Source organism: Anticarsia gemmatalis, chromosome 24 (genome assembly GCF_050436995.1).
Source record: "Anticarsia gemmatalis isolate Benzon Research Colony breed Stoneville strain chromosome 24, ilAntGemm2 primary, whole genome shotgun sequence".
Taxonomy (NCBI): Eukaryota; Metazoa; Arthropoda; class Insecta; order Lepidoptera; family Erebidae; genus Anticarsia; species Anticarsia gemmatalis.
Genome location: NC_134768.1, coordinates 1529759 through 2094162, shown reverse-complemented (window position 1 = coordinate 2094162; position 564404 = coordinate 1529759). Strand labels below are relative to the sequence as shown.

Below are 564404 nucleotides of genomic sequence, written 5' to 3'. Positions count from 1 at the left end.
TAAATGGACTCAAGACCTAACCCCTGCTTCGTTTGGGAGGAAACTCTTGCCCAGCGGTGGGACAAGAACAAATAAAAAAAAATAATAAGCTTATAGCCAGTTGCGCTCACCGGTCGGTAAACGATCTGTGAGTTAAGCAACTCTTAGCGCGGTCATTCTATAGATGGGTTAATAGTATTATTTGAACTGAGCGTCTCCGTGCTTCGGAGAGCACGTAAAAAGTCAGTCCCGGTTGTTGTCGATTAAGATAACAGTCGTTAAGACATGTCAAAGTGCTTTCTTAGCTTGAAAGACTTTGACACTAGGTTGACCACTAACCATACGATAAAATAAAAAATGCATTTATTATTTTTCATAATTACTGTCTTGTGTAAGATATTTATAGTGTTATCAATTAGCAGGTACGTTTGATGCATTAAATATAATGGGTTGAAATAAGTGCAAGTAATGTGTTCCTTAGAGAATATGATTATTAATTTTTAATTACGCTTTGTTTTATGATAGACAAAGAATAATAGCGTTTTGTTTTTATTAGTGATAGTTAAATTGGATAAAGAAAATTGTTTATTAATTTTTGTTTTAATCGTAAAACGTTGGGCGCGTGAAGTGTTTGTGTTTGCGATGTTAGTTTGTTTGTGTTTCATAATATAAAAAGTTTTGAAAAATATTGATTGGAACCGCGCAGATCCGTTCACGAATTTTCTTTGCATTATTTTGTTTTTCTCGCCATAAATACCTTCCCCGTCTCTTAAAGACAATTTTTCATTAAGAATTTGTTCTTTTTCTTTCTCTTTTTTATCAATGTAAGTGGTGCGTAAAGCAAAGGTGTATTTGTGCACATTATGTTGCAGACGGTAAAACCTAAATCAGACTTTTAGACAGTTTTATAAATACTATAATAACTACCTACTTTTTTGCAATTTTTTTATAACGATTTGAAAATATGTACCTAAGTAATCCCTATTAATATGGTTCTATTATTATAAGGTAGTTCTCGCTATTTCTGTAGAAACTACATTATATGCATGCAAACATACAAAAAATCACGTCCCTTTCTTATAAACAAAAGAAAAGTAGCGTTTCTTTGGTCTCTTCGATTACAAACATTATATAAGTGTAAAATTAAACTACGAAACCAACCGTTCTTCAATCTCGCAAGCTGACTACTGACTATCAGACAATACTCTCCCTAACTGCACCGACTGGCCTTAAGGCTACATCTACACTGTAGTAAATTAGCGTGGTGCCCCCGGGCGGCTCCGGCCCCGCCACTGACTCGGCCCAATGACTAATTTGCCCCCTAATTGCCCATGTAGGGGTGGGGTGAAGACTATTGCTGGGTTTTCAACTTTTGAAAGACGATTTGATATATTGTTTTAGACGTTTTTTGTGAAATAAGTAAGTAGATTTATTTCTGTTTATCTTTATGTTATTAGGTCGGGGAAAAAGTCTTTTCGCATTATATTATGTATGAACTTGTAATAAAATCTTTTCTCTACACAAAAAAGCTCGATTTTTGGGTACCTCACGAGCTCACTGAAACCTAATGAACCGTGTACTCATTTGTGTTTCTCGAAGCCAAAGATATTTTATTACTAGTTCATATAGGTATATTAAAATGCGAAAAGACCTTTTTTCCGACCTAATATTTGGGTTTCTGATGCATATTCTATAAAATGCTGTTCTTGCGGTTTTATTTTTCAATAATAATCTATTTAGAGGAATTTCTTACAAGTTACGTAAGTGCTGAATTTTGTTGAGCATCTTGGTGTTGTAATAAATATTAATAGGTTTTTAAATCTATGTACTTAGTAGTGCTGATTTTATTATAGTGCACTGTATCAATCATAATATTATCCAGTAGTGCATAGATGAAAGTGTTTAAGATAGATTAGACAGCGTTCTCAACACGCTACTAATTTGCAATAAACACATCGTTTGTGATAGTTGTCACAATACATGAAAACAAAAGGAATGTCGATATAAATACATACATTTATTTAGTACCTATAACTTACATGTTCAAAAAATACTGTTAGTGTAAGGTGGTAATAAATAAATAAATTAAATACCTACACTTAGGATGTTATAAGCTCTTTATGAAACGTCTACGCGTCTACGATAATTAAGACAAGCATGGATCTAGTGTCGTAGCTCGCGTAGCCGTAGCTACGAATGCTACGAAGAGGCTGTAGTCGATACCGCATGTTTAACTATCGGAAGATGGTCTTGCTTTAGTCGTTAGCCTTAAAGACAGGAACTTAATGGAGAAAGATATTGGTTAATGTCATTAATTACAGTATTATTAGTCTTTTCGAAGTTATGTGTGTAATCGAAATAATTGTCACATGCTCCAATGGTGAAGGAAAACATCGTGAGGAAACCTTGCATGCCTAAAATTTGTTTAATACATTTATTGAGGGCATGCAAAGTCCCCAACCCGCACTTGGCCAGCATGGTGGACTCAAGGCCTAACCCCTCCCTCATTACGGGAGGAGACCCTTGTCCAGCAGTGGGACAGTTATGGATTAAATTTATTTATTTATTATTAGTTTTTAAATAATTTCTAGACAGTTACTTGCAGATTCGTTGCAGTCGTAAGGCGCTGTAACATTTCTCTTACCTTCTTTTGTTTTTTCTTTCTTCTTTTCAAAAGGACAACTCTCGCACTAAAAATTGCTCTTGTATCGCGGGGACTTTTACAAACATACAAACAACGGACACAAAGTACAACTAGACCCAAAACAACTGTTTGTGAATCGCACAAAAAAATTGTTGGCATCTTACATCTTCTACCTATGACTATAATAATAACAAATCGAAGGTTTGTCCCGGCGTTTATTCAAAATGTTGGTAAGTCCTGTTGTAAAATGACCATAGGAAGTAACATAAGGGAATCTGCGGCTCGCGGATGAGCTGTCCCAGGATTGTGGCTGTCCTTGAGTTCTTCAACAAGTTCTAAAAAGGGGGAAGAGACAAAGGAGAAAGGCGACACGATATGAACAAGAACATTTACCTACTATAAAATTCTAGAGCTTGTTTGTTTGAACGCGCTAATCTCAGAAACTACTGGTGCGAATTTAATTTTTTTGTTACTATTGGAAAGCCTATTTATTGAGAAATGCTATAGGCTGTATAACATTACGCTACGACCATTAGTAGGGGAGTAGCAACGAAAATGTTACAAAAACGGGGAAAATTATGACCCATTCTCTCTTATGTGACGCGAGCAAAGTCGCGCGGCTCAGCTAGTATTATAGCCTTTATATTTACTATGACTATTTAAGATGCTGGTTAATAGATACATACAATTTTCTATCATACTCGATAATATATGATTTCAAGTCACACCTCTGGCTAGAGTTCTTTGTGTAGAATTTTCTCTTGATTTTTGCTAGTAGCGACATCTCTGTTTGAAATCGTATAACTGTTAGCATTTCCCGGTACTAAACTGACAATGGTGATAAATTGTTACTAGTGACATCTATACGCAAAGCCACAAAGCTTTTTAATATAGCGCCATCTGTTGGGTGGAAGAAAACAACTTTTATTTAGTGCGACTAGGGTTGCTAGATGGTTGCGGAATGTGAGAATCTGCGTCTTGTCTAGATTCAACTCTAGGGCCCGTTACTTTATTAATTGGTTAAAGTCGTATTTTTATGTGGATTTTGTGTAGTAAATTAAGTGGAATTAAAGATCTTTACAGTGGTTTAGGTCGCCATGCCGCTACCATAACGTCGGGAAGTCGTTGGTTCGATTCCCACACAGGACAATTATTTGTGTAATCCACTAATAATTTATTTATTTATTGGTTCATCTACAACTGTACACCATGCATACATTTTCCTTACATGTTTGGTAGGTACCTATACAATAATTGTTTCGGGTCTGGTTGTACTTTGTGTCCGTTGTATGTATGTTTGTAAAAGACCCGCGACACAAGACCAATTTTTAGTGCGGGAGTTGTCTTTAACGAAAATAAAAATAAACTCCGAATCGCCAGCAGCTACATATTATCAGTACCTATCACTTTAACGTACCTATAAAGTTTATAACGAAAATGGTGAATACAACTTTGAATTATTATTGTAAAAACGTTAGCATTACGTTTCAAAATCTTTGGCATGGTGTTTTAATCCACATAATACTTAATATCATAGGTAAAAGGTGTATTTCAAATTCTCAATATCTTCGCCGCGCGATGAGCTGATTTGCGTTGCCTAATTTAAGATTAACCCCCGGTTTCTGAGTACATTTAGCGATAGTTTATCTATTCAATAGCGTTTTTTATATAGGTTTAAACGCTATTGAACAGATAAACTACCGCCAAATGTACTCAGAAACCAGAGGTAAGGGATTAAAACAAAATAAAATACAAAATATGTCCAAAATACTTTTATTTATCAACAGCTGTATGTATAAAACATTCTCACTATGTACTATGAACTATATTGGACTTGCGTTATGTACTAGAACCCTTATTCATTACAATATCAATTTCATATAAGCGCATATAGCAAAGCGAATAAATCACCCGTATTTAAAATCGCATTTCTATAGAAAAATGGCCTATTAACTATTTTAATTAATATTGTTCATATTTGGTATTAATATCAGTTAAATATTAATAAGTATTGTTAAAACGATTATTCTGATACCTAGAAAATTGCTGAACCGATTTGGATGACGTTCCTCAGAGTGATAGTTTATGACCCGGAAAAATACAGACGCATAGACAATCTCTTTTTTTATATTTCCCTAAGCGACTGTTTAGGGAATGAAAGATAAAACAGGCGAAGCCGGACAGCTTAGCTAGTCTGTTTATCATTTCATTACCCAAGTAACATATTTAACTAATTTTATTCCAAGTATGAACAATTTTAAACAAAAATATTCCTTACTAACAAATTGAAACACCAATTCAACTCTAAGGCAATACATTTAAGATACATTTTAATTTGTCAGTAAGAAGTATTTATGCCATCGCGCGCTACATTAGCCCCTAACTTTAGCAACAAGCTAGCCATCTCTAAAATATACCAGCCTTATAAATTCATTAAAAAATAATATTCTAAATACGGGTGTCAACTCATTCTACTTATAATGCGTTTGAATAACTTTCAACTATCACTGTTCAGTGGCAAAAGGACTTACGTAGCAATATATTTATTTTATTTTACGTCGTTATTCCACTGAAAGGCTCATTTTTCTTCTAACATGCCTTGCACTTTAAAGGAAAATTGGCCTATGTAATTTTTTTTTTTTCACTTTAACCTTTATACATTGTCGACCGTTACTGGCCACTAAGGAATTGTTTCTTTCGCTTACAAAAGTGACCCCGCACATAGTCGACAATTCATTTACTGTACTATATCAGCCGAAAATGTGTAAAGACTCTTATTACATATTTCAGTGATAGGTAAAAGTTATTAAAACACATTACACTTACTTTCATAATTTTGGATAACTTGTCATAATATCGAAAGTAGGAACTATGGTTCCATATTACGTCATGATTGTCTATGGCGCTATTGCTCTATAATAACGTTTTTTTGGTTTTACATTCAGTTTTTTATAAAACTATACAGTACCAAAATAGCGCCACAGTATTTGTTTTTAGTCATTTTCCATCGTTTCTTACTAAATCCGTAGTTTTTAAATCTTAAATCTAGCAAATTAAGATTTTACAAAACTGAAACTGTATAAAATTCTTACACAAAATGTATGTCCGTCGCTGAATTATTAGTCACAAAAAAATCAAGATGTACATCTACTGTAATACAAACAAGAAATTTCATAAAAGTAGTTCTAATAACATAATCTTAACAATTCCTAAATGCTACAAAGCCATGATCTTATTTTAAAGAGTATTGATTCTGTTCGTTCTGACTCGTTTAGCTGATTAAATTTAAATACGTACAAAATGTACTATTACTATAGTCTTTTATTCACCTAACTTAGTTCCTTGGTCTCAGAAAAAAAAACTGCATTATATTATCTGTATTGGTATTGACAGCTGTCAAGATTTGGCGGGAATGATGTCTGACGCTTAATGGTAACCTTATTTCGTAAAAAACAAAGTTGATTTTATTGGTAATGGAACAAAAAAACTGACAATATACATAGAAAATATTACCACAAGATTAGTTACAGGCGAAACTTTACTACAACATGTAGATTAACACGAAACGAAAAAAACAAATTTGATTTTTATTTTTATTAAGTTTTAGGCGCCACACTTAGTACTACCTCGCTAGCCGATACAAACTATGAAATAAAATCTTTAAACTTAAAATCATTAATATAAGCTTATTGTTACGTTTAAATAAATTATCACCACAAAGATAAAACAAAAATATCATCTAGTAACAGTGACTAGATTTGAAAATCAATCTACTTGTTGTTTTTCTACGCGGGAACTGCAAGCGGCCATTTTGAAAAACGCCAGGGCATATTTACGATCTTATTCCTCTGGAACATGTGAGAGCAACAATATTTCTTAACATTACTTACAGGTCTTTTTACAATAAAATGCTTTCTTTTATAACTTTTTCAAAATCAAAGAGTTCAGAGTAAAAAAAGAGACTGAAATATTTTTACACATATTAATTATACTGTAATCTTATTGGAGTAGTTTACTTCATTAGGTATTATTTTTATTGCATACTTTCACAAGGTAGAAGTGTAACAGATTTCCCACTGGCGCCATCTATGTCTCGCTTGCAGTTTATAACTTAATACAAATGAATTGGTCTAAAGAAAACACAAGATTAATAAAATTACATAAAACACTGTACAAGAATCTAATATTACATACACTAAACCACGAAAATGAGGCAGAACAATTTCTTATTACTTCTTTCTTATTACATGACAAGACAATAGCCAACTTTACACACACACTCTATCGCACGTTCTTAGGAGCGTACAAGATTACACGCGGGAAAGCAGCGCGCTCTTCGAGAGCGATTTTCCTCGCGGGCGCGGACAGATGAGCGCGGCGCGTGGTCTTTCCTTTCCCCTTAGATTGCTGTTTCATGCGCGATAGAGTGTGTGTGTGTGTGTGTGTGTGTGTAAAGCTGGATATTGTCTTGCCGCCTGTAACGGGACTACCGTGGAGAATCTCCTTATTTTCCGTGGACGTATCTATATTCTAAAGCGAGAAGGAAAGCTGGCGAAATTATTAGTTTTACAACGAATAGGAACAGTAAAGATTTGGCACTTAAAATCTCAATGGAAGCATGTACAATTAGCTTGGAAAACTATATTAAATTAGTGGATAAATAGTGAAATAGTGGTCCTTTCTATAGATATAAGCTTATAAGTAAAATTAGTACATATAATTACTGAAAGTACTTTCATTGTGCAAAGGAAACTATCATTGTACATTGCTGAATTGACTGATTCAGCTGTTTTAGAGACTGCGTTATATTAAAATTAAAAGTAAAGGTTTAAGACGCATATAGGAAGCATAAATACAACCTCGGTACCCCATGACAGGCCTGCACATAATGTCCTGGTATTCGGTCCAAAAAAAATGGAAATAGTACGCCTCTTTTTTGGAAAAAAGTTAAAGCGAATATTTTTTTAGGATGCGACTCTTAGCTAGCAGGCCCCCTTAAGTCACTTGGCTCTCAGCTTTGCCGTATTATGGCTACGGTGCGATAGAACTTAGGTAAAGCTACTAAATCGCAGTGCTAAAATAAGGAAATTTTAATTTGAAGCAGCCACATAGATGTAGAATAATAATAACAGAATATAAATTCATTAACATACATTTTCGTAGGTGCATGTGACGACGTATCGCAAAGATAACATCGCTTTAGCGTTCATTATTCAATATTGAATACGACTATAGGCTTTAGTGGACCAAATGTAGGAACATGTCGCTTTATTTTATTTACAGTATAATAGCAGTTTTAATATAAGGTATGTTTTGTCTTTATTATATCATACACAGTGTATGAGACAGTGAGACATAATTTTCAGCCTAGCCTTTCTTCCAACTATGTTAGAGTCGGCTAGCAGTCTCGCCAAATGCAGCTGGATATCAGTATTTTACATGGAGCGAATGCTTATCCGGACCTCCACAACGAAGTTATTTGGGTTATAACACGATACCCCGCGGTAAGACTGGTTAAAGACAGGGTACACAATGCCACAGCAAAAGTACGAAGCAGAAGATAAGGTTTGTTAGTAGCGGATTATCACACTACTGCACTGAATCGAATAATTTTTGACTTTAGTAAAGTGCACGAATGTCACACCATATAAGTGGTATCAACAATAGCGCGACTCTAAACCACTATCAACTATCGGCAACCGGCCAGCTATCGAGAACTTTTGTCTGAAAATGGAATCAGCGCTTCAAGCGGGAAGCGTAGGAACAATTTTTGCAGGACATTTGAAATGTTAAATTCTCGATACTAGTTAGAACCGACTCTAGGGCATATATAAGCCACTATATTGAAGGCGAAACACAAGAGAAATAGGTAAGGAGTGCAAGTGACGGAAAGGAAGGACTGTCGTCGTTAGGTCAAGTGAATGACTAACCCCCGGTTTCTGCGGTACATTTAGCGGTAGTTTATCTATTCAATAGCGTTTATACTCATATAAAAACAACTCTATTGAATAGATGAACTACCGCTAAATGTACCTCAGAAACCAGGAGTCACTCTGTGATTTAAATAAAGCGCGAGACACTATCGTTATTACGTTATGAAAAATTATTCTTCCTAATAGTGTATTAAATTTTGCGATAAAACTACTGCGAGTTTAAGCCTTCCTAAGTTAAAATGGATGAAAACGAAAGAAATAAAACTTATAATAAATTTCCTATGTGTATATTAGGGTGCTTATTTTATTAACAAGAGGTAGCGTCAACGATATTTATTTACAAAGCAAAAACAAAATTATATACATCCTGAGGTAATTCAACCTAAACTAAATATATAACAAAACAGATATTTTTTGTTGTGGCATCGAAAATTAAATTACAGTGGCAAAAAATTGAGAAATAAAGACTGGTTAAGTAAAATATTGGGGGTAGATTAACAAAATAAGATGTCAAAAGGTCGGTAAGATTGGCCAGTTTCGTGGCTAGCCTATCCAATCCAATCCACATTTATTTATGAGTTACGAAATTAGGGCTCTATTATTGCATTCGCTGAGCAATTACTAGGATTATTCAATACAAAATTCCAGCAATTAAACTCTCCAGGCTCAAAGACTTGTATTAGGTTTGATATCACGAACGTATTAACGAGGGCAACTACACGACCACTCTATCGCAAGCCCAATAATGCCTTTACCAAATGAGCCTTCCAAGAACTTTTTCAGGCCATAAAATTTTATTATAAACTTTACCAAAAATTTCAACATTTTACATATAGATTCTCAATAATATTTCTCAATTGTTTAAATTTACACATGATGCCACAACTTCTGAGCAACGATCGATCGATTTTTTGTTCGCGTACACTGTCTTTTCGATTGCACAACTAGGTAACTGTCACTTTGACAGCTGTCAACCATGACAGCAGCTGTCATTGCACGCACCCAATAACTAAACGATTACACACACACACTGCATTAAATTACGAATCTTAAAAGATGATTTTATACATAAAATTAAATGTTTTTTTTTATTTGTTTAAGATCCATAGCAGGTATTCCATAACTTAGTATTTTTTTAATATATGAATAATTCGGTAGCAATTCCTAATTCATATAATCTCACTCTTTTCATAGATATTAGTCTATTCAGTGCTGAACCAAATCTGACCAAATTATTACATAGCCTTGTAGTTCTACAATCAGTACATACACAATTTTGTATATAAAGTACATATTTCGATAAAACTATTAGTCATAACAAGAAGTTCCTTACACTACGATGACTCGGTTATCCTAACAGCGGTTAGAATAGAATAATGCTTACCAATGTTTCTATGCAGAAGCCAGCATTTTTAAAAACACAAAACACAGTAAAACAGCCTTGTTTTTAACACTGTCACTTTCACTTGTCACTTATAGGCTGAATGTGAGAACACCACTCTCGGAAAAAAAAGCGACCATCACTTTGACACAACTGACCGCTGTCACTGTGACAGGTGTCAGTTTGACAGGTGTCAGTTTGACAGGTGTCACTGGGAGTGCCGTGTCGGGTGCGGCCTGGTTGAGTTGAAGCAATCGTCAAGGTTTGGGCTCGTCTCTTTTCTTGTCGTTCTTGCGTTGGCTGAGTTTCTTCTTCATCTCGAGAAGCATTTGTTCGAAGGACATGTTGTCGTCTCTCCGTATAGGGGGCGCTGCTGCGCCGTGGAACGCGCTTTCTGTGTATTTGGCTTCTAGGCCGTCTGTAATATTAAAAATAACATGTTAATTCAAGTATAATAAGTGACTAAAAACATAACAAGTTATTTACTTGTTTAGTTCACTTGAGTGTATGTACACATTACATTAATTATTACCAAGATATAGTCTGTAATGATGTCGAAAAAGTTTGAAATCAATACTTAGCTAACTTCAAACACAAATCAATGTTTTCAACTTACCAAGATCAGCATAACTCTGTCTACAGAAGGCCCTCCGTCCTCCGAAGCCGACGTCGTACTGAGGGAACGTGTTAGCTGCCTCCACGGCGGACCACGCGTCACGAGCCCTCTGATACGTCACGAAACCGTAGCGGGAACTGGAAGAGAATAACACTATGTAATAGGTACCTACTTACGAAGTTTATGAGTTCCTAATAAATTTTCGGCTAAAAAGGACAGTTTTAATTAACCAGCCCACAGACTTTAGACTATAGAATTTGCCTGCAGGACTTCAAGGGTGTGCGTAAAACTTTTGACTTTTTAACATATGGTTAACATGGTTTAACAAGAGCCGGGACCAACTCTTTACGTGCCCTCAAAATCACGGGGACGCTTAGTTCGAATACCACTAAGAAGCCACCCATCAATGGAACGACGGCACTAAGGTTGCTTAGCTCACATATCGTTCACGAACTGGTGGGCGCAACAAGCCACTTATTACCTTCCGGCTACTAAGCCCTAAAAAGGTTGTTATATAAAATGGAATGAGCACTTACCCATCCTCCTTACTGTGCAGTCTGACTTCCATAACAGTTCCAAATTTAGAGAACTGGTTCTTCAACGTGGCTTTAGTTATGTCTTTCTCTAATCGTCCCACAAACACTATCCGTCTCTCTTCCACGGGCGTGTTGCTCTCCCTGAAATATAAGTCAATAAGTAAAATTGCTTCTCATAGAACAGCAATACTTAAGCCCGGTTTCTGAGGCACATTTAGCGGTAGTTAATCTTCAAACTGTCATGTTTATACGAGCTTAAACGCTATTGAATAGATAAACTACCGCTAAATGTACCCCAGAAACAGGTTAGAGAACAAAATACTTGTGTTTTTCTTTATGTCAAAGTAGACTTTTCAACAAAAAGAAATACTACTTTAAACTGAAGCGGTTGTAAAACAAACATACAAATTATGGATTGTCACACAAATATCCTCTTAAAAGTCCATATCGGGAATCAAATCTAGCTTGCAAAAGGAGCTGCAAACACCACATTTTAAATACACAGTCGTATCACATACAAAAACATTACCAGTCACATTATTTATAACAAAACTAAACCCAGACAATTTCACCAAACACGCTATTTTGAAAGACCGAAAACCACACCACACCTGAAAATCATTCAAACACCTGAAAACCCAGTTCCACCATCACACTACCCACCACCTGAAATTCTTCAAAACCTCGAGAACAAGCCTACCTGTCTTCAGAACTATAGCTCCTATAGCCTTTCTTCTTGTACACATCATCACGTTTGTATGGACTGCAGGACCTTCGCGACTTCCTCGACCCTGAAGATATGCTGGACGACGACGAGGATGATGATGATGATGAACTGGAACAGGAGACAATATCGTTACAGCAATTATTATATAAACTATTTATTTTAATATTATAAATGAGGAAGTATCGTAAACTTCGCTGGTTCTGGTGTTACGCACTTTTGCTGAATCGAATGCACGAATGCTATAGTATCTACTGACTTTACTAAGTAACATTGCTTGAATAATTGTCACATTATTTATTAATTTCTAATTATCTTTGTTTGTAAATAAAGCCTTAGAACGTAAAGAAGAAGGATCACAGTTCATAAAAATTTACCCCGCGTCCTATAACGAAGAGACGTATCTCAAAAAAAGCTAAGCTAAAAATGAGTTGTACACATAAAACCTTAGTTACTAGTCAGTAAATTTGTATGTAACAAAAGGCTACTTGCACCAGGTGGGATTCAAACCCACCACACGCGGCGCTACGGTTAAGTAAAATTATTTAAAATTAAGGTTTGTTTTGTTCTTGTTTTCACATACTTTGCATTCATATTTTAAAACCAAAAAAAGTAAAATTTCAAAATTGGTACTATCATTTTACAATAATCCCTCGTATATGTATAAGACTAAAAAAAACTTATTTCATCCACATCCATACATACAGCATAGTACAGTATTTATATTAGGTAAGGTACCATTCAACCTATGAATAAATAATATACAAGGAAAAATATTGTTTCCGCACATAAATAGAATATAAATCGTCGTAAGGAATGCTAATCTATACTAATATTATAAAGCTGAAGAGTTTGTTTGTTTGAACGCGCTAATCTCAGGAACTACTGGTCCGATTTGAAAAATTATTTCAGTGTTAGATAGTCCATTTATCGAGGAAGGTTATAGGCTATATATCATCACACTACTACCAATAGGAGCAGAGTACCAGTGAAAAATGTTACAAAAACGGTGAAAATTTTTATCGCTTATGTAACGCAAGCGAAGTTGCGCGGGTCAGCTAGTATTAAATAATATTATTGCAAAAAATTGTTTTAAGTCAACATCTTCGAAGGTATTTAAAATAACACGTGTCGTTTTACAGAAACGTGTCATGAAGTCTTTGTAACTAGCTGGCACCCGTGGCTCCCTCATGACTTTAAAAGAAAGATAATAAGCCTAGGTTTGATTCCTGTCTTTAACTATATTCATGCTTAAATTTCATCAAAATCGGTTTAGAAGTGGAGCCGTGTAGAAAAACTCCCGCATTAATAATATTGGTATGGATTAATGATTATATCACATAACTTATACCATAACGACCCAAGTCGAATAAAAAAAAACATATAAGTAGTAACCGACCAGGGTGCTATCACGTATCTCAGTTGACAACTATTTGAAAGCCACTATGCTGTACATTGTTTCCTCCCTTGGATTATAGTGATTAACACGTTACGTTAAAACAGCAATGTACTAGTGAACATCAATTTGACGTACACTAGCTGTCAACTGAGATACGCGATAACGCTGCCCCGCTAAAAAAATGTGGGGAAAAAACCCCATATTATTAAGTTTTTAAACGCGTACATCATTTACCTAAATATAAATAAACGTATTAGTTATCAGCCATCAACATATGTCTCATAGTTATCGTTTAACCGGAAAGCATGACATAATTGTGTAAAACTAACCTATTGTTACCACACGTGGTCAGTGCCGACCGAAATATAACTCGGTCTTAATCGTTTTCTTACTGGGGGTTTAGTAAATAGGTCACATGATAATGACATATTATGTAGGTATATATTATCAATTCCGTTATATTATTATAAACTACAGGCCGCCCGCGACTTCGTCCGCGTGGAAACCCTTCCCGTGTAAATCCCGATCCCTCGGGAACTACGGGATAAAAAGTAGCCTATGTGTTATTCTCCAGCTTCAGCTACCTATATACCAAATTTCATCGTAATCGGTACAGTAGTATTTGCGTGAAGGAGTAACAAACATCCATACATTCTCACAAACTTTCGCATTTATAATATTAGTAGGATTAGTAGGATTTAACCCATTAATATCCCACAGCTGGACAAGGGTCTCCTCCCGTAATGAGAGAGGTTAGGCCTTGAGTCCACCACGCTGGTCAGATGCGTCATGCGGGTTTGGGAATCGATCGAAGAAAAATGTAAACATAATATTAAAATGTCTTAAACGCGATTGATAATTAAAGGTATTCGACATTCCGATCGAATTGCATCAAATAAGTATTTCATAAAATTTATACGTTTGTCTCTATTAGCTTAGCAAGGAGACTTTGCCCGCGTGGAAAGAACTGTCTATATAACAAATTTCCTAAAAAAACATTTAGTTTTGCACGAAAGAAAACACGTGAAACAATAAAATCCACACATTTATCAAGAAAGAAATTGACACATTTATATTACAAAATATTGTATATTTATTTATTGTTTCATATACTATAGCTGTTAAATCGCAAACGCATCAGAACTATTATATATGTGCATCTCTTTTACACACATTAAACCTCTTTATTATTATTATAAAAGATGGTACAAACGCACGTGTTAAGGAGCGCGTGCGCATGTCCCACACCACATGTACACATAACCTTTCTCGCACTACAATTACAAATTCTATATTATCGTGGTAGTCCATTGAAAAGTTACATTTAGGTTTACATTTTTCAGAGGACGCAATTTTATTTTATTAATTTATGTTTAGGTGGGTCGATAGAAGTTTAAGTTCAAGGTTATGGGGTCGCCACCCTTATCCCCCGGGCCCTTTTCCCAAGATGGTGGCTGGGGGACATGGAGGTGATGGGAAAGGGGGACTAAAATGTATCTTTTCAGTGGACTATAGTGACTGTACCGTTTCTTAAAATATTTCCTATAATGCAATAGCTTAGTGGAGAGCCTTGTTTACAAGATTCCAACTTTCTATAGTATAAAAAATTCTGAATTTAGGAGCTTTTTAGCTTATGCAGCTAACGGTGGCTATCTTATTTTGTTAATACACAGAATTTTTAATTGCATACACACTATACATAATATCACGCCTTTTTAAAAAGGGGTCGTCACAGACCATAGAACGCCATATGGTACTGTTCTTACAAACTTCCTTTGCCTCATTCACATCCATACATCTTGTCATACAGGAATTTTAAAATATAATTTAGATAAATCGTGAATGCGAAGGCTCTTAGGTTAGTTGTCGTACTAGATGCACCGTGAAATAGATATTAAAGTCGCGTGTTAAAAAAGAAACCATTGCGATTTTCACTAACGCGGGTTAATAACCTTTAAAATAAAACAAAATAATACAACGGGCCATTACAAACGTGCGAGCTGCAAGTCGGAAGGAACATAGGAAATGGGAATTATGTATTAAGAAGTATATAAGTAGATATGTTTATCAGTTATTTGGTTACCATAGTACAAGCTCTGCTTAGTTTAGAATCAGTACCGCAATTCTCTACCACTATCGACTACCGACAACCGACTAGCTTTCGAAAACTTTTGTATGACAATCAGTTCAGCGCCTCTAGCGGGCGTCGTAGCAACTATTTTGGTAGTACATTTTAAATGTCAAACTCTCGATACTCGATAGTTCCAACGAATCGTGCTACCTATGACCGTGTGCGAGTTGTCCAATGATACTTATTTATTTAAATCAAGTGTGAGCGAGAGGAAATAGTTCGTTTGTATTGGCCCTAAAATAGATAAAAATTCGCATTAGCAATATCCTTACCTACTAGACGAGTCTGAACTCTCCGAGACCGTCGGCTTCCTCAACGGTGGTGTCAAAGACTTAGCTACCTTCTTCTCCACGCCATTAGGATGTGGACTAGGCCTCGTCTTCTTCACCGGGCTATTAGACCTGGCTTCAGGCCGAGATGACCTTGACCTCGAACGCGACACTTTACACCTATCGCGCCTCACTGATGGTGATCTTCTCTTGTGGTAAGGAGACCTGGATCTACGTTTCCTCTTGTATGGAGAGTCTGAGCGCCTGTATCTGCGGTAGCGACCACGGGAACGTGAGCGACTGCGACTGCGTGAACGTCTTCTGCGACCGCGCGACACTGATCTTGACCGCCGCCTGTACTTCGCATCGTAACGCTCTTTTGAACGTGACCGCTTCTCTTTAATGTCCCTTTCTATCCGTTCTTGTCTTACTTCCTTAGGTTTGACCACTCTTTCATCAGATTTCCTAGGTTTAGGTGCTTCTGACTCCTTCTTCCGTGTTGGACTTCCATCGCTAGATAGAGACATATCACTGTCATTGCGTTTCCTATTCACTGGTATCTCTTTCACTGGACTTAGAGGCGGCAGTTCCGCGAATTCTGGCAGAGAATCAGTCTGTACAACTATCGTCGTTGACGTTGGTTTACTTCTATGCTTGCCTAGATGAAGAATCACTTTATCCTCTCCATGTTCCGCTTTAGGATCGTACTCTCTTACAATAGAAGTCTTTACAAACTTGAAATCACGCTTTTCTGTCGGCGATCTTAATTTAACATATCGCTCGTTATTTTCCACGACTTCTTCGGGAGCCTTCTTCAACACAACGTCTTGAATACTCGCGAACAGTGAATTACTTGAAATCTTAGTCTCAACTTGTTTTTCCACGCTTTTCAACGTCGCTGTTATGTCTTTGTATCTCTCCTTGTCTATCCTCACGTCGTTCTTCTTATCATCAATTGGACTTCTCTTGTCCCTTTTGACGTTATCAAACACATTCTGCTTCAGAACGTGGTCAGACTTTTTGATCTTGAAATTGATCAGAGATTTCGCGTCCGCGGGAGGAGACAAAGGTTGTACTTTCTCAATGACCCGCTCAATTTTTGGGAACATATGCTCCTCTGTATTCACTCCTATACTGACTAGGATAATTTCTTCGTAATCGGCTGGCAGCTGAGGCTTGTCACTCACTAATGGTACCGGCACTGGTTCAGGCTGACTCATACCAACTATCTTCATCATCTCAGCGTCACTTATCAAAGGTTGCAGTTCCAAATTCTCTACTTTTGGTATCTTACTCATGACTATATCTTCGTCTCTCTTCCTCATCGCCTCAGCCTTTTGTTTCTTAGTATTCATTAGGATTTTCCTAGAAGCCTCTTTGATTGGATCGAAGAATGTTTGCTCGTTATTCACTTTGTCAGTGGTATTTAATAAGCCGTTGGGCGGCGTCCTTGATATAGGACATTTAGCAGCCTTGTCTAGCCCGGGACTGGGCATGTCGGGGAATATCGCTTCGGGACTCACTTGAGCCGAGCTATTGTTCGAACACACGCCTCTTCTCAACTTATACTCCTGAAGGTTTAACTTCTTCTTCTTCTGAGGTTGTTCCTCCTTCTTGATAGCTGCCTCTACGCACTTGTTGAGCTCCTCCTCGAAGGGTCTCTTCTCAGTTTTGGGCTGCATGGCGTGCGGTATCTGCACGTCTTGCTTGTTGCTAAACAACGCTGTGTAAAAGTTCTCATTCTTGGGACGGGGTTCCTCCTTCACAGTAACTGTCTCTACACTACTTACTTTACTTTTGTTCCTATCTAATTCTTTAATATTCTTGTCCTGTTTGTCTACATTGTTCGTTTTATCACTAACACTATTTTTACACTTGTCTATATTTTTATCTTTCTGAGAGTCTACGTGATCACAGTTTAATATAACTTCAGATTTATTTTTAATAGTTAACTTAATGCTACCGTTAGAATTTTGACTACAATTATCACTCGCTTTACAAGCACTTTTGATCATCACAGAACTGTTGGGTTTATCTTTATCTTTAAAACTATCGGGCGCACTGTGAGGGGGCGACAGTTTTTTACGACAGTTCGACTGTACGGGGGGTTTCACACTCGGCTTTACACAAGTCTTCTTTTTAGCGTCTATGTCGTCCGGTTTGTTCACTTTTTTGTTTTTAGAGTTATCGCCCTCAGTCTCCTCGTCACTACTGAGGTGGTACACGACCTTTTTGCTCTTACACGACCTATGCCTAGAGTTAAGTATTCGGCTATTGCTCGACAACACTTCGGGTTTGAGCAGGCTCTGCCCTCCCTTCAGGTTGGGAAGACTGTGCCGCTTTTTCGACGAACAGTAGTCGTGGTCAGAGTGCACAGGACTTTGTGACCGCCTGACTGTGGAGTTAATTGGCGTCGGCATCTGTAAGAACATATTGTGATACAATGTGTCCTTTAACAGCATCTGAGGGAGAAGCTATTGATTAGTATACTTACCAAGATTTGACGCATTTTGTTCTTGCTGAGTTGTACGCCCGCGTCTTGTAGCCTCATACCGTTTGTCAAAGCGTTCTTGTTGAAGCTTTTCATTTTAGGATCCTCAGTCTTGACGACCGGTGGCGGCCTTTTCTTAGTGTTCAGTTTCTCAGTGGCTTCAAACTGTTCCAATAATGAGCTCAAGTTGTTCGCTTCGAGGACAGGTATCACGGTATCGTTACATGACTCCACGTCGACGAAATCGTCCAATTCTACTTTTGGCTCAGTTAGAACTTCCTTCTTTATAGCTGTCTTTTCTATGCAGAAATCTAGAACCGTTGGTATAGGAGTGGACGTCATTTTTCTCGAAGGCATTTCTATTATCGGTGGTCCTGCAGTAAAAGGTGTTTCTATAGGCCGATCGATCTCCATGTCTTGATGACTTAAGTCGTCTTCCTCCTGTTTGATGGTCTTAGGTTCAGTTTTACTTGTTATTAAAAAGCTGTTTACATCTTCGTCAGTCAAAGTTCTGGGCATGTCGTCGCTTTTGTTAACGCTGTCCGATTTGTCCTTGTCGTTGTCGAACGCGAGATCTGAGAGATCCAAGTTTAGATCTTCAAAACTGAGGCATGTTTTAGCATCATCGATGTCCATACAAATGTTCTGCATAGGTGACTGTGGCACTGAACATGATTTCTGGTTATGCCTGAACTTTGTGTACGTCATGTCGTCTAACAAATATCGCTTAATGTCTTCGATGTTCGGTAGGACTTCTAAATCGGATTCGTTTATAGAAACATCGGCAACGTTCGTCTCTGCTTCAGTTTCGGGATTCTCTTGAGCATTCTTGTTATCTTCGTTGACGAGAAACTCTTCTACATTAGGAATAGGTACAGGTAACTGAAACTGCGTGCTCGCTTCTTCAGGCAACTTGTGTTTAATAAAGAAATCGTCAACATTCGGCACAGCGACAGGTTCCTTACCTTTATCCTTTATAAAATACTCGTCAACGTCTTTAACAACTGGCTCATCAGAATCCAATATGTGTCGTTCATTGTTATTGTTTTTGATAAAATATTCATCGACATTTGAAACTACTGGCCCGTCTAGGCTGATTTCTAGGCCGTCCTGGCATATAATTGCGTTAGCTTCTTGGTAATGGACATTTCTGTAGGTGTCATCTCCATTGACGCATTCAGGGAGGTCTTTTTCGCTGATGGTGTAATCTTCTGCGTCGTCTTCTGATGATGGTTCTATGAGGTCTAGATCTGGGTTGACTGTGTATACAGTGATGATGTCATAGTCGTGTCCTTCTACTAGGGTGTTGTCTTCTATACTGTGGCCATTCATCTGCATGTTATTTAGTGAGTTATTGTGCAGGACTTCGACCTCCTCGTCGACATTGTCGTCATCATCGACGTTTACTTCGCATACCTCCACATGGTCGGTCAGTTCTTCGCCACTGTCGTCATGGTCCTGTACCACATTCACGTCTGCATCTTCTGGACTTGAACTGTCGTCATCTGAACTGGTGTCTTGACTTGACCGTGTTGTATTCATCTGGAAATTGAGTAGAGATTGATATCTGGTATGCTGTAACTTTATACTCGTTTACTATTTTATACTTTTATATTTATATGTTACTGCCTATTCTCTATCAAAATAGATAAGTGTAAGGTCATAAACTAACACCCTCAATGTTTAAAGAAACTTTCATCAACCAGAGAGAGAGTATCAGAGAGATACTATGGAGATAACGAAATTACACTGAATATTCGTTTGCGATAAATAATGCGATAATTATAACGGCTCCAGAGAAGGCTACCAGTATCTTAACCTACCGTCTGATTCCGAATACACCAATCATTGCTGTCTTCCAAGTGGCGTTGTTGCGAGACGGTGATCTGAGGGTACTCGGGGCTGTTCTGATTGCAGCTGCTCTCAGACGAGAGGGAGTCGCTCTTCATGCGCAAGATCTTGTGGCCGATGGGACGGAAACGCGCTTGGTGGTATGTCGGGTTCAGGATGTGAGACTCCATGTCTGAAAAGAACATTGATTATATTATTAACTGATAAGCTTTTGTGCTGAAATAAGAATCTTATACTATTTCAATTTAAGGTTTTTTTGCAGTGTCAAATTTGATTGTACTAAGGAATAGCTTGTTTCGTGGATTTGATTAGTGCTGTACACAATATTAATAGATTTCACTGAAAGGTACGATCAAACTACACACTAAAATCTCGACCATAGGTATACCTAGACCGGTACTGAAAAACTATATCTCTTTTCCAATTCTACCGCAAAAACAAATTCACTTGTAAAATATCCTACGCGTTGTCAAACAAAAAGTAAAAAGGGTCTTCTTTAAAAATGCTAAGTAAAACTAGAGTCTGTAAATAGGAAGTATTTCAAATAGTCATTGCGACTCACACAACAGTGAGAAATTCTTTCCACGTTTAAGGTCATTTAGAATTTCAACAACATTCAGGCGCCTTTATTTCAGACGACTAAAACAGTGCATACCAGCCCAGCCCTTACGAAAGCACATGAGTAATTAAAACTAGGTTATGACACGAGTTTATCTGCATAGAAATATTTCTCGGGTTAAAACAATGTGTTAATTCAATAGTTTTCTATAAGTATAATAAGTTTACAAGTTTCTGCACGCGAAGTCACCCGATTGGAAAGATATCCCGTTGCCAAAAGTATCCTTAATGTTTATCCAGGTCTTAAACTTTATGTGTATTGCTAATTTACTTGCCCTCTTATTCATAAACACACTATAAACCTATTTTACTTAAAAAACTACTATAATATGTTTTCTCTTATTCATTTCGCTAAGGAGTGAAAGAAACAAAACTCTTTATAAGCCTTTCATAACTTCATATATTTTTATGAATAAGAGGGTTAGTTTATTGCCTAAAAAGTAACAAACATGCATCAGAAAATTTCACGTTTATAATAGTAGTGGGATTATTGATTACAGACGTCATCGGGCTGAGAATACGTAATGGTTTATTGGAAAAGGAGATCGAAACTAGTTTTACATATTTAAATACTACCTACTGTGTGCGATTTCGCCCGCATGAAAAGTATTCCCGAAGTAAAAAATTAGGGGGGTTGGGCTGCCATGAAGAAAACGTGGTTATAAACTATCCGTGCACCAAATTTTATCCAAATCCGTTCAGTTGATTCGTCAAGCTTGAGTAAAGACCATCTCATCAAACTTCCAAAATTCCAAACTTTCGCAATTATAATAATAAGTGCCTGTTTTACACTTTATAAGTAAGTGTCAGATAACCTATCTGCTAAATAAAGTGACAACAAATGTACAAAAACAACCACCTAAATTCTATCTGATAGATATTTACAAGTGGTGAAACCGACCTTAGGTAAGATAAACTGTTTGTTTATAAAAAAACCAAACCACGCATTGTGTCCTGACCTTGAATAATACTATGCAAAGTGATCCTTAACTTTACGTCAATGGATAACATGGCTTATGACGCATTATGTAAAATGAATCATATACTTTAAATACAGGTAGAACGAGTACACCTTTTGTTTTTATAATGGCGCAGTGGGTGTGTTCGCTACGAGTATGATGTTCGAATCCCATAAGGAAGAAATACGACACGAAGTGGTATTCTGGGGTATGGCTTTACTTTTTTACAATATTGCGTACTATAATTATATTTTTAATAATGGTAATATTAGGTCGGGGAAAAAGTCTTTTCGCATTATAGTACCTAATCTCTTTACCTTCAAGAATCACAAATGAGTACACGATTCATTAGGTTTCTTTCAGTGAGCTCGTGAGGTACCCAAATATCGAGCTTTTTTGTGTAGAGAAAAGATTTTATTACAAGTTCATACTTAGGTACTATAATGCGAAAAGACTTTTTCCCCGACCTAATAGTAATTACCTTTAAAAAATATCAAGTGATAGTATTTGTAAAAGTCGTTATTTTTAAAGATGTGAGCACATACACAAGCAGACACGAATAAGCAAATTCGTTACACATCATTAATTTTGTAAATTATTAGTGAACAATTGCAATCATAGCAAGATCGCGGGAATTTCACTGGCTAGAAGCAATCTTGTAATCACTGCTATTCAATAATATAGTCTGCTAATAACTATTTAAAATAAAAGTACCTATAGAAAACCTATACAAATTACGAGTAAGAAAATAAAATGCAGTAAGACCATAATTATGTAGGGCTGCAGAAGCGCAGAACTTCAAAAAGTTGGGTACTGGGATCTGAGAGGGAGGCCTATACATAATATAAAAACTTGTAATAAAATCTTTTCTCTACACAAAAAAGCTCGATATTTGGGTACCTCACGAGCGCTCTGAAAGAAACCTAATGAGCCGTGTACTCATTTGTGATTCTTGAAGCCAAAGACATTTTATTACAAGTTCATACATACTATAATGTGAAAAGACTTTTTCCCCGACCTAATATAACGATACAGAAGTAGCATCAATAGGTAGATAAAAGATCATAAATGAAGAACTAGGTTTCGAAAAAACTAGAGTAAGACCCACAGAAATATTTAGTATCTTACTTTTTCCATAGCACTGGATAAGAACCTACACATAACATCACACAACTACGAACTACATCCACAGAACCACAGAGCACAACTGATCTCAAAAAACTAATTGCAAAAAGGGCTTCAACTATATCCATCCCTTTCCCACCCTGTTCATTGTTAACCACAGAAAAAGGACAACACAGGTAACTAAGTGTTAAAAGTCTTAAACTACCTGAAGTTTTCTAGTTTTAGGATAAAACAATACTTATTATCACTGGTTTACTAACATTGTTTTAGTGACCCATAAAGTACAAAAGATTGTGTGCCGGTAAGCAAAAGAGATGATTATTGTTTGCGATTTGTATAGCAGAATTATATTGTGCGCGTAAAATACTGTAAACTAGTTATCTTTCAAAGCGAAAGTATGTTGTGTATAAACATTTGGTATTTGAAACCTCTGTTATACTGAAACTGAACTCTGTGCTTCGTGGGGCACTTTGAAAGTCGGTCCCAGCCGTTACCAATTAACCCCCGGTTTTTGAGGTACATTTAGCGGTAGTTTATCTATTCAATAGCGTTTAAACTCACACAATAAAACGCTATTGAATAGATAAACTACCCATAAATGTACTCAGAAACCGGGCATTAAGTAGTCATTTATTTTTGCTAACATTCGTTTGGCCATGTCATAGGCCTTTCAGGTGGCTTGAACACTAGATTAACTGCTAAACATAGGATAACATAAAATAAAACTGGAAAGCACAAAGTATGATTTGAATCCAATATTGAAGCAGTCGATACTATCATTTCGACAATCGTACTAGGAACTCGAGCTACCGATATTTATCCTGTGCTATGAATTTAGATTATTTTTATCTACTCTATTTGTTTAAAGATTTTTTCTCGACTAGAGTCTAGGATTTTACATACATGAAACAATTTAAGATACCAGACGAATAAAGAGAAAAATCATCAAATAAAATAAGAGCGTATGAATAAAACTGCTAAACGAATTTTAATAAAAACCCAAGACAACTTGAACCCTCAGGAAAGACTTTTAATCAGTCTTATCTCTTCTCGCAATGAGAAAAACGTGGAAATAAAAATAAACACCTACATTTTCATCTTATCATTAAAATATGTACGTAAATTTCCATAAGTAGATAGTTAATAGATACCTAAACTTAACAACATAACACAAAATTACTTATCACTATTTCAGTTAGCAAGTTATCCATAACTTAAATAGGTACTTATAAAAACCTATATTTTTTCTTTTAAATCTAAGTAATTACAAATTGCACAATGTGTTTAAAAAACAGTGTAAATTAAGTGAATCAATGTCAATGCCGATCGCTGAGGGTGATTTCACAACATTGCGAAGTTTCACTCGGCTTGCTTCCGAACTTAACCGAAGATTGCCGAACGATGTAACTTAGAGTCGGGATTCTGGGATCACGGGACATGAGTCATGCCTTGCTTAGTAATTTTTAAAAAATATGTTGAAATACCTATTACTCTACGCGCAATCTATCTTGAATAGATTGAAGTTAGGCAAAATAGAACATTTGCGTAGGTAACGTTACCATTTAGTTCCAAAAAATGCCTACTGCGCAGCTATTGCTGCTAACTTCAAAGCGGCCGAGATAGATAGCGTGTACTGTACTGCTCATCATTGATAAAGACCGAGATAATTATTTAAAGAAACTATTAGGTGCCTAATAAGATTATTTTATGCCATAATCATTCTAGCCCGCCCTGTCTCTGTTCTGTTCTGTTCTGGGTGGCTTATCAGCTGGTGTTATAACAGTTGTTTTCGATCTTTGTCATCTTATTTAGCAGATAGATTATCTAACACTTATTCATACGCTAAGGTTCGGTTCAAAAAGGTCCCTAACAGCCACTTGTTGACGGCTAGACGTCAACAAGCGGTCGACGAGCCGTAAATGCAGCATCGGATAGCGTAGTAATATGTTGTCACCACGCCTAAGTGCTCATTCACGTTGACTCGCGGGCGCGGTGGCGGGCGCGGTCGCGAAATATCAAACATATGGCGATGTACCGAAGTGTTCACGTACAAACCGTTCGCGCGGTCTAAGTCGCGGGCGAGCTAGCGGCGTCGCGTGCGGCCCGCGTGGCGCGCTCGCGCCAATATCAAACAAGTGAAGATGTTCGTGTGTGTTCACGTCGAACTAGCGGTGGCGGGCGCGATTCACTCGCGACGTCAAGTAAGTTCAACCAGTTTGAGCCAGTTTGAACCAAACGCCCGCCTGGCGGCCAACGTGAACACAAATCGCCACGTCCCCGCGCTCGCGACCGCCACCGCGCCCGCGAGTTCCAACGTGAACAAGCACTAAGGGTGGTTGTCACGACGAATGATGCTGATTTACCAACCGCTAAGCGCAACTAGCTAAGCCCCTTGTTGTCCCCAGTGAGAATAAGAGTGCCAATTTAGCAAATTAAGGATCTCTATTTGTCTTTAGATGACAAAATGTATGGATGTGGATGAAGCAAAGGAAGATGATGAGCGTGATTTTATGTATGTGTGTGTATGTGTTTAAACTATCAAGAAGTCAATAAACAGCAACAAAATATATATATTTTTGGAAATAATTGCATCATCGCTGGTCCCCCGACAGCACAATGAGATAGTATAATATTATTTTCACTAACATATCTTATGTTAGGTGAAAATTAAACGGATAAGCATTACATTGTATGTTGTATAACATATTCCATGCTGAGATAAACTGGAGGTTATCTATTGGTAATATAGTAGATATCTATAGGTATTTTAGATTGTATCTTGATAACATAGATGATGTGGTCCAGGTGACAGATATTAATCTTTGCATCTCGTTTTAAGATAATCTTAAAAGCAGTATTCTTGGCGAAATGTGATTTTCTATTTTACGGCAAAAATTGTTATTTGATAAATGATAAGGTATACATATATAAAACCATGCCTTCTACCCGTAAAGGTAGGTAGAGAGCAGCCACTAGGTCCTTACAAACTTTCTTTGCTTCATTCACATCCATTCATCTTTTCATACAGGACCGCCGGTTACGAGTACTACAACACACAACAAAACCTTTTTGCAAAGATATCACCGATATGAAACTAGATTATTATTAGGTCGGGAAAAAAGTATTGTCGCATTATAATATTATTATGTATGAACTTGTAATAAAATCTCTTTGGCTTCAAGAATTACAAATGAGTACACGGTTCATTAGGTTTCTTTCCGTGAGCTCGTGAGGTACCCAAATATCGAGCTTTTTGTGTAGAGACAAGATTTTATTACAAGTTCATACCGACATGCGACATACTATAATGCGAAAATACTTTTTCCCCGACCTAATATATTATTATTTATGGTACGGAACTCTGCGTATCCGAGTACAATTTACATTTACCCGACGGTATTTAATATTTTTATAAACTTCAGACCCTAAGATATCATAAAAATATAACGGATCCGCCTCATAACAACTGTATATAAAATTACGTCACAACATTCAAGTGATTATAACAATAAAAAAGTTTGTTTTGTTATGTTATCAGTGAGCGTCATTTTCCCAGATATCTGTAGCAGTGAGATTATGCGTCACACAAATTAACGTTAACGTGTTATATTATACCGAATAAATAACTTTGGGGCAAGTCCGGGTTGACAATTACAATATATCTAAAGAAACAACATAATTTATTTTGTGGGGAATCTACATGTATGAAACACTAGCTGACCCGCGCAACTTCGCTTGCGTCACATAAGAGAATCATAATTTTCCCCGTTTTTGTAACATTTTTCACTGGTACTCTGCTCCTATTAGTCGTAGCGCGATGATATATAGCCTATAGCCTTCCTCGATAAATGGGCTATCTAACACTGAAAGAATTTTCAAATCGGACCAGTAGTTCCCGAGATTAGCGCGTTCAAACAAACAAACAAACAAACTCTTCAGCTTTATAATATGTATGAAACATACATAATAATAATAATGTTCTAGTCGATATCCGGCTACGGCGGTCAATTTCATTAAAAATGGCCAATGGTGAAGGTCTTAGTGTACAGTATCCAAGAGTGTGCACAAAACAAGCGCCAGCTACACAGTTGACCAAAAACTCTTATGCGCAATTTGAGTGAATTGTCCGATCTTAAATGAAGAAAGGAATCGAGTACCTAATTATGATAAAGTGCAGGATTACTCGATATGTCATAGATAATGTAAAAATACAATCAGCGGTTATAGTAAGTGCTTACTGAAGCGCAAGATTGTGCTATCCGCGTTATTTCCCCTCAAAGATTAAATTTGTTTACGAAGATAATACTATGATGCAATTATTGTATTGCTGCCTACGAATTACATCAAACGTGGCAGGTTATGTAGAAAATATATTTATTACATATTCACGAATCATTAAGCTGTTTCCATAACATGATAGTTAGCAAATTTTTGGCAGGTCGAAATAACTGCGGTACAGCGAAATTTTTATCGTTTACATTGTAAATAGATAATGAAATTAATGGCGAATCTTGTTATATTATATTGCTTTGGTAATGTCGTTGTACGTAATAAAAATATCAATACAAAAACAGACTCCCAGGAGTTTATTCGCGAGATTGTCTGCAAACTCAAAAAGTACCGACAATGTGACTGCCTCTGTGGCGCAGTGTTTAAGGTCGCCACGCCGCTACCATTGTGGCGGGAGGACGTGGGTTCGATTACCACACGGAACAATGAATTGTGCGATCCACAATTGTTTCGGGTCTGGTTGTGCTTTGTGTCCGTTGTTTGTTTGTAAAAGTCCGCGCGACACAGGAGTAATTCTTAGTGCGGGAGTTGTATTTTAAAAGATTAAAAAAAAGTATTTCAAACAGTTTTGATTAAAAGAAACAGTGAAAGGGATGTTTAAGTGTGTAATTACTGAACGTTTTGTGTTATTACTGAAACCAAGTAATAATTTTTGGACATGAATGTCATCGGACCCCGATTTCGGGCGAACAGTTTGCCGGGTCAACTAAGAAACACATGAAAGTAACCGAACTACGTATTTTACGGCAACGCATTTTGTAAATCCTACCACTTAACTGATCGTCGCATCAGTAAAGCGGTCTTTTACTTAATATTGTATAGGTATTTCAACAAGAACACTCGGTAAATGACGTAGTCTATTATTGCGTCGTATGCTAGAATTGCCAGCTCGAGGCTAATCATTTCCTAGACATTTCTGGGGCCACGAACGGAGTCCGAGTTTTGGGCTCCGGTCCGAGACTACACTAAGTAGGAATGATAAAAAAAAGACGTCGTTGCATCGTAGCTTTGTAAAAACTATCCTATCTTTGTAACTTTCATTTCAGGACAGCAAAGTAAAATTACTGGACAATCCCGGAAATCCCGACCATCTGGCAGCTCTAGGAGTATCGTAGGCGTGTTGGAGGCGCGACTTGATTATTATTTATTTAAATATGTATAAAACATGTCACATTATAAACCAACCTGCTGAGAAACTTGCGGCGTGTGCAGGCGCCGGTGAGGCCGGTTTTAAACATAACGATACACAATTAACGATTATGTAAGTGTGTAAAAAACCCAACCATGGTCTTATTTCCGGATTGTATATCCGTTTGACAACTAAGTAGATATTGTTTGGTGTTCTGAATTACTAAAAAAGCTTTAAGAATAAAAAGGCATGTGGTATTCATAAGAGAAGATCAGAAATGATAAGGGTGAGTGTCAGGAAAGCGGTGCTCGATAGAGTAGAATGTAGCGGACCGCGAAACGACCAAGGACACTGTTTCTCGCGGAGTAGAGATTTCGCGTCTTGTGATGAGCCAATTCGCGGTGCTACGCTTCAATGAAAACGCGCCCTAGAGAGAAGAGCAGACGGGGAATGACTTTGAGCCCTTTAACTTTACAAAGTAGAAATAGAGGAGCTCGTGGCTTAGTTAACAACAGCCGCGCGGATCGATCACCGAGTTTAAACTATGCTTGCCGAGGTTGATTTGTGGATTGGTGACCATCTTATACATATCGAATTTCCTCGGTGTTTCGGAAGGCACGCTAAATTGTGGGTCCCGGCTGTCATTTTAGAAGATCATTGACAGTCGTACACAGTAGACAGAAGCTTGAAATTCTGACAACCAGTCTTACGATATATCTTTACAAAAAAGTGTGATTAGAGCGGAGACGTAACCACGCAAGCGTCCTTCCGTTAGCGTAGCAGCTTGCGGGTATATTCAGACGGATAAGGTTAACTGGCGCGTACTATAACTGCCGTCTGCCTGCTTAGCAGATAATACAGTAGGCATAATACAATGTTGCACCGGTCAAAGAAATGTTATCGGACTTCAGTCATTTGTAATTAAATACCTATTGAAGTTTCAAGTGTACAATTTCTACTGACACTTCACATAGTTACGACGTAAATTAATATACCTTCATAGACAGGAAAACTAATTAGGTAGGAACTCGAGTAAAATTATTATTTATTGCACCATGTATTTTAAGAAATAATCATGTGTCGGGTCTTTTATAACATGCAAACAACACAAATTACCCGCCAGAAACAACTAGGTACCTACTTGAGTACCACACCACGACAATAACTATTTGTACGGCGATCGAACCCACCGCGCGGGCAGTAGATAACCACGTTAACCAGCTTAAACTCTTCAGATGGTAATTATAAAAAAAACTTAGTTCAAAACCCTTTTCGTAGTTAAGTACAGTCAGCTCCAAAAGTCGCTGAACATATTCAATCATTCGACACTATATATTTGTAGCATGGTTATTAAGCCATCGAAAAAACCATCTGACGATAATTGAAATAACTAAATCCAACTGATTCTACCTGATTTTGATCATGTATTTATTAACATTTGGTAATAAAGAGGTTTTGAAAATATGAAGGTATAAATCGACTTAAAGAGAGCTGACTACATACTTTTGTATGAACATGCGACATCAACACAAACGCGCAGTCGACGCACAACGACTGAGGCCGTTTATTTACATTAAGGGTCATTTCACAGCTTAAAAACCAGTGTCTGATAGCCTATCTGCTAAATAATGACTATATTGAAAACACCTGTCTTCCTTCTGATAAACTATCTGATAGATATTAAAAAGTGTTGAAACTGATGCTATTCACAGCAAAAACAAACAGCCACATAATAAATTGGTACTATTTGGTCAAGTGTAACCTTATTGTTAGGAACCATTGTTATTTGTTCACATTATGTAAAAACAGCTTGTGAACATATTTCAGAAGTTATGTAATCATGTTGACATAACCGTGACTCACTTTCAAAATGATAAGACCGACCTAGTGCAAGGAGTTTGGGAAAAAGTTACTCACTTTTGTTGTAGAAGCTTGATATTTATGTACTATAGTGACTTAATTAGCTAGGTAGCTATGTGAGTAGATAAGCAGATATTATGAAGGTTTAGTACCTAAATTTAAATATGAGATCAGAAATATAGGTACCTATTTGTGATAAATGATTAGTTTACAATTATTTAAATTGGTACTATTTGTATTGTAAACTACTGCCTTTTTAATTGCTTTTGCTGTTATTTGTTTTGATTTTAATGCTATGGAAAATGCAACCAAAAAAAGTTGACAAGAATTGTTCTTTTTGAAAACGAAAATTTTGTTGCACTGGCCTTAAGGACAACAATGAGGAAACAATCTGGATATGCATTGTGAACAATTTTACTCGAGAAAGATTTGCAGATGGATCAAGTTTACAGTAAACAAAACAAAAACAGCATCCCACAAATATAGCAATAAAACTCTTTTCTAAACACACTGGCTGCCAACACTGTCATCTTAAAATCAGCTGATCACAATGTCAAAGTGACATAACCACAACAAAAATAAACAACCCACATAGTAACATCAAAAAAAATGTAAAATATATGAAAAAACACAAAAAAAATAGAAATTATTTATATTTAAAAATAAATGTGTTATAACTTTTAAGGTATTGTATCTTTATATTATTTTCTTCAACTACATGCCTAAATTAGTGATAAATTAGGAATGGAAATTTTGTAACGGAAAATATGTCCAATAATATTATACCTTAGGTAACTAGTTTATAATTGAGTATGTACTGAGCATTTAAAAAAGCATGGTACCGAGACTTATAAAAATGATACACAGATATAAGTTTATAAGACACCTTACAACGAGACTTTAAAAACATGTCTAATATCATAAGTACCTTAGATTCAAAATTATATCTGGACTATGAGAAGTATTAAACAGTTGGTAGGAAAGAAAAAAATTAGTAGCATTTTTAGATTTATCTTACACTAAAACAAAACATAATATTAAAAAAAGCATATTTGAATTAGTAAATGAAAGTAAGCTAAATATCTATATTTATATAAACAAACAATAATACTAGAAACAAATAGAGAAATATAAATTAGAATTCAATTAATGAATGCGACCGCAAATTGCCAGTCAAAGGACAAAACGGTAATAAACATATAATTAGCATAACATTAGGAAGGAAACATCGTAGGAAGTGTAAACTAAACTGAAGGAAACTTATGTGTAGGTACATTTAAATTAATTGATTTGCATTTATTTGCACAATTTATATTTGACTACAGGAATTATTTATCTATGAACATTTACGTTTAACCTGGAAGGCATTTTTTTGTTTGTCTTGAAAAATATCTACATCGAAAAAAGATAGCATTAAATAAATAGGAAGGTGCCTAACTACCTACCTATCAGAATTAACACAGACTAGAAGGGTGAGAGTGTTGCCTTGCCCGTACTACCCTTAAAAAGACACACAGAATTCTTCATGCCACATACTGTTTTATTTGTATTACGTACCGGAGAGTAGAATTACATACCTACTACAATAATGAGATGCATGTAGGAATCTGTTTTGAACATTACCTATGTTCTTATTAAAATTCACACTATGCCTTTTTTTTAATTATCATATACCATAGTAACAGAATAATTTACTTTTCAATTTACAACATAAGACATATAAATTTTAATAATCTTTTAAGAAACAACATCAGTAGCAAAAGTTTTACTAATTTAAAATATTTTATTACTATGATTGTACAATGCTAAAAACCTAAAAAGGTTCCTAAACACAGAACATTTTTTAATTTGTTACCAAGTCATTATAATTCAAAATATCACTCAAGCAGAGTAAACATGAGTATTGTAGCGTTGCTACCGTAACATTAAAACTAAGTTTTTGTCCAGTTCATGAATCATTACGAATAAATTAACTACAAGTCTTTGTTTTCGTGCGAATTGTTTAAGACTGTATCAAATAGAGACTTGTGAAAATTGAGAGGTTGATGAACTTGCAAATATGAAGTATGAAATATAAGTTTGCTATGAAGTTATCTGTTAATTGGTAATTTTACGGAACATTATCTATTTTAACCTGACGTGCACTAACAGAAACAGTCATTGGTGTTTATTTTTAATATTTAATGAGGTCTCTAACCACATTAAATGTGTTTTGGTAGAATTTTTACCTAATTAATTTTCTTATTTTGGCTTACTTTCTTAAGTAGTATAAATAAAGAGGACTATGAGTGGCCCATTGTCGGACAAAGACACTTAGATTACAAAAATCTTATCTTTTAAGATAACCCACAAATATTTATAACAATCTCAAAATTTTGATAACAAAACAAAAGTGAACTCAAAGAGAGCAACATTTGAATAAATCCCAAAATATTTGCATTGAGATCAGGAACATAAACAAAACAGCGTGATTGCGCAAATTTGTTGATACACTGATGTTTACATACTAGGTGCATACAGTGAACTGTACAAATACTCAATGTCACTGTGTAGGGCACTTTATCTATAAAATCATACGCCAAAAGCTCTCGATTTCATCGTCAACGCCGATAAGGACCAAAATAATCTGACTCAACTGTCAAGCCATGTGTGAATACGAGAAAATATTCACGTGATTCGCACCGCTTCCGACGCGAAACGAATCCAACGTCTTCACTTAACTGCCAATAGCCGTAATAACACGCGCGCACGACCGAGATAACGGTTTATCCATCGTGTCGCTGTACTTGCAAAAAAACTGCACTAAATACTATCGCGTTTTTAGGTTAGGTTTACCAAACCAGATTTTCACATCCGTACATGCTTTTTTAACAAATAAACACCGTAATTACATGCTTTTAACACACCTTTAGTGAATTAACAAACGTTTATAAGCGATATTAGAGAAATAAACAAGGAATGGACGAGATGAATCGCCCGCGCGAACCTAACCTTGATCACGGCACCCTGATAGATTTCTAGTTCAAGGTCTTATGAAAAAACTGAAAAGTCACATGAAGGCGTTACACAAACAAAACTGAAATATCATTGCGACCCGCACAGAAATCTATTTTAAGACAAACAACAGATGAAAAAAGCACTAACCTTTACAACCTCAGGTGACGGCTTTATCCATGTAATTTTTGTTGCGCCGTTTAAACACGTTTTACACAATTTGCACAGCACGTAACACTTAAACGATTGTTTTTAACACTTTTAAGATACACCACGGATAATTAAAAAAGGTTTTTCGTAAAAAAATTAACACTTCACGAAACATCACATGTTACGAACTTCACGACAGCAGAACTTTGTGTTGCCATCATTCATTTGCTGATTGTCAACGGTTTAATAGTGTTGATTTGACGTTTTGCAAAAATGAAAAGCGAATGAAATCTCATCGCACAATCGATTATTTTAATAATAATAATAATAGACTAGTACATTAAATTTTTTAGCAATTTATTTCTAATGTTTAAGATGTCTTCTTCTCCAAAACATTCGGGAAATGTAACAATCGCAGAAAATGCGGAAGTGTTACAAGTCTATAAAGAGGAAATAAATTCTCCGCCAACATCTATGAAGATTTGCACATCTTCATCAAAAACTTCAAACAAATCAGTAAGCCAGAAGAGTACTACGAAATGTTCATGTGGAGCTGATGTAAATATTAAATCCTGTTTATCGAACTCATTTTATAAATGTAAAAGTTTGTGAATGTAGATGTGTACCTATGTTTGTAACACTTTTTCGCTAAAAGTACTGAACCGACTTTGATGAATTTTGGTACAGTTTATAAACTGGATTAACATAACACTTTTTACCACAGAAAAGCTTGTCTCACAAATGAAGTCATGAGCATTTCGGTTTTAAGGTACTTAACTTAACTTAACTGTTTGATTAAGTACCTTAAAGCAGAAACGCTAAAAAGAAACGCTGTTTAAAAGTAATTTATTATTTCAAGTGTAAAGAAAAATCAGCAGTAGTAGATTCTCAAGTGGTAGAAAAATTATTGGCAGACAAGGAATCAAAGCTGCGTGCTGAATATAATAATATCTTAGAAAAAGAAATTGCAGCGGTAAGAGAAAAATTTAATTACATTCTTCAGTAAGTAAAGTTTTGCTGCTTTCTTATTACTTGGGGACTAGCCTTTTTGAGTTTAAAGACCCTAACGAAAGCATGTTTTATGCTTCAGAAATGAGCAAATGCGAGCATCTTACATGCTTCGAGAAGCACACCGAGAAAGACAAGAAAAAATATCAGCATTAGAAAGTCAATTAGAATGCAAGAACTTAGCAGCTTTAATGTATGTTATGTGCGCTGAAAAAAACAGAAGTAAATTAGAAAAGTTGAGGCTAGTTCAAGGTATGCTCAAACCTATAATTTAATTTCTATAGGTATTTATAATTAACCCGTATAAAAGTTTCTGTGTGCAATATCAAATTTTATTTTAACACTTTTTAAATCGAGTTGGAAATCGATGTTTGTTATTTATTCTGGCAACTCAATTGCTAAACACCACGCAGGTTTATGTGCGTGAAACGAAACCAAATTCTCGCGCACTATTTTCACCACGCTTCGGCTTTTGGCTATCTACTACTACGCTATCCTTTTCATTTAACCTAAATGTAAAAAAGACAGAATATAGTTTTATTAACTCTATGATTTTCTTTCGGCAGAGTACACAGCGTACATTCTCGCGCTCGATGAGATATTAAATGAAGCGCAACGATTGATACTTCATCTTTCTAGGGGTTATAAAACAGCGGCGCGGGTTGATCATGAATGGCGGGAGAAAATGACTAAAGTCGTCAGCGAGGTCCGTAAATAGAAGCCAGCTTAATTTAAAACTTAGTTTATCGTTAAAACTAGCTCAGGAACGGTATTAAGTCCAAAATTATATCATATTTAAGGATTCGTATTGAGTTTAGTAACAGACGGGTATACACATTTGTTCACATTGACTTCATTGAGGTACTAGCTCTATACCTAAGCGCAAAACGGATAAGATTTTCCACTATACAAGTAAGTACTTCTTTAGGACTCTTAACCTAAGTACAGCCGGTACCGGCATTTTGGCCACTAACTGAAATGGGACGATAAGAATTAGCTACTATTATAAAATTCTGCACAGATAAGAGATTGATAAGGTCTTTATCTAACGTCAAGGACCCACCGCAAGTCAAACATCAAGTTATCTAACTACCATTTTTGTTGGTTAAAGAAAAAATACAGTTATCTTCTTATCTTATTTTTGTTGCAAAATCCTATTTGTTTAAAAGAATAGCCTACGCAAATGCTTCAAAATCTTTAATACTTTGTATCGCTGTCGGACTTATCCAGAATTTAATTTAGCAAATTATTGTGGTTATTTTATCAAAAAGTAAATAGGTACAAATAGCAACTTTTATTGTCTACCGTATATTAATGTTAGGGTCGGTTCCAGTTAGATTCAGGTCAGTTCATATAGCCTATCCCAAAGATAAAATGACAGCAAAAAGGTTGTCAGTACTCCACCTTATTTGCTAACCAATACTTAGTCGAAAATTTTGAAATCGAGGCTGTTTTTAATCATAAATTACCTATTTAATTAATTAGTATTAAATGACTATAGCCCGTAACGAGCACGTGTTTTCATCATTACAGTTGCCCCACTTATTTCAAAGATGTCCATGGATAATCCGCAATGAAATACCAATATACATAACAATTCAGTCCTTTTTCTCTCTACAAATTATTTTTATGGCGATTGAAAAGAGTTGCCGTTAGTTTTTTGCTAGCTCTTTTCATAAGGCTCTACCCGCTTTCCGAACTAGTGGTACATGTTCCGAACAATTCAGTAATTGTAACGACTATCATAAGTGTCAATTTACCTAAATGAATAAATGATTTGATTTTGATTTTAAAGCATATTGAAAAATAATCTAATTAATTATAAAAAAGTTATTACCTACTTAAATTAAGTTTCTATAAAACAAGGTAAAATTATCGACAATCGCAAAATGATTCCTGATAAATGGTGTCTTTAGTTCATGAGTTTCATCTACAACTACACCGGCGGTCCCCCGGAGAACAACCAGTTCTTCATCGACCTGCCCAAGCTGTTGAAGACCGAAGCTCCTATAGAAGACAATCCTAATGAAGACCCTTGCGACATTGAAGAGGTGGAGGAAGAGCAAGAAACTGGTATTTTTTGGTTATTTGTCGGTTATTTTTTTATAGACAACTCCCGCATTAAGTATGGCTCTTGTCGCGAGGTCTTTTACAAACATATAAACAACGGACACAAAGTCCAATCAGGTCCGAAACAATTATTTGTGGATCTCATAATTAATTGTTCCGTGTGGGAATCGAACCCACGTTCTCAATGATTGCGGCGTGGTGACTTTAGCCACTGCGCCACGGAGATTTTATTCTTGACAATTCCATAGACAAGTAGAATAATATAGGCTACCAGTCAACCAGTCAAATCAGTTACTCTTTATGAAATGCCAGAAACACATTTTAGTATAGAAATACGACGTAGTGACGTCACAGTTTCGTATTTTCGGTGGTATCAAATGAGTGTCTGATAAATCTGTAATATTTACATAGAATGAGCATTTTAGATTTAAACCTTTTACGAGTACAAGTTTAATCATTTTTCGTTTACCCAGTCAACTACCCAAATAATTTGACCACTATAGGTACTCGGACTCGGCCAACTACTTTGCCGCACTTTGCAGCAGTGGGACGGTAATCTTTTAAAATGTTGTTTAGAACAAGAGAAGCCCTGGTACGAGCGTCTGGACGGGGACAAGCGTCCTTTCGTGATGTTCGGCGACATGTCCGACTTCAAGCCGCCGCAGAGGAGGGAGGTGCTCAAGTGCGCCAAGGCTGCCAGAGCCGCCAAGACTGCACCCAAGATCTGGAAGGAATATGGTGATAATCACTTTTACCCAGCAGTTCCGCCCGTCTAGACATTTCTGAATCTAGAGGCTTTGTATTCTCCTTGTGATTATTACGCACCGGGTTCGATTTTTGTGTCCAGATTGAGTCGATAATAGGCTCATCCTTTGTGAAAGAGGACTTATATTTTGGATCAACGTTATAAAATAAAAGTAAGTAGGTAGGAATACTGCCTACACCTTCTGGTATCACAGGCACGATGACGTAGAAAAAAATATTTTAGAGATTTTTTCTACTTATTTAAAGTAAATAAATACTTAACTACACAGAAAGTATGAAGGATTTTCAAAATCAATCCTATAATAAAGTTGGATAGGGAGTCGATAAAAAAACAATCCTAAGGAAATGTCTTTTTTATCAGTTTTCGACGAAATGTGCTTGAGAAGATCGTGCGAGAATGCAGATTACATAAAGGACGTATATCCCAACTACAAACACTTGTCATTCCTCGATTCCTTCGAGTGTTCCGCACAAAATGGCGGCCATGGGTTCTCCAAGGCGGTAAGTAGCTCATGCACGCCAGAAGGCCAACCGAAAATAAAACTACAGGACTTTCGTTTTGGAATTCATAGCATAGTATAGCCCCTTGTTCAGTGCCGGATGAAAATAATTTGATGTGGTAAGCGAAATACGCTTTTGCAATTCCACCCCGACATTCGTAAATTCTTTTTTATTTTTTTTTTATTTTTTAAGTATTGTATTGTCGAAAGTTACACAATTTACATTTTTCTTAAAAATAGTTAAAACTAAGACTCATTCAAAACATCTCTCATCTCAATGTCATCTGACAGAGATTCTGTGTCGTCAGGTTCATCCAACAATGCTTGCAACTGGTGTATAGAAGTAACCAATACATGAAACTGCTTCTTTCTCAACGCCAACCGGCTTTCCAACTGCTGTTTTGTTGATTCCAAACTTGAAAGTTCTGTTTTCAACGTACTGAGTCTTTCTAATGTTTCTTTTCTATCTGGCTGTTCGCTTATGACCTTTGCCAACACGTCATACTCTATGCGATTTTTCCGGACAGTCTTTGCCTGAGCAAGGTCTAATTTACTCTTTTCTATATTACCCTTGGCAACTTCTATACCATTTTCCAATATTTGCGAGAGTGACTCGTAACTTTTAAGTTCTGCTGCCATCATTTCTGAGCCGAGCTGAGACTTAGTTACGGCAAACTCGCATTGTGCCAGTTGAGCTAACATTTTATCATGAGTTGATTTACTCTCGTCGGCTTTTTCATCTGTACTGTTGCACCATTTTATTAAAGTTTTTAGAAGTACGTTCAACCTTCTGTCATCGCCTGTTCCATCTCCAAAATTCATACAGTATTATTTGATTAATATCTTTTACGCCCTTTATACCTACTTGATGATATTAGCAATTACTTTACTTACTTATGGGCTAATCCAACTCTGCTCTTTGCTAAAAAAGTAATTGAATCTTATCCTTGCAAGCTGTGCATTAAAACGTGTTTAGATGTTTTTTAAATCTTCCTATTTAACGTTTTCTCACGTTACAGTCGTTGGCTAGTCGCCGACAAACAGCGGCAAGCATTGATTTCCGAGGAGGTGATATGGGATCTATACTAAAGATCATGTAAGTACGTTTAAACATCCTATAGTTCTTGATTCAGTATCTGGTTGCCCGATACTACTCAACGCCTGATAAAAATGCGTTAGCTACAAACATTTATTTCGCGACTTGCTATAATTACTTTAACAGGCGCTTATAACGCTACGAAAATTACTTAAAAAATAGTTATAATATACTGAATACATAACTTTTTTTTGCACTTTTTTATTATCTATACTATCTATACTAATCTATACTAATATAACAAAGCTGAAGAGTTTGTTTGTTTGCTTGTTTGTTTGTTTGAACGCGCTAATCTCAGGAACTACTGGTCCGATTTGAAAAATTCTTTCATAGTTAGATAGCCCATTTATCGAGGAAGGCTATAGGCTATATAACATCACGCTACGGTCATTAGGAGCGGAGTAGCATCGAAAAATGTTACAAAAACGGGGAAAATTTTGACGGTGACGCAAGCGAAGTTGCGCGGGTCAGCTAGTTAGTAATATATTTTAACACTTATAGTGGATTCCAATCAAAAAATTACTTGTTTTCTAGCGATATAATAATTAATTTTGTTATTTTGTTAAGTACATCGGCAAATGTGACAAAAGCCAGTCAGTCGGATAAGGCAGCTCTGTTAGGAGCTAAGGATTCCATGGAGATCACATCCACCACTAGACTGGTAGGTTTAATATTGTTTTACTCGCATTTTTTCAGGCTATAACTAATGAACACTTGCTAAAAAAACGACTGAAACTCATAGTTACCTTAAGTTGGACAATCCTGGTAAAATTGAGATACATGGTCACGTTAGCAGTCATAGGGCATACCACAATGATAAAAATACTTAATCCACCTAATAATAATACATACCAGTTAATACCTCCGTTAAGTCTGATACCAATAAGTCAGTATTTTATAATTTCAGCGTCACTCGAATGCAGTATCAGAAACACAGACAGGTACATCTAAACCTGCTAAGAAAGAGGCAGCACCAACACCCACACTGAACGTTGGAAAGAGAAGGGTGAGCGTTTTATATAATAATATAGTTACCTTTTAAGTACTTGTCTGTCTGATATGAGCGCTTTACTTTTCCGACCTATTTAACGTTTAATATAATAGTCGACAGCAAGCGTTTTACCTAAAAAATATGCTATGAGGAGCATAAATTAGTTTACTTAGTTAATGATGTTTATTCTTTTCTATAGACTTCAAGGTTTGAACAACTACTTGACGAAGAAACTAATGATGATGAACCTGCGACTAGCAAGTAAGTAAGACTAGGAATAGACTAATAAATCTAAGGCTTAAAGCTGCCTAATTTTAAAAACTTCTCCTTCTTCCACCTGCACTCCTCTTCTAAATATAATCTTCTTTATATCTATTTATGTTCTCGCAGCGGCTTGTATAGCTATATTCCGACACACAAACTTATTTGGCGCGGGTATACCTACATAGGTTAATGTTCAAATAGTGTAGTGAAAATTTTCATTGTGTGTTTCAGGGGAAAACGTGCGAGTTTGCCAGAGGCTGATGAAAGTAGCCCTCTAGGGAATGTGTAAGTATATCTACAATTACACCTCTGCCCTTGCTTTCCGGCGATGATTACAGATGTCGGACATAATATTGTTCCGTAATTATAATATGTACTTAATTATTTTTTTGTGAGAAGCGGATCGCACAAATATTTGATCCGTGTGGGAATCAAACCCACGACTTTTCGACGCAATGGTAGCAGTAGATATGGCGACTTCAACCACTATGCCGCTGGAGGTAGAGGCTGGATATTTTGCCTAGTATTCGAGCAATTGCGTACCATTATGGTGAATAGATTAGTCAGACTAGGTTCTGCGTAATCTAACCTATACTCAGGCCATTTTAATAGTGCGAACTAAGTCAAGTCATTTTATAGGAGTCTCTCGCTCGCATTTAAGGGCGCTCCACATTCACTCGACACATTCACGCGAGAATCTCCGGAGATTCTCAGAGAGAACTTCTTCGGGTAGGTACACACTCTCACAAAGTGCTCAAATAGCAAATAGTTCTCTCTCTTCTCACGTACTCGCGCTCTTTTGTTTCACGCCAACAAAACCGACAAAAAGTGTAGAAAAGCTGGAGAACACCGCGAGAACTTGAGAAGAATACGCGAATTGCGTCCACATTCACGTTTCTCGCATGTTACTCGCGTTCTCGCGAGATTCTCTTGAGAATGTGGAGCACCCATTACACATTGTCACATTCCTATATTTCTTTTTATTATGGCTTTCGCACGTTTGTAATGGTCTGAGTATAGCTGCTTCCGAGAACGCCGCGGGGAGCTTAGGCTTCTATCTTGTATCCCATTGGAACAGTTATGTTTTACCCATGCCAGGATGCACACGGACAGTCTGCAAGTGATCCCAACACACGTCGCGGACAAAGACCACAGGATCAACTACGAGCGAGTGTGTCCCATGGAACAGTGTAAGCGCATGCAGGTGGACTCCTTCATGAGGAGTCTCCCGCCCTACATGAGGGCCAACCCGTTTGAACACTTCGAACAGACGTTTGAGGAGTACCAGACTTGTACGCCAGGTAAGATTAAGAAACTTTATAAATTGGTAGGTACCTACTATTGTTCTCTAGACTTAAAATAAAAAAATATCATGGGACAACTCACACACGGTCATTTGATCCCAAACTAAGCAGAGCTTGTACTATGGTAACCAAATAACTGATAAACATACTTATATACTTCTAAATACATACGTATATAGATAAATTAACATACAACTTTATAATATGTAATTAATATGAGGGGTTGTCCACAAAAGAGTGTTTGGAAGAGAGCACGCCGCCGTTGCGTTTCTTACCCACCTTAAAAGAAATCAGGAGGTTCTCCGTTTTCATGTCCGTTTGAATATTATGAATCTTCGAACCTGTATAACTTGTTCAAAGCGATCCTACCGGTTTCGTGCCATACTAACTATTGCTTCAAATGGCTAGCTCTATCGATACATGTCACTTTTTTTTGTTGGCCGGCACTTTGAAAAAAGGCCCAAAATGGATGATCTCCTTTGATTGTCATTTTTAATTTACCGCTATGCTTTGGCTGTTACTTTTAAATGAAGAAACTGGCCGTAAGTTGACAGTTACCAGGCTAAACCAATCACAATATTCACCTTCAGAGCAACTGGAGATCCTAAAGCAACGTATAGAGCACAAAACCAAGGTGGCTGCAGAGATAGAGGAGGTGTTAGAAGAGGTCAGTCCGCTGAAGGAGTGGGAGTCCGGCATCGGCACTCAGACCTCCGAGCTGTCCATCGCTGCGTCATGCACTTGTATGGGACCCTCACCCACGCCGGCTGACAGCAAGATGGTGTTCAACCGTAAGTCAATAAGATCATTTATTTGAACAAGACTTTATCTATACTAATATTATAAAGCTGAAGAGTTTGTTTGTTTGTTTGAACGCGCTAATCTCATAAACTACTGGTCCGATTTGAAAAATTATTTCAGTGTTAGATAGCCCACTTATCGAGGAAGGCTATAGGCTATATATCATCACGCTACGACCAATAGGAGCAGAGCAGCAGTAAAAAATGTTACAAAAACGGGGAAAATTTTTATTCATTCTCTCTTATGTGACGCAAGCGAAGTTGCGCGGGTCAGCTAGTATTGTATACAATTAATAAAGAAAACTACTGGTTGTCGTAAAATTCGTCCGCGTCGCTGTACCCGTACGTACGTGATTTTGTTTAAAGGAATCTCTGCTCAAAAATCTAATTTTTGTTCAGTTTTCTGGATTTAAATTGATATACGCTAATAATACAGTATTAACAAAAATAATTGAAATAAAATATTCCTAAGTGACATAATTTCAACTGCACTCAAATTCTATTTATTTTCTTCTCACAAGTCATTCGGAAGCCGTTAAGATAAAGACTGTCAATTATAATTATAGTCAAAGTTAATCAGCTTGATTAAATGATTGTAATCTTACGTCATTTCAATATTTTGTCAAAGATTACAGATAGATTGCTGTCTTAGATTATGACGTCAAAATCACGGAATTTAATTATTCAAAATGATGTATCATTGACTGATTACGCTATGAATAGCTTAATAAGTTATAGACAGCAATGTAACGATAAACTGATAGTTAATGCTTGTCTTTAGTAAATAGTAATTAAACAATACATAGATAGATCATCGAAAACGGCCGTTACCTTAACTATCTCTATTCTTCAACACTCCAGTGGCAGACCTGATCCCAGTGAAGCGAGCCCTGGACGTGATCGAACAAGACTGTCTGTTCGACGACCGGATAGAGTTTGACAGATTCAAGCTTATCGGCCAGCAGGGCAGCGATCATCGCACGTAAGTACATTGCTTCATTAAAAGTGGTTCATGATATAGCAAAGCGTTTTTTTTTATGTTATGTATTTTAATGAGGACAGAAGTAGAGAAGATAGGCAGTAAATGAGAATGAAGAGAAGAGATGAAGATAGATATGAGAAGAGAAGTAAAGATAAAGTTTATCAATTCTGAGCAGTACCTGTGTGTGTACTGTGGTCTGAACCAAGCATTTAATAATCTCGGAATCAGCAGAAACATACTATCTGATTCTCTGAATTCACCCGCCTTTATATGAGTTAGTTTGTAAAAGAAGTGTTTAAGTGCACTCACACTGTGAGAATCTAGTTTCATAACATTTCTTTCCCCAGGAACGAGGCACAAAAGGCCACCTTCCAACAAGCAAGATGTCTCGAGATAGCCAAGATATTGCAACAACACCCCAGCCTACTCGACATATTCCAAGCGAACACTCGCTGTTAAACAAACCAAACATTTTGTGTATACATTTATTTCTAAATCATAAGTAACAAACAAACTAAAAGCTAATAAAAACATTGAAATACCAACGAGTTTTAATCTCTAACAAATATGGCCAGAAATTTCAAAAACACATTTCAAATCCAACATTTTTGACGCAAATTTTCTCAAAATTTCATTTATGAATACAATTATTTAACAGTTATACTAAAGCACAAAGAAATATGTCTAAATTAAACCTACAAAACATATCTTCAAATACACACATGATTGTTTTTATAATAATTCCAATCTTTTTATAATCTAGTTTATATTAACTTGAGCTAACTACAGTCACAGGATGTTCATAGAGAAGTTGATGTTTTCCAAACTATTAGGCTTGATTATATCCTTAATTTCGTTCTGTATCGTCTCTTCGATAGTAGTCAACACTTCTTGTTCGCTGTCTTTAAAATCTTCAAAATCGGGAACACTTTCAGACCTATTTTCTACAATCTCTATCTCTTTAAATATATCAGATTTTATTTTTTCCACATCGACGTCTAATTTTATAGCAATTGTATCTTTATTTATTTCGGTGAGAGAAGGTCTGGGAAGGGATTTGAAAGATTCTTTCGCAACAGGTATTCTAGAGTCTTCAACGCGTGTTTTGGAGTCAACCACTCTCGTCTTCGAGCCGTCTAAACTTGTTTTGGAATCTACAATCTTAGTTCTAGATTCATCGGCCCTAGGCTTTATTTCTTCCATTCTAGTTCTAGATTCTGCCGTCGTTATTTTAGGTTCATCAACTTTAGTTTTAGAGTCTACAGATTTAAGCGTTTGTACAGATGGTATTTTATTCGGAGGTATAATAAATTCGTTGACTACTTGAGGACTAGCGACTGGCTCGAAGGGAACGGAGAGACTGTTCTGGAGAGCTTCAACTTCCTTTCGTCTCGCTTGTTTTCTTTCTAGCTGGTTCTGTAGTTCGTCTATCCTTTCGTCTTTTATTTTCATTAGATTGTCTAAGTGCTCAACCTGCGGAAGTAAAATTTTAAGTAAAAGACATATTTGAAACCATTGAAAGACTAAATTAAGACTTAGATGTAGGAACCAATTTGGTACCTTAGAATTTCATAACAACCTATCAATAGGTTAAAAACATACTCATGTCTTATTCGCCATTCATTACTGTTACATTTGATACATTTTATAGATTATGACCACTCGGAAGGCCTGGAATTATCTTCAAAGCTCAAAACTGTCTTTCATTTCCACAAAAAAAAGAAACCACTTTCCGAACTACCTTACTATAAATTCCTGCAAGTTGATACCTAAGCCATTATGCTCGACAATCTCCCCATTGCTTTCCCTTTGCTAGACATATTTTCCCTTTGCTAGATATATTATTTTCCCATTGCTGCTGATATATTTCCGAATGAAGCAAACCAACCGACCTTTTGTTTGAGCACGTCGGCGACATCGTTGGCGTCCTTGAGTTCCTCCTTGAGCGCGAGGTACGACTCGTAGCTGACCACCTTCTGCTGAACCGTCTCCAACACGCCGTTCACTCTCGTCTTCACCGGCACCACTAAGATATTCTCTAAAAACAACCATTATATAACACTGTAAAGAGAATACTTTAATTATTGTAAAGGCAACTAAGAATAATGTAACTACTTCTGACCAATATTCACTACTGATGCATCCGGTTACTTTGAAGCTGGCCGCCATGGCCGCATATTAGCTAGAAGGACATAATTCCGTTACGGCAATCAGTTTTATTGAAAGCAGCCATCCGTACAGGATTTTGCGTTAAGTGTCCAAGCGCATGTTCAAGACCGTGGTGTCGATAGGACGGGTTACCGACTGGACAGTTGAAGCACAACCCCAATGTCCTTACTCCAGGTACTGACTTATTGTTAGAAAAACTTAGGATTTTACATTGCCACAGCACTGGATTTGAATCCGAGACCTTTGCGAAGTAATAGCAATTTACAATGGCGCTTAAGACTTGTTGCATTATAATACTAAAGCCCGAAACTACGTTAGGACCGCTACACACAATCGGCGGCTGGGTCTCTGTGGGTGCCGGCGGGTTATCCGGCTTGCCGGCGTCATTTGTTCGAGCATTTGACAGCTCTGCGCGGCATGTGCCATGTATGTAGCAGCCATTAAGCGGACGTTCGAGCAGGTCTATGAAAAATTGCAGTTTTAAACCTAAAGCTACTAGGTAGTTGTATGCATAATATGTGTACCTTCATCTCCACACGCCTCATAGTAGCTGCCGCCACTGGACATGTTGGTGCCCTCCTCCTTGCTGGCCCTGTTCGCCTCCTCATCACGACGAATCTTGTCTCGAGCTACGGATGAAACAAACTAGTTTCACGCTAAAACTACTAGTTTGAAACAGTAGAGCGATCATAGGTGTTAGTGTATAACAGCATGAAAATGCTGATGGTCCCTACCAGATGCTTTTGCTTTTGCTTAACCTTTCGTATCGACCCGCGCCGCGTCAAAAACGTCCCATCTGCCGCGTCATTTTAAACGCGCGTTGCACATTATCGCGCAGATCTACGACCCGGAAATGCAAAGCTTTAAAAATTGGCGCGCAGACCTGCGTTCTGGCATACGAAAAGTTAAAGAATATCGTGCACATTGTTGACCAAGTTAATGGGAAGATTATGGCTATTTAAATACCTCTATACAATCCCCAAACAAAACAAAAATGTGGCGTTTCTTAGTCTCGCAGTAACTCGAGAACGACTGAACTTATTTGGTTAATTTGGAAATGTTTATAGAAATCAAAAATAGAAATCAATCAACTATTTTTCATCCAAGTGTAGCCGCACAGAATAACTAGTGTTATAATAAAAAGTCATTGATCAAAATTCGAAAAAAGACATTGAAAGATGTACAATGCCAAAAGATGGTAACGTCTTTTAAGTTACTGTACCTTTTAACAGAATGTAATAATATGTCTACTGTTGGTGATCCAATAAATAAATAAATAAGATTGTCTCTAAAAGACTATACAACAAATGAGAATAAACGCATTAAAAGTTCAACAATTTACTCACCCATAACAAGTACACGTTCAATGACCCCCGGCGCGGAGTTAGCGAGCTGTTCCATGGTGTTACAGCACAGGGTCAGCTTGAGCTTCTTCAACACCTTCCTGTTGAGCGTCATCCAGTTGTTCAGCTTCAGCGAGTGGCTGTTCCGAGGAGGGTAGTTGTGCATCTCCACTAGCTTCGGGTAGTACACGCTGAGGATCTCGGCTAGGAGGACTGGGGAATAACATATTAAAAATATTGCACTTATGGAAAGTTAAGGTGTTTTAAGGATACGTACGTATATTATAGGTACGTGAAAGAAAAAGGTAAAAACTATTACTAAGGCTACTGTCTGTTCGTCCATCTGTCCGTCGGTCAACGAGCTGTATTTCATATAGCGTTATAGCTAAATTTTTCACCAATTATATTATTATGTTTTCGTTGCCGCTAAACATTAAAGAAAATAAAACATTAACACAATAAAAGTATTTTTTTTCGTATTTTTTTATTATAGATGGAAATATGGAAACCTTCGAGCGCGAGTGCGACTCGCACCTGCCTGTTTTTTTTGTCCTCATTTTACGTCCAAATGGCTGAATTTATGTTCTAGATATAAGGCAGGTTGATTAATTTTTAATAATTTGAAGGGAAGGCTACTAAAATAAATAAATTTAACCTATTAACATCTCACTGCTGGGCTAGGGTCACCTCCCGGAACGAGGGAGGTGAAAAGCCGTGAGTCATTCTAAGTCAGTGTCAGTATTTTTAAGATTTGACGTTAGTTCAAATATAATCAAATCAATTTTATGTAAGTTAAATTTTATGTTAGGTCAAATGTGACAATGGAGAATGTTACTAGGTATGCCAAATCGCTTGAAATTTTGACACAGTATAGCCTGTATGTATACATATAAACTAGTTTTTGTTTTAGTCAAAAATACCAAATAGTTTTGATTTTATAAGCATTCAAAGTTTCGAAAAATAACGAGCCCGCTAACAGCCGCGTGAGCGGCTGTGACGTCATACTACTTTACCGCGCCGCGCGGGCCGCGTCCCGCTTAGTATTAAGTCGCCAATCGTTGTTGTAGGTGTAATAGTTTGCGTAGTATTTTGTTGTGTTTTCGTCCGCTTATGTATAAAATAACTTATAATAATAGTAAATACTATTCGATTAATAAAATGGATAAAGGATTTTAAAAAGGGCAATCGGATAATGTACCTAAAATAAATGGAATAATGGTTGCGAATTATTTGTGAAACAAATAGAGATTTTGTTGCTTCCGAAATCCTACTTAATATTATAAATTTGAAAGTTTGTGAGAATGTATATATGTACATTGTACATACATAAGTACATAAGTAATACATACAATGACATACATATGTCATTTTATGTATGTATGTATGTACGTATGTATGTGTATGTATGTATGTATGTATGTAAGTATGTAGGTATGTAAGTATGTAAGTATGTATGGATGTTTGTTACTCTTTCACGCAAATTTGACAGAACCGATTACGATGAAATTTGATATATACCTGAAGACCCAGAATAACACATAGACTACTTTTTATCCTCGAGTTCTCGAAGGATCGGGATTTACGCGGGAAGGGTTTCCATGCGGACGAAGTCGTGGGCGGCTTCTAGTATATTATACATAGGTATAATAAGTAATAATGTTAGATAAATATTTACGATCACTGCATATTATAATGAAACAGTTTTAACCGAAATAATCGATTACACATTTTTCCTGCCACAGTAAAATCAATAAACTCGCAATCAAACTGGTTAGAAATTGTTTTATTATAAGATGAAGTTATTTATTATTACTTATGTACTTACTTACATAATATTAAATTACATTTAGGCACAACATATGATTTCTTAGTATTTGAATTGAACATTTTTAAAAGTATTTAGGAATAATTTCAACGCACCGAGCGCGCGACCTCAAGCGGAATGTGTGAGCCAGACTGAGCAAGTGTAGAGTGACGTCACACCGTCACCAAGAGCTAGCGTCGTGCGGTTACAACTTATTTTACTTATAAATCGAAAAGTAATTGACGTATCGAAGTAATTCTTTCACCAGTATTTTTTATTTGTAAACGAGAATATGGAGTGCTAAAAATCAAAATTAGGTAACATTCTCCATTATGACAATCGTTACAATAACGAAATTTACTTTTCGTTAAATAATAAACATCATTGGACGACTCACACACGGTCATTTGATTCCAACTAAGCAGAGCTTGGGCAATGGTAACCAAATAACTGATAGACATACTTATATACTTCTAAATACATAGTTATGCATATAATAACAACCAGGCTCAGAACTCTTGCTCATCACACAAATATTTGTCCCGGGCAGGATTGGGACCTACAACACGCGGCGCTACGATTATTGCGGCAAGGTGACTACGTTAATATCTGCGCCAAACTTGCAGTTTGGAAGAAAGTATAGCTTTATGAAAACAGTTAACTTTGTTTAATTCTAAAGGTAATAAAACCCAACTAACCAGCATCAGAAAAGTCCCTATTAATCTTCTTAGTTTGTCTTGAAAGTTTGAAGCCGTCCACCCAAGCCAACACCGACTCGATTTCAGACAGAGGAATGGGCGCTTCGAACTGTGACATACTGTTGTTTATTATTACTAGATTATATTATTATAATATTTATAATTAATTTTATAATGAGCTGATTTTTGACAATGATAATTTAACGTGTTTGTTGTCACATTACCGGACTTTGTGTGTGTCAATTCTTTGGGAATGTTTGTGCCAGTGACTGGTGTACACGAAAAAGTTTGGTTATCATAAAGTTTATTGTAAAACCTTATTATTGCAAAAGATCTTTTTTTCTGTTAAACCGCCGAGTTTGTTAAACCGCTAACTGTTTATCAGTACAAATCTATTTACAAATTAATGAACTCATAATCATAATTAAAATTATAAGTGCATTATTTTATTTACATACTTATGATACAAACTTCCTTTGCTTCCTTCATATCCATACATCTTGTCATACAGGACCGCCGGTTACGAAATTTATCGCGCACCTGGCTTTTCATGATATGACCTGTATGTCTTGAAAAAAGTCTTGTATCGTAATTCTATAGAAAAATCGCATTATCTCACGTGCATAGCCAGCCTACACCAGTCACAAACATAATTTAATATCACACATAAACGGATCACGAACAATTTCACCACACGCTAGAAAGTGTCATTTCGTTCACTTCGACCATCAAACAAACTGCATCCCATTTACTGTAATATCTTAACATAACCACTTTCAAAGACCTCCCAGAATCTCCCACCGTGAAGAATTATGTTCCACCTGATGCATTGGCAGGGGTCTTTTCAAACTGGTCGGTTATAACGGCCCCTAACAGTACAATTTCTATAGAAATGACGCTTTCTATGACTGATTGTGCTGTACCGTTGAAACGTGTACTTTAATTCACTTTGGAAGCAATTAGAGGGCTCTTTTGAGTGTATTATGAAAAGGTTTTAATGATAGAAGTAAAGCCTATAGAATTGTATTGAGTTTATTAGCGTGAGATCGTATGCAGTGGCTGGTTAAGCAGATTTGTAGAGAGAAAACAGGTGGAATTAGCGACGAAGTTTGGCTTAAATGTCGAATTACTTAATCCTAAAAACGATATTCATTCAACGATAAAAAGACGTTTTAAGGCACGAAAATTTGACGTTTTACGCACGATTATTTATTGTCCCAGCCCTTATTTAGTTATTCTAATAATGCACCTAGTACTGTGGAATGGTTATTACCTAGCTGTCTTTGGATACAAATAAGTAAAAACAAGAACATAAAAACATGGATTTAAATTAAACTATCTTACGTACAAAAATGAATTGAAAAGAGTTACTAAGCGCAAAACTTTAGTACGGCGCAACCAATTCCACTCAGGTACCGTTTTTGTAAAATTGTCTTTAAGGCACGGAAAAGGAAAGAGAGAAAAAAAGGCAAAGGAAATTCGTGATCGGATTAGCTAGTTATAAAAAAATATTTTCTTTCCATATCGACCATTCAAACATTCAAATTAATTATTCTCTTTTTAAAGATAAATATCGTATTCAAAAAGTTCCGATCGTTAAATTGCTCGAGGCATCGAAAGGTCCGTCGGCCATCTTGTTTAAGTTCGGAAATGTCACTTTCTACGCGTATATTTGCGTTTTCACAATGCGCCCGCGAGTGACAGGTCTCGTTCGTACACTCGTTTACAACACTTTTTAGTTAATTTACTTTCTCTTGAAAATTGGTTAAAAAGGTAGCACGTTTGTAGTAAAATAAGAAATGTAAATCAATGAGCTTTTTTTCTTCGGCTGGTCGTCAACAAAGAGCAGATTGTAATGATTTTACTGTGCCATTCAAGTCGATATAGATGCCAATATAATAGTGATATTTGGCACTGTATCAATGGTCGGTCTAGACGTGAAAAGGGAGAGAGAAACAAGAAGGGGCTGTAATCTTAATTCACCTAGGTTTTAAACTGTTTTAAGGCTACAACACATTGGTTAACTTTACATCATTTGCACGGGTGACCCAGGTAAATGGCCGTCTAGGTTGCCTAAAAAACTAAAACTAAAACCATAGTTCCGAAACTGAAAATATACATTAAACCTGCCGTTGTTAATAAATATATATTTTCTTAATAATAACATTTTGATATTCAAAAAGACTTTTCTTCACGCCTGTCCATTTTAAGCCGACTGTTGATTCAAGAGTCCACTTATGGATCTTTTCTCTTCACAATACTTAGTTACGAGAGCTACGGAAATTCTGGAAAGGTTACCAATTTGTTAGCAATCATACTGCAGTTCATTATAGTTTTGTTTGTTTGTTTGTTTGTTGTTCGTTATGTGTGTGTTGTTCATTATACAAAAATATATAATTTATATTACTCATATCCCAATTATACGTAACGTTCCATCGTCTGTGCCCACCCCTATGGGAAGAAGGCGAGATTTTATGTGTATAATTATACGTACCATCTGTATATTTTCATAATCAATTCATAAAAAAAGTTACCGCAAATTAAAAAATGCATTCTTATTGATACACCCTTCATAAACATTAAGACAAAAACGAGGATAGGAAATAGAAAGGATAAGCAAACTATCCCTATCCTAGATAAAGAGCTGAAAGTACCTACGTTATTGATAGCAACAGCAAGGTATAATGTAGGTAAGTAGTTGGTTCAAAAGACAGGCAAACAATTTATTTTAAACTTCGGTTGTTTTTCTCTGTCATTTTTATAGTAAGTAAATGGAAAGAGAGTTCACAGCCTACAATCAAAAAGATAACCACTTAATTTCACTAAAAGTGTAGCATTTTTGTACATTTTACAATACTTTGTTTTATTATGAAAGTGTAACCTAATAACCTACTCTATTGATGGCCATTGTAGTTTTTAGAGTTACGTAGTGAAATTATTGAATTAAATGTTCTTTGCAACCATATTTATAGAGTAGTAATGATCTAGAATCTAGACCATTAATAATCTATATGACCATTTTTAAACCACTACTTACCCCTGGTTTCTGAGGTACATTTAGCGGTAGTTTATCTATTTATTAGTGTTGAAACTGATATAAAAAAACGCTTTTGAATAGATAAACTACTGCTTAATGTACTTAGAAACCGGGCAATGGTGGTTTAAGCATGCACTTCCAACGCAGGTGGTTCGAAACCGAGAAAACACACCGATAAGTTACGTGTATTACATTAGAAATAATTATTATGACTTTTCGAAATTATTGTATTAGAAATAATAAATAATCATTGCTTGTTCTGACAGTGAAAGAAAACAACGGTGATGAAACCATGCATGCCTAAAAGTTGTTGTCTCATTTCTTGGGGGCATTCTAAACTTTCGACACGCCTTCCATATGTATGTAAACTTATTATACAGACAAACAAACAATAGATCACTAATATTTGTTTACAAACTACCGTCTCATTAAATAGGCAAATACAGTGAATTAAGTTTTTAGACAAATACTACAATACATACGCAAATACTAACGACAAATGTAATTACACCAGTACACTATTTTAGAATTAGTTATATAGTAATAAGTTGAAAATTATAGGTACCCTACATCTTTTTTTTTGCAAATCTCCGTCCTACTTATCCTACACTAGACCCGCGCAACTTCGCTTGCGTCACATAAGAGAGAATGGGTCAAAATTTTCCCCGTTTTTGTTACATTTTTTGCTGCTACTCTGCTCCTATTAATCGTAGCGTGATGGTATATAGCCTATAGCCTTCCTAAATAAATGGACTATCTAACATTGAAATAATTTTTCAAATCGGACCAGTAGATCCTGAGATTAGCGCGTCCAAACAAACAAACAAACAATCAAACAAACAAACTCTTCAGCTTTATAATATTAGTATAGATGATTAACTTGATAATTAATTTAAGCGAAATTTTTGTGAGGATTTTAGTAACCATCACGAAAAATGTACTGAACGTATTTGAATTGAACTTTGCAGTAACGTTGCTTAGTTACTATTTCTATATTAATTAATATAACATCCAAATAATGATATTCAAGGCAATTTGTTCAAACTTCTACTTTTTTTCTGTGTTGTTTGTATGTTTGCAAAAATTCCCGCGACACAAGAGCAATTCATAGTCCCGCAATAAGAAATGCTATTGCGTCGCGGGGACTTTTGCAAACATACAAACAATGGACACAAAAATCAAACAGACCCGACGCAATTGTGGAACTACCCTAAACCACTGCGCCACGGAAGCATTCAATTATTTGCAAGTATACTTTTTCTAAACTTTAATTAATTATTACCTACAGAACCCGATTTTAATCAAAATCACATGCTTAACATAAAAACGATAGAAAATATCCATTTGCTGTACAACGCACTGTCACTTAAGTTAACTACAAGCCTACGAGAGGCTTTCGTACAAAATAAACATATAAAACAAACTCGCACTGTTAGTTTGTTTATTTCTCTTGTTATATTCGCATTCTCGGTGTAAGCCGAGGTGGCATTGAAAGCGATTTTTTTATTCCGCTCCGCCTATAGCTCGTTACTTCGACAAATCAGTCTACATGACTCAGTAGTAAGCACAATTTGTCCTGATTAAATAATTTTGCATTTTTATAAATAAATAGTTGTATCAAGCAGGCCACCTTAAGCTGCATATACTAATTTATGAATTTCGTATACGTTCTCCAGCCGCGAACGAGGATAGCTTAGGTTATCATTTTTTTTTTCTTTCCGTTACTAAGTAAGTGACTGGTGGACAACGACAAGCGAACTACGAAACGTAGAGAGTTGACATTTGGTATGACATACATATATTATGAAGATTCCTTAAGTAGCGTAGTTAGCAGGTACTTCTTCATACCACACAGTTTTTGAATTTCAAATATACCAATTTAGGTATCGCTGTAAAATAAAGCGAAAAATAAAAAAATCATATGAAAGTGTGAAAGCAAATAAACATAGTCCCAAAATATGCGAGCGTTTACTAATCCCGCTAGTCGCTCACAGTAAAACACGTACCTTACCCAAGCCCACACTTAGGCATTCACTACGATGAAATGCTCAGCTCGTCAGTTAAGTGACAGTCGCCGGTACATGCACACGTACCGCGGACTATAGTGCTATTCGATTCCCGGGAATAAATTATAAGGTAAGATTTTGTTATTGATTTTGGTTTTTGTTGTGGGTCGGGAATTCGATTCTTGATTTCATGTTGTAGTATTTTTTTTTTGTTATAAGATTTTTTTTATTTAAAGTTCTCTTTGAAGAGTGCGTGAACCTCTTTTGTTTTTATTTTTACGTTTTTTGTTTATCAAAGAAAGGTTGATATAACAAGCTTACTTAGGTACTAACTAAACGACGTTAATTTTAAATCAATCTGATTATTATTTAGTTGTTTGAAAGCCTTTAGGGTCTGTTTAAATGTCTTATTAAATTATTAAAAAATATCAATTTTTTGTATACTGTTTAAACTATGTTACTATAACTTTATTGCTACTATTTAATTACACAAATGTTTGGGACTCGAACTTACTTTTGAGTGTGGAGTTGCGCTGAAAAGGAGCTTTTAACTTTTTTATGTTAAAACTTAAATACGGGAATAACTGACATATAGTTTAGCCTAGAGTTTGCCAACGTGCTCTAAAGAACTAACATTTTTAATGGCCAAACGTGGGTGTATTTCATATACTTCTATCTACATTTATGTGTATAACCGGTCAACAGGCCCGATAAAGTAAAAAAATATGAAAAAATAAAAATTAAAAAGCATAAATGTCAAACTTGTCAAAGTGACAGTTACTTTCTCTGACGTTTGAGTGTGGGCTTAATGACCAACATCATTAAGTAATTATAATCGACATTATCATTATAAATAATTACTTTGAAGACATTTTCTTTACTAAGAAAGGATTTAAGCTTACTAATTGGTTGCGATTATTGCTAAATTCCATTAAAATTAATTTAACTCAATGAGAGAGAGAGAGAGAGAGGGCCTATAGTCCACCGTAAGCTTTTTAGTGGGTTACGATTGTTGACTTAATTCATGAATTTAACTTTTCTTCATTTATAAAAATCCCGCTGTCCCACTGCTGGGCAAGGGTCTCTTCCTATATTGAGAGTGAGTAAGAAAGCCTAGAGTCCACTATACTGGCTTTGGAACTTATCAATTTCTAACATATCACTGCATAATATGAGACAAAGTGGTTTTCCGCTGTCTGTCCCTATAATGTGTACTTATCTAATCTTTAAAACTTGGCTACAGATTTTGATGCGGTTTCTGTAATTGATAGAGTGATTTAAGAGGCAGGTCTATTTATAAAAATTTCGAAGGTTTTTTTTAAATAACTTTTAAACCGGCAAAGTCGGGATGGTCTGCTTTATTGTCTATCTTAAAGAGCTTTCTTCCTATACAAGATTGGTATAGTTCTTTACTATAAAACTAAATGACAAAATTTCGAACACACATACTTCAAAATGTCATTATAATTACTAGGCTTAAAACACAACCAGTTGTTTCGCGGTAAGAGAATGCCGATACGATTCAATTATTATTACATAAAGAATACATAAAATATTGCGTAAACCACCATTAAACAGGTCCCATGAACATTGCTTTCCAATGCGTATGGTGAACCAAAAACGAGTCAAAATTAATTCATTTTAGTAAAATGTGAAAGGCGAACAAACCCACTGGTTCAGAACACACTTTCCCGAAACAAAAAAATGTAATTTTGACTAATTATAATTATTAAATTAATCTTTTATCTTAAAACGTCGGTTACGGTGTTTGAATTCGTTGTATATGTTGAACTTGCTAAAGATATATTTTATCTTTATCAGCCCGTAACCACGGTCGATGCAATTCGATCGAAACGTCGGGTAAACAAATAAGGTATCCTATCCTTTAATTTAATCACGCTTAAGATCCGTTACATTATAATATTACTAGCTGACCCGCGCATCTTCGCTTGCGTCACATAAGAGAGAATGCGTCGTAATTTTCCCCGTTTTTTTAACATTTCTCGTTGCTACTCCGCTCCTATTGGTAGTAGCGTGATGATATATAGCCTATAGCCTTCCTCAATAAATAGGCTAACTAACACTGAAATAATTTTTCAAATCGAATCAGTAGTTCCTGAGATTAGCGTGTTCAAACAAACAAACAAACAATCAAACAAACAAACTCTTCAGCTTTATAATATTAGTATAGATGTGTACAAGTCGCGAGAGTTTAAAATCGTTAATGTTGAATTTTTGCATTTATCAGCATTCACTCCCGGTATACAATATGAGTTTCAGGTAACAGGGGGCGAGGCTATTACCGTACATATATCGGGTATGTTACCGAACTCCAGGCTACTATAACAAATTTTCCAATACAAATAAGAAAAGAATACCTAATATCATCTAGCGCGAATTTGATTGTTTCTGACTGTGGATAACAGTTTGAAGCACTCAAATTATTTCTGTGCACGTACATAACTTTGAAAAGTCATCTTTTCTTTCAGAGCTGGGAAAAGTTTCTATCATGTATACTTACATATTAATATTTACTAGTACTGAAAAGAGAAAATCAAGTACATATGTGAGAAGTCACGTTTTGTGTTGGACGTAGGTCTCTCTGCGACGATTGCGTTTCATCTCAACCGCAACTTTCTAGTTATTAAACACTTAACAGAAAATCTAGGAATGACGGGATGGTTCTTTAATTTCTTTCATTAGTTACTACAACTTCGGTCTTTCGAGATAAGTGTTTTTATTTTGTTTTTTTTCTTTCAAAAGACAACTCCCGTACTAAGAATTGCTCATGTGTCGCGGGGACTTTTACAAACATACAAACAACGGACACAAAGTGCAACCAGACCCGAAATAAGTATATGTGAATCGCATAAATGATTATTCCGTGTGGGAATCGAAATTCTATGGTGACTTCACAGCAAAACAATGAATAGACACCAAGAACCGTCAAATATCTCTATAGCCTTTCATCGATAGAACTTAGCAACAGTTTAACGCAAGCGAAAGGTGAAAGTTGACAAATTTAACTCTTTTGCGTTAAGACGAACGAAACGTTGACTAAACGTTGAAATAAGTTATTTATACTTTAGTTTACTTTTAAAATATACACATATAATCATGCCTTGTTTCCATAGAGGTAGACAAAGGCCAAAGAACACCACTTGGTACGATTCTTACAAACTTCTCATGCTTCATTCACATCCATACATGTTGTCATACAGGACCGCCGGTTACGAGTACTACGCACCTGACCTTTTTGCAAAACAACCTATGATCTGTACCTATATGTATTTAAAAGTAAGCATTAAGAGAAATAAATATGTCTTTGCAGTCTACATTGTGTAAGAGAGTATTGTTTTCATTCGTAGAAAACACGTCAGCGCAATTAGAACATAATGTCATTGACCTTAGCCAGGTGAGTGATATTGTGAGTTTCTGACCTAATAACTATGTAAAATAATACAATTAAATGTAGGTACGTACATACTTAGATATTTAATTACTTAGTCAAAACAATTAATCTTTTCTGAATGTCAAAAATGTCCTTTTTTTGCATCTAAGAATTGCAATATGGCGTCACGAAATAGTATTTTAATTAGGATTTGTTCGTAATAATGTAACAATTTTTATTAGTAAATAAATGACCTAATATGATTTTTTAATAATATTTCAATACAATCAGTGCTAAAAAGTTTTCCAAAGATAATATCTTTATCCATTAATCAACGAAAGTAACATTTCAACCGCAAAAAATAAAGAAATTAATATTAAGAATAGGCCCAACGCGAGTAGGAGCAATAACCTTAAAATTCGAATGTCAAAAAAGGCCCAACCGGTAACCATAGACTTTTAAAAATCAAATCAATAACTCTATGAACTTTGTATTTTGAACACATTTGCGACTTACGTAAGCAACTTGTAATAATTTGATATTGATGTTGAGTATTGTTAGGTAACCAACCAGTTTGGTAGGCCGGAAAGACATTCCTGCATGATTTGACGATCAAAAATTATAATGTAGCGTCTTTTTAGCTTATAATGAGGCCTTACATCTCAAACTTACTTTTTTATATTTAAAATTATAGGGAACGATCTTAATTCCCGATACCAATTCGATACTTGTCTACCAGTCAAATCAGCTACTCTTTATGAAACGACAAAACCTCTTTTTAGTACATAAATATGGTGTAGTGACGACATACTTTTGTATTTTTCTTGGAGTCAAATGAGTGTCTAATGACATTTTTCAGTCTGTAATGATTACAATTTCAACATCATTTACGTAAAATGATAGATAGCCTGAGCATTTTAGATGAGCCTCTTGCCAATATATAGGTACCTTAATTTAATAATTTTTCGTGAACTCGTATTAGAAAATGTTTTATAAATACCAATAAATAAATAAATAAATAAATAAATATTATTGGACAACTCACACACGGTCATTTGATTCCAAACTAAGCAGAGCTTGTACTATGGTAACCAAATAACTGATAAACATACTTATATACTTCTAAATACATACTTATATAGATACATTAACATCCAGGCTCAGAACAAATACTCGTGCTCATCACACAAAGATTTGTCCCGGGTGGGATTCGAACCCACCACACGCGGCGCTACGGTTGTTGCGGCGAGGTGACCGCTTAAACCACTGCGCCAAACGTGCAGTTAAATAATAGTTAGAAAGAATTAGGTACCCACCTTACCAATATGGTACAATTTAGTTTCAAATAGGTAACAGCTGACCAGTAGAGTATATGTCCGTGCTTCCATAAAATATAGGTAAATTATTTTACTCCAGTCTATAATCCACTAGTTACTTATTTTGTCTACCACTGGTAATCAGTGATTAGTATTTCTTTCATATAAAATATAACGCAACAATTACGCATTTAGCATATCAAATGACATGGCGTAACATGATTAAAGACAGAACAGCACGTTTGTATTGTACCTACTTGCATATTATTTGGACTGTTCCTCCACAGTACATGCACGAAATATGAGGTACTGTGAGCAGGGTTGCCAGATGGCCGGGATTTCCGGGATTGTCCCGGATTTTTGCGTGCTGTCCCGTGTCCCGTAATTTTACTTTGCTGTCCCAGAATGAAAAAAAACTAGTTTTTTACAAAGTTACGATTCTACGTCTGCAAAACTGCAAACTAACTATTAGTCCCAGAAATGTCCGGGAAATGATCAGCCTGGATCCGGCAACTCTAACGGGGAACGATTACATATCAAGTCAGACTGTGATTTTTTTTCATTTGGATTTTGGATATCTTGTTTCTAGGCCTAGCTATGCCTAGAAACAAGGTTCCCGAAATAAGTAATTAGACATGAGGTCACATAAGTCCACCACACTTGACTTCGCATTTCTTTAAGAAAATATAATATAGATAAAAAAATATGCGATGATTAGCACTTATATCCTAGAGAAACAAAACAAATTGCAAGTTAGCGCAAAGTTATCAGTGCAATTCAGCAATTTTATTTTATCCTCCAACAAATTTTATGAACGAAAAACATTGTAGCATAATAAGTTTGTAGTTTAATCTCAAAACTGCACAATAAACCATGAAACCTGTTTATAATAGCACATTATTATGCATCAAACGTATCCATCGTTTTTATTCAACTTTAATTTCAAGTTCATTATATCAGTAAGCATAATATTTCGAAGCAGAGTGGACGTAGACATACATTTTTGCAATTAATATTTTGTAGTACTATTATTAGTTCATAACAAGTGCTATATGAATTAAATGTCTGTGTTTTGAACTCCTAAGTATACTAATTTGAAGTGTATCCTGTTTCCAAAGAAGTTATTTATTGTGAGTGACCTATGGGGTTTTCCCAGTGATTCATTTAATGATTTAGTGATGTTATTTATAAGTAAAACCGCAATGATTTGAATTATATGTTGTCTTAATGATAGGTACTCTGCTATAAATATTCCGTGTTCATACTTTTAATGACTGTGTTAAAATATTGTAATATTAAATACGAAAGTTTGTCTTTCCTCCGTCACGCTTTCACGGGCTATTCGAATTGAATTAAACGTGTTTAAAGAAAGAACTTGCAACATATAAAAATAATAGTTTTTTCACAAAAAAGAACTAGGTGACCGGTCCGTCTTCGTCCGGAAATAGTACTAGGTATTTTATCATGTTGAATCGATTCCTGTGGGAAATTGGAATGTTGGAATTTAGATCCTATGGATCCCATAGAAACATTGTCCCGGCAATGGTTAGATTACGCTAAAAGTCTTTGCCAATTAGGTGATACAAAAAAAACTTGGAGGCACTTACCTATTGTTCGTAGGTACGAGGTCCGAAATAAAAAGCAGTTTTTTTAGATATTTTTAGCCCAAAATTAAAAAGATAAGTGAATTGCCGGCGACAATAACAAAACTAAACAATAAAAGTAAAAGTTTTATAAAGGTTATTCAGGTAAAACTTTGTAATACTTCGCTGGGCTGCAATTTACCTGCTTCATGTAGATAACCTTTGAGCTTCTTTTTGTTTCCTATTAACCTTTTTTATCAGTCTGTAGCAGATTTTATTAGTGTTATACCTACCTAGTTTGTGAGCTTAAATTAGCTAGATGTGTAATTCTTAAGCATTATTTGCAAGTCGGAAGTCACTAACTATAGTGCGACAACTTAGAAGATAAATAAATCAATTTAACCCATTAATGAGGGAGGGGTTAGGCCTTGAGTCCACCACACTGGCCAAATGCGGGTTGGGGCACTTTACATAAGTACTTTCAAGAACTCTCGGATATGCCAAATATTTATACTAAGGTGTTAAACTATAAAAGATGATTGGCAATCAATTTGCAAGTTAGGTGTTTGTTTGTATGTATGAAATAAGAAAATTATTTGTTACAAAGATCTTTTGTTAGATAACATTGGACCATACATCGGGAACTGCTTATATCATAGAACTAGCTGACCCGCTCAACTTCGCTTGATTCACATAACAGAGAATGGGTGAAATTTTCCCCGGTTTTTGTAACATTTTTCGTTGGTACTCCTAATGGCTCTAGTGTGTGATGTTATATAGCCTATAGCCTTCCTCTATAAATGGACTATCTAACACTGAAAGAATTTTTCAAATCGGACTAGTAGATCCTGAGATTAGCGCGTTCAAACAAACAAACTCTTCAGCTTTATAATATTAGTATAGATTAGTATAGATTATATTGTATCTATGGCTTGTATGGTGCGTACAAATCTCTCTACGTCTAGTGTAATAACATAGACCTCCGCTTATAAAAAAAAACGAAAGTATATTTCGAAAAGAGCGCGTGCTCATTTTAGAAACACTTCTAAATTTACAATGCGTTTTAGAATGAATCTATACTAATATTATAAAATTGTAGAGTTTGTTTGTTTGCTTGCTTGTAATATTATAAAGTAATACTTGAAAAGAGGCGATATCCTGTATGTGTATGTACGTACAACTTAGGTATAAAAACTGGATATTTTAGTTAATTGGTTTATTTGCAAATACCCGTATTAGAATAATAAACTTCAAACTTTAGGTACTATCAATAGGTAGTAGGTACCTTTTGTATTGGTCTCATTCTCAAATAAGTATCACATTTCATGCAATTTTATTTAAAACTAGCTGACCCGCGCAACTTCGCTTGCGTTACATAAGAGAGAAATGGGTCATGATTTTCCCCGTTTTTGTAACATTTTTTTTCTGGTACTCTGCTCCTATTGGTCGTAGCGTGATGATATATAGCCTAAAGCCTTCCTCGATAAATGGGCTATCTAACACTGAAAGATTTTTTCAAATCGGACCAGTAGTTCCTGAGATTAGCGCGTTCAAACAAACAAACAAACAAACAAACAAACAAACAAACTCTTCAGCTTTATAATATTAGTATAGATTATAATATTAGTATAGATTAACGAGTTTCACTTTTTTTTACAAAAAGCTAGACACACACAAAATCAGCTGACCGTATTCCTAAACGTACGCATTTAATTAGAGTAATTAGCATTATCAAAACAATAGCGTTACAAAATTAATTTGATTTCATTGTAAAACAAATTAGGACACGATTGTCCGTGTCACCTAAATTGTAGTGCCAACATAGGACGCCAGAGGTCGTTAGTTAGGTAATAGGAGGTAACCTTCGTTGTTATTCATCAAGACCAATTAGTTTGATTAGTTATACACGTAAGGTTTTTAATGAGGATATTTAGGGTCTCCTGTCGTAATGAGAGAGGGTCTATCCACTAGTTTCAATGCACTTACATATACAATTCTATTAGGTACCTAACTGCCTAATTATTTTGTACTGCCACAAATTATAGTAAAAGCTACACTACCTACTTGTATCTTAATGGCTACCATGAATAATAACTAAATAAGTATTCTACAAGTATTAATTTAAATAATAAATTACGTTATATTACGTAGGTACCTACCTACTAAATATTTTTATTGCTTAAAATAATTCATTTACAATAACCAGTTGAATCAAATGACCTTATCGCATTGATTTAGTGAATAATCATCTCACAAACCTTGTTTTGTTCGATTTCACTAGTACTAAGTAGGTATTATGATGACCTTACTAAGTCTATTATGAATTGTAATAATACAATCTTATAACTGCGTAGCTACGTATAAACATTCATTTGCTTGATCTAGCTTACTTTAACACAGCATCGTGGGTACCAGATTTTTATTTTTTATATTCATTTATTCAAGTATATCTAACAATAAAATTAAAATTTTCACAAAAAAATGAAACAATAGGTATAACATTATGTTTTGTTGAGAATCGTCATTTATTTATAAATAAAAAACCAAAACTAATTTAAACGACGTAAAACGAGAAAATAACCACAATATCCGATATCTATACAAGAATAAATAAACGATTCGTTTCTATTCTCTTAAAAGTTAGTTCCATGGTTAGTTCTTCTTTTTATCGTATGGTTAGTGGTCAAGCTAGTGTCAAAGTTGTTCAAACCGCACGAAGGTTTTTAACAAAGAAAAGTATTTTACCAAACCTACTTTAAATTTTAAAAATAATAACAACGCTAACTTAAATTATTTCTATAAAATCTCATTTTGTTCTCCACAGACATGATTGTAGCCGAAGCGTGGAAGGCGAGCTACCTCTACTGGGTGTTCCCTGTGCTCATCATCCTCACAGTCCTCGCTTTTCTCGGTATCTTCGGCGTGCTCTTCTCCATCCGTCTCTTCGCGAAGTACACCTGCGGGAGGTTCCGCAAACCGACCAGAATGGACGGCAAGACGGTCATCGTGACTGGCTGCACCAGCGGCATCGGCAAGGAAACGGCTAAGGATCTCGCTAAAAGAGGAGCTAATGTTATCATGGCGTGCAGGAATGTTGAGGCTGCTGAGAAGATCAAAGGTAGTTTTATTAACCTCTTTAGTCATAGAAGTGAAGATGATAAAGTGTCATTTTCTATGAATTTTGTTGTATTTTTTAACCACGAATGAGGGTCTACTTGTCTAGGTACATAGAGATCATATAATACGACGCCATTAAAAATGCATCTGCTGAAAGACTATTAAACAAACACCGATCTACTTGCACTCAAAGATATTGGGACTAAAATAAGTTTTTTTCAATTTCCAGATCAAATCATAGACTCAACAAAGAACACTAAAGTGTCAGTCAGAAAGCTGGACCTGAGCTCATTCTCCTCGATCCGAGAGTTCGCAGCCGACATCAACAAGACGGAAGACAAACTGGACGTCTTGATTCACAACGCCGGCTACGCAGAGACGTTCAAGAAACAACGCTCAGTCGACGACATCGAAATGACCATGGAAACAAACCACTACGGACCTTTCTTACTCACCCATCTGTTAATAGACCTGCTCAAAAAGAGCGCTCCATCAAGAGTCGTAATCGTTGCTTCATCTTTGTACCGTCTAGCATCCGTTAATCTGGAAAATCCAAACCCTGTTGACACATTACCTGGATATTTATACTACGCGTCGAAAGAAGCCAACATACTTTTTGCGCGGGAATTGGCGCGCAGATTAGAAGGCACAGGCGTTACGGTAAACTGCCTACATCCAGGCTTAATCGATACCGGCATTTGGAGGTCTGTCCCCGCACCGTTGAGCTGGGGTCTTGCTTTAATAAATAAATGCTTTTTCAAGACCCCACAACAAGGTTGTCAAACCACTGTAATGTTGGCTGTCGATGAAAAATTAGAAAAGGTATCTGGTAAGTATTTTTCAGATTGCAGAGAAAGCTCGGTGTCACGGTCTGCCAGTGACATGAATAGGGCAAAGAAACTCTGGGAGATTTCCGAACGAATGGTCAAGTTGGAAGAAAATGATCCCAAAATTTAAATTGATTGCTTATCCTGTACTTATTTATTAATTTATAGGATGTAAAAAGGTGCTATTGACTACATCGAAAGGTCACATTTGACAATTGAAATCGAGGTGAAAATCGCTAAGAATTTAAGTTTAGTAACTGTATTTTGTAAAGAAACAAAATAAACATTTTTTATAAAAGTATTATATCATTTCCTCATTTGATTATATAAACAATATATAATTAATATACAAACAATAAAACAAACCTACCCATTCATCACCCAGATATCATATCGGCCATTTTTTTAAAATAGGGTAGGATGTGAACGTGGCAAGGGAAGTTTGTTAGGATCGTACCAAGTGGCCTTCTTTGGTGTCTGCCTACCATTGAAAAAAGATGTGATTTTATAAATATATGTATTCCGGATCCAATCTAGTTATTCAAAGAGACTCCTAAATTAGACTATTAACGTTTTAGGCCGCAAAATAGAATAATAACACAATTTAAATCTTATGTAAAGTATTTAATGACAAAACAAGTTAGTTACATAATCTAGAATAACTACAGAACTAAAATACTATTTAAAATATCATATTTATGTTATTGTAAAGCTTTAGTTAAATGTATGGGTACATGAATATAATTTAACAAATAAATATATGGCTTCAGAACAGACTCTTATAAACCGTTTGCATTCATTTTCTAGTTAATCTAAATAGCTTTATTTACTAACAAGAATATTTCGAATATTTAAAATCTTACCTTTTATTCAATTTGGTAAGACATTGACTTTAATTACTGGCCACTCTTTAAAAAATATAATCTTTTTTCCTTTTTTTTAACCCGTCCATCTCCCACTGCTGAGCAAGGATCTTCCCCCGTACGAGAGTACTTAGGCCTGCATGTTACACTATTAAGGATGAACTACTGAAGCTGTATAAGATTTAATTAGATCTATCTAGAAATAGTATTTAGGTCTAGGAACTAGTGTTTCATCCCAGTCTAGAAAATGAATGCATACAATCTACAACATGGGTTGAGTTTTCATCAACTCATTTTATACGATTTGAATCTCAAAACAGAACAACATACATTTTTGAACATATACTATGCTGGTGCACATGAGAGAGCAGATGAAAGGAAATTCGAAAGTGAGTATTTTTTTTACATTAGACTTTTTTTTGTATTTCAATAAGACAACTCCCGCACTAAGAATTGTTCTTGTCGCGGGAACTACATACAAACAACGGACACAAAGTACAAACAGACTCGAAACAACTATTTGTGGATCGCTCAAATAATTATTTCTTGTGGGAATCGAACTCAAGACCTCCCGACGCAATAGTAGCGGCGTGGAGACCTTAACTGCGTTATGGCGGCCAATTGTATACAAAACTGTAATTTATGAGTAGTATTATTAACATTTATTGCCTGACAGTTGACACAAGAAAGATAGACTACTAAACAATCAGCTAAGACACTCAGAAAAGATCCTTATAGTATAAGTAAATTAGCAGACTGTGAAGAGAAAAAGGTACAGCAACATAGTACACTTTCAAACCCAACAAAATAACTGCAAACCAATATTTTTTCTTACAACACTAGTCTATTAAATCAAACTGATCTAGGAAAGTATGGTCCACACCCAGTGCAGTACCGAGGCTCTCCCGGGGCTTCCTGGACACCACCTCATCTATATCAAGACACTGGTCCATAAAGTCCCCAGACTTCTTCGACAACACACTGCAACTTGGACTTAATAAGTCAGGCAATAAGATCCTATTTGCAGCGTAAATATCAACATTAACCATATTCATATTCTCTTTCTCTTCAACGATAGTCTTAAATTCATCATCATCTTTCTCCGGCAAGACGTTAGCCCTGACTTTCTTAAACCTATTTATAATTTTCTCTAACGAACTAGTCTTTCTAATCAATTGTGAATTGTTCTTAGGTGTTTCAGTCTTTGAATCTTCCTTTTCTATGGGTGTTTCATTTAATTTTGGTATACTAAAATCGGCGAAATTGACTTTAGTTGAATTGCAACCGATTTCATTTGAGACGTTTACCTTTTCTGGTTCCGGTGTGATTGATATAACTGGTAAACTAGTTGCGTCAAATAGCTTTCTCGTATTTGTTAGACGTACAACACCTTCAGGTGTTGCGAAACTATTATCTTTATCTAACGCTGAAATACCAGATACTTCTAATAACGGACAGTCTTCCTGCATAACAGATAACTTCCGAGGTATCCTGGACTTCCTCTCTCTGTTCTCAAAGAGATTTGGTGAAGAATAACTTCTATATAAACCGTTGCTATCTGTAGAAGTTTGTTGTTGGACTTGTATCGATTCATTAAACAGCCCACCTTTCTTAATATTCGTGTTATTTGGCCTTTCAGTTTTATATTTAAACTTTTTAGAGCTACTCGACTTTTTAGTAGACAACAACCTCATAATCTGTTGCTTTGTGAAACCTGACGAGCATTCAGCTATCGTTTCATTGTTTCGGAAGTTAGTTTGTGACATTACGGACATGTTAAAGTTGTGTGTAGTGTTTGGACGGTCATAGGAACTGATTCGACATGATATAAGGCTTTTTAGGAAGTCATCTCTCGGTCCTTGGTAGAATGGAGCAATGAGCAACGATCGTGACTGAGGTTTAGCAAACATTGTGGTAGTTTTTCTTCTCAAGTTGAATTGATGTTTGGATATGTTTAGTGGTGTGAAAGTGTCGAACACTATTTGCGTGTGTGGGTCCTTGCCCATTTTGATATCTGATAGGTCAGGTAATGGTGGTATTTCGGCAAAGTCCTTCAGTGATATTGACTGGTTGTATGTTACTTGTCTGGGCTGGAATATGAAAAAGAATGTTGTTAGTCTTAATAGTAGTAATAAGGTAATTCTGTGACAGTAAAACTATGAAAATAATTATATAATTCATTCATTGGCCTGTGTCCATCTATTGCAGATGATTCAGGTGGCGTCAGATAGAGGAATATTTGTTACAAAGTAACATCTTCAATAATATCTTCTTCATATAATAATATCTTAATAAAAACAATTTTTCCTTTTGAGGTATTGGTCTATCATGGTCTGTTTCTTTATACTTCCTAAGTATATAATGTGCTTATATTAAAGAATTAAATAAGCTTTATATAGTTAAAATTTACAACCTATGGGTGCACTGTTGAGTTAGAACTATTGAAACTAAATGCACATTTACACAATAAAATAACTTTATTTTTAAGACCTACTAAGTTACTGAAACAACTAAATGTACAGAGTACACAACATTATATCGAAATATCTTTATTTTCAAGACCTCCCCAATTAAGTCATAAATATCAAAATTTAAAAATTAAACAGGAAAAGATATTCAATACAAATCTGGAAATTATAACAGTATATCACCTGTAGCTTAGCTTCCGCATTCATCACTCTGTCCACCAATATTCTCATAGCGGACACCATCTCGGAGAAATTCCTTCTCCCACCGTCCAAGTACTCATTAAACTTATATATCTCGTCTCCATGTTCTGCATTCTTTTGTATAAATGACACCGCTATAAGGAAACCTCGCACAAGGTTTGGGAAATTCAACTGATTATGTTTTATTATATTTTTTAGTATATATTTCTGTTCACTGTTCACTTGAGTTTGTAGGTCCTTTGTACATATGTCATCTGTCTTAGGGTTGTACTCTAACATGTACGTACTTTTATCTGCTTCACCCGTTTGCCGTGCTATCAACATTTCAGTAGAATTTTGAGTGTCTACTGCTAAATTTAAGAATGGTGAGACTTTCTCTTCCCATTTACTTTCCATTTGTGTAATTTTTTCGTCCATATCTAAAAGCCAGGCTTCAAAATATTTGGACGGTTTGTTCACATTCTTAATGTTCAATATTTCTGTTTTCGTTGCATCGTCTAATTTATTTTTCTTGATAAAACCATCGACTAACTCGTTAATGTACTTCTGAGCTTCTAAATTAGACATCTTTGTTTCCATCTCCGTTATTCTTTTACGCATAATCTCTGCAATTTTTTCTAACTTTTCTCTCTTAGACAAGTAATTAGAAAACTTACTTGACATAGTAACAGTTTCTTTTTTTATATCTTCAATAAAATCTTCTTTCTGTGATTTATAGCTTTCTGTCATATCATTGTAAAGCTTTTTCTGACTTTCTCTGTACATTTTAGACAACAGTACCTTCTGTAACGCTAGTTGTGACATTTGGAACATAAGCTGAGTGACTTTGTAGCAGCCGGGATTCACCAAATACGAAGACATGACTGGGGACAGTAAACCTTTACTGCTATACTCATCTATGAAGCTCGATAGACCGTTTCTGAACGCTCTCTCAGTCTTCGTGTCATACAAAGGCCAGGGCAAGCCACTGCCCGCCTGATTATCGATTATAGACACTAAATATTGTGCAAGATGATTAAAAAGATTTTGTGTTGGTTTATCGAGCGCGTTGTCTTTAAATATCTCTCTGTTCAGCTCTGCAGACATCGGATGCAGCTTGCTCAGTATCCCCACAGTCAAAATAGTCTCCTTTTTGAAAGTCACAACAATATCCCTCTGCGTCATAATTGTCGCCATAGTTACTGCTTATTTTAACACAAATTCACTTTGAAACTTTGTATAGTTTATTCACATACGGTATTTGCCACTTATCGCTCGTATTAAATCACATTTTATTACTTTTACGTCCAACTGGATGTGAAGCAACAACAAACGCAAACGTAAATTCAAAAATTGAAATGTCAATATTTCCGTTGACGCCGCGTAGTGATGTATCATGTACCTATCTTGTTTCTGACTGAAACGCGAACAACCGCTGATTCATATAAAATTATTTAATATATTACAAAATATGGTTAAATTCATGCATTTTTTTTCGGTAGTTGTTCTTAGTATTTACGTAATGGTTTAAATCCTGCTTTCAATTAGGTATTATTTTAATCCATTTTGTTGGGTTGGTATGAAAAGGTTTCGAATTTTTTTTTTGCAGTAAAATTATTTCTACGGAATTTGCAATGTGTTATTGAGGTATAAAAAAGAATAAAAAGAAAGTAGGTACTAACTATAACGATTATGATTCTATAGTTAGTGGTAGCCGGTTTTTCGTTGACGTCTCAATATCTGCCTGTACCTAGCTTGTAATAGAAAGCTGGATTTAATTCGTTGATTATTCGGTGAAAACTCCTGACACATGTGTGTGGGTGATTACATATATTATCTGATATTATAGTTATATCATTAATTATTAATAATTAGGTAATTGATTTGTAAAGAAATAGATTGTACATCACTAGGGCCTGGTTTTCGTTTATCAATATTAAGCACTTTAATTAGAAACATAGACATTAAGATCCGTGAATTAGATATAGTTAAATATTATAGAGAAATGCTGTTTAAAGATGTTATTAATAGTATAATTTGACTTTGCAAAACATTAATAAATATTTAAATGTTCATTTTAATTGAAAATATTTTAACTATGAATTTTCATTTCTGAACGAGGTAGTAGTAACAGTCCATTACACGAATTATAAGCAGTCCTTAAATAATATATTTTATGATTCAAACAAAAACCTAAATTTTATAACATAAAAATCTCATAATTTAAGTACAAAGTTAAGTATTTTAATAAATTTATAATTTTTTATGCTACGACAAGACAGAGTAAAAAAAGAAAAAGAAAAACTTCGAAAAAATCATTGCGTAAGAAGGGACGCTCTAACCTAAAAATAATTTCAATCGCGGGGTAGCAAACAAAACTCACGTGTTTGTTTCTCCCCGGAAAATGAAAATATAAAAGGGAATAAAATAAACAAAAATGGTGTGTAGAATTGCCGGTCGCTTAAGATTAATCGAGTTATGAGAGTTGTGTATAATATTGTGTTTATTTCAGAGTAAGTTGTACGTGTTGTACGAACACAGCGCGGGCTTCGCGTTGTTTCGTGTGGCCGAATTTGAAGAGCTTGCAGCTTTCCTGCCTCAGGTAGAGGAGTCTGTGACTGATCTGCAGAGGTTCAACTCTGTGGTGACGCTCATTGCTTTCCAACCATTCAAATCGGCCGTGGTTGCTTTGGAAAATATTAATTCTATATCTGAAGGTTAGTGACCGCGTGTGTTAAAATTCATGTGATAACAATGGGTTCTCTTGATAAGAAAAGCAGTTTTATATATTACTTGTTGTTTCTGTGTTCAACATCAACAAACTACTATCATGTAATTATCTCGGTAAAATATTAAGTCATATGTTTTAGAATTATTTCATTCAAATCACTTTTAATTTACACATGGTACATGAAAGCTTTGGAGATGAGAAAACTAGTGTGTATCACTTAAAAATGCTGTCCTCTATCTCTTTCAAGAAATTTTAGGTTAAATGTTATCACTTATAAACATTGCACTGTTTTCCCATCAGGTATATTGCCAGAAGATTTGAACCTGTTCTTGGAGGGAGCCCTGCCCAAGCGCAAGAAGCGTGGCAAATGCTCCCTCGGAGTACTGGATCCTAAACTGGGAGCTGCCATCAGTGAAGCTCTCGAGATACCATGCACACACACTGGTGCCGTTCCCGAGATTCTGCGAGGTAATTATAGCTTCTCATCTTTGCAAAAGATTATTTATGTGATGATCTTTGGATGTAGAGAATCTGTTGAATGCATAATTAATATGATTTGAAAATTATATCTTTAAAAAAAAAATTGTTATGACTGTTAGACCAATGTTTATACAGTATCTTTTATGACATACTAGCTGACCCTGGCGAACTGTACCACTTAAATGTCGATTCTTTATTTACTTTTTTCTCCCCTTTAAAACCATCCTCAAGCTTCAAAAAATATAATAAAAAAATATTTGTTAAATTTATATGATTAGAGGAAAATCAAAGAATTGCAGTTATTCATAAATCGCAGTCTTAATCTGAAGATAGACAAATCACTAGTACTATAGTATTAGGAATAAAATTATAACAGGAAAATCAAAACATAACCCATCATTCGTTAAATAAGGTGCCTTGAAAATGATAGCATCATAACATCTTTCATGTTTGTCTTTCCTTAGGTATCCGTCACCACTTCCACGCCCTCATCAAAGGCCTCACTCTCAAGGCATGCAGCGTGGCGCAGCTGGGTCTCGGGCACTCGTACTCGCGAGCCCGAGTCAAGTTCAATGTGCACCGAGTTGACAACATGATCATTCAGTCCATTGCACTGCTGGACCAGCTGGACAAAGATGTTAACACATTCTCTATGCGGATCAGGTATTGTTTGTTTTATATTAGCTTGTGACCTTTTCTTAGTTGTTTTAGTCTTTTTTTGTTGAAAATGTTACCTAGTCTTGTATCTTTTTCTTCTTTTCAAGCACTTTTTATGATTATTTCGAGGATAATTAAATGATATAATATATAACTGATGAGATTTTTTTACACAGATAGTTTGAAACCTGAATTAACTCATAGGATACTTTTTAGGAAATCTTTTTATGTGGATATAGTCCTGGGCAAGATGCAGTTATTACAATGAATTCTCTTTCCACAGGGAATGGTACTCCTACCACTTCCCGGAGCTGATCAACATTGTCCCCGAGAACAACTTGTACACCAGATGTGCGGAGTACATCAAAGACCGCAAGACCCTCAACGAGGAGTCCGTGGAGCCTCTCACCGAGATCCTGGGGGACTCGGAGAAGGCCCAGGCTATCATCGACGCGTCCAAAATGTCCATGGGCATGGATATATCGCCTGTGGACTTGATCAACATTCAAATGTTTGCTGGGAGAGTAGTGGCTCTCAGTAATTATAGGTATGTTGTAAATTTTATATTACCCAATTATTAAGGACGCTAAGCATTTTTAGGATGGGATTTATCTTGACTAGGCTGCCTGAGATGACTCTGACAGTCTAGTCTGTCTGTCCCACGTTTTCGGAGTTTTCGACAGAGGTTTCGGTTAATTCCGAGTTGGATAGTGTTATAGGTCTTTTCTGATGTATCTATACATATAATAATATTAGAATATTTTCTTACAATACCCAGCAGATTGTGAATGTGGTCGGTATTTACGGCCGGTTCGGTCACAATAACATTGTTACCAGGAGACATGTATTTGATACACCCCTGCTTATACCTTCGACTATAACTAGCTTGATGTTATATAATAATATTATTATGTTTTACAGGAAGCAGATATCAGAATACCTGCACACAAAGATGCAGTCGGTGGCTCCTAACCTGACGACGCTAGTTGGGGACCAGGTCGGAGCCCGACTCATCTCCAAAGCAGGCTCTCTCACCAGTCTGGCTAAATACCCCGCCTCCACACTACAGATATTGGGTAAGTTTTACATTATTTTTGTTCAGTTCATTAATTTTTTTTTGTTTTCGTGAATGAAGCAAGGGAAGCTGGGAAAGTAGCAAGTGGCGTTCTTTGGTGTTCGCCGACTCCTATAGAAAAAAGGCTTGATTTTATAAATTATTTGATGACTGGTTATTTTCTGAGATAAGCAGTTTTTCAAGTATTCAAAAATCACACAGTGATTTTGGCACCGAGTGTCAAACATTATTTTTCTTTCGCCAAAAAAGTGTCGCACGCTTTGATCTATCGCTAGTGTTGTACATGCACTGGTGGTAATAAAAGTGTTGCCAGAGTAACGCAGTAATATCCACACACGAACATTACATTATAATGTATCGAGTACTTCTTCTTCTTCGTGTCAATGGTTTTTTTTTTTTTTTTGTCGTACTTAATTACCTCCAGTTTCTAATTAGTAATAGATAAATACGGATATATGTATATATATATAATAAAATAACTATATATGTTTTGCCCAAAAATTGGCTACGGCCACGGCATCACGGCTTGCATCCGATAACTCTTTTCTCGTGCAGGTGTGAGGGCACTTGGGGCAGGAAAGCAGGTGGGCCATTGTCTGCAATGGAGCCCCACAGTCACAGCCCGATAGGGATGGATCAATGAAGCCCCACTTTGCCATATTTTCTCTGCACCGGCCAACCTGGGATCTCAGGCGATTTAAGGATCTCCAGGTTGGCCAGGGCAGTTGATGTCCCGGTGGCAGGGTCTCTGCAGGTTTAGGAAAATCTGCGGGTACTGGTCGTTTGTTAGCCCACATGCTCTCTCTAACCACTTGTGGGTTGGCGTTTGTAGACCCAGTTCTTAAGAAGCACTTTCGGCTTTTAAGTCGTGCGCGACACATTTCGTAGTTGTGCAGTGGGTGGCGAGTATCTGTCTCTTGTTTATGTTTCTCCACTGCACAAGCTACTTCCCGACGTACTTCGGGCGGAGCTATACCTGCTAGGGGATAAAGTAAGTGGAGCGGGGTAGGTTTAAGGCAGCCCGTTATGATGCGACATGTCTCATTAAGTGCTATGTCGACTTCCTTAGCATGGGCGGAACGGTGCCACACTGGGCACGCATATTCGCCAGCCGAGAAAGAGAGAGCGAGGCCTGTGGTTCGGAGTACATGTGGCGCTGCCCCCCAGGACGAAGATGTGAGACGTCGCAGCAGGTTGTTTCGAGCTCCGACTTTCTGCTTTGTGTTAAAGCAGTGAGCCTTAAAAGTCAAAGCACGGTCCAGGTAGATGCCCAGGTAGCGCGGATGATTGCAGTGTTCTATGTTTACACCCCGCCACGATACGTTTAGAGTCCTTTTTGCCTCACGGTTACGCAGATGGAAGACGCATGCTTGTGTCTTGGATGGATTTGGCTTTAGAGCGTTTGCATCGTAGTAGTCGCCAAGTCTATCCAGAGCTACTGTAAGCAGTGATTCAGACTCTGCAAAGCTCGACGTCTGGGCAGCTAGTGCAAGGTCGTCTGCGTAGAGAAAGCGTTTGGTGCCTGGTGTGCTAGGTTGGTCGTTTGTATAGATGTTGAAGAGTGCAGGCGCCAGTACACTACCTTGTGGAAGCCCATTTTTTTGAAATCGCCACCTGCTTTTGTCATTATTTATGTGTACTTGAAAACGCCGATTACTCAGAACTTCCCGCAGTATGTTGACAAAACCTAGATCACCGGTCATAGCATGAACTTTCCCCAGAAGCTTTCTTACGTTGACAGTGTCGTATGCGGCGGTCAAGTCGACAAAGACGACACCAGTTATGCTTCTATTTTCGAAACCATCCTCGATGTGCTGTACTAGATTGAGAGTCTGGCTTGTGCATGATTTGCCTGGGCGGAAACCGGCTTGCTCGGGTATCAGTCTTGGTTCTAGGACGGGTGTGAGACGATTAAGTAGCAGTCTTTCAAAGAGCTTGTACGTGTGACATAGCAACGAAATGGGACGATAGCTTTTCGGGTCCGATGGGCACTTACCGGGCTTAAGGAGTGCGATGACTTTGGTTCGTCTCCACATTTTTGGGATCTTTAGGTCTTTGAGACACGAGTTAAACATTTCCAAAAGCCATGACGTCGCCACGGGGCCTAGTCGCTTGATTTGTTCCGTTGTTATGTCATCTATGCCAGCAGCTTTACCATATTTTAGGGCGTGTATTCCAGTAGCTAATTCATCTAGTGTAAGTGGCTTGCTAATATTGTTATGGTTGTCATTTTCCGGACCTATTGTTAAAGGTGTTTTGGTTCTGGTCGATCGTCGCGGCGGTTTTCCATTTAGCAATAATTGATGGGCAATTTGATTTGCCGACACCTTTCCAGGGTTTGTGGGCTGTGGTGGGTCTCCCGTGAGTTTCCTGATAGTGGTCCAGGCTTTTTTGCTGTTATGTGTCATATCGACGCTATCAACGAGCTTCATCCAGCTCTGCTTGCGGCTCTCGCTTACTAAGCGCATTAACTCCTCCCCTGTCGCGAGCGTCTCCTCCGAGAAGGGGTCCCTCTCATAGAGAGATTGGTAATGGGAAAGCATTTTTGCAGAATCGCCATTTAAGCCGGGTATGTAAAGAGTACGACAGCCTCGAGGGATACACTTACGGGAGGTTTTCCATATAATGTCTACAAATTCATCGTAATTATTGGGTACAGGGGGCAAGTCACTTAGTTTTGTGTCTATGTTGTCTGAGAAGAGCTCCCAGTTGGCTTTGTGAAAGTTAAAACGACGACGGAAGGGTACAGTAGTAGGTTTAACAGCGGCTTGGATTCGGCAGGCTATCGGCCGATGTTGGGTGTGTGGGATGGGGCCAGAGACGGTTTTTTCACAGAGATGACTGATATTATCGCTAACAAATATGAGATCAGGGTTGTATCCTCGTTGCCATCTCCTACTGTTAAAGGATGTTGGGAGCTTAGGGTCGTGTATCAGTGTGAAGTCCATAGTTTCTGCCCATGATTCAACAGCAACACCGTCCGAGTTCGTTTCGGCGTAGCCCCAAGCTGAGCTGTGGCTGTTAAAGTCTCCGATGATAATTTTTATGGGTTGGTTGTTGAAATTTGCTGTATTGGTAAATTGAAAGGGTATATTTGGTGGTTTGTATATTGAAGTTATGGTGCAATTCCCGATATCGACTGTGATTATTTCAATTTCGTTTACTGCGCTGCATGACACTGATTGTATTGTGAGAGATGGGTTTGCAAATATTGCACTGCCGTGTTTTGTGTGAGGGATTTCAGCTATAAGTGACATCCCTTGTATCATAGGTCTGCTTTGTTCTGGACCCCTGTGAGTTTCCTGAACGCAAAGAATGTCGTATTGCATGTTCTTGCAGAGCGTTGTAAGTAGTTTCGATTTTTCTATAGAGAAACCTTCAATGTTTATAGACACGACAGTTACAGCGGGTTGAAGTGGGTTTAGTGTACCATGTCGGTGCCGTGAAACACAGTTTTGAGGGTGTAAAAACCTGTTTTGGCCCTCAGAAGGGCCGTTTTGACTCTGAGGCGAGTTGTTGGTATCTGGAGGTAGAGGCTGGGTGTTTTACCTAGTACTTGAGCGAGTTTGTACCATTGTGGTGAAAGGATTAGTCAGCCTAGGTTCTGCGTTACCGAACCTAGCTGCTTCCAGGGTGCGCCGCGGGGAGGCTCCTATCATGCTAAGAGACTGCTACATTCATGTTAAAAATTAGTTAATTGTTATAGTCTGACAACTATTACGCATGGATTTATCTAGAAAAAAAAGTTTTTAATTTCCATAATAAAGTAGCTTTAACAGGTTACTGACAACTGCATTAACCTGGGTCACCCATGTTGTTCTACATTCTAAGTTTTGTATACTTTCGACAGCCGCAAACATTGTATACAAGACTCTCAAATGAGTTGTTGGACTATAGTTAAAAATATAAAACTAACGGTGATTGCAGCACACAAGCACCGTTAGTTTAACTTTTAAACTTGTAAGTTATGAAAAAGAAACTAAAATTATGTTTATTTTTGTCACAGGTGCCGAGAAAGCGCTGTTCCGTGCTCTCAAGACCCGTTCAAATACGCCCAAGTACGGTTTACTGTACCACTCGTCGTTCATCGGCCGCGCTGGCTTGAAGAACAAGGGCCGCATCAGCCGGTACTTGGCCAACAAGTGCTCCATCGCATCCAGGATCGACTGCTTCTCAGGTAAGAAAACTTCAACTACTTTATTACTGAGACATAAACATCATTCAATTAGAAGTGCTGCTCAATTTCTGTTGCTTTGATACTCGTCAAAGTTACAAAGACTACTTAAGGCCGCTATTCAGTGTCTGCAAAAATAAATACAAGAGAAATAGGTGAAGACTTCGGGTGATGGCGACGCGACGATCACAATTTACCGTTTCATTACAAATGCTTAGGGATCGTGGGTTCGAATCTCATAAAATGAATACATGGGTGAGTCTATTGCAAAGTGGCCGTTGCCATTGTATTCATATTTTATGATCTTAATATTCGCACGCTTTGATCTATCGCTAGTGTTGTACATGCACTGTCGGTAATAAAAGTGTTGCCAGAGTAACGCAGTAATATCCACACACGAACATTACATTATAATGTATCGAGTACTAAGAGACTGCTACATTTATTTTACACTAATTTTTGTTCGCTAAATTGTCCGTGTAGGGTTTTATTTTACGTATGCTCTATTTTTACTTGTTCGCTAAATGTCCGCAAAATCATTTTATAGAATACTAGCTTATGCCCTCGACTCCGTCCGCGTTGAAAGATTTCCCGGCGTTTTAAGTGTCCTATAATCCAGGTTAAAAACTATCAGTGTACCATATTTCATTTAAATCCCTCCAATATTTTTTTCGAAAAAGCAACATACACCCATCCATCCTTACGAACTATCGCATTTAAAATATTAGAAGGATCAGTATTTATTATTGTTCTTATTCTTACAGAAACCCAATCGTCAGTATTCGGAGAGAAACTACGCCAGCAAGTTGAGGACCGTTTGAAGTTCTACGAGACCGGAGACATTCCCAAAAAGAATATTGAAGTCATGAAGGAAGCTATAGACGAGTTGCAACAATCTGTAGAAGCTGAAGCCAGTGCCAAGAAGAAGAAAAAGAAGAAGAAGAAGGAACGAGATGAAGCGATGGATGAAGATTAAACGTCAAAAGTGACAGCTTACCATAGAGAAAGTGTTAGTTTTTTTTTATATAAATGACAGATGTTCAGTGTGGTGTGAAATGGAATATTATTTTCCAATATGGTTGCCTAACAGTGAAATATAACGTGTAATTTTAAATCATCTTTATTGCTATGTTATTGGTAGAAATGAGTTCTTGTCAATGATAGATTTGTGCGTAGTAATAAAGTGGTAGTTCCCTAAAACATACATTTTCTCTATGTAATAATTTCTATTTGAAATAAGTCAGTGTGACTTTATTTTGTATAGGTCTAAGTGACTTTTATTACAGTTTATAAATTAAATTTAAGGATCCAAATGTTTTGTTTTATTTTATTTATATTTTCCTTTCAATCACGTTTAAAATGAATAAGATTAAAGTTTGTATGGGATTGATAGGATCAACACTCCCATAGATAGGAATGGAACCTATAGGATAAAATTGTACTATACTATAAGAAGTCGGGCTAGTCCGGTAGCAGGCAAATAAAATAGAACTTAACAACATAATTTTATTCCTTAAAAATTAACTCATTCACTCTAAGCAGCTGTAATAGCAAGATTCTGCGTGCAGTTAATTTTGACGTTAATATTGACACACGCTAACTGTGTGACAAAGAACTTGAAGATGTAAGGTATCGCGACGGAGACGAGGTGGCCCTCCCCGCACAGGCGGCACGTCTCCTTGCTCTGCTCGCTCCTGCCGATGATGGGGCCCAGGAGAGTGCCGCATTTTGAACACAACGTTGCCTGTGGATATTTGTATTAATTTAGCATTAGTTCAGCATGTTGTTGAAATTATAGGAAAATTGGGTAAGTGGTTTTGTTTTCTTTGTAGATGTAGTTAAGGTGCCATGTAAAACGAGCGCGTCTCGCTTCATTTCATGAATAAATGTTGAAAATATTTTTCGTGGGGTGAGATTCAGTTCCACCACACGTGGCGTTATCGTTACTACGGCGACGTGAACACATTAGGCACTGCTCTAAACTTGCAGATATTTGTAAAACATTTGCGATTTGCAGGTGTAGACAGTTAACACCATAAGAGATAAGTTTTAGTATTGTAATTATTTGTAATATTCATATTATTAATAATTCTGTGTTTATAGTAAAAAAGGGTATAAGTCCGATTTTATCAAAAATTAGAGTGCACTACATCCCACCTCTTGCAACATTTTTAGACTAAGTTAACCATTTTTGCTCATCACTAACTTCCTTATTTTAAAGATAAATAATATCCACTGTTACCAATAGATTGAGCGTATTTCCTGAACATTTCGGTATACTTAACCCATTATCGAAAAAACTGACTTATACGATTTTTCAGTAGATGCACAGAGTTACAATAAACTATTAAGATATTATTTATTATAGTAAGCCTGACCTCGGTCTTGTCGGAGCAGTGGAACAGTCGGTCGTGCAGCAGGAAGGCGGCGCCGTGTGACACGAGCGCGTCTCGCTCCATCTCCCCGAGCCGCACCCCTCCTCCGCGCCGCCGCCCCTTCACGGGCTGGCGCGTCAGCGCGTCCACCGCGCCCGTCGTGCGGACCTGCGGGGACACCGTGTCACATTAGCACTTGTACGAACATGAAAGCCGCGGAGAGTATATAGGTACAAGTTGCGGCGAGCGTATATAAGACTGATTGATGAGAAGATTTATATGAGTGAAAAAAACATCGTAATGTAACTATGTATGCCTAAAATTTGATTAAAATATTTCTCGATCGAACCCGCACTCGGCTAGCGTGGTGAACTTAAAGCCTAAACCCTCCCTCGTTTGGAAACCCTTAGCGAGCAACGGGACATAAATAGCTAAATTATACAAAAAAAATAAACAATATCCTTTAAATTCGCATAATGAATTGCTATAAAAGTATGAGAAACTCGTAGCAAAAATAACAATAGCTGCGTGGATCAATATCTGATGTTAAGTTACACTTGCCGAGGTTGGTAAAATTGTGTGTTTCTGGTGTCATTTTCAAAGAACTTTGACAGTAGTCAGAAGCTTGAAAGGTACAACGCAGGTATCTGGGTTATGGAGGTATATTAGGTTCGCTTCATGTAGAATACTAGTATTAAGCTGCATACTGTGAGACTGGAAGCCGACTCCAACATAGTAGAAGACACATTGTGTTGAAACCTTGCATGTCTTAAAATTGTTTAACATTTTGCTGAAAAGGAGCGTAAAGTCTATACCACCATAGTGGACTCAAGGCCTAACCCCTCCCTCTTTTGGAAGGAGAAGCCAAAATTGGAACAGTAACGGGTTAAAAATCATAACATGTAAATTATGCAAGAAATAATATCCCTTAAATGTATAAGGTGAACAGAACAATATAAGGTGAATAAAAGTACGAGGAGCTCGTGGCTAAAAATTGATCTCTGAGGTTAAGCTACACTTGCTGAGGTTGATCTCTCGATGCATGACCATATAAGTCGTAAGAGTCGTAACAAATTCTTCCGTGTTTTGGAGGGCATGCAAAATTGTGGGTCCCAGCTGTCATTTTTAACGATCTTTAACAGTCGTTAACAGCGGTCAGAAGCTTGAAAGTCTGACAACCAGTCGTTACCGAGGAGTATGTGTTATAACCCAGATAACTGGGTTATGGAGGTTTCGGCAGTCGCTTCATGTAGAATACTAGTATTAAGCTGCATACGGTGGGACTGGAAGCCGGCTCTAACATAGTTGGAAGAAAGGCTAAACTAATGATGATGTACTATACAAGTTTTTCAATTCTTCTTTAACCTGGTAAAACATTTTATTGCACACATACCTGCCACTTATCCGAGACCATATGCCTTAGTCGTTGATAATGAATAACTCCGAAGAAGATATCAGCGGTCATCTCTCTGCCATCGGTCCCGCTGTACATTCTCTCAGTGCCGTAGTAATTGTAGCCGGACGCTTCGAGCAACCGGCCGAAGTAATTGATCGCCGTGTCGTTCTCATTGAAACGGAACGGCGTTGCATCGTGAACCTGTTTTAATAAGTAACTATTAGGTCGAGAAAAAGTCTTCTCTCATTATAGTATGTATGAACTTGTAATAAAATCTCTTTGGCTTCAAGAATCATAAATGAGTACACGGTTCGTTAGGTTTCTTTCAGTGAGCTTGTGAGGTACTTAAATATCGAGCTTGTGTGTGTAGAGAATTTATTAGATGTTCATACATACTATAATGCCAAAATACTTTTTCACTGACCTAATATTATACAACGTGTTGTTACAATGTGGATTCTGCTACCTAAATCTCAGCAATTGCCGTAGCAAATGGCAACACTTGTCTAAAACAACATTTCCGCCAACGTCAACGACTGAAGAACCCAAGATGACGACTGCGGTTTGTTTGTCAGTGCCATTACAATTTAACGCAATTCTCCATAATACGAATTTTACGGATATTATGTTGTCGACTCGAAATCAATATATTTTATGTTTTGTTATTCATATAAGGTTCCGATCGAGTCTATCGTACCCATTGAAGCAAATCCTACTAATATTATAATAGTATGTAGTAGAGTATGTATGTATGGATGTTTGTTCCTCTTTCACGCAAATACTACCGAACCGATTACGATGAAAATTGGTATATAGGTAGCTGAAGACCCAGAATAACACATAGGCTACTTATATCCCGGAGTTCCCGAAGGATCGGGATTTACACGGGAAGGGTTGCCACGCGGACGAAGTCGCGGACGCTTACTATTAATAAAGAGGGTACTCACATGTCCATGGATACTGGCGGCCTTGCCAGCCATGCACTCGATCATCATGGCGATGGTCATCCGCGAGGGGAAGCCGTGAGGGTTGAACAGCACGTCGGGCACGAGCCCTGACTCCGTGAACGGTAAGTCCTCGGCCGCCCACTTCTGCGAACAGATTCCCTTCTGCCCCGCCCGGGACGCGAACTTGTCACCTACTGTTGGGTTGCGCTGTGGAACACACGTTAGCTTTAAACTAGTAACGTTACAATTAAATTGTGACAACCGATTTTTTATTTACTTCGAAACACTCCGCGACGCAGTGGTTAAGGTGGTCGCTACGCCACTACCGTGCGTCGTGGGTTCGATTCTCACACGGAACGATTATTTAAGCGAAGCAAAAATAGTTGTTTCGGTTCTGGTTGAATTTTGTGTCCGTTGTTCGTATGTTTGTAAAAGTACTCACGACACAAGGGCAATTAGGAAAAACAGAAACCAACCGTAACTAACGCGTAATCATTTCTTATTCGAAACCGATATCATTTTAATTAGAAATTAAAATTTAACCCATTACTGTCCCACTGCTGGGCAAGGGTCTCCTCCCGTAATGAGGGAGGGTTTAGGCCTTAAGTCCACCACGCTGGCCAAGTGCGGGTTGGGTACTTTGCATGCCCTCAATAAATGTATTAAACAAAATATAGGCATGCAAGGTTTCCTCACGATGTTTTCCTTCACCGTAGCATGTGATAATTATTTCTAATACACACAACTTCGAAAAGTCATTGGTGTGTTGCCTCGGGTTCGAACCTGCGTCTTGCGTGGGAGGTGTCAACTTATACCACTGGGCTATCACTGCTCTTCAATTAGAAATGACTTGACACTAATATCTAAAGTAAGTGTAGTAGCGAGTATAGTCACTTAGTCACCTGTAGTCGCAGCATGACGCAGGCTTTCTTGAGCGGTCGCGAGCTGAAGTCGCCGCACAGTCGCACGCTGTCCACGAACACCTCCTCCTTGCCGTGGTACTTTGACACCACGAACTGACTCTTCTCTCCATCGTAGAAGCTGATAACAAAATTTTATATTATAAATCTAAACTAATTATACTCTCAACTAAGCTATCAGCCTAGGTTTCTTCCAACTATGTTAGAGTCGGCTTCCAGTCTCACCGGATGCAGCTGGATACTAGTATTTTACATGGAGCGACTGCCTATCCTACCTTCACAACCCATTTTTAGTTACCCATTTTTAGTTATAATACGATACTCCTAAGTCAGGCCTTGAAACTTCTGACTACTGTCGAACAAGAAAATGTCAGCCGGAACCCATAATTTAACGTGCCTTCCACGGAGGAATTGGGTATGTTAATCATGGTCACTCATCTACAAAACAACCAACCTCGGAAAAATATCCGCGCGGCTGTTGTTAACTAAGCCACGAGGTCCTCGATTCAACACAAAAGAAAAACACAATTTCCAATAAGAGTTTTATATTAGTATGTAGGCCTTGATCCCAACCCGCACTTGGCCAGCATGGTAGACTCAAGGCCTGACCCGTCCCTCATTTCGGGAGCAGACTCTTGCCCAGCAGTGGGACATTAATGGGTTATTTATATAGTATGGATAGTTACCAATAGAAGGGGTCTTCCGGCTTGACCCTGGCGCCCACGGCGGGCAGGCCGTCGTCGTCGATGTGCGGCGCCAGCTCGGCGCGGGCGGGGTCGCGCCAGAAGTAGCTGGCCGTGTGCTGCAGCTCGATGAAGTCCGCCTTGTACACGGCCCCGGCCGCGAACCCGCGCTCGTACGCTGACTTGTTGATTATCATCGCGTCTTCCATGTCGTAACCCTGGCGGAACATGCAACATATACATTATAGCTGACCCGCCCGCGCAACTTCGCTTGCGTCACATAAGAGAGAATGGGTTCTAATTTTCCTCGTTTTTGTAACATTTTTTAATGGTACTCTGCTCCTATTGGTCGTAGCGTGATGATATATAGCCTTATAGCCTTAGTCGAGAAATGGGCTAACTAACATTGAAAGAATTTTTCCAATCGAACCAGTAGATAGAGATAGAGAACCTGAGATTAGCGCGTTCAAACAAACAAACTCTTCAGCTTTATAATATTAGTATAGATTAGAACTGCAATACGTCAAATTGCGCCTTAATTTCTTGTAAGTAGTTGACGTAAGGCCTACCTCCTCCTACATTACGAGAAGAGACCCTTGCCCAGCAGTGGGACAGTAATAGGTTTATTATATATTCACCGTATAAGAGATAACAGCAACAATAGCGTTAGTCCCGGCGGGGTAGTCGTCCAGCCCCACGTTGTCGTAGTGCGTGGGGCGGAACAGCGGCGTGGCCGGCGTCTGCAGCCGGTACAGCTTGGTCTCCGCGTTGCTGTGCCACGTGTGGATCGGCGTGCCCATCGTCTGCTTACCCATCTGACACTGGTACATGTTACTGTAACAATTATATACGGTCACTAACAGAAATAACTGACTTTTCTGAAACGACTTCGTTCGATTCCAATTCGAGACTCAAACAACTAAAGCTAAGTTTAAACGCAATTGAATAGATAAACTACCGTTAAATGTACTCAGACACCGGGTACAAAGCAATCAAACATTGGCATACATAATATCATGCCTGTTTAACCCGAAAGTGCAGGCATACATGTATGAAATACACCCACATTTCCTTTACCTTTGTTAGCCGCGAACCTTGAACACAAGGTTCTCTGCCAAAGTGTTGTACTATATTTTCTAACTCTTAAATTCCAAACTAAAGCTCGATTAAACACTAGCTTAAAATGAAAATAATCTAAATCAAACAATTCAATTAGTTTCACTTTAAACCAGCGTTCAATCATGCGCTTGTCTGAAATTTAAAAGTTCAATATTAGTCCATTGAAATGTTACATGGATTTACATTTCTTAGAGGACGCAATTTTATTTTTGGAACATGTAGGGGGGGTCAATAGAAGCTTAACTTGAAGTTTGTGGGGTCGCCACACTTGTCCCCCGGCCGCCATCTTGGAAAAGGGGGTGGAAACACTTTTTTCGCTATATCTCGGAAACTATGCAATTTTTTTTATAACTATTTTCTTGACTGCTCTATAACTTTTTTTAGCGACAGCCGCGCGGATGGGTCTCTGAGTTTAAGCCACGCTTGCCGAGGTTGTTTGGAGGATAGGTGTCCATCTTACACATATCGAGTTCCTCCCGGTTTCGGAAGACACGTTAAATTGTGGGTCCCGGCTGTCATTTTCGAAGATATTTGACAGTCGTTAACAGTACTCAAAAGCTTGAAAGTCTGACAACCAGTCTTAACGAGGGGTATCGTTTTATATCCCAGGTTAATGGGTTGTGGAGGTCAGATAGGCAGTCGCTCCATGTGAAACACTGGTATTTAGCTGCATCCGGTGAGACTGGAAGCCGACTCCAACATAGTTTGGAAAAAAGGCTAAGCTGATATGAATATATTAAATAAATGAACTCAGACCAATCTTGTAGAGTATCTTTCGAGGAAAATTTTGCCCTATAATTTTTTTTATTTCATTAATTAGAAACTCAGAAACAGCGCTCCGAAATAGACCGGAATAGGAAGGAAAATTTTTGTAAAAAAAATCACTATTTTGCTTATAACTTTTTTAATTGTTAATTTAGGACAAAAAGTTATTAAACATATTGGTAGGCAAAATAATTTGCTACAAATTATGCATTTACAATTTTATTGTAAGACGCATAGTTTCCGAGATATAGCGAGAAAAGTGTTTCCACCCCCTTTTCCAAGATGGCGGCCGGGGGACAAGGGTGACGACCCCACAAACTTCAAGTTAAGCTTCTATAGACCCCCCCTATTTGTTCCAAAAATAAAATTGCGTCCTCTAAGAAATGCAATATTCGGCCCTCAAATTGTAACATTTCAATGGACTATATGACATTATCTCGAATCCAATTCGACTCTACTCGTCCGAAATGACTTGACCGATTCTCATGTTTGTGAGTAGGTCCGAGATCGGCCAACATCTATTTTTCATACCCCTTAGTGATAAGGGTTGTCTACACTTAACTATTGTTCAGGACTTTTTGTTTAATTTTGTTGCATTAAAAATACATTACGACCCTACATTTTTACCCTTTTATCACTAAAAACTATTTTTTAATAGCCATTTTAGTATAATCTATATAGCAAAACAACGTTTGCCGGGTCTGCTAGTTGTTGTATAAGATATTTGAAACTTTGAACTCACCGGGGCGACTGGTTGCAGTCAGGCATCGGCACCAGCTGCGCTAGGTTGCTCATGAAAGCTGTTTGTGATAACTCCATATGCGTGGTTTTACCTAAAACAAAGAATACATACAGAAAGTATAGCTATTTGTTCCGCTGTTACGTTTACTACTTATACTATCCGAAACTATCGGATAAACTTAATCTATACTAATATTATAAAGCTGAAAAGTTTGTTTGTTTGATTGTTTGTTTGTTTGGACGCGCTAATCTCAGGAACAGGTACGATTTGAAAAATTCTTTCAGTGTTGGATAGTCCATTTATCGAGGAAGGCTTTAGGCTGTATTACTTCACGCTACGGCCATTAGGAGCAGAGTAGCAACGAAAAATGTTACAAAAACGGGGAAAATTCCCTCTTATGTGACGCAAGCGAAGTTGCGCGGGTCAGCTAGTTAATAGTATATTCGGGAGACCCTTGCCTAGCAGTTTTTTTATCCTTCTCCCGGGATAAATAGAAAACGAAAATTGATGTAAACGGGCCAATGATGACGAGGATTTGTATACCTTTATGTATTTCCTGGTGCGTGACGGCTATGTCCAGGTACAGTTGCTCCATGGTGCCGATGAGCTCGAGCTGCCCCGTGGACAGGTTGATGACGGGCCGCATCATGCGAGCCTCGCTCGTCATCAGGAACACACCCGCGTATTGGGCACATATCTGACAAACACACAAATTATTATTTATAAGGCCGCACATGTTGGTCCCAACGCTCATACCAACATTGGACTGCTAACACGGCGAGGCGTACACTCGTTGGCTAATAAACTAGTTCTGTCCCGTCAGATCGCGAGCATTGGCGCAGATGAAGAAACCGACACGAGCCGGCCAACTACCAATGCTCGCCCCAACTTTGGGACCAATGCCATTTTCTAGATCCACACGTTGGACGAACGAATAGCGTTGGGGCCTATATTATGGCCAATGTTCGGAGCCGGCGGTAGTATTGGACATCTGACACATACACGGAATAACTAACACAAGAGGAAAGGCCACGTTGTACTATTTCAATAAGATGGCTGGCGCCAAACTCAGTCAATGTCATTTAACAATTATTTGTGGATTGCACAAATAATTTTTCGAATGACGATTGAACCTCACAGTCAGTCAATCAGTTTCGGCAGTATTACGAACAACAAAATCGACTGTAAGCAATTACTGCACTAACCCCCGGTTTCTGAGGTACATTTAGCGGTAAATAAGGGCAATCAGACGAGATAAAAAACGTAAACAAGCGGACCGTTTCTGAGTTATTCGGCTTGTGCTGATCGTTTCGAGACCCGAAGACGTGTTTAGTTAAGGTATAACCATAAGCACATTTACCCTACCTCTTTCTTAGGCACGACGACGATCTCGGTGGTGATGGGCAGCTCCTCGCCCTTGATCTTGAGGGTCCGCAGGTAGGCGGCGGACTTGTCCACCGTGTCCTCGGCCAGGTAGCCCACCAGCCGGCCGTCCACCAGCACCGGGTACTTGTACACGTCGCGAGATATCGGCGTCTGGGCTACTGAGCTTATTGGCTCCATACCTTTGCCGAAGAACATTATATTGTTAGAAAAAAAGAAATATAAAAAAATTATAAATAAAAATAAGTATCATTGGACGACACACACAGTCTTTTGATTCCAAACTAAGCAGAGCTTGTACTACGGTAACCAAATAACTGATAAACATACTTATATACTTCTAAATACATACTTATATAGATACATTAACATCCAGGCTCAGAACAAATACTCGTGCTCATCACACAAATGTTTGTCCCGGGTGGGATTCGAACCCGCCACACGCGGCGCTTCGGTTCTTGCGGCGAGGTGACCACTTAAACCACTGCGCCAAACGTGTAGTTAGAAATGAAATGCAAGTTTGGCGCAGTGGTTAACGTGGTCGCCTTGCCGCAATAACCACAGCGCCCCGACTCCCCCGTGTGGCGGGTTCGAATCCCACCTGGGACAGATATTTGTGTGATGAGCACAAGTATTTGTTCTGAGCGTGTTTGTAAATTTATCTATATAAGTATGCAATTGGAAGTTTTATAAATATGTTTATCAGTTATCTGGTTATGATAGTACAAGTTCTATATAGTTTGAAATTTTATGACCGTGTGTGAGTTGTCCCAAAATGCTTATTTTATATTTATGCATATTATTTATACCTGCAATGTGGTTCGAGGAAAAGTACCCAACAAACTAATGACATTTAACTCACCGCATCTTTCGAGAACTTGTGGTAAATTCGCCACTTGCTTAGGATCTGGATGTTGCGTCACCTATTAAGAAAGACAAACAAAAAATTGAAGAAAAATATTTATGCAGGCAGTGGGGCTCTAAAGGCGATCTTTGAGACTAAATTAGACACTTGTATTCATTTAAATAAATAAATCTATACTAATATTATAAAGCTGAAGAGTTTGTTTATTTGTTTGTTTGTTTGAACGTGCTAATTTCGGGAACTACTGGTCCGATTTGAAAAAATATTTCAGTGTTAGATAGCCCATTTATCGGGGAAGGTTATAGGCTATATATCATCACGCTACGACCAATAGGAGTACCAGAGTACCAGTGAAAAATGTTACAAAAAACGGGAAATAATCCCATTCTCTCTTATGTGACGCAAGCGAAGTTGCGCGAGTGAGCTAGTTTATTACATTTATTTCACAAAAGATTACAGTACAACATGATACATTTAGGGACTACTCACATTCATTCAACTGCTGAAACATTTTGGTCACACTTATATCGTTTCGCTTATTGCAAAAGAAATTGAAACAGTGGAACGTAAAAGCATGCAACCTATGCAGGTTACAATTTTTCTACCCGCTTACAGCGCTGAACACGGCAGAACAGCGCAGAACTCTTTCTATAGCACTCGTATGAAAAAAACCACACTTATTCTCATTTTATACTCGCTTGCCGCGAAAGTCAAATAGACGCGGAAAGCTGTAAGGATGCGTACGTGTCTCCATACAAAATCGCTGTTTTCTATGGACATAAGTTGATGCGCCCATAGCCAGTTGCGCTCACCGGCTGGTAAACGATCTGTGGGTTAAGCAACCGTTGGAGCGGTAATTCTATAGATGGGTGACCGCAAAGTGATATTTGAACTGGGCGTCTCCGTGCTTCGGAGGGCACGTTAAGACGGTCCCGGTTGTTGTCTACTAAGATAACAGACGTTAAGCCACGTCAAAGGCCTCTCGGGCGGCTTGAACATCTTTGACACTAGGTTGACCACTAACCATACGGCAAACACAAAACATGGACATTAGTTGAATCGAGCTGAGTAAATGTGAGTAGTCCCTTAATAGGCATAGTTCTAGGGATGCACTCTGCAGTAGTGAAGCCAGTGGCGTAGCTATACCCTTCGAGACCCGTGGCAAATTCATCGGGTGGGCCTTCTCCTCCCAATATAAAAAAGTTGAATCATTTTATTTTACAAATTGTTTGAATTATTAATAATTTTTTTAACTTGTTTATGTAACTGAGTAGGTAACAAAAAATCAAAGACAGTACTTTTTTTTTACTAAACAATACTAAACATGTATAATAAATGTCGGAAGTTGGGATTCTCCGCTGATTGGGGGCCCTTCCGGCTGGGTGCCTGTGGCATTTTGCCGACTTGCCACCCTGTAGTTACGCCGAGTGAAGCCATGTCATAGGAACACAAAGTACGGGATGAGCGAGTGAGTAGTTAGTTACCTGCGCGGTGCAGGTGAGGTGGTTGAGCAGGCCGCAGGGCGCGCCGTCGGGCGTGTGCACGGGGCACACGAAGCCCCACGCGTCCGGCAGCAGCTGGCGCGCCTCCGTCGTGCGCATCTCCATGAAGAACGAGCCGCGGTGGATGGACCTGACACACACTCACACTCAGTATAACCGTACGCAACGTTCATCTCTCTCCCTCTCCCTCTCCGGCAGCAGCTGGCGCGCCTCCGTCGTGCGCATCTCCATGAAGAACGAGCCGCGGTGGATGGACCTGACACACACTCACACTCAGTATAACCGTACGCAACGTTCATCTCTCTCCCTCTCCCTCTCCCTCTCCGGCAGCAGCTGGCGCGCCTCCGTCGTGCGCATCTCCATGAAGAACGAGCCGCGGTGGATGGACCTGACACACACTCACACTCAGTATAACCGTACGCAACGTTCATCTCTCTCCCTCTCCCTCTCCCTCTCCGGCAGCAGCTGGCGCGCCTCCGTCGTGCGCATCTCCATGAAGAACGAGCCGCGGTGGATGGACCTGACACACACTCACACTCAGTATAACCGTACGCAACGTTCATCTCTCTCCCTCTCCCTCTCCCTCTCCGGCAGCAGCTGGCGCGCCTCCGTCGTGCGCATCTCCATGAAGAACGAGCCGCGGTGGATGGACCTGACACACACTCACACTCAGTATAACCGTACGCAACGTTCATCTCTCTCCCTCTCCCTCTCCCTCTCCGGCAGCAGCTGGCGCGCCTCCGTCGTGCGCATCTCCATGAAGAACGAGCCGCGGTGGATGGACCTGACACACACTCACACTCAGTATAACCGTACGCAACGTTCATCTCTCTTCCTCTCTCTCTTTACCCCCCTCACTCCCTTTCCTCTATTCATAGTTTTGTTGCCCTTAGCCATCCGCACAACATGCATACAAAGCTATCTACTATGACTTTTCTTCATTAAACAACGCCAAACCTTAATTAATGAGTTATTATGTCGATAAGTAAGAACCAATTCAATATATACCAGGAGTGTAGCGGGTATTCGTATCCGCTTCGCAAACATGGACCATCCGCATCCGCAATAATTCGAACATCTGAATCCGGATCCGCGGATGTTATAAACGAAAACCGCATCCAGATCCGCAAATTTCTAAAAATCGACATCTGCAGCAACACTAGTCTATACTTAAGTGTCAGATAACTTATCTCTCGCAGTCAAAATTCCATATGACAATCTACCTGAAAGAAATTTACAAATAGTGACACTGTACTAACTTGAAATGCGACATGTATCTCATTCGGTTGATGTTTTCCGCGACGATGGTGAGTCCCTTGTACTGCGCCAGGTTGACGTTGTTCGACGGCGCGTTACCGGTGGCCAGGAACGTCTCCATCTTCTGTTCCAAGTTGCCTGAACTGCGCAGGATTTGTTGCAACTCGTGCTGTTGCCAATAATTACAACTTAAACCCTTCATATTAGGTCGGGGAAAAAGTCTTTTCACATTATAGTATGTATGAACTTGTCCCCGACCTAATACATACAGAGTAGTGATGGAGTGGTTTAAGTTGCACGTCTTACACGGGTCGAGGGGTCGAAGCAATGACTTTTCGAAGTTACATTATCCATACTAATATTATAAAAGCAAAAGTAACTCTGTCTGTCTGTCTGTTACTCAATCAGGCCTAAACTACAGAACCAATTTTCATGCAATTTGGTATGGAGATATTTCGATACCCGAGAAAGGACATAGGCTACTTTTTACCCCGGGAAAATTACGCATAATGGGAAAATTAAGGTGGTGGACGAAGTCGCGAGTAAAAGCTAGTCTTCTTATAAAATGAAAAATTATTATAAAAATGATTCGTAAATCGCTAAGCGCTAAACTCGAGAACGGCTGAACTGATTTCATTTATTATTTTTTATGATATTCCTTAAAGTACGAGGATGGTTCTTACGGAGAACAAAAACGTATAAAAATTAAAGAATCAGCTGTTAGGCGGTACGAAGCTCGCCGGTTCAGAAAGTAAGTAGAAATAATTATCATTAAGACTTGTTCAAACGGTAAAGGAAAAAAACATCGTTATGCAACCTTGTACGCCTGAGAACTAAAACACAGTTCTTGAAAGAATGCAATGAACCCGTATTTAGTCAGCTTATGACCTAACCCCTCCTTCAGGGCGTGTTCCCACTATGTCGTGACGACAGATAATCGTGTAGTTTTAAGTGTCGTGGCTTATATGTTTAAATGGAGGTGTTCACATATAGAACGACACGACTTACTGTCGTCTACGACATTTTTTTCAGTGACGACAGATTATCGTGACAGTGGGGACGGCTAGATACGACAGTCACTAAACGATAAATTTTTTCGACAACAAACAATCGTTATAATAGGAACAGCTAGAGACGACAGTCGTCCAACGATAAATTAATCGTTACGACATAGTGGGAACGCGCCTTCATTCTGGGAGGACACCCTTGTGCAACAGTAATTAGTAAATTTATCATTCTGACCTGTCCGATGGCTAGTTTCTTGCTAGTCCTTGCCTTCTTGAGGATCTGGGAGCGGACGATGATGATGAGCTGTTGCAGCCGCTCCTTCAACACTTGCAGGTACAAGTGTCCGCCCACCAGCAACTCTTGAACCATTACAGCATCAGCACCTTCCACCTGGATACAAACATATTATTTATACTCTCAGACACTTCTTTTATTAGAGTTCCGTACCTAAAGAGAAAAAACTAAACCCTATACTGTATACAGTACGCGCAATCTATCTTGACCAGCTTGAAGTTAGGCATAAAAGAACATTTACGCAGGTAACGCCTGTAACATCACTATTAAGTTCCAAAAACCGGCCAAGTGCGAGTCGGACTTGCGCAATAAGGGTTTCGTACACAAAACCTCACACTTGACTACTTTTAATAAAATTTATAGCAATAAAAAAAAAGTTACCTTGCATTTATTCTGGACTAGGTCATAGAGTTTCTGCGCCATGAACACTAGAGCATGGAACTTGTCTCTATGGTCTGGCAGGTGTATCATCACGCAGCGGTTGAGGAGGAACTCGGCAGCGTCGAGGTCGGTGGACCAGGGAGGCAGCTCGTATAGCTTGGGCTTGAACATCCGTCCCAAGTATGATCGGCACTCGTGAGATGAATGGAGACCTTCTTCGTGGAGCTCCCGAAGCATGTTTTGTATGCAACTGTTGACAATGTAGATTTTTTTATCGTATGTGTAGTAATGTAGTTATTTTTAGGGACTTTATGTTCTTATCGGGGACTTAGAGGGACTCGCACCTTATTAGGACACTAGCTGACCCGTGCAACTTCGCTTGCGTCACATAAGAGAGGCATGATTTTTCCCGTTTTTGTAACATATTTCACTGGTGCTCCGCTCCTATTGGTCGTAGCCTGATGATATATAGCCTTCCTCGATAAATGAGCTATCTAACATCGAAAGAATTTTTCAAATCGGACCAGTATTTACTGAGATTAGCGCGTTCAAACAAACAAACAAACAAACTCTTCAGCTTTATATTATTAATATAGATTAGGCCTAAAAGGAGGTTATAGGTTAGTGGTGACATGAGGAACAAATTGTAGTAGGTCCTCATTGTGGGTAGCTCTTGGGCCAACGCCTGTACAAGGACGGGCATCATCCTTTAACCCATTAATGTCCCACTGCTGGACAATGGTCTTCTCCTCCTGGGGAGGGGTTAGGCCTTGAGTCGGCCACATTGGCCAAGTCCGAGATGGGGAAGTTGTATACCATCAAGAACTGTTGCATCACAACATTTTTTTTCACCATTGAAACAAGTGATAATTATTTCTAATACACACATAACTTCGAAAAGTCATTGGTTGGGTACAAACTCTCTACATTTGGGAGAAGTATGCTTAAACCATTCGGATATCATTGAACTAAAGAAGCAGTAAAAAGGTTTAAAACGATCTATACTAATATTATAAAGCTGAAGAGTTTGTTTGTTAGTTTGATTGTTTGTTTGTTTGTTTGAACGCGCTAATCTCAGGGACTACTGTTCCGATTTGAAAAATTATTTCAGTACTAGATAGCCCATTTAACGAGGAAGGTTATAGGCTATATATCAACACGCTACGACCAATAGGAGCATAGTACCAGTAAAAAATGTTACAAAAACGGGGAAAATGACACAAGCGAAGTTGTGCGAGTCAGCTAGTATAAAATACTTACTTAACATAGTACAGGTCGTTTTTCTTCCCGTTCAGAAGCAGTCTGTATATGTAATGATCCGGCCAGTCCACCAAACACTTCATAATAAGTACAAGAGGCGCGTAATACATCATCTTGCGGTAAGAGAACATGAGTTTACATGTGCCGTTCGTTAAGAAGTGCAACACGTTGTTCTGAAACAAATAATAATTATTTAGACACAGTTTTTTTTTAGTCACTCCCGCACTAAGAATTGCTCTTGTGTCGCGGGCACTTTTGCAAAAATACAAACAACGGACACAAAGTACAACCAGCCTTGAAACAATCATTGGTGGATCGCACAAAAAAAAATGTTTCGTTTGGGAATCGAACCCACAACCTCCCGACGCGGTGTGGCGACCTTAACCACTGCGCCACAGAGGCAGTTATTTCAGATAAGCTATCTAATAAACCAGGCCTAAACTTTGCAAATATTTAGTATACGTAGTTGGTTTGAAAGGTTCCAGGTTTAGATGCGGATATACGAGTATTAATAACATTATATTGATACATAATTAAATTATTTCACGCCTGTTGTTATCGAAGGTGCAGGCAGAGGTCTAATACACCCACATTTCACGATTCACCATCTCAGTCTCATGTAATAGAAGACTAAACACCTGGCAGAATAAGGAAAATTCTAATACAAATTAGAAAAGAGCAATAGTGCCTTGCTTGACAACAGAATCGAACCAGGGACCTCTGCATGGCAGTCACATACACTACCAACCGCGCAACAGAGGCAGTTAATGAAGAATGTTACTAGGTATGCCAAATCGCTTTAAATTTTGACTCAGTAAAGCCTGTGCATGAACATGCAAACTAGTTTTTGTTTAAGTCAAAAATACCAAGTAGTTTTGATTTTACAAGCATTCAAAGTTTCGAAAAATATCGAGTCCTGCTAACAGCGTGACGTCATATTACACCACGCCGTGCGGACCGCGTCCCGCTTATTATCAAGTCTCCAGCCATAGATGTATTAGCTTATGCAGTATTTTGTTGTGTTTTCGTCCGCTTATTACATGTCTAGTGTAATAATATATACAGGGTGTGGCGTAAATAATGGATAATCCTTTACCAGCGGATGGGTGACTTCCCGACTGATCTAAAAATCAAAATTTACCTCTGGCACAAGTATCATAATTTTTGAGATTTTGGCCATTTTGTGTGTTTTTTAAGAAAGCGATTTACTCTCTTAGTTTTTGATGCTGTGATCACAAATTAAGGCTTTTTTTTAATCCGTTTTTTGCAAATAAATCCTGAATAGATGTGCTATTGAATCTACAATCTTGTTTTGTTATTACTACTTGTTTTTTATTTAAATTATGCATTCAAAGTTAAATTTTATAATCTTTCACAATTTTCGTGCAACTTTGAGCACTTGTGGTGAAAAAAAAATGTATGGTGGCTTTACTGCCCACGCCATAAATAATTTCTAAATTTTATTAGAATTCTAAATTGGTATAACATGCAGCATAAATACTGATTATTGTCAAAATATTACAAAGAACTTAAATTATTAACACTTTTGCCGGTCGACTAATTTTATTTTTGCACGCGTTTAAGCTAAGTTTGCTTTCAAATATTCATGTCTATAGGGTTATTACACTATTAAAGATTATTTAGATGATAAAAAAGCTTGGAACTGTGCTGCCTCTACCAAGTCTATTTCAAAATAATGTATTACAAGTTGATGAAAAATTTAACTTTGAATGCATAATTTAAATAAAAAACAAGTAGTAATAACAAAACAAGATTGTAGATTCAAGAGCACATCTATTCAGGATTTAATTGCAAAAAACGGATTTAAAAAAAGCCTTAATTTGTGATCGCAGCATCAAAAAGTACGAGCGTCAATCGCTTTCTTAAACACACATAATGGCCAAAATTTTTTGCAAATAAATCCTGAATTGATGTGCTATTGAACCTAATATCTTGTTTTGTTATTACTACTTGTCTTTTATTTAAACTATGCATTCAAAGTTAAATTTTATAATTTTTCAACACTTTTGTGCAACTTTGAGCACTTGTGTGCAGTGTTGAAAAAAAAGAAATACAAAACATAAATATTATTCAAATAATAAAGATAATTAGAAATCTAAAGAAAACTAATCTGTTGACAAATAAATCATTTTTCATCAACTTGTAATACATTATTTTGAAATAGACTTGGTAGAAGCAGCACAGTTCCAAGCTTTTTTATCATCTAAATAATCTTTAATAGTGTAATAACCCTATAGACATGAATATTTGAAAGCAAACTTAGCTTAAACGCGTGCAAAAATAAAATTAGTCGACCGGCAAAAGTGTTAATAATTTAAGTTCTTTGTAATATTTTGACAATAATCAGTATTTATGCTGCATGTTATACCAATTTAGAATTCTAATAAAATTTAGAAATTATTTATGGCGTGGGCAGTAAAGCCACCATACATTTTTTTTTCACCACAAGTGCTCGAAGTTGCACGAAAATTGTGAAAGATTATAAAATTTAACTTTGAATGCATAATTTAAATAAAAAACAAGTAGTAATAACAAAACAAGATTGTAGATTCAATAGCACATCTATTCAGGATTTATTTGCAAAAAACGGATTAAAAAAAAGCCTTAATTTGTGATCACAGCATCAAAAACTAAGAGAGTAAATCGCTTTCTTAAAAAACACACAAAATGGCCAAAATCTCAAAAATTATGATACTTGTGCCAGAGGTAAATTTTGATTTTTAGATCAGTCGGGAAGTCACCCATCCGCTGGTAAAGGATTATCCATTATTTACGCCACACCCTGTATATGCTATATAGACAGAAAGTGTCATACACTATTTTAAATTAATATTATAATTTGTTTGCCATCGACACGCTAAGAAGAAGAAGTGTAATAATAGTAAATGTTACTATTTAGGACTGTGTGAGCCAGACTTAGCGTGATGTACAATGACGTCACACCGTCAACGGCGGTTACAACTTGTTTTACTTATAAATCGGAAACTAATTGACGTATCAAAGTAATTCTTTCACTAGTATTTTTTATTTTTAACCGAGAATATGGAGTGCTAATAATCAAAATTTGTTAACATTCTCCATTATAATAAAACATTAAATTTAAATTGTTGCATACATACCGTGCTTGTCTGATCGGATGTGACACAGCGCACCATGATACCGTAGTCAGAGAACAGGTTCCCTCTCATCTTCCACCCTGAACGCTTGATGGCAACAGGGTAGTTACGTCTGGTCACCAACAACATACGGGCTAGACGCTCGTGACCCTGGAAATAAAGGTTCTAATGAAATAAACATCTATACTAATATTATAAAGCTGAAGAGTTAGTTTGTTTGAACGCGCTAATCTCAGGAACTACTGGTCCGATTTGAAAAATTCTGTGTTAGATAGCCCCTTTATCGAGGAAGGCTATAGGCTATATATCATCACGCTACGATCAATAGGAGCCGAGTACCAGTAAAAAATGTGACAAAAACGGGGAAAATTAAGAACCATTCTCTCTTATGTGACGCAAGCGAAGTTGCGCGGGTCAGCTAGTGCTCAATGAAATGTGAGACGTAGATGATCCGAAAGGTGTACACTTCAATGAGGAAGCAGAAGCCATGAAGGATATATTGTGTGAATGTGATGCTTTAGGAAGGAAATTAATGGATCTTTTAGGATGCTTATAAGTTATTATAAGTTATACTCTAAACCAGAAGATTATAGGCTACTACCAAAAACGTTTGATAAGTCTTCATTGAAAAGTTTTACTCTGCCCCCCAACGTCTGAAGTAGCAAAGGAGGGGATCTTTCTTTCTTTCTTTCTCTCTCGGTTAGTGGTCAACCTAATGTCAAAGTTGTTCAAGCCACCCGAAGGCCTTTGACGTGGCATAACGACTGTTAGCGTGGTAGGTAACAACCGGGACCGACTTTTTACGTGCCCTCCGAAGCACGGAGACGCCCAGTTCAAATACCACTATGCGGTCACCAATCTATGGAATGACCGGCTAGGGTTGCTTAACCCACAGATCGTTTACTGACCGGTGAGCGCAACTGGCTATGGGCGCCTCTAAGGAGGGGATGATACAAAGATTCAAAAGTGGTTGAATTGTCTGGCACCTCCACCCCACTATAAGATAAGTTATTGCACTGGCACCCGTACCAGTGCGTTCATGGGTTCGTTACCCACAAGGAATATTTTGATTATTGCACTGCCAACTATGTCTGGCATTATCCGGACTTCTGGCAACTTGGTGTATGACTTTAGCTTATATAGCATTTAGCGAGATGTTTGTATAAGTAATATATAAATAGATAACCTTTATAATGAAATATCCTCCCCACTCGTCAGCATGTTCGTTGTGTTCCACCAGCTCTTCCGGTGACAGGTCTGCCAAGTGACACATTTTAGACTGCAAATTAAAAGATATTATTGTATTTAAAAAATAATTCAAAATTTTTCATACTTGATTTATTGACTCTTTGTATAACGAATGGTCAATGTCAGGCAGGCCTTTGACAATGACTAAGACCAATGTTTAATGTGACTAAACTTGAATAGATATAGGTATACATAGTCATACCTTAATCATTACTGGCAAAGATCCCAGTGACCGATCAACAGTGACAGTCTTCTCATCAATGGACACTGTCATTCTTATTTTAAAATCTCCCTTGTAAGTCGCGGCGCGTTGTCTACATTCAGTTGGCAGCACTGTTTGATTCTTCACACCTATTGCTTCCATTGGCACGCTTGGTTTAGCAAATGCTGCATCATCTATCGTGATTTTAACCCTTTCACCGCCTGGCAACTCGAATTCTGCAGGAACGAGGTCCGCTATAGCAGCTTTCAACCCATCTTGCAACATGTAGTTGAAAGAATCTATGTGTGGTGCCCCCAAGCATTGTAGGTACTGCAAATCAAAAAGTTGCATTTTATCACACAATTATAGGACTTTTTACCTCATTTAGAGGAAGAAGGGTTGAATACAGGTGCAGTGAGTCTAAAATGTAGTGAATTAGGATTTTAAGACTACTTTTAATGGTCTATTCCTGAATATAAACAGTGGCATAGGTTACTCACCGGATTTGCGATTTTTGGTGGTTTTCTGTAATCCGGGTTGCTTGTATAAGCCAACGATGGATTCTTAGCTATTTTCTTAGTATTCATTTTGTATAGAATGCGTACATTTAACTTTTATTTATGTCGAAACAATTGACAGATGCATGTTTTGCACGTGCGGTTATAATGCGAAACGTCAATACCGAATGACATATAGTGACAGTGACATTAGAATGATAAGAAAGAAATAATGTTGCCTGTTTAATTATTTATTCCACAATTCGATTTTTTTTTGTAGAATATTTAAACATACGTTCTTTTATGTAATAACAAGGAATATAGCTATTAGAAATAATGAAAGTTTATTTACAATTGACAGACTATTGGTTTTAAATGTTGTGTATGCCGAGTTCTAATGTCGTTGGCAACGTGCAAAAGATCACTACGCTTCTTCTGCCAACTACGTTATAGCGCGAATCACACAAGAATAATGAAAATACTTGCTTTACCTACTTAAATTACAGCCACTACAGGGATGGTTATGGTATTTATTTCTAGTTCCTAGGTATTGTAAAAAATAGTTTTGAACGCATCCTTAATAATGTTATCAATCAATATGTTTCACACATATCTATAGCTTGGGAAATACCGAGTTCTTGGACAATCACACGCAGTAGCCATTAAGTTTCTTGAATACAATTAATTTGTTTGAATTGGTTTGAATTTGAGAGAAATGTCGGAAAAGACAAGTAAAAGACGTAGGAGAAGGCCGAGGAGGCTCTCATCGGTATTACAGATACGAGGGGCAGGATACAAACCGCTGGACCCATCGGTAAGTAGGTACTTACTAATACATACATAATATTACGCCTTTTTACCATGGCCGTAGGCAGAGACCAAAGCACGCCACTCGGTACGATCCTTACTAACTTCCCTTGTTTCATTCATATACATACATACATTTTATCATACAGGACCGAAAATGAGTCACACCAATGATTTTTGTTATGAGCATATTTAAAAACTAGGTACTTCAAGGATAAAAAATCTGTTTTTATTTTTTTCGTATCTTCAAAAATGACCGAGATATTAAACGTCAAAGTATGGCCTTCGCGCCAAACTCCGGCGAAGCGGCCGCACGGCCGTGTGACGTCATCTCACGACACTGCTATTTCGTTAGTACTTGCCGATACCTACATAGGCTCGTTGCGCTCTCGCGGTTTCGCTTTAAATAATTTGTTTTGCTTATAGTGGACAAACAAAATGGTTAGAAAATATTGTATTGTTCCTATGTGTACTAACTCCAGTGAAAAAACACCCCGAAAATTGTTTTTTTCTGTACCATGTAAACTGTTTTATATTTTTGCAAAAGACACCTAGTCTAAAACTTAAAGCCCGGTTCTGATACTGTCAAGCGCAAATGTTAAATATAAGTTTTTTGCCTTTTGAACACTTCCTCAAGATCAAGATGCCATATCATGTTCGTACATACCTAGCAATGAACTTCTACCTAACAGTTGATACTATTTAATAAGCAGTTCAATGACCTCACAGGAGGCGGCGAGCCGAGTGCGGCGGTTGAGTTGGCGTTGGTTTTTTGTTTTGAAAAAAGAACCCATGTTTATTAAATCTAATAATATCAAAATTAAAATGTTAGTTTAAAAGTTCTCATTACACACCCTATCATATAAGACTACCTACCTACAGAGTAGATTCATGCGTTCATATGATAGCCATCAACCTGACTTAAGTCAGAGGCAGGGGTGACAATTTTGTTTTTTATAATATTATTTTAAAACTATGTTTTCCAAATTTACACTTGGTAGGTACGTTACAATCATTATTTGTAATGCCAGTTCTAACAAACTTTCAATTTTATTGTTAACTACACACATAAATATTATTAGTAGTATACGAGTTCAACATTCTTTACCTGGGTCTAGTTGATGATTGTGTGCGTGGCGATCGAGATCGAGGATATATTATTTTACAAAAAACACGATGATTAAATTTATAACACAAACACATACTCAGACTCTTTAAATATTAAATGCAAATCACTTTTCAAATCAAAACTCCGCATCACCCGCAGTCGAACAAGCGTGTCTGTTGCGTCGTGACGTCAGCGCATAGCGCGCGAAGCAACGCAAATTTAAAAAAGCAGTGAAACTTTATAACGCTGTAACTTCGGTAATTTTGATCCGATTTTGATAAAACAAAAACTATTATTATCAGCATAAGTACACAAATTAAATGCAGTATGTGTAATAGTCATATTTTGATGTGCTGGTGTGACTCATTGTTACCAAAACGGGGAAGAATTTCAATTCAATTCAGAAAAGAAATTCAATGGCAAGCGAATATGCGCGGGTCAGCTAGTGTAGGTATATAATAACTTTATCGGAGGAAATTTTAGTGGTAATGCGGGTTAATGGCGTATGAATCTGGGATATAGGGGGGATTGTGGTGTGGGGGAGATAGCGGCTTGGGTACGTCGGGATCGCATGCCCGAATATCTTTATTCTATTATCAAACACAAGATGGACCGACGACCTGGTAAGGGTTGCCGTCGTCCGATGGATGAGGGCGGCCCAGGACCGGTCCTATTGGCGCTCGATGGGGGAGGCCTTTGTCCAGCAGTGGACGATTCCCGGCTGAGATGATGATGATGATGATGATGATGATTATCAAACAGATATGTACATAGATAGAGACATCCCAGATGCTTGCTACACACAATGACATATTCAGTTCAGCACGTTCGGTTTTGCAATAATTTATAAAACAAAAAAACCGTCTCGAAGTAATTGTTGCATTACGGCTTGTGCCGATCGGGTTCATCTATACCAGTGGTTTCCAACCAGTCTAAATATGGTCCACGAATGATGATAAAATTTTTAATTTTTCGGGATGTTTATTACACTTAATCTATATTAATATTATAAAGCTGATTATAAAGCTGAAGAGTTTGTTTGTTTGATTATTTGTTTGTTTGTTTGAACGCGCTAATCTTAGGAACTACGGGTACGATTTGAAAAATTCTTTCAGTGTTAGATAGCCCATTTATCGGGGAAGGCTATAGGTTATATATCATCACGCTGCGACCAATAGGAGTAGGGTACCGGTAAAAAATGTTACAAAAACGGGGAGAATTATGACCCATTCTCTCTTATGTGACGCAAGCGAAGTTGCGCGGGTCAGCTAGTGACTAATATACTTACATAGTGGTCCCTGATAACTAGAATAATATAAAAGTGGTAACAGGCTAAGAAAAAGTAGGGAGCCCCTGATCTACACATAATATATCTATTCAGTTTTACCGCCACGAACCGAATGTATGTACATACTAGCTGACCCGCGCAACTTCGCTTGCGTCACCTAAGAGAATGGGTCAAAATTTTCCCCGTTTTTGTAACATTTTTCGTTGCTACTCCGCTCCTAATGACCGTAGCGTGATGTTATATAGCCTATAGCCTTCCTCGATAAATGGGCTATCTAACACTGAAAGAATTTTTCAAATCGGACCAGTAGTTCCTGAGATTAGAGCGTTCAAACAAACAATCAAACAAACAAACTCCTCAGCTTTATAATATTAGTATAGATGTGTAGCTAGCTATAATGTGTTTCTATCACATTGTTATTTTTTTGTAGTTTCCAATGATGCATATGTCAACACCGGTATATATAAAGTCTTGTATATGCCGCGGCTCAGACCTAAACCCTTGCGCGACTCACGCGTCGTCGAAGCAGCTTGACCTAACGAAGACAAGGAAAGAAATATGGCAAGCCGACTTGAACCCTGGATATTATAGCGGTAGATACAGATGTCATTTTATAAAGCCGGTAAGTATTACACACTTCCTTCTGCTTAGTAAAAAGTATTTGTGTAAAGCCGTTTGTACACAACACTACGCAAACCGATATTTTACGATTTTAGTCTTCAAGAGACTACTGTCACAAAAATTCGTTGAGGTTCGTACAGTCGCGGAGTTGCTTTCGTCCTACGACTAGATTTATATAGCAGTAGTCACTTCCAAAGTCCAGACTAAAATCATTGAGTATCGAAGATTTGCGTTACCTTGTGCTTAGGTCTTTTATCTAGACCATAAACTATCTATCTATAACTATCACTAACTATCTGAAGCTGAGGCGCCCAAAGTCAGTAAAGGATCTGTGGGTTAGCAAACCTTGGCGCGGTCATTCCATAGATGGGTAACCGTATAGTGATATTTGAACTGGGCGTCTTCGTGCAATCGGAGGGCACGTAAAAAGTCGGTCCCGGATGTTGTCATTAAGATAACCATTGTTAAGCCACGTCAAAGGTCTTCGGGCGGCTTGAACAACTTTGACACTAGGTTAACCACTAACCATACGATAAGAAGAAGACTAACTATCTATAAGTAGTACGTTATTTTTTTTTTTAATGGTGTTATTTAACAGGAAGGCGAAGGATTCTTCTGCGACTTATGCAATGTAAAACTAAATACAGAAAAGGAGGTAGAAATGCATACTCGCGATCCTGCCCATCTGACGGACTTGAATAACCGTCAGCGGTACATTCTTCTGCCAACTGACTACCGTTCAGTGGTTCCTGACAGGGGCTGGCATGGTATAAAAGAGAACCATTGTCTCCTGTGCTCGGCTAACTTCCTCGATGAAATGCTTCACAGACGGTCTCCTATACATATAGATAATCTACACAAATGGCCTATTACTCTAGGGCCCGAAGTCACTATTTATAGGAAGGTAAGTTTGCTAATCATGTAATTTTTTGTTAAACTTTATCTACTAGCGGTCGTCCGCGTGGACTTCGTTTTCCCGTTTTCACAACATTTTTTATTGCTTATATATAAACTTGTGCTAATACCCCCTTTTTACCCTATTTGGGGGGAATTCCCGAAAATTTTCTCTCAGTGCTCCTTTATATTAGGTCCGTGAAAAAGTCTTTTCGCGTTATAGTATGTATGAACTTGTAATAAAATCTCTTTGGCTTCAAGAATCACAAATGAGTACACGGTTCATTAGGTGTCTTTCAGTGAGCTCGTGAGGTACCCAAATATCGAGCTTTTTTGTGTAGAGAAAAGATTTTATTACAAGTTCATACATACTATAATGCGAAAAGACTTTTTCCCGACCTAATAGTTACTTCCTAAGTATATTGTATTTTCAGATTCGTGACCACTATCATTGCATTACGTGCAATACCATGGTGTCTGAAGATATAACCTTGGAGCATTTGCATCACGATGATCATGTCCAGAAATTATTAAATCAATTGAAAATACAACCATTTTATGATGAAGATATACAGGCCATTTTAGTATGTAATACTTTTAAAATTCTTGTATATTTTTTAAGACTTTTTGGCCCTATCCAGGATTTGAGCACGAGACCTCATAATTATTTTTGGTTTATTTTTTGAAAAGGGAAATCTCGCACTGATATTTGCTCTTGTATCGCGGGGACTTTAACAAACTTATAAACAACATTTGTGGATAGCATAAATAATTGTTCCGTGTGGGAAACGGACCCGACGCAATGGCAGCGGCGTGGCAATTTTAACTACTGCGCCATGGAGGCAGTCAAATTAGAGGTCATACATTACGCGACGCGAAAATGCTAATGGTTTTTTCTATACAAAGATAAGAATAGTTTTCAACAGTAGCTTCGAATTTGGTAACATGCCTGGCAATAAGCTCGTCCCCTATTACATGGGACTAAGAATACTAAGATTATAAATCGAAAAGGGGGATATATTTTCATACATATCTGCGTATACCTTCGGGTATAAGAGACGTGATTTTTTTTTATTTATTCATCCTTACAACTATTTTTACAGGTTTACATTATAATAATTGTCTTTTATCCATTAAAGTAATAATATCTATACTTCTATATCTATACTAATATTATAAAGCTGAAGAGTTTGTTTGTTCGTTTGATTGTTTGTTTGTTTGAACGCGCTAATCTCGGGAACTACTGGTCCGATTTGAAAAATTCGTTCAGTGTTAGATAGCCCATTTATCGAGGAAGGCTATAGGCTGTATATCATCACGCTACGACCAATAGGAGCAGAGTAACAGTGAAAAATGTTACAAAAACGGGGAAAATTATGATTATCTTAAATGACGCAAGCGAAGTTGCGCGGGTCAGCTAGTAATATATAATACTAATCAATAATCTATACCCTATGACAAACTATACAATATGTGGCCTATATATATTATGTTTTGTTTTCAATTTCCAGACCCGTCATCAGTTGTTGAGGCATTCTAGAGAGCCCCACAGATCTCTGCGTTCTATCATTAAGTATAATGTACTAATGAGGCCGCAAAGTAAGTAGTTAATTATACGATTGTTAACTCTCGCGACTTGTACACATAATCTATACTAATATTATAAAGCTCAAGAGTTTGTTTGTTTGATTGTTTAAACTCAGGAACTACGGGTTCGATTTGAAAAATTATTTCAGTGTTATATAGTCTATTTATCGAGGAAGGTTATAGGCTATACAGGGTGTAAATGACAGCCTACCGAAAACTTTACTGGTAAGTTTGTGACACTGTATGCGCGAAATTTACTCCAACGATATTTCTCGGAAATGATTGGTTCCCGAGTTAGTCATTTTTGAGCGTTCAATGTATAGTGAACAACGCGATGTATCTCCGCGCATGCCTACGAGATTTCTGGCGGCGGCGGCGCGCTGAGCGACGACATGTCGCGACGCGTCGTAGGTACGTACGCGTACCACCACGTCTATGCGCTCACTAGTATGCAACGCTATCATTATACAACAATCTTATGTATCGTTTATGGTATCGTAAGTACCATAAACTCATACAAGTATGTTACAATAGCTCATAGTAAAATTGTAAGTAGGTAGGTTAGGTACCTACTTGGCTTACGTGAAATCAAACAATAATAGCAAAATGTAACCAATAATAAGAAAGTGCTAAAACAAATTGTTATCAATGTCTATCAACACGCAATTACTTGGTGTATGGCGAGAGTTTGAGTACCTTTGGATCCGGACGTACAGGTGCAGATCACGCCGAGCATTTCCACGTGGTTCACCATACATAACACATCAACATTTCTTCCTATTTACGAACACAACTGCACTTCGAAAACAATAACAACAAAAATAATAACAATAAAAACACTAACAACTCAAAACCGGAACAATAACAAGTAATAATAAACAACAGTTCACACACGACACGACGAATAGGACATAACGAACGACACCGGTGAAGAGCTTCCGTCTTCCGCGAGCGAATTGCTCGAACTATTAATCAAAGAGAGCCGCCGGCGCGGGCGCCTCCGCTCACTCGCGCCGCCCCTCGCCCGCGCCACCCGCTCCCTCCGCGCCGTCCGCCCGCGCGCCGCCGATTTGGTGACGAGCGACGAGTTAGGATCCCAGCGAGAGATTAGATTCAATAAAATATTGATGTGGCATTACTATTTTTACTTGTCACAGTTGTTACTCGTTGCATTGTATTTTTATTCAAATACCAAATAACATTACAAACATTATTGATGTAAGTTTAAAATACTTTGATATTTATAACATAAAATCAGATTAAAGTAAATAAAATAAACACGAAACGTTTATTTAATTAAACCATAAAAATGTAGGTACATAACAATGATAACAATCAATATCCATTAATATTCTTATCAGAGAAACTAACTTATCATAATTCGTAATCCCCGGAGAATTGCTTAGCATCCATTTTGCCGTATCCCATCTATGTAACATCCACGCGCGGTCGCGGCGTCACGCGTCAGTACGGCCATCTACTTTTCGAGTCGCACCGCGCTTGTATGAAGTATGAATGAGCGTGTAAATATCGAATAAAATTTTGCAAGAACAAATGGAACAAAGCGACAATACATGTTAAATTGTTTATTAGAGATTTTTATAGCGCTAAAGAATATCAATAGGATTTTTTGTCGTTCTGTATGTATTTGTACGTGTAATAATAAGATATCACACATTTTAAATTTTATGAATGTATTTTTTATCGGAGAGCGGGATAATTATGTCATTTTCATTTTTAACATAGAACAAATACTCAGTAACGCTGCATACTAGTGAGTGTGAGGCTGACGGCTGTGTGTGTAATCGTATCTGTGTGGCGCGCGTAGGTACGCGGCGTGACGTCGACAGTCGCGGCCGCCGCCGGCGCGGTGTCGTTGGCCGAACAGCTGATAGCAAATTTATACGTTGTTTTAATCCATTGCTGTTTTTTGTGAAAAACAGTAATATGGCGGATTTTTTTTCATATTCATGTTGCATTGTGTAGTATTAACGAAATAATACCAAAAAAATTAAAAAAAAACGCATAAAAAATTCGGAAAAATCAAGAAAAAAGCGATGAAAATTTTCAGCGCCATAAGCACCAGAATCGTGTCTAGAATCATTTTTTTTTCGTTTTCGGTAGACCGTCTGTTACACCCTGTATAACATCACGCTACGGCCATTAGGAGCGGAGAAGCAATGAAAGATGTTACAAAAACGGTGGAAATTACGACCCTTTCTCTCTTATGTGACGCAAGCGAAGTTGCGCGGGTCAGCTAGTATTATAATATAACGTCTTCGCGCCTGACTATCTGACCTCCATAACCATACCTGGGTTATAACACGATACCCTTCGGTAAGACTGGTTGTCAGGCTTTCAAGTTTCTGACTACTGTAAACGACTGTTAAAGATCTTTGAAAATGACAGCCGGGACCCACAGTCTAACGTGCCTTTAAGTATAAGATGGTCACTCATCCACAGAACCTCGGCAACGTAGCTTAACTCCAGAGATCGATCCGCGCGGCTGATGATAAATAAGTCTCAGTTGTTCGATAAATATTGCCGAACCGAATATGTTTGAAGCAAGCCTTACATTCTATCCCTCTTATTCATAAACACACTATACTTAAACCTATTTTACTTAAACAACTACTAAAGTATGTTTTCTCTCTTTCATTTCGCTAAGGAGTGAAAGAAACAAAACACTTTAAAACCCTTTCATAACTTCATATATTTTTATGAATAAGAGGGTTTCGCGCTTTAACACTTAAACTTTGACTTTCAGATATACGGGACACTCAGGAAGTATATTTAAATGACGCGGCATTACTCAATACAACAGAGAACAAGTTTGTACTGCCGAGGGACGAGCGAAGACAGATACAACTAGAACACTACGCCGACCAATTACATGTGACTGTGCTGAAAGATTTCAGGCTTTCTTACTGCCACGTGTGCGATAATACAGTCCCTGCGACACGCAAACATATCGACCTGCACTTACAAGGATTGACTCATCAAATCAAATTGAACGAATTCAAAGAAAAATTACGAGACGGTGTAAAAAAGTACTGTGATAAAAATTACTTATGACTATGCTTTTTTTGTTTCAACATGCTTGCTTAGCAGTCGAAAACTGCGGCTCAAATATTTTTCATATATTTCATAGTTGTTATTGGCGGAATTAGGCATAAAGCCAAAAGAATAAACAAAAGAAATGACTTAAAAATGATTAGAATGTATTAATTTTAGTTTTACATTTATTTATGCTTAATATTTGCATGTCAGCTTAATGCCAAAAAATGTGATACTATGTTACTTCATCAACCGCCTTTTGCACCATATTTTCTGTGAATAAAAATAATTAATTGCACAAAGAATGAGCATTGCCATCCAATGCGTGGAATCGTGCAATCCGTGGCAATGCTGCCAGCATTCTGGGAACGTCCCCAGTAGACAACGATGCGGAGGAGTACTTCGACTGTCTCCGACGCATAGCGCACTCTCTTCCGTTATTTTTTAATTTATATTTTGTATATATTATTAGGTCGGGGAAAAAGTCTTTTCGCATTATAGTATGTATGAACTTGTAATAAAATCTTTTCACTACACAAAAAAACTCGATATTTGGGTACCTCACGAGCTCACTGAAGAAACCTAATGAACCGTGTACCCATTTGTGATTCTTGAAGCCAAAGAGATTTTATTACAAGATCATACATGCTATAATGCGAAAAGACTTTTTACCCGACCTAATACATAATAGTTTATCTTTAACAAAAATAATTTGAAATTGTATTTAATTTGTAGGAAACGCCTTGAAGAAGTAATATACATATTAGATAGAAAAGTGGAAATGGCCAAACAAACATTGGAGAGCAAAATATCTGGCAGTGGGAAACTGCCAAAGCAATACAGGAACGAACCAAACATGAAATTGGAGAGCAAAGTGCCACTGGTCCAGTTTATAAAAACAATTCACGTTTATAACGACCTTCCTAGGGAAAAGTTTCTAGTACTCAATGGAACTTGTTTCGTTAGTCAGTCGTTTTTGACAGGCATTTACAGGGACTTGATAGATCGTAGTCGATGTCGCCCTTGTCATGTGCATTTAGAAGAGGCTGATGTACGTAAACATGTTGAGTCGGAAACTCATAAAGAACTGATGGAAAAATGCTACATGATTGAGACGCCATTGCATGATTATATTCGAGAGGTACGTAGCCATTACGACTTTCGGTGATTCAATAACTGTGCGGGGTCATCGGTATGCAGTATGTAGAAGATTATTTTAATACATACGTATTTATAGTTAATTATTTAATATTTTTTTTCTCACGTAATTTATGGTAATGTTGTCTTCTTTGTTTTTTGTTTTTCTTTTCTTTTTAAAGACAACTCCCGTACTAGGAATTGCTATTGTGCCGCGAGGACTTTTACAAACATACAAACAGCGGATACAAAGTAGGGACAACCAGACCCGGAACAACTATTTGTGGATCACACAAATAATTGTTCCATTCCATCGAACCCACGCCCTTCGGACGCAATGGTAGTGACAACCACATTAACCACTGCGCCACGGAGGCCGTCAAATTTATATTTTTTTACAGTTGGGTCCACATTATTACGATTGCCTGACCTGCGGTACCGTGGCGTACAAATGGGAGGATATGTTGCAGCACGTAAAGACGTTGAACCACAAGAGATACAGAGATTACAACGTGGAATATTATTCAGGATATAACAGTACGCAGCTCGAAGCAGTACTGCAAATGTCTGACATAATAGAAAAGAATCCACAGTTAAAATGTATGCAGTTTTTGCAGGATCTTATAAAAAAGTAAACGTACATAGAACAAATATATTTCAAATATGTACGCGTATAACTTTTGAATAACTAAACCAAATTGGATAATTCTTTTTTCTATGTGTTTGTAAGGTTTGTTTGAGATCGAAAGGAATATAATATCCACGGGAATAGAATCAACGGTATAAAATTGTACTAAACTACAGCCGGGCCAGTCCTAAAAAAACTACCTATACAAAAAATTTATTCCTTAAATATTAAATCATTTAGATAGTATACTAAGTAACCGTAAGAACAAAATTATGGGTGTAGTTAATTTTGACATTTAAGGCTTTTACGGACACGCTCTTTCGCGCATGAAACAACAAAGGAAAGAGCGCGCGCCGCGCTCATCTGTCAAGCCCGCGAAGAAAACGTGAGCGAAGAGCGCGCCGTCTGACAGATGGCGCGCGCGCGAATATGCGTGTGTGTAAAGGCAGGTTCATATCTGACGGAACATGCGTCGCGTATTATCGGTCGCGTAACGCCAGAACAGACAAATGTATAGAAAGACACTTGACCTTTCACACTCAACGGATGATGCGTCGTTGCGAATCCCATACTATTTAGGCTGCGCCCGACGCATCTTCCGTCAGATGTGAACCGTCCCTAAAGGCACCTATTAATGTTGACACACGCTAGTTGTGTAACATACACATAAGTGCTACTGTAATCGATTTTATCTGTGCCAAAGAATGTTTTCTGAAAAGTCTGTAAAATACCTGTTTATTAATACCTACTAAACACTCAAGTTTATAATTATCTACTTCAACCATGTATTTATATTAATATCATAAATCTTACAATAATAAAGGTTCATAATTAATGTTGTAAAAGTTAGTCAATAAATATTTGTCTCAAAATTATCGTTTTATTTTCAGCACCAACTGTCCTCGATTATCCATACTTCCATACTAATATTATAAATGCGAAAGTAACTCTGTTGTCTGTCTGTCTGTCTGCTACTCAATCACGCCTAAACTACTGAACCAATTTGCATGTAATTTGGTATGTAGATACTTTGATACCCGAGACAGGACATAGGCTATATATCATCACGCTAAGACCAAAAGGAGCAGAGTACCAGTAAAAAATGTTACAAAAACGGGGAAAAAATGCACCCATTCTCTCTTATTGGACGCAAGCGAAGTTGCGCGGGTCAGCTAGTAAATAATAAATAATCATTGATAAAATCACACCCGGTTATTTGATTCCAAATTAAGCAGAGCTTGTACTATGCTAACCAAATAACGGATAAACATACTTATATACTCCTAAATACATACTTATATAGGTACATTAACATCCAGGCTCAGAACAAATACTCGTGCTCATCACATAAAGATTTGTCCCGGGTGAGATTCGAACCCACCACACGCAGCAGTTATTGCGGCGAGTCGTTGTGTGAACAAACCTTACACTACCGTAATAGAATTACATAAGTACATATACCTACATAATTTAAAGAGACGTAGATCGCTATCGCTAACAATGAATTAATAAAAATCCCCTGGAAAAGATCCGAGAGTTGCCAGACTAAAATAAAATGATTTAAAAACAAACATTACTTTATGCGTATTTTGTATGATTAATTAAAGGGTGTTTGTGTTAGATAACAATACGGGTATGTGAAAGGCAGACGAGCTGACATCGACATTTTGAAAAATGGGTGACCTTAGTTTCAATAACTACGTAAATAACATACCAATTATTCTTGAAACCAGACCTTTTCAATAATTATTTCGTTTCAACTCCATCCTATACATTATCAATTTTAGTAGTTAAAAGTATTTGAATTAATGACGCGCATTTTTTTAAGAATCTACCTACCATAGACAATAAAGACAACAGAGATCAATAAATGTAAAAAAAAAATGAATCATGAAAATATTTATACATAACGCATAACTTTTTAATAACTGGACTAAATTGAATTTTTATTATTTATTTGTTAAAAACTGTCGGAACAAGATTTGTTAGGGATCGGAATGGAATCAACGGGATAAGATTGTACAATACACAGACGAAGTCACTCATTCACTACTAGCGGGTGAATAAAACAATTATATAATTTCGAACGCATCCATAAGTAAAATTGTCTATGGTATGGGAGGTACCGCTCGATCATCGTGGAGTATTCTCAGTAGTTAGATTCTCTTTTAATTCATTGTTCACTGCGATTTCGAGCGAATACGTTGCAACTTAATTGTTTTCGGAAAAATATTTCTTTACAAGTAACTCATCCTATTGTTTAAAGTTTCGAAAGTTTTCATCAACGAGGTCAGTAAATTATTTACATAACTTCTATAACTTTTTTATTTGTTTAAGAATCATTTAATCCATTACTGTGTAACTGTTAATCACGGATTTCTTTCTGAAATAAGGGAGGGGTTAGGCCATGAGTCCACCACGCTAGCCAACTGGAAGTTGACTTTGCATACTTTTAAAAATTGTTCTAGAACTTTTAGGCTTGTAAGGTTTTGCTTTCTTTCATTCACTGTGAGAACAAGTAGTTATATTTCTATAATGATTTGGTGTGAATAAGATTAGTGGGTAAATTGAACACTCGGTTGTGAGAATATTCCTATTTGCTTGATTCAAATAAATAATGCCTAATACAACAAAATAATACTTTTTACTTTAGATTAAGTACTCTTCTAATTTAGTCACTAGCGGTGGTCCGCGGCTTTGTCCGTGTGGACTTTAGTTTTACCGTTGTATCCTAGTTATTTACTTAACTACTATAACTTAAATGTACATGTAGCCTATAATGTTTCTCCAAAAAGGACTGTTCAACACAAAAATATGTTTTCAATTTGAACCAGTACCAGTTGTTCCTGAGATAAGCGCGTTCAGTCAAACAAACTCTCCAGCTTTATGTTATTAGTACCTAGATATAGATTTATTTGTGTGAAGCTCGTGACAAATAAGCCGCGCGGATTTCTCAGGTTAAGCTACGCTTGCCGAGGTGTGTCAGCGGATAGGTGACCATATTATACATTCCGAGTTCCTTCGTGTTTCGGAAGGCACGTTAAATTATGGGTCCCGGCTGTCTTTTTCAAAAATCTTTATCAGTCATTAACAGTAGTCAGAAGCTTGAAAGTCTGACAACCAGTCTTACCGAAGGGTATCGTGTTATAATCCAGGTAACTGGGTTGTGGACGACCGATAGGCAGTCGCTCCATGTAAAATACTGGTATTCAGCTGCATCTGGTGAGACTGTAAGCCGGCTATAACATAGTTGAAAGAAAGGCTAGGCTGATTGAGGTTTATTTGTAGGTAGGTATTACGTCACACTTATTTTTCTTTGAGTGATATTAATTTGTGGAATAAGCAGAACCACTTATCGATAAGACAATAAGTATAATAATGCAGTAATCTATACTAATATTATAAAGCTGAAGAGTTTGTTTGTTTGTTTGTTTGTTTGTTTGAACGCGCTAATCTCGGGAACTACTGGTCCGATTTGAAAAATTCTTTCAGTGTTAGATAGCCCATTTATCGAGGAAGGTTATAGGCTATATAACATCACGCTACGGTCATTAGGAGCGGAGTAGCAACGAAAAATGTTACAAAAACGGGGAAAATTTTGATCCATTCTCTTAGGTGACGCAAGCGAAGTTGCGCGGGTCAGCTAGTGACTAATATATAACGTGTTTGAACATGCACTCAAATCAGTGTGATGTCATTTAAAATGTAGAGCTAACATTTATGCTTCCTAACCATAGCTATTTTTCAACGATTGCCTCCATGGCGCAGTGGTTTAGGTCGCCACGCCTATACCATTGCGTCGGGAGGTCGTGGGTTCGATTCCCACACGGAGCAATTATTTGTGCGATCCACAAACAATTGTTTTCTGCTTCCTAGCCTCCGCTGTTGGTCCGTCTGTCCGTCTGTCACCAGGCTGAATCTCATAAACCGTTATAGTTAGGTAGTTGAATTATTCACAAATTATTTATTTCCGTTATTAAAGGGTTCCCATACAGTAAAACCTTTTGTCCGGCGCGTCCGACTTGCACTTGGCCAGTTTTTATTTAGTTTACACGTTTATTACCTATTAAGATAGTTAATTTATATATTATTATTTAACTGCACGTTTGGTGCAGTGGTTTAAGTGGTCACTAGCGTAGCGCCGCGTGTGGTGGTGGGTTCAAATCCCACCGGGGACGAATCTTTGTGTGATGAGCACGAGTACTTGTTCTGAGTCTGGTTGTCAATTTATCTATATAAGTATATATTTAGAAGTATATAAGTATGTTTATCAGTTATTTGGTTACCATACTACAAGCTCTGCTTAGTTTGGAATCAAATGACCGTGTGTGAGTTGTCCAATAATATTTATTTATATATTTTGTTTTAGTTTCGAAATGCCAGCGATATTTTCAAAGAACAGTGTGTTTACGGGGGTGGTGGACTCTTACTGCGTGGCATGTAGCCAACACCTTCGGACGCAGGAGGACGTATTGGCACATATTCAGACCACCAGCCATGGAGACAAGTTGAAGTCTCTCGGCTATTTCGAGAAATACAAGAACGATTTCATCAGAAAGGTGAGTGTCTCCTTTTTGTAACTTTAAACTATTTCATGTCTAATATACAACCTGCCGCTAAAATGGCTTATTTCCTTCAACGTATGGGTAGGGTTAGGGGTTAATAAGCACATAAGCTATTGAACAGAAGTACGTTGTATATACAAAGGTTCTTATTATATCGCCTACATGACTTCTTAGAACCGGTAATTCATTTCCTTTACAACAAATCTATGAGTTAGATTTTGACGTTATTATTCACTTCCGTACAAATTTTGTTAATGCAAGCCTTCAAGGCTCGTCGGTTCGGCAATCTTTATCGAACAACAAAACCGACTCGACTCACTTGTTCGGCTTGTGCCGATCGGGTTCATCTACACATTCGGTTTTACCACCCGGCTAAGCCGAGTAATGCCGAACCGATTATGTGTGCAGCAATTCTAATCCATGACTTTGAAAAGTCATTGGTGTGTTGCCTCGCCAAGCCTCGGGTTCCACTTGCGTGGGAGGCGCAAGCTAAGTCCATTTGGTTATCGCTGCTTAAAATTGACAAATCCGTTTTATATTTTACAGGTGAAAAGCGTATATTTCTGCGAAGTATGCAACGTTTTGTTCCCGACTGCTGCGAAAGTTGGTCTGCACATAACTGAACAGTCGCATTTAGAAGGCAAGAGAAGCCGCGTTGTAAAACGTACATCAGATGTCATTGTTTTTCAAGATAATGTTGTTATATCCGACAATGCGTGGAACGGACTGGTTGAGGACAACTGCGTGCTCTGCGACCGAGAGTTCGACGATGTAGTCGTCCACAAGGCTGAGCACAGCCATGTGATAAACTTGATCAAGGGTGCCGTGACCTTCGCTCCTGATAGCGCTATCTACAGGAAGGTGGGTTGAAAACTTCCCATTTGTATGTCCTCGGTAATCATGTTCGACTATTGCGGTCAGTTTCGTGGCTGGCGCACGATTGAACGCTGGTTTAAAGTGAAACAGTATATTGGATTGTTTGATTTAGGATCTTTTAATGTTAAGCCAGTTCATTACGCGCTAGCTTCATATTTAAAAAAACAATTTGAAATTAGCTCGAATCGTTAATCGTCGTAATTTGAAGGTGATGAAATTAAGAGGGTATTCCTGTATTGTGCTGAGCAGTGTTGGGCAAAATTTAGTTTGATTGATGATTGATGATTAAGATTAAATTATTTATTCATGACTAATGAATAATGACTAAAAAAGTTCAATCATGAGTCGTGATTGATGATTAATTAGTGTTAGTGTTAGTTATTCAATCATGACTAAAATTTTAATGATAATTTTAATAAAAATAATAGTTAAGTAAAACTTCAGAATCAGTTAATTTTTTTTTTAATTTACACAGGTACACATTTGCAAAAATAAGTTCGGGCTAATTTAGTTTAAAATAATTTAAATTGCTTTTTAAAACTACACGTTTTGAAAATCAAATTTTATAAATAATGGAATTATCTTCTTTCAGTCAACTTAAGGTGGTGATCAGTTATAGTTTTATAGATGTGTTCAATTAAACTAAAATTAAGTCACCTGAATTATTTTTTTTAGTTTAATCATCATACAAAAATACAATGAATTAGTCATCAGTCATTTAATCATTAAATGATTGATGACTAATTTATTTAATCATGATTATGATTATTATTTTTACTCATGATTAATTCAATCATGACTAAATAATTCATGACTAAATTAGTCATGAATAATCAATTGATTGAAAAAATTAGTTGATTGACCCAACACTGGTGCTGAGGTTGAACACTAAAGCAAACTTAACTTGAGGCGCTCATAGCCAGCTCACAGGTCAGCAAACGACGTGTGGGTTAAGCAGCTCTTGGCGTGGTCATTCCTTACATGGATTACCGCGTATTGGCGTCTGAGCTGAGCAGTGGACTACTCCATGCCTCGGAGGGCACTTTGAAACTCGGCCCCAGTTGTTGTCAATTAAGATAAATTAATAGTCGTTAAGCCTTGTCAAAAACCCTGCTTGGCTTGAACAACATTGGCTTTAAGTTAACTAACAGTCCGATAAAATAAATATATAGTAAAATTAAAAAAACGAAAGCAAATATTTACAATTATATAAAACATACAGAGAAAAAAAGCAATAAATATAATTAAAATAATCCTACGGGGCGTCGTAGAATTCGTCCACATCGCTGTCAACCGGAAACTTGCCCAAAAGGCATAGCCGCACTGGCCGCCTTTACACACACACTCTATCGCACGTGCTTAGGAGCGTACAAGATTACACGCGGGAAAGCAGCGCGCTCTTCGAGAGCGATTTTCTTCGCGGACTTGACAGATGAGCGCGGCGCGTGGCCTTTCCTTTCCCTTTACATGCGTGCTCTTTCACAGTGATTGTTGTTTCATGCGCGATAGAGTATAAAGGGGACTATTGCTAAAACAAAACCCAATGTAATAAGCATAGTAATATCGTCTAAATAGATATTGTATATATTTAACTGCACGTTTGGCTCAGTGGTTAAAGCGGTCATCTCGCCGCAATAACCAAAGCGCCGCGTGTGGTGGGTTCGAATCCCACCCGGGACAAATCTTTGTGTGATGAGCATGTATTTGTTCTGAGCCTGGATGTTAATGTATCTATACAAGTATGTATTTAGGAGTATGCTTATCAGTTATTTGGTTACCATAGTACAAGCTTTGCTTAGTTTGGAATCAAGTGACCGTGTGTGAGTTGTCCAATGATATTAATTTTATTTATAATTATTTATTTATTGTTTTAACTTTTCAATGTTGTTGATATTTCAGCTGGATAAAATCTATCAATGTTTGAACTGTAACAAGATCGTAGCTGGTAATTTTACGGAACATTTGGCCTCCACGGAGCACAAAAACGCGGTCATTTGTCACAATTCAGGTGATGAGAATAACCAGAGTGATGGGCACAGCGTCAATGAGGAAGCCGGAGAGAAATCAACTGATGACGAAAAGCCGGTGACAAGTAAGTCAAGCTTACCTTACTCTATTACTTACTTACACTTTACAAAGCCACGTCAAAGGCCTTCGGGCGGCTTGAACAACTTTGACACTAGGTTGACCACTAACCATATGATAACAAGACTTACTTACAGCCAGTTTCTTCATAGATATCTAAAGTAACAGCTAAAGCTATTTGACATTTATTTCAATTCATGAAGAAGCAAATTCGATTGTCATTTTTAATTTACTTCTATACTTTGGCTGTTAGACGAAACTGGCCGTTAGTCTATTGAAATGTTGCATTTATTAGGCCTTAGCTTGATCTTTTTCCAAGATGGCGGCCGGGGGACAAGGTTGGCGGCCCTACACATTCAAATAATAAAATTGGGTCCTCTGAAAAATGCAGCCTTAAATATAACTTTTTAGTGGACAATATAATAATATGTGACAGTGTATCCATTCGTTTGCCCGTGTCATGACAAACGGAACAGCTGATCCGATTGTTATGAATTTACTTATGGGAGAATTTGAAAATCCGTGAGAAACTCTAAGCTAATTATTTTGTCAATCAAAACTCTATAGCCGTAGTATGACAAGATGTACGGATGAATGAGGCAAGGAAAGTTTGTATGGACCGTAGTGGTGTTCTTTGGTCTCTGTCTGCCCCTATGGGAAAAAGACTACGCGAGAGGAGAATATCATAGCAGAAGTTTTAACAGCAACTGTTATCGTTTCAGGTACGCCTAACATCGATGGCAAATCTCTGTATACGAAGCCAGTTCAGATGAAAGACAAGAAGCCCGTGGCTGCACCCTCCGTATCAAAAGATGTAGAAAGTTTCGCTGGTCGTCATGGTCTAACTATCAATAACGATGTCGTGCAGTGCGCTCAATGTCCCGCACGGATCCCAGCAACTCTCAGACACGTACAAGAACATGTATTTGGATTTAAACATCAACAGAATCTGTCAAAAAATCGGGAGAAACAAAGCTCGGATGAAAGCAAAAAGATGGAAAAAGTAAATTTCGAAAAATATGTAACAGAACTCACAATGTGTGATAGTAATGGGGGCATATTATTTATTATTATAAACAAACAATTTTGCTTTAAAACATCAGATTTGCTTGGGATTGTAATATTTAACAACAAGCTGATATGTCAATTTTGCCGCGTTGAGCTACTGAATCATCCAAATGCTTGCAGGCACATTGAGTCGGCAGCACATAGAGATTTATTGGAGAACTGCATGGTCATTACTTCAGTGGAAAATGAATTCATAAGAGAGGTAAGATGATCCCTTTGAGTAAAAACATTCGCATTGATTGTTAGTACAGTTTCAGCTTTTGTTAGACTGACTTTTTGGTAACGCAATTGGTGGTGTAGCAACTGCCGCACAGAAGTCTTGGATCCGAATCCTATGCCGCGCCCAACCGTCTTTTCTGAGGTTTTCTGTTATGCTTCTCTCAGACATTACCAGGGTTTGGTAGGTTGGGGTCGTAGGTGTCTGTGTCTCGGAGAGCTCGTAAAGCCGCCGGTCCTGAGCCTGACCTCTGACTGTGAGAAAGTGGGAATAGATAGTGTACCTGTGTATTGAACACACACTTGGACACTATAAACATAGGCCTGCACAACACAACTGTCTGAAGATTAACGAAAAAAAAAACAAAAAAATAGATATAGGTGCCGCCAAACAACTTAAACAATTTCGCTACATCTTAGTGAACGATTTTTAGGTCACTTTAGGTATAATAGTTTAGTGCAAAGGCGAGGGCGTTTCAGCTTCTCACCACCCGACTGGTATAACAGCAAACCAAGTGTCCTCTGCACTGGGTCTACATTCTGTTTACTTTCTAATACTGCAAATTATGTTCAAGTTGTTTGGCGACGTCAATACAAAGTTCAATTCTAACGATAAAATGATGTTTTTTTCAGCTTCGGTCTGATATGTTCGACTGTTGCTGCTGTGCGAGGGTTGAGAGTGACTGGGAGGATATGCTGGAACACTTGAAGACTCCTCAGCACAAGAAGAACAAAGAGGAAAGTGACAGACTGCTGCGGATCTTAACCGAAGATATGGCGGCGAAGCAGAGAAGTAACCAGAGATTCAGCAATCCTTTAAATTTTGATCATATATTTCAAAGGGAGATGTTAGCTATGTTGTTGCAAATGCGTAGATTTTAAAAGTCGCAAATAATTATGTCATTGGACAACTCATCAACGTGGTCGCCTTCCTGCAACAGCCGTAGCGCTGTATGTGGCGACATCGAATCCCACCCGGGACAAATCTTTGTGTGATGAGCACTAGTATTTGTTCTGAGCCTGGTTGCTAATATCCATACTAATATTATAAATGTGAAAGTAATTCTGTCTGTGAAATTTGGTATGGAGATATTTTGATACCCGAGAAAGGACATAGGCTACTTTTTACCCCGGAAAAATGACGCATTCCCATGGGAAAATGCAGGTGGCGGACGAAGTCGCGGGTAAAAGCTAGTATCTTAATAAGTATGAAGTATATAAGTATGTTTATCAGTTATTTGGTTTCCATAATACAAGCTGCTTAGTTTGGAATCAGATGACGTGTGTGAGTTGTCCAACCATTTTTATTAACCTTTATTGTTAGTACTATCATAAGTTCCAAAATTTTGAATATGTTCAGAGACTTTTGGAGTTCAATGTATTTGTATTGTTATATTATTATTATAGTACGAATCAGATCATTGAAATGACGGTGGTTTAATTTTCAAAATTTGACATCTTATATTATTATAAATAGTGATTTTCTTACTTTATTTTAGGCATTGTTAAGTGTCTTGAATACAGATATTCGGATCATCTTTTTCGTATCTTAAAAAATAAATATTTACTTATTAAAGTATTTAAATAAAAATGTTTTATTTGATTTTTATTGACCATTACCTGTTAATTAACTGACTTAGGTTTTTAACGAAATATTAATAAACTTGTACTCGTAAAATGTTTATTTAAAAAGCTCAGGCTATTTAATTAATTCGTAAATAAAGATAAAATTGTAATTATTGCAGACTCAATCATTTTATTAAGCACTTATATGATACCAACGTAAATATAAAATCGTGACGTCACTACACCGTATTAATATACTAAAATGTTTTGACATTTTATAAAGAGTAGCTGATTTGATTTGTCAAGTTCCCAATTAATAAATCTCTAGATATCATTGGACAACTCACACACGGTCATTTGATTCCGAACTAAGCAGAGCTTGTATAATGGTAACCAGACGAATAAATAACAAACAAATAATAAATAAATAATAAATGTAACCCATTACTGTCCCACTGCTGGGCAAGGGTCTCCTCCCGTAATGAGGGAGGGGTTAGGCCTTGAGTCCACCTCGCTGGCCAAGAGCGGGTTGGGGACTTTGCGTGCCCTCAATAAATGTATTAAACAAATTTTAGGCATGCAAGGTTTCCTCACGATGTTTTCCTTCACCGTTGGAGCATGTGATAATTATTTCTAATGCACACATAACTCCGAAAAGTCATTGGTGTGTTGCCTCGGGTTCGAACCTGCGACCACTTGCGTGGGAGGTCACAACTAATACCACTCGGCTATCACTGCTCTTCAACAAACAAATTATACTCTTTAAAATATAGCTTGATTAGAATGGCAGATGTCAAACTGTTTTGACTAGGGTTGTAGAAGTATTGATCAAAATCGATAGCGAAAAAATCGAATCTAACATAATTATATTCGATTCAATTATTTTTGAATTAGCTTTTTACGAATTGTTGTTGTGAATCTTATTGTTTAAGCAAATTCGTATAGGACGACCAGCCCTACTTTTAACACCGCACGGAGACCTCTCCTAGTTTAGTATTAATTAGGATCAATTAAATAAAACAATGAAAACAGTTTAAAAAAAAAATATTCAGTTAATGGTGCAATTCTGATGATAGGGATGAGAATGACAGTAATATAGGATGCGCAGCTAATGGTGCGCATCCTAAATCAGTATCATTCTCATCGGTATCATCAGAATCGCTGGAACAATCTTGGAGATTAATTATTAATTCTTGGTCACAAATAGTATCAAAGTGTACTTCGCGATTAACGATTAATCAGTCGATTTACTCTTATCTATTGTGTCTCCACACTAATATTTTTGCAACATGACGTAACCTTGTAGAGAGGTTGAAAATTATTAGGTTTATTTTTAAGACTAAAGAAAATAGTACTGATTTTTAGTTTAAAGGCTGATTGTATTGAATTATTCTGATTTCTTATTGAGGATCTGTATTTAAAAAATAGTTATAATGCTAGACAAGACAGATTTTTCGTGTTTCAATTTGTAATACTCGTGAGACGTCACTACAAAGTTGTGTCATCTGTTTTGCTTAGAACTGTCATTTTAATCAAGCTATATTTTAAAGAGTATAGTAGGTACTTAATATACTTACTTCTTCGCAAGGGAATTTGTAAGTATCAAGTGACGTTCTCTGGTTGGTATGAAAGAAAAAAATTGTTTATCTGTATGTGTAAATAATATTCAACTGCCTCCGCGGCGCGTTATGCAGAGTATGCGACTGCCGAGCAGAGGCCTCGGGATCGAATCCCGGGACGGGCCAAAATGTCTTATCTGAGTTTTTCTCTTAAGAATTTCTCAGAGATTGCCCGAATTTAGGAATTTGGGGTCTTAGAACTTTGTGCCTTCGAGGGCATGTAATGGCGTCTGTCCTGCGCCTGATCTAACACCTCGGTAATCCGTTACACCGGGCTATGAGAGAGTACATGTGTATAAAAAAGTATTTGACAGTTTACTGTAGGTAAAAACATCTGAATATGCAATTACAATAATGGTCAGTTTCATATCCTATCAATATGTCTAAAATAACCTAATTAATACTTATCCGGAAGTTAACAAATCTGGTCGAAGTCATTTTGTAGTTGAGCGTTACGTTGCTATTATATTTTGTTCAGGCGCTTTAATTTTATAAACCCGCTTTATTCCGTTTATCCTACTGATATCGTAAATTCGAAAGTTTGTGAGAATGTATAGATGCTTTCGCGAAAATGATCAACCGATGGGCGAATTTGGATATAACTTTACTTTTTTATTTGAAATAGTAAAATCAATAACATTAAGGCTACAATTCGTAATTATTTGATGTAATTTTGGTCGAAAGTAATGACGATAGGTACTATATGTCAATTAAGTTGGAAAGAGTTCTTGGAGTACGCTGTCCAAACCATTTGGGTCTTGAGTCCACCACGCTGGCCAAGTGCGGGACTTTGCATACCTTCTAGAACTGTTCTTAAAAACTCTCAGGCATGCAAGCTTGTATCACGATGTTTTCCTTCACCGTTGGAACAAGTGATATTTTTTTTAATACACATTTCCGCGAAAAGTCATTGGTGTGTTGCCGTCTACCACTCTGGCCAACTGCGGGTAGGGGACTCGATATTATAATTATTATGAGTTAAGGACCGTACGGTACAAAGTACTGAAACTACATTATTCATACAATATGCATATTTTCCGTGTCCTAGGTCATGTTTTAAATGCGTAAATAATTCAGATACGTCATTGTCTACGCCATATTGAAATGTTTTCTAGAAAATAACCACAAGACAGTGAGTTATTCATGGATTTTCCAATATTAATGACATATCTAAGCTTTGCACGAAATTAAATACGATTAAATTACTATCAATGATATAAGAGGACATTTTGAACGTAAATATTCAGTTTCTACGCGGATCCGTTCACGTTTATACTAATTCAAAGCTATTTTTTTTTTTTATATATAAGTATGTTTATCAATTGTTTGGTTACCGTAGTACAAGCTCTGCTTAATTTGGAATCTAATGACCGTGTGTGAGTTGTCGAATGATATTAATTTCTTATTATTTTGGCATATTATTGCCATAGTATTGGTCGTATGATTACAATTGCACGCAGTCGGTAGTTACGCATTGAAAACTGTGTGTGCGTTTGAATAATTTGGCCAGTGTAGTGAAAGATCGCGTTGGAACAACACGCTCGTTCAATATAGACCGCGGTGCGCGCCAAAATCGTTGACATTACATAATTTTAAAATAAGAACCGCAGTATATTGTGTTCAGTGTTGTGCTTTTAACTTTTTAATTTGACATTTTTGTTTTTTTTTGGTGAGTATTTTTTTTTATTATGTACGATATTTTTTTATTGTCTGATTCGATTAAGTTAAAGATTTTTTTAGTTTTAATTAGTTTAATATAGAAATACTTAATGTAATGTTACATTATACTAACTACATAATACTTTCTTGGCCCGATGTGATTTTAAAAGAATGGATAAAACTGATGAAAGAAGTTATCCTACCTACATTAAATTTATACTTCGGTTAGTAACATGACAATTAGCATTTTAAGACATATTTAAATTCAAATTCAAGCCGTACATAGCGTGGTTTATTATTTAAATCGGTAGTTGCTTATTATTTTACAATATGTCTTCGATAGTAACGACCAACAGAAGTTAAAATAAATTATTGCAGTAATTAATGTTCTTATGTAATAAAAAAGTACCTAATCCACGATGAGTAAGTTTTAGGCATAAAAAATTATATGTATAAATTATTAAATGATTAAATATATGTTCATTAATAAATAGCACTTTATATCATCTTCGCGTAAGAAAGCTATGTAAAACAATGTAAGTACAATTTAAAGCGAAAACGAAACGAAATATTAAAAAAATAGGGCGCCACAAAGTCCTAAAGCGACGACCTCTAGATGACCTTGTGGAGTTTGAAAACAGATTTATTACTAAGCTCTTTTATTTAGAAAAGAGAGTAGTTTTAGTGCTGATTTTTCCAAACCCTGATAACTAAAAATCAGTACATATTATGTATATAAATAATATTACGCTAGATATACCAGTAGGTATAGGCAGAGACGTATAATGTACATTTTGCCATAGACAATGTTAGTCCCATATAATAGGGGGCGAGCCTATTGTAATTAACCGAGCCATATGCCATATACCAGACTTCGGACTTTAATTGGAAAACAGTCTGATATAAGTAAGTAATAGGGAATCGAATCCGAGACTTCACAATCAGAAGTCGGTAAAATAACCGTCTGCGCCTCAGAGGTATTTTATTGTTGACTAGCTTTCTGCCTGCGGCTTTGCCCGCGTTGTTTTCACTTTGTTCGGTTAACCCATACACTCTCCAAGGAAATACGTGCCAAATTTTAGTAAAAAGTATCGTATATGTTCATTTAGGTTATAAACCATCTGTGTAACAAATTTTATTCAAATTCGTTCAGTAGTTTTTGCGAAAGAGTAAAAAAACATACATCTATCCGTGATTACAAACTTTCACAATCATAATATTTATGTCATATTATTTGGATGGATAGATTCCTTAGCATAAACTACATTTTACCCACTACTGGCCCACTGCTGGGCAAGGGTCTCCTTAAAAATGGAGAGGGGTTAGACCTTGAGTCCACCATGCATGATCTAAATAAGTATTAAACAAATTTCAGGCAATGTTGCATCATGATGTTTTCCTTCACCGTTAGACTAAGTGATAAACCACTTACCCCCGGTTTCTAAGGTACATTTAGCGGTAATTTATCTATTCAATAGCGTTTAAACTCCTAAAAGACGCTATTGAATAGATAAACTACCGTTAAATGTACTCAGAAACCGGGCATAAGTGTATTAATCCAGCTCTTATGATGAATATCGTTGTTTACACAGTACCGATAAATATCAGCAATTCAAATTAATCCCTATTATCATATTTATTAATACATCGAGGTCCTCAACTGAGCTTTAAATATGAATAATAAAGGCTTATTGAATAAATATAACCGACTACCGACTAGTGTTTGTGTTTACCAACTGAAAAATATAACTACTAGCTGACCCGCGCAACTTCGCTTGCGTCACAGAAAGGATGGGTCATAATTTTCTGCGTATTTGTATCTTTTGGTCGTATCTATACTAATATTATAAAGCTGAAGAGTTTGTTTGTTTGAACGCGCTAATTTCAGAAACTACGGGTCTGATTTGAAAAATTCATCAAGCGTTAGATAGCCCATTTATTGAGGCAGGCTATAGGCTATACATCATCACGCTACGATCAATAGTAGTAGAGTACCAGTAAAAAACGGTACAAGGACGGGGAAATTATGACCCATTCTCTCTTATGTGACGCAAGCGAAGTTGCGCGGGTCAGCTAGTATGTTATATAGCCTATCCTCAATAAGTAGGCTATCCAACTCTAAAATATTTTTTCAATTGGCACCTGTAGTTCCTGAGATAAGCGTTTTTTTATATGTGTTTAAACGCTATTGAATAGATAAACTACCGCTAAATGTACCTCAGAAATCGGGCATAAGTTATGTGGTTGGGCTGAAGGTAAACGCAGGATCGATGACGCACACCGCCCCTCGAAAGGTCATTGGCATTGTGCCAACCACCCTCTGACGTCACTACGTCTCTTCCGAGTCCTTCATCGATCTACTTACTTCTATTTATACATACGTATAGAAAATCACGCCGTTTGCTAAAATGGCTTAGTTTTGCCTTTCTTCCTAACTGTGTTGGAGTCGGCTTCCAGTCTCACCGGTCGCAACTGAGTACCAGTGTTTTACATGGAGCGACTGCTTATCTGAACTCCTGGATTATAACACGATACCCTTCAGTAAGACTGGTTGTCAAACTTTCAAGCTTCTGCCTACTGTTGTCAAATATCTTTGAAAATTACAGCCGGGACCCACAAATTAACGTGCCTTTCGGAACACGGAGGAACTCGATATGTATAAGATGGTCACCCATCCACAGGGCAACCTCGGCAAGCGTGGCTTAACCTCAGAGATCGATCCGCGCGGCTATTGTTAACTAATTAAGTCACGAGCTTCTTTTGCTCATAGGGGTAGGCAGAGAATGCCACTTGCTACGATCGTTGCAATCTTTCCTTGTTTGTGCGTTGCTGTGCGTTGTCTGTCAGTCAATAACGGAAGAATTTTACGCTGGCTCCATACGTTGGCCCCAATATAGGCCCCAACGCTATTCGTCCAACGTGTGGATCTAGAAAATGGCATTGATCCCAACGTTGGGGCGAGCTTTGGTAGTTGGCCGGCTCGTGTCGGTTTCAGCAAAGAAATCTGCGCCAACACTCGCGATCTGACGGGACAGAACTAGTTTATTAGCCAACGTGTGAACGCCTCCCGAGTTTGCAGTCCAACGTTGGTACGACCGATGGGACAAACATGTGAAGCCGGCCCTATAATATGTATTGATTAATGATGATGATTAAATTAAATATCTAACACTCGTTTCTTTCGTGTAAATTATGTAACGTTTGAAAAGATCGTTGATAACCACTGAATCAGATTATTCAACCCGTGTGGCTATCGTTTTAAATGTTGATATGATTACACATATCTATGTTTCGGCGTATCCGTGAGATATGTTCACATGTTCACATGTTCACGTGTCCTCTTGTTATGAAACAAGGTTTTGTGAAAAACCGGATGTCTAAAGATTTATAACCATAAATACTAAAGCCGCAGTTTTATTCGACCCTAAACAAGGGATTTGCTTTCTAGTGTTATCGCGTGTTTAACGGTATTAGCGCGATAGTTTATCATCAACAGAAGCCAAGCCGTGGCTTATCTAAAGCTTGGATAACGATAACCGCAAGAAATCCAATACTATCTCAAAATAGAATAATCGTAAGCGGTTTGCGGCACCTGTTTGAATGTAATAAAATAATAATAAATTTAACCCATTAATGTCCCACTGCTGGGCAAGGGTCTCCTCCCGTAATGAGGGAGGGCTTAGGCCTTGAGTCCTGTTTGAATATAGTACTACCCATTTACCCCCGGTTTCTAAGGTACATTTAGCGGTAGTTTAACTATTCAATAGCGTTAAAACTCATATAAAAATGATAGTTTATATAGATAAACTACCACTAAATGTGCCTCGGAAACCGGACATTGATAATGCTTTTTTGAATACGCTCATGGCCGGTTTTTCCTATTCTACTTAAGCATGACTTAGTATATAATTAGGAAAACTGATAAGTTTTTTTATCAACTGGTTATCCGATAGTTATCTATAGGAAAAGGTATTAATGTAGTGACAACCTCTCTGCAAAAAAGAATGTATGGAAACAAGGAGCGAGGAAAACAAAGTTGTACTGATACTTTTTTTCCTTTTTTTTTCGTATGGCTAGTGGTCAACCTAGTGTCAAAGTTGTTCAAGCCGCCCGAAGGCCTTTCACATGGCTTAACGACTGTTATCGTTGTAGATAACAATCGGGACCGACTTTTAACGTGCCCTCCGAAGCACGGAGTCGCCCAGTTAAATACCACTATCACCCATCTATGAAGTGACCGCGCCAAGGACCCACAGATCGTTTACCGACCGGTGAGCGCAACTGGCTATAAAGCTGTACTGATACTAGTATACTGATACTGTTCATACTTAAAATCACGCCTCATTCCCATAGCGGTAGGCAGAGACCAAAGAACGCCTCTTGGTACGATCGTTACAAACTTGTCTTGCTTCATTCACATCCATACATTATGTTATACAGGACCGCCGCGCCGGTTACGACTACTACTACTTAGACCTTTTTGATTAACATCTATATCTATACTAATATTATAAAGCTGAAGAGTTTGTTTGTATGATTGTTTGTTTGTTTGAACGCGCTAATCTCAGGAACTACTGGTCTGATTTGAAAAATTCTTTCAGTGTTAGATAGCCCATTTATCGAGGAAGGCTATAGGTTATATATATCATCATCACGCTACGGCCATTAGGAGCGGAGTAGCAAAGAAAAATGTTACAAAAACGGGGAAAATTATGACCCATTCTCTCTTTGGTGACGCAAGCGAAGTTGCGCGGGTCAGCTAGTCATTGATATGATTTGTGTACGTCTTTCAAAGGCATGCGGCGTCTGCATCTTATACTGGAAACTGTTATAACCATTTATGCTATTTTTAAACTCATTTTTTATTAATTCGCTGTAATTATACCCGCAGACGAAACCGCAAATAATCGTTAGTGTCTTGTATTGAGTGTCAATTGTGTAATGTTACAAATCAGATCGATGTTTAACCACAGACAAGACCAGTCTAGGCTATAGACCAGCTATTGCTATCCTCCCGTGTGTGATGAGCAGCGGTAACTAAACTCCTCTTCTTATCGTATGGATGATGAGTGGTCAACCTAATGTCATGAGGTTCAAGGCGCTCGGGAGGTCTTTGACATGGCTTAACCACTGTTATCTTAGTAGAAAACAGCCGGACCCGACTTTTTACGTGCCCTCCGAAGCATGGAGAGGCCCAGCTCAAATACCTGTCTCCCATCTATGGAATGACCGCGCCAAGGGTTGCTTAATCTACAGATCGTTTACTGACCGGTGAGCGCAACTGGCTAAGGACTAAATGCAATAGGGGCCGAGACCGCTGCCATATAACGGGCACGTTACCAAACTCGAGTAAATAATTCAATCGATAGTCTTGTAAGTGTATCTCGAAGGTCGAGACTTGAGGCAGGCTTCCGACACTCACTCTAATCCATTATCACTTATCAGTGATGTTAGATAACGTTACAGATTCCTAACATATGATAACCCGACGTTTACTTACACATTTTACTTTACACGATCTGATTTCGACTGTCACGTGTCTTTTTATATTGATTTATGATTTATGATTGAATAACATAATTCTATATTCATAACTTTTAAACTCTCGCGTTGCATGTTTAATGTATAATAGAATACGGGAATTAACGCGAACACGCATTTTACCTTAAAATGCTATATTGTTATTACTTCATAGGCGTTAAACAATACTTACAAGTTAAAAATATATTTAAAGTAAATTATATTATCTATACCTACTTATATTATTTAATATTGTAAAGCTGAAGAGTTTGTTTGTATTTATCGAGGAAGGCTTATCATCACGCTACGACCAATAGGAGCAGAGTACCAGTGAAAAATGTTATAAAAACGGGGAAAATTATGACCCATTCTCTCTTATGTGACGCAAGCGAAGTTGCGCGGGTCTATAGCCTTCCTCGATAAATGGGCTATCTAACACTGAAATATTTTTCAAATCGAACCTGTAGTTCCTGAGATTAGCGCGTTCAAACAAACAAACAAACTCTTCAGCTTTATAATATTAGTATAGATATTTTATGTATATTAATAATGTTAGGTAAAACACACGGAATTGTTCAAACAGTACCGCCACTTAGTGCTAAGCCGGAGTTAGTTATAAACAATGATAATGTGACTAAAGTGCCACTTATGTGACACTAACACTACTTATTTATTAGTAAACTCTACATTTAATACCTAGGTATTAAAGCTATCTAGAAATATGACGTATAAAAATAAATAAATAAATAAATATTATTGGACAACTCACACACGGTCATTTGATTCCAAACTAAGCAGAGCTTTTACTATGGTAACCAAATAACTGATAAACAAACTTATATACTTCTAAATACGTACTTATATAGATACATTAACATCCAGGCTCAGAACAAATACTCCTGCTCCTCACACAAAGATTTGTCCTGGGTGGGATTCGAACCCACGTCACGCGGCGCTACGGTTGTTGCGGCGAGGTGACCGCTCAAACCACTACGCCAAACGTGGAGTTAAAATATTTCTTTCTTCCTTTTTCAAAAAGACTAGTCCCGCACTAAGTATAATAATAGTTGCTCTTGTGTCGCGGGGACTTTTACAAGTATATGTACAAACCAGTGTTGGGTCAATCAACTAATTTTTTCAATCAATTGATTAGTCATGACTAATTTAGTCATGAATTATTTAGTCATGATTGAATTAATCATGAGTAAAAATAATAATCATTATCATGATTAAATAAATTAGTCATCAATCATTTAATGATTAAATGACTGATGACTAATTTATTGTATTTTTGTATGATGATTAAACTAAAAAAAATAATTCAGGTGACATAATTTTAGTTTAATTGAACACATCTATAAAACTATAACTGATCACCACCTTAAGTTGACTGAAAGAAGATAATTCCATTATTTATAAAATTTGATTTTCAAAACGCGTAGTTTTAAAAAGCAATTTAAATTATTTTAAACTAAATTAGCCCGAACTTATTTTTGCAAATGTGTACCTGTGTAAATTAAAAAAAAAAATAACTGATTCTGTTGTAAAACTAGCTTTAATTAAAAACCTGTGATTAACAAATCAACATTCATGGAACGTAGACTTGAAAAGCTTAGTTTTATTTAACTATTATTTTTAGTCATTAAAATTTTAGTCATGATTGAATAACTAACACTAACACTAATTAATCATCAATCACGACTCATGATTGAATTTTTTTAGTCATTATTCATTAGTCATGAATAAATAATTTAATCTTAATCATCAATCATCAATCAAACTAAATTTTGCCCAACACTGGTACAAACAATGGACACAAAGTACAATCAGGCCCGAAACAATTATTTGTGGATCGCAAAAATAATTGTTCCGTGTGGGAATCGAATCCACGACATCCGGACACAGTGGTAGCGGCGTGGCGACCTAAACCACTGCGCCACGGAGGCAGTCATTGAACTCATTTTCGCGGGTTTGTACACTACGGCTTTAACGGTTTGGAGCAAATATTAAAAAAAGCTTTTATAATAATACTAGCTGACCCGCGCAACTTCGCTTGCGTCACATAAAAGAGAATAGGTCATAATTTTCCCCGTTTTTGTAACATTTTTTACTGGTACTTTGCTCCTATTGGTCGTAGCGTGATGATATATAGGCTATTACCTTCCTCGATAAATGGGCTATCCAACACTGAAAGAATTATTTAAATCGGACCAGTAGTTCCTGAGATTAGCGCGTTCAAACAAACAAACGAACAAACTCTTCAGCTTTATAATATTAGTATAGATTAGTATAGATTTTCGAAAGGACTAACGGAAGTTGATAAGGCGTTATGAAATCGTTCACTGTGATAACATTTGTGTACAATGTTGCTTATCGCGTTATCAAAAGGGCCCCTACGTCACGGGAAGTTAAAACGCAAGGTTGGAAAAATGATGTGTTAGTTTTGATCTATGGACGCAGGCACGGTCATCTAATTTGAAAATAAAATAGTTATAGAAACGTTTATTATTTGTGTATCTATTAGAGAAAAAAAACCTTCTGGTGGAATATATATCAGCTTAGCCTTTTTTTTCCAAACTGTGTTGGAGTCGGCTTCCAGTCTCACCGGATGCAGCTGAATACCAGTTTTACATGGAGCGCCTGCCTATCTGACCTCCACAACCCAGTTACCTGGGATATTACACGATACCCTTCGGTAAGACTGGTTGTCAGACTTTCAAGCTTCTGACTACTGTTTACGACTGTCAAAGATCTTCGAAAATGACAGCCGGGACCCACAATTTAACGTGCCTTCCGTAACACGGAGGAACTCGATATGTGTAAGATGGTCACCCATCCACAGAACAACCTCGGCAAGCATGGCTTAACCTCAGAGATCGGTCCGAGCGGCTGTCGGTAACTAAGACACGAGCTCCTCAAAAGGATCTGAAATGAGAGAGGGTCTGGTCCCTCCAGTGTCCTTTACTCAACCCAATTTTATTTTACTTTGTAGTATGGTTAGCTAAGCTTAATTTGAGTTACTATATTATACACTATTGTATTAGGCCGCAGAAAAAGTCTTCGCATTATAGTATGTATGAACTTGTAATAAAATCTCTTTGGCTTCAAGAATCACAAATGAGTACACGGTTCATTAGGTTTCTTTCAGTGAGCTCGTGAGGTACCCAAATATCGAGCTTTTTTGTGTAGAGAAAAGATTTTATTACAAGTTCATACATACTATAATGCGAAAAGACTTTTTCCCCGACCTAGTAGATGTATATGATAGAAACAAATCAAAACGGTTGCTGCAGTTTTATTAAATCAGCATCAACAAGTTATTGCTGTTATTTAAATGAACTGTTTACAACAAGCTATGATAATGCATAATTATTTATTAACATAACGTTAAAGAACAGTTCTCATTGGGCGTAGTGATTGTGGCAAAAAGTATGCCAACAGGTTCGTAATTTTAAGACCAATTACAAACTTGACATTGTTAAATTCGAAGGGTTGATAAATCCGGGACCATACGAGTGGCGAAGACATAAATATATGTATATTTACTGCGTCATTAAAACTGTGTAGTAAACGGACAAGTCATATTAAATAATGTTTTCAATAAAAGCCCTATTTCAGGTAAATAATATAGTTATTTAACTTACTAGTGGCCGCACGCGACTTTGAATGCATGGTCTTTATTTTTACTTTTTTAATAACATATTTATTTCTGACTTTTTATATAAGAGTTTTCCCTCTTTTTACTCCTTCCTAGTGGGGATAAATTCAAAAACTCCTCTCTTTGTGCTCCTCTACACTTTCTAAGGAATCTTCATACCAAATTCAACTCTCAACGCTCAGTATTTTCGGTTGTGCGTTGTCCATCAGACAGTCAGTGACGTAGGGAAGGCGTATTATACTCAGTTAACAGTACGCCCAGTGAGGCTATACCCTTACCAGTACAGGATGTTCACAAATAAGTTTATGAACCTGTCAATCGTCAAAGTGAGTGTGCAACTTGGACGCCATTGAACTTTATTATCAGAACATTTGACCTGCATTGTTGCATGCAATTGTTTATTCATTTAAAACACTTGTTTACTAAATTACTTGCCGTTTATACAATTGAGTAGTTGACTGGGTTAACGAAATATTAATAAACTTTAACACGGTTAATAAAAAATATTTAACTTGTATCTACTCGTAAGAGATTCATCTAAAATGCTCAGGTTCTGTATCTTTTTAATAAGTAATGTTGAAACTGTAATTATTATAGACTGTAACATTTTATTAGACACTTATTTAATACCAACGAAAATACGAAACTGTGACGGCACTACACCGTATTTCTATACTCAAATATCTTTTTGAAGCCACGAGTTTTTCAGAAAATTTACTCCGACAAATTCACTGTATGTATCGTTGACTATTGTAAGTTCATAAGTGTCAGCATTTGACCTGAATTTATAAATAATTTGATTTTTATTTTTATTACTGGATGACCGATATGAGCGACGAAAATCAAGGGTAAGACCGTCGTTTTTACTTGATTTCCAAACTTAAGGTAATCAAAGATAAGAATTTATTGACAGAAAAGCTCAGGGAGGATTTTTTGGGCCAAACAGGAACATAAACCTGGGATCTCTGCGCGGCAGATTTTATAATCAGCTGTTATAAACTGCCAAGCTAATCTTAGCCGCAACAACAAACAACACATGGCCAGATCATAATAATATTAATAGTATGACTCACACGATTTCCCACAAACGATCGTGAATAAATATACAGGTTACGTTAGCCGGGGATCTGTATACATCAGGATAAATTGATGGATTGACTGACTGATGCTGACGCGACCGGTACAGTGCATCAAGCTCTGAATGTACATATCGCACTTATGATATTATATATATTATAGTCTGTATGAACTTGTAATAAAATCTTTTCTCTACACAAAAAAGCTCGATATTTGGGTACCTCACGAGCTCACTGAAAGAAACCTAATGAACCGTGTACTCATTTGTGATTCTTGAAGTCAAAGAGATTTTATTACAAGTTCATACATACTATAATGCGAAAATACTTTTTCCCCGACCTAATTTACATGTATATTCTCTCTCTACTACTTCATTGAAACGATACATTTTTAGACCTTAGCTTGCGTTGTTCAGAGGATGTAATTTTTTTTGTGTAGGATTAGTCAATAGATGCTTTCCCTATGGCCGCTATCTTGGAAAAGGGTTCGAGGCTGGGAGGCAAAGGTGGCGACCCCACAAACTTGAACTAATAAAGATTCTATTCACCCCCCATCCACAAAAAAAAATGCGCCCTCTTCTTTATAACCTGGATTAAGACAGAATACTTTTTACCCCGGAAAATCTTTTCATGCGGACAAAATCGCGGGTAATAGCTAGTAGATCTAAAACATCATCGGTGGGTTAAGCAAACCTTAGCGCGGTCATTCGATAGATAGGTTACCGCGTAGTGGTGCTTGAACTGGGCGTCTCCGTGCTTCCCGTGCTTGGTTGTTCTCATTTAAGATAACAGTCGTTAAGCCACTTCAAAGGTCTCTCGGGCGGCTTGAACAACTTTGGCACTAGGTTGACCACTAACCATACGATAAGAAGAAGAAGATCACAATTTATCACTTATATGCATCTCCATGGAAATATGTGAAACCGTTTAACAATACACAAGCTATATGGAGAACTAGTTAGCACAATTAGTTGTCAATTATCATAGCTCGTAGCGGTCACCTGAAGGTCACGGTGCTAAGATTATCTTTATTTAATCATTAGCAATCGATGACGACATTTTAGTGCAAAAAATCTATTTATTCACGTCACTGTTTTAAATGCCATTTTGGTAGCACGTGCCCATATTTCTTTCTGATACGAATCGTAAGAAAATTGTAAGTAACAGCCAAATTAGTCGAGCTGTTTTAAAGTTTAGCACAATATGTACCTAATTCATATTAAAACAGAGAATTGAAGGATTCCTGTATTATAATAAACATACATTCTATCTATCTAACTATTCAGCCCATTTCTTCATACTATTGAGTTTAGGCCTCCCCTCTCAGGACGCCATTTTATATGATCCTGCGCTTGTCTCATCTATTACTAAGGTTTAAAGGTTATGATTTACTATCTTTTCAAATTGGTATACCTTCGCCAGCCGCGAGCTTTGCATACAAGGCTCTTTATTTATTTGTTAGATTTTTTAACCCCTTGCTGTCCCACTGCTGGACAAGGATTTCCCCCCAAACGAGGGAGGGGTTAGTCCTTGAGTCCTCTACGCTGGCCAAGTACGGGTTGCTCTCAATAAATAAATCTATTAAACAATTTTTACGCATGCATGGTTTCCTCACGATATTTTTTTGGAACAAGTGATCATTATTTCTTATACACACATAATTTGGAAAAGTCATTGATGTGTTGCCTCGGATTCGAACCTGCATCCACTTGCGTGGGAGGTACCAACTTATACCACTCGGCTATCACTGCTCAATATGTATGTATATCATTGTTATATCTTTGTTACAGAATGCAAGTACCAGGGTAACATATCAAATCAGATATGGAGAAGCCGACGATGCACATGCTCTCCGTGCAGGAGAAGGGAGGAGAGACGAAGAAAGCCAATCAATACATCGCTGCCGTTGCAGGTGAGAAACTTCACCTTATATTAGGTCGGGGAAACAGTCTTTTCGCATTATAGTATGTATGAACTTGTAATAAAACCTTTTCTCTACACAGAAATGCTCGATATTTGAGTACCTCACGAGCTCACTGAAAGAAACCTAATGAACCGTGTACTCATTTATAATTCTTGAAGTCAAAGAGATTTTATTACAAGTTCATTCATACTATAATGCGAAGACTTTTTCCCCGACCTAATAATACTTCTTCATAACGTATGTGGTCAACCTAGTGTCAAAGTTGTTCAAGCCGCCCGAAGGCCTTTGACGTGGCTTAACGTCTGTTATCTTAATTGACAACAATCGGGACCGACTTTTTACGTGCTCTCTGAAGCACGGAGACGCCCAGTTCAATGCGGTCGCCCATCTTTATCGTCATCGCTGGCTATGGGCGCAAATTTCATCATAAATTCACATCGTAATTTGAAAAGAACTACAATTTTGTCATTGACTCGAATCCGTCACGATTGGGATCGAATTTGAGGTTCGTGAGTAAGCCAACTGGTCCACTGCCTATATAGGTACCTTCGTGCATAACAAGCGTGATATTTAAAACAAAGAAGATGGTAGCAACAAACAAGTAATTTAGACATGACATCTCAAAATGAGTTGTGCCAGCAGACGTGCGTATTTGTATATAAATAAATATAAATACGAACGACCTCCCGTGACTTTGTGCGTGGACAGTTATATCGTATGCAAGCACGTGTGGTTTCTGATCGAAATAGATCGACTCTCGCATGTCTTTGTAAAGTAAACCGGTGGGTTAACGTTACTCAAACCGAAACAAACAAACTCTTCAGCTTTATAATATTATGATGATGATGATGATGATTTATAGCCTATAAACTTCCTCGATAAATGGACTATCTAACACTGAAAGAATTTTTCAAATCGGACCAGTAGTTCCTGAGATTAGCGCGTTCAAACAAACAAACAAAGCTTTATAATATTAGTATAGATAGATTTTTCTGTTTTATGTACCATATAGACCAGTGGTTCCCAACCAGTGGTCCGTGGAAGTCAAAATATGGTCCTTAAATGATTTTAAAATTTAAAAATTTCCGTACGATTATTACACTTTAATTTTAATATACTTACATAGGGGTCCCTGCTAACAAGAATAATAAAAAAGTGGTCCCAGTCGAAGAAAAGGTTGGGAACCCTTGATATAGACGGAATATGCCACCGTGACCTTATATCAACGCAGTACAAATAGCGTAACATAACAAGAGATGAACCAAACATAATATTATTTGGCGCCTTTTCATAACGCTAAATACCTGTCACTTTAGTGATCGGTATGTGAATGAGATCAGTGAATGACCCGCCATTCATTCGTTCTTGAATGAAAATATCGATGATGTAAATTGTATGAATGTCTATTATTATCAGGTTCAAATATTTTCTACGTACATATATCACGCCGGTTGTACCCGAAGGTGTTAGGCAGAGGTGTTTGAAATACTTCATCGTTTCGCCGTTATCCATGTCAGTCCCATGTAATAGAGGGCTAGCCTATTGCCATTTACCGAGCAACTATTGAGAATAATCTAAGATAATCTTTTAAATGTTACAAACATTATAAATACGAAAATTTGTGAGGATGTATGTTCGTTTGTTTGTTACTCTTTCACGAAAAAACTACTCGACAGATTTAAATGAAATTTGGTACTCTAATAACTTACAACCTGGATTGATACATAGGATACTTTTCACTCCGGAAAATGTTTTCACGCGGACGAAGCCGCGGGCAGAAGCTATTCGATTAAAGCGTGAATTTTAACGACAAATTACACGAAATGAATGCTAATTGAAGACTTCACATAACCGGTGCAGATGTTGACATAAATACTTTTCATATTGAATAAATTTACGAATATTATTTGCAAATGGTATTTCAGATCATTGACACTGCGTTCAGATTCTGAACGGGCAATGTCCAAGTTTGTTTTAAAGTTATAAAACACAGACAGATCCAATATCCAAGGAACCACTTAAATATTTATTTTACTCTGTTTTCTAAAATATATTTCGTCCGCCATCTGAATTTTCCCATGGAAATGCGTCATTTTCCCGAGGTAAAAAGTAGCCTGTGTCCTTTCTCGGGAATCAAAATATCTCCATACCAAATTTCATGCAAATTGGTTCAGTAGTTAAGGCGTGATTGAGTAACAGACAGACAGAGTTACTTTCGCATTTATAATATTAGTATGGATTATAGCGAACGACTAGCGACTAGACAGATAGCACGCATTATTTAAACGTAAATAAGTTTTCATAGATTTGTTATTGTAATTATCGGATTGGTTTCACCACTTCTGGATAATTACAAATAACTTTTCAGATGGACTTTTGTCAGTTGTTTTAACACACTTCCTGTCGCATCCAGCAGATAGATTATCTGATACTTATTCTCAAAATATGAAACTGGACCCTATTCATAAACCGTAACGTTCTTAATGTTTTTACTTACTCCGTTGGCTCAACGACACAAAATGTGTCTTGGCCTCCGACACGAGAGAAAGCCACTTCGATCTTTGGCCACTTCTTGCCAATCACCGGCTTGGAAGCGTCCATAGCGAGTTGCGCTCACCGTTCGGTAAACGATCTGTGGGTTAAGCAAACGCTGGCGCGGTCATTCCATAGATGGATGACCGCATAGTGGTACTTGAACTGGGCGTCTCCGTGCTTTGGAAGGCATGTGAAAAGTAGGTCCCGGTTGTTGTCAATTAAGATAACAGTCGTTAAGCCACGTCAAAGGCCTTCGGGCGGCTTGAAGAACTTTGACACTAGGTTGACCACTGACCATACTATGAGAGAGTGAGGAAACACTACATCCTTCCAGCGGTATATGAATGTTTTTTAACTAAATTTTTTCCTTTTTGTTTCTACAGCGGCAATTGGCGCAGTGATAGCTGGTACGATCCTGGCGTGGACGTCACCCGCCAACCCTCAGCTGACGCCGAAGGCCAACACCACCGTCACTAATGGAACAGCCCTGAACTTCACCGTCTCTGCTGTCAACCATACCTTGAACGAAAGCCGTATACTCATCAACTCCAATGGACATCCTGCTGAATTCCTACTCACCACAGCTGAATGTAAGTAATAATATCCTAGCCGGCATCCGGCTACAGCAGTGGTTCCCAACCAGTGGTCCGCGGACCACCAGTGGTCCGTGGAAGCCAAAATATGGTCCACGAAAGACTTTAAAATTTAAATTTTTCAGGACGATTATTCCACTTTATTTTTATTATGCTTACATAGTGATCCTTGCTTACCAGAATAATATAAAAGTGGTCCCGGACTAAGAAAAGGTTGGGAGCCCCTGGGCTACAGCGATCAGTTTCATTGAAACTGGCCAACGGTGCAGGACTTGGTTTATAGTGTCCAAGTGTGTGCACAATACACAGGTACACTCTCTATTCCATCACTCTCATAGTTTGGTGGGACGGATAACCGACACGACCAGTGAGAGGTCAGGCGCAGGACCGACGGCTTTACGTGCTCTCCAGGCACGTGCACCTTCCTAACTCCGAGAAATTTCTAATTAGATTAGTAGAGTTTGACTGCCTCTGTGGCGCAGTGGTTTAGGTCGCCACGCCGATACCACTACAACAGAGGTCGTGGGTTCGATTCCCACACGGGACAATTATTTGTGCGATCCACAAATAATTGTTTCGGGTCTGGTTGTGCTTTGTGTCCGTTGTTTGTATGTTTGTAAAAGTCCCCGCGACACAAGAGCAATTCTTAGTGCGGGAGTTGCCTTTAAAAAAAAAAAAAAAAATGTGTTTGTTAAAGTCCTCGCGACACAAGAGCAATTCAAAGTGCAGGAGTTGTTTAAAACTTAGTAGAAAGCCTTGTGCAATGTGCATATGGCACAACAATATTATAGAGAGCCTTTTATGTAAGGTTCCCGGCTGGTGGAGGTAAACAAAATTACTCCTCACATTCCATTCCTCTAATTATAAAACAAATATAACATAGCGATACCGACAGCCGCGCGGATCGATCTCTGAGTTTAAGCCACGCTTGCCGAGGTTGTTTTGTAGATGGATGATCATCATACACAAATCGAGTTCCTCCGTGTTTCAGAAGGCACGTTAAATTGTGGGTCCCGGCTGTCATTTTCGAAGATCTTTGACAGTCGTTAACAGTAGTCAAGAAGCTTGAAAGTCAACGAGTTTAAAAAAAATCCGACTTATTATAATTATTATTGTTGAATTTTAATATAATAAGCTCTATCCTCAAATGACTGCGGCTACTAAAATACCCGTCTTTACCTGTTTATGCAATATCCCCGTCATTCGGGACTCCCATGACGGCTGCTCCTTGCGTCAGCAACCACACCTTCCCTAGTCATTACATTCAAAGAATTATGACTATACAACGTTCCAAGAAAATTTACCGATGACAGGTTTAATATTGAACCTTATTTACTTAGTGATAAGGTTGATATTTAACGTTTTAAACGGCAAACATTGTTGGAATGTGGGCTAAAAGTAAAGTTTTATTATATGAGTGTTCGCGTTACGTTTGTATTTCAAATGACCTCTAGACTGTAGAGGTCGAATGATGAAGTGGGTGTGTGCTTTCATACGATTGAAAATAGTTTAAAACAGACTAGTTTACTTTAGTGCGACAGTTGATCTCTCGTCCACACCCTCACGGCTAAATTGATGAACTAATTTTAATTATTCGACTGCCACTGTGGCGCAGTGCTTAAGGTCACCACGCCGTAATCATTGCGTCGGGAGGTCATGGGTTCGATTCCCACACGGAACAATTATATGCGCGATCCACAAATAATTGTTTCGGGTCTGGTTGTGCTTTGTGTCCGTTGTTTGTATGTTTGTAAAAGTAAAGTATGAACGTGGTTCAGGACCCAAGTAGGTACCGTACAGGACCCTTAAAAGTAGCTAGTTTGCAGTTCTAGAGTATATTTTCATATTTAAAGATCAGCCTAGGCTATGTTGGAGTCGGCTTCTAGTCTCACCGGATGCAGCTGCATACCAGTGTTTTACATGGAGCGACTGCCTATCTGACCTCCACAACCCACCAAGTCACATTTGACAAGCTCCTGTATTACTCCTAATATATTCAGGGCTTATGCCAGCATTTTGCTACTGGATAACCCCAATACTTCAACTAACGGGAAAAGAGAACCAAAAACTAATTAATTAATGGAACTAATTAGCACAATCAATGTTTTCGGTTTGTTTTAATTGCATTAAGTTATTAATATTACTCGTTTATTTTATCCTTATGTCATCAAACTATAGGTATTTTTAAAATATTTTAAACAAAATGGTGTAGTGTAATTTTTGTTGCAGACATTTTTGCTTTCAATTATTACTGATTATAATTTTGATCTTTGCAATAGGAAATTATCTTTTTTATTATTATAGTAAGTACATAAAAAATATGTAGCTAGTCAAATATATTTTAGTTATCGTTAACGTTAAAAATATTTTTGTTATATAATTGTATATAAATAAAGCAAAGATACCGCCAAAAAAACAAAAAAAAAAATACCCACATAAATTAAAAAAAATACGTTTAAAAATCGAAGTGTTACTCAACAAGTCCATTAGGGAAAGAACGAACGCGAGAAAAACAAAATTTAAAAAAAATATATTTGAAAATAATACTGGTGTGAACCGCTGCAAAAATTCGCAAACCGCGTTATATTTACAACGAGTGTTGCCAACTATGTAGTGGGCGGCTGGCTCGTCCGTCTGTCTATTTCTGTATACACAACAACACGCCTCCCATTAACTACTTTATGGTTCAATAAAAATGAATACAGATTCATGTGCCTATTTTTATTATTAATATTTTACGCTATAAGGGTGAATTGGAAGGAAAGGGAGGCTTTTGCCCAGCCGTGGGACACTCAACCAGGCTATATAAAAAAACTAGAGGCCGCCCGCGTCGAAACCTTTGCCGTGTAAATCCTGATCTCTCGTAAACTCCGGGATATAAAGTAGCCTATGTGTTATTCTGGGTTTTCAGCTACCTACATACCAAATTTCATCGTAATCGGATGAGTAATATTTGCGTTAAAGATTAACAAACATCCATACATAGGTACATACATTCATACATACAAATTATTATATTCTCATAAACTTTCGCATTTATAATATTAGTAGGATGATTTTTTTGCAGTTATGTAATAAAACTACCTAGTGTACTGTAAAGGAGAAGTGTATACGACTGAAGTTCGATTTTCGGGTCGGACAAACTGCCACTGGTCTTTTTCCAATTTATATAAGGGTTATTCTCAATAGTAGTTTGGAATTTGGTAACTTGCCCGGTAAAATCAAAATCAAATTATTTATTCATATAGGTCAAATGCTGACACATATGATAGTAAATGATACAGAGAGTGAATTTACCGTATATAACAAAAGGTCGTATTACATGAGACTATTAGTTTCAAACGGCGAAACCCGGGTGTATTTCATTCACCACTGCCCACACCTACTGATGTTATATAATATATCTATGTATTAATTATAATAAAAGACTTATAAAGGATTTACTGCTGTTTTTACAATATTTATACGTCATGATGATTTGAATGCTTTTCATAATCCTTCATATTGTGTTGTATATTATTTTGCGATATTAGATATATTTATCGCGATATTGTTTTGCACTATCTTGTGGATAACTGGACGGTTGTTGCAAGCGATTTTATCGTTTACCATGTCATATAGAGCTGGAAACGTAGTCATAATATTTCGAAAAGGAAAAACTACACGAAAATATTTTAGGATCGGATATTTTCAAAAGAATAGTTTGATGGCCAACGAAACGACTCCACAATTTGAGGGCTTTTGTTCCGTAATGGGTCACTCCTGCAATATATAATTCAAATAACATACATTATATCACTCCTTTTGCCTATAGAGGTACTTTTTCCCATAGAAATAGGTATTGACCAAAGAACGCCATTTGGTACGATTCTTACAAGCTTCCCTAGCCTCATTCATATCCATACATCTTGTCATACAAGACCGCCATAAATAAGTATAAACAGTAAAACTAAAAAAGCAGCTTTTAGAAAATTTAAGAAAAATATATTTCTGTAGCAACCAACTGGCACTTAACGAAAAAAAAGAAACTCGCGTGACAAGCAAAAAAAACAACACGTGATTTTTGGTCACATTAAAAAAATAACGACGATAAGATTTATTAGCTCGCAATTTTAGTTGGCAACTATCCCGGTGACGTCACGATAGCATAGACACGCCCCCGTATGAAATATAAAAATGTTTTCGTTTTAAATGCTCTGCGTTTCAGGCCATGGTCACGAGAATTCAGATCTGCCATGACGTTATAATGACGTGGGGACTTGATTTACTTTTTGTCATTTTTTTAACCTATGTACGTCAATAAATTGCGAAAATTCTTGTTTATTTTGCGCAGATGACGTAGTCAATACATATAAAACTCTTCCGTTGAGTCCTCCTGGCCGATATTCGGCTATGGCGACCAGTTTCCAAACCAAATCATTTATTCATTAAGCTCAAATTGACACTTATGATAGTCGTTACAATTACTGAATCCACTAGCTCGGAATGGGGGGTAGAGCCTTATGAGAAGAGCTAGCAAGAAACTCACTCACTTTGGCTGGTTTCATTAAAACCAGCTAAATGTGACAGGCCTTTGTAAGTGTCGTAATGTCTGCACAATACACAGGAACACTCTCTATTTTTTTACTCTCATAGCCCGTTGGGACGGATAAACCGACACGACCAGTGAGAGGTCAGAGAAACACTGAAACATTTTAATTATAATGCAGCGAAATTTTTCAAGTTGCAGTTGTTCAAGTCACTTATATCAACCCATAGACTTGCCACGTTCAAAGAGTATCTACTCTGTCAAAAATAGCTCGGTACTAACTCCTAGTTTCTGAGTACATTTAGCGGAAGTTTATCTATTCAATAGCTTCAAACTCTTATAAAAAAAACGCTATTGAATAGATAAACTACCGCTAAATGTACTCAGAAACCGGGGGTAAGACAGCTAGCACCAAGAATAGGAATTTGTTAGAATACGTTACGATAATGCACTCAGCAAATATTTGCGATTAGTGGCTGAAATTGCGAAGAATAAATAAAGAATAATAAATATTGAAAAATATCATGATTTACTGATACTATAAATAACTACAAGAAGTATGATTTGATATCAGATTTTTGTAATCTATCATACTCGAAACGTGTAAAAATTATCATGATTGACAGGTTTTCTTCACTGCATTGCATAATCATGACTTGATATAGTAAGTCTGGCCGTAAGAGGTACTAAGTGCCTGGCATTAACTTGTAAAATTAAGACATTTGAAGTAAAAGGGACTTTTGTTTCAACATGAAAATTGCAAATTGCGCCTTTGAAGACGTCTTTTTAATAATGTCAGTTTATACTATTCGCGGAATTCGACGTAAAGCCAGGATTGCCATTATGCTAAATAAAAAAAAAGTACGTCACAATGTAGTTGCCATTAATAAAATCGTGTGTTTACAGTTGAATATAATGACGTCTTTCGCGTGTTTATTTCAAAAATAATTTTATACTTTGTTGTTCTAAACTTTCCTCTCTCCAATTTTTCATAGTTGTTTATCACAATCTACGGCTCGGTTATATCGAAAAGTGCATGGTTATATGTACCTACCTAAACATAAAAACAAAAAATCACATTTTTCCCCATAACAGCAAGTCGGGACTAGAGAACGCCACTTGGTACGATCCTTACAAACTTCCTTCGCTTCATTCGCATCCATACATCTTGTCATACAGGACCGCCGGTTACTAGTACTATGCAATTTGTATTACAATTTATTAAAATGATCATTTTAAATGGAGTCAATTTAAACAAAGCATGTTCTTATATAACCCCCATTTTCCTGTAAATCCAGCCGGTCAATGACCCTATAAAAATCGTTTCTGTATAAAATTCGTGCGTAGTTTCATGTAAACACATTTATCTGAGATAACGCAGAAATATCTAATACTAAATCAGAGTTTGGTGTGAAAACAAACATTAGATACCTACCTTTAAAGTAGGTACCTACGTTAATTTTTTTATTAGATAGGTATGTTAAAATCTATATCTATACTAATATTATAAAGCTGAAGAGTTTGTTTGTTTGAACGCGCTAATCTCAGGAACTTCTGGTTCGATTTGAAAAATTATTTCAGTGTTAGATAGCCCATTAATCGAGGAAGGCTATAGGCTATATATCATCACGCTAGGACCAATAGGAGCTGAGTACCAGTAAAAAATGTTACAAAAACGGGGAAATGTGACGCAAGCGAAGTTGCGCGGGTCAGCTAGTATTATATACTGCACGTTTGGCGCTGTGGTTAAAGCGGTCATCTCGCCGCAACAACCGTAACACCCGCAGTAACGCGTAATGTAGTAGGTTTGAATCCCTCTCTGGACAAATATTTACGCGATGAGCACGAGTATTTGTTCTGAAACTGGTTGTAAAATCTGAGTAAAATCTGAAAAATCTGAGTATGCATTTATCTGTAAAATATCTATCCGGTTACCATAGTACGAGTTTTGCTTTGTTTGGAATCAGATGACCGTGTGTGAGTCCAAAAATATTTATTCTCTATTCTATAATATACTAGCTAACCCGGCAAACGTTGTTTTGCCATAAAAATTAAAAAAAAGTGTCACTTGATAGCATGAAAAATAGATGTTGGCCGATTCTCAGTCCTACTCAATATGCTCACAAAATTTCATGAGAATCGGTCAAGCTGTTTCGGAGGAGTACGCTAACGAAAACTGTGACACGAGAATTTTATATATTAGATTTTGTGCTCATCACACAAATATTTGTCCCGGGTGGGTTTCGAACCAACCACACAGTACTACGGTTATCGCGGCCACGTTAACCACTGAGCCAAACGTGCAGTTAAATAGTCTTGTTTGCTGAGTGGATGTGGCGTATTGTCGGCTCTTATTATTCACTTTAGGGTCGTGTAGGTCAGCCGATTACGTCTTAACAAGACAGTTATTGTACCGTGTGGGGTACGGGTCAATGTACGACACTTTTAACCATAGTTTATGTACCCACGCGTCGTTGCTTGTGTAAAAATATACTTATACTAGCTGACCCGGCAAACGTTGTTTTGCCATAAAAATTAAAAAAAAAGTGTCACTTGATGGCATGAAAAATAGATGTTGGCCGATTCTCAGTCCTACTCAATATGCTAACAAAATTTCATGAGTATCGGTCAAGCCGTTTCGGAGGAGTATGGTAACGAAAACTGTGACATTGTGAATTTTATATATTAGATATCTTTATACCAAAATTACATCAAAAACGGTTTAGCGGTTTAGGGAAACTTAACAGACAGGCTCATAATATTTGTATGGATGAGGGTGTGGTTGTATTTCGTATAGTTATTATAATATTATTATGTAAATATAGGTAATATTTTAAAGGAAAACAATAACTTAATATTATATTATGTTACTTTCTGTAATGTTATTCAACGGTATTTAAAAATTTACCTTATATTGAAGCCTTTACCTAAATATATGTGTTTATTCATGACATCACGCCTATTATACCCGAAGGTTTAGGCAGAAGTGGAAAGAATACGTCCACTTTTCGCCATTTACAATTTTAGAAACAAAACACTTTATAAGCCTTTCATAACTTAATATATTTTTATGAATAAGAGGGTATGAGTTTCGCGGAAATTGATAGCAGAATACTGTAGGGTTAATGACCTGTCTTCTATAAATAATAACGTTGATTCATGCATTGTTTCTATTGTTAGTCGAGCGTTCAAATTTTCCTTCCTACCACTATAGAGTTATTCTTCTTATAGTATGGTTAGTGGTCAATGCACAGTTGGACACTACAAACAAAGTCCTGTTGGCTGATTTCAATGAAACTGGCCACCGTAACCGAATATCGGGCCGGAGGATTTATTACTATTATTTACTAGCGGACCGGCTCGATTTCGTCCAGGTACAGTACAATTTTATCCCGTACCCACAACCCTTGTCCCGACATGTCACAAACATGTGAAAAATACAATTATCCAATTTAGTTTAGTTGAAAAGTTATGCGCTGAAATTGCGCTACTCCCTATCTAGGCTTGTGGAATGTTGAAGTAATACTACTAGATTAAATAATGGTCTTCGTATAACTAAACGAGATAAAGGATTCTATCCGGCGTCGATAACTGCCAGTTAAACTATCAATGCTGGCAAGTGACGTCACAATGAGTATAAATTATCTATGGACTTCTGTTCAGTGATAACTTTTAAACTCTCGCGTTGCATGTTTAATGTATAATAGAATACGGGAATTAACGCGAACACGCATTTTACCTTAAAATGCCTAACGTTTCGGCGCAGGTTGCACTCGCCGTGGTCCCAGGCAGACTGCCTGGGACCACGGCGAGTGCAACCTGCGCCGAAACGTTATCTAAATTAATGAACAGATTATGACGGAGGTATTATTTGTTACAAATCTGATTTGAGATATAAAGTTTTTCTAACTCTTTGGTCCGAGATGTATTGCTTATATGATTTTTTGTATGTATGTATGAACCAACCATACGAGTATTAAACCATGTTAGTATGTAAGGCGAAACAGCGAAGCAGTTCGTTAGGTTTAAATATGAAAAGAGCCATGTTCAAAAGTCCTAAAATTGTTTATCATATTTCCAGCATCCCTGGTGTCTTCAATCCTGGCTATAGGAGCGGCGCTGTCAGCTATCCCCGTGGGCATCCTGGTGCAGAAGGTGGGCAGACGTCCCACGATCCTCATCCTCGCTATACCGTTCACCATCAACTGGTTGCTCACTATTTTCGCCAATGGAGCTGGTATGCTGGTCGCTGCCAGGTTCTTCGCTGGATTGGGAACAGGTATTTTATTCATTATTTTAATTTGTTAAGTATTGCTGTCTTTCTGTCTGCTACATTTTCACCGATGTACAGATAAACAAGAGATAGTTAAACGGAATGAGTTAAACTTAGGACTTTTTAACATCATATTTAATGCTAAAAGCAGTGATAGCCGAGTGGTTTAACTTGCGGCTCCCACGCAATTGGCCGAGGATGTGTACCTACCCGGGCCAAAACACTAATGACATTTCAAAGTTCGGTGTGTGATAGAACATCGTGATGCGACCGTGCATGACTAAGAGTTGATCAGTGTGGGGGAGTCAAGGCTTAACTCCTCCCGCATTCCGGGAAGAGACACTTATGCAACAGTAGGACTTGAATGGGACTTTAATGCAGGAGTCAAATTTCAGCTTACACCCGATGTTGACAATACCTTTACTACAATATACGGACATAAATAATATCGACAAGCTAAGAAAAAAAAACAAGTAATATTTTCCATTTCCCCAGGTGGCATTTGCGTGGCCGCTCCAATGTACATCGGTGAGATCGCGGAGACATCCATCCGTGGTTCTCTGGGGGCGTTCTTCCAACTGTTCCTGACTGTGGGCATCCTGTTCACGTACGTGGTCGGAGGATGGACTCACTGGAAGACTCTGTCCATCATCTGTGCTGTACTGCCTCCACTATTGGTCGCTGTCTTCTGGTAAGTTTATAGTCTTCTTATCGTATGGTTAGTGGGCAACCTAGTGTCAAAGCTGATCAAGCCCGAAGGCCTTTGACGCGGCTTAACGACTGTTATCGTAGTAGATAACAACCGGGACCGACTTTTAACGTGCCCTCCACGGAGACGCCCAGTTCAAACACCACTATGCGGTCACCCATCTATGGAGTTGCTTGACCCACAGATCGTTTACCGACCGGTGAGCGCAACTGGCTATGGGCGCCTAATATTTTGATAACTTTGCGTTATTAAAAACAGCAGGGGAGCGCTTTTTCTACTACTATCGACTATAAATTACCTTATCGGAAAAGGCGTAACTTTATGTATGTATGTTCTTCTAAATTTTTATTACCGACTGATTATTTTTAATAAAATAACTAGTTGCCCCAGTCGGAAGTATAATTATTTACGTACACACATAACACCACGCCCTTTTCCCATAAGGGGTAGGCAGAGACTAGAAAACGTCACTTAAATCCTTACAAACTTCCTTTGCTTAATTCAAATCCATACATCTTGTCATACAGGGCCGCCGGTAACAAGTATTTATTTACGATTTAATTAAGTTAAAACTAGCTGACCTGCGCAACTTCGCTTGTGTCACATAAGAGAATTGGTCAAAATTTTCCCCGTTTTTGTAACATTTTTTACTGGTACTCTGCTCCTAATAATCGTAGCGTTATGGTATATAGCCTATAGCCTTCCTCGATAAATGGGCTATCTAACAGTGAAAAAAAAATTTACATCGTACCAGCAGTTACTGAGATTAGCGCGTTCAAACAAACAAACAAACTCTTCAGCTTTATAATATTAGTATAGATTTATTGATAGAGTCTATGTTATTTCAAAAGGCCTTTGTAGCACAGACAGTATATTAGACCCTATTTTATTGTTCACCTGATATTAACGGGTTTTCTTGCGTGGTTCCCAATACATGAACAATATACCTCTATATTATTATTGTTCATTATTAGAAATTAATTAACGTAACTTAATTAATACAAATTTTATAGAGTTTGTCGACATTGTTCTCAAGTCATTGAATTGCAGGTATTTTCCTTTATGTAGTTTAATATTATTATTGAAATATATTATATTATTATTTTGTTTTTATTTTTTATTTTCAACTGTATGTGAATGGAGCAAGTTAAATTTGAAAAGATCGTACCAAGTGGCGATCTCTGTCTTCGCCCATCCCTTTGGGATTTGCTATAAAAAAACCCGACTGCGTAGTACCTATCAAAAAAATTGTGAAAACAAAACTATTTGTTTGGAATAAAATAAAAAGCAAAATTGAAGGAACAAAGGTGGGACCCATTCCTTTTTGACAAATCAAAACAAAGGGTTTTATTTTTACGTATGACTCGAAATAAAATTACGAGTAAATGGCGTTTTTCCCATCAGGTGGATGCCGGAAACCCCTCAATACTTACTGGGCAAGAACCGTAGGCGTGATGCTGAACGTTCTCTGAGGTGGCTCCGAGGACCTGACGCCGACCTGTCTGGAGAACTCGAGGAAATGCAGAAAGAGGTAACAATAATTTTCCTTTAGTCTATCGAGAAGAGAAGATTGTAATCTACCTCGAAATCTCCGAATTGAGAAGGGTTAAGGTGCTTAGTACCACAAACTTTTGGCCTACAATACAGCAGACTGCATTGTAACTTATAATTGAAAATAATTTATATATTAATTCATTATTGTTACAATTAAAACAATTCACAATAATGCAATGCATGCAAAATAGACAGAATTACTTTAACTGGGTACCTAAATGCTAAAAAAAAAAATATTTTTCAAACTTCGACGAGGTCTAAACAAGAACACAATTAACAACACGATTATTTATTGTTGTAGGTTGACGAGGCGTCCCGTCAGCGCGCCGGCATCACGAGCATGATCACCAACCGTCCGTCACGCATGGCGCTCATCTGCGGCCTCGGCCTCATGTTCTTCCAGCAGTTCAGCGGCATCAACGCCGTCATCTTCTACACCAACGACATCTTCCACTCCGCCGGCTCCAACATTGACCCGGTCATCGCCACCATCATTGTAGGAGTCGTACAAACCATCGCCACTTATATTTCCTCTGTTCTAGTAGACAAGGCCGGCAGACGTATCCTTCTTCTTCAGAGTTGTATCATCATGGGCACCTGCCTTATCGTGTTAGGCATCTACTTCAAACTGCAGTTCGATAAATACGACGTCGCGTCTTTCGGTTGGCTACCTTTGTTATGTATGGTGTTGTTCATCGTGTCTTTCTCGATGGGCTTCGGTCCAATCCCTTGGATGATGATGGCGGAGTTGTTCCCAGTTGAATTCCGAGGTGCGGCGACGGGAGTTACTGTAGTCACCAACTGGGTGCTGGTGTTCGTAGTTACTCTTTGCTTCCCCATCATGAGGGACGCTGTCGGTATCTACAGCTGCTTCTGGTTCTTCGCTGCCGTGATGGTTGTTTGTGTGTTCTTTGTCTTCTTACTGATTCCTGAGACTAAGGGCAAGACTGTATCTCAGATTCAGGCCATGTTGGCCGGGAAGTGAGCTTAAACGAACGAGATCGTAGTCTTCAATGTGTCTACGGCTTTTTGCCGGTTGATACACTATTTACCATTGAATGTTCAGAGTGCCAAAATAGTATAATAAATAGTTTCCTAAGAATGCTGATGATTTGATGAAATGTAAATATTTGGTATACGAATTCGATGTTCAATATTTATTGCTTTTGCTTACGAAATTTTGTTTAGGAATATTTAATTGTGTATTTATTGAATGGAATATAAAATTATGTGAATGAAAATTATTTGTTGGGAGGGACTGTTTAAACATAGCGCTATATGCGCATGCAGAGAAAATGGAAGAAATAATCAAATTAATCTCGTACGTTGCAATTTTATGAGAGAACAATATTTTTCAAGGCACTGTGTTTGGACAGTCCCGTAATATTCTTATAGTGCTAGTATTATTCCTATCTTAGACTCTTAGCTGGCCTAATAGTTTCTATATTAATTTTAGACTTAACATTTTCACATTTGCGATTAGTCGCTGCGATCGTTTCAATATCCAGCTGGCTTATTCCCGGCACTCGACAATCGTGTTGCATTCAAGCTTATGTCAAACCGTACTCAAATACCAAACTAATGCATGATTAAATTCAATTTTTTTAATGAAACTGCTTAGACTGTTTCATTCAGATTATTATCAATTTGAATCAGCGTCTGATTACACGCTATTTTGGAATTTTAAAGCACAATTTTGACATTAACTCGAATCTGTCACGATTGATATCAAATTCGAGAGTCGGGAGTAAGTCAGTCTTTTTAAAGAGTGCTTTATGCGATTCGGTATGCGACTAAGCGCTAGCGTGTAAAAGTATTAGATTTTTGTTGTACAACATTATTTTCAATTTAATGAGTAAACCAAAGATATTTATTTTCATAACATTTTAGACCTGTTGAAATATTGTTGTATATCAAAATGTGTATACCAATTGCATTAGATAATTCTTGAATATGATTTAGTAAGTAAAGTCGGGTCCAGATAAGTGTAAAATGTAATGGCCACCTTTACACACACACTCTATCGCACGTTCTTTGGTGCGTACAGGATTACGCGCGGGAAAGCAGCGCGCTCTTCGCGGGCGATTGTTGTTTCATGCGCGATAGAGCGTGTATGTAAAGGGATCTATTGTTATCCTCCGTGTAATATTAGGCCGGGGAAAAAGTCTTTTCGCATTAAAATATGTATGAATTTGTAATAAAATCTTTTCTCTACACAAAAAAGCTCGATATTTGGGTTCCTCACGAGCTCACTGAAACAAACCTAATGAACCGTGTACTCATTTGTGATTCTTGAAGCCAAAGAGATTTTATTACAAGTTCATACATTCTATAATGCGAAAAGACTTTTTCCGCGACCTATTATAACGTGAAATCTACGTGTGAGCGAATTGCACGTTACATGAAACGTTGGCAATGCCGTCCACACGTAGAACTCATGTTACATTACATGGTAGATTATATGTAGGATCGGCAGACTAAAGAACATTAGTAAAAAAAATCGATATTTTTTTTATTAGGTCTCTCGACCTCAAATAATTAAATACGCCATCTGACTAAAGCACTTAAGTCACTGAGAAATAATTCCCAGCATACTAAGTGGTGTACCTTATCAGCCTCGCACAAATTGAAAATTACAAGACGGAATAAAAAACGTTTTTTATTGTTCCTGTAAAGTTCGACTTTTTGACTTATGTTCTTTAGTCCGCCGACCCTAGAATTATTACAAGTTACTCTTGTCTTAACCCGGTTAAATGTATTAATTTGTTTAGTTCTGTGAGAGTTAAATACTCATTGAAAACATTTTGGCGGAGGCTGTGATCAGAGGGATTTAGAGACATGAAAAGCTTTTAGAATAAGTAACGAAAACTACAGATAATAATCAAATTATTAATAAGTTATTTTAAAACGCCCCGAAAATCGCCCGAACAAAATTTGTAAATTAATAATTTTATTTCAAATGAACAAATTTTATTTTTAGGTTAGTTTTAAATGTGATGAATTTGACAATAATATTATATACCTAGCCACTTTTTATGTTAGAGAATGCTAAATTGCAGAGATTAGAAGCTCACATTCTCGCTTGTAATACTTATTATGAATCGAAAAACTCAATAAAGTGCAAGGTCTAGTTTTACCACCTACGGATAAGTGTCAGGTAACCTATTTAACAGATAAATGACAGTAAATGTACAGTCAACCTGGGTAACTTTGGGTAACCTGGGTAACACAATTGATAAAAGTTTGCAAAACTAAAATAAATCTTTATCAATTGTTTTGGTTTCATATGAAAAAAAAAATCGAAACTAGTTCAAATTCCCACGTTCAATGTTACCCAAATGATTCAAAGTTACCCAGGTTGACTGTATGTACGTATGTAATTGCTTCAACTCGGTTTTGTTGTTCGACAAAAATTGCCGAATCAAATATGTGTGTAGCAAGTCTGAAACGCATGCCATTATAAATTAGACAACATTGAAGTATTGAATTTGATAAAATAGCATAATTATTTACACAATCGATAGGTTAAAAATAAATTTGAACAGAAAATATAATAATTAACCAACCATGTGCAATATATTATTTAATTTTTAGTCGACCATTTTTATAATGAAATGGGGACTTTTGAATGTATTATAATAAATGTAGATATAATATACTGAGCAGAATAACAATGAACAAAATAAATACTTAAGGCGTACAAATGGAAAAATACGAAAAAGACTTTAAATCATTTCAAAAGTTGTCGTTACTCAACAACAGATGGCATTAGTATCGTATAATTTTGCAAAAACTAAAAAAAAAGTAACTTAATAATAATATTCAGTTTGCAATAGATTATCTCATTTAAAATGTTTGTTATCAAAACAAGGTATTTTCCACTTTTTACTATGTTTTGGCTGTTGTGTAGCAACCGCAAAAAACATGAAAATTTATATTTTTTCTGTTGATACGTCTAAAGGAGTAATTAATAAGGTACTTATTAAGACAAAATGTGCCACACGTTTGATAATGTCCGTTTAGGTATTTTTATACGTCAGTGATCGTTGTTAATTATATTTAATGTTAATAATAATAGATTAATAAATAATAAGATGTTATATTTTTTGTTTCATTTTGGTGTTACCCCTAGACTTTTTATATTTACCTTATTTTTGTGTGCCGAGTGGTTTAAGTTGCGCCACTTGGCCAGCGTGGCGGACTCACAGCCTAACTCCTCCCTCATTCCGGGAGGAGACCCTTGCGACCCTTATTTGACCAAATTCAATTGACTAAATGTAATTTTTCGATCGAGTCGAATGGTACTGAGTGTTAGGAAGGGCAGAAGAAGGGCGAAAGAAGAATAAATGCAGTAGAAATGATAATGATTGCGTGATTTAATGTATGTATGTTTGTATGTTAAAGTGTATATAGCAGCACTAGTTTCATAATTAGTGTTATAAATGCGCCATGGGAACAAAACGTGATAGTATATTATCTATCATTTTCAAGGTACTAACCTCTGATATAATTATCTACATAATTACAATTAATCAAGAATTTTAAGTAGTTAGCCACTCGATACAGCGTGGCGCATTTAATATTTCAAGTGGTTTCAAACATAATGTCATATAGTTTACGATTTGAATTTGATATGGCTAGTTATAACATTATGAAAGAAAAGATATTCTTTCTTGATATAAAAGATTTCTTGGAAGAGCTTATTTTGATTCCTGCCATACATACAAACATACATATGTATTACGCGTTGTTCACATAGGGGTAGGCAAAGACCAAAGAAAGCAAGGAAAGTTTGTAAGGTGCTATTCTTACAAACTTTCCTTGTATCCACATCCGACGGTTATGAGTACCATGCACCTGACCTTTTTTTTAAAACACCACTTATGTGTATAAAGTTATATGTACCTATAGTTTATGATCTGATTCTTTTTTTCATGCGCCATTCACTCAATTCGTTCGCCATTTCTGTCCAGGTAGGACATAGAAAGGCAGTGCGATAGTTCGTCAGTGAAAGAAATCGCCGGAGCGATGTTTAATTATTATTATTCTGGACTAGGTACTTAGGGTTAGGTTCCTAATGATGTCAAATTCAATGGTTAAAATAATCTAGTTGGTTGCGATCTAAGATTGTATGTATAGCTTGAAAATATGTGTTAAAGTATGTAAAACACACAAGTACATCAACAAGCAATTTATTACCTACAAGATAAAACTCAATACAAGGACGAGGTGAGCGACGGACACTCCTTGCAGATCGTTCTCTTCTCTATGTCATCCACGCGCATAGACAACTCCGTGATCTGCTTCTCTATGGTCTTCACGTCGCTCCTGAAACCCGTCACTGTGGAATCCATTTCTGTCAAATATTGTATTTTATTACACAACTCGTCGTATTTCTGAGATATATAATTCCTAGCATTCTGAGAGTCAGCTAGTTCTTTCTCAATTTTATGCACAATTTCATATTTTAACTCGTCGAATTTCGATTCCAAACTTGGTCCTAATAAATGTGCTCCTTTGAGACTGAGGTCGTCTTCCTTCAGTTTGTTAGTAACTTTAACTGGACAAGTCATTTTATCAAAGTTTCGGTATGTTAACTCGGAACAATTTTAAGTTTTCGTAGTACGCGTGCATTTTCGAAGCCTAGGAGAAATGATGACGTTATAAAAATAATGACAGATATTGACGTCTTATTCTTTTTAATTTTGTTGGTTTTTTTTTACGTCGCCATATTGTTGTCTATGTAGGTTTTTCAAAAAGAGGCGGTACGCGAAAAGAAACGTCCGGTTTGGCAAGGCTAATCGTAGGTCAAAATGCAGATAACAATTTTGCAACTGTATATGTGTGAAAGTGAAAACAGCCTGTATAAGTAATCAGAGCTTACACAACGTTTATTAGTAAGACAATTAATCTTCCTTATGAATTAAAGTAATTAGATCCGTCTTACTCCCGTGCCATCCGAGCCTGATAAGCACCGCGCTTTTTGTGTGCATTGTTCTTTAATCTATCAATATACAAAACTCTTTCGCTACTGACTGTCTGACTGATGGACAATGCACAGCCGAAACTACTGAACATAGAAAGTTGGCAATAAAGATTCCTTAGGAAGTGTAGAGGAGCACTAAGAAAGATTATTGGAAATTCCAAATCTTCGGGCGGACATCTAGTCTATCATAATATTGATTGATAAAGTTAAGCAAGTCGGTTAGACTTTGTAATAAGTACCATGAATTGAACATCAACCTTTAACCATGAAACGTCACTTTCAGAACAAAACTGACGATGCATTATTATAACCCGCTGACCTATCGATTACACTGATAAGGCAGTGTGAAATAATTTGTAAGATAGTTTATCATTCAGTGTGAAATCGTCAGAGATTATAAGATTACTTATAGGCTTATTTACTAGGTTTTGCTTGTCATCGATATATGGCGCTACTAAAATCTGAAAAGTAATAGATTAGTGGGCGCTTAGTGGTTATTTGAACTGGGCGTCTCCTTGCTTTGGAGGGGCACACAGTCGGTCCCGGCAGTTGTCTACTAAGATGACAGTCGTTAAGTCACGGCAAAAGCCTTCGGGCGGCTTGAACAATTTTGACACTAGGTTGACCACTAACCATGCGATGAAATAAAATACAAAACTACCTACTGAATGAATTTGGATCAAAATTGGCACCTAAGTTTGACATTAGATTTTTTTATCTAGGGGTTTTTCCAATTGGAAAGAGTTGAATAGAAGTTGCTGGTAGGTATATCAATTTATTAATTGCATTTATTGCTATTCATTGTCATTCAAAGATACGGTAAGGTGTAGGAAAATTACAATTATGAAACTTGATGATAAAATGCCTGCTTGCTAAGATTATGCGGTAGTTAAGTGTCAGATAACGTCAAGTGGCTGATAATGAGATTTTTATAACTTTGATTGTTATAGAGTACTTACGTAATTTTGCTTTATAACATGAACTTGATTTTAAATAAGTTTTTAGCAAGAGTTATTCAAATAAAAAAAATAAAGTATATCTAATGGTGCTGATAATTATCACTTGCTCTAACGGTGAAGGAAACATCGTGATGAAAACTTTTATCATAACTTTTAAACTCTCGCGTTGCATGTTTAATAAATAGAATACGGGAATTAACGCGAACACGCATTTTACCAACTGCCTAACGTTTCGGCGCAGGTTGCATTCGCCGTGGTCGCAGGCTTTTATGGCTAAAAATTATTTAACACATTTCTTGAGAGCATGCGAAGTCTCTAACCCGCACTTGGTCAGCGTGTAGGACTCAAGGCCTTACCCCTCCCTTGTTTAGAAAGAGACCCTTGCCCAGCAGTGGGACAGAAAGCGGTGGAAAACGGTGCTGAATGTTTGTAAAGTAAAGTTTTATTTACAAAACAAATGATACGCATCTATACTAATATTATAAAGCTGAAGAGTTTGTTTGTTTGTTTGTTTGAACGCGCTATCCTCAGGTTCTGGTTCGATTGGAAAAATTATTTTAGTGTTAGATAGCACATTTATAGAGGAACGCTATAGGCTATAAATCATCACGCTACGACCAATAGTAGCTGAGTAGCAATAGACAATATTACAAAAACGGGGTAAAATTTCTCCCATTCTCTCTTATGTGTCGCAAGCGAAGTTGCGCGGGTCAGCTAGTTTTCAATAAGCATTCACCCATAATGACCGGAGATTATTATTATCGTTATCTTAATCCGTTATCAGTTAATGTATCTCGACCTTCTGACCTTCAGTGACCTTTTATCAAAGCAATTAAATGTCTATGACCCGAGAGATAGGGATATTAAGGGTAAAATCATATCCACTGTAGAAATTGTAACGTTTGAGGTAATTTTCTAAAGGGCAAAAAAAGACTCACTAAGGTAATAGAAAGTATCTAATATAGCTGACCCGCGCAACTTCTCTGCTCCTATTAATTACTTGCTCATATCAGGGGATATGACATATGGGGGATCAGACCGGAATAGAAAATAATTTTAAAATACTAGGGTATCAGTATTGGGGATCCGAACGGAATAACTCAAAATTTCGCCCATTCACTAATGTGACGCAAGCGAAGTTACGCGGGTCATTATACATGTGTATGAGCCTTAACTGACTTGTGACGAAAAGATTTGTCGCTAGCGCGGTATCACTTTGATGTACAATCATACAATGTGCAGGAAATTGATGGTAATATCTCTAATTTGCTGCATGTAATTTGAACTATTATTTCTTCTTTGTACTTTATTTCTTAATTTTGTACACCATGTTAATTATGATAATGTTTATGCTATGTGGTTTTTTCATAAACTTTCCTAGAGCGAAAGATTTTTACATGAATTGCTAACTATGCTCACCAAAAGAGTGAGTTTCAATTGAATTTAATGCTAAAGGGTAGTGTAGAGATATTTACGACGTATTTTTTTTAACATACATACATAATAATCGTGCATTTTCCCATAGTAGTAGTCAGAGACCAAAGAACGTCACTTGGTACGATCCTCACAAACTTCCCTGGCCTCATTCACATGCATACATGTTGTCATACAGGACCGCCGGTTACGAGTACTACACACCTGAACATTTTTATTTTTTTTGTTTAACATCGTAATGATATAGTAACACATGAAAAATTTAGAATGTTAATCACCCACAGACTTATAAGCAGCGGACTGTTGCCCATCGGTTACAGCTATATTTTTTGGACATAGGCTTAAATCTCAATTATCTATACTTATAATAAATCTGTAGAGAGGTCAATTCTGTACATTGAAGATATTAAAAAAAACCAATAGGGGATGTTTAGTAACGAATACTGATACCGAATCTGCAATTTATAATTTTCTTTTCTGTCTGTCTGTCTGTCTGTCGTCACTCTGTATGTGACGCCTCAAAATAATTCATGATTCCTAGACTCTCTACTAAGTTGTCGGACTACAATAATTATACTATTATACCCTATTTATATAATAATGATTGTTTATATATGTCCTTAAATATTTACTTTCTCATAAAAATCTAAATTTTGCGAAATCCTTGGTTAGAAATCTTTACAACTTTGCTAGAATGCATTCCCAACTACTCATGGTTAATACACAGTACATAATAAAAATGACTCAAACCACAGCATTGCATTCAACATCGGAAGTCCCTGTGACGGCCAGCACAGAATAAAAAATAAACAACAGTACAGTAATAGGAAACGCAATTACCTCACAAATATTAATCATTTAAGGAATAAGTACTTCATGTAAAAGTAATTCTATTTACGTCATTATACATTACACATAGGACCAGGTCAAAGTTCTATGTAACATACGTATATACTTTTTTCCTCCTGGCTTACTCTTCAGCTCGAATCTGACACGATTGAACTGGATTTAAAGAGTGGTGAGTTAGCATCTAAGCTATATACACTAATTAGCTTTTGGCCGCGACTTCATCTGCGTGGTTTGTGACTTAGGATCGAAATTTCATACAAACTTTCATCCCCTATTTTATCCCGTTGGGAGTAGAATTGATCAAAATCCTTTCTCAGCAGATGCCTACGTCTGGTGCATTAGGTGCGATGTTTTCATAAGTTCATTTTAATCAGACTAGTGAGCCTAGCCTGTGGGAGTTGGGTTCCGGTCTCACCGTATGCAGCTTAATATCAGTATTTTACATAGAGCGACTGCCTATCTGATCTCCACAACCCAGATACCTGGGTTATAACACAATACCCTTCGGTAAGGCACTTGTCCCACCGCCAACGATGAACGAGTAACGAGCAGAGCTAGAATTGGAAACGAGTTGACGAGCCGCGGAGAGCGAGTGTTGTGTAGCTCTGCTACAACCGAGTGTGCGAGTGAGGCGAGCGATCGCTCGCATCACTGGCACTGTCATCATCGCGCATCGTAGAGAAATGACAGCTGGTTGCTCTCTCGACGTGTGTTCTAATCGCGCGGGTATCGCTGAGCGATTGTTATCTTTCATGGTTCTGGTCGCTTAGCAGCAGACTAGTGAAGCGAGTGATCGCCGTCAGCGTGAACAGTCAGCGATCAACTATTTGTATATGTGTCTCTTTTGTTTACATGGAATACATATCTACTATACGTTTCTTGAACGAGAAAATAGCCGATAGTTTGTCGTTTTCTCGTCGGCGGTGGGACAAGTGCCTTATAAGACTGGTTGTCAGACTTTCAAGTTTCTGACTGCGGGTAACAACTATCAAAGGTTTTCGAAAATGACAGCTGGGTTCGACTGAACGAATTTAAAGTGCCTTCCAAAACACGGAGGAACTCGATATGTCTATGTTGGTCACCCATCCACAGAACAACCTTGGCAAGCGTATCTTAACCTCAGAGATTAATTTGTGCGGCTAATTAAAATTAATCCACAAGTTCCTATTTTTATATAAGTTCATTTGCCTTACTTAATTACAATAATATTAATTACTTTTATTAACTAACGATACGGCAAGTTCATTGAAACTAAATAGCTGTACAAATAAAGATAAAATGCAAATAATAAAATACATTTGTTTTAGTTGTTATGCTAATATTTTATGTTTGTATGTTTGTTCAAGCATACAAACATACTTAACAGTTCTTAAAACGTATCTTCTGTTTCAAGAATATTAGTTTTGTGTAGAGACTTTTACAAACATACAAACAACGGTCACAAAGACGATTTGACGATATAGCGCAGTGGTTAAGGTACCACTCGGATGTCGTGGATTCCATTCCTATATGAAATCATTATTTAATTTGAATATTTAATTAAGTAATTTATTGAGATATAAAAGATGGTTAGTGGTCAACCTAGTGTCAAAGTTGTTCAAGCCGCCCGGGAGGCCTTTTACGTGGCTTAACGACTGTTATCTTAGTAGACAACAACCGGGACCGACTTTTAACTAGCCATCCGAAGCACGGAGACGCCCAGTTCAAATACCACTATGCGGTCACCCATCTATGGAATGACCGCGCCATTGGTTACTTAATCCACAGAATGTTTACCGACCCGTGAGCGCAACTGGCCTGACGCCTCATATAAAAGACTAGCTGACCCGCGCAACTTCGCTTGCGTCACATAAGAGAGAATGGGTCAAAAATTTCACCGTTTTTGTAACATTTTTTATTGCTTCTCTGCTCCTATTGCTAGTAGCGTGATGATATATAGCCTATAACCTTCCTCGATAAATAGACTATCTAACACTGAAAGAATTTTTCAAATCGGACCAGTAGTTCCTGAGATTAGCGCGTTCAAACAAACAAACAAACAAACAATCAAACAAACAAACTCTTCAGCTTTATAATATTAGTATAGATTAGTATAGATGATAAAACACAGTATGACATCACGTCTTTTATTGAGTTCCTAGGTTTGATTCCCGTTGCACAGTGCTATTGGGTTAATGTAATTTCTGTTGGTTTATGGTCAATAGTAGGCCGCATATTCGGTTTTTATCTTGGACTAGCTGACCCGCGCAACTTCGCTTGCGTAACATAAGAGAGAATCTATACTAATATTATAAAGCTGAAGAGTTTGTTTGTTTGATTGTTTGTTTGTTTGTTTGTTTGTTTGTTTGAACGCGCTAATCTCAGGAACTACTGGTCCGATTTGAAAAATTCTTTCAGTGTTAGATAGTCCATTTATCGAGGAAGGTTATAGGCTATATATCATCACGCTGCGACCAATGGGAGCAGAGTAACGACAAAAAATGTTACGAAACCGGGAAAAAATTTGACCCGTTCTCTCTTATGTGACGCAAGCGAAGTTGCGCGGGTCAGCTAGTGGGTTATAATTTTCCCCGTTTTTGCAACACATTTTACTGGTACTCTGCTCCCATTGGCCGTAGCGTGATGATATATAGCCTATAGCCTTCCTCGATAAATGGACTATTTAACACTGAAACTAATTTTTCAAATCGGACTAGTAGTTCCTGAGATTAGCGCGTTCAAACAAACAAACAAACAAGCTCCTCAGCTTTATAATATTAGTATAGATCAGCTTTATAATATTAGTATAGATATGTCGCTGCTGTAAAGTTTAAAATATGCTTCTAAAATGCACTCACGCATTACTTCATTAATCCATCCATCCATCCATTCCATGAACATTCTTATAAAAGTTGGTTTCTGAATTACGTGTCTTATACTGCGTATACATAATTATAAAACACTTAAACAGAAGTGGTTTTTCACACACGTTTCTGCAATTAATACACGCATGATTACCTAAGAAATGCCTCAGAATAAAATGATAAATAAATATTTTTACCCATTAATGTTCCACTGCTGGACAAGGGTCTCCAACCCGCACTTGGCCAGCGTGGTGGACTCAAGGCCTAATCCCTCCCTCATTACGGGAGGAGACCCTTGCCCAGCAGCGGGACATTAATAGGTTAAATTTATTTATAATAACAAATAGTATGATAACTCATTCTGATGGTTTTAAAGAAGATGTAATGATAAGGATTGAGAAAGAGTTCCAGATGGTTTGGTCGTATAGAGAGAATAAATGAAAATAGAATACCTTATAAAATTTACGATGCGGATGTAAATGGTAACGCCGGGAGGGAACTCCCTAGAAAGACATACACAGATCGATGATGTCTTGCAAAAAGGTCAGGTGCGTAGCACTCGTAACCGGCGGTCCTGTATGACAAGATGTATGGATGTGAATGAGGCAAGAGAAGTTTGTAAGGATCGTAACAAGTGGCGTTCTTTGCTTTCCTAACCTAACCTAACCCTTTGGCAAAAAGGCTTGAAATAAAGTATGTATTTATGTATCTCAAGTCTGAAAGCTTTTGTTAGAATTTGACCATCAAATCGGTAAGTTCAATTAATAGAACGTGTTAGAAATAAATATACTCGTAGTACTATCCCCCGGTTTCTGAGGTACATTTAGCGGTAGTTTATCTATTCAATAGCGTTTAAACTGATATAAAATATCGCTATTGAATAGAAAAACTACCGCTAAATGTACTCAAAAATCGAGGGTAGGTAAGTCCGAGTTTTTAATTAATAAATAGATGCCCTTAACTTAAAATACCGAAGTGGTTTCTGTAAAATCAGAAGCCACGCGACGCGCCCGGGAGGGCACTTGAAACAAAAATATTTCTTCAGATAAGCAAGCCTGAGTAATAAAAGGTAGTAAGTGTATGTATATACTAGGAAATATTCCCAGGTCACGTGTGAACACTTTTCTTTGCTTGTAAAGTGGGGGAACTGGCGACGTTTATCTATGGTTCAAGCGATCGACATTGTTCGACGCTTAGCTGATAAAACACTTAGGAATTAGGGTTCTGATACTTAATAAAAAATCATTTTTAATGAAACCTAGTTACGATATAACTTTTAAACTATCGCGTTGCATGTTTAATGTATAATAGAATACGGGAATTAACGCGAACACGCATTTTACTTTAAGCCTGCGACCACGGCGAGTGCAACCTGCGCCGAAACGTTAGGCATTTTAAGGTAAAATGCGTGTTCGCGTTAATTCCCGTATTCTATTATAAATTAAACCTAATTACGACAGTTTTTGTGTCCTTGAAATGTAACATGAAAAGAGCGGCGTATGGTTTGGCTAGGCGGTACGGCACACGCTACCCCGAATTCAGGGGGCCTCCAGACCCTGCTGAAACCAATTTATAATGCTGTTAAGGTGTAGAAGGCCAGATCTCCAGATTACCTAGTTTCAGCTACACTGCCTGAAAGATAGCCGTTTAATTAAAACCATCATCAAAAAAATAAATAAAGCGAAAATGTAGCCTGTGGACCGTAACCTGCTATGGCTTTAAGAACCTATTTTAGTATCAGCAAAGGATTCCTAGCCTCTTCTGAGTTGATACCAGAATTTTAATAAAGATCTTAGAGACACTTTTTTGCGTCTGGAAAATGCATTAGGTACTCCAGGGAGTCAGCGGGGGTCTGTCGGGCTCCCCTGCCGGCTAGGCGTTCCGGATTTGAATTTGGGCATACCGACTAAAAACCTGACGGTGTTCCTTCAACAGTCACCATAAAGTGGCCAGGACGCGGTACCTCAGATCTTAAAGCCCCTGGACACTACCTCTATATACCAATTACTTGGTAGAGAGCCTCGTGAGTAAGGTTAGCGATTAGCTTCATTAACCCGCTACTATGATAGTTATGATAAAAATAGAAATGAAAGCATGAGAGGTGAGGAATAGTGGTACAAGAGGCATGCTTGATATAAATGAAATGACAAAGAGGATAAGAAAGATTGAGAGGACCAGGCCCATTTTAGAGTTAGTGTATAAAGAAATTTGTTAGTTTGTAAAAGAAGGGAGTCCTCGTTAGGGGTTGCTAGGCAAAAAACCCGCAGCTGGTGGTGGCCTGTTTAATACAGCTGCTTTATTTTAGAAATACATAGGAATTATTAAGTAGTCGAGTTTTAGCGTAGAAGGTCTATGAACGTATGTGCAGTGCAGACACCTCGACAACGAGACGAGTAAGTAAGACATCGCCTCCACAACAGCCACTCTGAAGGATTCTAAATGATAGCAATGTTAAAATGAAATGTTTGAATGTTCACTTATTTTTAGTCCGTCAGGTAAATTGGCAAACAAATATCATTCACGTATTTTCTTTTAAAGGGAAGTACCTAATACAAAATCAAATAAAAACAGCCATAGGTACATTGAGTTGAAAAGTCTGGTAATGTTACGCTGCTGTAAAAAATAGCCCCCCACTCTGTAACTTTAATTATTTTTAACTGAACCATTTTAATGTAATTTTTAAATTATATATCTGATTGACGAACTAATCAGAATTTATCTTCTTTAACCTAGGAAACTTGTCTATAGTCCCTATTTCCATGCATGTCCTAGAATTGTATATTTGTAGTTCACAGTCATTGTAGTATTTTTAAACATTATATTAAGACTCTATTTCATTCACCCGCACTTTATCTAGTTTACACATTACAGAAATCAGATATCAAATTCTTTATCTTATGAAACTGTTTGTGTGTACGTTTGTTCGGGCATCAAGCAAGAACGACTACAAACTATTAATATAAATACATAGTAATCGAATTGTTTTAAATGTATTTATATTGTTTTGAATATGACACCAATAATATTATTATTCAAAGAAGAAATAAGACCATTATTCCGAAAAAGTAGATACTGGGAGTATGTAAATTGAAATAAAAAATAAAACTTCACACTAAACTTTTGCCGTTTAATCGTTTAAACATGGAAGCACTAAACCAGGATTCAGGCAGTCAGACAGAATTAGGCACATTATAGTTATTGAAAATCGCATTGATATCAAAATTTGTATTAAAGAAACATATAAAACCTTTTGTACAGGGACTTTTAACTCTTTTACTAATCCTGGAACGTTGGCCGTCGGAAGCAAGGGCTAGAAAACGGCTTCAGAGAAAACCGCATTAAAATCTATATCTATCTATCTATGTGGTATATAAAACTCAAAGGTGACTGACTGTCTGACTGACATAGTGATCTATTAACGCACAGCCCAAACCACTTGACAGATCGGGCTGAAATTTAGCATGCATGTAGATGTTATGACGTAGGCATCCGCGAAGACAGGCTTTTGATCAATTCTACCTCTAAGAGAATAAAATAGGGGATGAAAGTTTGCATGAAGCTTTGTCAATTTTAAATCTATCGGGCTGAGACTTTGCATGCATAAAGCTACTATGATGTAAACCTTAAGAAAAAGTTTTGATTAAATTTCACTCCTAACGGGCTAAAATAGGGGATACAAGTTTGTATAAATCTTATTAGATTTTCGTCAGATTGAACTGAAGTTAGCTTAGATTTTACTATGGTTTCCCCATTTCACGCGGACCAAGTCGCGGACGGAAGCTAATACCATTATAAAATGTTGTACAAAAATAACATTTTACCAATAAATATTTGTTTTACGGAACTCGTTTGTAAACAATCGTTTCGCGCTTAATGTCACCCTGTAGGGGGGTATTTATAAGTTATGATATTTACATGTTACCTCATTTAGTTAGCTGCCAGTGTCCTGTGCTAACCAGTGGATAAAAGTGAGTTTTAATTATCATTAATTAATTATTAATTGATATTTCTCATTTTGGTGTTTATTTTTTTTTGGGGTGAGTTCTTGTGCGGTGTTTAAAGTTAGATTTAATTTTTTTGACGCTTATTTTAGTAACGGAGATGCTGTCGAAATTTCCTAGTTATTTCAGGAATACCTAATAAAAATATAGGATATTTGACTTACTACTAAAAAAAATTTTTTGAAATTCTTTCTGAGTTATAATACCTACAACTTTATTTGACCTTATACATTCACAGGTCAAATATTCATTTTTGGTTGTCATTTTCAAAGAACTTCAACAGTCGTTATACTAACGCTTCTGACTACGAAGTCAGAAGCTTGAAAGTCTGACAACCAGTCTTACCGAAGTGTATCGTGTTATAACCCAGGTAACTGGGTTGTGGAGGCCCGATAGGCAATAGCTCCATGTAAAACACTGGTATTCAGCTGCATCCGGTGAGACTGGAAGCCGACTTCAACATAGTTGGAAGAAAGACAAGGCTGATGACGACATTTATAGGTCAAATAAGGACATTGTTTTCCAAAATTTTGGAACTTATCCAAAGCCCAAATAACGTTTATGAATAAGCATTAAAGACCGACAACTTAATAGAGTGCTGTGTGCAAGGTTTGAAAGTAGCGGAGATACACGAAATCTGAACATCAGACACTTGCAGACTGATGCAAGAGCAACGGATGATTTTCTATCTGCCACTACTCTTTTATTTTGAACATACGCGGAATTATGTATTTATATCCTCAACTAGCTTTCCGACCGCAGCTTCGCCCGCGTGGAATTTCACTCCTTTCGGGCTGCGATTTCCAGAAATCCTCTCTTCTTAGTGCTCCTCTGCACTTCCTAAGAAATCTTCATAGCAAATTTCATCTTTCTTAACTCAGTAGTTTCGGCTGTGCATTGTCTATCAGTCAGTCACTCAGTAACGGAAGAGTTTTATAGATATACTAGCTGACCCGGCAAACGTTGTTTTGCCATATAAATAGAAAAAAAATGTCAGGGGTGGGCGCACCTTGGTGGGACACTAACACTTAGAGGTATGATAAATAGATGTTGGCCTATTCTAAGCCCTACTCAATATGCTCACGAGAATCGGTCAAGCCGTTTCAGAGGAGTTCGGGAACGTTATGACACGAAGATTTTATATATAAGATTCTGCCAAGGCTCTCTATTAAGTTGTTGGTCTATAGTATATATACAATATGAACGGTGTTAAAGCTTTCGTTTCATCGCAATCATTCTTTAGAAACAATACAATGTTGTTAGTTTCGTTATAAATTGCTATTCCAAGACTAATGTTCTATTGAGAATTTATTTACGAATCCGGCTGAATTATAACCATTTTCTTGGAGCCAATTTAATAATAACTATTCTGTATCTTTCCTCTTATAATAGCTAGGACTACAGTTCTATTGTTATACTGTAATTTTACTACCTTAAAGTACCGTACTAATATTATAAATGCGAAAGTTTTCATGAGAAAACTGCTGAACGGATTTTAATGAAATTTGATACATAGATAGTTTATGACCTAGATTAACACAGGCTACTTTTTACCTCAAGAAATTATTTTACACGGACGAAGTTGTGCAGTCTATATTTTCGCGGAGATTTCTTAGGTCAATGACCTACCTGACCTATCACAATGGCAAATTTTAAACTTCATAGATCACGAGGACGTTCATTCACCTTTTATAAACATACGCATAGTCAGTTGCGCTCACCGGTCATTCTATAGATCGGTGACTGTATTTGATCTGAGCGTCTCCATGTTTCGGAAGGCATGTTAAAAGTTGGTTCCGGTAGTTGTCAATCAGGATAACAGTCGTTAAGCCACGTCAAAGGACCTTCGGTCGACTTGAACAACTTTGACGATTAAAGTTATCTTGTTTTATTTAGAAAACTTCTATTTACATGGACAGAAATTAATACATTATATAATAATTTAATATGTACAAACGAAAAAATAATAATAATAAATTAAACATAAATAAAATTAAAATTAAAATAAGGCATCATAAGATATCTCCTCATCGCCGTCCCCGGGTAACGTGCCCAGAAGGCTGGCAGCATTGCCACGTTGCAATTAAATAAAAAAACGAGTATTCATTATTACTCAGCTTCTTTTGCTTTTGATAATCATGACATAGTATAAAGCAAAACAGCTTACCACGTCTGTACGTATGTATGCTTACATCTTTAAAACGACTTAACAGATTTTCATGGAGCTTTTAAAATGGATAGAGTGATTCAAGAGAAAGGTTTCTAATAACATGCTTGGTATATTAGAGAACCAGTGTTAATATCAAGATTTCTAGTGTCGTAAATAAAGTAAAGTTCGGTAGACGTCTGACAGAAGCATGTTATCTATACTAATATTATAATCTATACTAATCTATACTAATATTATAAAGCTGAAGAGTTTGTTTGTTTGAACGCGCTAATCTCAGGAACTACTGGTCCGGTTTGAAAAAATCTTTCACTGTTAGATAGCCCATTTATCGCGGAGGGCTATAGGCGTGATGATATATATATATATATATATATATATATCATCACGCCGCATAATATCATCAGGCCGCATAATATATCGCCGCATATATCATATACATATATATATATATATATATATATATATCATCACGCTACGACCATGAGGAGCGGAGTAGTAACGAAAAACGTTACAAAAACGGGGAAAATTATGACCCATTCTCTCTTACGTGACGCAAGAGAAGTTGCGCGGGTCAGCTAGTCTTTACTAATCCTGCCCCAACCTTGTATGTATATGTTACTGTAAAAGCCCGAACGGTGGTAAATCCTAAGATTTTCCGGTATAACCTAAGATTTACCAACTGGCAATGGTAAAAGTCCGAATAATTATTTTATTTCGAACTTTTACCTATATTCACTTGATGATATCGAGATGTCGCCGGAGCCCCGCTTAGCGGGGCTCCTCCTTCTGGGTGGTTAAAAAAAAATAACCACGAAGGCTAAGGTGGGAGCTTCGCTTCGCTCGCTCCCACCTTAGCCTTCTAACCTAACCTACCCATGTCGCTATGCCCAAAACTCCTTCTTTATAACAATATCACAGTATATAATTATACCGTGAAATAGTTATAAACATAATTATGAAGGAGGATTTTTTCATATATCGTAACATAGTTTTTAAACTCTGGCTTGTTCGGACTTTTACCATTGAGAGTTAGTAAATCTTAGGATTTACAGGAAAATCTTAGGATTTACCACAGTTCGGGCTTTTACAGTAACATATATACAAACGAAACGATAGACTCATTCATTATCAATCATATCAGTATTAGTGGAAATACTCGAGAATATTGCACTAATTAGGGTAGGTAAGGCTATTAGCACAAACGCGTGTCTGATTTTAAATTGGACGTAGTTACTCAATCCATACTTTGACTTTTCTCTGGACCTTTTCTTTGTACTCTCCTGAGGATACATTTTGACACTCTTGATTCTGTGGGTTGAGTGGAAGTAGTAGGAAAAGTAGTTTTCATGTACATTTTAAAAATAGGGATTTAACTACATCATAGATTTGACCTTCAGGAGAATGATGGCATACTTAACTCCATTGTGGTCAAAGTGTGGACTGAGTCCTTTCTGCTTAACTATGTCCAATTATGAAAAGCGCTTAAAAAGTTTTTCAAGCAAAATCTCAACACATTTTACACTAACATCTTTTCGGTTGCTATATTGGTGTAACCGCATGATTATTTGTTCAGCAGATTTTGAATTTATCGCAGACAAAAGACGTGGCGAGTGGTCTTTAAATCACAATATGTTTGAAAGTTACGAAATGGTGTGATTTGCTACCGTAAAATTCATAACCTGGATTCACACAAAGAATATTTTTACTTCGTCAATTTCTTTCTTTTACGGAGTCGCGGACAAAAGTAGTACCTATTAAATAATAATAATATTCCATAGGCAAAGCAGTTGCATACTGTGCTATATTTGTAAGTAGGTATAACAAAATATTCATAAGTGCATCATTCGAAAACAAATTATAATTAGTATTTATCGAGAAACAAGCTCCTGACAAATATTAGTCATTTGCTGCAAATAATAGTATTAATTACCTACCTACAACATTTATTATTGCACATTAATAAGCTTTCAGCGTTCATAAAACGCATAAAATGTTGTGTTAAAACAATTTAAAGTAAACCGAAACGTTGCGTCATTAGAAGATTCTCTAGAAAGACATACACACAAGATCTTTGACGATCGTAACCACTTGTTGCCAGTAGTCAAAGCTTGAAAGTCTGACTACCAGTCTTACCCAGGGGTAGCTGGGTTGTGGAGGTCCGATATATAGTACACATATCGGATATAGTATAGTCGCTCCATGTAAAATACTGGTATTCAGCTGCATCCGGTGAGACTGGAAGCCGACTCCAACATAGTTTGGAAAAAAGGCTGATAAGTTGCTTAGGAAGTACTTATAAAAAACACAGTGTCAAAGTCCATATTACCCCACAATCCTCTATTATCAATCACGTTTGAAGTGCTTTAAATAATGGCTAACTACATATAAATATCATTTTGGTGTGAAACTCACTATACTATCTATCGCTCAGTACGTTTGTTCGTTTGGTTGGAGTCGACACGCATTATCGTTGCACACCCTGATAAAACAAGCTGTCGAAACACAATAATTTAATTGAATTTGTTAAAGTTTGTGTTAAAAAAGTTCATGTAAGTACTTTATTAAATAATCCTTTTTTATGTTTTCTAGTGAATTTTTATTTATTTTTTCATAATAAGTACATTAATTGTAATACGAGCTTTATTAATTAAATCATTGGCGTTTACAAATTATTTACGAAAAGCTTATTTATTAAATGCAAAAAATACTTCAAACTTTAATTAATAGATATGTGGTAAATTGATATAATAGTGAAAGAAGACATTGTGATGAAATTTCCATGTCTTATAGTAGCACAGTGCTTAAAGGGACGTAAAGTTACCAACTTACACTAAGGGCCTTACACTCAAGGCCTGACCTCGTCCTCATTACGGGAGAAGACCCTTGCCCAACAGTAGGAGAGTAATGGGTTCTATTTTTTATATTATTATTATGTAAGTCTGTACCTCATCTCGGGACTATGGAGTCCCGGATTTTTGGTAGGCGTGCGTGGGGCCGAAGCCAACACGTAGAGGCCCTTTTCGACTGCTTTAATATTTCAAAAATGTTCGATGTCACAATCCGGTGATTATCCCTGTTTACACTATAAAATGCACCCAAGGACAATCACCGGACTGTGTGGAACTATGGCAAAACTAATGGAAAAAACTACTTGATATTATTATTATATTTATAATTTTGGTGCCTGTTAATGGGGACCATTGGTATTATTTTACCAAAGTCTCATTTCGACATTGTAAGGTCAATTTAGTTTATTTTTCGCTACATTCTTGTTTATAGTATTCGAGTTTATAGTAAACAGGACGATAGGTGAATGTACTATAGGACGAATGAAAAACAAACGCGTTTAAACATCGAGTTGTTTAGTTTCAATATGGATTTTGTGGCCTTTGGAAATTATTTAAAAGATAAAGAGCCGATGTTATAATACCTGGATAAGTGTTAGATAGCCAATCCGATAGTCAAACCTCTTAAAGTATCGACAGAATTGTTAAAACCTATTAAGTCTGCTTTAAATAAAAACTCAAAATAAGAAAAGAATCGTATTGAATCTTCGATATCTTCATAATAATGACAATTACTATCTTAAACCATAACACATTTGAACCAAATCAATATACTCACTATAATGTATTTAGAGCTGCTCTTAAATACGTTTACATACTTTGTATAGATGCATCTTTAAAAACACAGCAATAAATTACCAAAACGTGACGTCATTAGACGTGCAACGAAATCTATTTACAAAGTGAAAAAGATCTATGAACCTATAAACCAATTCTGTTTAGACTGTAAACGTTTACGAGGTTTAAACTCTTTTTAGATTCACGTTGAACTTTTTATAGTCTACTAGCGGACCCGACAAACGTTGTCCTGTCTACACGTCTTTAATTTGAAAATTTTAAACTTTTTTTAATAATCTAAACCATTCTCAGATTCCCTTGAACACACACACAAAATTTCATTAAAATCGGTCCAGTCGTTTAACAGAAGTTCAGTGACATACACACTTACAGAAGGATTATGTATATAAAGATTTATTTTTATATACATAATCCTTCTTTTCGAACAGTTTTTGACAGTGCGAAATTCAAGACTAGTTTGGATATGGCACGAGATTAGATCCCTGAAGAACGCCTTTGACTATCCACGATTTTTTTAAGTATTGTAGAAGATTTGTATTTTCTGCATCAAAATTGGACTGCATTTATCTAAATTATTTACTTTACCAAAATAAATCACATTTAATTCACCCATTTCTTAATCATACTTTCTGTTATATGCATTCAAATGCTTTTGCCAAATCAATATTAGTTTTTTATGGCGACGTAAATATGAATTTAATCGGTATATATTTAAATATAGATTATATTATGTTCTTTTACGTAACAAAAGGAAAAATACTATTGATTGTGCTCAAGATTATTTATTTAATTGATAAAACTGATCGATTATCTAGATTAAAAAGAAAATATATCGTTAGATTACAATTAATTACTTATTCTTATAAATAGGTTATTAGTGTTACGGCAATCCGGTTTTATAAATAAATAGTTTTTATCAAGTAAAAATAGGACTTAAGTAGGTTATAGTATAACACAAATGAAGCTATTTTAATTAAATGATAAATTGAGTACAAAATAAAACAAACTAATTTTATTAATAGCTTTTGCCAATGACTGTCCTGTGCCTGACCTCTCGCTGGTCTACCGGGCTATTAGAGTATGTGAATAGAGAGTGTACCTATGTATTGTGCATTTACTTGGATACTATAAATAAAGGCTTCAGTCGACTAGTTTAAATGAAACTGTCCGCTGTAGTCGAATATCGGCCAGCAGAACATTATTACGTTTTCCTCTAGGATTTTCACTTTTAGATATGTCTTTACCTATTATAAAATGTTTGTCCAGTGGTTTGGGCTGTGCGTTGATAGATCACTATGTCAGTCAGGCACCTTTAAGTAATTATATTTAGATTGTTTTCAGCCTAATGCATTGTTGTTATAGACAAAGAACATTTCACCGACATATCGTATGCCATATGTAAACATCACATAGTATTAATAATACATATGTGTAATGTAATGTTATGAATCAACTATTAGACTCCGTCCCGCAGCTGTTGCGACTGATAAGTATGTTTTGTTTGATTATATTATTTACTAGCTGACCCGCGCAACTTCGCTTGCGTCACAAAAGAGAGAATGGGTCATACTTTTCCCCGTTTTTGTAACATTTTTCACTGCTACTCTGCTCCTATTGGTCGTAGCGTAATGATATATAGCCTTCCTCGATAAATGGACTATCTGACATTGAAAGAATTTTTCAAATCGGACCAGTAGTTCCTGAGATTAGCGCGTTCAAACAAACAAACTCTTCAGCTTTATAATATTAGTATAGATTTTTTATATTACATCACGTACATTGAAGAGTCAGTGGCTAAAGTAACAACAGTCGCGCGGATCTCTCAGGTTAAGCTACGCTAACAGAGGCTGGTCTGTGGATGGGTGACCATATTATAAAAAGCAATACCCAGTTACTCCGTGTTTCGAAGGGCACGTTGAATTGTGAATCCCGGTTGTAATTTGACATTTAATCTTTGACAGTCCTTACCAGCTGTCAGAAGCTTGAAAGACAGACCCTCTTATTCATAAAAATATATGAAGTTATGAAAGGCTTTAGTGTTTTGCTTCTTTCACTCCTTAGCGAAATGAAAAAGACAAAACATATTATAGTAGTTTTTTAACTAAAATTGATTTATAGTGTGTTTATGAATAAGAAGGTAAGTCTTGTCAGAGCTAGAGCTACCTAATTTTGGAAATGGTATAACTAATTACCATTTAGCAAAACCGTGCTTGCCAAGGCTCTCTGCTAAGTTGTTGGACTATATCAGAACGTGTTATAAATTATATATGTTATCTTGAGAGTGCATTTATAATGATTAATTATTTATTATCAAATGACACAGTTTCGACAACTGTGACTGGTTCGTTTTTATTATCAGGTTAAATTCTGGATTTACAGTTAATCCTGAAATTGACTGATGTATGTCATGTCTATCCGGTAAACAAAATTATAATAAGTATTCAATGTTTTAATTAGCAGATTCTGTGACCCTGAAAACAAGATAGGTACTTTTTTTAACCCATTACTAGGTAAGAGTCTCCTTGCAAACGTAGAAAGGGTTAGTCCTTGAGTCCACCACGTTGGCCAAGTGCGAGTTGGTTACTCTGCGTGCCCTAAAGATTTTTTTTAATCCATAACTGCCCCACTGCTGGGCATGGGTCTCCTCCCGAATGGGGCAAGTAACAAGTTGGCGACTTTGCATGCCCTCAGCAAAAGAATTAATCAAATTTTAGGCATGCAAGGTTTCCTCACGATGTTTTCCTTCACCGTTGGAACAAGTGATAATTATTTCTAATACACACATAACTTCGAAACGTATAGCATAACTTGAATGAAACCTTCTAGAACATTTACCTTTTCCTGTTTATATTGTTTATCAATTTATCATCAAAACTATAATCACATAATAAAAAATCACACGTTAGCAGAAATTCGGAAGATAAAACAAAATACTAAGAGCTGAGATCAGATAATTGATAAAAACTTGTAATTAAATGATATTGAATTAAAAATCGTAGTTAATTTGTTAATGAATGTATAGATAAGATGGATATCTGTATCGGAACTGGCGACCTCCATGAACGCTTTTTTGATAAATATTTGTTATACGTCTTGTTAACAGATGTAAGGCGGCTTCATTAAAACCAGACAACTGTACAGGACTTTTATAGTGTCCAAGTGTGTGTGTGTCTCTATTCTATTAAACTCACAGGACCGACGGCTTTACGTGCTCTCCGAAACACGAAGATCTACGACTTTCATATCCTTACTCCGACTAACTCTGGGCAAACTTTGTAATATTCTTAACAGAATTCTCAGAAAAGACTTGTTGGACCGATCCAGGATTCGAATCCGAGACCTCTTGCGTGGTAGTCGCATATTACCGACTGCGCCACAGGCAGTCAACATAGGTATCACGCCGGTTATACCTGATGGCATAGGCAGAGGCAAATTCGCGCAATTTCGCATTCCTTTTTGTATCGAAATAAAAGATTATATCATTTTTATTTGCAAAATATGACAAAATGCCACGTGTCCACCACAATGATTACAAATCAATCGATTTATGATAAATAACGAATAAGAATTACATAATGAGATAATTATTATAGGTATCGTAGATTTTGGAACAGTGAAAACATTATACAGTGGCTAGTATGAGTCTGATATGATTATAGACTGATTGTAATCAAACTGAGACCGGTTATTGATGATAAAATACATTGATTATTGAAATAAAATCCGTGATTACTAAAATATTAGCCACGGGTAGTTTTTCAAGTTCCGCTTTTGCGTTCCATAAATAACGAAATAAAAAGGAAAGAATTCTTCCAAGTATTACTTCAAGGGGTAGGCCAGGGAACGTCACTTGGTACGATCTTTACAAATTTCCTTTGCCTCATTCACATCCATACATTTTGTCATACAGGAGGTTACGAGTACTACGCACCTGACTTTGCAAAACATCACCGTTATGATTTGTGTATGTCTTTCTAGGACGTTGGCGTTACAATTTACATAGTTTCTTATACAGTTAAATTTAATTGACTGCTAATTTCAATAGACTTTTAACTTCAAGGTTTCGCTTAGATATTTGCAATCCTCTCACGCACAAACTACGAAACGGATTTTGATAAAATTTTGCACATAAATAGTTTACAAATTAAATTAGCACATAGCATACTTATTACCCCAAGAAATCTTATGATACGGACGAAGTCGCGGTCAGAAACTAGTTCGTATATTGTGACATTTAATCCGATTAGTTATTACCCGGGCTAGTAAATACAATTCTATGTAAATAGTACTAGATTCCTATGTGTTTATTTACTGCTATATTACTGGTTTACAAGCCATATTAGATACAACTTATAATTACGTAGTAGGTACATAAGAAAGTAATTTTTAAATGAAATTAACTAGAAATGTGTGAAAAACAACGAATACGACCAACTAGTTTGTATTATTGGAAAGATATTGTCGTTTTAAAAATGTAATCGTTTAATTAGTTTTTTATATTAGTAACTTATTATTTTCTAATCGACTTTTTGTGCCCTGCAGTTTTACTCGCATTTCCAAAGATGATTACCTACTTAGCTTTCGAAGCGTAGAGCAATAATAAAATCTAAAGCCATATACATACATATTTTTTACCAAAATGCTACAACCCTTGCAGGCAATTCATGATCCAGTCGCAATAATTAAATCCTTTTTACTGAAACCTCAGAAATACAGATAATATTAGAAACTGTTCAAAAATCTATAAATATCAATGGTCATGATTTGTCATTTAGTGTCATGCGTGTGTTGACATAAAAACAGTATGGTCTTACAAAATGTGAGATATCTTTAAGATTTTATTGTGAATCTTTTAATTGGTTTCCATGGCTGAATACTTAAGGTAACATAACTGATACATAAAGCCTTACTAGTCGTAACATTGGTAGGAGTTTAAAAGTTTGACGATGTCTTGCAAAAAGGTTAGGTGCGTAGTACTCGTAACCGGCGGTCCTGTATGACAAGATGTATGGATGTGAATGAGGCAAGGGAAGTTTGTAAGAATCGTACCAAGTGGCGTTCTTTGCTCTCTGCTTAACCCTGAAGGAAAAAGGCGTAATTTTATGTATGAATATACTTATTAATATCTGTTTAAACGCAAAAGTCCTGTCGAAAGTTATATGAACGTCAAATTCCCAACTTTGTTAGTGACACAGTAAATAATTACAATAAGAAGTAGTAACTGCATTATGTTTATTAATTGATAGTAAATATGCATTATTTATGGAGAATAGGAAGCCATTACATGTGATATGATTTGTTTGTTTATCACATACTTACGCAAACATAATTTACTTAATACTATGTAATAAGAAAATCGCGAGAAGCGACGGGTTGAAAAGGACTATATATTAGGTCGGGGTAAAAGTCTTTTCGCATTTATGTATGAACTTGTAATAAAATCTTTTCTCTACACAAAAAAGATCGATATTTGAGTATTTCACGAGCTCACTGGAAGAAACCTAATGAACCGAGTACTCATTTGTGATTCTTGAAGCCAAAGAGATTTTATTACAAGTTCATACATACTATAATGCGATAAGACTTTTTTCCGACCTATTAGGTACTTTCTCAAGGTCAGTTTCTATGTCTGTAACAAATTTCATTAAAATCAGTTCTGTATTTTAGACGAGAAATCGTAACAGACAGACAGAGATACTTTCGCATTTGTAATATTGGTAGCTTTTGCCCACGACTTCGTCCGCGTGGTTTGTGTCTTAGGACAGAATTTTCATGCAATATTTTATCCCCTTTATCCTCTTCGGGGTAGAATTGATCCAAATCCTTTTTAGCGGATGCTACATGCCATATTTCAGATCCAGCAGTTTGGGCTGTGCGTTGCTATATCACTATGTCAGTCAGTCAACTTTGAGTTATATAATTATACTAGCTGACCCGGCAAACGTTGCTTTGCCATATAAAAAAAAATTGTGTCATTTAGGTGTATGAAAAATAGATGTTGGCCGATTCTCAGACCTAGTCAATATGCTCTCAAAATTTCATGAGAATCGGTCAAGCCGTTTCGGAGGATTATCGCAACGAACACTGTAACGCGAGAATTTTATATATTAGATTAAGAAGTGAGGAAGTAGGTATTTTACCTTGAGAAATCTTTCCACGCATATTCAAGGGCTAGAACTAGTAATTTATGTAAAGTTTCTAGTATTTACTATTTTTCTAGATATGACAATGATATACATAATGAAAACACTTCAGCAATTGTCCTTGGGTCCCCTGATACGTGAAGTTTCAAAGCGACGCCACTCGTTTCACGATAACACACTCGTTTTCAAGTACACTCTGCTTGTTTACTCATTTTAAGTGTAGGAAATTCATATTATTAATTAGGTGCAGGTACTCTATTATGACTTTGGCGCGTGATCAGATCGACTAAAAGAGCGATTTAAACAAAAACTGTTTTTTTAAAACGCTATCCGTTTCGTAAGGTAAGAACTAGGATGTTTTAAACAAATATGTAAGCTAAATATAGCAAAGAGTCCTAATCTTCGATATTAAATCTTATTCATAGACAATGATTGATCATTAATCGTTTTCTGCTATGCCCTGTTTTGAGATTTTTAAGCGAAGCGCCTGATTATATTCTTACAGCAATTTACTTAACTTCACCTCAACAATTTTTCTACAGGCGTTTTAAAAATTAGTTCCGTGCTAGGCTAGGGTCTATTACTAATCAGTTAGTCAAATTGCAGATAAAATAAGTTTAAAGTATAATTATTGTCAAAGCTACTCTAATCCCGTACATACACATTATAGTTTACATAATAATATAAATTATTTAAAAAGGCGAAAAATAATCTCAACGCCTATCAATTTTCTCTGAGCAACATTAGTTGTATTGAAAAACGATTATAATTTTCCTTAACACGTACACGTCATAAAATAACTTAGTAAGCAGGAAAATTGAACAATACGCGTTAAGTATATGTAATTATATAAGTAATGAAGGAACAAGGAAACAAGTAATGAGGAAAGCAAATTATATTTGGCACTTGCATTGAACGTGAGTGACTGAGATCAATGTCATTGGCGTACTCTCTATCTATACCTATAAAATTACTTCTGACTGACTGATTGATTAATAATCATCGCACAGCCTAAACTATAGAAGTTAGAATCATGAGATGTGACCAAGGAATGCCTTGAATGGAAATGTATTGAAATGCTTATGATGTAGGCACTTAAGAAAGGATTTTTTAGTAATCTCACGTCACCCCTAAGGGGATAAAATAGGGTATGCAAGTTTGCTTGAAAGTTCGCCATTTTTGGAGCTAGACGTATAAAACTGCATTTTGTGATTATACTACTATACTATATACTACTTATACTATACTATACTTTTTTGGAAAATCATCTCCTGAGCCGCGCGGGTCCACTAATAGTTAATTAACGAACAGTCAATGAAGCGACCTTTGACGCGGTCAGTCCATAGATCGGTACTCGCCATTTAAAAGGAAAGCGGAACCGATTAGGTCGTGAATTTTACGACTTCCGGTGCGCGTGTGATCTTGATGATTGTCTATGATTTGAAGGTTATTTATTATCTATGGATAGTTTATGTTTTAATGGTCTCATTGTTGTTAGTTAACTGTTACTCACTGAATCTAAATAATTTTTTTATTAGAACAACTACCGTTATTTTATCGAAAAAGAAACTGTACACATATGAAATTTTTTCTAGGATAAAAAGTATACACACGTAAAATCACTCCTTTTTTTTCACAGAATAAGGCAAAGATAACAATTTGCCACATTCCCTTCAAACATCCAGATTTAAAAATGTAGGTATCTATAATTACGGTGTTAATCTGGTCTATCAAAGTACACACAAATTTCATCTTAATGCATTGAGAAGTCTTTTGAACTTTCTTACGTAAAATAATGACAAGCACATATTTAATATCCAAATCTATTACGTTTAAAGATAACCTATAAAATAATAGCTATTATTCCAAAAGACTGCCAAAACAAATCACAACTCTAATCAACATTATAAAATAAATAAATAAATATTAAATATTATTGGACAACTCACACTCGGTCATTTGATTCCAAACTAAGCAGAGCTTGTACTATGGTAACCAAATAACTGATAAACATACTTATATACTTCTAAATACATACTTATTACTTATATATTATAATCCTTATTACTTTTTTCCGGTTATTTCTTATAATTAATTCTTAAAATTATCAAACAATCGTAATTAATCAAACCATTTCCGACGTTTGAGTATAAAGAATCAATATAATGGCGAAATCTAATCATTTTGATCGTCCGAAGTATTTTGTCTGGATAGATTTATTTTGATTGAAAATTTTCCTCTAATTATCTAAGATAATTGTTGAATGAACGTCTAGTTTTTCCGGACCAAACCGGTATTTTGTAAACCTTAAAATTTACTTTGAATTTTAATTCAAACTCAAAGATCTTTCTTACAAAGCTTAGTCATCGAAATTCCATTTCTAAAAATGAGAAATATACACTTGCACGCATAATTTTCGGCACGTTCGGTTCGGCAGTATTTATCGAACAACAAAACCGACTCGAAGCAATTACTGTACTTATTTGGCTTGTGCCGATCGGGTACCTAGTTCCTTTGAGTCCGATCGTCACAATTCTGTTTAAACATTCAGGCGCGGAAATGCCGAGCGGCAATTTTCCTTAATATACACACATATTCGGTCTTACCGCCCGGCAAGGCCGATTAATGGCGAACCGAATATGTGTGCCTAACCCCCGGTTTCTGAGTGCAATTAACGGTAGTTTATCTATTCAATAGCGTTTTTTTAAATGAGTTTTGACACAATTGAATACATAAACTACCGCTAAATGTACCTCAGAAACCTAGGACTACCTGACCGTTTTAAAGAACAGTAACGATTTATGATCTCAATATTATGGTAGAGAACTAGTGACGTTATATTATAGTGTCCACACGCATACGACGCACGTGTCCCACGCCGCGTGTGAACAAACGTGAACACTATCTATTACTATCGTAGTTTTATCCTGAACTAGTAAACAACGATTAATGAGACCAAGAACGATTTATTGATTTATAAATATGAAAGTTTATAAAAACAACTCGATGAATGTCAAACTGTGTTTGTAGGTTTATCCACCCGTGCAGCTTCGATGGCATGTAATTTGATCAAGGGTGATTTGTATCTTCTTTATCACCTGCCTGACATTTGAGGTAATGTCAAATCGAACTCTTAAATTCCATACTAGCGCATGATTGAATTCTGGTTAAAAGAGAAACTAATTAAATTGTTAAATTTAGATTTTCAGTGTTTGATTACTCGCTAGTTTTGAATTTAAGAGTATATATTTTGTCATAACCTCAAATACGATTCAGTCAAATTCGAATTCGCCCCTACCTGAATAGTTTTCTTTACTTGTCGTTATTATGTTAAAGGCGTCATTGCATAGTTACTTTCGACTTGATATCTTGCAACTATGTTATTTTTTCCTTGTGTCTGGGTTTTTACTTACCTCACACCTGTTGTTTTTATAATTATATTTAAATAAGCAATACTTTTATTATTTATGGATTAACGCAGATCTTAGCTCTGTTTAAAATAATTTTCGTCATTCGTAAGTATACAATTTCTTAGGAGTTTCTTGTCGGCTCTTTTCATTGTCTCTACTTTCCCAACCGACGTTAAATTCACCTACTATATTCGACCATCATAAGTGTCTGTACGTAAATGAATGATTTAGACCGATGAAAATAAGCTCTCAAAATTGAGAGGTATTTTTGTATAAAGTAGCTCATTGCTCGTGCGTATACACACTTTTAATACTTAAATAACCTATTAATTAAAAATACAAGTGTTAATGAACTCGTATAACTGCAATAATGCAATACAATCGGACATGGTCCTGTTTTAGAAAATCGAGAAGATTCCCTCGACGTTCAATAATTTTATCAGCAATTAATAATTTCCCTTCATTGATGACGCGCTTAATTTGATAAAACATTATTAGACATAGCTAAAGTTCCGTAGATATTTTTAAATACATGTTATTATAATATAATTCAGTATGAAAAGTTATATCATTTATGTAAAATACACTAATTGAAGCTAAAAAAATATGCAGGAAATTTCGACTCGGTCCGGAGAATTTGAAGCACATATCATAATGGTGATGTCTTGCAAAAAGGTCAGGTGGGTAGTACTCGTAACCGACGGTCCTGTATCACAAAATGTATGGATGTGAATGAAACAAGGAAAGTTTGTGCCGATCGTACCAAGTGGCGTTCTCAGGCTTACGGGAAAGGGTTTGATTTTATGTATGAGGTTTTATAAAGTGGACCCTAAAATATCATCGATAACCTATATTTTTCCACAACTGATAAACCCACACTTGCAAATATGTAACGTATTTATGAATTTAATCATTGATAAGGATTAATGTAAACGGTTTGATAAACATGATAATATACTTAGTATATTTATGTAGCACTATGTGTTTGCAGTCAACTTTTAGGTTATAGTGCTTTTATAGAGTTAGGTTAGAAAAGGGTTCATTGGACTAACTGTTTTATCAGCTTTCGTTGATATCTGGCCTTTACTGTCACTACGTTACGTCACTACGTCGTTTTTCGGTGGCCTCAATCCATACTATATTTAATTTAATATTATAAATGCGAAAATAACTCTGTCTGTCTGTTACTCAATCACGCCTTAACTACTGTACCAATTAGCATGAAATTAGATAAGGAGATATTTTGATACCTGAGAAAGGACACATGCTACTTTTTATCTTGAGAAATGACGCATTCCCATGGGAAAACTCAGGTGGCGGACGAAGTCGCGGGTAAAAACTAGTGCCTAATATGTTTAAGTCCAATTATTAATTAAATTTTAACATTTACTACTTAAAAAATGTACATAGCGTAAGCATTCTGAATGAGCCTTTTGCTATTACACGTTTAATAATTTTCTGTTGACAATGAGTTGCTGCTTTTTAAAACGACGGAACCAAAAAAATCACTCCTTAATTTATACTTTACCAGACGAATTCAACTGGAACCATTTATTTGAAGTGTTTATTTGGTTTTGGCATTTCATTAATGTAGGTGATTCTATGTACGTCAATGGAAGTCCTATATAAAATAAATGATGGTAAAAATAAAGTAATCATTATTGTTTACCAAATATTGTTAGTGATAGAAAATTAAGCATTGGCAGGATGAAAGTGCAATATCATTTACTAGCTGACTTCGCTTGCGTTACATAAAAGAGAAAAGACATATTTTTCCCCGTTTTGGTAACATTTTTTACTCTTGGTACTCTGCTCCTGTTGATCGTAGCGTGATGTTATGTAACCTATAGCTTTCCTAAATAAATAGGCTATCCAACAATAAAATATTTTTTCAATTAGCGCGTTCAAACAAACAAAAAAACTCTTCAGCTTTATAATATTAGTATAGATAATAAAGGAATTCTCTCATCCTTGCATATCTTTGAGTCCACCACGCTGACCATATAGATATTGGGACTTTATGTCCCTTCAATGATAAAAAAAACAAATTGTTAGATTGCTTGTATTTCAATATGACATAAGTAAAAAAAATTGGCGCCTAATCAGCCAGCAATGAGTAAAGTGCCACCCGTAACTTTATCTCGTTTTTTTTACAATATTTATTTAGATAATTCGTGCGCAATTTCTGTTGTGTGTTGTAAAAATATTTAGTGTGCTATTAAATAATTAGAAGCATGTAGTTTGGAGGCAAAATATATATTATTACATAATAATAGTGGTGTGACTTTTCTTTTGTAAAAAAAAAAACTTTTCACGTGGCATTTTTGTTTCAGATATATTTTTATATCCCAACCATATTAATTTTAATCATTACATGACAAAGTTCAAAATCATCTCAAAAGGCTTTAAAATGATTTTTTTAAAAATTTTATTCAATGCTGTTAATACGTAGCAATTTCGTAGAAGGGTCTACGAAAACTTGTAGCGTTTCTTTATTTCTCAGTTGGGCATATTTCCTTAAGAATTAATATTGGTCAATAGGTTTTTTGTTTTAATAACTATTATTATTTACAAGAATATTTTATTTACAAGATTTTACTAAAGCACCTTTATTATATAATTCTGTACATATTTACAAACTCGAAACCCAATTTTCGATTTTCATACGGTTCACGAATAGACTTTGTTTCAATTTTAGACTCTTTTTTCTTGAATGATATTAAAAGTTAAGCTCCATAAAGCTATTGATGTTTTTGTTTTCAAAAACGTACATACATTGACTTTAATTTTCAAAATGTGTCAAATTTTATCAACTTGATATTCTATCTAAATTTGTAAAATGTAATTGTGATGACAAGACAATAATTTACCTCCTGTAAGTTGATAAACAGTTGAATTAATTGATAAAAATAATTGTGTGACGAAATTCTACAATATGGCGATAATATTTCCGTCTTGACATCTGATAGCTAATATTCGTAATTTTGATCACGGCAAAATTTCGAGACGGATTAAGAAAATTTATTTTATTTTGTAGACGGTTAAAAGATAAGTAATATCAAAAATAACCGAATGAAAACGATGCGTACGAAAACGTTTACTTTTTTTGTAATTGTTGACATTGGGTCAGGATTGATACCACACAGATATTATAAAACATTTTTTATTAACGAAAATGGCTGGACTTTACCGCTAACCGATAAGTTATGGTTACAATAATAGCAGATGAAATTTGATACTCGATCTTTACATTTTTGGCTATTACTGTATAACACATAAATGATGTATATGTTACTGTAAAAGCCCGAACTGTGGTAAATCCTAAGATTTTCCGGTAAAACCTAAGATTTACCAACTCTCAATGATAAAAGTCCGAAAAATTCTTTTATTCTCTATGGTTTTTAAACTCCGGCGACATCTTCAACCTCTCATTATAACTATGTTACGGTATATAAAAAACTCCTTCTTTATAGAGTTAGAGTTTTGGGCAAACCGACATGGGTAGGTTAGGTTAGAAGTTGGTTATTTTTTTTTAAACCACCCAGAAGGAGGAGCCCCTCGAAGCGGGGCTCCGGCGACATCTCCACATCATCAAGTGAATAGAGGTAAAAGTTCGAAATAAAATTGTTCGGACTTTTACCATTGAGAGTTGGTAAATCTTAGGTTTTACCGGAAAATCTTAGGATTTACCGCAGTTCGGGCTTTTACAGTAACATATATATTCATTTCAAAATGGGAAGCGTCAAATTATTTATATTGACATTTGACATATTATTATGAACTGTGACGACATCAAACTGATTTGTTTATCGACGCCATTTGTTATTTTAATATAATAACCCGTGATAACCGTTGTATTCAGAATAATATTCATAAATGCAACTTCGTTAATAAACTTTATTATAAATTAAAAGTTGTGGGTTACTACAGCATATATTATAAAAAAAAAATAGATTTGACATCTTATATTTTTAAAAACTTTTTTTTTATTACCTAGTAGTAGATTTTTTACCAAATCTTGAATGAATTATTATTGTCCTTTAACTTTAGGTTTGCTATACACAATATTCGGGTCGGCATTAATCGGCCTAGCTGAATGGTAAAACCGAATATGTGTAGCAAGAGCAAGACCCGTAGCAAGCCTTAGTCAGTAATCGTAGAAAATTTGTCATTTACAAGCTGATGAGCGACCCTAATTAAATAATGCGTATTTAAATATCTAAATGACGTAAAACAGTAAACAGAGAATAAACAGCATCTCATAAACTGTAGATTCTTACGGGAACACTTAGTTAATGTAATTGGCTGTTTCTAATCAAAATGGCCGCAGGGTTGCTTGTACTCTTGACTGAAATATAAAACGTTGTTTTAATTAAGCATTGTATTTGTATACAAAAAACTGTATTTAATATGAAAAATTAACGCGATTAATTTATCATTTCATACTGTAGTAATATAATACTGCCGTCGTAAATGTAAACACAGTAACTTAAGTTACTGTGTTTATAGTTTGTTTAGTTCTTTGGAATCAGGAGACCGCGTGCTATTTGAGAAAGTTTTCGGTTTGTTTGTACGATGGATAGTTACCGAAATACATTAAATAAAAACACAGTATTTTTACAAAAAAAACATTATTTTTAATAAAAAATACAGTATCTGTGTTATTTTAAATTAAATAACAGTATCTCACTACTAACTGTGTTTTTTTAACGTGAATAGATTTACATTTTTTTTCTTTTGCTTGATTATAACACGGCTTCTTCAGTTACTGTGATTGCGTATAAAATATTGTTCAAAGATAAACAACAAATACTTGAATAAATCACAGTATCTCATTTACTGTATTACTGATTTTATATGTATTTCTAAGAAACATAGTTATAACACAGTATGTACATACTTACTGTGTCGTAATTCCCCTAATGTTAATATCTTTACAAAGTTACAACACAGTAATAGGTAAAACTTGGTTACAACACAGTAACCGTTGAGTTACCGTGTTGTAACTTAAAAAAGAAAAAAATATTATATTATTACCCTAGCTTAAAACACATTATCTAATTTTATTATTTATACAATAATAATATACTAGATATATATATACAGAATCAAAGATTTAACTACATACTAACATTAAAAGTTGCATGAAATAATATACAATAATTAGTATCTTCATGAGAGCAAAAATTAACCACTAAACTTCAACCGCGTTTTTCTCAAAACGCATATTTTGAAGTTACTGTGTTTAGATTTACGACGGCAGAATAGTTAAATGAATATTTATTTTAATGTAAGTCCAATGTTTTTGGCGCCAAAGAATGGCGACTCTATTTTTTTTTCATAATGTCACTGAATCAGCTTGTCGTAAGAAAAATCCAAAAAAAAAATATCCGTTTGATAAAGTTGTGATAAAATTATGCTTGAAATTATTCAAATATCTTATATGTATTTATTAATGCGCAATTCTCTTTTTATTTTATCAGTATTTTCAATTGATCGTTGAACAATGACCGTGACAAAATATTCCGTTTATTTTTCTACGTTTTATTTCATTAGCGGTTAATGTTACTTTATTTTTCGAATTTTATTTAGTACTTTTTAAAATTTAATATTTACTTGAAGTCCCCAACCCGCACTTGGCCAACGTGGTGTACTCAATGCCTAACCCCTCTCTTATTAAGGGAGGAGACCCTTGCCCAGCAGTGGGACATAAATGGATTAAATTTATATTATTACTTGTATTTTAAATGTCATTTTTGCTGTTTGTTATATTTAATTTTTTTTTTGTCAACAGTTCTGGCGGCGGAACCACGGGTGTTTGCGAAACACTCACCCTCGACCCCTGCTTAACGTAGACGAGAGCGTTTACGTATCGTGCGACGTCACGTGACGTATGGCAGATAGAAATTACGAATACGACCCGGTTAGTACCGGCGTGCCTTCAGTTAACCAGCAACACTACAGAATGGAGGCGGGACAATTGTGGCGCCAATTCGTAATCGCCGGCATCGGTACGTCAACATTTTTAAATTAATTTGAATAAAAAAAAGAATTCCGATTAAAAATATAATCGCCTATTGTGTTAGTGAAAAAAAAATGTGGCTGTTTGCAAGTGTCTTTGTTTAAATTTTATTTTAAAAAAGAATGTGTTTGTTTTTGTTTGTCATGTTGGTAAGTGATGTTTTTTTTTTATTAAAAGATGCTTGGAATAAAATAACAGTCTTCCGATTAAAACTACAGGAGTAAATCCTTTTATAAATTAAACGACTAAGTGTTAATTTACAATTGAAATGCACTAGTCATTGTGACGATCTGTGAATTAAATTCTTACTTTGTTTTAACATAATGAGCCGTCAAACCATGAAACAACGATTAAAAAGGTATAAAACCGCGAAAATTATAACCCGACCAAACGTTATTGTACGTTTCTTACTACAAATGCTGAAATACTTAATGAATATTAAAATTATTCGTATAATAAGATACAAAAGAGTTAAAATTTGTATAAATAAATATTTGTATTTTTACGAGAGTATTTTTAAAGAAATAATGCATTCCTGACTGTTTTAGAGTACATTTAATTAATAAATTAGGTATGACGGGCAAAGTCTTTTCGAAATAGATTATGTTAGGTCATCGAATAACAATATAAGTCAATTTGTGGCGGGAAAATAATGCGTTACGGTGAATTAAATGTCGTATATTTATTTGTTTAAAGTTGAAGTGTCGTCTTGCTGTTAATACTTAAATTATGTTTGCATTGTTTAGTTATTTTGTTGACTTGAAACAATCCGTAATAGTTTTATAAGTGTTACTGATTTTATGTTACTTCCTTGACAATTAATTTAAATGCGATTCTGTGTAGTCGATACCAAGTACCGAGAGTTTGACATTTAAATTGTACTGCAAGTAGTTCCCACGGTGTCCGCTAGAGGCGCTGATCAGATTTTCATACAAAATTTCTTGTTAGCTAGCCGGTTGTGGATAGTCGATAGTGGTAGAAAATCATGCTAGCTTAAACTGCAGTCTTTGGCAACATGTTTTACATTATTTATTTATACTTTTTTACAGTTGTATAATGGCGGACTTAATGCCCAAGGCATTTTCTTCCAGTCTATCTTACGGTTATGTAGATTAAATGAAATAGGCGTCAACCTTATCTGAAATGTTAAAAAATTACTGCTACAACGATTGATATTTATTGAAAATTCTAACTTTTCACGAGAAAATTGCTAATACATTATAGGCATATGTTATGTTTGTCACATATTACATTTCATATCATATAATGTATTTACATACAATCTTCAATAACATAGTTGCCTAGAATGCATAGATAATCTCTTAAAGATATTAATTATCTATAATGAAATAATAACTATCGTAAACACATTAGAAATTCACCTTGCGACATATAGGAATACCTAATCACAAGGTTGATCAATGACAGAGGAAAATATAGCGCGGAAACTCCGAATCTAGACCTTTGAGAAACGGGTTTTCCTTGCAGCTACTTACTTATTGCCTAGCGCTTCTTCTTCTTCTTCTTCTTCTTGTCGTATGGTTAGTGGTCAACCTAGTGTCAAAGTTGGTCGTATGGTTAGTGGTCAACCTATTGTCAAAGTTGGTCGTATGGTTAGTGGTCAACCTAGTGTCAAAGTTGTTCAAGCCGCCCGAAGCCTAGCGCTAAGATTGAAAGAGCTAACTTCGAATATAGAGGTCCTGAGTTCGAATTCTCCTCATTTCGATTTTTTTCAATTCGAATTCAACACAGCTACTAACGTGTTTATAAGTCGTAAGCCTTTTTTGACCTGAAAATTATGCTGAAGCGCTTATAATTTTGTTTTGTTAATAAATCTGGTCTTTGTCTATTCTTAAGCGCGATTTCATGTATGTATGTTATATACATAAATAAATAAATATATACATAAATATATACATCAAATATACATAAATATATACAGAATTTCGTAAATTTATCGATGTTTAGGATTGCAATCACTGGCGTAAAAGTGTAGCTCTTTACTTATTATTATTTATTCTGCGGTGAATACCACTCGGCTATCACATCTAGATAGTATTCATATTATTTTCAGTGTGGGAGGTGTAATAAATTATTTCAAATCTATTAGATTTGCTACTCAGAGGGTATATATGTAGTTGATTAGAGTCTCGTTATCATGTTTATCGTTATAATATGACTATAATAGCGAAATTAAGATAAAATGTTGATTTCAGGATTATTTTCAGCGATTAAATAAGTACGCCTTTGGTGTAATAAAATAAAAATATATAGTTTTTCACGTAGTTTTGCCCACGCCGTTTTTTGTTTGTTTGTGAAAATATGAAGTAGGTAGTTCACGGTTCTATGCTCTTACCTACCTGTCTATCTATCTACCTATCGTATGGTTAGTGGTCAACCTAGTGTCAAAGTTGTTCAAGCCGCCCGAAGGCCTTTGACGTGGCTTAACGACTGTTATCTTAATTGACAACAACCGGGACCTACTTTTTATGTGCCCTCCGAAGCACGGAGACGCCCGGTTCAAATACCACAATGCGGTCACCCATCTATAGAATGACCGCGCCAGCGGTTGCTTAACTCACAGATCGTTTACCGAGCGGTGAGCACAACTGGCTATGAGCGCCTCGACCGACCTGTACAGAAGCGGTATGCATCGCTAATAGCAATACCATTAAATAATATCTAGTTAGCGCACAAAGTGATTATTGCTAGCCGGTAAGGACGTAGTCCACTAAAAAACAATATACTATTGAATTCCTTAAAGAGCCGGTTTAAGTGGTACAATAGATTATTGCACTAAGAATATATTATAATTACTCTTTATTGACTGCACTTACAAAGTGATTAGTACTAAGTTATGTTATACGAAGCTATTTAATTTTTATATAATTTCTCGCCCGTTATCCTCGAAAGTGTTGGCAGAAAAAGGCACTGAAATATATCTGATCTCTGTCGATGTGGATGGTCAAGTTCAGACTAGTAATATGAACATTCATACAAGAGTCAAAAATTTGCCCGACGATGGAATACAACCATTTCAATCGCCAAGAGACTAATGTACATTTTGGCTATGATTGTTCATTGTAATATATGTATATGTATATTGTTGTATATAAAATCTTTGTCTTGGTCTTATTCCAAGTTACGTGCAGTCAGCACAGCATACTTCTTTCTCAAAAAAATGCTGTCGATAGATTTAACTGATGTTTTAACAACCTGTCGCCTGAAGTCAGCCTACTAGTCCTATAACTATCCTACTAATATTATGAATACGAAAGTTTGTGGGAATGTATGTATGGATGTTTGCTACTCTTTCACGCAAATACTACTGAATCGATTACGATAAAATTTGGTATGTAGGTAGGTGAAGACCCAGAATAACACATAGGCAAGAGATCGGGATTTACACGGGAAGGGTTTCCACGCGGACGAAGTCGTGGGCGGCCTCTACCTCTCGTATTTTCTAAAATGAAGTGCAGTTATAAAACGTATGTGTTTTCATTATGCATTAAAGTATGTTGACAGAGAAACACGTTTATTGATAGTGTTATCATACAACGTGATTGAAGGCTGTGTTTTCAACGTTTTATATTAAACTAGCTGACCCGCGCAACTTCGCTTGCGTCACCTAAGTAACCCGTTTTTGTAACATTTTTCGTTGTTACTCCGCTCCTAATGGCTGTAGCGTGATGTTATATAGCCTATAACCTTCCTCGATGAATGGACTATCTAACAGAATTTTTCAAATCGAAACAGTAGTTCCTGTGATTAGCGCGTTCAAACAAACAAACAAACAAACTCTTCAGCTTTATAATATTAAGTATAGATAACACTAGCTTAGTAAAGGTCATGACGGCCCTATTGAAAAATCCTTACTTATGGCCGAATTTCCTTCAGCAAATACTTAAAGGAAGAATTTAGACAACCATGACAAACTTTTTCAGTTGTTTATCGATGTATAAGTCTAATGGTTTTGTCTGTCTGTAATGCTTTCAGTGCTAAACCAAGCAACCAATGTCCGATTTTGATGAAATTCAGAATTTAGCTAGTTCAAAATTGGAAATACAACGTAATAGAAAGTTTTGTTCCAAAAAACTATTGTTACTTTACCCAAATTAAATAGAAATTAAGCTGTTATAGGTATAGTTAAGCAGCACTTTCAAAGAGTTCATTGACCCGACTTAAATGTCAAATTTTCTAAGAATCGGGTGCCGTCTATCCTATCAATATTAGCAAGAAAAACTGTTTACTTAAATATAATTCATATTTACTTAATGATAGTCGGTATGCTCTATATAAAGTAAATTGAAACATGGCTACCGAATTTATTTGGACTGTTATATAAATATTGAGACTGGTGTTTGTAGTCAAAATAGTTTTAATACAAAGATAAATATTTGAGTTAAACCTGTTACAAAAGTTGTGAAATACGTGCGCAAACTTAACTTTTTGTCTAAAGGGTATCACCACCACTAAAAGGTTAATTTTCGTTATGTAATTAGATAAGATTTTTTAAATATAATCTTGTAAGCTTGCCAGGATCTATGGATGTAGGTAAGTTTCTTTGACACAGAAAAAAAACACAGTTCCCTATTAACGATTTTAAACTCTCGCGATTTGTACACATAATATTATAATGTAACGGGTCTTAAACGCGATTGAAAAGTATAGGTTAAGGTACCTTATTTGTTTGCCCGTCGTTTCGATCGAATTGCATTGACCGTGGTCACAGGCTGACTATGGTCGATGCACATAAGGATACCTAGTCTGAAACCTTTCAATAAGAATATCTTTACCCCGGGAATTCGTTTACACGGACAAAGCAATATCAGCCAAATCGACGTCTTAAAAAGTTCAGCGACATAGTACAAACACTTTTCATAAATACTTCTTAGACCAATGAAATCATACATTAGGTTGCGTTTTTCAGTGTATGTAATTTTTTATGTAAAGGACTTTATGTGGCTATCTCTCACATATTTGAACTTATCCCTCCTCCCTCCCCCTATTTATTTATTGTTTATTATCAGCCCATATTGTCCCACTGCAGGGCAAAGGCTTCTTTTCCCTCTTTCCATATATCTCTGTCTAAAGCTATTTGGTGCCAATCTTTAGTATGACAGTCCATCTCCCTCCCCCTACACACAAAAAAAAATCCGTCCTCTATAAAACTAACTGAATTGCCCAATGGCCTAGCAAAATTGCCGCGTTTTGTGCCGTACAGGTGGCAACACTGTATCTTATGTATCTGTTACCTCCTGCAAACAACCACGTAATAAATAAAATAATTCTCAATAAGAACTGTAAAACAAGATAATTAATCTTTCAAGCTGTAAAATTTTATGACTTGAGGTGAAACGAGTTTGTTTTAATAATCATTTTTTAATTTATCTTTATATATTGCTTATAATAAATAGATAACTGAAAAATGTGAAAATTCAATATGGTGTCTGCAGCCTGGAAACTACACAGGGATTTGTATCTATTAGGTCGGGAAAAAGTCTTTTCGCATTATAGTATGTATGAACTTGTAATAAAATCTCTTTCGCTTCAAAAATCACAAATTAGTACACGGTTCATTAGGTTTCTTTCAGTGAGCTCGTGAAATACCCAAATATCGAGCTATTTGTGTTTTGTACTTTTTCCCCGACCTAATATTATCGACAATAAAAAAAATTTGAGGTCCCTACATAATGTTTTTATTAGTCAATATAACTCGGCTACAATAAAAGAGATTTTTGGGTATCTATACATTAATGTCTTAGCATATAGATAGTAATGCATAATTGCATACTGAATTGAAATAATGATTTTTTTTGCCTTTATGTTTCGACGTTTTTAAGCTAAAATGGCGGACCGTGCGTTGTTGTTCGGGATCTTAAGGAAATCTGTATAATTCCTTATTTACGAAGACACTTATATAACATGACCTCAGAGGAAGTGATACGATAATATTATTTATCACTCGGATCGTGCGCCATTAAGAGGTTATCTATATTAATATGTAGAAAAGGTCAATAGACATTATTTAAATAAAAGTTTAAATAATACAAAGTAATGAGTCACACCAATGATTTTTGTTATGGGCATATTTAAAAACTAGGTACTTCAAGAATAAAAAATCTGTTTTTATTTTTTTCGTATCTTCAAAAATGACCGAGATATTAAACGTCAAAGTATGGCCTTCGCGCCAAACTCCGGCGAAGCGGCCGCACGGACGTGTGACGTCATCTCCCGACACTGCTATTTCGTCAGTACTTGCCGATACCTACATAGGCTCGTTGCGCTCTCGCGGTTTCGCTTTAAATAATTTGTTTTGCTTATAGTGGACAAACAAAATGGTTAGAAAATATTGTATTGTTCCTATGTGTACTAACTCCAGTGAAAAAACACCCCAAAAATTGTTTTTTTCTGTACCATGTAAACTGTTTTATATTTTTGCAAAAGACACCTAATCTAAAACTTAAAGCCCGGTTCAGATACTGTCAAGCGCAAATGTTAAATAGAAGTTTATTGCCTTTTGAACACTTCCTCAAGATCAAGATGCCATATCATGTTCATACCTACCTAGCAATGAACTTCTACCTAACAGTTGATACAATTTAATAAGCAGTTCAATGACCTCACAGGCGGCGGCGAGCCGAGCGCGGCGGTTGAGTTGGCGTTGGTTTTTTGTTTTGAAAAAAGAACCCATGTTTATTAAATCTAATAATATCAAAATTAAAATGTTAGTTTAAAAGTTCTCATTACACACCTAATCATATAAGACTACCTACCTACAGAGTAGATTCATGCGTTCATATGATAGCCATCAACCTGACTAAAGTCAGAGGCAGGGGTGACAACTTTTTTTTTTATAATATTATTTTAAAACTATGTTTTCCAAATTTACACTTCGTAGGTACGTAACACTCATTATTTGTAATGCCAGTTCTAACAAACTTTCAATTTTATTGTTAACTACACACAAAAATATTATTAGTAGTATACGAGTTCAACTTTCTTTACCTGGGTCTAGTTGATGATTGTGTGCGTGGCGATCGAGATCGAGGATATCTTATTTTACAAAAAATACGATGATTAAATTTATAACACATACACATACTCAGACTCTTTAAATATTAAATGCAAATCACTTTTCAAATCAAAACTCCGCATCACCCGCAGTCGAACAAGCGTGTCTGTTGCGTCGTGACGTCAGCGCATAGCGCGCGAAGCAACGCAAATTTAAAAAAGCAGTGAAACTTTATAACGCTGTAACTTCGGTAATTTTGATCCGATTTTGATAAAACAAAAACTATTATTATCAGCATAAGTACACAAATTAAATTCAGTATGTTTAATAGTCATATTTTGATGTGCTGGTGTGACTCATTGTGTATCTTCTTCTTCTTCTCAGCAAAATAAAATTATTAAAATTAAATAAGATTATGCATAATTTCACGAAAAATTTAAACTGCAACTAAGGCGATAAATACAAAAGTAACTCTGCTTGTCTGTCTTCTCCATTCCTTATCCAATGACGCGATTTGGATCTTTTTTTCACACAGATAGTTTCAGACTCGAAAGCAGACAGAATATTTTTTACTCGGTAAGCCCCCTGGTAACATGGAATAAGCCAGTCAGCATTAGCTAGTATATCAATATATCGAAATGACAGATCCGTCAAAATGCGTGCCACTTGCAATCTTGTCAACTTTACATCTAATTTAATATTGAGTAACCTCAGTGAGATCTTCAATTCAATATAAAATACATAATAATATATCAACATTCTTACTACATTATTTTATCAAAGCAAATATGTACATTTATAGTATTAAGAATACATTGTATTCAACGTGTGACAAACGTCATTATAGTAATAAAAAGTAAATTTTATCAGATTGTCGCTACAATAACAACCGTTTTGTGTAACATTTTGTATTAAATATAGCGTATTTTAATATGGGATTACTTTAAAGTATTTTTTGTATTTGAGGCATTGAGGCAACGGTTTTGTGGAGACAACTTATACGATCGTTTTTTTCTGATATGATACTGTTGGAACACACATACTAAGGTACGGAAGTTTGCAAAAACAAGTTCACTAAGAATGTCAAAGAAAGGCTTAGGAATATTTTTTGGCCCGATCTGGCATTCCAACCCGAGATCACATTGCAGTAGTTTTTGGAAAAACTTCTGAAATAATTTTTTGCCCCGATCCGGGATTCGAACACAAGTCGCATCGCAGATGGAGTTAGTCGATGGTAGACGGATCCATCGAGAATGTGTTCTCTGGTAATACCCTTAAAAAACCTTCAACTTGGTATTCAAATGTAACATCAAATATAAAAATTATGAATAAACTTTGTCCAAACAATCTTACAACTATTATTTTCGTTATCTAAACGCAATCAGAAGTAAATCGTTTGTAATATCTGAGTACACAAACTTAGGTGTCATGTAATTGTTGAGAGCTGACGTCTTCGAAACGTGGAAGTAAATCATTATTCTTATTGTTTGTCACCATTTTGAGAATCACTTATTTATCGTGCTATAATGGTTTCGGATACCAAGCGGGGACTATGGTAGGAGGTTACTGGTTAAACCTTTTTTTGGGACACGGAGTATCCAATTGGGGGTACGGCGTCCTGGCCACTTTGTGGTGACTGTTGAAGGAACACCGTCAGGTTTTTAGTCGGTATGCCCAAATTGAAAGCCGGAACGCCAAGCCGGCGCGGCGGCGGGAGAGCCCGACAGACCCCCGCTTCTTGCCTGGAGCGGGACATGCGTGCGGGGAATTCGATTTTGGGAAAAACAGTGCATTTCTATTCGTAACGTAAAACCTAGTCGAGTAATAAAAGTGCGATTATAATACCCCTATGACGGTATAAACAACCCTATAAAATATTCATTTGTATGCAGACAGTTAGTCAATTAATGAGACTATTGTTAAACAAATATAGGTGATCATAAACTAAAAGTTATTGCTTCAGCCTTCATGCAAGATAACATCTTGTTGTTACCATTGTCGATTTTGGTGTCTGTATTTAGCGCGGGACCCGGAAGCTAGCCCTGGTGAAAACATTTCCTGGGGTAAAAGTTATCTTATAGAGGCCGCCTGCGAATTTGTCCGCGTGGAAACCCTTCCCGTGTATCTAAATCCCGATCCCTCGGGAACTCCGGGATAATAAGTAGCCTATGTGTTATTCTGGGTCTTCAGCTACCTATATACCAATTTCATCGTTATCGGTACAGTAGTACTTGCGTGAAAGAGTAACAAACATTCATACATTCTCACAAACTTTCGCATTTATAATATTAGTGGGATGTTAATCTAGATTATAAACTACCGGTACCTATACAAAATTTAATCGAAATTCATCCAGTAGTTTTGTTGTGATTGAGTTGCAAACATTCTAACTTTGTATAATGTTCATACGTGGACGCGTCTTAGGATACGGGAAAAGGTGTGTCCGTTCTGTTACATGTCTTTAAGTATGGACACACCTTTTTATTATTATTTTCTATCTGTCTTACAAATAAACGTCACGTATTTCGTCTTTTTCACTCGTATACAGTTTCAAAATTGATTGAAAGTGACAAAACACTGTAACTAATCAGAGCTTAAATATCGTTTATTAGTTAGACAGTATTACTTTGCCCTTTAGTCAAAATCGGAATGATTTAGCAGTTTCGACAATGACTTTCTTTAAGATAACAAATTAAAATGAAATGGTAAGTCTAAGTATACCAATAAATAACATAAAGCTTACATATTTTATCTTTTTTATAATGATGTAATAAATATGCGCCATTATTTATAATTTTATTGTTTTATAGAACTCCCAATATCTATATCAGAACATCCTTTAGAGTAGCGTTTCTCTTTGTACAAAATACACTAGACCTACGACCATTGTTATCTTCTCGGGATGAATATTACGACCATTCTAACCTTCTCTGGATAAGTATTAGTTAGCTAAACAATAGGAATTAAACAGGATATGGGACCCGCGTAGCTTCGCTCGCAAAAAAATCCATTCTTAGGTAGTGCCTACATGATAAAAGGCACCCATTGTCCACATATCATGTTTCTAATTTCTATAGATTTGGCTGTGTGATGAGTATCAGTCAGTCAATCAATTAGTCAATTAAGTAGTCAGCCAGGACAAGTAATTTTATAAAGATTATTATGTTACTAGCTGACCTGCGCAGCTTCACTTACGAAATTTTCCTTAAGTTTTTTATGAGTAATACATAAATACTTAATTGAAATGTAAAGCGTTTAAAAAGCGATTTCTTTTTTTATCTTTGGAGTAATGGCGGCTGAAGTTTAATGGCTTTACCATAGCAAATACCGTCGGAAAAAAACTTCATAAAAATTGAATAATTTCCTGTAAAGATGGGGTATTTAATAGTACCCTACAGAATGCATATTTTTAATGTTTGACGCACTCAATATTCGCATACTGCGCATACCGGTTAGTAAACGTTCTGTGGGTTAAGCAACCGTTGGAGCGGTAGTTGTTAGGTTAATTAAGATTACAGACTTTGACACTAGGTTGACTAACTAAATTAGCAAAAAAGACGCGAATATTTTACGCCAGTCATTTACGTAAGGTATAGGGTTTTACTGAGTATAAATTTTAATATACTCAAAAAATTTTGATAAACTTACACAATAGATTATTTTTATATAATACCCAGCTCCCACTAGTCTGACTATTATATAGATTATGTATGAAAGAAAATATAAATATAAGTTTGTAGAGATCTCAAACTGTAATCGTGAGAAAAAGTAGTAATTTTGTATGTAAAACTTGACCAATTTTGAGAAACACAGACACGGAAATGTAGTACAATTATGGTTGAAACCAGCTGCTAAATTATGAATGTCTTTGTTTTATTAGGTGCTAATAATATTCAGTATACTTATGAAAACATATTTATTGCATTTATTGTCTTGTTCTACGAAAAATAAATTTACAAAACGAAAGCAACGTTGAAGTGACATCAATTTACCGTTTAAAGAAAATTACACATCATGTATTTCCCTAAATAAATATATCAGTCAAAATCAAATCATTAATTTTCTTAGGTCAAAATAAATGTTGACTATGACTCACTATAAGTTAATCTACCACTAGCTCGGAAAAAGCGGTAGAGCCTTATGAAAAGAGTTGGCAAGAAACTTACTTTCAAGATTTAATAAATAAATAATAAATATCATTGGACAACTCACACGCGGTCATTTGATTCCAAACTAAGCAGAGCTTGTACTATGGTAACCAAATAACTGATAAACATACTTATATACTTCTAAATACATACTTATATAGATAAATTGACATCCAGGCTCAGAACAAATACTCGTGCTCATCACACAAAGATTTGTCCCGGGTGGGATTCGAAATTCGATTCGATTTGTTTTATACAATTATTTTGATCACGCGAATTTGAATGGAATGCTACTACAAGTGAAAGATTAAATTCAACTAATTCATGCAGTGTTACGTTTACCTAATTTCCAATACAATAGAAACTAGTATAATAGTTCAATGACTTTTTAAACATTTAAATGTATGGCAGCATTAAAATACGTCCCGTTTTACGTACGAAGTTGCTATAACAACACAAGTAATCTATTTTTAGGACTTTTTATATATTCAGAGATTAGACATTAAGGAAATACATACATAATATCTCGCCCTTTTCTCATTGGGGTAGGCAGAAACCAAAGAACGCTACTTGGTACGATCCTTACAAACTTCCCTTGCTTCATTCACATTCACACATCTTGTTATAGAGGTACATTACCGCTGGTTACGAGTACTTTGCACTTGACCTTTTTCAAGACCTTAATAAATAGAATATTGTGAAAAATCCGAAGACTTCAAGAATGTGTATCTATGTAGAAATAGATACTAGCTTTACTCTACTGTACAATTTTGCGTTTATGTTAATTATTCTGCTCCTGTGGGACAATTCACAATATGGCTATCGTCCACAAAATTAAAACTTTACTTTTACAGATTATCGCGTTCAAAGATACGAATACCTAAAGTTATCACAACTACCACAGTATTTTTATATTTCAACATTTCATTTCTTATTTCAGACGTTCAGATTTATACCTATTTTCGTAAAAGAACTTTTGCTTAATATGTACGCGAAAGACCGAAACATTTACTTTCTTATATTTAACCAGCAGTAGTTAAAGCCGGCTTTATTCTTATGCTATCACTAGCTGACCCGCGCAACTTCGCTTGCGTCACATAAGGGAATGGAACATAATTTTGCCCGTTTTTGTAACGTTTTTTACTGATACTCTGTTCCTTTTGGTCGTAGCGTGATGATAATAATATATAGCTTATAGCCTTCCTCGATAAATGGGCTATCAAAACACTGAAAGAATTTTTCAAATCGGACCCGTAGTTCCTGAAATTAGCGCGTTCAAACAAACTAACAAACAAATAAACAAAATCTTCAGCTTTATAATATTAGTATAGATTCAGTCTGGCCTTTAAGACTTACTAAGAATATAGTAACGAGTAACTCCTACGCAGTCCTGACAATCATCTAAATATAGCTCAAACGATATCTCAGGATGAAAGAGGATCTATTAGATAATAGTTCGCAACTGACTGAATACTGCTACGAATAGCTTTGCACGGGTAAAGTTTTCTTCTTAAATATTTTACCATAAAATCTATACTTACCTACGCGATAGTTTGGAAAAATACTGATGTAAAACCTGGATTTCAAAACTCTCAAATTACAGCATTTTGGCGTTTGGGTCCGGTTAGATAATTTGTCGATAAAAAATTCGGTCCCTTGTTTAATGCTAATATAATAATAAATGATTTTGCGTAAGGAAACCGTTTTTTATAACTATTTTTTAACAATAAAATATGTACTTTTTACTATGAAAATTATGGATGTGTTGACTCACGGAAAATTGGCGGCAAATCACGGAATAAATAACCTCTGTGTTGAACAAATTATTGTAATATAAGGTCCCCCATACTTTAAGAGTAATTGTTATATTTTCAATAGTGATGTAATTGTAGCAATAATGTCAGTGAATTCTATTGAAAATTGTGGAATTTTTACACACGTTGTAAATAATTAAGTGTTATTTTTTGCATTCGGGAGTTGTAGTTTTTATGGTTCCGTACCTAAGCTAATTTTACGAATCAAACCCTGATCTTAAGAATGAAACAGGTCCAGTTTCAGCGGTTAAGTGTCGGATAACCTAATCACTAGATAAAGTAATATGAAAATGGCTGGCGAATTTCCACCTTGTTAAGCGGTACTTAAAAAGACGCACTAAGCTCTTGTGTCACGGGGACTTTTACAAACATACAAACAACGAATACAAAGCACAATCAGACGCGAAACAATTATTTGTGGATCGCACAAATAATTGCTCCGGAATCGAACCCACGACCTCCCGACGCAAAGGCGTGGTGAGTGGTGACCTAAACCACTGCGCCACGGGGGCAATCCTCGGGTACTTATTCAAAAATGTTGAAACCGGGGCTTAGTCATGAGTACAATCATGTCTGTTCGTAAAGTGGGCGTATAATACACGTAACAGTTTATCTTGAGCTACAATTTCTAACAATATGGTCACAAAAAGGAAGTCCCTACTTTGAACCATGTATGTATGTATTTTCGCATACCTAAAGTGGTTCATTGAGGCCCCACTTATAGAATTAGGTTAAGGACCTTTTAGGGTTTGTTAGATCTACTAATATTATTTATAAATGCAAAAATTTGGTTAGTTAGATAGATGTGTGATGTTTGTTACTCTTTTACGTGAACGAATTTTGATGTAATTTGATACACAGATAGATTATCTTTATTATAATGCAACGGGTCTTAAACGCGATTAAAAACCCGACGTTTCGATCGAGTGCGTGCGTGACCACGGTCGATGCAATTCGAACGAAACGTCGGGTAAACATATAAGGTATCCTGACCTTTAATTTTCAATCACGTTTAAGACCCGTTGCATTATAATATTATGTGTATAAATCGCGAGAGTTTAAAATCGTTGGCTTACCTTCAATTTTCAATAGCTTAGACGAATATTTTGAATACGATACAAAGTCTTGCACATTTAGCTTGTTTCGATGAAAATGGTCGATATAGCCTATATCGGCTACAAGCCTATTGTTATTATTTCGAAAAAGTTAAATATAATAACTCTAAGGTGACTGACTGATTGACATAGTGATCTATCAACGCATAGCCAAAACCATAAGACGGATCGGCCTGAAATTTGGCATGCAGGTAGATGTTATGACGTAGGCATCCTATAAGAAAGGATTTTGATCAATTCTACCCATAAGGGGATTAAATAGAGGATGAAAGATCGTATGAAAATTCTATCGTAAGTCACAAACCACCAAAACAAAAGCTAGTTTTCATATAAAGTTCCCAAGCCATGGACTTTGTCATATAATGACTGTAATGTTAGGTAACAATGAATAAATGTTTAGTTTTAAACTACAACGTGTTTTATAAACAAACTTACAGGTGTATAATAATTATTGCGTGGTTTCTATTGTTTAAAATATAATACAAACTTATGTTGATGCGTCAGTCAATTGTAACGATACTTTCTTCTTGTTCCTTTAAACATACATAAAATAAGCACTAGTTCCTTAGAGAGATTCGCGACAAACGTTTATACAAATCGGCTCTATCATTTTGGCGTAAAAACGGTATAAAGAAACATATAGAGACACCATCAGGCAACAAATTGGCCACGTTTATTACCGGATCTTCGACTATACTTATGCTAAATTGAATCGAAAACGGTACAGCGGTTTATACCGTGACAACTGTTTAATCCCGGATCTTCAACTATACTTGTGCCAAATTTAATCAAAAATGATACAGCGGTTTAAGCCGTGTAGGTAAAACAGACAGGCAGACAGACAGACTTTCGCATTTATGATATCAGTATGTATAAATTAGAACTTTTATTTAACATAGGCATGAACTTAGAACTTTCATAATTTTTATCACTTCTTACTTGTTAAGAAAGGTATTCTCTTATAACAGGAAGTGATATAAATGAGCTATTATTTGTTAACAATACTATGCCACATATAATATTGATAAGAGCGAGGTCGGGGGATATATAACACTTTGTTTACAACGATATCAGCGCTGGAATAGATAATTGCTTAACAATGAACTTTGTTATTTAAACAATAGCACGCAATTAGACAGATGTACGCGTTTTTTGCATGTATTAGGTCGGGTAAAAGTCTTTTCGCGTTATAGTATGTATGAACTTGTAATAAAATCTTTTCTCTACACAAAAAATCTCGATATTTGGGTACCTCACGAGCTCACTGAAAGAAACCTAATGAACCGTGTACTCATTTGTGATTCTTGAAACCAAAGAGATTTTATTACAAGTTCATACATACTATAATGCGAAAAGACTTTTTCCGCGACATAATATTTTTAATGAACAGAGAAGCAATTTCACAAGCAACCGGCAAGCTGTCGACAAAATTTTGAACGGAAAGTTTTCAGCATTTTCTAGTAACTATTATTTTTTAATAATAGCAGTGATAGCCGAGTGGTTTAAGTTGGCACCTCCCACGCAAGTGGTCGCAGGTTCGAATCCGAGGCAACACACCAATGACTTTTCGAAGTTATGTGTGTATTAGAAATAATTATCACTTGCTCTAACGGTGAAGGAAAACATAGTGAGGAAACCTTGCATGCCTAAAATTTCTTTAATACATTTATTGAGGACATGCAAAGTCCTCAACCCGCACTTGGCCAGCGTGGTGGACTCAAGGCCTAACCCCTCCCCCTCGTTTGGGAAGAGACCCTTGCCCTGCAGTGGGACAGATATGGGTTATTAAAAAAAAAAATATATATATATATTTTTTACTAATTCCAATCTCCTCATAATGTTATATAAAATGACTGCCTATTAGACCTTCACGACCCAGTTAGCTGGGTTTTAACACTCTAACCCTCGATAAGACATAAGAAAGGTTGTCAGACCTTCAAGCTTCTGACTACAGATAACGACTGTCAAAGATCTTTGAAATTGACAACCGGGACCTACCTAACTAACCTTCTGGAACACGGAGAAACCGCGGCATTAAAGGCTTTTCCATAGTCCACCCTAATTCCTATACTATACTGTATCGTGGGACACTTATGTACTGTCTTTTTCCTATAGGATATTGTAGAAGAAATACTCTTCTAGTAGTATTATTATCTGATATCGAGACACCGTTTTTCTCTCAACTAACTCGCCCCTTAACGGCTATTGATAAGCTTGGGAAAAACCCACTTTTAAAATAAAAATACCTACCTACCAAAGTTAGAAACAAACGTTTGTCTACATTTTACGAGGTTGACCTGCATACTACAAACATTGTTACGATTCAAACAAACATTCAGCTTGTTATTTCAGCACTTCGCTGCACCGAGCCCTTGCAAGCGACAATATTTACTTGAAAACAACACCCTTTTACCCATTACAAACTTTTGCCCGTGACTTATACCGTTTCAAAAGATTTGTAATCAATATATGTATAGGGTGGGTCGAAAAAATTTTTTTTTAGTAATCTATTTCTAATAGCGAAAATATGTGTTAGTTAGATATTGTTATAAACCCTTTAAAATATTATTGAAATATTTTAAGTGGAACAGCCCGCGCAACACCGTTGAAGTTTCGATAAAAAAAGTTCAAGTACCCACTTTTACACCTTAAGTTACATGTTTGACGTTGAGTTTATTTTAATATTTCACTTATTATCGATTGAAACATACGTTATTTTTGCTATATAAACTGAGTTGTTTGTTAAAAGAAGATTATTTGAGGTAAGTACATTCAGAGAATTCATGCATCAAAGTGGTTAGTTTCTTATGAAATTGTAAATTAAGTAATTTTTGTTTTAGAACCTGGAAGTGATTTTTTTCCATAATGTCTAATATTAGACAGTCATACAAGTAGTTTAAGAACTGTTTATTAAAGAACCATGACATTTTGTAATACGTGTTTTTGTTCAAAAACTAAAAATTTCGAAGCGCATGCGCGGGCTCAAGATGTACCTATGTTTAATTATCTGTTTTTCAGCTTAAACTACTTATAATACTATACTACAACATAATATTACTATTAGGATTCGATTCACAAACTTTTATTTTTTTCCATACTAAAGTGACCCACCCATGTATATAAAACTCTTCCGTTACTGACTGACGTACAACGCACAGCCAAAACTGCTGAACGTAGGATATACGAGGATTTTTTTTTGGAAATTCCATCCCGACGGGATTGAAACTCCCGCACTAAGAATTGCTCTTGTATCGCGGGGACTTTTACAAACATACAAACAACGGACACAAAGTATGTATATCCAGACCGCAAAAATTATTTGTGGATCGCACAAATATTTTTTGCGGGAGTTGTCTTATAAAGATTATTACTACACAATAAAGATTATTACTATTACTATTACTAAAGAAAAAGTAATATCTATGCAGGGAAGACACGAAGAACGGGAAGCGTGACTTCTAATGGTACCCATACTAATCTTATTAATGCGATACTCCGACTATTGCTACCTTTCCGCCCGCAGCTTTGCTCGCACAAATAATTGTCTCGTGGGGGAAACGAACCCACGACCTCATGGCGGCGTGGCAACGTAAACCACTGCGCCACGGAGGCAGTCAAACCTAAAATAAATTCTGAATTGCCAACAGAATAATCTCTTCCTATCGTTAATAAGTAAGATCGCTTTAGCAGATGATTGAAGAAGTCATGCAGTAAGGTACCTGCGGGTATTAAGGCCTGTCGGGTAATAAGGCCTAAATAACAAAAAACGTACGAAATACAGTAGTAGACGATCAAGATTACAGTCACACAAGCTCAGAGCGTATACGAGTCGCTGCAAAGTGGCGGACGCACTCTTGCACTTCTCCCCCCGCAAATACCGTCGAAATCATTCAGAAGTGCGGTTCAGCAGCACGAATTATAAAAATTGACTCCAGTAAAACGTAAGTTGTTTAGAAAATATCATATTTACAAACCTGTATTGACTGTCCGCTTATTAATTAACGTATGCTTGTCCTTAGATTACCGTTTTAAGAGACTTGTAGTTATAAAAAAATATATTATTATTCTTTTCTGTAAATAGGTGGTTGGTGGATATTAAGGCCTATAAAATTTTACAATAGGCCTTATTATACTCCTATTTTTTTAACTGCTATATAAGTAGGAGCGTGTTTTTAAAATGTTTGTTAGTGGGTAGTATATACGTAGTTTATATTTTCAATTTATTTATTATTGTTTTCAGTGCTTACAGTCACGATGCCTCCCAAACAAGCATTGTGGTGAGAAGGCGATCTGACAAAAATAAATCACAAAAAAAAAATTATCGGTACGGTCATGCCTGCAAAGAAGATAGAATGGATGATGCAATGAGGCAATGTTCGCGATGCTTCAAGTGGTACCACGAAGAATGTGTCGGTTTGACTGCAGAATATACTGATGATTTTCAATGTTCTGATGGATGCGAATAAGGACAATTTATTTAATTTATTAAGACTACTATGCTTTCTATTGCCTTATGTTAATGATTATTGATGTCAAGAATACTAATTTACTTAGTTTAAGTTGATTTTTGAATAGTTTATAGTATAGGCCTTTTTACCCTACCCTATTATAATAAGGCCTAAAGACAGCGTTTTTTTAAAAGTGATATAATGTTTTAGTTTTAAGCTTTAGAAGCTATTTTTTGTTTAAACTCGGTAGTAATATAAGTACATGACTGATTATTATAAAAACTGGTTGATTATATTGGATATTCTTCATTTTATTACAAATCTCCCTTAGCTAGGCCTTAATACCCGCGGGTACCTTATGCGACAATAATAAACCTTACATATCTGAAAACAAACACGCCACCTTTACAACCATATATTTACATAATTTAATGTATTACACAATACAATAATATGATATAATCTTAGTTTTATTTATATAAAGATATAAATGCGTATAATAGGCTTTATTGTTGATTTTCTTGAGTAAATAACGACGTGGAACTGCCAACGTGGCAGTAAGGAATTATAATATTTGTTATGTGATTATTTACAGATTTTCCAGTTGCAAATATGATTATAATAACTTTTATATTTAACTAGCGGATTATACCTGCTTCACCTGGGTTAATTTTAACGAATTATACACTAATACCTTTCCTTCTTTCTCTCTATTTATTGGTGGAAACCGTATGATAATCCGTTTACATAACGAACGAAAAATCTTTAAGAAAAAAAATATTGTGATTTCATCCTCAAGCATGAATTTCTAAAAAAACCATTTAGCCTAGTACCTGTTTAGTTAACCAATACTTATCCAAAGGGGCAGGCTCCGTCTGTTAAACTAAATAAAAACGGAGACACATAGATCCTAACTCTCTTATTCATAAACACACTATAAACCTATTTTAGTAAAAAAAAACTACTATATGTTTTCTCTTTTTCATTTTGCTAAGGAGTGAAAGAAACAAAAATCTTTATAAGCCTAGGCTTTCATAACTTCATATATTTTTATGAATAAGAGGGTTAATCTTTAGTTAAACATTATAATTTGTTATCTTGCTCGTGAATTATGAATGAGTTCTGCAATAAAAGTTACGACATTGTTTAATAACTGTAGTAATATGTAGTTTATTTAGATTTATTTTCGTACTAAGATTATAATCGCTCATAATTATGTGAGTATTTGTTTAATTTTATTACACGTGATGAAAACGGTTTTTTTGACGTTGCTTAAGCAGAAATATCGCCATTTTTTTCCATTTTACTTTAAATACCTTTTTTCTTGAGTTAAAGTTTGTTTACAAACTCTATTTTGTCTTATCTTAGGGGCGGGGGTGTCAGTTAATGCCTGGCTGACACTTCGACCATTCCTGATCCTTTGTGTCACTCCCTCCTTTGCTACTCTAGACGTTGGGGGGGCAGAATAAAACTTATCAGTTTTGCTATGCACCCCACCGGAAGCAGCATGTAGTCTTTTGGTTAAGGGTAACCGCATCCTAGAAGATCCATTATTTTCCTTCCTAAAGCATCACACGCATTTTCCGTCAGATATGAACCTTCCCTTAAGAATTGTCTGTCATCTAACATATGAATATTTTGTTCGACAGCGAACATCGCGATTGCCTCTACTGGTTACTCGATGGGTTGGACCTCGCCCATCAACGAGAAGCTGGCCAACCTCACCACGTCACCCCTGGACATCATCATCACCAGTGATCAGGAAGCCTGGATAGGATCCCTGCTTACTGTCGGAGCTATCTTTGGTAAGAACATCATCATTTTTATAAGAAAGAGGCCACACTATGGCATACTTCTATACTACATGTTTGGCGTAGTGGTTAAAGTGGTCACCGCACCGCAACAACCGTAGAACGGCGTGTGGTGGGTTCGAATTCCACCCGGGACAAATCTTTGTGTGATGAGCACGAGTATTTGTTCTGAGCCTGGATGTTAAAGTAAGTATGTTTATCAGTTATTTGGTTACCATAGTATAAACTCTGCTTAGTTTGAAATCAAATGACCGTGTGTGAGTTAACAACGATATTATTTACTCACATCTTAACTTGTGGTTCTCGGGTTTAAACCCTGGGTATGTTTAAACATGCCTGAGCTTTTAAACCAAAATATTGTGAGTGATTGTCCGAAGAAAGATAGTGTAGCAGTAACTACCAGACCCAGGAGAACACATATAGCTGTCTTATTTCCTCTCGCTTGTATTGTTGTAAGACCGTACCACTAGGTTATGAGAGTGAGAGAATAGAGTGTAATGTGTAGTTTCGGCCACTTTAATCCTGCGTATTTAGCTAGTTTCTATTAGACTGGCCGGGGCCAGGCAACGGGATGCAATTTTTGCCGTTATAAAAGGAGTTTATATAAGTAGTATACATGTTTAATGCCTCGATAAAAACAAAATTATGGTTCAAAATAATACAAAGCATTGCTAACTCTTGAAATTATCTTTAAATATTTTCTTCTTCAGGGCCCTTCCTTGGTGGTTTCGCGGCGTCAAAGATCGGTCGGAAATGGGGTCTGCTAAGTTGTTCTATTCCGCTGTTCGTGGGCTGGATCCTTGTGGCTATTGCATCAAGCGTTGGCATGATCTACGCGGGCAGAATCTTCTGGGGTCTTGCCGTCGGTATGCTGTTCACCATCTCACCGATGTACTGCGCTGAGATTGCTACAGTAAGTGCACAAATGCCTTTTTATTAAAGAACCAAAATCTCTTGATATGCCTAAAATTTCTTTGCAAAGAACCTTATGTGTAAAGTTAGTCCCAAGTTTTTGGTTTGTAACCGTCTTGTAAACGTCAAACACATCTGTAGAACTTGAAATATTTTCTTCAGTGCTGTTAATAATGACAGATGCAAAACTGCACCATATTTTATCTATATACATATCATATTTTGAGTAAAATAAGTAATTAAACAGCCACCTTTTGGCATTGACAACCATGAAAAAGTGCGCGAGCCTATTGTCTTAAACCGGCCACGTTACTGAACCAATCAGTCTAACCTTTCTTTCGACTATATTGTAGTTGTCTATACCATGTGTTATATGGTCACCCATCTATAGAACAGCCTCGGCAACCGTCCATGCGGCTGTTTGTACTTAGCCATGAGCTACGTTACTAGACCCTGGGTTACTGAAACGTTTTTTTTTCCTCCAGGATGACTCCCGAGGTGCCCTGGGCTCGTTCCTCCAGGCGTTCATCACGCTGGGTTACCTGCTGGTGTACGCCATGGGTCCCTACGTGTCGTACGGTGTGGTCGCGTACGTCGGTATTGTGTTCACCGCTGTCTTCGTTGTGGGCTTCTTCTTCATGCCGGAGTCACCCATCTACTATCTATCCAAAGGTAAGGAATGGGCTTCTTGAGCGGGATTTTCTGCTGAAGTCTTCAATATAAGTGAATTTGAACTTTTAGCTTGTATAAAATATATTTGAGACGCATATTGATCTAAAAGGGAATTTACCCGTAGGTAATCGGTAAATGAGTAAACTGATAATATTCAAGGGTCACAAAATACATAAAACAATTGTTAACTCAAAGTACACAATTTTGTGTGATTATCCGTCAATATTCAAGCCAAATCTAAAATAGACCACAAAAGGTTAAAATTATATGTATGGTCAAATTCAGCCAAATTCGTGCTATTAAAAATCTTTTTAAAATCATGTAAGGAGTTCAATTTTAACAGATATTATTAACCTAAACCTTACCTTAGGAAAACAGTAAAATTCTAATAATAATGAATAATTTCCGGTTTCTGAGGCACATTTAGCGGTAGTTTATGTATTCAAATTGTTATGTTTATATGAGCTTAAACACTATTTAATAGATAAACAACCGAATCAATAGTTAATGATTTGATTTTGATTCATTTATGTTCTATTCCAGATGACCCCGATAGTGCAGCTGAGTGTCTGGCGATCATTCGAGGCAAGTCCCGCAGTGCTGTGCAAGAAGAACTGGACGCAATGGCCGCTGATGTCAAGGCATCTATGGAGAGAACCGCTTCGGTAATTACGTCTTTAGATCCTGCAACTGACCTCTTGCCAGTAGAGGCGATCTTTACTGCCACTTTAGACCAGCGTTGCCAGGTCGCCAAACCTAATAGCCGGACAGACCAGCCAATTTGGCCGGACATTTGGTTAAAAAGATTATATTATTGAGGATTTTGTCTTAGTATTAATAGGTACGACAATTTTTTAATGTAAAATCAAGTCTTTTTGATTACGCTCGGCGGCAGTGCTCGCTGTTTGCGAAATGTAAAAAGCCTAACAAAAGTCGGACAAGACGGACACCGTTTATTTAAGCCGGACATGCAATCAAAAAGCCTAAATATGTCCGGCTTTATCCGGACGCCTGGCAACGCTAGTCCCACCAAAAAGTTTTATTCTGACTTTTTCTATCAAGTTACTATTTTCCGGTAAAACAGTTTGGACTTGCACCATATATTAAGAGGTTTTAACGATTCTAAACTCTCGCGACTTGTATACATAATATTAGGTATAATGTAACGGCTCGGTCCGATCGCGTTTAAGACCCGTTTAATTAGTTATTCAGTCTAAACCTAAGGTTTCACCATATCTAAATATCTTAACAGATGAGGACAGATGTTTTCGTATTCTGTGTGGTGGGTGCGAATCCTACCCGGGACAAATCTTTGTGTGATGAGCACGAGTATTTGTTCTGAGCCTGGATGTTAATGTATCTATATAAGTATGTATTTAGAAGTATATAAGTATGTTTATCAGTTATTTGGTTACCATAATACAAGCTCTGCTTAGTTTGGAATCAAATGACCGTGTGTGAGTTGTCCAATAATATTTATTTATTTATTCTTCTATTCTTCTTTCAGGTAGCAGACGTGTTCCGCGGCAGTAACTTCAAGGCATTCTACATCTCTTGCGCGCTGGTGTTCTTCCAACAGTTTTGTGGTATCAACGCCGTGCTGTTCTATATGACGAACATCTTCAATGCTGCCGGCTCCGGCATAGATCCTTCTGTTGCTACTATCATTATTGGTGTTGTGCAGGTAAATTAAATCTTTATATATATAATTCTTCTGTAAGTGTGTATGTCACTGAACTTCTCTTAAAAGCCTGGACCGATTTTGATGAAATTTTTTGTGTGTGTTCAAGGGGATCTGAGAATGGTTTAGATTATTAAAAAAAGTTTAAAATTTTCAAATTAAAGACGTGTAGACAGGACAATGTATGTTGGGTCCGCTAGTTATTTATATTATTAAATAAATATCACTTGCTATAACGGTGAATGAAAACATCGTGAGGAAACCTTGCATTCCTAAAATTTGTTAAATACATTTAAAGTATTACCGAAGGGTATCGTGTTATAACCCAAGAAACTGGGTTGTGAAGGTCAGATAGGCAGTCGCTCCATGTAAAATACTGGTATTCAGATCCAGTGAGACTGGAAGACTCCGACTCCAACATGCTTTGTAAGAAAGGCTAAGCAATGAATGACCGGGCAGACCGGGCACATCTTTTGGCAGTAAGATCATATAATTAAAATTGATGATTTTCTACAGGTGGTAGCTTCTTGTATCACTCCGTTCGTAGTGGACAGGCTCGGACGTAGGATCCTGCTCCTCATCTCCTCGTGTGGTACAGCTGTCGGTCTGGTGAGTATACTACCTTCTTTGAAATAACAAAGCAAAACCACTTTTCCCTTACAAACGGTAGCAAGTAATATTTGGCATGAGTATTATTGATAATGAAATAAGTCTTTATATTGAGTCAGTTACTAAATCTATACTAATATTATAATCTATACTAATATTATAAAGCTGAAGAGATTGTTTGTTTGAACGCGCTAATCTCAGGCACTACTGGTTCGATTTGAAACATTGTTTCAGTGTTAGATAGCTCAATTATCGAGGAAGGCTATAGGCTATATATCATCACGCTACAACCTCAAGGAGTAGAGTACAACTACAAAAACGGAGAATTACGACCAATTCTCTCTTATGTGACGTAAGCGAAATTGGGTCAGCTTACAGAATAAAACTAATATGAATGATTTATTTCCAGGGTCTCCTAGGTATGTTCTTCGTGCTCTCGCAGAACAACAGCCCGGTGACGTCGAAGATCGGTTTCCTGCCGGTGCTGTCCCTGATCCTGTTCATTGTGACGTACTGCTGGGGTCTGGGGCCGCTGCCGTGGGCCGTCATGTCCGAGCTGTTCCCCATTGAAGTCAAGGCCATCGCGTCACCTATCGCCACAGCGTTTTGTTGGGCTCTGTCCTTCTTGATTACGAGGTAATATTGTATTTGAATGCCTGGTTTAGGTCGTCACGCCGATACCATTGCGTCGGGAGTTCGTTCGATTCCCACACGGAACAATTATTTGTGCGATCCGTAAATAGTTGTTTCGGGTCTGGTTGTGCTTTGTGTCCGTTGTTTCTAAGTCCCCGCGACACAAGAGCAATTCTTAGTGCGAGAGATGTCTTTTAAAAAAAAATGCACCCGAGTTCTCATGTTCAGCAATGATCGCCACAGTCACCCAGATCCTACGATTTTCATAAAAAAAGAAATTCTTGATGCGGGCTATACTAATCCCGTCTTGTTATGTCCACAGGTATTTCAGTGCGATCGCTGCGGCGTTGGGAATGGGCTACACCTTCTTCATATTTGGTATTTGTTGCGTGTTGGCATTCTTCTTCACACTGTTCCTGGTCCCCGAGACCAAGGGCAAGAGCTTCCAGGAGATTCAAGACATGCTTTCTGGAAGGTAAATATTTTATCCATTTTCTTATTTAAGTCTGGATTCAAGGCCTAGGGAGTAGGATTAGGGAGTGCTGCTGAACTCTTTTGTCTGGCAAAGGATAAGACGAAATATGCAGAGCTGATTGCCAACCTATACTAGTTGGAGAGACACTTTAAGAAGAAGAAGAATACAAGGCCTAACCTTTCCCTCATTACGAGAAGAGACCTTTGCCTACCAGTGGAACAGTAACAGGTTATTTTTGCCCAATCATTGATGGAAACAAAATTTTCTTGCAATATTTTAAAGACAAAATTCGACATTAATGGCACTTTTTCTGGAAACATTTTGTTGAACTGTCGATTTTGCCTCTATAAGAAGATAATGATGACGACCGTTAAGCGAGGGATATTTACTGATAGTATCCCATTGTTTCCGGTATTTTTTCATTTATGTATGTATGGCTGTGGTCTTCTGCAATGTCCTCTATCTATCAAATTCTTGATTTGTTAAGATACGCTAAGAGATAGTATGACTTAACAAAAGTCAAGAATTTTGGGCACCTTTAAACCTAATGTGCCTGACACACTGGACTATGAGAGTGATGGAATAAAGAGTGTAACTACCTGTGTAATATGCACTCGTGACATTAAAAACAGATTCTTGAATTGTTACCCTCTTATTCATAAAATTATGAAGTTATGAAAGGCTTATAAAGAGCTTTGTTTCTTTCACTCCTTAGCGAAATGAAAGGGAGAAAATCTATTTTAGTAGTTTTTTAACTAAAACAGGTTTGTAGTGTGTTTATGAGAGGGTAGGTCTAGTATTATGTAGGACATTATTTAACCATTCTTTTTCTTGTTTCAGGACATCATCTCCAAAGTCGGAGAAAGCTTAAACCATCGAATTTATATTTATTTATAAAAATGAATACACATATCTGTTTTAACTTATAATTATGACATAATCATTAGTTTCTTGCACTAATGGAAAAACTGATTGTCTATGGCAGTTTGAAGTAATATTCTCGGTAAATTGTATTAGGCTGAAGTTATACTTCTTTTATCCGACTGCGCAGTGCAAGGGTAATATTTTTTGGAATAATATTAATGTAAGAAATCTTTGATTATTCCAATGGGGTAACGCAAGGGTCATAGATGTGAAAAAAATAAATCGACCCCTAATTGTATCGCCATTAAAGTCATGTGCCATAATGTGTCCTATTGTCAATGAAAAATCACTTGTTCCTTAAAAAAAGAAGAAGACCAAAGATTGACTAGAATAAGAAATACACATTGCATTGTGACAGGCAGTTCATAAAAAAATAAGTTAATAAAAATATATTTTAATAAAAGCTGTATGGTATGCGTCATTTAATATGATCGTGGAACGGAACGACGTCAGCGTTACCTTCTTGTATTTATTTTCGCATTCTTGCGGCTTGTTGCTGTATTCAGAAACATAAACTTAAATGGCGCTTACCACACTTGTTTTATATATCCAGTGATAGTCATCAAGCATTCCAAAATTGGACTTAATTTTGTTGTCGATAAATATTTTGGTGACCCTTCAAAAGGGTTAATTTTATTACTATATTGACTAGACCATATATTTTATTTTATTTATATTCCAGTGATATATGTATAATTTTATACTTTTTAACTTTTCGATGTAGACGATCAACAAAGTAGGAAAACTAATTTATTTAATAAAAGGAGATGTTTTTTACTTTTATATTAAATTAAGTTAGATTTTCGAATATATTTGCGAATAATACGTATATAATTATATATTTTTAACGAATTTTAAATGTTTTGATGCGAAATTGATACGAATTATGAAGATGGAATTACAATCAATGAAAAGGATCTATTTACTTAGGGTAACGTCGGCATCTTTTTACTCCCACTATTACCCTAGGGTCGATTTTGACCCTATTGACCATAAACCCCTATTATTATAAGAAAATGAGTTCCATACACAAAACTAAGTACAATTTAGTGTATGCCAGTGGATCCGGCGCTTTGTGATAGTAGAAACATAATGTTACCATTGTACATAATTATTTTTAATGTAATTGTAATATTGTTACGAATAAAATGTTATATATTAATTTGTTTTTTTTATTTTTACTCCCTCATCCATAACTCAATCCAGATAGTTTCGTGGGTTGTAGTCGCGGTTAACACATTGTTTTTATAGTGATCGAGGATTCAATTATTTAGTTCTATCATTAGTTCATCATAATAAGTGAGAAAAGTAACTCCGTGCAAGTACAGTACTTACTTGAGTAATACTTACCAGAGATGTGTGACGACCACTATAGTTCTTCATAACAAGTTTATTAAAAAAATAAGGTACCTACCTACTTACTTACTTACTCTGTGGATAGCCAAGTACCTAAACTATTAATGCAAGCCTCCAATTCCCCACTCAAAAGGGCTACTACTAACAAAAAAATGCTAAAAGACATCGTTGTTCTTATTTCTGCTATTAGTGAAATTTAAATCGCACACCTGGTGGTAATTTAGCATCATAATGGTTTTATAATGTTGCATCAAGACGTAGTTCTCAGGTTCGAATCCTGGGTTGGGCTAAAAAGTCTTTTCTGAGATTTTCTGTTTATAAATTCTCAGAGATTGCCCGGAGTTAGGAAGTTGAGGTCTTAGACCTACGTGCCTCGGAGAGCACGTAAACCCGTCGGTCCTGCGCCTGACCTCTCTCTGGTCGTGTCGGTTTAGCCGTCCCACCAGACTATGAGAGTAAAGGAACAGAGAGTGTACCTGTGTATTGTGCACACACTTGGCCACTATAAACAATGTCCTGCACAGTTGGCTGGTTTCAATGAAACTGGCCGCCGTAGCCGAAATCGGCCAGGACGACATCACTGCGGTAGGTACTCACCTACAGCAGATGCTAGGGAAATTAGGAACTTATTTAATAAGTTTAGCGCCGGTTGTAAAACAGTTAGCTACCAATTAACTATCATAGTCGAAATTTAGCTTTTCCGTAGAAAATCACGTCCCTTAATCAGAGCTTATTAAAAATATACAGGCTAATAAATGATAGATAGTTAAATACGAAACAATTCTGAACTGAAGTAAAAAAAACAAAAAATATTATGTATAATGTACTCATAATATCCTTTAGTCCTTGCTGTTAGATTTCAAGATAATTTCATGAATGAATCGAAACGTAATTTGCAAATGTCATTAATGTCAGCGTGACATAAGTACGCCGCAAATTTCGTGTTTACGAAAAACGAAAAATAGTCTTTATTTCTAAGCGCCTAAGACCTATATGTCAACATCACATGTATGTTGTAATAAATAGTTCCCTTGCTTGTGGAAAAGAATAAATAAATTCCAATCCCACGTTAAAAACGTTTATATTTCGTGTTGAAGGCGGATACATTCCTGTTGTGTAATATTTTTTATGTTCAGACGTATCTGAAGAATGGAGGACGTCGAAAATGAGAACGAAATCAAAAGGACTAAGGTAACAGATGTTTTTTCTAGAATTTTTGAGAATTTACTCTAACACTTAACACGGCTGAATGAAATGTAGACTTATTGGAATATTATGAATTAAAAATAGCGAGTAACCTTGTGTTGTAGACATGTTATGATACATAATTCATAAAATGAAGGTAAGATTATTCTTACAAGTCTTATTTATTGGCAATAAGTTCTACAGTAGTTTCTGTATCCTAGAACGATAATAAAAACAGGAAAACATAATAATGTACAATATTAATACCTTTTTTGTAAATTTATGACTTAAATGCTCAATATTTAATTAGGTAAATAACTTTAATCTAAAGACTAATTAGTATTAGTCTATTAGTTTGTAAGGATCACACTAAGTGACATTTTTGGTCACTGCTTACCCCTATTTACAAAAGCATAATTTAATTTATGCATGTATATTTACTAATTCCATTGTTACCTCCATTCAATTACGATAAAACAGCAAACTTGCGTAACAGAGTCGCAGTCCATCTCCTGGCATCAAATCAACAGCGGTGGTGAAGTACACTGCGTTCCAAAGTCCTGTGGGTTACGCTCGGCTGCAATGTAATACGGACCTCAATATGCCTCCATCTAACTGGGGCGCTGCTATAGACTCTTATGGGCTGAAGCAGATACTTACTCGAGGCACTGGCCTCTCAAGGTAGCATCTTTACGTATTTATCTTTCTTACACTTTTTTTTGTTAACCTTTGTGGCTATCCTAGCTTTATGGCTAGTTCCAATAACACAGTATTCAATAAAAATAAATATATCAAATAAATTAAAAGTCAATAATTTAACTTAAAATGCGAGTGGTTTAAGTTGGCATCTCCCACGCAAGTGGTTGCATGTACGAACCCAAGGCAACAGACCAATGACTTTTCGGAGTTATGTGTGTATAAGAAATAATTATCACTTGCTTTAATGGTGAAGGAGAACATCGTGATGCAATCTTGCATGCCTAAAATTTGTTTAATACATTTATTGAGGGCATGCAGTCCCCGCACTTGGTCAGCATGGTGGACTCAAGGCCTAACCCCTCCCCCTCGTTTGGGAGGGGACCCTTGCCCTGCAGCGGGACAGTAATGGGTTAAAAAAAACTCATTTAGCATTATTTATGAAATACTTATGAAGGATATTTTAATTCTTTTAAATGTTTTGCATAGCCTTTGGTAACTAGTTAAAACTGTTCAAGTTTACCCCTTGTAAAGGACCATTAATGATATGCTGGCACTATGTTATTGAATATAATTTGTATTGCAGCTTCAGAATGGCTCACATGTTCCCAGACTGTGTGGGTGAAGTGGACGTCATATCAGGTGCGGAGTGCATCAAGAAACTACTCAAGTTGCCATACCAGCCTAATGGCACTGTGAGTTTGCACTTTTTTAGCATAATAATATGTCATTGTCTTTTTATTTAATGCTTTACATCTATAGTAGTAAGCAGACATGTCTGTTGTTCAAAAGGTCTAAGAAGGCTCACCCAAGGCAGGAAAAGAGCTTTTCGGATTATTTGAAAATTTATTTAAATATATTTATTTAAAGTCTAGGGGGGAGGCCTTTTGCTCAGCAGTGGGACACAGAAATAGGCTAGAAAATTATTGTTTTATATTATTAAAAATTAGTCTTAATAGCTATGTCTATAATTACGGCAAAGGACAGGTACATAAGTAATGTGGACGTTTCAAAACTCCTGACACTAGGCAATATGCCTGTCCTGTAGGGAAAAAGCTTTCCGGGTATATAGCGATGGAGATGAAAAGAACAAGCACATCTTATGCACATATGTATCCTGGTGCCTAGAATTTTATGTTGTTGATTTATTTTTTACTGCTGACCCGCGAAACTTCGCTTGCGTCCAATAAGAGAGAATTGCTGAAATTTTTCCCCGTTTTTGTAACATTAATTACTGGTACTCTGCTCCTTTTGGTCGTAGCGTGATGATATATAGCCTATGTCCTTTCTCGGGTATCAAAATATCTTCATACCAAATTTTATGCAAATTGGTTCAGTAGTTTAGGCGTGATTGAGTAGCAGACAGACAGACAGACAGAGTTACTTTCGCATTTATAATATTAGTATGGATAATTTTCAGGTGAGCATGATGGTGCACCGAGTGGAGAACACTCTGCTGCTGGACGATTTCGACGTGTACGACTATCTCATGAAGTCCGAGTGGTCCTGGCTGAAGGACTTCTTCTATGAGAACATACTCAAGACCATGTCGGAACAGGTGAGAATGTATACCAGTTGTAAATATATTATATTTTTATCAGCTTAGCCTTTGTTCTAAACTATGTTGGACTCGGCTTCCAGTCTCACCGGATTTGACCGGATGCAGCTGGATACCAATGTTTTAAATAGAGCGACTGCCTATCCGACCTCCACAACCCAGTTATCTGGGATATAACAATACCCTTCGTTAAGACTGGTTGTCAGACATTCAAGCTTCTACTGTTAACGACTGTCAAAGATCTTCGAAAATGACAGCCGGGACCCATAATTTAACGTGCCTTTCGAAACACAGTTGTAAATGTTGTCATAATTTGAATTTAACAGTTTTTTTATTACTATGTTATATGGTTAACAGTTTTCCGCCTGCGGCTTTACCCGCGGGAAATTTCTCTCCCTTCGTTGGGGGGAATTTTCATAGTTTCGGGTTCGATTGTAGCCTCAGACTCGCCCAGTTAAGAAATGGACACGTCTATACAGTTGCTATGTACGATAGTCTTTACCACTGCGTTACTATATACGTTGAAGAAAATAAGCCATTGTAGCAGCATGTTGTAGAAAATATAAAAACCGGTTTAATCGACTATGTTACGGATTCTGCACAAACTATTTTCAGCTCTAGTATATTATACTAAAAATAATGTTGTATCATAACTTTTAAACTCTCGCGTTGCATGTTTAATGTATAATAGAATACGGGAATTAACGCAGTGGTCGCAGAGCCAGCCTGCGACCACGGCGAGTGCAACCTGCGCCGAAGCGTTAGGCATTTTAAGGTAAAATGCGTGTCACGTTCGCGTTAATTCTCGTATTCTATTATACATTAAATAATGTAGTATACTTAAATTTATTGTTTTAAAATAAAGTAAATAATCAGTAATGTGTGTTATATTTGTCAGGAGCGCAGCAAGTTGATGTTATCCCCCGCCCCGAGCTCTGCGCTGCAGCTGACGCACAAGTTCCTGTCGCACAGCGTGTCGGGCCCGCTGCAGGGGCCCGCGCCGGCACCGCTCAGCCAAGTGGCCACGCCCATGACCATCACTGGTAACTATACACGTACTAGAAGGATCAGTTGGGATATGCCACTAATCCCGAATTATATCCCACTAGCTGATCCGCGCAACTTCGCTTGCGTCATATAAGAGAGAATGGATCAAAAATTTTCCCGTTTTTGTAACATTTTTTACTTGTACTCTGCTCCTATTGGTCGTAGCGTGATGATTTATAGCCTATAGCCTTCCTAGAGAAATGGGCTATCTAACACTGAAATAATTTTTCAAATCGGACCCGTAGTTCCTGAGATTAGCGCGTTCAAACAAACAAACAATCAAACAAACAAACTCTTCAGCTTTATTAGTATAGATTATGCGAAGGACTGGTGTATCTTTTTAATAAGACAAAACTTGCTTTTTCATTAAAAAAAAATGTATTCTAGATATAACAATATGGTAAATGATTACCAGTCAAATCAACTTCTCTTGATGAAATGTCAAAAATACATTTTAGTATAGGAATACGAAATAGTGACGTCACAGTTTCGTATTTTTATATTACTACTACTACTATATTTAGTTGGTATCAAAGGAGTGCCTAATAAAATGCACTATTTACCAGCAAAATTGCATAGCCTGGGTATTTTATATGAACCTTTTACGAACACAAGTTTAATAATTTTTCGTTAACGCAGTCAACTACCCATTATACTAGGACTCGGATTGCACTTGGTGCTGCACCCAGAAATATAACCACGATAATCCTAATATGACATGAAAAACGAAGAATCTAATACTTAAAAATATAATGCCTAAGACAAAAGAATATGTTGTCATATCCGCGAACAATATAGTTTGCAGCTACTAAGTAGAAATTAATAAAATTTGATCCTCACTAATAGTTCTTTATTTAATAAAGTTTTACTTTCTTCCATCACAGGTCCATTCCTCCCGGAGCCTGAAACGAAAGAGAAACCTGAAGAGCCTCCCACAGAACATTTATACAATCGCAACGTGCTCTGGACCTTCGAAGACATACACATGCTGATAGGATCCGACCTTCCGATCTTCGGCGACAAGGACCGACCCTGCGTCAGCCTCAGACTAAGAGACGCTAGGGAACCCATCAACGTCCTAACAGGAATAGACTATTGGTTAGACAACCTTATGTGTAACGTCCCCGAAGTACTCATGTGTTACCACTTAGACGGCATAGTACAAAAATACGAACCAATGAAAACCGAAGAATTACCTAATATGGAAAACTCGAAATTTTCACCGAAAGTTATAAGGAATGTGGCTCAAAATATATTGTCGTTTTTAAAGTCTAATGCAACGAAAGCTGGCCATACGTATTGGCTGTTTAAAGGTCCACATGATGATGTTGTGAAATTGTATGATTTGACGTCTTTATGTCCTGATAGTTTGGACAACCCGTTCACTACGCCAGTGGCTATGTTACTGTACCGTGTGGCGAGGAACATGCGCATGGCGAACAGGTCGAAACATGTGAAACAGCTGCTGGAACATGTCATAGAGTTGTTGAAAGTGGAGCGCTACCCGCAGATTGTGGCGTCCAGTCATTATATGCTCGCTGATCTGTATGTGCCGGCTACTACTAATCCTGCCAACCCGGATTTTAAAGGTAAGTTTTATATATTTTTATGGTCTGTTTATGTAATTATTTTAAAAACTTTAGTTAAGTATGGGTTACTTAATTAAAGTTTTTAAAATGAATAATATAAATTTGAGCTATATTTTCAGAACTCAAACGCAAAAATGTTTGTACGTATGTCTGCGTACGTCGTACGTATACGCAATTTCGTACAATAGAATAAGTAAATCAAAATAATTCATTTGATAACAAATTTCACTAGAATTTACAATATAATAAAAGAATTTTTATTTTTAAAGTTGAATTGAATGCACATTATTAATTTGTCATCATTTCAATCTTAATATCGCCTTATAATTTTTGTCTTTTTTTTACACTAACGACATATTAAAGAACCATTTATAGAAATATTGCAAAAATCCACGTTTTTCTTCTAGACGATAACTCGGATTCAGACGGCGAAGACGCGGACTTTTCCGACTACCCACACTCGGAAGACATTTGCGAAGAACCTGTTGACGTGACCGAGAACCAAACCTCGGACACCAATGACCAAGGCGAGAATCAAGCTGACGATCAAGTGGTACATGAGACTGAGAGTGAGCAGCCCGGGGAAAGAACCCAGGACGCGGAGGTGGAGAATCAGACTGATGATGATAAGGCTCTCGCTGTTCAGATCAGAGGGTTGGCGTTGAAGGAGATTGGAGATAAAGTTAGAAGTACTATTGGGGTAAGTTTATAATTGCTACTTGCTACAAGCACTGGTGAGGTTTTTCAGGATCCAAGGACTCACCACCGAGATTTCCCCCAGAAAAATCGGGTACTCGATAGGGATATTTCTCACCCCAAAAAAATTGGAAAGAAAGCTAAGCTTACTACACACATATTCGGGTACAACAAAACCGAATGACCTTGACCAATTCTCATGAAATTATGAGTATATTGAGTAGATCTGACAATCGGCCACCCTTATCATTTTATAATTCTTTTTTTTGTGTCGCATTAGAAAATACATACGACCCTACATTTTTACCCTTCTATTACCAAACCTAATTTTTAACCATTTTAGTATAATTAATATGGTAAAACGACGTTTGTCGGGTCAGCTAGTGTATATGTATGTATGTTCATAGGATCGTAAGCGAGACAGTGTGGGCAGTTCGTCGTTGCCGCCGTCGCCGCCGCAGCGCTGCGGCCGAGCGCTGGCGCATGCGCTCAAGGGACTGTTAGCTCTGCACAATGTCACTATCAACAAGTGTAAGGTGAGATATACAGTACATACTAGCTATACAGGCTCCAAGGGGCTTAGAAGACTTAAATCCTTTAAAAAACATGCTTGAATTTATCACTTTTATATACGGCTAGCTCTATTGCTCGTAAAATATTCTTGAAAATATACTATAGTTCATTTTTAATTGTCAGAATATATATTTTTTAGATTATTTGAATGTAATTGATTATCTAATAAGTCTTGATGCTCGATTAAAGTTACCCATTACTACTTTTGGCTGCCTAAATAATACTTTACAGTGGTTTACCAGCAAACGACGTTTTTCTTTAGTCATACTTTTTAAAGTGGTGGTTGATCTTTAATTTATTTTATTATTTTCTTAGGAAGAAGAACGCGAGCGTTTGAAACAGCAAATAATTATTGAAGAACAGCATCCTAAAATGGCGAATCCGTACGAACCGATCAAAATGAGTTACGAACCGATTACAAAGAAATCAGAAACCAAAGAGCACACCTCTAGGAGCCGACGCCGGAAACGAGACAGGAAGACGTCAGACAAAACCGGAAACTGCCTCATAGAGTCCAAGTCGACCATAGACAAAAACGCGATACAAGTGCTCAAAGACAAAAAAGTTTACCCCACATGGCACGAACCTAATCGCGACGACAATTTCGCTTGGAAGTTACATTTAAAAACTTTGCTGTATGAGAAAATTTGTTTGGCTTATGCTACGATGGCCGAATATAGTTATTCGGACGGCCAATATGGTTTCTCTTTGAAATATATTGACATAGCCAGCCGTTGTCAGAAATTGTTATGTAATATGATAATAAAAAGTAAGGTGGTTGATGCTGGGTGTCTAATTGGCCGGGTGGGTGACAATTATTTCCAAATGAGCAAGAACTGGCATGCTATGGACCAGTACAGGAAGCAGTTTGAGAAAGATCATGATATTGACACTCAGATCAGATTGGAGATTGAAAATGATATGTTGGAAGAAGTTGATGATGTTACTGTAGATGAATTTGACCTAGGTACGTGTTTTTTTCGGGCTTATTTTTAATTTATCGAGTTGTATACACTTTTATAGTACTAATAATTTGTTTTATCTCGTAATTGCTCTTGTGGGTTGATAGTGTACTTGAATGACACACAGCGGTCTCGGATTCGAATCCCAAAAACTTATGTAGTGAGCTTTCTTTCAAGAAATGCTTAGTGTATTGCCTAGAATTAGAAAATTGAGGTTGTAGATCTTCACACATCGGAGAGTACTTAACCCATTTCTCTCCCACTGTTGGGCAATGATCTCCCATGTGAGGGAGGGGTCTTGAGTCCATCACGCTGGCCAAGTGGCGATTGGAGAATTTGCATGTCCTCAATAAATGCATTGAAAAAAATTAAGTATGCGAGGTTTTCAACACTTTTTACTTCATCGATAGAACAAGTGATAATTATTTCTAATACACACATAACTTCGAAAAGTCATTGGTGTGTTGCCTCGGGCTCGAATCTGCGACAACTTGCGTGGGAGGTGTCAACTTATACCACTCGGCTACCATTGCTCTTTAGTAAACAAATAAAGTAACTTAAACTTTAGTAAGAAACTTTCTGAAAGATTATGTATGTGTATGTCAGACATCTCCCTGCCCACGAGCGAGGTGTCGGCCATGTTGTGCTCGTGTGCGCTGTACCGGCGCGCGGCGGGCGTGGCGCGCGGCCGGCGCGGGGAGCTGCTGCGGCGCCTGGCCTCCGTGGGGAACGAGCTCGCCGTGCGGTACATGAACGATGCACAACGTATGTATATATACATACACACAATCACGTACACACTCACAAACAGACACACACAGGAACAAACAAACAAACACACACACACCCTAGACACACGCACTCACGTACACATATGTATATACACACTCACACACAATCACGCACTCACGAATACACACACTCACACTCACAACACACACTCACACTCACACGCACACACGAATACACTCACACAGACACAATACCCATACACAAGCACGCACACGCACAAGCATTATAACAAACTTCGCTATTTATTCTATCTCACTTTCGTTCTCCCTCTTTTTTCTCGGCTACCTTCAAAACTAGCTTGAACGATAAAAACTTTAATGCAAACGAGTTAACTCCGTTTGAGATAGAACTTTCTGAACTTTCCTTTCCTGAGCTAGTGGTATGTTCAATAATTTGACCTATATCAATATGTTAGTTCTATCCGCGACTTTGTCCGAGTAAAAACATTCCCCGGGAACATAAGTATCCCATGTTGAAAACCAGGTATTAGGCTAACAGTGTATCAAACTTCATTAAAATCCATCCATTACTTTTATCGTGAAAAAGAAACAACCATACATACATACTTACATCCACCCACCCTCACAATATAATCATACAATTTTCTCTCTATAGAAATCTACATGAAATACTCCGAAGAGCCGGACCCTAAGGACCCTAAAGCGAAACTCCTGCTGAAACAGTTCAGTGTGACGTCACGCAAGTCGCTCGAGTGCTTGGACGAGGCCACGGAGATATTCAAGCAAGTCAACGATATTCCTAACTTGGCGTTGTTGTACTGCAACAAGGGACGATACTTGAGGTTCAAGGCGCATTGTGATCAGGGAGGATTCAGGTTAGTATTTTTTTTTTCATCATTTACTAATTGGGTAGTGGGTTATCAAAAAATGTTTAAATTGTACTCGTAAAAGGTTGATCTAAAATACTCAGCTACGCATTTTCTCGGCTACGTATTTTTTCCTATTTAATGCTGAAATTGTAATTATTACTGACTGGAAAATAGAAAGTGCTCACGACGCTATATTTTTGTCGACATTTGCCGACGAAATTGTGGTGAGCATTTTTTGATTTGTCGTGTGTAGCCGACCGTGGCGGTCAAAGGGTTAATGATTTTGGTTGTCTAATCCTTTAAATCATAGGTTCTCAAGTGCTAAAAGACCCCTAGTGATCGCTGAAGTATTTCGTGAGGGGCGGTAGTGAGTACAAATACAAATGATAAATAACAAAAACACATAAAATGTATGTAAATATCGAGCAAAAGATGGCGTTGAATTCTTTTTTTTCTAGATAAGGGGGTGGTCTGAAACGTTTGGAAACCCATGCTCTAAATGATATTAGATTACTATGTAGATACTGACTCAATTTTTATATGTGTGGGAGCGTCAGAAGGTGCCTAAAGGCGGTGTTGCATGTCATTATCCATTGTGGGCGTTGTAACGACAAGAAAAGAAAATATAAGCTTACTTGAATTGTACGACATCTTGTTATTTGATTGAATTACAATTTTACACAGAGGCATAACAAAATTTCAAGCCCATAGGTTAGCGTGTGTACACCTCGTGTTGCAACTGTCAACCGAGCCCACTACAACCCTATTCGGGGTTACCCGCTCAAAATCCTTAACGTAAGAACTAAGCAGTTTATAATGCGAACTAATTCATAATCTACGCCCTGTCATATGTTTGTAGTACTGAAAAGCGTCGGCTATACAGCGAGGCGGAGGAGCTGTACCAGTCGGCGCTGAAGCTGCTGGGGCCCAGGGAGACGTGCGGCGCGCGCTCCGTGTGGGAGCTGGTGGCGTGGGAGCTGTCGTGCCATCTGTACACGCGCGCCGTGCTCATGCAGGACTCGCCCGACCTCTACGCTAACGTGAGTGGACTATAGGTGCCGCCAAACTACTTGAACAATTTCGCTACATCTTAGTGAACGATTTTTAGGTCAGTTTAGGTATAATAGTTTTGCGCAAAGTTTGTTTCGCTTCAGCTTCGACCACCCGACTGGTATAACGCCAACCAAGTGTCCTCTGCACTGGGTCTACATTCTGTTTACTTTCTAATACAGCAAGTTATGTTCAAGTAATTTGGCGACGTCTATACATATTTACAACTACCCACGATTTTAACCTCGTGGAAAGATTTTCCAGAGTAAAATTTAAAAGTATATAAGTTTGTAAGGATTGTTGTGTACCTGCCTACCCCTATGGGAAAAAACGCGTGATATATTGCATGTATTAGGTCGGGGAAAAAGTATTTTCGCATTATAGTATGTATGAACTTGTTATAAAATCTCTTTGGCTTCAAGAATCACAAATGAGTTCACGGTTCATTAGATTTCTTTCAGTGAGCTCGTGAGGTAGCCAAATATCGAGCTTTTTTGTGTAGAGAAAAGATTTTATTACAAGTTCAACCTACTATACTGCGGAAAGACTTTTTTCCCGACCTAATATGATTTAATGTAGTTTTAATCTATCAGTGTACCAAAATTTCATCAAAATGCATCTACTACTGTTTTCGTGAAAGTAGTTAGAAGAGAGGCGCCCATAGCCAGTTGCGCTCACAGGTCGGTAAACGATCTGAGGGTTAAGCGACCGGTGCCGCGCTCATTTCATAGATGGGTGACCGCATAGTGGTCTCCGTGCTTCGGACGGCGCGTCAAAAATCGGTCCCGGTTGTTGTCAACAAAGATAATAGTCGTTAAGCCACGTCAAAGGCCTCTCGGGGGCGGCTTGAACAATTTTGACACTAGGTTGACCACTAACCATACGACAAGACGAAGAAGTTAGAACAAAAGCTAGCCTGATTGATAGAATTTCCGCCTTGGCAGGAGGTGACGGAGGTAGCCGAAGCATTGAAGCACGCGCTAAAGTACTGTCTACTGAGCCCTGGACCGAGACAGTATCTGTACCAGTTCCGAGCTGCGATGATCTACCACCGGCTAGGATCGCTCTACCACTCGCAGTACCGGTGAGTATAATAAGTGACTGTAGACTATAAGGTCGTGGGTTCAATTCCCAGGTACAGTCTTTTATGTATCTTTGTTTGTTTGTGTGTGTATAAACACAAGGTTTACTATTAACTTTCCGATAAATTATCATAAATGCAAATGTGAATATAACGCCTGTATTTACGTTAAAATGGCTGAATTGGTAATGAAGAACAAACATTTTATGTATGTATATAATTATTTAAGTCGTGGGTTCCATTTCCACACGGAGCAAATATTTGTGCGATCCACAGATAGTTGTTTCGGGTCAGTTTATATTTTATGTCCGTTGTATGTATATTAATTGTAAAAGTGCCCCGCGACGCAAGAGTAATTCTAAGTGCGGGAATTGTCTTTGAAAAGAATAAAAATAACTTTTATTTTGCAGTATAACACAAGAAGACGGTCCGAAGCGTCGTACGCTACTAAACGCAACTCGCAGCAACTACGAGCAAGGCGCCAACATGTTCGCCAGCCTGGAGGACGCCGCTATGTTCCTCACGGTCCAGCTCGAACATGTCGCCGTGCTCGAGACACAAGCGGCCGGTGAGTGTTGCCAGCATTAAAAAAATATTCAAAAATTGTCATTAAGTATTTTTAGTCTGTTTATTTTAATTGTTTTTGTGCGTTAACTAAATATTCATGAAATAAGGAAGACGATTTTCGGTTAAAAATACCCTTGTCTGTTTATCGAACGTAAGTGACAGATACACAGATTTATTTTTTATCTAACGTGAACTTGGGTTCTTAGGATCCATTTATTTATATTATAAACTAGCTGAACCGCGCAACTTCGCTTGCGTCACCTAAGAGAATAGGTCAAAATTGTCCCCGTTTTTGTAACATTTTCATTGCTACTCCGCTCCTAATGACCGTAGCGTGATGTTATATAGCCTTTCTCGATAAATGGGCTATCTAACACTGAAATAATTTTTCAAATCGAACCAGTAATTCCTGAGATTAGCGCGTTCAAACAAACAAACAAACAAACGAACTCTTCAGCTTTATAATATTAGTATAGATTTAATCGTCCAACCGAGCCTCTGTACCAATTTGTCGAATTTATTATCCAAGAGATAAAATAACAACTAGCCTATGTAGACTTATATATATCAGCAATCTACTTGCTACTTATAAAAGTATTATTTGCTAGTCTTATACGCTTTCGCTTATGTAGTCGTTATTATACAATTTCTAATGTTAAATACAAACATATAACCATTTAAAAGACCCTTTCCTACCTCCGCAGTGTCCCCGAATCTCAAACTAAAGTCCCTACAATCAGCGGTGCAGCTGCTCCGTCAGTGCCACTCCATCATGAAACTCCTGAAAGACAGGGACCCTGAAGAACAGAAGGACACACCCAAACCAGAAGACAATGAAGAGAAAAACATGAAAAACGAACACAGTCTTCTCTCCCTCTACGAAAACAGACTCAATTTTATACTAAAAAGTATCATTCAGTACTGCCGATCGAAATCGAATAAAGATTATGAAAAAATAACTGATTTATATAAAAAATTGTACTGTGCTAGTCTCAAAATTAAGAAAGATGAAGATATAAGGAAGTATGCGGCCAGTATATGTGATGTTTTATTGTCTATGAATGAAATTAGTAAGGAGTTTGAGTGATTTAATTTAGTCTATGGTGCTCTGGCTGGTAAGACTGGCTGTATTGGTAAAAATTCATAAAATAAGTATTGTCATACATTTGCTGTCACTTTATCTTATAGTTAGTTTATCTGAAACTTATTCATAAACGAAATCTGCTATAACTAATCAAAGCTAACACGTTGAATAATGAGACAGTTGTTGTACAATAAGCTTCATTTTTCCCGCCTACCGCCGTTTTTTTTCAAAATGGCGGTACCCGCTTTCATAAGCTATCTGAATACAGAGTAATATAACTAAAAATCTACTATTGTAAAGGGAGAACGTGAATTTTGTGAGTTTGTGTATGTAAAGTGAAAACTCTGAAACAGCGAGTATTTAAAAAATATTGTTCACTATAAAAGGTATTGCAGATAGATATTGGCTGTATTTACAATCCTGTCGCCTGCCATAAGCATTAATACACACATAGAATGCGTGTATTTTAAGCCTATTTCCCCTAGGGGTAGGTAGAGACATAAGAACGTCACTTGATACATAAAATACTAACTTATTAACATAATATAATTGTAAAATATTATCCTCGCAAACATAAACAACGACATTAAAGGCAAATGTTTTGTACTTACTTTAAAGCTCAACTTATAAACTTAGGTTGTAGTTTCGTGCATGCACTGAAAACGTAAAAAATCTTAATAAACAGTTAGTACTATGTAATGTGCTAAGGTGTCTTAGTTATTTGAAAGCTTAAATACTAAAGTCGGACGGCCACCGTCAGATGTAATGGCCAGTTATTTTATACATGTACATATAATGTATATGAAAAACCTACTCAAATATAGGAGCTACTCTAAACTAACTTATTTTTGATGGTGGTGGGCGTTCGACTTAATAAATGTCAATGTAAGACTGAAGTGTAGATGTTAAAAGTTTATTGTAAAATATACCATTTTCTTAACATATTGTATTGTTGTTTTAATTTTAAATGTAAATAATTCTGCGACGACTGGTTCCCAGCTGTTCGAGACAACTATATGGGGATAGAAAGTAGTTTCAAAACAATGCAAATCAATCCATTTGCTACTAAACTACATTCTACTACTAAACTACATTCTAGTTTCTGTTGTAACTTCTGCGTCGGATTTTCTAGATGTATTAATGTTTGGCATTTATTGAGGGCATGCAAAGTCCCCAACCCGCACTTGGCCAGTGTGGTGGACTCAAGGCCTAATCCCTCCCTCATTACGGTAGGAGACCCTTGCCCAGCAGTGGGACATAAATGGGTTACATTTATTATTTATTTATTATATTGATGTTTGAAATAGTAAAAAAAATAAAGTAAATTCATAAATCGTGTTTGAGAGGAACATCAAACGTTAGAAATCCATTAAGGTGAGGATTATTGTTCCCTGAAGGAAATATACTTCTATGGTAATCAAAGTTTAACTTATGTACAGAAAAGAAACTAAACGCATCGTCGTTTAAATGACATTTGACATTGACATCTAGTGTCATTCTCATGTGGTAGTTGATTATTGTGTGTGGTATTTTGTGAAATAAATATTGTAAACGTTATTTCACTGCTTTACAATGGTCAAGTTCGGCAAAAACAAGTTTAAAGCGTTAAACAAAATCGCTGAAAGCCAAAAACTGGACACTGCATCTCCAGGTGTATCAAACAAGATATTGAAAAAGAAAATAAACGCAGAAAAGAAGGTTAGTTTCCAAAAAGAAGTTTTAATAAAAGAAACTGTAGCTGGGAACAGTGCACTCGTGAAGAATGTGACGGCGAAAGAAATAATTATTAATGAACTTTCAAAGAAAACGGAAAGAAGACAAAAACAAAGAATTGAAAATGTTGAAAGTAAGAAACCAAAACAGAAACCAGTAGAAAAACACAAAAAGCGGCAGAAAACTCAATTAAATGATACCAAAATGTTGCTTGGTTTAATGAAGACTAAAAAGTAATATATTCTTAGGCTATGCTAGTAATAAATTATTTTTAAGTAATAAACTTGTTATCATTATCAATTACCAGAGTTGGTTCTCTACATTCTTTGATAAAAATTATAGATCTTCCACTTAGGTACCTTAAAACTTCTTCTTTTGAGTACCTTTTGTAATGATATACCTTTAGCATTAATATATTTAAAAGATAAGGATAGGGTGAAGTGGAGGAAGAGAGTAAGGAAGGCTGACCCCACTACCATATGGGACAAATAGCCAGGAAGAGAGAGAGAGATTAATATATTTAAAAGAAAGTTGTTAGTTACACTTTTTATAACTCAGGAATGGCTGAAATGAATTGTCTGAAAACTGGTTGAGAGGTAGCTTAGAACCAGAAGGCAGATGTGGATACTTTTTATCCTGTTCAACCAGGTTTCTAACAAGTGCACTCCATTGATATACAAGGGAGTTTATCCACTGGAATTGTCCACAGCTTCTGCAATTGCTTCCCTAGGTGCAGCGCAGACGACAGACTATCCGTAACGCAATTTTTAGTCAGTGAAAATAGCACTTATGCCATTATATGCAGTAAAGCACACAACATGCAAAAAGTCCGGCGAGTTACTACATATAATTGCGTAAGTTCTATTTTCACAGACTTAAAATTGCGTCAAGGATAGTCTGTTGTCTGCGTTGCACCTTATTATTATTCAAAATGTCTTGCAGACATGTCTCACTTGATCACATAACCACATAACTTATTCAGAAGTAGGGTTAGGTTCAGAACACATTGAAAGAGCAGCAATGTGCGATTATGGTACCTAAAGTATGATAATAAAGTTATGAATATTTAAGTAGTTTTTTTCAGTGTGTTCTGATGAAATGAAACACAGAATTCAAGCTGATTATTTTTATTAAGGTCAAATCAACAGTCAATATAGAAAATTCATACATTTGCTGTAAATGTTACCTATTAGATAATTAATTCTTAATTGATGAACTATCTAATCAAATTGATTTAATTAAATAACTGGCTGATCACCTAAAATCAACGCCATTTTTTGAAAGGAAGAGAATCACTAAAGAAAATTCGGAAAAGAACCTATACTAAATTATTTTTCTAAACCTAAATACTTCTAATTTGATAATTACCAATTGAGATACAAAACAATTTTGATTTCTAATTATAAATCTAGAAAAGGTGCTTCCTATTCTTACCTTTGTTATATAATTGATGCCTAGAAGCAATTTTATTACAGAAAGTACAAAATGTATGGAAGAAAATCAACATCATACTCTAACAAGTATCTATAATATGGAAAAAGACCAACAGGAAATTATGTAGAGAATAAAGTCTTGACTAACTATTGCACATAACAAGTCCTATTATCAACAATCTCTAACAATCAGGTCATTCCCAAGATAATTATCTCACACACAAATTATTTGAACATGCCTTCTAATCATTTCTTATAAACTAAATGAAAATCTCCATACACACTGTGTAAACACGAATTAGACGCAAAAAGGCTTTTCAAATACTTATTCCTAAAATAAATTTTACACCCGGTAATACGACGAAAGCTAGTCAGTACTATGTTTTTCATTAGAAGTTATAGGCCACGTTATTATACTGATATATTGACTTACATAAGCCCCGCTAAGTTTACAGCTAGTCCCAAAATTCTATAATTTTACCTAGAAGTTTAGATAGTAATTAGACTACTGAGATTTGTAATATTCGTTTGTTAGTTATGAAATTTAACACAATTGGTGAGGAAAATTGCAAGAATGTTACAAGAGGGTGTTAGTTTTTTAATATCGTCCTCTGCCGCGGCCTCGCCCGCGTCCGCGACCGCGCGGGGAGCCCCGGGGCTTCTCTTCCATGAGTGGAGGGATAGAGGGTTTTGGTGTCTCCTGCGGCTTGGGTGCCTCTTGCGGCTTGGGAGTCTCGGCCTTAACTGGTGTCTGTGGCTTAGGAGGTTCAGGTTTCGGCTCTTCAACTGGTGCTGCCTTTTCTGTGTAACATAAAATGTTGTAAGACTACTGGCTACAAAAGTAAAATTTAACCACAATTTCAAGATTTGTTGCTAAGATATGAGACAAAGATCAGTATTTCCATAGTAGGCCTCCCTTTCATCAATCCCTCGCGTTACGCAGCCCGAGAAACGCGCACGTCTAATGTAGGCTCGGCCTGAGGTAACTTATTAGGAAATAATTTTCATATTTAGTACAGATTCACAAAGCTATCATTAATTTAAAATTTATTTCTCGAACAGTCGACTGACAGTGAAAATATATTGTTGTAAAGTTAAGTTTTATGTTATATGTTACCAGGTTTGTCTTGTTCATCTTCAAGTATCTCGTCCACGGTCTGTTCCCAGTTCTCGAGCTCGTCAGCTGCCGGCATGCCATTGTCGCCATCATCCAAGACCGAGTCGTCCGCCTCCTCAGACTTCTCCACTGTAGATATCATAATAATAAAATAAATATCATTTGACAACTCAAACAATGATGTAAATAGTATCGCCCAGAGTGGACATCCCAGAAAGACACACAGATCATATCGGTGATGTCTTGCAAAAAAGGTCGGTCCTGTATGATAGATATGGATAAAAGTTTGTAAGGATCGTACCCAGTGGCGTTCCTGGTCTTTGCCTACTCCTATAGGAATAAGGCTTGATTTTTATTTGATCAGACTCAAGTATAGGAAGGTAAAAAATAGGTATCATGTTAGCAGATTAAATGTTAAAAGTGTTCTGTCTCATTCAACTTTAGGTTGATATAATAACTAGATAATACAACTCACCCTTGACACTATCATCCTGGTCTTGATCATCATCGTGGCCGTTCTGCTCGTCGCCGGTCTTGCGACGCTTGAAGTTGCCGTCGCTATCGTCATTGATTGCACGCTTGGTGGTAGCTGCGGTGCTGTTCTCTTGACCCTGTACAATGATTGTTGATTAATGATAGGTAAGCTTGTGCCTATTATAAAACTGATAGCTTGTCTTTTCCGACCGGGTACGTGGCGCACGTACTGAAAATAGGAAATGCCGTTTCATGTAATATATAAAATTCTCGCGTCCCAGTTTTCGTTGCCATACTCCTCCGAAACGACTAGGCCGATTTTGATGAAATTTTGTGAGCATATTGAGAAGGTCTGAGAATCGGCCAATATCTATTATTCATTTCCCTAAGTGACCTTTTTTTTATTTATATGGCAAAACAACGTTTGCTGGGTCAGCTAGTAACTTATTTTTTAAACGAAGCAATAACCATTATTCTCAAGTTTTGAAGCAGTTTAGCTAAAACTTGGCAACTAACTATAAAGCTCAGCTATGATTTGTTCAAACCAGGGCTGATATTTAAATCGACATCCTCAAACGCGGAACATTGGCATCCGCAGATGTTTTTCGCGGATTTCTAAAAATCTGCATCCGCAACAACCCTAGTTCAAACCATATCTAAGCAGTAGATTGTTGCCGAGCTGATCAGAGCATGAAATATGTGCATACCTTGTTGGACTTCTCGGCCAGCAGCCTGGTGAAGAGCTGGTGGTGTCGCCAGGTCCGCAGGTGCACGGCGGCCGTGTCGGGCGAGTCCAGCAGCTTGCGGCACAGGCGGCACTGCACGCAGCGGAACTCCGACAGGAACGACGCGCCCACCCCGCGCTCCGTGCTATATACACATTTACTTTTATAATACTGCCACTACAACATGTATATTCGAGTAGTAGTGAATATGCACGAATTTTTTTTTAAATATTTGTGGCGAATAAAAGATGGCAGAATGACCTGTAAGAATTTGAGAAGGACTGGTCGTATCTTGCCTCGCCCCTTACCCTCCAAATCACCCGATTCGGAAGAAAAGGCCTATTGCCGACAGTGGGACACTCAAATTATTTTTTTTTTCGACAAACATTATATAATGTGAAATATTTTTAGGATGGAAAATGCAATACCTTTATCCATCAGATTTATTTTAAGCAAACCATGTCCCAGAAAGTTACTAGTAATAAAATTGACAGTTAATGATTACCTGTAAGCGGGGAACTGTTCTTGCGTGACGTTGGAGAGGTCATCGCCCTCTTGATAGTCCAGTATTGTGTTCTCAGCGTCAAGGCTGTCTTTCTTGTCCTCGCTCGGCTCTTTCTTCACTTCAGCCTCTCCGTCCTGAGCCGTCTCAGTCTCATTCTCGTCCTAGGAGATTAAAAGCACCTTGTGTTTAGTCCGATGTAGAAGAAAGTAATTATTGTTCTTTGGTAACTTTTAATTATTTTAAAATTACTAATGTGTCATGGAGCACAAAAATATCTGGTTGGAAGAATTCTGAATCGATAAAGATAGATTTCAACTTTTCAATTCCAAATAAGATCACGATCAACAGCAGGTTTGAACAATATTTATTGAAGACCAATATTTATTTTCAAAACCAGCATTTAGTCATACCAGTTTAGTGTTACAGAGAAATACTAAACAATCCAATACCACAAAGACAAATCTCAAAATTTATTTCTATGGTCGCAAATGTCTTAAAAATCATTAATAGAGTTTATATATCACCTTATTGGCAGCATCTTCCTCTTTGACCTGTTCCTCATCCTTCTGTCCGTCGTTCCGGTCGTCACGGCGCCGACGCTGGCGGTCCTCACGAAGATACAGCTGCTCCATGTTCAACGTTGAGATCACCATCACTGCACAACAATACATTTTAATATTTCAGTTCTGTTACACAAATATCTCAAATAAACTCGACAATCCTCGATAGAATGGTGTTTCCCAGCCACTACACTATTATGTTAACCCTTTAACCACTACAGTCGGCTGTACTCGCTCATGATGCTATATTTTTGTCGACATTTGCCGACGAAAGCGTCGTGAGAACTTTGATTTGTCTAGTATAGCCGACTGTGGCGGTCAAAGGGTTAATGTTATCCTCCTAGCCAGAAACCATCCCACACTAATACGACTTTGTTGAGTGTTCAAGCACAGAAAAGTACACAATCACAAGTTCAGTGTCTGTTCCCTCACTCTACAGCCCGGTGGGGTGGATAACGACCAGAGAGAAGTCACGGAGGTGTACAAACAGTGGTCACCTTCAGGCTTGGGCTTGGTGACGATCTCCTGCTTGTCCTGCATGTTGCGCAGGTGCTCGGCCGTGAGGCGGTGCTCGTCCAGCTCGATGCGCGTGGGCATCTCCTTGTGGCAGGAGGTGCAGGTGGGGTGCAGGTACTTCTTGAGCTTGCGGTGGCCCACCGTGGTGCGGTGCGCGGCGCCGTCGGCCGCGTACATGTCGCACATGGCGCAGTAGAAGTCGCGCGCCGGCGCCGCGCCCGCCTTGCGCGAGCGCTTCATCTCGCGGATCTGCACACGGGGCACACGGCTAAGTGGCGGTTCCTACGACCCACTATCTAAAAGCATACTTTCTTATGCTTATTTGATTCTTCGTTACGATTGTGTCTTGTGGTCTCCCTAACGTAGCCGAGCTTTATGAGTATGTGAGTTTTCCAGCATAATTAACTTTCAAATGCATGTAATCTCTAATCAAATATTAGTCTAAGTCGATTAGTAGAAAACGTGTTACAGTTGAATCACCTAAAATGAATGATTCTATAAAAAATATGATCAAGCATTATTTACCTTTGTGTTTAACATTACCGTCTACACCTGCTAAGCTTTAACAGTTATTCGGAGACTCAAAATCAGATTGCAAAGTTAGTGGTTGTGATGAGAAGTATATCACAAAGTAAACTTACCTTGAACTCTTGTCTCATAGTATCAGCTGTTAGGGCATAGCTCTCAGCTGTTTTCTGCATCATGATAGCATGAGCACGGCCGCTGAGATGGTTTTCAAACGAGCGTCCGTCCCACATGCTCTTATTACAAATGTGGCATTTAAGCAGCTGAGGGTTGATGTCATCGTAACGGGTCTTGGGAGCTTCCTTCTTCACCTCTTCCACTGTCTCCTTGTCTTGTTCTGCTGCAGGCTGGGCTGCGTCGTCCGTCGCCTCTTCAGTCTCACTGTGGGATGCTTGCATTGTTAAAAACTTGTTGACGGTGTGAATGTTGACTAGTTGTACTTGATGGAAAAATTTGACGTGAAGTAAAATAAATCTTTAAGTGTTTTTTCTTGTTATTGAGCAACTGTAAGCGCTGTATATTTTTCTAAGTTGATGAAGAATCGACCCTTGTTGTCGAATTACATCTTACTAAGACATGTTTTTAAATTGCTTGTATTTTAGAATGTATATTTAGGTCTTTAAGTGATAGTTTACGGTTTGTTGTTTAGTTGCAAAGCCCCAAGAATTTTTAAGAATAGACCAAAGTATTGTTTTTTAACAGCTAGGCATACAAAAATTTCCATCAAGTATAATTATAATTTCGTAAATCTTTCATAATGTACTGAAGCATTGTTTTCGAGAACTTAACTGTTAGAAATAGGTACCCTATATTTTATTTAAGCTTTTATTGAAGGCATTATAGAAGGCATACTATTTAGTTTTTCACTTATATTCGAAAGTACAGAAGTTAAAAGTATTTTTTTTTTAACAGTGAATAAAAGTGAACGTATTTTTCATGGTTTCCGTATACTATCAAAAAGAAATAGTTTTGGAAGAAACTACGTTACGCCTACAGGTGGCGCTACTTCTATTAATAAGAAGAGTTACAAAATTATGCATTTTGTACTGCGTTTCCAACGAGCCATTTGGATAAAGACTAAATAGTAAATAAGAATTATACGGGGTAAATACTAGTAAATAGATTTCTGCAAAAGTACATATCAATATAACACATAATATACACACTTACCATCACAACAAAATATAAATATTTCGTCAAAGTCCTTATAAAGTTAGCAAGCATTAAGTATAATGTTACAGGCGGGTGGACGCACCCGCGCGCGATAACGTAGCAAGTATGTTGGGCGACTTGCGACGTAGACAGACAACTGTCCACGGGGAAGACAATTTGATAGAAAAGTAAAAACAAACGAGATTTATCTCAGGTATTCACACCTCGTGGAGGCAGAAAGCTGCGTCATGCCAATTCGGCTAAACAGAGGCCGGTGAACGTAACGTTAGAGACTATGCACAGGCGCGCCTTCGCAGGCCCAAGAAGTGCGGTGTCACCACCGGAAGGAAACATTCAGGGTTCCTTACCTCTCCTTGACAGGTTTAGCCTTTGAATCGGCCTCCTTTTTCGGGGAGCTCTTGTTTTGTTGCCTTTGCCCATCATTGGGCCTGAACGGTTTACGATTGTTGTTGATACGCTCACCGGAGCGATTGTAATTTCCCGTACGCCGGAAATTACCTTGATTGCCCATCTAAAGGGATTGATCAGAACATGTTTGGTTAGTACGAAAGCTGCCAGGCTCTCAGAGCCTTGAAGAGGTGCTGAAATTGTAAATACTTGTGGTTTTACATTATAAATGTGATTATTATCAACTATAACTGGCGATGGTGGAATCCAATGCAAAACATGTTCGCAGACTGTGTTAACATGCATGAACTTGTTGACAATATTTAAGTTTAAACATTATATCGGGACAAGACTACATACTCACAATGGATAAACTGTAAAACATTTAACAATTGAGGTGGTATTTATACCAAATGTATTGAAATTTGGACAAACAGATGATTAACTGTCAATTAAAAATGTACGTGACCTAGAATGATTAGTGTAATTGTTGATTATGTTGAGTACTTACCCTATTGGGTCCATAACCACGGTCAAACCGACCCATGTTGGGACCGAAGTCCCGTCTAATGGGCATATCGAGGAGTGAGGGGACAGGATTCTGTCGTGGTTGGAGCAGGTTAATGATGTTGCTGGCGAGGGCTAGGGTGGCCTCGGTGGAGCCGCCGGAGAGGGGCAGCAGGTTGGGCATGCCACCGCCGGGGCCGCCGCCCTGCCAGGGCGAGACTCCGCTGCGTGCGCCGAAGTTCTTGCCGCGGTCATTGCGTCCGAATTCCATGCGACGCCCACCGCCATTTTGGGGTCTTCGGTTTGCCATTTCAACCTATATAATTGAAATGATTTTACAAACATGACCATTGAATACTTCTAAAAATAGTATGTGTCCTACCAAACTTTGTAAGCACTGATCTATCAAACTACATGATTACAAATAGATCTCTATATTTTTATATAGGTGCTTCAATTATATTTATTAATCTAACCGTAACAATTGATAGAACGCCAAAATTTTCATGCATTTTACAACCAAATGTAAACAAAAATCTGGGGGCACGGAAGTGCCCCCGCAAGTCGAGCAAAAAAAAAGCGGCACGGCCGTAACATCCTTTTCTCGAAGCAATTCGGGCTATTTTTGACACCCCTGTAATTTCGTAGTGGATAAAACAAGAAGCCTGGATTTTTAGCAACTAATCAGTCATTGTATAAACACGGTATATTTAGAATTTCAATCAATTTGAACCAGTAGTTTAAGAATGACAACTTGTTAAAATTTTGAATTTTGTCACTCACTGATTCACTGACTCACTGACTCACCGATCATCAAAAGTCTAAGGTACTTCTAGCAGACTTAGAAGCTTAAAATGTAGAATACAAATAGGGTTTAGTGTCTTAATCATGGGAAAAATTCAATATTTTCTAATTTCGGTCAAGTTTTCTAAATACACTAACTGCAACAATAACTTTGTAATCCCATATAAATGTATAAGATTACAAGGTTACATTTGCAGTTAATGAATTAAATTATTATTTCTGTAGAAAATAAAATAAATAGGTGTAAATATGTATCTACTATATGAGACATAACGGGAGGGGTATAGGGTGGGTAAGGGTGTTTAGCCCATGAAACTGAACAACATTCCCATAGGAAAATATGTTGAATTATGAAAAAAATACGGCTTTCCATACAAATTGGACTTATGTTTGCTCTATTCGCTCTACAAAAAGAAGTGAGATGCCATCAAAAACATTCTGTAAAAACCTCAAGTCTCGCCGTAAAAAGTTGTGAGATCTATATAATACCAAGTCGATTAATCTATTTAGTCTCTACTTAAAGGACCTTCTGTCTTAAGTTATTACGTATGTTATTATCATGCCAATTTAAAAAAAAAATACCTTTAAAACAAATAGATCGACTTGGTCATCGCAAGAAAACACAAATTCGCCATTAACATTTCAGGAGCATTAACTTCTCGTCGTGCTGTGTAGTGTGATACATACTAATAATCAAATCATGCGATGGCCAGGTCGGTCTAGTTGTTTTAGAGGTATTTTTTTTAAATTGGCGTGATAATAACATACGTAATAACTTAAGACAGAAGGTCCTTTAAGTAGAGACTAAATAGATTAATCGACTTGGTATTATATAGATCTCACAACTTTTTACGGCGAGACTTGAGGTTTTTACAGAATGTTTTTGATGGCATTAACATTGACAGGAACAGTTTGACATAACTGATAAAGTATCTATTATGCCATGGCCTAGGAGAAAACAACAAACACATTTTATCATACATACACACATATTATCATGACTTTTCCCATAGAGATAGGCAGAGACCAAAGAACACCACTTGGTACAATACTTACAAACTTCCCTTGCCTCATTCACATCCATACATCTTATCATACAGGACTACCAGTTACTTTGGTACATTTAAACATTAGAATTTTTATACAAATAGGCTTTTATGTTTCATTCTAATGTTATTGGAAATGATAATATTATGGTAAATCAATGCTAATTTAATAAATTATGTTTTTCTAAAATGCTTTTATACTTTTAACATCAACCAAAAAATCCTGTTATATTTTATGAATCATGGACTTGTTTTTATCATGCCAATTCTACAGTAATATTCACAGTTAGAAAATAACAGTAAAATATTTATTGTCTTTCTTGAAATGGCAATAAGCTCGCCCCCCTTACATAGGACTAACTTTTTTTATGGCGAAACATTGGTATCTAACACTCCTCTGCTTAAACCACCAGGTATAACAGGCATGATAGTTTTTTAATGCATTCACTGCCCCCGATGGGTCTGTGCGTTTCGTAATGCAACACTAGGTGCCACTTAAATCCACTGGGCAGTGAATGTGATAACCCACTGTCCCACTGCTGGGCAAGGGTCTCCTTCTATAAGATCGCCTTCAAGCTTATAGTCAAGTAACATGTATTGTCGAAATGGCATGTTCATGTGTGAACACCTTCCGAAGTAAGGGTGAGTCCTTGAGTCCACCACGCTGGGCAAGTGTAGGTTGTGGGTGTTATATTATGTATGTATTTTTATTAAGAGCTTGAACTATTGTTCAATGCCCAGAACAATGGATAGAGTACCGAACAAGAAAATAGGTGTAGCTGAATGAATTGAATTGATATTTTTTTTTTCAATTCAATTCAATATTCATTGTCCATCTCTTAGAATGAGCTCCATTGATATGTTTCTTGCAAATAGTAGTTTGATTTTACATAAACTAGTCTTTATATCTGTATAACACAATGTCTTTAGAAGATATACCACTTGACCTAATTTTAAATTTGTATGATTTTGAGCTGGGAAACAATATAGCAAATCAGATTTTTTAAATATGAGTGGTTATTCAAAATCGGGGTTAAAAATTGGGCTACTTTTACAGTGCTTTGCAGTATTGACCAAAATAATTAAAGCTTCAGTTTAAGAAATGTTGACTTTGTAAAAAAGGCTATGAAATAGATGTTCTGCTATGAAATAAAACAGAAATCTAACTGATTATGCGACATTATTCACGCTAAGCGCAGAAACTGGAATAGAACTGGAGGTGAAAGTATAAAATAACCACGCATTCTGATGCTATGATGCGGTTTCAGTCCAAAGTTAGCATTATCTATCGTTAAACTGTAATTACTTGAATATATGGATAGTTTTAGTACAGTTTTTCGGTTTTATCTTCAATCTTTCGTTACTTTCACCGCAATCACGCCATAACAGTGCTGCCGGCCGGCGGACTAAAGCATTTTTGGACTGATTAGCATAATATTGATTTTTTTGCAGGAATTTGTCAGAAAATGCTTTCCGACGAAGCCGTAATAGAATGCATTATGCAACGAATCAGTCTGAAATTAGGTAAATGACTTTAAAACTATAATAAGATACCCTAGCGTTGCTTACGTAGATAGCCCATTATTATTGATCTTTCGAATGACTCGGAAAATTACACAAGCAAATATTAGATAACATACAAAAAAGGGATAATACTTACCAGCAGGTGAATAATGTTACACAACTAAATTACTTATACTCCGGGCACAATAATAAAATATTTAGATAGAAGCTAAAAGGCACAAACACTGCCCTCAAGCCGAAACGTAAATGTCAATTGATAGAAAAATGGCTTCCGGCGTTTCACGATTTGGCGTGGCGTTTGCAAACCATAGACAAGAAAATAAAACCACGCAATACACGTTTCGCGTTCCAATCTCACTGACTGTCCATCTCAATATTTTTGATTGGATGTTTATTGCAAATAAAAAGTAAATTTTTCGTTTGAGATCAGGCTTCTTTTTTGTAATAAATTGTGATCTGTAATATCTTGTCAATCAAGCGGGGAGAAAAACCCTTCATAAGATATATTTCTAGAAAACATGATTATTTGCGCACCTTTAGCGATCTAAACGCACGCTAACATGTACCTATGTAATTCGCCAGCGTTTCGAAACTAAAATATCAATCCCAAGTACTTATTATAAGTTACTTTACTAAACTCCAAGCGTGGAGAGTAATATAAAACAATATAATTTAAAAAAATACCCATTGCGCGCGCATTGCACCATACCCGACCAGGGTACCGAACACGAGGCATCGTGATTTGCAATCGTGTACCACAAAAAAAATGCCGTCATTGAAAATTTGTAGTAGGTACCTACTAGGATATAATATAATCGGTGTTCGAGCTAGTAGCCCGCTTGTATAGCTTCTTCGGGATACAGCTAGGGTAGTAGGTTAGCAAGTAAATAAACAACAGATTTCTTCAATAATTTATTATTGTCACATCGTCTCCATAAGACACGCTTAACAGAAACATCGACACATGTAAATTGTAACACTGATATACAATACATGGATTAAACCTACGACTTAACTAAACAAAATATATTTAAAAAATGAGCAAAATAAATGCATTGGAAACTGCACCAAAATGTGTACGTTATATGCAATAAAATTAAATTATTTTGTTATAAAAAGTGGTAGTTTACATGTCTGTGGAGATTCTTACCTAGAGATTACATTTAATTCATTAACTAAATTAATTGGTTTTGATCAGTTTTTTATTATCATAGATATTTTATGGTGGACTAGAATGCCAATGGAATTGAACATTAAATGCTCAATTTTCACTAGCATTTAACCAAATCATTATAATGTTATTACTGGCTAGTCGGTCGATGATTTTTTTTATCAAATTATTTGGCTGTAGATGATCAATAGAAATAGATACAAGTGCAGATTTGACATCTTGTTTCAATTTCGGGATAATTTTGCTAATTAATTTATTATTTTTGGAAGCTAGTCAGGTACTAACACCGGTATATAAAGGCATCCTTATATATTTCGTTTACAAAACTTTACACGATATACAGCTAATGCGACATCTATAAAATATTACATCTAATTTAGCTACCAAATTTTTATGGCAGTTTCAATGGAATGTCTGAGTATGCTTCCATTTTAAATTTATTTACACATTCACTAAAATAAAATAGTCGACTACGGGGGAACATAGACTTCATTACTTTAAAATAGTAAAAAAAAGGAAATTAAAAAAATATAGTGCGCAAATCTTTTTAACAGATGTAACTAGTATAATCTACTAAAGATTTTTCTTTATACATTGTGTTGATTTTAACTTTATTTACTATAAATTACATCCCATTGTCGACAAAAAACAATATCAAAAAGCCACAAAGTATTAAAGTTATACAAAATTCATTACACACTTAATCTTAGACAACAGTCAATCTTCATACAACCATAGCAAAATAAAGTATTTAAAAGCAAATACATTTTATATTATACATATTTGTACGAAATACAAAATATAGAGAATATTGTCATATGTAATAAACTTCAACCTTTATTTTTTGCGTATCAAAAGCTATTTTTTTTCTACAAAAACTTCGAATTTCAAGTCCAAGTATGTATGCTATAAATATTTAATCGAAGAGTAAAAGGGAAATAAAAAAAAATAGCAGAAACTTACTTAAATTCGAAATGAATTGTCTCTTTGGGAATGGCAAGACTTAGGTTTAGCACAGCCAAACTAAAAAATATTCATATTAAATTAGAAAAGATAAATACCGCAAATAATTTTTAATTAATCTGAGTTTTATGCATTTCCAATACTAATATTTTTTTGTTTTAATTTGCTTTTTCAACCATTTTTTTAATCATTCAAGGCATAGAATTACCTTTTTTTTAATAATGCATGGAACGTTTCAATGGCTATCGGACCCTTAAAATAAAAAATACATACTTACATAAAAAAACTAGTTATACAAAGCTCTCATTTACACATACATTCAGAATCTAATTGAGTTATACGCATACAAAAGCTACGACTAACAGTTACATATATATTATTATATATTTGTATATATCTCATGTATTGTCCATTTTAAGTAGGTCTACTCAAAATGAATGTTCAAAATGTTTCAATTATTTTAAAGCGATTGGGAATGATGTGGTCCCTGTAAAGGGTTTATTTTAAAATACAAATATTAAATTTGGAATGTTTTATTAGGAAAACTCCTGAATCTATGTTAAAAGGAATTTAATTCGAAATGAATCGAGTTTAGAAGCAATCGATTCTGAACTTAATTAGATTTTTCGACAAACAAATTACGTTTTCATCTAATTTTAGATTGTTGAAATATATAGGTAAAGTCTATACTGGCATGTCAAGGTTTCAGACTTGTTTTTAATTCTCCACAATTTTAAATAGGTAATAACTCTGATAACATTCAATGCATAATAGAACCTAAATTAAAACTAAGTGTTGCTATGTCATATTTATGCGGTACTTTTCTACTATGGTAACTTAATGTACTTATAATTTTCTTAACTGGCAAGACTGTACTTCGTGATGTTTAACAATAATTACTTTTTTTTGTCTTTTTTCCTTGCGAAGAAGCAAAAATATAATACATGATTATTTCAATAGTTCGCCCAACAGCACATATTACTCGATATCTTAAATATAATATAAATACCTACCTAAATATATATTTGGTAATTGAGTACATTTAATTGTAAAACATACAACAATAAGACCTCACACACATTTGCGTAATTGCGACTGAAGTCGACTAAACGTGTCGACAAATCGCAAGTATTAATCGCAAATGTGCAAGAGGCCTGTGTCTAATGTAATATACAGTGAACAGTATAACAGTTTTCAAAAGCCCGATCACACTTGACTATACCACAGTTACATTTAAACTATTTCAACAACATTTAATTTTACAAACATTTATATTTTTTAATAATGGCTACTATAAAGTAATCTAAAATCTACGATTTTGTTTTTATTTTTTTGTGTGGCAATTTTTATGTGGGTAGATTCAAATGTGGAAGGGCCTTACCGATTATGGTCGGATATGTCGTCGGCAATTTTTCAATATGGCGCTCACTGAAAATAAAAAAGAATATTATTAATTAACCAGGAAAAAACATTTTTGTATGTATTTCTTAGGTACTAAATATTTGATTTTATAGTTACCTTCGTTTTGGGTCGCACAGACAAAGTCAACTTCTGCACTAGGAGCGTCGCGTAATCTGAAAACAATAAATATTATAAGTTAGTTATTACAATAAGTAACAACTTTAGATAAGTACATGAATCACAAAAAAAACGTTTCATTCTTACTATTGTTGAGTCTTTTGTAAAACTTTCTCAGTTGAAAAGTATTTTACATTGATAGAAAGTGGATTTGAAACAGTTTCCGAGTAGACCATGTACAAATTAATTATTATACAATATGTATTCACTATATATTTGACCTTTACTCCGGAAGGAAAGGTAGGCAGAGGAATTAACAAGTCAGGTACAGGAATAGTTCCAAGATATATGGGAATACTGACTGGTGACGGAGCTGAGGCAGCCCATCCTGGTCCTGGGGTGCAGCAGCAGCAGGTAGACGGGCACGGCGGTGAGGATCATGAGGCAGCCCACGCCGGTCTCCGCGGGGGACGCCCACGCGGGGAACGCCACCACCAGGATCGTGCAGATTATGTAGATCACTGGAATATACACATTATATCGTTAATATGGTGAAATAATTTATTCTTAAGCTTTTGTTCTTAGACTGAGGACCTAGACAAAAGACAATCCACAATAGCAATTTATGTAGAGTTGTAACGAAGCTGTATCGGATGTAAATCGGAGTTTTAGCAAATTCATCTGTGTGGTTCACGAAGAGCTCGTGGCTTAGTTAAGTTGCGCCGATTGATCTCTGAGGTTAAACGACGCTTGTCGAGGTTGATCTGAGGATGGGTCACCATCTTGTACATATCGAGTTCCTCCGTGTTTCGGAAGGCACGTTAAATTGTGGGTCCCGGCTGTCATTTTCGAAGATCTTTGACAGTCGTTAACAGTAGTCAGAAGCTTGAAAGTCTGACAACCAGTCTTATCGAGGGGTATCGTGTTATATCCCAGGTAATTGGGTTGTGGAGGTCAGATAGGCAGTAGCTCCATGTAAAACACTGGTATTCAGCTGCATACGGTGAGACTGGAAGCCGACTCCAACATAGTTTGGAATAAGGGCTAAGCTAATATAATTATATCTGTCTAGATCATAGAAAGAACATTTCTGATTAAATCGCGTTAAGTTTTGCGGACTCTGCGCATGCGAATCAAAGCACCTTTGTACCAATTTCTTTTTCCAAGTTTCCTCAAACTAAAATGTGTCTTTAAAGATATCAGAAGTATCTTTCTAAATGTCAATTGGAATGCAAAAATCTGAATGCAAAGCTTACCAGGGAAGAACAGGTTGACTCTGATGGGTCTCTCCAGGCCGGGTTGTGTAAACCTGAGCACTGGCACGCATAGCACAGCAGCACCAATACTTAACTGTAAAACAAAAATACGATAGGTATGTTTCATTTTGAAGAAAAAATAGGAAGTACTAGTGATAAAAGAAGATTGTTATAGGGACACCTTTTGAACACTCATGTAGTATTATACAAAATAGTCCATTACACCAGGGTAAGGGTTTCTTCCAGAAGTAAGAGAGTGGCGGCCTTGAGTAGGTTATGGCAGTTGATGGATACGTAATTAAAACAGACTGTTTCATCTGTCAAAAAAACTGATTGTCACTCTTGCGCAGGTCTTTCAGCCACGACTGAAAATGTTCTTACGCTAAGGTATCCCTATATTTGACGCTGTCTGATCTGTAATAGATGGATCCTGCATCCAATCAGCCAGGAACGAAGATGTTCTTTCGCTAAAGGTATCTAAAGCTATCTGAATCATCTGCAATAGAAACGGGCTAATTAGTAGCAGCTACGTACCCAGGTAGCGAAGCCGACGTAGTTGATGAGCGCGTAGATGTCGGACACGGTGAGGTACAGCAGACTGAGCAGCGCCACGGCGAGCACGGCGGGCGCGGGCGTGGCGCGCGCGCTCACCATCGTCAGCATCACGGGCATCTGGCCTTGCGCCGCACCCGCGTAGAACAGCCTACAGAAACACACGTACTTATTAAATAAAGCCCAACTCTCATGTTATAATTAGTAGCTCTGCTTGCGGGTTTGGGAGAATAAAACATTAACTTTTTTAAAGAAATATGACGTACCTACGAGTAAGTATGTATGTACGACTTAGTCCATTGTCCCATTTTCTTTTATAAATTTCATGATAATCGATTCAACGGTTTAACTATGTTTGGCAATACGCATTTATGTTAACGACATCTAGTCATAAGACTTTTTGTTAAAAAAAAGTTTACAACCGTTTGAGGGCGCTTTTCTTATTGAATATATTTTTGATTTAATAAAATTTACTAATCTACCATTTTACAAGACTTCCGAATCTCACGAATTATTGTAAATTCTTAGAAAAATCTCAATCCCCAAAATATACAAACCAGTTATTTAAAAACTCATTAATGTTGTTTAACTCTCCGTTACAAAACAAGTTGACCTTTAAAATTACTTCCTAAATATTAAATATCGATTTCCGAAAACCTGAAGTTCTTATTTGTATAAAATTTGCGCAAGTTTTAAAGACCTTGGTATGCCTTAAACGGCAGTTTGGGAAAAAAATGTATGCTATTACAACTGTGTATTTATTTGCTAGCTTTTATTGCATCAAGTACTCAACAAGTAAATAAGTACCTATGGATATTGAATTTAAAGAAGTTGAGTAAAATAACTCAGAAATGATTTCTTTCCTTAAATATGCGTTTATTATAATTTAAAATAACGTCACACTGTACTAACCCTGAACCCATATCATAATATGTAGGTATACCTACCACTAAAAGGTTATTTTACCTGGATGAAGTGAGCAAGACTCCATTGACGGCGCCAAAGGTGGAGGCTGCGACGAACAGAGGAATGGACAGCGCGAACCAACCGAAGAGACGCTCTGCAAACGTCACAGCTACGGCTGCTGACCCCAACACCTGGAGATTGAGAGAAGGGATGAATGTTTAGGCAAGTAACTGTTAACACTGCTGGGCAAGGGTCTCCTGCCGTAGAAAAGAGGGGTTAGGCCTTGGTCCACCACGTTGCCCAATCGCGGTTTGGGGACTTTGCATAGGTACCTTCAAGAACTGTTCTAAAGAACTCTTAGGCATGCAAGGTAGCTTCACGATGTTTTTTTCACCTTTGGAACAAATGATTTAGTTCTAGTACACACAAAATCGTTGGTGTGTTACCTCGGGTTTGAAACTGAAACCATTTGCGAAAGAAGAGAAACTGTGGTAACTATAAAGAAAATTAAGGGACGGGGTTCTCTGTCTACACCCGGAAAAAGCGTGATATTATGAATGTATAGATAGATAGATTTTAGTATTCGTGTTACACATTCATTTATTACATGTATGTATTATCTTTTAATTGAGTTATTAACAGTATCAGATTAATGTAAGCGTATCGCTGGTACACAGTGCAGTGTTGATCGCAAGTCAGCCTTCGTACATATTACTTATTATAATTACTTCCTTCCAATAACGAATAACAACACGTATTTCACACGTTTACTTGTTATTTTTATCTAAAACGATCCGTTGCGAATTTGCGTCAAAAGATTACGATATATGTACCTTTTTAGGGCTATGTACCCTATGTAAGGGTAAACTGGTAAACACAACGAGACCCAATTTCTAAGACTTCACTGTCTGTCAGTCTGTCTGTCTGTCACAAACCCTGATTGAACTGAATTTCTGTTGCCTCTATAACAACAAATACTAAAACATTATAGTATATTTACGTCCCATGTAATACAGGCAAGACTATTGCCCCAATATAAATGGTACTGTTCCAAAGTCCAAGCTATTAGATTATTTACAATATATAGTAGCTTGGCTTTTAAAATTTTGGAAAATATCAATAGAATCATATCGGGATTAAAACTATTTTTAGCACAGCTACATTTTGTAGTTTCTTAGATTAGGTAGTACAATAAAAATACGGTTTTAAAACTATGTTATTTATGCTATTGTAATTACACTACACCTTTACCAATTTCCAGGTAAGGAAAAATAAATGTTTTACTAATAATTATTTATTATTTTGATTATGCAGACCACAAAACTAAAGAATTTATTGCATACCATGAATAAGCCTTTTTATTCAATGTTTTTAAAGTCTACATTTTTCGCTAGTCACGCCTGTTTGATGAAATTACTGAAGACTTTTGTCAAACTATTCTCGGGGCCGTAAAGATCATCAGGTTCATCGCGTTTCACCATTTATAATTTTAGTTCCATGTAATTGGAGACGAGCCCATTGCCGTGTACCGGGCACAGAACCAGTTTCTAGACTACTATTAAGAAATATTATAATGTAAATTAGTAAAGACCAATAGCACTTTACCCCAATCGGGAATAGAACCTACCTCGTGATTGGTAGTCGTATATACTCTCGAAAATCTACAGATAAGGTAGTTGTATTAATAATTTGTTCGTAGAAAAACCCGTAAACACGAAACCACTTACGACATTCCTTGAACTATCTCGCTTGCTTAAATCACTCGTAACCTATTGTTTGTTTGTTTGTTTGTCGTATGGTTAGTCGTCAACCTAGTGTCAAAGTTGTTCAAGCCGCCCGAGAGGCCTTTGACGTGGCTTAACGACTGTTATCTTAGTAGACAACAACCTGGATCGACTTTTAACGTGCCCTCCGAAGCACGGAGACGCCTAACGTAACCTATTGAAAACTTTGAAGCGTACCTCGGTAGGCGACAGGGTGGTGTAGAAAGCAACGTTGGTGAAGGTATAGACGACGGTGACGAGCGCGCAGGATATCGCGATGGCGCGTGGCAAGTTCTTCACAGGGTCTTTCAGCTCCTCGATGATGAAGTTCAGGTAGTTCCTGGAGAACAGAACAGGTTTGTTAGAACAAATTATATGTCTAACAAATGTATTAGAAAGTTTAATGTAGTCCACCTAACTAAAAAAGCCCAGCTTAAATTCTTATTCTATTTTAAGAGAAATGTTCGAGAGAATAAGGCTAGCAGCAAATAGGTATGTCTATAGGCTATTAACCAAATAAAATGAGAATCAGTACTTACGGGCAGAATCTTAAACTATGGAAAACTGATAAAAGAGGCTTTAACTTACCACCCGTTGTAAGCGAACAGTCCAGAGTAGAAAGAGAGAGCGATAGACGTCACATCGTCCGTCGTACCTTCAAATGTAAAGTGTTGTACCTCTCCTGAAATATACAGAAAATGTCATTAAATAACTTTAATACGTTCGAAACCTTTAGGTAATGATCTTGATTCTCAATAGTAGCTTCAAGTTTCGTTTCATGATAGGCATTTGGTAAAATGCTCCCTTCTCTTATTTATAACATTGTAAATAGCGACACGTGAATAAATATATTATACTTTATACCCCTTTCCCTACACCTCCATTAAAACGTGTGTTATGAAATCAAATCGTGAATCTTCAACCGCATTATTTTTTAAACCATCTAACACAGATATTTGATTCGACAGCCTCTGTAGCGCAGTGGTTAAATCGGTCGCTACCAGTCCGTCGTTAGGTCGTGGGTTCGATTCCCACACGAAACAAATATTTGTGTGATCCACAAATTGTTGTTTCGGGTCTGGTTATCCTTGGTGTCCGTTGTTTTTATGTTTGTCAAAGTCCCCGCGAGACAAGACCAATACTAAGTGCTGGAGTTATCTTTAAAAAAAAGATTTTCACGAACATTCAACCGCATAACTTATAAAACCTAACACAGAAACATTTCACGAACAATAAGAACGTATCCTTTGAGAGCGTGAAACTGCACAATGCAACAATTCCCACATCCTCGTCTGTGGGCGACACAAAGAGTGTATTATTAGATGATTGGTACCACTGGCCGGTCAGTGCGGCGTGTGAATGATGCGGACTCATACGACGTCGGGGGTAGCATTGTTAGCAAAGGAAATACTTAGTTGTTTGTATAAAATGGCTCTGTCTGATCCAAGTTTAGCTGTGTTGATAGTTTTTGAGACGGACGAATGGTGGTTAAGTGGTTTTTCGTTTTGAAAATACTTAGTAAGAAAAGTCAGTACAATAGCGTAGTGACACAGTAACTATACTAAGATTCTTGTGCTTTCGCGTACTTTCGCGTTTTTTAGCATCTAGTGTAGTAAAATAATGTATTAGCGTTCTTAATAATTGTCTATCTATCAACCTAGTCAACCTAGTGTTAGTTGTTCCAGCCGCCCGAGAGTCCTTTGACGTGGCTTAAAACGACTGTTATCTTAATTGAGAACAACCGAGACCGAAGTTTTACATACGTGCCCTCCGAAGCACCATCTCGGTGCTTCGGAGGTGCCCTGTTCAAATACCACTACGCGTTCACCTATCTATAGAATGACCGCGGCAACGGTTGCGTAACGAATAGATCATTTACCGATCGGTGAGTACAACTGGCTATGAGCGCCCCGAGAATAATTGAACGATATTAATAAATAGTAAACGAGTGCATATTATACGTTATGGAAGTAGATCTAGGTCAGAATCAAGGCAGTCTGTCTTTGTATTCACTTTCCTTCGATTATTCATGAATTCATCGGTTTCTTAGAACTATAGGAACTAAGTTGCAGTCGTTTTAATTGGCGCGTTCTGACTACATTAATAACCTGTATCATAACTTCTCAACAAGTATTAGCTAGCTTTTTTCTCTTAGAAAGACAGAAGAAAGACACGTCTTATAGATATCGAGTTTCTTCGTGTTTCGGAAAGCACAGTCCCAGCTGTTGTCAAAAATTAAAGATCTTTGACAGTCCTTAACAGTAGTCAGAAGTTTGAAAGTCTGACAACCAGTCTTACCGAAGGGTATCGTGTTATATCCCAGGTAACTGGGTTGTGGAGGTCAGATAGGCGGTTGCTCCATGTAAAATACTGGTATTCAGCTGCATCTAATGAGACTAGAAGCCGACTTGATACAGTCTGAAACTCTGAATCCAGCTTACAAATTCAAGTTAAGTCAGAGTTAATTAGCTAGTACTATCGTATAATTAATGCCTATAAAAGTATTGTAAATTGTTAATATCGAGGAAACTTTGTAATATGACATTGAGTGCTTATTACAGCACTTTGCATTGAGTAGTTTTATTTATAACAACGCTTTAGCAAACGTTTACTTCCGATATGAATTATACATTTGTAAGGATATTTACTGGGTGTTTTTAATTGTAGCTTTTATTGTAGAGTGAAGGAGACAACCACAAGACTTATTGATAAGACTACCGATCTTTTTCCTACAGGAGTCTCGTGGCCCAGGCGTAGTTAAAAATTCATAACTTTCAAACTCTCGCGTTGCATTTTTTATGTATAATAGTTACGGGAATTAACGCGAACACGCATTTTACCTTATTATGCCTAACGTTTCGGACCACGGCGAGTGCAACCTGCGCCGAAACGTTAGGCATATAAGGTAAAATGCGTGTTCGCGTTAATCCCGTATTCTATTATACTTAGTTAAAAATTAATATAAATATCTTGGTTTCTGAAACTGGATTACACCATAATGTTATTCGATAGATTGACGAGTTTTTAAAAGCAAAGCATAGGTGATCGTAATAGAATATGAAAGTGATGAAACTTTGGAAGCGAGCGGAGCTGCGGGAATCATCTTGTTCACTTCAAATAGATAAGAAACAAAACTTTAAACCATAACATTACTTTTCTACACTTGATGGACGAAAGTGATAAAAATTAGTACGCGAGCAAAGCCGCGTGGATTAACTTGTTGACTTCAATTAGACACAAAAAATATTCTAAACATTATATGGTGTTTATATTATATTATAATACTAAAACTAAACATTAAATTAATACATTAAATAATAATTTTATATGTACAAACGAAAAAAAAATAATAATAATAAAGGAACTAAACATAAATAAAATTAAATTGATAATAATTATTATTAATTATTAGTTATATGGTTAGATACTTAACGGGAGTTTACGGTAGTTATTTAGTTATTTACAAAAAACAAACCTAAATCACCTCGATTAAGTTGAACATGCGGAAAACATGTCGAAATAACAGAATTGCAAAATAATTAGCCAAAGAATAACTTGTTTTGGCAATATAGACATTATTTATTCGTTCAAACCAGTTTCTTATGTGACGACGTTATATACGCGTTAGCTGATAAGCAAGAGAAGTACTTGTATTGGGCGACAATACGATATTTACTTAGCGTATTTCAATAGAAAAGAAAAATTTTGGCACTGAGGATTAGCTGTTACATAGGGACTTTGCAAACATACAAACAATAGTCACAAATTACAGTCGGACCAGAAATATTGAATTATAAAATTGTTAATTTTACCGCTACACCACGGAAAACCTTTGTCAAAGATATCAGGATGAAACTCAATGCGTACTTAAATAAATTAATAAATCATACTTAAATAAATTAAACCCATAAATTTCCCACTGCTCGGCAAGGGTCTCCTCCCGGAATGAGGGAGGGGTTAGGTCTTGAGTCTTAGTTCACCACGCTGGTCAAGTGCAAGTTGTTTGCATACTTTCAAGCACTGCTCTGGCCAATGTGGTCAACGTGTAGAAAGGCTAACCCTCGGTTTCGGAGGTACATTTAGCGGAAGTTTATCTATTCAATAGCGTTAAAACTTATACAAAAAAAAAACGCTATTGAATAGATAATCTACCGCTAAATGTACTCAGAAACCGGGGATAAGTAAACTAGTGTTTTTCTTTCCCGGTTGTAGAAGCTTGACATTGAACTGTGACGTCACACAGGTGGGAAGTTACTCGTAAAGATTACTGTTCATTGACGCACTTCATAATTAATTGTAGTATTGAAAGTAAAAGTTGAAATTAAATGACGATTATTAGTATAACAGAACTTTTAATATATACTAAACGTTTTAAACGAGTACCGCGTGGAGGATTTGAGATCTAATCCTTCTCTTAATTCAAAAAAAGACCCTAAACCAACAGTGAGTCGTTTTGAGCTTATTTAATTCCCTTAAAAAATAGATCTAAGGAGATGGATGATTAGCTGAAAGATTCGAGAACGGCCTAGAAATACATACACACATTATATATTCGTGACGTTTTTTATTATTTAGAAATTTTAGATGTGTATTATGACAAAATTTATGGATGTGAAATAAACAAAAGAAGTTTAAAGAGATTGTGACAAGTGAAGTTATTTGTTATCTGTCTACCCCATAAGAAAAATTATGTCTAACTACCTTTTTCGTTCACCATTTACGATAAGAAGTTCCCAAAAACAATTATCATCCAACAAAAATCTATTGTTAGTCCAACAAAACACCCAACATACTTGATCACGAATAGCGTGCTTTAGTGTCAATTGCAAAAACCTGTTTGAATGTGGTTCAAGGCTTTATCGATAAAAGAATCGTTGATAAGAACTCCTTGGTCGATCTACGAGTAAATGGGACTTCGAGAGTCCCAGTGATTGGATCTCAATTGCTTCGAAAATGAATTGCTTGGGAAATGTAGATTAGATTTTTTTTTCTGTAAAGCTGGCTGAAGAGACGATTTCCTTTGCGACCTGTGGTCTTGTTTTTTTTTTTATAGAGTTGTGCACTATTTTCAATTCGGTTTTCTTTATTATTTTCAACGAATTTGTTGAAAATAATTATGAAGGAAGTAAATGTATTTTTTTTCCATAAATAAAATAAAAGCCACATATACGCGCCATACGCGGTCGGTAGTATATGTGGCTGCCGTGCGAGAGGTCTCGGGTTCGAATCCTGGGTCGGGCCAAAAAGTCTTTTCTGAGATTTTCTGTTAAGAATTTCTTAGAGATTGCCCGGAGTTGGGAAGTTGAGGTCGAAGACCTCCGTGCCTCGGAGAGCACGTAAAGCCGTCGGTCCTGCGCCTGACCTCTCACTGGTCGTGGCGGTTATCCGTCCCACCAGACTTTTAGAGTAATGGAATAGAGAGTGTACTTGTGTATTGTGCACACACTTGGACACTGTAAACAAAATCCTGCACAGATGGCCAGTTTCAATGAAACTGACCGCCGTAGTCGTATATCGGCTAGGAGGACATTATTATTTTTTTTTTTAATAACAAATATTTAAAATGTACATTAACTTAAATAAATTAATTTAAAAAGTGCTTATGGTTTAATTTTATCATGATTGTCATGTTTTTAGTAAGTTATTAGAGCCACTTAAAAGTTTTTAAACTGCCTTACCCAGCCCAATCCTTTCCCCTCCCATTTGGATTTTTGGTAACCAAACCAACTTATAACCTTCCTCGATTGATAGTTACGCATAATTTATTCAACTCTAAAATGTTTGTATTTTTTGAGATAGCCATGAGATCGACATTAGAACTTAACTCTATTTTTTACTCTTTATTTCTTACGAAACTTAATTTTAATACATTTTATTATTTACTCTTAAGGTAATATTGTTCTCCTGACATATAATACTACTATTAACGACATTACGCACTAAGTTTTGAAACATCTGAGCAAACAAACCTGTGACTAAACGCAAGGTCGAAGTTATTTGTTAGAAATAAACGTAGTCACTTGTAATTTAATGCAATTGTTTATACACGTGGCGTAGTTAGAGTTCCATAAATATTTAACCCATTACTGTCCTACTGTTGGGCAAGGGTCTCCTCCCGTAATGAGAGAGAGGCCTTGAGTCCACCACGCTGGCCAAATGCGGGTTGGGGACTTTGCATACCTTCGAGAACTGCTCTCTCAAGCGTGTAAGGTTGCATCACGATGTTTTCTTTCACCGTTGGAACAAGTGATAATTGTTTCTAATACACGTATTACTTCGAAAAGTCATTGGTGTGTTGCCTCGGGTTCGAACCTGCAACTCCTTGCGTGAGAGGTACTAACTTATACCACTCGGCTATCACTGCTTTTCATTTTAATTATTAGTAATTTATTTTTTACACAAGAATATTTACAATTATTGTTAATGGATAAACTTTATTATCTAATACATCCATACTAATATTATAGTAGAAAGTAACTCTGTCTGTCTGTCTGTTACTCAATCACGCCTAAACTACTGAATCAATTTGCATGAAATTGTTATGGAGATATTTTGATACCCGAAAAAGGACATAGGCTACTTTTTATCCCGGGAAAATGACGCATTCCTATGGGAAAATTTAGGTGGCAGATGAAGTCGCGGGTAAAAGCTAGTACCAAATATGTATATGCAAAATACTATAGTTACTTATTTTATTTTGTTGCTATACAGAACCGGTCCACAACTCGCACTTGACAGGTGTATTTTGACAAATAACGAGTGGTATTAGTAGGCCAAGGCGACACGTTAGCAAATTAGTTTGACTTGTGTGAATACGATGTTTTAATTCATTCATATAAAGCCTTAATTTACACAATCATTGTAGTAATCTGTGACTGTTTTAAATCATTATTTAATTGGGACAAAAGGATTTGTAGATTTTTTTACCTATTTATTAGGTCGGGGAAAAAGACCTCTCGCATTATAGTATGTATTAACTTGTAATAAAATCTTTTCTCTACACAAAAAAGCTCGATATTTGGATACCTCACGCACGAGCTCACTGAAAGAAACCTAATGAACCGTGTACTCATTTGTGATTCTTGAAGCCAAAGAGATTTTATTACAAGTTCATACATAGATACGTACTATAATGCGAAAATATTTTTTTTCCCCGACCTAATACACCGATCGCGAGGTCTAAGGTTCGATTACCAGATAGCTAAACTAAAACAGATACTAAGGTTTTCTAATTTCTGTTTCTTAATCTAAATAGTCTGGAGTTTAGCTTAACATGGCAATTGGCGCCCTCAATTTATGCATTCACCAATACGTGAACGATTTGTGAGTTAAGTATTCCATGGCGTGGTCATACCATGGATTGGTGGCCGCTTAATGGTAGCACTGAGGATATTTTCTTACAAACATACGAACAATGGATACAAAGTACAATCAGACCCTAAACAACTCCTTGCGGATCGCTTAAATAATTGTTCCGTGTGGGAATAGAATCCACAACAAAATGGCAACCTAAACCACTGCGCCATGGAGGTATCTAAAATGGTAAAACGTGTATTTACCTCTACACAGCTGGTAGATGCCGGCCGCGATGATGATGAACAGCGCCAGAAGCTTGGCGTACGTGAACCAGTCCTGAACCCTGGTGGCCGCACGAACTGACCAGCAGTTCACGAAAGTCAGGAGCACTGCGAACAAACAACAATATTATTAGTTATCACTACATAATAAAAGGCGCTTACAGCCAGTTGCGCTCACCGGTCGGTAAACGACCTGCGGGTAAGCAACCCTTGGCGCGGTCATTCTATAGATGGGTGACTGCATAGTGGTATTTGAGCTGGTCGAGGGCGGTCCCGGTTGTTGTCTACTAAGATAAGAGTCGTTAAGCTATGTCAAAGGCCTTTCGGGTGGTTTGAATAACTTTGACACTAAGTTGACCACTAACCATACGACAAACAAACAAATTAACTCTACGACAAAATAGAATAGAAGAACATATGATTTGAGTTTGGTTAATTTCGATTTTGAAGGAAAACTTGTTGATGATTGGCCAAGTACTTAAAATAGGCATGTTAAACACTTTATCTAAAACTGTGTTTATAACTTTTAGTTGTAAAATATTTGGAATCAAGCATTAGTCTACAACCGTTGGTCATTTTCGTGACTATTAAAAGACCATTTATAACACACGTTAGAGAATCTTTTATACAGCTAAATATGTACTACACGATCATTATTTAAAATTGTTTTGTTACCAACTTAAACTAGTGTTTACAAACCAATGATAATGTATTTATGTCAATCGGCCATCGTTATCGAGTCTCTAAATAGAAATTACATTACTATAATACACGAACTAACTAAACGAAATAATACACGAACTCTCAACTTTGTATTTTTCTCGCTAACACTCTATACTTGTAGATTCATCGCCGAGTTTTGAAGTGGGACAATTTCCTGTGTGTTTAATGGTGAAGTTTAATATTAAAGACAAGAGGGGAATATTTCAATATTACATTTTTAAGGGGTGAAGTTTTAACAACCCTATGTTTTTAACTGTCAAAAGTGGCACGATTATTATAAGTAAGGTGGGTATTTTCTCTTACAGAATGGTTACGGCCACTGCTATTTTGCTAATAGCTTTTACCATCGGTAGATAGCATTTGATAGATAATAATATTTGACTCATGGACATCGGTAATACCTTAAAGTATTAATTATTTATATGATATTTTATTCATTATCAGCCTAGCCTTCGTTCCTACTTTGTTGGAGTCGACCTACAGTCTCACTGGATGCAACTGCTGGGCAAGGGTCTCGAATTGAGGGAGGGATTAGGTCATGAGTCCACCACAGGGCGGTTTGGGGACTTTGAATAACTTCAAGAACTGTTCTAAAGAACTTTCAGGAATTTCCGATGCTTTTTTTTCACCGTTGCAACAAGCTCAGACATGCAACCAGTCTTTCTTCTTTCTTGGAAGAAGTGGTGTTTATTTCTAACACACACATAACTCCGAAAAATCATTGGTGTGTTGTTTCGGGTACGAACCCTCAACCACGTGCGTGGGAGGCGTATACTTAACCTTTCCTTACCACTGCTCTCAACATAACGTTATTATAAAATAATATAATTAAATGCGGTGTAAGTCCCCAACCCGCACTTGGCCAGCGTGGTGGACTCAAGGCCTAACCCCTCCCTCATTACGGGAGGAGACCCTTGCCCAGCAGTGGGACAGTAATGGGTTAATTTTTTTATTTTTAAATGTGGTGTACGAATCCGTCTCCATACACACAATTTTCCCTCATTTCTTCGCAATACAGCAACCATTAATTCGAACTTATTAAAATTGCTTGCATATTTCCTCAATGGCTGTTCTAAATACAGCCTCTTTTGGGAACGACGACGTGACTCACATAATATAACGGCGGGGGTTTTCTCTTAAACGTGCCTTGTTTTTATATATAGGTAGGTTATTTTATTGATTCTGGGTAGAGTGAGTGGTTTGGATAGAAGGAAGTTTTTTGGGCTTTGTCGTTTTAAGGAAAATATATGTAAATTAAGACGTTTGGTAGTATTTCTAAGCATGAAGATGTAAAACATAAGAGCTATTTTTAATGAATAGTTGATGAATTTCATTTTGGAAAAGAGACCCTTGCCCGGCAGTGGGACATTAATGTCCCACTGCAAAGGCGGACGGCAGGTTTGTATGAAGAATTCGTACAGCTTATAAAATGTCATGTTTAAGTTTACTTTTTGTTTTAATTGATAGCTAATATGATAAACAAGCTTATTTTAAAATTCTTATATTTTTTAAAGTTGGGAGGTAAAAGTTATGTCTATTTTAAGAAGCCCCGATAGTTCGCTAAATTGCTCAGATGCTGTCAAAACCACAATCCAAAACAACACGGATGCGTAGACGTCAGACTAACAGTGACGTCTCACGAGATTTTCTTTTTCTTTAGTTGTCAAATATAACAAACAAATATGACAAATATAAGCCATAGACCAAAAAATATTATTTAATTAATCAAATCTTTCTTCCTGAATTATTAATTAATCCGGACTTCTAAAAATAATACTCCCAAATAAAAATAAGTGACTTAGTCCCCTTGATAAGTGGTACAAATTCTGTAACGAAACAACACCAACTTTAAGCTGTACGAAATCTGCCGATCTCCTTTAGTCAGAGAATATAAAAGGCCAGTTTTATAGCTTATGAATGAATGTTGGATAACCTATTTGCTAAATACACTGACAGGAAATGTATGAAAAGAGCTCTCAATATGATAATGATAAATTAACTGATAGAAAAAGAAACAAATTAAACGTGAGTGAACCGCGCTTGTTATTTATATAATTCTAAATACATTTATGCTCGTCACTAAACATTTTGACGGTAAATTTTAACTGTGCATTTATAAAAGGCTCAAAGCACATAGATAAAGATGTATTTTACAAAAATCCTTTTCCACATATATAACTTATTTATTAAAGGCAATTTTTCATAGCGAATGTTTTTATCTCGCGGCAACCCTAAGTGGGGAGTGATATGAAATTTTATTATGTACAGCCCCAAGGGTGTATGTGTGGGTGAAAGTAAGAAAATATTGGATGAGATGAAAGTATAATATTTTATTTCAGTAGTCTAGAAGCACTAGTAGAGAGACTTTAATATTATAACATACTAGCTGATCCACGCAACTTCGCTTGCGTCACATAAGAGAAAATTGGTCAAAATTTTCCCCGTTGTTGTAACATTGTTTACTGGTACTTTGCTCCTATTCGTCGTAGCGTGATGATATGTATAGCCCACTGATGAGATTAGCGCGTGCAAACAAACAAACTCTTCAGCTCTATAATATTAGTATAGATTTAATCGTCCAACCTACTAATTTGTCGAATTTATTATCCAAAAGATAGAATAACAAGTAGCCTATGTAAACTTATATCAGCAATCAAATTGCTACTTATAAAAGTATTATTTGCTAGTCTTATACGCTTTCGCTTATGACTAAATGATTTTAGTACTAGGATCAAAAACAAACTCCTTTTTATCATGTATATCGGCTTAAATATCAGCCTTTTAGTAGTTGAATAAGGAGATGAAACTACACGAAGTAATATCAACAAGTTTTGTAATACAATACTCACAGATACAGCAAGCCGCTAGAAGCCTGGTGGCGTCCTCTGGCGGCTCGCACTCCGGGAAGATGGGCTTCAGCACATACACGCTGAATGTCAGAGCTACGATGGCCTGTCAAAAGATAATTAACATTATACAAAGAAAAATGGTACTGGGATTAAAGGAACAGTATGCAACACGGGCCGTTATGAGTTCGGATAAAAGACCAACGGTTGTTATTAAATGTTACTGGGTCTTTTTTTTGAAAAAACACAATATTAATGGCTTTTTACTACGATTTGGGATACGAAATGAGGACCTTTACGATGCAATCTTATTCAAATATGCTGCACTGCAGATATATTGATGATAATGAAGATTTCTATTTTTAACTGCACGTTTGGCGCAGTGGTTAAAGTGGTCACCTCGCCGCAATAACCGTAGCGCCGCGTGTGGTGGGTTCGAATCACACCCGGGACAAATCTTTGTGTGATGAGCACGAGTATTTCTTCTGAGCCTGGTCGTGAATTATCTATATAAGTATGTATTTAGAAATCAAATGACCGTGTGTGAGTTGTCCAATGATATTTATTTATTTAGTTACATATTATTAAAATTGTGTATACCTGCATGTATAGATGATACATCTATAAAAATTCTTCTTTAACCTACTATTATATAAAGTTTCACAAACGTACGTAACACAAAAACCTGGCACAGTGAACCCACGTTGGGTGCCAATAAACACGATCTAGAACAAACACAGATTCATTGTCCGTAACAAACATTTTATACAATCCTACAACAATTCAATAAAATGCAAACAAGCTTACAGTGACAATAAAGTGAGAAATACATTTAAATAAGTCCCACGGTGGGCGCCAATATGTTTGTACCCGTAAATCAGGCTTTAGTTTGTGACGTCATAAAATAAGATTAGGTTCGCTGTTGCCTCCAGAAGACAACTATCAAAGTTTTACAATAAAGAATATGGCAATAACTTATAGTTATTATAGTATTTTCGGGGTTATAAAAGTTAAGCTTGCGTATGTAAATATGTTCTGTTATGTGTTCAACTGTTGGCTATGTATTATTTAATACTGCTACTTAAAAAGCTTTTAACGGGTTTGCTACTTATTAACCTTTGACCAAGGAATAAAAGAATTTGAAAAACTGAAAACTAATCTATAGAGTCGTTGTAAATGTAATAAATAGGGCGTATAACATGATGATTTAATCTAATAATTGATGTTTACATGTTTTTTTCCATAGGAACCTCAGGCCGCCCAATAACATTGCACATATCACATTCAAAAACAAAAATATGTCTTTTGTATGTACAACGTTTATTGCCCACGCATTTAGCTTTACATATACCCTATAGTATAAAAGAAAGGTTGGCTAAAGTCTGTTCCATGTCGAAATTAAGGCTATCAAATAGCAGTTATGTCCCCGTTGGGTGCCAATAAGCTGACGTCAGTCGATCCTAACCAATCTCCGTTGCAATATACAGTTTATCCCATAGAAATAGCTTTTTCTTTCCATATATTGTTCTTTAAATCTATACTACTGTCCTTACTATTGGAAAAAGTGAATATGATCCTGTATGACAAGATGTATGGCTGTGAATGAAGCAAGGGAAGTTTGTAAGAATTTTACCAAGTGGCGTTCTTTGGTCTCTGCCTACCTCGGGAGTGGAGTGATTTTTTGTATGTAATATGTAAGTCATTGTAAGTATTTGAAAAAATTGTCTGATCCGGCTGAAGTCGAGGCGGGCTACTGGTAAAAATGTCAGTATGTTATGTAGGTAGCGAAAATATTTGTTCTTACATAGTACCGTGGGTTGATCGGGTCAATAAGACTTGCTATTTATAGACAAATACGCTTGTACGAGACTTTGGGAACGAAGGTCGGGACACTATATGGTAATCTGTTTGACTAGGTTATGTTTCTTGATATTTTTCTTTTTGTCAGATAAAGAGTCTATTGAGTAGAAAGGTGACTTCAAGCAAGCTTTGACCGACATTTTTCTGCTTTTTCTTAGATTTCCAGTCTTTGCTAGTTTAGAATCAACAACCGCGCGGATCGATCTCTTAGGTTAAGTAAGGCTTGCCGAGGTTGATCTGTGGATGGGTGACCATATTAAAAAAAATACGAGTTTCTCCGTGGATTGAAGGCATGTTCAATTGTGGGTCATTTTCAAAGAACTTTGACAGTCGTTACATAGGTAACGACTCTTAAAGTTCTTTGGAAAGTCTGGTTGTTAGACTTTCAAGTTTCTGACTATATAGTCTGGCCACTGTCTTACTTAGGCTATGGCTTTTTCAGTCTACATGTTTTACAACCTCATACTTAAACGCACAAGTTAGGAAGTTTTGAACTATTTCAATTGATTACAATTTTTTTTACCCGAAATAGTCATAAATATAGAATTATCGATAACGCACATACAAATTGTTTAAAAATCTAATTCTACGTACCAATAATCTATCTTTACATAATTAATACTTTAATTCCTTATGACATAAGAGGATTATAACACAAAAAGGCTCGGAAAGCTAACTGTCAGCCTTAATGCGATTAGTGGGCGCTGAAAACTGTAATTTATACAATTTATATTCAATGCATGTCTCGCCTACGTGTTGCGAATATATGTTTTACAACGTCACACTGCCCCTATAACCGTTGACGTAGTGAACTACCCGCAAAACACAATTAGGTATAAGATTCCTAATAATATCCTACTTTTACTATAATATTATAAATACTATGTCTGTTTGTCACTTTCGTAACGAAAAGGCATTATCATAACCTGAATCATGACCTGGATTACCATGGTAAAAGGTAACACGTATTTAGGTTATAAATTATTTGCGTAAGTACCAAATTAACGAAAATCCGTTCTAAAGTTTTGGTGATATTGCTGTTTTATAATGTTAGTACTTATGATTTTTATTACAAAAAACGATCTCTTATGCCCGGTTTCTGAGGCACAACACAATCAGCGGTAGTGTATCTATTATAACTGTCGATTTTAAATGAATGTACTGCAGAAGCCGGGGGTACCTAAGTGACAAGACTTTCATACTCTACGGATAAAAGTATGTAAGCGAGCGGATCCGCGCGTGTCGACTAGTCATGTAGGTTTATTCTTACTCCACGACCCGACACGGTTTGCGTCATGACAATATTCAAATTTCTAATCGATTGGCTTTTGTCTATGGTATTACTATAAGTAAAAAGGATTCGTGGGGCGTTGTGTTCAAGGCCGTTTCTTTTTATAATAATAGACGCCATTTTGTATTTCAATTATATTATACAAAAATATAGATTTTTATATGTAATTAAATCGGCCTAGCCTTTCTTCCAACTATGTTGGAGTCGGCTACCAGTCTTACCAGATCTAACTGAATACCCGTATTTTACATGGAGCGACTACAACCCAGTTATCCACTGGGATTATAACACGATACTTACCCTACGGTAAGACTGTTAAATTACAATGTTAATAGTAGTAGTGACTATGAGTTTTACCTAGCAATTTAAAATGTATTGAAATAAGTGGCAAAAGATTTCGAATAATTTGACAGTTCGCGTGACTATTGTTGCCATATGAAAAGATAAACAAAACTAAAACGCTGGTCATTAAGACGTAATTTTTATGTAAAACCATTACATTTATGTTATTCTAACTAAATATGACACATTAAAATAAAGTGTTGTTTAATTGTTTTGTTTTTGAGTTTTTAACTTGTAAATCTTTTACACGTTTGAGCCGATTTTAAACTGTTTTAAATAGGTAAATATCACGACGACATACTTTGTTTAGTCATACCAACTTATATACTTTAAAATCACGATCAGATTAAATAACTTAGTTCCAATTAGACCCAGATTTTTTGGTAAAACTTTACAATTAAGTTAAGCAAGTATAATTCAATAAAATGCCTACCCGTTGTCTACTGTTGGACCCATTTTATAAAAAGTTAAAATTTTTCACTCTTCTCCCTTTTTAAAAGACAACTCCCGCGCTAAGAACTGCTCTTGTGTCGCGGGGACTTTTACAAACATACAAAAGAAAAATTATGATTTGTGAATCGTGCAAGTAATTGTCCCGTGTCGGAATAGAACCGACGCGACGCAAACGTAGTGGCATGGCGACCACCTAAACCACTGTGCCACGGAGGCTGGCACGTATGTAATAATAGCTTAATTTAAATGTGTCTTAATTACCTGTGAACAAGGCCTGACGATCATGCACTCGATCCACAGCCTGATGAATGCGGCGAAGGGTCCGAACGTCTCCATGATGTACGCGTAGTCGGCACCGCTCTTCCGTATCATCGTGCCCAACTCTGCGTAACAGTAGGCACCTACCTGTTGAACGATATTTGTTTTAGTGCTTTATAAATTAAATACAAAGAAGGAAGCACGTGGCTTAGTTAGCAGCAGCCGTCCCACGCAATTTTTTTTTTGTCAGGAAAATGCATTACTGCATGTCCCGCCCCAGGGAGGAAAGCGGGGGTCTGTCGGGCTCTCCCGCCGGCAAGGCGTTCCGGCTGAATTGGGCATACCGACTAAAAACCTGACGGTGTTCCTTCTGCGGTCACCATAACGTGGCCAGGACGCGGTACCTCCGATCGGATACTCCGCGTCCCAGCCGGTGACGGCCCGCTTTGTATGCGGGCCCTACTTCGATCAGGGGCAGGCACGAGGATTGCCCCCCCCTAGCTCTCCACTTCAAGGGGGTGTGCCAGGAACACACAGCGCACTCCCCACCTCTCGGACCTGTTCCCTGTCCAGGCGACGGAGCGTTCCGCCTCCGCCGCCCACAGGTCCGCGTCACGGGGGCCGGAGATCATCCCGGCGCCTACGACGCCCAGTGCGTCTTGCGCGGGAAGGGAGGGGAGCGTTGATTTCCCGCTCCCGTTCCGCCGCCTCTTTTGCGGATATAACTTCCTCGCAGAACGAGGCGACGGCCGACCACGCTGCCTCGCTCCGGACCATGGACAGAACCACGGCCGAGAGCGAGAGGTCGCTCCCGACTACCCCGGTCAATTGACGGCGCTGCGACGACCACGCCTGGCAGTGTGCCAGCGTATGCAGCGCCGTATCGGGGCAGTCACCACAATGATGGCACCTGGGCGTCTGCTCACGGCCTATGCGACACAGGTACTTGCCGAAACAACCGTGTCCGGTCAAGACCTGCGTCAGCCGATAAGTGAGCGCGCCGTGCCCTCTCTCCAGCCACTCCGTGACCGCCGGCCGCACGGCCTCGATGGTAACGAGGCCGGCGCTGGGGTTCTCCAGTCGCCGCTTCCACGCCGCCAGGACATCTTGGCGGAGCTCTGCTCTCCGCGCCTCCACTTCTTGAGGCGCTGGCAGTGAGCTTCCGCCTCGGGCCTCCTCGCGCCATGTATAGAGTGACGCGAGGGCGAATGTTCGAACCTAAGGCAACACACCAATGGCTATGGTAACTATGATGATGATGATCTATCCGGCGACCACTTCGACTTCTAATTAAATTGGCGCTTATGCGTACGCAGGTGGCTTACATAGCCAATTTTAGCAGAAATTTTAGTAACTGTTATCCCTATTTATATTATATTATGTTCTAACGGTGAAGAAAGTCATCGTGAGCAGACCACGTTAGAGTGAGCACTAAGCTAGTTCCGGAAACAGAATTACGGACTGCCTCTGACGCAGTCAGTAGTTTATGCGACTGTCGCACAAGACGTCCCGTGTTCGAGTTCCTGGTGGGCCCAAAAAGCCATTTCTAAGTTTTCTATTAAAATTTCTCAGAAATTTCCTGGGGTCAGGAAGTTGAGGTCCTCTACCTCCGTGCATTGGAGAACACGTAAAGCCGTCGGTCATGCGCCTGACCGCTTCTTAGGCAACCCACCGGGCTATGACAGTATGGAAATAGAGAGTTTACCTGTGTATTGGTCACTATAAACAAGTCTGGTTTCAATGAAACCGGCCGCGAATATCGGCCAGGAGGACATTAATATATGCAATAATCTTAGAAAACATAACTTTAATGAAAGACAGTCAATCAAAGTATGTAATAACAAAATCAATGACATAATTACTATTCAATATTCATTATCAATATAACTATCACCGCGGCTCGCCGGCCATGTGCCGTTGATAAACTGTTTACTGTATATTATTATATTATACAGACAAACACGATAAATGTTCATATCATTGCTCTCTTTGTAACAGATTGTGATTTGATTTACAATGTAAGCCCCATGTAATAAATAGGCAAGCATATTGTCATATACCAGGCACATCAACAGATGAGAAAAGCTTTACGTTTCTCAGCCCAAGAGTTCAGAGAATCGTACCCGAAACCTCTTGGCCAGCAGTAGGTGTGCCTCGAAGTATACATAAAATCACGCCTTTTTCACATAGGGGTAGGCAGTGACCAAAAAACGCCACTTGGTCGTACAATCCTTACAAACTTCCTTTTTAACATTTAACATCTTGTTATACAAGACCGCCGGTTACGAGTACTCACCTGACCTTATGTACCTGATCTTATATTATAATATTATGATTACAGTTTTTACCAAATATGATGCATTGTCCATTGTCCATTATGTACTGTAATAAATATGAAGTACATAAAGATAACGATATAATTTCGCGTGAGGTCAGTCGGTCAACCGCGATTCTATATTCACGTGCTTTTTATCAGAAATAGTTTGTAATAGAGATTGTATTTGCAATAACACTTAATATATTTTTAAATCTGGCCAATATGACGTAAAGTTGAGTTAAAGGTACACCCCTCTGAGTCCGGATTTTTTTAACATTCTCGGTAAATGGCAATAAGCTCGCCCCATATTATATGGAACTAACATTGTAAACGGGTGTATTCCATTTCCATTCGCTGCCTAAACCTTCAGGATTCAGCTATAAAAAGCGTAATCAGTGTTGCCAACTACGTACCTATTCGAATATTCATGAAAACCTTCGAACTTCAGTCAGTAATCAGCCTATTTTTATCAAAATAATATCTAACCCAGCTCTTCGTTTTAAACAAAAACAAAAAGTAAGCGTCTACATATTTTTTCCCCAAATTTTGCTATTTCTACTTATTGTTTATATGCGTCTTCATCTTTTACGAAATTCAGGTTCTGAACAGCGTGATGTTATAAAGCATTTTCTGTTTTCCTGTTAAAATCTCGGAGATTGCCCGGTATTAGGAAATTGACAAAATTCAGGCTAAACAACGTGATGTTATAAAGCATTATCTATTTTCCTGTTAAAATATCTCGGAGACTGGAGTAAGGCAATTGAGGTCGTGCCTTTATGTATATGTTAATAGGTAGTGATTATAACAGTCTGTTCTCTGACCTAGTAGTTGATAACCCTAGGTTAAACTAATAGGCGACCACCGGCCGAGGTTTAAGTCACCAGACCACCGGAACTGACGGCTTAACGTCTCAAGTGCCGAGGGGAATACATTATGAGACGATGCACTGTGACATTCGATGACATTCATAAAGGATACACAATATACGGATTTCATATATTTTTTTCTAGAATTTATTAGAAAAACAGGAATTGAGTATAACAAGACGAGACCCCTGCGGACCCCTCAGCCCATATGGTATGCCATAAAAAAGAAATATAATTGTACAACTCGCATACGATTGATTTCCCACTAAGCAGAGCCTGTACTATGTAACCAAATAACTCATACTTCAACATTTATTTTTTCTGAAAAATATAAAAATACATACTAAGATACATTTAGAACCAGGCTTAGATATATAGTTACTTGTGTTCCTCACAAAACATTATAACATTATCCTAATATCACATTTACATAATTATGAGTATTTTATTCATTCTTAGATCAATGGCTAACTATCACTGCATGCATTCGCAACTTGCTGGGTAAAAGTACTACGGAATCCATACTAATATTATAAATGCGAAAGTAACTCTGTCTGTCTGTCTGTCTGTCTGTCTGTCTGTCTGCTACTCAATCACGTCCAAACTACTGAACCAATTTGCATGAAATTTGGTATGGAGATATTTTGATACCCGAGAAAGGACATAGGCTACTTTTTACCCCGGGAAAATGACGCATTTCCCGGGAAAATTCAGAAAATTCAACGAAGTCGCGAAAAAACAATGTTATAATGACATAGAATTAACAAAAATCCGTTGCCATGGCAACTGTTTTAATGGCGGGTATGCCTTAGCGCGACTTCGTTATACTAAGAGATATTAATAATTTTGAGAATAATTTTTCGTGAAAAAAAAGCATATTTTATATCATCACGCTACGACCAATAGGAGCAGAGTAGGTAACAGTAAAAAGTGTTACAAAAATATGGAAAATTCTGACCCATTCTCTCTTATATGACGCAAGCGAAGTTGCGCGGGTCAGCTAGTGGTTATATAAATGCCGAACAAACTCGAACCATTACCTTGAAAACGACACCCCTAATAGTAAAAGGGTTGCTTATTAAGTTTCCTGTTTACCTTACCTATATAATCGTTGGTAGAATATACGCATTACACGTGTAAACACGTTGCTTCAGTGTCAATATAAAAATGGCAAGCTAAATGTGTTGCAAATCTCGTGAGCAGTTGAACTGATTTCGCTAACTCTTTCTTCTAATATTCCTTGCAGTATCAAGGGCGCTTCACATTCACACGAGACATTCACGCGAGAATCTCCGGAGATTCTCAGCGAGAACTGTAGCGAGAACTTTTTTGGGTACACATTCTCACAAAGTTCTCTCTACAGTTCTCGCGCTCGATGACGATGGACGCAAAAGTAACCGCTGCGTGAGAAACATGCGAGTGTGGAGTTAATGCGCGTCTTCGCCTGTTCTTACGTTCTCGCGATCCTTTGTCTCGCGCCAAAAAACCGACAAAAAGTGGAGAAAAGCCGGAGAACAACGCAAGAACTTGAGAAGAATACGCGAATCGCTTCCACATTCATGTTTTTCGCATGTTTCTCGCGTTCTCGCGAGATTCTCTTGAGAATATGGAGCGCCCATCAGGATTTTGAGAGAAAACAAACACAATAGAATAACAAACATAGAATCGATTGCTAGGTACGAAGACTGCCGGGTCATCTGTTATTGAATAAATACCATCAAACAAATTTCTTTATAACTTTCCTACTTCTTTTCTACGCAAAAACCTCCCCAATCCCATCAAAACAAAATCCAAAATCAACCAATTTATAAACAGTAAAGCAATTTATTTAAAGACGTGCTCTGAATTGTTACAAAGACGACAACAACAGAAGGAAATAAATCAGCTTTTAAAAATCTCAGCAAACAATATCTTTAATGCCTTGTAAACAACTCCCGGGGGTTTACTGAGGCAATACTCAAGACCAATCTAAAGGAGATTTTCATTGTTTCATTATAGAGAGATTAGAGAAAAACTGAGAGACTGCCAATTTCGTTTTGAAAAAAATGTGTAAGGTATAAATTTGCTAAATTGTAAGTTGTAAGTCCGTTTTGTGTAATCGAAGATTAAGATTTTCTCATCCATAAAAAATTGTACTTTATTAACATGTTCACAAAGTACTTATATTTATTTCAAAAAATTCTTAAAGAAGTTCTACAAAATGTACCTCACAAGCTTACGTACAAGACTAGAATCGATAAAGTAGGGTAGTGGAACGAGAGATATTAATAAAAAGGGTCTAATTAATTAAAAACAGAAGCTTCAGATCTAAAATATATACCTAGTAACTAAAAACAAGATGTAAAGAAAACCAAGAAAATAATTATCAATATTTCCAGAAATTATGAATCAGATGCGGTATTTTGCAAATTACCCGTAATAAATATAAATTACATGTTTATTTCTCATCCAGACTACTTCCAAAGTCTGATAAAATTGCCTATATTATTATATCTACAATAGCTTTTAAACATAATGATGTTTTTAGCCTCTTAGGCCGGGACTCCACCAAAGCAGAGATGTGTGCGGTGTGCTGTGTGCTGCGCGAGAAGAGATGTTTTTCAGCTCGCGGGACTCCACCAAAGCGGAGATGTGTGCGGTGTGCTGTGTGCTGTGCGATAAAAGCGTGTGCGCGCGCGCACGGTACTAGCAAGATGGCCGGCCGGCGCGCGCGCGGGGTTCTGCGGGTTGCTAGCGGGCGAGAGGGGGGAGGGTGACATCGCTCACTGCACGCCGCTCACATCTCTCGTCTCCACTGCGCGTCGTCCGCGCACAGCTCACATCTCCGCTTCCATCGCGACATACAAATATTACACATTTCCGCACAGCGATCTCCACTGAAGCTGAGCGGAGAGGAGACGTGTCAATAACTCAATTCTATTGGTTGTTTAAAAAACATCTCCTCTCCGCTCGTCTCGTCTCCGCTTTGGTGGAGTCCCGGCCTAAGTAGGTAATAAGTTGCGGCTTCCAGCTGCAGTATATTAATCAATGTCTCAAAGATAATATTGTACAGATTGGCCCACTTGGGAAATATGATGAAGATTGAAAAATAATTGCGAAGAAGCTTTGCAATTTGATTCTTTCATATTACTTAAATGAAATAAGCATTAGCTTATGTTTAGATCGGCTTTACATCTTGAATACTGGTAGGTGTTAGGGGTACTTTAAATTGCCACTGCCCAGCTTTTATGGTCTTCGCCCAAAGAGAGAGGAATAAGAATTTGGTGTCTACCATACTGGTTAAATTCTGGTTACGAACTTTGAACAAGAAACGCACAGTAAGAAAAGAAAAATACTATATGGCAAGTAAAATTTCCTTCTACGTTAGAACAAGTAGTTATTACCAATACACATATAACTTCGAAAACTCTGGTGAGTTGCTTCTGCTTCGAAAAGAACACAGCAATGACATTTGGAAGGTACACGTGATTATCACCGACAGATTAAAAGGTTAAAAAAATGACTTACCATACTGAATACTCCAGAAGCAACCCAGACAAGCAAACTAGCGTTGACTGAGCCAGTGTATTTCAGTACTCCAGTAGGTGAGACGAAGATCCCACTGCCTATGATAGATCCCACGATGACGGTGATGCCGTTCATCAAAGACATCTTGGCTTCCAAAGCGCCGGCATCTTTGTTTTCGGGATCGGCTTCCGGGTCCGACTTTAGCGCCTCGCTCTCTAACTCTTCCGATTTACTTTTTGGCGACCTGTGGAAGAAAAGTTTGGTTAGAATGTGAAGTATTCTTTGTAGAATTCTTTGTAGTAGAGTGTGAGTAGAGAATATTTTTGTAATGAAAGTTATACACAGATTTCATTTTAAGAAAAAAAACTAATGTGACGAATAACACTGAAATTAGTTTCAACACGAGCAAATTTAGATTGATATTTTTTTTAATACACACATAACTTCGAAAGTCATTGGTGTGTTGCCTCGGGTTAGAACCGACGATCATTTGCATGGGAGGTATACATGTATACTAAAATATTTGATTTAACTAAAGAGCTCACGAACACAAAAATTGCCTACCGGAAACTTGATAAAGGCGAGAATACATTTTCGTAGTAAGTATCCTACCTATTCTTTGAATCTGTATAACATTTGCGACACAGTATTTCCCCGATCGATTTTAAAATTGATTCTCAGAAAATAACATAGTATTTTAATATAGTGCATGGAATATCGGTTGGAAGGACTTTTTTAACCGCCAACACGGATCTACTTGAGACAAAATGAGATGAATAATGATTGTAAAATAAAATATGTGAATTAACGCAGCTTGCGATCATGGCTAGAGTACCCTGTGCCGAAATGTCAGGCATTCTAAGATAAAATGTCTTGTGTGTTCGTGTTAATTCCTATTCTATTATATAATATACATGCAACGCTAAGTTTGTCTATGTAAGGAATACGTCTAATTTTACTCTTTTCATCTGTTATTTGTTTTCTAGCGGCAAAGTAACCCAAATCGAAGTCATTTATTAACTTAGAACTGACTTATGGGACTCTATAGTTCTCTAGAATCTAAAAATTGCTCTAAAAGCGGCTAGAGCCTGCTTGAGAAGAGTCAGCAAGTGACTCACGGCTAACGAAACCAAAATAAAAAAAATACCATACGTACTACCTATATAAAATCTACAAATTCTATTAATAAGTTACTGGATAGTATAATAATGAATGTAAGTCAAATTTGAGGTATAAAAGCTATCGATTTAGTTAATCTGTGTGGGTCAGCGACACGGGACGTGCCTGATTGGATAATACCACATAATGGGATTTGTGTCGGCAACTATAAACCGACAAACTAAAATAGCTTGCAAGATGTTTCAAATCAGAAACAATGTTTCGGCAGCCATTTTGAAAAAAAAACGCTATTTTAATTCAACTTTTGTATTTTTTACTTCACAGCCTAGTCTTTCTACAAACTACGTTGGAGTCGGCTTCCAGTCTTACTAGATGCAGCTGAATACCATTATTTTACATGTAGCAACGACTTATCGGATCTTTACAACCCAGTTACCTAGGTTGTCAATCTTTCAAGCTTCTTCAAAGCTTGACCAGAGAGATCTATTTGCGCGTCTGTTGTTATAGCCTTGAACTCTTCTCCCTATTTTCTACTTGTGCAACTAATATTTCAAAGTATGCCCTTGTCCCTAGCAAAGTTCATAAGATGTTCTCGTATAAATAATTTAACAGCCTCTGTCGCATAATATAAAAGTATATTAAAATTTATAAGTTTTTTATAAATATTAATTTCTTGATAAACCTACTTCCTCGACAACAAAAAAATATGAAGAAACCTTCGAACAAACTCAGTCGAATTCGCCGAAACATACACAATTATTTGCAGGTAGGTGTTAAAGAAATCGAAAGTTACTCATAAACCTTATTATTAAGTTCAATGGCCTTAATTACAGGAAAAATGCAACAAGACGTAATAACAATAATATCGTTGAAGCAGAGACCTACAGATATCGCAAATATAACTTTTTCTTTCCTTTTTTTGTTCGTCTTGCGCTTAAAAACTGATAAAAAAAACCACAGAATATTTTAAATAGGATAAGAAATATATGCTGCTAAATTAATAGACACAATTTGACTCAAACTAACTAACATCACTTCTGGATAAGTGTTAGATAGCTTATCAAAAGCGCTACAAAATCCCGCCTTGTTCTCATAGGAGAAGATGGCAAAGAATACCACTTGGTACGATCCTTACAAATTTCGCTTATATCGTTCAGATCCATACATCTTGTCTCATAGTAGTAAAAATGTTAAATTATATAACAAATCGTAAAAACCCGTTAGAACATTACACAGCGACTATTTAAAGATACATCACATATCAACCAGATTTAGTCTATTACCATAATCACATGATTGTGGTCGAAGTCGGTCGAAGTATTTAAAAGTCAAGGTCATCTAGTCTATGTTCTCGAGGAAGACGACTAACTAGTCGTAAAATGTTAAACTGTTACTTCCTTACTCTTCATTTTGCCACTTACGCGTAATTTGATTAAGACAATTGGACTCTTGAACTATGTAGCCATGGGTCTACGGCACCGTAGCTGCGTAGCGCTAAGCTCTACGAAGTACCGTTAAAAAGTTCATGGTGAATTAGATTTACTGTAGAAGTCACAACACTCATTTTGAGAAGTCGATCGGCCTAGCATTTCTTTCATCTATGTTGGAGTCGGGTTCCAGTCTCAACAAATGCTGAATACCAGTAATTTACATTAGCCAACTGCCTATCGGACCTCCACAACTCAGTTACCTGTGTTATCACACGATACCCTTAGGCAAGGCTGAATGTCAGACTTTACGTGCCCTCCGAAGCACGGAGACGCTCAGTTCAAACACCACTATGCGGTCACCCATCTATAGGATGACCGCGGCAACTGTTGCTTAACCCAGAGATCGTTTACCGACCGGTGAGCACAACTGGCTATGAGCAATGACATGCAATTTCCACACACATAATAAAAACGATTGCCTGGAGCACTTGACGTGGAACCCTAGCAGTCCGTTTAAAGTTTAAACTATAAGAGATGTATCTTCTGCCCTAGGAAAAGTTGATTAACATGACAAACAATTTTCACTCACATTAGCTAGGAGTACCTCCAAGCGGGGAAGGCGGTAAAAGTTGACGTCTATTTTATAAAGATAGTATTATAGCGACTTGGCATCAGTGGCTAAAACTTTTATAAACAAGTATAACCAATATTTGTGTCTCCAAGCTTATGTTATTTAAGTACTAAGCTTGCTTTTCGTTTGTCTTTGTGACACGGTAGCTTATCCGGTAGCGGTCACCTAGATTTCAATTACTAAGTTATATGTAAACTCCATACTAATATTATAAAGAGGTGAATTTTGTAAGTTTGTATATAGGGGGTAGTCTGAGGCGCTCATAGCCAGTTGCACTCGCCGTTCGGAGATTTACGATATAACAATTTGTAGGATAAGCAACCCACGGCGCGGTCATTCCATAGATGGGTCACCTCATAGTGGTATTTGCCTCCGTGGCGCGGTCGGTAGTGTATGCGACTGCTGTGCGAGTGGTCTCGGGTTCGAATCCTGGGTCGGGCCAAAAAGTATTTTCTGAGATTTTCTGTTAAGATTATAGATAACTAGCTGACCCGCGCAACTTCGCTTGCGTCACATAAGAGAATCATAATTTTACCCGTTTTTGTAACATTTTTCACTGGTACTCTGCTCCTATTGGTCGTAGCGTGATGATTTATAGCCTATAGCCTTCCTCGATAAATGGGCTACCTAACACTGAAAGAATTTTCAAATCAATTCAAATCGGACCAGTAGTTCCCGAGATTAGCGCGTTCAAACAAACAAACAAACAAACTCTTCAGCTTTATAATATTAGTATAGATTAGTATAGATATAATAAATCCGAAAGTTTGGATTTATGTTTATTATTAAATAATGTTTTAACGGGTAAATTTGGCACACAGATTTAATATGTCCTGGAATAAAACCTACTTTCGACTTTTACGCGGACGATGTCGCGGGCAAAAGCTAGTTTTATAATTAGTTAATATAACTACACACTAATATATCTTTATGCTAAACAATTAACAGGTTCGTGCCAAAAACAGCAAACTGGTCTACATGAACTGTGTAAGGCATTTGAATGGGTAGTACATAAATAAAACAGTTATTTTCAACAATGAATACAATTGAATTTAGAGTACATCATGAGAAAATCACAGCCAACTGTTCCCAGACGTCTTTTGTGCGCTCTCAAAGGACTGAGCTACATTCAAAGAACGCTGTGAAAAAAACGATTAAGGGGTCCCACAAGGACATACGCTTTGACCACTTTCATATTTGCCGTTCTTTTTAGTCTTATTGCAATGTATTTTTTTTTAAAGATGCCTTAGTATTCTAATGCTAAATTGCTTAGTTAATGCAAGGTAATCGACAGTTGATACCTACTCTAATAGGAAAGCAAATGTCATTAGAAAAAGATGAGGACCATATTTCATGTATTAAAATTTTCAGATAGGTTTGTTTAAATTTTGCCAGGGCATTACTATTGAGTAGAGAATTTTAGACTATATTTTTATCAAACAATAAAATATATAAAATAACGGTACAAATATCTCTATATAAATAGACATTTGAAACAAAATAATAGCAAACCGATATAACAAGATCTTGAAATTTCAGACCACATCGATAATAACAAGAGAAGTAAAAACGCTTGAAACTTACTTAAATACATTCATATTACATACATACATACATACGTAAAATCACCCTTTTTGCCCATATGGTAGCCAGAGATGAAAGTATTGAAATGAACTTGATACGATCCTTACAAACTTCCCTTGCCTCATTCACATCCATACATCTTGTCATTCAAGACTTATATCTCTTACACTATAATATTATTCAAGTATATTACGTCAAGAGTATATTTTTATAAACTGTAATAACATACTGTCTTTATCGTGTTTGTGAACTTGTATCTGTGTAGGTCAATGAAACTAGTTTCTTCCTGATACTGTTCTTACTGTCATTTTATATATTTAGTTTGTTAAAGAACTTTCAATCTCGAATGAAGTAGAAATATCCCAACATTGTCAGGATACATTTTAGTAAAAGTAATTAATTAATTAACTTATTTTATAAGATATCTTCTTTTGGTACGGACCAAAAGTGTGGAGAGTAGAGTGTAATACACTTTCCTAAAATTGTATAAATACTTGTGTCTAGGATTGTGTATGTGTCCAGAAGGTTATAAAAATTGTAACAAAATTAATTTTTTTATAACAGGGATTAACTCACAAGAATGTTTTACTGGGAAATCTTATTACCCGAACAAAGTCGTAGAAAGAAGCTAGCTACAATAAAAAGGATATTATTCTGATGACAATATACCAACTGTTGCACGAATTACTATTCTTAGAAAGTATTAAACTATTTCGAAAATAAAGGAAGATCTTTTCGCTAAAATAATAACGTGTTATTATGACAAAAGTGTCATAAAATATAATAAGTTTACAAGAAAGACAAAAGCAATCATCTGCGTAAACATTGTTGTTGATAAACTGACAGTTCAGCTCGATATTTAGGTCACGCGCTTGATCGAACACCGAACACCGAAGGCTTTTAAAACTCCGCAAAAGTTTGTATTATTAACAAATATTGGGTTTCGTTATTTATGGATTTTTGTTATTGGTAGTCAAGGTTATAAAATATTGTATTTTAGTGCTTACTAGCGGCCCATACAAACAGTAATTTTACAAAATATCGTTTACAACTTACTCATAAATCTTCCTCTTCAGTATTAAACGAATCGCATCAAAATTCGTTGCGTAGTTTTAAAGATGCATACAGACATAGGGACAGACGCGGGAAGCGACTTTGCTTTATACTATGTAGTGATGGAACAGTTTTGGGAAGCTGTGTTAAAACAACAGACGTATGTAAATTAGGTGGGAAAGGTAGGTTAAGAAATGATGTATTATATGAGATAACGTAGGATCTGTCAAAGAGTCCCTTAGTGCCGTTATAAAATTAGTGTAAGGCATTATGTATGCCTCAGATTCTAATCCTGGGTCGGGCCAAAAAGTATTTTCTGAATTTTTTTGTTAAGAATTTCTCAGAGATTTCCAGTAATCAGAAAATTGAGAATGAAGAGCTAGACACATAAAAAAATTCCTGCACAATAAGCGGATTTCAATGAAACTGGCCATCGTCGCCGATTAACGGCCGGGAGGACATTAAAAATTATTTTTAATTATTTAATTTATAGGTAACTTAAATCCGTTTCAGAAACTTATTTACAATTGAAAAATACCTAACATTATTAACTAATCAATAGTAACTAATTATGATATTAATGACGTGTAAAATTGCCTTCTTGCCCTTGAAGAAGAGAAAGGTCTTTGTCATACGCCGACCATGACATTATAATCTCTTAGAATTAACTGTACAGTTTGCGAACTCCAAGGTTAAACTAACAGGGGTCAATCCTTTATTGGTTTAACTTTTACTAAGACTCTCCGTGCCTTTGAAAGCACGTAGAGCGATTTACCCATAATTTTAGCTTTACAAGCAGTAAGGTAAGTAAGTAAGGAAGGCTTGTCGCTTCACGTATATTCGGTTCGACAATATTTATCAGTCAACAAAACCGACTCGACTCACTGGTTCGGCTTGTGCCAATCGGGTTCATCTACACATCGGGTTTTAGCTTAAACGCTATTGAATAGATAAACTACCGTTAAATGTACCTCAGAAACCGGGGGTTAGTGCGGGAGTTGTCTTTAAAAAGATAAATAAAATACAGCTACACTGTCTAACCTTCAATTAAACAAGAGTGATGTAATATATCTATCATAACACAAGTCAAATCAATCAGATGTTTATGGCGCCGGAGTGATAGCAATATCGGAGTTGAGAGGTCACAGATAAACATACAGTTTGGAGTTCCGAGTTTACTGAGAGTGGGGCAAAGAATCAGTGTTTTTTTATATTTAGATAGTAACGTAATATCACGCCTGTTATACCCGAAGGTGTAGGCAGAGATGTATGAAATAAACCGACGTTTCCGCCGCGTAACCGCCCTTGGTTGAGTTGCATTTTTATAGTTGAACAGTACGAATCGATTTACGTAAGATCCTCTTTAGTTAAAGATTGCTTTAACTTTTTCTTAACTAAATTACTGTTATTAAATACTAAGGGCTTTAATGAATTAAAATCATAACTTGAGTTGAAGAACTGTTTTGAAAGACATAAGAGAAAACGTCTTCGTATTTAAAGAAAATAACAAGAATTCTATTTTGTGTTTACATACATACATTGGCCTGTGTCCATCTATTGTGTTTAAATTGTGTGACAAAAGGTATAACTGTATTTTGAATGAAGTAGGTTTTAAATTTCTGATTCAATGAGAATTGTTTGTTTTCAGCTGCATATAGCGACTCCATTAAATATACAATATACGATAAATACTTTTATGGGAATATTGAGGTAAAATTTTTGTTATTTTACCCAAACTTTTTCCTTAACCAACTTCTACTCTTACAATTTTGGTCAAACAGGACAATACGTCAAAAAAACATTATCAAATTACTCACTTACATAAGGAGTAAATGTTTATCACGAACATTATAACCGAAAAATCACATAGCATACTTTTATTGAACCGGTTTCAGAAGACACGTTGAATTGGGGAACCCGGTTGACATTTTCAAAGATCTTGGATTGTTGATACCAGTAGTCAGGATCTTGAAAATCTGACAAGCAGTCTTACCGAGGCGTATCATGTTACAACCCAGGTAACTGGGTTAGTTAAGTCCGATAGCCAGCCGCTCCATGTAAAATACTGGTATTCAGCTGCAGCCGGTGAGACTGGAAGCCGACTCCAACATAGTTGGAAGAAAGGCTAGGTTGGTAGGTAGGTGATGATAATTTTGGATGAACCTTTTACGAGTACACATTTAAGTAATTCTTCGTTAATACAACTACCCTACTAACTGACGTAAAACATGATTTAATACATTCAAAGATTTTAGATAACTGCTCACAGGAACGACAAACACCCATACTTTGAATGCTTTTTTTTCAAAAACTCGTATGACCAGTAGGGTAGGTATTCAGACAAAGCCCGGTACAGCTGTCGTCCGTGACCTAGATAGATCAAAGAGCCCATGGGGTGAGGGAACTGCGTCACAAATACTACCCTAAATAGGTGTAATAATACGCTCGTATTAGCAGTTATTTCGAGTTTCATTTCAAATATTTAGTTGTTTTTTACTTTAGTTTTGGTTCGTCTATTCGAACAAAATCGGATTCAGGTTTATTTTTCACTATAAACATTAATTTCATTATTAAGTAGCTCTAGCCCGCGACTCCGTTCGCGTAGAATATAGTTATAGGTTTAGTTTTATATCATCTTAATTCTCGTTTCCGTGAAATTCTGTGTCATTTCCGGGATAAAAACTGTCCTATGACCTTTCTCGGGTTTCAAACTATCTTTGTACGAACTTTAATTTAAATCGGTTATGTCGTTTAGGCTCGATGATGTGGCAGACAGACACTTACTTTTGAATGAATAATATTAATAGGAATTTCCAGTAGTTGATAATGTTCTGTATCTTCCTCTTTTTCAAAATAAAGGGTCCGAGACGCAGTGGTTAAGGTCCAAAAAAACGAAAGAAAAATAGTCCATACTCTATGTTCTTGAAAACCTACTAAATTGACTCTTTCTTTTACAAAGCTACGTGTTGCTTGTATTCTACACTTTTCTTCGTGTGGGTTTGTCTTACTATTTCCCGCATAACTTAGTAGATAATACCCCAAAGGCGTTAATCTATCCTTGAAACACGTCACTGGTCTGAAAGGCGCCATGGGAGAGAGTATAATAAGTAGATATGTTGTATACTTAAGTGCCGTTCTTAGGCCGTTCTAAGAGACGCTTGGAAGTAAAGGGGACCATTGAAATACTGTAGCTGGCTTGATAATCTTCATGTGTGGATTAGTAGGTTGTATATAATGTACATATTTGTTTTAATAGCTCTATTTAAAAGATAACTTTTGTAATTTTGTCGAGTTGCTCTATACCACTCGTAGAAAACTATAAACTAGATGGGAAACTGTAGTGCAAAAAGACATGAGTGAGTGTGAGGTTGCCGAAGACGATGTCCAGGACAGAGCGAAGTGGAGGAGAAAGATCAGGAAGGCTGACCCCACTACCGTATGGGATTCATAGCATGGAAGAGAGAGAGAGAGAGCTCTATACCATTTGTACTCAATGTAGAATCATTATCGTTGTATAATGGATCTTCTTCATAGATTTTTGCCAGAAGAATTACTTAAACCAGATGATAAGTTTTTACCATAGAATCGTTTCAAATCTCTCAAACAATAATCGTAAGAAATAACAATAACAAACATGGTGGTATACGGGAATGCTGATCGCAAAATCTCGAGTTCGATTTTTGTGCTATATTGGTGTTTTCAGATTTAAATTAGAATATTTTCAACGGAGGCCCGAAGTTTACATACCTGGACTACCATTGTAAGTGGCTAAACTGGCTAAACGTGGCCTGTACTTTAACTTACATAAAGTGGCTAACTTCAAATGTTAATTTCATACACCTCTGCCTGCATCCTTGGGACTTGGGACTCATGTTTTTGGATAACTTCAGGCTTAATAAATAAAAAATCTATATGGGATTGTTTAGTGCAAGTTCAAGGTCAAATAGATAGTTTATACATAATATGTCACGTGTATATTATTTACATTATGGAGTCATACAATCGATAGCCATTTTCAAACAATGTACGATGTTCTTTTGTTACTCAGCGCGGTAGTTAGACTGTTGGCCCAGATTTTATATTAATGGTATGCTATTAGATCATTTTAACGATTATTTTGTAGATTTTCAGTAATTGTGATGAATAATGAGGTAATGTTCATATTTTCATTCTAATATTTTAAATTATTTAAACTAAACTCATGTAAGTTAAGCTGTTATGTGAAATTTATGCCAAAAATTAAGAAAGGAAACGCGCCGGCCGATTTCTTAATGTTATTAGTGCGGAAGTCTGTCTTTCGGTCTGTCTGTTAACGCCATTAAAGTGAAACCTATTTTCATGAAATAAAGTACGTGTAGATTAAGTTGAATAGGCCAAATTTTTTTTTTTTTTTTTACTGCACATTTGGCGAGTGTTTAGGTGGTCACTTCGCCGCAATAACCGTAGCGCCGCGTGTGGTGGTTCAAATACAGCCCGGGACAAATCTTTGGGTGATGAGCACGAGTATTTAATTTTGTTCTGAGCCTAGTTGTCAATTTATCTATATAAGTATGTATTTCGAAAGATATAAGTATATTTATCAGTTATTTGGTAACCATAGTACAAGCTCTGCTTAGTTTGGAATCAAAAGATCGTGTGTGAGTTGTCCAATGATATTTATTTATTTCTTCGAGCGCAACTGCTCGTTTTAACTAGTCTATAAACACAATCGTATATTAACTTTCCAGTGCAAAACCTTAACCTACAATGTAAAATTAACTAAGAAATATCAATTCTAAGCTATTGTTTGTTTCACGTCACGAAGGCCGATTAGTTTTGAACCTAAATACACGAAATACCTAGGTAATGAAGATAAATGGTTCCTTCACGCTCTGCTGACTATAACCCTAATGATTGAGACTGATAGTTGCGCTCTAAAGTCGGTTAACATTCAAGTTAAGCAACCTTAGCGAGGACATTAGATAGATGGGTGACCGTGGTATTTGAGTTTGACATCTCTGTGCTTGAAAGACGATCAATTATTAAAATTTGAGACAGCAGTCGTTAAGCTATGTCAAATGGCTTAGGGAGGTTTGAACATCTTTGTCACTAGGCTGACCTGTGAAAATTCAAGACCTAAATAAGTGAAATACCTAGGTAATGAAGATAAATGGTTCCTTCACGCTCTGCTGGCTATAACCCTAATGATTGAGACTGATAGCTGCGCTGTTAGCGTTCAAGTTAAGCAATCTTAGCGAGGACATTACATAGATGGGTGACACAGGCGAAACAGGTAGGCACTCATGGGGTTTTAATCGACATGCCCTTCTGGCGGGAGAGTCCCACATAACCCAGGGCGCAGGGTAGGCGTAGCGCATTTCCCCACGTAAAAATAAAAAAGGACACCTTATTTTAGAGATACACCTATAACCCACCAATAACCTTTAGCAAGGATATAAAATAGATGGGTAGCCGGGCCGCGTATTATTTGAGCTGAGCGTCTTCGTGTTTTTAAGAACCCATGCCCAATGAGTCAGAAATTAGCTATTAAACTCTTAAAATGATATTTCAAAATAATTGTGTCTACGTTTTCGAGACATGACCATCATTATTTGTTCAGCGGTTTTGTACGAATGTTAATTATTCAGATAAAGACCTTGCTTGTAAATGATAATACGACCTTCTTTCGACTCTTCCTATCGGTCCCTTTCTTTATTATCCTTGATTTTATTTTGTTTTTAACTGACGAAAAACAAAAAGGACATTTTGCCCAACAATTTTGGCCCGACTCTAAATTATTAAAAGGTCTAGATTAATTAAGTACCCACTTAGTTATTAAGATTAATTAAAAACTTGAAATAATATTCAAAACTATTTATTAACTTAGATTTCCTTTAAATAGTATAAGAACTTACCAAGTTATTAAGGTTTAATAAAAACAAATAGTTTTTATGTCTTTTAGTTTTTTGGCGGTATTTTTTTTTAGGATGAAGGAAATATTATATTTCTCAAACAGTAGCCCGAAGTTTGGTAACCAGCCGGTATATGGCAATAGGCTCATCCCCTATTACATAGGACTACTATTGTTAGTAGCGAAACGTGGATGTATTTCATACACCTTAGCCCAGTAAAATATTTATGTTTTAAGTTAATTTACTTTTTTACATTTAATTAGTAATTATAAAGTTAATTGTTCATTTCTTACATAATTTGTTATAACGTTTTATTACGGTTTGTGGTTTCCGTTTTTTCCTCAACCGTTAAATAGTTACAAATTACTTTAACTATGTAATTTTACGCATTTTTTATTTTTATTTATTTAACTATAGTCTGAAAAGTTAGTAGAATACCTTGGCTTGGACGATTTATCAATAAAAAAGAATAAATTTAACCCAATAATGTCTCAATGCTGGACAAGGGTCTCCTCCCGTAATGAGGGAGGGATAAGGTCTTGAGTCCACAACACTGACCAATAGATAGGGGACATTTTCAAGAATTGTTTTAAAGAACTCTTACCCCCGGTTTCTGAGGTATATTTAGCGGTAGTTTATCTATTCAATAGCGCTTAAACTCTTAAAAAATGCTATCGAATATATAAACTACCGGTAAATGTACTCAGAACCCGGGGGTTAATTATGCAAGGTTGCATCACGATGTTTTCCTCCACCGTTGGAACAAGTGATAATTGTTTTTAAATACACACATAACTTCGAAAAGTCATCAGTGTGTTGCCTCGGGTACGAACCCTCGACCACTTATATGGGAGGCGGAATCTTTACCCACTCGACTATCACTGCTCTACTAGTTACTTGTATTTAATTAATCACGCTGTCTACTAAGACTGTCCTCATTAATAAAGTAACTCTTTCTTACGTCATTGTTTTGTCAACACAGCTGACCTGTAACACGATTCTCTACTACTAACGACTATCGACAACCGGCTAGCTATCGAAACATTTTGTATGAAAAACCGATCAGATTGCCTCTAAAGGGGGCCGTATGAACTATTTTTGAAGTACATTTTAAAGTCTTCTTCTTATTCTTCTTGTCGTATGGTTAGTGGTCAACCTAGTGTCAAAGTTGTTGAAGCCGCCCGAAGGCCTTTGACGTGGCTTATTTATTTTAAAGTCTCATTACTCGATAGTACCTACTGGTTATAGTAAATAGCGCTGCAGGTACCAAACTTAGACTATTTTTTTCTAAACAGCTTAAAGGTAAATAGGAGATTAAAGTTTGCACGCAGGTGGAGCCCATCAGTGGATAAATATTTGGTTTGTAATTCCCACTTGGCCAGTATAATGGACTCAAGGCCTAACCTCTCCCTCATTGCGGGACCCCTGCCCAACAGTGGGACAGTGAAGCATTAAAAAAATCCTCACGACCCATTTCTAAGCGCACAGGAGCATTTTAACAACCATGAATGAGATACATAACAATTCGCGTCATTCATTGACTGCGAACAGTTCAAACGCCTTGAAATAATAACGGTTCATTCAAAAGCAATTGCAGAATTTACAATCCGTGTATCAATGTGAAGGTTTCTCATTAGCCTTGAGCCAGTCACTGTTTATATCAACAATATTCACTATCAAATATGACTGCCAACTTCGAGATAGAAAAAAGCGGGACAAGAAGCGAAGAAGGATTTTGGAGTGTTATGGGGTGTTAGTGTTAAAATATATGTTACACATAGATTTATAACTCTCGCAATGAACAACTTACTAATAGTTAGAAAGAATGGAGCAAAGCAATTTGTGCTAAAATGTCAAGCAAAATGCTTGTCAGTTAATCTTAACCCCTGTACTTAAATTGGGAAAATTAAAACTGAATATTGAAAAACAGAAAAGTATACATCTGGTCCAAATCGGTTCGATAGTTTAGTCGTAAAAACGCAGAGGACTGAGACTCGCTTTAATAAATATTTTTAGTAAGATTACAATCGTAATTTTTCACACCCCTCGAGCAATTTCTAAGTATTCTTTATAATACTTAAAATAGACATACCATCAAGATAATATGACAATCAACAATATGTGACAAAAATATCGGGACTGTCTCAATAAATACTATAATGGTGGCACCTTGACAATCGGCTGACGACACACAAGAATTAGATTGCCACAGATTTATTATCGCGTGACTGTCGTCTAAAGGGTATGGCATTTTGAACGACTGCAGCAAGAATATCTTAATGTATCACTAGGTTTGTTTCAAACTTAAAAGAATACTAAGAGGAATACATAATAGATATCTTTGGGAGAGAAAAAAAAAAGGACACATTTTCATCACTGGAGAATATACAACCGAACGGCCAATGTCATTCATGAATTACTGTACTTTTTTCCATCTCTAAGCCTTGATTAGTTACACAGTCTTATTCTCTTCTTACCGTATGCTTAGTGGGAAACCTAGTGTCAAAGTTGTTCAATAAGCCCGAAGGCCTTTGACGTGGATCCGGACCGACTTTTTTCGTGCCCTCCGAAGCACGGAGACGCCGAGTTCAAATACCGCTAGGTTGTCAGTTGTCACCCATCTATGGAATGACCGCACCAAGGGATGCTTAACCCACTGATCCTTTACCGACCGGTGAGCGCAGCTGGGTTTAGGCGCCTAATTAGTTACGGTACAACAAACTCTTTAAACAGAATTTCAAAGATAAGGTACACAAAATATCCCGGACAAGACAACATAGAAATCGAATATTTCCTTGTGAAAATTCTTGAAAAAGATGAGTCAAAACTCAGTCATTTTCTACAATTCCTACATACCTCATTTGTTCCTTTATTCATCCCTTTGCATGACGTCACTACAGCCCCCAGTTTTGCAAGCAAAGTACGCTAGTATAGGTACGATATTGTCGTAGTTTCAGACCTCTGACGTCAGGCGAGGTCGTTGACCCGCAGGCTTTATCACCCGCCCGATTTGAGAAGGATTCTACCTATTTGGATTTTACTTGTATTGTTTATAACGAAAGAAAATTAGCTCGTTATTCGCGTCTTATCTTGCAAGAAAAAGGCTTTATAGTAGTAACGGTTTTTACATGGCTAAAATCATAGAAAACAGAAATCGCTTTCTATGGTTAAAATTGTGTAACACTTTTCAGAAGGTTCAGGTGGTTACATCAGTTCCTTAAGGTTAAAATATAATAGAATCTTAGGCGAGATCGTCTTTACTTATAATGATAAGCACCTTTCATTCCAGACGATACATTACTAGACAAAGAGCTTTAATCTAATCTTCCTTTAATGATAAATGATAATGCCATTAACTCCATAATTATATCCTTCTGCTGCCGCGGCAAGGATCACCCGAGATGAAAATGGAACAATTTCTATCTCTGCACCACCCTAAGGTAGACCGGCAGAAAATGCCTTAGGCATTAAGTCCATCTTATAAATTTGTTGTATTAAGTAGAAGTTTTAATTAATTCATTAATTAATAGACAAAGAAAATCATAATTTTCCTTCGTCATTCTATAACCAACATTTGACATTATCTATCTAGAGTCGCGATACGGAATTCGCATGGATACAGTTTGTTCTATGATAATTTATTATTACTAATAAATTCAAAACATTCAGATAACTCGTTTCTGTGTCAAATTTTAACACACAAACACATTTTTTGTAATAATATGATACATCTTATTATTACTTGATATAAAAAAGTTACATAACAAAAATTTACATTAATTAAAAATGGATGCCATAAAAATACAACTTGTTCTACGCAATTTTCTAAGAAAATCTTATTAGATACCTACCTACTCTATTTATAATTTTGATTGAGATTTGTATTTTCTGGTATAATTAAAATGTAGATCTTTATATGCATTGATACCCAGGTAAACCCCTTAGGGAAGCATAAGTCCTGACCCAAAAGTCTATAGGGCAAGCAAATCGTAATTGCTAAAGCCCAAATACAAAACAATATGTCAATATAATTTCGTGGTTTTTTATTACCAAAATGATTGTAAACATATTATTAAAAAAGATTCCTCTACATAATAACAATATACATATAAATAGTTAATTTTATTTAGGTACAAATTATTATGTGATTAGAAAGCTAACTTTTTCTGAAAAGTTTTCCTAAAATATTTCTACCTTCAAAAACGGAATGGTGCCAACTTATTTAAAAAGTGTTTGTTTTTTTAAACTACAGACTGCATCAATGCAGCTAAAGGCCTAGTACAAAGTGCCTGAGCTTTAGTCGGCACTTGGCACAAAACGCGCGAGTTGACGCAACTTCGCTAGAGAGTTACGGTTTTGAACAGAAACTATTATATTTTCAGTATTTCGCTGGAAATTATCGTTTTATTCGACCATTTGTCCATATTATTAATGCAAAAATATAATTATATTTATTCAAGACCTGAAGTTGAATTAAGCTGTAACTACAGAAGGCCACTTGTAACGTTCTCAAATATTTATTTTAACGACATATTGTTTAAAAATAATTAAAATGTGTAACCACGTGCGCAGATCTTATAGTCTTAACACTCAATATGACGTAGCTAAGACGTCAGGTAGGTACAATTATTATAATATCTAGCTGAGATCAAACAGAAAACTACAAATTACAGTCCTTTTAATGAAAATTGATCAAAGCTTTATATCTTTATTCATCTCTGCGCCGATTGTCCGCTAGGGGTCAAAGGTAAAAGACATTTTGGGGTTACAGAGGGTACTGAAAGCTGCGGGGATGGGGTGGGGGACGGATCGATGACGCCACGTGGTCCAACCAACTGACGCAACATCCGAGAAATTTAACGCGGGAAATATTTTCTATAAAATGAAAATGGATGGAAGCAGCAATGCCGGATATGGAACAAAACTTTTTTTTTATCCATAGACATGAAAATAGGCTTAGGCATCTCGTTATAATGTGCAAAATTTGAAAATCGATTTGCACGTGTGGTGATGAATTGGCATTCTTTAACCGTTTTCCAATAAATATTGTACATCAGACTTTTGATACGGTACAATTTAATTATATTACAGTCAATTTGTTAGCGGCAGTGGGAAAATATTACGGAAGATAATGTTTACTGTTGTCGCACTTTACTTTAAATAATTATTATATCGTTTAAGCAAGCGTGGACATCGTGCTCACGCTCAAGAAGCACGTTGAATAGAAAATTGAAGACAGTTATTAAACTACAATTTTCTAATAATAATGTAATGCTAGTTTCTTAAATGTGAGAGGACATTTTATATGAGTGTTACTTGAAATTATTTGTATGGCGTAGATCCTACGAAATTCGAATAAACCTAAAATTTTTCGGTAGAGTTAATTAGAATAAGGATTAGGCTCGTTAATTTGTAATTTAATATTTGCGAAAATATTTTTTACACGCGTTATAATATAACATGATAATAATTATGTGCCGGTGTATACAAAATATTTTTGGATCAAATCATTTTATGTAAAATTGGTTTTTTAAGTCAGCATTAACGCCACAAATTTTATTGTAGTACCGATAAATTACTAATCATTTTATAAAATATTTATTATTAAAAAAAACAGGAGCGAAATGTCAAAGGTTAAACATATTTTTAACAACATATTATCACATAAATAAATAATCCGATAGTGTAAAAATATTACTTACATTTTGGTTTATTTAATTTAACTATTTAATTCACTAAAATATATTCGCAAATAAAAAGTCACTGCACTGAAACAATTTCCCGCGGTTTTTCTACCGGAGCGACTAAGCCCGCCAACACGGGCCGCGAGACTGCCGTGCGCCAAATAAATGCGAGATGGAAGATTACTTTCTGTGGGTGCAATAGAGAGAACCATATTGAAGTATTGAACGGGGGATGCAATGGGGTTGAAGTTTTCAGAAAATTATTACTAAGCGTCTTCATTTGACGGCTTTCCGATAGTATTTTACTAATGACTCTTGTTATACGATGAAATTATACTAGAAATCGCTTGAATAAATCACAAGAAATAACAGACTTCCTTAATTTAATACTATTAGTGTCGAGCGATATAATTGTCGTAAGTTTTAGCACGCTTAACAAGAAAATTAAATAATAATGTTATTCGGATCTGAAAAATAAGATCATCTACAGCCGTAAAGAATAATGCTTTGAAATCCATATACTATTGTAAGTAACACGGTAGGTTAAAAAAGTAAATAATTAATGATTTCCAGTAGACACGTCTGAATTATTGAGTAGGCTGAATAAGTAACCGGTTCGAGCTTCAATATCTGTACGCAATTTCGCACTTTGCTGTATCATCAAATGACAAGTGTCATCACTGTCAAATGTCAGTTAACAGCTGATAACATAGTGTTTTGGCTGAATTGTAAAATAATTAGTGAAAATATCAATTAAAAATGAGTGATCCGGGCCGACTTATTGTGTTATATGGCAGCCAGACTTTCACGGCTCAGGAAGCGGCGGAGAGAATATGGCGTATGACGAAGGTTTTAGGTTTTCGAGGGCCAGTTCAAGCACTCGACGATTATCCGATATCAAGACTTATACAGGAGGATTTTGCGATATTTGTCGTTGCCACGACTGGGCAAGGCGATGAGCCGGATAATATGAAGAGGTTTTGGAAGTTTCTGTTGCGAAGAAACCTGCCGTCTAATTCGTTAGCAAGGCTGAAGTATGGAGTACTAGGTTTCGGTGATTCTTCGTATACTAAGTTCAATTTTGCGGCGAAGAAGCTTCATAAGAGGCTGACGCAGTTGGGTGCGACTCCACTGCTTGATATAGGTAAGTTTTAATGTTAATTTTGAATCAGTTTTGCAATATATAGTAACAAAACATCTGTTCCAGTTGGCTAGTAGACTCAGTCAGCTACAGCGTCATGTAAATGCAACTATAAGGAACTGGGAACCTGATATAATTCTGCTATAAAATAAATTTAAATACATGTCTTATTAAAGAATAAAATTGTAAAAATCATCTAAAAATAAAGTCACTTTAATAGGTAATAAAGAAACTGGTTTCACCTGAAATATCACCATGGCTGAATAATTTAAACACCTGATATTTTAGATATAAAACTGCTAGTATTATTGTGTGACTTTTAATTAGTTTTAATGACCATAAAGATGTACAATACTGGTATTTGATACTGGCTTCATCCAGATTTCAGCAGGTTAACAAATTATTACCAAACACAGTCTTCCTTTATCTATTGAAAAGCAAATAAAAATATGTTCTGTACATTTTAAGTCTATTGTGAACAAATTTTCATAAAATTGTGACTACTGGACTTAATTAAATTGGGGCTATTGAAAGCATTGCAATCTTTAGTTTCTACCGACTCCTATGGAAAAAGACAGTTATGTATATATGTATGTTATTGATTACAAACTTAATATGTAGTGACAACAGTCTTATTTTCCAGGCCTCTGTGACTACCAGCATGATTTAGGTAATGACGCAGTCATGGCTCCATGGATTAAAGACTACTTCTCAAAGCTAAGGCTCTATTACCCACAAATACAGGCAGAGAATGTCCAGAACACATTTGTACCGAGATGGAAAGTATCGCTAATAAAAGATGAAAGAGAATTTGTTCTGAACGGTATCAGTAAAGATATTTATTTTGATAAGACTGTCAATGATAGTTATTTGGGTGCTTGTCTTTTGGAGGTTGAAAAGAATGAGAGAACTACGGATGAAACACACTTTCAGGTGAGTTGAACTAGGTTCAATCAATGTAAATATATTTTTTATGTTTATGTATTAATCAGTCATAAAACAGAACAGAACACAAACAGAACTTTGACAGAATCAATAGTAATTTAAGCTGTTGTTCTTTAGCACAGAATTTAAATGGTTTTAAAACTAGAGTTAATTTTCCTACAGATTTATGCAAAAACGTTTATAAATTCCTGCTGCCTTATCAAAATAATGTTTGAAAAATTGAAAATATTGTTTTGTTTTGCAGGATGTAAGATTAATGTCTCTCAGAAGTGCTGGAGACACTGAACTGCATTATAAACCAGGTGATGTGTTCAATATTCGCCCTCGCAACTCAAGGGACGACGTGGCCGACCTGTTTAGCATATTTGAGGAACATAATATTGATATAAAACCTCATTACAAGCTTCTGGTTGAGGAGTATCACCAGGGTAAGTTATTTTTAAACGATTTATTTACGAAGCAAAATTGCAATTTCCATTTCCGAACGAATAATTACGTTTCGTTATGCTTACATAGTTTTAAAATTGTTTCGTACATTTTAATAATATTTAAATACGAATTACAAATCGCATTGCGAACCTAAATAAAATAAAACCTTATTTTATAAAATAATCAAAGTTGCTTTTACCTAAATTACTTTTTATCCCAATAAAATCAACTTTTCAATAGCAATAACTAAACGTAAATTGTTAATGTCAAAATTGTAAACACGTGTGGAGCTGTCATTTTCACGCGATTATCGTAGCGTGCGGTATGTTTATACAAATTTAATAAAAAATAAGTGAAAAGAACACAAAACTTCAACAATGCTGCGACGACAGGCGCGTTTGCGCCGCGAGTACCTCTACAGGAAGTCCGTAGAAGACAAACAGAAGAACATACAAGCGAAAAAAGATCAATTGAAAAAGAGTTTGGAAGAAAACATTCCTATCCATGGAGATTTGAGAAAGGAAGCCCTAGCTTTACAGAAAAGGATAGATTATGAAGACAAAGGTAAGTTTGGAATTCATCTAACATGCTTTCTCACTGCTATTTTCGTTTTTTTTTTGCAAAAATTAAACTAATGTAACCTAAGTTGTATACAAACTTTGTAACAAGCTTAGTTCATTCTTTGCCTTACAACTGAGAACCCTTATGGAAGCTTTTAGCAAAAATTAAACACAAGCAATTAAGTTCAGTTTCTTTGGTTTTTTATCAACTTAAGTAATAATAAATTGCTTTCAAAATTTTTAAACAAGTGCCAACCTATTTACAATCGCCTTCATACTCCAGGTCCAGAACGAGCAGCAGTAATAGGTGGGTTCAGTGGAGGAGCGAACACTCAGAGTGCACAGGATGATGAGTACAGATACGCAGGAGTTGAGGACCCTAAGATCATGATCACTACTTCTAGGGAGCCCAGTGCTAGGCTTAAGATGTTTGTTAAGGAACTTAGGTGAGTGTTAACTGTAGTCTGCTTATATGTCCTTAATTAGTTGTAAATGAAAGAATATGAAAAGTCAAAATCAAATCATTTATTCATTTAGGTCAAATGCTGACACTTATGAGAGTCAATGAATCATTATGATAGTCAATATTATCTATGAACTATGAAACATACCATTTGGGGTAGGCAAAGATTTAGGAATGCCACTTGCTATGATCCCTAGAAATTATAATATACAAATATTTTCTAACTAAGTCAGAGATCAGAAAATTAAAGTCTGAGATTTAAGAGCAGGTCAAAAAGAGAGCTACTTAATAAAACTTAAAAAAATATAAATATCCTGAAAATTTATGACCCCATATCAATTTTACATAAGTTTGATTTTGGATTTATAAATTTAGTTCATAAACTGTTGTGTACCTAACATTTCATAAGAACAAATTAAACATGTCAAAATAAACCCTCAATTCTTATATTTTTGGATATTTTACAATGTTGCTCATTTTTTAGGTTAATATTCCCAAACAGTCAGCGTATGAACCGTGGTGGTTATGAGATGTCGCAACTGATTCATGCGTGCCGAGCTAATGAGGTCACAGACTTTATTGTAGTACATGAACATAGAGGTGTACCTGACAGTTTGGTGAGTATTTAAATTAATTGTACAAATCTTTTTAAAATACTTAGAAGAATTTTGAGAGTTAATTACATTTAATATTATAATGCATAACGTCTTAAACGGGCTGAGTAACTGTTCAGTCAGCTTGTGACCACTATGCAATGCAATGAATTAGGAATGTCTTTTCTATGTTTTTTTTTGTTTTCTAACCCATCACTGTCCCTCTGCAGGGCAAGGGTCTTCACCCACATGCGAGAGGGCTTAGGCCTTGAGTCCACCATGCTGGCCAAGTGCAGGTTGGGGACTTGATGCATGCCCTCAATAAATATATTACAAATTTTAGACATACTTGGTTTTCATCACGATGTTTTCCTTCACCGTTAGAGCAAGTGATAAATATTTCTATTTCTAATACACATATAATTTCGAAATTTATGATTTTTTCTAATGTTATAAATGTTTTGTTGTAGGTAATATGCCACTTGCCGTACGGACCGACGGCGTCGTTCACATTGTCCGGCGTGGTAATGCGCCACGATATACCAGACATCGGACCCATGAGTGAGCAGTACCCACATCTTGTGTTCCATAACTTTAAAACTGACCTGGGTGAGTAATATTCTGCTATTAATAGCTAAAAACATTAATTACTGTCTTAATTATAAAATGATTGAAACTATCTATGCTAAAACTAAAAAAAAAACACGTATTGGTATAAATGTCCTTCGATAATGACAAATGCGATGCGATGTATGGATGTGAAAGTACTGAGCTACTCCAAAAAATAAATAAAGGCATGACTCGGCCTGTTCACAATGACAATTTGCATACGAAACAATTGTTTTTGATATCTACAAATACCCATGGTTTATGGGTCTGGTTGGACTTTGTTTGTATGTTTGTAAAAATGACCATGACAAGACTAATTCTTTTGCTGTAGAATTTGTATGATATTTTAAATGAAATGTTTTATATTTCAGGTCTGAGAACAATGAGTATACTAAAGTATTTATTCCCGGTGCCGAAGCCGGACTCTAAGCGAGTGATCACGTTCGCTAACCACGATGATTACATCTCATTTAGACAACACACGTACAAAAAGGTACTACACTCTATTATTAATATTTTTTGTGGCTCAAATTTGCCTATTCTTTCTATATACTCAACATACATATATAAAACTCTTCCGTTACTGAGTAACTGACTGATGGACAACGTACAGCCTAAACTACTGAGCATATAAAGTTGAAATTTAGTATAAATATTCCTTAGAAGTAATAATTTGTTAAGGGTAGCCCAATGTTACCTGTCCAATTAACAATTAACTGGCACAGTGGTTAACGTGGTCTCATCGCCGCAATAACCGTAGCGCCTCGTGTAGTGTGATAGAATCCCATTTATCTGTTATTTGGTTACCATAGTCTTAGCTCTGCCTAGTTTGGAATCAAATAACTGTGTATGAATTGTGAAATGATATTTGTCAATATTATTTATTGTCACAGATATTTGTTCCAAGCCCCAACCCACAAACGATTTATGGAAAAAAAACGAATTTTACATGTTTTTTTGTCTTTGCAGGCTGGTAAAGACATCGAGCTATCAGAGATAGGTCCCCGCTTCCAGATGAAGCTGTACAGCATCAGGCTCGGCACGCTGGAGGCGCTGGACGCGGCCGACACGGAGTGGGCGCTCCGGCCCTACATGAACACCGCCAGCAAGAGACGGTTCCTCAGCCACGAGGACGGCTGGCAGGAGGAACAATAGATTAATAAAACACTTTTTGTATAAGTGGAGTTTTATTTTGGGCCTTATTTGATTATGTCTGCAGTTGCGGCCTTGCTTAGAAAAACCTAGTCTATGTCCTTTCCTAGTATATATGTACTTTAATCTATTACCCGGTCAAATTCGAACGAACAAATAAACACATTTGCTCATTTATATTACTTGAGTTATATGGGTGTTAAAAAATTCGTAGTCGTATCTGAAAAGTAGACACTTGGAGCTACAATTTGCTTATTTATGCTTTACGACCATTTCTCTCAGAGTTACAGATCATTGAAAATCACCCGAAAATATGTCTTTATTAATTCTATATGTCATTTTTGTGCTATTTTTATTTTATTATTATGTTAGTTATCATAGAACATTAATTATGCATGATGCATAACGAATAGCATCAATTGTATTTGTATCTCATACCCGTCCCGTGACAGAACACTCGGAAAGATAGAGAGTAAGGCTGGAGTCCACTACGCCTGTTATTTATTTTAGTATACATGTACACTTTAAATTACGTTTTTTTTTACGCTACACATACGTTATTAAAACTATAATAAATATATCTAAGAAGATAATTTATCGAATATAGAATGCTTTATAGTTTTAACACATATTTACCTATAACTAACATATGTAAATATAGTGTAAGATGGTGATAAATAAATAAATTTCAGACATGCCCGTACCAGAGTTCCTTCAACGAGAGCTCACAGTGTTCGAGATAGCGGAACAGTACTGGGACCTGAAGTGTTACCCCACGCAATATGTGTTCTCTCTCCTCGCACAAGTGTCAGAAGACACGCTAGAAAGAAATAAGTGTATAGAACTCAGCACCGCTGAAGGACAGGAAGACTGGCTTAATTACTGTAGACGACCGAGGCGGACTATTTTAGAGGTGAACTAAAAAATACTTATATTTATTAGCTTAGCGTTTGTTCCAAGATGTGTTGGAGTCGGCTTCCAGTCTCACCGGATGCAGCTGGATACCAGTGTTTTAGATGGAACGACTGCCTATCAGACCTCCACAACCCAGTTACCTGGGATATCACACGATACCCTTCGGTTAGACTGGTTGTCAGACTTCAACCAGTCTAACCGAAGGGTATCATGTTATATGTCAGGTAACTGGAATGTGGAGGTCAGATAGGCAGTCGCTCCATGTAAAATATCATATCAACTGCAACCGGTGGAGTTTTATGTGTGGAGACTGGAAGCCGACTCTAACATAAGTGCAAGAAAATCTGGGATGATTTATTTGTATATCATAATTTTATTGTATTACTAGCTGATCCCTGCAACTTCGCTTGCGTCACATAAGAGATAAACATAATTTTCCCCCTTTTAGTAACATTTTTCGCTGCTACTCCGCTACTAATAGTCGTAGCGTGATGTTATATACCCTAAAGCCTTCCTCGTAGTAACCAGTAACCAGTAGTTCCTGAGATTAGCGCGTTCAAACAAACAAACTTTTCAGCTTCAGCAGCTTTATAATGTTAGTATTAGATACATAATATGTAACTTTTTCAGGTACTCCACGACTTTCACAAATCAGCATCAAAACTAACACTACCAGTGTTATTCGAGTTGTTTTCCACCATCAAACCTCGTTCATACTCCATAGCGAGCAGTTGTCTTCGCTCTCGAGGCCGGAGTCTCGACATCCTGGTCGCTGTGGTACAGTATTATAGCAAGATGAAGAAGCCGCGGCTCGGCTTAGCCTCGAACTGGCTTAGAAGCTTGCAACTAGGTGATAAAGTGTATGGATGGATTAAACAGGGTACTTTTGTTTTTCCGGATGATGTGGTTAGTATTGTTATTATTATATAGATAAATAGACAACAAATATACCTATATGAAAAATATTTCATAATTCAGTAAAATAATATTTCAGTATTAATTTCAATCCTGATGTATGGACTGAAATTAATCATGAAATGTTTATGTAAAAGAAAAATATTTCATAGCCTTCAAAAACATAATAAAAGAACTCATATTTATATATTTTTTATTATACCATATTTTTTAAACCCAGCAAATTATTTTAAAAAAATACAAGTATTGCCATTTAAAAAACATGCTATAAAAAGATAACACAACAAAAAATAAAATTTTCTGACACAAACGAAAATAATAACAATATGTTATATAATAATAAGTTAAAATGCATGCATACTCACATCAAATTACGCCATCCCATTAGATAGACAGAAACCAAATAAAAATACCGATTTAAATCTGTCTTTCAGTCAATCCCACACATCCTGATTGGCCCAGGGACTGGATTCGCTCCGTTCCGCAGCTTACTTCAAGAGCGTGAAAGTCACAACACCTTGGACCAGCGCACCATGCACCTGGTCTTCGGCTGCCGGTACAGGGAGAAGGACTTCCATTGTAGGACTGAGTTAGAGAGACTGGTGGCAGAAGATAAACTTAGCTTGTATTGTGCCTTCTCGAGAGATCAGGAGAATAAAGTGTAAGAATATTTAAAAAGCTCTTATTTTCACAACTTAAAAACTTTCGCGTTGCATGTTTAGTATATAAAATAGGATACGGGAATTAACGGGAACACGTAGGTTCTACCTTCAAATGCCTAACGTTTCGGCGCAAGTTGCACTCGCCGTGGTTGCTGACTCTCTTATTTTGTTAAGCGTGATATTTGGAGATCCTAGCTTTATGCCGTATTGAGTAATTGACTGGGTTAATGAGAAATTATTTCAAATTATTAAACTTGTACTTGTAAAATATCCATCTAATATACTGCTACATGTAATTATTTCAGACTGAAACATTTTATTAGGTACTCATTAATTATCAACGAAAATACGAATCTGTGACGCCATTTAACTGTATTTCTATTCTAAAATATGTTTTTGACATTTCGTTAAGTACCAACTATACTAAACATCAACAGCTAACAACCAGTTTGATCTCACAGAGACTAACTAACAATGAATAACAATGCAAAACCTATTTATTTCCTTCAATAAGCATAATATTTTTTTTTCTTTCCAGTTACGTCCAACACAAAATAACCGAACACGGCGAGTTATTCTGGCATCTAATCAACAATCAAGCTCACATCTACATAGCCGGCAACGCTAAGAACATGCCGGATAATGTACGGGAAGCGTTACGAGATGTCATCGCTAACTACAGCGGCTGTAGTGTCGACGACGCTCAGTATATGATCAAAACTATGGAGGACTTAGGCCGGCTACAGGTCGAAGCTTGGTAGTTAATATGAGACTTACAAAAACACAATTTTGTATTGTTGTTATTTGTAAACTAAATTATTAGGTCGGGGAAAAAGTCTTTTCGATTTATAGTATGTATGAACTTGTAATAAAATCTATTTGGCTTCAAGAATTACAAATGAGTACACGGTTCATTAGGTTTCTTTCAGTGAGCTCGTGAGGTACCCAAATATCGAGCTTTTTTGTGCAGAGAAAAGATTTTATTACAAGTTCATACATACTATAATGCGAAAATACCTTTTCCCCGACCTAATATGTAGGTACAAATAAATGTATCGAATTAAATAAGTACCAGATAGCTCTATCAGATGGAATTTGACGGTTATTTTCATACTTATCGTATGGTTAGTGGTCAACCTAGTGTCAAAGTTGTTCAAGCCGCCCGAAGACCTTTGACGTGACTTAACGAATGTTATGTTAGTTGACAATCCAGGACCGACTTTTTACGTGCCCTCTGAAGCACGGAGACGCCCAGGTCAAATACCACTATGCACTGACAAGAAGAAATCAAATGTTAGCAGTTGTTTTTAATAAATCTGTAACTATATCTAGCAGATAGGCTATCTGATACTTATGTATTTAGTACATATAAAAGAACTTTATTTAACAAGTTCCTTAGACAAAGCAATATTTAGGAATTGACTTGTAATTTATAAGTACGTGTATGTAATATGTATTGTCCAGATAAAAGTTACCTCCATACATGGGCTTAGCTAGGAACAAGGATTGGTAAAATAATGGAATTATAGACGGTTTCACTACTTCTGGAAAGCTTATCAAAAGGAACTGTGGCAGTTTTTTTCTATATCTCTCATTATATCTTTCGGGTAGGTAACCTGGCACTAGCCTGCGGCCTGTAAAACTGGAACTTGATAATAATAGCATGTCTGTCACCAGGCTGTATCTTATCAATGCTGGGCAAGGGTCTCCTCCTGAAGTCTTTATTTATTTTGCTGTTCCAATTGTTCCTAGATATGCCCATGTCATAAAGATAAGTTATTTTAGTACCAGTAGTTTTAATATTTATAATTTTATTTATGGGAAAAGATAAAAGACGATTGCGAGTCGAAGGACTTAATATACATTTATGGGATAACGTAAATTAGATTGCACTTACCAACTCATACGCATTAATTAAAGAGAATAATTTTCTGAAAGGAAATTTGATTCAACACTAATCTAAAATGGTTTATTACCGTGCCACGTTGAAGCGTAAGCAAGGTTGGGTATAAAACTAAAAATGTGAGGGTATTTTATGACTTACTTTAACAAAACACGACCAACCCTTTGTCTTAACTTAATCCAAATAAAAAATGTAAAAATGTTATCCAACCTATGTATGTAGGCAATGTAGTAGAGAAAGGAGTTTAGCTAATTTTTAAATCGAATTCCATTATTTATAAGACCGTATAAATCAGTTACCATTAAGCAAATCCAGATGCGGATATCCGCATAACCCCCGTTCTGTGTTGCCTGTAAGCTCATATTCATAATATTACTTAGTTCAGGGCAAGTGTTGCCCCATCAATAAACCATTTATCCAATTTTAATTCTGCAACATTTTGATAAAATTATATATTCTCAATAAAGACATTTCACAATTTATAATCACAAATATGTAGATTTTTTAATAGGTATTTGTAAATTTGTACCTATTTTTATAATGCATTTAATAATAAAACAATCACAGTATTTTATAGTTTTATTTTAATCCTTTTCTCTTACAAATATTTACATTTTACAACATGCAGTCATCATCAATACAAAAATTGAACATTTAAGTTACATGGAATACCTAAAAAATCCCTTTATGTCCCAAGAACATACTTATGCTTCTTTAAAAAATTGTTAATTACTTGTTAAAAAGTAATTTTTTAATATTTCATCTTTACCGTTTTGAACTAAATAAATGTAGTTTATCATCAGAATTATTATAACCTAAACACATTTAAAAATAACGACTCTCATTCACACTTGCACTAAAATCACGCCTTGCCTATAAACTTCTTTTGATTCATTCACATCCATACAAGACCGCCGGACCTCTTGAAGATATCTCATTCGATTTTAAATAAAAAGTGTAAACTAAGTTATAGTTGTAGTAGTAGTACAACTATAACTGAATACATACAGCCACCTGAATCATCTGCAATAGATGGACACAGGCCAATGATGATGTAGTACAGCAGTGTGTTGTTGCTTTAAAACAAAAGGGTCACAAATCTTGTTCATAGTGTGAAATTGAAGTCTTTTTAAAATGATAAAATAAACAAGAAAAACACGACAGGGTACCACTGTGGAAGATCAAGTTGTTATGATCCTCCGACCAGGCGAGGTGATCATGCCTGGTGGGCTTACGCTGCCCGACCGTTTTACTCTGGAACTTGTATTTATAGTGAATTGCAGTGCAAACTCTGATAGTGCGATTCAGGATTTGTGACGTCAGACATTTTGCGAGTTGGTGGTTTTGCGCTCGTACCATTAGATGTCGCTATATGTAGCTATCCGCTACAATGTCAATTTTTATTAATAAAAAGGAATTTAGATAGGTAGTTTGATTTGCCCTTTTGTTTAGAAGCAGCAATGTGTCGGTCTACTTGTCAGCAGGCAGCCCCCACAGCTTGAGGTTCCCGGCGTCGCGCTTCCTCTCGGGCGGCTCCTTGTCCTCGCAGGCGAACGCCACGACGTAGCGCGCCGGGTGCCACGACACTGTGAACGTCGACGCTGATACCGGGATCTCCGCCACCTTCTCGCCTAACACCACATAACAATTCTGTATTAGAGTATGTATGTTGTGTAGGAGATACAAATACCTTTGTATTTCCTACAAAACAGTTGATTGGTATAAAGACTCGATTCAGTTTCAATTGATTCAACCAAACTTCAAACACATTTTTGACATATCAACATTTTGTTACTTAACTTGGCCAGCGTGATGGACTCAACGCCTAACTCCTCCCTCATTTGAAGAGGCCCTTGTCCAGCAGTGGGTAAAAAAAAGCGTATAGTAATAAAACATTCAATTAATGATCAACTTACCAGTTTCGGTATCTCCGATATCAATGATATGGTCTTCACTAGCTGAAGCGAGTAAACGTCCATCGAAACTGAATGACAACGTACGCACCGGCCATTCTAACCTGTTCATAACAATAATAGATTCATCAAAACATTATATTATATTATTGTATTATATTTGAAATCAGTAATGAGTGAGAATGATTAGTTAAAACACAGTAGCCACTTGCCCTGAACATAATAATACCTGTCTTCATAATTTGGCAAGCAGGGTTTAATATACTATCAAAAATATTTGAACAATAAAAACTATATAATAGCATGACAAGCACTATTTATCAAAACCAAAACCATTGCTTAACAAACATTGAAATAAAATTTCATCTAAATCATAGTTGCAAATTTATGAAATCACTAATTTTATTCTTACCTAGAGAACACTCTGAGACAAGCAAGTTCATTAACATCCCATAAAGACACGAGAGCGTCAGCAGAGCCCGTGGCGAAGTACCGTCCCGTCGGGTCATGCTCTATACATATACACGTGCCCGGGTGTGCCTTCAACACTGTCTGCAGTTCAAGTGATGGGTACCTAGAAACAATAATTAATTACTTGCAGATTTATGTACTAGAGTTCATTCCCTATTTCAGCAACTTCAAGGAGTTTATAAAAGAATCCTGGGTGTTTAACTGTCTCTAAGGAACATTTTATCCAAATCGTTCAGCAGTATTGGTATAAAAGTATTACAAACAAGGAAAATATATGGGTGGATATATTGAAAATAGTGTAGCATGTCAGCCTTGGTGTCAAAATGTAAGCTAATATAAATAAATTAATATTGTTTTTTAATTTAATAAATAAATAAATTGATCAGGTAAGTCCTTATATGAATGCTCAGTCCCTAAACCACTATTGCAAAGATGGTAAACTACAGGGATTTCACTGATATAGATATCCTGAGCCCAGTAGTGGGACAGTAATGAGTTAAGATAGTATACTTACGATAATATGTGCACACAGCCAAGTCCATTGGTTAAGTAGAAGAGATCTGATGAATTGTTCCATGATATCTCATTCACTTCAAAGTTGAATTGTTCTTCAACCACCTGACAAAATAAATATATGCATAATGAAGTGATAGCCAGTTGTATAAGTTGGTACCTCCCTCTCAAATGGCAGGGCAATACACCAATGAGTTTTTAAAGTCGTGTATGTATGTATTAGATATAACTATCACTTGTTCCAACAGTGAAGGAAAACATCACGATGCCACCTTGCATGCCTGAGAGTTCTTTAGAACAGTTCTTGAAGGTATGCAAAGTCCCAAACCCACAATTGGCCAGCATGGTGTACTCAAGGCCTAGCCCCTCCTTAATTATGGGAGAAGACCCTTGCACAGCCATAGGACAGCAATGGGTTAAATTTATTTTACTGTATAAACCTATTTTATTATAATTAACTCACCACTTTGTAAGTCTTTGTGTCTATGAAAGAGACTAGATCCTCCTTGTTGCCCACTGCTATGGTACTGCCATTGGGAGACCATGCTATGTTGATGTTCTCCCCTTTCGTAGTTATTGTTGCTGCACATTTGTGTGTCCTGTTTAAATAAAGTATATACATACATAGATACATACATATAATTACGCCTTTTTTCCATATGGGTAGGCAGAGACCAGAGAATTAATTGATGCTCAACACTTTTGTGTGTTTCAAGTAGGTTATTTATTTGTTTATTATTCTATTAATGTACACTTTTTATCAAAATACAGGAAAAATGTTTATAATATGACTGTATAAGTGCTATTACACATTTTAATACACAACTGTATTAGTACATTCTTCAATAATAAAAAGTATTTTTTTATCTTGGTATAATAATTTAAAATTGTAGTCACCTTGTGTCCCATATTCTAACAGATTTATCACCACTAGCAGTGCTCAACAGGTCAGGATGTGATGCATGCCAACAGAGCTGATCTACAGACCCTGTGTGACCTCTGAATATAAAATCTTGCACCTAAAACATACAAAATAGTTTTTACTAAGGCTGTTGATAAGCGTACCTTTGCTTACAAACTGTTGACAATAAAAAAAATAAACATAACCTCAAAATTGTTTACCAATGTGTACGGAAGAAAGAATTAAGGTAAATGAATGCTTACCAGTCTATTTCTTTCTAAATTAAATATAGCCACGCTTTTGTCAAAGGAGCCAGAGGCCAAACGTCTCCCATCGCAAGACCAGCCAACTGAATGCACCTTAGAACTATGCGCTATGTATTCACGAACAACATTATGAGACGCGAAGTAACTACGCAATTCTACTAAATCTTCTATCGGAGTCTGCGTTTGTTTAGGTTCTTTCATGGTTAATTAATTTACGGCGAGATAATCAATTCGGCGGCAAATAATAACAAAACAGACTCATTTGCCAATATTATAAGATTTCTGTCACTGTCAATACTGTCATTGATGACATGACAGTGCACAGATAATAAATTAAAAGTAATACAGGCCTAATTCGAAATGTTCAAATCGTCCTGGGAATGGAAAACCGAGGAAAGTCAGCTTCCCTCGTTTTTCCGAGGTCGGGAAAGCGTCCGAATCTATTTTTCGCAATACCCACTACTCCACAACGACGCTCATCTACCGATGATCTAAAGGTACCACATACCATACCATATCCAATTAATGGCAAGTAAAAGCAAATATCTCAGTCTTCACAGTTTATTTAATTAATAAATTAAAATATTTAATAAGCACACACTTATTGGATGTATGCGCGTCTCCATACTTTCAACTGTGAGTGGAAATATCCCACTGGAAGGATCCATATTGTGAACATAAACATCATGTGCAGGATCTTTTCCTGAAACAAAATCAACCATTTGCTACAATTGGTGACCAGCCATGTAGAGTAATGTTGCCCTGGCCCATTTCGGATTCGGCGGTCAGTCTCACTGATGAAACTAGTCAACTGTGCAGGACTTTATATAAAATGACCAAGTGCGATTACAATACAAAGGTACACTCGCTATTCCTTCTCTAGCCTAGTGGGACACCAGTAAGAGGTCAGGGGCAGACCCGTCAGCCTTACGCGTTGCCCGAATGCAAGGGGGTACTTACTACTAATCTCGTATCGGTATCTATATAACGAAAACCTGTTTTTAGAATCTAAACTAAAACAATTCAAACTCCAAGCAAAGCAAACATCATAATTAAACTAATGATGAAATCGTTCTGAGTGATGTAACCTAATAGTTCAAGTTGTATAGCGACTCCTTTTAATTTCCATATGGAAGTTGAATACTTACTCCTATAGTAACCTTAACTCTCGACGGAGTGGCTACCATCATGCCCGTTTGGGCAAAGTTGCGATTGAAGATAGCCTGTGGCAATAATGCCTTCCGCAATAAACTGCCGCAGCGAGAAACATTCATCTTTAACAACAAATACAATAAACTTTCGACAAGGCGTTCGTTCGTACGTGACACCAACTTCAATATGTGTTTGATTAATTGATCTGTCAATCAAATAATTCCATTTTTAATTTAATAATTTATGAATGCTGCGTAATTTTTATCTTTGCTTGCCAGTGCGTATTTAATTTTGCACTGTAAAAAAACCTATTGCGATCGCTAATAAATACATCGCCATCTATCGGCATATCGCTGAACTGGCAAGAAACGGGGGTGAATCGCGATAATAAAACAAAAGAATAGAAAATTAAACTATTTAATATGTCACAAATACAATTTAAAACTATTTGTTTTACATAACATGTTCATAGCCAATTTTTAATATCACGATTGGCGTTTCGTAACAACACGGAAGACTTATATCAACTTTAATAATGGATACAAAACTTTACCGACATTGTTATTGAGACAAAATTTGTTCTAAAACACAAACAATTTAAACTTTATAGTCTAAATGCCACTACACAGTGCCGGCGGCTGGGCGGCCAGCATAGCTCCCTGGGTATGCCAGCGTACCTTCACGGGATGCAATGCCCAGTAGTTCTTATTTATTTATTTATTTATTCTTATTTAGTTCAATTTTTCATTAGCTTGGTTGAATGTCCCTCTGCTGGACAAAAGCCTCCCCTCTTTTCTTCAACCCATCGGCGGCAAGTTCCCACTTAACATACACATGTACTAACAATCAAACTTAACTACATCACAGCTTTTCTTATGACTTATTTAAATAAAATAAATACTAGGACTATTTGTATCACGTACAAATGAAAGTTTATAGGTAAATATTTCGTAAATCCAAAACTGTACCTAGAATAGTTCTTCGTGAAACACAAGAAAAACAATAACCCTCTGACTAGCCTATTAGTAGTAAAATTATCTACAGTTTACTTAAAACGTTAAGACAACTAGGATCAGGCGGAACTATTATTATTTTAGATAGTTTCTTTGAAACTAAATACTCTTATATGCAAACACAAAAACATTTTTTTTCGCCCATAGTTAGTTAGGCGGAGACAATACCACCATCGACCATTCGTCTACCAAAAATGCGGCTGCGATTGTCACTCCCGCAAAGGCCTTTTAAGCCACGAAGGAAGATGTTCCTTCATCCATACTAATATTATAAATGCGAAAGTAACTCTGTCTGTCTGTCTGTCTGTCTGTCTGTCTGCTACTCAATCACGCCTAAACTACTGAACCAATTTGCATGCAATTTGGTATGGAGATAGTTTGATACCCGAGAAAGGACATAGGCTACTTTTTACCCCGGGAAAATGACGCATTTCCCGGGAAAATTCAGGTTTCGCCACTGAAGTCGCGAATAATCAATATTATAATGACATTGAATTAACAAAATTCCGTTGTCATGGCAACAGTTTTAATGGCGGATATGCTTTAGCGCGAGTTATATGAGATAAAAATAATTTTGAGAATATTTTTCGTGAAAAAAAGCATATTTTGTTGTTAAGGAATAATTATGCTTTGTATTAGTAAAAAAAAATCATTCACGCGAGCGGAGCCGCACGGGTCAGCTAGTTACAAATATTCCTCTGTCAGACGCCACCTAAATCATCTGCAATAGATGGACACAGGCCAATGATGATGATGAGGCGGAGACTATAGAACGCAACTTGCTACGATCCTTACAAAACTTCTTTTGCTTTATTCACATCCATACATCTTGTCATATAGGACACTAATTAGCTTTTACCCGCGACTTCGTCCGCCACCTTAATTTTCCCATGGAAATGCATCATTTTCCCGGGGTAAAAAGTAGCCTGTATCCTTTCTCGGGTATCGAAATATCTCCATACCAAATTTCATGCAAATTGGTTCAGTAGTTTAGGCGTGATTGAGTAACAGACAGACAGAGTTACTTTCGCATTTATAATATTAGTATGGATCATATAATTTTATCTATTCAAAATCTTGTGATTCTTCCAACGTGTCTTTAACCTGTATATTAATCCTAGGATTTTTAGCTTTAGCAATTAGATACCCTTCTAAATTCTGCATACTTTTATACAAATAAAAGTTAGAACAGTTCAATATGGAGGCACATTCTTGTATAACGAAGAAAAAACTAGGTGGAGTATTTTCTTTCAATTCGTCATCGAATTTCGTATGCGAGTCGACAGACCGAAGCATGAAATCCGGATCGTAATGCCGTATCCAATATTTAAACTGCGGAACATCTTTCTTGATTAATTTGTCGTAGTTTTCTTCTTGACGGAACATTTCTTCAAATAATTTGACTTCTTCTTTTAATACGCTTAATGGCATTTCGTCTTCTGATTCATCGCTTTGTTCTACATTTTTAATAATTTCTTTCACTTGTGGTTTCACAGCCGCGAATGCTGTACCACTCTTGCATTCTTCGATCTTTTTCTCAAGTATTTTATCCAGTTCTGGATCATTTTTTACCTCAGAAAGTATACTACATTCTTTTTCTTTAATTTTTATGTACAATTGATCAGTTTCGTATTTCTCTTCGTTAAATTTCGGGTCACCCTTTGGTACTAGGTCTTCTAATTTCATTTCTTCATCATCGTCAAATAACGTTTTTTCTAGATCTTCATACATTACCAATGTTTTGTCGTTTTCTTCAGTTTTATTAGTAGCATCTAACTCTTGAATTTGGTCTTGAATCTCGTCAACTAGACCAGCAGTGCTGTTTCTTTCACTATCAGAGACCGGATTGTCTAAACCATTTTCTATCGTAGAATTTCGTTCAACAACACTAACTTCTAAGTTTGGTGGAGCGTCATTTTGTCCTAAATTATCAAGTTCTGCATTCCGTATAGCTAAACTCATTTCTTGTTGGACTTTAGTGACAAAATCTGACTGTACATGGTTGTAATAACTGCTGAGTAAATCTTTAACTGTCGTTGTGCCTTCATATTTGACCCTCTTTGCTCGAGGAGTATTGTCGTCGCGTATTTTTTCTTTTCTCTTCTTAGACTCTAGGTCTCTAACTCTATATTCACTTGGTACAGGAATCTTATAGTTCTTACAAGCAGATAGTATTAGTTCTCTAATCGTTCTCGCTCTATCAAAAGTCTCAGGATTGAATACAGGCATGAATTCATCCGATACATCGCTTCTACGGTCAAAGTCTTCATCCAGAATGTCATCATGCGGAACGTGATTATTCACATCATTATCATCTTCATGAAAACTGGCCTCAGCAATATTTCTATCACATTCTTCCTTAAAATCAATGTCCTCGAAATCATCGTCGAATATATTTTTATCTAAATGTTCTTCAGTGATTAATACACGAACTGTTTCTGTACTTTGGTCATTATTGACGCAGTCCTCAATATGGTCTGAACTACTATTGTTACTTTGCTCATCTTCGACCCTGTCTTCCATCATACTATGATCTATACTTTTATCTACAACAATGTCATCTTTTTCTTTAGAAGTATTCTCGGAATCGTAACCATGATCACTCTCTCTATCATTTACTTCAATATCAGGTTCACACGTAACATGCTCAATCGTAGGCCGATTAGTTTTCATCCAGTTACGATTTTCACAATTCTTAACAAAAACCATATTGGTTTTCGCTTTTTTAACTACAAATGTACGTAACACCGTATCACTAATTGTTTTCCTATCCGCACTTACCCCAGTAACAACATTTTCTAAGTTCGAGTCGATTAGTTCTAAATTTTCACAAGCATATTTTAAAGAATATCTTTTAAAATCTTCTGCTAGTAGTAATTTTACTTCTGTGTCTTGACAGTGGTCTATTATAATGTCTGTATAGTCAGTTAAAGGTGTCAATGTCGGTACAAATGTCTCTTTAGGAATAACCCCTATATTTTCTTCAGGTGGTAGTTTACTAATAATCTCCATAGATATTTTATCCGACAATTCTTCATTCTTCTTAGGCCGTTCTTCCATATGTTCTAAATAAACACAATCATCAACATCCACACAATTCTTTTCCGCTATTCGCAAGTTATGTTTGCAAAGCATGACTTTCCTAAATTGTAGATAACTGCACCACTGTCGAAATGAGAACAATCGGTCAGTCGGTTCAGAATATTTGCCTATTCTATAAGATCTTGGGCATTGTTTCTCTGCATTAAGTCTTTCTATAACATCTGATAATTTAACTTCATAATGACTGTCTAAACCAAAGCAGATCTTAATAGCGACTAGTACATAAGTCATCACAGTCCCTTCATAGTCCGGCAAGCGGACTAAACACTTCTTAGCCTTATTATCAATGTCAAGAAATATACATTTACGAAAATGCATTAATGAATACACCAACTGTTTCATATCGTTCGGCAAACATAGTTCCGTTAAAAAGTTATCAACGATTTTTCTAAGATCTGGGACTTTTGGTGTACCTAAATCTAGTTTTCTTAACAAAGACATGGTTAATGCACGTATTTGATGTGTAGTACAAAGTTTACTGCGAGCAAAATTGAGCCAATTCGGTATTTTCTTTATGCTTATTTCATCCGGGATGAACCTTTTCAAATTGATTATATCTAAATGTTTTTCTTGTATAAATCTCAACAAATGTGATAATTGTATTTCACTTTCGTCTAAATTTAAAGCTAAGTACAGCATTGCTATGATGAGTCCGCGGGATAGAAACCTGATGTCTCTCTTTGAACCGTCTACAATGTGACAAAAACCAGATTTTTTGCCTCCTTCATCTTCCATTTCTTCCTCTACTTCAAGATTACTATCCTCCTCCATCATGAAGGTCGGTAATGCGGTTTCATCGTTACCGTTTTGAGATGTTTTGTTCATGCTGAAAATTACATAAATTTAATTATTTATAATGTTTAAATTAGATAAGTTATTGGCACAGAGTACCATCAATGGCCAAGGTAAATACAGTATAATCCGTTTATTATGACTCCGCCTATATTAACCAACCTCTTATTGTGACGTAAATACACTACGAAGTTTGGTTTTCATATAAAATTCTTTATAAAAAGCCAGATAATTTTTTCTGCATTTTGATTAGTAAAATAAAGTTACATTATTTATTGTCTGTCTACAAATATACCTATTATTTTGTGTAAAACATGTAAGTACTTACATTTCAGATTTATTTTGGTATTTCTTGATATATTTGGTCCAGATCCACAGTAGCTTGACTTTGAAAGTGGGTTTAGCTCCAAGTGCCACCAACTCGTCAGCAAGTCCTGATATTATAAAGTTGTAAGCATGCCATCTGTACCATTCTCCACTCACTGAAAGTATAAAAATATTTGTATTTAAATAGGTAGTGAAAAGTTGCAGGTCATAGTTTTTTGATTGATATATAAATACATACATATTATAACACCTGTAATAGCTGAAGGTACAGGCAGAGTTATATGAAATAAGCCCTGGGTTTCAGCATTAAGAATTTTATTTCCGGGTCCCATTTAAGAGATGAGCTTGTTTAAAAAATTTAATCTAATCAGGTAGTCAAATTAGTTTATATATAATTAATCGCAGCCGTTTTTTAAATAATTGGTAATCATATATAAATAAATATGATTCTTTTTATAAATAAAAAAGCTTACATTTAGTTTGATTGACAAATTGGAAATAATAAGGTGGGTAAATTCAAGTATTATAATGGTACTTACTCTCAATGCCATCCTTTTTTATCTGAATTATCTTTTTTCTATTAGTTTGCGCGAAAGTCCCATCAGCCAGTGCTTTATCTTCAATCACTGTTTCCCTAACATTTGTATTTTGGGTACCGCACTCAACGCAATAGTAATATCCATCTACTAGCTTGGTATCGACGACGCCACACACAGTGCATGGATCAGCCGACGTCTCCATGGCTGTAAGTTATTAATTGCACTTAAAATAATAATCTAAGGATTTGTTTACGAATAGAAACACATGGTCTTCAAGAGCCTGTTTCTGTCAAGTGTCAAAAAAATATTAATTATTTGTCAGCCGTCACAAACGCTTGCATTTCCGAACCGAAATATAACTGTCAATTTTTTTTGAGAGGTGTTGCTGTAAGTAAAATTAGCGTATTTGAAGATTTTATAAGTGCAAAATCATAATTATTTTTTATTTTTAACCAGTCGAGAAGATTAAAATAAATAATGATAATAAAAGATCTTTATTTGGCAGTGAATTTATTTATTGTTTAAATTGGATATTAATGCAAAAACGCTTGATTGAATTGACGTGTGATTTGTTGTCATCCTATAAAAAATCTACTAAAGTAGGAGTATTGTACCATAGTCCTTACTCAGTAAAATTGTGATTTTGTAAATAATTAAGATTTAACTTTTGTAAGAAACTAGTTTTGCAATACAATGACAAATAGCTAAAATAGGTTAATTTTTCCATAATCCGCTAAGAACCGCTAAACTAATAAAAATTTAACACTATTACTTAATGAGATTGTAATTGTTGTACGCTGACTTATAAACATTCACATAGATCAAAATAATATTTTATTGATAGGGCTCGTAACCAACGACAACATTTTATTTTTAGAAGATTAAAATTGAAAAAAAAGAAGTAAAAACACAATATTTTGACAAGTCTGTGGATTCGGGTCGTTGCGATTTTGCGAATTAAGTTATTAACGTCGAAGTAATCGTCAATATTTTCCAATAACATTTCTGAGGAAAGGATTTGAAATGTTTGTTGAAATGATTAATAACATGTATAAGACCCATGTAGATTGTAGGTATGTATGTATACGTAAAACACTAAATTAACTTATCACTTATTTTCGACGAAGATTAAAATTTATGTGTAAGAATAATAATAAATGTAAGAATAATTATTGTGTTTATTACATGAGATGTTAGCAACCAATTATTAGCAGACCGGACGAACTTTGCTTTCTAGTCAAAATATAAAATAATTAGCATGTCTTTACTATGCAATTTGTATGTCATTCGTCACTGTCAGTTAGACTACTGTAGTAATTTCACTAAAACGTTACTATTGGTAGAATTTTGAATTGTCGCATAGCAACTGGAAAGACTTTACACTGTAAAAGTAATTTTCGTAGCGTATTGCCGTCCGTCATCAATAACTCGCGTAATTCGGGCGTGTGCTCCATTTACGCATATACTGAAAGAAACTATCTGTTTCTCGCTGCCGTCGCCACACACGAGCGTCCGCGCCGTCGTTTGCCGCTAACAGAGTGACATGATATCGTCGTTTCCACCACACCCTTGGGTACAGTGAGTCGTTGACGTGATCAGAAGCGTGTTTATCGCCGTCGGCTGTATTTGTGGGTGTCGCGCCGCTTGGATTGCGTTATTCTGTGTACTGTGTAGTGTTATGTGTTAAAGTTAGACGGTTGGATAGTTGTGTTGTCGCACGCGGGACACATTGATGGGCAGTGTCGTGCTCGAGAGGGACGCGGCTGTGAGGCCGCACCGGCGGGTTCTTGCTTCGTGGAGGGTCTACGATAAAATCAGCCACACTGGAACTGATGGAATTAGAGAATATCGTCGCGAACACTGTCTACTTGAAAGCCAGAGAGGGTAGGTATCTTTGGATATCATCAAACTGCATAAAACTCTCCTTAAGTTTACTATACTTACAGCTCACGTTAAAACTCACTATTACTAAGTTATTACTTACTATTTAAGGGGTTTATTTATATAAATAGTTGCCAGATTTTAAGTTTTAATTTTAATATATTCAAAGGAAGTTTTATGCAAATATTGTTATCCCATTTGCATTGCATTCCATGTTCAACAGATAATATTATATAAAAACAACATTTAAACTACACAACATGAACATTGTATGAATGACATACATCTTCTAGTCTCTATGCAAATTAAGTATTATAAGTTACTCTACATACAGTACTCTATAGACAGTTGGACCGAGTTATGCCAAAATGTACCAACCCACAAATCGTCAAAAAATGAGTTATTGACACCAAAGTACTCAGAATGTGAGATATTACTACTCAGCCAAAACAGCCCATCTTATATTCACATTTGACAGAAAAAAAGTATGTATGAACCAAGCCACACATATGGACTATCTTTAAAACAATTCTACTATAATGATCCAAAAACATATAATGCACACGTGATAATATAAAAATATAAACCAAATGACTCTGGTTCAATTAGTTAAATAAAATATATTTTGTATAAATGTCTCAAACCATTTTGGTTCTTGTAAGCAATTTTAAATTGAATTATCTAAGTCAACCAAAATGAATGTTTGTGGTGTGTGTGTAAGTCAGTGAATGTTTAAGGAGTATATTATATACGTTTCTTTTGCATTATTATTGTTTCATTTTTATTACAGAATCATTAAAAATACTTCATCCTCTTCTTTAAATAAAATATGTATTATAGTTCATTGAAAATAAATGCTCTTTTTGTATTATTTTTAAACAAAATAAATATGGTACATTTTGGCATATCTAATTTATGTCCGATTACCTGAAAAATCCATTTTTGCCAAAACATACCAAGTACATATATTTACAAATAAATAAATTAAAATGAGTTTATACAGAATCTACTTATATGTGTACCCAAGCTCTTGAGCAAAGGCACAAATTGGTAATAATAACAAATTAATACAGATAGTTTAACCATTAGTAATTACAAATCTAACTTTAAACACCATTTTCTCGAAATCAATTTTATGCAGTTGGTACATTTTGGCATAACTCGGTCCAGTTATGTATGAAAAACAAACAATTTCTTCTAATTAAAATCTTATTATTGAAATTTAAACCATAAGTCTAAGACATTAAAGTCTATGATAAATAAAAAAAAGCATACTACAGTTAGAATATCAGCATAGATTTAAATTTGTAATAGAAATTGTGTTCCGAGATTGGTCATGCGTAAGTTAGTTACTAGGGAGCCTGTGTTCAAAACACTGCAACATCTATTTATGTACGTATTAAGTGACGTTACAATGAGGATATTTGTGCTTTTTCCGGTGCCTGTTTGTTATTACTTAACGTTTTAAATTCCAATCATAATAAAGCTTATCTTTGACTCGAACTTAATTTTAAAACCATCTATCATCATAATTTTACCATAGGGATAATTTTAATATTTTTGTTAAATAATGCATGGTCAATATGTAAGAATTATAATATTATTATATTGTAATGACAAAATATACAATTAACTCTCTACCAATAATACTATAGGTACCTACTTAGTAACCAAGATTAAACCATGATATAAATCTTTACCTAGTTATTACGGTTGGGCAACGTACAGCCATCTTCACAAATGTTCACATTTATATTAGGTAAATACCTACAAGGATTTATTGTTAATTGTGTCCAGTTAATATTTACTGCATTATACTGCAAAATGTATGCAAGGAAACACATCGGTTTATTTTCTAAGCCCACCTTCTACAATCAAGTGACAATTTAATTCAGTTATTACAATTAATTAGTATGTTAAACTATCTAATTATTCAGATAAGGCCACACAATCAAGGTAAATTACTAATTACCGTTTTATTGGAAAATAAGTGATTTTAGATTATGAGGAAGGAAACTTGTGAATGTATTGCTGGAAATAACAAAACCAAAATACCTTTACATTATGAAACATTAAGGACCAGTTATGAATAAGTTTCGGATTAGTTAACCACTGGATAATGTGACAGTTAATGTATGAATGATGTTCAGAATACCATGTGTTAAGTTGTCTAGTACTTATCCAGTGAAACCAGGTGGCTGAAATTCTAAATTTTTGCACCTGAACTGTCAATGACAGAATAGGGAGTTAGCTTTTCAGTTTATACCTAGATACCTAAAAACTAGAAACCTAAAAAAAAGTTTTGATTCATTCATATCTTGCCCTAAAGGTACACCTTTGTCATACTTACCAATTTATTACATTTTTCCATTTTAAAAATAGTTAATTAATTCTTCCTAATGCAGTTTGCATTGTTTCTAACTAGAACAACATCGTAACATGCAGAATTAATATGGTGGTATTACCCTATATGATGTATTAATTAATTAATAAATACTTCCCTGATACATGTTACAATACAATCAGTTATTGGAAAACCCTTTAGATTGTTCTAAAACCCCAATGATGGGTTTGTTTTGGTCTTGACTGCCTTACGCGTGGCTACACTCCCGTAAGTCGATTGCTAATATTACTATTCTTTTAGTGTATTCTTACCATTAACACTAGTAGATCCATCTGAAGCCTTACTCCCGACAGTATCGAGTCGAAAATCAAATTCGATTGGTTCGAACAAATGACGGTTAGATGCGCGGGTAGCCGCTCCAGCGGCGTTCGCTAGTGCATAAGGAACAGCAGTTTATTTTTATTATTATACCTAGCCCAGCTTTTTCCTTAGACTGTTGCTAACGCTTGTTTTGCCACCCATTGAAGACAGTTAGGTGCCAACTTATATTAGTACAACACTAATACGCACAAATAAGAAAAGAGAATTAAAAAAATCTATCAATAATCTTAGGACTCTGCCTGATATATGGGAAAAGACGTGATTTTATGAACTTGTGTACATAATAATGAATGTATTTAGGATATTATGATGATTAGGTATGTAACTACTCATGTATTTTACGTACGTTTTCGAAAACGTTACTTCCGAAACACAGTATCTTAAAATACTTTACCATAAATTAATTGGTGACGCGTTTAACTTAATGGGTGGCATGGTCGCCATGCGACTCATTGCTTCAGGTGTTGAGTTCCCACACGAAACAAACACATATTATGTTTGTGCGAGCATAGATAACTGTTGTCAGGTTCTTTGTATACATATATATTTAATGTCCTCCTAGCCGATATACGGCTACGGCGGTCAGTTTCATTGAAACTGGCCATCTGTGCAGGACTTTGTTTATAGTGTCCAAGTGTGTGCACAATACACAGGTACACTCTCTATTCCATCACTCTCATAGTTTGGTGGGACGGATAACCGACACGACCAGTGAAAGGTCAGGCGCAGGACCGACGGCTTTACGTGCTCTCCGAGGCACGGAGGTCTTCGACCTCAACTTCCCAACTCCGGACTTTTTGGCCCGACCCAGAATTCGAACCCGAGACCTCTCGCACGGCAGCCGCATATACTAGCGACCGCGCCACAGAGACATATATATTTATATACTTATTACATAACGACACATGACTCATTCTTAAAGCCTAAGCGTCTTCGTGCTTCGGAAGGCACGTAGAAAGTCGGTCCCGGTTGTGGTCAAGTAAGAAGACAGTCGCTAAGCCATGTCAAAGGCCTTCGGGCAGCTTGAACAACTTTGACACTAGGTTGATAGCTAACCATACGATTATAAAGAAAGAAGAAAGCCGAAGCTATATTTAAAGTTGTTTGAATGTTGTGTTCGATTCGGGGTTCTCTCAAAATGAGATCTTTTGAGCCTTAGTCTATTACGCGAGAAGGTGTCTCCGGTCTCTGCAATTGGATCCCTTCTAGAACTTCTAGTTTAAAATGTCCCAATGTCTGTGCCTCGAAAAACTGCCTTGTATAACTTTCTCACGATGTTTGTCTTAGCAATTTTTTTTCTACTAGGTGTATGGATGTGAATGAAGCAAAAGAAGTTTGTAAGGATCGTAGCAAGTTGTGCTCTTTGGTCTGTGTTATCACTCCATTAGAAAAAGGCGTGAAATTATGTTACTAAGTAATTAGAATTGTGCATAATACATACGTATGTCAGTAAGTATCTTTAAGAATTCAAAATCTAAGCCACATATTTAAACCTGCATGCAAAGCATAGTTTGGCGGTGTCAAAAATAGACAATAAGTAACCTAGTGTCGATAAATCAATGGCATATTATGATATCTACTTCATAACATTGTGCATTAAACTTGAAAGTGACGCGTGGGTCGGTGTGGGCCGGTCGTGGGTGTAGTTCAGCCGTGACCGTGAAACACTTCCTTGCAAGTGGAACATTTACAAGTGAAATTAGGTAAGGACAATAGACTTATGAAACGGAAAGAATTATTACGTTTTGTGTCTTGTTTTTCGAATAGAATATGTGTAATATTCGATATTAGTTTCCTTTTGGTGAGTACGTCTGTTTTCTAAGGTAATTCAGGCTGGTTTTCTACTTTGCCGAAGTACGATAGTGTAGAGATTTTAGTGCTATACGGAATAAGTGTCTTGTGTATTGTTCTTACTGTCTTCTGTATTATATTACTATGTATTATGTAAAAAGAGCCTGATTTAATATATTTAGCCTGTTAATAGCAGAAGACGCCATTGATGACAAAGTACATTAAACTATCCTCCGTCTATAATCAACGAAACTGAATTGTAAACCAGAGTTCGTTCCCAACTAACGCTCAGATTTACCTCGAATTATCCAGTTATTTCCTCGAAACGAATTCCCACAGTAGGTAACCCGTGAAATGATTGCTACAGGAAAACAAACAGAAACTTATTAATTCAATGTGTCGATAAAACGAACTGTAATATTACTCTGTTAATCAAAGGAGCCGTTATGTTTTAATTCACCAGTACCAAGATAGCAATACGGTATTTAACGAGGCAATAAAGTATTACGGAACGAGCAATTATTGCTATTTGCCAAATAATCTTGTTTGTTGGTACACTGGCCAAATCGTCTTGGTAATGAGCCCGACAAATATTTCATTGGTTGTTTGTGAATCAAGAATACTTCAGTGCGAGGAATAATGTGAGGAGTTCATTGAAGACTGTATTTACAACGTGAAATACCGATTGGATTCTCACTCTTCTCGAACAGCAAATATTTTTTAGTGATTTAATAACTAAGTGATATTTACTTTGTGTCAATCATATTACTATGATATTCTCCGTAATACAGGGTAACGGGTTATAACCCTTTTAATCAAACGAACAACAACGAAATAACGAAATTCTACAAAATTATCTAGAATAGAAGGGAGACACCGACGAAACATCTTTCACTTAAACATTGGAAATACTACACGTTTATGAGGTTATCATTAAACAACAATTTAAATGTATAGTCCGTATACTTATCCACACATTGTTAGTAAGATAATCAATGAACTTGACCCCTTATTCTTAGAAATCCTGGGTCGGGCCAAAAAGTCTTTTCTGAGATTTTCTGTTTAAAAATTCTCAGAGATTGCCCGGAGTTAAGAAGTTGAGGTCTTAGACCTCCGTGCCTCGGAGAGCACGTAAAGCCTGGTCGTGTCGTCGGTTTAGCCGTCCCACCAGACTATGAGAGTAAAGGAACAGAGAGTGTACCTATGTATTGTGCACACACTTGGCCACTATAAACAAAATCCTGCACAGTTGGCTGTTTTGAAACTGGCAGCCGTAGCCGAAATCGGCCAGGACGATATCATTCTTAGAAAATCCAGCTACCGGACTATTGACACAGCATCCGCGCCAGATCCTTCTGTAATCAGCATTCATATCGCCTTGCTATTAACCCGAAAGTGTTATCTTAAGTGCGTCTCGACGAAAGTGATAAGAAAAATACGCAGAGAAGAACACGATAAGGTCAACTGATAACATTATCAAAATAGGCTTTTCCCTAAATCTTGGGTCCCCAAATCTTTGTAAACAAGTTAATTTAAATTAACGACTGCGTGTGGATTTTTTGGGATATATTTTCAGGCCCTTCTCTTGTGTACTAGTAGTAGTAGTAGTACCTAGTTAGTGTAAAAGATTTTGCAAGCCGCCTGAGGGCTTTTCACCTAAGGCTTTTATGAAAAAGGAATATACACTGCTATAATGACTTTAGCGTAGTAAGCCTTACACGTGTATTCGGTTTAGCATAAAACGGCTTAGCATGGACTAAACCTTAAACGGATGGCAAAACCGAATTTGTGTTGGTGAAGCCGGCACAAGCCGAACAAGTAAGTCCAGTCGATTTTGTTGATCGAAAAATATTGCCGAGCTGAATATGAATGTAGCTAGCCTGAAAGAACAATTTATTCTGTCGTATCTTTCTTCATTGCTCCTGTTTGTTACATAATAGGTACTTGAGATCCCATAAGTACTTGAACTGAACACCCACCCATCCAAGAATTAAACGCACCTACCCCCGGTTTCTGAGTACATTTAGCGGTAGTTTATCTATTCAATAGCGTTTAAACTCATATAAAAAAAACGCTATCGACTAGATAAACTACCGCTAAAAGTACTCAGAAACCGGGGGTAAGAGTTACTTAACTTTGTTTGCTAACTAATTTCAATTTTCTAATCTAAACGTATTAATAAAACTGAATCAACATAAACGTGTTATATTATTTGTTTTATCGTTTTAATTTCATGGGTGGCTTGTTGTAATCTGGCGTGACCTTTGATACGCGTATCCTGTGGAACGGGAGACTAACTGTGGATAATTTGCTAATAATATGTTGATTATACATTAAAATATTTGCTTTATTTATATAAAAGTTAGGTTAAAACAAACGTATTTATTTCCCTTGTTTGTTATTATGCTAGTTTCTTTCCCAACGATGTTTAGGTATGTCGTTGTTTTGTCAATCGTGTTTGTAGTGACGAAAATACGGTTGCAATAAATCGCACAAAAGTGAACTGCTAATTACCTAGTTAATTTACGATTTTAACACTAGATTGACAACTAATCTGATGATATTAAACTCATCCGTTTCTGACTGACTGACCCCTGGTTTCTGAGTACATTTACCGGTAGTTTATATATTCAATAGCGTTTTTCTTGTATGAGTTTTAACACTATTGAATAGATAAACTACCGCTAAATGTACCTCAGAAACTGGGGGTGACTGATGGCAACGACAGCCGAAACTACTGAGCGTAGAATGTTGATATTTACTATGAAGGAATTCTTTATGATGTGTAGAGAAGCACTAAGAGAGGATTTTTTAAATCCCCCTAAGGAGATGAAGTTCTACGCGGGCGAAACCGAAAGCTAGTCATTTGATAAAATCACTATATCTATATCAGACTGTCGATAAAATAATGAACTATCATCCATTCTAGATCTCCTTGACCTTGCGTTTGACCTTGAGCCAGAAGTGACAGGAGCAGAGTTATTGCTGTTAATTTGGATGTTAAGATATAATTGCATCCCTCTCTAACACGTGCTGTTAGAGGCAGATGGAAGATGATTGTGACCTTGAACTCTCACGTATGATATAGTTTTGATTTTTAGATGCTAAAATATACTATGTATTTAGAATAGAATTATAGTATTATTTTTATTAACACAAATCTAGTCAGTATAAAATAGTAGTATATTTCTTGCATTTTTGTTAAAAAGAAAATACTTGTTTAGAATTCTATTAATGTTCTAGACAGACAAAAAGTCAACAACCTCATTGTTTTGTGTAGCCAAATAACAAAACAAGCTAAGGTACTCATTGTGTATTAGAAATAATTATCACTTGCTCTACTGTTTTCCTTCATCGTAATGAAACCTTGCATGTTTAAAAGCTGTTTAACACATTTTTTGAGGGTATGCAAAGTCCCCAACATGCATTAGGCCAGCGTGGTGGACTTAAAGCCTAACCCTTCCCTCATTCGGGAGGAGACTCTTGCCCAACAGTGGGAAATTCCCAACAGTGGCAAGTACTCAAAAAACAAATCTAAAGCAGATATTTTTTGACAACTACGTCAACTACGTCGGTACCTATAATATTCTCAAAACTATTTTTAATCTAGCAACTGTAAAACAAGTAACAGTAAACAGCTTTCCCTCATAATCTCTGAAGACTTGTCCTAAGATAATATTGACGGTAGGACAACAATTTCTAAGTCGTTTCAACAATCCTTTCTAAAAACAAACAAAACTTACTACCTTTTGTACTAAAAATGTATTTTATATAGACTGTCCCTGTTGTCTGGCCGGTAGTGTGTTATAAGCTAAACTAGCTTTTGTGTTTGTGACTTAGTACAGAATTTTCATACAAAATTTCATCCCCTATTTTATTCCTTTAGGGGAGAATTGATCAGAATCCTTTCGTAGCGCATGCTTACATCATGACGTCATTTCAGCCCCATCCGTCCAGTGGTGGACTGTGCGTTGATAGATCACTATGTCAGTAATCACTTTTGTGTGTTATTTGTGCGATCGTCAAAAAGTTTTTTTAGATTTGGTTGTTTGTGTCCATTGTTTGTATGTTTGTAAAAGTCCTCGTCGTCGGCACAAGAGCGTCTTTCAAGAAAGAAAGAAAAGAAAAATCCTTTTTTTTTAATGCCTATTCAGTTTAACTTTGGAGGACCTTGAAATTTTGCTTGATTTCCTTGGGGTCTGTCGACTGAAATAGATGAAAAAAATGCGATTCTATAGTATTTATTTTATGTGTCTAATCAGTATTCACAAGTATTCATTAAAGCTGGATCGTCAACTGAAAGTCTGGTACATTGCCAAAACGTTATCAGAACAGCGCACGATGAATTACCATAAATGATGAGCCCTACTTATACATCTCAAAAATGATTAAGTGTCCGCGTTCATTTGTCGGGTTTATTTTCAGAATTAAGTTCTCATTTTTGATGGAATATCGCTCCAGTAAATCTTTGAATAAATTATGGAATTTTTTTTTGAAGGTAGGTTTCGTAAAAGCTTATTTATACATAATATCACACCTTTTTCCCATAGGGGCAGGCAGAGACCAAAGAACGCTACTTGGTACGATCCTAGCAAACTTCCCTTGCCTCATTCGCATCCATACATCTTGTCATACAGGACTGCCGGTTACGAGTACAGTATTAGTTCTATTGCGACAATAACAAAATATTTCATCAATTCGACACCGGCGCCATATTGGCTCCCAGAGCCACACTCGACACTTCATTAAATCCTCTCCTTGGACAGCTGCTGGAAAAACCATCGAGTCTACGTCAGCTCGTAAACGAAAATCAGTTCAATACTGTTCACAAATAACAGATACTCTTAGACAAAATGTAAACTAGTTGCTTTTTTACGACTACCCTCAATTTAGAATTGATGTCTTAATGTTCCGTGTTAATGTTGTTAATATTTCGTGTGGTTACTTAGGTATCGGTTAAGATTGTAATTATTGAAAAAGTTGTGGAGGTTTTTCTATAACATTACGCTGCACCCTTTTGACCTTTACAACGTAATTCTCCGGGCTAAAGTTAAGAATATTTCTTACATAAGTTACTGAAAAAAGTTTGCCTTTCTATTACTTACATATACCTATACTTAACTTAAAATAAGACCAAAACAATTAATAGGAAATCAGAAGATTTAGCAAATACTTCATAGCTTCAATATCCGGATCTAACAATAATATTGTGTCACTTAAACTCTGCCTCTCACTAACGGTCTAATGGTAAAAGAAAACATCGTGATGCAACCTTGCATGTCTGAGAGTTCTTTATAACAGTTATTGAAGGCATGTAAAGTCCCCAATCCGCACTTGGCTAGTGTGGATAGCTCAAGACCCTTGCCTAGCAGTGAGAAATTAATTGGTTACATTAATTTTTTTATTTAAATTATTTTACTAAAACCTTTTTGGTCTGAGATAGAGCTCAACAATGAACTCTCTGAAGTTTTAACTCTAATTTGAGAGCGATTTCAAACATGATAGCGAACTCTCGACATTTTTTGAAGTAACGCAGATTTATTTACATGTTTTCGCGTTAGTTCGGCTTTTCCGTCTTGGGAATGCCGATATACAAATACACGTGTAAGTTTGTTTATTTTGTCGATATCGCTTGCAACATTTAGTAAACCGAAATGTTCGGCAGTTACTGGACAAGAGGTTATTAGATAGTCTAACTATAGTGGAAGGATGGCGTAAGTCGAAATTATGTTATTGTCGCTTAAGCCCTTTTTCAATAACGGGAAAAAGCGTTTGTAGATTTTTACTGTAAGATGAAAGAGTAATTTCCAAATTTGATATTTTTTGTAAAATTGAATTGTCTTCTTTGTATCGCTTATCTCAGGAACTGCTGCAATTTTTTTCTTACTTTTGGTTAGCTTATTTATTTAGGAAGGCTATAGGCGGAGTAGCTACGAAAAATATTACAAAAGCGGGAAAAAATATGACCCATTCTCTCTTATGTGACGCAAGCGAAGTTGCGCGGGTCGGCTAGTTCTTGCAATATAATAATATTGACATTTTCTAGTTCTTGCTAATATTTCTAGATTCAGTTATTATTATTGGTCTAGTATTTTAAACCAGTTTTTGTATAATAATACGAGACTAGAATACGTAAAACCATAATTAGGTAGCTGTTTTTATAATATTTTTATTTTAATTGACTGCCGCACGAACCTTAGTGTATCCGGCTGCCAACTAGGGTTCGATTCCTAGCTTTGACAAAGTTGTATTAGTATTTTTCTAATTTATTTTAGATTATTCTCATTAGTAGTCTGGTAACGTGCCCGGTATATGCCAATAGGCTCGCCCCCTATTATATGGGACGAACATTGTTGATTGCGAAAAGCGGTCATACACACCTACATCTTCGGATATAACAGGCATGATATTAGGTCGGGGAGAAAGTCTTTTCGCATTATAGTATGTATAAACTTGTAATAAAATCTTTTCTCTACACAAAAATGCTCGATATTTAGGTACCTCACGAGCTCACTGAAAGAAACCTGATGAACCATGTACTCATTTGTGATTCTTGAAGCCAAAGAGATTTTTTTACAAGTTCATACATATATAATGCGAAAAGACTTTGTCCCCGACCTAATATAATGTATACTTATACATAGTATAAAGTCTCTTCCCGTCTATCCCTATGTCTGTATGCTTAGATCTTTAAAACTACGCAACGCATTTTGATGCGGTTTTTTTTTATTGTTACGGATAAATGATTCAAGAGAAAGGTTTATGAATAAAAGCTGTAAAAGTTGTTTGTAAAATAACTGTTTAAACCAGGCTAAGCCGGAGCTGACCGCTAGTTCAAATTAAAATAAAATAACACTAGAATTTGAAAAAAATCTTTACTGAAAATCGATCCCAAAGTATTAAAAAGTAAGTACAGGTACAGGATTACAGTAGACAAAAATATAACAGGGGTCATTGAACCGCAACAGCTGTTGAAGTTAACGTGCCGTGCGACATTAAATACAGAGTCGTGTTATAAAAGTTTAGAAAAAACGTTGACGACAGTGTCCGAGGGCAGTGATGTTAGAATCATCCTTTGTACACTAGTTATAGGAAAATGACATACGAGTAAGTATGGGCAGAAATTTGGTCAGTTTTCTAACGACAATTTCGATCTTGTGTCAATATATAACATAACTTTAACGTATTAATGTCCCACTGCTGTGCAAGGGTCTTCTCTCGTAATGAGGTAAGGGTAAGGTTTTGAGTCCACCACGCTGGCCAAGTCCAGGTTGGGGACTTTTAGTTCTTCATATTGAAATAAAAGGTTCTACGAAAGGACTGCTGTGATGGCGCGGATGAGAATGTATCCGACTGTTGATCAGGAGTTCTAGGGTTCGATTTCTGGGTCTGGCATAGTATTATTAGTTTCTAACCTAGACCTCATTAGTAACCCGGAGTTTTGTAATGTGCGCGGTAAATGAATGTAGGAACCTTCGGGTATAAAACGTGATACTATGTAGTATGTTATAACCTGTTTTAAACCTTAGCCCCCAAAAAACTCTAATTACAGTTTAAATGGTTATCTAATCGTCTCAGTAAAAGTCATGTTGATCATTCTCGTACATAATTTTGTGGTTTTCGAGTTGTGCTTACTTTTTGTGTGCCGGACGTTCAAATGTCATGGCAAAGGTCGTCTGAGTATCAATATCTGCTTGAGTAACGGTTTTATCTTCGTATTTGCTAAGCCGCGCGGCTTCTCTCGTGCAAAAAAATTAAGCAGTATTTCAAGCCGCCTAAAGGGTTGGTTTTAAGTAAACATGTAATATTTTCGATCCTTGTAATTAGGTCGTTAGCTACCTATATTCGTGCTTATTTTCCTGAAAATTGGTACTGAAGTTAAGCTTTCGCATACAACATATCAGTAAGTAAAGGATTGTCGAATATCTCTATGATTAATTTCATGAAGATTTGTTCAGCATTTTAGCCTTAAAAACGCAACATGCAGACTAGCGTTTATAAATATTAACTATGGTTATGAGTTTATCAGTATTTGGAGGATATCCACAATCCTTGGTGAGACGGATGTGACCTGGAGTGACTTCCTTAGACCTTCTAATGATTGTGACCCACGCATCTTTTGTTGAGTTTTCAGTGGAAATAGTTAATTCCTTTTGATATTGAGATACAGGTCCAGATTATTATTGTACCAGTTGCGTTTTCTGATAATGGCTGAATAGGCTATGGGTTGCTTTGAGTTACAACTTATCTCCAGATTAACACAGTTATAGGTGGAATTGGTAATGATTTATCGAAAACCTCCGAGAGTTTTTACCAGATTTTGGAATAGTTTAATTGGAAACTATAGCAACGAAGTTTTAGAGGAATTTGGGAAAAATAATTATTTAATAACGACAAGACTTTGTTTTTCTGAACACTATATTTTTTCTCTGAAAGGAGTATTCTGAATAGGTACCGCACTTTCGGGAACCAAAAGACTTAAGTGCCTTGAAATTATATTTAAGTTATGTCATTTTTCCACCACATTGTAGTTTGCACGTCATTCAATAACGCATACGGTCGAGTGACGCGCGCAACTCACGACATTGTAGTAAAACCGGAACTAATCGCCAAATACTACGTTTGTTTATTAAACGTACACACTTGGTTAACAGAAATAGTAAGAAGAATCGTAATCGTCCGAAATGGTAGGACTAAACCGTCTTACGGTTCAGCTGTATCAGAGATATAATTAACTTATTTCGCTCCTTCTATTGGGTTAAGGTCGTGGGTTCGATTCCCACACGGAACAATTATTTGGGTTTGACTTGGCGATCCACAAATAGTTGTGTCAGTTTCTAAGGGCTTAGACTAATAAATTTAATCAAATAATATGTACTTAATAAAAAAGACACGCCCTCGTATCTCTACGTACTGTTACATATACATAATATATACAACTTCCAGAACATTGTAATACAGTTTTAGGATATCATCGGTCGAATTTTAACATTGTAAAACAGTTTTAGGATATCATCGGCCGAATTCTGTCAGTAAAATATTTTCGTTTGTGGAATAAGGTACTAAAGCATGTTTACAATCTTAGATATCCATTTATTTTGGTAATATTTATTCTTATTTACGCTCTGTAAAAATATATTTGCCTTCGTATCAAATAAACTTCTTATTTGAGCTCAAAAAGGAAGCATATAATGAGAAAAATATCAAAGAACTTTTATTTTTAAAAGTACACAAAGGTCGAAAATATTCGAAAATACCGGGAAATGTCATATTCCGCCGTTTTGTGTACGTTAACTGTGTTTTTGTTATGAAAATATTATTATTTCTTATTGGGGAAAACATCTTAGTGATTGAGAATCCGTCATAAGTCCGTAAAGATGTTTGTTTGACCCAGAAATAATAGACGCGATTAGAGAAATCCCGCTTGAAAAATATCATTCATTTTCCACGGGTCTCGCGCCTAGATCTAATTTATTGCTTTATGCTATTTTTGTTATAGGAAGCTATTTGTAAGTTGTTATTTCTTAGTATTAATGAATATATTTTAACGTTGATTTATTTATAAGATAGACTATGGCTTAACCTTTCATTTTTTCACCTGGTGTCGGATTTCGGGCCTGCTTTTTGTTAGGAAATTTATATAAATTACTAGCTGACCCGCGCAACATCGCTTGCGTCACATAAGAGAATCATAATTTTCCCCGTTTTTGTAACATTTTTCACTGGTACTCTGCTCCTATTGGTCGTAGCGTGATGATATATAGCCTATAGCCTTCCTCGATAAATGGGCTATCTAACACTGAAATAATTTTTCAAATCGGACCAGTAGTTCCCGAGATTAGCGCGTTCAAACAAACAAACAAACTCTTTAGCTTTATAATATTAGTATAGATTAGTATAGATAGCGTCTTATATAAATCAATCAATCAGTCTAGCCTTTCTTCCAACTATGTCGAAGTCGGCTTCCAGTCTCACCGGATGCAGCTAAATACTAGTATTTAACATGGAGCGACTGCCTATCAGACCTCCACAACACAGTTACCTGGGTTATAACACAATACCCCTCGGTAAGACTGGTTGTCAGACTTTCAAGCTTCTGACTTCTGACTTATCAGAAGCTTGAAAGTCTGACAACCAGTCTTACCGAGGATAAACTACCGCTAAATGTACTCAGAAACCGGATGGTTAGTCAGGCTTTCAAGTTTGTGACAACTGGTAACGGTAAAGCGTGATGAAAATCGCAAACTGATCCATTTTTCCATCACGGCACTACAATCAATATTATCCCAATCAAAACTTGCCTACCAAAATCTACCCGACTTCAAACGAGGCTTCGACATGTTACTCACCCTGCTACAACGCGGCACGGGCTAGTTCTTAATGAAATTCTAGGGAAAGTTGCCTGCCCTAGGGAAATTACGAGCAACTGGTGTAAGTGGTACGTTTGCAACAACACGTCTTGTGAACCTTGCTGACTTGATGTTCGACGTCTCTGCTGCTTTTCTAGTTATTATACTTTTTTGGTTCCATGGAGTACAAAGCAAAGCATAATACTTTTCTGGGGGACGTTTAACAGTAAACTGTGGGTTAAGCAACCGTTGGCGCGGTCAATTTATAGATGGGTGATCGCACAATTGTATTTGAGCTGGGCATCTCCGTGCTTTGGAGGTCATGTAAAAAGTCGGTCTCGGTTGTTGTCTATTAAGATAATAGCCGATAAGCTATGTCTAAGGCCTTTCGGGGCTAGGTTGACCACTAACCATACGATAAGAACAAGAAGGAAGAGTCCAAACCATGTGGTGGACTGGATTTTTTTTTAAAGACTTGGAATATGAGAGAACCTTTTCCGTGATAAGAAGAGACTCGTGTCTCTGTCGCAGCATGAACCACCGCCTTTACAGACAGATAGACTTTCGTCCATCAGCCGCCATTAACGCAAAACACAAAAAAGGAAAAATATAGAATCTTACAGTAAAAGATTTCTGCATGTATTACGGTACTGGTCAGTGGGTGTGAGTGCATGCTAACTGTAGTTGTTTGTTCCGATGAGTGCACGCACTCACAATGGCCGGCTGCGACTGTTCACTCCGTGTTACCGAGTTACCGACCCTTTCTTATGCAGTCTGCCTTGAGTTCGTTATTACGTCGACCACGGCTATTGTTTCAGTTGACAACTGTCTGGTAGATACATCGTTCTTTTTCTTAAATACATAAAATTACGTATTCTTCCTACAGATGGAGGCAGATATTAAGAAACGTTACGTGGACCCTTACTACAATCAAACAGTACATACGAAAATTCGTTGAAATTTCGTTTGTTTCTCATCAAAATCCTGTTGAATTCGAGGGTATAAGAATATAAGGCATGCTTTTCTGTAACTTCCTACTCCGTGTTTAAATGAAATTAAAAAATGACATTTAAAACGAATACCTTCAATATTTTAGGAAATTTCTTTTTCACGAAACATAGAAGGCATTCTGATACGATCCTTACAAACTTTCCTTGCCTAATAATAAAGTATGTATATTTTATTAGTTATACCGAAGTAAAGATATTATAATTTATTCTTTAAAAAACAGTCATTTCTGTCGTTAAAACCAATGTCTCGTCAATTCCGCTCACGAATATTCTTTGCATTTTTTTAATTTTTATTCATAAGTAGATCATCTATCACTGTACCAATCTTAAAAACTGCAAAATTGTAGTATTCGTTCCATAGAAGTTACACACGATAATCCTAGTAAAACGCCATGAATGAATGAACGTAGATGACATTGAATGAACCAAATGAAGCTTACTCACTACATACACATTGACACGTATCTTAACTGTTACACAATCATTTCCTTGAAATTAGCGAGTTTACCGTTAATTAAAATTATAAAATGTGCAATTAATTACAGTGTAATTAAGAGGCATTAGAAACTGGGTCAGTGGCAAGATCGTGTTGTTAATGTAATTAGATTTATGACTATCTCAAATGTCAAGTGTAATAAGTAGTAATCAAAATTGTTAAGGTGTTGATAGATGTTTGTTACGAGCGTTTTACTCGGTAACACGCGCGTCTTAACGACTCGCTGAGCCGCTCATAGTCAGTAGCGACCACTAGTCGGTAAACGGTCTCTGGGTTAAGCAAACTTCGACGCAGATACTCCATTGATGTGTGGTCGCTTATTGGTATTTAAGTTGAACGTCTCTGTGCTTCGAGGAGCATGGTAAAAGTTATGTTATATTCCATAGAGTTTCCATTTTTCATGTTTTATACAAGCAAACCTTACTTTCACTGTTTGCTAAAACTTTGCACAGCAATGTCTGCATTTGAATTATGTACTTAGTCAATTAAAGATTATATTATAGCACTCGATTGCAAGTAAACTTATCGAACATTATCCAGCGTCTCGCCTTATGTGCGGTAAACATTGTGTCGAAAATTCCAAACACGTCGTTCGCCGCTTCTGCGAAACTTTGTCCCAACTGTCTGGACACACCTTTACAGTTTTGATTGGACGCCACAAAAATATTTGATTTTACCTTTCTTATTTTTTACGAAGATATTTCTCTTGGGGATCGGATTTATTTTATTTCTCTGAAATACTCGTAAAACGAAGTTGGGCAATATGACTTGTGGCCTTGGAGTTGTTTTTGAGAGGGGTTCTAGTACTAGAGTAATAAGTCCTCAATTTCTGAACGAAGTAAACATTTGATAAGTCCGTTATGAAGCAATACTGATGGTAATAATTCCTTCATTACAAAATAATGTGGGTGAAACACAAGCTCTTATAAAGCTCTTTAATATTCTTTCCCAAAAAATTGGCGTAGACGGTGATTATAAAAAATACTTTTTTATTTTTTTTCTTAAAAAGACAACTCCCTCACTAAGAACTGCTCTGATGTCGCGGGGAACTTTACAAACAACGGACACAAACTGACACAGACTACAACTATTTGTGGATTGAACAAATAATTGTTCGGTATGGGACCTCTCGACGCAATGATTAAAGCCTCCAAAATGTCTTAGTACTTTTTTCTCTATGGAAAGGTTCATATTAAATATCTGTACCCTTGATGATGAAGAGCTTTCGAAAAAAACTGGACTCCAATCCATCTTATTTCTCGTTACGTTAGCATTCTGCTAAAGATTGTTGTTTCGCACATTAATCACTATGGCCGACACTCGTTCATTGAACACACAACACTTGAACTGTGTTCTTTGCTCCTATTGTCCCGGTAACCTTAATGAAGCCTTTGTCATTAGCTATTGTAGTTCACCTGCTTCTATTTGGTTGTTAATGGTTACCTCTTTCAGTGGGTTCTGAAATATAAGACTATTAGCGGCTGCCCGCTACTTCGTCCGCCACCTGATTTTCCCATGGGAATGCGTCTTTATCCCGGGGTAAAAATTAGCCTATGTCCTTTCTTTAGGACAAATATCTTACGAGATGGGTGGATAACATGCATTTTGCATTTTTCGGTTAACTAACAGCTCCTTGCGGTGTCGTCAATGCGTGACGATTCCAAGCATCGAAATGTGAATAGAGACCGCATGTGATAATGAATCACTTGAGAGTTGGAGTCCATTTGACGATTAATGGGCGCGCCCTACACTAATGCGTTTGAGCCTTCACAATTATCTGCTCACCTAATTGTTTACAGTAATGTGTCTGTGACGTATACACCGCTGCGATTTGTACACAAATCATTGACATTTGTTATAGAATGACTGTTTTTTGAGAAAAAGTGGATATTAGAGTACCTAATAGTTGTTTATTTATTCACGTATGTGTTAAGAAGTATACAAGTATGTTTATCAGTTATTTAGTTACCATAGTATAAGCTCTGCTTGGTTTGGGTTCAAATGACCGGGTGTGAGTTGTCCAATTATATTTTCATATATTTGCCTGTCAAATAAAGAGAACCAGTCTTTAAGATTTTAATAAGAAACGATTCAGTTTTGATGCACCCAAGAAACAATAGAATTCGGTCGTTATCTGAAGACTAAAGAGCGTCCATTACTTTTAATATTGTTAGTAGGAATAGCAAGAAAGATTTTGTAAACCAAATAACTAAATTAACCAGAAGATTACCCCTGTCAATTAACCTCTTATTTCTATCAGCCGTCTCCATTTGCAACCAACACCCTAACAACTTGAAGCTGTGTGATTTATCACCGGGCTGATAACGGGTCTTAATTGAGGTCTTTATTTAGTAAAGCAGACACAGTGAGGGGCCTAATTGACCTATCGTTTCTACTCTATTTGTATGGTGACCATGTCAGAGCCCCATCTTAGGGGTGCCCGGGTAGTTTGATTGACACGACCTACTCTGCCAAGGCTGGTATGGGTGCATAAAAATATGCTGAAATAAATGAATATTAAGTGTCTGGTCATTAGTATCGATAGTTGACTTATGAGTAATGGTATAGTTTTAAAGCTGGATGGAATAATTGAATATTCAGAGATATTTGATTGCTGGAATTAATTACTTTACGATTGTTTTAAAGCTTATATATTTGAGTTTTGTTTATTTTAAGAGCTTAAGAGCAAGTGAGAAAATTTACTCTAAAGTCATTGTAAAACTCTAGCATAAGACAGCCAAGAAAAGAAGAGTATTTCACCTTGATGACACAGCAGACGCCAAACCTCCTAACCGACTAACCGTCGTTAACCATCTGTTAAACTTTAGAATGACTTGCTGTTCTTAAACATAAAAGAAGTGTAGAACGAATTTCACATATGTATATACGCCTTTTTCCCATAGGGCTAGGCAGAGACCAAACAAAGTCACTTGGTACGATCCTTATAAACTTCCTTTGCCTCATTCACATCCATACATGTTGTAATACAGGACCGCCGGTTACGAGTACTACGCACCTGACCTTTATTCAAGATATCGGCCGATGTGATCTTAGGAATTTTAAGCAGTATAAAATATGACCCCCGTATTACACATTTTTCTGTCTGCTATTATTTGGCCTTGGATATTTCTGAATGCTACATTTTCGTAAAATACAGACGACAACGTCTTCTATTGAACAAAATAGAGTCCCCAAACACAAATAGTTGTAAAACATGACAAAGAAAGAACATTTACATTTGAAATGTTAGGTTTGCTACAGACATATTTGGTTCGGCATCAACCAGCCTAGCCGGGCGGCAAAAGCAAATGTGCGTAGATATTCGGGAAAAATGCCGCTCGACATCGCCGCGCTTGAATGTTAAAACCGAATTGTGACGATCGAAAGAACTACCCGATCGGTACAAGTCGAGCAAGTGTAGTAATTGCTTCGAGTCTGTTTTGTTGTTCGATAAATATTACTGAACCGAATACGTGTGTAGCAAGCCTTAGGCAAAACCGAACACACAAAAACTCGTATAATTCGTAGTTATATATAAAGTTGGTATTCTTTCGCAAGTTTTCGTAGAACTATTCTCCAATGCTAATACAATAAAATACTTTTATGTAACCTATTTAGGGCGGAAGGGTGCGTGAGCCTTTTCGCCAAGTTTGAGGGTAGTTGTATAAAACGAAAGATTTGCGGCATTTTGCTTGAACCTTGTGTGGCGAATTAGTAATTATGTGTACAATTAGTGCTTTCTAATGATGATTTTTGGAAGATAATGATGATGATGGCTGATTATTGTAAGTCACCGTGATTTGCAGTCTGAGTCATATAAGGCTTGTACATTTTCAAGTACCTATACTTGATTTTTTGCGACAAAGCTTCTCGTAGTAAAAAATCCGAATTAGAAGTTAACGGAGTGGGAGTTTAAACCAAAATCTTGTGGTATATAAAAGGTTAGACTACTAACTTTAACCACTATGTTATAGTATGCTCGAAATAGTGTATGCCTATATTGTGTGTGCGTATGCTGTAAAAATAAAAGTCAGTGGCCATATTTTTAGTCAGCTAGTATGCGTTTGTCTTCACAAAAACGTGCCTACAACATTTTTAGGTTAAAAACATTTTTGGGGACAAGGGAATATTTCATCGATGAAGCTTACCACAATATTGCCGTATTCGCTGACAAAACCTTCCTGTTTTATTTTTATTGTCAGTTATTGCCTAAATATATTGCAAATATGTGTCCCGGGGCGTAGTTATTCTTGGTTGATATCGCGAAAAAACGAGGAATAACGAGTTATGGTTTGTTCATGCTGATTTGATAAAGGGGAGATAGTAAACATGGCGGAAATATGCGTCGTTAGTTTTGAACTTTAGATGTCTGGAAGATATAGATTTATACATGCATGATATCACGCCTTTTCCCATAGCGGTAGAACAGAGACCAAAGAACGCCACTTGGTACGATCCTTACAAGTATATAGGTATAGATTTTTAATGGATAAAATGAATAATTTAGATATTTTTGTCACTCAGAAATATTATGTTTGCAAGCTTTCTCACTGCCGTAGCGAATGGATTACAATGCAGCTATGAATTGAATTTCTTCCTTCGTATCATTTACTAGGCAAACAAAAATCAACTTTGATTTGGCTTCAAATGCTTAAAGCTACTCTCGGGTACCGTATAAAAGTTATACTTCCAGCTTTAAGATACATTTACTCCCGTAAAGCAAAAGAACACACGAACCATTGAAAATTCGTTAAGCAAACCTCAATTTTATTTAGCAACTCTAACTTCTAACATATAATTGGCAAGCAGTAACCCCCACACCGCTCACCTGTGATGAGTTTATTTACCTTCGCACTCAAGCCCGTCCACAACTATTACCGTTCGTTTAAGTTATTATGACACATTAAGGTCGCACACGCCCCCAACACTATTGCGTAACAAACTTACCGATGTAAGGCCCGGCGCTCATTATCGGCATCTGCAAGAACAGGGATCCTTCGGCATTCTTACATGCAAGCACACTTGACTGCCTTCGTGGTCACCACGACAATACCATCGTGTCGGGAGTACCAATCCGTCGGGAGGTCGTGGGTTCGATTCCCACTCAAAGCAATTACTTGTGCGATCCTCAAATAATTGTTTCATGTCTGGGTGTGCTGTGTCCGTTGTTTGTATGTTTGTTAAAGTCCCCGCGAGACAAGAGTGCGGGAGTTGTCTTTTTTTATAAAAACAACAAAACAAACACTGTCCTAAACTATGTCTTGGCATGCTGCAATGTTCTCAGGGATGACAAGCTTGACGAAGTGTTTTGTGAGTCAAATAATCAAATTGGCGAATGCCTACCCTTCCCTCCGCAACGCAGTGCACACTTCTTATTTATTTTATCTGCTAATATCTTCAGCTGTGCCGATAGTGTGCGCCGGGCCTAAATGTAAATCAGAGATACTATCGAGACTGATTGATCAGACTATAAATACGTCAAATGATACATTTAAATTGATTAAATCCGTTCTATCGTTGATTTATTTCGTCATTTGATTATCTAGTTTATTTTTTCGATTTCTTTTCATTTTGGCCTTGGGAGTTTTGAACTACCTGTTTTTGTACTAGATTGGTAAGAACATGTTACAAGTAGATATGTATACGTGTGGCGCCCATAGCCAGTTGCGCTCGCCGGTGTACGATCTGTGGGTTAAGTAACCGTTGGCGCGGTCATTCCATAGATGGGTGACTGTATAGTGAAAGGAGCAGTGATAGCCGAGTGGTATAAGTTGACACCTCCTACGCAAGTGGTCGCAGGTTCGAACCCGAGGCAACACACCAATGACTTTTCGAAGTTATGTGTGTATTAGAAATAATTGTCACGTGCTCCAACGGTGAAGGAAAACATCGTGAGGAAACCTTGCATGCCTAAAAATTTGTTTAATACATTTATTGAGGGCATGCAAAGTCCCCAACCCGCACTTGGCCAGCGTGGTGGACTCAAGGCCTAACCCCTCCCTCATTACGGGAGGAGACCCTTGCCCAGCAGTGGGACAGTAATGGGTTAAATTTATTTTATAGTGGTATTTGAACTGGGCGTCTCCGTGCTTCGGAGGGCACGTAAAAGTCGGTCCCGGTTGTTGTTAATTAAGATAACAGTCGTTAAGCCACGTCAAAGGTTTCGGGTGGCTTGAACAACTTTGACACTAGGTTGACCACTAACCACACGATAAGAAGAAGAAAAAGAGATTTCTTGCTAAACTGCTGGCTTGAAAACAAGCTTATTTCATGCTAATAGAGTCTTCATCTACATTGAGAGTAACCACCAAGGACTGTTTTGGACGTATTTCCCAAGTTTCAGTAACTCGAATTATCGGTAAAACCAACTTTATAACAAGATTTGTCTCACAAGATTCCGATAGAGACTCGACGTTGTAAATAAAGCCAGTTATTAAAAGGATCGTTATTGCCTGAAAAAGTTGCGGCAAATATATTTTTAAATATTGATCAAAATGTCTTGACATTCAGTCCCTGAATCTCCATTTTAGAAATCCATTTTGTTTTATTAATTTTGAGAGATAATACAGAATATCATTAGTCAGGGAAGCTTAAAAGAAAAGAGTGAAATGCTCCAAGTAGTGGGTGGAAAACGTAACGTTTGGAAAATCTTTCAGAGAGGAGACATAATTCGAATAGTAATTTCTTCGACATTCAGCAAGAAGTAATACGTTCATGATAATAATGCTGTTTAAGGCTTTCGGTTTCTGAACAAACGTTTGATATGATCTTCAAATATATATAAAAATTACTACCAGTTATGAAGATGTATTACGCACGGAGTAGCTATCTACTTTTTGGCACTTTCAACCGAACTTGACACTGCATGTGAGTGGAAAAGACAAAACACTATAAACTAATCACGCGACGTTTGTTAATAAGGTAGTAAAATAAAATAATGATGAAGAAGTTCACATTTTGAGACCAGAAAATAGTAAAATAAACCCTACCATCATGTAATAAGGTAGAAAAATTACATATACTAAGGAAAGACGAGAAGCTACAATTCACAATCTCAAAGGTTTCTTACCTACAAATATTCGGTAGACATTTGATTCACTTACGAAGTCTGACCTTTGGAAATGGGTTAAGGGCCCTCCCCCGAAGCCATTAGTGTGACAATAACGTCAAATTAACTGCCACGCTGAAAGGGATGGACTAGTTCACAATTAACTTTGTTTTGTATTCACCGTGTTTCTAACTCCTTGATCTGACTGAGTTGGAGTTTAATACCAGTGTTTTGTGAGTCCTTTAAACTGTTCTTGAATGTTAAAGTCCTTTAGTTAATAGGGTCCTACCCCTTTTGTTGTTAGGCTTGCTACGCATGTATTCGGTTTGGCCCAGCCGGGCGGCAAAACCGAATTTGTAGTGGTTAACCCTCCCTTAAATTGGGAGGAGACCCTTGCTCAGCAGTGGGATAGTAATGGTTTAAAACGACAATCGTGCACACTTTCACTACCTACTGTTGAGTATAAGTCTCTCTTGGTCTATGCTTCGCTTGTCACGCTTTGCTAATCTCATTTAAAGATGCCCCGCGTCTTGTTTAATATTTTCCATATAATATCGTGAACCTTTTTAGAATCTATGTCGTTAAATCAGAAAAACATAACTATTACATGTAACAACATGACCCGAAAGAGGAAAAATATTGCGACCGCACTATTCGTATGTTGACATGGAAATAGTTCCCAGTGTGACCCGAACTTTTTCACAAAAAGTTGCAACGCAAGCGAAACTCGACTAGTGAATAACGTTACAATGTTTTGTATTGAAATCTCGTTCACCCTTAAGCTGCGTTTACACTAGGAGAGCCGAACACGCGCGAACAAATTTCTCCTAAAAACACGCTCGTTCGGGGCTTTAACCCCCGGTTACTGAGGTACATTTAGCGGTAGTTTATCTATTCAATACCGTTCAAAAGTCATACTAACTCTAAACTCAATTAAAAAAACGCTGATAAACAGATAAACTACCTCTAAATGTACTCAGGAACTGGGCATTAGTCAGTCCACACTACACTAAGTGCTCGGCTCGTGCTCGGCTCCTCTAGCGTAGACACAGCTTTAGACCTTGTCTAAAAGAGGCGAATTCGCGCGTTACCAAGATACTAGACGGCCCGTACATCGCGTCCACAAGTCGCGCGAGTTCAAAATACGCGCGTAACTCACTCTCCTTGTGGGTCGAACTTTCGCGCGATATAATCGCGGCGTATTCGCCCCTTCTGGCCACGGTCTTAGGTTATTGACACACTAAACTATAAATACGTTACCAGCTATTATAAAACGACGCTTGATTAATATCTGTGTGGTGAAACGTGGTGGCGTCGAGATCCAGTTATGATTGAATTCAGTTATAAATCAATGCCTTGTGGTGAGAAAATAACTCGCTATGTGGTCGTGATATGGTGAGTGTGGTCACTTGAATCTGTGGTTATGTGTGGTTATGATTGTATATGTGTGTCTGTGTGATTGTAGCGCGATATTTGGTGTTGTGGTCTAAGTGTGGTCAGTGACCACGTGTCAAAATAAGTATAAACCTTTTTTTGGTACTACGTTAATATTTGATAAAACAGTTTAGTGATTGTCGGGTGAAGATGAATTGTATGAAATTGTTCATACAAATGTCAAACTTAAATGAATCTTTGACATTTATAAGTAGACCACAATACTATTGTATTGAAAGTTCGTGGTCGTAGTGTTTATTATTTCAATATTTCAATAGGCGTTATTAACTCTCAAACTGGAATAAGTGTGGTATTCTGTATAGTCCAACAACTTAGTCGAGAGCCATCAATAATAGGTTCGCAGTTGGTGAAGGTAGACTAACTTTCTTAATTTAGAAGATTAGTTACTCGTAGGCACAGGTAGCTGACTGTAAGGGTTTGATACAGCAAATTCATTTTGAACACAGTTATAATCCTTAATCGATGTTCTCTTCGCCGATATTTGGCTATGGCGGCCAGGTACACTCTTTATACCCTTACTATCATAGTCCGGTGGGACGGCTAAACCGACATCGGTAAGAGGTCAGGCGCAGGACCGACGGTTATACGTGCTCTTCGAGGCACGGAGATCTACAATGTCGACTTCTTAACTCCTTGCGATCTTTGAGAAATCCATCAGAAAAACTCCGGAAAGACTTCAGGATTCGAACCCGAGACCTCTGCGAGGCAGCCGCAAACATGATTGAATACGTCACAGAGGCAGTCAAACCTTAATTATAATCTTTTAAATCGAGAGTGCCAAACCTCTCTAACTAAGTAGTCAAACTATAGTAGCACCCAAGATATAAATATTTATTTTATTACACGAACTGAGAATAGATCTCAATAATCCCACGAGAATTAATTGCGATAATTAAGCGATGAAATACGTTCATTAATAGAATGTGAAGATGTTGGCTATAAATCTAATGGAAGAGGTCGCGTCGCGGGCGTGCTCGTAAAACTGTGGTCGAGCCAACTAACCACAGATACAAATGTGTGGTTGTAAAAAAGGAATATTATACTACATGATCAAATTAACTAGTAGCTTCTGAAATAAGACTTATCAATATAACATTCATTTACATTTATCACTTTTAAATTGAAGCTGAATAATGTATTTTTACTGGGCTTTTCTTTATTCTGGCAATTGATTTAGCGACTTATTGCTGCTTTTTGCTTTTGGCATACGTCATTAATGATTTGTTTTACATCAGAAATGTTATAATTATTTCTAGGGTAAAAATAAATGACACTGCATGTCAATTGACTTTAAGAACGAGAAATATCAGGAGTTGAAAAACGTAATAAAAAGTAAATATACTGCAAAAAACTTTTTTTCGATTCACTTAAAACATTCTTCGATTTTGAATGACCGTTGCAAATTACGCTAAATTTTTGAATGCTTTATTTATGTAGATTAATATTTGTTGAAAACAATAATCACTTGTTCTAACGGTGAAGGAAACATCGAGATAAAGCCTTGCATACCTGAGAGTTCTTTGCAAGTTCTTGAAGGAATGCAAATTCTGTCATTCGTATTTGAGATTGTTGATTGCAGTACCTTATACTGCAATCAACACCTAGTTCCTCCAATCTGCGCGGAAACTGCGCGCACTATGATTTATAATATTTCATTGATAAACACAACTTTCAGCGCGTACCGTCATCAAAATTTTCTATACAAACAACCTTAATATAATGTGGTATAACGTTAATTTAATTTATAGATCGTAAAATATAATTAATTAGTTAGTGGTCCACCGCTGTTTGTTTATACGGTGCTTAAATATTATGTACTAAAAGCCGCTCGCGACTTCGTCCGCGTTGAAACCCTTCTCGTGTAAATCCCGATCCCTCGGGAACTCCGGGATATAAAGTAGCCTATGTGTTATTCTGGGTCTTTCGCTCCCTATATACCAAATTTCATCGTAATCAATTCAGTAGTATTTGCGTGAAGGAATAACAAACGTACATACATACTCACAAACTTTCGCATTTATAATATTGTAGTTGACGCGACCGGTGGCGACATCAATGGTTTCCATTCATAAACTGACAAATGTATTTAATGGCTGACGTTCTTTATCGCTTGAGAATGAGGACGTTTTGTTTCAAAGTGGATATGACGTTGCTTGTCGATGGTTAATTAGAGATTTTATTAGAATCCGGTCTTTTCATATAATAAATAATTAATATCATTGGACAACTCACACACGGTCATTTGATTTCAAACTAAGCAGAGCTTGGACTATGGTAGCCAAATAACTGATAAACGTACGAGATAATATGGATTAACCGGTGGTCTTTTATGACAAGATGTAATGATTTGAATGGAGCAAAGGAAGTTTGTTTTTCTGCAGCAGATAGTAATTGTGTGGGAACCAAGTTCAAAAGTAGACATCTATTAGCTAGTTCAATATTGATGACGTATAAGTGTAGTTATACGTTATCTCCGCTAGTATTTTCTTTCTTTCTCCTTTTTTTTAACAACTCCCGCACTAAGATTGCTCTCGTGTCGCGGGAACTTTTGAAAATATAAAAACGATGGACAAAAAGTACAACACAAATAACTGTCCCGCGTGGGAATCGAGCCCACGACCTCTCGACGCAGTGGTATCGGCGTGGTGACCTAAACCACCGTGCCACGGGAGAGTCAAGTTAAAAATAAATCAATCAGTCTTGAAGTACACATGCCCCTATCTTCTGCACACTTAGTTTACTGGTGCTTGAGTTGAGGGTCTGTTCCGGTCTACCCTCATAGGAATCAATAAAGAGGATTAACTCTTTAACTTTCGAGAGGACATTGGAAATCAGACCCAGTTGAGTTTTTTTTAACCCATTACTGTCTCACTGCAGGGCAAGTGTCTCCTCTCAGACGAGGGGGAGGGGTAAGGCCTTGAGTCCATCACGCTGGCCAAGTGCGGGTTGGGTTGGTTATTTATTTACCTTTCGGAAATTGTTGTTCTCCACTAAAGTATTACCCTCTTATTCATAAAATTATATGAAGTCATGAAAGGCTTATAAAATGTTTTGTTTCTTCACTCCTTAACGAAATAATGTATAATAGAATACGGGAATTAACGCGAACACGCATTTTACCTTAAAATGCCTAACGTTTCGGCGCAGGTTGCACTCGCCGTGGTCGCAGGCTGACCTTAACGAAATGAAGAAGAGAAAACATATTTTAGTAGTTTTTAATTAAAATAGGTTTATAGTGTGTTTATTAATAAGAGGGTTAGTCGTTTTGGGCGACTTAAACGACTTTGACACTAGACATACGATAAAATAAATTGAAGACTTAAGGAAATTACTTAGAGGCAGTCTAAAATACATCCACCTGGTCTCCGATCTATCTAGATTATTCCAGATTATTTGCAGCCATAAAGCAGCTGTCTAATAAAGTTTAGTTTAACACTTTCAGAAGATATAGGGTGTGAAATAACACATTGATTCGAGTGTGAACGAACGCGATATCAAAATAGAACGTATTTTAACACTCGGCTAAAATTAATCGCAGTATTATTCATACTATGATTATAGATATTGTGTTTGCTTGTCCTTTCACGTCAAATGAAACCGTTTTGGATAAAATCTAGCAAGAGGACAGATTAAAAAACTATCACGTGTACAACTAGTGACATAAAATAATGTAAAATGTTAAATAAAACTAATTATATCCAGGGTAAGGACATACTTTACCATTTTCTGTGGCACAGTGGTTTAAGTCATCGCGCCGCTACTATTGCGTCGGTAGGTCGTGGGTTCGATTCCCACACGGAACAATTATTCGGGCCTGGTTGTATTTTGTGATCGTTGTTTGTATGTTTGTAAAAGTCCCCGCGACACAAGAGCAACTCTTAGTGCGGGAGTTGTCTTTAAAAAAATATATATATAGGTATGTATAATATGTATATTATTATTGCATAATATGAAGTTTGTCCTGCTTTTATTGCCTTTTTTTAACGGCTCGATAAATGGTATATCACACTCAGGGGAGTGACATATACGCGACTTTTCAAACAGAAAAAACGCAATCAAATCAGCGGTTACAAGCTAATAATAAATAATCTTACCTAATCAATATCGTATGCTTTCTCTATCATATCTTATGATAAACATCTCTATGTAATGTTTTAATTATTTTTATTCTTAGATCGTTATCTTGGTTGCGCACATAATGATTTATTGATAATTATTTCGCAATTGTTAGTCGGTCTTGAATTTAATGGACAGGTTTGTTTAAACGAATACGTTTGCTTGATTATATTTATAAGTTAGCAAACATAATAATATAATGTTGGATTTGTATGTACTTACTGTATGATAAACTGTATGTATGTGAATGAAGCAAGGGATGTTTGTAAGGACATACCAAATGGCGTTCGTTGGTCTGTGCTTACCTCTATGGAAAAAGGCGAAATGAATACCGATTAGGAAGACATTATTTGTGATATTTTTTGACATCTAAGACTTTTAAGTTATAAATAAGTACGATGCTACGTTTTTCGGTACTACATTTTTGAAAGGTGCATTAATATATTTTGAAATGAAAATGAAAGGTCGTGAACTCACGATTTGTTAAAACTTGCGCAATAATAATTAGGAATATGTTAATATGTTAATTTCAACGTTTTGCCTTTAAATACAAGATTTGTTCGCAATTAATAATTGTTGTAAAACCACTACAGCTATTACTAGGTGTAAGCTAAATATATCATTTGATCAAATAATATCAAATTAATACTATAAACGTGAAAGTCTGTCAGTTTTATGAGTAAATCTCTGAACCAATTTTCATGAAATTTTGAATGAAAATAGTTAAAAACATGGCTTTTAAAATAGGATATCTTTTTTTTCAAAAATCAGCTTTTAAGCGGTTGAAATAGGGGATGAAAGTTAAGTACGCGGATGGAGCTCTGCGGGTCAGCTAGTTTGTACATAATCATTAGCAAATATGTATACATCAAAGGTCGTATATAATGGTATTTATATCCGAATACAATTAATATATAAATAACTAAAGTTTATTTATAATTTAATGTTACGCAGCGGTAATTCCCATAGGTAGTTTGACTGCCTCTGCAGTCTGAGCAGTTAATGCGAGTGATCACGAATTATTGGGTTTGGTTCTCGAGTTTGACTTGCTATTTGGTACAAAAAAATCCTATGGAGTTCAAGTTACATTGGGTTTTTCAAAAAATAAGTATAATGCCAAAATTGTATGAATTTATTTATATACACTTCTATTGACACCTTCGAGGATAACAGGCGAAACAGTTAAAAAAAAATTTCAAGCATGGTATTGGGTAGGAATACTAAATATATTCGAATATTAGGGGAAACTGTGCTTACACCTTCTTGTGAAACAGTCACATTATTAATTATTTTTCTTTTTATTACCGAAGGCCTGGGCAAGGGTCTCCTCTCGAAAGAGATAAGGCCTAGCGTCCATCACGCTGGTCAAGTGCGATTTGAGAATTTTGCATACCCTCAATAGACGTATTAAATAATTTAGGAAAAAATATCACTTGCTCTAACGGTAAAGGAAAACATCGTGATGAATCCTTCCATGCCTAAAATTTATTAAATACATTAATTACTTAGCAAAAGCTTATTTCCTCTCAGACGCAACAAGCAGTAAAGACCGAACGGCTGCATAATCCGACCAATAAATTTTATAGGCGCTATATAACCGGGTATTTAATAGACGGTTCACTATTTATACCTAGACAACTGTTGACTCACTTGGCAGACAGTGCACGATTGTGCATCGAAATATAGTGTAAACGTCTGCTGATCATAAAGTCTCGGGTTCGAATCCCGGGTCGGGCGTAAAGTAATAGTGTTTTCTAATTTGTTTTAGAATATCTTTCAATAGGATCGCCTTCAGTTACATGGGACTAACGCTATTAATGGCAAAACGACACACACGTTTCATACATCTCTGCCTACATCCTTCGGATATAACGACGTAATATTATCCACTAGCTGACCCGCGCAACGTCGCTTGCGTCACATAAGAGAGAATGGGTCAAAATTTTCCCCGTTTTTGTAACATTTTTCACTGGTACTCTGCTCCTATTGGTAGTAGCGTGATGATATATAGCCTATAGCCTTCCTCGATAAATGGGCTATCTAACACTGAAATAATTTTTCAAATCGGACCAGTAGTTCCTGAGATTAGCGCGTTCACACCAACAAACAAACAAACAAAGAAACAAACTCTTCAACTTTATAATATTAGTATAGATATTATTCTTCCGTTATATTTTTATACACATTTACACCGTCGGGTATGAGCGTGATATTATGTTATTTTTCAGATTCTTCATTTCTATATTGTTCCATACTTAGTATATGTTTTATTTGTTCCAGGAGGTTCCGATAGCAATAAGGGCAAAAGCAAGAAGTGGCGTAAAATCCTCCAGTTCCCTCACATATCACAATGTTTAGATATAAAAACAAAAATAGGTAAGTCAACACCTCTATAAATATTATCTTATGGGACTTGGACCGACAGTTCCCGTTTTATAGTGTCTGTGGAAGATCTAGCCCTAGCCTTTACACGAGACGATGCGACGCCGGCACGATAATACGAAATTTATTTACTATCGACTAACTGTAGTAGTAATAAATTTGATATAAGTATTGTTCTTTGATCTATGTACGTTGATTTTGAACTTAGTAAAAGAAACGACTGTCTGCAATCTTTCAACGGCGACTATGGATTAAAAATTATTTAAAAAAAAATCATTGAGAAGTCTTTAGTTAGTCTTGTTCTTATCCTACATAAGTTAAATGGGGACGGCACAGCGTGTTTTCTTTCTCAAACATGCAGTTTAGGCATTCGGATGTTTTTACAACCGGTCGCCTGTCTGACGTCAACCCTTCTTGGGAATAAGAAATTTGAGCATTAAACAAAATACTTTTACTATCGTGACAAGTATAGTGTTTTCTAAAACTACCCTACAATACTGCTGATAATGTTGGGTAATTTTCGCCAGTTCTCGGCCATTCTCGGTGTTACAGATGAGTAAATTATCCACGAAAAGAAAATGTTTGATACGTTCCCGAAGATTGATTGATTTTCGATATCCAATTGAGATGCGATAACTTTGGATTTGACTAACTTGAATTTCATTTCTTACGGGTTTGGGAGCCATTTTGAAAGATGAGGATTATTGCAAAGTTACCTTTGTTATTTAAGCTTAAGGTAGAGCTTTAGTTGATAACCTCTTCAAGTACTACTTTTAAGTTTATTTTTTTTCATTTATTTTTTTGTTTTGTAGTATCAGTATCCCATTGTTGGGGGTTGATACATGGGGCTCCTCTCCAGCTGACTTCCAGACACACCAGTCCCTAGTTTTATGTTACCATTCTTCAAGAAACGTGTCCAGACACCAGATCGTCCCGTCAGCTCCTTATGTGCCTACATCTTATATACTACAAAGATACGATGAAAAGTAATTATGCATACACAGTTCGAGACATATCCCTTAACAATACAATAACAAACCGACAATATATTCCAAATGGCTCACTCCTACACCCATCTATTCCCCCATCTTAGTTTGCCACAAAACTTGGCAACTTCTTACCCAAAACTATGATAGGTCCATATTTTATCACGACATTGTTGAATCCGAAAGTTCTTTAAATCGTATTAATTACTGGCTGACCCGCGCAACTTCGCTTGCAGCACATAAGAGAGATTGGGTCAAAATTTCCCCCGCTTTTGTAACATTTCTTACTGGTATTCTGCTCCTATTGGTCGTAGCTTGATGATATTTAGCTTATAGCCTTTCTTAATAAATAGGCTATCCAACAGTAAAAGAACTCTTAAATTCGCACCAGTAGTTCTTGAGATTATCGCGTTCAAACAAACTAACTAAAATTTTATAATATTAGTATGGATAGAAAATGGACTGTTTCCGTTTTAGTTTGGGGTTTTTGCGGGTTATGCAAACTAAATAATTACAAACAAAAGGCCTTTCATTTGAGGTCGGACTATAAATCAAGCTTTATCGCATGTTTATTTAATTTTTGACCTTTATCAAGTTTGGAATTCGATTAAATTGTACCCATTTCAGTTTGTTGGTTGTAATTTTGATATACTGAGAGAAAAGTTTTGTTCAATAAGCTAAGTATTGATTACGAAGGCTCGAGTTTGATTATCGACTAGCTGAATCACGCGGCTTCCGTAGCTAAATTTTTGGGTAAATCAAAATAGATTTATGAAAAGAAAAACCTGATTATGACCCTGGGTGTCCAAATATCATAAAGATTACTGGAACTAAGTTAAGAGAAACAGGCATATTCCCAAAGATTTTGTAAAAAGATTCGGTCTTATAATATGCCATCTGTAAGCTTTAATTTAATTGAATTACACTCGTCTATCATTTATACTCTACATTTCAAACAGATGAAATATCCCAGAATTGAAACGTTCAAATTCTAAAATTCCAGTCTCGAATCAACATTCCAAGTTTCCAATTGGACTATCGATCTGAGTATCTAAGTCGAGTAATTCAATTGCTATTATATCAGTCTAGCCTTTTTTCCAAACTATGTTAGAGTCGGCTTCCAGTCTCACCAGATGCAGCTTAATACCAGTGTTTTACATGGAGCGACTGCCTATCTGACCACCACAACCGAGTTACCTGGGATATAACACGATACCCTTCAGTAAAACTGGTTGTCAGACTTTCAAGCTTCTCTGACTACTGTTAACGACTGTCAAAGATCTTCGAAAATGACAGCCGGGACCCACAATTTAACGTGCCTTCCGGAGGAACTCGATATGTATAAGATGGTCACCCATCCACAGACTCACCTCGGCAAGCGTGGCTTAACCTCAGAGATCGATCCGCGCGGCTGTCGTTAACTAAGCCACGAGTAATTCAACTGCTATTAAGTTTTAATATTGTTTGCGAAGAGAGGGGAGGGGAGGGGAGGGGAGGGAGGTAAGAGCCAGGGTAGAGACAGCGGTATCAATTACACTTGTACCGCAATTAAATTCTAATCAACTCGGCGCGAATGGAGTCCGTTTCATTTGGCTGCTGTGTTGTTTTAATTCCTGTTTTATTGATTTCATTTGAAATGCTTTATATATTTAACAATCTTTATTCAGGGGTATATAACAGCTTTTAGAGTTTAAGTCATTTTCAAATTGGATTTTGTTATACAGTTATCAGTTTTTGTATTTATAATTTTGAAGAATCGTTGCATTGTTTCCAGTTTTCTAGATAAGCAGACACCAAGGATTGCTTACTGATAGATGTTGACAAACGGAAATCTTGCTTTTTCCATTATTTATTTTTAACTAACTTCTTACCATCAAGTTATTATTAGATGTCTAGCTGTAATTTACTTTTTTTAAATCACCAGCATTAGTAGATAGTAGATACCATCACCACTTGACGAAGAACAATCTCTTACAGTTTCAACAACTTGAATTTAAACTTACATCTTATATGAGACTAGCTGACCCGCGCAACTTCGCTTGCGTCACATAAGAGAGAATTTTCCCCGTTTTTGTAACATTTTTCGTTGCTACTCTGCTCCTAATGGCCGTGGCGTGAAGTTATATAGCCTAAAGCCTTCCTCGATAAATGGCCTATCTAGAATTTTTCAAATCGGACCCGTAGTTCCTGAGATTAGCGCGTTCAAACAAACAAACAAACTGTTCAGCTTTATAATATTAGTATAGATAGTAAACACAGACCTGGGTCTTTCAGTGAGTTGTCGAATGATGTTTATTATTTACATATGTACAATTTCTTCTAAATAAATACGACGCAGGTAGAGCCGCGGGTATAAGCTATGAAACAAAGTAAGACAGTCTGTTGCCAACCACCATTGAACCAATATTTTCACACAATCCTCGCAATATTAACAGTATCTTTCTTATCTTCGTCTCAAGTATCTCAATTTCTATCAAATCTTTCACGTTTCAAATATCTTGGTACGTTTCGGGTTTCTAATTTGTTTCTCTGTTATTAGTTCAGACTAGCTCCTGCCTGCGATTTCGTTCGCCTGTAGATTTCCCGAGGTAAAAATAATCCTATGTGTTCATTCCGGCTAAAGACTGCCTCCGTGGCGCAGTAGTCGCCACGTCACCATTGCATCGGGTCGTGGGTTCGATTCCAACTCGGAATAATTTTTAGTGCGACCCACAAATAGTTGTTTCGGGACTAGTTGAACTTTGTGTCCGTTGTTTGCATGATTGTTATAGTCCCCGCGACACAAAAGCAATTCTTAGTGCGGGAGTTGTATTTTTTTTATAAAAGCAGAAATAAAGATTATTAGCTATCAGTATTCCAAATTTCGTAAGAATCTGTCCAGTAGATTTTTGGTCAATGAGTATGATCTATCCATACTTACAAACTTTCGCATTTATAATATTCTAGGATCTTATACCGATACGGCCTTCGATAAAGTAAAGGCAAACGAAAAATTGATTATTCATTGTCGAAAGCCTTACCGCTTTGATTCAGCATTCATTATGATAATTTATGTGCAACATTACTAAGAATAACAAATGGTACGAACTTACCGATTGCTGATAATGTTAATAATGTTTTGTGTTTTGGACTAAATGACTTGGCTGTATACTGTTGGAAATCTTTTATTATACACCAGCTGACCCGCGCAACTTCGCTTGCGTCACATAAGAGAGAATGGGTGAATTATTTCCCCGTTTTTGTAACATTTTTCACTGGTACTCTGCTCCTATTGGTCGTAGCGTGATGATATACAGCCTATAGCCTTCCAAAACGGTCAGATGTGTAGAACTCGTAACCGGCGGTTCTGTATGAATGAAGCAATGGAACTTTGTAAGGATCGTACCAAGTGCTCTCTAGTCTCTGCCATGACTCTGTGAGATGAAGGCGTTATTTTATGTATGTATGTATTTATCTTATGATATATTATTTTTTGCGGGATTTCCGAGATAATAATAATCTTAAAGAGCACCAAGAATTGCTCGTCTTCCGAGGATTTTAACAAACATACAAACAACGGAGACATAATACTACCATACCTGACGACAATTTCTAGATCCCGCCAACATGTTACGTGGGAATCGAACTCGCGACCCACCGGCGCACTGGTAGTAGCGAGATGACCACCTTAACCAATGTGCGACGACTTCCATTATAATTCAGGCTATGAACTATCTTGTTGCCAAATGGTTGCCAACACCCATTCGTATTTTATTGTGCAAAATGGTAACAAAAATCCATTTGTTAAAAATAATATATAAAATATTAGTAAGATTATTTAATTAGCCATTACAGTACACTTCACAGTTATCCACAACCACACCTACAGTAGTTGTTTTCCCTTCAATACAATCCAAACATCTTTCAGTGGGAGTTCTAAACAATTACTAAGGCGATTAACACACTGCCCCGCACCACGCAGCGTAGCGCGTGAATGCGTGTTCGAACGTTGCTTGTAAGTATCTCCGTTTGTATGGAAAACGCACGAACGCGCGTGATCCGCATGAACGCGCGTGGATGCATTTTCTGTGTGTTAGACTATGCGTGTTTTCCATACAAACGGAGATACTTACAAGCAACGTTCGAACACGCATTCACGCGCTACGCTGCGTGGTGCGGGGCAGTGTGTTAAGCGCCTTAAATTTGCCTTAAAATGAGACTATCTGACTTTCAAAGTCTCGAGATAAACATCTCCTTAAATAAAGTTTCAGTGGTTAGATAATACACGAACTTGAATTTACAAGAACACTAAGGCCCTTCGTACACGAGGCTACACAAGACTTCAATACCACAAAATTACTTTAGAAAAATTAAGGGTTAATTTCATTATAGAAATGTGGAGGAACGAGGTGTCATGTTCCTCCAACACAAAGGGAGGATCTTCCGACCAGGCGAGGTGATCATGCCTGGTGGGCCTAGGCTGCCCACTATTCTAGTCGGGAACTTGTATATATAGTGAATTGCAGCGCAAACATTTGATTCCAAACTAAGCACAGCTTGTACTATGGCAACCAAATAACTAATAAACGTACTTATATACTTCTAAATACTTACTCATATAGATTAATTAACAACAAGGCTCAGAACAGATACTCGTGCTCATCACACAAATATTTGTCCGGGTGAAAGATTCGCGTCTTATGTAAGCAGGGCTTTACTTATAAACTGAACGCTGTAAAGCCTAGATTACAAGTCGGAATATAATTTAAATTCTCTTTTCGTCCGCAAACTGATTTAATTTCGGGCATTTCGCTGCCTTTATTAAGATTTATTTTGTACAGTTTCTTCGCTTGGTTGTTTTCAAAAAAGTTGTTTTAAAGGGGTAACATTCTGTCATTTTAACACCGGTCGATAATTCAGACAGTGAGTTAAGCAACCTTTGATGCATACAGTCTATGGATGGGTGACCGCTGGGTGGTCTTTGAGTTGAGCATTTCTATACTTTGGAAGACACTTTGAGTCGCTATATCAAGCGTAGCTTAAACGACTTCACTGCTGTATCTGACTGATCGAAATCAAGATAGAGGTTTCGGGTTCGATTCCCGGACCGTGCAAAGAGTTATTTCGCATAAGTTAGTTTCTTTTATGCATTATGATGGTCAATAGAATTCCGGAGTTGAAACAACTTGTCTTCGTACTTCCTAATTAAATTCTTGCCTACGCTTTCGGGTATATACACATCTATTACGTAAATAAGTTAATTATTTATGTCGATATCAATGAGAAGATGCGGTTACATGCGTCAATGAAGCCAATAGTTATTTTAGCTGTATATAAAATTATCCTTGTTGATATACATACTTGTGATTTTTCCTACCAATCAACTATATGTACCTATGTATGGAATAATTTAGAGGTATACAAAATATCTTGTGATTTGTGGTTTCCATTACTCGGAATAGGTATTAATATTTATTTTAGTATGTAGGTACTTGCTTTCTACCCGCGGGTTTGCCCGCGTGGTATTTCAACCGGGGGAGGGGGAATTTCCCATGATCCTCTCGCAGTGATTCTCTCACCTATTCTTTAGGATGTGTTCCTAAGGAATCTTTTGTACCCAACTTTCTACGCTCAGGAGTTTCGGTTGTGCGTTGTCGGCAATATTTATTGATGACTATCTTCCGCTCGCGACTTCGTCCGCGCGTAAGGTTTCCCATAGTAAAAGGTATCATACGTGTGAATCTAGGTTAATTTCATATCAAACAGTCGAAAATCTAAGAAGATTTATACAAACTTTCATCCCCTATTTTACCCCCTTAGGGGTTGAATTGATCAAAATCCTTTCTTAGCGGATGCTAACGTCATAACATCTTTCTGCATGCCAAATTTCAGCTCGATCCACTATGTCAGTCACCTTTGAGTTTTATATATATAGATTGATTGATAATGTACTCTTTGTTAGCAACCCAAAGCCTCATACCATTTTTTTTCTAGATAATTCTGGCACTGCGTTTAAAAATGCTTGCAATTTAGTTAATCATTAAGCTTATTTCGCGCAGATAATACTTATAATGAAACGTTAGGCACCCTAATTTTCAGCTAAATCGGTTCAGCCGTTCTTGAGTAATAAATAACTAACACGACTTTCTTTTATACATAGTCAATAGCACTATCAAGTTATAAAAAGGCCCACTCATCCCTTATATCTAATAAATTTCCTTACTACGGAGACGGCAGGTAACCCAAGCTATAGTTCAAGTGTATACGGCGGCATTGAACGTGAGCCGACTTCCAATAACTATCGGTTTTCCTCTCAGTACCTCACTTTCAAGTGCTGCTCACCTTTATTATAGTCTACCTGAGACTGACTCTAACTTGCTTCGTGGAGAGGGTTCATTCTGCCATCGGAACGTAGGGAAGAGGTATATATTAGGTCGGGGAAAAAGTCTTTTCGCATTATAGTATGTATGAACTTGTAATAAAATCTTTTCTCTTCACAAAAAAACTCGATATTTGGGTACTTCACGAGCTCACTGAAAGAAACCTTTATTGAAGCCAAAGAGATTTTATTACAAGTTCATACATACTATAATGCAAAAAGATCAAAAGACTTTTTCCCCGACCTAATATGTTAGCTTAGCCTTTGTTCCAAACTATGTCGGAGTCGGCTTCCAGTCTCACCGGATGTAGCTGGATACCAGTGTTTGTGTTTTGAGTGTTTTCTAATAAATATACGAGAATTTTCGTAAGATCTGTTTGTTTACTTACGACGTAATTAAGTATAGAAACATTGGTTAAAAATATAAAACCGGCCAAGTGCAATTCGTACTCGCGCACGAAGGGTTCCGTACCAGAATAGATACGAAAAACCGCAAATTAAAGGTTAGGATACCTTATTTGTTTTCCCGACGTTTCGATAGAATTACATCGACCGTGGTCACGGGCTGACTTCTTCCAAGTAGATCGCAACAAACGAAGTAATAGTTCCTTGTAGTTATGCAAGGCTCTACGTATACACTTAGATCAAAATTAAGACAGATGTAATGATGTGAACGAAGCAAGGGAACTTTGTAAGGATCGTACCAAGTGGCATTCTCTGGTCTCTGACTATAGCTATGGGAAAAGGCATCGTTTTATGTGTATATAGATCAATATAGCATTTAAGGATAATACTTTGTTAATCATTATTAAAGAAATTGTAGTTTCGTGTTTCTTTAAAAGGAAACAAACATCCTTTTACGATATTTTAAAGAATTATCGTGAGTAATCGTTGCAATATATAAACATTTTCCTACTAATCCCGGAACATAGTTTTTTAATTACGTATTTCGGGTTTCTGCGATGCAAAATTGTTATTTGTATGAAGGAAGGAAAAACCACAATAGCTTAAAAAGTAATATCGCCAAATACCAACATTCTTGAACTCTCTGTATATAAGTAAAAATGTAATATCGTTGAGAATTCGCTTTTGTACTGTTATTTCATCATATTAGTTATTAATCTTGTGTTTTTCTGGTTCCGTTGTTAGACAAGGATAGAGCTATGCGGAATATAGCACTATCCTTTTTCTGGTAGAGGATAGCTTTAGCGTGATAGAATGATACTTAGAAGTTATATTTGGGTATGATTCTATTTATTTATACATTACCTTCTCCCTGAGGCACGGAGGTCTATGACCTCAAATCCGGAAAAAATCTGAGAAATTCTTAACAGAAAACTCGGTGAAGACTTTGGCCCGATCCGGGATTCGAACCCGAGACCACTTGCGCGGTAGTAGCATTACTTCGATATGTCGTTGGTATAAATATTTCAATCTCCCCACTTGAAATTAGAGAAGGTTTGGCCTTGATTCCTGAAATTATTATAGAATAACAAACAGTATACTAGTTAGATTTCATGTGATCGCCACGCCCATGTTTCTTGCCCCGTAAGCCTCCCCTATCTGGCAGTTAGCCAATAACAACACGACACAAACCAGGGTACATTGTAACTTTGGACTTTTGCGGGTTCATCGCTTCTTTTCGTAGCAGTCAATATTTTGTTACTGAGGGAAAACATCAATGGATATGAAAATACAAAATTCGAAGACTTATTAACTGTTTGTTATGATTTCACGGTTTAACCGTTGAACTGATTGAGATAAAATGTTTAATGGATTTATATATTAGGTCGGGGAAAAAGTCTTTTCGCATAATAGTATGTATGAACTTGTAATAAAATCTTTTCTCTACACAAAAAAGCTCGATATTTGGGTACCTCATGAGCTCACTGAAAGAAACTCAATGAACCGTGTACTCATTTGTGATTCTTGAAGCCAAAGAGATTTTATTACAAGTTCATACATACTATAATGCGAAAAGACTTTTTCCCCGACCTAATATATTTCAGCGTAGCCTTTCCTCTCAATGTTGGAGGCGGCTTCCAGTCTCACTGGATGTAGCTGAAACATTGAAGAAAGACAAACACTTCCTAAACCTTCGTGTTGTTTATCTTTATATGTATAATTCTTCTGTAAGTGTGTGTGTCACTGAACTTCTCTTAAACGACTGGACCGATTTTGATGAAATTTTTTGTGTGTGTTTAAGGGGAACTGAGAATGGAATAGATTCACAAAAAAAAATTACAAAATATAAAATTCTCGCGTCACAGTTTTCGTTGCCATACTCCTCCGAAACGGCTTGACCGATTCTCATAAAATTTTGTGAGCGTATTGAGTAGTTCTGAGAATCGGCCAACATCTATTTTTCGTACCCCTAAGTGACAATATATATTTTTAATTTACATGGCAAAACAACGTTTGCCGGGTCAGCTAGTTATTTAAGTGCCTAGAAATGCTCGTACAGTACTGAACGTACGCTGTCGCTGACATTCAGTCAGGACCCCAAAGAGTTCAACAAAGGTGATTTAACACGTGACCCTTATTTCTAAATATAGGGACCTACAAATTGGGCTCCTGTGGATGTACATACGTATGTACGAATGTGCGTATGTGCTCACAATCTGTACATAATCCGGTACTCAGGTAACAATAAGCTTTATATGGATAATACTGACTATACGTATTTTTGATCTGTGTATTTTTAAATATTCTTTCTCACACTGTACATATTATGTATTTTTGAGTATTCTTTCTGGTCACAAATTTTGCATGTATTTATTTATATTTTTGAGTTTTAATACCATATATATTAAAACACAATTTAACTACAGGAATAGTTACACATAGAGGCAACGCTTCGACTCCTAGAGGTTACATAAGACATTTTTTAAAGTCATGAAAACGTAAAAATCTTTGAATATGCCAAGTCTCATAATGATATATTTTAAGTGGCAAAATTCGCAAGGAAAGCGGGTCCAGAATCAGTAGATTATAAATAAATGAATTATTTTGCTTAGGTGTTAGTTTAGTAAAACAGTAACATTATTAGGACTAAAAAACCTTTTCGCAATTCCTCTCATAGCAGATGTAATATAGGGTAAATATAAAGATGTACACATGTTATGTCCCCCGGGTGCCCTTGACTGCAAGGATACTTCCCGTTGCGGCTTGTACACTTCCTTAATGTACAAATATATCCGCAAAATATTGTGCGAATTTATTTAAGATTGTTCCGTTATTCGTGGAATTATTTTGATCGGCGATGTGCGGTAAATTTGACAAAAAATATTTCATTTGGAGTTTATTTTCGCTAAGGGAAAATCTCAAATAAATTATGTACTTTATAGTTGGTATAGATAAAGCAAAATAGATCTTAATTAAAATATCTTGTTGAACGTACACATATTTTAGTAACTTGAAAAAGCTATTTTCTTTCTGACTAGCTGACCCGCGCAACTTCGCTTGCGTCACTGAAGATAATGGGTTTTTTTTTCCCCGTTTTCGTAACATTTTTCGTTGCTACTACGCTCCTAATGACCGTAGCGTGATGTTATATAGCCTATAGCCTTCCTCGATAAATAGGCTATCTAACACTGAAAGAATTTCAAATCGGATCAGTAGTTCCTGAGATTAACGCGTTCAAACAAACAAACTCTTCAGCTTTATAATATTAGTATAGATTATGTAAGCGTGATGGACTCACGACCTATCCCTTTCCTTTTTCTGGGAGGAGGCCCTTACCCAGCTATGGGACAGTAAAAGGATAAATTTATTAATAAGCCCATTTTTATCACACTGTCATCACGTCATTACTTTTGAGGTGAGAGTTATTGGTAATGACAAATGTAAAGATAGTCCCGAGGTTGACTGAATAAAATGCTCATGTAAAGATTCATGACTAATTCATGAAATACACCAAAAACAGGAATACACGGCAAAGAGCAATGTGTGGAAAAAGTTTTCTTGTACGGCTGTACATATAACTTGTAAGAGAATGAAGCTGGCACGTGTTTAGCGAGTATATACCTAAAAGCTCTCCAGTTCACATACGTTTTTATATAAATTACATTGAGTCGAGGTAAACGTACTCTCATACCCTCCCAGCGCAATTTCATTAAGACTCGTCCAATTTCGATAAAATGTCACTTATCTCCACAATTGTTCAGATCAATTTAAATATAACTGTAATACAGTTTTGCATATTAAATGTAAAATGGCGCGGACCTCGCTCGGTACAATCCACATTGAAAAAGCGTTTAGCATTAAATTTAAATTCTTATGGGCGCTGTGGCCGGGAGGATGTCCCTACTTTACAACGATGGGTGAGCGCTCATCAGCCCAGGGCGTCATAGGGCTGTCACACCGGATATAATTTGTGCCACGTCATAAATCACTTCAGACGGAAAATTAGAATTACATTGAATTTTCAACGAGACGACAAATTATGTTTGCGAATCCAATTTGCGGCTTGTATGTATTATGAGTTTAACTCAATTATAGTTTGGGGGAAATGTAATCTTTATCTATATTAATTAAAAATAATTACCGAACTGTATGTAGGTGCAACTGAAACTTTTGAACAACTGAATTAAATTGGATAATTATATTATTTGCTTAATATTTTGGTAACTGTCGGAACAAAGTTTGTATGGGATCGATGGGATCATAATTCCCACGGGAATGGAATTAACGGTATAATATTGTACTATACCCGGACGAAGTCGGGCCAGTCCGCTAGTATACTTCTAAAAATGAATCCCTATTTCCCTTGGTCAAGCCATCATGCGTGAACGGCTAAACCGATTTCATTTTTATCTTATAATATTCCTTGAAGTACTGGGATGGTACCGCGAATTTTTTTTTAAAAAGATTATAAATTATTTATTTATTAAAAATGGGCTGTTAGGCAACACAAAGTTTGCGGGGTCGGCTAGTAACAAATAGAAAAGGTCACGTAGTAACGTCTATTCAATATGGAAGCTTTAAGTAAAAAATATAGCGTACAAAAGTAAGAAAGGTTTATATCAACACTCGTTATCTGTTGATAAACCTAAAGAAACAAAGTACTGCGGTAAAACTTGATATATATCAGCTTAGCCTTTTTTCCAAGCTATGTTGGAGTCGGCTTCCAGTCTCACCGGATGCAGCTGAATACCAGTGTTTTACATGGAGCGACTGCCTATCTGACCTCCACAACCTCCTCCTTGACTGCCTCCGTGGCGCAGTGGTTTAGGTCGCCACGCCGATACCACTGCAACGGGAGGTCGTGGGTTCGATTCCCACACGGAGCAATTATTTGTGCGATCCACAAATAATTGCTTCGGGTCTGGTTGTGCTTTGTGTCCGTTGTTTGTATGTTTGTAAAAGTCCCCGCGACACAAGAGCAATTCTTAGTGCGGGAGTTGTCTTTTAAAAAAAAAAAAAAAAAAAACAACCCAGTTAGCCGGATTATAACACGATACCCTTCGGTAAGACTGGTTGTCAGACTTTCAAACTTCTGACTACTGTTAACGACTGTCAAAGATCTCCGAAAATGACCGGGACCCACAATTTAACGTGCCTTCCGAAACACGGTAAAACTTGATAACGGATTGAATGGAGTACGATTGGCGTAGTGACAGCCCTAGGGAGTGTTTTTTTTTGTCGTCACTCGTCCCCGACCGTCAAATGTGGTAACAGTTGTTGAGTGTAAACATTAGTTAGATGCATCACGCACTGTCGACAACCGGACAAATCACGACTGCCGACTGAAAACATAGACGATTAAGTGCGTAGCCATCTTTCATGTAATCTGTGGATGCTTTAGTTTTCATTATATTATTCTTATCCATTGTTAATATACAATATACTACTGTTGGTTTTCCTTAATAAAATAAAATCTTTATTCTATACTAATATTGTTTATTTTCTTTTTAAAATTGTACATTGGAAATAAGTAAACTGTATTAACAACCAGCCTATGAAATGACTAAACCGAATGTGCTTTCTCAAAAGAAGTTCACCATAGATCTTCTATTGTGGGCGATGTCACAGGCAGATACTAGTTATCTTCTTCAGTATCGGTGAATTTCATTCAAGAAACGCAACCACTTTGATTCTAAAAGTCTAAAACCACTAACTATATGAATGAAAACAATTAAATGTCGCTAATCCACAGTAAAATTTATATAATGTCCAGTTTTCCTAAAAATAGTTTAGGATAATAATTTTAATCCATTAATGTCCCACTGCTGGGGAAGGGTCTCACCACGGAATGAAGGAGAGGTTAGGCCTTGAGTCCACCACGCTGACCAAGTGTGTCTCTTTCCATACCTTAAAAATAGGTTAAACTATTAAAACTAACAGTCGCAGTCGACAATGCGTAATAGCTCTTATTCCGTATTGACAGTATGCAGACAGTTTGCCGACAGACTGTTTGTTACACAACGCTCTCAATATACTTGCTATTAATTAATGAATAATTAAACGTAAACCCTTTTAGGAAAATTAAAAACTTTATTGTCCAGTAATAAATTAAATGTAGTGCTGTTGCACATTTATAGGAACATTTTGTGTTTTATTTGGTCACTATTTGTAACACAATTATACAAGCGTTTGGTGTTTATGAAGGAAAAGAAATATACACATACAACGTACAGCAAATTACGACCGTTTCTCATTGGGTAGCTACCACTATGCGATCATCCACCTTTAGAGCGACCGCGCCAAGCATTGCTTAACCCATTGATCGTTTACAGACTGGTGAAGTGATTCGATTTTGTCAAGAGTATGCTCGTTCTTCAGTTAGCCTAATACGAACTCGCCCTACGCTATAAAAAGTAACTTTATAAATAGTCTTTAGAAAGCAACGTCTGTACCGGCCCTTTGTTGCTTGTTTACGAAACAGGGATCTTTCCCCGGATTATTGTGTGCTATGAATATTTTAGTTTTAACATGTAATAAAAGTGAAACATTACAGCTTTATGTAATAACAACATCGTACTTGTGTTGTACATGTTTTGTTGTGTTTGCTTGTAATCTTCTGCTTTGTATGTGTTTGTCAGTTTGTTTGTATATTCTACAAAAAAAAACCCTGTGTTTTAGGCAAACGCCTAAAAGAAAGGCATAACGCCTTTTAAACGCAGGGTTTTTTTTTTGTAAAATACTCACAATCTCGCACGGCTAAAGCATAACATAATAAGCGAATATCTTTGTTTTACTTTCCTGACTGGGAAATCGAATCTAGGAACTCACGAACACTGACCCTTAGTTGCTTGATTAGTCAGTTAGAATTTCAGGAAAATTAAACCGTATATTGAATGGCGTTCTCTGGTCTCTGCCTACCCCTATAGGAAAGAAGTGTGAAATTATGTATGTATGTACGTAAACCTTATATTTATGCGATCCTAAACTCGTCTGTATACAGCGTACTGAAAGGATTTTAATTAAAACCAAAGTTCCGAGAAAGAATTTCACTCAGTTATATATATGCAGCAAACTCCGGGAGGAAAAGCAATATTTACTTTAAGTATTCACTTAGATAGCCTAAATTTATGGTAACGTTTCTTAAACGTAAGTGGGTAGTATTTTTCAGTTAAAGAAGTACCCTTTTAGGTTCTGAGAAAGGCACCTGCGTTTGTATCGGTTTTAAAACTCTTCGGCTATTTTTTATACTAGACTGGCCCGACTTTGTTTGAGTATAGTATAACGTGATCCCGTTAATTTCATTTCAGTTGGAATTCATCCATCCCGGACAAAGTCAGGCCAGTTCGCTGGATTCATAATAAAGTAGCTGACAAGCCACGATCAGATAAATAATCCCGCCCATCTCAGTTGACAACTAGTGCACGTCAAATTGATGGTCACTATTCAGAACATTGCTGCTTTGACGTAACGTGTTAATCACACTAATCTAAGGGAGAAAAAAATGTACAGCATAGTGGCTTTCAAATAATTGTCAACTGAAATACGTGATAGCCCCCCAGCTAGGCCGATTAATGCCGAACCGAATATGTGAATAGCTAGCCGTAGCGACGTCTTTACCTGTTTACTTTTTACTTATGACTTAATGTAACAGGTATTGTGACGTGGTTTCTAACTGTCTAATAGAGTTTCCTCATCTTATTTTCCCCTTTCAAAATAGGTCAAATTTATGACGCATTAATTTTTTTTTCTTATTTTCTTAAAAAGACAACTCCCGCACTAAGAATAGCTCTTGTGTCGCGGGGACTTTTACAAACATACAAACAACGGACACAAAGCACAACCAGACCCGAAACAATTATTTGTGGATCGCACAAATAATTGCTCCGTGTGGGAATCGAACCCACGACCTCCCGATGCAGTGGTATCGGCGTGGTGACCTAAACCACTGCGCCACGGAGGTAATTCGTCTACTGTAATTAGTCGAAAGAAAACTTGCAAGAACAGACGGACACTTCACTATTATCTTGCACTAGCTAACCCGCGCAATTTCGCATGCGTCACATAAGATAGAATGGGTAAAAATTTGCCCCGTTTTTGTAACATTTTTTATTGCTACTCTGCTCCTATTGGTTGTAGCGTGATGATATATAGCCTAACACCGAAATAATTTTTCAAATCGGACCAGTAGTTCTTGAGATTAGCGCGTTCAAACAAACAAACAAACAAACTCTTCAGCTTTATAATATTAGTATAGATAATAAGAGTTTCACTGCTTATATGTGACGGAGAAACTAAGTGTTAAAATGACTGAAAATGTATGATAAGAACTGAAAAATAAACGTTAAGGTCGCCACGCCGTTACCATTGCGACTAGAGTTCGAGGGTTCGATTCCCACACGGAACAACAATTTGTGCGATAGTAAACGCTAGCACTCGCGCTATAAATTTGTATACTTACTAAAAATATTGATTGTGATGACACATTTAAGTCAAGAAAAGGATCATTGACCTTGAAATGTTCTTCAAATAAAAAACCTTTTCAGAAAGCAATCACCGGTACAATCTGATATGAAACGATACTCGGAGTATAGATGCCGTCTATTTTGGGACATTCGCAGAAATGTTCCAGTCAATAAGAATTCAATTGTTTGTAGAGATATAGTTTTATTTACTTATCACAAAAATAGAGAAAGTCTGACCACATACTAAGTTCTGAAGGGTTGAATTCAATGGTCTGTAAACAGTTGTAAATAAGAGATAATACGTTTTCTGGTAGCCCTCTTGGCTATATAACAACAGCCGCACAGATCGATATCTTAGGTTAAGCTACGCTTGCCGAGGTTGTTCCGTGGAAGGGTGACCATTTTATACATATCGAGCTCTTCGTGTTTCGGCTGTAATTTTCAAAGATATTTGACAGTCGAACAGTAGTCAGAAGCTTGAAAATCTGACAACTAGTCTTACCGAAGGGTATCGTGTTATAACCTAGGTAACTGCGTTGTGGAGATCAGATAGGCAGTCGCTCCATGTAAAATACTGATATTCAGCTGCATCCAGTGAGACTGGAAGCCGACTCCAACATAGTTTGGAAGAAAGGCTGATGAAGATTTCAATGTGATTGTACGGTCTCTTCCCATGTTTTAAATTTACCATGATGCATTGAGTGGTAAAACCGGGATGCAGTTTTACCGCTGCAGTTTTACCGATTCAAAGTATTAATTAAGGAAATTGTTATGATAATTTTATGTTGTTAATACAATGATTTGTTTATTGTCGATATTAATAAGTATGCTTTCTGTGGATGCCTATATTTTGTTGTATTTTGACAGATCTTCACAAAATGTGCCAGAATTCAACTGTAGACAAGCAAATATATCAATGGATAACATATTAATATTGAAAGGTTGAAAATAAAAAAAATGGTAATGTAACTTTCCTTTCGCTTATTTTCTCATTACAAGCTTGAGTGTGCAGTTCCTCCTGCGCAATTAGTTTATTCCGTTATACGAGATATAAGCTATTACCCCGCAAAATTGCATCCAAATCGGTCTAGCCGTTTTCACGTGAGTTAACGCCAATCCACAAAAACATTTTCACTTTTAGTATTTATGGTTTACTTTTCATTTAGTTTTATTTTTTGTAGAATAGAGATCTTTCGAATAACGGTCTTAGATTTAGGTTTAGACTGCCTCCGTGGCGCAGTGGTCTAGGTAGCCACGCCGATACGATACCATTGCGTCGGGAGGTCGTGGGTTCGATTCCCACACGGAACAATTATTTGTGTGATCTACAAATAATTGTTTCGGGTCTGGTTGTGCTTTGTGTCCGTTGTTTGTATGTTTGTAAGAGTCCCCGCGACACAAGAGCAATTCTTAGTGCGGGAGTTGTAAAAAAAAATAAAAAAAAAACGGTTTTTGTGTCTACTAGTCGTTTTTAGATTTTAGACAGATTATACTTCACTAAATAATAAAATACAAAGTCGCTTTCTGTTTGCCGAGACAAAATAAATACCGCCTCTTCAAAGGATCAACCATTTTTGAGCCGCCCTTATTTGGACTGTGTTCAAAACAACTTTGATTTACTTACAACATAATTTGAGATTAACTTCACAAAATTTGAGGGTATTGACTTAACCAAGACAACAAGTAATATGATGAGGCGCCCATAGCCAGTTGCGCTCACCGGTCGGTAAACGACCGGTGGGTTAAGCAACCATTGGCGCGGTAATTTCATAGATGGGTGACCGCATAGTGGTATTTGAGCTGAGCGTCTCCGTGCTTCGGAGGGCACGTTAAAAGTCGGTCCCGGTTGTTGTCTACTAAGATAACAGTCGTTAAGCTATGTCTAAGGCCTATCGGGCGGCTTGAACAACTTTGACACTAGGTTGACCACTAACCATACGACAAACAAAACAAGTAAGGCTTGTTATACATATTTGGATCGCCACGTTCGATTCGGCAGTATTTATCGAATAACAAAACCAGCTTAAAGCAATTACTTCACGGCTTATGCTGATCGGGTAGTTCTTTCGGGTCCGATCGTCACAATTTGGTTTTAACTTTCTGGTGCGGCGATGTCCAGCGGCATATTTCCTGAACATGAATCTACACGTTTTCGGTTTTGCCACTCGACTAGGCCGATTAATACCGAACCGAATGTGTTAGTATCAAGATCATTTCGATACCTTCTAAGTATACTGAGTCATCTAACAAATTTAGGTATTTTATAGTTTTTATTTAAACGTACATAATAAACCATGATCTTAATGTTAGTGTTATTTTTCTTTCTACAAAAATCAATTAATTTTATACCAAAGAAAGAGGAACAATTTGCCTTCAAATCGCTCTCCTGTAAAATTACCAAAATGTCAGTTGACACATCATACTCACGAGGTATCGATTTGTAAAAGCCTTAACAAGTAAATAAAACATTTAACGAGACCATACAATAAACAATCCTTATACATATATAAATGATATCTACATAAAATCCCAAAGGTATCTACTATTACACATACATACACATACATATATACATATATAGGCCTATATACCTACCTTTTACCCACAATAAGGGACGAACGGTAACCATATACCAAATTAAGGCCCTCGCTTCAAATTCCTACTGTATTTAAAATGTGTTATGTTTATTTTTGGGGGTATTTTTTAAGGGTACCCTCTGATTGATGCTTGTTAGTATATTTTAATTTATAAGGGTGAATTATTGTCGGTGTTAATTTTCTTTTTGGGTGGGAATATCGTGTTACTTGGTCCTTTTTTGTTACTAAGCTGAAATAAGAGTTTACGCTTTTAGGAGACTTGTAAAGTGTGGTCCACATGTTTCCATGTGAATTTGCGCTGATGATTACTATTTGAAAGTCCTTTTGCGAAATTGGTCGATGACTCAAAGTGTGTGGGGAAGACCTGGACAGCAGTGGCACAAAACAGGATTATCAGTGTCAGTAGTAGGAAACGTGCGCACTATGCATACAGAAAAACTGAATGATTATATTATAAAAAAACACCTTTTTTGAGCCCCCTCAAATACTTTTACAATTTATTAAATACAGCCCGGTGACATACGGACAACAATCTTAATAATAAAGATCTCGATTAACCCTTTGCGCATACAAAACCTTCAAAATTACCTAACATTCTAGATTTTACAAAAAAAAAATCGACGGAAACTTAGCTCTGTCTTCCACATAACATTTAAAATTCCACACTCGGCCATTTGAAATATTTAAAGCGTCTGCATTGAAGCTAGAATCTCAGGCGGGAGGACAATGGCGGTCTTATTACAAACTGTCATGTAATAGCTGTGTTAAAGAACACTTATATACACTCCTCTCTCGTCGGACACTACGTGACATGGCACTTTTAGAAGTACTATAGTCTTACGATTTAGTAGAGAGTGTTGTATGCAAGGTGTGATGGCGACGGTGTACAAAATGTTGTGTTTAGGACGTTAGTTATCTGATGCTGAATCGGATGATTGACTGTTTAAAATGGCTACTTTATTTTGGACTAAACTGAATTTGGATATAAATCAAAAACGTCCAGGCTTTCTACTAAGATGGGTATGTCCAAATAAGGCCTATTTCTTAAATTTTCCGTTGTCGGGAAATAATATTTTCCATTTTCTTTGGTTTCTTATGTGTGTATGTGGTGTGTATTCTAAGGAATCATTTGATTTAGAGACAAGCATTTTAGTAATACTGTTCTTTTTTAGTGTTATTATTAAACTGTCTTATATAATACCTACACTAAGCAGCACTGCAGAGAATAAAAGTTATGTAAGCTGACTATCACAACAGAAAATAAATCTTTCGTATCCATTTTTAGACTGGTTCAAAATTATTCTCCTAGCTAATGATAAAAAACCTTACACATCCTCGTCTAATTTCTCTCGCCGACTGTACAATACAACTATACGTTGATGTACAGTCGCTCACATGCTCTCCCCACGTTAATCCCAAGACAATGCCCTGGTAATTATAATAGAAGCTCTCCGTATACAATTATAGCCGCGTATTAGATCAGACACCACTATACTTGGGAGGTTTTATTTTATATCTAATATACTTATATAGAAGAGTAATAGATTTTAGCCCTTCTGGATAAGTATCGGTTAAACTAACAATAGGTTTTTTTTATATATTTACTGTCCCTACAGTAAATTTAACACTTATTTATAAGTCGTAATACTAGTCGAAAATTTAATTACAACTCAGTGGCCACCCATCCATAAAACGTTCGCTCCAAAGGTTGCTTAACCCAATAGTACACTATTAATATATAACATAGTTATATATTATATAATATTATAGTTATAATAATTTAAATGTTACAAGGTGTTTGTTAGTTTGTCCATCTTTTAAAATCAAAACGGCAGAAACGATTTTGATGAAATTTGACAACGTGATAGATTATATCCTTATGGGGCAAATTTTAAAAGCAAGCGGAGCCGTGGTCATCAGCTAGACTAGAGTGTTAATAAAAGCACTATGATTAGTAATTATATTTATCAGCCAGCGTCCAGATAGTTAATTTTACGTTAAATGAAAATGTTCCCGGCGGGATTCCCGGCAGACAATGGAAACTTAATACGTTTTGATAATGAACCTGGTCGTGATTGTAACGTTATATCGCGTATATTATTACTGATTATAAAGTTTGGTAATTTTGGACATTTTACGTAAACTAGGAAAGAATTGTGACAGATTATGAAGTTGGGTAATTTTGGATATTTTTTGTAGACTAGGAAAGAAATTGGACTGACAGGTTTGAAGAGAAGAAGCCTGTGTTCTTGGGACACCACCTAAGTTTACAGCGAAAAGAACAATTTTCCGTACGTTTTAAACGAATATTTGAATTATTGCAAAGGTACGGCTTTTTGGGATTTTTCGTAAATTAATTTCCACTGAATTTACTTTAACCTGCAGTGCTTTCAGGCTTTTCTATTTTATATTAGACGGCCCCCGGAGCGCAGTGGTTAAGGTAGTCACTCATCACTACCAGTGCATCGGGAGGTCGTGGGTTGGATACCCATACGGAACAAATAATTTTGCGATCTACAAATAGGTGTTTCGGGTCTGGTTGTTTGTATGTTTGTAAAAAGTCCTCGCGACACAAGAGCAATTCTTACTGCGGGAGTTGTCTTTATACCAGCGAGCGTAATAGGTACTAATCGTAACAAACGTCAAAATCCACCAATAAAAATACAAATGATTTGTATTTATACTAAACATAATCAGACACAAAACAAGTCTCCTCGTTCGCATAGAAACAACGAACGTTGACGAAAATAACCGAAGATTCCCGAAGACCAATGCCATCCCGAGCGTGGGAGGAATAAACAAAAATAAATCCAAGTTTAGCGAAGACCCGGGGCTTAATTGAGACCCTGCCCTAAATTCTATTGAAATTGTTGATTCTTATCTATAAGTCGTTGTGCTATGATATATAGACTCTATCTCTATGTCTGTAGACTTGTGTTGGTTATCTAAGGGTGTAGTTATTAGTATATTTCACTTAAGTTTACCTAATTTTGACTTTTTGATTTCTGGTACTCGCCTCAGGTGCAAATTGGTCATCACGTATTTAACGTCGAAATGGTAAACAAATGACTAATGTTTGATCCTATACCTTCAGCTGTTTCCACGCAAAATTTCGTCAAAATTCAGTATTTATAAGCGTAACAATTCGAACTCATAAGTTCTTAAAAGAAGTTCGTTTTCATCCTTGCTGGATAAGTAACTATTAGCTTGCCAGGTGGAATGTTGACAGTTGTTTTCGTATATGTATCGCCACTTTATCCTCGTTATCTGACACTTATCCAAAAGTTATGAAACTCGCCCTAAGCATTAATATCTTTAAGATAGTATAACATAACAATATCTATACTAATATTATAAAGCTGAAGAGTTTGATTGTTTGTTTGTTTGAACGCGCTAATTTCAGGAACTACTGATTCGATTTGAAAAATTCTTCCAGTGTTAGATAGCCTATTTATTGAGGAAGGCTAAAGGCTATATATCATCACGCTACGACCAATAGGAGCGGAGTAGCAACGAGAAATATTACAAAAACGGGGAAAATTATGACGCATTCTCTCTTATGTGACGCAAGGGAAGTTGCGCGGGTCAGCTAGTAATTAAAATATAGTCCGTAGTTTGTCTTAAATCAGTGTTCTAAGTAAGAACATGATCTAATAAGTAATACAGATATGTTTAGCAATTAATTACGTCAGAGAGGTCATGTTTTATCTAAATGACTGTTCGCTTGATTCAGACGCAAGATTGAATCAAAAATCCTTAGGCTTGCTACATACATTGTAGTTGGTATTCATTGGAACATTGAACTGTGATAGCCTAGTGGTCTAACATTCGCTTTTGAGGGTTCGAATCCGAGGCAATACAATAATGACTTTTCGAAGTTATGTATGTAGAACAGTTTTATTTTTTACCTCTTCTTTGAAAACAATTCTTTTGATTTGCGGTCCGCTACAATCCAATCCGCTGAGATTCGTTGCAATGGAAACACACCCTACTGGGTTAGTGATATTTTATTGAAAATATGATAATTATGTGAATGACAAACATACAAACGAACGGTTTGGCAACTACTGGCTTATTTGTAATGTATGTAAAAGTGATCTGAGATGGACCCGATCGGCATATAAGGTTAATAATGCCGTCAAAATGATTAGCCATCTTTCTTTTTTTTACAAATACTGCTATTCCGACCGGTCTGTTTATGTATGTAGCTATCCTTAGTAATGGGTTATGAGCAAAAACGCAAGTAGGTCAGTATACCATAAAACTGTGAGGTCCCGGGTTCAATTGGTATAATCACATGTCGTGTCAAGCACGAATCAAGATCATGAGTCAGTTGCAGCTCTGATATCCGACTCCTACGTGGGTTTTTTGACAACTACCCATTTGTGAAGACTGGAATAAACTAGATCGATTGAGGTGATTAACTGGCTGCTTAGTAAGGTGTCTAATTAGAATGATGATGTTTTAGCCGCTCTGCACAGAACTCGCGTTTTTATTTAAGCCGCTTGTCTTGACGATTTCTTAAAAAAAGTATCTTTAGTACCTTCTACATCCTAGCTACTTATATATTTTGTCAAAACTATTTCAGCGGTTTCACCGTGAAGACAGCAGAGAGACTTTCAGTTTTATAAAATTAGTATTGTTTGAGTTAAGTCCTTAGTCCGCAATTGGCCAGCGTGGTGGACTCAAGGCCTAACCCCTCCCTCATTACGGGAGGAGACCCTTGCCCAGCAGTGGGACATTAATAGGTAAAATCGATTCTTTTTAGACTGCTTCTTGAGTCTGTTCGGTGACTAACGATTGAAAATAATTCATATAAGAATGGACATGAGTGGTAAAAAACAGTTGACTGGCGACAAAATGTCGTACTTTGGCGTTTGTCAGGATCGTACTAAGTGGCGTTCTTTGGCTTTTGCCTACCCCTATGGGAAACGTAATATTATGTATGTATGTATAACCGTTAGTATAATATTTATCTTTACAAGCGGTCAAGTTAAACGTAAATGGAGTTACAACTATAGTCCAAAACTCAAAGTATTAATGTATTACAACAAAACTAGACCTTTTGTAGAGAATATCTGAGGGAACGACCAATAAATTAGGATGAGCGAGATTACGGCCGAGATACGACAATTAATGTTATATCGTGGTTAAAAGTTGTTTCGGTAGCTTTATGTAATAGCCCATGTTTTATATAAAGACTAGGGACAGAGCAGTTGTCTATAATACAAACGTTGTTTTGTCAAAAGCTTTGTCAGACTATTGCCTACAAGCAACAATTCTTTACCTATCCTCGGTTTTTGAGGTACATTTAGCGGTAGTTTATCTATTCAATAGCGTTTTTTTTTATTGAGTTTAAATGCTGTTGAGTAGATAAACTACCGCTAAATGTACCTTAGAAACCGGGGTAGATGAAGAATTGTTGCTTGTGGTTTGTCAAAGGCTTTTGATTGGGTTGCAAAACTTTTTAATAATAACTGTGATGAAAAATTTGTGTCACAAGTTGAAGAATGATGCGTAGTATCCGTATGACAAGATGTATGGATGTGAATAAAGCAAGAGAGGTTTGTAGGGGTCGTAGCGAGTGAATTTTTTAGGCTATTACTTACCCCTTTGAGAAAAAAACTTTTTTTTTTGTATGTATCAGAGATTATATCTATCAGTTTAGAATTATATTCTTAGACGCAGTCTTATAAATTATCATGAAATTAACTGAAAATCGATTGAAATGCCTGTTAGAATGCACAAGTTTAATCCTCGTGTTAGAGATTTTTCGGCGTTCGCTAGCACTCTAGAAGCCCTACATTTTCTTTCGAAACATATTTCCCTAGAGGCGAAACATCTTTTAGTAAGACAGCTTCTTACATAACGAGTGTTTTAAAGAACAAACTTGTATTACAAATTGAAGGCATAGAAAAAACTACCATTTGTTTAAAAGAATAGGCTCCGTAGCGTATTGGTTAAAGTGTTCGCCACAGCATTACTAGTGCGTCGAGAGGACGTGGGTTCGATCATCATCCGGAACAAATATTCGTGCGATCCACAAATAGATTTTTCAGGTCTGGTTGCACTTTGTGTCCGTTGTTTGTATGTTTAGATAAAAGTTTTCACGGCACAAAGCAATTCTTAGTGTGAGAGTTGTTAAAAAAAGGTGTACCACAAGGTACAATTCTGGTGCCTCTTCAATTCAAGCTATCAAAATGCTTGCATAGATACAACTAGTTATATACATTTACTTACCCCCGGTTTTTGAGGGACATTTAACGGTAGTTTATCTATTCAACAGCGTCAAAACTCATACACAAAAAACGCTATTGAATAGATAAACTACCGCTAAATGTACTCAGAAACCGGGGGTTAATCATGTACGGTTTACGATGCTGCGGATGCTTGCAGAAGGTTTTATAACCTGTTCTCAAAGTAATGTACTAAGATTTGGGCTATAAAGTACTTGGAAACTTGTTCGACTTTATGTCTTTTTAGTTAAAGGAGTAAGGTTAGGATTAGTGCTATGAATTCTAGTTCTAGTAGTATCTTCTTACGATCTGACTATATGTCAAAATATTTGTGGTGTTATACATATAGAATATTGGAGGTGGAGTTGTTGTATAATATTTTTATTATATATGCGTTAAAAATAGTAGTTTTTTAGTTTTTCTCGTCTTTGCCAGTCCTTATGGGAATGTGTTTTTATGTATGTACATACATATGTAAATAATAGTTTATTAAGGATTCTGTTTTCATTTCACGTTTATATTCCTAAAAATATAGTACTGAATTCTACTATATACCTAATGGTCACCCATCCGATATCTGACCGCACTTAGTATACCTTAACGTTTGAAAAAACTCGATGTTTTCACGTCCAAATGAACTTTAGAAACTACTCAATATCCCAGTTGTTGAACAAAGTCAATAAGTGGCGCAACTTGTAAGTTTCCAAGATGGCCGCGCTAAAATCACAAGCAACTCATCTCATAAGAAACCATTAAGATAAGAACTACATTAATATGATGCTATCTGCCGTACGTAAGGTCTTGGACGTACTAGAGACCTGGGAATCTTCGATAACTATTTAAAATAAATATTTTTTAAAGAATTCGAACAAAATTGTGACACCTGGTGGATTAATCTCTGATGAACTCGGAAAGTTATGAATCTTCGTATAGGTAATGCATAATAAGTATACATAATGTTCGGACATTTGACGACTGCTTCGTCAAATGTCCGAACATACCTTTATATTATAAGTTTTACAGCTAAGGTTTTATTTATAGTCACATGCAACAACATGTTACATATGAATCTCATATGGTAACTTAGCTGCATAGAAATATTTCAGGTGAACTTCTTAAAGGCCGAAGTTGCTTTTTCTATGTGCCAGTTGCCAACAAGCAAGCGTTTTTTCTGAAGGCAATGTAGTTTTCTTCAACCCAAGTATTTTCGAAAGGCAGTGTAGTTTCCTCGAATAACGGCCACGCGAAGTGCACGTAAAATACAAGGAAATAATTGGTGAATCCCGCGTGTTTTTTACGATACTTCCTGATAACGTAGCCAGACATGTCTTGGGACAAATCAGGATTTTTTCATTTACTTGAGTAACAAAAACGAGACTTGCTACATACTGCTGTTCGGTTCGACACGTTCGGTTCAGCAATATTTATCGAAAACATAACCTACTCGACTCACTTGTTCGGCTTGTGTAAGGTTCATCTACACATATTCAGTTTTGCCGCCCGGCTAGGCCGATTAAAGCCGAACCGAATATGTAAGTACCAAGCCTTATAATTTGGACACGATGAGTAAAGGGAAAACTAGGCTATAGTTACAGCTCGGTCATTTGTAAGTCGTTGTTGAGTAAGTCCCGAACCTGCAATTGGCCAGCATGGTGAGATCACACCCCTAACCCCTCCCCTGTCCTGTGAGGAGACCCTTACCCAGCGGTGGGACAGTAATGGGTTAAATTTATCATTATTTAGGTCTATATCTTGTCTTCTAGACCACGTTTAAAACGTTAAACACCTGAACGAAAAAAATTATGAGGTAACAAACAGAAAAAAAACGTACAGTCGAATTGAGAACCTCCTTTTTTGAAGTCGGTTAAAAAGAGGTGTTACTGAGATGAAAATCGGGATTGTCTTTGAAGAATCAAAACGTTTGGTGTCTCTACTTCCTGCCTACACCGTGTACCCGGTCTAAACGATATACGTTCTCAAGTAAACCAATAAACGGGATCAATATAAACTTTCCCTCGGCTTCAACGATGATAGTTTCTCCGTCTACCCTCGGTTCCTGATCCCTGCGTTACTTTACTACATTCATTTATATTTTTATTGAGAATTGTTCGCTTTTGTACTTGTGTTGTTCTGATTTGTTGTTGTATTGTTAGTTGTTATATTAACGTATAACAAATGAAATTAGTATTTTCATGAATAATGATTTTCTGGAAATATTGCGAAGTACAGTTTTCTTTTGAACAACTTGTTTTATAGTACCTTACTCGTGTGATAATTCGTCAATTTTGATGTTTGAAAAACCAGAACTTAACATGGCATTATTCTTTCTGTCTAACGCTACTTTCTTCTTTTCTCTTAGTAGAGTCTCTTCTGAAGTATATTTCAGGTATGAAGTATATTTCAGTTAAAACTCTCCGTGTTTTATCCTAATTCCACGTTTTCTAAATTTCGTTGTTCATTTTATCCATACATATACAGACAATAGATTTTAGCCAAAACTCTTCAGTATTTTTTATGGATCTTCCCTTTTTCCACGCTGCTGAATTTGTAGCGAAAGATAGAATGAAATATAAAATCTAAATTTAGTTATACAGTTGACTATCAAAAGATAACAGAAATTATTCTGGCTGTAAATTTGTGATTTTATTACTGATGGCTAGTCGAGTTCTTTTGTTGTCCCTAAAAGTGTATAATTCTGTTCTAAGGGATATTGTTCATGATCGGTAGATCTTTTTCATTACTCTGCTAAAGTATTTTTTATGTATTTTACCAAAAAGTAGCTTTAACCAATAACACCACTTGCTATAATCGTTACAAAATAATTTTACTTCATGCACATCAAAACATGTTGTCATACAGGGCCGCCGGTTACGAGTACTAGAATCTCGTCTCGTTTGGGTCATCCATACTATTTATAGAGTATATTGAGTATGAGGTATATTAATAATTTAACCCATTAATGTCCCACTGCTGGGCAAGGGTCTCCTCCCGTAATGAAAGAGGGGTTAGGCCTTGAGTCCAACACGCTTGCCAAGTGCGGGTTGGGGACTTTGCATGCCCTCAATAAATGTTTTAAACAAATTTTTAGGCATGCAAGGTTTCCTCACGATGTTTTCGTTGAACGTTGGAGCATGTGATAATTATTTCTAATTCACACATATCTTCGAAAAGTCATTGGTGTGTTGCCTCGGGTTCGAACCTGCGACCACTTGCGTGGTAGGTGTCAACTTATAACACTCGGCTATCACTGCACTATGAGGTATATTGTCGTTACTAAATTTTGTATTTTATATAAGTAAATCTGAAGGATCTTCATAAATACATACAAGAGACCAGAGAACGCCACTTAGTACGATCCTTACAAACTTCCCTTGCTTCATTCACATCCAAACATCTTATACAAAATGTTCATTCTAGAAAAATCATTACCGGAGGTTTCCCACTATTTCACTATTATTTATAACGTAACATTAACACGCTTTGCTAATTGTTTAAGTTATTAACGAAGTGTGTCGCCCTCTATATTGATTATTGTAATTATGCATGATTGATTAATGATTATATTATTACTAGCTTTTACCCGCGACTTCGTCCGCCACCTAAATTTTCCCATGGGAATGCGTCATTTTCCCAGGGTAAATAGTGCAGTCAATTAAGCTTAAATTAGGTAAGAATCTCGGAATTCGAGATACCCAGCTGTAAGTCTGTAAATACTTGTATATTGACACCCTAAAAGTTGTCTCAAAACCTACATATGGTAGGGTGTACGCAACTATAAAATTTCAAGGTCCAAAGTCCCAAAAACCGGTTTTTTGAGCTTTTTTTGTAAATATCTCATTTCCTATGGAATTTTTGCATTCGTATTCATTACCAATATTGTACAGTATATTTAAGTGTTTTTTTTTTATTTTTGCTTATATCGCATTATCCGTTGTGTGAATACTAATTTTGCATGTTTAATCGATCGATTAGCAATTATCTAAATATTACTAGACTGCTAACGTAAAAAAATTAAGAACCCTTTGCCCAATGTTGGAATCAAACGCGCAATCTCCCGATGCAATGGTAGTGGCGTGGCGGCCTTAAGACTGCCTCTTGAACTGCCCCCGTGGTGCAGCGGTTAACAGGAAGTAAAAAAAGTGGCGGCGATCAATCATGTGCGGTCAGATTTAATTGATAAAAATTATAATCAAAATTGCTTGGATAAAATGCGTAATCTTCAAAGTCCGTGCGTTTTGTATCAAAAAGGGTTAGACCGATTTAAAATCAACCCGTTTTTCCCTATCTAAACTCTTTATCTTAATCGGGGATGCTTCTCTCTTCGACCCTTCACCGATATCAGAATTTGGTTGGATAGCTTTAGTTTGGTGCTTAAAACTTTGTGCCGTCTTACTTCGAGTATTAAGTGAGTTGGGTAACGATGGTGACTGAATTCCGATTGAGTATCCTTAAGTTGTTATATAACTGCGGTCGGTAGTGTATACTACTGCCGCAAGAGGTCTCGGGCTCGAATCCTGGGTCGGGCTAAAAAGTATTTTCTGAGATTTTCTTCTAAGAATTTCTCAGAGATAGTCCGGAGTTAGGAAGTTGAGGCCGTAGACCTCCATGCCTCGGAGTGCACGTGAAGCCGTCGGTCCTGCGCCTGACAACTCACTAGTCGTGTCGGTTATCCGTCCCACCGGGCTATGAGAGAAAAGGAATAGAGAGTGTACCCTGTGTATTGTGCACACACTAAACAAACTCCTACACTGTTGGCTAGTTTAAATGAAACTGACCACCGTAGCCGGAGATTGGCTAGGACTTTATTTTTATTAATTTTTAGACTTTTCTCTACATTATACGTACAAGTTTTCCATCAACAGCTCTGAAAAACAACCTACCTGAAAAACTCGACATTGACAAACTTAAAAAAACGATCTTAAATCAATTTTATTAAAATGGAGTTTCCGTTCTCGGAAGGAGAACAAATTTCGTTCAGCGCTTCCTTTTTTCAGTAAAAGGCTTTCAAATATGACTTATATAATTCAAGGTATGAAGGCTTTAGGTCCCGGACAATTTTTTGCACAGGTACTTAAAAACTTTGCCCTCATCCCCAATAAGTTTGGAACATTTTTAAAGTATCTTAGCCATTCTATCTTATTGCGTAAAAGGTTTTTTGTGAAGGATATTATATTCTTATAACATTTTATGAAAGGGAAGTGCTGGCTTATAAACGATAGCGAGGGTCTTTTAACTCAATGTAGGAATAGATGGGTGTCTTATTATTATAGTTCTCACGACCTTCGTTTCTCATGAGCTACGATCAATAAGTGCTGGATAACTTATCCGATAGATTAGGTATAAAGACAACTAGCAAAACTCCGCCTGATGACATAGCTGAAAGCAGTTGTTCTAACGGTGAAGGAAAACATCGTGATGCAACCTTGTATTCCTGAGAAAGTTCTTGAAGGTAAGTCCCCAACTTGCACTTGGCCAGCGTGGTGGACTAAGAGCTAACTCCTCCCTCATTACGGGAGGATACCCTTGCCCAGCAGTAGAACATTAATGGGTTAAATTTATTTAAGTAAGCCATGCTTATTCAGTAGTAGTGAAACTGCAGTAGCAAACGAAAGCTCATAGCAACCAATATAAAAGTCAAATTGGAAGTTAAACATTGAGTGAAAGTTGTAGTCATTGACATTGTAATCCTAAACAACTTTGTAACTAATCTAGACGCTACCGGATGCTGACATTAGACTGTTCGATTGAGAAATAGAGTTTTTATTAATCACTCTTCACTGTTGACTGTCTCCGTAGCGCAGTGGTTTAGGGCGCCACGCCGCTACCATTACATCGGGAGGTCGCGGGTTCGATTCCTACTCGGGACAACGGGGTTTCGGGTCTGGTTGTACTTTGTGTCCGTTGTTTGTATGTTTGTCAAAGTCCCCGCGAAATAAGAGCAATTTTTAGTGCGGGAGTAAAATACATTTTTTTTGTCACCCATTTTTGTCCCACAACTGGGCAAGGGTCTCCGTCCAGACGAGGGAGGGGTAAGACCTTCCACCACATTGGTTATGTGCGGATTGGGGACTTTGCTTGCATTCAATAAATGTTTTTTTTTAATTGACATGCAAGTTTTCATCACGATGTTTTCGTTCACCGTTACCGAGTCTGTCTTCCGTCTTACCGTGTAACGTGTTATAACCCAGGTAACTAAGTTGTGAAGGTCCGGTAGGTAGTCGTTTCATTTAAAATACTAGTATTCAGCTGCATCCGTTGAGATTGGAAGCCGACTCCAACATAATTGGAAGAAAGACTAGGCTAGTGTGGGTGACTATTATTTTTCAGTAAGACACCACTACCTACTGATTAGTACTGATTGACTACTTGCATATATGTTTATGAGTTCATCGTACACAGCTAGGCTGATATAATATACTTGCTAGTACTCCTGACCTACCTAACAATAATAACAGTACACCTTAAAATAGCGATCACATTCTATTACGTGCGTACATTATGTATGACGTCACGCGTTACGTCACCATCCGTATGTAACGGATAAGTGCACGTTTATACGTACACTAGCATAAGGCCGGCTCCACGTGTTGGTCCCAACGCGTAACGCTCGTATCAACGTTGGCTAATAAACTAGTTCTGTCCCGTCAGATCGCGAGCGTTGGCGCAGATTCCTTTGCTGAAACCGACACGAGCCGGCCAACTAGCAACGCTCGCCCCAATGTTGGGACCAATGCCATTTTCTAGATCCACACGTTGGACGAATAGCGTTGGGGCCAACGTGTGGAGCCGGCGTTAACTGTGCTTATACAATGTAATCCGTTGATACGATGAGATGGACAAATATTTGAAGATTTCTTTTTTTTTGGCTTTAACGTTGTTTTTTTGTGTATTTGGCTGGTTTTTCTTGAATGTAATGTTTGAGAAAATTATACTAAAAACATTGTTTTTTTTCGTACAGAGAATTACTTGTAGTCTAACAACTTAGTGGAAAGCCTTAGCATGCAAAAAATGCTTAAATTATCACAACAAATATGTGTATATTTAAAAATTAAATAGCAGTATCAAACAGGCCACCGTCCGCCGGTCACTGATGTTCCAAATTCAGAATTTTGTATACCTCGCTGCGAACCTTGCATATAAGGTTCTCTACTAAGTTGTTGGACTATAGCACTTGCGCGGAACTCCATTCGCCGATCGGGGTCATCTACACATATTCTGTTTTGCCGCCCGGCTAGGCCGATTAATACCGAACCGAATATGCGTGTAGCAAGCCTTACAGATTTGTCTACTTAGCTCATAAATTGTTTAACCCGCTGTTAGGTCTCTGACTTTCTCTTATGATTCACAAGATGCTTAATCAAAAATGTCTCAGCAGTTTTGCCAAAAATATCTAACCTCACTCCTAAATAATATTCAAATGAATACAGAAAAATATGTTTTTAAATAAATTAATAATAAAATAGACTTTAAAAGGTAGTGCTTGTTATTCAGCTTCCTACATGTTAAGAAACTGTCTGCAAATGTCATTGACCCCTATTACAGTTAGTTTACTATAATTCTATGCTAATTTATGAATTAATGCAACAATACACTTATATCTTAAACCGCCTTTGTTGTTTGAGCTGTATGTGACAGCAGATCAAGAGGTCTTGGGTTCGATTTTTGTTAGACTAAGCGCCGAGAACATCTGTAGGCGTAGAGCGCAGTACCTCGATTCTCTATCACTATCGACTACCGATAACCGGCTAGCTATCGAAATTTTGACATTTAGAATAACTGTACTACCAAAAAAGTTTCTACGACGTCCGTCAGAGGCGCTCTTCAGATTTTCATACAAAATTTCTCGATGACAGTCGGTAGTCGGTAGTCGATAGTGATAGAGAATCGAGGTACTGCTACTAAAAGTTTAATGCAAGTCTAATTTTTTCTCACGTTTTGTTTTTATCAAAGCTATTGGCCCCGGTCTAATTTGTTAGCTCTCTTGTTCCCGGTTTCAGAAGCACATTTAGCGGTAGTTTATCTATTCATACTGACATTTTTATATCAGCTTAAACGCTTCGAATAGATAAACTACCGCTAAATGTACCTCAGAAACGGGGTGTCACAGATATTTCGATTCTTGCAAGCCATGTTTCGGAATTAGTGCAAGCCATACCGTTAAATAATATAACAATTCTATAACTGGTCTACCACCAATCATTGAAAGACTACTACTTTATAAAGCAGACAAAACCTGCATGTATTTACTACTAGCTGACCCGCGCAACTTCGCTTGCGTCACATAAGAGAATCATAATTTTCCCCGCTTTTGTAACATTTTTCACTGGTACTCTGCTCCTATTGGTCGTAGCGTGATGATATAGAGCCTCGATAAATGGGCTATCTAACACTGAAAGAATTTTTCAAATCGGACCAGTAGTTCCCGAGATTAGCGCGTTCAAACAAACAAACAAACTCAATATTAGTACAGATAGTCAAAAGAATACTTGAAGATATTTCACGCCTTACTCACCTACTGCTCTTAACTCTAGCTTTATGAAATTCACTGCACAGTTGCTTTTAAACAGTATTGAAAAGAATAAGAAAGAAATGGAAATGGAAACGATTGTAATTCAAATAGATTGTGTTTCTATAGAAGTATTCCAAAGATATTAGCATTCAGATACTAACTCCTTGGAGCATAAAAATTCACGGTCGGCCGGACAATGGCCTATGTAACACGATTCTGTAGTCACCCTACTATCCCTGCTTATATTGTCTATGAGAAAGTTTTATTTGTCTGTTGCTGAACGGCTGCACCCAATATGATGATATCCTATTATTTTAATTTTATAATTGATTAAATTTTTGATGATAGATAGATGACTATTCGATTGTTACTACATATTTTACGCATAATTGAATGGTATTTGATAAGATTTGCAATGAATAAAATTGAGGTCCCGGGACCAAATACCAGATATAGTAACTATTTTTTGTGTCGAAATTCGACTCTTAAGCGGCTGGTAAGGGATGAAACTTACGCAAACCAGGCCGAGTGAGGCAACTAGCTTAACACGAATGTAATTTATGACTTCCAAATTTAACAAAGGACACTTATTTTCCCCTAAAAACAACCCCCTAAACGGTAAAAGCGGGAGATGACATTTACGCTAGAAAAGCCGCGCAGATAAGATTTTAAAATAGACACCCAAGATCTGTAAGCTATATTATATTCCAAAAATCAACCCCTAAGCATTTGTAAGGGATGAAATATACGTGAGCGGAGTCGTGCGTGACAGCTAGTATAAAATATAGTACTTGTCGTTTACGAGGAACTTGTGTCCGGGAAAGTTTTGATGAGAGGACAATTTCGCGTCCTCGGCCTAAGGGACTGGACGCATGTGTACGCTAAATGGAAATTGGATTGCTTTCGACTGTTTTTGAGTTATAATTGCTTGATGTTTTGTATTTGCATCCATATTATAAAACTAGCGGTCTGACCCGCCTTCGTCCGGTTATAATAAATGTAATTTTAACTCATTACAGTCCCACTGCTGGGCAAGGGTCTCCTCCCGTAATGAGGGAGGGGCTAGGCCTTGAGTCCACCACGCTGGCCAAGTGCGGGTTGGGGACTTTCCATACCTTCAAAATCTGTTCTAATGAATTTTCAGGCATGCAAAGTTGCATCACGATGTTTTCTTTCACCGAAACTAAATTAACTTCGAAAAGTCATTGGTGTGTTGCCTCGGGTTCGAACCTGCGACCACTTTCGTGGGAGGTACCAACTTATACCACTCGGCTATCACTGCTCTCTGATTTTGCAAAGTAATTCAAATACTTCTAACAAGAGAAATACATTCGTTTATTGCCAATCTGGGAGCTATATTTCCGAACAATCCTATTGGAACGTGTACCGAACATACAATTTCAATTTAATATTGGTTGCGCTTTGAAATAAATAACATCTATATTGAAAATGTTTTTCGTTGCACTTCTTATAAAGTATTGAAGAAACTTTATTTGTATAACGATACTTTATGTTATTTATTTACTTTTTGACGATTCTTTAGGTAATTGTCCAGTATAGTACATGAAAAAAACTAAATTTCCAACTAAAAGAACTAAAGAATATCTTTTTATTATAGGGATTAGATTTAAAGGTATTAAAAAACAAATGTAATATTAAAGTTAAAAAATACTTAACTAAAGAGAATCTATAATAATTATTATTTTATTCATTCTTAATTATTCATTATTCTTACTATTTCTTTCATTAAAACATGAACAATATCGTAGTATAAATAAAAAAATCTTTTTAAGAAACTAGCATTAAGTAGAGACTAGTAGGTACTGAATGATTAACAATAACTTATAGTGATCCTAAAACTAAGTTCTCTTTAAGCGTTCTCTAAAAGCCTACTCAGAGTGATGATGCAAGTATCAATATTGAGTAAAATGTTTTATCACCCGCCTTTCAAAGGCCTGCCTAATATAGGCTCGATTCGATAAAGATAACGTGTAACAGGTGCAAATTCATTCTTAATTTATATACATACATGCATGAAATCACGGCTTTTTCCCATAGGGGTAGGCAGAGACTGAGAACACCACTTACTTTCTTACGTACTGTATTATTATTATTATGTTTGTTTTTTACATCTCGGGACCATAGAGACCGGGACTTTTGGAATGCGTGCTTGGGATCGGAGCCTGGCACCTGCCGAAAATGTCAAAAAAAAATTATTTGTATTGCTCCAATTTTTGCAATAAAATATTAGAATGTGTCTTCATCAATTTGATAGCCAAGTGCAATCCACATAATTTTGAGGCGCCCGTAGCCAGTTGCGCTCACCGGTCGGTAAACGATCTGTGGGTTAAGCAAACCTTGACGCGGTCATTCCATAGATGAGTGACCGCATAGTGGTATTTGAACAGGGCGTCTCCATGCTTCGGAGGGCACGTAAAAAGTCGGTCCCGGTTGTTGTCAATTACGATAACAGTCGTTAAGCCAAGTCAAAGGCCTTCGGGCGGCTTGAACAACTTAGACACTAGGTTGACCACTAACCATGCGACAAGAAGAAGAAGTCCACATAATTTTAGGAAAAAGAAATTAGCATTGTGGTTATCAACTGAGATACACAGCCCCTTCTGCTTCGTCATCTAATACAATCGCGTGCAAAAGAACTAGGTTATATTCTACTACATTAGAATTGTAAATAACCAGTTGTGTAATTGCTAAGGGACGAGGAATGCTCAGCGCAATTGATATCAATTATTTCTAATTAATTAATATCGTCGGCCACCCTCCGTGTATGGCGTTATGGATGTCTCATGATATACTCGTTGAATGTTACTCCGTTTATAGAGAAAACAAGTTTTTGCTGACTGTATTAAGTGATTAGAGTTAAGTTATGTTCTCTGCGACACTTTTTAGTTGGAGTTTCTTTATAAATGTTAATGTATTTCCTTAGGTTGTTATTTTTCTTTGTAACTGCCTCTGTGGCGCGGTCGGTAGTGTATGCTACTGCGGCACAAGAAGTCTCGGGTTCTAATACCGGGTCGGGCCAAAAATTCTTTTCTGAATTTTCTGTTAAAAATATCTCCAAGATTGCTCGGAGTTAGGAAGTTAAGGTCGTAGATCTCCGTGCCTCGTAGAGTGTTTTAAGCGATCGGTCCTGCGCCTGACTTCTCTCTGGTGGTGTCGGTTTATCCGTCCCACCAGACTATGAGAGTAAAGGAATAAAGAGTGTACCTATGAATTGTGCTCGCATTTGAACACTATAAACAAAGTCCTGCACAGTTATCTGGTTTCAGTGAAACTTGCCGCCGGAACAAACGGCCAGGAAGACATTATTATCTATACTGATATTAATAAAGCTGAAGAGTTTGTTTGTTTGAACGCAACTAATCTCAGGAACTACTGGTCCGATTTGAAAAATTATTTCAGTGTTAGATAGCCCATTTATCGAGAAAGGGTATAGGCTATATATCATCGCGCTACGACTAATAAGAGCACAGTACCAGTAAAAAATGTTACAAGTGAAGTTGCGCGAGCCTGCTAGTTATAAATATTACTTGGATTGATTCACAGAGACAATACTTTACAGATGTCAAGCAAATAGATGAAGTTAACTAGGTCGGCCAAGTTTCCTGTACGAAAGTAGCTGCACCAAGTATAACAATACAAGAAACTTTGTAACTCCGTGTAAGTCGGTCGGTTGATGACAGAGAATTGATACACATATTCGGTTCGGCTTTAATCGTCCTAGCCGGGCGGCAAAACCGAATATGTGTAAGCCAAGTCGAGTCGGTTTTGTTGTTCGATAGGAATGTATCAGCGTAACGTGCTCTTCTTGGCACGGAAGTTTACGTCTTAAATTACCTGAGTGCGAGCAATAACTAAGAATGAAAAAGGTTTCTGAGATTTTCGGTTAAGAATAATTTTTTTTAATCCCGTTACTGTCCCACTGCAGGGCAAGGGTCTCCTCCCAAACGAAGGGGCGAGGTTAGGCCTTGAGTCGACCACGCTGGCCAATTGTGAATTTGTTATAAACGAATTAAACGAATTAATAATTTAATTATAATTAAATTGTCGTATCGTGTCATTCATAAATATCAATTCACCACATGTTGCATACGCCTGGGGTAATAATTGTAATGCACATGTGTCTGTTTGCCTGGGAATTCATGTTAAGGCACTGAGATAAAGGGATTAGTCTTTATTTTATATTTTAGCTGTTTTTAATTCTACTTATCTCATCCTACTAATGTTTTTATGTATAAATAATGCAAAAGGTAAAAAAATACAGAATCAACTGTTAGGCGGTACTAAGTTCGCCGGGTCAGCTAGTAGATTATAAATAAATTAGTTAGGATTGATGGAATGTACATATGTAAGTTTGTTTGTTACTTATTCAAGTAAAATACAGAACGTATTACGATGAAAAATTTTTTTACCCAGTTAGTAGGTATATAACATGGATTAACATATTATAGAATACTTTTTATCCCGCGAAATCTTTTCACGCAGATCGATGGCCGGTTCCTAAGTATATTAGCGGTAGTTTATCTATTCAATAGCGTTATTTTTATATGAGTTTTGACACGATTGAATACATAAACCGCCGCTAAATGTACCTCAGAAACCAGGGGTGAGTAGCGGGCAGACGCTACCTAGTGATTTACAAACATATACATTACATTGATAAGCGATAAAATCTATTGCAATTCAATATAAGCACAATAACAATTCAGCTATCAATTGCAATATAGCGATTGTTTCTACATTTAATTGTTTGTTTGAAATCGTTGCCGAGTGTTGCCGATTGAAATAAACACGCGGATAGCTACATTTATGTATTGATTTGTATATTGATATGTTTCATACATATTGAGGAGCTCGTGGTTTAGTTAACAACAGCCGCGCGGATCGATCTCTGAGGTTAAGCTACGCTTGCCGAGGTTGTTCTGTGGATGGGTGACCACATTATAAATATCGAGTTCCCCGTGTTTCGGATGGCACGTGAATTGTGGCTCCCGGCTTTCATATTCAAAGATCTTTGACAGTCGTTATCAGTAGTCAGAATCCTGAAAGTTTGATAACCAGTCCTACCGAGGGCGGTGTTACCTGTGGGAAAAAAGCATAATTTTATGTATGTATTATAATTATTGTAGTTTTGGCGTGATTGACGAACAAACATCCATAGAAACAGACAAACTTTCGCCTGTATAATATATCTCTAAATAAGTAAATAATAACAAATTTAACCTATTAATGTTCCTCTGCTGGGCAAGGGTCTCCTCCCGTAATGAGGGAGGGGTTAAGCCTTGAATCCTAGGCCTATATGATATAAATAAGTGAAAAAATATACATCCTTCGCTCACTATTCAATCGGGTGGTTAAATAAAATAACCACCCTATTGAAATAGCGTGCAAAAGTAATTCAATTAAATTGATGTGTGTACTCAAATTATAACATACGTATGAACTTATAATCGAGTGTCCTTTACGTTGACGCCCTTCAGAGCTTTCAAACTTACCTACCGGTGTTGTATTTTGCATAACGTTGCGGTTACAGTGACTGAAATAGCGCGGAAGCGATTAGCGGACTGTGAAATGCTGAGAGCGTTTTTTTAAAAAAACCGCGCGGCCTTATGACATTTCGTTTTGTGTCTGTCTTTTACAATTATTTGGCTAAACTTCTGAATCTATTGAGCCGAAATACGATACAGTGACCGATAAAATATTAATAAACTCGAAGAGAACCTGCGGCAAAAGTTACAATAATATTTTACACAGATTATATAGTTCTATAGTAATACATAATGTAGATTTATTTTTGTAAAAGTTGATATAAAATTTTCTGTCTTCCCTAATTTTATCCTAATAAGCTCAGCTGTTTAGTATCTAAACAAACATGTTATAATATAAGCATGTATATAAGTAAGTACTGTTTAAACAGCGGTAGTAAAAAGCACTCAATTCGTTATAACGAGGTATCATATCGTTTACAGAGTTACGGCTGACTGAACGCGTGTGATGTCAAAATTACGACCGATCTGACGACTTGAGCGGTTTTACACCCTTTGTTTTAGACGTGTGTATGTTTTACTATAATATATATCAATAAACATCTATAACTTAGATATTATGTACGCGCATAACTATTGAATAACTGAATCATATTGCGCGGACAAAATCGGGCCTGTCCGCTAGTATGCTTATAAGTATGTATAGCTACACGTTTTTCCATGAATATGAATATTTATTTATATTGTTTTAAAACCAAAAATAACTAGGTAATACGGGTATTAACGCAAACACGAATTTTACATTGGAAAGCTTTATGTTTGGGCACAGGTTTACACTGCTAGGAGTCGCTGGCTAACTCACGAAACTTACGACGAATTTTCATGTGGCTTTCATCAATAGATTGACTGATTCTCGAGAAAAGTTTGAACTATTAACCCGGGCGAAGCTAGGACGGGCCGCTTGTCAATAATAACATGTTATTTTTTATGCACTGAAAATTTTCGACGCCAACGCAGCTGCGAGTACAAGCTAGTCCTTTATACTACACAGAGCACTTTGCTACTCTATTTAATAAAGTTATTAGTACGAACTACGCTACATTTATCGCTATTCTACATGTCTATAAACAAGTCCTTATCGCAAGCTCACATGATTGACACCTTTAATTAAAGAAAGATGTTAAAATGGAACTAAGTTTTATTTAATATTCTACGTTTTTATTAACGTTTATGTATCGCATAGTTAGAGATAGCGAAAACCTGCGACACCTCCTACGCAAGTGGTCGCAGGTTCGAATCCGAGGCAACACACCAATGACTTTTCGAAGTTATGTGTGTATTAGAAATAATTATCACATGCTCCAACGGTGAAGGAAAACATCGTGAGGAAAACCTTGCATGCCTAAAATTTGTTTAATACATTTATTGAGGGCATGCAAAGTCCCCAACCCGCACTTGGCCAGCGTGGTGGACTCAAGGCCTAACCCCTCCCTCATTACGGGAGGAGACCCTTGCCCAGCAGTGGGACAGTAATGGGTTAAATTTTTATACATTTTAGTTTAATATTAGGTCGGGGAAAAAGTATTTTCGCATTATAGTATCTATGTATGAACTTGTAGTAAAATCGCTTTGGCTTCAAGAATCACAAATGAGTACACAGTTTATTAGGTTTCTTTCAGTGAGCTCGTGAGGTACCCAAATATCGAGCTTTTTTGTGTTCATACATACTATAATGCGAAAAGACTTTTTTCCCGACCTAATATTAAAAACTTTGTAAGTTAATTGCTATTGTGCTATTAATTGTATTTTGTTTACTTATGCGATAAATATATATTTATTTATTTTATACCTGTTTGGCGCAGTGGATAACGTGGTCACCTCCGTAGCACCGCGTGTGGCGGGTTCGGATCCCACCCTGGACAAATATTTGTGTCATAAGCCGGCACTTAAACCTCTACTTTACATAAACAGAATTTTGCTATTACCCACTAAACAGCTTATAGCTCCAAAATTGATAATAAAATCTACATTTATATTTTAATATTACGTTTACACGTGGGATTGCTCGATACATTATGAACAGAACATGCGGTGTTAAGGTCTAAGTGAACATCCTTGTACCATGGGTTACGACACCTTAGGGAACCGTCACTATGAAGGCACAAATCAATAATTATAGGAGCCTTTTATAGGTCGTCGAAATTTAGGGCCGTGTTTAGTGCTAAAGAAGTAAGAATTTAAGTATCGTTTGGGCTTTGGACCATACTTAATTTACATACATCTACGAGTATACTAATATTATAAGGCTGAAGAGTTTTTTTTTTGTTTATTTGAACGCACTAATCTCAGGAACTATTGGTTCGAATTGAAAAATCATTTTTGTGTTGAATAGACCATTTATCGAGGAAGGCTATAGGCTATAAAACACGTTACGGCCATTAGAAGCGGAGTAGCAACGAAAAATGTTACAAAAACGGGGAAATTTTTTGCTCATTCTCTCTTATGTGACGCAAGCAAAGTTTCGCGGGTCAGCTAGTCATATTATGATTATTTGTGAGTCTCCACGTGGCTCACGTTATAACCTAACACTAGATATTTTTATAAAAGAAAAGAAAGAACATTTTCCTACAGATGTTATCGCTATGTGACCTTATTGTAAATTGTGAACGTGAAAAGGAAGGGGCGTTTGCGCGACGCGTCGGCATCCAGCATCCAGCTCCCTGCCCGGGATGAATACACGTAAATCTTATGAGATCGTGGAGAAATACCTACCTGTTTACAACCTTTGTGATCTGCACACAGATATTTGTCCTTATTGGATTTTTATACGAGCTTTTACTTTTAAACTTAGGTAGAACACGGGTAGCTTAGGCCGGTTACAACATATTAAGATTAGAGATAAAAAACAGTTTTTTTTTTGCTGATAACTACAGTCTACTGTTTTACAGTCAACAGCTTCTGTGGCATGTGGAAAGGGGTCTATCCCACTAGTCCCGTTGAGTTGTCCCGTGACGGGACAACTGGCACTATTTTGTCCCAGTTGTCCCGTGGCGGGACAAGTGACACTGTTTTGGTGCCAGTTGTCCCGTTGCAGAAAAATCACGGGACTAATGGGACAGACGGAAGGGTCAAAACAACTGGTTCCATTGAGTTGCTGTGTGACAACAGGTACTTGGTACTTTGGTGAGATAACAGATGATGAATTGTACGCTGCTCTATGTAAACTTTAAATTCACAAGAAGTTTTTTTTTATTATTTAGGCTTTTTACTTTATAATTAAATTGCCAAGAGTGTCGATATCTATGACCTTCCATACCATAAATGTAAAATGCTACCGAAATTCCTTACTTGAAAAAACATAATGTAAGGAAACTAAAAGATATTGTTAACAGGCCCCTGGAGCAGCTCAAACACTCAAGTCAATTCAACATGTACCTTATGTAATTTCAACTTCTCTACTAGAATTAAGTAAAAATGTACTACAACAACGTATAACGTCTGCTATCTTACCAAAGTACCAAGTACCTGTTGTCACAGAGCAACTCAATGGAACCAGTTGTTTTGACCCTTCCGTCTGTCCCATTAGTCCCGTGATTTTTATGCAACGGAACAACTGGCACCAAAACAGTGTCACTTGTCCCGCCACGGGACAACTGGGACAAAATAGTGCCAGTTGTCTCGTCACGGGACAACTTAACGGGACTAGTGGGATAGACCCGTGGAAAGTCATAGGTTCGTTTCCCTCATGAAACAAATATTTGTGCACTCCACAAATAGTTTCGGGTCCGGTTGTGAACGTGAACACACTTTGTGTGTCCGTTGTTGACATATATTAACATTATACGAGAACTAGATTGACATATTAAGTCGGGGAAAAAGTCTTTTCGCATTATAGTATGTATGAACTTGTAGTAAAATCTTTTCTCTACACAAAAAAGCTCGATATTTGGCTATCTCACTAGCTCACTGATAGAAACTTGATGTACCGTGTACTCATTTGTGATTCTTGAAGCCAAAGAGATTTTATTACAAGTTCATACATACTATAATGCGAAAAGACTTTTTCCCCGACCTAATATTATAGGCATTTGCAGATTAGCCGAAACCTGGCGAAGCCGCGATAGGCCACTAGTATTGATTTTAAAAAAAATACCTAATATACCTATTAAGTTTTTTTTTGTAGATGTTTTCAAGCCAATATATTTAATTGTATAAAGAAAATGCCTCTTACGTATCGCGGGTATACTTGAAAACAATATTGTTTTCTCAGAATTCAGCAATCTTATTGAGAGCCGCGGTAATGGAAAACAGCAAAAGTACAATTTTATATTGATTTTCTTTGCTTAAACGTAATAATATTTCTACGAGGTAAAAATATGTAAAATTTGGTTTTAAAAATGAATTATTCAAACAAAATTTAGACCCGAATTTCCTATTTCCATAGAACTTATTCGCAGAATAATTTTTATATATTATATTATTATAGTACATGTAAAAGTAGATTGTGTTTTTATAAATGTTTAGGTTTGAATAAATACTAAAAACCGCCCGCGACTTAGTACGCGTGGAAACCCTTCCCGTGTACGTCAGGATAAAAAGCCTATGTGTTATTCTGGGTCATCAGCTACCTATATACCAAATTTCATCGTAATCGGTTCAGAAGTATTTGCCTGAAAGAGTAACAAACATCCATACATACATAAAAATTTAATAACATACTGAATAGATTACATAGAACATAATAATACATCATGGTTCATGCTAGCTCGTTCAATATTGACTGGCGAAACAATTATCCCGTAGAGAAACCAATCTTGTCGGTTCATCTCTGTTTGCAGCGGTACAGCCTGTTGTGTTAGGCATTTGGTCTAGCGATTCAGTAATATTTATTTATTTATTTATTTATTTGGCTCACAAAACAAGTTACAGTCGATACAGTGTTGATCTAAGACTAATGTTTAAGAGCTAGACTGCACCTCTAAATATGTAAGCACAGATACATCCAGATAATAAACTTATATTTTAGTTAGTGTGTGAGTATACTAAATATTTTAAAAACTTATTTTTAATAACTTACTAGCTAATTTGTTAGTATTGTGAGTGAAGAACATGAAATTACATTATTAAATGAAATTGAAGTTTACTTAGGCTTGACTTGAGAGTTAATAATAGTGTGACTGCAAAAAATATGTCTAACATCCCTTTTAAACGTAGAGAAATTGTTGTGGAAAATATCCAATGAAGAGTGTTCCAACACCGTATCGTTATATAACCGACACATTCTGGTTATAGGGTTAAAGAATGAAGTGTTATTGTTGTAGACCTGAAGTGAAAATAATCGATTTGACGGGTTGCGGGCCTTGTACCGGGTGATGAATTTGATACGTGATAATAGTGTAGGGCTATCGAGATGAGAATGGACTATTTTGTATAGATTATATAATTCGCTACATTTACGGCGGTCCGAAAGACGTGGGATATTGAATTTTGCTAGCCGTTTAGTGTATGAGCGAAAGGTACGGCCTAAATTGGATCTGAAACAGAGAGTATTTACGAATCTCTTCTGAACCCTCTCAATGCGCGAACTGTGAGTTTCGTAATAGGGTGACCAGATAATCGACCCGTATTCTAAAACGCTTCTGACTAAAGAGTAGTACAAGAGAATTAGAGTGTGCTGGTTCTTAAAGTCTTTTGTGGATCGTGTTATAAAGCCAACGAGTTGTGTGCATTTAAGTATGAGATGATCATAATGAGGGCGAAACGTAAGTTTTTCGTCGAAGAAAACCCCTAGATCCTTTATCACAGTTTTACGCTGTAACAAAGATATAATATAGAATCAGATATACTAATTGTTAGAAAGATATAACCTTTACAAAAATAAAATAACCTTTACAAAAATAAAAACCAACTTCGAACAAAATATCACTTATTAGTAGTTCATTGAAAAGTTACATTTAAGGTTGCGTTTTGAGAGAACCGCGACGACCTCGCCAACTTGAATATAGGCTTCTACTGAACCTCCCATAGATTCAAAACTAAAACTGGGTCCTCTGAAAAAGGCCTAAAAACCTAACATTTCAGTGAACCGTAACACTGCAAATGCGCATTTTCTTCCACGATTATTTTAGCGCGAATAAAGTCGTTGGCAAAACCTAGTTTAGGCTATAGTGTGGCTATAGTAAGCGGTAGTGGTACCAAGTCGATAATGCACGATGCCTTTTAAAAGTATTATCGTGTAAATCGGGGTTTCTACATTGTATGACGCAAGAATTCATTTGACTAAAGAAAATTTTGCTACGGCGTAGCTTGTCGTAGCTTTTTGTTATCTCGACAATTATTATTGTGATCAGCAAAATGACACGTATCGATTTAAAACTGTCGTAGTATTTATTTTTCATATTTATAATTCTATTTCACAAAAGAGTTGCAAAATTGTAAAATTGTTCTGGACTGAAATAAGTCGTCACAAAAAAACAGCAAAGAGTCCATCTAACCTTTATCTTTTCTCTTAAATTATTTTAACTAGTGAGACGTAAATAAAGAAAATTGCTAGTTTTTATCAAGATTATGAAGACTTCCATTTCCTTATTAAACTAAGCCACACATGTAAACAATACGGATATCCCGCAATAAGATATTGGATTAGGGTAAGACAATAATACTTATAATTGATGGGCGCGAGAAATCCCCTAGTAGGGGGTCCCCTACAGCTTTATATTTATCGTGTGCCCTTTTATTGGTGTGGGAGGTCATGTGCCAGAACCGTTTCTGGAAAAATCGGGACGACTGCTCATAATATTTGGAAGAAATAAATAGAATTGTGAATGAAGGTGACATTTTGTTTTGCACGTGACCTAAAACTGATTTGCATAACTGCTAGGATTTAGTTGTTACATGAATATTTCTTATTAAAATAAACTCTCCACTATTTTTAATCGCTAAAAGTGTATTGCAATCACATTGTAAAACTTTTGCCGATTATAAAAGAGTTTCCGTGAGTTTCTTGCTAGCTCTTCTCATAAGGCTCTACCCCCTTTCTGAGTTAGTGGTAGATTCAGTAATTGTAAAGACTATCGTAAGTGTAAATATTTAACCTAAATTAACAAATGATTGATTTTAATTTTGAACTATAGGCCCACTTGGTCATTTGGCAAGGCAAGCCTAAAGTTTATTTGTATCATCATCAATATTCTTCGGATATTTCAATAATAATAGTGACTTACACAGGACATAGGGTCGAAGCCTCTTCATTTTGCGAGGTTTCCTAAAACTACTATTTCTATTGTTTAATACTAGTTTAAACTAGTTTTATAGTTACATAATATGCTCAAATCAAATAACAATAACTCCTAAATCTCTCAATCTCCTACCAAATAATCTTACCTTTAACGAGCCTATAAAATTCAGAACACGAAGGCTGAAAATAAAACCTTTTTCGTATAAAACCTCTGGCAATCGTAAGGTTTATATAACTTCATATATGGGTAACATATAAGCAATAATATTGGCAATTCTCTACGCAACGCTCTTAGGCCGGACGTAATGTAGGTATAAGTGTTAAGGCTTTTATTCACTAGTGAGACCACCTGACTTACGCCGACGCCTACGAGGCGCCCATAGCCAGTTGCACTCACCTGGCGGTAAACAATCTGTGGGTTAAGCAAATCTTGGCGAGGTCATTCCATAGATGGGTGACCGCATAGTTGTACTTGATCTGGGCGTCTCCGTGCTTTGGAAGGCACGTAAGAAGTCGGTCCCGGTTGTTGTCTACTAAGATAACAGTCGTTAAGCCACGCTAAAGGCCTTCGGGCGGCTTGAACAACTTTGACGTTAGGTTGGCCACTAGCCATACGATGAGAAGAAGACTTGACTAACGACCTTTCAGCATCATGAGAAGATGGTATACCTATATAAATGTTTAATGATCGGAAAAATTATTTACTTAGATATAAAATATAGTAATAACATACAAAATTAAAATCACGCCTTTTTCCCATAGGGGTAGGCAGAGACCAAAATATTCTCAACAACTTCCTATATAAGTTTTAAGCTGACTTTTTAAGCATTTTCATCTACTTTTCTACCACCGAATCTTAACTTAAGGTCAGAATAGAAACCCGGAAAACAAAACGATCCTTGAACTCTCGCAAAAGTTAATTAGATGAGAAATACCTCCAGGAAGCGAAGGTCTCGGGGAAGGTGAAATTGGAGATATAATTAAGTCGTTGCTATGGAATTATATACATACATACATTTACGTTAGAACACGTTGTATGGGTGACTGTAATTTGGTAAATAATGACGTAATGGGCAGTAATTATTACTACAGAGTCACGTGGTTTATGAAAATCTTACCCTTTTGTGTCTTTTAATTTTAGAGTATGATTTGAAATGTCTATGGCGATTAATTTTATAAAAAGGGGTACCGTGATTTTTTTTATTACTAAATCTCAAAAGGATTCTCAAAATAGGTATAGTTGCGAGTAAACTTTGCAAGAAGCGATTGAGTTAAAGTTGAATTACAGTTACTTACAAAATAAGGTGTAATTTATATTCATTTCTAAGATAGTTCTGCCGATCTCAATCGTAACTATGTGTAATATTTGTGCATGTTAAGATATATTAGGACCATCAAATACATAAAAAAGCGTGGATATGGATGGGAATGGAGCAAAAGGAATTTGTAGAGATTGTATCAAGTCAACGTCTCTGGTCTCTGCCTACCCCTTATAAGAAGAAGGCGTGATTTTATACAAATAAATAATAACATTTTTGGTCACCATTCGCAAAACACATTATATTATTATTTAAATATATATTTTTTTACTTAGGCACATTTTTGTACGTAGCAGTACAGAAAATCTCATTTAAAAGATTGTCTTATACCTGAAGTTACGGTACCCTATAAAACTGTCCCATTTCACCCCGGTCGTAGTCAAATATACCCATTGTTGTTCTCAGCGGGAGTTGCCAACATTTTGCATTATACTATACACAATATAGTCCCTTGTATTATTTATTCCGAGACAACTTTCAGTTTGTGTGGATGTCATCGTGACAGCTCATCCCTCGGTTAGGCTTGGTTTATATGTAGTTTGTGCAGCTTAATCTGAGAATTATTAACATAAGATTATATTTAAGAAACAGCCGCGCGGATCGCTCCTCAAGGTTAAACTACCCTTGTCGAGGTTGTTCCTTGGATGGGTGCCCATCTTAGACATTGCGAGCTCCTCCGTGTATATACTATATATATTTCTTCTATATCGAATATATTTCTTTTCTGCATCGAAGATGTTTAAGTTGCTCGAAGGCCTTTAACGTGATTAAACGATCTTCACTGACAGTTGAAATCACCTAGCGAGATTTTCTAAGCACAGAGACGCTCAACTTTAATATTACTAAACGATCAACTATAGATTGAATACGCCAAAGATTGCTTAACTTACTGATCTTTGCAAAGCGGTATACGTAAGTGCCTATGAGCACCCAAATTGCTGTTTCGGCATTTGAAAAAGAATGCTACACATTTTTGTGTTCAAAAATAAACGAACGCTAGTTTGGTGCGAAAAAAAAAAAGAATAATATGGAGTTAAAGTAAGCAGAAGAACATTAAAATGGCCGTTAGGAAACAGCCCATTTCCGATATTCAAAATATCTCACCATTTAATCTTTATAGAGTAAAAAAAATATTGCGAATTTTCGTAAATGTGAGCCTAGCTTTATATCGACTACATTATCCCATAAAACTATGTATGTATGCCTGTATGTATGTATGTATGTATCTTTCTCGTAGAGTTGTAAGGAGTTTAGATCTCTGAGCCGTGTAATGGGATGTTTTGCTACATATCTTCAATCTGAATCAAAAGATCCTATTTGTTTTGGCGTTTTATTGAGCGAAATTACGATATTATGGAGAATGACTTTTTATCTTTTTCATATCATACTTGATTATTTTTTGATGATCGTACTTGATTTATTTTGCGTGAAAAGATATAATAAGTAGTAAAAATTAACCCTTTAATGTCCCACTGCATGGCAACGGTCTCCTCCCGGAGTGAGGGAGGAGTTAGGCCATGAGTCCACCACGCTGGTCAAGTGCGGTTTAGGGAATAAACAATAACACATTACTAATTTCTTTGAACTAGTGCTAGACCCTGAGACCTCATAGTCCCTTGCCATACATGTAAGCCATTCCCCGTTTTTGTAAAAAAAATACTGGTACTCTGCTCCTATTGGTCGTAGCGTGATGATATTATAGCCTTCCTCAATAAATATGCTATCGAACAGTAAAATGATTCTTCAATTTGCACCAGTAGTTCCTGAGAACAAACAAACAAACAAACTCTTCAGCTATATAATATTGGTATAGATTAGGATCATCGAGGCAATTCTGTTATACATTTTTTTATATACAATGTTTAGCCGTTGAGACTGTTAATATTGACATAGTTATTTGTATTATGATTGTGTTTATCATTGCCAATTATTAGTGACGGAGCAATTACTGTGTATTTATAGCTATTAATTGTACAAATATTGGTTCAGTACGATTGTTTCTTAATCCGTAATTAATTGCGATTGTTATTGATACTTACTTTACCGTATTAACATTTCGGAAAACACCTTCACAGTCTCACTCTGATTCCAATCTTAGCAGAGCCTGTACTATAATAATAATAACTTTTTATTTCAACCAAGAGGTCATAGGAACAGTGATATCACAGGACATACATATAAAAACTTTAAACTAAAACAAACTATGAAAGAAAAAGACAACAGAATTTAAAATTGTCTCGAGGATCGAGATCCGACTGCCAGTAAATGCACCATTGCGCGATGGTTCAGGTACCGACAATGGAATCTCTCCGTAAACATCACACACACACACACACATAAAAACACTATGGTAACTAGATAATTGATAAATAAATACTCGTAATATACTTATAAATATATACCTATATAGATCTATTAACAACTAACCTTGGAACAAATACATTCGTTAGATCGATTAGATTCGTGCTCATCAGCCAAATATTATTTTGTCTCGGGTGGGATTTGAATCCACCATACGGTTATTGTGGCGAGGTTGCCACGTTAACAACTGCGCCAAACGTGCACTTCAATACCGTTTATTATTCATAACTTTTAAACTGTTTAATCTATATACATATATAAAAAAATATTGCTGTTCGTTAGTCTCGCTAAAACTCGTGAACGGCTGGACCGATTTGCCTAATTTTGGTCTTGAATTATTTGTGAAAGTCCAGAGAAGGTGTAAAAGGGGAATAAAAATGAAAATGCTCGGAATTAAATCAAAACAAGGAAGCGTGAACGGAACTTGCGGGTTATCTAGTGTATAATATTATACGGAAATTAACGCGAACACGCATTTTAGCTTAAAACTGCCTAACGTTTCTGCGTTCTTTAAATTTCCCAACTTTCGGACCACGGCGACTGCAAGCTGCGCCGAAACGTTAATTCCCGTATTCCATTTATTATTATTCCAGACTGTTTTAATTTCAATAAGTTTACGTCACGTGCCTTCCGGAGCACGGAGCGGCTAATCCCGCAGATCCCTCTTGTTATTCATAGTGCATCGTGTTGACAACTCGCCGCTAGATAAAGATAAACGAATCTCAGCCAATCAATGCGCTATGCATTTTGCATTTGTAATACTACTCTAGAAGTACAATGGCATTTTTATATTGTAGCTTATTTTTTTTAAAAACAACTCCCCTACTAAAAATTTCTTTTGTGTCGCGGGAACTTTTACAAACATACTAACAACGGAAACAAAGCACAACAAGACCCGAAACAATTATATTATTTGTTGATCGCACAAATAATTGTTCCGTGTGGGAATCGAACCCACGACCATTAGCAGCTACACTGTTTACGCTTCTTTTGTGGGGTTTTCACTCAAGAACTGTTTAAAAATCTCAATTTAGTTTGACATGGGCTTATTTTTGGCTGCTATTAAAAGGTTTTCGAAGGTATTTCGTCCTTATTCCTTCTCAGCGGGGTAGTAGCCCTACGCTAAAAACCCTACTGAACAGGAATATAACCTATGTTATTATCTAACTTTACCTTTACTTATGCTAGCTTATCCTATCCCCTATAAAATGCTATCTTAGTTTCTCTAATCCTATTTACCCTACCTATAACTAACTTAATCCTATCCTATTTATACTATCCTATAGCTATCTTGAAAATTTATGTTTTTTAGAAGCATAGATGAACTTTTATTTTCTTACAAATACAGAATCACACAAATAATAATCATTCTAAAAACAGTTGGTGAGAGACCGCAGTAAATAGATATTACAGCATTAAGGACAAAAGGATAACAAATATCCATATTAGTAATAATTTATTACAGATATATCGCACCCTCAGTAATATAAAGGCACAATCCAAAATTATGGTAAACTGAGATTTGAAATCTTACAAGAAGCAGTAAGAGCGGGCGACGGGCGGAGGGAGTGTGAGAGAGACACAACTATAGTTGCCGAGTCATTATTGTTCTTTTTCTCTCTCTGTCAGCGCTAACCGGTAGATAATTTGACTTTGTGCCCTTAGCATTTCAAATCTCAGTTTACCATAATTTTGGATTGTGCCTTTATATTACTGAGGGTGCGATATGTATTTCGAGATGACGTTAGGCCACTTACACATGTAACGGCACGTTTGGCACAGTAGCTAACGTGGTCAACTGGCCTAGAGAACGTGTGGTGGGCTCGGAACCCAGTTGAGACAAATATTTTTTGACTTTGGTCGTTGAAGTTATTGATTTATGTATGTATTTTCAAATATTTATAGGTATGATTGTTTAGTGTCGAAAATAAAGACTATTTTAGCTTGTATATGACATTCATCTACACTTCATATGAAATATGTTTTCAGCTTTTCCTATAAACCCCACATTCCAAACTAACAGTGAATTCACTGACTGTATTTTTGACAATAATTAATGTATTTTTTTTTACCTAAACCAATATAATATTTAAAACTCTTCTATTACTGACTGACGGATGGACAACGCACAGCCGAAACTACTGAGCGTAGAAAGTTGAAATTTGGTATGAAGATACCTTAGGAAGTGTAGAGGAGCACTAAGAGATTCCCCCTTGAAAGGATTGAAACACCACGCGGGCAAAACCGCGGGCAGAAGACTAGTGAATAAATAATTTGACTTATATTTTTATTGTAATAGGTATTCAATCTATAGGCTATGGGAAAAATACGTGATTTTACCGGCCGTTTATGCCGATATATGCCATATGACGTGTGTTGCAAGCCTTACCCATTATGAGTGTATATTAGACAATGTATTTACCTCTCAGCGGTGTGAGAGAGTATTAATATCCCATTGTATTCAGATTGGCCGTGACGTCATACGTGTATTGTATGCATAATGACGTCACGTGGTCATTTGTTTCTGCCGTTAATGCCCATTTTGGAAGAGAATGTGTGGTTTTTTTAATTTGTTTGAATAAAATGGGTATGTTAGTTTGCTGCTGTGTATAGTATTGTTATAGCAAATGAGAGTGACGAAATGAAATGAGATTTTATTTGCAAGAATGTAGGTACAAAAATAAAGTGTGAAATAAAGGAGAATTAAAACTACTTTGGGGAAGTATTGTTTTCAATTAGAAAACAGAATATGGAAAGGAGGGATTTGAATGATCTTTCAGTAGTTTTTTTTTTAAATTACGCTTGTGGTACCGACGGACGCTTCAAATTTTTATATATTTTCAGACTAAAATACCTATATTTATTTTAGATTGAAACAAGATAGACTCTAGACAGGAATTATAAATTCTATGTTTTACCCCCAATAATTTGGCTGTGAATTTGATTCTCAGTTTTTCTGAATACTCAGTTGGTTTAACCCCTGGTTTCGGAGGTATATTTAATGATAGTTTATCTATTCAATAGCGTCAATACTCACACAAAAAAAAAAACGCTTTTGAATAGATAAACTACTGCTAAATGTACTCTGAAACCGGGGATAAGTTATACCAAAATCCAAAATTTTTTATAGCTACATAAATTTGCTATATACATTGCTTCTTTTGTTACAGATGTAGGTTACGACTACGTAGTGGACCAGCAGCCGATCGGCAAGCTGTTGTTTCGCCAGTTCTGCGAGAGGAACAGGCCGCACTACCACAAGTACAATAACTTCCTCGATGCGGTTAGTACCTACAATATTTCATGCGATGTAGGTATGCTACACAAGCTTTTTTATTTTTATATTTATTTACGCCATTTTGCATGTTTTTTTTAAACAATTACAATTTATTATACATTACTTACGGCCAGAAGTCTTGAGTAGCTCGTGGCTTAGAAAACAGCCGCGCGGATATATCTCTGAGGTTAAGCCACGCTTGCCGAGGTTGTTCTATGGATGGGTGGCCATCCTATACATATAGTTGCTCCGTGTTTCGCAAGGCGCGTTAAATTGTGGGTCCCTGTCTGTCATTTTCGAAGATTTTTGACAGTCGTAAACAGTAGTCAGAAGCTTGAAAGTCTGACAACCAGTTTTACCGAGGAGTATCATGTTATAACCTAAGTAACTGTGTTGTGGAGGTCCGACAGGCAGCCGGTCCATGTAAAACAGTGGTATTCAGCTGCACCTGGTAAGACTTTAAGGTGACTCCAACATAGTTGGAAGAATAGTTAGCTTGACCTGAGAGATCGATCAGTGTGGCTGTTGTATCCTTAACCACGAGTTATAATGATCATAATCTTATATTATGTTAGCTGACCCGCGCAGCCTGCTCAGGAAATTTCTTTTAACTTCTTTTCCTCTTCATAAAACCTATTCCCGAGTCTTAAAGATAATTTTACAGAAACAATAAATTGTAGTTGGTTGAGCCGTTTTTTGAGTTTAGCGCTTAACACATATGCCCAGTTTCTGAGTACATTTAGCGGTAGTTTATCTATTCAATTGCGTTTTTTTTTGTATGAGTTTAAACGCTATTGACTAGATAAACTACCGCTAAATGTACCTCAGAAACCGGGGGATAGCGATTCATTTACGAACTTAGTAACGCCTTACAGGTAATTCTTTAATTTTAAATTTAAATTTAATAAGCTTTTTGCATTTTTTTATTTTTCTCTCCGTAAGAACCATCCTCAACCGTACTTCAAGGAATATTATAAAAAAGTATTAGCGAAATCGCTTCAGCTTTTCTCGAGATTTGCGCTTACCAACATATAGCGATTCATTTTTAACCGACTTCAAAAAAGGAGGTTCTTTTTGTAAGATGTGCAAGTTAATACGCCTCTCGTTCAGTGGGCTTATCACGTATCTCAGTTGACAGCTAGTATATGTCAAAATGATGATCACTATTGAGTACATTGCTGCTTTGACGTAACGTGGTAATCACTATAATTTAAGGTAGTAAGCAATGTTCAGCATGGTGGCTTTCAAATAGTTGTCAACTGAGATACGTGATAGCCCCCCAGGGATGACACACACATTACACAAACACACATAGAGTATCAGCGACCGAAATAGTCTGTAATATATTAAGCGTATATGAGTGTATGTCGCCAAATCATACGTGAGAGATGTTTAATGTTTTTCTGATTACTATTTGATTACGTTTGTATGCCCTTTGTGGATGATAGTAGGTAATTGAGTGATGGCAGATAGAGTGTAAAATGACTGCTAAATATGTATAGGTTTATAGTAAAATAGTTCATAAAATGTGACTATTTCAAATACTTTGTACGAAGAAGAAATTGACTGCCTCCGTGGCGCAGTGGTTTAGGTCGCCACGCCGCTACCATTGCGTCGAGAAGTCGTGGGTTCGATTCTCACACGGAACAATTATTTGTGAAATTAATTTTATAAAATTAATTTTATAAAATTCTAAAAGCAGTGAAGCAGCTAGGATGCCTGGGGCCGTGGAGCAAAAAAATAACAGGCCCTCTATACCTGAACTGTAGGGTACGGGGCCCTTCTGAGTTTTTGGCCCTAATTCGCCGCACCGCTTTGCCATACTGTAGCTTTTTTTAATAGGCAACTCCTGCCCTAAAAATGCTCTTGTGTCGCGGGGACTTTTACTAATATACACACAACAGACCCAAAGTTCAACCAGACCACAAGGGACCCGAAGAAACTATTATATGTGCGACTCACAAATAGGTAATTGTTCCGTGTGGGAATCGAAAGCACGACCTGACGAGGCAATGGTAGCGGCGCGGCGGCGTGGCGACCTCAACCCACTGAGAGAATGACCTTTATTGAATAAGCCCCATAGTTCGTATGCCATGGTCCTTGTTACCCCTGCTTGAAGGTACATAGTTTTGTTCGCAGACAGACCGCTACGAGGTGGAGGTGGACGAGGCGCGCGTGTCTCTGGCCGCCGAGGTGTTCGGCAAGTACCTCAAGACGGACGACTGTGAGGCCGTCACGGACGTCGTCGGGAAAGAGGTCGTCGACGCCGCTTATAACCTTATACATGGTGAGTAGTTGAACTACCTTTTGATTGTGCTGTTCTTCGCTTTTCATCAGAAATTAGTTTAGTAGTGAGAGAGGAAAAATTTCATAGAATTAGCCGTGCGAAACGCCGTTATATTCTGGAGAAATTATATTTCTGAGATTTGTCCTAATCTAACCTATCGTTATGAAAAGAAACGGTTGCGGTTGCTTACTTATTTAAAAGGTGTTGCTATACAATTACTACCTACAGAAAGCACCTATTGATCAATTTTATTCAGAATACATATACAATTAAGCTATATTAAGCGAACAATAAGTTTTAGTTACAAGCAACTAAAACAACTGAACACTTTAGTACTCTAGCGTATTGAAGGAATAACGCTACTACTCATAAATCTTAATTCAAAGGCCTGAAAATTTTCTCCAGTTTCAAAGTCGGCAGAGTTACAAAATACGAAATTCCTTAGATTTAACGTGTCAATTAACCTATCTTATACATCTATCTCAACAGCATTTTAGCAGTACATATTGTTCCACAAACCATTTCACTATTAAACCAGCCATAATGCACAGACATCAGCAACAGGATGACTACCACAATAATTCGTTTCAGCGGGCTACAAGGACATATTCGTAGAATGTGTTCGTTGCGTGAAGAACTTCCTCGCGGGCTCGCCGTTCGCCGAGTTCGAGAGGTCCATGTACTTCCACCGGTATCTCCAGTGGAAGTGGCTGGAGGCTCAGCCGGTCACGCAGCACACCTTCAGGATGTACCGGGTACTTGGCAAGGGCGGCTTCGGAGAAGTTTGCGCGTGTCAGGTACGTGGACTTTTTAAATTGTTCTTCTTTTAGCAAATGCTTGCGGTTTCGTCCGCGTGAGATTTCCCGGGGTAGAAAGTATCCTATGTGTTCATTAGGTTATAAGACAGCAGTGTACAACAATTTTAATTTTAATCAGTCCAGTAGTTTTATTGTGAAAGAGTCACAAAATATATCCGTCCTCACAAACGTTTGTTTTGATAATATTAGTAGGAAGTAGGATTAACACTTAACACCAAACGTTTTAGTGCTTCTTTGTTTCATAAAGTATAAGGCGCTGATAAAATTGATGCTGCGAGAGAAATATCCAGATCTTTGAAGAATTTTCATTTTTGTTATTGTTTCAAATTAAATTATTTCTTTCTATTGTTCGAATTTGTCCGTATTTTGAACTAAGGTTTCTTAATCGCAAAATCATCTTACTATAATAATTATACATGCTGCCTGCTAGTTGATGACCACAGACGAAACATAGGCTTTAAAGTCAAATATTCGTTTTTACATAGGTACCTAAGTCCCGACCAGTGAAAATCTAAGTGTTAAGTGAATCCTTCATGATAGTTAATTTTCAAAATGCTCACGTTAATCTATTCTAAAAATCATAGTAGGTATATTATTATAGTAATAGTCTAAAGTCGGCTGGACTCTAGACTTGTAAGATTTCAAAGTAAATGTTATTATTATTCCTACTATTGTTTACTTCGCTATTAATCACTTGTTAAGTTTCTAGACGGCTAAGTTCTGTGACCCTAAAGCAATATATTGAAAGTGATTTCGACTTCAAAATTAATATAAATAGACTAGGTTAAGTCTTCTATTATTTTGAACTGTATACATCTGTTGCTTACCAAAACTTTAGATTTTATCTTTTAATTTATCAATGCACAATTCGAAAAAAACAAACTGTTGCAATATTATAACTTGTCAGTTCTTTAAGTAGGTAGGCAATCAGGTTATAAACGTTTACATACATAATTACATACATACATTCAATTATGCCTTTTCCCATCGAGTTAGGCAGAGAGTAGAAAACACCACTTGGTACGATCCTTACAAACTTCCTTTAAAAAGCTAAGAAAGCTTCATTCTCATCCATACGTGTTGTCATACAGAGTACTACGCACCTGACCTTTTTGCAAGACATCACCGTTTATTTAAAACTAGCCGACCCGCGCAACTTCGCTTGCGTCACATAAGAGAGAATGGGTCAAAATTTTCCCCGTTTTTGTAACATGTTTCGTTGCTACTCCGCTCCTAATGACCGTAGCGTGATGTTATATAGCCTATAGCCTTCCTCGATAAATAGGCTATCTAACACTGAAATAATTTTTCAAATCGGACCAGTAGTTCCCGAGATTAGCGCGTTCAAACAAACAAACAAACAAACAAACTCTTCAGCTTTATAATATTAGTATAGATTAATATCTAAACTAATATTATAAGTGAAAAAGTATGTCTGCACACTGCTGAGCCTCTAATCCGATTTAGATTAAAGGTATTTTGCACACAATTTCGTCCACGTGAAAGGATTTTTCGGGGTGAAACTTACCCTATGTATGTAGTTTGGGCATGATGAAATAACAAACATACATTATAAGTATGAGGTCTCCAACCCGCAATTGGCTAGCATGGTGGACTCAAGGTCTAACCAATCCCTCATTACGGGAGGAGACCCTTGCCCAGCAGTGGGACATTAATGGGTTAAATTTATTTATTATAAATAAAAAAAAAAATAAGACCGAGGTTAAAAATGGACATAATTTTTTCTAAATTCTACCTGGGGTTCCTGAAAACTAAATTTTATAAAATATCGAAGGTGTTCGTATACAATCTTTCTCATTTTAATTTGACACGTAATAAGTTGTATTTGATGTTTTATAATGGATAGAATTATGATACGAACTAAATGAAATTTAAGCGAATATTCCTTTTCGTTGATTACAATCCCAGAACCGCGCGGGTCACCTAATTCATAATTATGTAACCAAAACACTTCAATTTTAGTCCTCAACATCCGTACCTTTCCATCGTGAAGGTCTATTGTCCCACAGAGACCCACACTCGAGTGTCAGTTAATTGTCAGTTAATTTATAATTAGGACCGGAGTCACCCTTTATTCTTATGTAATTGATGGGAACATATCTGAAGGAAATGTACCGAGGGTTGTTTAGTCTCATTGTAAAGGATTCTCTTATGTTTTACCGTGTATTTGGGGTAATTGGGTGTTTTTTTTACTGTAAATGGAATTATTGACTTGTTACTATGTCCGTTCATGAGTTGTCTATTATCTCCTAAAGAGTATCGTATTAAAAATGGTAATACAATTGATTCAGGTTTTTCAGGGTTGAGGTATAATAATATGTCGGTATACAAATCTAATAAATTTTCACACTAGCTCTGTACAGCGATTGTTAGTCTTGGATTTGATTCCCGGGTCGGGCAAAAAGTAGTTGGTGAGATTTTCTGTTAAATATTTTTAGTAATTTATCCAATTAAGAACCCGAACCCTTTTTTTTATATTAATTGGACACGAATAGCAGGAGATAGAGGGAACTGGAAGAAAATGGGGGAGGCCTTCGCCGAGCAGTGGGACAGTACGAGCTAACAAAAAAAAAACGAACCCGAAATTAAGATTCTATGATCTCGATCTCTGGTCCTATGAACCTACGTGCCTCGGTGAGCACGTAAACCATTGGTCCTGTGCTTGACCCCTCAGTTTATACAAGTAAGATATTAATAATAATACTCTTCAAACGTTCACTTCTTTAACAGAGCTCTCTTCTCTTCAGGTTCGCGCCACAGGCAAGATGTACGCATGCAAGAAGTTGGAGAAGAAACGCATAAAGAAACGCAAGGGCGAGGCGATGGTGCTCATTGAGAAACAGATCCTGCAGCGGATCAACTCGCGCTTTGTCGTCAACCTGGCGTACGCGTACGAGACCAAGGACGCGCTTTGTTTAGTACTCACTATTATGAACGGTAAGCACTTTAAAAGAATCATAGAAATTTATACTTTGACGACGTCCGTGGTGCCTAAAGTCGTCATAATTTTTTATATATCTTCGTTCTGTTGAAATCCTTATCAACTAACTTGGTAACCAGCGCAAATTCGCTGGCGTGACATAAGCGAGAATGGCTCAAAATTTTCCCCGCTTTTGTAACATTTTTTACTGGTACTGGCGTAACAACTGCAATTTTAATTGATAAAAACCGGGACCGATATTCTTACGTGACCTCCGAACCACGGAGACGCCCAGTTCAAATAACACTGCGGTCACCCATCTATAGAATGACTGCGCCAAGTTTGCACTAATCGCTGTCGTGGTCCATGATGTATTGGCTTTTAGAAAGTGATATTATAATGGCATTAAGATGACTGTACCTTAATCTAAACCTGTTATTTTCCACAGGCGGTGATCTGAAGTTCCACATCTACAACATGTGCAGCGGCACGGACACCGGGCTCGGACTGGAGCGAGCCAGGTTCTACGCCGCGCAGGTCGCGTGCGGCCTCGAACACTTGCACAAGATGGGCATTGTTTACAGGTAACACTTGTACATTGTAACTAGCTGCAATAGATGGCGCTACTGTGAATAGCTGAGATAGATTTCACCCCCCCCCCTTGGGGATTTCCCGTAGTCCTCTACATTTCCTAAGGAATCTTCATACAAAATTTAAACTTTCTACGTCCAGTAGCTTCGGCTGTATGTTGTCAATCAGTCAGTCACTGAGTAGCGGAAGAATTTTAAATAAATAGAGGTATAATATCGCAAAGTAGTATAAATTGGTATCTCCCACGCAAGTGGTTGCAGGTTCGAACCCGAGGCAACACATTAAAAACTTTTCTAAGTTATGTGTGTTTTAGAAATGATGATCACTTGTTTCAACGATGCAGAAAAACGTGATGCACTCTTGCATGCCTGAGAGTCCTTTAGAACAGTTCTTGAAGGTATGCAAAGTCTCCAACCCGCACTTACTCCTAACCCCCTCCCTCATTACGGGGGGAGGTCCTTACCCAGCAGCGGGATATTAATTTGTTAAATTTTATATTTATATTTAAACGTTTACAGAGACTGCAAGCCAGAGAACATTCTGTTAGACGACGCGGGTCACGTGCGCATCTCGGACCTGGGGCTCGCCGTGGACGTGCCCGAGGGGGGCACGGTGCGGGGGCGGGTCGGCACGGTCGGGTATATGGCGCCCGAGGTAACTACACCACACGAACACCCAGTTTCAAACCTTCTGGATATCTATCAGATAGTTTGTCAGATGGAATTTTGACTGTTGTTACATTCACATACCTACATACATACATAAAATCACGCCCCTTTCCCATAGGGGTAGGCAAAAAACCCATTCGGTCAGCCTTACTTAATTTGCTTCATTCACATCCATACTGTTAAAATATCTAGCAAATAAGTTATCTGGCACTTACTTTTAAGTTATAAAATGGACCATATATGGTATATTACGTTGTCAAAATTTAACAATTCAAAGTATTAACTCACATCCCTACCACTGCCCAAATTTCCTGCCCTACGTAAATCCAGATTTACGTAGGATTTTTAAGAAGGGGCGACGTTCCGAACCGGTTTCTGAGTCAATTTAGCGGTAGTTTATAGCGTTTTTTTATATGAGTTTTAACGCTATTGAATAGATAAACTACTGTTTAAATTACCTCAGGAAATGGGGGTAAGAAAGTTGCAGAAAATCTTAGTAATCTTTATTCAACAAGAACTTATTTTTATATCTACTTTGTTCTAGGTGATAGACAACGAGCGGTACGCGTTCAGTCCGGACTGGTTCTCGTTCGGCTGTCTGCTGTACGAGATGATCGAGGGACGCGCGCCCTTCAGGGCTCGCAAGGAGAAGGTCAAGCGGGAGGAGGTCGACAGGAGGGTGAAGGTATAAGGATGACGTTGCTTTATAATTGGTTGAAAGATAGATATGATTAGTTTTGGTTTTATCTGGTTTTAAGAAACGATTATAATAATATGTTCGTGTTTGAAAAAAATTAATGCCTCTACGGTTGTGTCGGTAGAGTTTGCGACTGCCATATAGAAGTCTTAAGTGCGAATTCTGGGTCAGGCTAAAAAGTTATTTATTGAGATTTCTGTTCGCAAATCACAAACAAAAATGTGTATGTACTGCATTTGACCTCGCGCTGGTCAAAATTGCTATAGAAATATTCATAATGAGATAAGTTACAGAGCAATAAAAAATCCTGGCGTTGTTTGAGGTCTTTCATCTTACGACTGAGAATAATTTTAAAATTTGACTTAATATAAAATTTTAAAGTAAACTTCATTATGTAATAAAGTATTTATATATTCCCAGCACGAACAAGAGAAGTACTCGAGCAAGTTCAGCGAGTGCGGTCGCGCACTATGCTCCGCGCTGCTGGCCAAGAGCCCGGGCTCGCGGCTGGGCTGCAACGTGGCGCGGCGCGGCGCGCTGCACGTGAAGGAGCACCGCTTCTTCGCCAACCTCAACTGGGCGCGCCTCGAGGCCGGCATGGTGGACGCGCCCTTTGTACCTGACGTGAGTATATTAACTCTTGCTACATACATATTTGGTTTGGCATTAATCGGCCTACCCGGGCGGCCAAGTTAATATGTCATTGTGTAAATGAAACCGATCGGCACAAGCCGAACAAGTAAGTAGTCAGTTTTGTTGTTCGATAAATATTGTTGAACCGAATATGTATGCAGCAAGCCTTACGTAAAATCTTAATTTTCTGGGTGTAGGTCAAATTCAAAATATCTTTTATTTCATAAAATCAAAAACGTATTTGAGTATCACAGTGGTTTGATTGTAACGAAGATGACACTGATTAAATATGTAAGTTGACTCAAGAAATGCTGTTTCTTTCAGTAATTTTATTAACTGTATTAAATACTGTCTTGATGGAATATCGCTATCTTATATTTTATTGCTATGATTCGAAAGTAATTCTAGAGATCTTATGAAATTTTACAGATCTGTATAGAAAATAGGTATTTTTATTCAATAATAATGTGAAGCAAAGTAAGCTTCTTGTGAAAAAAACAACTTTTAATTTGAGATATGTTATGTTCCAGCCGCACGCAGTGTACGCGAAAGACGTGCTGGACATAGAACAGTTCAGCACAGTGAAGGGCGTGAACCTGGACGCGGCCGACGACACGTTCTACGGCAAGTTCAACACGGGCTCCGTCAGCATCCCGTGGCAGAGCGAGATGATCGAGACCGGCTGCTTCAACGAGCTCAACGTGTTCGCGAGAGGTACGTGCACGTATACACGGACTTTTTATAGTATCATCAGCCTTACAAAAAGTATTAGATCATTCTTCAACAGCAGCCCGGAGTGAGATAACGTTTAAAAAAAAAAACCTGGATGTATTTCACACATCTGCCTACACTTTGGTGTAAAACAGGCGCTATTTATGTGTTTTTTTATACAAGACAGGTAGAACCAAATCAACGTCATATTGCACTATTATATCAGCTTAACCTTATTCCAACTATGTTGGAGTCGGCTTCCAGTCTCACTGGATGCAGCTGGATACCAGTGTTTTACATGGAGCGACTACCTATCTGACCTACACAACCCAGTTACCTGGGTTATAACACGATACCCGTCGCTAAGACTGGTTGTCAGACTTTCAAGTTTTTGTGTAGGTACTGTTCACGACTATCAAAGATCTTTGATAATGACTACAGGGACCCACAATTTAACGTGCCCCCCGAAGCACGGAGGAACTCGATTTGTATAAGTTGGTCACCCATCCAAAGAACGACCTTGGCACGCGTTGCTTAACCTCAGAGATCCGCGCGGTTAATCGTTAAATAAATCACGAGCTCCTCTAAAAAAAAAACTACATTGATATTTGATTTTTATCAAAAGCATTAAAAAACAATCCACTTTTATCCTCATATCAGAGACAATGATCTCGTCTGTAATCATATTGTTTCCTCTTCACGGTTCACTACAAGCGATCCTTGGTGATTGAATAGAAAGCCTTTACTTTATACAGTTGACTTGCTTTCTACAGATTTATGACAGTGGGAGAATTTGTCTTGAATTTGGTTTTATTTGGCGATAGATTTGTAAATAAAATCTTCGTATTTTGAAGTGCTAACTTTTAACTGTCGATTTCAATTCTTGCTGATAGATTATTATCAAACAAAGAAAGATTATCAAAGATACCTATATAAGACATAAAAACAGTGACAAAAAAACTGTAGTTTAATTGTTAAAATTTTGATTGTATAATGGTACTAAATCGCTCATAGCCTGTCCGTGACATAGTCTAAGTAAAGTAACCTATGACACGGACATAATACAGTTGGAATGCCATTGGACACATTGTTGAACAGTTGTTAATCTATATAAAAGGTTTTAAACGGTTTAGCAACCACCGATTATTGAGATTTTTTTAACCCATTACTGTCCCACTGCAGGGCAAGGGTCTCCTCCCAAACGAGGGGGAGGGGTTAGGCCTTGAATCTGTCCTCCTAGCCGATATCCGACTACGTCGGCCAGTTTCACTAAAATAAATTAACAAATCGTTTACTAAATACTTAATTCATATTTTCGAGTGCAGGTGATGACAACCGGGAGGCTCCGACGGCGGACCTGCAGCTGGTGCCCGCCACCAACACGCAGGAGGAGGAGAAGGGATGCTTCATGTTTGCCAGACGGGTACGAACACACCCTGTATCATTTACTCTCTTATATAAATGTATTACAAAGGAGGTAGTTGTTAATTAGTCTTAGGTGCAGACTCTGGGCTATCATGTATCTTGACCACGGTCGGATCGTCTATAAGACCTTAAGTCAATCAGCTTAGACTTTCTTCCAACTATATTGGAGTAGTCGTCGTTGCAGTTTGTAGTCTCACCGGATGCAGCTGAATACCAGTATTTTACATGAAGCGACTGCCTATCGGACCTCCACAACCCAGTTACCTGGGTAATACGATACTCTAGGGCCTTAAGTGCCATTGGATTTTTCCTTTTTATCTTGGACATGCCTTCAATAATAACCCATAATTTGATAACGCCTCTACAACCCAGTTACCTGGGTAACACAATAGCCTACGACTTTAAGTTCCAATAGATTTTTCCTATTTATCTTAAAAATGTTTTCAATATGAGCTCGGAGTTTGGTAACGTGCCCGCTATCTCGCCCGCTGTTACGTGCAACTGATATACCTCTAATTAGTGACGTGTGCTGTAATACTCTCTTCCTCCACAGGTCCTCTGTCCCCAGAAGAAGGTGTCGGCCCGGCTCCGCGCCGTGCCGGTGCCGGAGCACCTCCTGGCGCCGTCCTCCCCCCCTCCCGCCGCGCCCCCCACCCCCGCCAGCTGACCACCATTATGTGACGCTGACAATCTCTAACTGTAGCAACGACTCACACACTTGTTCCGACATTGTTTTATTGTAAGTTCAATTTTACATCATGTTTAGTAAAAATATAAGGTTTTTATTTTTGTTTTTGAATAGTCACTTTGAAGGTGTTTTTAAAGGTTGTCTATCTCTGCAATTGAACACACAAATGGACGATTTAATAGATTATTATATTGATGAAATTTTTAGTTAATTTGACAATCAATCTTGATGATTGAATACGTGATTATTGACCATTTTAAAAGATTGACAATCGCTATAATTTCCAACACTACGATTGTAATTCTCGGTGATTGTCAATTGCAATTGACAATCCTTGATTGATGCTCATATTTTAACAATGCAAGAATTACAATTAATTGTTAATTTGTTACTATTCAAACAACAGTATGTCCATATATTTTTACTTGACATAATAAACAGAACACGGTATATATAAGTGAAGTAATATCTCCTAACCGAGGCAGTTTTATTATTGTTATTTATTGTACACGACGGTTGACGTTTATTTCATGTTGACTGCCAAATATGGCTGTAATTGTGACGTGTGTTATGTTAAATATATAGATAATAGTTTATATACTTGATAATTGCTTTAGTTATATACTTTAGAAAGAATTGTGAAACTACTGAGCGTAGAAAGTTGAAATTTGGTATGAAGATTCCTTAGAAAATGTAGAGTATTCAATAGCATTTAAACTTATATAAAAAACGCTATTGAATAGAGAAACTACCGCTTAATGTACTCAGAAACCGGGGCTAAGAAAAGATTTAATTATTTTCACCCCCAAGGGGGAATTTCCACGCGAACGAACCCGAGAAACGCAAAGCTAGTTATTCATAATTCTTTCAAAAGTTTACATTTTAAAGTAATTTCAAGTATTTAACCATATTTTCTATATATTTAATAATAACATCAAACTGGCGGGCTCGAACTCAACGCGTTGGTATCGTAAAGGCTTAGATTGTAAATTGATTGTGGTAAAATGATCCCTATGTACGTAGTTATATGATGCATTTCAGTATGTACCTTGTACGGTGTTTCTACGATGGATAAGAGTTTCGCTTACAAATGTGTTATGAAACTGACGGATTCCTAATTTATTTTAAGGTAGGTTAGTATTTTGTGTTTTGGAGGAGGGGTTGGGGGTTAACCTCTTAAACCCCCCTTTCCTTCTCCAATCTTGTCTTAGTTCACTAGTAGACAGAATTTACGGTTACTAGGAAAATCATGCAAAATGTATTTTCTTTTTTATAATAGCATGTTCCTATATAACAAAAAATATTTATCACTTCTTTAAGGCTTTGCTACACACATATTCGGTTCGGCAATATTGATCGAACAACAAAACCGACTCGACTCACTTGTTCGGCTTGTGCCGATCGGGTTCATCTACACATATTTGGTTTTGCCGCCAGGCTAGGACGATATATGTCGAACCAAATGTGTTTGTAGCCTTATAGACCCAATTTGGTCAGCCATCAGTCTAATTCTGCCAAGAACCTATCCTTACCTAAAGATAACTTATAGAAACCAACAGTTTACCACATTATATCGTCAAATAGTTATCAATACTTACTTAAATTCAATCATTAGTATTTTAAGTAAGTAAATGTTCGTTGTTCCCAATAAAGTAACATTTTAAGCAATATTTGACCTTAAGTTTGTATAAATAAAGTGTATATTTTTATGCAAAAAAAATGATGGTATTGTGTACGCATTTGTAAGCGAAACCCTGTTCGTTGCATTTTAACAGTTTAGTGTGACCACTTGAAATAATCATGAACAATTTTAGTTTTTAATTTTTACATTGGCAATTGTAAGTTGATGTATTTTGCATTTTTATTTCTTAATATAAACCATTTTGATCTCGAAATGTTAAATTTGAATCAGAATAGTTATCTCCTTTTTGTTACTTTTCTTATCCCACTGCTGGGTAAAGTTATTCCCACGGTATAAAAAAGGACTATAAAGTTAAAGAGACATTAAATAATAGCACAAAGATATAATTTTCATCATACCCAACTCGTACTTGGCGTGGTGGACTGAAAGCCTAACCCTACTCAAATACCGAGAATAGACCCTTACCCAGCGTAGTGGACTCAAGGGCTACCCACTCCTTTACTCCCCTACCCTTGCCCAGCACTGGGACAAATATATTGTTTTTTTTAATAAAATATCATGATTTACAATTACCAATGTATCTTTATATCTCGCATCGACTGATATTATCCTGTAATCTGCATTTAGCTCAACAGTAGACCATTATACAGGTAGAACCGAAAGCGAAGCGAAGGCGAAGCGAAAGCGTACATTTAAATACCGCTGTATTTTTACTTAACTACTTTTTTCATCCCGGTATATAGCAATAGGCACCCAATTAAATATGACTAACATTGTTAATGGCGAAAAGTGGGTATGTTTCATACACCATTTACAACAGCCTCCGTAGCTCAGTGGTTTAGGTTATCACGCCGCTACCATTGTGTTGGGAGGTCGTGGGTTCAATTCCCTCACGGAACAATTATTTGTGCGTTCTACAAATAATTGTTTCGAGTCTGGTTATACTTTGTGTTCGTTTTTTGTACGTTTGTAAAAGTCCCAGCGACACAAGAGCAATTCTTAATACGGGAGTTGTCTTTTTTAAACAGAAAACAAAAACAGGACAGATATTTTGTATGTATGTATAGCGTTATTACCGAGTCTAAAGCAGATAGTTTAAACAAATAAATAATTAAACGTTTAACAACTAAATTTAAACGTAAACATGATTTAATTTAGGAATTAAACGTTTCGCCTCCGCTACGCTTTCGCTCTCGCTTCTGTATGGTTTAAACAAGAACAAATATTCAATACATTTTATTATTACATTTACACGAATAAATTTAAATAAATATTTTTACACAATTTGAAAACCGGATACATATTGAGGATATCACTTTTACTGAACCGGGAATGTAACCTGAGAACTTGATATCAGTAGTAGACAGATACTACCAAGCACAGATACAGTTTATAAGTTACTTGTCGGGTCATACACTTCTGCCTGTTCCTTTAAAAGAAAATGTGTAAAAGTATTCATTTAATATTTTATAATATTCTTTATTCATTGATCAAACCATTTTTTTATTGATATTATTATATTCAATCGTTTTTGTATGTATTTTCTTATATATTGGTGACATATAAATTGTATGAATAGAAAGAAAGATTAATTAAAATTTATTTAAGAATTACTATATCAAAGTTTTCAAAAATTAAAAGAGTGTTGCCAACACACTTACTATTTTTGTTTTTATTCTATTTCCATGATGACAACACTATTGTTATATAGTCAGTGTTGCCAGCAAACATTTATATTTTCCTTTTTTCTGTTTGTCTGTCTGTATGTCATCAATATTTGAACATGGATGCCAATTAAATACATTTTATAGAACAAATCATTTATTAAAAATACAATCTTTTTACGATGTTTACCATTTTTTTATTAATCTACATTCTTTTATGTATCTTTACATGTTAGAGACAATTTTATATGTTTTTTATTTCTATGATCATTGATATGGTATTCTGAATGTCGTTTGAAAAGTATAAAAAGAAAATATTTTGGAAGTATCACATTTTAGCCTTTTATGGTACCTCCAGATAAGTATTGGTTAGTTTAACTTTCTGATTTCCTTATGATAAAACAATACCGTCTTATAAATAGTAAGATTCTTACGAATTTAGATTTACGTCATAGAATTTAAATTCTGTGAAATGCTTATTTTAAAGTTACGAAATATTTTTCGTTCTTTGTCAACAGTCGTATGACCGGCCGAAACGAAAAACATTTATGTAATCATTTTATCTATTGGTTAAACTATCAGACACTTATATGAAGGTAATGAAGTAGGTTATTTTAAAATCTTTCTTAACATTAAAAAGGAAAGGATAGGAAATATATTAGCACAAATGTGATATTTTCAAAATATATTCTTTTAGCATTGAAATATGTGTAGAATGTTATGGAATTGCAAATAAATAAATATTTCTTTGGAAATTCGCTGACTAACATAAAATAAATGGCAACATTAGATTTTGATACATGTATTTATTTTTAAATTAGATTGTTTTTAACTGACTTCTCATAAAATAAAATAGTTTACATGATAATGGGAATTAAATACAATATATTTCTTGAACACATTACGACTAGAAACCGGATCCACATCAAACGATCTAACGTGTGACATGATCACGCTTAGGAGCGATTGGGCAAAGTGCGAACTATCCACGACCATGAACAGCTGATCACGGTATCGCCGAACCATGGTAGATCGTTTGGTATAGGGCCATTCTGCAATGTTTAGCAACCTATATACCGAATTGCTAAATCATTATCATGAACAATTACATGTTATAAGTCAATCATGAGTTTTTTATAAATAAATGAGTATTTTATTTGTGTGAGCGAATTTCCAAATAATAATATAAAAGTAAATAAGCCATCCGCCTCAAGAAAAAGTCAGTAAAAGAAACTAAATAGATTTAGTATGGAGCAATAATATTTGAAACGAATTGAACAAAACAATGTAATTCATTTCTGTCGTGATAAATTATAAGTGATTGTCAAACAATGTAGTGTTTTGTAATACAAGATGAATCTATATACCCCTACCTACGTTTTGAAGTTCGGAATACAGGCATTATGACGCAATCTTTCTACGAATATCGCGCTGAATAACTTTGTGTGTCTGAATATAGCCGCTGTGAAGTTTAGGAGCGAAATTTAGAAGATTGCAGATCGATAGCAACTCTTTATACTACGATTACTCGTAAAAGTGAACTTTACAGTAGAAGCGGTTTAAATGAAAAACTTGATAACTATTGTATTGAAAAGTACGTTTAGTTAGCGTGTTATAAGATTTGTAATTTCGTAAATTTTTTTTTGCTTATTAAGCAACATATGTTTAATAATTTGTCATAAACAACGATTTTAAGAAAATTTTTGTTAGCGTATTATAAATAGCTGCTGATGGTAGTTACTTAACAACATTTTCACGCATTATTCCGGCTATTTTCAGATGCACAAAGATATTTGCAACAGCTCAAATGTGTTTTTTTGGAAACGCTGTCTGAAACACAGTTTCAGTAAATACACTAGTTTACGAGCGCAATTTAATAAACGTTCAAATAATTATGTAATAAAAAATGTTGAGCATTTCAATTGTTGTAGATGAGGCTTTTCGAAAATCTGTTCCTCATATTGGGCATATTTTATTTATTGTACCTTATTTGCTGCCCGACGTTTCGATCGTATTACAACGACCGTGGTCACGAGCTGACTGGGCTGACGGGCTGACAGTCAGCTCGTGACCACGGTCGTTGTAATGCGATCGAAACGTCGGGCAGCAAATAAGGTATCCTAACCTTTAAATTTTCAATCGCGTATAAGACCCGTTGCATTATATTATGTGTACTAGTCGCGAGAGTTTAAAAACATTAATTTATTGTACTTTACAACCTCAAAAATAATTAAAATTTATTTCTTTTCACATAAAACCGTGTCATTTAAATGCGTGTATTCCGAATACAAATGAAATAAATAAATAAAATGTGAATAAAATAACAAATAATCGCACAAATTCGTGAATATTTTTTTGTTCTGTAAATTGCCACTTATGTTTTTAGATAGTAAGTATTGAAGCATTTTGATGTGTAACTTTTATTGTTATTCAATATTTCGATGCCTGTTGTCGTATAGTTGTACTCGTACGTTTTTAACTTCAAACGTTTTCTATCAAAGAACCATTTAACTTAATCTGTGTGAATGTAGCTACAAGCCATTGCGCTGAAGTAGAAAAATAAATACAAGAGATATATGCAAGGTTTGTGGGTGAAGCTTGCTACACACATATTCGGTTCGGAGTACGGGTAAGGCTTATACACACATACATTCGGTTCGTCAATATTGATCGAACAACAAAACCGACTCGACTCACTTGTTCGCTTGTTTGTGCCGATCGGGTTCATCTACAGATATTCGGTTTTGCCGCTCAGCTAAGCCGATTAATGCCGAACCGAATATGTGTGTAAGCCTTACTTAACGGAAGGGCGTCGTCATCACATACAATTCAGATTTTTTTTATATAGCAGTATTTAACTTAATGATATTTTTTAATTTCAAATTGTCAAGTTTTTTGTATTATTTGGTAGAAAACGTTTGAAATTAAAAACGCGCGAATATAACAGGGAGTCAAAAGCGTGTGGTGTACAATGACATAGGAGCTAAGGGGAGCTACCTCTTAACTATACTTAACGTATAGAACGAATGAACGAGTCAATCTCATTCATTCAATTATTGTTGTGAACCTTCAAGTATTCTAGCTTAGTCGGAGATAAAAAATAATAAAGATCGCTCGTTTATATGTATAATGAATGTTGAAATTATTACGGGTTTTTATAAATGTTCCAAACGCGGCTATTAGCCATAACAACTATAGTTTTAAGAGTACTAACATTAGTATAAATGTTTCATAATGCTTGCGATCTTAATAAATTTAAAGTGAGAGATAATTCTCGTTTTTAATGTAAACGACGTGTTTTAACATGTTATTATATTCGAGTTCCTATTTAAGGAATTTTGTAAGTTAATGTCTCCACACGCTTTAAATATCCCGTTTTTTGTATCATTCGGCCGTTACACCCGGTGTCCGCTCCGATGTAGCCCGAATGTTGACGGAAATGACCGAAGTGTAACGCCTGTAGGCATTCAAGGGTAATCGTGTAAGACATCGCTGTCGTTTATTTCATTCGCACAAATATTTCGTTCGTTCATTCACGCTGGATAAAAAAATGTGAATTATTTTAAAACTTATGAATAATTATTGGTTAGGTTATCAGATAGAATTCGACAGAATTTTAAATAAATTTGCTGGAATAAATTATCCAATATTTTATTCATAAGTTGTGAAACTGACTTTAGAACTGTAACTGTTTTTTTTTTGTAAATTGTCAATATATTTTTCGTTCGTTCAAGAGTGAATGAATGAATGATGAATGCTTTGCTCCTATTCGTATAAGGGATGTTCTGATATTGACTTTATAAGCTATGGTTTGAATGAAATATAAATATTGTATGGGCGGGAAAAATCAATTTTAAAATTGGACTTTTACCTAACAATTATAATACGTAACAAGCATTTAACTGATAGATAGTGTTAATAACTCTAGCGGATAATTTAGAAAGTAACAATTGAAAAATATCACTTTTTTTCGAAAATAATGTTACGTTATATTTCTCATATTAGTGGAGTTATACTCATGCTACAACGATATGTGATCTTCGTTATAATCAAAAGAATCATAGGAATCTTACAATGTACGATTGAAATGACCGAAATATAGTCAGCGATTTATATCTTAACTATTGGTAAACTTAGGTTTTTAAGTCCTACATAACTTCTGATAAGTCAGACTACCTGCCTACCAAATAAAGTGACAGTAAATGTATCAAAACTCCATCAGATTGGCTATCTGATACGTAAATATTTTGTTAGATTTATACACCGCTAGAGTTCTTAATCACTGTCAATACTCTGTCTCGTTTCCTCACAGCGGAAGCTTCGAATGAGTGAGCGAGATAGCAATACCTCTGTAATAAGGAGATAATATTAGCTTCACCAACGAAGCAACAGTTCCTTCGGTAGAAAGGCGTTATTTAAGATTTAGTGTTACCATCCATAATGCATTTTTATTTAAGTTTATTCATTAAGTTTTTATGATGTTAATACTATAGGATAAGCCAAACAAAAAGGCTCAAAAGTGCTAGATCACAGAGCCGTAAAACGGAATAACAAAAAAAAAACAAAAGGATTCTAGCCGATATTCGGCTACGGCGGCCAGTTTCATTGAAACCGGCCAACTGTGCAGGACTTTGTTTAGTGTTCAAGTGTGTGCACAATACACATGTTTGTTACTCACTCACGCCAAAAGTACTGAGCGGAATTTGTAGTAATTTCAGTACATAAGGAACATTTATAACCTGGATTTCTTATACTTTTCATCCCAGGAAACATTCTCTGGTGGTCTAACCCCTGGTTTCTGAGGTATATTTAGCGGTAGTTTATCTATTCAATAGCGTTTAAACTCATATAAAAAACGCTATTGAAAAGATAAACTACCGTTAAATGTACACAGAAACTGGGGTAAGTCGCAGGGAAATACTAGCAATTTATTAATGATTATGAGTTATTTGGCATATCCTATAGTGTTAATTATTTATATTATTAAGTTGTAGAGTCAATATCTGAATGGGACGCGTGGATGCTCAAACGCTTAGTATCATATGTACAGTGGTCAGTTATGTCCGAGATAAGGTTAAGTCATCAAACGGTGTTGTGTGGAAATGTCACTTGATTATATTATATAGTAATATATCTCTTTGGTTATATAGTTTACTCTTTATAGTGTTGGCAATTGAAGTATAGAACTAATAAATATATCGTAAGTTGAAATCAGTACCTCTACTACCACTGTTTTTACATATGCCATGAATTATTAATCAGTATATTAGTGGCTATAACGCAAGAACTATAGTGGATAATATGGTTCTATCTATAGAGCCATGATTTTTTTTTTAAGAGTGCATACTGTTACTTTTTTTTAATAATTATGTTTTGTAAGGTCAATTTGGGTAACATTGACAGTGGGAATATGAACTAGTTTCGATTATTTTTTCATATGAAATCAACACATTTGTAAAAGTTTATTCTAGTTTTGCAAACTTTTATCAATTGTTTTTGTTTCATATGAAAAAATAATCGAAACTAGTTCAAATTCCCACTGTCAATGTTACCCAAATGATTCAAAATTACCCAAGTTGACTGTAGTGAAATCATAAGCTTTTAATAAAAAAACAAAGGTTTATATTTATTAAATTCTAAACTTCAATTGTCATCGTTATAACAAGATATTTAACACATATTTACGTCTACAGATAAAAAATAAATAGTTTTTTGCTATTATAAGCGACGTTTCCATACAACATCAAATAAGCATTTAAGCAAACGTATGTGTCACCGAATTTTTGTATGAATTTATATATATTATATTATATTAATAATTAGTTAGTGGCAGACCTGTATCATACTCATTTGATGCATTTCGACTAAGTGTGGAGTTTTGAAGTGAAACTGCACTTCGGGGAAAAACATTAAGATTTTCTATCAGCTTATGAATATATATTATTATATGAATATATAGCCTATTTGGCAGACATAGTGGAAGAAAAATTTAAATCAATGTCACAATTCCACTTGATAAGCTATCTGGAAGTTATCCAGAAGTAAAAGAGATTAAAATGACAATTGGATAAAAATATGACGACATAAGAATAAGTTGAAAAATTAAATCTGGCTCAGTATCTATAATGACTACTGTTTTTATTAGGATAAGATTTTGTTACTTTATATCTAATGTGTCTCATGGATAAGCGTCGGTTAACCCATCCGACAGGTAGTGTCAGCTTATGTCACTCTTCGTGAGCCGAATTTCCCTGAAGTGTAGTCGTACTACAATGTTTAGGGCCAGTTTCACAACTTTAAATAAGTGTCAGATATCCTATCTACTGGATAAAGTGACAGCAAACGTAAAACAAGTCAGAAATCTATTTGACATGTTATAGTTTATGGTAAAATAGAGTCTTAGGCTTGATTTCTGATAGCTTATGTTAAATTTGAAGAGTTTTTACTTTGCTGTTGATTTATTTTGTAGATAGTTTATCTAATAGTTATCTGTTGGTGAGACTGTGTTTGTGTCGCGGTTGCAACCGCACGTTGCTGTATTTAGCTTTGATAATGTTATAATTAGCTTCCTTCATACTGTTAGTCGTTATCGCAGTATTTTAATGCAAATATTATTATTTAATAAGCATATTCGTAAATAAATTGACTCCGATATAGAATTTGTGTTTTTGTTATAACCTTATTCCTGGAAAGTAAAAGGTACAAAAAAATTATAAAATTTATTCCATATAAAAAAAGTTTTGGTACGTCGCTTGGAAATCAAATCATTGTGTTGCTAATTACAAATTAAATTATTTACGTCGAAAGTTTTTTAAATTTTTAGTATGGACTGATTACCTGCTTACCTCCTGAAACTGTCATTGAATACATTCATTTGTATTTACTGGTAACTGTGAGGCACTGGGATTGCAGATTAAATTCAGCTTCCATAGGTATGGACTGACTTGCGACGCTTAGCGAAAATGTACTAGAGATTTGACAGGTACCATAGACCTGCATTAATTATTTATGTTTAAAATGCGAAGACGAGTATAAGATAACCAGAATCAAAATCTACTAGCCAAGACACTTTCGGATTTGACGAGTATAGCCGACCGTGGCGGTCAAATCGGCTAATCAATCAATCAATCGGCTAATCAATAACTACAGACAATAGTTAGTTATAAACAAAAACCATCGTATAAAATTCAACAATTTATTAAAACATAAATAACAATAGGACAACACATTACTACTATAAAGATCGAATCTCATACAATACAGAGGGAAGCCGACTACAAACCAACTAGTACAGTCTTTTCGTTACTTTATATTTAATTTCAAGTGCATTCGCGAATTGTGTGCTTTAAAAGTTTCCTTACTACCTTCTGAGTACATTTAGCGGTAGTTTATCTATTCAATAGCGTTTTTTTATATGAGTTTCGACACTATTGAAAAGATAAACTACCGCTAAATGTACCCCAGAAACCGAGGGTAAGAGATCCGTCGATGTCAGTATTGTACCTGTCCGTCTGTTTGTTACACTTACACTATTACTAAAAAGCCGGATCAATTTTGAGGTTTTATTTTTTTTATGGCAGCCCCCGCGTCAAGAATTGTTCTTATTTGTGGGGTTTTTTTTGACAAACTTACAAATAACTAACACAGAGTATAATCATACTTGAAACAAATGACTGTGGATCACACAAATATTTGTGATGTGTAAGACTTACTGACGCACTGGTAGTGTTGTGGCGACCATCTTAACCACTGCGCCACGGAGACCGTCAGATAGTGGTGGTTTACTACCGATCGGATCAGGATCGAATTGGAATTTGATTGAGCCAGATTCATCATGTCAAGTCAGACTCAAAAATAACAAACTAGCACATAATTGAGTGTCCTTTATAATGTAAAAGAATGATTTGACATAAGTTCGAACCTAATTCAACCGAATTTTTATTCAATCCTGTCGGGAGTAACCGAGCTGATTTTTTTTTAGTTATTTCCTTAGATATGGTACAACACCGATATCGACAGTTTGAGATACAATAATTTCCAAAAATATCTACAAATCTGTACAATATATTATACTCAAACATTCCTAGTACGAAATGAGTAGCACATACACAATCTATTTTGAAAACAGTACAATCAATAGATATTTATACATGCAGGGCTGATTTTTAAATAAAATCTCATCCTTACTACTAGAACATAAATACAAGAAAACAATGACAAAATATTTCATACTAGAGGCCGCCCGCGACTTCGTCCGCGTGGAGACCCTTCCCGTGTAAATCCCGATCCCGGAACTCCGGGATAAAAAGTCTATGTGTTAATCTGGGTCTTCAGCTACCTATATACCAAATTTCATCGTAATCGGTTCAGTAGTATTTGCGTGAAAGGGTAACAAACATACATACATTCTTACAAACTTTCATAATATAAGTAGGATTCACGTAGATTTCATTGCACAATATAATAAAAGGATTGCACTCACCAAACATAATAATATAAATATTTTATTACGGCCAGTTTCACAACTTATAACCAAGGCCCGGTTTAATATATTAGGTCGGGGAAAAAGTCTTTTCGCATTATAGTATGTATGAACTTGTAATACAATCTCTTTGGCTTCAAGAATTATAAATGAGTACACGGTTCATTAGGTTTCTTTCAGTGAGCTCGTGAGGTACCCAAATATCGAGCATTTTTAAGATTTTTATTAGAAGTTCATTTAGTTCATACATACTATAATGCGAAAAGACTTTTTCCCCGACCTAATATAATAGGATATGGTTATTAACGCGAAAACACATTTCTCTCACAGTCATCCTGCGACCACGGCGAGTGCAACCTGCGCCGAAACGTTAGGCATTTTAAGGTAAAATGCGTGTTCGCGTTAATTCCCGTATCTTTTTACATATTAAACATGCAACACGGAAGTTTCACGCCGGCTCCACACGTTGGTCCCAACGCTTGTACCAACGTTGGACTGCAAACTCGGTGAGGCGAACACACGTTGGCTAATAAACTAGTTCTATCCCGTCAGATCGCGAGCATTGGCGCAGATTCCTTTGCTGAAACCGACACGAGCCGGCCAACTACCAACGCTCGCCCCAACGTTGGGACCAATGCCATTTTCTAGATCCACACGTTGGACGAATAGCGTTGGGGCCAATATTGGGGCCAACGTGTGGAGCGTTATAAGGCCGGGTTTCCCCACTTCTGTATAACTTTCAGATAAGTAGTGAAACTGGGTGTTAATAAACAAAGATCTATTTTCTCAATTCTAAAAACCCGTTTTTCTAACAAAATGCTCTAGTTTATATATAAACAAAACAATGAACAAGCTCTCTTCTATATACCCCGGACTATATACAATATAATTGAACGACACGAGACTATAGTCTCTCACTAGATGGCGCCACATATAATAATCAAATTTATTCATCGTATGGTTCAAGCCACCCGAAGACCTCTGACGGAGCTTAGCGACTATTATTCAAATTAACCGCAACCGGAGCTTTTTACGTGCCCTCCTAAGCACGGAGACGCTCAGCTCGAGTACAAATAAATGGTCACCCATCCATAAAATAACCGTGATACAGGTTGCTTAACCTCCTTAATCTTTTTTTGCCTACTAATGAACTAAACTAGCTACATAATGGGCTCTTCTTGACTTCTTTACAAACAAAGAAACAAATTATCGATTTTTTTTATATGTGACGTCATCTGGTTATTACAAACTACCCCATTTTAACAACAAAAGACTTACGCATTAACCTTTTTCTTCTGTACATTTTTCTTATCATAAATCCTTTGGAACAATACGAATTTCCCGCCTTGAATATTCTTCGTCTCATATATAGCGCCTTTGACCCTCCACGACGGAGTTTCACAATGTTGCCAGTATCTATAATCCTTACTTATCTGTAACTTATCCAGCAGTTTGCAAGTCATAGCTGGGATTATAGGCTGCAATATTATAGCCGATATTCTTAAAGTTTCCATAGTAATGTGTAAAACTACGTCTAGTTCTTTCTGTAATTCTAGTTTCTTGCGTAATTCCCAAGGTTTTTGAGATTCAAAGAATAAGTTGGTGAGGTGTAAGACTTTGATGACTGCGTCGACCGCTTTGTAGAATTGGAAGTTTCTGTAGTGCATGTGACATAGCTCTGAGGACAAATACCATAAACAAATTATTGCCAGGTCCAATAATGTTCTCACGTATAAAAAATTGCCTACACAAAAAATTTACCACCAGTAGGTTAGTAAAAAAAACATTATTATACTATCTATCTCAGTGGTTCCCAACCAGTGGTCCCCGAATGATTTTAAATTTTTAAATTTTCAGTGTGATTATTACCCTGATAACAAGAATAAAATAAGTGGTCCCGGACTGAGAAAAGGTTGGGAGCCCCTGATCTATCTAATACTAAATTACAATACAGTAATTTTTATGGTTGTAACCAAAAATTTTTGATGATCCTCTTTATTTGAAACCTGTTGCTTTCTATAGTCCCATCTAAATTATATTTAGGTGTGACGTCAATTTTTGAGATATATATCTTTAAAAATGTATAACTAGGTATATTATGTAATAATATTGATTATAATTGATGAGATATATTTGTTCCGTAACACTAATAAAGTAACATTATACTTTAAATCCGATTATTTTTTGTAATTAAAGTAATAATTAATTACCTGGTAGCTCCTCAACATGCTGCATCAGCACACTGGCATGTTGGTTGGTGGCGAGCGCGGCGAGCTCGGCCGCGTGCAGCGGAGGGAACTCGTGTCGCGGGTTCAGTGCCGCGCCGGTACAGCGCGACGCGAGGTTACCGAGAGTGTCCGCCAGCTCCGAGTTAGCTACGTTGATTAGTTTCGTTTCGCTGTAGTCTGGAAACAAATAAAGGTAGTATTTTTGAAATATTTACTGTAAGGCCTGTTTTTGAAAATTCTCACATGACAATACAAAAGTATTTTTTTAAGACAGCTCCCTCACTTAGTATATATAGTTCTTGAGGGGACTTTTACACACATACAAAGAACGGACACAAAGTTCAACCAGACCCCAACAACCATTTGTGAATCGCACAAATAATTGTCCCGTGTAAGAATTGAATCCACGACCTCCCATCGCACTGGTATGACAGTAGCGCGGTGATCACCTTATCAAATGCACCACGGAGGCCGTCATGCTGTAAATTATTGAGGACGACTATCATAAATGTCAATGTTTGACTTTAATGAATTAATGATTTGATTCTGATCGCACGCCATTTTTAGGTTTTTTAGTCCAATTAAGATATAAACTCGAATCCGTCTCGATTTAAATCAAATTCAAGTGTCGGGAAAAAGCCAGGTGATAATAAAAATCTGTTGTAACTTGTAAATACTCACTGGCATCAGTGGCCATAGTAGCCTCCCTGAGCAGCAGGTACCGGAGCGCCTCGTGTCCCACCGGGGTACTCCTGGGACACACCACGTTGTGGAGAGACTTGGACATCTTGGTGCCGTCCACCGTCCAGTGCGAGTGGACCAGCAGGCGGCGGGGGGGGTGCCACTTGATGGCCATGAGGAACGCGGGCCAGTAGATGCCGTGGAACCTTGACCATAAGGATATTTAAACCAATTTATTATTACAACTTTGCATGACCGAGTTTTTCAGAACGGTTTTTGAAGGTACACAAAGTCCCCAAGCCGTCCCCAACCCAGTCGATATAACTCGAGTGGAAATTAATCAGTAAAAAAATATTACCTTTTCAATTCTGAAAACGCATTTTGCATTGTTATAACTATCATGTGTGTAAGTCAAAAAGGATTATTTGTAAGTATTTACCAATCTATACTAATATTATAAAATTGTTGAGGCTGTTTGTTTGAACGCGTTACTGGTGCGAATTGAAGAATTATTTTACTGTTGGATATCCTACTTATTGAGGAAGGCTATAGGCTGACATCACGCTACGACCAATAGGTCTGTATCTACTACGATTACAGTCGTTAAGCCACGTCAAAGGCCTTCGGGCGGCTTGAACAACTTTGACACTAGATCGACCACTAACGATACGACAAACAAACAAACAAGTGTCCATACTTGAGTATATCCTTGCCCACGACCTGCACGTCGGCGGGCCAGGGTCTGGCGCGCGCCTGCATGGCGTCGTCGTCCGGGTAGCCGACCACGGACAGGTAGTTGACGAGCGCGTCCAACCACACGTAGATACTTTGTTCTGGGTCGTTTGGGACCTAACACATATACATTTTGTTAGTTATATTGGGTAACTAAAAAAATAATGTCAAAAACACTTTCCAAGCATAATTTTTTCTAGAATAGTTATTAATTTGCACTCGTAAAATGCTCAGGCAATGTAATATTTTTTTTGGAAATAATGTTGAAATTAATGATGATCTTTGAATGTGGAGGAATTTTGTAAAGATTCTAAGTTTCGTTCTCTGGGCTCTGCCTGTACTGGAAGGCGTGAGTTTATGTATGTGTGTTAAAAATCATTACTGTCTGAACATTTTTATTAGGCACTCATTCGATCCCAACGAAAATACCAAACTGTCACGTCACTACACCGTATTTCAATACTAAAATGTGTTTTTGACATGACATAAAGAATCCCATAGGGATGGTCAAAGAATATACAAAAATACACTTAACTTAGAATCATGATTTATTAAGTAATTGTTTAAATAAAAATAAAAAAATACCTAAATTTGTTAGATGACTCAGTATATTTAAGAGGTGTCAATATTATGTATGTGTGTAAAGAGTAGCTGATGTGACTGGTAGTAGACTATCCTATAGTTATACATACCGGTATAGCCCAATGGACCCTGGAGGCAGGTCTGCTGACCGAGATGTCCGGGAAGTACGTGTCACCTTCCACCATGTCCTGCAGCTGCTTCTGGAACTTCCATGGAGTTATCACACCGTCTGGAAATTACATACATAACACTAAATTATGCCTGAAGGTGTCGGTCCCGCTCATTTCAATCTGAAAGAAAAGAGACCTAGACCTATATTGCCTCGCGAGGCTGCTCGCTTAGTCAGTACGGGGCTTATGATACGCACATGGGGTGAGCTTATCGCTACGTATCGGGCATGTTAACCTACTCAGGACTACTATTGAGAATAATATAAATAAGAAAAGATTAACAGCATTTTTCGGGAATCAAAGCCAAAAACCCATTTATAAATGCAAAAGTTGAAAGTTTGCACGAATGTTTGTTGTTACAAGTAACTACGTCAAAACTACTGAACGGATTTTGATAAAATTTTGCCTAGATTAAACTGTTTTCATGCGAAATTGCGGACAGAAGCTGGATTTTTATTTGTTTTACGTATATACTTACTTTTTATTCATATTATAATATATATTACTATGGAAAATGATTTAATATATATAACTACTTTGGTTTTATGTTTTGGAATATTTTACATAAATCGTCTCTATACTGACCGTTTCTGAGCCACTCTCTTAGATGTGTCTTGAAGGCACTCAGTCGGAACATGTAGTTGGTCTCCTCCGTCCATTCCACCTTGTGACCTGACTCCACTGACACCTTCACCTATAGCACAAAGTATGATAATAATAATATCTATGATAAAGAAACGTTTAAATACGGTTTTACATAGTTTATCAGAAGGAATTTTGACAGTAAGTTGTAGTCTTTATCCATTTTCTGTCACTTAATCTAATAGATAGGCTATCTGACACTTATTCTGAAGATGTGAAGTTAGTTTGTTAATTATGTTTATTATGTGTAGTAATATAGTATGTTTGTTAATTAATTAAATAAAAAGTACTAAACAAAATTTTCAGAAATTCTGTACACAATTATTATATAAACTATATTAAAATTTTGTACTTTTCATTACCCTCTGAAATCTTTTCACGCTAAGTCGCGAGCATAAGCTCGTTTGGTATCATTAAATTATATTTAAAACTAGCTGACCCGCGCATCTTCGCTTGCGTCACATAAGAGAGAATGGATCGAAATGTTCCCCATTTTTAACATTTTTTACTGTTACTCTGCTCTCATTGGTCGTAGCGTGATGATATGAGGCTATAGCCTTCCTCGATAAATGGGCTATCTAACACCGAAAAAAATTTTCAAATCGAACCAATAGTTCCTGAGATTAACGCGTTCAAACAATCAAACCCTTCAGCTTTATAATATTAGTATAGAAGTATAGATAGTATAGATTACCTGTTCTCCATTCCTGATTTCATCCTTGACGTGTGTCTCAGGCACGAATGCTTCATCATTGACGCTGTACCAACCGCTGTACTTAGACTTGTATACGTAGTCCTCTTTCACTAACTTTTTCTATAACATACCAAAAACATCTCATTAAAATTTGTGAAGATGTAATTATATCAATATCGTAAATTATTTGCGTGACGGTAAAACTACGATTTAGTCAATTTTTATTTAAATATGTATTAAAAAAGTCCCCAACCCACACTTGGGCAGCGGACTCAAGGCCTAACCACTCCCTCATTACGGGAGGAGACCCTTGCCCAGCAGTGGGACATTAATGGTTAATTATTATTTTTTTATTTAATTACATACCAAAGCATCCTTTCTTCCTATGCTAACGTCAGTCGCGAACGTTTTTCTTTTAAAAAGACAACTCTCGCACTAAGAACTGCTCTTGTGCCACGGGAGTCTTAACAAACATACAAACAACGGACACAAAGTACAACCAGACCCGAGACATCTACTTGTGGAACTCAAAAAAAAAAACCGTGTAGGAAACGATCCCACGACCTGCCGACATAAGGTAATGGCGTGGCGATCACATTAACCACTGCACCATGTCAAAATAAAAATCCTTACCCAGAAATGTTTGACAGCATTTTTATGTCTCTCTTCAGTAGTGCGTATAAAGTCTGTATAATCTACGTCAAACTCTTTAAAAAGCTCCTTGTATTCATTTGATATGTTCGTGCAGTACTCCGGTAATGATAGCTTGGCTTTAGTTGCTGCTTGCTGGATCTTTGTGCCATGTTCATCTGTACCTGAAAGTGGAAAATTTATATAGGAAATTAATGACTACATCTCTGTGGCCTAGGTGTTAGAGTAGTAGACTGATGATCACGACGTCTTAGGTACGATTCCCAGGTCGGACAAAGTAATATTGAAATTTTCTAATAATATATACTATATTTCTATAACTTTTTTAAATGAGATTATTTCTTAATTGTAGTCCGAAGTTTGGTAACGTGCCCGGTAAATGGTAATAGGCTCACCCCCTATTACATGGGTCCAATATACAGTAGTACACAGATGATATCTATACTATTATTATAAAGCTGGAGAGTTTGTTTGTTAGAAGGCACTAATCACAGGAGCTGCTGGTTCTATTTGAAAAACTCTTTAAGGTATAGATAGCTCATTTATTGAGGATGGCTATATACTATATATCATCACGCAACGACTAATCGGAGCAAAGTACCAGTAAAAAAAAAATACAAAATTTTGTAATTTATATCCTGGATTAAAACATACAATACTTTTTACCATGGGAAATCTATTTACTGCAGACAGACTTGCAAACAGAGCTAGTCGTTGGTAGTTGTTTTTTTATGAAAACAATCTCTTAAAACAGCCTCTTATTTCAAGGTTCTTTATATGAATAATAAATACTTTTAAACTTCCTACTTTTGAATTTAAACAACCATAAACAAAAGCAAAGACAAAAAGTGGTGTGTTTGTTGTTTTTTAAATGTTTATGCTTTTTAACATGTCAATAGAAAATAGATCTGAAGGTTAATGTTCAATTGTAAAACAAGATTGCTTTTTAACATAACAATACTTTACATAATTATTCATTCAGATGTTGTATTCTCAATAAGTATAATATGTTATCTTGCTAAGGTTTTCTGTTTATTTTACTAACTAGAAATTATATAAAAGGACTAGCTATTGCCTGCGGTTTTGTCCACGAGTAATACCCTTCAGAGGGGAATTTCCTACAACCCTGGCTTAGTGCCCCTTTACACTTCCTGGAAGGAATCTTCATACCAAATTTCAACTTTAAACACTCAGTAGTTTCATTTGTGCGTTCATCAGTCAGTCAGTCACTCATTAATGGAGAGTTTTATATATTATGTTAAATATTTAACACAAAAAGATTTTTATAATTTGAACCAGTAGTTTCTGAGATCAGTACCTATGTTCAAACAATTAACAAACTCCTCAGCTTTATAAAATTAAGTAGGTACCTATTTATAGTTTTAACATACCTGTACTAAATATGACTTGTACATTTGGGTTTGTAAGTTTCTCAAATCTCTGGACAGCATCTGCCACCAAGGCTGTGTACAGGTGCCCTAAATGTGGGGCTGCAATTAAGAAAAATAAACATTAATAATCAATTGACATAAATTCTAAGTTTCCAGTAGCAACAAAACTTTAACAGATAATTAGTTTTAGAATCTGTTACAAGTTAATTACCTTAATTAGAACTTTAATTAACAGAAAGATAAGAAATATAAACCAGTGCATGTCAAAAATATATAAAAAATGTTGATTGATTTTGAACTCGTAAAAGTTTTAGACATAAATCTTATTTATTTTACAGTTTAACTTACCCGCATTCACATAAAATATCGGCGTAGTAACGTAGAAAGGTGTTCGTTGCACCGCAGAAGACAATAAACGCAATGTTAGTCTCATTTTCTTGGAAAATTACCGTTCACTTGTTTACCCAGCTGATTAGCGCTAAGGTTATGATACCAACTGTAAACTCGTATCTGCGACCGTGTTTGTATTACATAGCCACGCGACGCTTCATGCGGTACTATTCATATTCATTCTATTTACAGAGTAAATAAATAAATCAAGGAACTAGAATGTATTGTGACATTCACCGCATACGATAAGCAAATTATATCGTAAATTGCAATCGCAAAACGAATCAAGGACGAATGCATTTATGGCATAAATAAATCTGTAGCAAAACAAAGTCTTTCTTTCTCATACATTTCAATTAAAACTGCTACATTTTGATTTTTGTTGGGTTATAACCGTTCCATTTAGCAAAGTGGAATAGTGGAAGAGTTGTCAATAAGTAAAAGCATAAATAGAAACGCTCTACACAGTTGATTCTATTTTACACCAACTAAATTATTAAATTATTTTTTCTCTATCTATTCAATCTATTCCAAAATAAACCGGGGATAAAATATTTTTGTCAGTTACTTTTGTGACAACTGAATTTGTTTGGATTCTGCGTGAGTTGGAACCCTGAAGCGTATATAATGCCAATAAATAAAATGTACCTTTGATTGGTTATTACAACACGGGATGTGCTGTGTTTTGTTCTTGGTTGCATAATAAAATTTAATCAATGAAGCGACAGATGTGCGAAATGTGTGAATTTGTTGTGATGTGATAAAAATTGCAAAATATCGGCGAGAATAATTTCTTATTGTGCGGGGGGGTTAAAAAAAGTGAAAATGTCTCAGGGGAAGATAGTTTTGATGGCTTGCGGCAGTTTCAGCCCTCCAACTTACATGCATCTTCGAATGTTCGGTGAGTAAACATAATCGATGGAAAAATGCGCAATTATTTGCAATTTCGATTAATTTCTATGCGGTACAGATGAACTTTCGACCTTTAAAATTAAAAGTTCTTACAGCTGGACTCGTATGCGGCCTCCTTGTATAAATTATGCAACAAAGGCATGACTTGTTTTTATTTATTTTTCTAGAAATTGCCAAGGACTACATTCAGACATTGGGCCTTGGGACGGTCGTCGGAGGCCTGGCGTCTCCTGTACACGATGCATACGGCAAGAAAGACCTGGTAGCAGCCCACCATAGGTAATAAAACAAAGAATAACATATATTATGTTCATGTCAGCTAGGTATTTCAAATTCCTCACTTATCTGAGAGACCTTGTTATTTCATTCTGTGTGCGTGTTTCTGTGACACATAGTGTAGTTCATAATAAACTATAAATATCCTGCTGCCGAATATTTCCTTAAAATAAACTATTAATAAACACAGATTCAATATCTTCCTGGTTATTGTTGTATTATAGCCTCATGAATTGATTTGAATTTACCTTTCAATTCAAAACAAAATAATACCTCAAAATTCAGTATGGGCAGTGATAGCCGAGTGGTATAATATCCCACCCAAGTGTTCAATGGTTTGAGACCGAGGCAACACACCAATGACTTATTGAAATTGTGTGCGTATGAGAAATAATTATCACTTACTTTAACAGTCAAGAAAAACATTATAATGAATCTGTGCATGCCCAAAATTTGTTTAACATATTTCTTGATGGCATACAAAGTCACTCAACTTGCACATAGCCAGTCGGGGGGACTCAAGCCCTATCCCCTTGTTTATTTGGAAGGAGACCCTTACCCGGCATTGGCAAGAAAGAGTAGATGTTACAATATTCAGGACACATTTCTTTATGTCATGATAGCATGCATATTTAAAAACTAGCTGACCTGCACAACTTTGCATGCGTCACATAAGAGAGAAAAGGTCATAATTTTCCCTGTTTTTGTAACATTTTTTACTGGTACTCTGCTTTTATTGGTCGTAGACGATACGCTTATAGCCTTCCTCAATAAATAGGCTCTCCAACAGAAAAATAATTATTCAATTCGCACCAGTAGTTCCTGAGATTAGCGAGTTCAAACAAAAAAACTCTTCTGCTTTATAATATTAGTATAGATATATAAAGGCTTAGAACTACATCCCTTTATATGTACTATTATACATACTATAAGTACTACATGTGTGTACCTAGTACATTTCAAACTTCAATTAAAATATACATATTGCCAATCCAATTTTAACATATAATTTGAAATTAATGATGACCTCAATTTATAACTTTATCTTAGTAATTACATCACTCATTTGTTGACAAATGGATAACATAAATGTACTATTTAAGACAATTCAAGGTTCTGATAAGAATGTAAATATTGAACACTGTTTAATAACTAAAATATATTAAGTTTGCAACATGCAAACATTGCAATATGATTCCATTTACTGATAACAATGCAACAACGAAATGCAGTTTTTAATAACTTTTTTAATATTGTTTATGATTATTTTTCAATTTGTTTGTAAAATTGTAGAAACAATTGCCATTCCTTAGAAAACATTGTAAATATTGAAATGAAGGTGTGTTTTATATGCTTCAGCCTACATCTTTGGGTAAAATAGGTGTGATTTTATTTTATTATATGTTTATGTAAGATACTAGGTATTTAGTTATTTTCTATCTATGGCAGTGACACTTGAATTCACTCATAACACAAGCATTTAATTGTGAGTTAAGTTCCAGACGTTATAGCCATTCCTGAGTGCTCTAAGCATCCACTTTTCATGCAAGTGGTCACGGGTATCCAATGCAACCCACCAATGTCTTTATGAATGTATATTAGAAGTATTTATCATTTGATTTAACCATGCAGAAAAACATTGTGATGAAAGCTTGAATGCCTAAGTTGTTTAAAACAGTTCTTATAGTTATGCAAGCATTTGGTCCCTCCCTCATTCCAGGAGGAGATTTTTGCCCAACAGTGGGCAATATTGTCTAAATAAATTTAATTCTAGAGGTGTTGACATTATTACTTTTATTGTGAAATAAACTAGTCAAATTTGTAACATATCTTTTAATAAGATTACTATTATTGTGAAATAAACTAGTTATTTTTAAAATCTAAAATATCTTTGCTTTAATCAGTAGGTAAATATACAATGACTATTCAAGTCGAATGCATATTTCATTAGTTCCTGAACGAATTACGTCATGTGGCCTTGAATTAAAATGCAACCCTTGAAATGTTGGATTTATGCCAAATGGTACATTTCATTATTTAATGTCGTAGGTTAAAAGTAGATTTCTAGATGATTGTTATCTAGGTACCTATACATGTGTGGGTAAATTGTATGTGAATGCCACATAGAGGTCTCTGGTTCAAATTAGGGGTAGGGTCGAAATACTATTAAAGAAAACTGCTCCTGTGACACGGTCGATAGTGTATGAGACGGACGTGTCGAGGTCTGGGGTTCGATTCCTGTGTCGGTCAAAGTTATATAGTTTGGTAACATGCCCGGTATATGGCATTAGGCTCGCGTCCTCATACATGGGACTAACATAGTTTGTGGTGAAACATCTATAGTGACCAAGTGTGTGCACATCACACAAGTACACTCTCCATTTCCTTACTCATAGTCTGGTGGGACAGCTAAACCGACGCGACGTGCTCTACGAGGCACGTTGATCTACGATCGGGCAATATCTGAGAATTTTTAACAGAAACCTCCGAAAAGACTTTGGCCCGACCCGGGTTCCTAACCCGAGACCTCTTGCACGGCAGTCGCGTACACTAACGACAGCGTCAATCAAGGTGTGATATCATGTATGTTTATAATTATAATATAATAATGCTATGGTATTTATTTCAGGATAGCCATGTTGAAACTGGCGCTACGTTCTTCCTCGTGGGTGAAGATATCGGAGTGGGAGACGCAACAGTCTGGGTGGACGAGGACCAGGCTGTCCTTACAGTATCACCAGGTTTGTAGACCTAAAATACATTGCCAAGTTTGATTCTCGTCTCACGCTTTTTGAAAAGTCGCGATCTTTTCATTGTTGTTTTATTGCTGTGAAGAGTTTAAGTGAAATTGGTACATTCAGACGCAATAATATGTCGACTATTGTCACTTTTTCAATAGCATTTTTATCAATGAAAGGAGTAATTTTTTACTTTATTATGTAAAATAAAATAAAACTACCCATTAATATCCCACGGTTGGCAAGGGTTTCTACCCGTTCTGAGGGAGAGAGCCTTAAGTCCACCACGCTGGCCAATTGAGGGTTGGGGACTTTGCATTCCTTCAAGAACTGTTCTAAAGCACTCTCAGGCATGCAAGATTGCATGACGATGTTTTCCTTCATCATCATTATTTCTTAATACACACATAACTTCGAAAAGTCTTTGGTGTCCTCAGGTACAATGTATTAGGTCGGGGAAAAAGTCTTTTCGCATTATAGTATGTATGAACTTGTAACAAAATCTCTTTGGCTTCATGAATCACAAATGAGTACAAGTTTATTAGGTTTCTTTCTGTGAGCTCGTGAGGTACCCAAATATCGAGCTTTTTTGTGTAGAGAAAAGATTTTATAACAAGTTCATCTATCTATACTAATATTATAAAGCTGAAGAGTTTGTTTGTTTGATTGTTTGTTTGTTTGAACTCGCTAATCTCAGGAACAACTGGTCCGGTTTGAAAAATTCGTTCAGTGTTAGATAGCCCATTTATCGAGGAAGGCTATAGGCTATATATCATCACGCTACGATCCATAGGAGCAGAGTTCCAGTAAAAAATGTTAAAAAAAGGGGAAAAATTTCACCCATTCTCTCTCATGTGACGCAAGCGAAGTTGCGCGGGTCAGCTAGTACATACTATAATGCGAAAAGACTTTTTCCCCGACCTAATATACTATATTTATATTTATTTGCATGATTTGCATTATAAAAGAATATGTCAAAACCTAATTGTATTTTTCTCTATTTCTCCAGGACACAATAAACAACTACATGAACGACCCCGACCCGCCCGCGTGGCTGCCAGACGACCTGATCAACCTGAACAGCATAGACGAGCCGGACAACCTGATGGAGAAGCTCAATGGTAACCAGGTGGATGACAGGGTCACTGTCAAGCTGCTGTGTGGAGCTGATCTGCTGGAGTCCTTCGCTACACCAGGACTGTGGTCTGATGAGGATGTAAGAACAATTATTCTTTTTTTTAGCTCGGTTTGGGAATAAAAATTGCTCTTAACTTTTTGTTCTTAAGGCGCTCATAGTTAGCGGTGTTCACCAAAGAGTTAAGCAACATTCGGTGCGGTTATTCCATAGATGGGTTGCAGTTTAGTGATATTTGAGGGCACGTAAATGGTTAGTCCCGGTGGTTGTCAGTTAAGTTAATAGTCATGTTGAAGGATTTCGGGCGGCTTGAGCGAATTTGACACTCGGTAGACATTGTGATAAAAAAATAAAAAAATCCGGCTGAGTACGAGCGACTGGCTCGTGCACAAAGGGTGTTCTTTTATTTATAAAAACGGCGGAAAAAATCAAGTTTGTTGTATTTTTGAGATACAGCCTGGTAACTCACAGACTGGTAGACACCAAAGTCACGGTGGGTCCCGTTTTTATTCTTTGGGTACAGAACCCTAAAAACTACAATCTAGTAACATTGATGTCATTTGTGATATTATAATATTGTTTTTTCAGTTGGAGACGATAGTGGGTAAGCACGGGCTAGTGGTGGTCTCCCGCGCCGGCAGTGACCCTGGACGGTTCATATACGAGTCCGATATGCTGTACAAACATAGGGTGAGCCAACATACAATTTAAGTTCATTAGAAGTTTTAATGACTTTTGTCTACGTTAACGTGGAAACACGTTTTTAGCCAAGTAAGAGCCGAATTAACGTGAAAACGTATTATACTATACTCGGGTTATTTCAAAATAAGTCATGTCATTATATCGGAGTCTCTCGCTCGCACTTATTTATTGTCACATTTCTATGATTCTTTTGATTATGGCGTAGTGAGCACGTCTGTAATGGTATAAGTATAGGCACATCGTCTAACATTTTTAAAGATCATGTTTATCGCTTATTTAGAGTTTTTTATATGTCATGTTATTAATGCAAAACTTTATGATGTCAGAATGTTTGGATAGATTCTGTTACTCAATTACGCCTAAATCATGAGACAGATTTAAAACATTTGGTAATCAGATAGTCTATGAACTGAATGTAAACTTCTTTTACAAAAAAAAAATTACGCTCTCAATGTCTTGACTCGATACCATTGCGTCCATTATTTATGCGATTCACAAATAGTTGTTTCGGGTCAATTTTTTGAGTGGAAGTTCTTTTATGAAAAATAAAGCTAATAATTAAATATATTTGTAACAGAAAAACGTGCTCCTAGTAACGAACTACATCGCGAACGACGTGAGCTCGACGGTGATCCGGCGCCTGGTGCGGCGCGGCGAGAGCGCCAAGTACCTCACGGACGACGCCGTGCTCGCCTACCTGCGGCAACACCGGCTCTACGGGGCACGACACACCGACACGTGAGTTATACACACTTCTTAAAGAAAGAGAAAGAAAGGAAAGGAGAAAGAAAGAAGAAAGTTTATATAGTACTAGCGGACCCGACAGACGATGTCCTGTCTAATGAATAAAAAAATAATTAAAAAAACATTGTCCAGCGGACAAAATTGTGAATGTAAACCATTCTCAGGTCCCCTTGAACACACACAAAAAATTTCATCAAAATCGGTCCAGTCGTTTAAGAGAAGTTCAGTGACACACAAGAAAGATAAATGTCACATCACAATATAAAATGGTTGAAGATGTGTCTCACGGCTGTACCAAATAGGTACCCAGATTATGTCTAGTACAATATGTGATTGATTCTGGTTTTCCTTTACGCCTCACGGATGTCACACAGTGTAGTGTATGTGTTGATAGTGCTTGTTTATGAACTTGTTTAGATAAATAGAAATTCTTCTTATCGTATGGTTAGTTGTCAACCTAGCGTCAAAGTTGTTCAAGCCCGAAGGCCTTTGACCGTGGCTTAACGACTGTTGTCTTAATTGACAACAATCGGGACTTTTAACGTGCCCTCCGAAACACTTAGACGATAAAATCAAATACCACTATGTGGTCACCCATCTATGGAATGACCGCGCCAAAGTTGGCTTAAACCACAAATCGTTGACCGGTAAGCGCATCGGGCTATGGGCGCCTCAAACACTACAGTAACTAGATAATAATAACTAGAAATATTAGTTCATATTATAGGGAGTGTGTAGAGGAGCTCGTAGTTTAGTCATAGACCGCAGCACCGATCGATCTCTGAGGTTAAGCTACGCTTGCCGAGGTTGTTCTGTGGATGGGTGGCCATCTTATACATATCGAGTTCCTCCATGCTTCAGAAGGCACGTTAAATTGTGGGTTCCGACTGTTATTTTCAAAGATTTTACACTTGTTAAGAGCAGTCAGCTTGAAATTGACAACCAGTCTTACCGAAGGTTATTGTGTTATAACCCAAGTAACTGGGTTGTGGAGGTCCGATGGGCAGTTGCTCTATGTAAAACACTGGTATTCAGCTGAAGTCGGCTTACAGTCTCACCGTCTGCAGCCGCATACGGTGAGACTGTAAGCCGACTCCAACATAGTTGGAAGGAAGGCTAGCTTGATTGATTGTTTGATGTCTGTGTTGTTGTATGTATAGTTAGAAGTCCGCTCAACTTGTTTAATACTCGACTTTATGTTAGTAATTCAATACCCCACGAGTACATTCTCATTGTGTTGTCCTCTTCTCTTTCAGAAGTTGAATTTAATGGTGAGACTAGAGTTTTAGAAATTGGGTAATAGTTTGACATTGATCGACTAACCTACTAACATTTGGTGCTGTTTTCAACTACTTCTTAATCCATTTATTATTACTAATTTCGATGTTAGGGTGTATAAATAATATAAGTTTCTCTTAAAGATCAGTGTAGACAGGATGCGTGAACGTTGTCATTTTAATAAACTACTTTTGAATATATACGTATACGCACAAATTACGTGCACGTATCCGTTCTACACCGACCTTACACCTTACATTTCCTTTCTATTTTCTGATGTGTACAATAATATAACAGAAACGACTAACAAGTTTGGTATTTCACGCTGCCCGGACACAGTGAGTATAACATTCTAAACGAACTAATCGCTAGTTACGACAAGAGGTCGCCACAAGACGTAATAATGGCGTCCCCGGAAGAAACCAGTTTCAAAAACATTCTCATATCTATAAGAGACAAACCATCTATCATTGACGAGACGATCACAGTCAAACGACCGAGGAAATCAAACTTTTTGATGCCCAACTCCCATACGGATTCAGTGAGCCCTATCACAGATGGTATAAAACCAAAAATTGCGTTTAACGACAAAGTACCATCAACATATGTACCAGGGAAAGCGGTGAAGATAGTCAGCGATGCGACCGAACACAAGATTGATAAGGTAACGTTTGACAACTCTTATTGTTCCTTAGATAGCTACCTTTCTAAGGACTCAGACTTTGATCTATACAAACGGAGGGTGAGCGAAGGGAATGTGGAAAAAGCTGATGGTGAAATTTCCTTGAAAAAACGTTGTTCGTCCACAATAAGGAAGTTGAAACCGGAGGAGATGAAAAAGAGTAAGTCAGAAGTACACAAGCTGTGTGAGAAAGTGAAAAGTATAAAGATAAAAGACGGTAGGAATTATAAAACACGTAGTTGTAATGATATTGTCAGGTTGATATTGACTAAACATGGTATTCATGTTATTAGTGATACGGAGGCTATAGTTTAAAATGTAGGAGTAGTTACTGTGTGTGGACGGTGAGTGAGTTTCGTATTACTGATTTTACTTACTGATCCTAAAGTTAGATTTCTTTTATGAAGAGTTATTTAGTAGCGTATCGTTTAATGCTATTTATAAGTCTAATATAAATTAAAATAATCTCTATTTATGCTAGAATACTCTTGCACAATATTTTGATTATATTTTCAATATTTAAGCACAAGGGACATTTTAGAAATATTTTTTGAGGAAATTTTCTTGTTATATTATTATGTTAAGTTATTTTACGAAACTAACTCACTATGGTATCATTACGAGTAGTCAACTAATACCAATTTTTGTAAAGAGATTTCACAGGATCAAATAAATAGTTGAAAAAAAAAACATTTTTTCGGCTTTTTTTTCTGGCTCTGCATAACTTAAACAAAAGGTTAGAATCTATTACAACAAATAGTTTTAATTACTTAAGTCGTCATTGTACATAAATTCAAGCCATTAAGGTCCTACTACTGGGTAAGGGTCTCCTCCCGCAATGAGGGAGGGGTTAGGCCCTGTTTAAGCCCTTTATGGTTCCTTATATTATATAATAAAATAACCCTATAAAATCTCTTTTCAAGAAGTCCACACAGCCTTTTTGAATAAATTTCATATAGGCCTGTTTAGATCGTATACCCAATTTGATAAAATTAGTATAAATAGTCAATTTCAGTGGGATTGCGTGTATGTTACTATTGTGTGACTGTTAGTGTACCTATGAGACTACAAAATTGTACCAAAGATTTAGAATATAGTAGTATATGTAGATTTAGTAGACAATTAGATACAATTTAAGTCATAAAAACACTTTTTGAATTTAAATGCCATTTTTATAGAAAGTAAACAGAATATTGCCATTTTAGACCCTCGCGACTTGTACACATAATATTATAATACATTGGGTATTAAACGCGATTGAAAATTAAAGGTTAGGGGATACCTTATTTGTTTACTCTTAAATATAAATATGTGCTGTATTGCGCAAAAATATTGACCTAGTGTCAAACACAATATAAGGTGTCCGTCAAAATGGCGGGTGGAAAGTCATGAAATCGAATGAAACGTGCTCTATTATGTTGTAGTGTTTTGGTAGTATTTAGTAGCTAAGCAAAAATATTTAGTAGTATTACCAATACGATATGAAACGAAAAACAAAATCCGCCGCCAAGCTGATGTCTGGTTGGCGGGTGGTAATTGAACGGCGTGAAATGCTTTACATTTTTATATGTCAGATTTTAGTAGTCTATTGGTAGGTAAATAAAATAACATTAATCTTATCTACGTGCTAATAGTTTACAAATTAAAGGCATCACACACACTACATCGAGTACGCCTACGCATATTATCACAGCAATGTTTACTTAACAGGTTTATAAGAGATTTCAAATTTAAAGCTCGTTCATTCAATGTAGGTACTATTTTTTTTATTTAACATTATTATATAATTTAATATATTCGTTTTTTATTAGTGTAAAACAACGGTAACATAAATTATAAAAAATACTCCTCCAGACTAATAACAATGACACTCGTAAGTAACATTGCTGTGATAATATGCGTAGGCGTACTCGATGTAGTGTGTGTGATGCCTTTAATTTGTAAACTATTAGCACGTAGATAAGATTAATGTTATTTTATTTACCTACCAATAGACTACTAAAATCTGACATATAAAAATGTAAAGCATTTCACGCCGTTCAATTACCACCCGCCAACCAGACATCAGCTTGGCGGCGGATTTTGTTTTTCGTTTCATATCGTATTGGTAATACTACTAAATATTTTTGCTTAGCTACTAAATACTACCAAAACACTACAAAATAATAGAGCACGTTTCATTCGATTTCATGACTTTCCACCCGCCATTTTGACGGACACCAATATAAGTCATCTCAGATTTCATTAATAATTAATTGTAGTCGTCACACAACTGGTATTATTATAGTATTATTAAATGTATCTTCCATTTTCACTAAGAAATATTTTATTTAAATAGTCAAGGTAAATTATATTTACGGATTTCTACGCAGTCATTGATGCACAAATAAGTATGAAATTTAGAAAAAAACTTTAGTAATAGGCTGTATTAAATTAAATAGCGTTCATACATTAATTATTAGCTTTCAGAGCCGGTTTCATCACAGTTGGATAACTGGCAGATTACCTATCTGGTAGTTAAATGACAGCAAATGTTTTGAGTTAAACTGTCACAATGCCATCTGATAATCTAACCAGTACTTATTCAGAAGTGGTGAAACCGGTTCAGGGATATATAATTTAAAATGCATAAAAATATATACGTAGAACTATTACATAATCGCTAATATTATTAATTATTAAAATAAAATGTAAATAATATATTTATGATCGTGTACTTTTTATATACTTATTATATATTTATAGTGATTTTATGATGTTGGCAACACAATGCTGTACCCTGGTAACTCTGCTCATTCATATACGAAATAAAAACAAATTTGTATAAAACTTTAATATTTTTTGCATATTAATATGTATTTAACAAAGAGAGAAATTTAGTAAATAAGGAATTACATATAAAATTCAGTATTACTTATATAAATTATTCATTTTCATGATCCAAAAGTTCGAAAATATTTGTTGCCAAAAAAACTAATAAATGTCACAAAATAATGTATCTAATAAATCATTAAAAATAATTTTATCAACGTTTAAATGCTTTACTATATAAATAAATAGTATAAATAAATTAATTATAAAAATAAATTAATATAATATAATTAGTGCCAATTTATAACTATTTATTCACGTTTTTAATATTCTATTGCATGTTATTTACGTATATTAATTCACTATTAAATAAATAAAATTATTATTAATTATAGACGTATTATTAAATAATAATCATGTTTTAAAATTAATATATTTACATATTTATCTTTAGCGTTATATAGGCCTAAATATTTATTTTATTATTGGAATATTAAATTGTGGGTCCCGGCTGTCATGTTCAAAGCTCTTTGACAGTCGTTACCAGTAGTCAGAAGCTTGAAAGTCTAACAACTAGTCTTACCGCGGAGTATCATGTTATAACCCAAGTAACTGGGTTCTGGAGGTCCGATAGGCAGCCGCTCTATGTAAATTACTGGTATTCAGCTGTATCCGGTGAGACTGGAAGCCGACTCCGACATAGTTGGGTGAAAGGCTTGGCTGATGTATAAATTGAATGAAGTAGTTAAAATGTGCGCGAAATAATATCATTATAATCAATTATTATACAGGCTTACCTCTATAAATCTTTTCTATACAAGTTCTATTAATCCTACTCAAAGAAGCTTAGGAGTTAGTACATGCTAAACACAAAATATCGAATCGCGCAAAATGTTATACATTACACGACATGCAAAGTTCCAAAAAATGTCTTTACCATAAGCTAATTGCGAGGTGAAATTTATGTAGCGTTTGAAGCTCATAATTGTTCTTTTATAAAAATGTTATTGTAACATAATTAAAGTTGGGAAGGAATGTAGGATATATTAAACAAAAAAAAAATTACACTCCTAGATCACCTCGTTCATTTCCCCAATTCAGAGTGTATGTCAAAAATTCTCGTGAGTGACATGATAAAGTTCTTGAGTCTTGCAGCACATAAATTATAAATATTACCTCTTACTGTGTGTGTGTGTACTAACTCCTAACGTTTCTGCCACTGCCCTATGACTACGAAATACTTATCGAATTTACGAGACAATTATTTTTACGATTTTTCGATATTTTTATTATAAAAATACCGTAACTATATCTCATATTTAACCGTATTTCTATCTAATATCTGTTCTGTGTTGTGATTGTGTATCGTATTTTGAGAAAATGTATTAGTGTATTTGTTTTGTTGCTTATTTTTGTATTTTTTTCAGCGAATTGTTAGATTTTTTTCGAATGTGTTTCTTGTAATTTTCTTTTTAATATTTTTCCCCCTGAGCTGTGGACCTAAAACTGATTGTTTTTGGAAACTTTCATTTTCATGAGCGCTACTCACATATTGGTATTATTACTTTGTATTTAAGGAGGTTTATTATTTTATGCTGTGAGGAGCTCGTGGCTTAGTTAACAACAGCCGCGCGGATCGATCTCTGAGGTTAAGCAACGCTTGCCGAGGTTGATTTGTGGATGGGTGACCATCTTATACATATCGAGTTCCTCCGTGTTTCGGAAGGCACGTTAAATTGTGGGTCCCGGCTGTCATTTTCGAAGATCTTTGTCAGTCGTTAACAGTAGTCAGAAGCTTGAAAGTCTGACAACCAGTCTTACCGAAGGGTACCGTGTTATCCCAGGTAACTGGGTTGTGGAGGTCAGATAGGCAGTCGCTCCATGTAAAACACTGGTATTCAGCTGCATCCGGTGAGACTGGAAGCCGACTCCAACATAGCTTGGAAAAAAGGCTAAGCTGATATATATATTATTTTATGCTGCAAACTGAAATACAACGCTAAAATTTATTGAAAATAGTCTCATAATTTGTCAAAAAGTGTCAAAAATACAGTTATTTTTAGGTCCATATTTTGAATTCCTATTTTCGTTTCCCTAACGTGGGTGTTGTCTTGCCTAGGGAGGCGGTTGCCCGTTGTAGCTGACGTGTTGCGCGCGCCGCGACGAGAACTCAAGTAAGGGGGCCATAACGGACCTGTAGGGGGCGTAACGGAACGTAATAGGGGGCGAAACGGAACCAGATTTGGGGGCAGAACTGTCAAATGACAAGAGTCAATAATGACAGAGATGCAAGTATTTAATAGGGGGTGAAATAAGGGCCGTTGAAGGACTATGCGGAAAGCGCGCGACACAATTTTTTTAAATATAAGTGATGTTTAAGTAGTGCCTCTTAGGTGTCCACTAGTTAACTTCAATAGTTGTTCAATGTGCAATGTTTCATCGAAAAAGGCACAGGCTTTTAACACTATCGCTTCGAAAATATATTTTGTCGTAGATGTCTTTTTTAAATTGGACTGTATCTTTGTAATTGAATGTGATATAATGTAAAAGATAATATTTTTGTAATGGATATACTGTATAATTAATTTTGTAGTGCTCAATTTTCATGGAATTGCAACAAAATGCTATTTTAATAGAATAATTCATAACTAGTGGACACTAACGGTCGAAGACTGAACCGGGACTCAAATTTGAGTACACTTAAATGTGAGTACTACTCAAACTTGAGTGGGACTTGTGAGTGCTGTTTTTCTCAAACGTAGGTTTGTCAGAAACACTTTTGAGTGTCACTTTAAAGTTTGAGTGCCGGTTCAAAATTCGGTCTTGAGTATTTACACTGGGCGTAGTTTCGACGTATACATTAGAACGTACACACGTGTGTACGTACATGTATAAGCACGTACATTTTGACGTACATCAAAAATACGTTTTGAAAATACGTCCAGTTTGTAAATACTCTAATCTTAAGCTTGAATTTATAGCATTTGGAGATAAACAGTTATAAATAGTTTCTTTATAGAAAGCTGTGTTTCACAGATAACTAAATGCATCGGTTTTTGAAACCAGATGATTGTTTGTTGTTTGTTTGTCGTATGGTTAGTGGTCAACCTAGTGTCAAAGTTTCAAGCCGCCCGAAAGGCCTTTGACGTGGCTTAACGACTGTTATCTTGGTAGACAACAACCGGGACCGACTTTTAACGTGCCCTCCGAAGCACGGAGACGCCCTGTTCAAATACCACTATGCGGTCACCCATCTATAGAATGACCGCGCCAATGGTTGCTTAACCCACAGATCGTTTACCGACCGGTGAGCGCAACTGGCTATGGGCGCCTCACCAGATGATCAGAGATATTATACAACACTTATTCTTAGCTTGAAGACAAATCTAGCAATGATTTATAGCCCGACAACTTAGAAGAAAGCCTTGGCATGTAGTTAATCTTCGTTATGATAAACCATTCAGTGTTTTTTTTCCAAAAATATGTCACACTATAGGTCACAGCTCTGTTTATGACTGCATACTCCAAAATAGCTATAAACTGAAGCGACGCCGCGGTTCAGCGCTAGCTTGGCTTCGCCTGGCCGCCTTGCGCTTGTTACTTAAACCCTAGCCAATTTGTTAGCCATATATTGTGATGATACCTGCGAGTGTGGTACAAAGTTGAGTAGCAAGATTTGTATATTTTTTCAATTCGCACCAGCAGTTCCTGAGATGAGCGCGTTCAAACAAATACACAAACTCTACAATTGTATGATATTAGTATGGATATAATATTATTATATATCTTGCTAAGATCTATTTTCTACGACTTCAAAAAGAAGAAGGCACTGAAAATTTTTTGTTTTTCGACTCCTAGGCCATCTGTGGACGGATTTTTTAAATTCTTTATTTATAGTGAGTTAAACAATTTTTTGTATAAATCACCAAGTTTAGTGTGCCTGCCTTTGGCTTAGAGCTAAGGGCATTTTGCCGTTTTTCTACCCTATAGTTAGTCTAAAAATTACAGAATAAAGGCAAAAGTTACAAACTATGTAAAATATTTGTACTTAAACCAAACTTGCTACTGAACTTTGTAAATTAATTTAATTGTGAATTACATGCCTTGTATCCAAAGGTATAGTTTAGTGCATTTAGTACTGTAGCATTTTAATGTAAACCTAGGTGTTGCATGTATTCCCTTGAAATAATTAGCATGAAGTTACAAATTAATAGGCCTATTTTAATTACTTTTTCGTATATTTAGTAGGTAAAATGTTAGAAAATGGTTTGTCAAAAGTTCTGCCTTTTAAAATCCTTCATAGATACATATATTAGTTTCTTAGCAGATTTAAAAAACTGTGTAATTAAATTGTTATAAAGAATATGGCTTATAGGTTACATTTCTATTTTAGAGAGCCGTGAATTGTTGTGCTTGCTTTACACACATATTCGGTTCGGCAATATTGATCGAACAACAAAACCGACTCTACTCACTTGTTCGGCTTGTGCCGATCGGGTTCATCTACGCATCGGTTTTGCCACCCATCTAGGCCGATAGATAGATATTACCGAACCGAAAATGTGTTTAGCTAGCCTTAAAGTTGAAAAAGTTATATAAAATATCTGAAAATGCAAATCGGGAATTATCATGCTTTAAAATTGTAATAGTTCATTTACTATGTACTTATTACAACATATTATTGTATTTTCTTCTGTTTATTTTATTAAAATTATATAGTTAAATTCCGTTACAGAGCACTGGAAAGTAATATCAAAAAATTGGTTCTGTTTAATCTAGATCTAGTTTCACAACTCTCGGATAAGTGTCAGATAAGCTATCTTATGCAATTTTGACGGTTGATGCTAGTGTCTTTTTATCTATTGAATAAGTTACCTGACACTTATTGAGCCGTGAAACTGGCCCCTAAACTTTCTATGTTTAAAGATTTATTTAATATTTTTATTTTATAGTTATACATATAAAATATGTACTTAATTTTAAGGATCTGATTTTTATATTGTTTTTTTATATATGGCCTAAATATGTCGAAATACATTTTAAATAATGATTTTGAAAAGGTTTCTTATATGAAATTAGATATTATATAGTCTCATTTATTTTTGCCTGTTAAAGAAAGAAAATCCAAATCTTTTTTTATTAAAATAATTTATATTTATATTCTATATAAAATAATAGTTATTGTGAACAGAATACTTAATTTCCGATGTTCCTAAGTACTTTAATGATAAAATAAATAATTTTACATCAAATAAACGGGTTGTTTATAAATAAATGTATTTATTTAGCGTTCATACCGATATCTTTAGAAATTGTCTCGAACATTTAAGTTATTAGTTACCAATATTTTAGTTAAATATTATCTCTTCATATTTATAAATAATTTCAAATATTTATAGCCGTAACATTATGTTTTATTCCCATAAAATATAAATTTGATTTTGCTTCTTATTTTAGAAAACATATGCTTATGTTTGAAACAACGAAATATTTTACATCTTTATGTAAAACCTATTTCCAAAAAAGTTATAATTTGTTTTTTTTGCTGACCTACGCTATTTTCCTTGAAAAAAAAAATTAAAGTTAAAAGTAATATACTCACAGTTTTGTTTCCTTATTTTGTAAACAGGTTTGGTTATAACATCTGTAAAAGAGGAAATAAATAAATAGCAATTTAGTAATTTCTTATAAAATTTTATTGTAATGAATTGCTTCAGCAGTGGTCTCATATTAGAGGCACAACCGTGACTTTTTGATTGTATACAAATATGTAGGAATTTATTGTTCTAACTTTTGATATTGTATGGCGACTGAAATAAAATATTTTTATCTTAAAACTGGAATGCACCTGACCTCTGTGTGACCTGACTGTGAGAGTACAGGAATAGTGATTGTACCTGTGAATTGTGCACACACTTGGACACTATAAACGTTGGCCAGTTACAATAAAATGACCGCAGTAACTGGTTATCGGCTAAGACGTTATTATAGGTACTGTGTTTCGACATCAGAGTGTCTAGCGTAAAGCTTGCAAACTATCTTTCCTACCAATAAACGTGATTAGTATACACAATTTGAATATAAAAGTAATATCTGATTGTCATGCAGTGCACAGTATAACAGTACATACCTACAAACTTTTGTAACTTTCAATCAATTTTGAAACTGTAAAACTCTAAACACTGACTAATCAGAGCTTACACAACGTTTATTAGTAAGACAGTTATTGTATGATATAAAAACTGCTATAGCAAAGATACACTGAAAATTATATAAATTTATTTACTGGTCGTTCCAATATGATATTTTCACGGTACTATTTCAAAACTGTAGGTACCCTTAGATCCTTTTTTGTCGCCATACAATATCCGACTTAAATAATATTAATAAACAATATTCAGTCATAAACGATAATCAATATAAACGATTAATTAATAAATGTATCAATTTACGCTTCTCAAAATAAATGGTTTATTTATTTACATATATTTTTATTTACAATCCCTTATTCCTATTGAATGACATAAATGAAATGATTATAAAAATGTAAATGATTACTAAACTAGGAGTTTCAGCACTTAATAATAACTGCCGGATAGCTTATCTCGCACATGTAACTATTCTAAGCTATCCGGTTGGTACTGTTATCTGCATTTTAAACTACTGGATGGATTCAAATTGAACTTTGATAATTAGAAATTGCGATAATATATGATAAATCACCAATCACCATATATTTTCATAGAATACGTAATACATATTTAAGATAACAGGTTATTGGAAAAAATAACAATGCTACCAATTAATTATTCATCGGCTGTTAATTATTAATGAGGATAAAAAGTAGTCTATGTGAAAAGTTAAAAAAAAAAATTGAAATTAACCTTTAAACGTTTACTTCTTTATATTAAGTAGGTAAAACGATATAAGGATTAATGCAATCATGCACTTAATACAGTTTAGTGCTTGAAATATAAGTTCTTGTGCTATCTATTTGATAACAATCACTTTAATCCCTAAATTAAATCGATTTAAAATGTATAAGTACTCATACAACTGTTAATAATAAATGAAAGTAAATATGTAGATTATAAAATGGGAATTCCCATAAAGATACAAAAATAACATAACTTATTCAAATAGCTGTGATAGATAATACTAATTTAATTCTACTGTAAACGGGAAAATACGCGACTAGCGGCCCGCCCCGACTTTGCCTGGATTAAAATTTCATCTTGAATCACGGAACCCCGGGTTCTGAGTACATTTTGCAATAGTTTATCTATTCAATAGCGTTAAAACTCATAAAAAAACTCTATTTAATAGATAAACTACCGCTAAATGAACTCAGAAACCTGGGGTTAACCATCACTTAACATCTGAGGTACATTTAGCAGCAGTTTATCTATTCAGTATAGTTTAAGCTTATATAAGTTTTAATAGATAAACTATCGCTAAATGTGCCTCAGAAACCGGGCATAAATCTATAAAAAAATCGTATCAAAATTTGTTGCATAGTTTTAGAGATGTAAGCATACACAGGAATAGACAGTGGAAAGCGACTTTGCTTTATACTATGTAGTGATTAATATTTAAAGGTCAAAATTACCTTACTCATTACCCGACGTTTCGGCCGAGTTACACCAAAATCGGACACCGTTTACAGTAGAATTATTTATCAAACTAAATACAAAGCTTAAATTAATTGAGTGTGATTTTCCTTTAAAATAAGATAATTAGACTAGTAATTTAGGAGTATGACACGATACACAAAGTTTTGGACTAACAAAAAACTTAAAATGTTTTTCAAATCTTATTACATAAACAAATTTTGAAATTAAATATAATGTCAAAATTCCATAGTTTCTGATTTGAATCTTTACCAATTAACTAAGGTCTTCCTCAGACAATTAATATTATCTAAAGTGCACAATTTTTTTTACACATAAAATTATAACAGTATAAACCCTAAATCGTCAATAATATTAGTGGCGATTTTAGTTTTAATGAAGTACAAATAATGATTTATGTTAAACAAAATAAATTGTGTGAAATAATTAACATACATTTTTAGAGATTGTAGCATGACACTATCAAAAGAGATAAAACATGTGTTTTCAAAGTTAAAAAGCATGTAGTTAAAGAAAAACAGTAAAAATTTACCAGTATTTAGATAATTGCAATGATAATCTTGAAAGATAAGTATATTACTCACTGGTTTCATCACTGACTTGGCAAGCTATTGGCCAATACTAAACCACTTTGAAAGAATTCTTAAAACAGATTTGAAATTTGTAGACGTAGTTTTACAGCTTACAAATAAGTGTCATATAACCTATCCGCTGGATAAAATAACAGCAATGATAAAACACAATACACAACTAAGTCGATGACCCGCCTACCCGCCAGCGGCTTGTGACAACTAGCGCTTAGTTAGCCAACGAGCTTGCCGATAAAAATTTGGTGAGAGAAAGACCAACTTTGGTGTGTATTGCCCTTTAGAAAACTAATATCAACATTCCTCCAGATAAGCTATCTGATACTTATACAGAAGCAGTAATTTCAAACTTTTAATCTCTCGCCTTGCATGTTGAAGATATATGGGATACGGGAATTAACGCGAACACGTGACTATCACCAGTCAGCCTGAGACCACGGTGAGTGCAACCTGTGCAGGAACATTAGGCATTTTCCGTATCCTATTATATATTAGTATTTCCTAATTCTTCTTAGTCTTTGCAGGACTAGGTTTAACAGGTTCCGGGCACTGACACCAAGGAGTCACATTCTTGTCACACATTAGCTCTATGTTCAAGACGGTAACATCTAAGCCATCAACCGCTACACTATGTGTACTCAGTAGCTTGTAGTTCACATCGTGTAGACCGGTCTTCCTGTCTCTTCTGCGAGTCACTTCACGCTGGTTGTAGCATTTACGCATGTCTCGCTTGCGGTAAGTTTTGTCATGGATGTGCCTGAAAAATTTATAAAACCAGTAAATAAATAGACATAAAAATCACAAATATCATTGGATAACTCAATTGCATACTCATTAATACATTTTTACATAATATAGATAACTTACAGTCATGCTCAGAAATATTTGTCCTAAGTGGGATTCGAACCCACCACATGCGGCACTACAGTTATTGCGGCGAGATGACTAAGTTAACCACTGCACCAAATATTGATTAAACAATAATTATTCTAAGGTTTAAATATTGTGTTTCACATTGTTTCGATAGGTAGACAAAAGATAATGTAATGATAGCTATCGTAATTAACATATTAATAGAAAGCACTTTTAGATTTTAAATTGACATAAAACTCATGCCTTTTGTAATTAGCTCATTCACAAGAATCCATGTAATTTACTTGCAGGTATATAACTTGAATAAGAAAAAACAGATGGAGGACTACCATACAAAATCATACCAAACCATACAAAAATTGGTGTAGTGTTTATCTATGAAAGTGTAACAGACACATGCCTGGTTTTAAATTTATAATGTACATACATACATAAAATAACACACACATACATACATAAAAAAATTATAAATGATAAAGGTCACCCACTGATGACAAAAGTATATTAATGTTAGAAACTCTTCATTAAGGATAATGTTTGACATATCTATTCAAGAATGTCAGATCTATTTTAGAAATTACAACATAGATTCTTATCACTACATATCTATTCTTACACCATGAGATAAGAAAACATATCTAGGAAATGTTACAATAACTGTTAAAGATAAAAACTCACCTAAATGTGTTCTCAGTCCCTGTAGTAATGTTACTAGGCCTCATTACGATCAAATTTGCATCTTTCAATCGTACGTAAAACTCATCGTCTTCCAACCCCCAACCCCAGTAGTTATTAGACATACCGTTCACTAATTCATAGTGTTCTTTCTTTACTAATAATATACCACCTATGAAAGTATCGTAATGGTATTTCGGATGTGTTTGCGGTGATGATATATGCATCGGTCCAATTGCTGGATAATCATACTTAAGATTATCGTTCATCGGTAGCAGGTCCACATCATGCATCGCTATATAATCAAAGTCCTTTTTCGTGTAAATAAATCCAACATTGATCAACGATGCTCTATTAAAACGGTTATTATCTTTCTGTTGTACAATAAATATGTGAAATGGTATTTTCTGCTTGTTTAAGAAGTTGTACATGTGAGGGACGAATTCTAGAAGCTCCTCGAAGCGATCCCGGAAGGGTACAAGCACTGCTAGTCGTTTCTTAGTCGGTTCTTTCACGGCTATTCTTTGTCGTGCTGCGTTAGGTAATGCCTCTCTTTCTGCCGATAAAAACGCACAATAGAATTGAAATTTAACAGTAATAAAGTCTTTAGATTATTAGGTACACTATTAAATAGTTTAACTTACCGTATTGAATAGGTAAAGCGGCTAAATAACATCCCATAACAAATGTTAAAATTAGGCACACTCCGAGACATTTCGAACCACTTATTCTATAACCCATTAAAGAAATACTACGATACATTAATGCTTTTTGTCAAATACATGTATTAATATTATTTAAAAGCATTATTTTCACGCACACGTCATTATTTAATTTATAAATCGTTAATTGTTGTAAAACACTTCGCGTTTGACTTTCATCACTGACTGACCTGTTTGACTTGACGTCAGTTCTACGAAATGTCAAATTGATGACACTACAGTTGCGTTTATCAACTTGTAGAAATAAATAAAATTCGAATTAAATGTTGTCTTATATGTAGCTTTCTATAAAATTTAGGATGTAAATTAATTCGTACGTTACAGCAAAGATATATTTGAAATACACAATTTACGTTATACGTTCGTTTACAAAGCCGTCTTTTGTTTAATTAATGCAAATATTTTGCGAATTAGATCATTATCGGAAATCATCATTACATACTATGGTAGTTGTTTTGCAAACCGAAGCGATTTGATTAGATAATTTCAGGTATTTACCTTGTTGTGTTAAAGAGGAGCTTACATGCATATTATCAGTTTACGGATTGCTAATTTGATAACCGTTATCGTAAAAGACAGTATCCACAGTAATTGCTTTTATATGTAAAGAGTTTTGCAGAAATATATTGCTATTAGTATTCAAATGTACCTACTGATAGTCTAAATAATTATACTAATAAGTAGGTAATTTACCACCCTCGCCAACGATCAAAGGTTTCCAAAGCTTCTTTATTTCGAAAAGCAAGTTGAAGTCATTTTTTGTACCTGCAAAAATGGAAAAAAATATCATGAGAAAACTTTGCATGTCATATTCATAGTTCCTGAACGTTTCGTGACGGGATGCATAGTCCTTTACCCGAATGTTCGTTGTCAGCTACAAGTCTACACTAATTATACTTATTGCAAAAAAAATGCACCGATCACCGAAATATAAGTTTTAAAAAAGTTAAATAGATCCTGGAAAGAATGCCTACGAAAAACTTATTAGTAGTTGATCTGACTTGTGTTAGACGTCGCTTAGGACTTGCAAAAAAAAGCACAATATTATGAATTTTCATAATATAAGAAACTATCTACCTAATAATCAGATGGTTAGTAAACTAAAACTACTAGAGTAGGTACCTAGTTCCTTATAATTTGAGATGAAGGACCGCCAAAATTTTAAATTACGAAAATAAAACATAACTAATGTCGATAAACATCCCTTACCCTATTACACATCACTACTACCTAATTATAGCGCGGGAAAATAGCCCGCCATTCTTTAAACATGCTTCACTGACCCAAAACTTAAAATAGTGGTTAGGAAGGCATTAATTACCCGTAAACGTGATCGGGACCAAGTTTAGAAGTTGTTATTAAGCTAAATATGTTTGAATAGCTAATTAATCGATGTGAAACGACCTCCATGCACGCCATTCGCGCGCCTAAATTAATGGCGGACAATATGGCGGCTATTAGCCATTGTTTTTCTTTTAAATAGAGAGGGGAGTTTGAAACGTTTCGTTAATCGTTATAACTAGCTAGTTATTATAATAATAGGTTGGGTTATGGTGCAAGAATCGTGGTTACGACAGCGTCGTTATTGTTTGAGGCGTCTAAATGTTAAACAATTAGTTGGGAAGGCTCTTCCTGATATGTATTGATCGATATTTTACGTTGTAAATGAAGCTATAAAATCAGTTTCGTAATATCTCGTAAGTATCTACATAAGCACTGAGTGCGCAGAAACGAGTTCCTGAATGAGCTAATGTATTCATAGAACGTTTAGAACCTTTTAACTACAAATTGAGTTAGTTATAATAATTAATTCTGTGTTTTAATATCTACCATCTTTTGCGGCTCTTGGTTATTAATCCTAATCTTACTTACCTGTTATAAATTATAGGTAGGTACATACTTTGGCTCATTAAAATCCATTCAGCATCCTTTGAAAGAGTTACAAACATATTTTTTTACAAACTTTCGCATTCATAATACTTAACTATAATTCTGTTATGTACACGGTGCTGCATCTCGCGACAATGTAAAACCGGCATAAACCAACCGTAGTTTTTGTACCTATCGTCTACTAAATCATAGTACCTACCTACTTCGAGGGTAAAGCTTCCTAAAAGGCTCCTAAAGGAAAATTAAAGCTTAATACCTTATAATAATATTATGCATGTTTACCCGACATTTTGTGGTGACCGTGGTCACAGGCTCTTTCTCTCAATTTCAAGTGGTAGTCTTTGGTCTCTGCCTACCTATATGGAAACAAAGCGTGATTCTATGTATGTACTTATGTTAGTAAGCAGTAGGTATGTATCTAAGTACGGTACCGCCTGCTATAAGTACCCTATATTAGCAATTTGTCAGAATTTTCTCTCAATTTTTTTTTAATGAAACTACGGACAGAAAATACTACGAAATTCAATACTATGGGATACACAGATATTTGTTCCAGGAATCGAACCCACGACACTCGCAACAATGCGTCACGCCCACCGACTACTAATTTCTTATCTGACTTTAAGAATTTAGTTTTCGTTTTACAGGAAAAGAGTTACAAACATATTTTCACAAACAAAATAATCGCTAATAAAACTCAAAACAGTAAGACCTTATTATATTTCATTTATTTTAGAAAACTCATTACATCTTAAATAATTAGTTAAATTTATTAGCATCTGCACTGATAGGAATGCGCTGTAGATATTTTAATTGCAAATACACCGAGCGGCGGCCATTACGGTCCGTGTGTACGAATTAACAACAATTACATATGGGCGCCGCTCACGGCACCGTATGTCATCAATAAATATCAATTTAACACACACTAACATAAACCAACAATTAATTACGTAGAGTTTTATAACACACTAATTACATGGTACGGACTAAGCCAGGTTGGGGCTGCCAGCTATGAAATTTAAAGCTCCTTGAAAACTAAAGTACGGTGTTTTGATACCAGTCGAATCAGTTACTTTTTATGAAACGTCAAAAACGATTTTAGAATAAAAATATGGACGTTATGACGTCACAAATATTGTTAAAACGTTGGGATCAAATTTTAATAAGTGATTAATATATTGCATTAGTCTTCAATTATTTAAAATTTTAATGTTATCGATAAAACATTTTCATAGTTTAAGCATTTAGGGTGTACATTTTAACAGAGTTATTTTTTTTATTATCTAAGTTATTATTGTTGTTATACCTTATTGTGGTTGTTTGAAATAATGATGATCTTTGTAAAAAACAATAAGACGGGTGTTTTCTCATTGAATAAAATTGTAAAATATTTACTTTAATACGCTTGAAAAAATTTTTAAATAAAAGCGACTGTAACTGTACTTAACACCTTACATTTACATTATTTTTTATTTATGTACTGAATATATTTTTTTATCGTCGTGTCATTATAATATAAAATTATTTGCCTGTAGATCTTAGATATAAGACATACTCATCGTATTTCAGGCATATATTATAATAAATGTATAATAAAAATAATTATTAAACTAGTTTTCTTCAAACTTATAGATTATACTTTCTTATTATAGCTTCCTAATTTTGGGGTAAATAATATAATCTACCACCAAATCGTGCTTTGCCCATAGCCGGCGGGCGGACGATTAAAAAAACAAATACGCTCCGTTTCACCCAACAATACATCAACGTCTATAGCTAAAGATAACTTCACTAAATACCTACTTTCAGCGGGTGAGTTACGTCTTAGTTAAAAGTAATTAAGAATAAGTAGTAAGAACTCGTACCGTGGCGTTTCTATGTTTATATTTCAAATAATAATTGACTGTTTCGAGTTCGCTTTGAGTAATTAACGTACGGAAAGGTAAGGATGTATCGTGTTATTTATATAGAGCCTAGAGGTACGGCCATGTTTTAATGAGCGTGTCCATGTGGCTGTTTGCTTTGCGCATCGGAACGTGATAAAAAAAGTTGTGATTAACGCATTATATTGCGTGTTAATTTATGATATTAGTTGGATATAATTATCGATAGTTTTTTTGTTGATTTGTGGAGATAATAGGCTATGTTAGTTCTGATTTGAAACATTACATCCGATGTGGAATAAATTATTCATTTGAGAGTTTCACACGTCTGTTGATAGGTTTTAATTATTTTGCTTGTAGCAATTTAAGTACTGATTATGCGGTAGGTTATTAACTTTCGCAGGATCTTAACTCTTGAAGTGACTAACTAAGAAAAGGTTCCCGTGGAACAAGGTAGCGTCTTGATATCACTAAATTAAGTGGGAATTTAGACTTTATGGTAATAAGTAACACAGTACAGTTAAGCAAAGTAAAGTAAATATTGTTTTGGGACATTTTTATAGAACGCCGTTAGCATGGTTTGAGTCTCCTGAAATCATGCTGATTAGAATAATAGTTGCAACAACTACTAAAAGGTCAATTAATTTATATGTACTTACCTAATTACTTTAGTTTTGATTCTAAACCTTTTTTTCGTTTTATATTTTTACTGGTATCTACAATGGCGCAGCGCAGCCTGTTATGTGTGCGACTGCCGTACAGAGGTCTCAGATTCAATTCCCCGGTCGAACAAAGTGGTTAGCATTTTTTATTTTATATTGAAATATTTCTCTACAGCAGTCCAGAGATCGGTAACGTGTTCGGCAATAGACCCGTCCTATAACGTGGAACTGACATATTAGTGGCAAGACGTGGGTGTGTTTCATACATCTTTGCTTACCTTTGGGTAAAATAGGCGAGATGTTATGTACTTACGTATTTTTATTTTTAAGTACTTGTCATATCTTTAACCTCGCATGAAAGTACCTCAATCGTAATGATACAACAGCAATTATCTTTTTATTAAAATTATCTGCCATTAAAAAAAATGGCGATTATTCCCGCTAATTTATGACAGTAATGACATTTGTCATTTAAAGAGTTTGGATACACGCAAAAGTTAATGTTAAGTCATTAGTGTGTGGAATGTCTTCACCTGCTATAAACTCCATGGTGTAATTGTAACATAATGTTTATTATTCTTTACGCTGGCTATTATTTTAACTTAATTAAGAGCGTGTTTTTCATGTTGATATTAGTTTCTGTCCGCGACTTCACGCACGGTTAGATCTTCTGACCTTTTTTAAAATAGAGCTGACGCTAGCGGCTCTATTTACGTGTATTTCCTATTTCAGTAAATGATTTTTGTAAAAACAAAATACTTGATCTATGTTTGAACTTTGGTTTTTTATCTAACTCTATGTTGATTCAAAGATTATCATTGTCGAATAAACAGTTTCCTGTAAAAGTAGAACAGACTGACTGATATTCAAAAAAACAAAACCGAGACGTTTAAAAATTATAATTTAGGTATGTTAGCCACTTATGATAGTCGTAACTATTACTGAATCTACCCCTAGCTTGGAAAGGGGGTAAAGCCTTATTAGAAGAGCTAGCAAGAAACACACGGCCACTCTTTTCAATTACCAAAAGTTTTACAATGTGGTTGATCACGCGAGGAGCTCCTAACTATCAGCGTTATGTACCTATATATTATCTTTAGCTTTTGTTCCAAACTATGTTGGAGTCGGCTTCCAGTCTCACCGGAGCGACTGCCTATCTGACGTCCACAACCCAGTTACCTGGGTTATAACACGATACCCTTCGGTGAGACTGGTTGTCAGACTTTCAAGCTTCTCACTACTGTTAACGACTGTTAAAGATCTTCGAAAACGACAGCCGGGACCCACAATGTAACGTGCATTACGAAACACAGAGGAACTCGATATGTATAAGATGGTCACCCATCCACAGAACAACCTCGGCAAGCGTTGCTTAACCTCAGAGATAACCGCGCGGCTGATGGTAACTAAGCCACGAGCTCCTCAGTTATATGTAGCTATTTAAGTAGGTATATGAAAGACCACACGTATTGCGACATAAAACACTATTACACAAAACTACACACCGTTAAACATCATTAAAATAAAATCAAAAACAATTTCTCATTAAACCGAACGGAAGTAAAAACAGCAATTACAAAATATTAAATTAATTTCTGAACGCATTTGTTGCGAGCGCAATGGACGCTCGTAAAATGGGTGTTTTGTAAAGTGCTGTGCCCGGTGAATATCGATTTATCGATGTTTTGGTACAACACTATTTAACATTTTCGTACCGTCATTTGAAATACGTAGGTACTGATATGACTGCATCGCCGTTTAATTCTATTGGCAAATTATAAATAAAATAAATTTAACTTATTCATGTCCCACTGCTGGGCAAGGGTCTTTTCTCGTAATGAGGGAGGGGTGAGGCCTTGAGTCCACCACGCTGGCCGACTGCGGGTTGGGATTGACAAATAATGTCCTATCCCTAAAATACCTCTCCCTTTATTTTTATTTCACAAAAAATCCACAAATCATATAAATGTCATCAATATAGAAGACGCCATTAAAATTTTAATAAAAACTAATGGACTGGCCTGATTTAGTCCGGGTTAGTAGTATTTTATCCCGTTCATTACATTTCCCGTTAATCCGTATTATACCATATACAGTAACTACACATAATATTAAGTATCCTCCGTGGCGCAGTGGTTATGGAGGTTGCTACGTCACTATCAGTGCGTCGGGTTCGATTCCCACACGAAACAAATATTTGTGCGATCCACAAATAGTTGTTTAGGTTCTGGTTGTACTTTGTGTCCGTTGTTATGTTTGTAAAAGTCCCCGCGACACAAGAGCAATTCTTAGTGCGGGAGTTGTCTTTTTAAACCAGAATGAGTAAGTAAAACAGGGTTTACCGGTACTTTTATTGAATACAAATACTTTAATAAGAAATGGGCATGTTTAGGGTGAATTTGAAATGCTACAATTTTATTCATTGTGATATTTAGTACCAAGAACCGGAAAACTGAACTCGCCGCTAGTTTTTTATGCGATCTATTTATATAATCTAATTAACCCCAAATATTCCCAAAGCAACCCCATTGCATGGTAAATAATTTAAACCAATAAAACTACCCCCCAGACACTACAATCGTGTTTATTCAACACAAAAGCCACTGCATGTTCCAAATGATTAAGACCATAGAGTTAAGATATTTATCTAATTACGGTTCAAAATGTCGGCCGCAAAGGTTAATGTTGTCTATGCCCTTTGACCGACAGCTATTTAGATAAAGCGTTTTATGTTATCTGTCCTAAAACTCTGGTTAAAAGCTACGATTTACTTAGAAAAGATTTTGTGAATAATTTTTCAGTTAAACTGCATTTTAGAATACATTTTTTTTATTTTGGCCTCTGTGGCGCGGTCGGTAGTGTATCTGACTCCTGATCATGAAGTCTTAGGTTCGATTACCGGTTCGGGAAGATTATTGTTGGTCTTTTTTGTATTATGTAAAAATATTTCTCAATAGTAGCCCGGCGTTTGGTAACGTGCCTGGTAAATGGCAATAGACTCCCCCTATTACAAGGGACTTACATTCTTAATAGCAAAAAGTGAATTTTCATATACTTCTCCATCTTCAAGTATAATCTATTTGTGTTCAAAATTTCATAGAAATTCGTTCAGAGGTTTTTGTGTAAAAGAGTAACAGACATTTATCCAAACATCTTAAATTTCGAGTTTATAATATAAGTAAGATTAGTAGTATTACTAAATTAACTACTAACATAAAACAATAAATCCATAGTGTTGTCCTTATATCGATAAATTGGTGTAACACAGTCGGGAATCGAACTGTTGCTAATGTGTCGCGGACCGCCCGCGTCGCCCCCACGCCGCCATTGTTTCATAACGACGTTTTTATGATTGATGCTATTAGTGATGTGACAAACAATTATCGATAAATATTAATTTGAATTTTAAATTGATTTGGATTTATTGTGTAGGGCTGTGGAATGCAGTGGTGCGTGGACGTTTTTGAAATAGTACTTACAAACATAATATAACGCCTGTTGTACCCAAAGGTAGAGGTGTATGAAAGACACACACGTTGGTCCCATGTAATAGGGGGTGAGATTTTATTGGGTTAGTATAACAGGATAATGTTAAAGTGACGATTTCGTTAGGTATAGGGAAAAACATATGTTTTTTTTTATTTTAACTACAAATCTTATATGAATGAGGGTTTCTATTTAGATTGGAAGCTACTTAGAATTAAGAATGTAATAGGAACTCAACGCTAATTAGAGTTTATAGAGAATATTATTTTATTATCTAATTTGTTTCAGTTTTGTAGCCAATGGGATAGAATCTAACCGTCTTACAAATAAACATTGTGTAGGCTCTTATTAGTAATACAGACTTTTGTCACTTTCAATCAATTTTGAAACTGCATATGAGTAGAAAAGACAAAACACACACTAATCGTAGCTTACACGATGATTATTTGCAAGACATTTATAGTGTAAGTTCTTCAAATAATTTTTATAAAATATTGAAGTCCAAAGTAATTAAAATGTCATTTGTTTCTATCGATAATGTTTACAAAAGTACATCACTAATTATTTACGCGTTCAGATTTAACCGAGCCGAGCATTTACCATGTTACACTGCTGTAGGTCACTTTATCACAATTATAAATGGTACCATACATACACACACGGTTTTAAGTACCATCAAGAAATCTAATGTTATGAACAAAAGATTGGAAATACAGAATTATTCTTCGTTCCTTCTAGTTATTATTCAACTATGCTTACCTATTTATAACCTATATATTACTAAAAACTAATATTTATAATATTAGTCGCTTTGCCGCTGGAGCATAATAGAGGAAAAAGATAAAAAAAGGCTGACCCCGCTGCCATATGGGATTCATAGCCTGGAAAAGAGAGAGTCCCTTTGCCGCGCCTGTCTGTCTTTCTGTAGGCGATAAACTCGAAACTTGAAATAATTTCAATGCGGTCTCACTAAAAATGTGTCAGTAAGCCTAACATTCGAGAACAGCTTAATCGATTCGACAATTTTATTTATATTTTGGTTAAAATCATGATAAAAAAAACGTTAAAATCTAAAACAAAGTTTAGTTTTCGTTCCTTTTTTTAGTTTAAAAGCTAACACCAGCACTAATAACAACGGAAGAGCAGCCATTAAATCTATTAAAAAGTCAACCTGTCAAAGTGCATAAGTCAAAGTTCCCGCCAATTTTTCCCACAGTGAACCGGCTACCATAGACAATTGCAAACAAAACATAATGGCCACTAGTTAACCGGCATTATAACGCCATATTGAAACTCGTAACGACTTATAAATACACTATGCGGAGATAAACATCAGTTTCGTAATCGAGTTAGGGCTTCAAATCAGTCTAGGAATCCTAGATAGTCTAGGTTATTCATTGGCGATTTTAACTGACTCTGTGGTGTTAGGTAGTGTATTCAACTACTGACTTCGAGGTCTCGGGTTTCATTCCCGGGTCAGGAATGTGTCTTAAAGTCTTTTCAAATAAAAATCTCTCTAAAAATCTCAAAAGCAGGTAGTTCGGAGTTTGATAACGTGCTCGGTATATGGCAATAGGCTTATCCCTTGTTACATGGGACTACCATCGTTAGCGACGAAACTCAGATGTCTTACCTACATTCAAATCATATACAAATCTTTTAAAAACATACAATGTTGGCAACCCTTGCTCCAATGTTACCAACCTTCAAACTAGTGTTCAGATATTCAAATTCGGTCACGATCGGCAGGCGTGAATCGACGTGATAATGCAACTAATTGTATAATCCGCTACACTCTGTAATACAGGGTGCTTTGTTTACATACAGCGTGTTTGTATTATGTTTAAGACTTTCTCTTGGTGTTTTTACACCTATAGGTACTTTTATACCTGTTATATCTTGCTGTAGATACCTTTTCCTATGTACATTTTCTCGTGGTTAAGTAATAGCCGCACGGATCGATCTCTGAGGTTCAGCTACGCTTGCCAAGGGTGGTCCTTGGATGGGTGACCAAATTTAATATTCCGAGTGTTCGGCATGTTGAATTGTGGGTAAAGTTCTTTGACAGTAGGTAGGTAATTGGGTTGTGGAGGTCCGATAAGCAGTCGCTGCAAGTACAATACTGTTATTTGAGCTGCATCCGGTGAGACTGGAAGCCGTTTCCAGCATAGATTGAAAGAAAGGCTACGCTGATAAAGGCTTAGTTATCTAAAGACATACTAATATATTAAAAATATCGATGCAATCATCTTTATCATACTTCAAACTTAACAATAGTATGAAATCTTAATCTGTCATTATTGTTGACCCCAGTAGTTGTCCACCCTCATTGGGGGCGCTACGGGGTGTCTTACACCGTGACGCCCTTGCGTTTGACAACGTTGTTACTGTCAACTACTACTGTGTTTTATAGGATGAAGATATGACTGGTTAGTTTGTGATTAGACTAGCTTTTCAAGTCAGTCTATGTGGTCTTATAAATAAATAAATTTAACCCATTACTGTCCCACTGCTGGGCAAGGATCTCCTCCCGTAATGAGGGAGGGGTTAGCCCTTGAGTCCACTACGCTGGCCAAGTGCGGGTTAGGGACTTCTATGTGGTCTTAGCGACAGTGTATCATGACGTCTCGGGTTCGACTTTTGTAACGCGATTCTGCATAATCGGTACTGTTAAGTATCAAAATTTTGAAATTTAGAATGTACTGCCAAAATATTTCCTACGACACCCGTCAGACGCGCTGATCAGATTTTCATACACAATTTCTCGATGACAGGTTGGTTGTCGGTAGTCGATAGTAGTAGAGAATCGAGCTACTGGCTTTTCTAATTTATATAAGAATGTTCTTTACAGTAGCTCGAAGTTTGGTGACGTGCCTGGTAGAAGACAATGGGCTTACTTCCTATTACATGGGACTAACGTGTATTTTGTACGCCTCTGCCTACACCTTCGTGTTTAACAACCTTGATAATATTATCTATAAATATTAGTCGTAGAGTTTGTGTATCAGAGAGTTTTAGCCTATAAAAATATAAAAAAAATTATCCTTGAAGGTAGAGAACAGGGTACTTCGGTATCCAATAATATACCTAGGTATGTAGAGTATTTCATGAACGTTTATCATATTATTATTTGGAGATTTATTTTTAAAATCGTGGTCTTTATAAATTAGTAGATATAGTTCGCGTAGGTATCTAATGTAGAAATGCATGTCACTGGGACTTATTTCTGTAAAAAATATATATATTCGTATCCGTTTAGGTTGGTTACTCTTGAAACAGTTGTATTACAGTAGTATTACTGCAAAACATAGACAAATTCCTACGAATATAGACCTATTTCATTAATAAAAGATCTCTTAAAAGTCCTATATTGTTTATTTTAATGTATAAACTCACTCTACCGGCAATTTAGAAATGTAGAGCTAAAACAAAAGATTGCAGACAGCAAAACCTTGTGTAGTTTGTTTTTGTTAAAAAAAATGTATTATTATCTCATATCATATTATTATTAAGTATTTAAAACTTGTTACATATTCAAAAACTGATAGACCTTAAAAATTATTTGGCCTAAAGAAAATTAAAAATAATTTAAGTTATTAACAAGTACTTACGTAATACATAATCACCTATTTAGTATATTATTAGGGTAAGAAAACTGATTATTCAAAATTATGCATCGCTTTTTTAAGTTCTTTAAGAGCATACGGCAGCGCTTCCGCCAAATAAAATTGATTGATCTTTGAAAAGAGTAAGAGAGTTTGAGAGAGAGAGACTAGGTGTCTTGAGTTGCTGCTCGTTTTTCTCATACGAATTGGTAGTTATCCTTGTAGATATTTTTGATAATTGAGTTGAAATTAAGTGATTAATGAAAGTTGGTAGAGAGCAAATGTAGAGTCACCTGTAACAGTAGATATTATGTTGAGTACCTACATTATACAAGTAGGTAGGTATACCTAGTTATCTTAGGATAATAACGACTATTGTGTAATTTCTAAACAAAAATCAATCACAGCGCAGTGTGCAGAACCAAGCATAACAATTTTAATTAAAAATCAAACTATTTACCAAACACTGTTTAGTTTGTAATGGCAGAAAATATCCGTGAAATTCAAACTTTATCGCGTTTCATTAAAATTTAATTCAACTACATAAGAAACAATCGGACGGCCGGTGCAACAAATTATTTTATTATCGATAAAAATAATTAAACCGAACGCGACTGTAAACGTCCGCCATTTTGTTCGAATCAATTATTGGCGGGAATCGTTGAAAAATCCACGTTTATCTCGCGACATTAAGCTAATAAAGCATCGGAGTTAATTAAAAAGTATTACTGGTAGTGTGTGTGCCGAGTGTGGCGAGTGTGCGGAGCGACGGCCGAGCGCCGCGGACGACACAAAACGAGCAACACGCGCCGCCCGGCGCCGCCCGCCGCCGCCTCCACACACGCACAGCCGGCCGAGTTGAGGAGCCGCGAGCCGCGCGCCGCGCCGCACTAATCTGCTGTAATACGCCACACGGCCGGCTAAATCACAAGCTCTTAACTCAAACCGCCCACTGGGAAAGCGTTCCGAAATCAAATAACACCTCTACACGCCCGTCCACCAATCGCGCGCCAGACGTTCGAATAAAGAACGTCGCTCGGAGATCCGTCGCCACCCCTCGGGTTCCGTCGTCCAATAGCCGGCGAGGAGTCCATGTTCGTTATTTTTTTCCCTCGTCGCCGGGCGTCCGTCGGCCGCGGAGGGCTCATTCGGCCGCGCGCCGCCTTGGCGTTCGTATCGCGCGCTCGCGTCACGATGGATTGTGTTCTGTGTGACATGTGCTTCTGATTTGGTGTTTTATTTTTTTGTGTCGGACCCGCTGTGTGTAAAGCATGATGCCTCTCGCACCGACCCCTGTGGTGGCGGTGCCATCGAAGCCGAAGATCGGATTCAGCATAGACAGTATAGTGGGTGGTTCGGAGAGGCCGAAGCAGGCGTCGCCGCCGCTGGCGAGCCCGGGGTCGCCGTCGCCCGTCGCGTCTCCGAGGAGTCCGTCGCCGCGCCCGCTGATGAGGCCGAGCCCGCTGCCGGCGGTGTTCCCCTCGCCGGACCTGAAGAGGCTGCCGTACCTGGACGCTCCGAGTCACCACCACCACTTCCTGGCGCACTTCCAAGGGGCCGCGCTGGCCGCGGCGCTGGCCCAGCAGCAGCAAGGCTTCGGCGCGCCGCTGCCCCCGCACCCGCCGCCGCACCCCGCCCCGCCCGTGCCCAGAGAGTCCTACACCTTGTATCCTTGGCTGATCAACAGACATGGAAGGATATTCCCTCACAGATTTCCCGGAGGTAAGTGATGGAGTGACAATTTTCCAGTTTTCCCCCACTAATGACAGTGGACCGGAAGTCTCATTAAGCCTACTTATGATTGGCTCTAGGTATAATTGTAGAGTCAGTCTTATGTGAGAGAATAAATAAACATAAATCATTTATAATTAAGCAGGTTTTATATTAATTACTTTATATAATTACACGAGTGCTGGTATGGACAAGAATTGTTATATTTCTCACAATTAATTAAATAGTTTTACTACCGCAGAGGCTGCTTATGAGAAAAATTATGTGAAAATTTTAATTTTGAGTCAAGAGTTTAGAATAAAAAGTTCAAGTAAAAAAGTTGTTAGACTTTAAAACGAATCTTTTTTGCGAATTATAATTACTACGCATTTATTATAATATATTTTATAATATAATGCTTAAGTTTAATGTAAATGCATCTTACTTACATTTATTTCATAATTATAAAATTATTTCACTCATTTTTTTATTATGAACCTAGTTAAATTATAACCAATCAGGTTTCAGATAATTATTTTATGAAATAAATAGAGCCTTTAAAAAAATGTCTGAAAACAGCCATCAATTACATATTTAAATTCGAAATATTTTGTATATTGACAATCAACGATTTATCAGAAATTCACAATCTTGAGGAATCTAATATCAAAGGATTTTGTTAGAATGAAAACGGAAGTATTATAATTATTTATAAATACTGAAATTTTGAAAAAAGATCATTTATTCCGGCTTTCATGGCCCTAAATGTCTTTGACACTAGGTTGACCACTAACCATAGGATCAAATAAAATAGTCCGTCGTATCGTTTTATACGATAAAATAGTCGTATTTCGAAAGGCACGTTAAACTATGGGTCCCGGCTGTCAATTTCGTAGATCTTAGACAGTCGTTAACAGTAGTCAGAAGCTTGAAAGTCTGACAACCAGTCTTACCGACGGGTATCGTGTTATAACCCAGGTAACTGGGTTGTGGAGGTCAGATAGACAGTCGCTCCATGTAAAACACTGGTATTCAGCTGCATCTGATGAGACTGGAAGCCGACTCCAACATAGTTTGGAAGAAAGGCTAAGCCATAAGTCCTAAATATCCGTCTCAAACTTGTCCGCCGGTGCCTAAAACATGTTTTTAAACAGCAATGAAAACACTACACAGCCACATCATTAGCTAATTGCTTTTTTAAACGAATTAATTTTACGATTTAAATTATACAATAATATGATTTTTATTGTGCTTCTGTTCCTCACACGAATTTCCGCCGATAAATTGTCTATTATTGATAATTATTCATAGATAAATGGTGAGCTTTTTTTTCAACGTATGAGTATGTTCGCATTATGACACCTTGTTTTTCGGGGTTCCGTAGTCAAAGGATAAAAACGAAACCCTATTACTAAGCCTACGTAACCTATTAGATACGTTGTCTGTCTGTCTGTCTGTCACATGGCTGTATCTCATAAACCGTAATAGCTAGGAAGCTGAAATTTTCACAAATTTTGTTTTTCCGTTGCCGCTATTACTACATATACTAAAAATATATAAAAGGGGGTTCCCATACAATAAACATGATTTTTGAGTTATTTTTATGATACGGAACCCTTGGTGTGCGAGTCCGACTCACACTTGTTTAATTAAATATGCGAAAAAACATAATTAATTTTGCATAAATGTTACATGTTAATTAATTTCCGTTGTTTAAAAACAGTAAAAACCTACAGATAGATATCAAGCTATCAATACGCGTGCTAATATAATATAATGAAAAAGTGTGTCTGTTCGTCTTTCTTTCACATAAATGGCTAAACCGATTGGGATAACCGTACACGTTACCAAACTCCGGGCTACTATTGAGAATCATTGTAATATACATTTAAAACACCTGAATACTAGTTTGTTGGATCGGGGAATCAAATCCGGGACCTCGTCATCACCAGTCGTATACACTACCGTTCTCGCTACAAAGGAAATCAATGAGAATATCTGAATTTTCGGGAATCGGGAATAAATTACTGAGATTTATGTCTCCCTGAACGGATATGATCAGAGTGATACATAAATACAGAAAAATATCATGGGGATACATAGGCTCACTCCTAAATAAAACTAAACGACCGAAGCCGCGTGCGTAAATAAGTTTAGAATAATCTTGTAGAGAAAACTGACCTAGCAATCGAACTTAGGACTGTATGATCACTGCATGTCGAGCTCCCGGTTTCTGAGTACATTTAGCGGCAGTTTATCTATTCAATAGCGTTTTCTTTATATGAGTTTTAACGCTATTGAATAGATAAACTACCGGTAAATGTACCTCAGAAACCGGGGGTAAAACAGGTGATATTAGTATAGTATAGTTATAGTTTAATATAATAACTTGCAAGTTAGTTGCTTATCATGGCCCACTGACATCATGTAGTACATTCTATGTCAACTGAGACATTCTGATATTAATTACATTTAATATCTTTGTAATTACTCTAATGATAACTCTATTATGTTACCTAGTTGCTATACCATTTAGCTTTAAGCCCTTCTCCCATTACGATACGCCCGCGCGACTCTAGTCTCGGAGACTAGTCGCCACGAAGTATCTCACATACATTTGTATGGAGACTACCAGTATCGTAATGTGAGAGTCTCCATACAAATGTATGTGAGATACTTCGTGGCGACTAGTCTCCGAGACTAGAGTCGCGCGGGCGTATCGTAATGGGAGAAGGGCTTTATACAAATAACTAGCGGACCCGACAGACGTTGTCCTGTCTACACGTCTTTAATTTGTAAAAAATAATTAAAAAAAACATTGTCCAGCGGACAAAATTGTGAATCTAAACCATTCTCAGATCCCCTTGAACACACACAAAAAAATTCATCAAAAGCGGTCCAGTCTTTTAAGAGAAGTTCAGTACACGCTTACAGAAGAATTATGTATATAAAGATATCTACTGTACCTACTGCTGGGCATGGGTCTTCTCCTGGAATGAGAGGGTTTAGGACTTGAGACCACTACTCCCGCCAAGGGTACCTTCCATGGTGGTTTCAAAATCAAATGATTTATTAATTCAGGTCAAATGTTGACACTTATGATAGTCGTTACAATTACTGAATCTATCGCTAGCTCGGAAAGTGTAAAGCCTTATAAAAAGTAATGAAGCAAGGTGTTATTGATTCTTTCTTTTCTACGGCAAATAACTTAATTCAAGGAAAAAATTACGTTGCAACGGATAAAGTATAGAAAACTGTCAAAACATCCAAGTTTTTACTCAAATAAAGCTCGTTTTGTAACAAATTAAAAAAATATCGATTACTTATCCTCGCGTGAAAACTAAACCGTTGTCAGAAAAAAAACAAATAAAAAAAACCTAGTAGCATATCTCAAACACGGAGCCATTACGATAAAACCGTCTGTTATCTATGCACGCTTAGATCATTGTCTATGCTTGTAAAAAGAAAGTTCTGTTTGGCGCGAAAACACATTGTATTTTGACAGATAACATTTTTTACACGAATTTTTAACTTTGAGATAAAATTATAGCATTAAAAGTAATGTAACCTCAAAGTTTTGGTAGCGTGAAAAACATCTACATATCGTACCTTTTATGGTAGTTCCAGTTAAATGTTTCATACTAATATTATAAATGAGAAAGTTTGTAAGTATTGATGGATGTTCGTTACTCTTTCACGAAAATACTACTGAACGGATTTTAATGAAATTTTAAACACTGGTAGTTTATAGCATGTACTAATACATGGGATACTTTTTTCCCAGGAAATCTTTTCACGCGTACGCAGTCGTGGGTAGAAGCTGGTAGTTTATAAAGCGACTCCATCTCGTTTTTTCTGTTTGCAAACAAATAGTGAAATCATTTTATTCCGAAAAGATTATTTAAGGAAATCAAATTGATTAAATAATCTAATTATTAATAAGTGTTTCAATTAAGATCATCATCATATTATAACATTTGTTTTATGAATCCTAGATAGGTCTAATTTGTCCAAATTTACGACTTAATTAAGCCACCGGTATCCATTGAATCAGCGACTTTCACAAATAAAATACCTGCTAATTAAAGTTCATAAAAGAACATAATTTATTATATACTTATTTACATACATAAAATCACGCCTTCTTCCCATAGGGGTAGGTAGAGACCAAAGAACGTCACTTGGTACGATCCTTACAAACTTCTCTTGCTTCATTCACATCCATACATCTTGTCATACAGGACCGCCGGTTACGAGTACTACGCACCTGACTTTTTTCCAACAACATAATTTGTCGAATATTTGTTTTAGATAACAACAATGTTATTAAATAGTTTCTTTAGATAAACGATGGACATGAAAAGTTAATCGAAAATACGCCTAACTGTCAATTTAGTTTCAATCTCGATAATATTGATTTTTGACAAACCTTATTAGATACGGTCAGACTGAAAGAAAATAAGCGATCAAAAAAAAGGTAACATACTTTTTTAAATATAAACGTTTTTAAAATTAGGCCTTTTCAACTTTTTTTTTTCACCATAAACAACAAAGAGTTTTAATTGAAATAAGTTTGTTTATGCCTTTTGTGTTTTCGAAATCAGATTATCCTTTTTTAATCTGCTTTAGTTGTTTAGAATTGTACCGTTTTAGTTAATTACTGATTAAAATATCCGTTATTTCGGTCGCTGTGTCTATTAACGGCGTATTGGTTTTAAAATTCGATTATTTAGTAAATCTTTTGTTCGGATATTTTTTAGTTATTAACTCTTAAGTACGGGTTTTTGGTTAAGATTAACTGACTTTTGTTAAGCCGTAAGTATTTTAACTAAGCGTCTCTTAGGAGAGCAAGTAAAATGTCGGTCCGTATTGTGGATAATCAAGGTAGGAGATTTTAAACAAAGCCTTTGAAGGGCTTATATTAGTGATTAACCCTTTAACGAAGTTTAACAAACGTAAACCGGGTTTTAAACAAGATAAAATTTCAAAGTTTTTTTACTTATTTCTTGAGGTTTCGGTCCGATTATTAACAGCGTTAAGTACTCTTTTTGATAAATATTACATACTAGCTTTTACCCGCGACTTCGTCCGCCACCTGAGTTTTCCCGTAGGAATGCGTCATTTTCCCGGAGTAAAAAGTAGCCTATGTCCTTTCTCGGGTATCAAAATATCTCCATACCAAATTTCATGGTAATTGGTTCAGTAGTTTAGGCGTGATTGAGTAACAGACAGACAGAGTTACTTTCGCATTTATAATATTAGTATGGATGTTTGATTCGGGATACTCTTGTTCGAATTGAGCTCTCCAGCTAACTATAATTTGAGCTAGAATTGAGAAATTACCGCACTCGAGCTTCTAAGCTTTCATTTACAATTGATAGCAACGTTATTTTTAAGCTTCCGTTATAAAGTTTCAAAGGAAATTAGTAAACTAATAACATAATGATCTAATCAAATGATTTTCTCGCGACTAACGAAGTAGTAATGCTAAATAGTTATAACGGTTATCACAGCGTTGTTATTAAGTTATAAACTTTTAATTGACTTCATTTGATATGAGTTGTAAAATGTAATTACTGTCTATCACTTCTATAATGTATATATTTAGTTTTATGTATGTTTTAAAACCGATAGCCGAGTGGTTAAGTCGCGCCTCCCACGCTAGTGGTCGAGGGTTCGTACCCGAGGCAACACACCAATGACTTTTCGAAGTTACGTGTGTATTAGAAATAATGATGACTTGTTTCAACGGTGAAGGAAAACATCGTGATTTAACCTTGCATGCCTGAAAGTTCTTTATAACAGTTCTTGAAGGCAAAGTCCCCAACCCGCACTTGGTCAGCGTGGTGGACTCAAGGCCCAACCCCTCCCTCATAACGGGAGGAGACCCTTTTCAGTCCAACGCTAGTTCATTTTGACAGTAAGGCATAGACATTGAAATAGTTTTTCTAAACGTCAAGTTCATTATATTTAGGTAGAGTCCTACTTTCAAAATGCGTAGTTTCGTTGAAAAATCGATTTTAGTAAGAGATAACCTAAAAATATTGTACCTATCTGTTTAATTTTATTCACATTCAAGACAATGTTGTAGTAATAAAACTATTTTGAAACAATATCGTTGACATTTGACACGAAACTAACTGTTTCATATTGCTGATAGCCTAGCGCCCTCTATACTTTGTAACTATCAACCCATTAGCCGTAATTAAAGCTATTGATAACATAATTATGATGATAAACATAAATTTATAGTTTGTTGTTCTGATAACGAGTGGAGATTTTAATTAATGAAGTGATTTGAGTAAAATTTTGATTGACGAAATACTTATATGTTGATAATTTAGGTTATACAGTCACCACCAATGTAACTCGTGGCTTAGCACGGATAGATCTCTCACCTTTCTTTCAACTATGTTGGAGTCGGCTTCTAGTCTGACCGGATGCGGCTTCTTCTTCTTCTTATCGTATGGTTAGTGATCAACCTTGTGTCAAAGTTGTTCAAGCCGCCCGAAGGCCTCTGACGTGGCTTAACGACTGTTATCTTAATTGACAACAACCGGGACCGACTTTTTACGTGCCCTCCGAAGCACGGAGACGCGCTGTTCAAATACCACTATGCGGTTACCAATCTATGGAATGATCGCGCCAAGGTTTGCTTAATCCACAGATCGTTTACCGATCGGTGCGCGCAACTGGCTACGGGATGCGGCTGAATAGCTGAATAGCTTCACAACCCAGTTATCTGGGTTATAACACGATACTGTAAGAGACTAAGACTGGTTGTCAGACTTTTATGCTTCTGTTTACTGGTAACGTCAATGATCTTTAACAAAATTACAGCCGGGACCCACAATTTAACGTGTCATCCGAAACACGGAGGAACTCGGTATGTGTAATATGGTCACCCATCCCTAGAAAAACCTCAGAGATCTATCCGCGCGGCTATAGTTACCACGCTTGATTTTGGCCGTACATTATCTTTTTTTTCAATGACAGCGCATGTAAGGTATTGGTCAATATGTCACTGCCATATTTAATTGTACCGGATATTGCGAACTTTTTCACACGGTACAAATATTTGTACGATCGATTTAAATGGTACCTTGTGATTTGTATGTTTGTAAAACTATTATGTAGAGTGTAGAACGATATCTCACGTTCGGTATTATTAAATTTGCTCTTTCGTGTATCTCCTACCTATACTCATTATTAAAACGATTATAAGGCTCTTCGGATAAGGCTCTACACAACTCTACATCCTTTTCCGAGCTAGTGGTAGAGTCAATAATTGTAAAGACTACCTATCATATTTAATTTTAAGATTTCTGATTATTCTTAAACCAATATATATTGTATTTTTTTAAACAAACAATTTGTTTTGTAAAAATAGAGGTTTATAAGTTAGTACATAAATCTCGATAGGTTGTCTGCTAGACAATCGCGAATACGGATTTGTTTTCTATAGTTCCTTTATACAGCTACATATCTTTATGTCGATTTTATAAGACAATAAAGTGTTCATTGTTACCAAGTTGTGGAGGTTCAAACTAATTTTATGGTGTGTAACGTAAAGATCCGGTTTTAAAAGCTTAGAGGTAACTGAGTGAGGCTTACGTCATCACTCAAAATATTTGCATTTTTGTGTTTTTAACGTTTACTTTAGCGAACCAAGTAGTGTTTACCTTTCATTTAAAAATGACACAGAATTCCCATATTTCTTAAATACGAGAGTTAAAAAATCTCATTATTTTCAAGCAAGAATTAAGCTCTATATACTAAATTATTAAAAGATTATTTACAATAAAAACGGCGGCCACCCTTCTCAATTTCACACCATTATTTAAATCAACAAAAGAACGCCATAATAATTTGTCCCTCCTTCCATAGAGTAAATATTCATAATAAACTCTATACCCATGCTCTATGGTCCCCATTTTACCATCGAGTATCGACCCTCGTGTGACAATGTTATTTTATGAACCCAACACTATAAAAGAACTCGATTTTAATTAAAATGGCTTAACGCACGTCCCGGCCGTCAGAAGTTTGTACAAAAAAGCAAGGGAAATAATAAAAATAAAATATTTTTTTTCATACAGAACTAATAAGCGTTTTGACAAAGGAGGTTTTATGTGAGTGGGACTGAGCGGGTCTGAGCGACCGATTATCAACTGACGGCATTGTTGTTCAAAATTTGATTATTTTATAGTGTTGATCTGTAGTCGATATGGTTACTTTTTATTAATTTAAACTCATAAATTCACAAAATTATTTAATTAGACATCTGTATGTGTTATCGAAGCTAATTAGTGATTCTAATCTTTTGATATCAATAAGCTTTAATTATAAGTTATGAGGTAGAAAGTTTTAGGCATGAAATGTTAATAATATCATTAACTCCAACTTTCTACATACGCATGATTAATACACATATTAACTGACACAGATAATTGTAAAGATTATTCGCGGCCATTTGTAATTATGTATTCATAAAAATACAAGTTTGAACTACTGGCGTGGCATAAAAGCTCGTCAAGAGTACGCTTGGGTTAAATCGCTACGCTAATTAGATTCTTATTTGCATGTCATTATCAATCGTGCCACTTATCGATACGAACACATCACTGGCTCGTTAAACATGTTGGTAGCACTGTACGTCACATCTTTCGTTACGCGCGCTTTTTTTCTTAATTACCACATATTGTTGGTCAGCGTGTTGTTATTTTTTACAATATTTCTACTAAAAGGATTGAATAGCTTATAATTGGATGTAATTTGAGCGTACTTTGTTGTCGGGCGGCTGTGCGACGATTAACTGACGTTAAAAAGCAACGATTTATAATGATTGTTATGTTGGTAGGTTTGAGTGGGAGCCATTTTGTTAGTGATGCGATCGGTAGTTAGACAAATGATTTACTATGTCGAGTCGATGTCGACGGCTGAGCTACGAAAACTATGATTAATTAACGTGAGTTATTGTTGAAGTTCGCTTTAGATAATGAATATTGTATTAGATTATTAGTTTGTTTTAGGTGATGATTTTGAAGCGATTCCCACCAGTTTTTTATTGACACATTTCGAATGAATGTTTTATTAAACGAGTGTGGGCTTCACAAAATCAGTAGCTTTCGAAATAGCTTTTTTATGTCACGGCCCATCATCTTCTAATAAGAATTATATAATAAACACTATCTCGAAGCTTATTTTAATTGATGACGCGCGTTTTCAATTCATAATTTCTGTATAATTGTGTTAATTAACTAACGCTCGATAAAAAATCATTCATTAAGAGAGTTCATCGCGCACTGACCTTACAGCGGCGGCATTAATTACAATTTATTTTATTAACTATTATTATTTTGGGGGAATGTTTATCTTTCTGTAGTTTCATAGAATTTATCGTTAGTTTTTTAGGTTTGTTTCGAACGTCAATGCAATTATCTCGTCTGTTGAAGTCGTAAAACCAAATTTTTATGTGTTCGGTGACACTCTGTAGGGTTATCTGTCAGATAAGAATGTTTGTTAGTATTTAAATAGGCTATTTCAATTACAAAACTCACGAGATTGAGTGACAATAAAAATTTTATTATTTTGTTTTGTTGCTTAGAAAGGTCACACATTAATTATTAAAATGAACTCCCTTAAATATATTTTGTAATTATCTGCTATTAATAAAAATTAAGCTAAAACTTTTCCATAATTTAGCAGTAACGGTTGTACCATGAACGTAATATAGACAGAATAATTGATTACGTTATAATGATATACAGCTGTAAGCTATTTCGTTGGAAAGCTTAATGCTATAGCAGTTATCTGATCACGGTTAATAGCAGCTAATAAGTCACAAGTAGCCCAAACAGAGTCTAGTGTGAAAACGCATTATATTTATAATGGACCAAGATCCCAGAGCTGCCAGACCTACGTAATTTTAGCAAAGCTGAAATTTTGAGGATTGTTAGTATAAAGGGTCTGTTAAGAGGTATGCACATCCACTACCTTGAAAGCGGGGCCGTTTCTGAGGTAGCGCGGAGTGAATGTGCGTAAAAAACGACCCAACCTACGTCATAGTAGCAAAGTTGGTTTTCAGATATGTTTTTAATGATATTATGTAGAATTAAAATTGACTATTGCCAGACCGTTTCCCGGGGCCGTTACTTCTGCCAGACGCCTTAAATGTTATTAAAAAATGAGGTCAACTACGTCATAGTAGCAAGCCTAAATTTTATATATGTTATTAAAGGTACAATTTTAAGACCCCCTGTATGCGGACAGTCGACAGACCATTCCGCAGGGCCCTTCGTCCCCTAGACGCCATTAAACTTTCCCTATGAGTGCGAGAGTAAGAGCATTATTCATACGCATAAATGAAAAACAATTGAATAAAAAAATAAAAATTAAAAAAATATTGAATACTAGCTGACCCGCGCATCTTTGCTTGCGTCACTTAAGAGAGATAGGTCAAAATGTTACATAAACGGGTTATGTAACATTTTTCACTAGTACTCTGCTCCTATTGGTCGTAGCGTGATGATATATAGCTTATAGCTTTTCTCAATAAATGGGCTATCCAACAGTAAAATATTCTTTTATTCGCACCAGTAGTTCCTGAGATTAGCGCGTTCACACAAACAAACAAACTTCTCAGCTTTATAAAATTAGACTAAATTAAAGTACTTGGAATGTTTAGGAATATAAGTAACATTATTTTGGGAATTATTTAAAAATAGATATGGTTTACACTATTCACAAAAATTATGAAAAAAAAATTGTAGTCATTCATCGTCATCATCATTATCTGAGCTCTTACTTCCCTCATCAAATTGAATATTTAAATCATCTTCACCATCGTCTTCATTGTTACTTGAATTCTCTGTAAAAAAAAATGTAGGTGATGATGTTGAAAACAGTTACAAGTAGGTATATTGAAATAATTTATAGTTAAAATAAAATACCTAATTCGTTTTCAAGTGATTCGCTTACGAAACTTGGCAATTGGTCACCATCAAACCACTTAAAATGATAATGGTTATCCTTTAGAACCCACCCTTTATTTGCTGGGCTTAAAATGCTAGGACGCTTTATATGAGCATTACTCCAGACACCCGCAATATAATTTGCTCGTCGAAATTGTTGAAGCAATTCAGATTTACAAGGAGGTGAATTACTTGCGTCGAATTTTTTAACATTTTGCCGGTGGAATTTCTCATTCACATCGCCGACTGTATACGTGTTAATGAAAAGTTGTAGCCGTGCAGCATCTACATCAATTAATCCGGGAACATTATATAACTCGCAGATAAATTTTTGAATTACATCAAATATATTTTGTTCCTTCGCTTTATCAATAGATAATTCAACTTCTCCGAATTGAACAAAAGCTTCTTGATATTCTGGCGATTTTTTCAAAATTTTAAATGGTCTGAGCTGAATTGATGTAGATGCTGCACGGCTACAATTTTTCATTAACACGTATACAGTCGGCGATGTGAATGAGAAATTCCACCGGCAAAATGTTAAAAAATTCGACGCAAGTAATTCACCTCCTTGTAAATCTGAATTGCTTCAACAATTTCGACGAGTAAATTATATTGCGGGTGTCTGGAGTAATGCTCATATAAAGCGTCCTAGCATTTTAAGCCCAGCAAATAAAGGGTGGGTTCTAAAGGATAACCATTATCATTTTAAGTGGTTTGATGGTGACCAATTGCCAAGTTTCGTAAGCGAATCACTTGAAAACGAATTAGGTATTTTATTTTAACTATAAATTATTTCAATATAGCTACTTGTAACTGTTTTCAACATCATTACCTACATTTTTTTTACTGAGAATTCAAGTAACAATGAAGACGATGGTGAAGATGATTTAAATATTCAATTTGATGAGGGAAGTAAGAGCTCAGATAATGATGATGATGATGAATGACTACAATTTTTTTTTCATAATTTTTGTGAATAGTGTAAACCATATCTATTTTTAAATAATTCCCAAAATAATGTTACTTATATTCCTAAACATTCCAAGTACTTTAATTTAGTCTAATTTTATAAAGCTGAGAAGTTTGTTTGTTTGTGTGAACGCGCTAATCTCAGGAACTACTGGTGCGAATAAAAGAATATTTTACTGTTGGATAGCCCATTTATTGAGAAAAGCTATAAGCTATATATCATCACGCTACGACCAATAGGAGCAGAGTACCAGTGAAAAATGTTACATAACCCGTTTATGTAACATTTTGACCTATCTCTCTTAAGTGACGCAAGCAAAGGTGCGCGGGTCAGCTAGTATTCAATAATTTTTCAATTTTTATTTTTTTAATCAATTGTTTTTCATTTATGCGTATGAATAATGCTCTTACTCTCGCACTCATAGGGAAAGTTTAATGGCGTCTAGGGGACGAAGGGCCCTGCGGAATGGTCTGTCGACTGTCCGCATACAGGGGGTCTTAAAATTGTACCTTTAATAACATATATAAAATTTAGGCTTGCTACTATGACGTAGTTGACCTCATTTTTTAATAACATTTAAGGCGTCTGGCAGAAGTAACGGCCCCGGGAAACGGTCTGGCAATAGTCAATTTTAATTCTACATAATATCATTAATAACATATCTGAAAACCAACTTTGCTACTATGACGTAGGTTGGGTCGTTTTTTACGCACCTTCACTCCGCGCTACCTCAGAAACGGCCCCGCTTTCAAGGTAGTGGATGTGCATACCTCTTAACAGACCCTTTATACTAACAATCCTCAAAATTTCAGCTTTGCTAAAATGACGTAGGTCTGGCAGCTCTGGGATCTTACTCTATAAATGGCGGCATTTTGCGAAATCATTGAGGAATATCACGCAAGAACCACATTTGCGTTGACATAAACGCAACTTATAATTAAATAGTCGTTATTTAGCAATTATATAATTTATTTATGTTATTTTCTATATATGTTTTGAGTTAAATGTAATGAGTTGGACAATCGCCATATTGCGGACAATTATGTAGTTTACAATGTTACAAGTCTTTATATGGGAAGTAAGGGGAAAAAAAGTTCCGTGTGTTTTATAAATGTTGTATCTCTTAAGGGTATGCAATTAGATCGGCTTATAAAAATAGGAGGTCTTTTATAGAAATAAATTCTGTATTGAGCAAATAAATGAGACCTAAAGTCACACGATATAATTAGTGTTATAATGCAGTTTATAAATACACTAGCTGACCCGCGCAACTTCGCTTGCGTCACTTAAGAGAGAATGGGTCAAAATTTTCCCCGTTTTTGTATCATTTTTTACTGGTACTCTGCTCCTATTGATCGTAGCGTGAAGATATATAGCCTATAGCCCTTCTCGATAAATGGACTATCTAACTCAGAAAGATTTTTTCAAATCGGACCAGTAGTTCCTGAGATTAGCGCGTTCAAACAAACAAACAAACTCTTCAGCTTTATAATATTAGTATAGATAGAGTTACGGAAATAAGACAGTTATTTCAAGAATGTTTCTATAGGAAGGTGTAACCTTTTTATATTGGATGTTGTTCTCTGATCTCCGCTTGGGAGTACTTTATTTCTATTAAGAAACAATGACGACCTTTTGTAGAACTATGTGAAGTTCCGCGATGACCCTTTTGTACCTTTTGGTTTTAAAGTTAAGGGAAAGAAAGCGGTTTATTATTATTTTCAATTTGATGGATAACTATTTAAAAAAAAAAGGAGTTTGACAAATATCTTATCTGCTAAACATAAATTTCTATAAAATTCTACTAAGTTCATTTGATATATTAATTAAAATTTTAAGTCATTAATTAAAAAAAACGTATAACAGCACGCAGGTTGTAACTTTAGTGGATGACAGTGTTGACAGTATCGAAAAAAGTACTTGCAATAAATCATAAAAATACTGCAAAAGTACCTTATAACATAATAATATACTTGTCAACATAATATCAACAAAGAAAATTGTTGTCTCAACTGTAGATAATTCAATATTTAATAACAAGTACTTATGAAGGCGACATTTATCACTGACATTAATAGTATTGTAGCCGTTACAATGTAACTGGAAGTACCTTGGATTATGACACTTTTATCTTCGCCCACAAACCAATATGCTCATTAAAACTCACCAAACAATAATAAATACACGATAACATCTCAATTTAACCTCTCACTACAATGACGCATCACGTAATTGATATAATACCTCAGTTTTATCAACCATTTTAAATTGGTACATTGTTATTGTGTGACTTGAATGTGGAAAGATAGGCCCCCGTATATTGGACGTGTGCACAATTATAATGTCATTAGCAAATGTCAGGACGCCGGTACAAGGCCACTGCGTGCGGAACGCGTATGCAACCACCCACGGGTAATATTATTCCTTCAAACTAATGGCCTATTAAACTTCCAACTTGGAGGCCTTTAGCATCGCTGCTATTATGATACGAGGCCTAAATTGGTTCGGTAATCAACAAGTAATTGTAATCGTTGAAGTGGGCGTGACCATTTTTATTTTGTAATTGCTTTTGTGTGCGTTTCTAAAACCGGTAGTGACAGCAGTTTATACGAACTCGTTATAATTACGAGGGGAGTCCATGAGCACGGTTTTATTATTATATTTACATATCTTACAATACCTAACAGACATTTGTAATGTGAGAGAATTTCAAATTACTCGGATATAAGCATACGTAATTGTAATTAGTGAACGCTTGTGATTTCACCGGCAAATGTTGAATTTAATTAATATTAAATGCTTCCTTACCGAATGTATAATTGTAATAAAGAAATAGAATTTACGATCACAGTCTTACTTGATATATAACTGAAGTAAATACACGAATTCCGTTATGTATTCTGTTAATTACAACGCAACTTGAAACATAACTACACCGATTTTAGAACCAACTTTAGAATAGTATTGTGTAAATCTCATAAACGTCAAATTTCAACAGAGAACTTAAATATCATTTATTAAGTAGAAACAGTGTATAATTTGTGTTCTTTCGTTACTTCATATTTCTTAGTACACGTGAAATAACATAAGTGGTTGATGGATTATCCTCCCGGGGCTCACAGTCGTTTAGTGGTAATCTTTGTTTAATTTAATTTTAATAGTACCTCACTGCAAGGTTAGTGCGGACGGAACGGGTATTATGTTTTTTTTAGCTACATTTAGGGAAAGAATATTTACGTTTTAATGCTACAGATAAAGTTTAAGTTAATAATTTTAATCTCATTAGATATCTGAGTTAATTTAAAAGGTTTTATTAAGAACAATTACGTTTTTTATTATGATCTTTGATGACGATAACTGAATTACAAAAAAAGGTTTTGTCGTTTTGTTTTGACAAGTATTTCTCTTGTATATTATTTTATTTATTATTTTGATAATAATAACTCACAAAGGCTATTAATATTAATAAAAAATAACGTTTCTAAAACGTATTAAAATTAATATTTTTATAAATTTGTCTGGAAATTACATAAAGGTTATTTATTCAGTTGAAAATGGACATAAATATTAAAAAGTATGTTTAATATTTGCTTATATTAAAAACATTTCTATTAATTCAAATTATAATTACCATAATCTAATGACAAATGACTTTAATAATACTCTATGACATTTCAAATGTTGCCAACACAAAAAATCTTAGAAAAAAAAACACTTTCTTGCACAATTAAAATAAATTATATGTATTGTATTTAAAGTTATTAAGCTATAAAATATGGTCATTTATAAGTTCTTTACAAGTGTCGTGTAGTGACAATTTTATTATTGTCGTGTTGTCGTGACCATAATTTATATGGTTAGTTGCCATATTGGAATGAGTTGTTTGTTTAATACAATTGTCGTCTTGTTGTTATTTCAATGTTAGAAATTAAATTAAGTTATTTTATATTGATTGAGACATGTCTATTAGCCAATGACCTTAGAGAATTGATTTAGTGTTAGTTACATAATTAATTTGCTTTGTATTTTATTTATTCTATAAATTAAGATTTTTACTATGATATAATTAGTTACACTTTTATTTTATTTAACAAAACAAATGCGATAAATTGGATGTTAGGATGTTTGAATTAATGTTTGTTCAACAATGACGTCAAACTACTCAACAAATTTTGATGAAATTTAGTACTCATACAGTTTATATATGCTGGATTAATACTTTGTTTCCTGTGAAATCTTTTCTCCCGTACATTATTGTGGGGAGAAACTAGTAATATAATGTACTTGATTTAAATCAAGATGGAGAATACATTGGCATCCGCGGCATGCGGAAGTTTACACATGCGCATGCAAGAATGTAGTATTTATGTTACTTACAATCAAAAGATATTCATTGTAAGATGATCTTAAAGTAATATTTTGTGCAGGCACTGATAAAACCAGCAAATAATCTTTTGGAATTTACCTAAATATTTATACTTACAGCTTTTTTACTATTAAGCTATATGAAACGACGAGGACCTTTATATCAATCAAACAGTTTCGTTTATTAAAATGAATGTTTCAATTAATCTTTCCTTTTCTTCACACCCTTTGATACGTGCAGTAATAGTAGCATATCTCAAGTCTAAAAATTGTTCTATGAAAAAATAATAAGATTTTGAACATCAATCACTTTACTACCAAAACTTTGTCACTGCGTAAATTTCAAAGAATAAGCATTCATAAGCATACCATCTCCCAAAATTTAAACATGCCATACATACCTTTATTGTCCAATATTTAAAAAGTTTTTCTTTCCAGGTCCAGATATCCCCGGGTTTCTCCTGCAGCCGTTCCGCAAGCCCAAGAGGATCAGAACAGCATTCTCTCCATCCCAGCTGCTGAAGTTAGAGCACGCGTTTGAGAAGAATCACTACGTGGTTGGAGCGGAGAGGAAGCAGCTCGCGCAAGCACTTAGCTTGACTGAAACACAGGTTCGTTGACCTTTATACATTACTTATTATTGTTATTAAAATCAAATGATTTATTAATTTAGGTCCAATGCTGACACCTATGATAGTATCACCTGATAGTCAATGATACAGAGAGTGAATTTACAGCCAATTTAGAACGTAGGGTAGAGAGGAGCTGGTAAGAATCTCCTGGCCGCTCTTTCTAATCGCCATTTATTATTTTAAACTTAAACAGCCCTGTTATTAGGTACGTAAATTTATGTAGGCAAGGGTGTATAGAATACAACCACTTTTAGCCATTTTCATCCTGAGTCACATATAATAGGGGACGAGCCCATTACTATATTAAAAGTTTCTGGGTTGCTATTGAGCATTATTCTGATATAAATTACATAAGCCTGATTCGGGAATCAAACGGAACCTTGTGATCAATATTCGTACATGTACTTACTATAGGCCAGACCAAAGACGCAGTTTGAATTAATACATTAATGTCAATAAAGACCTATTATCTCGGTCAATTAGTATTACAAAATGATGGAAGAATTACGCTCAAAACTTTACACGTGTACCAAATTTGATTCCCAATTGATTAATAATAATATTCGCAAAATATTCGCCTCGTGTAACCCCAAAATAATACACAATAGATAACAGCAATATTATGTAAAAACATCATATAATTAAATTAATATTTTGTGAGGTCAAATGTCATTGTGATATGTAGTCAATACGAATCAACGATTTATTTAATAAAAATATTACAAACTCAATGACAGGCATTTTAAAATCTATATTTAATTAAAATATTAGGTTATACAATAAGGAGCCTAACGGCTAAATACTCAAACCTCACTTAATTATAAGTGACGGTCAAGCTATACCTACTAAAAAAAAATTAACCCATTAATGTCCCACTGCTGGGCAAGGGTCTCCTCCCGTAATGAGGGAGGGGTTAGGCCTTGAGTCCACCACGCTGGCCAAGTGCGGGTTGGGGACATTGCATGCCGTCAATAAATGTATTAAAAAAATTTAGGCATGCAAGGTTTCCTCACGATGTTTTCCTTCACCGTTAGAGCAAGTGATAATTATTTATAATACACACGTCATAACTAAACTTCGAAAGTCATTGGTGTGTTGCCTCGGGTTCGAACCGGCAACCACTTGAGTGGGAGGTGCCAACTTAAACCACCTAAATGTAACTTAAAATTGAGTGTCGTTACAGCATTCGACCATAAGTTCTTTGGTAGGATTCAAACTATTCAGTGCAGACGTTTTCACGTGAAAGAAGAACCACAAACACACTTATACATAAATACCAATATTTTTAATGCGAGAGTTTGTGGTATGTTGTGACGGCTAAACTGCTAAACCGATTTTGATAAAATTTCGTTTGGACATTGTTGAAAGCTCGGATAAATTACAGGCTACTTTTTACACGTACCTAAGTGTAGTTCTGCGTCAGGTAGTTTTATTATAAAAAGTGAATGGTCGTTGTTGAAACCTTTATAAATTAACGCATCTTTTCTCATTTCACAATTATCAGTAATTTTCTTATTTGTAAGTACTTAATAAATGTCAGTAAGTATGTATAATATTTTTTTATCCATTCGTGTAACATACATAGATAACATCAAGAAATTGCTAGTTGCGTTTCAATAAAAAATTGGCAACACTGGCAGCCATAGACAAGAAATATCAACATGATATTTTTAATCGCGCTGTTTTATCTTGAGTGTAATTATTCGTTGGTTATGAATTTATGAAAAAACCAACTGACTGCCTCTGTGGTTTTTCCGAAAGTTTGCACTTCTGATCATGAAGCCTTGGGTTCGATTCTCAGGACTGTCTTTTCTAATGAACATACATTAGATTCATTAATTTTAAAAAATCGGATGATTAGGCACAGATGGTCAATATGCTACTAGAATAAGTTGTTAAGGGCTTTTTAAATCAACTTAAAATTATTTATTATGTTAAATTTCATATAACTATGTAGTGTGTGTGCCCTATTATAGTTAATTTAGGCCAAGACAATTAATTAATTAGTATCTTAACTAACTGTACAGGGTTGCCAACAAAACAAAAAAAGTTACCAGCACAAAAAATATGAATTTTAATTTTCCATGTTAAAATACCACCATGATATTTTACTATCAGCTTGTTTAATCTTAACTGTTGGTTAGCCTGTATTATAGTTATCCCATGGGCTTACGATGTATTAATTAATTACATATACATACATACATGTAGGTATTATATAAAAACCTTGGTAACATAAAACACCTTTGTTTGTATATATTAGGACAAGCTTAAAAAACCATACATTTTTATCTGATACACAAATGTACATACAAATTTTAATATAATATGATGCCTATTGTACTCTTAAGTGTGTAGGCAGAAGTGTATGAAATACACCCGGTTTTGCTTTTAAACAATGTTATTCCCATTTAATAGGGGGCGAGCCTATTGCCACATACCGGTTACCGAACTATAACTGACCAATAGTACTTTGCTTGACACGGGAATCGACCTCAAATCTCATGATCCACAGTCGGATATATATATTACCAACTGCGCCACAGAGGCAGTGGTTTAGCCTTAACATACATTAATATATATCAAAATCACTTACGGGTTTCTGAGGTACATTTAGCGGCAGTTTATCTATTCAATAGCGTTAAAACTCATACAAAAAAAACGCTATTGAATAGATAAACTACCGCTAAATGTACCTCAGGGGGTTAACCGGGGGTTAACCTTTTATAATATTAACAAGGATAAGTGCTTTACAGGGCACGTAATCTTAGTAATTACAACTGTCGTTTACAATGACAGATAACATTTGTACATGTTTAAATGCACTTTTATATCAAAGCTACACTGTGTCGTACATAAAGATAGCAATCATTTATAATTGTAGTTATCTTACACTCAATCTGGCAGAAACTTTACTATCTATACTAATATTATAAAGCTGAAGAGTTTGTTTGTTTGTTTGAACGTGCTAATCTCAGGAACTACCGGTCCGATTTGAAAAATTCTTTCAGCGTTAGATAGCCCATTTATCGAGGAAGGCTATAGGCTATATATCATCACGCTACAACTAATAGGAGCAGAATACGAGTAAAAAATGTTACAAAAACGGGGAAAATACGCATTCTCTCTTATGTTACAAGCGAAGTTGCGCGGGTCAGCTAGTAATAAATATACTGAGAAACTGTGAGATCATGTAATTATTCAGTATAACGCTTAAATTCATTCCATAGCTAATAATTTACGGAAATTAAGGTAAACATGCGTTTTACCTCTAAATGTACTGATAGCTTGGGACAGCCACCGTGGCGCAGTGCGGGAGTTGTCTTAAAAAAAACATCCATACATCTTGTAATTATAGGTATTTATTGGTAATTGATTTTATTTGTTAAAATAGGAAGTAAACAATCGAATAGAACCAAACAAATAATAACGGATATTATTGTAACAATGAAATCGCGATAAGAGTATCAAATGCTGGGTTTAATTGTTCGAAACTGAGTGAAAAAAAACTGCTTTAATTACTGGATCATTAGTCGGTGGCGTGCGTGTGCGCAGGACCGATAGCAACGGAATTGTTGATGTTGATAGATCGAATTGTGTATTCGTGAGTTTGTAGGTTCTGCAGTATTAGTGATGTGGGTTCGATTTTCAGGAAAGCAGAATGTTTTTAATATTTTGATTATCGTGGTTTGTCTGTTTTTTTGGTTCGATATTATGGGCATAGTAATGTGTATTTGAAAGTCTATTTTTTTTACCTGGACAGACAGTTATCCCGTGCCCTCTTTTGTATGAGACTTAAATGGATAATGTCAAATGTCCATGTAATTTATACATAATCTAATACGCCCTCGATTTGCTTATCTTCTCTTTAAAGTTCTATCACGAAATTGCGCTGTAATAAAAACGGAAAATATCTTTACCTAACTTATACTTTTGTTTTTAAAACCTTTGGCACTGGACTTATTTCTACTACTCAAGAACTACGTCTTCAACTTTCTTCATGCCAAATTTCATAACAATACGTCCACCCGTTTAGCAATAAAAGCGTAACATACAGACATACATTTATACATTAAGGAAGTGTATGCCGTTTGTTTTGCTGTCTGTCCGTCGGTTTGCAATCCGGCCGGGTGTGGTCAGTTACTAATACTGATCGCTGAACTATTCAACCTAGTTTCTAAACACGCTCATAGTTTTTCAGTCATTAGTACGTACCCAGCGATGTAATGTAATTGCTTGATTTATTTCATGTCGGTACTATAATTTGAACGTATTAGTAAATCAATATTTTTTTGGTTAAAATGCCTTGTTGATTTTTGGTTATAATTTGTTGAATTCTTTGTTTGTTCCGTTAAAACTACTACATACTTTATACATAAATATATAAATACCTAATATCTCGCCTTTTTCCCATAGGGGTAGGCAGAGACAAAGGAACTACTTTTCATTCTCTTTTTATTTACTTGTTATTCGTTTCTGTCCCACTGCAGGGCAAGGGTTTTCTCCCAAACGAGGGAGGGATTAGGCCTTGAGTTCACCACGCTGGCCAAGTGCGGGTTGGGGACTCCGTTAAGTTAGTTTATAGCCTAAATTATCATAAACGATACTATTTACTCCAGAAAATCATATCACACGGCCGTAGTGACGGGCGGGCTAGTATTAAAAATGCGAAAATTTATAAAATTGATTAATACACTTTCACAAGAAATCTGTTTTACTAATTTTCATAAAATTTGGCATAGAGATAGTTTATAACCTGCATTAACATATGGGATACTATTTACCCTATAAAATATACCAATAATAGCTCAAAGCAGACATAGCAGAGCTGTCAGTCTGTACGTTTAAAGATCTTATCGTATACGTATGTAAACTTACAATATTGCAAGAAAAAACAGGAGTATTAAGTAAAAAACGTTTCAATAAAAACCCTTTCGCGTGTTACAATGTTACAAATTGTATTTAGTAGAAAAACCAGCTAACAATGTTTATATCTTTTACAAATTGTATTATAGTTCGATAACTTAGTAGAAAGTATTGGAATGCACGATTTATTAAGATTTTTTAGCCCTCTTTTGTGTCCCACTGCTGGGCAAAGGCTTCCCTTTTTCCATCCAAAATTCCCTATCTTGAGCAATCTCTACCTACGCTAGTACTACAAACGGGAATTGTCTAAGATCGTCGTGGCAATTTCGACAACTTATTATCTAAATTATAACTTACAAATCAAATTATTTTTAATAGAAGGTAGGTAACTGTATCAAGCAGGCAACATTCCTTTGCATAAGTCAGTGGATAACTGATGTTCTAAATTGTGAATGTTCTATCTCTCTACCATTTGCGAACCCTACAAGGCTCTTTACCAAGTGGTTGGACTATAGACACTACGGCTACTTGCATCTGGTTATCGACCATTAATGAGATGAGAAATTTCGCAATTACCTATGCTTTTTAGTAGGCTACTGGATTACAGAGAGATAGGCTCTAAAATAGTAGTCTTCTCTCTTAGTGGCATACCGTTTTGAAAATCTGTTCTTTTGATATTTATAATCTTTTTTTTTGAGAATCTGTCTTGTTGCGAAAATAACCCTAAGCTAGGGAATCGGTGGCAAGTTAGTAATGGCTACTTTGCGATCAAAAGTAAAGAGTTACCGATTAATAATTTAAATTTTCTTTAGGTTGACTTCGATTTTTTTTCTCTGATTAGAAGATAGTCTTTAGATCTTTGAAAGCGGAAGGATAATTTTCTATTAATTGTAAACAATATTCTCGATATTTTCAACACAGCAGGGTATCTGTCTTTAAAACTATGTATCGACAAAATTAACTCTATATTTTTTGACAAATAATTAAATATACCGTTCTACCTAAAGTTATTTATACCTAATACAAAAAAAAACAAATAATTCAATATTAGAACGAGATGAAAAAAAATAAATAAATAATACAATAAATTATCTATAATACAGTCATGTCTAACTCGATAAGCGTTAGAAACTAATAATTTGATACAAAAACCACGACATGGCCACACTGATTGAAGCAGCAGTAGGAATTAGCGCTGGCTAATCGCATCATGCAACACTGGTAATGACATAAAAAATCGGCGGGAAAATGAACCAATATGGCGGTTCCGTAGTATTAGATTTTTTATTGCAATTACTGATAACAAATAGGCATGATAATTGTTTATTCCGGACAAATTAGAATCCTTCCTTTTTTAGGAGTTTTGTTTACTAATACTTAGTTTGGTTGTGAAAGAAAACTGCACCCATTTTTTTTATGTATGCACCAGTGATATTGGGTTGCCTTTTTTGATCTGAGTAACGTCGTAAAGAGCCTTATTTGTCATAGTTATTTTTGAAAGAGACAATAAATATTCAGGATGAACCCAAATTATGAAAGTCGTAATGAAATTTGCTATGTTTTCTCTATAAATTGTATTTTCTTAATTGCCCTACTGCTTAATAAGGATGTCTTTCCGGAATAAGGGAGACTTTAGGCCTTGAGTCTACTATAAGTATTAGAACTTTAGATGAAAATTCTGTGTTTTGTTACTCGAGATTTTTTTCCACCAAAATAACCTTTAAGCATCACTGCCTGCATAACCACAAATTGCTACAAATCGTTAATATTTCCTTAAAATTACACTTTAAATTAGACTTTTTACAAAAAGATTGATTGCTTACGGAATTCTGATAAAAACACACCATCAACATCTTAGTAGCGATCATTAAGCCATGCGTCAAACAACGATTAACATAGAGAATTATAGAGTAATGAGCCTTGAACGTCTTTAATTTATGGTGCTTTGATGATCTACACTGCGCTTTTTATTGTTTACTGTTGTTGATGTACAGGTAAATAAAAAACTTAAAGTGAAGTACGGTGGTCTGTTTTGTAAATAGATTAAAAATTCAGCTTGCTTTATGAGCTCGCATCATGCGATGAGAAAAAAGTCTATTGTCTCTGGGAAGGTTTACTTTAGTTTTTTGTTTTGTCATTTTTAAATCTTCTATTTTAAGTTAATGAAGGAATGATGTGTGTCGAAAATGGTATTGATATGATTATGTATGTTTACTACTATTTACTTAGAAATTACTGAAATTTGATACCGATAGATTTTAACCGGGATTAACACATAAGGTACCTACTTTTTGCTTTGGGAAATATTTTTACGCAGACAAAGTCACGGGCAGTATGTAGCATAAAAATACATGCATAAGTTTGGCAGTTAACTCTCAAAATCTAAATGTTTACTGTCTCACATCTTACATATTCGTGTTATATATTTTCCGGTTCTTGATTTCGGCCATTACCCCGGCGACGTTTTCTTAGTAACGCTTATAGTTCTGTTCACCCCGGGGGAAAATTGCTCGCCACCATTTTTTAGTCAATTAGCAACGAACTGGCTGAACACCGTAACATCGTTAGCAATAAAAAAGATAATTTTCGCGCTATTTTTTTTTTGACGTATAATTTGAAAACAACTCTTTATGCTCATTAAGAAAGACATAATTTTTGTATTATATGCTACCTCCCACGTAAATGGTTGCAGGTTCGAACCCCAGACAACACACCAATGACTTTTGGAAGTTATGTGTGTATTAGAAATAATTGTCACTTGTTCCAACGGTGAAGGAAAACGTCGTGATGTAACCTTGTATGCTTGAAAGTTCTTTAGATCAGGACTTGAAGGCAAAGTCCCCAACCCGCAATTGGCTAGCGTGGTGGACTCAAGGCCTAACCCCTCCCTCATTATGCGAGGAGACCCTTGCCCAGTAGTGGGACATTAATGGGTATTTTTTTATTTATTTGTAATATTAGGGGCCAGTTTCACAGTTTATACCTAAATAAGCGTTAATAAAAACAACTGTAAAAAAAATATCTTTTAAGCTACTAAGGTTTTTGATAGATAATAACCTAAACTGTTAATATTAAGCATCAAGCAAATATAAAACCTGAAAAAGGTAATAGATTGTATTCGTGTATGGAAACAAATATTTGTATAACAAGGGAAGTGTTAAACCGTTAACAAGATCGACGTTTATAATCCAATATGTTTTTTTATTTAAAACCAAGCACGATGACGTACAGCCCCGACAGGTTATACTCGATACAAGTAATTTTATATTATTAACTAAATTACATGCAGCTGGCTCGTTCGTATGTTCGCATATACTCGACTATTAAGATAAAATGTTTACCATACTTAATTCGATTATTGGAACTCGTGAAAACGTAATTTTTGGAGGGAAATGCTGCTTGGATTTTTTTTATCTGTAGGTAATGTTGGTTTATTTTTTTTAATTAGTCATAATTTAAACATATGGCTGCCTGAGTTGTTAAAGTGTTCGATATTTAAAATTTATATGTTTGTTCTCGATTACGCGCGCTTACTTTTTAAAAATATATTTTTTTATGATTCACATTTCGGTTCTCGATTACTTTTTTATCGGTTTGTTTTATTATAAGTGATTTTTCATTCTTGATGCTAATTAGTGATTCGAATTAAATATCGCGCAATATAATTACAGCTGTTGATATTGGGCATAATATCATTGATTTTTACATAATTCGATACAGGTGCGTTCTCATTTTCACACCTTTTTGGTAAAAACGGTATAATATGATGTTATAATCAATTGCAGTTGGTAAAATTACGGTTGTTTTAAAGCCTGACTTATCTGAAAGTATTAATCTTTCGAATTAAATTGAGTTTTATTCAAACTATTGGATTTTAATATACCAAAGACAAGAGAAATCTATGGTGGATTTAAGTTTCGTAAGCCGCGGATTATGTAGGCAATGGTAATTGCCCAAGGTGCCTACAATAGAAAAATCAATGTGTGTACAATTGATTAGCAATCAACACCGTCTTTATTAATTGCTAATTAAAAAAATAATTAAAAAGAAAAATTAATCCTAACCGCGTTATAAACGGAACGTTTTTGCGTGATATTTTTTAGTTATGAACACTAGGTTCTTAATTAAGCCAAACCTATAGATTTATAATTTCTTAATTAAAATCTTTAATTAGTAGAAACGTATGTGACTTAAATTGGCAGATTTGGCGACAATTATTAAGTAACACAGAAAAACCATTGCTCAAGTAAAAAATATCAAATTGTCCTTAAATCTATGAATATTCATTACATTCTTAACAAATTAAAATAAAGGAATGAAATTATATTGTAAACTAACTTTTATCCGCGAATTCGTCCGCCACCTTAATTTTACTATTATGCGTCATTTTCTCGGGGATCAAAATATCTCCATACCAAATTTCACGCAGATTGGTTCAGTAGTTTAGGCGTGATTGAGTAATAGACAGACAGACAGAGGTACTTTCGCATTTATAATATTAGTATGGATAACAATGGAAAAATCGGCTTAAAAATTTCATAGACATTTTACAACAACAATAAACTAAACGAAATAATTCTATACATCCCTATATCCAAACTGTCATGGCGGACAATTCTAGCAGCTATCGCAAAAACAAACGTATCATACAATTTATTCTAACACAAAGCTCACCTTTTCAATTCACAAGATCAATACCAAATCTCGATACCTACTGTATTGTGCAAATAAAAAAATACAAATATTTGTTCTCTATGCCGCGCATGCGTGGTGTGAAGGGGCGGGGCCAGGGTTCGACGATCAAAATGTATCAATTGGTGTATGTATTTTGATAGCATTAGGTGTATAGGTAATTGAGAACAGAACTTTCCCGGGCTTTTTTAAAAAGTTGGTTTAGTATTTTCAGCCCATTTTTATTAGTAGGTATTAGGTGTGTAACCTCCCGGTGTCTGAGTACATTTAATGGTAGTTTATCTATTCAATAAGGTTTTTTTTATGAGTTTTGATACTATTGAATAGATAAACTACCACTAAATGTACCTCAGAAACAGGAGATAAGTAATTGAGAACAGTAATTAAGAAGAAAGAACAGTAATCAGATTTCCTGTATACGGGTTATATTCTTTCCTTTTTTCGGTCGCAACGCCGCTACCATTGCGTAGAGAGGTCGTAGGTTCGACTACCACACTTAACAATTTATTTGTGCGATCCACAAATTATTGTTTCGGGTCGGGTTGTAGTTTGTGTCAGTTGTTTGCATGTTTGTAAAAGTCCTCGCGACCCAAGAGCAATTCGTACAGCGTGAGTAGCCTTCTTAAAAAAATGCACGAATACAAAAATAATTACTACCCACAGTGTCACATTTAACACATAATAATTGCAATCGCCAAAAATAATCTGTAAATTGCATTTTTTTATTATCTCATATTATAAACAGCTGTAAACCAATAAATACAACAGAATAATTAAAAACACTACATTAAATACAGTACATAATAAAATACACTTCACAATGATTCGTGTATCACACTCAATAAATCGGAAATCGACACAGCCTTTTTTATTTTTACGACTGCAACACCGGATATGGGTCTTAAAAACTCACGATAATTGACTACACAATAATATAAATAATACATTAATATATACATAAGTAATAAATATAATAAGTATATAAAATAATTGTGGCGTAACATCCGTGAGGTTTTCCATTTGGTTGTCTATGACGATATACGATTGTCTATGGTGTGCAAGTTCCGGTCAAAACATACATAGCTACGAAAGTAGCAAATGAAATTAATTGTATTTCTTTATTGAAATTTATTATTAATGTATAATAAGGCTTTCATTCATATTAATGTAAAATAATACTTTGCCTGTAAATGATTTTTGATTATTTTACAGAAAGTACAGGCAATAAAACTAATAGCGACGAATTTGAAATATCTATTCATATTCAAACCCTTGCTTTAAAAGCAAAAATAAATGAAAATACTAAATAATGAGATATTAATTAGAAAACTATCAAAAATTTCGTTATCCCGTACAACTTTTCCAATAAATCTTACATAGAGACCTCCTTTTAACCGAAAATATGTATACCTATGCTAGGACCGGTACCGCTCTTTAACCACAAATTATAAAATGGTAAAAGTTTTGTGCAGAAAAAAGTAGAAAATAGGAAAGAGAATATAAATTTTAAATAACAGAATTACAAATTAATTTGACCAACAACTCAAAAAAAGTCACTCATACACGAAAAACCAAGCTTTATTATAACATTATTTCACTACGCGAGTCCCGTTTTCCACTGCCATCGACACAGTACATTTTCGTCCATACTTTACGACGCTATGTTCCGGCTTGTATCCGGTAATAAACTGACGTTTGTAGTGGAATCCATGTTATGAGACAGGTTACTGAACTTTCAAAATTATTGATTGTCAATGTTTAATGTTATTTACATAATTCATTTGAGTTTTGAAGTTATTTTGTTAAGAAGGTTTTACAAGACTTTTTGATGTTATTTTTCATATTAAATATGAAATGTATATACTAACTTATAGTCATAAATAAGTTTTGCTATGTCAAAATGTATATCCACTCTTTGATATTCATGCCATTTTCAAGTTAATAGTCAATGCATCATTATTTCATTATAATGTTAGATTTGAAAAAAAATTATTAACTGGTCTCTATGTCTATGGCCTACCCCTATGTAAAGAAACTCTGATATGTAAAAAGGATCCTTCTAATTAAAAATGTTTACTAGCATTATTTTGGCCACAAAAGAATAACTTTTCAAAAACAACATATGTGCTTATATTGTTTTCAAAATACATATAGTGTCTTAAACACAATTAAATTACCTACCCTAAGTCCAAAACAAACGTAACAATTATCTACGTACATTAAACAATCTGTGGAGCGCGCTAATGGCGACCGGAAACGACGTAAGCGAGCGCTTTTCCACATCCGCCCGCCATCGTCTCCCGCGCTTATCGCTCAACGCGATCGGGCGAAGGAAATTCAAGTTAAGCCTGATGGAAAATTGATGGGATAATTCTATTGGTGTTTGTTTTTAATAAATTTAACCCATTAATGTCCCACTGCTGGGCAAGGGTCTCCTCCCGTAATGAGGGAGGGGTTAGGCCTTGAGTCCACCACGCTGGCCAAGTGCGGGTTGGGGACTTTGCATGCCCTAAATAAATGTATTAAACAAATTTTTAGGCATGCAAGGTTTCCTCACGATGTTTTCCTTCACCGTTGGAGCATGTGATAATTATTTCTAATACACACATAACTTCGAAAAGTCATTGGTGTGTTGCCGCGGGTTCGAACCTGCGACCACTGGCGTGGTAGGTGTCAACTTATACCACTCGGCTATCAATGCTCTTTGTGCGTGCGTTTGTTTTTAGTTTGTTTAATAGATTTATGGCTGAAACCGCACACAATAGGCTTTTTAAGTTTTTGATATTGTAGTTTGAAAATTATAAATTGCGTTTTTCTACAGGTGTAATGAAAATTTTGTGAATGATATTGCTTTGAAAGTTATAAATTGTGTTTTCGTACAGGGTTAATGAAAATAGTTTACTATTTTCAAAGGTCTTAAGAATAGTCTTAGGCTCGATTTTACTATTTCTGGATAAGTATCAAATAGTTTGTTAGAGTTGATTTTATACATTTGCTGACAGTTTACGTAACTGGAAGATTAACTCAAACTTAATCTACTTCTATTATTATCTACTTACTATTTGTTACTTTACATCCAAGAATGTTACGCATTCGATAAATAAAGAAAATGTAATTACCTATTATATAAACGAATTGATCATTCAAATCAAAATCCAAAACTAAAATAATATACATAGGAAACGTAGATATATTTAAAAAAAAACAGTTTTACTTTAATTCTTCTAATAAAAGATCATTAGCAACACACTCAATTATACCATAAAATTCTACTATGTTTCAAAATGGCGTTTTACCGCCGAAATCAGCCGATCATCTCCGATCTTAACCGAAACCTGTTCACAAATTAACTTGCCAATTTTATTCACTGTCCTTTTTACTCTTGTTACTTTTTATATGTCTCTCTCTTTTTAGCCTTATTTTATAGGCCTTTTATAGTTTTTAGCAGTAATTGGCATGTAAATGTGTTAATTATTCCGCTGAGATTTTTATCTTGAGTTAATTAGTGCCTACCAAAAATATGTTGGAAAAAATATTGTAAGATTATTTTAAAACGTATATGAGAATCTATTTCTATTATAGCTATACTTTTGAAAGCTTTAAATAACATGAAAATGCCTGTAAGCGTAAATCTATACGCTAGGCAACTGAAACATACAGAAAGCTTAGAAACATTTTTGCTTAACACGGGAATCAAATCTTGAAATTACCAACCCTCTCTGACCCTCTGGCCAGGGGTGTTAAAACTAATATTCTTGATCACCAAAATCAATAATTATCTAAATAGACATGAGTATAGCACTGTACAATACTTATAAAAAGATTTTTATTGCTACATTTTAAGCATTTTATTGCTACATAATAACCTACCCTTACTTTGTGGAAGCACATCTAAACTACGCATAATATTACTACTGCATTAAAACCCTCTATCGCTCTAACAAAGATCACTTTATTAACATCCAATTAAACCAGCTACCCTTACAAAATATCTAACAACCCCAATTTGTCAATCTAATCTCTCTCTCTAACACACCTCTCTTTCCCCCAAACAATAAAGTAATACACCGATACATTTAAATTTCCTACCGAATTCACCACCCTATAATTGCGTACGAACCCTACTGTCTCCGTCCTTGTCTAACGGGTGCAACTCTCGTATATCTGTCTCTTTTCCCTAGGGGTGCGATATAATTGAGTACATAAGTACTTAATCGGGTATGTTGAAAACGACCCCTATTTATTTAGTACCAGTATCTTTATACGGAGTCCTTTTCCTATTAAAGCGATTGTTTGCCCGCGTTATAACTTTTATTTACTGTCCAAAGTTGTTAGAGCTCTATTGTTGGGATAATACGGTTTTATGAGGGATCATTTTATACTAGTTGGCGAGCAGATGTGTGCGAAACGAATTAAAGTGGATTGTACTGAAGTGTCGGAACATTACATTTGCATCAAAATGTGATAATTGTTCGGTGTAGTGAGTTTTTCGGTTCGTATTGCTTTTGTTAACCAGATTGTTAGGGGAGTTACAGACTGGATACTTAACGGTAGCTGGTTATATTGCAACAGTAATGATGAAATTTATTTAATGACGATATTTCCTTTTGGTTAGTAATCTAATGGATACTCAACTTAATTAAGAAATTAAGTCGGAATAAGCCTGGGAAAGGAAATTAAAAGCTTTTCGCATTTCGTTGGTTCATAATATTAGATGGCAATATTAAAGCTTATATATCAGCTAATACCCGCGATTTCTTCCGTATGAAAAGATTTCTCGGAGTAAAAAGTATTCTTCATGTAAAACCAGGTTATGAACTATCTGATTATGAAATTTCAGTAGTTTATGCGTGGAGTGACAAACAACCAAACACATTTTCGCATTAATAATATTAGTATAGATACATTTTAATGTAAAAAAGCGATTTGATAGCTGTCAATTATGACTCCTAATAATAAATATGAAACTAAAAACACACTGTCAATAAACTATGTGCTTCTAAAAATCTTTGTACTTACTTTTCTGTCTACTAGTGTTAAAAGAAAACCATGTGCTTTGACCTTTAGATGATTTTTAAATGTGTTGTAAGCAAATTACGTTTGTAATTGTAAAAATGCTGTACGATTTTATCTTTACGTACTTAAGTAATTGAGTTAATAACTTAAATTATTTCAAGAAAAAACGTCTTTTAGTTTAAAAACGTTTCTTACATGCTTCCCTGCTATATTTCCTTTTTCATAATTTATAAACTTAAAACATGAACAATTTAGGTTTACTCTTGCCTGCACTAGTTGCCTGTTTTTTCTGTATGCTAGATCTATACTAATATTATAAAGCTGAAGAGTTTGTTTGTTTGAACGCGCTAATCTCAGAAACTACGGGTCCGATTTGAAAAATTCTTTCAGTGTCAGATAGCCCATTTATCGAGGAAGGCTATAGGCTATATATCATCACACTACGACCAATAGGAGCAGAGTACCACTGAAAAATGTTACAAAAACGGGGAAAATTATGACCCATTCTCTCTTAAGTGATACAAGCGAAGTTGCGCGGGTCAGCTATTCCATTATAAAACTGGAATGATAAAATAATAAAAGAAAATGGAAATTATAAAAATAAATAATTTTATATACTACGTATTCAAAATGATACCCTACATAGTCTACATATATTTAACTCAATGTATTATTTCCATGGTTGAACGTCCCATGGGTAAAGTACCTCATGATGGATGTTGGTATGTAATTCGTAGTAAACGGGCCTATGGGACTCGAGCAAGGGTTGGTTATAGTGTCTGATGGGGAGAATATTAAGTGCTTTTAAGTTTATATGTCACGATGGCGTTTATAATAAGTGTATTTTATTCGCGGTGTTATGTTTATGAAGTGTATTCAGGAGTAACATTTTGCAGAAAATTCTTCGTAAAATCTATCAAGCTTGACGAAATTGCATCGTATGTTTGTTTGTGAGTAAAAATCTGCGTAACGCAAATTTAGATAGGAATGCGGGTTATCTTTATTAGATACAAAATTACATACATAATCGAATATACATAAAATCACGCCTTTTTCCATGAGGGTAGGTAGTAGAGACCCAACAACGCTAATTGCTTCGATCACTACGAACTTTTCTCGCTACATTCACACTCATTCTTTTTTAATTATTTCTCTATGATTTTATATAACTTATACTTATTTCCAACTATAATTTGTGGTTAATAATATTATAGGCAGTCCTGAAAACAATGTGCTTAGATAATTGCCTCAAGAACCTTATTACAAAATGCATACTAAGTAAATAGTTTGTACCATCAAACTACAAGCCAAAAGCTTTATTAACTGAGTAATTCCATAATAAAATGTACAAAGAGTCTAACTAAAATACAACCATAGAGTACAATACCCTATGGTTGCCATTTGCCATTAACAGTCGCTGAAAACATTACTAAATTTGAATACCACAGATTATAATAAAGCAAGGTACATTTTACGCATTATTTTACGATCTTTCAACATCTTTTAACCTGTGTTTAGAAGTAATAAATCATTTAAAATTACAATATAGATGTTGTCTGTGCTTTAAGTTTTTACTGACACTAACAACTGTTGGCGGGAAAAAGGTTTTATTGCGTATGGCAACATTATTGAGGTATTTTCAAAGTTTTTTGTAAGTGCTTTTATTGTGAGTAAGCTCCTGCTTATGACTTAAGTTGCATTGATAGGTTTTTGTTGCTCTCAGATAAATCTATGTTACTCAAAGGTTTTTCCACCGTCCTAATTCCGGGCAAGGGTCTCTTCACGTTTTATTTTTTTGGTTTAATTCGTTACTGTCTCTCTGTTGGTCAAGGGTCTCCCGAAGGAGGGTTAGGCTTTGAGTCCTCCGCGCCGGCTAAGTGCGGGTTGGGCACTTTGCATGCCTTCAAGATTTGTCTTAAACAAATTGTGGTCATGCAAGGTTTCATCACGATGTTTTCCTTCGCCGTTAGATCTAGTAATAATTGTTTCTAATACACACATAACTTTGAAAAGTCATTAGTGTATTGCATTGGGTTCGAAACGTAGACCACTTGCGTGGGAGGTGTCAGGAGGTATCACTGCTTCTCGTAATTAAAGAGGCTTGAGTCCACAAAGCAGGTTTACATATCTTCAAGAATATTTTTAAACAACTCTTAGGTATGCTAGCGAAGACTACGGCTAGTAGTATTAGTTATATTACCCCTAAATCCTGTTTAAACTACAACACATACGCATTTTTGTAGTAATTTAAAACGTGCCTCCGCACTAACAAATTTGACGTACAATCTTTCGTTCAGTAATTGCCTGTGTTGTCTTATTCGCTCGTAACTGTCACTCCGTTCGGAAACTTAGTTAAGTTTTATTTGCGTTTTGACTTTACAGCATTGTTTGTATGTTTGTTTATTCAAGAGTGCATAAATATGAAGTGAAGTGTGCATTTTAAAGTATTTAAGGTTACGGCTTACTGTTAACGATTTTAAACTCTCGCGATTTGTACACATAATATTATAATGCAACGGGTCTGTCAGTTAGTCCATGATCGAAACGTCGGTTAAACAAATAAGGTATCCTAACTTTTAATTTCCAATCGCGTTTAGGACCCATTACATTATTACATTATAATATTACGAGATACTATATTTTTGATCGTTAAATTTCGGCCTTGCTGTCGTTCCGTCGGAAAAAAAAACATTTCTTGGCATTAAATACTATATATTATTATAATGCAGTTTCGTAGGAAGGTTTATAGTCTTTAAAAGTACCTGTTATGTGCAGAGATACAAAAAATACACTTTTCAGTGTCGGTCTATAACTGAAAACCTTAAGACAATTAGTTCAGCAATTTTAGAATTTCAGTCACATAAATTAGATGAACTTAATTTCTATAGCGTTATATAAGGCCAATAACAATCAAACAAACTCAACAATAGCGAACATTACAGTATCATCACGCTCCATTACGTTCAAAGGGTGGCAGGAAGCCAGTTGATGGATATTCGATGTCTATGCTCAGAGTAATGTAGCGTGGCGAGATTTGAGGGGAATTGAAAGGGGATACTGATTAGAACGTTTAAGTTTCATATAGTACTTTGACTGCCTCCGTGGCGTAGTGGTTTAGGTCGCCATGCCGTTACGTTATATGGCACCTTAAACGGAAAGGATTTTTGTATGATCCATTAATTTTTGTATCGGGTTTGGTTGTACTTTGTATCCGTTGTTTGTTGTTCCATTTGCGCAAATTATACCTACATACATCCAGTTATTTAATTAAATAAAATTACGAACAATAACATCGGAACTAATCGCTGATGTTCTAAACTATTATGTTGCCAACAATTTCCTGCAATTTGATTAGTCAATCAATTAATGACGTCACTATACCATAAAGTACAGTTATCAAATTCTTCAATTTAAAATTTGCATAAAACCAAAAACAATTTCCTAAAGTCGAAGTTAATAGTTTATTTTCTTGTAATTCTTTATCAGTAATAAAGTTTAATGTGATTTATAACATGTAGAGGTAATGTAAGTTCTCATAAATCGTACGATTGAAGGCAATTTCACGGCAATCTTTTACTGCAAACATAGTCATTGATGTGTTTTACCGACGGACTGCAATTTTAAAGCAAATCACATTGCTTATTGCCTTGCAACATAAAAATATAATCATATAATGTTTGTACTTAATTTATTGTGTGGAAAATTTTAAGGATTTTCAATTTTCTTTCGCAATAATTATTGTTAAAGAACTTTATGCTTGTTTTTGTACAGAAACGTCAACTCGATTAAAAATTGAAACACAATTTTGAATACTACGATGTACTCTTTCTACATTTGTAACTAAGAACCATATTTATATATTAGGTCTGGGAAAAAGTCTTTTCGCATTATAGCATGTATGAACTTGTAATAAAATCTTTTCTCTACACAAAAAAGCTCGATATTTAAGTACCTCACGAGCTCATTGAAATAAACCTAATGAACCGCGTACTCATTTGTGTTTTTTGAAGCCAAAGAGATTTTATTAAAAGTTCATACATACCTACTATAATGCGAAAAGACTTTTTCCCCGACGTAATACATTAAGACAAGCTTTTGGCAATAAAACTAGTAAATGCTATCTTTCTTCCATTAAACATTTAAATGGGATAAAACGAAACAAATCACTGTCGCCAATTACCCCAAATCCTGTGACTCATAACGAACAATAATGTAAATTTAAATAAATAATAACCTACTATAACCTAAATAATTGCACATTATATCCATTTTTGGCAGTACGAAGCAGAAATACGGAGTTTGCATTAGTTGTAATATCTCATAGTGCGACGTGAATACATTTTGCAAGCCATTACCCTCGTGACAAATCGTTTGACAAAATGGCGGACCGTTTTTTGGCGGGAAATGTTGGCGCGCAGAAAAATTCGACAACGGATTTTTCTTTCAATAGCTTATGATGTATGATCGGGGGGTGGGTTGAATAGTTTTTTTATTGGCTAGTTCCTTCAATCCTTTATGTGTGGATATTCACCGTGAAATTATGTTATGATTTGTGTATCTGATGGTCGTTATCGCCCTCCATTTTGTATTTCGCTAGGGTAGTTTATATAATATTTTCAGATGAGTAAGCACTGTCATTGTATTGTAATTTTATCTTTTATTTTTATTATAAATGGAACAGAGTATATTGACTGCCTTTGTGGCGCGGTCGATAGTGAAACCAACTACTGATCATGAGGTCTCGGGTTCGATTGCCAGATCGGGCAAAGTAGGTACTATTATTATGAATTTACATTCGAAAGTTTCTTAATCGGCTTGCACCCTATTAAATGGAACTAACATTGTTAATGATGAATCTCGGCTGTATGTCAAACACCTCTGCCTACATCTTTGAGTATTACAGACGTGATATTATGTATGTACAAAACATACAAGCAAATAGTATTATAGTTTGCGTCAATGTTTCGCTACAATGGCTACCATTTTTTATCACCGCCCATTTAGAGCTAGGTTTCTTTGTTTAGACTTGGATCATTAATTAATTATTGGTCTTAGGTATCAAAGTCAACCTTGATTGACCGCCAAAGCCTCACAAGGCTGTATTACAAACAATGAAAAATGTTATACTTATCAACTTTACAATGTACAAGTTCACCATATTCATTTATATATAAGTCGGTCCAGGTTGTTGTCACTTAAGATAACAGTCTGTAAAGCCACGTCAAAGGCCTTCGGGCGGTTTGAAAAACTTTGACACTAGGTTGACCACTAACCATACGATAGAAAGAAAATCCATATTAATTTCAGTTTCTTTGTCCACAGGTAAAAGTGTGGTTCCAAAACAGAAGAACGAAACACAAACGGATGCAGCAGGAAGAAGAAGCGAAGACTGGAGGCAAGTCAGGCTCTTCTAGCATGAAGCCTGACGACGGCAGTCAACTCAACAACTCATACGATGAAGATGATGAAGAACTCATAGACATGGACATGGACGAACTCAGTGAAAGTGAAAACGAAACGTAAAACAAGTGACCCAAGTGATAATATATTGTACATAGTAATATAATCTAGATGTTTAGATATAGTCTTATTTATTTATCAGTTGGTAGTACTGCCACAATATCACGCCAATAAACGTTATTTCGCATTCAAAACTTTCGCAATCAATTATCATAATTTCAAACAATTATCCGACTTAACATGGCGCAATCAAAACGGCAAACTTAATTAAAATGTATTTGTATCCTAAAACTCATTTATCAAAAGTCAACGCGATCAATCTTCAAAAAGTAGGCGTTAGTTGGTGTTTGCAATAATTTATATCAATTCTAAAACCATTAAAGCGGCCATATCATTAAATCAACGGTTACAAAATGGCGCTTGAACTCTTGTTAGCGTCACGCCGTATTAGATAACAAAATTGGCCGTATTATTATAGTTTTGGGGTCTAAATTAATTAAAAATGGCTCTTTTTTGATGTTCACCCAGTGATGTGGGTATAATTAGACATTTTAGATTTGAAATGTTGATAGGCAGGGTCTGTGGTTTCTCAACGAGCGCTGACAACGGTGAAAAAGGAAAACAGATATGAGATACGCGTAAGTAAAAGCGAGACAGATGATATATAGATATGAGGGCGATTATAGCAGCGTCCAGGGTCCTATTATTAAGAGATGGGTTCGGAAACTATCGTAGCCTCAAATCGCGTTTGGTAATTGCTCGCGACGTAACAAAATTGTTTTAAACTCGTTGACGATTGTTCTTAACGGCTATTTGTCTACGCGTCAGCCATTTTGATATGAATCTATTTGTTGTTGATGGTTGCTTAACGTGACTAACGACGTGTTAGAAACTATTGTTTTAATGTGACATTCTTTCGAGATTGTCGACTTCGAATCACCGGCCATTAATCGTCAAAGACCAGTTTCAACAAGAATGTTTCCGTGTTCGAAAAAAATAAAATTAGATTTGCGCTAATCGTCACCATTTAAATCCGCTAATCGTCAATTTTTATGGCGTAAAGATTTCTATCATTTTTATGGTCAATTAAGCGATTTGCGAGTCGAAAACTGGAATTGTAAAACGAGAATATACGAGTAGATGAGATACGTATGTTTCGATTCTAAAGCTTGTTTCAATGAGCAATTTATGTGGAGGTACTTGTACGATTGTTTACTATGTTCTTTCACTAGGCTGTAGGTTCTAACTTGAGTTTAAACGACCGATTATAAGGCTAATTTGTATTTTCCTTTCCGTCTTTTGTTCGTATGATTTACGATTACGAGTATCAAGTTCTCGCCGAATCGATTTACCGAGTGAATCGATTTTAAGAACAAACAGCTTTTGTTTTTGTTCGGCACCGTGTTGTGCCTCGTTCCAGTATGTTGCTTTAAAACATGAAATAAATGATTTTAATTGCGTGTCTTTTGACATCAATAAATGTCTTAAGATTAAATAGCACATCTAGTTTTATGGATATCATAATCTATGTTTTAATTTTATTTTTAAATTCTCAAAACGGTTCGAATTCCAAACGAATAAAAACAAAAATGGAACATTGGAATGTGCTAACTACCACACTAGTCGTCAGAGGCGCGCGATTCAACCAAATAAAAAAGCAAAGCCAACGGTTTGGCTCCACGCCATTCGTAATTTGAAATCTAGATTCCATTTTCAGCTCAATTAACTCTTAGGCGATTTTAATTATCGATTTTATTCATTAAGTGTTTGCGATTAGCGGCCATGTCGATATTTTACGATGTATTCTTTGGGAAAAGTACGTTTTTAATTACATTCCCATTGATTGCTTATAATTCGCTGATTATGTGACATTATAACGTTTATTGGAGTCATTGGATGTCGAGATAAGGCTGTACTGTGTCGGATCGAAGGAGATCTGAATATTAGAATGATACTCATTATTTTGTGGAAATTATCATACTTTGATAGATGTTCTATAGACCGATCTCATGAAAAACAGTTCTTTATCAAAAACTTAACCAAACTCGTACTTAAATATGTCAAAAATGACGGATTCATTTTTTTTCGAAGTTTTCGTGAGTTCGGCCTATGTGATAGCTCAAAATTAAATAGCAATACAAGTAAATTACACATAATAATAACATTCGCTCAAATATTGTAGTTTTATTAAGCCAGTTCCTTTAGAGTAATGTTATGTGATTAAAAAATATCTAACAAAACTTCACGCAGTATTATAACTCTACATTGACTATGGTTCTGCGTTTTTTTTTTCAATTATCATAGAATTTTCTTTTTTAAAAGTAAATTATTCTGAGTTTAATAAGTTTTAATAATCTTATTTCTAATATTATACGTGACTGATTTCAATGGCTCGTATCATCAATAAAAAATTTTGAAACTAGGTATTTGGTAAGTGGCAGATATCTTATGAATAAGTCTGCTAAAATTCCATTTGTTATGCTAACGTATAATAATTCATAAGTGGTAAAACCTGACCGAAAGTATGTTTTATTTTATTTGTAAACATTTTTATGTAAAATAACTTTATCATGTATAAACATTCTTGAAAGTCATCAAAAGTTAAATTTGAAAAATCTATGACGTAAAATTACGTAAAAACAATCATACTAGTAACTACAGTGTTGCCAATAAAAAATACACATTTGAAATCGGGAAACTGTTCATTGTAAAGAGGTCCTTTAAAGTAGGTCGTATAACGTAAGGCTTGCAACTCCAGCCATGTGGCCATGTGCCAACAGCTGACACAACGACTTTGTAATTTGCTTTTCTTTGTACGACTGTTTTCCTATAATTATATAAGTAAAAGAAGTAATGTAGAGACAGAACATTAAAATCGTGTAAGTACTTAATTTTGAAAAAAAAATCATGTAAGTACATGGCTTCTTTTGTTGTTTACAATTTGTAACGAAAATTTTTAATTATTGTTTCAAATTAATTTAAACATAACTTTTTGTTAAATTCTATGATAATATGTTTAGTTTGCGACTGGAGAAAGGTAAATATTTTTTTAATGTCGAATGGAAAATTATGTCGAAAAGTATATTATAATAGTAACTGATTTAACTTAAATCGTTATAATTGTAAAGATTGCATCGTTTACTTAAAACACTGAATTCTACTGCTACTTATGTACTTATTATGAGAAAACTCCGTTATTTACTTAAATTTAATTGCCACTGCCCAATGATATGTAATCTCAAAAAAAATCTCATTGTACCTACTTAATCGATAGCTGAGTGATTTGAACCTCCATTCATTCTATAAAATGTCAATTAATTTTGACAAGTACGACATTTATCACCTTTCAAATGTTTTACCATACTTTACGCAACAACAAACCGACAATTTAACTATAAATGGACTCGTGAAAGTCTCAGGCTTCACTTGAACAACAATAAAGAACATAACCTCAAATAATGAATGAACATTTCAAGAATTCGTTCATTCATTCCCGTTGACAGATGGTAAAAAAACAATTTAAAAAATTGCAGTTCGTAAACTTAAATTACTTTAAAAATTGTTCTTAAATGTATATTTTTAACCGCAAATATTAAATGGTACTTATGTATTGTAGATGAAAAGAAAAAACATGTAAATAGAACTATTTATTTCTTACTTTGTACGTAAAGGAACTTATTTGAGGTGAAGCGCATATGGGGCGACTTGAGGCAAACAATTTATGTACTTATTTGTGAAAAATTAACACTTTGAAAAAGTTTTTTGTTGCGGTTCTCGAAAATGGTTACGTTTCATCATGATAATGACGTGTTAATTGTGGAGTAATTTTAAAGATAATATGTTTTTATTGTTTCTTTGGAAACTTACAATGTTTGTCGAGTCAATGGGTTTTTACTCAATAGTTTAACTACCAGATAATGTGTGGAATAATATTGTCAATATTCTTAACTAACGCTTGTCAAAGGGGAGTATCTATTACACCCTACCTAATAATAGTATTTTGTCGCCCCATTCGCGCTTAACCAATAGTTGTACATTTCCCTATAATTAAAAAAATGTTCCTTCACATAATGGTAAATGCCATACAATTGTAAATAGACTAATAACATTCTTTGTAAACGCTCCAATAATCTGTCTCATTCTTTTAAATCAAGACGAAAAGAGACAGATATATGAATCGCGTTTACGAAGAAAATACTTAGGTTAGTTGTACATTATTTTTAATTATTTAATTAATTATTAGTGGAGATGTAAATAGTGTGTGTTTAGAATAACGGATACAGTTTAAAATGTATTATGTGTATACTGAAATAATCCCTCTGACTGTTCTATATAGCCCGGTTCGATATTAGTTTCTGTAACATTACGAAAGTAGAAAATTTAAATCAACGAGTGATATATGAAATATATGTTTTTACTCATTTATATTTGTTGTTTCTTTGTGTTTAATCCTATTAAACTATGAAACCTTTATCCGTAAAGGAATACCACGAAAAACTGGTTGACTGAAATACCGAGAGCACTGAATAATGATTACCAAGTGACAAACACAAGAGCCTTTTAGAAAAAATGTTTGAAACACAACAATATAATGTTTGTATGATTGAAAAAGTTCCCGGGAGACAAGAGTATTTCCTAATGGAGGAGTTATCTATTTAACAAGAATGACGTGAGTCCCAAGACTGGCAGAAAGGAAAGGACGAAAAAATCAAAATCAAAATCAAATCATTTATTCATTTAGGTCAAGTGCTGACACTTATGATAGTCAATGATACAGAGAGTGAATTTACCGCCAGTTCGGAAGGTAGGGCCAATGAGAAGAGCTGCCAAGAAACTCCTGGCCACTCTTTTTAATCGCCAAATGATTTTAACAATATTTATGCTGGTATAAAACATTGATGATGTAAGTAGCTGCTACCTACCAACACTACCGAACACACTTTGGTCATAACATAAATTAAATTAAATCAATATATTAAGGTGCTAAAAAACAAGATATAAATAGTATTGGAAGCATGATGGGAGCATCTACCCACATAGTAATATAAGTAATGAAATCATAAGAGGCATTTCAAGAGCATACTGTGGTAAAGGAAGTACAGTTATTGAAACGTAGTTACTTTAAAATTATGGCAGTCATCACACCCAGGACGACCAGTCACCCCAAGCAGCACCCGTTCACGAGTATGACGCGTGGACCAGCCATCACCCCCTTCGCACATATTAGAGGGAAGGGGGTGACCCGGCACACGACGCCGCCGCAAGCAATGACAGTTTAGTGAGCATGACGAACCTTGGCATGGGAGCCCACCATTTTAATGAATAAAAGATAATGGCGATGGCGAATGGCGAAAGGCGAAGATGGTTTAAGATGATGGTTGATAGTAGATACTTGTAACTTTAATACCTGTAAGTTTAGCAACGGACGGTTGACGGTTTGAAACAGCTACTTTATTTTGGACTAGCTGACCCGCGCAACTTCGCTTGCGTCACATGAGAGAATGGGTCAAAATTTTCCCCGTTTTTGTAACATTTTTTATTGCTACTCTGCTCCTATTAGTCGTAGCGTGATGATATACAGCCTATAGCCTTCCTCGATAAATGGACTATCTAACACTGAAAGAATTTTTCAAATCGGATCAGTAGTTCCTGAGATTAGCGCGTTCAAACAAATAAACAAACTCTTCAGCTTTATAATATTAGTATAGAAGTATAGATAATTGAATTATCAATTATACTTTACATAAATAGTTCATGTCAAGACGTCATTAAACGATAAAGGTTCATCACTATTCCATCAGAAAATGTTGTCAATGAAATAAAAATTAACTTACATTTCGGTCCAATTTTCAACATTTTTTTTGTTCTTTGCCTGAATCGTGGCTATCAGTACAACAAATTATCTGATTGGACTAACTTATAGTGTATACTAGTAGCTTACTAAATTCATAGTTAGTACAGCCAGGAATAATAAACAAGTCCACATACCACAGTGGCTAACGTGGTCACCTGGCCGCAATAATCGTAGCGCGTGGCGTGGCGACCACCTTAACCACTGCACCACGGAGGCCGTGACCAAACAAGCTTTCGAGACATCACAACAAATACATCTACTTACAAGGTTGATGAAGGTTGAGCTTACTTTACCATAGAAGCTGTTGAACAATGTATCAGACCTGCAAAGAATAATTAATCTATATCTGACGGATGAACGTACAGCCGAAATATTGAGCGTAGAAACTTGAAATTTGGAATAAAGTTTCCTTTAAGAGTTTAGACGAGCACGAAGAGAGGAATTCTGGAGATTTCCTCTCATAGGGGGTGAAATAAACCGGGGGCGAAAGGCAATTTTAATTGTAAAACGTTTGAATGTTCACAACAATATAAGCGTGTAGCAAACCCTCATTTAGTCAGTAATGGGTCAAAATAGTATAAATTTAAATACCATCTTAGGTATTTTGTAGGGGCACTGACTACGATCATACGACATTTCGGATACGACTGCCGAGCACGAGGGTTCAGTATCTGAGTTGGGCAAAGTGGATCTTTTCCTAATTTTATTACAATTTGTCTCAATGTCTCTATAATAGTCCAGAGTTTGTAACGTGCATGGTATAAAACGCCCGCTACATGGAATAAATATAGCCAATGGCGCAACTTGGATGTACACACATCAACACCGTCTAGGGATATTTTGTATAAAGTTCTTAAACTCAAAAAATACTGGCCAGTTTAAAAATCTTTTGATAAAAGACTATTTTTTAAACCTTTTTGGATGATTCTAAATTTGAATTTATAAAAAATTATTAAAAATAAAATATTTACGCGGCATAATGGTAGCGAAGTCCGCAAGTTTTGTTTAACTACTGTAGTATCGGGATATTTTTTTGTGCCAGATTGAAGTTTTATTACAAGTTATCGACTAATTTCGAGTTAAATCTATTGTGTGCATCATGCAGCGGCGCTATATAACGAGAGAAGCAATGCTAAGGGCAGTGGGAGTGCTCTACGCTGTGGCTGCTCAACGGAGTATTGCTGACGAGATTGGAACAAGACAAAACGTGATATCTAGGTTATAGTCATCCTACCGTGCTACTAGTGAAGTGGTTGAAAGATATCGAGGGGGAAAGCGAATAACCACTTATCGACAAGACCGATTTTTGCAAATTGCCGTGAGAAGAGAACCAAATGTTACGGCCATGCAGTTGGTTCGGAGGCTCCAGTCAGAGCACCAGTTGCTTGTGAGTGACCAAACTGCGAGGAAAATGCTGCATGAAGATAACTTTCACGCTTGCAGACCGCTTCGTACTCCAGCACTCTGCTGAGGAAATCGCGGACGAAGACTAGAGTGGGTTCCCTGTACTTTTGCTCTGGGATGATAACCCGTAGTCTGTATTACTGTTTACCGATGAGTCCCGGTTCGGTTTTCATTTCGGTTCATGTAGAGTACGTGTTTGGCGAGTCTCTGGTAGTGATAGCCGTCTGCAATATCCTCAGGAAGTCCATTCATAGCACGGCGGGACAATGATGGTTTTGGCGGAAATTATTCTCGGTGGACGAACAGACCGCGTTTGGATCAGAATCACCATTACGGCTAAAAAATACCGTAATGAGGTGCTAATGCCGATAATCTACCCCCATAAACTTCAAATGGGCCAAGAATTCACCCTCATTCACGATAACGCCCGTCCGCACACAGCAAGAGCGGTGACGAGATGGTCGCAGGAACACGACAAATCGGTCTTAAGCTGGCTCGCTCAATCACCTGACCTAAAACCCATAGAGCACGCGTGGAGTATGCCCCAAAGAAGGGCTTTGAGGAATTTCCCTGCGAACATTGCAACGGAAGAGCCACTTTTTTGCATCTTAGCCGGACCTGGGACAATATACCGCAGTAAGACTTGGATAACTCTATCCAAATTATGAAAAATCGCTGCAGGACTGCTATAAATGTCATAGATGGCTTTATAGACTACTGATTTTTCGCAAAACTGCTAAAAACAATGACTTTTTCTTATTTTTCACATTTTCTGAAGAAAAACATTCATTGTTAGTTTTACCATTATTTTAGTTTTTTCTTTATTTAAGTATAAAATTGTTAACGCAAAATAATTAGAGATTTTTTTTATTCTGAAGTATAGTCAGATAAATGGGCGTTATCTTTAATAAATTTTGAGATAATTGAGTAAATACAAAATATCCCTAGACAGTGTTGATGTGTGTATTTCATACACCTCTGCCAACACCTTCGAGTCTAAAGCTGGGTACTCACACACGGTATTACTCGATAGTATTACTCGAATTCAAGTAAAAATCAATGTGTGGACCGCAAAACTCACAGCTCGAAGGCTCGCATCGAGCCGGCTCGATGGAATTAAATAAAACTAATTTCCTTCGCACTTACTCGAAGCGAGCCGAACGGACCGGTGAATACTGAACGGTGCGCCTCACTCGATAGATAAATGCTGAATGTGTGGACGAAAGCCCATGCCATGGGTTTTACTCGACAGTTTAGCTCGATCGAGTAAAACCCTGTGTGAGTACGGAGCTTTAGAGGTGTGATGTTATACGTATTTGGTAATTTGGCAACTATTTTGGTAAAACAATACGCCATTTATCCCAAAATAAACATGACAAACCTACATCTAAAATTAAATTACCCACACTTACGGGAATCCCCTCATTTAAATATTAAAAAAGAACAATTACCATAAACGAAATTGCACAAGACCTCCCATAGAGTAATGACGTCACTGTGCATCGGTGACAACACTAGTGGTGCGATGAATGCAAAATAGAGACGTGACCAGACTAATCGACTTGAAGATTTTTTTGATAATCGGTAAATATTTTATTTCTTTGTTTTATTATATTTTATGTATCAGATTGTTATTTTATTATTGGTCGTGATTGTTTTTGTGATTCGTTTAGAATGTGACGTGTATTTAGTGTTGTGGTCACGTACGGTAATGAAATTAAAGATTTTTATCTGTACGTGTGGTGGAATGTTATGAATTCTTTGTGGTTGGTCAAGTGAAGGTAAAAGAGTATAGCTACATACATACATAAAATCAGGCCTTTTCCCCATATGGGTAGGTTAAGACCAAAGAACGCCACTTAGTACGATCCGTACAAACTTCCCTTACTTCATTCAGATCCATACGTCTTGTCAAAAGAATAACTAAAGTATAATAAAGTATGATAGTACTTCTTATTCTATTGCGCTTGCTGTAGTGTACATAAACTGTTGAGTATCACAAGTTCTTGGGTTTGTTACCCGGTTGGAGAAAGTGCTATTGGTCGTAGTGAGTAACATTGGAAATGGCGAAAAATTTATTTATTCATACTAAGGATTTTTTTGTCTAGGGTATAACAGGCGTGACATTATCTATTATGTACGTAAATATCTTCAAATAGAGATAGAAATGAAACAGTTCATAATTGGTATGGTTAATCTATACTAATATTATAAAGCTGAAGAGTTTGTTTGATTGTCTGTTTGTTTGTTTTTCAGTGTTAGATAGCCCATTTATCGAGGAAGGCTATAGGCTATATATCATCACGCTACGACCAATAGAAGCAAATTACCAGTGAAAAATGTTACAAAAACGGGGGAAATTATGATTATCTTATGTGACGCAAGCGAAGTTGCGCGGGTCAGCTAGTTTATCATATTTTTTTAAGTTTAACATGTTTCAGCCCATCTGTCAGCAATTATTTTACACCGGATGACAAGAAAACTTTCCGTTCCTAGCCCAGAAGAGGTAAATCTTCAATTGATATTAACGACAGGAAAAATAGTAGCTATCGAAACAAAGGACCCGAAATGACTCATTGAAACTTATCAGTATTTGTTTGGTACAAAAGTTTTTATTGCCCATAAAAGTTACATTCAAATATCTGTGCATGCGAACTACGTATTTGTAACGATTGAAGGATTTTCCTTAATGTTTTTGGCAATTGATTTTAGTCAGCCGTTTTGTAGAGTCGCTTTTGACATAGATCCATGGAAATTAATCCAAACCTGTAGGTAGGGATTTCTTTTAACACATATGTACTTATGTCAAAAAGTAACCTTTAATTGTGAGGGAGGGGTTAGGCCTTGAATCCACCAAGCTGGCTGCAAGCGGGTTGGAGACTTTGCATACCTTCAAGAACTGTAAAGAACTCTCAGGCATGCAAGGCTGCATTGCGATGTTTTCCTTCACCGTTGGAACAAGTGATAATTTATTATTTCTAATACACACGTAATTCCGAAAACGGTACGAACACACAGGTTTTGCACAACCAATTCACGGTGATAAAGGCAAGTGGACCACGATATTCTTTAAACTATAAGTACACACAATAAGTAGAAATCACGATCAAAATATTTTCACACGCCCAGACATTTGCAAACCACAAAACTTAACAAGATTCCCAAACACCAAAATTATATAAAAAAAACACCCTTAAATAGAAAAAAAATAAAGCAATTATTTTTCACAAGTGCCGCGGTCAGCGAAGCGCGAACAGTCAAATAGTTAAAAGGATTACCTGCTTGGGGTTCGAGTCTCGGCTGATGTAAGCCAATTTTCCACGAAGCGATGCGGGTGGCGTATTAACAAGATTTTACAAACAAACTTAAGATAAGTTTTTGTTGGATTAACTAGTGTTGAAGCGCGGTGTCGGCTGAAGTATTGTGATTAGATTTCCTTTTTTGCATCTGATTTTTAGATAATAATGTGAATAAAGCCTTTTTTTAAAGAGTTTTTATACAAAAGATGATTGACGAAGCCAGGAGAATACGGCTTGCATTTTAGCTTAAGATCACTGCATCTAGCGGTGATTACTTGGTGTGGCTTCTTGATAGACGCTATTTTAGACTGAAGAGTCACATATTAATATTAAGTAGGTAATTTAAGGGAGCAGATCTTTGCCCAGCAGTGGGGCAGCAACATGGGTCAAAAAATCTTCACCCACTGCTGGCCAAGGATCCCCTCCCGAACGTCGGAGAGGTTAGGCATTGAGTCCTACACGCTGGGTAAGTGCGGGTTGGGGTCTTGGGGACTATACATGCCTTCAAAAATGTATTAAACAATTTTTATGTTTTCCTAGAAGGTGATAGCTATTTATTTGAGACTTAGTTTCAGTGAGAAAACATGGCTACTTTGCATATTTCGATTTCCTTTAACGAATAGGTAGAGACGATACTGATCTAATAAATATGGAAGTCAACTCACTTACCCCCGGGTTCTGAAGTACTTTTAGCCATAGTTTATCCTTTCAATAGCGTTTAAACTCATTAAAACAGTTTGAATAGACAAACTACCGCTAAATGTACCTCAGAAACCGGGGGTAAGTGACTTCGCATGACACTTACTTATTAAATTGATCAGTGAAGCGTATATACTTACAATATTCAAGAAGATGAAAGATTATCTTGTTAAACTACTTAAAATAAAATGATCTTTTCATCAAAAAAGCTTTCGGAAAGTGGCTAAACTTTCACAAAAGTGTTAAATAGGATTCCAAAATTATAATCTTTGAACAAAGCATAGAAAAAAAATGGCGGCATAACTCACTATGATTTTGAAACCATTTTTAAACCACAGATTATTTAAACGGTCTTTTAGTAAGTAATCGGTTTTAGTTTAACTTTTTAAGATGGGTATTGGATGTTTAGTTAATCGTTTTAAGAACTTTCCTTAGGCTAAAAAGCTTAGGAAGGAAATATACAAGTTACTTATCTAAGTTTGTTAAAGAGTAACGGAAAGGATTAACTTCTTTAGTCAAAATGCGATGATTTGTCGTCAAAAACCCTGTTAACATTATTGGTTTCTATAGTCTATTATCTGTCAATAAGAAAGCTTTAAGGAAATTAAATAATAAATGGCAAAGCAGACCTTTAAGACATAATATTGTTCAAAGAGACATAATTTTTGAGAGGCATTTAACAAATTTTAATGCGAATATATATGAAATGGGTGGAGATGAATGTTTGTTAAGCACTGTATCATACAAAAACGACTAAACAGATTACGATGATTATGATTATAAAGATAGTTTATACTTGGTGTTTTATACCTATAGAATATTGTTTTACAAAGATGGAGTTGCGGTAAAATCGGCCATTGTGATCTTCTACTATTAACAAAACCATTATGTACTGCTAACCTTGGTTTACCTAACGATAATGCTAGGATCATAATCTGACAGCCAGCTTAAGACTACAAATTAATCATTAACTCTATAATGATAAATGACTATCCAACTATACCCTCTAATCATCTAACAACCATTTCCAATCAAAACACAACAACACTAATTAATAACATTAAAACCATTTTGTTTCGGCGCACATCACAGAAAAATCAACAAACATAACATTGCCTGTTCCAAAAATCATTTTTTACTCTTACAACACTCGATTTAGAGCTCAAAATACATTTTGACAGCGGACGTCAAAATTTGGCCCGCGCTTGGCGACAAGTTTGACATATGTCAAAGTTGTCAATATTGACCGCGCATTAATTAATTATGGTCATTGAATATTTAAATGGAACGTGTTTTAAGGGCTATACTATATTTTGAGAGCTACTTAATAATGTAGGATTGGTTAGAGTTCAAAATATTATGTATAGGTTTTTTTTTGAACAGACGATAAAAATGAGGGTAGTTTGTAAATTTATTGACACCCTTGAGTCCGAGCAGTAGTGTATTCGAAACTCAATCGTGAGGTTTAAAATTTGATTTCCAGGTCGGGCAAAGCGACATTGGTGTTTTTCTGGTATCTGTAGAGAGTGGTGTTCACGGCAGCCCGGAATTTGGTGTCGTGTAATAGGTATATTAGATCTTTATTACATGAGACTAACAATATCTTTTTTACATGAGTCTAACAATACAAAATGAGGCTGTATGTCATATACCTTTGAACAAGAAAAAACGACAAAATTTTACGTACCTATGCCTTACATTAAAACAGGAATGAAAAGTTATACGCAGCCTAAAGAAAGAGAAACACAAACCTTTGCCTATCCTTTCAGGAAGAAAAAGAAACAGCCTTGTAAAACACACAAAAGCAAACTCCATTAAAATAATTACTAATAAACCTTAACCAAACAATAGCAGACCTTATTATCTTCATAATTTAAAAGTGATTGACATTCAAACAATAAAACAGATTAATAAAAAAGATATTTGTTAAAATAAATAAAGTTTCTCCTTAACACTTAGACGCTGTCAACAGAATCGAGATTAAGCGATATAAGAACAAATTGACAAACATAAGTACACACTTCGAAAAGTACTTTATCAACCCTATTTCTATACTAATAAGGTTACTTATAGCTTGTTTTGAAAGTAAATATAAGTTGTTTTAAATATTAGTTGAAATAATTTGATTAGGTTATCCAGATGACTTGTGTATAGGTTAAGTGACGTCATTTGAAAGGCGACCAATAGGAATTTGGTATTTAAATGTCGAATACAAAGATGGGTTTATTGTTTATTAAATTGACCTGAAATTTCTTGATGACCTCTTTGGCGCAGTGGTTAAGGTGGCTGCTAGTGTCGCTCTGGCTTTCCCAACACGTAGTGTCCTAAGTTAGATTCCAAAATGGAGTAAATATTTATGTGATTAACTAATACTTGACTTGTACTTGCGGCCAATATTAATATGCTATTCAGGGGTCGCTTGTATTCAATTGAATTTGTACAGTTCTCTCATATGAAATGTGTCAGAATTTAACTGAGGATAAGTAAATCTATCCACGGATAGCGTATTAATATTTACCGTTAATATATTTTGTTTGTATGTTCGTAAAAGTCTACGCGAGAGTAGTTTTAAGTAAGTAAGAGATTCATATTTTTACCGTGAAAGTCGATCCATTTTACAATCTCAATTAACTCTTTTAGTAAATAGCATTACAAGAATCATTTAGCGAAAAGTTCCGTCTACAAATACAATATTTGGCAAACAGAGCCAGTTTTAGGTAAGTATTTGCGAATAGGTCTAGAAGCGGCTAAACCTAAGAAATGCTAAAAAAAAAATCAGAATGGGCGATGCCTTACCACAAAAATTCTTGAAGCAATTCATAGTGAACTCTAGGCCTGACCCATCCCTCATTCCAAGAGCCCTTGCATAGTAATGGGACATACATATATGTAATCTTATCGACTATTTCTTTTTTACAAAATTTATCATAGTGATAAACCATAAATATTTGTATGAAAATCGAATCTACACCCTCATCATCGTATTTCGTAAAACTGATCCCTTCCAACTTTTCCTATAACATCAATCAATTTCAAACAACACAAAAGTATTAACCCCAAACAAAATAACGCGACTTCAAATTACAATAAAAAACTAGATAATCCGAATTAATCAAAAAAGGTTCTAATTTAAAAGGTGCAATAGTTAACTAAAGGTTTAACCACAAACCATCTGTTGGCGTACAGGAAATAAAGCTTATTAACTAATAAATTGACTTATAACGAGCATATTTGGATGATATTTTAAACCTTGTTATTCGTATTTATATAAATTGAGGGCACCGCCTGAACATTTAACGGTGTGCGTTTCCATTGTTTTAGTTTGGTTGTCACGGAAGGACGACGATTTTCACGGATAGGTCAGATATGAAAAAGATTTTCGTGTCTCATTGCTGTAGTGATTGTCGAGTCGTTTACTTCTTAAGCGAGTGGTCGAGGTTTCGCATAGAAAGCCACCTTAGAATACTTTTTCGAAGTTATGTGTATTAGCAGTAATTATCATTTGTTCTAACGGTAAAAGAAAACATAGAGATGAAGCTTTGCATGCTTGAGAATTCTTTAAAACAGTTTTTGAAGGCATACTAAGTCCTCAACCCGCATTTGGTCAGCGTGGTGGACTGCATACCTAAGTCTTCCTTCACCTCGGAAAACCCTTTCAAGAAAATTGTTACAAGCAAATAAGCCCGCGGGTTTGTCTGCTTGGAACGATTTCCTGGAGGAAAAGTTATTCAATGCTTAATGCAGGTTATAAACACACAAACTTTCGCTATAATATCAGTAGGATAATACATTTACTCAGCGTATCAAAAGTCCATGGAAGTAAATCCGGAAATATAGTTATGTAATATTAATATTTCACGTACAACAACGGGCACAGTCTTCGCGGCGCTATCCTATTTAACAACACCACTTGCTGATGGCTTAAGTGGGTGTTTAAATCCCCATTTTTGGGGTAATTTCCCCTAAACACGCCCCTTACCTGTCGAGAAGCGCCTACACTATTACTCATCATACCAACTATTAGAAAATTAAGGGCCTTCTAAATGGTTTTTGAAAAAAAACTCGGTCAAATCTATACTAATATTATAAAGCTGAAGAGTTTGTTAGTTTGTTTGTTTGTTTGTTTGTTTGTTTGAATGCGCTAATCTCGGGAACTACTGGTCCGATTTAAAAAATTCTTTCAGTGTTAGATAGCCCATTTATTGAGGAAGGTTATAGGCTATATATCATCATGCTACGACCAATAGGAGCAGAGTACCAGTAAAAAATGTTACAAAAACGGGGAAAAATTTTACCCATTCTCTCTTATGTGACGCAAGCGAAGTTGCGCGTGTCAGCTAGTTAGTTATATTTTCGTTTGGTAGCGAATCTTATAATTGGATAAAAGATTTATTACTAAATGCTTTTTGTGAACTAGTCTTGAGCATGATTATTGAACTAGAAACGTATACAAATTATGTATTTATGTTGTGAATTAGCATGTTCTCTGTACTTTAACAACTTTGTAGAGAGGTACATGAGGTTCGCGGCTGGCTGAGGTGTACAAAATTGAGAATTTAGAACTACTGTGACTCGCAGGTCTATATAACTGACGGTGGCGTTTTCATTCTGCTACTTTATTTTGGAAATAAACAGAATGATTAATTATAATCTCGATAATTTGTGCATACTAAGGCTATCTACTAAGTTGTCGGACTATATAATTAATACGGGGGTTAACATTGGAGGGGTTTGTTTCTTTTAAAGGTTTGTTTCTTTGAAACTCCCGACCACACGATTTACACGACAAAATTTCTGTTACAAGTTAGATATATATCTATTTTTTTCATTAGAAGTATCTGAACATCTTTATAAAGATTACGTGTAGCCTCATAGTGAGTTATGAAACTTGCAACAATACCTTTCAACGTCTTTATATTTGAATGAACACTATTATACACGCTCTCCTACGCGTACGTTTTCGCAAGTAAATCCAAATAAAAAACCTAATTTAATTCATTAAAATAACAAGGTAGGCGTGATTTTATGGTGTAATCAAAACTTAAGGCCGGTTCGACGTGATTGTTAGTCTAGCATTACTTATATGAGCTTTATAACTGACCACTGCTCACTAATAATTATATGTGTATGTAAAAAATCAAATAACAAAAATCCAATATTGATCTTTCAAAATTGCACACTTCGCCGCCAATTATATTTTTTAAACCATAGATAACTATGGCTAGTGTTGCCACATGTAATAATGGTAGTGTTGCCACACTTTTTCATCGCCAATCGGATATAATGAGGCTTATTTTCGATTTTATTGGTTTATTAAATGTGTTGAAATGATAACTTTATGTGGCTTTGTTGGTAATGTCGAATGTAATTTTGTTTACAATTGCGTTGGTTAAGTTACAGAATTGAACATTTATTTTAGGATTCCGTACCCAAACGGTAAAAACAAGACCCTATTACTAAGACTTTGCTGACACTAGGCTTTCATGAACCGTTATAGTTAGACAGTTGAAATGTTGAATTTCTGTTGCAACTATAGCAACGAAAGAGATAGAATAAAATAAACATTTAAGGCGGCTCCCATAAAATAGGTAAACATGTTTTTTTGCCGTTTATTTATATAAATAATGGAATGCAACCTTTCCTCAGCGAATGCAATTCGCACTTGGCCAGTTATTAAATTTCAATGTATTTTTCAATCGTGACATAAGTTTAAAGAGATTGCACCTCTGTAATCGCAGTGGATCGTAAGAGAACCTCAGTATCAACAAAAAAAAAATGTGATAACTGCTTCGGGAGAGGTTGTATGTCTCTACCACACAAAAATACTAAATCCTTTCTGGAGTAACACCTATTTTTCAATCGAAACTCTGCTCTTGGAGCTAGGAAGTAAAAGAAGTGGAAGTAGGAATCTAAGTTGAGCCTTTTCCTACACAGTCTGTTCGTGGACAACCTAGAGTCCAAGCCGTTAAAGCCAGAAGCGCGTTTGATTTGACCTACTGTTATCTTAATAAACAACAATCGGGATCTAAACAAAGAAACTTTTAACATGTCCGCTCAAATACTATCGTCACCCGTCTATGGGGTGTCTCTTCAGGTGCCAGTTGCTTTAACAGGCTGATTTGCCGATCGGTGTATGAGAAAAGGATTTTTTAACATCGCGCTGTTATACAGAGCTGAGAGTGAGGCAGAGCTGTATGAAATGTACCTTTGTATTTATAATAATAGTCTAATGTAACAGAAGACAAAGACATCTATGCTAGAAATGTCTCCGCGGCGCAGTGGGTAAGTTCGTCACGCCGCTACCATTGTGTCGGGAAGTCGTGGATTCGATTCCCACACGGACATATTTGTGCGATACACAAATAATTGTGTGCTCCGATTTTAGTAAAATTTTGCACGGTGATAGTTTAAAACTCGATATAACACAAGCTATTGTCATCAAAATAAACGGGCGTAGCCAGGAGCATAAACTAGTGCAGTATAAAACAAGTAAAATCATGTAACATCATTAACCAATACTGTTTAACTAAACGCTAATGGGGGGTGAGACTCACCCTGTTTGAACAGATAGTCGACGTGTTAACAAGCGTGTGTGTGTGTGCGTGTGTGTGTATGTGTGCGGTGTTAAGGGTTATTCTCTTTGCAAGTTTGATGAGTTAAAACGCGATTGAAAATTAAAGGTTAGGGTAGTTTATTTGTGTACCCGACGTTTCGATCGAATGCATTATAATATTATGTGAACAAGTCGCGAGAGTTTGAAATTGTTAAGGTATATGAGTATTATAAGTTAAAAAATGCTATTTTCATGACTTGAATAGTTATTTATAAATCTGTAAATTGTGCTTGGTTGTTTAGAATAAAAGTTTTATTTATTGTGTGTAAGTAGTTGTTCAAAGCTGAGCTTGTTATCCGAAAAGTTGTAGTAATTAGCGTTATTAATAGATTGATCTCCATAAAATATCGTGTATTGGCGATGGATTGTCTCTTTATTGAATCACATAAATGCCACATAATATCAAGCAATTTTCTTATAGGTACCCCTATAGGCAGAGACCAAAGAATTTATAGCATTAATGATTGATTTATAATACTGTGCTATTATCCACAACTTTGCTTAACTATTTTTATTTCTGTAACTTCATAATAATTGCTCACAATCCTGTAAAAATGTCAGATACTACAAAAGGCCTACATTTTACATTGCTGTTAAGTTTCAAAACCAAAATCCGCGAATCAAAGCCTTCGCCTTAACTCTATTACACTCGTGTGCGTGTCCTCTACAGTGTCAGTGTCATATATGTGTGTGTGTGTACGAGTGTGTTACAAGTTGTTTGTTCAGAGATTTAATACACGGTCAATTTCTTTAAGTTTACCTGCGACACGCGACAAGCAGATAACGGTGTAAGTGAATTATTTTGGCAATGTTTTACGAAAGTTTGGAGTGTGTGTGATTTTTTTATTAAATAAAATGCTTCAAGATTATAGTCTTATATAGTAAGTAGGAATCTACTGACTGCCTCCGTGGCGCAGTGGTTTAGCTCGTCATACCGCTACCATTGCGTTGGGAGGTCTTGGGTTCGATTCTTACACAGGACATTTATTTGTGCGATCCACAAATAATTGATTCGGGTCTGGTCGCGCTTTGTGTCCGTTGTTGTATGTCTGTAAAAGTCCCCGCGACACGAGAGCAATTCTAAGCGCGGGAGTAAGCTTTTTAAAAAGCGAACATATATCTGGTTGGTTCCTGAAGTTAAGTAACGCTGAAAATACTCAATAATACTGCCTGAGATTCGACTACCAGACTCTTCTATTGGATTCTGGATAAAACATTCAATTATGAGCACTCAAGAGTACTAAAAGCACATTTTAGTTGCGTTTTCGCAAGCAATTATCACAATCCGTCTCTTCAAATGTCAGGTAACTATAAAATATTGTCTTAATGCGCGAGTATTCCTTTATTATTAAAAATAATAACGACAAGAAGTCGGTTTAAAATAAATGGCCGAAGCGTTTTATAGCCCACATTTCAAATAAGTATAACATTAATCGTAAACAAATTATAAAACACTCAACCGTCACTTTAAACTGAAGTAATCTAGTTAAATAAACTCCAGATAAATATCAGGCACATATATATTTACTAGCTGACCCGCGCAACTTCGCTTGCGTCACATAAGAGAGAATAGGTCATCATTTTTGCCGTTTTTGGTAACATTTTTTACTGGCACTGCTCTTTTTGGCCGTAGCGTGATAATAGGTATATAGCCTATAGCCTTCCTCAATAAATAGACTGTCCAACAGTAAAAGAATTCAATTCGCGCCAGTATTTTCTGAGATTAAACAAACAAACTCTACAAGTTTATAATACAAGCTGACCCACGCAAGTGGATTTTGGTTACTTATTTGTTGCATCTTCACTCCTAATAGTTGCAGTGCTCAATTCGCACCAGTAGTTCCTGAGATAAGCGCGTTCAAACAAACAAACTTTACAATTTTATAATATTAGTATATATTTATTTCACATCCACCGTTAATAAAGAATAATTATTTTATTTAACTTAACGACACTTTATACAGTTCTTTTATAACCATGCAAGGCTATAAACGTACTCCAATATCACGCTTGTTATTTTCGCAGGTGTAGGCAGCCGTGTAAATACACTAACGTTTCGCTATAACTATGTGAGTCCCATGTAATAGGGGGTGAGTCTATTGCCATTTACCGGGTAATTTACCAGGCTTTCTAAGCTTCAGGCTTTCTAAAGGCTACTGTTGAGAAATATTTTAATATAAATTGAATAATGGTTGTGGCCATATATTTCGGCTGGTCATATTTGACCTAAGTTTCTTAGTACAGACCAAAAGTCGTTTCCAAGAATCGAATACGAGACCTCACGTTCAACAGCCGGTTACACTACCGATCGAGCCACAGAGGCAGTCTATAAACGTATAAAGCTATAAACATAACAAAAAATATAATAATAAAATAGTCACTTACCCACTTATGCTTTAAGTCGACTTAATTGGATATATCATAGGCGTCTGTTTGCGCATGGCAATTGATTGCAGCATAACAACATACGGGCAAATTGCCGAGACGAGAGAGCGAGACGACAACACTATCTACACCTACAAACAACAAGAGAGAGCGAGACAACAAGCGTTTTAACAACACATGTTCATAAAACGAAACGAATGGCGTTGAAACAAGACGGTGGCAAAAAGACTCAAATATTTATTTTTAAGGGCGATTATTTTGGTTTAAAATCGTTTAATCACTACCAGTTTATGACCACGTTAGTCCGAAGTTTTATCTAAATCATTTATTTTATAATTGTTCAATAAAATGTTAATATTTATAATTATGGTCGTTTCGTTCAACGGTTTATTGGACCTTGTTTTCGGGAATTTGATTTAAGAATGTTCTTTTTTTTGTTGTTGGTAACATTGGATACGAGATAATGAAGAAAGGCGTAAAGTGTTACTGATATAATTTTATTTTGTGACCGAGTTGTTCAAGTCTCCTGAAGGGCTCAAATATTTATAGATTAAAGACTGCGCTTTTCAAGTATTTATCAACTTACAACCAGATTTTAAGCCCTTTTTGGTCACAGAGCTGAATTATCCCATATAATCTGGAAAATGCATTAATAGAAACCCAGAGTATCTTTTCACATGATTTTCCAAGCACCTATAGAATCTATAGGTGCTTCGAATATTATAATCCGGTCACCCATTTCAATGATTAAAAAGTTACCGGGCGGAGGCTTCTGCCTTGCAATGGTTAAGGAGAGCTGTAAATGACGATGATGATGAATGATCATTTGACTTACTGACTGTAGAACATCGCCGCATTAGAAGACGTCAAGTTTTCGCCAAAAATCAAAATATCCATTATTTTACTTAGAATTTTTAGATTATTGCAAATATTAAAATTGCTGTGCTGCCTTCTGGGAACTTTCCCGATTGATAGCGATGTGGATGAGTACTACGACGCGTAGCGCGCTTCCTATGTTTTTATTTTGTTTTATCTTTATCTATCTGTATTTATAGTAGTTATTTGTAGTAGTATATTTGAAAAATGTTGTTAGTAATATATATTGTAAATAGTCATAGAACAATTACAAAAAATTAAAACCTTTCGTACATTCAAGATTTATGAAAGCTTTTGATCTTTTGAAAATACACTAGACTGATTAAAAAAACCTAAAAGTAGTGTGTGGATAACTAAAAGTGACATGTAATGCGATAAAAAAAAACATACCGACGTGAGAACCACCTCTTTTTGAAATCGGTTAAAAATTGTACGTCGTTTAAAGTTTTCACTCAAATATAATTTGTTCATGTTCCGACATTATTATTTGAATGCCAATATATATTTATTGTGAGCAATTTTAATGTACTTAATATAAATAAAATACACGCGAAGGAAACTTGATCGTCGATTTAAAATAAAACGTTTGTGACACGATCGAGTGGTACCGTGGAAAGGAACGTTTTATAAACAATTTATAAAGGTTAATATTTATTATTGGAACGTAATTTAAGTTTATTTGACTGGAAATATATTTTTTCACGCCTGTTTATTATATATGCGTTCTCTACTTTGCGTCTATTTTTTTAAATACCTATGCGAAATTCTCATAGATAGGTACTGTAGAACTTTATCTGCAGAACAAATTGAAATAAGTTATTTCGTAAAACAATTACTTTTTTTGGACCAAGGTTTAAGAATATTAGGATCAGAATGTATATTAAAATAAAATAGAATGTGGTCATAATCGATCAATTATTGTAAGCGAAATTTTGCCGATCTGCAACTGTAAAAGGTATTGGTTTAAATAGCAACCGTTTTGCCGGTTTTTTTTAATATCTTATCTAACTAAATCTATAATTTTCTTCACGCATCACTGTTACCAAAAGAACAAAACATTTACCACCAGAAAACCTTGCTTTTTTACCGTTGAAATTGAATTCGGAGTTCAGTTACTATTGTTAAAGACTTCTGAAATTTAGAAGTTGAAATACAAATGCCTTCTTTCTGTATATTTTTAAATAGTTTAAATATTCAAATAGTATTTATTCGCGGTGTTACCGCATCGTTCGCCAAAAACCTTCAATGTCCAACCAACAAGTCACACGCTGGTGTCGAATTAAATAAGTACAGATTGTCGCCGACACCAGCCGACACCAGCCGACACCAGCCGACACCAGCCGACACGAGCGTGAGTTCGATTCCCTTCGCTTACATTGATGATTCAATCTTTTAAGTGTGAAGAAGTATTATAAATGCCTATAACTGTATGTTAATTAGATAGATTTTAAGTGAAAATCGGTAGATTGATTTTAATGTTTTAGCAAAATTTATACATATTTTGTGACTTTCTGCAAAAACGAGTCATTTCACCATGAAGTAATTTTGGTATTAAGTTAGTATAAAAAAAATAACTGTCAGTCTTAGAAATATTTCGAATCTCAGACACACATTGAAAACCTGAAAGGTCATAGTTTAAATTAAGTTTGAGAAAAAAACAGCAGTGTGAGCCGAGTGGTCTAAGCATTCACATCGCAAACAAATAATCAGGGATTCCATCCAACTAAAGATAATACAGTAAATAATTATCACTTGTTCAAACGGCGAAGGAAAAGATTGTCATGAAACCTAATATGTTGTGTTCTATAACACAGTTCTAGAAGGTATGCAAAGTCCCAATCCCGCAATTATTCAGCGCGGTGGACTCAAGGTCTAACCCCTCCCTCATTCCTGGGCCCTTGCCCAACAGTGGGACGGTAATGGATTAAAAATATCACATTTATTAATTGAACTCCATTAATAACATTTTTCAAGTGTTCACCAAAAATATGATCAACACAAAAACAAAACAAGTATAACATTTCAAAAACATTTATTAACTTTACAAAAATTAATTTAAATATTATGCGGCCTCCATTTTGTCTCGTTTGGGAGATTAAACGATTGTTTCGTTATTTAGTGGCTGTTTCCAACACGTTTTCATTAAATATCGAATGGACAACGATTCATATCTTTGATTTTTGTGTTTTTGTTTTTCGGTTCAACATTCAACAAAACATTAAAACATTTTTAGAAGAGCCATATTACATACTAGCTGACCCGCGCAACACCGCTTGCGTCACATAAGAGAGAAAGGGTCAAAATTTTCCCCGTTTTTGTAACATTTTTCACTGGTACCCTGCTCCTATTAGTAGAAGCGTAATGATATATAGCCTATAACACTAAAAGATTTTTTCAAATCGGACCAGTAGTTTCTGAGATTAGCGCGTTCAAACAAACAAACAAACAAACTCTTCAGCTTATATTATAATATTAGTATAGATAAGTATAGATTTTTTAAAAAATTATGTTTTTTTTATAAACTAAGAGCAGCACATTTTTATTTCGCAAATAATTCCTATATACATACGTACTTTTACCATTATACAAAACTAAACTATAAATAACTTTTAACATTAAACTAAACTAGAAATAATTAAGCAAAAACAAAATATTTACAATAATACAATATATTTACTATATAAAATATGATAAATAATAATAATATCATAACTAAGTATGTTTTGTGTAAGTGTTTTTGTTCAATGTTTTTCAAAAACCCACAATCTTAAACGATGTATTTAAGAAGTAATTTTGCAAGGGTACACATATTTTATGATACCTTTTTATTTGTTTCCAAACGTTCCGTTCTTTGTTAGTAATATTAATAAATACCTTTTGAATCATCGTTATTGGGAAACCATTGGTAATGTGATCAATTAATTGTTAAGATAAAAACTGCATTATAGTCGGTCCATTAGTTTTGGAGCTACTATGCCACAGACAGACTTACATACATACACAGAGATGTAGAAATTATATCGTCCTTCCATTTTGGCTGGAGACTTATATTATTTATTTATTTTATTTAAACTAATATCTAGTCAATAAGTGATTGAACTCCTTTTCTAAAGCCGGTTAAAAACGAACGAACAGTTTACCCTTTGCTTAACAAGATTATTTCATCCTAACAAGTTTTCTGAAACTTATTTTGTGCTATGTTAAAAGCCTTCGGGCGGCTTGTACAACTATGACACTAGGTTGACCACTAACCGTACGAAAAGTAAGAACATTGTAATTTTTCATCATTATTTCAAAAAACAAATACCCGTTGACAATAGGAAGCAGTAGTTTCTTATTTATTAAACCTTATAAGGTCCAAATAGTAGAACCTCCACTCCATACGTGCGTTGGAATCGAACACCTTTCCTTCAAAACAGTTCACACACTTCCATCTATCGGCCACAAAATCAATTAAAACCAGTTGCCACACCAAAAAAAGTATTTACACCACTCAATCATTGCCATAAAGAAGTATATTAAAAAATAATTTTGATAAAACCTCTTTAGTCCCTACCCTCGTCATTTTGAGCCCTAATTTAGCTTCAAAAACATTCAACGTGTAGGTGTTTGAACAAATTGAGGGACTTTAAAGGATATCAATGAAATAAAGTAACTTTTTATTCGAATAACAAACTGGAATTAAGATCTTTGAGACAAAAGTGTTTGTACGACACTTTTGCCCTCAGAAAGATTGATAAACCTAACAATCGTAACTACAAAAACTCCCTATTCGAACAACGACTTTAATACTTTACAATAAAGTTCAATTTTGTTTAAACATTTGTGGTAGTTAAGACGTTTTTCTACGTGTTGTATGCAATCAGATTGTCAATTTTAAGATTGGTATAGCCATAAGGTCCAGTGCAGACGGTTGAATGGTTTTTATTCCTTTTATACCAAAGGTGTAAGGTAATGATCTTGTATCGTTTTTAAATAATGTCTTTTCTGTTAAAGAGCAATTTTTGTTTAAAAATACACCTCTTTGGAATTTTTGCGATTTCGTCAAATGATAAATGTAAAATGGCGTTTGGATGCAAGATTAAAAATGTAATTAGTTTTGTTTAAGTTGTAGTTGCCTATACTTTAAACTGGGTAACTAGTTACTTCTGCGTTCGACTACTCAAAATCGTGGAGTTTTCGTTCATTTGACAAATTCCGGATTAATTTCTAGCCTGAGCTAGGTTTTGATATTTTTTTTAATAATGGTGTCGATTTAAACCCCAACGAAATTTGGAATAGGGGATGAAAGGTTGTAAGAAAAACGGGGCCAGTGATAGGTATAGTATTTTGTGAGGTGGATAAAATCTAGAGTATCCCTATGGTCTGGTAGTGTATACCTACTGTTTACAACTGCAGGTCATGAGGTCTTAGATTCGGTTCTAGGGGTATATTTTATTCGATTATTTTCAATAGTACCTCGAAGTTAGGTAACGTGCTCGGTAAATGGCATTAAGATCCCCCCTTTTTCCGTGAAACTAAAACTGTAAATGGTGAATCGCAGATGTACTTCATATATCCTCTGCCCGCATTTTCAGTTTTGATCATATTTTTATGCGAATCCGCTTGTCTATACTTAAGTTTATAATAAAATACCTATAGCTAAGTTGTAACAAAATTTTACGATTTCGAAATTGTCGGTAAAGGTCCAAATGTGGTAATTTTGCTTGATAATTAAATTTAACTTTGTATACATATATTAATATAATAAGACACATGTAATAAAAAAATATTGCTTTTATTATTTAATTCAACTCGCAGCGCCTTACTTTATTAATCCCATTTTCCCCACTTCTGCATGGGTTAAATAAAGGGTGGAATTTTGACAACTGTTTTCATATATTTAAAGTGACTTTATCTGCTGTTTAAGTTATCAGACACTTATCCCTATGCTGTACTTGAAGATATAGGCAGAAATGAGATGGCGAGCCGTTTGTTACTAATAGCTACTAAGCTACTACTTACCTACTTAAAGTAGGGTAAGTTGGTGACTCTAAGCTGCTGTACAACTTCATCGCTTGTTGCCACCGGGATGTGAACCCGGTAAACGCACCACACACGTTTGAAACAGACACCTCACACGTAATCATCGCAATTTTCTGTTGAAAATTTAGATCCCGGTTGTTGACTATTAGATAACAGTCGTTGCCACGTCATAGGCCTTCGAGTGGCTTGAACAACTTTGACACTAAGTTGACCACTGACCATACGACAAATAAATCTTCAAAACCTAATTCCATTGTAAAACTCAAGTCAGAAAACTTCAAGCCGCTTGAGAAACAATCCATTACTCATTCTGACAGAACAAAACTAATTTCCATATACCAAACAAATATATCCAAACCAATTAACTGTGGCGTCTCTATAGCATTTTGTATATGCACCTCTCTTTCACACATATGGGAATGTGTATCTTGCATCTCGCTCGCACCAGCAGCCGAAGCCCATTCACACCTGCCCGCTATTGTGTTTGTTTATTTGTTTGCTTGTTTTATTTTGGGACGGTGTTGAAGAATAAACGTGTTGGTGATAATTTTTCAACGTTTAATTTGGTGTTTTTCGATAAAATTTGTGTTACTTTAATGGGGTTTAAGCTTTTTTGTTGGTTGATAAGACGGTGTCGGTAGTCGGAGTAATGTGACGGGTTATCGAATCGAAAGGTCTGAGGTTTGATGTTTAAAGGAAACTAATACGGATTTGAAATTACTTGAGTTCTGTGCGGAGTATCGTAAAATAAAATTCTCATATTATCTGTGATTGTGTAATATTAAGTTATCATTAAAATAAATCTTTGAAAATATTTGTCTTATTGTGAGAAATTGCAAAATGCATTGTAAATAAACCATGAAATAGTTTACAATATCTGTTTACTATTCTCAATAATTTTGACACCATTTGAAACGTTCTTTGAAATGTTAATCACAAACATTAATCCCGATAATTATTTACAACTAAAATGTTTAGAAAACGTTTTAAAACCAATGAAACAACTAAAAAAATTGATAGAAACACGCATCGAAAATAAGCAAGTCTTTACACGCTTTTCAAATCGTCACTTACCCCTTTCTCTCTGTCCAGTACAAGTCTATAGATCTCGTTAGCGCCTGCTTATAAATTTGTCCGTCTGTCTGTCTGTAATACTTGCTAAACATATCTTACTCGCAAGTTATGTCCGCAGTAATTGTTAACATTATTGTTATTTTAAACCTTTTTACACTGGTCATTCAACTTTCGTTAAGACGTAGTGCATTGGTTGTAGTAGTGGTATTGTGTTAGGGGTTGTAGGTTTGATTTCTATCGTAAAGGAAATTTAAATAAATCTCTTCTTAAAGGATCCTCTCCTGGAATTATGGAAGGGTTAGGCCTTGAATCCATCACGTTGACCAAGTGCGAGGTTAGATTATCCCGTCTAGGTCAAAGTATATTATACACTAGCTGACTCGCGCAACTTCGCTTGCGTCACATAAGAAAGAATGGGTCATAATTTTCCCCGTTTTTGTAACATTCTTTATTGTTACTCTGCTCCTATTGGTCATAGCGTTATGATGAATAGCCTATAGCCTTCCTCGATAAATGGGCTATCTAAAATTGAAAGAATTTTTCAAATCGGACCAGTAGTTTCTGAGATTAGAGCGTTCAAACAAACAAACAAACAAACAAACAATCAAACAAACTCTTCAGCTTCATAATATTAGTATAGATATAAAGCTTATTTCATCACGTTATTGTAATATATGAATGCTAGATTTTATCTAAATCTGATTAACAATTTGCCATTACTAGTTTGCACTTTTTCTGAATCAAGAAGTCTTTATTATTCACCTCGCAAATTTTATCCTTATTGATTCAGCAAAGTAACATACAAAGCCACAAGATAAGAATTAGTCTCAGTTCCACACCTCATACATAAGTAACCAATAATAATATTTAAAAGACAAACTGAAAAAATATATGAAATGAAACTGCCAGAATTCCTCCCGTTTAATGATATTATCTTATATCTACTCGTTCAGAAGTGATGAAACCAGGGCTAAAATATAAGATATCTATGTGAAATCTATGTAGCAATCGAAAGAATATACAATGAAATGTAATCCCTACAAAAATATTTATGTTAAACGGTAATGGTACTCGTAAAATCGACTAACATGTTTATCTATATGTCCGTACCCACCTCGGAAACCATTCGTTACCATCAAAGATGGCTGCTTACGTCTCGTGTTACATAGCGTGATTGTAATGACTCTATACGTGATTAGGATAGAGTTACACTCAATATTAGTAAATGTTTATATCGAGTATAAAGTAAGACTCGATTATCGATTTAGTAGCCGGTTCGTTTTTAGGGATCCGTAAATCCGTAGCCTATGACTATGCCTTCGCTGTCTGTCTGTCTGTCTGTCTATAGCTGTATATAAACTGTAATAGCTAGCAAGCTGAAATTTTCACAAACTATGTATTTCCGTTGCCGCTATAACAACAAATAACACTTACAAAATCTAATATATAAAATTCTCGCGTCACAGTTTTCGTTGCCATACTCCTCCGAAACGGCTTGACCGATTTTGATGAAATTTTGTGAGAATATTGAGTAGGTCTGAGAATAGGCCAACATCTATTTCTCATGCTCCTAAGGGACACTTTTTTTTAATTTTTATGGCAAAACAACGTTTGCCGGGTCAGCTAGTATATTATATAAAGGGGGGTCTCCATATAATAATCGTGTTTTTTTGTATTCTTTTTTTTGGTACGGAACCCTTCATGCGCGAATTTGACTCGCACTAGGCCGTTTCGTTTTTATAACTTAAGCTATTTAGTTATATTGGTTATTTACTCGTATAAAACATTAAATAAATAGTATGTATAACTAATATGAAGTGCAATAACAACCGAGTGGTATAAGCATATGCGTCCCACGCAAGTGGTCGATGGTTCGAACCCGAGGCAACATACCAATGACTTTTTGAAGTTATGTGTGTATTAGAAATAATTATCACTTTGTCCCAACAACGGTGGGGAAAAAAATTGTTAAATACATTTCTTGAGGGCATGTAAAGTCCCCCTTGACTAGTGCTTGACTCAAGGGCTATCCCCACTTTTTCAGATGATTCAGGAGGAGACCGTGTCCAGCAGTGGGAGAGTAAACAGGGACTATAGAGTGTCATCCTACTTATAATACATAGTTAATTATAATGACCTAGCTTACCCGGCGAGCTTTGTACCGCCTAACAGTCGATTCTTGAGGTTTTTTGCACCTTATTAAAATGTTCTCTCCGTAAGATCCATCCTCGTACTTCAAGGAATATTATAAAAAAAGGAATTAGTGAAATCGGTTCAGCCGTTCTTCAGTTCAGCGCTTAGCAACACATTTGGCGAAGATTCCTCTATCAAGTCAAAACTACTAGAACAATTTCAATGAAATTTGGCACATAGACAGTTCATAACTTACTATTTTCCCCGAGAAAAGTCGCGAGATAATTTAGTTAAATGTAGTAAAACTCTCAACGCACATCCACAGCGTAGCACTGAGTGGTGGGGAGTTCGAAGCCCGGGTTGGGTAAAATTCATAACTTAACTATATACCCTGAGAAAAGTCACAGGATTACCTAGTACAACTCTCAACGCACATAGAAACTAATGGTCCGTCAGAGCAGCGAGGTTGAGCCGTCAATAACTCGGCTCAGTTAGTACGCGTTAGTTGAACAGCATGCGGTCTGTGGGACCACGGTAGCGTACCGTCACTGATTGACGGATTTATATATTGTATTTACTATGAAATCACGCCTAGCATTCAGTGGTAGAGAGTTCGAAGCCCGGGCTGGGTAAAAAATGTGGTAAAATAATAACTTAGCATGCTTTGACGTAACTAGATTATAATATAATTTACTGTGAAAATTGTGTGTGTGTGTAATTTACGGGGAAAAAGTCTTTTCGCATTATAGTATGTATGAACTTGTAATGAAACCTCTGGCTTCAAGAATCACAAATGAGTACACGGTTCATTAGGTTTCTTTCAGTGAGCTCATGAGGTACCAAAATATCGAGCTTTTTTGTGTAGAGAAAAGATTTTATTGATTTATAAGATTTCATTTATAATGCTGAAGATAATGTAATACACCTAGCAAAGACCACAACAAAACTCTAACTACAGTCAAATAATTCAACTCATCCCAACATAAAAGGCGTGATATTTTATAGCCAATTATGTACAATTAAAAAAAACATACAGCTTTCAAAGCCGAAGGTACCCGAACACTTCCGATCTTAATCGAGAATCGTTCGAAGCATTTTATTCGTCGCCCGCGCCGTATATTTGTAACCCAATACTTTTGTAAGACAAATGTTGGGTGAACCTTTTTGAATTGAAATGTACTTTAATACGTGGGTTCTTGGGTTCTGTAGGGTGTTAGGGTCTATTTTTGGGTTCGAAAACCCATTTGTTGGTTCTACTACCCCTATGGGAAAGTGGCGTGATTATATGTATGTATTGGCATTCTTTATTTAGATTTTGATTTCAGTATATTTGTTAATGAGAATGTGATTTTTGCGTAGGCTTCACGTAGTGTTTTGAACCACTTCGAAAGGTCGTAATGCAAGTTTTTCACCTATACCAGACTCAAAATATATTATCTAAATCCATTTATGCTCGGTTTCTGAGTACATTTAGCGGTAGTTTAGACTTATTCGTCAACTCGGCCGCAATAAACTCGTCCGCGAGGTCGAGTCGGGAAGTTTAAACATTAACTATTTTTTTATTGTGCATCTCGGCCGAACCACGTGGTCGAGTTGATGAAGCTATTTTTTCGTATCTTGTATTCGTCAACTCGACCGACATTGAAAATATGAGGCATTATTGTACAGTGATCAACAAAAGTGTTTCGTTTTTAATTTAATTTTTGTTCTTCTATGGGTAAAATAAAAATCCGATTCAATTAGAACATGTTTATTTCTGAAAAATCAACATAGTCAACATCAATATAAAAATGCTTAGTCTAATAGGAATCAACAATCGGTAGATATCAACAACATGTACAATAATTATTAAAGTATTTGACTTACAAATTACTTGAACAAATTAACACTATTGTTTATAATATCACACAAATCATTTTAGAAATCAGAGAACATTTTAAAAATCACAGATCAATTAAATATTATTTGTAACTATTTTACATCGCTGGTGCTAACCTTTTCAAAACACTTAACTAAATAAATGACTATAAAGACTAGAAAAATCACAGATCAACTGATAAATAATTATAATAAACGTTATTCATTAAATGGTTGTTTCAAAATTATAATACAAGGCGTTCAATACAGAGATCCATACTTATTCGTCCTTGTATATAATCTTTAACGGTTGTGTATATGTGTTCGTCAATTTGTTGCGTCTCTTTAAGTTTGTTTGTTATGGGAGACCCTTTTTGGTACAAAACATTAAAGTACCTAATTGTCTTCTTTTTGTAAAATTGACAAAAATTGTGCAATATTTCTGGGTTTAGATGGCATTTTTTTATTAATAGTAGAATGCCAACTTTCATTTCTTTCCTCCAAAAAAAATTCAAAGTTGCGAAAGAAAGACAAAACTATTTTGCGAGACAGAGAAAACTATTTTAACTAATCAGGATAAAAATGCTACATTTTACAAAACTAAACGGTGATTGTAATGAAACATCTACGATCGTTATGTTAGCACAGCACGCATTTTAATTTGCCTAACAAAATAAATCTTTCCATGATATGCCTTAAACATTTTCTACCCGAATGTACATTTTGTACTCGGTCGAGATGACGAATAAAAAAAATCACAAAAATTTGCCGGGTCGACTCGACCGCATAGTGAATGTTCCTACGGTCGAGATGCACAATGAAATTATAGGTAGATTTAAATCTTCCCAACTCGACCGCGCGGACGAGTTTATTGCGGCCGAGTTGACGAATAAGTCGTAGTTTATCATTATTCAATAGCGTTTTTTTTATTTGAGTTTAAATGCTATTGAATAGATAAACTACCGCTAAATGTACCTCAGAAACCGGGGGCTAGTCATTTTTGCGAGGTTGAGAAACCTTTAATCAATTTCATGTATGTGATCACTAAGCATATTTAAGTCAATATTTACGTTACGGGGCGATTTAATCCATCGGCTAAAGTGCTAAACACCCGTTAAAACACTAAAAAAGTACTTACTAAACATACTAAGCTTGACCGAGAAATCGAACTCCTTAACGAACGCATATATATTCGATATTAAAAAGAATCATATTAATACAAGGTTTCTTATTACCCCTGCTTATACCAAACAACTTAATCTTAAAGACGACTAGACATACAAACATACAAATAATTCACATAACGAATTAAGTTATTCAACGATTAAGCAGTTATTTATAAGTCATAATAACGTTATTTATTTTATTAATGCTTTTTAACGCGTTGAGCTGCTGTTTACTTTTATTCTATGTTCATAGATGGCACTGTGGTTCGGTCGGTAGTGAATCCGTCTACTGACTATGAGGTCCGAGGTTTGATTCCTAGGTCGGACAAAGTGTTGGTGTTGGAGCTGTAGGTGTTTTTATTATTCTCAATAGTGAGTATATGCCTCCGTGGCGCAGTGGTTTAGGTCACCACGCCGATACCATTGCGGGGGCCGTGGGTTCGATTCTCAGGAGCAATTATTTGTGCGATCCACAAATAATAGTTTCGAGTCTGGTTGTACTTTGTGTCCGTTGTTTGTATGTTTGAAAAGTCCCCGCGACACAAAAGCAATTCTTAGTGCGGGAGTAGTTTTTGGAAAAAGGAAAATGAAAAAAAAGAAAGTGAATCTGGAGTTTGGTAATGTACTCAGTATATGGCTATAGACTCGACGCCTATTACATAAGGCCAATATTACTACCACAATAGTATTAATAAACTTAGCACCATTAGAAACTGTAAACAAAAGACCCATCAATATACCGTCCGCAGCAGCATTCCTGAACCTAGCCCCACTAGATCGACAGGCGCCAAAGTCAATTGTTAGAGGATCATCAAAATGCCAGTTGTGTTGGTATCAGCCATCGGTTCTCGGAACTGCTCAATCCACGGGACTCGAACCCCCGCTGCGGCGGTAATTCACGCCGCTCACACCTCCGTGCCATTGTCAGTCATGGAGTGAGTGAGTTTGATACTTGTATGATGAATTTGATTTTAAATTGATTTTGGATAATGGGGAGGTTTATATTATCATAATAAATTAAGTTGAAGAGATTGCTTCATGAAATTATGTAAATTTTGAGAAAAAATGTTTTATTGACCTTAATAGCAAAATATATTTTGTTTATTTTCTTTAACATGTGGACTGGTTTGAACGTTTTATTTCGGATCTCAATTTAACTTAAAATCTAAATAAATGTCAGATCTCAATCGAATAAAACAAAGGTAATTTTACAAAACAAAATAATTACCTAAAAAATTACTCAAATACAGGCTTAAACTGAAATTCTATATAGACATTTTGGGACCTTAAAATAAATAAAAAAAGTCCAACTTAAGCTACAAAATTCCCCAGAAATACTTAAAATATGCACCAAATTGATACTTAAAAGACCTTCCCAACGAAACTAACAAGTATTTTTCTACAAATTCACGTATTTCAAGGTGTTAATTCAATATCAAGTATCAAAACCCTTCACGCTGTAATGTTAGTAATATATTGATGATGCTGTAACAGTCTATTGTGATCTTTTGTAAGATTATGATAAGTGAGATAACTTATTCTTAATATAAATGTTACGGTGCGGTGTGGAGCTGGCTTTATTGTAGAGGGTGTTGTTTTTATGTGTTTGCTTTTAAATTTAGTTCTTTTGAGTATTTGTTTAAGGTAATTAGTGTTGATTGTTTTTAATTAAGAATAAGTTTGTAACACTATTTAAATAGTAAATTGAAATATGGTTTTTATTCGTTAATTGTATTTGAGTTGTAAGTCCCTTTGAATAATTTTAATAAATGTGTGAAAATATTTAAAAATGTTAAGCCATTTCTTTCCACTTTAAACATTTTTAAAATCGATTATAATTCAAACACTTTTATTATTATTATAACCAATATATTTAAAACACCACTAAGTACTACCTTATCGAAGCCACTTTTCAATTGAAATAATCTAACCTATAAAAAATATTTAAATTTCTTTTCACCCCACTAACATCAAACCTACCTCTTCACTTCAAGCTTCTAACCTCACAACCTCTCAACCATACTTTCCAAACTCTACACAAGCTGTATCCACACTAACAAACATACAAACATACATACATACATACATACATACATACAAACAAACTTCTATCTACGAAAGCTGTATCCACACTAACAAACATACATACATACATGCAAACAAACAAAAAGCCATGTCCGCTGTAGTCACAAGTCACAGTTTGTTTTACATGATAATTGTATGAGAGTAACAGATAACATTAAATATAAATAGATTTATAGCTTTATAACTGCTGTGTTTATTTGTTGGGTATCGAGTACAGTCGGGAGCAAATATATGTATATAATGTCACATTTTCAAAGATGTTACTTCCAATATTGCATCGAAGAAGTCAAATTGACAAATTATGAACATAAAATTGAAAAAAATAGGTAACATACCAAAATGCTATGACGATTTAAAAAAATTGCTGACTTTGTAGATAAGTTTACAAAATTATTGAAATTTTGAATACCATGACTTATAGAGAAAGCTTAATAATTGTCGATGCTTTTGAACCGTGTTTTAATAATTTAAACCGCAATAGTTGTTGTGTATGATAAAATGACTATTGTGATACTGAATATGTAATTTTACTCGCGACTGTACTACAATATTCTTTGTCTTCTGACAGTTAGTGATCAGTTGGAGATAGAGATAACAGTACAATCATATATTTAATCAACATACATACATAATACATAATATCGCGCCTTTTACCGACAGGGATAGACAGAGACCAAAACATAATTCCATTACTTCCTATTTAATCAATATACCTACTATTATTAAACTTAAAATAAACAACAGGATAAGCAGAACTATAACCTTTATTGGCATTTATTGACATTTAACTCAGACACTAAAGCCTGCTTACGGGCTATTAACCTCACACGGGAACCGAACCCCATATATCACGGTAAAAAGCACTTTGTCCAAGATCTTATGACTTCATCAAAACCCATTCTGTTTTGTCTCGTGCTCATAAAAATCTCTTTTTCACTATAAATAAGATTTTAACTCTCACAAGTACAAGCAATTATCAACTTTACCACCTGCATTATAAGGTTCAAAATAAAAATGACAAAAACCACAAATCTCCAAGTTAAATGGTTGTTAAATGTGTGGGCAGCGAAATAGTTCTGCTATTGTACACAATGTGTTTTTGAACATAGATGTGGGAATGGTAGTTTGGATGCGGTATTTTATCGTTCAGAATATTTAAGTATTATTACAATTTTTTTCGGTATTAATGAGAACTTAGAAAAAAATGCCTTTTTCCTTTTTATAGAAGTGAAATGACTTTGTTCAATGCTTAGTTATTCGGCTGTTTATACAGAATACTCATTTTCAGTAATTTGCTCAACAAAAATTTTGTTAAAATTTCGTTTCCTATCGTTTCATATTGTTTCTATAGCAACAATAATACAAATATAGTCCTAGAACAATTACTTTAGTATTTTACATATTAAAACTATATTTTTTTGATTAGGCTCATAACTTCTAGCCACTGATATAATAGGCTTCTGTCACTTCAATTTCTTCGGTCCTGAACTTATTTTATCCAAAACTGCATTTCATGATGTCATAATATGACCATCTAGTTCGAAGCCACCCCTGTTAATTTCGCTTGTTCTATGACCGCAGTCCGTTAGTGTAACTTTCTCCAGAACCTATACCATATCCACAATCTTTCTCACATGAACGTACAACACTGTCACCTGATACGTTTGAATATGGCATTTAAGTGTCGCGGCTGTTTTAATACATTATATTAAAGTATACAAGTTCTGAGAACTGAACACACGATATATTAGACAACTATGTTCCGATGAGCCTGCACTATATTTAGGCCTATAAATAGCCAAATACGTAAATTACTAGTTTCTACCCGTGACTACTTGTGAAACGATTTCGCGGGGTAAAAAGTAATGTTTAAATAAAAAATGACAAAATTTTCCCCGTTCTTATAACATTTTTTATTGCTTCTCTGCTCCTATTGGTTGTAGCGTAATGATATATAGCTTATAGCCTTCCTCGATAAATGGACTATCTAACACTGAAAGAATTTTTCAAATCGGACCAGTAGTTCCTGAGATTATCGCGTTCAAACAAACACACAATCAAACAAACAAACTGTTCAGCTTTATAATATTAGTATAGATTAGTGTACCAATATTCTTCAAAATCACTTCGGTATTTTTCGCATGGAAGAGTAAGAAACATTTATATGTACTTACATCCATTGTTACTTACTTTGAATTTATAATATTTGTCATTCACTTTTCAGGCTTTAGTTTAACTTTTAATTTAATATAACCTGCATTGATATCATCTAGATACAATTATCTTAATTGTATTGTATTATATTGTCATCGAGATGATATCAGGTTATATATTAGCTCTAATGTCTTTACTAATTATTCATTATTTTAAGTAATATAAGATGATGGCTTTAGAAATTTCAAGTTTAATACTCTATCTTTATCTGTGCAATTTAAGTATGTACTTGATAATTATGTTCTTGTTATCAAATTCGCTCTGAATTTTCCCCGTTCTACTCTTTACAATTATTATTTAACTATACTCGTCAATTAATAGAGAATTATACAAACAATATAACAGTTTTATGTTAAGTTTGTTCTAAAATACCAATATTTATAACACTTATAAAACTGATTTGTCCACAAAAGGCTATATTTCGGTCGATTTCTCACGCGACCACAGATTATACATCACACTAAACTACGAACACAAACGACACAAGAAATGTCGTCCGAATAGTGTTTTTTAAACTAAAACAACTTTTTAAATGCTTGTCTGTTTGTACGAACATCTCTCGAAAACTACGAAATAAAGTTTGATATGACTTTTACTGGAATAATTGAGAAGGTTTTGGCTAATAATTTGATCTAAATTTTCAGGAACTTCAGGTAGACATATGACTGTCCACGGTCAGGCTTATTCTGAATGCTTTCTTCTTTTATCTATATCTACAAAATATTTTCTGAACAATTAGAAAATAGTATGCCCGCTTGAAGCTGAACTAAAAATTACCACTTTTCACATTTTATTCTTTATGAATAAAATCTTTTACAGAATGAATCCTTTAATAAGCTATCTTTCAGGATAAAGGAAAAGGACACAGTAGTACACAATAAAAAAACGGTATGAAGGGGCTAACTATACCATGATAAAAATCTTATATTAAATCCAAAATTAGTCAAACCCGGGCAAAGTTATAGCCTTTAGTCAAACTTATAGCCGTTAACATTGAAACCCGCGTGTCCGAACTAGTACAGTAATAAATGTCACTTTATAGCTTATTAATGGCTATTAGAAAGGTTTTACGACAGTTTGTCACAAGATATATGTTAATTGTAGACATATAACGTTATTTAAACATACATATGTATTATATTGGTGTGTTATAGATGCGAAACTTTGGTTGGACGTTTTTGTTAGGTTTCACGCAAAAACTGCCGAATAGAAGTTGTTAACATTTTGTGTGTAGATAGTTGAGTATCCGGGGCTAAACAAATTTATAATTATCAGTATTATATATTTACTAGCTGACCCGGCAAAAGTGCTTTTGCCATAAAAATTAAATAAAAAAACATTGTCCAACGGACCAAATTGTGAATCTAAACCATTCTCAGATCCCCTTGAACACACACAAAAAATTTCATCAAAATCGGTCCAGTCGTTTAAGAGAAGTTCAGTGACATACACACTTACAGAAGAATTATATATATTAAGATAAACAACCCTCTTATTCATTAACACATTATAAACCTATTTTAATTTAACAACTACTATAATATGTTTTCTCTTTTTCATTTCGCTAAGGAATGAAAGAAACAAAACTTTTGTAGAAGCCTAAGTGTCAAATAAGGGATGAATCTTTATACGCAAGAGGAGACGCGTGGGTCAGCTAGTGCATTTCTGTCTTACAAGGATATATATGATATTAGGTTCTATATTACGATTGTATTTATCAAAAGATAATTGGATGAACATTTTTAGCGTAAGATCTTGATTAAAATTCTAACTGTAGGTGTGACGCTATAATTTGCTTTTGGGTTTGATTTCTCTACCCTGTGATAAAACTGTTGAATTTTATCATTGGTAATGCTTAGCAGTTTACTTTTGTTTTATGAAACTGAAAATGAAGAAAATAGATTATTCCGCGCGCATCCGAAAAGTAGCTTTCTATAAAACTCTTTTTACTTTGTACTTGAGATAATTACGTCAACACTAGCTTTAGATAGCGATTTCGTCCGAGTAAAAAAACTTCCTGCAATAAAACGCATCACGTTAATCTAGCTTATAAACTATCAGTGTTCCAAATTTCAAGAAAATCGGTTTAGTAGTTTCACACGTTTGCATTAATAGTAGTTAAAGAAAACATTCTAGCGGGCTTGTCGCATTTCAGTCAATGTTGTAATTTCGATCCAATATTGTATTTTCCTAGTTCAAAACCAAACAGACACAATGTTCTAAGCCCAATTTTCTCACACAAGTTAAACCAATAAAATAGTAAAACATCTCCATTGAATATAACACAGTCGTTTGGTTCGTAAATACGTAGGAATTCTCGTAGATTTACGACACACACATACAGTCACATGTTAAATGTTAATTACCTGATACATGTGACGATTTACACCTGCTATTAAATACTGAATTATAATTAATATTGTTATGCTTTAATTTATTTGATCTTCTAGTTTTCGTGAGAAAAGATTTATTTTGGGCACCGGTCGGTAAACGATCTGTGGGTGTGCAAACCTTGGCGCGGTCATTCTATAGATGAGTGACCGCATAGTGGTATTTGAACTGGGCGTTTCCGTGTTACGGAGGGCACGTAAAAAGTCGCTCCCGGTTGTTATCGATTAGGATAACAGTCGATAAGCCGTGTCAAAGGCCTTCAGGCGACTTGAACAACTTTTCGCCGCACTGCGACGTCCGCAGCAAGCGAAATTAAAACGGTCAAAAAATTATGTGACTTTATCAAATAATTTGTTTGAAAATTTCGAAATAAGGCTATTTTGAATTCGAATACAAAACACAGTCTTAAAATCAGAATGACGACTACCGCTATTGGTCTCATATATAATTTAATATTTCATTTCCCATCAATAAACATAATTCTCAAATCATAATACATCAAGTATGAATGGAATTAATTCAATCGCTACCGGGGACTATAAAAATTGAGATGTCACTGTTTTATGAACGTAAAACACATTACCTCATTCTCGGTAGTCGGTTAAACGGTATCAAGCTGTGCCCTTTAATATATAGACCTCTAAAAATTCCAACTTTTGAGTAATAAAATGTATGAATAGTCAATGAGACTTATTAGTGGTTTTAAAACTTGTGTGAGTTTGAAACTGTATAATATATTGTACTAGCTGACCCGGGAAACGTTGTTTTGCCGTACAAATAAAAAAAGACACTTCGGGGTATGAAAAATAGATGTTGGCCGATTCTCAGACCTACTCAATTTGCTCTCATGCGAATCGGTCAAGCCGTTTCGGAGGAGTATGGCAACGAAAACTGTGACGCAAGAATTTTATAGAAGAAAGACGTTGCACTATTGCCGTGAATTTACTCTTAAGGCCAGAAGACAGTAAGATTCTGACCCAGATAATTTAAAAGAACGAAGTATTTTTTTTTTAATTAAGACCTAGTTAAACTAAACCATAGTTACATAACTGGTTTTGAACCTAACTAGACTATATTCTGATTTATTTAAAAACCATGGTCTTAACCCGTTATTGTCCCACTGCTGGGCAAGGGTCTCCTCCTGAACGAGGGTGGGGTTAGCTCTATAGTCCACCACGCAAGCCAAATGTCAAAATTCTTATCGTGTTTAAAACCCGGTAACTAAATTAGAATGATGCGTACAAACCGCGATAGCTTAAAAACTTTAACGTAGATTTTGTCGAAGCTTATTGTTATTTTATACCTAATGATTTATTTAGTCAAATATACGCGTAAATAGAATCACGAATTTGCTATTATGGCGGTCAAAATAACCTCTAACATACCTATTATTTGCTTTAAATATACAATACAAATTCAGGTATAGTAAATGATTTTATTGAAATTTTAAAATAATGAATTCTTATTTGCACCTGAGGGAATGTGTTTATTGGCAGACTGTCAAAACATGTGCTTTGTACATAAGTGTCTGTATGTGTATTTAAATGTTTTAATTATGTATATTTTTGCGCACACACACATATTGAAACATCTTTAATACAACATATAAGTACATGGTGTACATAAAATCACGCCTTTTTCTTATGTAGATAGGTAGAGACTAGAAAATACTTTTACGAAAGTAGTAGATAGAAGTAGAAAATAACTGTGGTTTAAAATGTGACTCGTTACTGACAAATAGATAATGGGGTTTGAAACAGACAAATATATTATTTTACTTCATTTCAAGAATAAATTAGAGTCAAAATTGCAAGCTTTAATTTTTAGGATGGAATTATCGGTACACATCGGTATTTAAACTGAAGAAAGCAATCTACATATTTATAAAATATCTTTATGATTATAAAATATGGCAAAATATGAGTTACCGCGTTCGAATACGAATGCAAAGTTTATGTTAGTATATTTTTAAATACACATACATACATACGCTTTTTATGTATGTGATAGTCACTATATACATATATACCAATGACGACATTACTACACATATGTGCCATATTACAAATTCAAAAATGTACATGCAAATACACACATACATACAAAATTAACCAATTTAGAAGCTAAAAAGTGTTTAAAACAGGATGTCTAAACCAACCTTATTGGTCTATGGTTCGAAACAAGAGTGTTTTGTCTATGGCACTCTATGGTTTCCATGAACAACTCGGGTGACCAATAGTAGTCAGGCTGTCAATAAATTTTGACAGGTCAATAAAAATTGACGTTATATTATTCTTGAAAGTTAGGCTTAGAGTACAATGGTTGATTTTGAATAGATTGAGAGATAAGGTTTTGTGATGTAAATGTGTTTTTTGCTTTTGAGTACTTCTTTGTATGTATTTAAATTATTTACTTTATTATTAGATATAGTTTACTTGTACTTGTGCAAGCTTGGTCGTATTTGATTTGATGAATATATTGTCGAAAATCGAAATAATGGCAAATTAAAAGTTTAAAACAAAAAAGTTTAAAAAAAAAAGTTAAAGTTAAAAATTATTTATTTGCTGTTAAATAAATTCATACACACGTAAAATCCCGCCTTATTTTAGGGCCGCCGGGTTAGGTAGAGACCAAAGAAAAATTCCTTATTTCTGAAATGGCATTGTAAAGAGGTTTGCCATTAAATACAGATTTAGCAGAAAAGAGGGAAAGCCTTTTTTCAGCAGTGAGACACATAAAGACCTAGAAAAAATCCATATAACCACAATTTAAAAACAAATAAAAATCACCATACCTAGTAAACTTCCACTAAAAATTCCAATCAAAATAAGCAGTTGCCGTTAAGTGTCCAGTATACTACTAGGAACGCACGTGTGCACAGTGGCTAAGCGACCGTTAACGTAACGCTCAGTATTCGATACACGCGCGCCAGTTTAGTGGCTCGCTATCGTGTGTACTGCGCGCATAGTAAATGTTAGGCATGTTCGGTAGATCTTGCTATATAATATTGTAAATTTAAACCATTTATTTTTGTTACACAAAATAAAACTTAGCATAACTTAGTATCTAATCAGTACATTAAATTTATATGTAACAAAGGGTTACAGCTCAGTGTACGCTGTGCTAGGCACAGCACTGATTTTCAGCTGCCCCTAACAGTATATTTTAATATTGCACGCGGCAAAAAATAACAACGCCGTACTTAAAAATAAATGAATTATAAAATATTAAAAGTTGACAGTATGTGACACTTAAAAAAAAAATAAAAGAATATAACAATTTACGTAGTAAAATAAGAGGTACATTTGTGGTGGTGGGTTCGAATGCCACCCGGGACAAATATTTGTGTGATTAGCACGAGTATCAGTACAGAGCCTAGTTGTTAATTTATCTATATAAGTATGTATTTAGAAGTATATAAGTGTGTTTATCAGTTATTTGGTAACCATATTACAAGCTCTGCTCAGTTTGGAATCAAATGACCGTGTGTGAGATGTCCAATGATATTTAAACTAAGTATTTTCATATCAAACCACTAGATAAACTATATTTTACGTTTGTATAGCTATCACTATAACACATACCTCTCTCCAATTCAAAGGATAACACTGTGATACGCAATTAAATAAACTTTCGTTCTAAGAACACGACAATTCGGTCATTTAGTACATTTGAATAACATTTGTGTTACTGAATGGTAACTTCGGACAATTCCTTGAACACATTTAAAGGAAAAATACGTGTTTTTTTCGTGGGTATAGAACCTGGGACTTTAACCTATAGTAAGAACAGACAATGTTTGCGAGAAATATTTAGTTTTAACACATGTTTAAATTGAAACGAAACACCTGCATATAACTTTTCATATCTGATAGTTCTTGAAATCAGTTCATGAAGGTGTTCAAAGACCAACCCACACTTGGTTGACTCAAGACCTAACTCAACAGTCGTTATGAAAGACCCTGCCCTGCAGTCTGACAGACATCAGAGTTAATTCATCTCACTTAAGGGATTGTATAATTATATAAGACTCAACTAGTAAGAATTGACAAAATGATATTTTTAAAATCTTCTAACTCTACCCCCACACGATAGGTAAAATTGGTTAATTGTGTTGTTTATTAAATTTATATAAATATCCATCTAAAGTTCTTAGTTTTTGTGGTAGTAATACAATCAAAACAAAACCAGATACAAATAGTAGATTCGTAAAAATTAACCAGAAATGTTCAAATACGCTCGCGTTTAGAATATATTAAATTGTTCCTGTTCATTGTACAATCGACGACAAAAATCTCTAACGCCCTAACTTGCTGGAGGTCGATCGACTGTAATTCCAACTTAAGTTCTTCCAATAATTATTAGGAAATACTATTAAAGTTATAGTTTTACAGCTATGCATTTAGAACCAAGGAAAACTACGGAAATTTTTGTGCACCTAAAAGTGTTCTAAAAAAATTAATATGTCTAGCAACTTAAGTTCTTTTTTCCGAGAAAAATCTCGTGTTCTTTACGAGTTATTGTAGCAATTGTTATAAAATATGACCTGTAATTATTATAATAACAAAATGTTTTTGTGGTAATTATGAATAAGTCGTAAATTAACCCTAGCAGCTTGTACACATCAGCAACCACAAGCGTAACTCTATAAATTAGAAAATCTTCACTTATTTTTGTGTGTGACTGTACTGTCAGTTCAATAGAAAGTCGTACAAGTAAATAATTGTGTTGTTTCTATAGTTCTTTACACGTTTGACAATATTTTATATGTTATTTATAGATTATTGTACTTAATTTATGTATAGAGTGAGTTATGGACACTTGTATTTGTATTGTACGTGGAGATATCTATAAATTAGGAGTAAAACTGTTAGTTTAGTTTGAAAGAAAGGTTATAGAACTGAATAATATGAATTAGACATTTCAGCCAGTTTAAGCTGTTTGTCGCTGTCTCTTCTCTCGAAATAAGGGAGGGGATGGCTTTTTAGTTTAAACGCTGGCAGGAATTATATTTTTGAAGGTCTTTTCTTTGCGACTTATTTTTAAACTGCGCGAATATCTACCGCTGACAATTTACTAGGCTTACGGTGATGAGAAAATCCTCGGAATAGTTTATTTTTGCCATGGATTTCGAGTAAGCTGTTAGTCTAGCTCTTTCGGAAATGGGGATAGACTTATAATGATGAAATTGTGAATGGAGACTGTTGGCGAACCGGGGTCCAACAAAATCTGAATTATTCTTCAAAATGAAGCTTTTATATGGCTATATTAGGAGACGAAACTTTGTAAGCAAATTAAGACGCGCGGGATTTGATAATTTTATTCTAATTTAGTTTATTCTAAACCTGTCAAATCACCCCTACTTACCCCTTATTACAGCAACTGCAACATACAATAAAGCAAGTTAGAAGACGAGCTGGCACAAGACACGTAGACCACGGCTCCTCATTTGTTCATATCTTGCATCTCGCTGCATACGAGGAAACTATTTAGATAAGAGTATGTTACTGACGCGTTTTCCATTGGTGCCGACTGTTTTTGCGATTACGGCTTAGCTTTACTAAAGATGGTTAGACTATGAAGACGACTAGAGTAGGCAAAGACCAATTTGCTCGCTTTCCTTGCCTCATTCACATCGATACATTTTGTTATACAAGACCGCCTGCCAGTCGGCCGAAGATTCGGAGAAGTCGGACGAAGGGGACGCTCTTCTCCTAAAGTACTACGAACCTGACCTTATTGTAAGACTTCACCGATGTATGTCTTTCTAGAGTGAACCGTATGCAAAAAAAGTAATTTTCAAATAGAATATTTAGCTATTACTATTTTTGTATTTTGTCGACATCTATTGGGCTCCTTACTTATTAATTATTATGTAACCTATAATAATAAGATTATCAAACTTGCAATCAATTTATTTATCACGAGTTTGGAAAGGCAAGGCTCGTAATATTGGCACACTAGAAGCTAGAATAAACGATTTTGCAAAGAAATTATTGAGAACTAAATATGAAAGGTGTGTCGACAATCGGCACAGTCGACAGCTGTGGACAAGCACCGCTAGGACTGTGTGGCGTGTGACAACTTTTGCCGGAATTCCGTCAATTCCACCACGAGGTCGGCTTCCATGAAACAATTTTAACTGCACTTATACCTGTTTGTATTAGTAATTATGTAGCCAAAGTTTAATAGAGCTATTTCACTCGTATGCTAATTGAAGCGATTGCAGCATTGGTTGCTCGCTCTATGAAGTATCTATTTATTTTCAAAAATGTAGGTTCTTTTTAACCGACTTCAAAGTGGACGAGGTTATCATTTGTCTGTATTTGTTCCATGTCTGTTACTAAATAAATTTTGATTGAGTAGGCTGATTTTGATGGATCTTTTTTATTTTAATAAAAGTGCTTCATATGTAGTTCTATTCAAATTTGATGAGGAGAAAATGAGTTAAGCATACAAAAATGTTCAGTAAAAAATACTCTATCGTTTATACATATATCGTTTGGTGAAAACAGGTTTGTTTATCTTTAAAGATGAGTTTAGCAATTTGCAAAAAGCTAACTTAAACTAAAAATATTGCAAAAGTGGGATATAACTTACTGTGCTTTTTAACAAATTTTCGACATAATTGGACTTATAGCCTTTTTCACTAGAGGCACAGATATGTTCTTTTTTTCGTAGCACAATGACGTCACAGCGTCATATAAACGTGCTCTAAACACACGAGAACACGTTACTTGACACACAGCATTACGAATATAAGTGACTATTAGTTGTACCACACTGGGAAAATGCTTGCATGACTACTAACTACATGATTGTTATTATTTGTAGGACTTGCTTAATTACTTAATTAGCTTTGTAATTGGTTGGTTGGTTTGTTACAGGAAAAAACCATATGTAATAAGTATATTATATTTATAGTAAATATCACGTATGTTATACTCGAAGATGTAGGCAGAGGTGCATGAAATACATTCCCTTCTCGCTATTAACAATATTATAAGTCGCCCCTATTGCCATTTACCGGGCACGTTACTAAACTTAACTTAACCGGGATACTTTTTAACCGACCTCGAAAGGAGGAGGTTCTCAATTCGAAGGATTTACTTTAAACTTATGTATTTATTATAATGATATTAGTTGTCTGTTAAAAAAGATCAACATTACCCGACCCAGGGATCGAAGGCGAGACCTCGTGATCAGCAGTCGGATACACTACAAAGCGCGCTACAGAGGCTAAGTCTACTATTCGTCTTTTTTATTTATATCGAAGCCCGAAGTCAATTAACGTGCCCGGTAAATGTCAATAGGGTCGACTTACTAATATTGTTAATAGCGAGATGGGTGGTATTAGTAACAGGCATTTAATTGTAACATAAAAATATTACTGTATGAACACAAAATCACGCCTTTTTCCTATAGGGATAGTCAGAGAACGCCATTTGGTACGATCCTTTCAATAACTTCCTTTGAACTTTTCTTTCCTTTCTCTTTATATTTTAAAACAAAGACTATCCCAGAATCCAAATAGTTTATAGTCTCCCTACCCCACGTACTAACAATGTAGTTTTTGGGGGAAATTGGTACAAAATGGTACCTCATAACCAGTTGTAACAAACAATTGTCGTCGTATTGCCTTAATGGCCGGTTTATAGCCGATTTATAGCCCGATAGTGTCGGCCGCGTTCGAAGAAATTCGCGGGTTCGACTCCCGGGTTATGCAGTCATTAGGGCTGTGGGAAAATGAGATGTACTGTTGTTTCGACGATTTAGTATGTATGAGATTGTTGTGGAGATTTTTGTATGATTTCTTTGTATTTAAGATTTGTGATAGCTAAGTATTTTATTTAGTAAATTGTAACTATACGGTTTTTGCGTTATTTTAACGACTCGTATCTGAACTAAATTTGATTTCCAGGCGTTTGTTTCAGGTATTTCATACTTTGGAACTAAAAGTAGTAAGTGTATAAAGTACTAAGTGTAGGTACTTAATGCACTTTGAATTGTATTATTTCAAAAAAAACACTTTTAGGTGACAAAGCTCGAAAACTAAGTAGTTTAGCGGCTAAATTCGTGATAATTAAAAAAACTTGTAATTACCGTACCTAGTACTTAATATTTATCACACCTAGTGTTAATAAGTTAAAAAATGTTAAAGATTCACTTGTAATTTATTATTTAGCCTATGTCAATGACCCACCGCTGAGCAAAGGCCTCTGCTACAGGCTTCCAAATCACTGGATCTCTTGCTTACCCTAGCCATTCCTCCAGAAACGTGTCCAGATCATCCTGCTTCACCGTTTTAATCTAATAATGTTAAGTTTTCATCCTAAATACGTCTTAACTTTACCACAATGTGTTTCCAATAATCCCATTCAGAAATCAACATCACACACCACCGCTTCCCTCCTAAATTGACCAAATAATTACTTTTCCCCACAAATTTCAAGCTTTTTAACTTAATCCACTCAAACTAATTGGTTTAACTTCACAAAGAACTAGCAAAAAGTAACATCGTAATTTTTAAATACATAAAGTAACTTATAATAGGGCAAAAAATGCAAAATGGGGTGCAAAGAATGGCAAAAGAAATGGCCTTTTGCGGCAAGTTTTCAATAGATTTCTTAAAAGCCGTAAAATGTATGGATTGTCGTCAAGGGTGAGTTGTGTACCGATGTGATTAAACGCAAACACTCTTGAGTTAATGTAGTAAAATTGGGGGCTTTTTACACCGTGGTGTAATGGGTAAGTGGCGAATGTTTGGTTTTTGTAACACAGAACTATGACTACTTTGTAATGAGTTACTTTGTTAATTGGTTTGATTGAGAATTATTATCTTTATTATGGAAACTTATGCATTTATGAATCTGATTTAGATTTTATTAAATATCGGGACAGACATGTACCTATAGACGTTTTTCTAAGCTCAAAATATGCGTCTTCTGGTTACTTTTTGTAAAAAATATTTTGTGTGATTACTTATAAATACTGAATTTACCTACAACGAGATTTATATTTTTTTCATACAAGAAACAAAGTACCTATTTTTTCCTATAATAAATCTGGTCGTTACGTTACAGTGTGATTGAGGTCTTAAGTCAATAAAGTTCGCATTCGTTGATCGTTACACAAGGATGACAAGGGGCGCGGTGTGAATGCGTTGTGCGCTCAATTGCTCGCAAATTGTTACTACTTATTGTTCGTTCGATATAGTAGGGTGCGACGCTACGGTGTGACAAGGGTGCATAATTACTATCTGGTTTTAGTTACGGAAGTATATAATAATGAATGGAATATATTTTTTGGAGTAAGTGAAGGTGAAGTGTCTTCTGTATTTAGTTATTTTTATTAAACTGTATTATAGAATGTTAAATTAGTTTTTTATTGAATTTAATTGTGCGTATTTAAATTGCTGAAGGCCGCGGGTGTTCACGTAAAAAGTGACGTACTATTAGGAAGTTTTATCAAGGGTATATCCTTTCATATTGTCAAATTTGATGCAAATGGGTTTCCGTTTTCCAGTAACAAAACAAAGCAAAGACGTTTTCTCTAACTCGTAAATAAATAGAAAAATAAATTACTTCCATAGATAATAATATTTTAACTAAAGTGAGCCACACTTTTATCAATCATCGAATTTTGGTAACACTAACAAACCGCAATTAATTTTTATAAGTTAAGAAAATATTATATAAAGGAATTACAATATATTCTTGAAAGAAATTAATAAGAGGATATTAAACAAGAATTACAATGTTACATTATGATGCAGGATAACTCATTATTCTCCAAGTTACTGGTTCTGGCAAACTATTATCTTTACGACCATTCAAAATCTTGCACATTATTTGTGCGAACACACTGTAGCACAGATGTCTCATATTTTTTGCTGTCGTGATGTTATTGTGTAGAATATCGATTTCAATTAGTTATCCATTGTCACATTGTGTCTCTGGAGTGTTTGAAGTTGACCAAACTTGATGTAGACTGTTTAGTTTTTGTAAATGTGATGTTTGATGAAAAAATACCAATATAATATAGGATGATATAGATTTCTAGATAATTGGGGTAATTATTGATTGCTCAGTACATACTGTATTTTTATTTAATAAGTCTTGAGTATATAGGTATACCTACTAAAATCTCTTAAAAATATCTAATACATAACTGTTATATAAATGAGATAGGGTCGACTATCATAATAAGGAAGGGTTAGGCTTAGATTACACTATTTAAGCGCGGGTTGCATATTTCAAAACCTTTTAATATCAATAGCTTTTTTTATATTGTTTTACCTTTTCTTTTTAATTGTACCTACTTAGATTTCAAGTCTCCATTCTGCACAGGAATCAAACCTACGACCACATTATAACAAATAATGGAAGCGGCATAGCGTCAATATTAACCACCGCGCTACGGGAAATAACATCTTGTAAGTCTTTAAACTCACAAAAAGTCATACGCATTCCAAAATCTAAGAAAAGAAGTAGATACCTACTCTCTCGAGACTTCAAAATTGTAAACATTATCATCCAATACATTAATCATACAACCAAATATTAATAAACACAACCCACTCGACCATTTCATACAAATTAAACGACCATTAACACAGCATTGTTGAAATTTAACGCAAAATTAAAACTCCATACGAACACCATTAGACCACAAAAGAACAGATGCTCATACATTTCATACACTTTCATACATTTTCATACAACTGTTCAAAGGTGTTCAAAATGTTATAAATTATGTCATTGTTGAGACGTTGACAAGTTTATTTTGGAAATTGTTTAACAATAGACTATTGGATGCGCTATTTTAGGTTGCATGACATTTAAAAGCGAAGAAAAGACAGCCGATTGGTTTAAACATTTTATATTCTAGTCGAGAGTTAATGCAATGCTTGCTTGAATGGTAAAAGAAACCCGTCTAAGAAGACCTGAGGTCTCGGGTTGGAATCCTGGGTCGAGGCAAAAATGTCTTCTCTGAGATTATCTGTTAAAAATTTATCTAAGTTAAGATTAGGAGTTAGAAAGTTCGTACTTTGTAGTGCACGTAAAGCCGTAGGTCCTGCGCCTGTCCTCTTACTGGTCGTGTCGGTTATCCGTCCCACCGGGCTATGAGAGTGAAGGAATAGAGAGTGTGCAGTATTGTGCACACACTTGGACACTAAACAAAGTCCTGCACCGTTGGCCAGTTTTAATGGAAACAACCGTCGTAGCAGGATATCGGCCTCTTGATTCCTAGGCCAAATCCCTCTTTCGTTCCGCTTGGCACAGATCTCTTCTTATTATAAGAGGGATTTTAAGCTCACCACACTGACCCCTTATTTCAAAATTTGGATCTTTCCAGTAGTCTCTAAGAGTATCATTCTTACGTACATAACTTTAAAATTTCATTCAGTGTCTTCAATTCAAATCAAATCGGCCCAACTTACACCAGACATAAACCTTTACATAATAAAGACACACAATCCCTTTATTTCCAATTCATTTCAAATTCATATTCAAAATTCACTTCCTGTTTTTGGGAACATAATAAAAAATAAAATTTAACATAACAAAACGGAGCAAAAATATGATGTATAAATCTTATAAAGTAGACAGCGATTTCAATTTAATATTATTCAAGACTAGTGACCGCCTGCGACTTCGTCCGCTTCAACTTTAGTCATTTTCTCGTTTCCTAAACATTTTTTGATGCTGCTCCACTACTATTAGACTGTAGTGTAACTTTTAAACTCTTGCGATTCATGTTTATTATATAATTGGATACGAAAATTAACGCATTTTAAATACTAAGGTAATACGATTTTTTTTAAACTTTACTGTCCCACTGCTGGGCAAAAGTCTCTTCCCAAACGAGGAAGGAATATGGATTTATTCATTCTAAAATATAGGTAGCTGGTTTTATAAATCGAGTATTCAATACACACATTATTTTGAAATCAACTAATGTAGAAGAACTATGACGCGTGACCCATTCGTTTCTGTATATCGTACCTAAATATTTAATTATTGTCATTTCATTTCGGTTTTTAAGTTTCGAAATTATATAAAAAAATGTATTTCCAAATTCGATACAGTAATTCCTGAGCTAGAAACGTTCAAACAAACAAACTCTTCGACTTTATATCATAAGTGTTTGAAAGACATCTTCATTTCGTAGTAGCTAGCTGGCTACTACACAATGGCTTGAGCATTAAGCCACGGGACGCCTATACGAATAATTTAATGCTATGGGTGTATTTTTTAGAGTTCAATGCTTAGAATATGTTGGGTTGGGCAACGGCAGGTGGATTGGTTTCGCTTTATGTTAGCAAAGATTTTAGTAAGAGTTTATCGTAAAATATACTGTTGTGCAAGCTTGATTGAAGGTAAAACCTAAAAGCAACAATAGTCTAGTTACAGTCTGACAATTTAGTAGAGAGCCTTTAAATAAGAATTGCTGTACTAAACAGGCCACCGTACCTTGCATACATGGCTCTCAACTAAGTTGTTAGACTATATGCGCTAGAAAACTAAATCTTAGCTATCTATCTATCTATCGTATAGTTAGTGGTCAACCTTGTGTCAAAGTTGTTCAACCGCCCGAAGGCCTTTGACATGGCTGATATCTTAGCTTAGGAAGTGACTTAGGTTCCTCAGGCATAAAGAGACTTCTGTACTGTAATTCAATAAAAAGGCAGGTCTCCGTGGCGCAGTCGTTAAAGTGGTCGCCATTTCACTACCGGTGCGTCGGAGGGTCGTAAGTTCGATTGCCACACGGAACAACTATTTGTGCCATCCTCAAATAGTCGTTTCAGGTTTGGTTGTACTTAGTGTCCGTTGTTTGTATGTTTGTAGACCGCGACACAAGAGCAATTCTTAATGCGGGATATGACTTTCTTAAAAGTAAAAAATAATTGAAATAGTTGTTAGTGGGAATCCAATGCTTGGTTTTATGTGGAAAAACTACGCTGGCCAACAGATTGCTTAGACCACTTGACTATTATTTATAAGACATTTAAAAAATGTTTTGACCACATTTACTTTCAAAACACATCATAACTTCAAAATTTCTAAATAAACACACGTTTTAAATATAATATTACAGTGTCATGTACCCCATTCTCGTTCTAACATTACAGGTCACTAATCATGCGTGCGTGTTAGTCTGTCTGTTAGTACAATAACTCATTAACTCGACATTACACACACGTACGAGTGTAACTTTAAGAAATAACTTTATATAAATCAGATGACGCTTAGCGCCGTGGTTTGTAAAAGAAAAAGTGTAGGTTAAGTTCGAAATGTAGTAAAAGATATGATAGTTGAAGATATATTTTGAGTTTTGAAGGAGGTAAGTATCCAGAAATAAGTTTAAAAGTAAATTATTGGTGTCTGCGCGAAGAGATGAATAGAAATCATTGTTTTTGAACTGTGTAAAAGTGACGTAACTCGAAAACTTTAGGGGCATTTTTGAGCTCCCTAGAAAAAAGACGTGTTTGTGGTATGACTTATTTTACAAGGTTGTACATTAAAGACAATTTTAATTACTTTTGGAAATAATGTATTTGCTTTAACATTTAGTTCACGAAAATTAGGCATATTGGTTTTTCCATTAAAAAAGCTACACATCTTCCTGAGATAGATCAAATAATAATTCTGCATCTAGACAATTGTTTTTTAACCATTTTCGCAGTGACTTGTTAGATGCTGTATTGGACATCGTCGTTTAAGTTCTATCACTAACCCCCGGTTTCTGAGGTACATTTAGTGGTAGTTTATGTATTCAATAGCGTTTAAACTCATATAAAAAAACTACCGTTAAATGTACTCGAAAACCGGGGGTAAGTAGGTAAGGTTTTAGCAACTTTTCAGGAGAGACGTATTTTAGTTTCGTCTTCCGATTTTCTAGCCAATGACATCAAAACATATAAAAAATCATCTTACGCTGCTCGCTCTCACTACAGCACCCCCTTTAACCCCCATTCAAACCCTACAAAGATGTAAGATAGAACCACGTACACAGCCACAGTATCATATTACGACTAATTTGAATAAGTTATTGCGTCTTGTACGCTGTGATGTCTCTATTATTTAGTGCGGCCATCTTGGATAGCTGAGGGGTTTTTTATTTGTCAGTTGTAAGAAGGTGTAGGCAGAGGTGTATAGAATAAACTTGAGGTTTGATATTGTTCTATAATTGGGGTGAATACAATGCTATATACAATTCTATTAAATCCTGAGCTACTGCTGAAGATACGCTATTTTATTTGTTTGATAACATCACGCGTGTTATAACCGAATCTGTAAGCTGAATTGTATAGAATACATCGAGGTTTCGCCATTTACAATTTTCGTTCCATGTAATCGGGGACGTAACCACTCTTTGAGTTACTATTGTACTATATTATTAAGAATACCTCAATACTACATTGCCGAACCTGGGAATCAAACTCAAGGCATTGAGATAAGCAGTCATATACACTACTGTCCAAATCACTAAAGCAGACTACATGAACTACTTTTTTATCTTGTATCATTACTAATCTCGTCCTACATATTATTCTGAAAGAATCTGAAAATAGAGTTTTTGTTATTTTCAACAACAATAAAAAGTATGAAAACTACTTTTTTGAAAACATTACATAAGCTTGTATTAATACAAAATTGACAAACCTCGAGTTTGTATTAACCATTAACGTGGGCGTATACAAGTACGATCCAAAAGTAATGATAACGAAGGTGATACATGATGATTACAGTGAAAAAAAATATTTCATTTTTTACATAGTCTCATAACAAGTTAATAAAATTAATTGATCTTTTTTTTAATCCCAATTTTCCCATAGAAATACCTTATCTTGCAAAACTCTCCCAAAATGCCCTAAAATCACTAGTCACTTCGCGATTGTCGCCAATTTTTTTGCCTATGAAGTGTTTTAAAAAAAATTGCAATTGATAAAATTAGCTAAGAGATGGATCTAGCAAATAGGATGGGTGATTGAGCAATCCGAAAGCCGTTTCTTGAATGGCAGCCACAGCAACTGCGACCTTGTGAGCCAGAGCTGGTCTTGGTGAAACAGCATTCCAACTCACACTTTCCTGGGTTTTTTTTTCATGATAGCTCCCCGTAATCTTCGTGTTTGGTATTTTTAATAAAAGCCTATTATAATAGCTCTCTTTTTCAATTATTTTACTGAAGTGATTCTTTCAGTGTTTTGAAAAAAACACGCGGGTATCAAACATCGACCTTGAAACCTTGAATTTCTCCTTTGTTGGTAAGAAGGCTCTTTTCCAAGTCATGGATAGTGGTTCGGTTTTGGGATCAAAATGGTGGGTTTTTGACTAGTCTATTGTTAAATAATGTGACAAAAAAAGTCCTTGATCCGTTTGGAACTTTCCAAGATTCACCCTCGAAATGTCGACACGTTTTCGCTTTCGTTCGCCTTTTAACATTTTCGGTTCCTGAGGCGCGGAAACGTTTTTCATGAGGAACTTGTTAGAGAAGACCCTTAAAATGCTACCATATGAGATGCCTATAATCTTAGCTATATATTTGATGGTCATTCTTTTATCTGCTAACACAATATCTCCAACTTATTTGACGTTATCTTCAGTAAGGGCGGTGGAAGTTGTTTTTTTGCGATGTTCATCTTCAATTGAAGTTCTTCCAATCTAGAACTCTTTTCTGCAACGGGTAACTATGGGAAAAAGAAAAACAAAGTCCTCCGATGACAGCAACAAGTCGCGATGTACTCCTTTAGTGGAATTTTTTTTCAGTTGAGGGCATTGACTGACTGCTCTAATGACGTTTTTTAACATTTTGATGTTTTCCCTGCGACAGTTCCTATTTAAGTGAATGTATTTACCAAATTACTTAGACTATTGATATGATTTTTTTACCCCGAACTAGTGGATCTACAAGGAAGCCAAAAAAATGGTTTTTGTATATTTGCGATGACTAGAAGTAGCCGATTATCATTACTTTTGGATCGACCCTCGTATATTTTAATACATTCGTTGTACATTTTATTGAAGGAAGTTGCTTTTGCGATGTTTTAAACAAATAAGGGCTTGTTGAAAACTAACATGGTTACGCTTTAACATAAATATGACAGTTTTGTTAAGAATATAGAGTTTATGTTTTTGATTGTTTACATAGAATTAAGACTGTATTTTTTTTGTTTTGGGTAAAACAGAGTGATTGTATACACCTACATTTTGTTCTCGTTTGTCGATACATAAGTGAATTTAGGACAGTTGCATGAATGAATAGATAAAGTGATTGTGTTTAGTTTTATAGATAAGTTCTGCATTAGATTATATAAGGGAGTTTGGTGCCATTTACTTATTAGCTTAGGCTATGCTCACACCTAGGTAATGTCTTTTCCCGTAGTAAAATCTATAATCCTACCAATTTTTTGCCAAATCGAACCCTTTTATTTACTAGTCGTTAAAAACGGCGTAACAGAAGAACAAACAACTAATTAATAAAGTTTAATTTTATTCTGAAGTGCATCATTATTGGTGAGAAAAGTGGTTGGTTCGTGGTTTTGGCATAGTGACAAGTCTAGTCTGATCTATGTTCAATTAATTTGATCTCCTTTAAACTTATCAAAAATTCTCAAAAACTTTACTAACTCTAGCATATTTAACTATTTCATTCAAACAAAAGACCCGTGCCCAACAAAACAAGCCAAACATTATTGCCCAAACACTTAATACTAACAATTTAGGTTATAAAACCACATTGTAATCATAATTGGCGCACTAAAATAATGATCACCAAACAATGGTTGGTCGACTGATTGGGGCCAACACTTGGGCAAACGTTCGACCAACGCTTTGTCAAGACAATGGTCGTTTGTGGCTTGTGACAGGCCATTAAATGACCATATATCTTTGTTCAAAGACCATAAATTTGTTGGGTGTATTATTCTCACAATAATTAGCAGAATCCTGGTGTATTGGGTTAGTTTTTGTTGTTCCGTTGAAGTGGTGCAGGGACGGATTTGGGAGATCGATTTTTGATTGACCAGCTGTCGATTACGTGGGCGTATTGGATGTTGTTGTTTACTCTACATGTTTGATTTAAAATCATAATTTCCTTTTTATTTAGGGAATTTGAAATTATTGTATCTTTCATAAATTCTTAACGCCTAGCCTAGCTTCGTAAATAGGATAGCTCTACAGAATTTCCGGATAAAGTTGCTAGAATACAGGTTGGTTGTTACCTAAAAATAAACTTTTACGCACTTGTGTTTAAACTGGTCGTACTTAATCTAATTTTGACCCGAAACATATTTTTACACTTACAAAATGTATTAAAGGCCCTTATTTTTGGCAATTGAAGGCATAGGAAATCATTAATTGCGTTCTTCAGACAATATAACAATATAAGAGCAAGAAATCTGTCGACACAAACTAACGAGAATCGAAATTACATTAAACAAAAATACAAATTCTAAAATAAAAAAAAATGTATTTTCACGAATACGTCCCTGTGCACCCAACAGTCAAACGCAGCGGGAATCTTTTCCCTAACGCCTGCCCGTCAAGCCATAGACATTAATACGAGTCTATGGTTACCATAGAGTATCCCACCGCGTTATGGCCGACCCTATGGGGTAAGGTAGCGTTATAGCTGAATCAATGGCTATTATTTAATTGGAGAATAGATTTAAAGATTATTGTTATATTGATGGGTATTTATAATTATATTGATGGAATAATTATGTCGTTTAAGTTGAAGTTTAATTGGTTGTGTTAATTAGAATTAAAGGCGTCTTGTTTTTTACATACGTACATAATATCAAGATGTGTAAGAAATACCCCCGCGTTTCGCCTTGTTCTTTACATATAAACGTACATACATAGTATTATGGCTATTATATGCGATGATTTAGGCAGAGAGGTAAGAAATACACCCTTTCGCCATTAACAATGTAATAGGAGGCGAGCCTATTGCCTTATACTGGGCAGTGGGCACGTTACCAAAAATATATTTAAAATATTTTACATACCTATCCATCAGCAAGTGTTTTCTTAGCCTTATTTAGTCCAGATGCACATCACATACTAATATCAATTAGCTAAAGTTCTGTTCAAGATACAATTTAATTTTAAAATACACATCACCAACTTAAAAATTGTACACCACTTTTCACCTAATAATCACGATACGTTTTATAAAATCTTAAAACAATTAATTATTAACAAACACATACATTTAATTACTGACTTCAAATCCCACATAACCTCAAAATGAAATCTAAATCAAATTAAGAACAATAGTCGTTTAACTGTCAGTGGGGTAGATGCCATCGTTTCTAATTCAATTTGAACCAATGAGGCGCGGGTGCGAAGCTAATGGAGTATGCGCTCGCGCATAATGTTTTAAATGAGGGCGATGTTTAATGGCTGACAAATACATTTTTGAGTGTTTAATTTATTTAATGTAATTGTGTTTTGATGTACTGTTAGATGATAATTTTGCTCTTATTATAATGTAATTACATAAGTAATTTCACGTCATTTTCTTATAGCGTAGGCAGAGGCCAAAGAATGCCACTTGGTACGGTCCTTACAAACTTCTCTTACCTCATTCACATCCAGTATCTTATTTTAAGTTTTTTAATTAATTTTTCTTTTTAATGGATGCAAAGCCTTTAAGGCCTAATTCTTTTCTCGTTCTGATTAGAGACAATTGTCTAGCACAGGAACATTTATTTTTGAAATTTCATCAAACGTTTAGTTTATCTTTTATCTTGAAAACTAATTAAATATTATGATTAACTAATAGATGTCTGGAAAAGTCAGACTGTATTCAATATTGCTTTTCTGATCAACGTTAACACTGATGGTAAGCAGGCTTTAATAATCTTTCATACCACAATACAGTGTATCTCCAACTAAAGATATTAAAATTAAATTGAACATAACCGCTTAACCGTATAATTTGATCAAAAGCCACAAATCACAGCTCTCACGAACTCAAAGAATCAATAACAACTACAATAGACAACAAATAAGTCAATATTTCACAAAAGAAACGATGAAACGACTTGAAGTCTATCTTTTCGTCTCAATGAGACATACCGAATCAATTCAGCTTCACATACAAGTGTCAAACGTCCACACATCAATACATACACACAAAAGAAACCCACTTCATGCAACAAAAACTATATTATTTGCAACAAATTGACATTCGCCGTTCCTAGAAGGCGCCAGATGACACAATTATTAACAAATACGAAACCTATCTGTCTATAAAATACAAATATACACTTAAAAACAAACTTTACACACGATTTTCGACTTTACATCTCATACATTAGGGAAGTGTAAAACCAACCAAGTGTAAAATTAAATTTGCACACGAATAAAGACGTCAACTCGGGACCTAACAATGAGATCTGATTGCCGTCGCCCATTGTCGGATTATATACGGTCATTATATTCTATTTAGTTCGTTATAACCGTTTAATAGTTTACGAAAAGTTCCCCTTGCTTATTAACAATACAATAAAAATAAATAACCATGGAGCCACTTTACACCTTCTTGGAACCCGGCAGTTGAGAAAAAAACGCAACAGTCCCATTCTAACCTTTTGTGAATTTTATTGATCGTTTACGCGAGATTTACGCTTTCAAAACTTCGACACAAACGATAGTGGACTTTATTAGTGTAGTGTAAAATTGGAATGTAAAATTGGGAGTGTAAAATTAAAGTTGTGGATGTTATAATGTCGATTATGTAGTGGAAAACGATACCATCGTTCTGTCATTCCCTTTTCACGGTAGTGTTAATATAAAATTAATATTTTTGTAGTCGTAACTTGTTTTTGACAATGGCTGTTTGACAAATAATTTTCACTTGGACTCGTAAAGTTGGCGGCCATGAAATTGAAGAGGTTGTTATATTGTTCGTTGTTATAACGAGGGCTGAGTTAATAGTTTTCTTGGCAGCTGCTTTCGCGTTCACGGTTCAAATTAGTATTGGTTTAGTGATTTAAAGTAGTCAGATGAATGGATGGGTCTTGTATGAATTTGTATTTGTTTTAGATAATGTTGAATAATGTTTAGTTTATTTTGTTAGTGGATAGTAAGATTTTTACTTCTTCTCAGTGTGGGAACTTTAGTAAAGCAAATTTTCCTAATGGACTTGTGGTAAAAGTTTTTGATTATTCAAAGTTATTGTTAACTAATCTATTTTGATTATTCAGTTAAGCGAGAAGTATAAAAATGCTTCGGTTTTGAAATTGATTTAAAAGTAAGTATAGATATTTTTTAAATATTTGACAGTTATTCATTCGATGGGTTGTAAGATAAGCCATTATAAAGAAGCAAAAGTACTATAACTGCTTTGAAAATTTCCTATAGTAGATTCCATTACTCAATCAATATGGTCACAGACCACCATGTCTATAACCATTTTATATCTCACACACGACATGTGCCTAATACCTCAGTAGTTTAAACTGTGACAATCACTTCTTATCAGTCATCTTTATTAGATAACCCGATAGAATTTTGATTTGTGATAGCGAATATAACGGCTGTTGGAATTGTAACTTTATTGTAAGAGTATAGAGTTGAGTTCGGTATGTGTAGAGGTAGTGTTTGTAATTTCGTTGATGTTTTTCGTGATACATATTAAATGATTAGGTTTTGTACGCATTTGCGACTTTAATCAAGCCTGTCAATTCGGGAATGTGGAATAATTTGCAATCAGGTTAAAATACTCCTTTTAAGACTGCTTTATTTTGACAGCCCCTGTGGCGAAGTGGTTAAGGTGGCCGTCATTCCCACGCGGTACAATTATTTGTGCAATTAACAAATAGTTGTTTCGGGTCTGGTTGTACTTTGTGTCTGTTGTTCGTAAAAGTTCCCGCAACGTAAGAGCACTAATTACGGCGGGAGTTGTCTTTAAAAAAAACAAATAAACTCGCTTAGAAGTGGTATAGAGTATGAATAGAAATAAATACTTAATTAAGTATATTAAATCGTAAAGTTTTCTGCAAATTACTGTCATCATACTGCTTTCACAGTTTAGTCGTAAGTGCGCACCTAGCCTTAAGTCCTTGTGTACCCATAAGTCATTGTGTACTATTCTGAAGGCCACTACGATCGCAATAAACAATCCAAGGTAGTATTACGATAGTAGTCGCCATATTTATTTAAATTATTTGTAATAGTACCTACGCAGTTTTGTCAATGAAAGAAACAATAATATGAATTACGAACTTGTACTCGCAACTTCGTGATAAAATTTTAACAAGTATTTGAAATCGTCTTAGTAAACTATCTGCGTAGCAAATTTTATCAAAATCTTTTCAGTACTTTTAGCGGCAAGGAGTAACAAACATTCAAACATACATCCATCCTCACAAACTTGTGTATTTGAAATATTAGTAGAAAAAGATTTGAGATAAAGTAACATTAAAAAGCTATTATTTTTCTCCATAGAGTTTCTTGAATGTTCCAATTATTTCCCAAAATTAAACCCGTATCATTTCAAAGATAAACCAAACCAATTATCCAGAAAAAGTAAGCGATACCATAAACAATCTACAAAAGATTACTACTTAATAAATCCCCTATAAAAATACCGAGAATAATAACATAAAAAAAAAGGTTTCAAACTTTGTAAACTGATCTACCATCAGACAAACACTGTTATTTCAGTGAATTAAAATAGGCGTTGCAACTGTCAAAATGCATTCCGCCATTTTAATAGCCCGTGTGTTTGGATTCGATTTTCGAAACACGTTTCGCGGCAAAAAGTTGTAAAAAAAAAGAATGCATCTGTCATCTCGTTGAGTGATCGATTTGAAATGATATAGGAGATTGTTTTTTGTTAATAATAGGGTGGGTTTTTGCAAATTTTGATGGAAGAAGTATGGCAAAAAAATATTGGACGGTACCGTTCTAGTGACGGTTGCTAAGAAGGTATAATTGTTAGTTTTAGACTTATTAAGATAACATAATGCTATTAATACTTTACGGGATTTAATAGAGGTAATAATACCTATACTTTTATAATTAGTGACGATAATTGTGTGAAAGGTTCGGTTAACTATGACTGAATTTTTTAAATGACGTTAACAAATTAACTTTTCGTTATTGCATTTTTTGCGTCTTTTAATCCAAATTTTATCGCTTTGTCTGCAAGTTGCTGAAGACCTATAATTATTGTCATAAACAGTCAGGCAATATTAAAGACAGCATTGCTCTTGCCACGAGGCAAAGACCACTGAACTTCCGAAACCAATAACTCATCATATCAATAAAACAATATCTACATAATGACACTATTGTTCAAAAACCATTATTTTTAAACGACAAAATTATTTCCAAAGACAAATAAAAAAAAACAAAGGACCCAAATACTCACACGTGTACCATAAACAAATTCAACCGAATTTTTAAACGAATTCTAATTATAACGTTCCTTATTTGAATAATCCACAGGTTAAAAATATCAAGCGCCGGTGCATCATAATGCGGTGCACACACTACCCACCCTGGTGGACGGAAGACGTTTCGACGCAACTATTAAATTATTACATCCATACTCCTTCTGAATGTCAATTGTTCATGACTCGTGTTCATGTGTTACGTGTGAACGACACTTTATTTAAAAAATGTGGCTCCCGTTGATCGTAAATCGTCTCATTTACTTCGAAATTGTTGTACAAGGAGTTTTATAGGTAGGCTGTGCTATTAGACTGAATGACAAGATTCCTTTGTCATTTGAAAAAAGTTATAGAGACGTCCATCTTTGATGTAAAAAAGAAATATTTTTTTTTTATTATTTTACTTTTAACTATATGCTTGAATGGGAATATGCTTTAGGTATAAATTTTGAGAACAGAAATAATTGAAATACATAGCTACTATGAAATTTGGTACTTGAAAGCATTACATGCCAAAATTTGGCGTTGCATAAATTAAATCCAATTTCATCTTCAAATAAAATAAAGAAAACCACCCAACTTCGGCTTTCTATTAAACTTCTAAATACGGCGCTTAGTTCAACACCTATATTTATGAATTTAAATCTACTGTACCTTTACAAATATGCAAAACTAGAGGCTGTCTGCGACTTCGTCCGCGTGGAATCCGTTCCCGTGTAAATCACGATCCCTCGGGAACTCCAGGATACAAAGTAGCCTATGTGTTATTCTGGGTCTTCAGCTACCTATATACCAAATTTCATCATAATTGGTTCTGTATTAATTGTGTGAAAGAGTAACAAACATCCATACATACATACATTCTCACAAACTTTCGCATTTATAATATTAGTACTATTCCGTGACGCCATTGGCCACAAATAGCGAGGTGACGCGATGCTTGCGTCATACTCCTAGTTAGTAATACTAAGTGCCTACGTCAGAACCTGGCTTGAATACTTTTAGGCATTCATGGCTTCCTAAAAGATTGTAGCAGAATTTTAATTATTTATAAGTAGCTTTTGCTGTGACTTCATCCGCGTGGAAAGAATTCCTGGGGTAAAATGAAACTATGTGTTCATCCAGATGTATGAGCTATCTATATACAGAATTGTATCAAAAATTTAGTAATTTTTGCGTGAAAGTAGCAAACATATTGACTAACTTTTTCTGTAAATATTATTTTAAAAGATATAATAAGTAGAAGTTAACTTACAACAAATGTGTTAAATGACAAATAAACTGACTAGAAAATTCTACGTTTTTGATAATCGAATAAGTTTTATATTCTGCTATTAAAATATAAAATGCCAGTTATCAAAACCAAGTAAAATCTTATTAGAGGTTTAATTTTATCATTTACTTGTTCTCTTTAATAAAAAAAGTACAATAACATAATATATCAAAAATAAAATGTCTATCTACCTAATAATACATACATTTATAAAATCACTCCTTGTTCTAATAGAGGTAGGCAGAGACCAAAGAACGCCACTTGGTACGATACTTACAAACTTCCCTTGCCTCATTCACATTCATACATCTTGTCATACAGTACCGCCGTTTACGAGTACTACGTACCTGACAATATGACCACATCTGCGGGCTTATTATGTATCTCAGTTGATAATTAGTGTACGTCAAAGTGATAGCCACTATGCCATACATTGCTGCTGTAATGTGACATATTAATCCCTATAATCTAAGAAAGAAAACAATGTATAACATGTCGCATAGTGGCTTTCAAATAGATGTCAACTGAGATAGCCCGCCTGTTTATTATTAAGTACAGAAATCACAATTTTCTATTCAAAATGGCAATTTCTATTTTCTTTTTCAAAGATTATTAGGACCACAGGGTCGACCGTTGTTTATTTAGCCAGTGTTAGAATATTAATGCATTTAGTAAATATTGCAAACACATATATTGTATTGCAAGTTGACAACATTTTATAATTTATATGAACTTGTTAGTTGTTTGCAAAAATAACGTGCTCACGGAAATATGGAACAAGAAAACTGTTGCGTCGTGATTTTTTAATTTCAGCAAACTTGGAATTTGACGAAGAACTTCGATTTTCAATAGAGTATATTAATAAGTAATTCTACGATAAAATAGCTTTTTAAAACAGTTTGTTTTAATTCCTATGCTTACTAATTGTATCTAACAATAAAAAAACTATTGATATTTACCAAAAGCTTTTTTTTTTTGTTCAACCTTTTAATGTCCCACTGCTGGGCAAGCGCCTCTCTCTCGTGTTAGGCTTTGAGACTACCTCGCTAGCCAAGTGTGCGTTGGGGACTTTGCCCATTAGTTAACTGATATTTAGTGTTAACATACATAAAATACTTAGTCTAATATAACGAAAATATTAACTTAAAATCGAATTAGAATATACGACTCTTATCATTGTCTCGTTAACTATTTAATAGATAACTATTT

The 564404-nt window shown here is 35.9% G+C and overlaps 23 protein-coding genes, 1 long non-coding RNA gene and 1 pseudogene across 36 annotated transcripts; 13 read left to right on the top strand and 12 right to left on the bottom strand.

Moving 5' to 3' along the window:
• Positions 1–4380: 4380 nt before the first annotated feature.
• On the bottom strand, positions 4381–33272 carry srl (PGC-1 family member spargel). The gene is made up of 8 exons (XM_076130772.1): positions 33080–33272; positions 19927–20126; positions 18107–19645; positions 15616–18032; positions 11790–11924; positions 11090–11230; positions 10554–10690; positions 4381–10355 (listed from the first exon to the last, which is right to left on the bottom strand). The coding sequence occupies exons 2-8, from the start codon at positions 20122–20124 to the stop codon at positions 10195–10197; spliced, it is 4728 nt and encodes a 1575-aa protein (XP_075986887.1). The 5' UTR covers positions 20125–20126; positions 33080–33272; the 3' UTR covers positions 4381–10194.
• On the top strand, positions 30505–43395 carry LOC142983752 (uncharacterized). Of its 3 annotated transcripts, none has more exons than XM_076130774.1 (17): positions 30505–30620; positions 33455–33637; positions 33939–34081; positions 34170–34339; positions 34654–34793; positions 36004–36160; positions 36734–36895; positions 37284–37423; positions 38442–38518; positions 39086–39179; positions 39426–39524; positions 39709–39770; positions 40005–40058; positions 40887–41074; positions 41668–41868; positions 42739–42859; positions 43207–43395. In XM_076130774.1, the coding sequence occupies exons 2-17, from the start codon at positions 33455–33457 to the stop codon at positions 43316–43318; spliced, it is 2103 nt and encodes a 700-aa protein (XP_075986889.1). In that variant the 5' UTR covers positions 30505–30620; the 3' UTR covers positions 43319–43395. The 3 variants fall into 3 exon arrangements, with proteins under 3 accessions (XP_075986889.1, XP_075986888.1, XP_075986890.1); XM_076130773.1 differs by having other exon boundaries at positions 40872–41074; XM_076130775.1 differs by lacking the exons at positions 30505–30620; positions 33455–33637 and having other exon boundaries at positions 33954–34052; positions 40872–41074.
• On the bottom strand, positions 37626–38244 carry LOC142983643 (THO complex subunit 7 homolog pseudogene; annotated as a pseudogene).
• A 47-nt stretch (positions 43396–43442) lies between the features above and the next one.
• On the bottom strand, positions 43443–49116 carry LOC142983753 (sperm flagellar protein 1-like). The gene is made up of 5 exons (XM_076130776.1): positions 48874–49116; positions 46375–46584; positions 45553–45657; positions 44752–44897; positions 43443–44332 (listed from the first exon to the last, which is right to left on the bottom strand). Exons 1-5 carry the CDS (start codon positions 48989–48991, stop codon positions 43649–43651), a joined length of 1263 nt encoding a protein of 420 aa, XP_075986891.1. The 5' UTR covers positions 48992–49116; the 3' UTR covers positions 43443–43648.
• A 4835-nt stretch (positions 49117–53951) lies between these two features.
• LOC142983662 (retinol dehydrogenase 14) lies at positions 53952–64451 on the top strand. 2 transcript variants are annotated; one of them, XM_076130646.1, is made up of 3 exons: positions 53952–54046; positions 63031–63324; positions 63553–64451. In XM_076130646.1, the coding sequence occupies exons 2-3, from the start codon at positions 63033–63035 to the stop codon at positions 64278–64280; spliced, it is 1020 nt and encodes a 339-aa protein (XP_075986761.1). In that variant the 5' UTR covers positions 53952–54046; positions 63031–63032; the 3' UTR covers positions 64281–64451. The 2 variants fall into 2 exon arrangements, with proteins under 2 accessions (XP_075986761.1, XP_075986760.1); XM_076130645.1 differs by lacking the exon at positions 53952–54046 and adding an exon at positions 59588–59753.
• Positions 64452–64744: 293 nt separating this feature from the next.
• LOC142983656 (uncharacterized) lies at positions 64745–69011 on the bottom strand. Its single transcript, XM_076130639.1, has 2 exons — positions 67665–69011; positions 64745–67103 (listed from the first exon to the last, which is right to left on the bottom strand). The coding sequence occupies exons 1-2, from the start codon at positions 68856–68858 to the stop codon at positions 65853–65855; spliced, it is 2445 nt and encodes an 814-aa protein (XP_075986754.1). The 5' UTR covers positions 68859–69011; the 3' UTR covers positions 64745–65852.
• A 933-nt stretch (positions 69012–69944) lies between these two features.
• Nop56 (Nop56 ribonucleoprotein) lies at positions 69945–78091 on the top strand. Its single transcript, XM_076130764.1, has 8 exons — positions 69945–70101; positions 70174–70378; positions 70693–70860; positions 71337–71535; positions 71813–72076; positions 72451–72605; positions 76611–76781; positions 77543–78091. Exons 1-8 carry the CDS (start codon positions 70099–70101, stop codon positions 77752–77754), a joined length of 1377 nt encoding a protein of 458 aa, XP_075986879.1. The 5' UTR covers positions 69945–70098; the 3' UTR covers positions 77755–78091.
• A 179-nt stretch (positions 78092–78270) lies between these two features.
• Positions 78271–98942, bottom strand: Polr1B (RNA polymerase I subunit Rpl135). Its single transcript, XM_076130763.1, has 20 exons — positions 98763–98942; positions 98263–98592; positions 97999–98091; positions 96816–96962; positions 93676–93848; positions 92416–92665; positions 91975–92130; positions 90735–90901; positions 89458–89605; positions 87971–88031; positions 87091–87290; positions 86269–86422; positions 85726–85816; positions 83738–83933; positions 83103–83317; positions 82399–82537; positions 81497–81703; positions 80547–80750; positions 79157–79321; positions 78271–78522 (listed from the first exon to the last, which is right to left on the bottom strand). The coding sequence occupies exons 1-20, from the start codon at positions 98847–98849 to the stop codon at positions 78313–78315; spliced, it is 3393 nt and encodes a 1130-aa protein (XP_075986878.1). The 5' UTR covers positions 98850–98942; the 3' UTR covers positions 78271–78312.
• A 447-nt stretch (positions 98943–99389) lies between these two features.
• On the top strand, positions 99390–110746 carry LOC142983500 (uncharacterized). The gene is made up of 8 exons (XM_076130425.1): positions 99390–99573; positions 102393–102584; positions 103182–103487; positions 103912–104061; positions 104989–105076; positions 107832–108114; positions 108857–109262; positions 109660–110746. The coding sequence occupies exons 1-8, from the start codon at positions 99475–99477 to the stop codon at positions 109891–109893; spliced, it is 1758 nt and encodes a 585-aa protein (XP_075986540.1). The 5' UTR covers positions 99390–99474; the 3' UTR covers positions 109894–110746.
• Positions 110747–112041: 1295 nt separating this feature from the next.
• LOC142983511 (uncharacterized) lies at positions 112042–120222 on the top strand. 2 transcript variants are annotated; one of them, XR_012960094.1, is made up of 7 exons: positions 112042–112175; positions 114256–114445; positions 114998–115312; positions 117227–117419; positions 118135–118415; positions 118601–118682; positions 119330–119387. XR_012960094.1 is itself a non-coding variant. In XM_076130436.1 (6 exons), the coding sequence occupies exons 2-6, from the start codon at positions 114263–114265 to the stop codon at positions 119576–119578; spliced, it is 1488 nt and encodes a 495-aa protein (XP_075986551.1). In that variant the 5' UTR covers positions 112042–112175; positions 114256–114262; the 3' UTR covers positions 119579–120222. The 2 variants fall into 2 exon arrangements, 1 of the variants encoding a protein (XP_075986551.1); XM_076130436.1 differs by having other exon boundaries at positions 118135–118682; positions 119330–120222.
• Positions 120223–123376: 3154 nt separating this feature from the next.
• On the top strand, positions 123377–154010 carry LOC142983503 (trehalose transporter 1-like protein). Its single transcript, XM_076130429.1, has 7 exons — positions 123377–123550; positions 135585–135706; positions 138637–138843; positions 147456–147653; positions 148143–148338; positions 149761–149887; positions 150212–154010. Exons 2-7 carry the CDS (start codon positions 135619–135621, stop codon positions 150893–150895), a joined length of 1500 nt encoding a protein of 499 aa, XP_075986544.1. The 5' UTR covers positions 123377–123550; positions 135585–135618; the 3' UTR covers positions 150896–154010.
• Positions 154011–165906: 11896 nt separating this feature from the next.
• LOC142983464 (facilitated trehalose transporter Tret1) lies at positions 165907–214790 on the top strand. 2 transcript variants are annotated; one of them, XM_076130358.1, is made up of 11 exons: positions 165907–165949; positions 187144–187360; positions 207561–207716; positions 208433–208635; positions 209120–209306; positions 209850–209971; positions 210814–210990; positions 211504–211596; positions 212006–212232; positions 212552–212704; positions 213545–214790. In XM_076130358.1, the coding sequence occupies exons 2-11, from the start codon at positions 187243–187245 to the stop codon at positions 213573–213575; spliced, it is 1467 nt and encodes a 488-aa protein (XP_075986473.1). In that variant the 5' UTR covers positions 165907–165949; positions 187144–187242; the 3' UTR covers positions 213576–214790. The 2 variants fall into 2 exon arrangements, with proteins under 2 accessions (XP_075986473.1, XP_075986472.1); XM_076130357.1 differs by lacking the exon at positions 165907–165949 and adding an exon at positions 170543–170701.
• Positions 214791–215929: 1139 nt separating this feature from the next.
• On the top strand, positions 215930–229624 carry LOC142983566 (erythroid differentiation-related factor 1). Its single transcript, XM_076130508.1, has 15 exons — positions 215930–216175; positions 216666–216850; positions 217452–217560; positions 218286–218423; positions 219322–219466; positions 220355–221059; positions 221467–221759; positions 222163–222291; positions 222644–223295; positions 223897–224055; positions 224698–224917; positions 225771–225951; positions 226906–227045; positions 227453–227610; positions 228314–229624. Exons 1-15 carry the CDS (start codon positions 216134–216136, stop codon positions 228694–228696), a joined length of 3639 nt encoding a protein of 1212 aa, XP_075986623.1. The 5' UTR covers positions 215930–216133; the 3' UTR covers positions 228697–229624.
• Positions 229625–231517: 1893 nt separating this feature from the next.
• On the bottom strand, positions 231518–241996 carry LOC142983469 (zinc finger protein on ecdysone puffs-like). Of its 2 annotated transcripts, XM_076130370.1 has the most exons (11): positions 241839–241996; positions 238333–238644; positions 237782–237945; positions 236378–236642; positions 235718–235985; positions 235185–235315; positions 234661–234821; positions 234138–234300; positions 233432–233567; positions 232957–233085; positions 231518–232640 (listed from the first exon to the last, which is right to left on the bottom strand). In XM_076130370.1, exons 2-11 carry the CDS (start codon positions 238636–238638, stop codon positions 232438–232440), a joined length of 1926 nt encoding a protein of 641 aa, XP_075986485.1. In that variant the 5' UTR covers positions 238639–238644; positions 241839–241996; the 3' UTR covers positions 231518–232437. The 2 variants fall into 2 exon arrangements, with proteins under 2 accessions (XP_075986485.1, XP_075986486.1); XM_076130371.1 differs by lacking the exons at positions 237782–237945; positions 241839–241996 and having other exon boundaries at positions 238333–238478.
• A 614-nt stretch (positions 241997–242610) lies between these two features.
• On the bottom strand, positions 242611–289420 carry LOC142983735 (large neutral amino acids transporter small subunit 2). Its single transcript, XM_076130751.1, has 13 exons — positions 289282–289420; positions 271872–272115; positions 265185–265328; positions 260981–261083; positions 257391–257516; positions 250420–250513; positions 250030–250171; positions 248129–248259; positions 247145–247313; positions 246611–246704; positions 245717–245875; positions 245355–245410; positions 242611–245264 (listed from the first exon to the last, which is right to left on the bottom strand). Coding segments are annotated over exons 1-13 (1467 nt in total). The 5' UTR covers positions 289284–289420; the 3' UTR covers positions 242611–245261.
• A 538-nt stretch (positions 289421–289958) lies between these two features.
• Positions 289959–300113, top strand: LOC142983734 (NADPH-dependent diflavin oxidoreductase 1). Its single transcript, XM_076130750.1, has 7 exons — positions 289959–290407; positions 291048–291337; positions 291594–291777; positions 295848–296068; positions 296701–296976; positions 297420–297646; positions 298186–300113. Exons 1-7 carry the CDS (start codon positions 290023–290025, stop codon positions 298406–298408), a joined length of 1806 nt encoding a protein of 601 aa, XP_075986865.1. The 5' UTR covers positions 289959–290022; the 3' UTR covers positions 298409–300113.
• LOC142983737 (U3 small nucleolar ribonucleoprotein IMP4) lies at positions 292060–295182 on the top strand. The gene is made up of 6 exons (XM_076130754.1): positions 292060–292342; positions 292622–292784; positions 293286–293418; positions 293865–294003; positions 294375–294496; positions 294973–295182. Exons 1-6 carry the CDS (start codon positions 292156–292158, stop codon positions 295156–295158), a joined length of 930 nt encoding a protein of 309 aa, XP_075986869.1. The 5' UTR covers positions 292060–292155; the 3' UTR covers positions 295159–295182.
• Positions 300114–300122: 9 nt separating the features above from the next.
• tex (THO complex 3 homolog tex) lies at positions 300123–303897 on the bottom strand. The gene is made up of 7 exons (XM_076130752.1): positions 303612–303897; positions 303345–303466; positions 302911–303046; positions 302449–302552; positions 301876–302037; positions 301467–301567; positions 300123–301181 (listed from the first exon to the last, which is right to left on the bottom strand). Exons 1-7 carry the CDS (start codon positions 303813–303815, stop codon positions 301021–301023), a joined length of 990 nt encoding a protein of 329 aa, XP_075986867.1. The 5' UTR covers positions 303816–303897; the 3' UTR covers positions 300123–301020.
• A 264-nt stretch (positions 303898–304161) lies between these two features.
• Positions 304162–304945, bottom strand: LOC142983396 (uncharacterized). Its single transcript, XR_012960090.1, has 2 exons — positions 304763–304945; positions 304162–304317 (listed from the first exon to the last, which is right to left on the bottom strand). It is a non-coding gene; the product is annotated as an uncharacterized LOC142983396 (long non-coding RNA).
• Positions 304946–305167: 222 nt separating this feature from the next.
• TAF1B (TATA box-binding protein-associated factor RNA polymerase I subunit B) lies at positions 305168–310817 on the bottom strand. Its single transcript, XM_076130749.1, has 3 exons — positions 310540–310817; positions 310002–310155; positions 305168–309707 (listed from the first exon to the last, which is right to left on the bottom strand). Exons 1-3 carry the CDS (start codon positions 310739–310741, stop codon positions 306845–306847), a joined length of 3219 nt encoding a protein of 1072 aa, XP_075986864.1. The 5' UTR covers positions 310742–310817; the 3' UTR covers positions 305168–306844.
• A 964-nt stretch (positions 310818–311781) lies between these two features.
• Gprk2 (G protein-coupled receptor kinase 2) lies at positions 311782–413810 on the top strand. Of its 4 annotated transcripts, none has more exons than XM_076130417.1 (13): positions 311782–312423; positions 343694–343786; positions 396937–397076; positions 399183–399330; positions 399922–400127; positions 402917–403106; positions 403538–403673; positions 404199–404334; positions 404893–405033; positions 405466–405669; positions 406209–406392; positions 407715–407812; positions 408368–413810. In XM_076130417.1, exons 1-13 carry the CDS (start codon positions 312372–312374, stop codon positions 408479–408481), a joined length of 1842 nt encoding a protein of 613 aa, XP_075986532.1. In that variant the 5' UTR covers positions 311782–312371; the 3' UTR covers positions 408482–413810. The 4 variants fall into 4 exon arrangements, with proteins under 4 accessions (XP_075986532.1, XP_075986534.1, XP_075986533.1 ...); XM_076130419.1 differs by having other exon boundaries at positions 343691–343786; positions 396937–397049; XM_076130418.1 differs by having other exon boundaries at positions 343691–343786; positions 396937–397049; positions 399171–399330.
• Positions 413811–418989: 5179 nt separating this feature from the next.
• MetRS-m (Methionyl-tRNA synthetase, mitochondrial) lies at positions 418990–428786 on the bottom strand. Its single transcript, XM_076130482.1, has 10 exons — positions 428410–428786; positions 428062–428160; positions 426653–426834; positions 426020–426139; positions 425269–425377; positions 424624–424742; positions 423897–424048; positions 423200–423405; positions 422501–422695; positions 418990–421968 (listed from the first exon to the last, which is right to left on the bottom strand). Exons 1-10 carry the CDS (start codon positions 428492–428494, stop codon positions 421565–421567), a joined length of 1671 nt encoding a protein of 556 aa, XP_075986597.1. The 5' UTR covers positions 428495–428786; the 3' UTR covers positions 418990–421564.
• Positions 428787–429101: 315 nt separating this feature from the next.
• Positions 429102–446211, top strand: Nmnat (nicotinamide mononucleotide adenylyltransferase). Of its 4 annotated transcripts, none has more exons than XM_076130247.1 (8): positions 429103–429352; positions 429531–429642; positions 432269–432380; positions 433387–433593; positions 434101–434202; positions 434792–434952; positions 436576–436900; positions 441849–446211. In XM_076130247.1, the coding sequence occupies exons 1-8, from the start codon at positions 429277–429279 to the stop codon at positions 441867–441869; spliced, it is 1116 nt and encodes a 371-aa protein (XP_075986362.1). In that variant the 5' UTR covers positions 429103–429276; the 3' UTR covers positions 441870–446211. The 4 variants fall into 4 exon arrangements, with proteins under 4 accessions (XP_075986361.1, XP_075986362.1, XP_075986364.1 ...); XM_076130249.1 differs by lacking the exon at positions 436576–436900 and adding an exon at positions 436215–436229 and having other exon boundaries at positions 429106–429352; XM_076130246.1 differs by lacking the exon at positions 441849–446211 and having other exon boundaries at positions 429102–429352; positions 436576–439103.
• A 144-nt stretch (positions 446212–446355) lies between these two features.
• On the bottom strand, positions 446356–450402 carry beta4GalT7 (beta-1,4-galactosyltransferase 7). Its single transcript, XM_076130250.1, has 3 exons — positions 450140–450402; positions 449499–450051; positions 446356–448704 (listed from the first exon to the last, which is right to left on the bottom strand). The coding sequence occupies exons 1-3, from the start codon at positions 450255–450257 to the stop codon at positions 448449–448451; spliced, it is 927 nt and encodes a 308-aa protein (XP_075986365.1). The 5' UTR covers positions 450258–450402; the 3' UTR covers positions 446356–448448.
• Positions 450403–462893: 12491 nt separating this feature from the next.
• On the top strand, positions 462894–504858 carry LOC142983611 (homeotic protein empty spiracles-like). The gene is made up of 3 exons (XM_076130582.1): positions 462894–463468; positions 480206–480378; positions 500296–504858. Exons 1-3 carry the CDS (start codon positions 463018–463020, stop codon positions 500494–500496), a joined length of 825 nt encoding a protein of 274 aa, XP_075986697.1. The 5' UTR covers positions 462894–463017; the 3' UTR covers positions 500497–504858.
• Positions 504859–564404: the final 59546 nt, after the last annotated feature.

Bases quoted from the DNA above. Each gene is read 5' to 3' on its own strand.
- Polr1B (XM_076130763.1), bottom strand. From the start codon at position 98,849: ATGAATACTAAGAAAATAGCTAAGAATCCATCGTTGGCTTATACAAGC. The intron at 82,538-83,102 runs GTAACTATCCAT...TTTTGTTATCAG, and splicing joins CCGGAAGACCCCTTCTATTG to CTTCTACGATGGAGAGAAGA. The intron at 78,523-79,156 runs GTCAGGCTTACT...AAATATCCACAG, and splicing joins ACTGCTCCGACAAGACCGAG to GCAACGTTGTGTTCAAAATG.
- LOC142983735 (XM_076130751.1), bottom strand. The intron at 250,514-257,390 runs GTAAATACACGT...TGTATATTTCAG, and splicing joins CATCTACCAGCTGTGTAGAG to GAGAGGTACAACACTTTACA. The intron at 248,260-250,029 runs GTACGCTTCAAA...CTCAATCTCCAG, and splicing joins CCACCCTGTCGCCTACCGAG to GTGTTGGGGTCAGCAGCCGT.
- TAF1B (XM_076130749.1), bottom strand. From the start codon at position 310,741: ATGGAGACGTCGGCTGATCCATGCACTGTGTGTGGCGTCGTCGATACC. The intron at 310,156-310,539 runs GTAAGTACCATT...TTATACTTTCAG, and splicing joins AAAAAAGGATGGCATTGAGA to TGAGTGGAGAATGGTACAGA. The intron at 309,708-310,001 runs GTAAGTACTTAC...TGTAATTTTCAG, and splicing joins TACCAAAATAAATCTGAAAT to CATGAACAAAACATCTCAAA.
- Gprk2 (XM_076130416.1), top strand. From the start codon at position 312,372: ATGGAATTAGAGAATATCGTCGCGAACACTGTCTACTTGAAAGCCAGA. The intron at 400,128-402,916 runs GTACGTGGACTT...TCTTCTCTTCAG, and splicing joins GAGAAGTTTGCGCGTGTCAG to GTTCGCGCCACAGGCAAGAT. The intron at 405,034-405,465 runs GTATAAGGATGA...ATATATTCCCAG, and splicing joins AGGTCGACAGGAGGGTGAAG to CACGAACAAGAGAAGTACTC.
- MetRS-m (XM_076130482.1), bottom strand. From the start codon at position 428,494: ATGAGACTAACATTGCGTTTATTGTCTTCTGCGGTGCAACGAACACCT. The intron at 425,378-426,019 runs GTAATCTATACT...TTTGTGCTATAG, and splicing joins AAATCAGGAATGGAGAACAG to GTGAAGGTGTCAGTGGAGTC. The intron at 421,969-422,500 runs GTAATTAATTAT...ATTTGTCCTCAG, and splicing joins GCATGTTGAGGAGCTACCAG to AGCTATGTCACATGCACTAC.
- Nmnat (XM_076130246.1), top strand. From the start codon at position 429,277: ATGTCTCAGGGGAAGATAGTTTTGATGGCTTGCGGCAGTTTCAGCCCT. The intron at 429,353-429,530 runs GTGAGTAAACAT...TTATTTTTCTAG, and splicing joins CATGCATCTTCGAATGTTCG to AAATTGCCAAGGACTACATT. The intron at 432,381-433,386 runs GTTTGTAGACCT...CTATTTCTCCAG, and splicing joins TGTCCTTACAGTATCACCAG to GACACAATAAACAACTACAT.
- LOC142983752 (XM_076130773.1), top strand. From the start codon at position 33,455: ATGTCTTCTTCTCCAAAACATTCGGGAAATGTAACAATCGCAGAAAAT. The intron at 33,638-33,938 runs GTAAATATTAAA...TATTATTTCAAG, and splicing joins AATGTTCATGTGGAGCTGAT to TGTAAAGAAAAATCAGCAGT. The intron at 38,519-39,085 runs GTAAGTACGTTT...TATTTTGTTAAG, and splicing joins GGATCTATACTAAAGATCAT to TACATCGGCAAATGTGACAA.
- tex (XM_076130752.1), bottom strand. From the start codon at position 303,815: ATGAAAGAACCTAAACAAACGCAGACTCCGATAGAAGATTTAGTAGAA. The intron at 303,467-303,611 runs GTAAGCATTCAT...TGTATGTTTTAG, and splicing joins ATTTAGAAAGAAATAGACTG to GTGCAAGATTTTATATTCAG. The intron at 302,553-302,910 runs GTGAGTTAATTA...TTATTTTGTCAG, and splicing joins ACACAAAGACTTACAAAGTG to GTGGTTGAAGAACAATTCAA.
- LOC142983656 (XM_076130639.1), bottom strand. From the start codon at position 68,858: ATGGCGACAATTATGACGCAGAGGGATATTGTTGTGACTTTCAAAAAG. The intron at 67,104-67,664 runs GTGATATACTGT...TTCATATTCCAG, and splicing joins ATGCGGAAGCTAAGCTACAG to CCCAGACAAGTAACATACAA.
- LOC142983469 (XM_076130370.1), bottom strand. From the start codon at position 238,638: ATGGCAAACCGAAGACCCCAAAATGGCGGTGGGCGTCGCATGGAATTC. The intron at 235,986-236,377 runs GTAAGTTTACTT...CCCCGTGTGCAG, and splicing joins CTATGAGACAAGAGTTCAAG to ATCCGCGAGATGAAGCGCTC. The intron at 233,086-233,431 runs GTGAGTTGTATT...TGATATCTACAG, and splicing joins CCAGGATGATAGTGTCAAGG to TGGAGAAGTCTGAGGAGGCG.
- LOC142983511 (XM_076130436.1), top strand. From the start codon at position 114,263: ATGCCAGCGATATTTTCAAAGAACAGTGTGTTTACGGGGGTGGTGGAC. The intron at 115,313-117,226 runs GTGGGTTGAAAA...TTGATATTTCAG, and splicing joins ATAGCGCTATCTACAGGAAG to CTGGATAAAATCTATCAATG. The intron at 117,420-118,134 runs GTAAGTCAAGCT...TTATCGTTTCAG, and splicing joins TGACGAAAAGCCGGTGACAA to GTACGCCTAACATCGATGGC.
- LOC142983611 (XM_076130582.1), top strand. From the start codon at position 463,018: ATGATGCCTCTCGCACCGACCCCTGTGGTGGCGGTGCCATCGAAGCCG. The intron at 463,469-480,205 runs GTAAGTGATGGA...TTTTCTTTCCAG, and splicing joins CCCTCACAGATTTCCCGGAG to GTCCAGATATCCCCGGGTTT. The intron at 480,379-500,295 runs GTTCGTTGACCT...CTTTGTCCACAG, and splicing joins TTAGCTTGACTGAAACACAG to GTAAAAGTGTGGTTCCAAAA.
- Nop56 (XM_076130764.1), top strand. The intron at 70,861-71,336 runs GTAATTATAGCT...GTCTTTCCTTAG, and splicing joins CGTTCCCGAGATTCTGCGAG to GTATCCGTCACCACTTCCAC. The intron at 72,606-76,610 runs GTAAGTTTTACA...TTTTTGTCACAG, and splicing joins CTCCACACTACAGATATTGG to GTGCCGAGAAAGCGCTGTTC.
- LOC142983503 (XM_076130429.1), top strand. From the start codon at position 135,619: ATGGAGAAGCCGACGATGCACATGCTCTCCGTGCAGGAGAAGGGAGGA. The intron at 138,844-147,455 runs GTAAGTAATAAT...TCATATTTCCAG, and splicing joins CCTACTCACCACAGCTGAAT to CATCCCTGGTGTCTTCAATC. The intron at 147,654-148,142 runs GTATTTTATTCA...CCATTTCCCCAG, and splicing joins CTTCGCTGGATTGGGAACAG to GTGGCATTTGCGTGGCCGCT.
- LOC142983662 (XM_076130646.1), top strand. From the start codon at position 63,033: ATGATTGTAGCCGAAGCGTGGAAGGCGAGCTACCTCTACTGGGTGTTC. The intron at 63,325-63,552 runs GTAGTTTTATTA...TTCAATTTCCAG, and splicing joins GGCTGCTGAGAAGATCAAAG to ATCAAATCATAGACTCAACA.
- srl (XM_076130772.1), bottom strand. From the start codon at position 20,124: ATGGAGTCTCACATCCTGAACCCGACATACCACCAAGCGCGTTTCCGT. The intron at 19,646-19,926 runs GTAGGTTAAGAT...CTCAATTTCCAG, and splicing joins GGTGTATTCGGAATCAGACG to ATGAATACAACACGGTCAAG. The intron at 10,356-10,553 runs GTAAGTTGAAAA...TTAATATTACAG, and splicing joins ACAGAGTTATGCTGATCTTG to ACGGCCTAGAAGCCAAATAC.
- LOC142983734 (XM_076130750.1), top strand. From the start codon at position 290,023: ATGAGTGATCCGGGCCGACTTATTGTGTTATATGGCAGCCAGACTTTC. The intron at 290,408-291,047 runs GTAAGTTTTAAT...CTTATTTTCCAG, and splicing joins GACTCCACTGCTTGATATAG to GCCTCTGTGACTACCAGCAT. The intron at 296,069-296,700 runs GTGAACTAAAAA...TAACTTTTTCAG, and splicing joins CGAGGCGGACTATTTTAGAG to GTACTCCACGACTTTCACAA.
- LOC142983566 (XM_076130508.1), top strand. From the start codon at position 216,134: ATGGAGGACGTCGAAAATGAGAACGAAATCAAAAGGACTAAG. The intron at 216,851-217,451 runs GTAGCATCTTTA...TTTGTATTGCAG, and splicing joins CGAGGCACTGGCCTCTCAAG to CTTCAGAATGGCTCACATGT. The intron at 221,060-221,466 runs GTAAGTTTTATA...TTTTTCTTCTAG, and splicing joins TGCCAACCCGGATTTTAAAG to ACGATAACTCGGATTCAGAC.
- LOC142983500 (XM_076130425.1), top strand. From the start codon at position 99,475: ATGTCGGAAAAGACAAGTAAAAGACGTAGGAGAAGGCCGAGGAGGCTC. The intron at 102,585-103,181 runs GTAAGTATTACA...GTTATTTAACAG, and splicing joins GATGTCATTTTATAAAGCCG to GAAGGCGAAGGATTCTTCTG. The intron at 105,077-107,831 runs GTAAGTAGTTAA...TTTGACTTTCAG, and splicing joins TGTACTAATGAGGCCGCAAA to ATATACGGGACACTCAGGAA.
- beta4GalT7 (XM_076130250.1), bottom strand. From the start codon at position 450,257: ATGTATCGTAGTATTTCTTTAATGGGTTATAGAATAAGTGGTTCGAAA. The intron at 450,052-450,139 runs GTAAGTTAAACT...TTTTATCGGCAG, and splicing joins CGCTTTACCTATTCAATACG to AAAGAGAGGCATTACCTAAC. The intron at 448,705-449,498 runs GTGAGTTTTTAT...TAAATTTTTCAG, and splicing joins GGGACTGAGAACACATTTAG to GCACATCCATGACAAAACTT.
- LOC142983753 (XM_076130776.1), bottom strand. From the start codon at position 48,991: ATGTCACAGTTCGAAGCGCCCATTCCTCTGTCTGAAATCGAGTCGGTG. The intron at 46,585-48,873 runs GTTAGTTGGGTT...GTTATTCCCCAG, and splicing joins TAGGGACTTTTCTGATGCTG to TCCTCCTAGCCGAGATCCTC. The intron at 44,333-44,751 runs GTCGGTTGGTTT...TTACTTCCGCAG, and splicing joins CCGACGTGCTCAAACAAAAG to GTTGAGCACTTAGACAATCT.
- LOC142983464 (XM_076130358.1), top strand. From the start codon at position 187,243: ATGGCAGATAGAAATTACGAATACGACCCGGTTAGTACCGGCGTGCCT. The intron at 209,307-209,849 runs GTAAGGAATGGG...GTTCTATTCCAG, and splicing joins CATCTACTATCTATCCAAAG to ATGACCCCGATAGTGCAGCT. The intron at 211,597-212,005 runs GTGAGTATACTA...ATTTATTTCCAG, and splicing joins GTGGTACAGCTGTCGGTCTG to GGTCTCCTAGGTATGTTCTT.
- LOC142983737 (XM_076130754.1), top strand. From the start codon at position 292,156: ATGCTGCGACGACAGGCGCGTTTGCGCCGCGAGTACCTCTACAGGAAG. The intron at 292,343-292,621 runs GTAAGTTTGGAA...TTCATACTCCAG, and splicing joins GATAGATTATGAAGACAAAG to GTCCAGAACGAGCAGCAGTA. The intron at 294,004-294,374 runs GTGAGTAATATT...TTTATATTTCAG, and splicing joins TAACTTTAAAACTGACCTGG to GTCTGAGAACAATGAGTATA.